The sequence below is a fragment of the Tiliqua scincoides genome, chromosome 3 (assembly GCF_035046505.1).
Source record: "Tiliqua scincoides isolate rTilSci1 chromosome 3, rTilSci1.hap2, whole genome shotgun sequence".
Lineage (NCBI taxonomy): Eukaryota > Metazoa > Chordata > Lepidosauria > Squamata > Scincidae > Tiliqua > Tiliqua scincoides.
In genome coordinates, this window is record NC_089823.1 from 2237683 (window position 1) to 2810707 (window position 573025).

At 49.8% G+C, this 573025-nt stretch overlaps 5 protein-coding genes and 1 long non-coding RNA gene across 11 annotated transcripts in view; 4 read left to right on the forward strand and 2 right to left on the reverse strand.

Annotated features, from left to right (window-relative positions):
- The first annotated feature begins 58457 nt into the window (after positions 1–58457).
- PDE2A (phosphodiesterase 2A) lies at positions 58458–352828 on the forward strand. The gene is made up of 31 exons (XM_066619415.1): positions 58458–58525; positions 145239–145311; positions 239440–239529; positions 272813–272901; positions 302926–303026; positions 303836–303891; positions 312254–312313; positions 313619–313778; positions 315232–315284; positions 316980–317054; positions 317913–317954; positions 321474–321542; positions 323605–323735; positions 324558–324669; positions 329888–329927; positions 330608–330671; positions 331849–331927; positions 333566–333743; positions 334095–334207; positions 334439–334516; positions 335120–335242; positions 339353–339423; positions 340967–341089; positions 341787–341874; positions 347647–347694; positions 348487–348561; positions 348831–348930; positions 349768–349880; positions 351262–351300; positions 351704–351810; positions 352594–352828. The coding sequence occupies exons 1-31, from the start codon at positions 58458–58460 to the stop codon at positions 352826–352828; spliced, it is 2853 nt and encodes a 950-aa protein (XP_066475512.1).
- A 35221-nt stretch (positions 352829–388049) lies between these two features.
- Positions 388050–405152, forward strand: LOC136643972 (disintegrin and metalloproteinase domain-containing protein 30-like). Its single transcript, XM_066619416.1, has 11 exons — positions 388050–388070; positions 389247–389404; positions 390502–390667; positions 392463–392552; positions 393127–393319; positions 395284–395389; positions 397988–398171; positions 399148–399225; positions 399947–400058; positions 401572–401665; positions 404723–405152. Exons 1-11 carry the CDS (start codon positions 388050–388052, stop codon positions 405150–405152), a joined length of 1632 nt encoding a protein of 543 aa, XP_066475513.1.
- Positions 405153–405258: 106 nt separating this feature from the next.
- Positions 405259–416224, forward strand: WDR73 (WD repeat domain 73). The gene is made up of 8 exons (XM_066619875.1): positions 405259–405343; positions 406264–406331; positions 408105–408193; positions 409223–409311; positions 410838–410905; positions 413000–413164; positions 414063–414449; positions 415355–416224. The coding sequence occupies exons 1-8, from the start codon at positions 405291–405293 to the stop codon at positions 415588–415590; spliced, it is 1155 nt and encodes a 384-aa protein (XP_066475972.1). The 5' UTR covers positions 405259–405290; the 3' UTR covers positions 415591–416224.
- A 10-nt stretch (positions 416225–416234) lies between these two features.
- Positions 416235–528487, reverse strand: ARRB1 (arrestin beta 1). Of its 6 annotated transcripts, none has more exons than XM_066619868.1 (17): positions 528256–528484; positions 497258–497278; positions 458799–458829; positions 447483–447543; positions 444017–444061; positions 443674–443870; positions 432681–432740; positions 432150–432226; positions 430800–430935; positions 430149–430233; positions 427902–427974; positions 426859–426996; positions 425989–426072; positions 425367–425390; positions 423291–423361; positions 422314–422365; positions 416235–418214 (listed from the first exon to the last, which is right to left on the reverse strand). In XM_066619868.1, the coding sequence occupies exons 1-17, from the start codon at positions 528273–528275 to the stop codon at positions 418103–418105; spliced, it is 1287 nt and encodes a 428-aa protein (XP_066475965.1). In that variant the 5' UTR covers positions 528276–528484; the 3' UTR covers positions 416235–418102. The 6 variants fall into 6 exon arrangements, with proteins under 6 accessions (XP_066475965.1, XP_066475967.1, XP_066475969.1 ...); XM_066619870.1 differs by having other exon boundaries at positions 432159–432226; positions 528256–528483; XM_066619872.1 differs by lacking the exon at positions 425367–425390.
- Positions 438900–442405, forward strand: LOC136644827 (uncharacterized). The gene is made up of 2 exons (XR_010794112.1): positions 438900–440466; positions 441379–442405. It is a non-coding gene; the product is annotated as an uncharacterized lncRNA (long non-coding RNA).
- Positions 528488–540758: 12271 nt separating the features above from the next.
- ATG16L2 (autophagy related 16 like 2) overlaps positions 540759–573025 on the reverse strand; it is a 42126-nt gene continuing 9859 nt past the window's right edge. Inside the window, exons 2-18 of the mRNA XM_066620921.1 lie at positions 568408–568501; positions 564098–564206; positions 563035–563108; positions 561862–562104; positions 559069–559134; positions 558203–558298; positions 556963–557025; positions 555601–555709; positions 555354–555459; positions 553496–553566; positions 551098–551169; positions 550555–550675; positions 550236–550341; positions 546718–546867; positions 543725–543772; positions 542472–542573; positions 540759–541698 (exon numbers count right to left, since the gene is read on the reverse strand). Of these exons, the coding sequence (XP_066477018.1) occupies positions 541611–541698; positions 542472–542573; positions 543725–543772; positions 546718–546867; positions 550236–550341; positions 550555–550675; positions 551098–551169; positions 553496–553566; positions 555354–555459; positions 555601–555709; positions 556963–557025; positions 558203–558298; positions 559069–559134; positions 561862–562104; positions 563035–563108; positions 564098–564206; positions 568408–568501 (1718 nt within the window). The 3' untranslated portion in view covers positions 540759–541610. The remainder of the gene's footprint in view (positions 541699–542471; positions 542574–543724; positions 543773–546717; positions 546868–550235; positions 550342–550554; positions 550676–551097; positions 551170–553495; positions 553567–555353; positions 555460–555600; positions 555710–556962; positions 557026–558202; positions 558299–559068; positions 559135–561861; positions 562105–563034; positions 563109–564097; positions 564207–568407; positions 568502–573025) is intronic.

The window sequence follows — 573025 nt, forward strand, 5'->3', positions numbered from 1 at the left end:
GCACTGGCTGTTTGTCATGATGGTTCTGTGGAGCCTCCATGCTCTGAGACAGTCTACCTCTGAATGCCAGTGGCTGGGGAGAGGCAACAGCAGGAGAGGGTAACTGTTTTCAAGCCTTGCCTGTGGTCTTCCCAGAGGCATCTGGCTGGTCCCTTGAGACTAGTGAATTTCACCTCTTGGTCTCGAGTGAGTGAATAGTCCACAAGTGACCAGGTAAAAGGTGTTTGTCTATATTTGGGGATCTGTTGGATAAGGAAATGGAAATGGAAATGCAGGTTTGTGTGTGCCCTTCCTGTGGACTTCTGTGGCCCCCAGCTTGCTCATGGCAGAGGCTGGCTCACAGCCATCCTGGAGTGGAGATTCCTCCCCTGCATGGTCCTCTCCCTCTCCTACCCCCTCTATGTGTATAAATTGTTAAGGTTATAAGAGATGGAACCTTGGCTTTCCTCAGGTGTGAGCAGGGTGCACAAACACGGCATACACAGCAGAGTCCTTTGAATGCAGCAGTTGTATTCTAGAGCAAGGGTTTTCACAAGTAGAGTAGTCAGTAAACAGTCCAAGTCATATACGATGAGCAGTCAGTTCAGTATTAACAAATCCAAATCAGCTTTCCACAATACACAGTCAAAGTTTAGTCCACAGTCAGTAACAACATATACATACATCTAGCCTCCAAAGTCTCAGGCAGCAGTTCAACAGTTGTCCCCTACTACTGCACTGGAGGTTCAGCAGACTAACCCTTAAGTACTCTGAATAGCCAATCAGTGTAGGCTCAGTTACACCCAGGGTGTGGTAGTCACAGGTGCTGGTTGATTCAGCTGACTCAGCAGCCTGCACCTGTCCCTGAACCAATTTGTTAGCTGTGTTTCTGGCTTCCCCTGAACACAGACTTAACATAAATGCCTGTTAATGCAGCCGTAATACCTGAAGGCTGCAGCAGTGGAAGGGAGACCCTTCTCTTTTTCCTGTCTTGGGTCTGGACCTAATTTGTGTCATACAACTATTAGGCCTCCATTAGCAGTTGGGTGGAGGAGCAGTGGGGAACTGGGCCCCTTGTCGGCAATGAAAGACAGAGCAGTGACGAGAGAGGAGGTGGCACTTGGAGCATTAATTGCATCAACACAAGTAAGAGGAGGTGCCGTTTGGGGAGTCTTGAGGGCAGATATCAACCCATTCCTAGTCCCAAGGCCTAGGAGTCAGTAAAGCTAAGGGTGCCTCTGAGCATGGACAAAGTGCATTCTCTTTCCACTGGCAGTGGTGGTCAGGTAAAGTTCACCTGGGAGCCTCAAACACTCCCTTGTGAACAAAGGACACCTGAGCAGTAAAGGTGTTTTAGGTGATCGCCAGGATCTTGGCCTGGATCTTGACTGCTGCTCCAGAAGAGGGAAAGAGAGAGTCTGATCAGGACTCCTATTTACAAACAGCATTGATCCCTGCCAGAGCAGCTGACAACTCAAAAAGAGGATATTTCTCTTCATTGCAGCACCTTCAAAGTACATGGCACTTTACACACAGAGAAAAGTCAGGTCCCTGCCCCATGGGACTTACAATTTAGATACTGGCACAAGGTCGACAATGAGAGGGGTGGGAGCATGGAAAGCATATATAGTTTTTTTTTTCCTGTTGTTGCACAAGTCTCATTGTGTTCCATGGGGTTTACTCGCAGGCAAGTGTGTGTGAGATTGCAGTCTTATGGCCTAATCCTATCCCCTGTGCCATGGACAGAACATTTGTGGCAGCCCAATCCTATCCACACTTTCATGGGAGTAAGCCCCATTAACTAATGAAACTTACTTCTGAGTAGACATGCATAGGATTTGGCTGAAAGTCTCCTCGGATCTGTACTGACTGACTCTATAGCTTGTGTAAGTCTGAGGAGAAAAAAGGGAAAGGGAAGGGGATAGGATCCTGGGGCCACTAATTTGCCCTGAAATGTTCCCCCCTCCCCAACCACTACAGGCTTTCCCCACCATCTTATCTAACTGGCCAGCAGAGCTCCAGCAGCTGCTGCCACGTGGGGCAGTGACCTGGCAGCACATGACAGTGAGTTGCATTTCTCAACATAAAGCACAGTGTGCTGCTGGAATGTGAGGTCTGGCTGTGCACACAGCCCCCTGGATTGGACTGTTTGTGACAGAAGGGAATGGGGGAGAAAGCACGGAGCCCGAAGCTTTCACAAAAGGAGTTTCAGGAAGCACCTACAAGTGTCCCAGGAGAAAAGGGAGAAACATGAAGACGTGAATAAAGCCAGGGGAGGAGAGAGAGGGAAAAGAAGGAGCCACGGCAGGTGCATTTGATGGCAAGTAACACCCTGGGTGGGTGACATGGTACCTGAGACAGGCAGTTCTGGGAAAGCAGGAGGCGAATGGGCTCTGGCTAGTCCTAACCAGCTCCATCTTTCCTGGGAAATATAGATTTTTTTTGGAGGGGGGGGGTATAGATTTTTATTTAACAAGTTTCATACTACAATAAATAATTCAAAGGAAAGAAATCACATTTTACATTTCAATTACAGTCCCGTTACATCAGCTGTTTAACTAGAACACAGATGCATCACGTTATAGGTGGATTCACCCCATCTAACCACTCCCACCATTTTTTCCAAATGTCTCTACCGGTTCTCACCCTTTCATAAGCCACGACGCCGTATACTCAAGACCACAAAGTGGACCCATCCCTGCGTGTTGGTGGACTTTTTCTCCTTTATTTCTTTGCCCCTTTGGATGCCCAGCGCAAAAAGGACATACAGATTTATCAATCTTACCGTGGATTCTCACCACATGCTGAGTAAAGAAATATTCTCTTTTGTCTGTCCTAACCCGCCCAACACTCAATTTTAGTGGATGTCCCCTGGTTCTGGTATTATGTGAGAGTGTAAAGAGCATCTCCCTATCCACTCTGTCCATCCCCTGCATAATTTTGTATGTCTCAATCATGTCCCCCCTCAGGCGCCTCTTTTCTAGGCTGAAGAGGCCCAAACGCCGTAGCCTTTCCTCGTAAGGAAGGTGCCCCAGCCCCGTAATCATCTTAGTCGCTCTCTTTTGCACCTTTTCCATTTCCACTATGTCTTTTTTGAGATGCGGCGACCAGAACTGGACACAATACTCCAGGTGTGGCCTTACCATAGATTTGTACAACTGCATTATAATACTAGCCGTTTTGTTCCCAATACCCTTCCTAATGATCCCAAGCATAGAATTGGCCTTCTTCACTGCCGCCGCACATTGGGTCGACACTTTCATCGACCGGTCCACCACCACCCCAAGATCTCTCTCCTGATATGTCACAGACAGCTCAGAACCCATCAGCCTATATCTAAAGTTTTGATTTTTTGCCCCAATGTGCATGACTTTACACGTACTGACATTGAAGCGCATCTGCCATTTTGCTGCCCATTCTGCCAGTCTGGAGAGATCCTTCTAGAGCTCCTCACAATCACTTCTGGTCTTCACCACTCGGAAAAGTTTGGTGTCGCCTGCAAACTTAGCCACTTCACTGCTCAACCCTGTCTCCAGGTCATTTATGAAGAGGTTGAAAAGCACCGGTCCCAGGACAGATCCTTGGGGCACACCACTTTTCACCTCTCTCCATTGTGAAAATTGCCCATTGACACCCACTCTCTGCTTCCTGGCCTCCAACCAGTTCTCAATCCATGAGAGGACCTGTCCTCTAATTCCCTGACTGTGGAGTTTTTTCAGTAGCCTTTGGTGAGGGACCGTGTCAAACGCCTTCTGAAAGGCCAGATATATAATGTCCACGGGTTCTCCCGCATCCACATGCCTGTTGACCTTTTCAAAGAATTCTATAAGGTTCGTGAGGCAAGACTTACCCTTACAGAAGCCATGCTGACTCTCCCTCAGCAAGGCCTGTTGGTCTATGTGTTTTGAGATCCTATCTTTGATGAGGCATTCCACCATCTTACCCGGTATGGATGTTAGGCTGACCGGCCTATAGTTTCCCGGGTCCTCCCTCTTTCCCTTTTTAAAGATAGGCGTGACATTTGCTATCCTCCAATCTTCTGGCACCATGGCCGTTTTGAGGGACAAGTTGCATACCTTAGTCAAGAGATCTGCAACTTCATTCTTCAATTCCTTAATAACCCTTGGGTGTATGCCATCAGGGCCCGGTGACTTATTGATCTTTAATTTATCAATGAGGTCTGAAACATCTTTTCTTTTAACCTCTATCTGACTTAACTCCTCGGTTAGGAGGGGCCGTTCGGGCAGCGGTATCTGCCCGAGGTCTTCTGCCATGAAGACAGATGCAAAGAACTCATTTAATTTCTCTGCCATCTCTAAGTCTCCTTTTATCGCCCCTTTCCCTCCCTTACCATCCAGAGGGCCAACCGCTTCTCTGGCGGGTTTCCTGCTTCTAACATATTTGAAGAAGCTTTTATTATTCCCCTTAATGTTGCTGGCCATGCGTTCCTCATAGTCTCGCTTGGCCTCCAGTATCACCTTCTTACATTTCTTTTGCCACAGTTTATGTTCCTTTTTATTCTCCTCATTAGGGCAAGACTTCCATTTACGGAAGGAAGCTTCCTTGCCCTTCACAGCCTCTCTAACTTGGCTGGTTAGCCATGTGGGCACCCTCCTGGATTTAGTGGAACCCTTCTTTCTTTGCGGTATACACCTCTGCTGGGCCTCTATTACTGTTGTTTTAAACAGCCTCCATGCACTCTGGAGAGATTGGACTCTTTTTACCTTCCCTTTCAACCTCCCTCTAACCAGCCTCCTCATTTGAGGGAAGTCCGCCCGTCGGAAGTCAAGGGTTTTTGTTAGAGATTTGCCTGGTATTCTTCCCCCAACGTGCACGTCAAAATGGATCGCAGCATGATCACTGTTCCCCAATGGCTCAGTAACATTTACATCTCTAACCAGGTCCTGCGTACCGCACAATATTAAATCCAGAGTCACCTGTCCTCTGGTGGGCTCCGTGACTAGCTGATCTAAGCCACAGTCATTTAGCATGTCAAGAAATCCGGTTTCCTTATCGTGACCAGAACACAAATTGACCCAGTCAATATGAGGATAATTGAAGTCCCCCATGATTACAACCCTGTCCCTCCTTGTCACCTCCCTGATCTGTTTCCTCATTTCAAGGTCCCCATCAGATTTCTGGTCTGGAGGACGATAGCACGCCCCCAGTCTGTGGAACTCCTTGCCACAGGATGTGGTGCTGGCGTCTAGCCTGGATGCCTTTAAAAGGGGATTGGACAAGTTTCTGGAGGAAAAATCCATTATGGGTTACAAGCCATGATGTGTATGCGCAACCTCCTGATTTTAGAAATGGGTTATGTCAGAATGCCAGATGCAGGGGAGGGCACCAGGATGAGGTCTCTTGTTATCTGGTGTGCTCCCTGGGGCATTTGGTGGGCCGCTGTGAGATACAGGAATCTGGACTAGATGGGCCTACGGCCTGATCCAGTGGGGCTGTTCTTATGTTCTTATGTTCTTATGTGGACCATGGCACCTCCCACCTATCGTCTCCTCCCCTCCCTTGTCCTGCATTACTCATCCTCTTGGGTCCCCTCATACCTCCCGCCGGCTCCTTCCCAGAGACGATAGTCTCCTGGGCCTGTTGGGCCAGTTTGGGTCACTTAAAGGCCCTCGCTACGCCCCTCCACAACTCCTTCACTGGCATACACTCTTGGACGAAATGGGCTACCGTTTCTATCAGCCGGGGCGCCTACTGATTTAGAGGGTCCTGACCTTGAACAGGTCAGCCTCTTGCACCTCTTCTGATCTTCTTGCAACCGTGGGTTTGCCGCTCCCACCCTGAGGACCTGATGGAAAGCCCTCCACCTTAATTCCCATAAACTAAAGGGGATTCTCTTCTCGCTAAAGGCACTCTGCGCCACCTTCTCCTGCAAGAGGTATGCAGAAAGGTGCGTCTTACTTTGCTGTTTCTCTTGGTGAGGCCTCATGCTAAACTCCTGTACTGTCGTTTCATACACGTAACGCTTGAGTTGTTTCCCCAGGAAAGAGGCTGGAGCTGGGACATCTGCGGCTGGAGAGAGCTTTGTAAACAGCATTGCCCCTCCTCCCCCTCCCCAGCACTTCTGGCATCTGACCCCTGGAGCCAGGAGCCATGTGCAGGGACATCATAGCCATCCTTGGAGACAACTAAGGAGCCAGAGTATTTGTTTTAGTGCATTTAAAATAATCTGCCTGACAGCTTTAGGTAGAATGAAGGACATAAATATTTCAGATGAAATAAGCGCTGTTGACATTAGGAAGGTCTGTGCTCTCTAGAAAGGGCTGTGACGGCACTGCTGCCCCCTGAATTCCAAAGACCAGGGCTAGATCCAGTAATGGCCCTAGATGAATGGCTGATCTGGGGGTCAGGGATGGCTCTCCTCCGTCACAGGTGGGTTTATTGCTACAGGTCTGTCGCTGTTAACTTGCTCACCCTAATAAGCTGCTGCTGAGCTCACACACAGGCCTGTTGGGACTCACTGGGGCTCCGCAGCATCACCTCCACCTGCACCCTGAACTGGGAGGGTGCCCAGCAGTCCCTGCAGGTGGGCTTTTCCAGAAAAGCAAAGTCTGAAGGAAGCTTGTCCATCTTTACCAATCATCTTGTCGCTGCCCTGCAAGGACTTGCAATGCTTCCTTGAACACAGTTGGAACGCTGTTCAGCCACTGTTGAGCGAGGGGCGGGATGAATGCAAAACACTGTCATGGAAACCTTGGGGTGCTGTTGCCAGGGTAACTCAGCATCCCTGTCGGGCACACGTCAAGGAAGCCTTGGTTCTCCCACCCTACTTTAGCCCCAGCCCACAGAGCCCACTGGGGTCAGGGCCTACATTTGTTGCTCACCAACCATTGGGCCTGATGCAGTTCAGTCTATGGCAGATGTCTCTGCCAGGACCCTTCCCAGCCTTGCTGGGCCTTCTGTGTGTGAAGGAGCCCTTCACCCCTGAGGCACAGACTCTCCGTAGCCAACCTTCTGCTGCCACTGGTACCCAGGCTGGTCTGTACATAATAAGAACAGCCCCACTGGATCAGGCCATAGGCCCATCTAGTCCACCTTCCTGTATCTCACAGCGGCCCACCAAATGCCCCAGGGAGCACACCAGATAACAGAGGAAAGGCCTCTGCTGTGTGGAACACATGTGTTCTGTGTTTGGACACTGTGAAGTCATCTGGTGGGGTGGGGTAGGGAACGAAGGTGCTTTCTGGCAGATATTGGCAAGAACTAGGCGGGTAGTGGGGCCAGTTTTAGCCTTTCCAGAATGCACAAGCCAGACCAATATGTCTAAACCCTAAATGAAATATACGTGCACACTCTTGCTGGTTGTCTTCCTTGCAATATTGTTCCACATCTTGATAAAACATGGCAGCCAGCTGTGAGAGCTGCTATAGGGGTGCGGCCCAGTCCTCTTTGTGGAGCCTGAGGGCAGGCAACAGGGAATGTGCTGCTGGCATCTAGGGTGGCTCCTGTCAGGTCCCTGGCATCCTCCCAATGGCTGCAACCATGGATGCTGGGCTGAGTTTCAAGGTTAGTAGGTCTCCTACAGGAGCCTGGGCTTGATCCCCTGGGCTGCCCCCAACAGGGGTTGCCTACTCCCTCCATTGTGGAACCACCTTGAGAAGAATTTTTCTTCAGAGTGTCCTGCAAGGTACCACATTTGTCTCCCCTCAACTCCCCCCTTCTCCCTGCTTTGAAGTTGCTGGGGTGGTGTGTGGCAGGACAGGTCCTCCTTATTTTTGCAAGCCTCAGCCTTGCCTTGACATTTGAGAAGCCTCCGCTCCTCTGCTTTCGTGCAAATCCTGCTGCTATTTACACAGGACAGAGATTCTCAGGTTTGAGCAGGAGGCTGTTCTGCTACTGTCCCTCATCTCTGCAAGGCAGGTTTGTCTATTGCTGGAGGGAGCTCGGCTATGTGAAGGTGGGGGGGGGGGGTGGAGACCAAGCGAGGTGGCCAAGAAGGATACAGGCTTCTTGGATAACTGCCCCAAGTCAAGGATGCTCCTAACCATGGCTAGAGGACAAGGGAAGTGGCCAATAGCAGAGGGCAGAGGTTAAGGAGAGGAAGAGAACAGGAGGCAGCCTTGCCAGAGCTGGTGACTATTTCAGCTAATCTACATGAAAAGCCTTAGAAGTCTTCTGATAAAAAACAAAGGGGAAAAAAACCAGGGTGAGCTTGAAGGCACCAGATAATTATTCTCCACATAAATAGACACATTTTCGATGACAAGTGCTTAGGCAGATCAAGAGGCTCTCAATGGAGTGGAAAATGAAATGAGAGCCAATTAGTTTCTCTGTGACTTTGTATGTGTTGCCCTCAAAGCAGCCTACAAGGATCTTCTTGAAGAAGGAACAGAACACACATGGAACATGTTGCACTCAGGAGAGATGACACAGTTGCCTGGCTAAGGAACGCTTGGGGGTGGGCAGTGGCAGCTTTGGAGGCTTGGGCTCTGGAGGGTTGAAGCCGGTTGGGCTCTGAGAACATACGAACAGACCTGCTGGATCAGGCCAAAGGCCCATCTAGTCCAGCTTCCTGTATCTCACAGCGGCCCACCAGATGCCCCAGGGAGCACACCAGATAACAAGAGACCTGCAAGGCTTCCTGGGAATTGTAGTTAAGAACATAAGAACAGCCCCACTGGATCAGGACATAGGCCCATCTAGTCCAGCTTCCTGTATCTCACAATGGCCCACCAAATGCCCCAAGGAGCACACCAGATAACAAGAGACCTGCAAGGCTTCCTGGGAATTGTAGTTAAGAACATAAGAACAGCCCCACTGGATCAGGCCACAGGCCCATCTGGTCCAGCTTCCTGTATCTCACAATGGCCCACCAAATGCCCCAAGGAGCACACCAGATAACAAGAGACCTGCAAGGCTTCCTGGGAATTGTAGTTAAGAACATAAGAACAGCCCCACTGGATCAGGCCACAGGCCCATCTGGTCCAGCTTCCTGTATCTCACAATGGCCCACCAAATGCCCCAGGGAGCACACCAGATAACAAGAGACCTGCAAGGCTTCCTGGGAATTGTAGTTAAGAACATAAGAACAGCCCCACTGGATCAGGCCATGGGCCCATCTATTCCAGCTTCCTGTATCTCACAGCGGCCCACCAAATGCCCCAGGGAGCACACCAGGTAACAAGAGACCTGCATCCTGGTGCCCTTCCCTGCATCTGACATAGCCCATTTCTAAAATCAGGAGGTTGCACATAAAAACTGAGCAGCGGGGCTGGGATCAGAGGCCACCCGGGTGCCCCCTGACAGAGGTTTTCTGGACTGGCTCCAACCTGCACTTTCATCACTTGGTGACCAAAGTCCTGATTGACACTAGTAGGAGCCGTGATTAGTCAGAATAATATTTATCCTGCTTTTCTGCTTAAAAAACACACAACACCACCAAAAGAGGCTTACAAAAGGAACAAATACAATCATATATTTAAAAAGCAGCAAAAATATAAATTAATTGAAAAAAGGTAACCAAATGTCAACAACAGTCAAGTTCCCGGAGTCAGCTGTTATAGATGGTCCAAAACAGGGAGGGGCTGGGCTTTGGAGCAGCCAGCCATGACCCAAGGGCCAGAAGCAGGTGGGGGCTCAGGGCCGGGCCGGGGTCAGGAGCCGAGAAGCAAGCACTTGGATCACCAGTCTTGAGCAGCGGTGCAAGCACAGAAGCTTTATAGGGCCTCCTGGGGTGGGACTGGTCCTTGCAGGGAGGTCAACTGACAGTGACCAAGCAGACTATGCTTGCTGCTGCTGCAAGGGGGCCATCAAAGCAAACGGAGCTGCACCTGCCTGGCTCTCTGTGGGAAGCAATCCAGGGAGAACTCCCAGTTCAAAACAATGGAGTGCACATCAGTGCAGCAACCACCTCCCTCCTAAACTTTTTGGACCACCGGTGCCAGTTTTGTTCTTTTTCAGACAGCCACTGCAATCGTGCACCTGTGGCCAGCTGCCATGTTTTTTTCCTCCAAAATGCCCTGGGGATGGTGTGAAATGATGACATTGCGTTGGTTGCAGGAGACAAGTGGAGAAAAATGACAGCATCCGGGTGAACAGCCATGCCGACAATGTCTATTTTGCACCTGTTTGGCACTGGGGGGCACAGGGGGTCAGGCGCCCTGACACTCAGGAGCGACCTGAGTGGATCTGGCCCCTGAATGGGGGCAGATCTGCTGCTCCTGCTAGTATGCACCCTGAAAAGGTAAAAAACTCCTCACGCCTTGGTATGCCTTAGAAAAGCAGCTGGCAGAGCAGGGTCCCAGCATGCTCAACAAATCCTCTGTATTTGCAGTGGGACTTTGCAGGGAGCAAGCTGAGGGAGGCAGGGCTGGAGCTGGAGGGAAGGAGGTGGAGGTGGGCACTGGACTGCTGTGCTCCGCCTTTCCTTGCTCACCCAGCTGCTTGCTTAACCTTAGAATCAGCCCAGCGTGACAGGATGGAAAAAACCAGTGGTGAGTGGTAATTTTGAGACTTACAAAATTATGCAGGGGATGGACAGAGTGGATAGGGAGATGCTCTTTACACTCTCACACAACACCAGAACCAGGGGACATCCACGAAAGTTGAGTTTTGGGAGAGTTAGGACAGACAGAAGAAAATATTTCTTTACTCTGCGTGTGGTTGGTCTGTGGAACTCCTTGCCACAGGATGTGGTGACGGCATCTGGCCTGGATGCCTTTAAAAGGGGATTGGACAAGTTTCTGGAGGAAAAATCCATTAGTGGTTACAAGCCATGATGTGTATGTGCAACCTCCTGATTGTAGAAATGGGCTATGTCAGAATGCCAGATGCAAGGGAGGGCACCAGGATGCAGGTCTCTTGTTACCTGGTGCGCTCCTTGGGGCATTTGGTGGGCCGCTGTGAGATACAGGAAGCTGGACTAGATGGGCCTATGGCCTGATCCAGGGGGGCTGTTCTTATGTTCTTATGTGTGGCCTTCCCAGGGAGGAAGCTGGCTCAGAAGTCTGAAGCTCAGTGCGTGTGTCTTACTTCAGCCCTTGATGTTGTTATTAATGGACCTGCTTTCTATCATCAGTAATAAGCTGTACAGGGAATGTTGTTGCAGGGAAAGGAAGGAGGCAATCAATTATAATTTGCTCTGCTTCCCCACAAACTCACAATGGAAACAGCAAGGATTATGTTAAAAAATGACAAGCACAACCAAGGGAAGAAAATGGAAATGCAAACAATGAACAGAATTACTCTGGGAGCCTGGGGACACAAGGCCCACTGTTTCTCTGGCACGTTGCCTTTGTCCGTGTGAAGTATTAGCATATTTAGTGGTTCTCTGGGCTGATCTTGGCAGCCTGGTGCTGATGCCCCGGGGGTTCAGGCACTGCAGTCTCTGGCTGGCGCTCAGACCAAGTCACAAAAAGCAAGGAATCCCACAAAGATTCTCAGAGCTCCTGCTCAATGCCTAGCTAGCAAAACAGCAGGAGCAGGGCCCACTCAGGCCTGGACCAGAAAGGCCTGCCAGCTTGTCCGTGATGCGTGAAGAAGAGAAAGGCAGTGGGGAGAGTAATGCACTCTACACATGCTCAGATACACTTTGCTCCTGGAAAAATGCTCACGTGCTGTAGGGTAGACCCCAGGTGCCAGAAATAGGAGGAACTGAGGCAAGTCTTAGAAAATCTTGACTCCAACTGCAAATGTAACAAGCAGGCAATCAATTATAAAACAATAAATTTTTTAAAAAACAACCCTTTCATGAATGTTACACTTCCAGGAAGCGGTTCCCGTTAAAACTTAAATTGAGCATTTCCAAATGGAGTCAGCATGTCGTTTGCGGCTCAGATTGCCAGCTCTGAATACAATAATGCCATGAAAAACAGGTTCCAAAGGGGTTTTTCCAAAGAAAAACAGGTTCCGCAATGCGCCATGAAGGAACCCCCCCCCAGCTGCCCCACACATGCCGCTGCAGGTGCCACTTGGGAAGGGACAGGGAAGAAACAGGTGCCCTCAGTGCTTCCTGCGTGAAGAAGCCGCCAGGGATGCAAAGCCAGAGAGCGGAGGCGGGCGTGCTTTTCCTCCTGCTTGTGCAGTGGGCTTCCCAGAAGCACTCCAATGTTGGTACCATTGGAGAAAACCAGAGCACCTCAACGACTGGCAGCTCTGTCCTGCCTAACCCCTCCCACGCTGACGCAACCAGGGCACTGGAGCATGAGTGCAGCCTGCTGGGGGGAGTCACGGAAGTCTCCTCTACATAAAGGAACATTTGCCCCTTGCCTTGGGGTCAGCCTCTGCTGCTCCGATGAGCCGACTTGGACCTGTGCTTAAAATTTTGCCGGTGCAAGTTTGAGGGCACCCGAGTAAGTAGATCAAGGCTGGGAAGGAGGGAGGATATTGGCAGAGCTGCCACCAGCAGGGACATGGGTTGAGTGTGCCTGTGCACTTCCTCTGGCAGTGGCACTTTGTGAAGGTCTCTGGCGCGGACACTGTGCCTCGCCTGCCCCCCCAGCCACCGCAAGTCCCCGGCCACTACCGATAAGGATCCTCTTCCCACCCTCAACACACCTGCCTCCCGCCTCCTGCTCCTGGGGGCAAATGTTCTTCCACCCTGGAGCTCGAAGTGCTGCCTGGGGGAGCTTCTCAGGCAGTCACCCCTCCAGGTGCCAACTGGCTCTTCCTTAGACCCCTCTGGGCTGCCAGTTGCCTGTTGTGAGCACAGAGTCCTAAAAAACAGCATTCGAAGGGCTGGTTGTTCCACTGACTTTGCACTCACAAATGCTGTCTCAGCTTTGCAGTCACACAATTATTGTCCTGGGCCCCTGAACGCCTTGGGTTTCCTTTGCTGCAGGGTCTATTGCCACAACCACCCTTTCTCCACCAAATCCAGGCTTCCTACAGAGAACCACTGAAAGGAAAAGCCCCAGAAACCGGCCGTTGTGCTGAGCCTGAAATGGACGTGATTGGCTGAGGAAACTCAGGCAGGAGCATGCCGAATTGCCAGGAAGCGAGGGCTGGCTTCGTGGCCAAGGAGGATGAATCACCGGCATCTGCAGCGGAAGGAATAATGTGCAGGGTCACCCGCTCTGCAATCTCCATCATTCCAAAGCTTTTGTGCTCTCTAGAGCCACAAGCTCTTTTGTTGCCTCCGAGAGATCTCAGTCGGATAAGGTGCCATTCAGAGCTCTTGCTGAGAGGATAAAAGAATCTCACTGATTGTTTGGGGCTACAAAGATGGCACCATCCGCATAGCTGCAACTTGGCGGAATGAAGCTGAGCGGTACAAAGATAAGGGCTTGTTTACAGCAGAGTCCTATTTGTTTGCCACACATCCTCTCTTTCATCCCAAGGCCGCTTTTCAGCAGCTGGACGATGTGTGGGCTTCTTGTCCTGCTGAAGCCGAGATCCAGTGATGAGAATGCTGAAGACCGGAGGTCAAATTCCGCAGGCACTAAGCTAGCGTGTGGCCTTCAGCAAATTGCACGTTGGCTTTCTCAACCTCACCGTGCTGTGACGATATCATTATTACGATCACAAATATTGCCATTCCTCTTTTTTTCAAACCAAGAGCTCCCCAGAACAGATTCCCTCTGTGCAATAACTGAACAAGCTCCTACTCCAGGTCATTGCTGCTCTAGGCCCCACCTGTGGCTTCAGTGGCTCAGCCCATGAGAGAGCTCAAGATCACCTCCCACCCATGCCTCTCTTCTGCTGCCACTTTTGCCTAATGGGCACCTCAAGAGCCTGTGGGGCTCTGGATGTTTTTGGAGGGGTTGCCCTGACTCTGCTTTCACTTTGCAATACTTGTGTGTTCTGAAATACCTAGGGAGCCCCCCTCCCCTTCAGTCGAAATTGCTATCTGATTTCACTTTGCTTCCAAATGGATCAGCACTCAAGCACTTGAGTTTGCCACTGGGACATACAAGAGGGGGCCTGCAATGAAATGCTGCAGTTTACACATCATCCTGAGGGAAGTCCCGCCAGATTCCATGATGCCTACTTCAGAGTAAATATCCTGGATTACAATTTTAGGGAGCATGGGTTAGATTGGCGTTTTCAGCATTGGCTAGCCAGTCCTACCTCTCTCTTCCTTAATATTCTCAAAATTCCCATCTCTCTCTCTCTCTCACACACACACACACACACACACACACACACGCACACACCCTTCACTCAGTCTTGCACTGCCATTCAAAGGCTTTCTTATGGCCATGTTGAAACAGAAAGTCCTTTCCCCTCCCTCTCTAAAAGTTGTGGGATAGGAAATGTGGGTTCCATCATGTGAAGCAAAGCATTTTGGAGCTTAATTTCCCCCTTTGAACTGTTTTTTTAAAAGTTCTGAATCTCTGCAAACTTGTGTAGTTCAGTGAGTGCACAGAATCCTTCATCTCCATTGTGGATGGTCCAGTTTTGGCTAAGGTCCTGTGAGCAGGGGGCTGGGGGCTTGAGCAACAGAGGGAATTAGAATGACAAAGACGATCATGAGTGTACTTGGTTCTGCCTCAATCCACTCATCCTCGCCCCCTTTAAGGGTTCAACAGCTTCTTCAGGTGGGGGCTACAATGGGAAAAGGGTACTGCACTAAACCATGAAATAACCTCCAGACTGCCATCCCCAGGGCCCAGGGCAGCTGCTCCTCTCAAGGACGTAATGACAAGCCTGTAATGACATACCAACACATTTAGTGTAATGTGTGGTTTGGTCACAAGGCAGGCTGCAAATCGTCAATGGACCAGCAAAAACAGAATGGACTGCTCTTATGCCTTTAACTGTAGTTGGTGTGTCAGGATCATCCTCTGACCATTTTCACAGCATGGACATAAGCGTAATCACTTGCCAATGTCTTCTCCCCAAGGTGCTGTTATAGGCACAAGTGATGGGGCTAGTGGGCAAGTTGGCAACCCAACCCCAGCAGCATGTTTTATACCTGCTCTCACAACCCTTTCTTGAATTGCTCCAGGGAAGGAGCTCTTACAGCCTCCTAAGTACTGAGACACTTTCATTCCCAGCACTTATAATGCCTTCCTATAGTTCTGAATGTATTTGCTTCTTGTACATGTTCAGACCTTCTGAAGAGTCTTTCCTTCCCCCTCTCTGAGGTTAAGAATTCAAAAACTGTCAGCACGTCTCTTCTTGTCTCCATGGATTTTTTTAACATCTAAACTGAACTGACTGTCTTATTGGAAAGTTTCCAGTTTTAACTCAGCTCCTGGTCAGAGATGTTGTTGCCATCTGGTGTTTCCATCTCTGGCTGTAGTCTTGGGCAGAGAGAAATAAAGTCCCCTGTCGGATGGAATAATTTATAGCCTAGGTTTAGTTCAAGTAACTGAACTTATATCCACCTTATATATCCACCTATCAAGTCCTTCCTAAGGCCCTAGGATAAGCAGCTATTTGGTTTTTATGTTGTTGCATTACAAATATATACACTGTTTGTAGTAAGATGGCCTCCTGTAATTGACTGATGGTGCTTGTGCTCATCCCGATGGTTGGCAATCTTCAGTCTCGGAAGACTATGGTATCGCGCTCTGAATGGCGTCTAGTGTGGCTGAAAAGGCCGATTCGAGAGTGACAATCCCTTCCACACCGGGAGCAAGTGCAGTCTGTCCCTGGTCTGTCTCCCTGGCTATGGGCCTTCCTTCTTTGCCTCTTAGCCTCAGACTGTTGGCCAAGTGTCTCTTCAAACTGGGAAAGGCCATGCTGCACAGCCTGCCTCCAAGCGGGCCGCTCAGAGGCCAGGGTTTCCCACCTGTTGAGGTCCATTCCTAAGGCCTTCAGATCCCTCTTGCAGATGTCCTTGTATCACAGCTGTGGTCTAACTGTAGGGCACTTTCTTTGCACAAGTTCTCCATAGAGGAGATCCTTTGGGATCCGGCCATCATCCATTCTCACGACATGACTGAGCCAACGCAGGCGTCTCTGTTTCAGCAGTGCATACATGCTAGGGATTCCAGCACGTTCCAGGACTGTGTTGTTTGGAACTTTGTCCTGCCAGGTGATGCCGAGAATGCATCAGAGGCAGTGCATGTGGAAAGCGTTCAGTTTCCTCTCCTGTTGTGAGCGAAGAGTCCATGATTCACTGCAGTACAGAAGTGTACTCAGGATTTGTTTTTACATAAGATTAATTAAATCATGTTGTGAGCTGCCCTTTGGGCTGAAATGTGGAATATAAATAAGTTAAATATATAAATATCACATCCAAGTTTTAATTCTTTTTACTTGCTAGTAATAGTCCAACACTTTTTAAACTAGACAAATTCACTTTAAAACTTGATTTTTCTTGCCTTTTTTGTTGCAAAATCCTGTCTCGCCAATTTTTCTTGCTCAATAGATAAAATAGCAGGTGGTTTGATGATTCTTGTCCCACAGTACAACTCCAGCAGTTTCTGATTAATGTTAACGTGCTGAAATTTCTTTCATCTTCTGTCTCGGTCTTTACAGTTCAATCCTACCTTGCACTGGAACAGGCAAAAGCCAGGAGGCTTGTGCTACACCCCGCGCAAGATAGGGCTGCAAAGTAGTTCAGCTGAAGGTGTGTATTGGCAACCTTCAGTCTCGAAAGACTATGGTATCGCGCTCTGAAAGGTGGTTCTGGCACAGTGTCTAGTGTGGCTGAAAAGGCCGATTCGAGAGTGACAATCCCTTCCACACTGGGAGCAAGTGCAGTCTGTCCCTGGTCTGTCTCCCTGGCTATGGGCCTTCCTTCTTTGCCTCTTAGCCTCAGACTGTTGGTAAAGTGTCTCTTCAAACTGGGAAAGGCCATGCTGCACAGCCTGCCTCCAAGCGGGCCGCTCAGAGGCCAGGGTTTCCCACTTGTTGAGGTCCATCCCTAAGGCCTTCAGATCCCTCTTGCAGATGTCCTTGTATCGCAGCTGTGGTCTACCTGTAGGGCGCTTTCCTTGCACGAGTTCTCCATAGAGGAGATCCTTTGGGATCGGCCATCATCCATTCTCACGACATGACTGAGCCAACGCAGGCGTCTCTGTTTCAGCAGTGAATACATGCTAGGGATTCCAGCACGTTCCAGGACTGTGTTGTTTGGAACTTTGTCCTGCCAGGTGATGCCGAGGATGCGTCGGAGGCTGATCATCATGCGTCGGATCCATCATCAGCTGAAGGTAAGGGGAAACTTTCCCCCTTACCCCTGGGTAAGCCACTGTAGCTCCTATGGGTCTCCTTGGACATGTGCCACCTCCTGAGGTGGCATAAGTTCAAAGAGAGTGGAGCAGCTTGAAGCTGCTCTGGGCTGATTGGGTATGGGGGCTAGGATCGGGCATAACAGCTGGATCCCAGCACCCCGTTCCCCACCTGCCTGCCCCTGGGGCCACCCTCTGCCTATCCTCCCCTGCCCCAGAGCAATTTCCTCTCACCTCTTCCCTACCTCTTCCCTGCCCTCCCCAGAGCCTTTCTTTGGCTGAGCTCAGCCAACACAAGGCTCGCTCCCTATGTTGGTGCGGAGGCTGGATTCAGCCTCCATGGGCTGGTGCGCCTCTGCTTGCAGCCTAGCCGACTCTCAAGGACCTGTACAACCCTCCTGGGCCTGCGCAAGGGACTTGCACCGGCCCAAGAGCAAGTCTGGATTGCATCCTTAGTGTCTTTGAATTTCCCTGTGTTCCTTGCTTACTGGCTGCCTAATTTGTATTTATTGCCACCGGACATATCAATATGGGGGTTGTGCCTGTTCAAACTAGACCAGGATTTTCAACCACTGTGCTGTGGCATATTGGTTTGCCACTCAGAGCAGAGTATATGCACTCTGGGATTGTGACCAAAAACCTTCCTGCTGTGAAAATGCTCTAGTCTAACTTTTATGCAGCTGACATCCAAGTGCTGTCACACCCAAGGGGATAAAAGAAGGATTGGGGTTACTCTAATTCCTTGAGCTGGCCTAATTCTCACCCTCCCCATTTCCTCAGCCTTTTGTGCACATGCAAATCTCTGGCATTGTGCAAGGAAGGAAGAGAGGGAGAAATGCCTTAGGAAGGTGCAAGCCAAGGGGAAGGGAATGGGGAAAGGGGTCTCCTACTGGCTTCCCCAGTGGCTGGTGGAGGTGGAAAGTTATGAATGGGACAGAGGAAGAGGGAGACTCTGGGAGGGTGAGTCTCACAAAGGCTGTCAGCCTCCCCTTGACAGGCCCTGGACTGATCTACCAAGATGCTTCATCCTTCCCTTTCTCTTCTCTTCTTCCCTGCCACATGCCCCTGGCTTCACTTTCTCCTTCTGGCCACTTCAGAGGTCCTATCAACAACCCTTCTCCACCTCTGGGCCCCACTGCTTTTTGGCATCTCTGCCACCAACTCTTTTTCCTGAAATCTGAACCACCACCTTCCTCTCAGGACCTCTTCCTCCAGTCACAGCTGTACATGGAGATAAGAAATGTGTCCCCCCCCCAGCAGGAGGCTGTGGAACGGGCCCCCCTCTCCCCCTCCACCCACGCAAGAGTAATAACTGCTGCCGATTAGGAATGGCGCAGATTTAATAGAACAGCCACCGCACTCTGCCAGACTTTAAAACAGTCATTATTTCATCAGACGCCGTATTAAATTGTCACTTCCCCACACCCATCTCCCGTGGCTGTTGCTGTCACCACCAGGCACTGTGAGCGCCTCCACATTTGCAGAGCAGGAAGCGCCACACTGGGCAGGAACCCCGACCTCCTCTCTGCCACCTGTGCCACAGTCACCAGTGTGGGCTGACCCTGAAGTTGGTCTGATTTGGACGTGTAAGGAACAAGGACCAGTGCATCCTGATAACACATTGGTGTCCCTTTTCATTCATTGCCAAGACTGCTTTGCTCAAATGCTTCAGCCTCACTGTCGTGGGAAGTCTGTGTTGGGGCTGTACCATTTCATATGATGTGGGGACTCATAGATGAAAACATGCCCTAGATGCAGAAAATGAGGGTGTGGAAAGGAGTCCAGTCTAGTCTTCTCCCTGACGTTCTAGGTTTCAGTATGCAAGGACCTTTTGGACCAGAAAAGCATTTCATCACGAGGACCCCTGTGTGCCATCCCAAGTGGTAAGACCCAGGCATTGGTGGATGAGAACTAGGTCTCAGCACCAGTGAGATTCTTTTCTCATGCAAACGGCTCCAAACGTTCTTTCCACATGTGACACCTTTATCAGTTAGACATCATCACCTCCTCCCAATTTGTGCTATGTGGTTCAGTTCAACTTCACTCTCGGCAACAGGAAAGGTGTCGGGTGGGCAAAGGGAGGATTCTCTTATGCAGTCTCTGATGCTCATGGAGTACACCATACTGTGTGAGATTGGCAGCAAGCGGGTAGGTGGGCTTTTCCATCCTTGGGGCCCCAACAACCGTTCCTGCCTGTGCACTGAATTCATCTTTGGAGGCCCTTCTCTGTGTGCCTCTGTCTTCCTAGGGGAAGCAGATAGAGACTGGAGGGAGAGTCTTCTTGGGTAGAAGACTAGCCTTCTTGAGTAGTAGACTAGCCTGCCCACAGAATGTCTTCCTAGAGAGGCTTGCCTGGAGCTCATAAGAGCTTAAGAACATAAGAACAGCCCCACTGGATCAGGCCAAAGGCCCTTCTAGTCTAGCTTCCTGTATCTCACAGCGGCCCACCAAATGCCTCAGGGAGCACACCAGATAACAAGAGACCTGCATCTTGGTGTCCTCCCTTGCACCATGCTGTCAGCTCATGCTGCCAGCCTTCAGGCACCTGGCAAAAGCCTCTTGATTCTCCCAGAAGTTTTGTCTGTGGCTTCAGTGCTGTTTCTGTTTGCTCTTGCTTTTCATTTAATTTCATTTTAAGATCCACTTTGTTTTATAACATAGAAAAGCAGACAGTGTCTAATTAGTGAGGGAGCTGCATGGCATCCCAGCAGGTCACTGATTGGCTAAGTCTGGTGAGGTGCCTGACCAAGCCTGGGGAGACCCATGTTCAAATCCCAGCCCCTCGCTTGCTCAGCTGTGAAGCTTACTGTATCTCAGCCCAATCTACCTCACAGATTTGTTGCATGGATAAAATACGAGTGGCAAGGAGGGACAGAGAACAAGACCAGGGACACCATCCTGAGCTCCGGGGTGGGGGGAAGTGGGAAATCAGGATGAAAGTGTAGTAAATAAATAATTGCCAATAATTAATTCAAGCTGAGGGGGAAGGACAGGAAATCAAGTGGGAAAAAAATGTTTGTGCACTAGAAAAGCTTTCAAGAATGCAGAAGGGGAAAAAATCCCCCTCCTCAGTCTAAAAACCCTTTCCGAACTCACAAGCATGTCTCCCCTGCCCCCTCCTTCCATCCCATTAGCTGCCCACACGTTGCTTTTCTTCTGGCGGAAAATGCAAAGTGCTGCAATGTGCGAGAAGTCGGAGTGACGGCTCTCCTCCTGGAAGGCTCTTTGTGGCCTCAGTCCCCTTCCCGGCTGCACCTTGGATTGGGCTTAGCCTAACCAACACCCAGCACAGCCCTCTGTGCAGGATGTGCACCCTCACCCGTCCTCCCAGGACCTCCTGCTAAGCGGAAACAGGCCCTGAAAGCTGAGGGGTGACAGATATCGGGTCTTGAACAGCCAGCCTGGTGGAAAATTCGAGGGGGGTTGATCAGCCAGCCCTGCCTCCGACAATCACAGCAGGCTGATCACTTCCCTGGGCAACCAACACTTTTCAGAAGAGATGCTGGTGTCAGGCTTGCCTCAAACACCACTTTTTCCTGTGCCCCATTTTCTGCTCAGTATCCCTCGTCCAGTCTGTGTGACCCTGTTTGTTTGCTTCTTGTTTGTGCCTGTGGGGGACGGATGCCCTTGCTTGCGCTGATGTTATCTGCATGAGATGTTGGCAGTGCTGCCGCCACCGCTGCCACTGTTCTTCAGGGTGCAGCTCCAGCCCGCTCGCCGGGCGCGGCTGTCTCCATTTTGCTGTGTTTCTGACAAACGGCATCCAGCCCAAAGCAGATGGCTTGGCAGGCTGGTCGCCTCCAGGCCTCGTCTTTGTTGCACCGCCTTCACCAGCTCTAGAAAGAGCAGCAGCAGCTGCCAACTCCGTGGTTAGGAAAGGAACGTTTTTTAAAAAGTGACAGTGTCAACTTGCCAGCAGTCTGGAAAAACAAGCCAGGGCCTCAGGCCCCACAACTGGCAGGGGGCCATGGCTCGGGGTGGGGCATACGCCTGAGCACAGGCCAGCCCAGGCCACCATGGCAGAGCAGCTGGAAGCACCTCTGGGTGGTGGAGGGTAGGAAAGGGCAGCCTTTGCCCATGACCTGGAGGGCACCTGCCAGCCTGAGTTGGCAGTCCTGAGCTTGGTGACCAAGGGCCTCCTTCACTGTAGTTCTGTCCATCCATGTGTGACGCCCCAGTTAGTGTGTGCCTGACCAGTTCCATCCACACAGATTTGTTGACTTGATTGGTTTTTTTTAAAATGTTCAATGAGTTGGCAACCTTCAGTCTCGAAAGACTATGGTATTGTGCTCTGAAAGGTGGTTCTGGCACAGCGTCTAGTGTGGCTGAAAAGGCCAATCCAGGAGTTCCTTTGCCATAGGAAGAACCCAACTGCTGTGAGCTTTTTTTAAAAAAATGAATAATAGAATATTGTTGAGATTTATTTTTGTTGGCAACCTTCAGTCTCGAAAGACTATGGTATCGCACTCTGAATGGTGGTTCTGGAACAGTGTCTAGTGTGGCTGAAAAGGCCGATTCAGGAGTGACAATCCCTTCCACACTGGGAGCAAGTGCAGTCTGTCCCTGGTCTGTCTCCCTGGCTATGGGCCTTCCTTCTTTGCCTCTTAGCCTCAGACTGTTGGCAAAGTGTCTCTTCAAACTGGGAAAGGCCATGCTGCACAGCCTGCCTCCAAGCGGGCCGCTCAGAGGCCAGGGTTTCCCACCTGTTGAGGTCCACTCCTAAGGCCTTCAGATCCCTCTTGCAGATGTCCTTGTATCGCAGCTGTGGTCTACCTGTAGGGGGCTTTCCTTGCACGAGTTCTCCATAGAGGAGATCCTTTGGGGTCCGGCCATCATCCATTCTCACGACATGACTGAGCCAACGCAGGCGCCTCTGTTTCAGCAGTGCATACATGCTAGGGATTCCAGCTTGTTCCAGGACTGTGTTGTTTGGAACTTTGTCCTGCCAGGTGATGCCGAAAATGTGTTGGAGGCAGCGCGTGTGGAAAGTGTTCAGTTTCCTCTCCTGTTGTGAGCGAAGAGTCCATGACTCGCTGCAGTACAGAAGTGTACTCAGGACGCAAGCTCTGTAGACCTGGATCTTGGCATGTTCCGTCAGCTTCTTGTTGGACCAGACTCTCTTTGTGAGTCTGGAAAACGTGGTAGCTGCTTTACCGATGAGTTTGTTTAGCTCGGTATCGAGAGAAAGAGTGTCGGAGATCGTTGAGCCAAGGTACACAAAGTCATGAACAACCTCCAGTTCATGCGCAGTGATTGTAATGCAGGGAGGTTTTAAATGTTCTATTCATTGTTTTTGAAATGCTATCAAAACATTGGCATTCTGGTTTGAAATGTTGTGGATCTTGAAACACTCACTGATATTATTTTATATCTTGCAACCATAGGGTGGCATCTGAGAACAGATGTGGAGTCCCTGAAAGTGGGTTCCCTCTGAGAGCAGGCACACCTGTGCAAAGGCCTCCAGAAACACGGCTCCCATCTTCAGAGACAGTGGATGCAGTGGCGTCACCCCATGCAGTGGGCGGGGCAACACCCCAGGTGGTGGGTGTGGTGATGTATCATGGCCCCGCCCCCACTGGTTTTTTGACTGAACCATTTCATAGAACAAAGATAGAACACATTCTGCATGAAATTACGCATTGATTGATATATAACATGCTGGTATTATTCCTCCAAACTGTGATTTTAGTGATTTTGGTCACTAGTGGTGTCACACACCCTCCCCACAGGGTGTCAACTTACTAACACCTTATTGCAGCAGTTCTCAAACTTTTAGCACCGGGACCCACTTTTCAGAATGACAATCTGTCCAGGACTTTCCATAGACTCCATGCATTTTTTTCTTTCAGGTTTTTTGGCCATAACTTTTGAAGGAAATAAGCTATTTTGCTCTGGTTTTTTGCATTGCATTCCGCTGGAAATTCTGCATCCAACGGTATATGGTATGACAGGGTTGCTCCTAAAACCGCGATTTTGGCACATCATCCCCACAGTACAAGTCACCCGCCCTTGCACATCACCCGGTGTGGCCCGCACCCCCCGCACTGGGGGATATGATTATTTCTTGCATATCACAGCTGCCCATTCTTTAGCTGGACTTGGCATTAATTCTAGTCAAGCCCCACCCAGGGGCCTCAGGCATACGGCTCTGTTTTGGTCCCCCCGCCGGGAATGGCTCCGAAGGGAGGGGCTGCTTGCCCACCTTTCTGCCAGCCTGAGTGCTCCGCCCCCCTCCAGCTATGCCACCGATTTGACCCACAGCAATTATGTCAATGTCCAGATGTTTTTAATGCAGTTCAAGTGTTTTTGGGACTGCACCCAGTGTACCAATCATCGCTGGGATGACCACTGCTGGTGTGCACCATAATGCACTTTGGATTTCAGTTTTTAAATCCTGATACTTACTAATTCTTTTCACACTCTTTTGCATCAGTCCTAGTTAGTTAGTTAGTTAGTTAACCTTTATTGGCATTATAAATATTACAGCAAACAGCTGACAACAAAGTGGAACAATACAACCATTATCCACTAGACTAGTTCAGGAAAACTAAATAGAGAAAAAAAGAAATAGGATCTAGAAAGAAAAGGAGCCAGAAGGGACAACCTTATCCTTTCAGTAAAACAGGTGTTAGATGGAGAAAGGTGACTACAAAAATTTTAAAGAAGATTTTATAGAACTAAAGTCCGGCGTTTTTTGTAATATATAGGCCAGGAAACTAGCCACTGAATACGTCAAGGGAGCAATAGAGTCTTCCAACAACTGGGGAAGGGGTGATACCTGAGGGGGAAAATTAGAAATCCAGGATTCTAAATAAATCCTACGATGAGAATCATGAGAGGGACAAAAAAGCAAAATATGTAAAAGAGTATCCGGGGTCTCCCCACAGAATAAACATAATCGTTTCTCGCGAGGAACTCGCATGAAACGACCATAATGAACAGCTGAGGGAAATATGTTGAGTCTAGCGAGCATGAAAGCTCTCTTCAGTCTAGGATTAGTGAGGTGAAAAAAATAGTTTGAAGTGGCAACAACATGTTGAGGAAAAAGACCTAGGGAAAGGGGGGAACAGGTCAAATTAAGAGAATTTTTTAAAGTATTGAATTCAGCTAGAAAAAGGTGGTCTTTGATAATTTTATAAGCTTGAGATAAGTTTAGATCAGCAAGTAATTCTACTGATAGGTTAATAGAGTGGAGTTTAGTTTCCACTATTTTAAACCAAATAAAGATATACGTGTCACTCATTAATTCTGTAATTAAAGAGTCAGAGGAAGGAGATAAATGAATCCTTAACCAAAACTTAAAGGTAAAAAGCCAGGCATAAGTGGAGGGAAGGTGTAAACCAAGTTCTAACAGAATAGTGGACAACCGTATAAGATTAGGAATACCTAATATCTTTCTAAAAAAGGAAGAAGCAATATGATCCAAATCCTTAGAAACTGCCTGTATCCATATCGGGATACCGTATAATAAATGAGAAATAATTTTTGTCCTAGTATCGCCAGGTATGGCTCTGTCGATGAGGGTCACTTAATTTGTTTCTATTACTGTAATATCTGCTGTACTATGTGCCAAGACTTTATTGGTTTGTATTCGAAAATCCCACCAGATCTTGACTTTCTCATTTTCTGTCACTTTTCCTGGTTTCCTCTCCCACCAATTATTACCTGTTTCATGTTGTAATTTCTGCATAAAGTCCAGTGGATCATCTGAGCCCCTGAATCGTGTCCAGAATTATAATCAGTCTGCGATCTTCTCACAGGAACTAAGTATCTGGTCAACTGTTTCTTTGACTTCATTGTGCAATCTGCATTTTGCATCATTTGATGGTTTTTCCATTCTGGCCTTTATTGCATTTGTCTGAATAGCCTGTTCTTGGGCCGCTAATATTAAGGACTCTGTTTCTTTATTTAAGGTTCCTGATGTTAACCATAGCCAAGTTTTTTTCATTACCTATTTTGTCTTTGATATTTTCCATATATTGGCCATGCAATGGTTTATTGTGCCAGTTTTCAGTTCTTGTTTTTATAGCATTTTTCTTCTACATTTGCTTAACTTTTAGTAAGTTCCTGTCCTTTACTTCAACAAGTGCTTGTTCCTGACTCTCTTTTACATAATCAACCAGCGCATGTTTCTCTTCCTCCACTGTTTTACTTGCAAAAGCCCTCTGCCATCAGATTTTCGAGGCAAGCACCACCTGTCTGTATCACTCCATAAAGCATAGTGTAAAGCATAGCGTATTGTCATAAGTTTTTGTGTTTTCCGATCCAAGGTATCCAAATCAACTTGAGTTCAATTAATTATTCCAGCAGTATAACAGGAATGGCCCAGCTGCTAGTGGCCTTAACTGTGTTCCCACCATTTAACTTATATACATACATTAATGGTCCATCCTCATTGGCAGTCTTTCTAATGTGGCCCACACTCGCTCCATGTTTTTTGGTCTAGTACGACTGTTGTCCAGTGCAGCAGTCCCTGTTGTTTAAATGACCTGGAAAAGGCACCTGACCAGCTAGTAGCTAGTCAGTCAAGGGTTCTTTTGAAGTGATACGGGATCCAGTGTGTGATTCTGGTGCTCCATCGGTCGTCTGTTCGGCGGATGACATGTCCTGCCCATCTGTGCTTTGCAGAAGCCGTGTGCTTGAGTGGGTCATGGATCCTGGATTCTTGCCGGAAGTCTTGACTTCTGAGACCATGTTGCCATTGCTTATGGTGGTTTGTCCTGAGGAGGTATCTTTACTCAGCATGTGGTTGGTCTGTGGAACTCCTTGCCACAGGATGTGGTGATGGCGTCTGGCCTGGACGCCTTTAAAAGGGGATTGGACAAGTTTCTGGAGGAAAAATCCATTACGGGTTACAAGCCATGATGTGTATGCACAACCTCCTGATTATAGAAATGGGCTATGTCAGAAGGCCAGATGCAAGGGAGGGCACCAGGATGAGGTCTCTTGTTGTCTGGTGTGCTCCCTGGGGCATTTGGTGGGCCGCTGTGAGATAGGAAGCTGGACCAGATGGGCCTATGGCCTGATCCAGTGGGGCTGTTCTTATGTTCTTATCTTTCCAGTGCCTGTTGGGCGGTTCGCATGGCAGTAACTATGGTCTTGTTATCGGCCCCTGTTTCTGTGGCATAGCAAAAAGCCAAGAGTACTATGTTGTCAAACAGGTGGGCTCTCAGCTGTGGAGCCTGGATCTGACTGGTGACTTCTCGGATTGATCCCATGGCAGCCCACGCAGCTTTCCTTTGCCTCCCGATCTCAATCGTTAGGTCATTGGCCATGTTCACTTAAGTCCCAAGTAGATGTAGCTGTGAACTTTATCCAGGGGGCACCATCGAGTTGCACGTTGCCGTTGTCGCACCATTGGTTGGTCATCCTCTGAGTTTGCTTCATAGTCATCTCCAAGCTGATGGCTTTGCCCACTTTATTCAGCTTGTTCAGCATCTCGTTCATCTCTGTTGTATTGCTGCTGATAAGCAGGATGTCGTCTGCGAACCACAGGTTTGAGAGCTTCTTTCCATTGATCAACAGACCCTTCTGGTCCCAATCAAATTGGCTCATGGCATACTGAAGGGCTGAGGTGAAGAGTCACCCTGTTGGACTCTTTTTTCAATGGGGATGCGCAGCTTGCAGTCAAACAATTGGATGGTTGTTGATGTCCCGGTGTTACATTCCTCTAGGATGTTGATGTACGATGGGTCCACTCCAGCGTGCAGGAGAGAGTTGATGGCATTGACTTCTACTGAGTTGAAGGCCTTTTTGTAGTCCACGAACGTCAGTATAAGCGCCATCTTGTACTCTCGGCATCGCTCGATCAGCTGGGTAAAGGTGTGGATATGATCCATGCAGCAGAAGCTCTTTCGGAAACCGGCTTGTTCCACTGGCTGGTATGTGTCCGATGTCGACTCCAGTCGGTTCAGGATGATCTTGGTAAAGCGTTTGTAGGGGATTGATAGCAAAGCGATTGGCCAAGATTTAACTTAGATTTCAAAATTTTTCTATCCCTCTGAGTATTTTCTTATATAATATAGGCTCAAGGCAAAGCCCCATTAGAAGGTCTGAGTGCAAAGGGTAGTGTCTCATATGGGTAGAGCCACTCCTTAAGGTCCTGGTAGGAGTCCTCTGCCTGAATACTTGGAGAACTGCTACTAGCTAGAGCCAGAAGCGCTGGGCCAGTGCAAGGCAGTAAATAATGCCAGCTTTGTGTTGACTGCAGCCCGTTGCATCCCAGACCAAAACGTTAACAACCAAGCCTTGATCGGCTGAGCCAACCACACATACCAACACTTCAGGAGATGACAGGATGGGGGAAGGTGGGTTGATGGAATTCACAGAACCCCCATCTCAAAACCCTGTGAAGGATCACTGCAAAGAAACTGCTGTTGTTAAGCAACCCCTCCAAGTACTTGTCGTCGTAGTAAATAATAAACCATAATAACAAAGGGATTTCATCCAGGAGACAAACCATTCTTTCCAGAGGCTCACTTTGGATTGGCTGCCATACATGCAGCATCCTGTTGGGAGGTTTCCATGGCTACCTGAGAGACCTTGGCAACCAGATCCGAGTGGGAATGTGGAGGCAGCAGGCCTCCATGTGCAAGAACACATGTTTCATAATACTGAGAACAGTTGCCCGGCACCTTAGAACCCGCTCACCTGGTGCTTGGCTCAAAGTAATGATTTTTGCCCTCCTTGGCAGGGAAGGTTCATCAAACTGGAAGGAGCCTTAGCAGACCACTGATGTCCTGCACCTGATATATCCTCCACAAGGCTCCTGCCTCCCCAGCTTTCCCCTCTTTTCCTTCTTCTCCCTTAGAGATCCCATCTCTGCAGCCAGCATCTGGTCTGGCACAGCAGTCACTTTATGGGGCAGTTCTTCAAAATCTTATTGCTTTTATCTCATGCCTTGTAAACCAATGTTATGTGGGATTCAGACTGCACATGACTTAAAATGTGTCATGTAACCCAGTGAGTTCTTTCTTTCTGTTATATACAGTATATGGGTGTGGGGGGGGGGGAATGTGATGAAGTTGTGGTAGGAGGGGGTGGGGTGGGGTTCAGAACGTCCACCACAGTTCAGTAAGTGACCTTGGGCTGGTCAATCTTTCTCAGCCCAAAACTACCTCTCAGGGCTGTTGTGAGAATTAAATGGGAAAAGCTGCCTCAGAAACAGTCATCTGTTTGGTTCATTGTAAGTGGTGCTCAGTTGTGTCTGATATCTCAAATGTTGTGGTTTAGCTTGCCTGGGTTGCTTGAGAGTGCACCCTTTGTGTCTCTTGCATTGCAGTTGATTTATATTATTTTTAAGCTGAAAGGCAATGTGGTGAAATGGCACAGTAGACACAAAAGCAATAAATAATGAAAACGCTTGGGCAGCTTGGAGAAACTGAAAATGTTTCCCATCAAATCATTACCATTTTAGCACAAAGCCTTCAGAGTGACCGAGCCTTTATGTTTGCCACCTTGGGACGCTCGCCCAGTGGTGTAGCTAGAGGGGGGAACAAAGTGCTAAGTTTTGCAGGGAGCTTCAGCGCGGCGTGCAAGCAGCCCCTTCCCCTTGGAGACATTCCGGGCAGTAGGAGCAAAATGGAGGTGAATGCAGGGAGGCAGTGTGGCGAATGTCTCCGTTTTGCTGCCACTGCCTGGAATGACTCCAAGGGAGAGGGGCCACTTGCACGCTGTGCTGAGGCTCCCTGCAAAACTTAGCACTTTGCACCCCCTCTAGCTACGCCACTGCACTCATCTGTACCTGTATGTTTTCCTTGACGGGGCAAAGAGCAGCTTCAGGGGAACAATTTTCTTCTGGAAAACGGGCAGCCTCCCATCCCCAGCACTGATCTGAACTGCCCCAACTCCTGTGGCTGCTTTTTAAAAAGCAAAGTGCAAAGGGATCAGGGAGGGGTGTCTTCTGCACTGGCCCTTAAATGGCCACTTCAGCAGTAATTTGCAGAGGCAATGCTGAGGCTGCTATGTGCTGCCGAAGATGGGCACCTGAACGGTAGCATAGCTAGGAGGGGTGTAAATCACTACGTTTTGCATGGTGTCTCACCACGGCATGCTAGCGACCCCTCCCCCTCCCCTTTGGAGCCATTCTGGGCTACTAAAGCATTCCGTTTTGCTCCAGTGGCACTGAATGGCTCCAAAGAGAAGGGCCTCTTGCATGCCGTGGTGAGGTGCTGTGGCAAACCTCTAGTGCTTTGCACCTCTAGTTATGTGACTGCACCCCAAGAAGATCCTTCCTAGTAGCATAAGGGATGCCAGGATTGCACCTCACCATCAAGGTGCAGCATGTGGAGTTTTTAAAGCCTGCTTCCAACCCAGCAGCTGCCTGGTGAGGAGGTCAGTGCTGCCTCCCCAGACAGAGGCCCCCATCAATTCCCAGTGGAAAAATTCTCTGTAGCTGGAAGGCAAAGAGTGTGATGTGGGGAGGGGAAACAGCGCCCCTCACCAGGAGTTTGTTTTAAAGACCAGGGCTTAACCTGGGGACATATGAAGTAAAGAAAACAGGGTGACTGTCTCTGAGCATGTGCAGAATGCGTTGGCCTCCTTTTTGGCTAAATGCACAAACCTACATGCAGCTGGGTATGGTGAACCAGGCTTGAGTTACTGGATCAAGGCCAGCCAGGATCCCTGTAGCTCTCTTCTTTTCTTTTTTCTTTTCTTTTCTTTTCTCTTTAAAAATTAACACCGGCTTCATGAGGAGCAGGGAGACCCTTCCTCACTGCAATGCCTATAGTAACCTGCCTGTTATCTTTTCTGTCTTTCCATCCTTTCCCACATCATGCTCATAAGTGAGAGCAAAACAACCCAGCATGAGCTCCACTCTGCAGGGACGCTGCTCCACAGCACTGTTTCCATTTGGTGGAGGAACGTTGAGGCTCCCTCTGAGAGCAGCTGGGGCGCTGGCTGGCAAAAGTCTGCGTCAGCCAGCAGACCAGTGCCGAGGTGAAGCGGGTCCTGGTCCTCTTCAGAACTGGGTGTAGGAAGAGGCAATGAAACGGGCTGCTCCCGGCAGGTGGGGCAGGCTGGAGCAATACAGGTAAGCAGGACTAAGATCAGAGAGAATAAGAGGTGCTGTGAATAATAAAAGTCAGTGCATAAGTGCGCAGGAGCCCACACACAAAATCTGGTTGCATATTTGGGATCTGTGAGACCAACAGCAGGCTCTGCTCATACTGCAGGTGCAGAACAGCCCAATCCTGACTAAATCCAGCCCCTTCCGATGCAGCCGCACCAATGGAGCAAGGATTGCGTCTCCCGGGGGTGCAGGGAGCCCAACGCGACCTTCTGCAGGGCTTTCCGTAGCTTCAAAAGTGAAAGTGGAGCGACTGCGCCCCGCCTCAGCAAAGCCGGAAGTGGAGCAGGATCACTCACCTTTGAAGCTTCAGAAAGCCCTGCAGAAGGTCGTGCAGGCTCCCCGCACCCCCCAGGAGGCTGCAGGAGGCTCTGATAAGTACAGCCAAGCCCCTGCAGGCCCCTGAGCCTGATCCTGGGGGTCGTGCTGCTGCCTCCTCACTGCCTCCGCCCCTTAAGGGGGCAGAGGCCAGGGCCCTCAGGCTGGGGCATCACGACGCCCCAGTTTGAAAAGCCCTGCTGTAATGGAAAAGTTGTGTGTGTGTGGGGGGGGGGGAGGATTTGGAGCAGAGTAAGGAAGAGTGGAGAGACATTGCAGAGAACAGGCTGCTTCCCCACAAAAATGCCCCCATCGCTGTGTTTTCGAAAAGCCACTGGACTTTCATGACACCTGCTTGCGTTCAGCTTTGAGTTAGGGTGCAGTCTTAACCCACTTTCCAGCACTGGCATAGCTGTGCCAGAGGGGCATGTGCTGCATCCTGCAGGTGGGAGAAAGTCATGGAGGCCTCCTCAAGGTAGGGCAATGTTTGTTCCCTTACCTCGGAGCTGCGTGGCCCTTATGTCAGTGCTGGAAAGTGGGTGAGGACCGCGCCCTTAGTCCCTCAAGTGCTTAAGAGCGGCACGTCTCTTCCTAAGCCCTTCCAACTCCTGGGCCTGCATCCACTGATGCTGCCTCCCTGCTCCTCTCCCAGCTTGGGCCTGCTCTCTGCTTCTTTCTGGCAGTTGAGAGGTAGTGCTGCCCTGTCTGAGGAGCTTTTCTGTCTCTTAGAAGTGCAGTATCCTCTTGGAAAGGGGCAGCTGTCGGCATGCAAAATGCGAGGGGGACATCGCCTTTAGCGAGGGGTTCTGAGTGGATGACAGACCCTCTCCAGTTAAGTGACAGCTAAGCCCAGTGCTTGTCACTCAGGAAGAGGGTCACCCGCCTGCCCAAAAGGTCGGGACCTGGGGTGGTGCAAGCCCAGTGGGTGCTCATTGCTTCTTGCCTGCTCCAGGCACAAGGAGAGGGCAACCCTTGTCAGTCATGCTTCAGCAGAGCCTTTGTGGAGGGGAGAAACTTCTTCACGAACAGCTTGATTTTCAAACAGCAACTGGAGGCCTCAGTTGTTTGCCAGAGGTGGTGACCTTGGACGCAAGACGCCTGCATGCTCTGCAGTGAGAGATGCAGCCCAGTGCTCACCAGTGTGACCTGGAGGCCCAGGTCAAGCGGTCCTTTTGAGACAGGGATGTCTGCTTCCCAAACTCCTGCCACACAGTTGGAGTCCTCTCCAGTCCAGCAGCCCCAGCAATTGCTCTGCCCCACTTCTCTTGTCATTCAGATCACATCAGACCCCTCCAAAATCCCTGCACGGCCTTTCTCTCCACACTTGGATTCACCCTGACCTGCAACGCTCTCCCTAGTTATGCCATTCACCAGAGCTGCGCTTTCTTCCTGCTGCTCTGCAGGCCTGGAACTGCCTCTCTGAACACCTGACCCAGGAATCCCTCCTGCCTTCTCATAAGAACAAAGGAACGGAAGAAGCACCCTGCTGGATCAGGCCAAAGGCCCATCCAGTCCAGCTTCTCACAGTGGCCCACCAAATGCCCCAGGGAGCACACAAGACAGCAGACACATCCTGCGTCCCGGTGCCTCCTGCTGCATCTGGCAGTCAGAGGCAGCCTACCTCTAAAACGAGAGCTTGCACATTCCTATCATGACTTGTAACCCCACACTGCTCATTCGGGTTGCCAGGCTGCACTTCTTTAAAAACCAAGAGTTCTGAGATGGGGTTTCACAAGGCTGTTGTCTCCAGCAAGAACCCTTTCCCCGAGGAATCGCCTTCCTCTAAATGTCAGTGCTCTGTGCTGCTGTCTTGTTTCCCATCCTGCCCAGTGCTCAGGGCTACACATCCCACACAGCCTTCCCTTCATGACCAGCTGGCTTCTCCAACAGCAAGAGCCTTCACCCAAACCTTCCTGAATCCCCACTAGGTTTAGCTTATACCTGGTCATTGGTCCAGTCCAATTGTGATTCTGGCCCCTGTGGCACCCAGGGCCAGGACCGCAAAATGATGCCCCCATGCGCTCCGCCCCCCCGACACATTTGGAGGCCTTCTGAGGCCTCTGGAAGGTCTGAAAATGTCACTGCCAATTTTCACTATCATTGGTCCAGTGACTGGATTCCAGTCCATTCACCTGGCTTGGAAGTGGGAAATGTGGCTGTCCCTTGATTTCAAGCCAGCCTACTAGAGCCTTGGGAGCCAGTCTCTCCAGTGGGAGGAAAGAGACTGGACCAACTATGCTAGTGGGGTGTGCATTGCAAGCTGTGAGCTGCCAGCCAAGTGGATGGAAGCTGCGATGCAGCCCTTCCAGGACACGGTCACATCCAAAGAGGATGCCTCTCAGCCTCAGGTGTGGAATTGGATTGCCTGTTTATTCCTTAACTTAAAACAAAAAGCCTTTGCCTGTGACTTGATGGAGACAGGCCTGCCTAGCAGTTGAACCCATGTAGCCAAAACACGGTTCAGAGGGTTTAATGTATGGGAGTGTGATGGGGAGAGAGAAAGAGAGAGGCGAAGCAGAAACATGGGTAGAAACTCTGCACACACACACACACACACACACCCCGGAACTTTGGCCTGTGATGGACAGACAGATCCCCTGCTGAGTGGAAGCCTTGCTTCATGGCCTCATCTCATGGAGCTGAGGGCAGCAAAAAGAATGCCAGACACACGCATGGCAGTGGCATGTTCCATGATGGAGGGTGTTGTGTTGTGTGTATGGAGAGGTGATCTAAGTGTGGAGGGAGAAGCATTGACTCATGGAAGTTAGCATGGTCCTTCTCTGCACTTGCCTGGAGATTGCCACAGCTGCCACCACTTGAGAAATGGTGGGGTGATATCTGATACTAGGGCAAAGCCTAGCATGTCACTGGTGCTTTGACAGGGTCTGGTCTCATTATCACCATCTATGGGAATATGATCAAAACATCAGCATGTGTGGCATTTGACCCACATAGAGTCACATGTCCACACACCACACTCAGGACTCTGTGGGCTCCAGTGTTTTGCCAGCAGTCACAGGCTGCGGACTACCTCCCAGCCTTTGGGAAAGGGTTGTGTGAAACCAAAGAAGTCGTTGTTCCCATTGTAGTTCAGAGCTTACCCTCTTGAAGCTTTGGCACACAGCCATTAAACCCCCCCCCCCCCACACACACACATTTCTTTTTCTTCCAAAACAAGTCCCTTTATTTGCATTGGCTCATCAGCTCCTCACAAAGGCCCTCCCCTTTTTTGCTAGTTGGCATTGATTCTAGACAATCCATTACTGCTTCTTGCATGTTTAATTGATGGCTTGACTTTGCTCCGGATTGTCCTATTCTTTTGTCAAATGAAGGCAGGGAAGGGAGAGTGCATGTGTACATGTGAGCGGGGAGGGGGAAGGAAAAAACCTGGCAATCCTGCTAATTCTGAAGTCTCCAAGTTCACCTGGACTTGGGTTTCCTGCACTTTGACACGACTCTGTATCTCTTGCTTCAGTTGATGCGCACAAAAGCTATACAGTAAGGCTCTGTAATCTTGACATTCTAACATCCTCAATGTGCCAGGATGATCTATAGTTGCCCATTACACACCCTGTAAGCATAACTGTTACATCATAACTGCTGACTGGCTTGTCTGGGAAGGGCTGAGCTCAGCACATCCAAATCATCCCAATACCAAATGATCGGAAAGCATTTTCAACACCAGCAACTGCCACTGCAATGCTAAATGGTCAAGAGTGGGTCACAGAATGAATCTGTGGCAGTCACTGGATTGATCAGACTTGAATGATCAAGAGGTTAGAGCACTTCTCTGACAATAGGGGTGTCTGTCTACAAGGGGGGAACATGATGGAGTTTATAAAAGTATTCATAATGTGGAGGAAGTGGCTAGAGAGACTTAGGTCTGCATGACTGCACTCCATCTTAACACCCTTTCAGCTCAAACCAAATGAAATCCTTCCCCCATCAATACAGCTGCGCCACTGGACCACATCCTGCATCCTGGGGGGCAGTCCTGGAAACTTCCTCTGGGTAAGGGAAAATTTTCCTTGTTCAGGGGTAAACCCTTGCTGCCCTGCTGGGTCTACTTGGACCTATGCCAGCAATTCTGCTGGCCGAAAAGGGGGGCAGGATATCAGTGGCACTGCTGCCACTGTTACAGCCCCCTTTCCAGACTCAGTCTGCCCCCCTCTCTGCACCAGTCTTCATTCTGTTCCTCCCTCCTCTTGTTCTGTCTTAGATGAGTCACATTAAGTGGACTTTATAGACAAGGAAGGTGGAATAGAAAAGTTTTCGAGTAGCCAAGCAATAGACCTGGGGAGGATTATCAGGGCTGCTCCAACCTGCTCGCCTGCCTGGAATGGCAGGTCTCCTTGCTGCTTCCTGGCCCAATAATCAAGCTGGCGAGGAGCCTGGGAGTTCACATCCTGTTTATCAGCTTCCTGGAGATGTTTGGGAGAGCCCTGTTGGAAAGCGAACTGGACTCACTGGGCAAGACCCAGTAGAGCTTTCTACAATTGGGTTCAGCCTGCATGGCTCAGTGACACCCCCCTACTACTGGTTAGATCAAATGGCATGTTCTTTGTTTTTGTGCCAGGCCATTTTGGGTACCAGAACTTCCCAGGGCACTTTCTAGCTGGTTTTAACCAGTGGACTATTGATTGCTTATGGGGATTTGTTGTTTTGTTCTGGTGCCTGATATATTTTCCATTTAATATTGTTATCAACTGTTCTAAGTGGTCCAGGAAAATTTCTGAACAGAAGGGGAAGCACAGGAATGTTTCAATAAGTCAGTTTTTTTCCTCCCAAATGTCCTAAAAATCAAACCCCTTCCCCAAGATCTGGGCAAGAATGACCACTCCCTGAGTCTCAGGGTAAAACCCTAAGTCCTAAAACCCAAAGAGCTTGTTCCGGTTTCCAAAACGGGGTAATATTCTGGATTTAAGCTCCAGAATGCCACCAGCCACGTAATTTGGAGGTACTTTCTGATCCAAAGTGGTCGCAGTTCCACAGCTCACCTAAAGAGGGCAGAGGCAGCCATTGGCTTGGCTGTGTGGCCTGTGTGTTTTAATTCACTCATTTTAAGAGAAGTTTTTAATTAAACCTTTTACTTACAAAAAGCTTTACAAAAATTCAGGAAAAGCACTTTGGGGCCAAACGACATGAAATGCAACTTTTAATAACAAGAATGGCGCTCATCTTCCGGGTTTGCTCACAAGCAGCTTTTGGCTCAGCAATGCAGCCAGACATGGTTATGCAAAAGGTCCAGGAAACAGCAGCAAGCCAGTGGCATAGCTAAGGGGATGCAGGGGGTAGCAGTTGCACCAGGCAACAAGCTTTAGGGAGGCAACAAGCTGAGCTGGACACTAGTGACCAAAATTGTGAAAATCTTGGTATGTATGAATAATACCATCATGTTATATATCATTGGAAAGGTAATTTTATGCTGAATGCAATGAAACAAGCTGCATTGAACTATCTGTATTCTATCAAAAGATATGGCGATTAAGCAGAAAATGAAAACACAACTGCCTTATGGAACAAAAAGTGGATTTTCTTCATGCAAAACTGACCTATGAAACTGATTGTTCTGAGAGGCAATGGCATGTTATTATGTTATTGACATGTTGCAATGACATGTTATCATAATACAGCATGACACCAATAAGGTGTTAATATGAGTCAGATCTCATTTCCATGTATCAAAATACAGTTATCCCTGCTAACTGGGTAAAAAGGTACTTTTTCAAGTGGTGCCCCTCTCATATTTAGCAGGGGGAGATTAACCATCTCTCTTCACCCCAGCACAGTGTGTCTGACCGATAAGGGGCACACTTTTTATTTACTTAATTAAATTTGATTTTGCCTGGGGGAGGGCTACAAATCTTCTTTGACCCGAGGTAGCGGATAGATGCCTCAGCTATGCCACTGACTGGGGGGGGGGAGAGAGTAGCAGAGCAAGTGGGTGGCGAGCTGCTGGGGGGAGGTGGGTTGCTCCCAATTTTCACTTTTTTAAAAGCCCAGGCGTGACATCACTTCTGGTTGTGACATCACTTCCGGGGCAGCATTTTGAGCTTGGCACTGGGCTACATAATCATTAGCTATGCCACTGCATCTGGCCATTTTCCTGATATGAGCCCATAGAGGGGGGGTTGAAGCTTTTCAGGGAGTGGGAGTCCTGGGGGAAGTGCCAGTAGACCTCAGCGTGCCAAAGGCTCATGGAGTTACTCACACTCAGTGAGTGTGTGGCAGAAGGGAGCAGTAGTGTAGCTACAAGGGGGGTGGCGCAGCAAGTATCTCAGGACCCACAATGTGCCATGTAAGCAGCCCCTCCCCTCCCACTCACTGTTGTAGCCATTCTGGGCAGCAATGGCAACACAGTTGCACAGCTACACTACTGGAAAGGAGAATGCTTCAAAAACGGTTACTAGACTTCACAGGACTGTGTCAGAGACTGCATGTGGGGGGGGGACCGTTTGATTGAATATTCCTCCATACTAAAAAATAAAAAATCTGTACCTAGAAAAGTAACATATCAGGGAAAGGCTAGATCTGAATCCTACTTCTGAATATCTCGTTCCAGAGAGTGGTCTGTGAGGGGAACCATGCACTCATTTCTGCAATCACCCATCTGCAGTGGTCCAGTCTGGGAACCATTGTATATGCCATAGCCCCTCATACCCAGCAGGGCATGTCTCTAGATCCTGAGGAGCTGCAGTAAGCCAATTAAAGGGAATAATCAGCACCTTGAATTCAGGGCCTCTGTGAGGAATTTTATTAGGGGGTATAAAGTTTCTTTTGGGCCCCTTTGCAAAGGGCGAGGGGTGAAACAGAGCGGGGGAGTGTGGTGATGGGCAAGCAGAATAAGGGCAGGGGGGGCAAAGCAGGGTAAAGAAAGGGTAGAAACAGCTGGAAAAGTCTTTAGAGTCCAGGGCTACCCACCTACGTGGCATCAGTAGTGTCCCCAGCATCCCATGATGGCAACAAGTCTGAATAGATAGGAAAATGTGAGATGCCAGGAAATTTTGGGCCCCCTCCTTTGGCTGCTGGGCCCCCCCTTTTGACCCTGGGCCAGGGTACAAATTACCCCCCTTAATCCCCCTCTCCTAGGCCCTGCTTGAATTGAATCGGAAGCTAAAGAGGTTGGCATAGTGACGTCGTCACCCAATGGCAACACCGGGCACCAGTTAAAACACTTGCACCTGCATTTGGCACTAGCTGGAGTTACCGGGTGGTCTTCAAGAGTAGCCCCTTGTAGAATACAGTACAATAACTGAACCTTGATGTGACCAGTGAGTGGGTTGCCACAGCCAGGTCTGACGAATGTAGGAAAGACTGCAGTTGCTAAGCTGGATGAAGTGCGAGCCTGTTCAGAACAGCCTGGCAATCCATAACCAGAGTTGCAGGTCTCCTGACCAAGAGAATACCGACCATATCCAGGTGTAAACTTGTTTGCCTCTTACAGTTTATCACTGACCTCAGACAGTGGTTCAGAAATTCTATAACCCCCTCCCACCCCAGTACCTGGTGAAAGGGAGATGTAGAGTTGGGTGTCATCCATATATTGGTGGCACCCAACCACCATCCCCTGATGACCTCTCCCAGTGGTTTCATGTCGATGTTAAATAGTGTGAGGAACAAGATAGAATGTGGGCTGTGGGCCACATTAGGCCAATGGCCAAGGTGTGGAGCAAGAGTTCCCCACCACCACCTTCTGCAGCCAAACCTCCAGGAACAATTGGATTCACTGCAAAAAGTGCAACTGACTACTAACCCCTTACAGTCCTGTCTTCCTCCATGAATGGGTTTAATTCCCTTTTCAAGTCATCTAAACCGATGGATGACATCACATTCTTTCAGAAGGAAAGGAGAGAGAAGGATTTCTAGAGGCACGATCAACAAGGTCCTCTTTGCTGACACTTTTTTTAATTTATTTTTTATTATTTTCCAAAATAAAAATAAACAACAAATATAAACAAACACATAACAAACACAAACTCAATACACAACACACACACACACACACACACACACACACACACACACACACACACACACACACCATTGGAAGGTGCAGGCAATCATATATCAAATCAATTAATACATATCTTCTAATCTTGTTCTTCTTCTAGCTTAGCCTCTTAATATCATTTATCTATCATATCATATCCTGTATAATATATCATGTATACAATATATTCATCTAAATGCCCTGTCTTATACATCTACAACTTCATTTTCAACCAAGCATAAAATGATCTCCATTGCTCTGTCTGTGTCGGTTTACGCTGTTGATCCAAAGTCTCTGTAAGCCTATCCATTTCCACCACAATCATTATTTTCTCTATTAATTCATCTTTCGTTGGAATTTTAATAACTTTCTAGTATCTAGCATATAAAATCCTTATAAAAAGGATATTAATAATATCCTTAATGATATCATAATAACTAAATACACATCATTTTCTTAATCTATCATATCTTTATTATATAATATTTCTTTATCTATAATATCTAAGATAATATTAAGCAAATAACTTTTGCAATTGAAGGAAGACTTTTGTTTTTGAGGTGAATTTAAGCCATTTATGTTGACAGAGTAAATACTCCATCCTGCCTTAACCATCCTGTTTCTTTTTACTATTCACCTTCTCTTTTTGTCTTCTTCTTGTTGCTATCGGTGAATGCCTCCTTCCCCCTCTAGTTTCTTCCTTCTCTGATTCCTCAATTGTCTCTGAATCATCTGATTTCTTTTCTTCCAGCTCCATTTCTACACTTTCTAGTTCTTTTCTTCTCAATTCCTCTTCCTCCATTTCTCGTCTGACCTTTCATCACTGTTCTCAGATATTTTCTGCTTTCATTGTTGAATTTATATTATATCTCTGCTACTGGAATTGAAAAAACACACCTTCTGGGAGAAGCCATCTATATGGTATTTGCTTTCCTCTTAAAAATTTTACTAGCTCTTCATATTCTTTTCTCTTCTTTCTCACTCTCCATGGGACATGTCTCAGAATTTTCACTTTGCTACCCTCCACGATCCATTCCTTTTCCTGTGAATATCTTCAATATTATCTCTGTAAAAAGTTCTGATGAATTTCACATGGATTTCTCTTCGTAGTTCATGTTTTCTTAGATAGAAAGTGCTCACTCTTCTCGCTGAATCCAGATCCGTGAGTATCTCCTCTGTTGGTGTGTTGATCCACTCTGATATTAAATCACCAATCAGACATCATGTATCTTCCCCTTTCTGTTCTGGTACATTTTGTATTCTCACCACTCGAGCTGCACTCTCCATTTGAATTTCCATTAAAGTTGCCTCTCCATCATATTGGTTTTGTTCTATCTCCAGTATTCTAGATCAGGGGTGCCCAAACCCCGGCCCTGGGGCCACTTGCAGCCCTCGAGGCCTCTCAATGTGGCCCTCAGGGAGCCCCTAGTCTCCAATGAGCCTCTGGCCCTCCGGAGATTTGTTGGAGCCCGCACTGGCCTGACACAACTGCTCTCAGCATGAGGGCAACTGTGTGGCCGCTCACATGAGCTGTGTGGGATGAGGGCTCCCTCCACTGCTTGCTGTTTCATGTCTGTGATGCAGTAGCAGCAGCAAAGGAAAGGCTGGTCTTGCTTTGTGCAAGGACTTTTATAGGCCTTTAGCTATTGCAAGACCTTCATTCATTCATATAAGTTCATCTTTAATATAGTCATTTATGTAAACTTATGTAAATTTATTCAAATTTTAAATTTGAGCAGGCAGGAGGTCTGGTCTAGAGGGTTGAGCCTCTATTTACCTGAAGATAACATCCGAAGGTCGCCAGTTTGAGGCCACCGGCACCGTGTGACCTTGAAGCAGCTGACAAGCTGAGCTGAGCTATTCCAGCTGCTCTGAGCATGGGAGGATGGAGGCCAGAATGTGCGACCAGATCAAGAAAGAAACATCTGAATGTTGTGGTTTCTTGAAAGATAGAAACCTTCTTTTAAATTGTAAAAATCCGTACGGGGATTTAAATTGCCTGCCTATGTAAACTGCCTTGAATAAAGTCTAAGGAGAAATCTGAGGACCAAGAAAGGTAGTATAGAAATACCTGTATTATTATTATTATTATTTAATAATATAATAATAATAATATAATATACAGTATTTATATACCGCCTTTCTTGGTCTTTATTCAAGACTTTATTCAAGGCGGTTTACATAGGCAGGCTTATTAAATCCATGCAGGGATTTTTACAAATTGAAAGAAGGTTCTTTCTTTCAAGAACCACTACATTCAAGGTGTTACACTCCGGTCTGGTTTAACATTCTGGCCTCCATCCTCCCACGCTTCGAGCAGATGGAACAGCTCAGCTGCAGCTTGTCAGCTGCTTCAAGGTCGCACGGTGCCGGTGGCCTCGAACTGGCGACCTTGTGGATGTTAATCTTCAGGCAAATGAAGGCTCTACCCTCTAGACCAGACCTATCTATTTCTTTCCCTCCGGCCCCCGGCACAATGTCAGAGAGATGATGTGGCCCTCCTGCCAAAAACTTTGGACTCCCCTTTCCTAGATTGATCTTTTGTTGTCTTTTTTTCTAATTTTCTAATCTTTTGTGTATTCTCATCTGCTTGATCTTTAACAACTTTCAGTTGCACACTAAGATCATTTAGTTGTGTAGTTAAAACATCCAGACTAGCGTGAACCTGCAAAAATTGATTTGTGTGCTGCTGTCCCATCATCACTAATTTTTCTATATTGTCTTGTAATGTCTGCTTCCAATCTTTCCCTTTTGGTTGCTCTTGTGTTAGTTTTCCCAAGCTTGACTCCAGGGCGGGAGAGCCCCTAACTTTTGCTCCTTTTCCTGTCATCCTTTTTCTTCCTTCTTATATCTTCTTTCCTGTAAAACTCAAATATCTGTTATCACATATATCACTATCAGTTACCCACACATCACATCATAAAAAAAAATCAACTGTTCACCTATAATAACCAACACAGGGACATTTTAAATCAAATAAACCTTTGCCTTGCAATGTTTTTTAACACCACTAGATGTCCTCAGGGTATCGTCCTCCTTACTTCACTTGTCAAGTCCTGTTCTGATCCTTGCAATGTCTTTTTAAAACCACTAGATGTCCCCAATGTTCTGTTCTTCTTATTCTGTTATCTTGGTTCTATTGCTTACGTTTGTTGCTATATCAACCACATTCTGTTCCAAGAGATAGTCTGAGGAATTCAAAACAATGAAACCACTTTTGCAAAACAAAGAAATGCAGCTCTCCAGCCCACTCCACAGGCACTACAAGATCTCCACAGGAAAACGAAACTGAACGTTTCAAAGCAAAGTTTATATTCCAAAACGATTAATTTGTAAACCAATGAGTTTTAGATTTGTAAAGTTAGAGTTATGCTCTCATATTTCCATAACAAGGTCGGCAGTTCTCCTCCAAAGCTTCTTCTCACACAAGCAAACAAATGAGCGGAGAAGGCCTCCCCCCTCTTCCTCTTCCCAGAGGGGGAAAACCTTCTTCATCCATCTGGCAAAAGCTTAATCAGGCAGTCAATTAATCAATCAATGCCAGACACACACAGCAGAACAACACTCACTTAGTTCTTCCAATGTCCTTCCCTGCTTGGGGCCTTCCGGCTTAGTTTCAGCATGAATCCTCACCAACACTGACATTGATGGCTGGGTTCCCTTGGAGAAAAAACAGCCCCTGGCTGGAGCCTTCCTCTCCGAAACTGTACACCATCTTTAGGATCGAATCTCTCCTGATCACAGATCCTCGGATCTCATCAGACCCACGGTTTTTTGGCAGGAAATAGCATGCTTTCCCAAGAGCTTTCAAGGGCTCAGAAAAGCACAGCCATTCAGTTGCCTCTGGCCCCGCCCCCACTTTGCTGACACTTTTGAGATAGCTGTACAAAATCTGGATTGGCTGCTCCTGGAGAGACACAGATGTTAACACTCTGTTCTGTTGGCCTCTAATTTTCTTTCAACTTGGATTGTAAAATTAAATAATCAGCCAACACCAGCAAAATATATATCTTCATTATTGATCTTTGGAAGAATCAATTCACTGCAGTGCAACTTTCTGGTGCTAATTGCTCTAGAGATTTCCAATCAGAGCAGAAGGAGCAATGCAGTTAGGATGGAATTGATGTTCTTTCAACACCTCAAATAGGGTGGAGACTGCAGATAAAAGCTGGTTCTAGAAAATGAATTAAGCAAAATGACTAAGACATGTAAGGACCTTATTTGGGACTTGTTGACAGCACAAAAGTGATTTCATCCAATATTCATTTTCTAGATGTGGGGTGCCTGGGTCAAAGGGCAAAGAAGCAAGCCACCCATGTAGGGCTTCCTTTGGGCCGTGACTGACCAGGACCTTTGCCCCAGAACCAAATGAACATAGGGCAACTAGTCTGATTGGGAGCGGTTGTGCAGCATTTCAGTATGTGCCTTTAGCAAGGGAAAATTTATCACTGAGAAAAGACCCAGGGGGGAAAATGTTTAAAATGTTGCAGAAATGTGTCTTTTTGGAGGGTATTATCGCCAATTTGGTTCCCATGACACACACATAGGAGGAGCCCTGGGCAACTCTCAGCCACCAGACTGTTGTCACATGAATGGGAAGAGCTCCAAGCCAAGGGGTGAGCATGGCACCTTCCCAGTACTGTTCCTGAGAAAGGGCCAATCCCCCACTCCCCTTCCATTGCCCCCTATTCATTCTCTTGCTCATTTGTCTCCTTCACCAAAACCTCACAACCCCTCTGGAGGATGAGTGTGATTGATCCAAAGACACCAAATACATGCTTTAGGGTTAAGCAAGGATTTGACAGGAGTTTCACTGGCTTTCAGCATTCCATATCTGATCCTTCCCCCTCCCCAAGCATTCCACAACATCACTGTGACCCATCCAGTATCTGTGAGGGGCATCGACCAGTCTTAGCTGGAGGACTTTTCCTTGATCTACTTCCAGGATCCATTTAGGGAAAGGATTCCAACTACCCTGGTGGTGGTGGTTGCTGCTGTTGCTGCTGAAATCTTCTCTTTCAGGAGGTCTGGAGGAGGTCTGGGCAGGAGGTCTGGTCTAGAGGGTTGAGCCTCCGTTTGCCTGAAGATAACATCCACAGGTCGCCAGTTCGAGGCCACCAGCACCGTGCAACCTTGAAGCAGCTGGCAAGCTGAGCCGAGTTATTCCATCTTCTCCGAGCGTGGGAGGATGGAGGCCAGAATGTGCGGCCCGATCAAGAAAAAAACATCTGATTGTTGTGGTTTCTTGAAAGATAGAACCTTTCTAATTGTAAAAATCCCTGTGGGGATTTAAATTGCCTGTCCATGTAAACCGCCTTGAATAAAGTCTGAGGAGAAATCTGAGGACCTAGAAAGGCGGTATAGAAATACCTGTATTATTATTATTATTATTATTATTATTATTATTATTATTATTATTATTATTATTATTATTATTATTATTATCATCTTCTGAAGGGAGGCTCAGAGTGTGTGTTGCACAGAATCAGTTCTCCTCCCCATGCAGTTGGTTCTCCAAAGTCCATCTGACTTGCTAAGTGGTCCCAGGTCAGGAATCTGAAGGCACACCTGATCCCATCCACCTCGCTGAGGCTGAGCCGGTGTGGATCTGGGCAAAGCCTGGAAAGGTGACAGAGGCCACTGGGTGTTTCAGGAAGTGCCTGGCTGGCCACTATGGGAAGCAGGATGCTGGACTACCTGGACCCCCTTGGGCCTCAGCCCTAGCAGGGCTAGCAAGAGAAGTGGCACTTGGAGCCTTCCTCCTAATTCCACTGGATGGCGCATTCTCGGGCTGGTCCTGCCTTCCTTCACTCAGCAAAACAGGATCTCCCCACCCCCACCCCTCCCCCTCCACATCCAGGACTGACAGCTCCTTTGTACGTTGCTGTAATCAGGACATCTTCTTTTAACTTCCCTGATTATGGTGATTGATGCTTTGACCAGCTGCTCTGACTCACCCAGTCCAAACATGACAGTAGCAGAGCCACATCTGCAGACATCCATCCATTCACTAGGATTCTGGCAGCGGAGTGGAGCGGGGTGGGTTGGGGGCTGCCTGAGTCTGGCCCTTCTCTCTCCCCATGGAGCATGGAAAATGGTGTCTAACACAAATTCAATTAGCCCGTGCAGAATTTGGGGTGCGTGTGAGTTCATATAATCAATTTTTACTCTGCAGTGTCACAACGGGACGACGTTGGGAGCAGCTGCTCCTCCAGCACTCCTGCCTTCAGCTGCCGAGCTCCTGTAACTTGGAGTCAGACCCTGAGACTTGAGAAACACTGCAAAGGGTGGTGGGTCTCCGTTTGGGGCCTGAGAGTCTGGACGTTCACAGGGGATATGGGGGCTCACAAGGGGCCAAGTAGGAGGCAGGCCGAGCAGCAGGGAGCTGCAGTAGTTGCAGATGGAGATCACGCCTGGCAGAGCTTTCTCCCCACCTGACGCAGGGCTACTGCAGCCATTGCTGGGCTCCTGCCCGTCTCCCCTCAGACCTTCTCTCCCTCTGGGTCTGGTGGTTGCCAAGAGCAAAAATGGGTCATGCCCACACTCAAGGTGATGTCACTCTGCAGAGAGAAGGGCACTGGGGGGGGGGCGGGTTGCTCTCCTTCTGGAGTTCTTGCACTGAGATCACCCCACAGCTTTGCACTGCTGCTTTTCCCAGCAAGTGCTTCATGCCTTGTACCAGCCTGTGATTTTGCTCCAGTTTCCTCTGTCACTGCCAAAGGGATCTTTTCATTAGCAGCTGCCTTAGAAAGCTGCAAAGCTGCATCCAGTTTCAAAAGTGTTGATCAGCTGTGGAGGGAAGGGACGCATCACGGGACCCAGGAATCATCTCAGGGGTTGGCAACAACAGTGGTGCATTTTTCTGGCCAAAGTTCCACTATTTAGATCCTGAACTGTCAGGAATTCCAGGGAATGGGATTCACAGCAGGACCCTTCAGGTTGGAGACAGTCATCCCCTATCCTGGCTTGGCAACAGAAGGCATTGTGGGCAACTGAAATCACTTGGGATGCTTCTAATCTCAGGAGACAACTGATGGGGAGGGGGGTTGTCTCATTCTGCTGTAGACTACAGAGCTCCAAGGCCTACTGCAAGCTCTCCTCCATCTGGGCAGTGTTGCTGAGAGAAGCCACCAGGCTGCCCCAGCCTTTTTGAAGAGTTATCTTGTGGGGCCAGTCTGACAAGACCAGGGTCAAGACCGGTGTGCTGAGGCAGTGGGGAGCTGACCAGCAAGGACTAAAGCACAAAGAGCTGGGCGGAAGGATGTGCTGCATTGGCTACAGAAGGACCAGAGCAAGAGGCATTTCCAGCTGCTCACCCCTCTTCTCTTCCCAGGTGTGTTGACGCTCTCACTTTCCACTGAAGGCTCAGGGCTGGAAGATCTTGTACTGCCAGGGAGGTGCTGTGTTTTGGTCTGTGCTTTGGTTCAGATTCATGACAGCCTGAGGAGGGGGGTACAGGGTCTGGAGGTAAGGCATGTATCCAGGTGGGAGACTTCAGATCCTCACCTCTGCAGCACGCCCAGGTGAGGCTTCTTACCAAGTGGTGGCCTCGGGAGGCTTCTCCATATCTGCCGCACTTACATTTTCCTTATGCGACTAAGAGCAGTTTGGGAAGGTGATCTCAACTGGGGAACTAGCACGGAGCAGACCCCCTTCCCAGCACTATGGACCTCATCCAAACTGTCTTGGTTGCTTTTTGAGAAAGGGGAAAAAATTCTGGAACTCCCACAGAATGGGTTGGATTCTGAGACACTGGAAGAAGGCTGCCACAGCCCTGGTGCAAGACCCATGAAAGCCCCCCACCCCCAGTTCTTGATGCAAGTGTCCATCCAGGCACATTGAGAGGCTTTTTGGAGCACTCTGTCAATGTATCCATGGGCACAATCCTAACCAGGTCTACTCAGAAGTATTTTGTTCAATGGGACATACTCTCAGGAAAGTTTGGTTAGGATTGCAACCCATGTGCCTCTTAGTGGAGGGGGAAAAGATCCAGAGAACCTGACAGCTGCACTCACTTAACATGTGCCAGACCTTGTAGAAAATTCAGCAACAGTAGAACAGTGGAGATCCTGGGTGCACGGGCTCCACTCCAGAAACAAGATCAGGTAAATCAGAACTCCAGAGTCAAGAGAGAAATTCGGAAGAGAATGTTAGAAGCATCCATAATTCAGCAGCTGGAGCCAAAGCCGCAGCCCAGCATTGTGGGGGTAGAGTGGTTATTTTCGTTTAGACCCGTGATTTTCAACCTTCTTCATCTCGCAGCACACTGGCAAGGCACTAAAGTGGTCAAGGCACACCATCAGCTTTTTGACAATTGACAAGGCACACTGTGCTGTCAATGGGGGGCTCACATCCCCAATGGTCCTATTGATAAATGACCCTCTCCCAAATTCCCGCGGCACACCTGGGGACCATTCGCAGCACACCAGTGTGCCATGGCATAGTGGTTGAAAATGGCTGGTATAGGCTATGAATGTGGTTGTGGTGATGGCACCTTAATCCTTCTGGATCATGGTAACCACAGTATCAAGGTGTCCCATCATCAGATGAAATGAAATGATCCCTGCATCTCAGCTTGAAAAATGTCATTCAGGCCCAAATCCTAACCAACTTTCCAGCACTGATATCCTGCAGTTGGGGGGGGGGGCACTCACAGAGGCCTCCTCAAAGTAAGGGAATGTTTGTTCCCTTACCTAGGAGCTGCACTGCCCTTATGGGTGAGGGTTAGGGTTAGGGTTAAAGGCATTGCCCTTATGTTGGTGCTGGAAAGTGGGTTAGGATTGCACCCTCAGTTGCGCTAATGCCCTTCAAAGTTCTCATCTGCTGTGGACTTGTTTCTTCAAGTTGGTCAAGCAGATGAGTGGCCTGTCACTAGTAAATACACCGACACAATCATATCCCTGGTCTATGTGGGCAGGAAGGTTTGAGCCCAGGCACCTGATTTCTGACATGTCAGTTCCCTTTATAAGTCCAGGTGAGGGACCAGAAAACTTGGATTTGTAGTGCAATGATATATAAAGGGGAATTTCCCCTATAAGAAATAAGGGGTTGTGAGTAGGGGTAAGCAGGGTGTCTGTGCAGCAAATCCAGATGGGGGGGGCGCTTCAATCCTATACACAGTTACCTGAGAGTACATTCTGTTGAACTCAGTGGGGCTTACTTCTGAGTAGTCATGCCTGGGATTGCACTGAAAGACACTTGCCCTGTTACTTCAGGCAGTACCAGAACTGACACTATGCAGCTGTAATACTGTAAACAAAGATGCCCTTTTCAGAGCTCAGAGGGTGGGAGGGGGAGGAGAAGGAAGCACATGCAGGCCGCCAGTGACATAGGCAGAGGAGCATGCAAAGCACCAAGTTTTGCAGGGAGCCTCACCATGGTGTGCAAACGACCCTCCCCCTTCCCTTCAGAACCATTCCAGGCATTCATGTCCATTTTCCTTCCCCCACAAATGGTTCCAAAAGAGGGGGAGGGGCTGCTTGCATGCACCTCCTCTAGCTATGCCACCGATGTGATGACAACCAGCTCAGACAGCACCACCAGACCTGATCCCTGATGCCACTGCCTGCACAGCCCTGAAAGCCCGGGGGGGGGGAAGAAGCACTCCTTCCCATGTGATCCATTTTGACCCAGCAGGAAGTGTGGATCATGCTGGGGGCCCAGCAAGTCCTGCACTTCCTGTTTTATTTAAAGGGCCACAGGTGGGTAGGGAGGGAAATGTTTTGATGTGGTCCACCCATGGCAGCTGGAGGGAAGTGGCAGCCTGCCTGTTCCTCACCCTCTACCTGTTGCCTGGCACAAGTTCCATCATCGCCTTTGTGGATGGGCTGCCCCTGCCAGTAAGAAACAATGGCGCAGTACAAGGCATTGTCAATTGAATTTGTGCAGGTGCTCACACTGTATTCAGTTTAAAGTTTTCTGGAACGCAGCCCACAAAGACACTCTGACGCTTGATGGTTGTGAAGGTTGTGGTGATTCCATTACAGAGACAACAGGAAATTCAAAAGGCAGTTTAAACATCTCTTAATAATCTGCACTTTGTTGCTCTATGTCCACATATGACCAGACATTTCCCCAAACTTTTGGCTGATAGAAAATCATTGCATTTGTTTTTAATGGGGAGGGTTTTTTTAAATGGAGAGCTGTTTTATTTCTTGGATTAGGAACAGTCATGTGGATTTTGATCTGATTAACAAATAGCCATTTGTGACACATTCCAAGCACAGCACAGCAGTCTCCAAAATGGATGGGATTTGCAAGAATAAAAATGCATAGATTTTGCAACAAACCCCACAGAAAGGGGAACTGCAGTAGGCAGACTGAAGGAAAAATCAGTGACTAGGATCTACCCATTTTAATGGCCAAAGAGACAAGGGGTGCAATTTGCCAAGCCTCAGGATCCAGACCACAGCCAAGGTGGGTATTTGTTTTTTGAGAATCCTGTTCTCTGGGATTCTTCATGGATGCTGTTTTAGGACACATCATGGCGATAGCAGCACAAATGATATGTCAAACTGATGTACAGACCATGTAGATTTGCACGGATTAGTCACTTTGTGTATGTGCTGAAAGAAAAAAGACACAGGAATTAGTAAACACAGTGACTGTTATATGCTGTTCGAAAAACACTTCTTCGCCACTGGTTGAGTTGCAGTGATGTCACAAAAGCCTAAAGGAGGAGTTGGAACTGGGAAGGAGAGGCCAGAGGAAGCTGAGGATTGAAGGAACAAAGTCAAGAGCAAGCCTTAAACTGGATGTCATGGATTCAAGGGCAAAGGAATTCAGGAAGGGCGGTTATAGGGAAGAAGTGCCAAGGGAGGGATGGAGGGAGGAGGCATGGTGTTCAGGGAAATGACAATCTGAGGAAAGAAGGTGAAGCTGTGTAGATGAAGGCTCTATGCTCGACTGTGAGCTTCCAGCTCCAGACAGCGGCTCAACCATTATAATGTCAAAGAACAATCTTCAGAGAAACGCAGCATCCTGTGCCCTAACGTGCCGCATCCACCCTGTTGCCCAACAGCCACTAGAGGGGGAGGAATGCTGTGGGCCTCTTGTGGTCCTGCAGCCACCATCACAGAGTGAAAACATGTCACAGGGGAAGTGAGTACCACAGACTTGATGCAACCTCATGCCCTCCCATTACAGCAGGGAAGCATGTGCCAGAGGGGAGGTATAGTTCTCAAAGCCAGTACAAGCAGGAATATTTTGCAGGATTCTGAGAAGGGTTTCTGCTGTGGCTCTGGTGCCACTGCAAGCACCTGCTCTAAGACTGTGCAGGTAGAACTGAGGTGGAGGGGCCCACCACATCCAGAGAAACTGCAATGCTGACAAAGCTGGCAGCAGGATAGGTAAGAAAATTAGGTGGGTACTGAACATGCACAGTTGTTGGCAACCTTCAGTCTGGAAAGACTGGTATCGCGCTCCGAATGGTGGTTCTCGAACAGTGTCTAGTGTGGCTGAAAAGGCCGATTCGGGAGTGACAATCCCTTCCACACTGGGAGCAAGTGCAGTCTGTCCCTGGTCTGTCTCCCTGGCTATGGGCCTTCCTTCTTTGCCTCTTTGCCTCAGACTGTTGGCCAAGTGTCTCTTCAAACTGGGAAAGGCCATGCTGCACAGCCTGCCTCCAAGCGGGCTGCTCAGAGGCCAGGGTTTCCCACCTGTTGAGGTCCACTCCTAAGGCCTTCAGATCCCTCTTGCAGATGTCCTTGTATCGCAGCTGTGGTCTACCTGTAGGGCGCTTTCCTTGCACGAGTTCTCCATAGAGGAGATCCTTTGGGATCCGGCCATCATCCATTCTCACGACATGACCGAGCCAACGCAGGCATCTCTGTTTCAGCAGTGCATACATGCTAGCGATTCCAGCTTGTTCCAGGACTGTGTTGTTTGGAACTTTGTCCTGCCAGGTGATGCCGAGAATGCGTGCATGTGAACATGCACAAGGTTACATTTTATTGGTATAATAATAATCCTCAAACTTGGGAGAGGGCGGTGTTAACTTCAAAATGAAGGAAGATGCAACATGAATGAAGGAATGATTCGGTCTGCCTGGGAGCATTTCTTCCTAATTCCATACGTGCGAGGCCTGGTTCTGGTACTTTAGTTCCGGGTCTCTGCACATGCACAAATGCAGTCTTTTTTTGTTATCACTTCTATGACTCTCCCTTATGGCACTGAAAACAGATTCCAAGCCTTGGAAATGACCTTCTGCCTCCAGTTGGAAACAGCTCTAGCCAAAGAAGAGGTTAGTCTGAGAACCTGGAAAGCACATGTCCCTGACTAGAAGGGGCTGTCTTATCTGCAGGGTTTCTAATTGAACAGCCTGATAAAAAGTCCAGATATAAATCAATTGAGGGAATTTAAATAAAGCCATTAAAGCTGAAAACTGCGTCTTCAGAATGGCAGCAGCAGGAGCTTAACTCCCACACCCCCAACCATCTTTTATTCAGCGCAAGATGTGAATTCAATCACATTTTGTCAGTGGATGACATACTGCTCCTTGTTGGGTACGCCACACTTAAGGACATGCAGTTTGCTGTTAGTTCTGCTCTCAGGGTATGTCCAGGGATAACTGCATGCAGTTTGGTGACATTACTGGGTGCTGAATGTGCAGTCCTTGAGGTTTTACTCTGGACTAGGGACCTCACATAACAGAATGCAAATTTGCAGGAGAGGGAGTGGGGAGGTGAACCCCTCAACGTGAAGAGGCCTAACTTGGTTTCTGTTCCATTCAGGCTTTTCACTGCTGGGTTGTAATATCTGCACTTTACAGCTAAACAGAACTTTATTCTGAGGGCTATAAAGAGAGTCACAGACAGCCCACATTGAACAAAAGGAGTGCAACTCTCCCACAGAACAGCCATCCAGATGTCCATTTGGGCCACGTATATACTGCAACCAACTGGTGTCCATTTTCAGAAAATCACCCTTGCTCAGGAATAGGGAAATGAAGTGTATGAATAGGGTTTTTATGCCAAGTGGAGAAATATGCATCTTTCCAGAATTGGGGGGGGGGGAGAGATGGAGACAACAGAAGTTGATCAATGGATTGGGCTGGCATGTGTGGTGGACGCTTTCCTCAGGGTAAGTGAACAAAGTTCATTTACTCTGATGAGACCTTTGTGACTGCCCCCCTCCTGCAGATACAGCACATTGGCGCTGCATTGCAGCTGCATTGGCGGTGGGAGGTGGGAATTTGGGTAGGATTGAGCTGTCCATCGCTGGAGGAAGGTACCCTATCCTGCTCTTCAGACATCAGTTTCCTGGTCTTTGCTGCTGGATTGGACCAAAGGCCAGAGCCCTACTTTTCACAGCCAGCTGCCTCCAAGAAGCCTGCAAGCAGGACACAAATGGAATAGCCTTCCTTTAGCCTTGCCACTCCCCAAAGGATACTGCCTCTGGACATGGACGTTCCCTACTGCCTTCACGACTCATAGGTCTCGTCGTGCTCATCACTCGTCTATAGGTCTGTCTCATCCTGCCTCCCAGCCAGCTTAACTCCTGGCCATCAGCAAGGTTGCGAGGCTGAGTTCCATGAATGGGACTGTGCTTTGTGTGCAAAGAGGGACTTCTGTGAGATGGTTCCATTGACTGACCCTGGGTTTTTCTGACACTACAAGACAGGGAGAAAAGTGGATAGAGAAGGGAGGGAGCAGGAACTTGTGGTGGGTGGGGAGGCAGGTGAGACAGAACCAGCCCACTGGAGTCCTTCGAGAAGTGCCGCGGCTGTGTGAAGTGCACAGGCAGTCACAACCCACGTACTCTGAGTGTGGGTTGTGAGAGCTTGTGCGCCTTGCGTGGTGGCGGCACTACTTTTCAAAGGGGCAGCTCTGCTTCACTTGCCTCCCCTACCCTGTACGTCCCTCTTTCTTTCCTCCCTCCCAGGAAGAAAATGAACACCAGCGGGTAGGCGGTATTCCCTGACCCCCATCAAAGCTTTGGGGACACGCAACCTCCTGGTCTGAGTAGCCAAGAGGTCTGTTCTCTCTTTGCCCTCAAGGGCACTGAGGCTAGTTCACCAAGTGCTGGATTGTGGGCATGCGCAGTTCTGCACACATTTTGTCATCTGTCTGTGTGATGGGCGTGTGTGTATAACTGCCGTGTGTGTCATTGGGATCTTTGCACGCAATCTAGAACTGCAGGAAAGTGGGGTGAGAGACCTTCATGCACATGCAACACTTTCCTTCCTATGATTGCTCACTCTGGAGCTGTCATGAGAACAGGCGTGTTCCGTCAGTGGTGGGAGGAGAACAGCCATTTCCAACATTGCCCCAAAGTCCTGGTGTGAGCTTCCTGAGGAGGTCTGGAGCGGCCCTCCCTTGTAGCATTAGGAGGAAACTGCAAGGCCTTCCTTCGGGGCTGATTAACGCTACTCTTCCTCTGATCTTATCTGAGCTCTTTTACTCCTTGTATTTTTGTCCAGTAATTGCTATTACTTGTTACCTTGTGTTCATTAGCTGTGAAGCCTCCTTGACCTTTGGAAGCAGTGGGGGTGAAATCATTAAAGTAAACGACATTAAATGTGGGAAGAGCAGGAATTAGCATGAGTGGCTTTTACTTTGATCACTGGTCATGGAGTGGGGAGGGGGAAAGAAGAAAGGACACACAACTGGGACAGGGGAGCCAAGTCACCCTCTTTGGAGGAATCTCCCGGTGTTGTCACAAGGCATCCCTGTTTCTGTGGGAATTATGCCCCACCGATTCTTCTCTTCAGTCTGAGAACCACCAGCGTGGCCAAGTGGATCAAACGCTTGGGACCAGACCATGCATCAGGGATCAGGTCCTTCCCCTTCCCCTGCCCAGCTGCTTGTGGGTTTGCATGTCTCTGCATTGTGTTCAATGACTGAGTCAGAGTGGGGATTCTGCTGGTGTGCTGTCTGCCTTGCTGCTTGTCGCCTGGGCCCAGCCCCAGAGACCTGGTCCTCCTCGGGAGTAAGGGGCTCCTAAGGAGTAGGAGAGTGGTGTGAGTACAGCCTGGACCCAGCCCTCAGGCAGGAAGCCTCCCAGGGAGTAGGGAACTCTCAGGCCAGTCACCATTGCACAACCTAAAGACTGTATGCTGGGGGAGTCCTTGAGACGTCACAAGGCCCCCCTCATGAATGTAAAATCTTGACCGCATTAAATCAAGTATCTCAGCCTCTCTTCTGGACTGGATGTCTTCTTCCTCAGTGCAGTAAGTTTGAGAGGGCCCTCAACACGCGAGAGGAAGCTCTGCCCGCTGGCAGGAGGTGTGGGCCTGGCCACGGATATGACACTGCCCAACAGTCTCCCTGCCTCAGAGTCTTTGAGAGCAATTTTCTCAGGGGGCACAAAGTTTCTTTTGGGTCCCTTTGCAAAGGGGGAGGGGTGAAACAGCTGAAGGGGGTGATGTCAGATGAGCAGAATGGGGCAGGGAGGGGCAAAACAGGATGGGGGGAGAGTGGAGACTGCTGGGATAGTCTTTGGAGCTCAGGTCTACCCACTCGTGTGCCATTGGCAGTTAGATACAGAAAGACGGAAAACCAAGCGCACTCCTAAGTCTCTCTAAAATCTTTTAAATCGAGAAAATCATGCAGAAAATCAGCATCATCATATTGAGGCTCCCCCTAGAATGGAAAGTGTCCTGCATGGACCAAAACTTGCTTCTGCAGCAGCTGCAGCCTCACAGCTGTGTCCCTGAGCTCCAATACACTCTTTCATGGTAAGCAGATCCACAAGACAAAGCGCTATTATAGCAGGCCAGTTTCCTCCAGATTCGACTCTGTGTTAAGAAGTGTCATGTGCGCATTCCTCGGCCCAGTGTATATGGCCTGCCAATAGCTGCAGCTGCACGCTTGTGATAGTGTCTCCAGCATCCCATGCAGGCAACAAATCTGAGTAGATAGAAATTTCTGGGCCCCCTCCTTTGACTCCTGGGCCCCCTTTTTGACCCTGGGCCTGGGTATAGATTACCCCCTTTACCCCCCTCTCCTAGGCCCTGCCCTTCCTGAGCTGGCCAGGGTGATCTTGGTGTTGGTGTTTTCCCACTTACTGATCCAGAGGGAGCTCAGTGTTCATGCCAAGGCCTCCGGGATGGCCTCCCTGATGGCTGCCAGGACAACCACGGCTGTCCCAATTACTAACTGCCCCAATGCATGAAGCAGGACACATTTGAGAACTGATCTTTACTGCCAGGCACTTGGGTGATCGGAGGGTGCAGGAGGTGAGTCTCTCTCCCTGGTCATGGCCAGATCATTTCCCATGGGGTTTAAACTGGGGACCGCCCCTCACCTCTGCAGAGGCAAGGAGGCAAATTATAAGGCCCCTGGAGCCTGGCGACTTCCTGTGGGCTCAGGGGGAGGATTTTCCTGCCATCAAGGCTGGTAGCTCATCCACAGCCCATCTGACCCCTGGAACTAGAAAGCAGCTATAGCTGTGGGGCAGACGGCTCCTGAGCGACCTCTGTCCTGCTGCTGAGCCAAGTTGTTCCCTGGTTTACTGGGGAACTGCAGGTGGTGAGGTGACAGGTTAGACCCTTGTAGCAACAGGGGGAGGAAGGGTTGTGGCAGATCTGATAGTGAATGGCAAGAGCTAGGACATGCTCCATGGCAGTGGTGGCAGCGAAGGTTTTTTCTTCTGCCACCATTGCTGCCCGGCTAGCTTTTGTGTGTTGCACTGAGCTTGCCTGGTCTGGCTTGGGGGGGGGGATGGGGACATGGAGTATGTATCGGCTCACTGTGATGAATTTGCTAAGCACTTTGCAGATAAAATTCCTCAGGACTTGGACTCCACGTTGGCAGGGCAATTGATGTCCCTAGTGCGTCTACTCGTCCTATTATTGGGAAGTCTTTTCTGACTTGTGCAGTGGAGAGAATCCTTTGGAGTGTACATCCATCACTGTGTCCTCAGATCCTTGCCCAGCATGGCTTATTAGATCAGCAAAGAGGGAATTGGTCAAATGGGTGGGGGAGGTGGTAAATCCCTTGTTGAGGGAGGAGGGCTTTGCCTTTACTGCTGAATATGATGCACTCTCTCCTAAAAAACCCTCCCTTGACTCCATGGTTTCAGATAATTTCTGGCCTGTATCACAAGAATATCCCTCTGGATCAGACCCAGGGCCCATCTAGTTCAGCTTCCTGTATCTCACAGTGGCCCACCAGATGCCTCAGGGAGCACACCAAATTGCAAGATACTTTGGCTTCTATTTACCCTCGCACTACCCAGCAAAGACACCAGACTGCACTTGGGCTTAATTTGGACCACTTTATTAAACACAGGTGACTAACTTTTAACGCATGAAACTACTGAACAGACCTTCTCGTCCTTGCCAGTCTGGGGTAGGTGAAAAAACTGCCATCCACGGCCAATTCAGATGGCAGAAAAAAAATTCCTACCCAGTCCTCATGAGGAGCGACCAGCTAATCTCAGACTGCACATACCCATCATGGCTTGTAACCTGTGATGAGGGTTTCCTCCAGACATCTATCCAATTCCCTTCTAAAGGCATCTGCTATTACCATGTCCTGTGGCAAGGTGTTCCACAGACTAATTACATACTGTGTAAATAAATATTTTCTTTTGTCTGTTCTAACCCTTCTGATACTCAATTTTAATGGATGCCCCCAGTTCTTGTGTTTCGTGAGAGGGAAAAGAGCATCCGCCTATCCACTCTATCCATCCCTTTGGAGTGTCTCAACCATGTGTCGTCCCCCCCCCCCGGCACATCTTTTCTAGACTGAAGAGCCTCAAATGCTGTGGTCTTTCCTCATAAGGGAGGTGCCCCAGCCCAGTAATCATTTTAGTTGCTCTCTTCTGCACCTTTTCTAGTACCACGATGTCCTTTTCAAGATGAGATGATCAGAATTGAACACAGTATTCCAGGTGTGGCCATACTACTGATGGTTGAGCAGGCAGCAAAGTCCAACTCCAGAGGCTTCCAGAGGAAGCTGATATCTGTATCTCTATCAATCTGGCTACAGGTTGGTCTTTGGGACATAGTCAGCCTTGGTCTTCGTGCTTGATGACCTGTGCTGCAGACTGGCCTGAGCAATACACCCCTGTTGGTCCTGCGGGATCTCTCAGTGAATCTGACACCATCAACCATGGTGCCCTTCTGGGATGGTTGGCTGAGCTGGGGATTGGAGGTATCGTTTTGCTGTGGTTATGCTCCTTCTTATGTGGACATAAAAATGTGTGGTTGTAGGAGCTCTGCAATTCAGTTCTGCTGGACCATTGCTCTGGCAGCAGCATGGCTGCTGGTTTGTTTCCAGGCCCAATTCAAGGTGCTGGTTTTAACCTTTAAAGCCCTTAATGGTTTGGGGCCAGAGTGTCTGAGGCCCACCTTCTCCCATATAGACATCCCTTAGGGGTCAAGACTGGTTGGCTGAGCATATCCTTGCCCAGGTCTGGGGAGGGGGCAAGAGAGCAAGCAAGCAGATCAATATGAGATCCGGAGGTGCTCTGAGGTCTCCAAGAGTGTTGAGAAGGTTCTGCAGAACCCTGAGCTCCATCAGTCAAGGCACAGCTGCTGTAGTCAGGAGGGTGCTAGGAAAAGGCTGGAGCGTCATCGGTTTGCAGATCAGAGTGAGACATAGACAAGAATTAGGAAAAAAAACTGCAGGGGTTGACTCAGGGAAGGTGTTGTGTCATCTCCAGAAGTGCCTGACACCTTGGAGGAGGCCCGGCTCTCACAGTGGCAGGAGAAGCCTGATTCTTTTCCCCGTGTGCGTCCCTGGTTGTCATTGCAAGTTGCGCTTCTCAGAGGTGGCCTGGATCTCCCCCCAGCTGATTTTTCCCCTCTGGTGCTCTTTTGTGTGGAGAGATGCCCCTGACCCGGTTCGAGGCTCCTGCCCTGCTTTCCGGCTGCCAGCAAAGAAATGGATTACCAGGCGCAGCAGCGGCTCCTTCCCTCTCTCTCCTCTCCTCCATTGTAAGGATGCAAAAACCCGCACGAATTAAATTACCAACGTGCGCCCAGCTAATAATAGCCGGAGCGATTTCAGCAGCGGAACAGCAGCCCCGGATCGACCGACTGGCTCATGAGCGTGATTAGCCATTCTTGGCGAGAGGGGCCCAGGGCAGGCAGGGTCTGTGACAAGGGTGTGCTTCCTGCTGGGATGGGGAGAGGGTTCCAACAGGATCTGAGGCGCCAGGAAGAGGAGGGCAGCAGGAAGGCCCCAGCAGCAACCTGCAGTGCCTAGGGGAAAAAGACAAGGGGGCAGTGGCAGAAGCCAAAGTGCAAGGGGGCTGAAGTGGGGGGGGAGTAGTGTGTGTGTGGGGGGTGGGCTGGCTCTGAGCTGCAACTGCTGTAAACGAATGAGGTGCAAAAGTGTCCCTGTTCAGGAGAAGAATTTGTTGCAGGCACAGATGGTTGCACCTGCCCTGAACACATCAGAGCCTGTCTTCTTGCTCTCCAGGGTTTGCTCCAGTATTTCTGTCCCAGACTGAGCGCCCCCCCTTCTGACCTTGCAAGGCAGGCGCTGCTTCCCAGCTCCTGCATCCCTGGGTGAATTGCTGGCCAAGAAGAAGGGTGCCAAGGCTGGAGACTACGGGAAGGCCTCGCCCAGCCTTTCGGAGAGGCGGCCCGGAGGCTCGGGAACGGTCCCTTGCTCCAACTGTGGCTTCATCTGCTGCAGGGCTGAGCCCTGGTTGTGGGGCTGGGCTCTGGGGACGCTGCAGCTCTGGAGGGGCCTGGCCTCGTGCATGTGCCACACTGTGGGTTTCATGCCTGCATCAGGACCCCTCGGCATGTGAGTGGCCCAGCTTGTGCCGACCCCTCCCCCCCTTTGGCAGCCCCAAGAAGCGCCGCCACACAGCCGAGCAGGAGGTGGGCCCAGGAGGGCTCCCCGCCCGCTCGTCCACGCCCCGCACATGCATGCTCTCGCTCTCGCGCTCGGCGCGCTCGCTCCCCCCCCCCCCCGCGTGCTCCGGCAACCTGCATCGGGCTCCGCGACAGCCTCAGACCTCCAACTCCCTCCCGGAGCCCGGCGGAGCAGAGAGGCGCTCCGCGGGCACCTCCCGGAGCGGGGCTCCCTCCTCGTGGCGGGGCTGGCGAGGATGCGGAGCGATGGGCCAGGCTTGCGGACACTCCATCCTCTGCCGGAGCCAGCAGTACCAGCCGGCCGCGTCTGACCTGTGAGTGCCTCGCTCGGGCGGGGCGGGGAGCGGGAGAGTTGCGGGGAAGAGGCCGGGCGCAGGAACAAAAGGATGGGGGGGGGGTCCGGAGAGATGCGCGGAGGGAAGGGAGAAAAGTTCTGCCCTGGGAGGAGTTGGGGCAGGGAGAGGCAGCCCGCCTGCGCCGCTCACCTGGGCCGGGCCTCGGCAGGTACCTGTCCAGGTGGAAGAGGCGGGTCGCCAGCAGCCCCCAGCCGTTGCCGGGCGACGCCAGGAGATGCTGCCCGGAGCGCGGCTGGCCGCCCTTTGGCGTCCCCGCCTCTGTCCGCGGTGCTGAAACGACTGCTGCGGCAGGCGGGAGGCTGCGGGCTGTTTCGAGTGGAAGGGGGCTTCGGGGCAGCAGTGGGCTGACTTCCTCGGTGTTGGCCTCTCCATTGCTGGTGTGGGGCTGCTTGGCGGTCTGCAAGTAATCGGGGTCTGGATGGAGTGGGGGGTGGCGGTGGCAAGCGAGCCTGGCTGCTCGGGTCGATTTCTGTTCTCCAGAATCTCCTTCCCCGAGATTCCAGGGAAATCCTGGGAGTGAGGATGAGGGTGCGGACGTTGCCTGGGGAATTGTCCCACGGACCCAGAAAGCCCCAACTCCCAAAGTCTCCCAAAGGTAGAAACTAGAAGCCCCCACCAGAGACAAGGGAATCAGTGAGCAGAGTTTTTTGGGAAGGGCTGTTCTGGCCTGGCAGGAGTCAGGAAGGGTCCCCCACAGTTGGGGCAGACCTTTCCAAAGACTCAAATACATACAGGGCAGATGTGGTCACTTGCAAATGAAACTAGACAAGGTCCAGTGAGCAGCCACAATATTGTTTTGAAACTCAACACTCTTTCATCAGGAATGGGAGACAGGTGGTTGCAGGTGTTGACTGGCATCCAGCAAGCTTCTCCTTGCTGCTTATTGTCCATTTGCTGGCTGAAACAGTGAGTGCAAGAAATCTAATTCCTGCTTATGTCATGTAGGGGAAAGGAAGTGGTTCTTCCTGGTATTTGGCCACGATGCTGCTTGACACCATTCAGTGCCACCAGACAAAGAGAAAGGAAGAAGTTCTCACTAAGCAGCTCCTGACACAGAAACACCCTCCTCCCCATCACAGTTTCTCTTAGTCCAGGGAGTGAATGCTCTTCTGACCCTGGAATCCTATCCCATGGTCTGCTTGGGCACGAGGTGAACTTGCACAAAAGCCTCTGCCTCCAATGATGGTGTTGGCACAGCAGAACATCCAGGATTGGGGCCATCTTAGTGAAAGTCCACTGGCCCAGCTGTGTGGGAATCAAAGCCTCATTCAAGCCAAACCTGGGCAAAGAGCAGAGGCCAACAGCCACAGGATGCTGAGGGGGGGGGGGGGGTGTCTAGGAAGACACAGGCCATGGCTCTTCACAGTTTTTCCGACTGGAGGTCCAAAATGGTTCAGGTGACACTTTTAGTGGAATCCTTCAGAAGTGCTTAGTGCTATGCTGAACCTTGCTGGCCTGACAGCACAGCCCTTTAGAAGAAGACACGCAAATCCATCGGATTGTATCAGGAATGGTCCCTGCCACATCTGAACTGCTCAACAAACTCTCTGTTCCTTTTGGGGTGTGTGTATTAATGTAAGGCTTGAAGACTCTGAGCCAATTCAGGGGCCAGGATTTCAATGCTTTTGTGGGGAGAAGAATGCCTTGTGCTTCTGAGACAATATAATTGTGGAGTGGAGTCACACCAATTATTAGCATCTGTTGCACATGGGCAAGAACAGATTGCCTGATCAAGTGACAGAACCACTGGATCCTGGACAACTGTGTCCCAGTCAAAAGCATCCCAGTATTCGACATTTGCTTCTGTTCTTTCTGCGCCCTGAACATTTGTGTCCTAATATATGTATTATATGTGTACATGTCCCAAAATATGTACATATTAGATGTACTTTTTAATTTCTAAAATGCCAAGGTAGTGTTGGTGTTAGGGTTGGGATAAGAGGCTTAGGATATATAACATGGGGTTGGTGCCCAGTTATAGTTTGTTGCCCAGCTATAGTGGAATGCAAATAACTGAGATTTAAAAACAAACAAAAAAACCAGATGTGAATGTCCAGGGGTGCCCATGATTGGGATGCATTTGACCAGGACACCATCATCCAGGATGCAAATACCCAAGCACCGTATGATCAACCATGCAATCACAGGCTCACCCTCTAGCACATCTTCCAATGTGATTTATGCCCTCATCTGCTACAATGCCCTTCTGCCACTTGTTTACCTAATTAAAAAGATTTATATCCACATTTCCCCTCCTAAAGCAGCTTAAGGCCAAAATGATAATGGCAAAAACATGAAAGTATTTGCCTGGGCCCTTATTGGCCCCTCTGGAAAGTGACAGTCCCCAAACAGGCGCTTAATCATGCACTGCTAATTAGCCACCAGTTGGGAGTGGGTCAAATCTCTCTGATGGTGCTCATGACAAATCGACTGCTGTTTCTTACTGGACTCAGCCTTTGAGCGCCACTGGGACTTTTTCATAGATCAATATGAAGTTGCTGCTTACTGAGTCAGACAGTTGGTCAATTTTGTTCAGTATTGTCTGTTCTGATGGACAGTGGCTCTCCAGGGTTTCTGGCAAACGTTTTTCCCTGCAGCCCCGCTACTTGAGATGATATGAACTGGGAACATTGGTGGATTGAACGCTGCATGCCAAGCATGGACTCCGGCGCTGAGCTACAGCCCTTTCCTAAACCATTAACCTAGTAAAGTGGGATTTTCTCCATGAAATGTATGCCACAGCCTTTGTCTGGCAGTCTTATGCATGTCACAGCCTCACTGAAGTCTGCTTTAAACAGGCTTCCTGCCCTTGATAAAGACGCATCTTTGATATGGCAGATGCGCTGACTGTCTTGACAGCCTCCCCTCTCTGGTTGGTTGAAGGAACTGGAGAGAGAGAAAACTTAAGAAAACTCTGCAGGTCAGGATGTGGAAAGATCGGCTCACAGCATGATAAGGGAATGAAATAGCAAGGTAGCTTGTCAGGTATTTATGCAGGCTGGAGGCTCACACTATCAAACCAATTATCTTAATAAATTAGTTGCAAAACAGCAGAGATGCAAAATGAAATAATTGCCTTATCAGGCCGTACCACAAGCCAGTTTTAGAACAGATTGCCCAGCTTGTGCCTGATGTTGTGTATTCATGACAAAGTCAACCTTGGAGGGTGCAGTTGGAGAGATGGAGGCACAGTTCGCCAAACTTAAACTACCTTGGGGTGAACTTCATTCAGCTATCCTGAGTGTCAGGAACTGAAACACAGCTGAAAAATGTCTTGAACCAGTCCCTATGTGACTCCTATCTGGTAGTCAGGCACAGTGAAATAACTCTGTACTATACCCTTAAGGATAACTCAGCTTCCCCCATCCCACACATTAGGAAAAACTTTGCTGCCTGCCTGGGTTAAGACCCCTGCCATGCAGCTGTATAGAACTCTGCAAACCTGATTCTGACAGCCAGGGTTCCATAGGCTGCGCAGGTGCATTCAGCAGAAATGTCTACCATGTGAAAACCAACCTGTGACTGGACAAATAAGCAATAACAGTTTGAAGCGTCACACAGATGAACTCTGGACAAATGACCTGCAGGTAGAGCTGATGTTTAGATCTGCAGCAGCATTGGGGCACAAGGTAGAGCGAAGAGAGTCCAAAGTACAGTCTCAAAGGCATGGGTTTCTAGCTATCTCAGCCAGGCTATGTTGGACTCTGCCGCTTTCTCTTACAATGGGGAAGGGGACACCAGGTGAATTCCACTGTGCCAGGGCAATAGTTGTACTTCCTGCTGTAATGATGGGAATAACTAATTTTCATGTTTGAGGTGGGAAAGAAACCTTGCTGAGAGTCCACTTGTTCAGGGTTTCTCCTCCTGCATGTGGCCTGCTCACTTGCACAAGTCGGTTGGAGCTGGTGCTCTGCTGGCACCTCTTTCTGACTCACCTGTTCTCTCGGCTTACACCTTGTCAGGGTCTGTGTAGCTTCATTTGCAAGGTCTGGTGGGAGGATGGACTTGCCTGGTCGGTAGGTGGGTGATGCCAGGTGGTTCTTTGGTCTCTTTCCCAAACTTCATGATTTTATGAGAGGAGCATATGGCGAGTCTTATTGGAGCTGCATGCTTGCGTGGAACAAGAAGGAGGCATAGTCAAGTCTGAAGACGAAATAGGTTGTTTGGCTTCTGCCGTCCTTGCTTTCTCCTGCTCTGTTGTCTATCTGAAGCCCTTGGTCACTGACTCTAAGCTATGTTGTAGTTATGTCCTGCTGTGAGGAAAGCTTCCCTCCCTGATTATCTGGTTATCCGAGTATTTATGACCTGAGAATCTGGAGCAAACGCCTGATATAAGTGCTTACAAATGGCAGAAGCCACAAGAGCTGTGAAGCCCTTCTGTGTTGCAAACTGCAGCTTTAGCCTAGGCAGGAAAGCCTATTTGCATCCTACATCAGTAAGTAGGGTGTGTGTGTGTGTGTGTGTGTTGTATATAAGCGTGCATTCTGGGAGGCCTTTGTGCACCCCCTTCTGCAGGAAGAAATATGAGGCGAATGCTACAATGGAGCTGAATTCATCGAGGGGGAGGAAAAACAAGAATGTTATTGTCAGCACTCTGCCCTCTTGCACAGGCAGTGCCATTGTCTGTCCCCTGATGCGATCCCCTTCCACCCCAGTCATAGGTTCCAGTGATGAATAGTCACAGCTGATGATGCTCCTTAAATCCGATGGCACAAGGGATAGTGCTTGCTTAGGGACATTTGAAACTGGGAGCAGCCAAGCCCCACCACATTGCAGGTTTGAACAGGGACACACTTGTAGCATCCTTATCATCATGTGAGGGTCCACTCTCTAAGGCTGCCTCCCTCCATCCCTGCACATTGCTGAAGGCTCTCGGCCACCATTAGCTGGATGCTGTGGTCACTGACTGGCATTAGCCTCTCCTCTTCTGATCTTAGCTGCTAAGAGTTAAAGTTGTACTATTATAATTTGCCAGTTATAAACCTCTGAGTGTGTAAAATGACAGGTTATGCATTATGTGGTGACATGACCCAATGATGACTAAACACAACCTCCGGGTCCTAGAAGCAGCCTCTCTCTGAATGCCAGATGCAAGGGAGTGGCTACAGGACACAGGTATCTTGTTCTCTTGTGCGCAATCTGAGCCACCTGGTGGGTCATGTGAGACACAGGAAACTGGACTAGATGGACCTTTGGCCTGATCCAGGAGAGCACTTCTGATGTTCTAAATCCTATGGCCTAATTTTGAGGAGGAGGGACATCTTTTTGTTGTTGCTGTGTTAAACAGTTGGAAGTTATCTGAATCCTTCCTGATCTTCTTCAGTTCATCCAGAGATCTACCATAGATCCCAATCCACTTTTGCCCACAGTTGCCTTACAGTTTAAAAGCTCACCTTTCACTTGAAATGTGGCAGTTTTAAAAATTCTTAGCTTGGGGAGTGGAATTGAAGTATTAAAAAACAACAACAACGCAGACATGCCTTATAGATAACTTTCAGCGCAATCCTAACCAACTTTCCTGCTCTGATGCAGCCACGGTGCAGTCTTGAGGTAAGGAAACAATTATTCCCTTACCTTGGGGAGGCTTCTTTGACTGCTCCGCCCCTCCCAAATAAGGCAGCGTTTGCACCCTGTTGGCACAGTCACATCCGCACTGAAAAGTTGATTAGGACTGGGCTGTTATAGTACTTACTTTATTGAAAGTATTACGGCCCAGTCCTGTGGGTCTTCTCTGCCAGCATATCTTCTGCTACATGATGTTGCTGCCCTGATGCCCTTTGCAGCCCTGATGCAAAGTGTGACTATACACCTGTTGCTGCAAAGCCCAAGCTGCACCCACCCCGGTAGTTCAGTGGTGGGGGTGTGTCAAGGGCAGGGAGGGGGTGCTCAGAGCATTTTGGGGTAGGGAAGGGGTGGAAGACAGCCAGGAGACCTACCAGAAGTAAGTAATACATATTTTTTTCCTATCTCTGGTTAGCCTTCTGGTTTCCCCTCATGTGCGCCACAGCATGTGGCATGAGCTCCATTGGTGCAGCTGCATGCAATAACATGGATGATGGTGGCTAGGACTGGGCTGCTAATTGCTTTCATTTTTTTGCTTTTAATATTATTATTATTATTATTATTATTATTATTATTATTATTATTATTATTATTATTATTATTACTATTATTACTATTATTATTAACAGTATTTATATACCGCTTTTCAACTAAAAGTTCACGAAGCGGTTTACAGAGAAGAATCAAATAACTAAATGGCTCCCTGTCCCAAAAGGGCTCACAATCTAAAAAGATGCAAATGAATACCAGCAGGCAGCCACTAGAACAGACAATGCTGGGGTGAGGTGGGCCAGTTACTCTCCCCCTGCTAAAAAAAGGAGCACCCACTTGAAAAAGTGCCTCTTACCCAATTAGCAGGGGTTTATGCTTTACATTTTTTCTTTTTTTTCTTTAGAGATTTGCAGAAATTTACCTGAATTTGAATTCACAAACAAAAAAAGATTTTATTTTTTTTAGAAATCTATGGAATCTTGTTTCCCAGCAGGTTGCTGAGCCTGGCTGCCTTCCTGCCTTGATTTCTTGTCCCTTGTGGAGGGCTTCCACCTGTGCATCGCTCTGAAGTTCAGCCCTTCACTCGTTTGGTTTCATGGCAAGTGCTGGGAGTGCAATTGCACTGAAGTCACTGAGGGACTGCAAAGCAAACAACCCAATGAGATCAGCCACTCTTTATGCTCCTTTCAGACGTGAGGAAACTGCTTGCATGTGGCTAGCTTAGGCTTAAAGATCCAAGAGGCGCAGGGGGCCCTTCACAGACCCAGTGAGCCACCAAGGTAGCTACGTGTGTGAGTGTGTGTGAATTCCTCAACCACACGTGTGGGGCCAGGTATGGTCTTTCTCAGAAGCCTTCCTCCCAGTAGGGTAGAAATAGAGGAGGAGAGATTCTCATAATTGGCTCTGCGCGTGTTCAGAAGTCCCGAGTCCCGTTCCTGGCAGCATCGTTGCTGAGGCTAGGGCTGGGGAAGACTCCCATCAGGAAATGCTGAAGATCTGCCGAGTCAAGAGTTGGCGGTACTGGGTGAGATGGACCAAGGGACTGACAGTCCAATCCTATACTTTCCTAGTGCCCAGGACTACAGTGGTGCCAAAATTGTGACTGCTGTACCCTATGGAGCAGAGAAGCAGCACCAGGTCTCCTCAGGGTAAGGGAACAAATGTTTGCTGTTGAGCTGGTGCAGAACCGAGGAGACCTGTGTTGGATTTCCCAGTCTGGGAGGGGGGTCTGGCTGCCACTGTCTCTGCCCCTTCCCAGGTCCACTCCTCCCCTCCCCTCCCCTGCCCAGTTCTGCCCCCTTCCTGCCCTCCCCCCAACCCTCAAAAGCCCTGCTGCTGGCCAGCAGCCGTTCCTACCACCGGGAGCTATTGGCAGTGATCTTCAGGCACTGAGGCTCAGCCCTGGTGGTGCATCAATTTCACTCGCGCAAATGTGCCTTACAGCACTTTTTGTGATAGCTCAGGCCAGTGGCACCAGTAGAGTGCCAATGCTGAGGCCCATAGGATTGGGCCCTGACTCAGTAGGCAGCTCTCTGGCATAGAATGTACAGCTCATGGAAATACGTTGGCTGAGCTCCTTTCATCATCACAATTAATATAAAAGGTAAATAAATTTTTTTAAGTTTTTTAATTATTTACCACATATAAGCTGAGAGTCCACTGGGTTAAAACGTATATTTAATGTTCATGGTGAGTAAATATATTTAAGAATTTAAATGCTTCTTAAATATTGAGGCTCTCAATCTTGAGGCTCTCAAGCATCTGAAGTTTATCGTTTGTGGCTCTAACTTTAAGCAAGTTTGGCCACCCTGTTACATTCATACATGGTGAGGATATCTGTTTCTTTGAAGGTTTGCCTTCTTCTCCAGCTCTCTTTCTGTATAGGGCAGTGGTTCCCAACCTTTAGGAGCTCAGGGACCACTAAGGCAAAATTTGGAGACGGCGGGGACCACATGCAACCCCCCCACCCTCACACACACAAAATACAATTAAATTTGTAATACATAAGAAGATTATTTAATAATTAATGTGATGGTTGTGCTTGCATTTGCTTCGCTAGCTGTGAAAGTCTTGGGTTTACATGGAATACATGGAACACAAAATAATTCCCCCCAACTCAGAGGTTTTCATACCCACCCAATTCAATCCAGTCTCTTTTCCCCCCACACCAGACTACATTATGCACAGCTCTTGCCTCTTTTAAGTGTGGAAAACACCTAAAAAAGGGAAAGGGTAAGCACAAAGGGATTATAGACAAGTCATGCAAGATAGTTAAATGAGCCAACAGAAAGCACACACATCCCTCCACAGTTCCTTTTGTTACACAGCCCTGGCCCTGCTCCCCCCACTTGTGAGTCCAGAGTCTTTAGGAAAGTGTTCAACACAATTTAGGCAGGTCGGTCCTGAAGGAGAAGCACCAGTTCAGAGCGACATCTCAGAATGGCTGCTGCATGTCTCAGGAAGAAAAGTCCTTTTGGTGTGCACTGCAAGATTTTTAGTGTGGGGGGGGAGCACTTCCTGTTCTAATTGCTGTCATGCTCTAGCTGTGGACTGCTTTGGTTGGAGCTAAGAGAGTGTGAGCAAGCCTATAGGTACGCTGCAGCCACAAAACAACAGCTGCCTACTCTGCCATTAGTCTGTGGAACTCCTTGCCCCAAGATGTGACGATGGTGTCTAGACTAGATGCCTTTAAAAGGGGATTGGAGAAATTTCTGGAAAAGTCCATCACAGCCACAGTGTGACTAACAGCCCCATTCTTGGCATGTCTACTCAGAAGTAAGTCCCATTATAGTCAATGGGGCTTACTCCAAGGTAAGCATGCCTAGGATTGCAATCTGAGGAGATAGGGAACTGGCCAAGTGTGGGGTGGGGGAGGGCTCCCCATGGACAAAGCTGCTGCTGCTCTCTGAGGAGGAAGAGTCAGGGGTTACACCTGCTGTACTTGGCTACGGTGGTGCCTGTTTTGCAACTTCTGGAATTGCTTCTCCCCAGGTGGGCAGCTTGCAGTAAGACAGCAGAGGTGCTGCCTGTTTCCCTCTCCAAAAGGGGTGCAAAAACCTGGTTGCCTGGATCCCTTGCTCCACCTTTGGAAGAGCACATCCAGGGGGCCCAATCCTGCCAACTGGGGAGGGGGTTCCAGAGCTGGGGGTTGAGCATATTGTTTCTCCCCTCTCTTGCTGCCACACTGCCTCCAACTCCCTTCCTCTGTGTTCCCTGGCCAGCTGGAGTCTGCACTCCTAGGAAATCACACTCCTAGGGAAACCCCCCAGCCAGCCAACCAGCCAGCAATGCCTTTGGGAACCTGCTCCTTCTCCTCCTCACTCCCATTCCTCCCCCTCCTCAGGCCCCCCACCTCCACCTCCACCTCCTCCTCCTCCTCCCCAGGACCCCTCCTCCCCCTCCCTAGCCCTCCCCACTGCCTACTCCCCAGTTCCCCCCCCCCCAATCTGAGAAACCAGGCTGTGAGGGCTCACCTGAAGGCACAGGGTCAAGGAATGGAGGCATTAGGCTGGAGGCAGTGGGTGGCAGGGCACCTCTCCTCTGCATGCAGCTGAGCCAGGAGGCTGCACAAACCTTACAAGGCACCTGCGCTTCACCTTTTCGCTTGTCCGGGCACTCACAGACAAGGAGGGAAGGGAGGTGGAAGGGGGACGCAGGAGACAGAGAGAGGCTATGCTCTGATTGGCTCTGAGCTGCTCTGAGCTGCTCTGATTGGCTGCAGAGGCTTTTTTCTGCCTGGAAGGGCATTTTTTTCTTTTTTCACCAGAGAGTTCGCGGACCACCTGGGGGGACGCTGCGGACCACCAGTGGTTCACGGACCATGGGTTGGGAACCCTAGGACACACTGGAGACACACTTTGATTTGAGAGATCTTATATACAGTTTCCTATTTCCATCGGTGAAATGTTGACAGGAATGGGCTCTGCCGCACTGTGGACATCTCCAGGCCAAGGTTCAGCACTTGTCCGGGTGTGTGTCCCCAGCAACAGCCATGGGGCTTAGCAGGTGTGGCTATTCTGCTTTGGAGGTGGCAGCTTCCATACTGGCTTAAGCCCTGGCTGACCTTTTTCTTTTCGGACCTTGAAGCGATGCTCAGGGTTCCACGTCCAATGCAGATGTGACATTATGGCCAGTCCCACTTCTTTGGCCTCTGAAAATACAGGCTCAACTTTCACACTTTTTAAAAGACATTTTTCTGGCAAGTTTTTATCTAGCCTGTTTTGTTAAAGCTCCTTGTAGCGGAGGCTCCACCATCTCCCTGGAGGACTCATGGAAGGAAGAATGCATCTAAAGGCTGCGGAGCCACAATTTAAACTGATCCGACTTGGTTTTCCCTCTGTTGCCATGGAGAGCGTTGGTGGCATGCACATGGAACATTGTGCAGTGATCTACAGCATCATCATGGGCTGAAAATGAACTCCAGAGGCCAGTGAGTCCTCCTCGCCCAGCCAGGCAGACAAGATCTCAGGCATTGCTCAGAGGGCGGCTGTCCAATCTTGTTTCTGGCTCCTGCTCCTGTGCTGTTATAATCAGCGCGATGTTCAGAAGTTAAGCGGGTGCAAGATGTCCCACTGCCAGGCTCAAGGATCCCCCTGCTCCCTTTCTGTGGGCCAGCAGGTGGCTATTACAGGCACAGGAGCTTTGTTTTACAGAGTTAGTTGCAAGTTCGTTAGCAACCAGGAGTTGAGGATAGATGCCCAAGGGTGGGCAGAGCACACTGCATGAGCCATGCGCTGGAGTGACAACTGAGTGATGGTAGAACGTGTGTTCCACCCAAAAGGCTCAAACCAGGCAGCAGAGCTGCACACAAATCTAGTCAATAGCATCCAATTCATTACTACTCCCCTTTTCCCAATGAGGAGCGCTTAGGTAGAGAGACGGAAGCAGCAGTGCAAGAGGGCAAAGGCAGACAATATTAAAGAACAGGCAGAACCCACTTTTGAGAGTTTACTGCAAGCAGATCTCTCCACCTCTGTTTCTCTCCACCCCTGCATGTCAACAGCCCAGCTCCCTCTTCCCAGGTTGAGAACTCCTGTTTGTCTGCAAGCCCTGCTGCTGCTCTTCGTGTTTGTGCAAGAGATGTAGCCCTAGTCTTGCTCCTGCAGTGTGTCACAGCCTGATTTTCTGGTGCAAAATCTCAGTCTGCATTCAATCACCCATCCCCTGAGATCTTCAAGGAGGGGTCATTTGAAGACGTTCTGCCGCCAATCACAGTACATCTGGTAGTGATGCTGGAAAGGGCTTTCTTTGTGGTAGCTCCCAGATTATGGAACTGCCTTCCATCAGAGAGAAGGTTGGCACCCACGTGGTTTCTGCTTTGATGCCGGCTGAAAACCTTTCGGTTTCAGCTGGTCTTTCCCTCTCAGTTTTGGTGCTGGTCAATGTTTTGATTTGCTACTCTCTAATCCAGAGGTGCCAAACTCATTTCGTACTGTGGGTTGAATAGCAGACATGGTGCCTTCTGAGGGTTAGAAAGCAATGTCCGTGAGTAGAAACCGGTGTAATTAAGCACACGATGACCAGAAATAAGCGTTTTGTTCCCACCTGGGAATTCATTAGCTGCAAACGATGGAAGAGAAAATATGCAAATCTTGATAATATTTTCAAGATATGGGAGTGACCAATTGTCATGTGAGTTGCCTTTTCAGCAGCACCCTTTCTGCTGAGGTGTCACTTTGCAGCTCAACAGTTGAGAGGTGCTCTGCAAAATGATGCCTCAGCAGAAAAGGGCGGCCCATGTGATGATTGGGCTCTCCCAGTGCTTTGGCAGGTTCTCCCTTTCTCATTCCTCTTGGCCTACCTCTTTCCCCCATACCATTCCTCATCTTCTGAGGTCTCTTTCTTTCTCTACCCCCCGTCCCCGCACCTCAGCAGAAAGGGTGCTGCTGAAAGGACTGTGCTGGGAGAGCTATATTATCAGCTTTCCCTTTCAGAGAGAGGAGATATGCCACCCTTTCAGCAGTGACATCTACGCAGAAGCAGTGCTGCTGAAAGGGTGGCCTGCATGATAATTGGGCTCTCTTAGCACCACCCTTTCAGTGGTGCCACATCTGCTGGGAGAGCCCAACTACCTTGAGGACCAGATAAAGAGCACCTGCAGGCCATATTTAACCCAAGGCCTTATGTTGGACACACTTGCTCTAATCCAGTGCTTCCCAAACTGATGGGTCACAACCCATCAGCTAGGGAAGCAGTTGTCCGCAGCCCCTAAGGGGGTGGGGTGGGGGATGGCAGTGATGTGAACTGTAGGATCATGCTGCTGCCAGGGCCAGAGGGGGTTGTTTATACTTACAGTAGCAAGAACCGCTTCTGTGGAAACCTCTGCAGGGTTCCCCAAGCCTGTAAACAGCTAAAAAGTGCAATTGGAAACTACTGGATGCATCTTGTCTCTACTTCATTGCACATGTTAGGAATAAATGTATGTATGCTGAGCACCGAGTTAGCGCACCATGTACTGACATCCCTGCAGTTTCACACACTGCAGTTGCTAAGGTATATTTTGAGCCATTGATAACAGACTGTAGGACAATTTACATTTTTTCTGAGAAATGCTTAACCAAAAGAAGCAAAGCTCCTTTGGCTGTGAAATCAGTGGAGGACAGGCTTTTGCCAAGGAAAGAAATTTGTCAATTTACTGCATCCTGCAATGGCCAGGTTGCTAGCATATAACGTATTAGCTGCATATATAGTAACTAAGTGAATGGGCTGGAAACATTAATGGCATCCTTAGGCTTCGCCCCCATGTCATAAGAACATAAGAACAGCCCCACTGGATCAGGCCATAGGCCCATCTAGTCCAGCTTCCTGTATCTCACAGCGGCCCACCAAATGCCCCAGGGAGCACACCAGATAACAAGTGACCTCATCCTGGTGCCCTCCCTTGCATCTGGCATTCTGACATAGCCCATTTCTAAAATCAGGAGTTTGCGCATACACATCATGGCTTGTAACCCGTGATGGATTTTTCCTCCAGAAATTTGTCCAATCCCCTTTTAAGGTATCTAGGTCAGATGCCATCACCACATCCTGCGGCAAGGAGTTCCATAGACTGACCACACGCTGAGTAAAGAAATATTTTCTTTTGTCCATCCTAACTCTCCCAACACTCAGTTTTAGTGGAAATTTAGTCCTGATCACGTCCCCAGCTCTCTGTGTGCCCATCCCTTTTCAGCATCCAAAACATTCTCAGAAACGGGAAGCTGCATGCAGAGAGGCCAAAGGTGCAGTGGAGTTGCCCAAGGAAGGCTCTGTTGTTCACTAGTGGCAGAAAGGAAACATGGTCCTTTGCAAAGCTTCGAACTCTGCCAGTGCTGGCAATAACAGCTTTTTCAGGAGGCTTCTTCCTGCAACCTCTGCCCTTGCACTGACCATGGGAGCATCTGCCCACCAGCCATTGTACACACACAGCACAGCAAAACTGGCAGACTTGCACAGACGGGCGCGAGGGCTGTTATTAATACACTCAGAGGGAAGCACACGTGGGAGCAGCGATGGGCTGCTCTGCTTTCTTCCAACGGCTTTCTCAGCTTGTTAGCAAGGACGGGCCTAGGATGGATCTCCTTCTGAGCAGCCAGTGTTTTCTGACTCAGGGGAAGCATTGGATGAAATGAGGGTCGTGCTCAATGGAGCACAGAGCACATGTCCTCAATTTGGCCACCAGCGAGGGCAATCTCAGTACTAATCCTTGTGCCAGCTGGACCTTCGCAGAAGAGGAAGGAAAATGTGTCCAGTTTCCAGCCAGGCTGTGGACTGTATAGTGGGAGGAGAGAGACACTTTCACAAATGCAGTGTGCCTGCAAAAAAGCTTTATGGGGGAATATTATTTTTAATGGAAACTACAGCCTTTAAAAATATTATTTAAAAAGCGCCAAAGAAAGAACTGGCAAGTTGCTGCAGGCAGGATACAAATCCAAAGGCAGACTTTGCCTTCAGGTTCACCAGCTCATATTCCTGGGACAGAGAGATTAGAATTCAAGCGAGTTGGTGAGCACAGTATGCGTCTTGTCCTTCCTCAGTCAGACATAGTCTCGAGGGTGCAGATCACCATCTTTGCCAGAAAGAAGCTTGCAGCACCCAAGTTTGGCTCCTGGATGCTTGGGGAACTCCTCGATTTGACTGCCATGCATTGTATTTGGCACCCCTGTGGCTTATCAATCATGAGAACACGAGTACAGTAGTGTGCTGCTCACATAACTTGATTTGGGGGTTATTTGATTTGCAAATTTGCAAACTTGATTTGCAATTTCCAAGGCAAAGCTGAAAGCAAGCTTTGTTTGCACTTTGTTACTACCTGATACACAATGGTTGCAAGGCATGATGTGTATGTGCAACCTCCTGATTTTGGAAGTGGAATGTGTCAGAATGCCAGCTGCAGGGGAGGGCACCAGGATGCAGGTCTCTTGTTGTCTTGTGTGCTCCCTGAGGCATCTGGTAGGCCACTGTGAGATACAGGAAGCTGGACTAGGTGGGCCTTTGGCCTGATCCAGCAGGGCTCTTCTTCAGGGACGTGCAGTGGGTGGGGAGGGCTCCCCTGCCTCCCCACCCACTGCACATCCCTGCTTTTCTTATGTTCTTATGCAGTACTTTAATTTAGGCCCCTGCCCTGAGGAGATCACCATCTGCAAGGGGAGGGAGGAAGGCATGGAGGACCTGGGGCAAATATGAGCAAGCGCAGTAACACAGACCAATTCCAGCTTTCGATGCAGAATTAGAGGTTGAGCCAAGATCATCATGGAACATGGGGGAATAAGATGAGCTGAGAGGTATGGAGCAGTGAAGGAGAATGGGGAGAGTCGTTTAAAATGGCAGGGGGCTTTGGAAGACCAGAGGGGATCTGGGTTGGAGAGTAGCCATTGCTCAGTGGCAGAGAATATGATTTCAAGGCAGAAGGTCTCTTTCTGGGCAGCCTCTAGCTAGAAGGGTCTCAGGTGGCAGGTGCAGGGCAGGATGCTGTGCAAAGCCTTGCAGAGTGACTGTGAGCCAGAGAAGAACACACTGGGCCGCGTGGTCTGATCTCCTCTCAGGCAGTTCCATGTATTCAGTTGCAGAGTCAGGAGTGAACTGGGAAACAAGGGCGGTGAGAGAGTGGGGATGGAGAGCTTCCAAGCCTCTCTACTCCACATTTCAAGCTAGCAAATGGCTTTACATTTCAGAGAAGGGGGAGCCTGTGAAGATGAATGATCTAAGGCTGTTTCCAGGAATTTGATTTATTTCCCCCCCCCTCCGGCAGCGGGGGAGAGCGGTGCTCTCAGCTGCTGAGCTTTTATGCTGTATTTTCATCTGTCTCTTTCTCGGCTCCCATGTGGCCTGCTGATGGGTGTGTTGGGCCGAGGCCAGAACTGAAGACAGAACTGGAGGCAGGGAAGCAGCTCAGGTCTGTCTGGAGCAACCCAGACAGGGAAGCGTCAATGGGACTGCTGCTGCTCCTACCAGCGGGGTCAGCAGGGCCTGGGAAGGCACCTGAGTTCCCAGAATTCTCCTCCTCCTCCTCCTTGCTTCCTTTGATCACCTTGTCTTGTTCCACTCCCTCCTATTTCCCTGGGTGGATTTGTAGTAAGTCTATATTATCACAACAAGGACATAATTTCACTATCAGATGAGGCCCTTTTCTTACCAAAGATTTTACACTGACCAAAGGGATGAGCTCCCTTGTTTTCAAAGCTTGCTGTCTCTGCTTTACCAGGACAATGTTCCTAACAACACAGTCCTGGAACATGCTGGTGTCCCTAGCATGTATGCACTGCTGAAACAGAGACGCCTGTGTTGGCTCGGTCATGTCGTGAGAATGGATGATGGCCGGATCCCAAAGGATCTCCTCTATGGAGAACTTGTGCAAGGAAAGCGCCCTACAGGTAGACCACAGCTGCGATACAAGGACATCTGCAAGAGGGATCTGAAGGCCTTAGGAGTGGACCTCAACAGGTGGGAAACCCTGGCCTCTGAGCGGCCCGCTTGGAGGCAGGCTGTGCAGCATGGCCTTTCCCAGTTTGAAGAGACACTTGGCCAACAGGCTGAGGCTAAGAGGCAAAGAAGGAAGGCCCATAGCCAGGGAGACAGACCAGGGACAGACTGCACTTGCTCCCAGTGTGGAAGGGATTGTCACTCCTGAATCGGCCTTTTCAGCCACACTAGACACTGTTCCAGAACCACCATTCAGAGTGCGATACCATAGTCTTTCGAGACTGAAGGTTGCCAACAAAAATAAATCTCAACAATATTCTATTATTCATTTTTTTAAAAAAAGCTCACAGCAGTTGGGTTCTTCCTATGGCAAAGGAACAGCTGCTGAAGGCTGTCTGATGACCAGCTATTTTTAAAAATGAAGGCTGTATTTTTGCAAGGTGGAGAAAGTTGCTCTGCAGAAAATCAGGCAGACTTAGGATGGTCCCAGGGGACATTCCCTCCTGTATGAGCCTTGCCAGCATGTAAGATAATCTGTTAGACTTCTGCTTTGAATTCCAGCTCATGCTCAGGCCAGACTGGCCTCCACTAGGACCAGAGCCTTCTCTCTTGTGGCTCCAGTACTTTGAAGTTCTCCTCCTATGGGGCCATGGAAAGCCCCATCCTTGCTATCTTTCTAGGGAAGTTTTTTGTTCCACAGCTTTTTGTTCCACAAGGCCTTTTGGAATCGCAAATGACAATATTCACAGAGTTTTTGCATTCCCCACCTAGATTTCTCTCTCTCTCTCGCTGTTTACTGAAGCCTTTTCTGCTCAACTGTGGTTATATATTATGTGTTTAATGTGTTCAATTGTTTTGTTATTGTTGTCTGTAATGCACACTGCTGTGAGATCTTCTGTGAATAGTGGAATATAATTGTTTTAAAATAATAAGTACATAAATCAACACCTAAAGACAGGGACATGCAGTGGGTGGGGAGGCAGGGGCGGCTGATGAGGCAGAGCCTCCCCACTGGAGTCCTTCAAAAAGTACCACCACTGTGTGAGGTGCCCAAGCACCCATAACTCACATAGCAGTGGCACTTTTTGAAGGACTCCAGTGGGGAGGCTCTGCCTTACCTGCCTCCCCACCCACCGCACGTCCTTGCCTAAAGATCAATCAGGGCCAGCTGGCAAAGTCAGCTAGATTCTAGGTGAAAAATAGAACACTGTGTCTTGTGGCATTGTGACAGAAACTTTGTGGACTGAACCACTTTGTAGTTCATGAAGTTTTGTCCCCAATTGACAAAGAGAGAGAAAAGAAAAAGGGACAAGAAGGAAGGTGTCTGTGGGTGTAAACTGTTGTTCACAAGTCCATGAAATGCAAGAGGTAGTTAGTTTGTGTCATTTCTTTTGCATTGCTCAAACATGTACCAGATCACGACAACAAAATGGTCCATTCACAACAGTCGCAGAAGCAAATGCTCTCTAAAGTGGCCTGTGGTCTTCAAAACTGCTTTAAGGGGTTACCAAACGCTGTTTTATCATCGCTGTGCCCCACTCCTCCCCCTGTTCTGCCCACTGTCCACCTCTTGCCTATCCCCACGCTGACTTATAGGCACCAGGGGTCATTGTGAGGTCACTGGTGTGCAGCCTGGCTGTGCAAAACGACAAAGGAACTTGGCGCTGCTGAAAAGCTAGTGGTGGTCTCTTGCTGCTGGGTTGATAGTACAGGATGTGCAGTTACCAAGTTGGTAATTACAGTATGTGCAGTTGCACAATCCTTTCCATCTGTCCAGAGAGCCTTCAGAAGCTTCTCTGGGCGTGTGAATCCCCCCCACCTCAGTTTGGCTTGCCCAGTACTCTGCTTTGGATGTCTCCATTTATGGAGCTTAGGGGGTGGTGACCATAAAGAGGGCCTTTTCTGTGGTGATTCCCTCCTTTTGGAATGCTCTTCCTCTGAGAGGCCAGTCAGGCTAGTCCTGACAGAGTTGAATGGTGCTAAGTTGATTTTACTAGGACTGAGACAAAATGCCCGACCGTTCACCTCCTTTGCAGGTTTTGAAATTGTGAGAGCGTGGGGCATCTTTTGGGGGGAAAGGCAATGAAATTTGGGCTGTATCTCCTGTATCAGGAGGAGGTTCTCCTGGTAGCTGCCATTTGTAACATAGAAGCCCCTGTTGGAGAGACACTTTGTCATCAGGCCACTGGAAGTATTCTGATTTTTTTTAATGGCTGCTGCTGTGACCCAGAACATTTGGCCTCCCTACTTGAATTCCTCTCTTGGGGTTTCTGAATCAGCTGTTGTTTAACCTACAACTTACGTCTTGGCCTGCATTCTCTCTCCACTGGTGTTTGGAAACTGCTAGATTGGAGTAAATGCATGTTTGTTGATTATCAGTGTGGTATGAGTGCAGCGATATTCATCTGGTGTGCCATGGCACATTGGTGTGCTGTGAAAGGTCCTCAGCTGATCACAAGAGGCAAAGACCATAGAAGACCATGGCCAGAGTGCCATGAGATGAAAAACGTTGAGTATTGCTGTATCAGTGGCTTAAAACGTGATAATGTGGATGAACATAAGAACATAAGAACAGCCCCACTGGATCAGGCCATAGGCCCATCTAGTCCAGCTTCCTGCATCTCACAGCGGCCCACCAAATGCCCCAGGGAGCACACCAGACAACAAGAGACCTCATCCTGGTGCCATCCCCTGCATCTGGCACTCTGACATAACCCACTTCCAAAATCAGGAGGTTGCGCATACACATCATGGCTTGTACCCTGTAATGGATTTTTCCTCCAGAAATTTGTCCAATCCCCTTTTAAAGGCGTCCAGGCTAGACGCCATCACGGCATCCTGTGGCAAGGAGTTCCACAGACCGACCACACGCTGAGTAAAGAAATATTTTCTTTTGTCTGTTCTAACTCTCCCAACACTCAATTTTAGTGGATGTCCCCTGGTTCTGGTGTTGTGTGAGAGTGTAAAGAGCATCTCCCTATCCACTCTGTCCATCCCCTGCATAATTCTTTGATGTGGTAGGCTGCATGTATGTTTTCTCTGTTTGCTACATTTCCTATAACTGCTTTGTGCAACTCTCTTCTCAGAGCCATCTGCTATCATTAGATGAGTAAAGGCTACCCAGCTCTTAAGTACTCCTAAATCTACTGTACAAGATCAGCAAAGAAATCTCTCTCAGTCTGCAGTTTCAATAATATCCAAAATCCCATCCAATTGGACAGGGATTCAAAAATAAAGCTGGTTGGCATGAACTTAACCGGCATGTTAGCACACAATCCCGAGGTCGTGTGAATCAGTCTCCAGTATTTGGAGTGCAGACAAGAAGCTTAACCTGACGTGAGAGCAGGCAGGGAGCAGCGAGATCACAGTCTCTGCCGGCAGCTGTGTGCAGATGGCATCTTCCTTCCCAGCGATGAAAGCATACAGGCAGGGCCACGTAAATATCACTGCACATCAGCACACAGAAGGGTTTGCTACCATCTCGCAAGCAGACAGCCGGGGTTAACATGATGGGCTCCCCATGGAAATCTTGTGTGTTTCACAGGCTTCTCGCAATGGCCTCCGGCAGAAGGTTCTTGTAGGTGAATGGTTGGTTAGCACCAGTTGCCAGCTACATTTTTTTTGAAATATGAATGTGAGATGATGGGGTGAGTAATCCCAGAAGGCACACAGATAGAGAGAGAGAGAGAGAGAGAGAGGCTTTTCTGTAGAAAACAACCTTTTGTGTCTTGAACTCGCTGTGCCCCTGAATTCTGTGTGTATCTACATGAGATCCAAGCTCTCACATCTGTAGAAAGTCTTATTTGCACCATCTGAGATGACTCTTTGAATTTCAGCTACATGTAGAATAATAGAATCATACATTTGAGAGGGGTCCACAAGGTCATTTAGTCTGCAGATGACACCAAACTTTTCTGAGTGGTGAAGACCAGAAGCGATTGTGAGGAGCTCCAGAAGGATCTCTCCAAACTGGCAGAATGGGCAGCAAAATGGCAGATGCGTTTCAGTGTAAGTAAGCGTAAAGTCATGCACATTGGGGCAAAAAATCAAAACTTCACATATAGGCTGATGGGTTCTGAGCTGTCTGTGACAGATCAGGAGAGAGAACTTGGGGTGGTGGTGGACAGGTCGATGAAAGTGTCGACCCAATGTACGGCAGCAGTGAAGAAGGCCAATTCTATGCTTGGGATCATTATGAAGGGTATTGAGAACAAAACGGCTAGTATTATAATGCCGTTGTACAAATCGATGGTAAGGCCACACCTGGAGTATTGTGTCCAGTTCTGGTCGCCGCATCTCAAAATAGACATAGTGGAAATGGAAAAGGTGCAAAACAGAGCGACTAAGATGATTACGGGGCTGGGGCACCTTCCTTATGAGGAAAGGCTACAGCATTTGGGCCTCTTCAGCCTAGAAAAGAGGCGCCTGAGGGGGGACATGATTGAGACATACAAAATTATGCAGGGGATGGACAGAGTGGATAGAGAGATGCTCTTTACACGCTCACATAACACTTGAACCAGGGGACATCCACTAAAATTGAGTGTTGGGAGAGTTAGAACAGACAAAAGAAAATATTTCTTTACTCAGTGTGTGGTTGGTCTGTGGAACTCCTTGCCACAGGATGTGGTAACAGCATCTGACCTGAATGCCTTTAAAAGGGGATTGGACATGTTTCTGGAGGAAAAATCCATTCTGGGTTACAAGCCACGATGTGTATGTGCAACCTCCTGATTTTAGAAATGGGCTATGCCAGATGCAAGGGAGGGCTCCAGGATGCAGGTCTCTTGTTATCTAGTGTGCTCCCTGGGGCATTTGGTGGGCTGCTGTGAGATACAGGAAGCTGGACTAGATGGGCCTATGGCCTGATCCAGGGGGGCTGTTCTTGTGTTCTTAACTACAATTCCCAGGAAGCCTTGCAGGTCTCTTGTTATCTGGTGTGCTCCCTGGGGCATTTGGTGGGCCGCTGTGAGATACAGGAAGCTGGACTAGGTGGGCCTATGGCCTGATCCAGTGGGGCTGTTCTTGTGTTCTTAACTACAATTCCCAGGAAGCCTTGCAGGTCTCTTGTTATCTGGTGTGCTCCCTGGGGCATTTGGTGGGCTGCTGAGAGATACAGGAAGTCGGACTAGATGGGCCTATGGCCTGATCCAGGGGGGCTGTTCTTATGTGGTCTAACTTAAGAACATAAGAAGAGGGCTCTGCCCCAAGGAACTTACAAGGCTGTGGTGGCTCTATCAACAAAAGAATTTTGAAAGACTGGCTTCTTGATGATTGATGGGTCCTAATGGAGCCCATATTATCTTTCATTGAATACTTCAGTATCCCAATTTTATATGTTGTCACTCAGGGAAAATTCTTCTTTCTTAAAGCTCTTCAACAGTTCTGTTTACCAAGTGACCTGCAGAAGGCAATAGGAAGGTACAGCTTCTGCAGGAATAGGTTGGCTTCACAGGGATTCAGAGAAAAGTAGAAGGTTCCAGATCTGAAGGACAGGTCCTTTGTACCCTCTTGGCATTTGTTGCCTCTCCAATGGGAACAGGATGGCCTGCGTCTGTCAGCTGGTCTTTGATGAGTATTCATCAGTTTGCTCAGCTGGCCAGCAAACAAATATGCAAGTACCCCTGAAAGGCAGTGACTGTGTAATCATGTAAAGGGCATCCCTAATCCCAAGTCCTGGGTCCAGCTAGCTTAGCATTTACTATCTGGAAGGTCTCTAGTAAGTGTTTTGCTAATCCTGCAAGGGACCAAACCTGGGACCTTCCACATGTAAAACATGTACTTGGCTGCTTAGACACAGCCCCTTGTCATCTTTACACAGCAGTCTTGTTTGCTGAAGCTACACTCGAGTAAATAACGGCACGGCAATGTAAATGGCAGGCACATGTCTGCTCCGTCAGTGTAATTGCCTTGGTTTTCCCCTTAGAATCTTGGGAATGTCGGGTCAGCTGCTCAGAATACTCTTGCAGAAATCCCAGAGAGCAGTTCCTGGGAAGGGGAAATGAGTGTTGCACCACTTTGGCTTTGAACAGAGATGCCTACAGAGACACACACTGGAAAGGATCAGCGGAATTCAGCCAACCGAGGCCGCCCTCCCGCAGTGTGTTTGGACTGCAGCACCAACACTGGCCTCTTCCACGTGCTTTGTGTTTACTGTGCTGGGGAGAGTGCTGCAGCTCCTGTGCTTCAAGGCCCACAACCACCTTCAAAGAGCTGCTCCTCAATTGCCGGGGCGGTGAGTCATCAGGCACCATTATCAATTCACAAGAGCACAAACGAGTTTTGTTAATCAAATCTTTATTAGGCATTTTCCCTGGTCCCCATTTCCCCTTTTGTTCCTTCCATCGTGTTCATCTCTTGACTCCACTGATAGCACATTGCAGTGCGTTAATTACCACGATATCTTTGGAGCGTTGCATCATTACCTCCCATTGTACGGCATGATCAGAGCAGCAGCCCCTTCTGAACGCTGCTTTGCGTCTTCCTTGTACTGGCAGCCCTGCCTGTCTCCCTCCTCCCGGTCCTTCTCCAGCAACAATTGCTGATGAGATGATCAGGTTCATTATACCTTGTAAAATTACAGGTAACAATTCTAAATGCTGATAATTATGCAGAAGCTTGCAAGTCGTCTCTAGAGAATAGATTTTGCCCTCACAAATTATGCAGAAATGTAATTCTTCAGAGCAGTGGGATCTCTGAGGTTTTCTCTGTTTCATTTTGAACAGGAAATTTTGCACATGCACCACATGCATATGTTCTCATAAGTGTCCCTGAATGCACTTGACCTGAGCCTCTATTCTTAGGCTGTTGCTTATCACTCTTGCAATGCTCTGGTTTCCAGCATTAAAAGTGCCCCCAAACTTGTGCTCCCCAAACTTCAGACACCTCAAGTAACTCTGTGATTTGCAGGGAGTGCATGGCTGGGGTCAGTCCTCTTCCATACACAAAACATCCATAGCACCTTAAGGGCGCAATCCTTTCCAGCACTGGCATAGCGGTGCCAATGGGACATGTGCTGCATCCTGCAGTTGGGTGTCACTCACGGAGTCCTCCTCAAAGTAAGGGAAGTTTTGTTCCCTTACCTCAGAGCTGCACTGCCCTTATGTCAGTGCTGGGAAGCTCCAAGGAACAGATTGCTGGGGCTGAAGGTGGGCAGTAGAGTTCGGAGGGATGAAAGTTGTCTGAAAGAGCCTATGAGAACCAACATACACTGTGTTTGTTCCACTAGACTTCTAGGCACATGCAGGTTTCTCACAAGCCTCATCAGGGATGATGGCATTGTATTGAAATGTTTGTGCACACACCATGAGAATGATTGCTTTTCTGCCCTCTGGAAAAAGTATCCACTCCGCTTTAGCCTTTTTCCTTCCACCCTTTATCAGTGAAGAGAAAAAAAGACTTAAAATCCCATTTCTACCATCAGGGGCAGCGTGTCCCAGAATGCCGCCTGACACTATTTTGGGTCTGCCATTTCCATGCAACCAACAGAAAAAACCAAAACCCTTAGCATGTGCCTTGTGTGCTGCCATGAAACCCAGAGGGCCAGGACTTCTGGTTTCATAACAGTGCACGGGGAACACAGTGAGGAGGGAATGATTTGCCTCTTTCTTGGGCGAGCAGGAGCAGATCACTGCAGTAGGTTGGAGGGAGGTAGCGGCAGCAGACTTCCGGTGAAAGATGCCCACAATCCCCCACCCCATTAGATCACTCACGATCTGGCACTGATGCCACCTGCATCAAGTGGCTGTGTGGATGGGCTGGCAGTGTCTGTTGTGTGCCAAGACCAACTGATTTCCATAAAGCCTTTTTCTTTCCAGTCAGTGTCAGTGCCAGGTTGCTGGGAGCCCTGGGACAGAGCCCTGCATTGCCACCCCCCCATGGCACCAGTACATAAGAACATAAGAACAGCCCCACTGGATCAGGCCATAGGCCCATCTAGTCCAGCTTCCTGTATCTCACAGCAGCCCACCAAATGCCCCAGGGAGCACACCAGATAACAAGGGACCTCATCCTTGTACTGAGGGCTCTGGGGTCAGCTGACCATGAGGGCTCTCTTTTGGGCACGAGTCCTTTACCAATGCTGAGCCTGGCAGACTTCTGATGCCACCCTTGCTTTTTTTTTCATTGTTGCCCATCTTCTGCCTCTGAATTAACAATTCCTTGATGGACATCCACCCTTCATTCTTAGAGCCTGAGGATGTGCGTATGTATGAAATGACAGTGGGTTGGCAGTCCAACCAATCATGCATCGAATCTGCCAGGAACTTTTACAGCTACTTCAGAGGAAGACTTCTTCAGATCACAAGAAGCCGCATCACATCTTCTGCCCAAAGGGGCTGTTTCAATCAAAGTCCTGGAATACAGCCCAAGGCACAAAGATGTGAAGCTCTTCCAGGCTTTCAGGGTTGAGCTCACCAGGCTTTTCAGACATTCGGAGCTGCTCTCAGGCGGGTGCTCTGCTCATCCTGATGAAAGGCACAGTAGCCACACATGGATCTGAAGACCAGGCTGTATGAAGCCTTCCATTGCCCTGTGCAGAGAGATGAGGCCTGGCTGTAGAATTCAGCATCCTGAAAAGTTAATCATGTTTTCAAGCAAATTACTACCATGTTGTTGGCAACCTTCAGTCTCGAAAGACTCTGGTATCGCGCTCTGAATGGTGGTTCTGGAACAGTGTCTAGTGTGGCTGAAAAGGCCAATTCGGGAGTGACAATCCCTTCCACACTGGGAGCAAGTGCAGTCTGTCCCTGGTCTGTCTCCCTGGCTGTGGGCCTTCCTTCTTTGCCTCTTTGCCTCAGCCTGTTGGCCAAGTGTCTCTTCAAACTGGGAAAGGCCATGCTGCACAGCTTGCCTCCAAGCAGGCCGCTCAGAGGCCAGGGTTTCCCAGCTGTTGAGGTCCACTCCTAAGGCCTTCAGATCCCTCTTGCAGATGTCCTTGTATCGCAGCTGTGGTCTACCTGTAGGGCGCTTTCCTTGCACGAGTTCTCCATAGAGGAGATCCTTTGAGATCCGGCCATCATCCATTCTCACAACATGACCGAGCCAACGCAGGCGTCTCTGTTTCAGCAGTGCATACATGCTAGGGATTCCTGCATGTTCCAGGACCGTGTTTGGAACTTTGTCCTGCCAGGTGATGCCGATGATGTGCCGGAGGCAGCGCATGTGGAAAGCGTTCAGTTTCCTCTCCTGTTGTGAGTGGAGAGTCCATGACTCGCTGCAGTACAGAAGTGTACTCAGGATGCAAGCTCTGTAGACCTGGATCTTGCAAATTACTACCTTTGCAGTTATTATTTGAATCTCACCCTTCAACCAAAGAGTTTGGAATGGCGAACGTGGATTAATTGGGCTTTACTCTCAGCACAGACCTGAGACACAGTGGCATAGCTATGGGGGGCAGTGCACAAAGTACTGCAGGCACCGCAACACACCAAGTAAGCAGCCCCTCCCACTCACTGTCCGAGCCATTCCAGGCAGCACTGGCAATGTGCAGGTGCTTGCCAAACCTCCTGCATGTTGCTATCGCTGCCCAGAATGGCTCTGACAGCGAGTGGGAGGGGCTGCTTACACGGTGTGTTGTGGCGCCTGCAGTGCTTACTGTGCTGCCCCAGTAGCTATGCCACTGCTGAGACACAACACTCAGGTAGCGGGGGAGGAATTTGCTCATCATCATCACTCAGTGAGCTTTGTGGCATCCATAAAATTGGGTTATAGAAAATTTTGCCCACATACTTGAGGCCTGTGCTGTTAGTTCTTGAGTAGAAACAGAAAGGCATGCTGGGATTTGATCCAGTGTGTGTGTGGGGGGGGTGGGGGGGTGGTGAGAAGTTCCTTTTCTCTGAGATGAATGTTGGCAGTTGCAGGATTTAAAAAAATAAAAAAGAGTAAGCCTGAGGTTGAATCTGGGGAGCTCGGTTGCACGCTGTTCCATTCCAAGCCGTGTCAAAAGCCCACCTGTTTACTTGCCTCCTTTCAATTGCATCTCAGAAACGGCCTGATTTATTCAGTGAAAATGCAAGGGACAGGCGTAGACGTTGGTGCTAATTGCACAACATTTCTTTCTGCCATTAATTCTTGCCATGCGGGGGCTTGTTTGTCGCTGAAGCTCCGTGAAATGCTTTTGGATGCAGATCCTAATGAAAGGCAGCCTTGACGTGCCCTCTCTCGAGGAGACCGAACCACAGGTGTCAGGGAAGGAGCTTTCTCTTCCTTTTCAGTTGGAGAGGGGCTGTTGGAGAAGAAAATGATTGCCTTGCAGACTGATTGGCAGTTCTAGTATTCAGAAGAGCCCATGAAAGGGTAGAAGAGATGCCCTGAGAAGCAGAAGAGGTGTGGCCAAGAAACCCTTGCAGAGAATGTCAAGGTGCAAGAGCTAGAAGGTCCTGCTGGAATGCTACTTGTGCAGCACCTAACTCTGTAACATTGCAGGGGATTTTGGGGTGCCCTTCTTGGAACACATGCTGCTTAATCAGGGTCCCCCAAAGGAGGAGAATGGAAGTATGGAACCCCCAGGATGTGCCAAAGGAGAACTTACTGATACAGCTGCATTACTCAGTTTCTACAAGCCTCTTCATCGGGTGTGACAATGGCAAATTCTCATGATGACAATGGCATCATGAGTTTGAGGCTGCAGCCTAAGGAAGGGTGTTCTAGGCTTCATGTAATAATTGGCAATATTTTTATTGCCTTAAATAACAGAAGGCCATTGACATTCTCTTCCTCGACTGTTGAACAGATAAAGTATCTTCTACTAAGGAGGGATTTATTTTAAAAAAATTCCGCATTTTCTCCCACTAGGGAACTCAGAGCAATTTACAATAAAAAAATTAAATAATCTGGAGAAATGAGAAAATAGAAAACAGCTTTCCCTGCTGCTGAGGAATCTCTTCCCGGAGGGACTGAACCAGGACTGAACCTTCTCTATGCAGTTAAAGAAGGGTGGCCCTTCCTTGGGTTCCATAATGTTTGGCAAAGAAAGCGGTTTTCTGAGAAATTTGAGAAGGTGGCTCAGTTCTTTACTGGTGCCAAAATTTAGACTTGATTGTGTTGCTGATGAGCTCACAGCCACAGGAAGGGCTTCTGGGAATATAGTTCCTGCTCTTTGAATGCTGCAACACCCTTGTCTCCATCTCTAGGGAACCTAGAAAATGTGGCTTCCATCAGGAATGGCTTGCTGTACTCGCTACATTTTGAATTAATTTTGGGGTCCAACATTTTTAAAGTTTGGCATCACTGTTGCCATAATTTTCAAACAAGAACTTGCTTTTGTTCCCAACTGGAAAACCTAATCCTGAACGTGCAGGAGCCCCAAACAAAATGGGATTGACTGCTTGGCTTTGCCAGGACCTGGTGCCTTCCTTGGCCGCTTGGAGCCTGAGAGTGTCAGTGGGTGCCACTGTACTGCAGCCCAGGAATGCATGTCTCCAGAAGCACCAAACAGAGGCCAGGCACAGCATGGGAAGAAGGGAGGATATGAAGTGCCAGAGAAATGCACCTTCCAACACCACCCATCTCACCACCTGTGCCTAATTCTAATGAGGACACTTGGATCAATCAATCAATCAAGAGAATTCAGGAACATGAGAGGTACCTGCTGTTGGGGGGGGGGGGGCAGGAAGAGAAGACCATCATCCCTTCAGCAAACAGCCCTGTGGAAGCCTCTTTGAGAAGACAGGGTTCACTTTCACTCTTCTCACCCTTGCTGGGTGTGTTGGGGTTGCAAGCTTCTCCATTCCACAGTGCTGCCATTATAGCAATGCTCTCCACTTTGCATCTGAGTCCTTCTTGACCACAGAGAGAGAGCAGCCCTCAAATTGCCTGTCCAGAGATCCCACATCACCAACCCTGAGTGCCTTATGAAGATCTCCTCCTTTCCTTCCTGGGCTGTCTCTTTCCCCTCCCCATCCTCAGCTCCACCTGGGACAGTTCTGGGGTTAAAGGACCAGCATCCTCCCAGTGTATGAAAGCCCTCATCCTGTGAGGAGCATCTATTCTAACCCAACCTGGGGGACAGCAGGAGGTCTGGACACACAGCCATGCGCAGGCCCCCCATTCAGTCTGAGATTATCTGCAGCAAGGGCAACATCAGTGCAGCTGGGAGTGGGGTGCAAGATGCCTCACAAGGGGGGCAGGTTGGTTGAGCAGCTCTTATTTCAAGCTGTGCTGATGGAAACAGTCCTTGTGGCCCTGATCCAGGGGATGTGAGTCATACTTAAGCTCCACTGAAATAGGTGGGAAAAGGTGGCGACAACTGACTTGTCTTGTGAATCTCTGACATTTTGACTGGAGCCTGCATGTTGTTAGGACTGTCAACCCATTCAAGAGTTTTTTCCACCTTGTCCTCTGGCTTGCAACAGATGAATTGATCTGTTAATTAAACTTAGACAACTTGAAGAGTTTCAGGTGCTGCTTTGTGGTTTCAGCAGAAGAAAGACAGATGTCTTCTGCGGAGAGTAGAATTGCATGTTGTCCCAGCAAATACTTTCTCCCAAATCTTTGTGTGTTGAGAACTGGAATGTGTGGGTGTTTGGGGCACCTGGAATGAGGATTTGCTTTGCCCCTTCCTCATGCCTGCTGATCCAACCTCCCCTGGCTTGCTTCCTGTTTTAGAGCTTGAACAAAGCAAAAATACTATTTAAATGGCCTGGAGATACCCTGTCACCTCTCCTAAAATGCACTCCACCCCCACATTAAATTTAGGAGGAAAACATGGGCCAAAGTAGATAGATGCAGGAGGTCAGGCATCAGGAACTCCCACAGAATGTTTGGCTTGTTTTGTTTGCAAAGTCAATGACAGCTGCCAGGGGTGTCCAACCGAACTGTGACCCTCACAGAGCTGAAAGGGTGTTGGTTGTGGATACAGTCCCCCACAGGGCAAATAGCAACTGTGGAGGGTGATGTTTGAACTGGGAAACTGGCAGGGGGAAAGGGCTCATTCCCCTCCCCCTCCCAGTGCAATGTGCTGGCCTTCCTTGTGTCTGCTCTGCCCCTGCCCCCCCACTCGAAATCAGAACATTGGTTCGTGGCTCCCAGCAGTGAGAGTGAAAGGCGCCCCCATCTCACCACCAGTCTAGTATTCAGAACCTGCCCCTGAACCTGGAGATAGCACATGCTCATTATGACTAGTAGCCAGTGACAGACTTTTCACGCATTTGTCCAATCTCCAAATGCCTGCTTCTCCACGCATCTGAAGTCATCTAAACAAGTAGTTATCCACACCTCTTGTGACAGTGAATTCCACAGACGACTTAAGCGGTGGGCAAAGCACTTCCCTTTGTCTAACCTACGTCTTCTGCCATAGAGGTGCTGAAGCAGAGCCAGTGCCATTTTTCATGGTGCCCAGGAAGGTGACTGGCCCTTGATGACTCCTGATGGGCATAAATACTTCTAGGGCAGCCTCAGCGTCCTTGTCTGAGCAACAGATGAGCTTCCTGTCAGCCGTTACCCAACTAGCATACAGTCGCTACAGCACATGCCCCTTTCATGCTGCTCCGGAAACATCAGAAGGCCCTGCTCCTCTTTTTTGCACATTGATACGGGCTCCAGGGACAAGTTCCTTTTGAAGAAAGCCTTTCCCTGAATACAGAGCAAGCAGGGATTTGCACATCTTTGGGAGGGGGGAGGGAGCAGTCAGTCAAGCAGGGTCAGAAATCAGGTCAGCTTTGACAGAACTCTGTCCTTGGAGTACACAGACTCCAGTGCTACGGAGGCATTCCTTGAGCATGTTTGCCACTGGCTTCTGCCCTTTCTTCTCTGTGGAGGCCACCATTGAGCACTAGAGGCTTTTGTTCCATAGTTCAGGCTGCACCGGGAGACTTGACTGGTTTCAGGCATAGGCTTTCACGTCGAAATGCTTGGCTTTGAGAGCTGTGGTTGAAGTGCCGTCGAGTCATAAGATGAGGGCATGTTCCTGCCAGGGGCCTCTGACAGAATTTGTTCTTGGAAAGGTTGCTGGTCACTTGTGCCGCCTGCCTCAAATACAGTCTTTTGACCCACTGCCCACTCCGGCTGGAGCATTTCAGGTGCAACAAGCTCTTCAGAAACTAGCAGGGCTGTGTTAGATGTTCTCTGGTTTCAGTTTCAGGGAGGAACTATCCGCTTTGGTGGGATACACATTTTGCTTGTAAAACACTGTGTGAATGTTCAGAATTTGTTCAGCCTTGTTTGCTACTGTTCCTCAGTCTTTCTGCTGCAAGTGCTGCCTCTGCCTTCCTGGATTACAGTATTTATGTGGTCATAAATCTACCCAATCAGGGACCACACAACAAATAGCATGATATTACAAGGCTGCATAGACAAGCTGCAGTACCTGCTGAAATGACCAAGGGCAATGTAAATGGAGAAGTTTGGCTTTTGGCTGCCGTTTTGCAGTTGAGAACTGCAAACCTTATGGCGCTTTGGCACACACAGCACCATATTAGGATCTGGCCCTGGTGGCATGGCTCACCTACAGTCTCTGCAGCGATGTACATGGGAGGGGGGAAGGAGAGCTCTCTGACCCTCATGACTTGGTCATATAACTAAATGGAACCTCCATGTGCAGGAGCACTGTGTCCCTCTAAATAATAGCTGATGGGAGGCGAGCCTACAGCAGGGGAGGCTTGCTTTTTCCATGCCCTGCTTGTGAATTTCCTAAAAGCCTTTAATGGGCCATGAGTTGTTTCCAGTTGCACTCAGCCTGGAATTGCTCTCCATTTTTACAGTCAATTTACAGAGAATCAGGATGATGTCCTTTACTCCTTTATTTTCTGTAGCTTGCTTTTTTTTAGATCTGATTTGTGGCAATTTTTAAAATGTTAAAGCAGGGGCAGCCAGTCGAGTATGGACAGCTAAGCAGGACTAAGGTTTTAAAGGGTGACTGCTGTGCCTTCCATTAAAAGCTTCCTGTTTGCAGGCTTGCCTGTTTTTATTGCTCCCTCTGGCGCTCAGGGCACAGTGATGAATGCAAGAAAAAAATAGCCTTTGCCAACAGCAACACTATTAGAATATTTAAATTTATTTTGGAGTGACCATAAAAAGGTACACTTGTTGGCAACCTTCAGTCTCGAAAGACTCTGGTATCGCGCTCTGAAAGGTGGTTCTGGAACAGCGTCTAGTGTGACTGAAAAGGCCAATCCGGGAGTGACAATCCCTTCCACATTGGGAGCAAGTGCAGTCTGTCCCTGGTCTGTCTCCCTGGCTATGGGCCTTCTTTCTTTGCCTCTTTGCCTCAGACTGTTGGCCAAATGTCTCTTCAAACTGGGAAAGGCCATGCTGCACAGCCTGCCTCCAAGCGGGCCGCTCAGAGGCCAGGGTTTCCCACTTGTTGAGGTCCACTCCTAAGGCCTTCAGATCCCTCTTGCAGATGTCCTTGTATGGCAGCTGTGGTCTACCTGTAGGGCGCTTTCCTTGCACGAGTTCTCCATAGAGGAGATCCTTTGGGATCCGGCCATCATCCATTCTCACGACATGACCGAGCCAACACATATGAATGAAAACCACACACACAATATACATAAAGCAACAACAACAAAATGAAATTATATAGTACTGTTGTTGTACCTATTGCTTTATAGCAGGTCTGTGCTCTCAAAGACGGCTCACAGTCAAAAATCAGACGCAAAGCAGAAACAACAAGGAATGGGAGGGGCCAGAAGCCAGAAAAGGAGATTAGCACCCAACAATATCAGTTGCCAAAGAGCTACAAATGAGAGCAGCAGCTCAGTGTGTTTGTTCCGTCCAGCCAGATGCATTTCGTGACCCTGTGCAATACCAGTGAAGCATAAGGGGTACAGGCACATCAGTATCATCCCACCATTATCTCCATTTAATCCACTGGGTTTCAACATTCTTACAGCCCAATCCTATCTAAATCCCCGCATGGCAATGCAGTGGTGCCGGCTTGGCTACTGCTGTGTCTGTTGGGGAATTTCTGGCTGCTGGAGGTCATCTCGGGGTAAGGCGACATTTGTTCACTTTCCCCAGGAGAGGCCCCAGAAGCTGCAACAGGTCAACATGAACCTTCGTCAGCAATATCACTGGTGCAAGTCTTTGATCCCTGCAAGTGGATCAGGCCTGGAAGGGGGTTTGAATATAGTGCCTGCTGGGAACACTGATCCCACCCCCCCTCCAAAACCCGATCTGGTCACCCTGCGTGTTTCATAACTGAAGATATTACGATGAATGTGACAGTTTTGGGGTGGGAGTGAGCACCAACCTGCTCTCCCCCTTTGGTTGTGCTCTGTGTGCTCTTCCCTTCCATGTCTTTTTTGTGAACACAATTTGCCTTCATTGTGAGTGTGACTGCTTTTGGCTTTCTTGTCCTTGACGCAACATACAGCAAATGTACTTGTTTTAACTGGCCAGAAGAGACCAGCATTGCATGGGGGGGGGGGGAATTGGACTCAATGAGACTGTAGGTCCCTTCCAATTCTATGATCAAAGAACTGGAGAGTGAGAAGGGGGGGGGGGAACCACCATTTCAAATGCTTAAAAATGGAACAATATGAAATTGTCTGTATAAGTGTTACAAGATATGAGCTGCTTGATCAAAGCACACTTCACTGCAAAATCTCAGCGCCTATAAAACGATGATGAGATTTGGACCGTCTTCACAGTGGTGCACATTTATTCACTGATTGTATTCAAAATATCTCTGTTGCTCTGGAGGGTGCCAGGATGAGGTCTCTAGTTATCTGGTATGCTCCCTGGGGCATTTGGTGGGTCGCTGTGAGATACAGGAAGCTGGACTAAATGGGCCTGTGGCCTGATCCAGTGGGGCTGTTCTTATGTTCTTATGTACTTTTCTAGATAATTACATGGAAAGTGATTGAATGGCCACTTGTCAGAGGGTGCTGTGCAGTTGCCTGCACTGTGCAGGGGGCTGGACTAGATGACCTCCATGTCCCTTCCATCTTTAACCTTCTATGGTTCACAGAAATTACAACAACAACAAAAAACTGGAAGCATTGTGACCCACTGCTTCCCAGTCTAGTTTGATCCTTTGAAATGTAAGGACAGATTGTGTGAATTTCCTTTCTTCCATTGACTCCAGCCTCTCATCAGCCCTTACAGAAAGGAAGTGTGGGGTACTGCTGGTTGGAGCCCCTTTACTGTGCCTGCCAGTTCTGGGGATGAGCGGATTTCCCTGTCCCATCCGGAGTTTGCTATAAGGACATGAGTCCTGTGCTCCATTCTTCCTGAATCCTTACTTAACTAGGAAAACTTCTGAAGTTGAGTCAGTAATAAGCGCATCCACCGTTTGCCCAGGTATGAGGCTATTTACACACTCACACACCCCATGGCACAAGAGCAAACTGAAGGTCCTACCTCTGACTGGGTCAAGTTTATTTTTGCGTGGTGTGTTACTGACATGCATTCATTTCTATGGATTGGCCATACTAAAAGGACACCCAAGAAATTTGCTACGATATGTACAGTCACAAGTCTGTTTTTCTTTTGGTCCTTCCTACTGTGCATCAGTAGCAGAAAAGGATGCCCATGTAACTGGGAGAAAAGATGCAGCAGAATGGAAACCAGGCTTCTGCAGCAGTCTGCTCAAGATGTGGATGGAAATACGGGGCAATGAGGGGTCCTGAATTCATCAGATCATCTCAGAAGCCAGACCAGGCAGTCTCAGGAGCACCTCTGCCTGTCACCCTCTCGCTGTGCTGTCCTGTTCCCTCTCTTAGCTCCATTCCCCAGTGCTGTTGCCTGCCCCCCCCGTCAATCCTCTGTTTTGCCGGCTCTCTCACCATACCCAAAGTTGCCTCCTGAGCCTCTGATCCAGCTCTGCTGATTTCATCCCAGGGAGCCCCAGCCACAAATGTGCTGTCCAGCATGGAAATAGGCCATTATCAGGCACGTTTTTCTCTTCTGCATACATGATCGGAAAGATGGCAAATATTAACATTCTTGACCTACTTTTTCTGAGTTTGTGTTCAGTGTGAGTCAGGGGGAGAATATGAAATCTGCTATTTTAAAATCTGGAGTTTTGAAATGTTGACAGTTCTGAGCGTCGTGTATTGAGATAATTGCATGAAAAGGAGTTGGGAGGGTGTACAGTTCTGGGCTGCATACTGAGTCTCGCCTATTGTGGGAAGAGTAGAGGCAGTTGTATCAAAGAAAGTGACCTGAGAACTGAGTCACATAAGACCTAGTCCTGCCTGGATGCCTTTAAAAAGGGATTGGACAGATTTATGGAGTAAAAGTCCATCACAGGTTACAAGCCATGATGGGTGTGTGCAACCTCCTGGTTCTAGGAATAGGCTACCTCAGAATGCCAGGTGCAAGGGAGGGCACCAGGATGCAGGTCTCTTGTGTGCTCCCAGAGGCATCTCGTGGGCCACTGTGAGTTACAGGAAGCTGGTCTAGATGGGCCTTTGGCCTGATCCAACAGGGCTCTTCTGGTGTTCTTAGGACCCAGAGGGCACTCCTTGTTTTCTGCCTGAGCTGGTGGCTATTGCTGTCCTGTCTCCAAGCCCTATATGAGATTTCCCCTTCCTGCCTCTTTCTCTTCATCTCTGAGCCCCTTTCAGATAATCTTTCCTGCCATGCTTTACCTCCTGGTTAGAGATCTGGGCTGGTCACCTGCCATCTGGAACCTCCTTTCACCTCTGCTATTGATGGCCAATTCCAATAACCCATGCTTATGACCAGGACTACCTGGAGGTGTAAAACTTTTCCTCTCAGTCAAACTGGTAAGTTCTGTTTGCTGACCACCCCTGACTAGCTGTTCTCCTCCCCAACGGTCCACAAACATTCCATGACATCATAGCAGTGGCAAGTGAGGGCAGGTGACAGCCTCTGCTAACCAGCTCTCAGTATGGTCTACACCAGGGGTGCTCAATAGGTGGATCGCGATCTACCGGTAGATCGCGAGGCAAAATGAGTAGATCGCGGAGTGCCGACCCCCCCCTTCAGGTGCCTCTGGGAGGAAACGCTGGGAGTAAGGCCCATTGTACTCAATGGGGCTTACTCCCAGGTACGTGTGGCTAGGATTGCAGCCTCACAGCCTAATCCTAGGCATGTCTACTCAGGAGTAAGTCCTGTTATACTCAGTGGGGCTCAAGGTACACCAACATACATTGTACACATAAATGTTATATGTTATGATGGCGCGAACATTGTAAAAAAAACTCTGGTAGATCTCCGGGCCTTGCTGGATTTCAAAGTAGCTCTCGAGCCAAAAAAAGTGTGAGCACCCCTGGTCTACACACTGTGTGCTTGCTTTATTTTGCATGAAACTGACAATTGCTTATGACTAGACAGATGAGGGATGTGCAGTGGGTGGGGAGGCAGGTGAGGCAGTGCCTCCCTGCTGAAGTCCTTCGAGAAGTGCTGCCACCATGGGAGGTGCTGAAGTACTCACAAGCCACATGTTTTGCTGCACTACCTCATTTGCTTCCCCACATCTCTGACATAGATGTCCATATGCCACACATACTTGAGCCTGCCAATGTTGTCAGAGGCCACATTCTGGTATGCAGCTGGCTGCCTTGGAAATGCGTCACTGACTGGGTTTGGAATCTTATTTCATTTTGGGATCCCCGCAGCTCAAATCTAAGCAGCTAAGATCAAATCTTCCCTGATTTGATCTTAGAGTCAAACCGTGTGTCACATTAGACACCAAGTGAGGGTTTCCATCTTTCAAAAAAAGAAATTAAAAGAGCCACCATGGTGGTGGGGGAGAAATCGTAATCAGGGCTGTGGCACATGGGGAGGTGCTGTCAGTCCCTATTCACTGTGCTGTAATTACAACAAGAATAATCCCCCCCCCCCAGCTGCTGGGTGCTTCCCTTCTGGGTCTAAACGCAGTTGGTGATTGTGTGATATGGGCATGGCTGTAGTCCACAGGAACAGATGGACAGTGTTGGAATTCTCTCCCCCCCCCCAGCATCATTGGTGCAATAAGGGAAAACAAGTAACCCCACCCTCTCCAAACACACCCCTGTTTGGGGATGAAATGAGGTCAGAGGCTGATGCTGGAAGGCCTGAGCAGCTCTTGAGAGGCAATACAAAGTCCTTGACCAGAGGAGAGAGACCAGCAGCTTCCCTCTTGAGAAGATGAGAGCAGAAACAGTGTGGCCAAGATGTGCTGAGCTTTCCACTTGGCGGCCTTTATGCTGGGCCCACACGTTTTCCTCCTGGGCCCTCAGAGCCTTAGAGGGTGCCGTTTCACTTGTGGACAAAAGGCGGCCTCTGTCAAAATCCGTTCCTCACCCTTTTCAAGTCTTTGACTGGGTCCCTGCTTCAGGCAACAACAGGGGGGGCTGGCAGACGACGGCTGCATTTTGTTGTGCCACTTTTGCCCCCTTTCCTTCCAAATGGGCACTTGGAATAAACAGCATTGAACCAGTCAGGATGGAGGCATGAGGCCTCAGGTGGGGGGGAAGGGGTTCTTCCAGGCATGCCACCTTTGGAGAGGACAGAGAGTGAAGCGACATGGCCGCTTCCCCTGCACCACTCAGTAGAGTGGCAGGTCTGAGCCAGTGGGTCACAAATGGTCTCTGAAGGCAAACAACTGGGGTGGGGAGCCCAAACCTGACTGGGCCTGAAAGGAAGCAAAGGGCTAAAACCCCTCCCCAGCTCGCTCGCTCTCTCTCTCTCTCTCTCTCTCTCTCCCCACACACACACACACACACACACACACACACACACACACACACACTCAGATGCTATTTCAGTTATTTTAAAAAGCAAGTCTGTCAGCCTCAGGCACATGCTTAATGTAACATGTTGCTCTGCCCTGACTTCCTACACTACAGAGAATCCATGGAAGACATCATGAATTTGTAGAGACGTATCCCGAGTGACCTTCAAAATGATAACCCCCTGGCTGGTCCACCGCGATGAACCAACTGCAGGATTACAAATAGACCTTCTTTCCCTTGTTGTCCACCTCCATGGTGACCCTCATGCAGAGGGCTGGTTTCCCTCCAATTCTGTCCTCATGGTTTGTTAAGATGGCTGTACATGTTGCTTTACTCTGCATGTGCCCGATCTCATCCGATCCCGGAAGCTAAGCAGGGTCAGACCTGGTTAGTACTTGGACGGGAGACCGCCTGGGAATACCAGGTGCTGTAGGCTTATACCATAGTCTTTCGAGACTGAAGGTTGCCAACCATTTGTCACTCTAGAATCTACTCCAATGGGTTTCGTGCATTTGCCACATATACCCTGCAGTGTGCAGTGGTAACTACCACAAAGTGCTTGAACCATGAAAGGAGCATGCAGAGCCCTAGCAGTGTAGCACAGTGGTGTAGCTAGAAGGGGTGCAAAGCACTAAGCTTTGCAGAGAGCTTCACTGCGGTGTGCAAGCAGCCCTTCCCCCTCCTCTTTGGAGCCATTACAGGCAGGGGGAGCAAAACAGAGGCATTTGCCTGGACTTACCAGCATTCCATCCTGCATTTGCCTCTGTTTTTCTCCCACAGCCTGGAACGGCTCTGAAGGGGAAGGGGCTGCTTGTATGCCACAGTGAGGCTCCCTGCAAAACTTAGCGCTTTGCACCCCTCTAACTATGCCACTGGTGTAGGAGCCTCCTCAAAATCAAGCCTACTTTGAGGACAGAGGGAGGGAACCAGGAACTTTTCTGTCCTGCTGCACCCCCTCTGGATTCCCACAGTGCAGAGGTCATGTGCTTCTAGATTCTCATTCATCATTGCATGTGCACATAAGCGCATGGGCCACTAAATGCTGTAATTGCAGCTAAGCTTTAATTAACATAATTACATTTCTGCACAAATAAAACATTCAGCCTTGTAATTCCTAGCCTACAAATGCGAACTGGCAGTTTTTTGCCTCCAACTTTGAAACTACCAGCATTAACAGCACAAAGCAAATGGTTTAACTGAGTGTGAATAAATACATATAAAAATATATAAGCCCTTCCCTTGCTTACAGTGTGCGTGTGTACATACATACATACATACATACATACATACATACATACATACATACATGCTTGCCTGGCTGCCCATCTACCTTGTGGAATCAGAGTGGCTCAGCAGCATTTCATGAAGACTTGTAAACTGCAGGATGCTCAGCCTTAATTGCAGTGGCTGGAGCCAGAGCTGGCCTAATTATGTGGCTGTCCCGGGCAGTTGTTCCACTTGGCCATTGGCACTTGGGGAGCGGGTTGTCCTCTCAGCCAATGTGCTGCTACAAGTGCTGCTGGGATCCAAGTGTCATTCATGACACACTTCTGCCCTTTGTGACTGTTGGCAATATTCCTTGCCTCATTGATGGTCAAACGCTGGTTCCTTAAGTGTTTAAGCCATGTTTTCTTTGGTGCTGCCCATTGAACCCTCCAGCAGGGAGGCAGCCCTTGTCAGATGATCTTGTGTGTCAGCTGTCTGGTGTTCATTCTACAGATGTGGCCAAACCGCTGAGGCCTGCATTTCTGGATTGGTTCTTTGACTGATGGTTGATGATTGCACTGTCTCTGAATTGTCTTGTTACGATGGCGATCACAGACACGCTTCATGATACTTCGTACCGTTTTGCACTCACAATGTTGATGCAGTCCCCCTTTCTGTTTGTCAAGACCCTTTCCTTCCTCAAGCTAATTTCTTCTGCAGTCTCTCATTGATCACCCTGAGGCATATCTTTAAGACAGACTACAGCATTCCTGTTAAAGAGTCATTCCTATCCAAAGGAGCCCTGGAAACTGTAGTTCTGAGTCTAGAAATCTTTAACAGAGCATGCTTGGACTTCTTGCCAGACTACACTTCCCGGGAATTGTTGGGGACAGCTGTGATTTAAACCAATATAAGTCTACAGTCACAAATATAACACGTAAAACTGTCTTCTGCTGAGTCAGACCCTTGGTCCATCTAGCTAATCTAGGTACTGTTTTCCAGGGATGGGAAAATCCAGCATGGCACGACTCAAGCCTAGAGTCACTGCCCCCTTGCAACTTGACTTGAAAACAAGTCATGATGTGGGCACTTTCTGAGTCGCCAAGTTGCCTTTTCATGACTCAAAAGGACTCAAGTCGAGTCTCCCCCTTTAAAAAGCCAGCCGTGGATAAAACAGGGCTGCTGCTGGAGTGTGTGTGTGTTCTGGAGTTCTCCTTTAATACTTCCCTGCTGTCCCCATCCCATCTGTAAACAGGACTGAAAGGGGTGGGAAAGACTGCGTGAGTTAGGACAGAAGCGGCAAGAGAGAGGATCATGCGCAGCAGCTGTGAGTCTTACAAGGACAACCCGACCCTTGACAGCTCTGTTCAGAAGTAGTCCTACTGCAGCCAGTCTTTCCGGTTTGGCATGTCAAAAATTCAGAAAATGCCTAACTTGACTCTGTTGACGTGTCTCCCCCCAAACAAAAGAGAAACAGTTTTTTACATATTCATTTGTTTTTCTAAAAAAGAATCCAATCATGTACTATATAAAGAAACATCAAATAATTACAAAAATGAAATATGAGTGAAATAAACACATGTAAAATAATAATTTAAGAAAACAGATTCTCAAACAGATTCTCAAAGAGAATAGTTTTTGTCGGGTATTGGTGAATGCTGCGTTTCGCCCCAAACTCTGTGGCATGTTACATCACATCAGTTCGCCATCAGTAGTCTACACTGACTGGCAGCAGCACCCCATAGTATTGGGGGGTGCATTTCCTAACCCTACCTGAAGATGCTGTCAGGGACTGAATCTGGGACCGACCTCCATGTGAGGCTGGTGCTCTGAACCTGAGCTACATCCCACCCTGACAGCCAGATCCTGAACTCTTTAGTGCCAGCAGCACAAGCATAGTGCCGGTGCTGGGTGTCATAAATGTGCCATAAAGCAGGTTTACAGTACCCTCCGTGTAGGGAACCTCTGTTATCAGCCCATCCCCAGTCAGTGCTGAGTCCAGCATTGGATGGATGCCACCCAGGACAGGGGAAGAGCTCCAGGAGGCAGTAAGGTATGTCAGGGTTGGGGGGAGGTGTTCCAGGGTGGAGAGAGGTCAGGGGGAAGGAACCGGGCAGAAGGGGGGCTCTGCCAGATCCAGTGGTCCATGTGCGGCTGAAAAGCCTGACATGGAACTCCTCCAGTCAGTGCCAACAAAATAGCCAGCACAGATTGAGGAGACCCATGGCAGGGCCTGCACCCTTACCCAGGAGAATGGGACAAATGTCCCCTTCTTCTGAGGAGACTCTGGCAGCCTCCACGGTGCCCAGTGGTAGCCATTTTGGTGCCCCTGCTCCACTGGGCAGCTTAGGATTGGGCGGTGAGAGGGGCTCAGTTGCACTCAACGTGCTATACCTGGGACCTCAGTTGCCCATCTCTGCCCTAAACTCAGCTCCTCTACAACTCGAGTGACAATCCCATATCTCTTTCTGTGACCCCCACCATCGGGCTGTGTGTGCCTGACAAAGATGGTTAACTGTGTGGGCAGAAACTGTCACTTTTGTGTTCTCTGCTACATCTGGTACCTTTGTTAATGCTATGCAGATGCTCTTAATATTTTTAAACGTAGCAATTACCTTTCCACTTCTCCAAGCACAATGCATAAAAGCACACAATAGAAAGCACCAAATAAAAACCAATTAACATAATTTAACCTCGTTAAGTATAATAGTCATGAGAGAGTGACTATGAGTACCTGTGCTAGTTAATGGCTGACGGGGTGAGTGTGACTGGCAGGTTGGCCCCATCGTACTGTGGAACTTGCTGCAGAAAGATGGAATGGAGTCTGAAAGTCTGAGTGCCTAGTTAAGTAGAACTGGACAGCAGCCACAGATCCTCTGTAGTGTCTTCCCACTAATTTCAAGCAAAAGAAACGAGATCTCATTGACCTCAGTGCTTCTGCAGCATTGCTAGTAGCAGCCAGCGGAGTGGGGAGAATGCTGGATTCTGTGGTGTAATTGCAATTCAGGATCTAGCCAAGATCCTGGGAATCACAGAGATATCATTGAGCTGTTCCAAGCAATGTTGTTCACTGGAGCTGAGCTGGTGGAATTTGCTCAAGGCCAAGAATGTCAAGGTGTTTCTTCAGATTTCCAGGCACTGCTCCAATGACAATTGGCATAATATCATATTCTTGACCTTCTTCTCCCAGATGATGATGATGATGATTCCAAACTACACGAAACATGGTTGTTAACTGGTGTTGAGCAATTGATACAAATCTCAGGCTGAGATCAAAATATCAAGTAGGTATGTACTCGAGGTATGCACAGTATGTACAATATCAAGTAGGTATGTACAGTATTTACACTGTTCCTAAAAGCGCCATTTTTTGCAGTTCTGATGGCGTTATTTCAGCAAGCTGCAGCTGTTTAAAGTAATTTACAAAACTTTTGGAGATTATTCCAAGTTGCCTCAATGACAATGGGGACCACTTTGGTGTGTTTTGTCCATAGTCGTGTCATTTCAATAGCCAGGTCTCAGTATTTTTTCTAGTTCTTTTTCAACTCTGGCATCTCCAGGCATTGCAATGTCAACTAGCCTGATGTTTCAATTTTTTATTATTGTTATACCAGGTGTATTATGTTCAAGGTGTCGGTCCATTTGAATGTTAAAGTCCCACAGGATCTGGACTTGTTCATTCTCCAACACCTTCTCAACCTGATGTTCCCAAACATTTTTCAATGCTGGCAATAATGAACAGTGGATTAATTTTGCAACCTTTTTGTGTCTGACTTTATAATCTGCGCAATTTTACTACATTTGCACACCAGATGAGACACAGTCTCATCTTTTACTTGGCAAAGTCTGCACTTAGGATTTTCACCTTTTTTCTGGATTTAACATTCATAACATTTTTTTTTCTCTTTGGCTTTCCAGAGAGGAAGAACAGTAGTCCTCTCCTGGCCACAGGAAAAGCGGGAGGACTACGTTGCAGCCAGCAGAGGTGTTATATTGTCGACCTGTTCTAGAGCAGGAAAGAACAACCTGTGAAGCTGTTCCTGATGTTGAGATGCAACAAGTGGGGAAAGTTTCACCTGTTGGTATCTGCTAGTTGAAATTTATTTAAAGTTTATTACAGAACTTGGCAGAAAAGTCAGGAGAGCAACATAGATCACTGTGCTTCACAAACTAATCTTGGAAAAATCTAAACCACCAGTTACTTCTGTTGGCCAAGACCCCTAACATTTATTAGGTGCCCAATTCCTGTCCCTCCCCAAGTCCCTAGCATGTAGCACAACTGACACACCTCATGCTGCATTTAGTATAGTATTGGCAACCTTCAGTCTCGAAAGACTATGGTATCGCGCTCTGAAAGGTGGTTCTGGCACAGCGTCTAGTGTGGCTGAAAAGGCCAATCCGGGAGTGACAATCCCTTCCACACCGGGAGCAAGTGCAGTCCGTCCCTGGTCTGTCTCCCTGGCTATGGGCCTTCCTTCTTTGCCTCTTAGCCTCAGACTGTTGGCCAAGTGTCTCTTCAAACTGGGAAAGGCCATGCTGCACAGCCTGCCTCCAAGCGGGCCGCTCAGAGGCCAGGGTTTCCCACCTGTTGAGGTCCACTCCTAAGGCCTTCAGATCTCTCTTGCAGCTGTCCTTGTATCGCAGCTGTGGTCTACCTGTAGGGCGCTTTCCTTGCACGAGTTCTCCATAGAGGAGATCCTTTGGGATCCGGCCATCATCCATTCTCACGACATGACCAAGCCAACACAGGCGTCTCTGTTTCAGCAGTGAATACATGCTAGGGATTCCAGCACGTTCCAGGACTGTGTTGTTTGGAACTTTGTCCTGCCAGGTGATGCCGAGGATGCGTCGGAGGCAGCGCATGTGGAAAGCGTTCAGTTTCCTCTCCTGTTGTGAGCGAAGAGTCCATGACTCGCTGCAGTACAGAAGTGTACTCAGGACGCAAGCTCTGTAGACCTGGATCTTGGTATGTTCCGTCAGCTTCTTGTTGGACCAGACTCTCTTTGTGAGTCTGCATAATAATAATATTATGCAGTCTCATGCTGCATAATAATAATAATAATAACAATAATAACAACAACAACAACAACAACAGGTATTTATATACCACCTTTCTTGGTCTTTATTCAAGACTTTATTCAAGGCGGTTTGCATAGGCAGGCTTTATTAAATCCCTATTAAAAAGGGATTTTTACAATTTCAGAGAAGGTTCTTTCTTTCAAGAACCACTACATTCAAGGTGTTTCATTCCGATCTGGCTTCACATTCTGGCCTCCATCCTCCCATGCTCAGAGCAGATGGAATTGCTCGGCTTCAGCTTGTCAGCTGCTCCAAGGTCGCACGGTGCCGGTGGCCTTGAACTGGTGACCTTGTCGATGTTATCTTCAGGCAGACGGAGGCTCTACCCTCTAGACCAGACCTCCTGCCCACTATGGGCGGGTGGTGGTGACCAGACAGCCCAAGAAAAGTAAAATTCTTTTTTCACTTACTTCCCCACTGCCTGGCCTCCAATACGTCTCCTTGGACCTATGCCAGTTAAATAGCTGGTGTAAGTCTGAGGACACTTGGGGCCAGTTGGCATGAGTCAAAGGGGAGAAGATCTTGGCATGCATGACAGCTGCCAAGATCCCCCCTCCCACCCCTGCCTGCTCCCTATTGTCCATGATCCTCTCCCAAACTGACCCCCCTGCTGACCTACCTGCTCCAAAGGGGCATCTGCAAGCTGCTGTTGCACATGTGGGACCTCCAGCCATTTGTGCTGGCAGCCCCAAAGCATTTACCATGATGCAGCTTTTGTACCATTGGCCTGGGACTTATGGTGGCGCGTAGCAAGATCCGCCACAGTAAGCCCAGGTTAGAAATTGGCTGTAGATGACTTTGTTATCTGCTGTCTGAACATTGTTCCTCTGCCTGAGCCTCCTGACAGAATGTGGGTTTCCAGGTGGCTCACCAGTTGAGCAAAAGCAGGTGAAGTTTGCTGCTCTACTACAGCAGCCACAAGTCACACCCCGACAATTGGTGCCTTCTTGCCCTCAGCTGCTGTGCTGCCTCAGGAGAAGATGGCTTAATCTTGTCTGGAGACAGTTGCCCTGAATTCCACCCTGTGTTTTTATTGCGCTTGTCTCCGGCTGAAATACAGCCGTGAAAAAGGTATGCGTGTGCTTAGGGGGTTGGGGAGAAGAAAGGCTTGCTGTAGCCCATCGTTTTACAGTAATAATTATACTGCTGGAAAGCTGGGCTGTCAGGCAGATGCTCTATTGCTCTCTCGCGAGTGACACGGGCCTGGAACCGCAGCTGCTTTGCCGTGGCAGTGGCTCCCAGGCCTCCTGCCTGCCTGGCTGGCTGATGGGGGCGAGCACACTGTGAAATATGACATCTCTATAGCAGGGAGGCAGCGATCAGCCTAGCTTATCTTCATTAAACTTGGGCAGGAGATGGAGCAGAAAGAAGGATGGAAAGCGTGGGAGAGTTTAGCTATTTTTATACACACAGAAACTCTCACCCTGGGTTTCAAAGGCTACAGCATTGGCCAAGGGGAATATCTTGCATATGGTGGTGGCCACTGCTCTGGGTCTGTCAACTGACCTTTAAAATAAAATTAAAGGTCTATGTTGAGACAGAGTAAACTTCTTTACAGATAGTCTGGATTTGCTCACAGGGATACACATCACAAGCAGAAAAAAGCATGGGGGGAAAAAAGAGAGTTCTTATATTGAAACACTTCTCTGCCTTCAGTAACAGGATGGGGTGGAAATCGATGCAACTTTATCTGCATCCAGGGAAGGTGAATCAGTTGAATTTTCCCCTGCTGTTTAAAGCAGCTGTTAAAAGCTCTGGAACCTTTGTCAGAAAAAGTGGGATCTATTCTCGGGTGAGGTTGAACTAGGAAGGAAGCCTGTATAACCTCACCCTAAGCCCTTGCCCCAGGGAAAAGCATATTGTCACCAGTGCCCTGTCAGTCACCAAAAGTCAAGCAGACCATGTTGTCAGGGACTCAGCTCTGGAATGATGGGTCAGATTTCTCCTTGGGAAAACCATTCAAGCAAGACCTACAGGCATCTTGTCGTCTTGGGTTCTCCCTAAGGCGTCTGATGGGCCACTGAGATACAAGAAGCTGGATCAGATGGACCTTTGGCCTGATCCAGTAGGGCTCTTCTTATGTTCTTAAGGAAGGAAAACACTCTGGAGTTCTTATTATGATCCCAAAATTTTCACGGCTCACAGGTGGAAGACAGGGAAGCCACACTGGGGCTCAGCTGAGATGGTGTGATGAGGAGAACAGGATGCCATCAACCAACTGCTTAGTCACAAACGTCCGTTTCTGGGCAAGGTGATTGAGTGGTGCAGCTCAGGATGGAACAGATTAACTGGATCCCTGGCTTTAGGCATAGCTTTGAAATGGAAACAGCTTTGGTTGCTCTAGTGAATTATCTATGCCGGGGACTAGACAGGGGGGAGTGCGTCCCTGTTCGTCCTGCAGGATGCCATCAGGGCACAGCTAGAGAGGATGAAAAGCACTAAATTCTTCAGTGCACCACAACATGCACCACAACTTGCACCACAACATGCAAGTGGCCCCTCCCCCTTCCCTTCTGAGCATTCACCTCTGTTTTGCACCCACCACCCATAATGTTCCAGAGGGGAAGGGCCACTTGCACCCTGCAGTGAAACTCCCTGCAAAACTTAGCGGTTTGCACCCCCTCTAGCTATGCCACTGGATCATGGTATCCTACAGGGACACCTGGCCAATTTAGGCCTTGAGAGCACTGCTGTGCAGAGGTTCTGATCCTTCCTGGCTGACAGGTCCCAGAAGGTGTTCCTGGGGGTTTCCTCCTCCTTGGCACACTGGCCTTGGCATATGCGGTGCCACACGGTTTGGTCTTGTCCCTCATGCTGTTTAACATCTACATAAAACTACTGGGAGAGTCATCTAAGGGTTTGGAGATGGATGTTCTCAGTAGGCAGATGAAATCCAGCTCTACTTTTCTTTACTAGTGAATCCTGGGAAGCCATGAGGTCCTAGAACACTGTCTAAAGGCTGTGAGGTCTGAATGTAGGCTAACAAGTTGAAATTAAATCTGAACCAAGTAGCGGTCCTCTTGGTTCAGAGATCCACAAAGCACGTATCTCTTTCTACTAAATTTCTACTCAGTTTTATCTCCCCAAAGGGCATCCACAGTAAATCAAGTGTGATTTACTGTGTTGGACTATCAACCTGCTCTGAATGGGGTTGCACTACATCTGCAAGAGAAGGTTCAGAGCTCCTGGATTGCCAAGTGGTGGTGGTGGTGGCTTAGGCTGACTTAGCAGCAACAAGGAGCTGGGCTTTTTCTACAGCAGCCCCTTTACTAGGGAATTCCCTCCCATCACAACCTGCCTGTTTGCCTTTGGGCTGGAAAAGTTTTTTTTGCCTGACCTTTACCCTTTAGTGTCAGTTTGTTTTTTTGGCCAGGAGGTCTGACTGTTGCTGTTTTTTAGGGTATTTTAATTATTTTTGCTACAGTAGCACAAAGTTTTAGTGTTTTTATCACACAGTATTTTATGTTTATTGTGTTTGGTGTGCTCTGATTTTAATGCCGCCACGAGTGCTCTGATCATTGGGGGGAAAGACAGGATAAAATAATGAAAAATAAGATAACCCAGACATAGTTGTTGAGACTGATGTAGAAAATTTTAAATAACTGGGGAGTCATCCTAGAGGGAGAGGTGTCGGCCTTGAGCCATCAGCATTGTGCCATGTCCATCTCAGGCCCTGGTCAGCAACAGGAGGTTCCTCATGGAGGACAAAGTGGGAGGCCAGATTTTCATCCCTGACTCCCCGTAAGAGACTAACGGCAATCACATTTCCTGCCACAGCCACTACACTTTCTACATAGCTCTCTTGCCTCTAGGTTAGGGTCTAGGACTGATACTCTCTAGGGCAGTGGTTTTCAGACTGGGGTGCTCTACTTTCACTTCTGACAAGCCCCACAGACACTCACGCAGGGCTCCCCACACCCCCAACAAGCTGCTGCAGAGACTGGGGAGTGCATCCCAGTCCCTGCAGCCCTCCCAAGCAGCAGGGCTGGAGGGACCGGAGATCATGTCGCTGCCTTCCCCCCACCCCCGCAAGGACTTACAGCTGTGCAAACTCTCCTAGAGAGTTTGAAAACCTCTGCTCTAGGGGGACGGACTGGATCCGAGAGCCTCTAGCTGCTGGTCACTAACGTTTGCTTGTTGCTGGTCTCTTGTCCTCCTTGCAGAGAACAATCCCTGTGAGGGAAGGTTGAGGGAACTTGGTCTGTTCAGTCTGGAGAAGAGAAGGCTAAGAGGGCATAAAATAGCACTCTTCAAATGCGTGAAGGGCTGTCCTATGGAAGAAGGGACAAATTTGTTCTCAACTGCCTCTGAAAGTAGAATGAGATCCAATGGGTACAAGCTGCAGGAGAAGAGATGCTGACTGGATATCAGGAAAAAATTCCTGAAGGTCGGGGTTGTTCGGCAGTGGGACCGATTTCCGAGGGAGGTAGTGGATTCTCTCTTACTGGAGACTCTCAAGCAGAGGCTTGACAAGCACCTGCTGGAGATGCTCTAGGAGGATTTCCTGCTACAGGCAGGGGGTAGGACTAAATGACCCTGGGGGACCTTACAACTCTATGCTTCTGTAATCTTGGTTCACTGGGGAAGGGGCCCCCAAAAGATGAATAGGCAGCACTTTCTCTGGCTGTTGCAGAGAATCTTGATGGCCAGCCTGAGTTCTGAAGAGCCACAGGGCAGGGAGGCAGTTATTCAGGCCTCTCTCCAGAAGGAAGCATCCTTGGTTGTCATGGCAATGGTGGAGCACCAGCCAGGGTTGCCATAGAGATGGCAGATAGCCATTAAAGGTAGGAGCAGTAGAGGGCACATCAGTGTTCCACAGTTGCCATAGAGATGGGTGGAAGCCATCTGTGGCAGAGGTAACAGGTAACCTTTCCAGGGAAGGAGTCACACAGGAGGGGATAGGAGTGGGTGAGGAAGAGAAACAAAACCCAGAATCGTAGCTTTGGAAGAGAGATGATGGGTGGTGAAGACACCCTGCTTTCTCAAGTGTGTAGTTCTGAAGGCTGAGTGGTCAGGGAGCTGTCCTCCAGCCCCCATGCTTTGGAGCAGAGGTGTCCAAAGTTTTTGGCAGGAGGGCCACATCATCTCTCTGACACTGTGTCGGGGGCTGGGGGGGTGGGGGAAGAATTAATTTACATTTAAAATTTGAATAAATTTACATAAGTTTACATTAATGAATATATTAAAGATGAACTTCTATGAATGAATGAAGGTCTTGCAATAGCTCAAGGCTTATAAAAGGCCTTGCACAAAGCAAGGCTGGCCTTTCCTTTGCTGCCGCTGCTGCATTACAGACATGAAACATCAAGCAGTGCCCTCATTCCACAGCTCACGCAAGAGGTCAAACTGTTGCCCTCATGCTGAGAGCAGTTGCGTCGGGCCATTGTGGGCTTCAACAAATCTCCGGAGGGCCAGAGGCTGATTGGAGACTAGGGGCTCTCTGAGGGCCACATTGAGAGACTTCGAGGGCCGCAAGTGGCCCCAGGGCCGGGGTTTGGGCACTCCTGCTTTGGAGAAACAAATTCCTGCTTTCCTTCCTTTCTGACTTCAGATAGCTCTGCACCCTGTGGATCGTGACCTTTACAGATTAGCCCTTAATAGGAACCGTCTTAAAATTTATCACAATAATCTCTAAGCAGCAGCATCAGTAGTGTAGCCAGAGGGGGAGGCAATGTGGTAAGTACAGCAGGACCACAACAGGCCATGTAAGTGGCCCCTCCCACTTGCCATCAGAGCCATTTGGGGGCAGCACTGAGGTGCTTGCTGAATGGGAAGCACCTGCGCGTTACTGTCCTGAATGGTTCTGACAGCAAGTAGGAGGGACCGCTTACCTGAAGCATTGTGGCGCCTGCTGTATTTACCCTGCTGCCCCCCCTTTGGTTATGCTACTGAGCACCATTAAGGATGAAGGCCTTGCATAGGCCCTCTGTCAGGGCAGGAACGATTAGCTTTCTTCCTAAGCATACTTCCCCCTTCTTTTTTTAATTAAATGTAGTATCGCAAATTTTAGAAAGCATGCAATTATTATTTTGATGGAGGGTTTGCTAAATTGCGTTTTAAATGTTTTTTCCCCTTTTAATTCAGCACCCCCTTTTCTTGCACTGCATATTAAAGCAATTATGTAAGTTGCAATAAATCACTTGAAAGGGATGACTCATTAGAGCAAGTACAGAAAAGTCATTGTATATTTTTAGATGGCACACCATACCCTTAGTATGGATTAACCCTTTAGGGCAGTGGTTCTCAAACTTTGAGTGAGCTTTACCCCCCCCCCCCAGTAAGTCTTTGCTGGGGAAGGGGAAGGGCAGCAACGTGATCCCCAGGATTGCATTGCTCAAGGGGGTTGCTTGCATTTACATTTAAGTAGTTAGGGCTGCTGGAGGCTGCAAGAGGGGCGGGGAGCCCTGCACAGCTCTCCACAGGGCTCCCCGAGGCTTGGACCGTTCAAACTGAGACATCGCAAACCACTTCTGGTTTCTAGGAGGTGTTTTGCGATGTCTGCATCTGAACATTCCAAGCCTCTGGGAGCCCTGTGGAAGGCTGCGCAGGACTCCCTGCGCCTCCTGCAGCCTCCAGTAGCTCCAACTACTTAAATGTAAGTGCAAGCACCCCCCCTTTACCCCTTTAGGGACAAGATCATGGGGATCGCTTCCCTGCCTCTCCTCTTCCTCTCACCCTTTAAAGGAACAGGAGAAACTTTACATGAACTAGTGGGTTGCGACCCACCAGTTTGAGAACCACTACTTTAGGGGAAACTGAGAAGGCAGCTCTTCCAGGACTGTGCCTTGGAAACCCTGCAAAAAAACCTCCCAATGTGTGGAGAACGTTGAACAGTCTTTTACAGCAGTCTAGTTATTGATCTATCCATCTCTGTATCTCAGCTTTTGGGTGCTGCTTTCACATCTCCTAAGAGGCCTTCAAGGTGGCTCACGTTTAGTTATAAGCCAAAATATAACCCCAAGTTGATACCATAGTCAGCTAAAATATCCATGCACTGAGGGCTATTAAAAAACCCCAAGCAACAAAATACATATCAAGCAACAAAAATGCATGATACTCAGTAGCATAGCTAGAGGCGTGCAAAGTACTACCAGAATGCTCCATGCAAGCAGCCCCTCCCCTTCAGAATCATTCTGGGCAGGGAGAGCAAAACAGAGGCAGTGGGGGAGGGACCACTTACACGCAGTGGTATCACTAGGATTAGTGTCACCCAATGGGGGAGGCCTGCTGTCACCCCATGCAGTGGGCGGGGCGATGCCCCAGGTGGTGGGCGTGGTGATGTGCCATCACCCCACCCCCACTGGTTTTTTGGCTGTACCTTTGGTTAGAACACAGATATTTCAATGTGGTTTGTTTCATTGCATTCTGCATGAAATTACGCACTGATTGATATATAGCATGATGGGATTATTCCTCCAAACTCTGATTTTAGTGATTTTGAAAACTTGTACACACACACACACACACCCCCATGTCAACTTACTAACACCTTATTGCAGCAGTTCTCAAACTTTTAGCACTGGAACCCACTTTTTAGAGTGACAATCTGTCCAGGATCCATTGGAAGTGATGTCATGGCCAGAAGTGACATCATCAAGCAAATTAAAATAAATAATTATAAATAAATTAAAATAAAAGAAATAATTAAATAAGGGGGAGCCAGTTCTGTTCCACCAAGTGAATTTTCTCTGTAACCTGCCTGCAATAACCCCCCCCCCCCAAAGAATTAGTGAGATTTCCAGCCCTCCCAGTGCCCAGTTTAAAGTTCTTCTATTTCAGGCATATCAAGATAAAGACCCTCCTGGCTTTGCAAGTGCAAAATGGAAAACTTTCACCTTACCAGTTCAAGCCTCTTTTTTGTCCTGTTTAGTGGGGGGGGGGGAGGCTGCATTCTGGAGCATTTGTTGCACTCCAGTTCAATCGGATCAGGACCATTCTGGTGTCCTCACATTCCCCTTTGCCTGGCCTGATCACAAGCCAAGGCATGTCTGCCTACTCACAAGTAAACACAACCATGTGGCTGAGATTGCTTTCCATAGGGCTCAATATGTTTGCAGCTGGGAGGGACCTCCTTCTTGGGTGTTTTTGGGGGGCTGCATTCATTGGATCAGGACCATTCTAACATTGTTGGAGTTCTCTCAGCCTGCCCTTTCCAATGGACTAAGGCATGTTCACCTACTCATGAGTAAACACAGCCACATGGCTTCTTTTGCTTTCCATAGGGCTCAATACACTTGCAGCTGGGAGGGAGGGACCTCCTTCTCCGGTGTTTTTGGGAGGCTGCATTCATTGGATAGGGATGGTTCTGGTGTCATTGAAATCTTGCCCTTTCTGACAAACTATGGCAAGTACGCCTACTTGTGAGTAAATGTGCAATATGGCTTGGTTTCACTTTCCATAGGGCTCCATGCATTTTTTCCTTCCAGTTTTTTGGCCATAACTTTTGATAGAAAGGAGATATTTCACTCTGTTTTTTGCATTGCATTCTGCTGGAAATTTCACATCCAACGGTATATGGCATAACAGGGTTGCCCCTCAAATTGTGATTTTAGCGCATCATCCCCCAGTGCATGTCAACCCCCTTGCACATTACCCGGTGCAGCACATACCCCCCTAGTGACACCACTGCTTACATGGCACATTCAGGCACTTGGAAAAGGTTAATACTTAAGGGAGCTCTAGGTGCTCCATAAACATTAGTAGCATGCATCTTCAGACACGTATAAAACAAGAAAGCTTCCACCTGCTCTTTGGAAGGAGCTGCTTGTCAGCCTGTGTGGGAGGAGGTCAGAAGGTGATAACAGACTGCAGAAGTTCCATCTGAAATGTTGTGTGGTTCTTGAAAGATAGAACCTTTCTTTAATTGTAAAAATCCCTGCAGGGATTTAAACAGCCTGCCTATGTAAACTGCCTTGAATTAAAGTCTGAGGAGAAATCTGACGACCAAGAAAGGCGGTATAGAAATACCTGTATTATTATTATTAAGAAAGGTGAGCTAGCTTAGCTAACAGGAGACTAAGAGTTAGCAACATTACAGGATAGTCAGCCACATAATACTCATTCCAACATACTCCAGCACAAGGAGGACTTACCCAGGCTTCCTTCCTTGCTGTCCTCCTGTCTTCCTTTTCTGTGAACCCACAGCCAGGTTTTATACTCTAAATTACCAGTTAGCCACACCTGCATAGCCTCGCGGTTTCTTTTACTTAGCAACCAGCTTAAAATCTCCCTTAAAGGAAGAGGCCACTTGCCCAACCCCCTGACAACCCCTCTAGCTACGTCACTGATAATAATAATAATGGGGGGAGGGGACTTCAACCAATGCCAACCAAAAAGTCTTTGCTGAATGGCAGAAGGGAGCCAACGGAGGGCCCAATCCTATCCAATTTTCCAGTGCTGGTGCAGTTGTGCCAGTGGGGTGTGCGCTGCGTCCTGTGGTGGAGGGGCAGTCACTGTCGCCTCCTCAAGGTGTGGCAACATGTGTTCCCTTACCATGGCTACACCACAGCTGGAAAGTTGGATAGGATTGGGCCCTGAGCCTCCGGGGAGGGATTTCCAAAAGCCAGAAAATAGCATGTGATCCAAAAATTCCTATGTATGTTGCCTCTGAAGGAGGAGGAACACAGAGCAGGGCCCCAGCTGGTTACTTTCATGGACAGACAGATTCATTCCTTGAGTGCCCTTCAGGGAGAAAGGCAGGGCAAAAATTGAATAAGTAAAATCAATAAATAAGTGGAGTCATCTTATGGAATGAGAAGCCTCATCTAGCTAGTCTCAGGCACCCCGGCTGGCCCTTGGTCCCGTTGGATACACCCCATCCTCAGCTTGGTCAGTGGTCCTTGTTCCGCCTGTGGGGCACCTCCTTATTGGTTTCCTCTCCATGCCTTGCATGGGTCTCTGCCCGACAAGCCCCCTGTGCACCAGCAGCACTTTCCTACCTGATGGTGGACTGGCCATCACGTGACTGTGGCTGTCACTTCCAGGTTCCTTTCCTGGTGACTTGGATGTGTCGCTACAGGCTCTTCACCATCACCGCCCATCCTCCCAGCCTCCTGCCGGCAGTCCAGCTTGCTGTTACAGGACACAAACTGGGCTGAAGACAGGCGCCTTGTACATGCTTAGAAGCGCTTTCTTCCCAAGAGTGCTAGCCCAGGGTCTTCTGGTGTTTGAAGCAATAAGGCAAATACTGCTGCCCCCCCAATCCCATTGCCTGGTGATGTGCCAGCCTCTGCTCCTCCTACTCTCTGGATTGGAAAAGGAAGAGAGGCAGAGTGTTCGGACACTCTAGCCTGCCGCTCTCCTCTCCTCTCCTCTGTACTTCCTTTTCCGCACTAGTCCCCTCTTCCTTTCTTAGTCTGGGGAGTAGAGCAGCAGCAGTGGAGGGGAGTGGCCGACAGAGGAGGGCACCCCCTGTCAATCTGCCGCCTGAGTTGGCCTCAGTGATGAGTTGGCCTCAGTGATGGGTTGGCTCCGCTTTTCAGGCCTGGACATTCCCAGCAGAAGCATTTTCTTGCGTCTGCTCTGTGACACAGAGAACTGCAGGTGTGTCCTCCCAAAGTATTTCCCGGTCACCTTTCCTGCTTTGCTTCAGCTCTACTCTGCACATTACAGTGACATTTCTGATGCAGGTGTGATGTTCCTCTCTGAAGCACTGGGTTGTGTGCACAAAATTTGTTGTTTTGTTGGCTGAGCAGCTGGTAGAACCTCTTCATCTTCTGTTTATTCTGACTTCCCAACCCTATGAAATGCCAGGTCCATCCATGTAGAGGTGGTGGAACATGCACTTCTCTTGCGCATCGTTTGCTCATTTGCAGGGCAATCCAAATCTTTGGAGTATTTCTATGCCAAGTAGAGAGCTGAATTTTGTGCCCATGTGGCCTGAGGCAAAAGAAAAGAGATTTCATGGTTCTCCTCTGAATTGTGCAAGAAAATCTCCCTTATATCAGCCAATGCTTCAGGAAGGACTAAATCAAGGAGGTGTGGTGGCAGGACTCCTCCCATGGTTTTTATTACCTTCAAAACTCCCCCTTTCCATCAAGGCCTTGGCACTGCAGCCCATCTCCTTGCCCTGCTGCACCAAAGCCCACGATACCAAGGCAGCCTCTTCCCCTTCTCTCCCCCAGCATTCCTCTCTTCTTTGTGCCAGAACTCCTCTAGGCAGGGATCTGTCTCCTCTTCTATTGCAAAGCACTGATGGCTCTTTTGCTATAAATAAAGGAATCATCAATCAAGCTGCTGAAATGTTCCTGGCAAGGAGATAAAGTGGGAGGGGGAAACACACCAGCTTGATTTTTGCCTGTCAGACTGGTGTTAAAGGTAGAGGAACAGAAACAGTTGCAAAAGTTGGCATTGGTGCTTGTGGGTTGAAGCTTGACTACCACAGGTAGTAGCAGATGATAGGAGCGAAGGCAATGAAGGGCCAAGGAAACCTAATGAGGCAGAGCCAGGGGTAGGATGGGAGCCACGTTTGGCAGCAATTTAAGTACATCTTAGAACAATGTAAAAGCAGCTGCACAACTTCAGCTGGCTGATTTTGCCCTGCATTTCGGTCCAGAGCCAACAGCCAGCCACACCACAGAGCCGCTGCAATTCTGATCCTGCCCAAAGAAGGGTTATCTGCTCCTAACAGCAAAACTCTCTGCTGCTCACATTCCTTCCTGAGGCTTTCCAGCTGGTCTAATTAAACATGATCCTTTTCTACAGTTCCTCTCAGCACGAGGCCCTGCAAATTAATTTGGAAATATAAATATTGAATGAATTAATTGAAGATAAATGATTTTGCTTCTAATCCAGGTTGAATTACTTGGCACAGCATTAGCAGAGAAAGACACAAGGAGGTGTGGGGGGGGGGAGAGAAAGGGAGAGGGAGAGAGAGACCTGGGCAGTACTGGAATGTCAATGGAGAAACAGCTTGTGACAGAAGACTGGTTCCCAGAAGGGCCAGAATGGAGAAGGGCCAGGACGTATCCTTGGAAAATTCAACCAGGGAGCAAAAACCCTCCCTGGATTAGTCTGACTGAGGCCAGTAGAAGCAGAGACTGTTCTGAAGCCAAGAGGAGGAGGTCAGCTTGAGCAGACCCTTCAGAGAGCCACGACGTTCTCTTCCCTATTGTGGATCAATAGTCTTGCGATTCTCAACAGAACCGCCAGAAGTGACGGTCAAATTAAGGCTTGGTGGCTGGCACAAGTGTGTGTGTGGCTGTGCGTGTCTTCCCCTGCTTCAGGAACACCTGCAGCGCTTCTATGCCAGAGTGGTAGGCACAAAAGAAAGGCCTCTTTGATCAGAGGTCCCACCACCGGGACTGGCTGTATTCACCACGTCCTTGAATCTGCACATAGCGCATGAGGGATCGCTGACTTGTTTTGTTTTAACAATTGGGGAATAGGATGGCTGCTGGCCCTGAAAGTGATTTGTGGTGATGCAGGGGAGACCCTCACTCACCGTTTGCTTGTTGCAGAGTAGAATGACTGGCAATGATGCAGGGGCTGGCAGGTGAGGAAGGGGGCTTGACTGCCAGGGCAGCTGTCCAACTGCAACCCAGGTCCTGTTCACAAGCTATAACGGTTCTTGAGAGTCGTCACGTAGCCTGGGCTGACTCTATCCCACCCCCACCCATTCCCAGTTTAGAATTACATGCCAGTTCTTCCTCTGGGTTCTACACTTCTGAACTGTGCACTGGTGTGCCATGCCAGGAAAGATGGACATTTTGCAAAGTGCTTCTCCTACACTTTCTCACCATCTTTAATTTCACCACCACAACAACCCTGCATGGGAATCACTGTTTTTATTTCCATTCTACAGGTGTGGGCTACACCTGCCCACACTGAGTCTGAGGTAGTGATTTTCCCAAGACAAGCAAGCAGAAGGAATTGTTTAAGGAAAGGAAAAACACCTTTGTTCTTTTCCTCAGATCTGTGACAGTCAATATCTTGTCCTTCCTTTTGTTTTTGATTCCAGAATTTGGGGGAGGGGAGGAGAATTCAATTTGACTTTTCTTTCCAGAAACCTCAAGAAAATTTATACTTGTTGCCGTGTGGAAAGAAGGCAGTCCTCCTCGCGTGGCTGTTTCATTCTCTTCCTCACCCTCCACTTCCCCTCAATAGAATAACTTTACAGCTGAGCTTAGATCAATTTCAGGGGGAACCGAAGCTGTAAACGAGATGGACAGTCTGGTCCTTTTATTCAGCTGTTAGGCTGCAGTAAATCTGTGGATCATGAAGGCCCTGCTCTTGTTTCCCAATTTCTCAGATTGCTAGGGGAGATGCATGGAGCTGAAGTTGTGAACTGGTACAACATGCAAGACTGTGGAAGATCATTCTAAAGCTTGTACCTGGTGCAGAAGTTGAGGCAGGAGCCTTAACTCACAATTGCTTTGCTTTTTGGTAGGTTTGTAAGCAGTTTCGCTCTTCCCTGAAACCGAGGCTTTTTTGATCCTAGAATTATATTTGAGCTGTCTCTCTAGCCAAGATGGTATATTCTATTAAGGCAAGCACTGAGAATAAAACCAGTTTCTCTATGCACAGACCTGCCCCTGTTTCTCACTCCCCACATGGCAGGCACTGGCATTTATATAGATTGGGACTGAACTGAGGAGGGTGGCTTTCTTGAGCCCTACTGTCTGTGCTGAAAGCCACCCTTCTCCTTTGGTGATAACTGTGTTGGCGGGGCAAACGTGTGCACCAGAGTGAAAGCAGTCAGTGTGAATCTGTGGTGCAATATGACAATTGCAATTATTCAGGCTCTCCCCTTTTATGCATACATCCAAGATTTAAACCCGACTGGCATGTGGCATTTCTGAGAGAGACCCAAACCCCACTCTCTTGGCACTGTTCCAAGCCATTGGCATACGGTGTTCATATACATTCTACTAGGGGAAGCCTCAAACACTAAATGCTGACAAATGTGAGAAGTGAACGATTAGTGATGTTTTGAGAACAGGAACATGAGTAGTCAGAGCAGATCTGTATTTCTACCTGGTTGATCTGAAATAGCCACTTGCTACGGATCTCAAGTAGCTCAGAAATTCTGCAAAGGTTTGGTGCTGTTTACTCAATTCTTGCGGGAATTCTTCTGGAAGCTTGTTAGGCACTGGCTAACTACCTTGTGTAGTTCTTCGAGATATATGCTTGGTGTGTACCTTGCGCTTACAAGGTAGTTCATGTCCATCCCCCAGGTCTGATCCTTCTCTGCCTCCTTTACTTCATGCCTGTTTTCTTCCTTCTCGGTATTAATGCCTTGATTCCAGAATGGTCTCTAGGTACCAGTACCTGGTGTAATTATAGTTTAGTATTATTTGTGCTACTGCTAATGTTATAATGATTTGCATAAGTACCTCTGGAAGAACAGGGACTACTTGGCTGTTTTGAATTCTAATTTGTGTTTCCCATGCAGCAACCCAAAGAGGAAATTTGCACTCGGGTGTGCATTTTAGGGCTGGGGGGGGGGGAGAGAGAGAGAGAGAGATCATATTAGTGAATGCATAAAACCCCTTGCTGCATTATACCAGATTTTTCTATCTCATAATTCAGACTGCCCTGAATTTGCACACAATAACCTCATGGCTGCTTGCAACTGGAGAAGAATTTTGAAGTTAGAATTCCTACATTTGCTGTAGTGCATTGGGCTGGAATGGTTATTGTAGCTGAATGTTATCATTACATGTAAGAGACTGTAGCTGATCCCCAAATGAATTCAAACAAATGAAATTTTGCAGAGATGTGGACATCTGAGAGTTGCCCATGTAGTATCTAGTGTGGTGCTTGCAACTTGTGCAGTCTTATCATGTGTCTCCATAGGTGTGACTCTGAGTACAGGCAAAGGGTTCAAATCATTTTGCTCCATAGGTTGTATGGTGCTTTACAGAATTTAAGATCTCTTTCCCCACCAAAGCTATGACATGGCAAGACAGCAGAAGAAGTACCTGTATGGTGCTTGGAGGGCTATTGCCAGCTGAAAGAGACAATGCTGGGATAGGTAGACCTATAGACATTGCCTCTTCTAATCTTGATCAGGACCCTAGAGAGATCTAAGGCTGCATTCAGAGGAATGAGTGAAGGTTTCTCAATGGATACACCAACGAATTGTGGATCCAGAGTGTTCCCCTGCTTGTGGGGGCTGCCTTTTCTTCTCCCTAAGCACCCAGCAGGTTTATCTGCTCTGCTGGTTTCTTTGATGCTTTAGTATTTGTAAACCATTTTCCACTGTTGATTTAAACTTTGCAATCTGCTCTAAGGTAGACTTCATGAATGATATAAGCATGGTGAAAATCTCAGGATTTCCGGCCTCTTTTATCCCAAAGAAGCCCCTGAGGGTTGTCCCCAGGGCTGATGAATACCTTAGGATTTCTGCCATTATTTCTGAGCCAAGCATCTGGTCTGCTGTTTAGGGATTAAAGGCCCAATCCTATCCAACTTTCCTGTGCCATTGCAGCCACAATGCAGCTCTGAGGAAAGGGAACAAAAGTTTCCTTACCTGGAGGAGGTCTCCAGGACTGTGACCCCATTCCAGGATGCAGTGCACGCCTTGTTAGCATGGCTGGAAGATTGGATAGGATTTGTCCCCAAGTTCCTTCATCTCAGGAAGCATTAGCCTGGCTCACCCCTCCTACTGGAGTTGGCATGATTGGGCCCCTGCCCACCTGATAGAGGTTGGAATTCAGGTAAGGATGCTCAGGTGACAATGTCCTGGCCAATGAGCCCAAACTGATATCATCCATCAGGGACCACATACGCTGAAGGTTCCCTGTGGTTCTTCATCCTGACTGAGTGGGTAGAGCATGGTCTGAGTCCAGCCTACCTGAAAGGTGCTCCGATAGATTGGGGACAATCATCCCAGAGAAGGAACATCATGGACCAAATATAGACAGTTGTGTCCGATTTCTGTTGGGATCAATGCTTGTCTTGTATTCAGCTGCCTTCACTTGGGGGTCCAGTCTCTCTGTCACCAAAGTCATTGGCACATGTCTGTTTGTGATCACCTTGGACACCCATCTGGCTGCCACCCTTGTCTTAACAAAGCTTCCTTCTCCTTTTTATCTTGTACCTCCTTGGCAGGTAGGACTCAACCGTGAACAGGCTGCCTTGCCTCCTTGGCTATGGTCCTTGCAGTCACAAGGCTGCAAAAGTACCTATTGTCAGGGCCCTGTGGGAAGCTGGGCAGAGGGGCCTCCAAGGCAGCTGCCTTCTGCCTGCCCGTAGCCTCCTTGGAGGTGACAGTGATCGCAACCACTTTGCCCTGGAAAGTGACCAGTGAGTCGGGGGAAAGTGGGAGGGTACCAGGCTCAAGGCTTCCTCCCCCCCATCACTACAAAAGGCTCAGCCAAGCAGGGATGGGGAGGTGCTTTTTGAGTGACACAGGGGTCAGCCAGTCAGGCCCGTACTGTGCAAGTTCAGGTTCTGCCCCAAAGGAAGAAACTGAATCCTTCATGCCCACACAGAAAGTGTTCAAGCTGCTCATCATGAGAGGAGTGAGCTGCTACATCACAGCATCAAGATGAACTGGGCCACTGTGGCGTGTGATCTTGAGTCCAGCTCCATCCTGAAAAGGGGTGAGGATAGTGCAGTAGGACTAAAGGCTCCCCTTCTTCTCCCCAGAGTCTGAAGTGGTCCATAGCAACCTGCTGGTGTTTGTCCCCCATCGTGGAACTGCCTCTGAAGAGAGCAGCCAACAGGAGCCCACTCAGCAATTCTGTTTCATCCTCTTCCCAGGAACAGCTGGGCCACCGGCACCTAACTGGGTCAATGTGGATTTCAGCAAGTGATTAGCTTCTAATTTCCATCCCAAATTAGCGTTTAGGCATAACTTGCCAAGGCCCATTATTTCTCTGCCGTCAATGCCAAGGGCAATGGGTTAAAATTAGACTTACCAACCAATTCATCAACCAGCCAGGCCAAAGCAATTGGACTTAAGCAGTTCAGTCCATTGGAAGTGCCTGGAGTTGAGACCTGGCTGGCAGATGGAGCTGAAAGGGGCAGGAGGCTCAGAGAGGGTGACCTTCCCTTTGGCTGCCTAGGAGGGACCCTGCAGCAGTGCTCTCTTCCCCTCTGGCAAGAGACAAATACCTTGGCCCAAAAGGTGCCAGGCTTACAAGGGAGGGAGGTTCTGGCCTAAGCCTGTCTCTGCTGTTTTGTATGGAACAAATGTTTCATTTCCCAGCATGGGCTTCCTGGAACACCCCCCCCCCCCCGCCCCGCGCTCAGAGTCGGGTGGCTGCCTTATTGTGAGTCCACCCCTTGGCCCTTGAGCTTGGTCTGGTCAAAACTACCAGTTAGTGGCTCTACAGGGCCTCAAGCAGGAACCGTTCTCTGCCCTGCCGGGCACTGCTGGGGACTGAACCTAGGACTCTGGCAGGCAAAGCATGGCCCCATCCCTGAACCAACTTCCCCCCAAGGTTTTCCTGGAAACCTTCTCGAGCACTCACTCACAGGGCACTTCTGAACTTAAGGAAACCCGAACTCCTCTTTGAGGACTGGTGCCTTGTGGGGCACCTGACTGACTCCTGGGTTCAGAGTTCCATTCATCCCAAATTCTCAGCATGAGTTCCAGAGATCTGTTGATTCCCAGCACCACCGATCCTGCTGCTGCCTCTGGGTAACTCAGAGCTGCAGTTTTGCCTGGGAGGGCGGAAATCAGAGACAATGAGCTGCTGTGGGAAAAGATTACGCCAATCACCCGAGAGGCTTATCCGCACCCTCCATGGTTGTGTTTTTGCCTGGAAGTGTTCATTTGCATAGAAGTGCCTTAGCAGCAGTTCAAGAGCAATGGAGCATGTAGGGGAAGGCGGCCGTTCCGATGAACACAGCCTGTCCAGGACCACATGGAGGAGGGAGAAGCAGTGGAGGAGGCCAAACCAAAGGCATTTTTTCTTGCTGACACCAAAGAGCTACACAGCCAAGTACCTGCTGGGGCTCAGCTTGGTTCTGGAGCTGTTGCTGTCCCACAGGCGAGGAAGGGACCAGCTTGGACAGAAGCAGAAGGCTCCATTTCTGGCCGGCAGTTTCCCACAGAAGCCACGGCCTTGCAGACCTTGGAGGTGTGCAAAGGCCTTTGGGAAATTCTCCTATTTTCTGTGACTCACACCCTTCCCCTCACTCCTGCAACCAGGCCCCCCCTCACCATTGTGCCAGGTAGGGTCACAGTTGCCAAAGGGGCCCCCAAAGCTGGAGCTGACTCTGCCAGGGTGGTGAGCTGTGCTTGTGCGACAAGTTGTGCTTGTGCAATTCTTTAACACAATTACAAAGGGCCAGAGTGGTGAGGGAGATTGTTAGACTAAGGGGGGACCATGGTTGCGTGCCCGCCCAAACTGTGCACCAGCAGGGTGGGGAGCAGCCCCAGTATGGCCGGAAGCTCAGGTCTACCTGGCAGGTAGATCTGGGCTCCAAGTCCAGGCAAGAGCCCAGGTCTACCCACTCAGCAAACCTTGGTCACGGAGGCCAAAGTTCAACGGGGAGCCCAGGTTTACCTGCCTGGTTGACCTAGACTCTAGGGATAAGGTAGCGCTTATGCCCCCCCTCCAACACAAACACTGGATCCTCCCCTGGTTAGACATGCAGTGATGTAGCTAGCAGGGGGTGGGAGCAGTCCACCCCAGGTGCCACCTTTGGGAGGGTGATACTACTAGAGACCAAAATCACAAAAATCATGGTTATAAGGAATAATACCACCATATTATATACCATTCGATGTGTGATTTACAACAGAAGGCAATGAAACAAACCGGAGTGAAATATCTCCATTCTATCAAAAGTTATGGCCAAACAATCTTGCTTTTCCATGGCCATCTGAAAAAAAGAGTTCCAAGAGAAAATGAATTTGCAGCAATCACAGAGATATGTGCAGCATGACCAGGCCTGATGGGAGCTCGTGGCATCTGAGGAGCTTGTGGGGGAGCACTGACTGGGCTGTGCGCTGAAAAAAGGGGGGAAATTGAGAGGTACTAAAAAGAAGTGATGGCCTGCCTGAGCCTGCCAGCATTACAGCCCAGTCTCACTCCCAGTCTGTGACACCTCACTGAGGTGGTCTAGAAGGGGGGATTGTGTGACAACAATTCAACAGGTGGAGCCCCTTGGGGGGGGTCTGTGGCTCAGGAGCATAGCACCTGCTTTCCATGCAAGAAGTTCCAAGTTCAGTCCTTGCCCCTCCAGGTCAAGAGCCCTTCATTGACCAGAACTATAGAGGCAGGCAGTGCAGCTGGCACTGTGTGAGAAGGACCAAAAATTCGATGCCACAGGAGGCAGCTTCAGCATGTACCACAAGCTGCCAAGTTTCTGACCAGACTATTGGCTATTTGCATCACCTGACCCAATGAAGCTGGAAGATGCAGGACTGCCCTCCAGCCATCAGCAGAGGTGGCCCTGTGTCACAGTCGAGACAGCAACCCCACAGTTCTGGTGATGGCCTCTGCGCCTGGCCGCCACAGCCCTCGACTTGAGAGTTCCAGCACTTTTGGGTGTAAATCCTGAGGGCATGTTCTGAATTGAGTGCAAAATCTGGGGCAGTTCCAGCTTCAGCTGTCCCACATCCAGTCCAAGAGCAAGGCAGGTTATGTGCACAGTTCCTGAGTATACCTCCAGTGGTGCTGTGCTATGCTTGTCTCACTCACTTGCTCTGCCTCACACCGGGACTGCTTCACTTCCTGAAAGCAATCATGTTCAAGGGCTTCTTGGGAAGTGCTAATTGCTGGCCACCCCCAAGGGGACAGTAGGCGGCTGATGAAATTCTCCAAAGGGTTCGGAATCTGTGCAGCAGGAGGGGGTCAGCTGTTGTGCGGCACCCTGCAGCTTCTAACGAGGCAATCAAAGAGCCATTAGAAGCCTTAACGAAGGGGTGAGTGCTGCATTGCACATTTGCTGCAGCATGCTGCATTCCTGTGCATATCGCAGCCAGGATGCATTTGGTGTATGCATGTCAAACAGCCAGCATCTGTGGAAGGAACACAATGTATTGCTCTGAAGTCAGGCATTGATTGGGAACAATGCCTATTTATGAATACAGTACTTAGGTTTCTCCTCTAGAACATGTGAAGTCATGAGAGACTGAGAATGTGCAGAGTGTCTTTTTCACCCATGGCATAACCACAACCTGACCTTGCACATTCCAGCTGTAGCCAGGTCTAACAGCACAATCCTGTACACAATGTGTATTGAAACAGTGTTCTGTCCAGTATTAGCGGTATCCTGCCAAATGTGTCGCCTTGTGTCTCGGTTCAGTTCCAGCACTGGCCAAATGGACCCACTGTCATGGAAATGCACAAGATCCCTTGAGGAGATAGGATGCGGTGCCAGCAGTGGTCCTTTAAGGGTTAAAGCCTGGTATTTCAGCAGAGGGTGTGCTGCGCAGCTGCAGCCCCCAGGGGCAATGAGGCCTCTAGGGATATAAGGAGCACCTGATGCAGGAAGGGTTTGTGGGTAGTAGAAGGAGGAAAGCTGGAGCCTGGGTCAATGGCAAAACACCCACTTGTCTTGTCTCCCAAGCAAGCTAATAGGAGGGTCAGAATGGAATTGTGCAAATGTCAATGTGAACCTGATTAGTCAAGCAGGCAGCTTCTTTCTGGCAGTGGCACAGTGCAGAAGCTGCTCAGAAATGCTCCCCTAGTATGTTCAGTGGATATTCTGCAGGTCCTGAGTTCAAGTCTGGCTCACAGGAGAGGTTGTTTCCTGCATGTCCTTCAAAACCAGTCAGATGTGTGCTTTTCTCCTCCCAGTCCCATTTTTTATGCTCTCAAATCTAGTTGGCAGTGCTCGTTCCAGTGATGGGTGGAACAAAGGCTAAAGAGAGCCTGCCTGGCTCCACACGGAAGAGAGACCTTATCGAAAAGTGATATATTAGTGTGAACCTGTAAGAAGCATCGTGTACTGAGCGAGCCAGGAGTAATGTCTTCCCTGGGAAGCAGAGAAAATAGATTTTGATTGCAAGGGCCAGCTAACCTGCAGTTGCCTGAGATTGCGATCGCTGCAATTGTTGCTGCACTGAGCAGTGTTTCCGCTGGTTCAAAAAGGATGTTGTGCTTATTGCAGGGTGGTGGGTCTTCAGTATTATTATTTTCAGTGTTTGCAGTCTTGCCCTCCACCCAGTGAGGCTCCTAGAGTGGCTTCCATAAAATCCAGCAAGGGGAAATCTTCACAACAGAAAAGGTGTGGGGGATGGATGCGCCTTGCTTGCTTCCTCACCCCTCCCCCCGACAGGTTCTTTGGGGACTAGAAAATTATCTCTTGCCTTCCCTCCTGGTTCTGTTGGTATAAGGCTTTATAAGTTCTGTTGTACTTAAGTACCATGTGCTGAGCAGAACTCATGCAATCTACAAAATGCCATTTTGAGGAGGTAAATAAACATGTGCCTGTTATGTAAGATGGGACCTACCTGGACTTGATATGGGAGAGGGACTGATGTTTTGTGGTTTGATTTACTTATCTTAAATAGTTGTTACATGTCTATATCATGTCCTTCCAGTATGCCAAGTTCCCAGCTGGTCTCCTGTGCTGGTACTGCCCAAATTCAGACCACAGAGCAACAATATGATTAAAATTACAGCAAAGCGAAAGCACTCTGCAAACAACCTAGTGAGGGCAGGGGGCCTGCTGAGACTTTCCCACTTCCAGTATCCTCTGAAATAGCAGGATCTTCTTAATCTGCCACCTGGAACCCCACTAGTGAAGGAGCCAAGAGAACCTCTATAGGAGTGGAATTTTGCAACTGAAAAGGTGCCACCTCCGTAAAGGCTTTGCATTGTGTTAATACCCAACCCAGGGTCAGGACAGGGCTTCAGAATATATGCACAAGCAGGTCACTTCATACAGGAGGAAAAGGTGATCCTTGAGGGTTCCTGGCCCTAGACCATTGAAGGGCATAATAGTCAAAGCTAACCCTTTGAATGGGGCCCAGTAACTACTGCAAGCCAGTGCAGTTGACTTGAAATGGGAGAGATTTGGTTCAAGTAGAAGGAAAGTTAACTCTTTGGTGTCCACATTCTGAACCAGACTAGTGAAGGTACCCTGAGCAATTGCCACATCCAGGAGCAGATCCAAGTGAGCCCTGAACCCCAAGGATACGTGCAAGCCCATCTGGAGCAGACTGGGTGGAATGGCAAAGTTGGGCAGCTACTGAGATCCTGAACTGAACAAGAGATCTTATCTGGAGGCCCAAAGAAGCTGGTGGAAATCTTCTAGGGCGCCACTTCTAGCAACAGTTGCTTCTCCAGTTTTGCAGCCCAATTTTTTTTTTCCTTCTGGGACAATTATCTGTCTTGAGGAGGGTGATTTTTGCTGGGAAAGGGGGAGGGTTAACGTCCCCATTCCTCTGGTCTCAATTCGCATGACTTCTATGAAGAAAAAAAAAAGACGGACACATTTCTCCTCATGCTCCATCCTGTGGACAAGCAGGAACTCCTAAAGTGCACCAGAGTTTTTGGCAGGCAGCAAAGAGCTTCAGGACCCTGGACAGCTCCAAGCGAGTGACTTGCTCAGCCAAGACCTTGGCGCCCTCTGGGCTCTCGCTTCCTTACCAGAGAGTCCCAATGGAGCAGCCCTCTGGCCAAGCCTTGCTGCCCTCTTCCTTCCATCAAGTTCCTCCTGGTCTTCTGCCAGTGCAAGTACTGGGCACAGTGAGATCCTTGGCATGGGTCCAGATGGCATTACCTCTGGGTTCGCCTGGCTAACAGCTCAGGCTCTGACTTTGTGGTGGAGGCAAGCCCAGGTCCAGGGTTTGTCTTCCTGGCCTGACTTCTCCCAGGTGGGAGAGTTCAGGTGGGACTCTGAGCTGCTGTTCAGGGCAGGTGCCATGGCACCTACATCCAGATTGACGCCTAGTGAGAGGGGCTCATTTACTCCTTGAACTTCAGATTGGATAATGTTTGTTCAGCCTCCAGCAGGAAGAAGCTGTGGCTGTGCTACAATGTCTTGGGGACTCCAAGGAAGTCTTGGGAGGGGGGAGTGATTGCCCAAAAGCATCTAGAGGAGAGTTGCATTATCTCTGCTTCACATCACAAGTCACACTTTGCCCCATCCCCTTCCCAGTGTCTTGAGGTTAATGCCATCAGCTCTGCTAGTGCATGGAGAGCTGGCTGCAAAGATAATGGGCACTGAGGAGCTGATTAACGAAACACTGAGCGTGAAGTGGCTGGCAGGGGGGACAGCTTGTTAAAGACATCCTTCTCTGCCTGCTGTGGAAAATGGGATCATCAACTGTAATCTCTGGCAGAGTCCATTATGGGATGTCAGCGGCAATAGGCCTGGTCAAGGCACCGCAAGGCCAGACTGCTGGGGAGAGGGGCCTATGTTCCACTAAAGTGACGGATACTTATTTGGGATCTCAGGTGGATGCCCAGGTGGAATCCAAGAGCCGAGGAGACTGCAGAAGTCCAGGCATTTCCATCCCTGGAGCCAACTCCACATGAACTGCCTGTGCCTGGCTATGAAGATCTCTCTGGACTCTTAAGTTGGCTGGTCTCCTCCCCCCCCCCCACTCACTGTGAGGCACCCAAGCCCTAGTGTCGGGTATCCATGTGGTTGAACCATTAGGGAACAGTCACCAAAAATGCGGGTGGGTTGTGCATAAATCAAATTCAAAACTGGCATTTGAAATGAAGGATTTCTCAAGAATGAAGAGAGGAGTGAGAGGGAAGCCAAAAGGGGGAGCCAAAAGCATGTGACGTGTTGCAGGTGACGTGTTTTGAGAATGAGGTTCCTTTTTTAGAAGTGTGTGTGGAGAAAGGCCTGCGAGTGCAACACACTGCAGTTTTGGTGCACGCTCCAGGCTGCCATCCCGCAAGCAATTTGCTGAGAGTGTTGGCAACCTTCTTTAGCAGAGGGGCCAGGCCAGAGGCGTAGCTAGAGGGGGGAGAAGCATGGAGTTTTTCAGGGAGCCTCACTGGGCTCTCCCCTTCAGAGCCATTCCAGGTGGAGGGAGCAAAACAGAGGCGTAGGTCTGGCTCTGAAGGGGAGGGTCACTTGTGTGGTGCATTCAGGCACCTGCAAAACATAGTGCTTTGTGCCCCCTCTAGCTACACCACTGGGCCAGATATTGGGTCCATGGATAGTAAGAATGCAGGTGCATTCAGTATGCATGCACAAACCTCTCAATTAGGCCGTAGAGCTAAAAAGAAAGAGCTGGGCATGGCTGGGAGAGACACAGGCCCAGCCAGAGATTGATGCTCCAAGGAAGCTTCTGCCCTTGGTCTGCTTACATTGTCAGCCTTACAGAGACAGAATTACAAACCTGAATTCTTTTTAAGGACCACCGCAAGCCGTGTGGCTATATTTTTTTTTAGACTCTGGGCTGGATGATTTCAGTTGGTGGGCTGGATCTGACCTGTTGGCTGTAGTTTGCCTTCCCCTGCTATATGGGATGTGGACTTGCAACGGCAAACGTGCCTTTATTTAGAGAGGATTTGTCTCCCAAAATTCAGGCCTTTGCCTCCCAAAGCAGCAAAAGATATTTCTAGAAAGAATAAAGGAAGCAACTGTAAGCAAAATAAGCAGTGAGTGCCATGGGACCAAGGACCCAGTCCTATTCAACTTTCCAGCCACAATGCCGTACCTTGAGGAAGCATCTGTGACTGCCTCCCTACCACAGGATGCAGTGCATGCCCCATTGGCACAGCTGCACCAGCACTGGAAAATTGGATAGGATTGGGCCCCTACTTCTGAGTAGACATGCATGGGATTGTGCTGTCAATCAACTGAGATGATGCACAAGAATAATTCAGACAGAAATTCCACAGATGGGTGAGAGAGTTGGCTCCTTTCTGTCTGTTGGTTGATCAATGTGGAGACTGAGGGTGTGTGTCAGGTGAGTCATCTCCTGGCTGAATTCTGTAGTGCCCCAAGCTCAGTAGGTACAGTTGTTTTTGGAAAGCCTCGGTCTTCTGCCCACCATCTGAGGCTTGAGGATGTGGGCACCTGTGGACTTCTTTTAGAGGGCTGGATTGCTCAGCTGGCTAAAGCACAGTATACATGCTAAGGAGAGTCCTTAGGGCTTGCAGACCCCCCTGCCTACTGAGCTGCTGTCCACATCAGTGGAAATGCAGGTTAAAAATGTTTTTGTAAAGATATTAGTCAAATTGGAATTGTTCTAAAACAATGTTATTGTAAGTGGAAAATTGCAGGCTACAATATTATATATTGCAGGTAATATGTAACATAGTACAATGTGGTTGCTACAACTCAGAAAGGACATAGTGGAAATGGAAAAGGTGCAAAGGAGAGCCACCAAAATGATGACTGGGCTGGCACACCCAGAAAAGGCTGGGAAAGGAAAGCCTACAAGGAAAGGCTAAAGCATTTGCTGCTCTTCAGTCTGGGGAAAAAGTCGCCTGAGGGGGACATGATTGAGACATACAAAATTATGCACGGGAAGGACAAAGTGGATAGAGAGATGCTCTTTTCCCTCTTACACAACACCAGAACCAGGGAACATCCACTAAAATTGAGTGTTGGGCGACTGAGGACAGACAAAGGAAAATATTTCTTTACTTGGCATGTGGTTGGTCTGTGGAACTCCTTGCCACAGGATGTGATCACGGCATCTGACCTGGATGCCTTTAAAAGGGGATTGGACAACTTTCTGGAGGAAATATCCATTACAGGTTACAAGCCATGATGTGTATGTGCAACCTCCTGATTTTAGAAATGGACTGTGTCAGAATGCCAGGGAGGACATCAGGATGCAGGTCTCTTGATGTCTTGGGTGCTCCCTGAAGCATCTGGTGGGCCACTGTGAGATACAGGAAGCTGGACTAGATGAGTCTATGGCCTGATCCAGCAGAGCCGTTCTTATGCTCTAATGTGGTGGAGTTCTGTGACCAAGATGGCCTCTCTGCCTTGGTAGGTAAATGCCTCAAATGTTGTGCACAACAAGCACCGAGGAACATCTGCAGACATTCAGGGAAAGGACTTACTTAGAACTGGTGTTCAGCTCCAGGGCTCATGGTGACGAGAGTGCCTCTGAGCATGTGAGAGTGCTTCTCTCTCACCACCAGTTGTCAAAACCATGAAATGGGGGGGGGGATTCCTACTCAGAAGACATCAGTCTGAGACAGACTTGAGCCTCTTGTATGTTTAGAAGTGGAGTCCCTTAAGCTGAGGCCTGTCTAAGGATGCAGGTGGTTTGCACACTGCTGTTTGCTTCTAGTTTTCACAAGGGCCACCAGAAGCGATGGTGCCCAGTTAAGGATTTGAACCCAGCTCCAGCTCTGGCATTCGACCCACTGGTGCGTCCTACTGCTTCCTCAGCAGGCTCCATTGGTGCCTGTTGGAGCAGTAGGCCACCCCTCATGGTCAGGGCAGAATCCATGGCTGATGCTGTTTTTTCCTGGCTGGGAGTCCGAGGGGGAGGAGGCAAAAATCTGGTGTGGGTGAGAGCTGGGAAAGAGCCGAGCGCTTGCACAGGCCAGCTGGTTTCTGCGAGCCCTGGCAAAGGCTGCCGCCACTGCACGCTCCTGACCTAATGGGGCTTCACTGATCCAACATGATTTATGCACAACTGTTGCCAGAGTTTGTAATTGCTGTGCTGTAACTGTTGGGCTGCTCCATGCCAGCCTTGGTTGTGCACGACACAGGGAGAAAGATGGGTGCCAACTCTAGGATAGTTGTACACAAGGGAGAAGGGGGACTCTGAGCCTTTCATCAGGCAGGAGAGAGCATTTCAGCTGGTGCAGCTTGTGAGGGTTGAGGCATTGCATCTCCTTATGTCCTCCCCTCAGCACAACTGTTAAAGGCATCAGAGTCCTGTCCCCTTCTCGTCCTGATTACCCTTGACAACTCCCTGCCCTGAGGAGCTTACAGTCTAAATGTCAGCAAAGGAGTGGGGAAGAGATGGGGAATTAATTGTATCTTGAGGTCAAGGAAGCTCTTGTTCAGGCAGGGCTGGCTTCAGCTTTGCAGCTCTCTTGGGACACTTGTCTCTAAGGGTCCCTTAAAGTGACCAAAATGATTACTGGGCTGAGGCACCTCCCTTGCGAGGAAAGGCTGCAGCATTTGGGGCTCTTCAGTCTAGAAAAGAGGCGCCTGGGGGAGGACATAGTAAAGATAAATAAAACTATGCATGGTGTGAATAAAGAGGATAGGGGGAAATTGATTTCCTTCTCACACAATCCCAGAACAGGAGGACATCCAGTAACATTAACTGACAGGAGACTCAGAACAGACATAAGGAAATATTTCTTTACTCAGCATGTGGTTGGTCTGTGGAACTCCTTGCCACAGGATGTGGTGATGGCATCTGGCCTGGGTGCCTTTAAAAAGGAATTGGACAAAGGAAAAGTTCATCACAGGTTACAAGCCATGATGGGTATGTGCAACCTCCTGGTTTTAAAGATGGACTACCTCAGAATGCCGGATGCAAGGGAGTGGCAACAGACCAGTAGCTGGTTGCCTTGTGTGCTCCCAGACGCGTCTGGTGGGCCACTCCGAGATGCAGGAAGCTGGATCGATTGCTCTGATCCAGCAGGGCTGATATTCTTAATTGTCAGGGGAAGGGAAGCACCTGAAGGGTGGAGGACGGCGCAATCTGCAGGCGCAGGATGGCAGAGATTTCCCTTGGTGTTGGGCCTAGCCAGGGAAAATGGCAATGTGCCAGGTTCGGTTCAAGGCGATGGCCCTGGCACCCGGCCCTGGCAACTGCCTGACCTTGCTGGGCATCTTGTGCAGCCAGGCAAGTCATACAAATTAGGCAGCCTAGATGGAGCCTCTGAGTTCAGCAGCAGTTCAAACTGCCAGCACCAGCTGCTGGGGGACAAATAGCGGAGAGGCCTGTTGGCTTCATCTTGGGCTTCCTGAGAGACTTGGCTGGCCTCTGGGAAGTCCTGCGTTGTGTGAAGTGGATCGTTCTGATCCAGTGGGGCTTGTCTCGGGGTCTGATGCCCTCCTCGTTCTTCCCCCATGCCCTGTGTTTCCCTCTATTGGCTCTGCCTCCGCAGCCCCTTTCGCAAGTCAGTGTTTCGGTTCTGCTAGGAAAGGCCACCCGCTGAAACGCCTGCCTTGCTGCACTGCAATCTCCCCTTCGGGCTGCTGCTGAAAAGCACTTATTTAGGCAGCTGGAAGGCTGCACTTTACCTGCCAGGGGCCTGTCATTACCAGCGAGGGTACTGGGGGGAGGAATTGCGGCAGCCCAGCTATTACCGCAACGCTATAATCACAGCGGCTTGCACGGCCGCGGCACATTCACAGCCAGATGGATGCCAGGCGTTCTGCAGGGATCTTGAGAAAAGAGCCCCTTTGGGTGCTGCTGAAAAAACAACAACAAGCACACATCCCCTTTCTCAGCTTTCTGGCCCTCTCCCTCCCCACTTCAATATTTCAGAAACCCCGACTGGGCTCTTCTGTGCCCTGCAGGAACTGAAAAGGTCAGCCGGGGCAACCAACAGAGTCTTCCCACTTGTCTTGCCCTTTGCACAGCCCAGGCAATTGCTGCCATCAGCCTCATCCCTTCCTACAGACCCCTCAGCCCATTAGAGTATGCAACAGAAGGCGCTTCTCTTTGCAGAACTGTAGCCTGGGGCTCTCAGACGCTCTGGGTTTCATTTCTTCTTATCTGGATTTCTAAAAGTTGCTTTATTATTGCAGAAACAACAATAGCAGCATCTCCAGCGACTCTGACTGTAACTGAGAAAGGGAAGTTCTGAACCAAGCATGGCTGGATGGTGCTGATGGTGGCGTCCGTCAGTCAATGCCAGACAGAACATAAGAACATAAGAACATAAGAACAGCCCCACTGGATCAGGCCATAGGTCTATCTAGTCCAGCTTCCTGTATCTCACAGCGGCCCACCAAACGCCCCAGGGAGCACACCAGATAACAAGAGACCTCATCCTGGTGCTCTCCCCTACATCTGGCATTCTGACATAACCCATTCCTAAAATCAGGAGGTTGCGCATACACATCATGGCTTGTACCCCATAATGGATTTTTCCTCCAGAAACTCGTCCAATCCCCTTTTAAAGGCATCTAGGCTAGACGCCAGCACCACATCCTGTGGCAAGGAGTTCCACAGACCGACCACGCGCTGAGTAAAGAAATATTTTCTTTTGTCTGTCCTAACCCGCCCAACACTCAATTTGAGTGGATGTCCCCTGGTTCTGGTATTATGTGAGAGTGTAAAGAGCATCTCCCTATCCACTCTGTCCATCCCCTGCATAATTTTGTATGTCTCAATCATGTCCCCCCTCAGGCGTCTCTTTTCTAGGCTGAAGAGGCCCAAACGCCATAGCCTTTCCTCATAAGGAAGGTGCCCCAGCCCCGTAATCATCTTAGTCGCTCTCTTTTGCACCTTTTCCATTTCCACCATGTCTTTTTTGAGATGCGGCGACCAGAACTGGACACAATACTCCAGGTGTGGCCTTACCATAGATTTGTACAACGGCATTATAATACTACCCGTTTTGTTCTCAATACCCTTCCTAATGATCCCAAGCATAGAATTGGCCTTCTTCACTGCCGCCGCACATTGGGTCGACACTTTCATCGACCTGTCCACCACCACCCCAAGATCTCTCTCCTGATCTGTCACAGACAGCTCAGAACCCATCAGCCTATATCTAAAGTTTTGTTTTTTTGTCCCAATGTGCATAACTTTACACTTACTGACATTGAAGCGCATCTGACAGAATCTAAGAAGAGCCCTGCTGGGTCAGGCCAAAGGCCTACCTAATCCAGCTGCCTGCATCTCACAGTGGCCCACTGCTGGGAGTACACAAGATAACAGGATCCCTGCCTCCCTTGCACCTGGAATTCTAAGGTAGCCAACTTCCAAAACCAAGAGGTTGCATTTACCCTTCATGGCTTGTAAGGGCTGTGGTTGTTGCTCAGCGCAACTGGTTGCATCACAGCTACATGGAAAGAGGGCATGTACCTCCTGGGCTTGCAAAAGAGTTGGCATGAAGAGCATAGTCTCTGTGGGACAGTGGAAGGCAGGGTTGTGTGCTGTGGGGGCAGAGGTGCTCCATCTGAGTCCTTTGAAAAGCGCTGCACTGCCCGTGGGTCTGGAGTGCTTGCACACCTCGCACAGTGACGGTGGCACTCTTTGAAGGACTTTGGTGACCGGCTCTGTCCCACCTACTGCCCCCAAACTATACTTCCCTGATGGAACGGCCCTGGTACCTTCTTGAAGCCCAGTTAGCATGGAAGACTCTTGGAGAGCAGAGTAATGCTGGCCAAAAACGGCAGACCTCTGTGCCAAGAAGGGGGTTTTCTACACATGTTCCCTCATTACCAAAAAGATAATTTACTCCAACATGTTGCTATGGCTTCAGGACCCAGGGTGGCATCTGCAAAGAAAGGCTGGAGCTCCAGCGTGCCTGGAAACAGCAGAGCCTCCAGGTTTCTCCCCGCTGGGAAAATGCCTCCTGTCTTGTTGCCAGCCCAGGAAGCTTGCAGACTGGGAAGGGCAGACCATTCACAGCAGGGGAGCCGGCTAGCAGGGCATTGGGGGTTTCCTCAGTGGAGAGACATTGCCTGGGAAGAGGGAGGGTTGGTTTGCGCATGTGTTTGAAATTGGGTGTGCTGCATTTTGCCCAATAAAAGTCATGCGTGTAAAACGGTTGGGAAACAAAGTGTTCATTAAAAAAACAATTAACAGGTTTTTTGCTGGTCTCCAGGAAATGCTCACTGGTGGCAAAGAGAAGGCTGACCTGCTCCCCAAAGGCGAACTTCATAAAAGGCAAATGATGAGGGGTCGAGTTTGCAGTTCCAGCATGATAGGGAGTTGGTAGGGAGAACACTGTCTCCTGTTGGTGAGGGCCAGCTGGATCACACCCTGAGGGGCTGAAAGAACCCACTGGCGTCCTCCCAGAAGCTCTGTCTGCCATTGCTGGTGGAGCTTCAGTCATGGGCACTGCTGAGCAGCTGCCCACGTCCCTCTCCCAAGCATCTTCCTGACTGGCCCAGTGGCTTGTGCTCGGTGCCAGAGCTGTGCGGGGTTGTAGAAGGCATGTTTCAGCCCCCAATCCCTGGACCTCCTTTGTCACTGATGCAGCTCCTATAATATGCAGTGCAGCATCACCCAGGCAAAAGCAGCTCCTGGGCTCTGAAGGAGCATCCGGTCCTTCTTGGCAAGCTCTAATTTTAGACCCACGTGGATTGACTCACCGCTGACAGTGACGCTTCTGCGCTGGGAAAGGATCGTTTCCCTGCAGTGTGAGTAATGCTGGTTGTCAACTGTTACCCTGCACATGCCTGATCTTGTCTGATCTTGGAAGCTAAGCAGGGTCAGGCCTGGTTAGTACTTGGATGGGAGACCGCCTGGGAATACTGGGTGCTGTAGGCTTATACCATAGTCTTTTGAGACTGAAGGTTGCCAACAAACCACTCTGGGAAAATCCAAATGGGAGGCCAAGGCAGAGGGACCTCTCATGTCCCTGCTGGCCCTTTCCATGAGAAGGTAAGACATGTCAGGTTGATTGTCTCTGAACATGGAAGTCCCATCCTTTCTATTACCTTTTAAGTCGGCCCCTTCAAATGGGCCCTGTTCTTGGTCACTTGTTCTATATGCCCCTGAAGCTCTCTGGCCCCACCTGCTTAGGGTCTCAGCGGATAAACCCAGCACCTTGTCCTGTGCCTGCTACTTTCCACATCTGCAGACAGCTTGCAAGTCTTAACAAGAGAGCAGCCACTTGATTCCGAGCCACGTGGAAGCTTCATTCCTCCCCAGCCAGCACTGTCCCTTCTTGACAACAGAACTCCTAACAAGCGGCCTTGAAAACTAATTAGAGGCCGGCATAACATCTGACCTCTTCCCCCTTATTTTTCTTTCCTGGCAACCATCTGGGCCCAAGAATGACAAAAAGGTGGGGAGGGGGAAGGAGCTCTCTGATGAAATTACCACTTGTGGAGATGAAAGGGAACACAAGAGCGGATAATGAGATGTGACATTGTGCAACAGGAACACCGTGCGCTGCAGAGCTGGAGGTGGGAGCCAGAGTTGTGAGTTTGCAGAAAAAGAAAGCACACAGGAGCATAAATTAACAGGAACATGAAAGCCACCTGAACTATTAAGCAGTCTCTTCTTGGCAGGGCAAGGAGCCCTGGTGTTCTGCAAGAAGCACGGCCATTTGCAGTTTGCCTCTGGATCACAGAGATCCACAGGCCCCCGTCTCTCCTGGCAGCTCTTGCTTAGTTGTTCTAAGGTTCAGAATTAAGATATAGCCAATTTGCAAGCATCACTTGGCAAAGCAGTGGCAGCAAGAGAGGTTTAAGACAGAAAGAGCCTGTTATCAAACTCGGCAGGAGGCTGAGAGCATTCATAGGACTAGCTAACCTGTTCAGTCTTTGCGGAGCAGCCACTAGAGGGCAGCAGTGCTCCCTGGTGATATAGTAGTTCAGGGGTGCTCACACTTTTTTGGCTCCAGAGCTGCTTTGAAACCCAGCAAGGCCCGGGGATCTACCAGAGTTTTTTTTACAGTGTTCGCGCCATCAATAACATATAACATTTATGTGTGCAATGTATGTTGGTGTACCTTGAGCCCCACTGAGTATAACAGGATTTACTCCTGAGTAGACATGCCTAGGATTAGGCTGTGAGGCTGCAATCCTAGCCACACTTACCTGGGAGTAAGCCCCATTGAGTACAATGGGCCTTACTCCCGGCGTTTCCTCCCAGAGGCACCTGAAGGGGGGGGGTCGGCACTCCGCGATCTACTCATTTTGCCTCGCGATCTACCGGTAGATCGCGATCCACCGATTGAGCACCCCTGTAAGTAGTTAAAACTGCATAGTGATGTTGGCGGCAGGGGTCCCTGGACCAAACCTGGGCCACAAGGGCTGCACCTGTCCCCCTTGCCCAGTTGTCACAACTTTCCCCTAGTTCAGTGGTGTTACACACACTGTGTGCAGAAGGGCAGGTGACATCTCAAGGGGGAAAGTCTCTGCCTGAGGCTCTGGAGAGCTGCTGCCAGCAATGCTGGCTTATGCAGAGCAAAGGTCTGACTCAGGAGATAGCAGCCCCCAGCCACGTGGTAGAGACAGACACTGACTGACGCAGCAGCACCCTGGATGCCCCCTGCCCCCCCCCTCAGCCATGCTCCCTGGAAGTGATAAGACAAATCAGCCAGAAGTCTCAGCAAATACCATGGTGTGTGCAGGTCACCCCTTGGAAAGCTCACTGTCTGCATTGTCATACCAAATGGTGCAGAAAGCCCTGCCACTCATCTACTGCCAGTGCCTTGGATTGCTGACAAGGTGCCAAAGGGGTGGGAAGGGTTTTCTTGCTGCCTAGCAGGAAGGGCTCTGGATACCAGCTGGAGGAAGGGGGGCAATGCTGAGAGAGGCATATTGCTCCCTTCCTGCTTGAGGGCTGTCCAGAGCATGCTGGGCTAGATGGTCCTTTGGCCTGATCCAGCATGTTCTTCTGATGTTCCAGCACAGTGGAGAAAGTGACTATTTGCAATATGAACTCACTCGTTGCAGAGGTCACTGCAGGTGGGAGTCTGATCCAAGCCATTTGGGAAGAGCATCCGGTTACAGCAGGGAACAACTGCTGCTTCCATGCCCTGCTTATGGGTTTGTTAGAGGCCTGTGGGTGATCACAGTGGAGAACAGGTTGCTGGACCAGACAGGGCCCCTTTGGCCTGCTCCAGGAGGACTCTCTGAAGATTTTCCAGGCCATCCTCCAGGCAGTAGTGTACCTGGGGGGGCAAGGGGTGCAAATACCCCAGGTGCCAGGCTCCAGGGGCAGCACTGTGCTGACCCCACTGCCCCTGGTAGTGCCCCCCCGGTAGCACTCTGTTGGCATGCCGATCTGAGGACCACCCCCCAGGGGTGTTCTGAGGGACAGGGAAGCCATGTGTGACCTCCCAGGCCCTCGGAAGGCCTTGAAAGACAACTTTTGGCCACCAGAAGTCCATAAAAAGCCTACTGAGGGCCGTGGAAGGCACATGTGGCCTCTGCAGCACTCAGAATGCCTGGGGAGAGGCAGCAGGCATGGGGGTGGCACCCCTGGAGGTGTGCCCCAGATGGAGTAGTGGCCAGGACTGCCACTGCCTCCAGGTCGGCAATCTGACACTCTGACCTCTATGGTCTTCTCTATTATCTTTACCTCGTGTGATGTCACTTCCGACTTCCAGGACACTCTTCCTGGTTCTGCTGCTCTGTTTCTAGGGCAACTGTCTGCAGTAATGACATGTCTGCCCCTCTCTCTCCACTGGCTCCACCTGTGTAGGGACAATTGGTTACTATAGACAGTTGCCCTCGAAACAGAGCTGCAGAACCTAGGAGAGTTTCTCAGTGATTTTCAGCCACTGTACTCTAAACTCCCATGGCACACCTACAGACCTTTTGTGGCACACCGTTTGAAAATTGCTCTTCCAGGTGCTCCAACTGTCTGATGTGAGGCAGGTGGCCACTGGGTAAGCCGGTGCTGCTTTTGGTTACTCTTCCCAGGGCAGCTTGCCAGGGCTTCCCTCTTTCTTTTTGTCACCATGCAAAGACCTTTGAGGTTTCTGGGTGTTTAATCTGTGATGAAAACAGTTTGTCTTTAACTGTTTGTGTGCTTGTCCCGTTGCTTTGCTATTGTTGTTTAAAATGTTATATGAGAAGGTGTCCTGAAGATGTCCTTGCATCAAAGGGCTGGATATTATTGGACAAAATCAATAAAACACACAGCTTTAGTCCTGTTTGAGTCGCAGGCTTGTTGAAAAACCAGCAAAGAATCTTGTGGCGTCTGAAAGGCCAGCCAGTTTATTTCAGCAGCAGTGCTTGTGGAGCACACAGACCTCTTTGTCAAAGAGAAGGGACCATAAGCCTCCTCCTGGCTTCTGCCACTACCCGGAGAAGCCGCACTGAGTGCTTGTTAGTTTTCTAGCCAGAGGAGAGATCCACAAGGGGGCGCTCCGGGACAGTAGAGAGCACCGGCAGACAAAAAACAGACACTTACCTTTAGCTGATTCTCTCCGATCTTTTTGTGCAGCAACTGCTAGTAGTCCTGGGTGCCTTTCTCTTTTCAAGCATACAGGCTGCTGCCCAGTTAATTTCTTAAAAGAAAAGGGGAGGGTTGCCAGGTCTCTAACCTTCTTGCCGTTTTGCAATAATACTAAAATCAGGGTTTTAAACCATTTTTATTCTTGCATTTCTGGCATTTATAGAATGGCGTACCAGGGTCATTTGGCACCCGAGGGCCATAAATTCCTCCCATGACAAAATTATAAATTCATACCAATAAACATGCTTCTCTTATGGGCAGTTGTAGCCAGTGCTAACCAAATCTCGGCTGCAGCCTAGGTCACCCCCACCGCTATCAGACAACCCGCTGCAGCCTGGCACCCAGAGACACCCTGGACACCCCTTTGTATGCCACTGCATCTATACACAACCAGAATGGCTTAGAATGAACATTTCAATTCTAAGATCATGTTCTTCCATTTTCTATACCACACTGATAGCACCCACGGGTGTTGCACTTTGGACCTGTGACCAGCAACGGCCTTATGGAAAGTCCACCTCTGCAGGGAAGGGGTGGAGAAGAAGGCCCTTCCAAAATGGAGGGGTGGCAAGCCCCATTTTCTTTCACACACTTCTTTTCAGTAGTGGAGCCAGGGGAAGGGGTGGAGCTGTCTCACACGGCTCCAAAACTTGCCTTGTAAGTTACCCCTCTCCTTCACATCTGGGGGCAAAAGCAATGCAGTGGAGATGAATGGTATACGATTGCCTCCGTGTTGCTTTTGCTCCTGAGAATGGCTCTGAGATCAAGGGGAAGGGGCAGTTTACATGGCAAGTTTTCCAGGGCCTCTGAGAGAAATTTAATCTGGGGGTATGAAGTTTCTTTTGGGCCCCTTTGCAAAGGGGGAGGGGTGAAACAGAGCAGGGGAGGGTGGTGACTGGTGAGCAGAATGGGGGCAGGCAGGGGCAAAATGGTGGGAGGAGGGTAGAGACAGCTGGAAAAGTCTTTGGAGCCCAGGTCTACCCACCCAGGTGGCATCAGCAGCTGGACACAGTAATATGGAAAGCCAAACACACTCCTAAGTCTCTCTAAATCTTTGAAACATAGAAAATCATTCTGAAAATCAGCATCATCGTATTGAGGCTCCCCCTAGAATGGAAAGTGTCCTGTGCGGACCAAAACGTGCTTTTGCAGCAGCTGCAGCCCCACAGCTGTGTCCCTGAACTCCTCCACACTCCTTCATGGTCAGCAGATCCACAAGCCAAAGAGCTACTGGAGCAGGCCAGCTTCCTCCCAGATTTGACACTGTGTTGTCATGTATGCTGTCTGGTGTGCTCCCTGGGGCATTTGGTGGGCCGCTGTGAGATCCAGGAAGCTGGACTAGATGGGCCTTTGGCCTGATCCAGCAGGGCTCTTCTTATGTTCTTATGGAAGTATGTGGCTCCACACACTTTTGTCATTTTGGCATTTCAACAAAATGCAGGCAGACGATGCACATGGGAACATTGCGCTGGGAAGCAGCAATATTGAAATCCACCAGCTGGAGGCCACCAGCAAGCCAGAGGTTTGGGCCAGTCCATACTTCTAGTGGCCCAGAACACCAGAATCACCACTATGATGAAGGTAGTCTGTATCTGAAAAAAGGACCACTGTGTGCTTTGGGGCATAAGCAGAAAACAGCACCCCTGCCTATAGAGGCCTGTTATCCACAGGCCCCCCGCCCATGGGTCACCCATTGACCTATGCCACAGGAAAGAGCCTCAAGCTAGGGAAAATACCACTTTCTGTCATTGGGGAGGCCTTTACTAAAGCAGCAAGATAATAACTTTCCTTCCCTCTCCAGTAAGCAAGACTACCCTGGGGGAGGGCCTTGTGATAGGTATACATTTTGCAGACCTGGTCCACAGAAAATGCTAGCAGCACACACCCCAATTATATTTTGTGGAGCCAACAACTGGCCCAGTGGCACTGAATTGGCTGCTACTCGGAGCAACCATCTTTTGACATCAAACAGCAACAAATGAAGCCAGAAGTGCCTGGAGAGGTGTCCCCATCCCCTCAGCTGATTTGTGCTCTAGCATCTTCTGAGCAATTGCAAAGGATCCTGGGAAGGAACTGCCCACTGGGGATGGCAAAGGTCTGGCCTGACTGCTGGATCAGATGCCGCACAATGGAGTGCCACAGGAGAGCTCCCTGGCCAAGCTCTTGTGCCAGTTTGCTCCCAGAGGCTGGTCTTGTGCCATGCAAATGATGAAAACTCCAGCATCACTGGGAAACAGAGCTGTTTGCACCACAACCTTCCTGCAGTCCTGCACAGGTCCAGATAGGCATGTAAATGAAGGCGATGGCAGAGAGTGGGAGCAGGAGCTCCTTTGTATGCCCCTGCTAATTGGGTAATAACCCTTGCTAATTGGGTAAATGGCACTTTTTCAAGTGGGTGCTCCTTTTTTAGCAGGGGGAGAGTAACTGGCCCGCCTCACCCCAGCAGTGTCTTTACTAGTGGCTGTCTGCTGGTATTCATTTGCATCTTTTTAGATTGTGAGCCCTTTTGGGACAGGGAGCCATTTAGTTATTTGATTTTTCTCTGTAAACTGCTTTGTGAACTTTAGTTGAAAAGCGGTATATAAATACTGTTAATAATAATAATATGCAGAACAGGGGAGTCACAGGTGAGCTAATCAGTACCATGAGAGGCTATTTGGCTGCACAGTGGACAGGATGGGGGAGGGGAGGACAAGAATATGACCCCAAACACAGTAGGGCTCATCTCTGGAAAAGGTCCTTTCTTGGTGCCACAGGTTAACCCTGGAATATATGACCAGAAATGCCTCTTAGCATATGCAGAGTGCCTTCATCTCTGAATCAGGAATTATAGGCTTACAGGGTGATAAGGTAGGGAGCAGTTTCTGGGAGGTGGGGGGGAGTCCTCCATCTCCCCTCCCCCCACTGCTTTCCCCTTCAAGTCCCTCCCCTGTCACTCCCCCTCCCCCTCTGCAAAGGTGAGCCTGGAGGGGAGGAGGCAGAGGCTGGGAATCCTGGTCGGGAGAACGTGGGCTAGAAGGGGCAGGCCAGGGACAAAGCAGACTCTGCCTGTGGCCTCTTCCCTCAAGCTGGGGCTCACCTCATTACACAGCTGTTGGGTGGTGATCCAGGATCCCAGACCTCCTGCTGAAGGCCCAGCCTGGTCTGAAGCCTTATCAAGGCCTTCTGGGACGGAGAAGGTGCCTTGAATAGCTGGCCTCTTTGGACTTTTGTGCAGTTCTCATTCTACAGAACCTTGTGAGATGCTAGGTTGTGGCTCAGTCAAGGTCGTGGTTCCAGCATAAGGGATGACTAGAAGGTGAAATCCTATCTGGTGCAGAGGTCCCAACTAGAACAGGGACTCCTCTCAGCAGTGGCATAGCTAGAGAGGGTGCACCGCATTCAGTTTTGCAGGGAGCTTCACCTGCAACAGCCCTGCTGGATCAGGCCATAAGCCCATCTAGTCCAGCTTCCTGTGTCTCACAGTGGCGCACCAAATGCCTCAGGAAACACACAAGTCAAGAGACCTGCATTCTGGCGCACTCCCTTGCATGAAGGGATGCAAGTCGCCCCTCCCCTTCAGAGCCACTCTGGGTCAGAGGGAGTAAAACAGAGGCATACATCTGGCTCTGAAGGGGAAGGAGAGGGGGAGGGGCCATTTGCACAGCACAGTGAGGCTTCCTGCAAAACTTAGTGCTTTGTACCCCCTCTAGCTATGCCACTGCCTCTCCGTGTGTTCAGAGGAGACGCCTTCGAAGGCCGCTCCAGAGATGGGTGAATATCCGAACTTCTCCTGGAAGTCATTTGGCAAAATCGCAATAGAGTACAGTGATGCCTCGCAAGACTAAATTAATTTGTTCCGCGAGTCGTTTCGTATTGCGAAAATTTCATCTCGCGAAGCGCGATTTAAAACAAACCAAAACAAAAAAAATGCAAAAAAATTTGTCTTGCAAAGCACGGCCATAGAAAAATTCGTCTTGCGAGTCACCAAAAAAATCGCAAAACGCTTTTGTCTTGCGAGTTTTTTGTTGCGCGAGGCATTCGTCTTGCGAGGCATCACTGTATAAGGAATGAGGTTTGAAAGAATCTGTAGGAATGTTGTTGGGACCAGTCCTCAGGCCACCTGCACAGGCAGAAATTAGGGAAACACAGGAGAAGGGGATGTGCCCATCCTGTTGGAGACTCCACTGGAATTTGCTTACTCGGAGTGCTGCAGCTCAGCATTTCATACCTGTTAATGTGGACAGTGCTGGGGGGGTATTTAACACTTGGAATGCTCAGTACAATGCTCAGTGCCTCATTCACATGAATGCCGTCAGTGGGGCAGTCTTCCTGCCTCCCTTTTCTGTGGGTAGTGGGCACACCGTAGAATTTGCACAGTGCAGAACTGGACAGAAGAGCCTCTGCATTGAAACCCAGGGATATTATTGCCTGATCATTCATCTACTAGAGCTTTGGAACAGAGATTTTCAAATGGTGTACTGCAGAAGGGGTTGCCATATACCTTGGAAAAGTAAGCTACTCCATCCGTCACCCTCCTCTCCAAACAGAGACCCCATGCAGTACGGATTCCTCCTTTCTTGTGGTCAGTCTAGAGCAGCCATTTTTAACCACTGTGCCATGGCACACTGGTGTGCCGTGAATGGTCCCCAAGTGTGCCACAGGAGTTTGGTGGAGGGTCATTTATTAATAGGATCATTGGGAGATATAAGCCCCCACCAACAGCATGGTGTGCCTTGTCAATTGTCCAAAAATGGATGGTGTTCCTTGACAATTTTAGTACCTTTTCAGTGTGCCATGAGACAAAAAAGATTGAAAATCATTGGTCTAGAGAGAGACCCTGTGCAGCACATCATCCTGAAGGAGGGGCTCAGGACACACTGGGATTCCCTGACATGAATGCAGTAAGACTGGCAAGTGCAGGGGAGTCTTGGAAACCTCACAACTGCTCAGAAAAGACAGTGTCACGACTAGCAGGGCAAAGGGAGGGATGGAACTCCTGGAGGCTGTTTTAACTGATGTATTGTGCAGTTGCAAGGAAGAAGCCTGCTCTTTGTTTGGGAGCTGATCAAGAAAGAACACCTTTTGGAGTGAGGAAATGCATAGTGTGCCCTGCCTAGCCAGATGTGGGCGATATGTGATTTAGATGGGGCTTTCTGAGCATGTTACTTTGGTTAGGGAGGAAGCTGTCTTGAGATGGAGATGGGCCAATGTTCCAACTCAGTCTGACTTACTAGAAGGACTCGGGGAATGTGGTGGAGGTGGGAGCCCTGACAAATTGACTGGAATTTGCAAGATGTGGCTGGGACTCTCTCCAATAACTCTGAAATGAAATGGAAGTTCTTCCTCATGATGAGACTCCGCATAGATGCTGAGAGGCGTGTTTGCTGTGTAGGGAAGCCACATGAGCGGGAACGTGGCTCTCTTTGTGTGGTTTTTAATCTTGATGAAGGTGGATTACTTGTGTGCTCAGGATGGTTCATTTTCGGTTCATTAAATTTAAAAAGTGAAAGTGAAATGGAAATGCCCAAACCTGAAGATGAGACGCCTGTTCCGGAGGGCACCTGAGTTTCAGAAGGTTCAGCTGCTGCAGCTTGTTTATTAATGGACTTTCTCCCTCCTTCCACCAAAGGGGAAGGACTGTTTCTCCCAGACATGCTTCACATTATTAAACCTTTCAACAGTCTACCATTGTAACTCCGGGGGGGGGGGGCAGAGCTGTCTCCTTGTTGCAAGGAGGTGAGGCCTACCCCCAATGGCAGAGTGTCGCTTATTTACATTTTCCCTATCCATGAGGCTTAGAAGGAGAGCAATATAATTTAAACTTCAAGTGACTGGTTTAAATCAGACGTTGTTGTTGGCAGCTGTAATCTCTTTCAACAGGGATGTGGAGGGATTGCAGTCTGCCTGACCTCAAATCCTGCATCCTTGTTTCTGAATCCCTGAGGAGGAGCAGGAGGGCCTGGTAGACTCCTTCTCGACATTGAGGAAGAGGAACTTTGCACATACCCAGAGCTGCCGTTTTTTTATTAGTTCCTTAGTAAGATGCTAATAAGGGTGAGAAGTGGAGGAGGCTTGTGGTCACCTGCATGAGCAGAGAGTGCACCAGACCCTCCTCCCCCCATGATCTGCAGCAGAATGGGAAGCATGGCCAGGGCTTCCTGGGGGTAGGAATCTTGAGCTTCATTGACCAGGAGGCCCCTCTGGGTGCCGGACTCCTGCCTGAGTCTCTCTTTCGGATGCAGCTGCTTGATGCTCTTTGGGCAAGTGTGAGATGAGGCTGCCAGTGGGCTGACTCACAAGGGGTGGGAAGGGGCTTCACTGTCCAGGGCTGGATCCGCAGTTGCCCATGTTCAGTCCCAAATTCACCCAAGTTAAGCATGATGCACCTGTGCCCAGGACGGGATCTGTCTTCCCTTTTACTGAACAGTTACTTGCACTCTCATGCCACAGGATAAATAAACCCATCCACTGGCTGGCAGAGCCATTTCTGCTTTGCCTACAGAAGCTCCCTGGGGGTTCCTCTAAGTGGGGCTGGGGAAGACCCTTTTCTGAAAACCTGAAGAGCTGCTGAGCCAGACTGGACTAAGGAGCTCCTTCATTCATCCTTATGGGGGTTCCTGTGAAGAGGCTGACTTCCCAGCCAGGCTCAAAAAGCACCCAATGACATATTCACTTGTCAGTGGTTTGCAGATGGACAGAATCCAACCAGACAATCAGTCACCCCTTAAGCCTGGATGGCAAACATGCAGGCTGGTTTGCTCACTCACAAGGGGGGCTACAAAGCTGGATAGCCAGCCAGTGGCTGGAGCAGGGGAGTGAGACTGCAAAGATCCAGGGTCAGATTCCTGCTCATTGGTGAAGCCAGATGGTTGACCAGGTGGGATCTCTCACTGAACCTGTTTTGCAGGGCTGTGGTGAGGATAAGATGGGCACCGACATGGACTCATAATCAGGCTATAAATGCAAGGCTTGAGTGAATTGTCCTCCTTGGATGGCTGAGTTAGGGAAGGTAGTCAGTTGGCAAGCCTGGTAGCAAACTTGTCCTTTGGGTTCTAGCTGGGGGGGGGGGGGGTATCTAGTGACACAAAAAGACACAAGCAGCTCAGCTCATACAGGTGACAAGAGGTTGTGCAGGCATGCAGTCCAGAAAAGGGATTCCTTTCCAGAAAAGTGTCCTCTGACTTCCTTCTGTAGCCTTCCTCAGGACTGTTAATTTGACAGTTTGAACCACAGATCACCATTTCAATATCCTGCCCTCAGTCTGGAGTTTCCCATTTAGCTGCTAATTCCAGCCATGCTGCCCTCAGCACAACAGACAGTAATTCTATTCAGCTTGGCTGACGTAAACTTAAATAGATTCAGGGCCCAATCCTATCCAACTTTCCAAGGCCAATGCAGCCCCAAGGGGAGATAACAAGGCTGTAATCCTATCCACACTTACCTAGGAGTAGGCCCTATTGACTATCATGAGACTGACTTCTGCTAGACAGGCATAGGATTGGGCTCCAAATTCCCTTACCTTGAGGAGACTGCCCCTCCATGGCAGGAGGCCTGGCGTGGCTCATCAGTGCTGGACAGGACTGGGCCCTCAGTGTGGTTTGTATGGCTGTAAGACCACAGTCCTACTTGGGAGTGAGACCCATTGAAACAGTGGAACATTTTCAAGGTAATCAGGCCTAGGACTGGGCGGCAATGTCCTCAGGACTTGAAAAGAGCCCCAGTGTCCTGTTTCCAGCTGTGGTCAGCCACCAGGAAGCCCAGGAGCATGATATGAAGGCAGTGAGCCCTCTTTTTGCGGTTTGTCCTCTGCTGCTGCTGTTCAGAGGTCTGCAGTGTGTGTGTGACTGTGACAGTGCTTCCCTCTTCCTGGGGTGTGTGTATGTGTGTGTAAAGCGGCGTAGCTAGAGAGGCTGCAAAGCACTAAGTTTTGCAGGTGCCTGAACGCACAGTGCAAGCGCCCCCCCCCTTCAGAGCCATTCCGGAAGGGGGGAGCAGAGCGGAGGTGTTAAAGGAGAAGTTCAAGGACTTTGGAGAAGTTCCGGTTAAGAGACGTGATGACTGCCTATGAATAGGGGAGGGGAAGATGGAGCAGATTTGCCCTGGGTTGCTCCGGAGGACAGGGCAGCAGGAGAGATGGGTTCAAAGACAAGGCGGCCCCCGCTGTTCCTCCTGCGCCTTCTCTCTGCCCCCTGCGCCTCCTCCTCCTGGCTGAGGACTGCAGCTGGTCCGCGCCACGCAAGTTCCTGACGCAGGCACAAAGCTTGGGGGGCTGCTGGTGGTTGCAGCCCCAGGAAAGCGCACCTGGATCGCGGAAAGGGAGCTGCAGTGTTTGGGGGGAGAGACTGTGTGCATGTCCGTGGGTGGGCGCCATCGGGAGGGGGCAGCAGTTGGCACGGGCCCAGTGGCGTAGCCAGAGGGGGGCAAAGCATGGAGTTTTGCAGGAAGCCCCACGGGGCCCCTCCCCTTTGGAGCCATTCCGGGAGGGGGGCAAAAGGGGGCCTTGCACGCCACAGTGAGGCGCCCTGAAAAACTTCGTGCCTTGCCCCCCTCCAGCTACGCCACCAGCCCGGGCTGCAAGGTGCGCTTGGCCGTCGCGGGCCATCCTCGGTCAGAGCTTTCGGGGAACTCGCTTGGGCGCCCCCCCAGTTGTGGCAGGGTGGGGGGCGCTTCCCTGGCCCGGGGGCTGCAGCTGCAGGACGCCACCCCCGCAGGGGCCCCGGCCCGTCGACCTGGCCGCTGTGGCTCTCCCCGCCGGGCCGGGCGCTCCGGGCAGCAGCGGCAGGAGGTGCGCCTGGCGAGCCTCTCGCCGGAGTGGCTGGCTGGCAAGGAGGGCGCGGGGGGGGCATCCCGGGCTGGGCGCGGCGGCGAGGATGGTCCTGCTCCTGCTCCACTTACTCATGGCCGCCCTTCGCTTTTTCAGGCGGGGGCAGCAGGTCTTCGCGAAGGCGGACGAGGCCGGCCCGGGAGGCGGAGGCGCCGCGGACTCGCTGCAGGTAGGCTCTCTGCCCCCCCGCCCCCCGCGCGGCTCTGCTGGGAGTGCGCCCCCTTCCTCCCCGGCAAGCGCGTCCGGCAGGCGAGCCTCCCCGGAGTCCTGCCGACAGCGCCGAGCACGCTCTGCCTCGCCCGCCCGGGGCCCCCGCCTCCGCCGCCGGGCCTGGCTCTCGCGGGGTCTCCCGGCGCTGCTCGGCCCGCTCCTGGAAGCGGCCGCGCGGGCTCCCCGCTGCAATGCGGAGCCAGAGCCCCGGAGCGGCTCCGCAGGGCGGCCGGAAAGTTGCGAGCGCCGCGGCAGTCCCGGCTGCAGGTGCTGGCGTGGCGCGCGCTCGGGGCCCCTCGCTGCTCCCCCCACCCCCAAAGTGCCGGCAGTGCGGCCCGGGGTCTCGCCTGCCACTGAAGGGGGGCGCTCCCGCCCCTCTGAACCCGCAGGGCGCTGGCCCAGCGCTCGCCTCCCTGCCGGGGCCCTGGAGCTGCCTGCTCGGACCAGGCGCACAGCGCAGGAGCCTGAACCCTCCCCTTCGGAGCAAGGCGTTCCCCACCCCCAGAACGGCTCCCAAAGGGGTGGGGAGGGGCCGCGGACACCTACCACACTTGGGCTTTGCACCCCCTCGAACGACGCCACTGCTCCAGCCAGACTTTCTTCTCCCCTGAAGTGGGTTGGCCAAAACTTTTCCTGTGACCTCAAGTTTGGAGACCTTTCACCCCCCCCCCCGCATAAATAATAAATAATAATAAACTTTATTTGTATCCCGCCCTTCTCCCTGAAAGGGACCAATGCATGATGAGCTGCTGCCCTTCAGGGTGTCACAACTCCAGAGAGCAGTCGCTCCCCCCACTCCATCCCTCAAGGCTGGTCCCTCAAGGGGACATCCACTAAAACTGAGTGTTAGGAGAGTTAAAACAGACAAAAGAAGATACTTCTTTACTCGGCGTGCAGTTGGTCTGTGGAACTCCTTGCCACAGGATGTGGTGATGGCGTCTGGCCTGGATGCCTTTAAAAGGGGATTGGACACGTTTCTGGAGGAAAAATCCATTATGGGGTACAAGCCATGATGTGTATGCGAAACCTCCTGATTTTAGAAATGGGCTATGTCAGAAGGCCAGATGCAAGGGAGGGCACCAGGATGCAGGTCTCTTGTTGTCTGACGTGCTCCCTGGGGCATTTGGTGGGACACTGTGAGATACAGGAAGCTGGACTAGGTGGGCCTATGGCCTGATCCAGTGGGGCTGTTCTTATGTTCTTAACTACAATTCCCAGGAGGCCTTGCAGGTCTCTCGTTATCTGGTGTGCTCCCTGGGGCATTTGGTGGGCCACTGTGAGATACAGGAAGCTGGACTAGATGGGCCTGTGGTCTGATCCAGCAAGCTCTTCTTATGTTCTTATGTTCTAAGCAGGCAGGAGAAAGAGGAGACAGCCCGGCCAGCCTGTGGGGAGCCAGGCTGTGCATTCTGAGCCCAGGTGTGCCCTTCTTCCTCAGCCTTCAAGAGGAAGCTCCATGAAAAGGGGGCAGCTGCCCATCAGGATGGCTTCCTGGGCACCTGTGGCTGCCCTGGTGGTCCTTTTGAGCAGCACCCCAGTTTCAGCCATTCAAAAATTGTTGGTGGTGTCTGGCTTCATTTCGGCACCTCGTTTAGGGATGCAGTTCAATTAAAGGATTCTGGCAGCCCAATCCTATGCATGACTTGCTCAGAAATAAGTCCTATTCTAGACAAGGGGGCTTAGTCCCCAGTAGGTGTGGATAATCCTTTACACACTTACCCAGAAGTAGGTCCCATTGAACTCAGTGGGTCTAACTTCGGACTAGAGATGCACAGGACTGTGCTTTAAGTTAATTCATATGTGTTTTGGCTGCTCAGTCACTTAACAGATCCATTTAAATGTGCACACATCTACCTGGGACTTGAAAGAATGACTCTGAAATGAGAAGCACATTTTTGGTGTTTTGAGACCCTGCCTGAGTGTGTTGCAAGAGGAAGCATCTCAACTGCCTGTTTCATCCCCCCCTCCGCCCCCGTCAAGGTCAGGGCAGGTGATCAGAGTGCTGGAGCACAGCTGGAGGCTGTGGAATTCTTCATCTCAGAAATGGAGCCAGGGTGATGTGCTTTCTGTGTCACTTGCTGGGAGGCCAGGATGCTGTGGCTCCTGGCTTAGCAGTTAGGAGGGGCAAGGAAGGCAGTTGCCCTCCACTGAGTTCTGTGGCTTGAGTCCTGGGGCCCTCCCCACAGAGTCAAAAATGCTGGGAGGAGACTCACTCAAGTGATCCATGCGCACGTTTGGGCATACTTTGAAAGAAGAGAGGCGGGGACTCTGGTGAGAGAGCTAAAGCCAGGAGGACCAGAGAGTGTCCTTCACCCTCCTCTGGTTCTAACTTTCTCCTAGACACCTCGCACTGATCTAGTTTACCTGTGCAATGATTCACACTGACTGTCTCAGGCCCTGCCTGGCTCAGGCTGCACAATGGAAAGGCCAGATAGAAATATTCAAAGAAGGTACCTGGAGATGCCATCAGGGACTTTGCCCATGCAAAGCATGTGCTGTGCCATGGAGCTCCTCCCTTCCGCACTCCCAGTGACTTCCTCCACCCCATTAGTTTCCCTGCAGCCGAGATCATGAGCTCTGCAGGCGGCAGCAGAGCCCGGGTGCTTTTTCTGGAATGGTGCTTGGTCCCTGATCAGGCCCAGCTGCTGAGTCTTCTGTTGGGACCAGCAGCAGAGCTAGAGGGGATACAAAGCGCGATGTTTTGCACAGTGTCTCAGCTCAGCTTGCAAAGCACTACCTGTTGCACGGAGCCTCAGCGCAGGGCAATTCCAGGCTGCTGGGGGGCTCCTGGAATGGCTCCAAAAGGGAGGGGGCCGCTTGCATACCAGTGCTGAGGCTCTGTGCAACCGGCAGTGCTTTGCAAACCCAGGTGAGGAACCTGCACAACGTAGTGCTTTTTACCCCTTCTAGCTTTGCTACTGGTTGGAACAGGGCAGTGTGTCTCTGCCAAGTGATCCCTGGGTCCCTGGTTTCTCTTTTTCTGTGCTTATTGAAGCAGTTTTTATCCCACCTTTTGTTGATGTCCCTTGCAAAAGAGCGGCCTCAGTCTGCTCCATGTCCAGACCACCACCCGCTTGCCCAGCAGCAAACATCAGGTCCTGCTAGTACTAGACCTGCACTAGTACCCCATCAGGGTTCTAGTACAAAGCAAGGTTGAACCTGGAGGCTGGCAGGTTGACTTGTGCTGAGCCAGAGCACGTTCCACCATGCAGGGCTCCAGACAAGGCACTTTCCTCTGTCCTACCTGAAAACGCTTCCAGGAAGAAACTGGAGGCATTCAGCATGCAGAATAGCCTCTCTCCAGCTATTGGTAGTCTATGGCAAGAAGACCGTTTACAGCCCACCTTCCGCATGGCTCTTACTAGAACGTATTTATTTATTTTGTCACATTTCTGTCCCACCCTTCCTACAAGCAGTTCAGGGTGGTGTAGCTCCTTCCCTCCTTTTGTCCTCACAACAACCCTGTGAGGTAGGTGTGACTGAGAAATACTAAGTGATCTAAGGTCTCCCAGGAAGCATCTTGGCTGAGTGGTGATAGACATTTCCTTTCTATCCCATTGTGCTAGATGATTCAGAGGCCACTATATAGTCTTGAGTCTAAGTTTTTTCTCAGACAATTCATTTCAGACATTTCGTTTCGATTCAGGCAATTCATTTATGTGAATTGCCCTGTGAGTGTGTGTGTGGACGCGATGCAATCCTCACCAACTTTCCAGCACTGACTTAGCAGTGCAGGCCTGAGGTAAGGTAACGAACATGCCCTTACCTTGAGGAGGCCCCCTTGACTGCCTCCCCACTGCAGGCTGCAGTGCACGCCACATTGGCACAACTATTGGTTAGGATTGTGCCCTGTGTCTCTCTGTGTGTGTCTGTATGTGCGTGTAAACTGCTGTGTCCTGCACATCGCCTTGCTCCTCCCAGTGGCTCTCCGAAAGTGTGCAAAAAAGGGAGAGTCTGCAAGTGATGTCCTTCGATCACACAATGTAACATTACATGCCACAAGGTATGCACTTAAATATTCAGCTCTGTGTGCATATTTTTCAAAGCAGTGAGGGTTCTAGCCACAGAACTGAAGAGATTTCCATGTACTCTGTGGGGAAGGGGTATGCAGAATTGTGCCCCATTTCTGCTGCCCAAGATTTGGCCTGACAACCTCATGGGGGGAGGGCAGGTGTTACAGCTTACTTTGTCGTGTTCTAGGGAACAAATCCACAAAACCTTCTCTAGGAAAACAATGAGATGTGCTAGCAGAGCATGAAATGATAAACTGCACTCAACAGCTTCAGAAATGGATGCCGCCTTCCCTGGAGGAAAGTTTACAGAAGGGTTCTGGAACAAGGGATTTTTTGAGAATATAAACTTGACTAGGCCAGCTCAAATGAAAGGTCCACCTAATCCAGCACTTTGTCTCTGCTGGTGGACCACCAGATACTCCTGGAAGCTGTCAAGGAGGACCCAAGAGCAGCAGCTGCCCCCACTGTTTGCGCCTCCCCCCAATACCTGGTATTCAAGGTGAGGGCGACCTACCCCTAAACGTGGAAGTTCCACTGATGTTCTCATTGCAAACGGCTGTTAGTTTGTTTAAAAGATTTAAACGTTTCCTGGAGCCAGGAGTGATGTACAATATCCAGTTGTACTGGAGCTAGAGGGGGTACAGAGCGCAGAGTTTTGCAGGGAGCCTCACTGCAAAGGACCCCTCCCCTTTGGAGCCATTCCAGGCAGTGGGAGCAAAATGGAGGCCTATGCCTGGCTCCAAGGGGGAAGGGTCCCTTGTACGTACTCTGTGGTGAGGCTTCAGGCAAAACTTAGTGCTTTGCACCCCCTCTAGTTATGCCACTGCTGCCTTGAGAGCATTTTTGTCAGAAGGCAGGGAAGAGATTGTGTGAATGGATAAATAAATAAATAAATAAATAACCACTTTCTCCACACCAGGCCAACTGCCGCATATGGTGCTTGCTTCTGAGTTCTTAGGGGTGGCAGCCACTGAGAAGGCCTCTCCTCCACGAACCTGCTTATCTTTTTGTTGTGAAACTATCTGGGCCAGTGGCCATCACCGATCCCCGTGGCAATGAGTTCCACAGGCTTTCCATGTGTACTTCAGATACCTGCTTGGAACAAGGGAGCAAGGAGCAGTGGTGCAACTTGCCCGCAGGTTACCAGGCAGGAAATTAAGCTTGCCTTTCTGTAACAGAGCGGCACACACACGGGTTAGGAAAACTCTGGGCTAGTCACTCTTATAGGGTGGTTTGCAAAGCTGGGGCTACCAGGCACAATTCTGGTGGTGCACGACAGTCAGGGGGACTCGCTACACATCATGTGCTCATGTGTGCCAGAGAGCGTGTCTTTCTTTCTTTCTGTCAGTCGGTCAGTCAGTCAGTCAGTGGGGGGGGGTTAGCGCAGGGAGGCAGCCCAGGAGTATTTCAGGCTCCCCCCCCCCGGAAATGCCCCCCAAGCGGCTGTCCGAGGAGTCAGGAGCAGTTCCTGCCCCCTTGCGCAGGAGCCCTTCTTGTCCCCGGAGGAGGAGATGCTCCCCGGCAGGAGCAGCTGACGGGGGGGGCAGGAAGGAGAGCGCCGGAGGGCCGCGCTTCGGGCTGTGGCTCCCCCCCCGCTCGGGCACCAGGCGGGGCGGGCAAGGCGGCGGCGCTGCGAGCGGGACCGCCTGGCGCGCAGACGGAGCGCCGAGGAAATGGGCAGGCGCGGCTGAGCCTCTTCGCCCCGCTCTGGACGGCGCGCCCGGCGCGATGGGCACCTTCGGCGAGAGTGTAAGCGGCGGGCGGGCGGGCGGGCGCACGTGGGCGGCGGGACCCTCGGCCTCGCGGCGCGTGTCCACCCCCCCCCCCAGCAGCGTCTCCGGGGCTGGGCGCTCGGCAGGCCACCCGAGCACAGCGCGGCGCCCACCCGCGCCCACCACCAGGCGCCCAGGGCGGGGGCTCCGGGCCGCCTTCCCCGGCGCGCCGCTCCTTCGCGGGGTCCCCCGACGGAAAGAGGGGCGGGGGTCCGGCGGGCTTCGCGGTGGCGGCGGGGAGGGCCCGCTGCTGGCGAGTTGGCTCCTGGACGGAGCCCCGGGCCGGAGCTGGCGGTGGGCGGTCGGGGTTCCCGCGGAGGCGCTCCTTGGGCCCGCGGGGCCGGCCCTGGGCGAGGGTCCCTTCCGAGGGAGCAGGGCGGGACCCGGAGAGGAAGCCTGCCCGGGCGCTGCGGCAGCGGCGGAACTCCGACGGCTTGAGCCCCACCCGACCTCCCACTGCCCGCCTCGGCGCAGAAGGGCCCCGTCCAGAGCGACGCTCCGCTGCAGGACCGCCCCCCCGCGCGGCTTCGTGACACGTGTTCGGCGTAACGCGCGTTTCAGACCGAGGGCGATGCTTTTGTCCTCGGAGGCTTTTGAGAACCAGACTCGGATGGCGCTGTGCGGGCCCTCCCCGCTGGCAGACACGCAGGGGCGCACGCAGTCCGTAACACCGTTGCACGTGTACGCCTCGGCCCTGTGCTCCGGCGCCGCGCCTCCCCCTCGCAGCGGCATCCTTCGCACTCCGAAGCGGGCAGCGCCGTCGGGGGGGGGGGGCTTGCAGGGTGGCAGCGCGGCCCTGGTCGGGGTTCCCCAGTTCAGACCAGTGCTGAGCACGTGAGTGACTGGAGGGCGTGGTGGCGTCAGAAGACACCCCGCCTCATCTGGACCTTGAACTGCTGGCGTGAGTGGCCGGAGGGGGCTTCCGGAGTCGCTTTTGCCTCTGTTGGCAGGGATGTGCAATGGGGGGGGGGGCAGGTGAGGCAGAGCCTCCCGTCGGACTCCTTTGAAAAACACCGCTGCCAGGTGAGGTGCCCGAGCACGGAGCACCTGGAACCCACGCACAGGAGCGTGGAAGGGGAAGGGGCTCACACAGCAGTGGCGCCCTTCTAAGGACTCCAGCGGGGAGGCTCTGCCTCACCTGCCTCCCCGCCCACCACACATCCTGCTCTTTTATCCTGGGAAACAGCTGCCTCCCTGGGCCGCTTCCCCATGCCCCCTCCCAAGTTTATGTGTGACCCCACCCCTTGAGATTTAATCCTCATGGGACAGGCTGCAGGGGAAAAAAATTGTTGTTTGCAGTGCACATGGAAAACTAGCATGTCAGGAGAGCGGCAGCAACAGACTCTTCTCCCAGACTCGCTCATTCAGGGCACTGATTTCCCCCCATCCCATTCTGAGAAGTGCTCGGTCCCCGAAGCCCCTCCCCCATCTGGCATGGCATAACTGTCACCTGCCCACCACCTTTTGGGGCGCAAGATCAGGGCATCACCCCAAGGTTCCAGCCAGCCAATTTAGAGCCATTGCAGCTGGTCAACTCCAAACTGACCAATCTGTGCTGGCCTCCTGTGCTGTGCTGGCGAGCTTCAGACTGGTAGCAGGTAGTCCTGCCAGCTCCCCTTCCCATGAGACAGCCAAGGGGGCAGCCCTGAAGTGGGCTTGACACCCAGAGAAAAAGCTGAGAGAAGCAGGAGGACGGTGTGCTTCCTCCCCTTTCCTGTACTTCTCCAGAGCATTCTTTTTTTCCAGCTTCATTTTTATTTCATATTTAAAATGAATTGCAGATTTTTCATTTTTCCTTCTGGCAAGATGAGGAAGCTGCCCCCACAGTGGAGACTTCTGCAGAAGCAGAAGTGGAGAAGCAGAAGCAAACCAGACTAAATGTTACAGAGAAGCCTGGTCAGCAGAATGCACTTCTGCCCCCCCATACCTATCGCCACGATGAGTGGGTTGAGCATGGAAATAGCCAGTGGTCAAGGCTGTCCTCGCAGCAGCCATGGAGCTCCAGTCCCCTGGTGTATTATTGTATTGGCAACCTTCAGTCTCGAAAGACTCTGGTATCGCGCTCTGAAAGGTGGTTCTGGCACAGCGTCTAGTGTGGCTGAAAAGGCCAATCCGGGAGTGACAATCCCTTCCACACCGGGAGCAAGTGCAGTCTGTCCCTGGTCTGTCTCCCTGGCTATGGGCCTTCCTTCTTTGCCTCTTAGCCTCAGACTGTTGGCAAAGTGTCTCTCCATTCCCACAGTGTCTTGGGAGTCTTGGATTCAAGCCCTTGCTTGAGGTCATTGTGTCTGGGGTGGGGGCAAAGGCAGTAGCATGACCCCCAGGATTGTGCCACTGCAGGGGCTAATTTTCACTTATCTGAGCCAACGTCTTCCTCCTGGGGGATGTGGGGAGCTGCAGGGCCCCCCAAAACGCAAAAATATAAAAAAGTAAAAAAAACAACAAAAAACAACACCAGTCATAACCTACTTCCTGTTTTCCTATCAGGAAAGGGGTTCCAGGAAAACAGGAAGTGGGTTCTGACCTTTTTAAAAAAACTTTTTTAGAGGTTTTGGGGGGGGGGGGCTGCAAAGGCTTAAGAACGTAAAAACAGCCCCACTGGATCAGGCCATAGGCCCATCTAGTCCAGCTTCCTGTATCTCACAGCGGCCCACCAAATGCCCCAGGGAGCACACCAGAGAACAAGAGACCTGCATCCTGGTGCCCTCCCTTGCATCTGGCATAGCCCATTTCTAAAATCTGGAGGTTGCACGTACACATCATGGCTTGTAACCCATAATGGATTTTTCCTCCAGAAACCTATCCAATCCCCTTTGAAAGGCATCCAGGCCAGATGCCGTCACCACATCCTGTGGCAAGGAGTTCCACAGACCACACGCTGAGTAAAGAAATATTTTCTTTTGTCTGTCCTAACCCGCCCAACACTCAGTTTTAGTGGATGTCCCCTGGTTCTGGTGTTATGTGAGAGTGTAAAGAGCATCTCTCTATCCACTTCCCCCACACCCACAGGAGGCAGAACCTGGCTCAGGTGAGTGAAAATCATGCTGCTGGGGATCGTGCTGCTGCCTTTCCCTGCCACCATCCCTTAGCGGGACAGAGGCAGAGCTTCCCAGGCTGGGGCATTGTGATGGCCCACTTTGAGAACCTCTGACTTAAGCAACCTCCTTGCTCTTGCTGCTGTGGAGGGGAAGCCTGATCTGGCTTTTACTACCCACAGGAGCGTCAGGGTTCTCAGAACTCTTGAGTGCTTTCGTTGTGTTTGAATCAAGTAAATTTAAGCTTTACAACATCCTGGTGGGGTAGGACCATAATTATTATCCTCACTTTGAAGTTGAGAGGATGCGTATTGTTGCAGGCCCTGTAGTGACTTGACGGTACAGGTGAGATTTGAACTAGGGAAGTCCTGATTCATATCATAGTCTCTAACAGGCTATCCTTGGCCAGCCCATAGTGTGCAGTGGCACCACTGTGGCCCCCAGCATTCTCTGGGCTGGCAAGGGACCGTGTTGCACCAGAGAGGTAAGTCACATGACGTTTTACTTACCTACTGCATTGTACTGTATTCCCCAATAGAATCTGCTCCAGCCCTTTGGTTGTTAGTCCAGGTGGGCCCCAGGGGACATATCAAGGCACTGCCCTCCCTCAACTTGGGGTCAACCTGGACCCCTGCCCTGATCCACCCCCTCCCCAACCACGGCCTACCCCTGCTGCCAACTTACCAGCATCAGTAATGGCTGGGTGCTTCAGTGGCACACATGCATGGTCGCCAGCCATTTGTGCTGGCAACCCCATTCCATGCACCATTGCTGTGGTTGCAGCACCAGCAGCCTGGGCCTTCCATCAACAGAACAGGGGTTCCATCTGGGGAAGGCCCAGGTGGAGTGGGTCATTCATCACTCTCCTTGGCATCCTGTCCTCCTGTGCCACTTCCCTCCAGCAGCACAAAAGCTGCCCTGAACCTTCCACTGGTCAGGGAAGGGAGAGCAAGCCACTCCTTTCCATTAACAGCTGGGACGTCTCCTGGGCGAGCTGCATCAGGGTTGACCTGAGACTGCCGCCTGAAAGGAGCCGTCACTCCCCGGTCCCGGGGAGATGCTTTCTGGGTCCTCAGCTCCTGTTGAACACTCAGCAGAACGTCCCATGAGGGAACCAGATGCCTTTGTTTCCTTTTCTGTTTCTGAGAAGCAGGTCAGTTTGGCCCACTCAGCTGTTGGTGAAATCTCTCTGCTTGCAGCGGAGTGCAATTAAATGCCGACATGCCTATAAATCACTGTCTAATTGATACGTGTTAGCAGCCCTGCTAAATGGGCACTAATCTGATTGGAGGGCTGTGCTGCTGCAGTGCTTGCCAAGGTGTCTGGGGCTGAAGGAAGGGCGTGAGCCTGTCAGGAGGACGGGAGAAGAGTCAACTGGCCTTCCTCTTCCCTCTTCTTGTTCCGGAGGTCAGCCAGAAGCACTGATCTCTCCTTGCAGAAATATAAATCACTTGGACAGACCGACATTCTCTTCTGCCCAGTTTCCTGTGCATGACGGTGACTGGTGCCTGAGGGTTCAGTGGAAAGGTCACCCCCTCAATGGGCTGCGGCATCCTACGTGTCAGCCTCAAGTACATTTATAGTCTGGGGCTTAATATTGATAAGTCTTGACGTTTCCAACCCCAGGCCCTCCGTTAGGAGGTGTGCAGGCTGGAGACCTGAAGTCAGGCTCAAGGCCAAGAACGCCAACCAGCAGGGCCGGTGCTTTGAGGAGGCCAACTGAGCATCCTACGTTGGTTCCTTACACCCACTTGTTTGCTCTCCAGGTTTCTGATCTGGTGCAAGAGTGTGGTCAGATTCTCACTGTAATCTGAGTGAGCTGAAATGGCCATCCTGTTTCTCTCCCCCTTCTGTTTGCTGGCACAGATGTTGAGGAGGGATTTTCACGTTAGGGGGTTTAAAAGGGGGCCGAGTTAGGACCTGACTTACAAAAACCAGCAGCAACAGCACTTCTTGAGGTTTTGACGGCTGGCACCTGCCGTCTTGTCCTTCGCAAGATTCGGAAGCCAGAAGCGTTGCTCCCACTCTGCTTTGCTTCATGGCCTCACTAAAAATGGCAGCTGCCAACTGCCCAGACGTGGGGAGAGCGCTGTTATTCTTAGGACTGTACGTGCTTAGTGGTGGCTGCAGCAGCTGAGCAATACTGCGCATGGTTTCGTGGACCCTTTTGCCCCCCTCCCAGTTCACCAGAAAAGTTCCTTTAGAACTTGAGGCTCAGTCCTCCAGCGTTCTGCCTGAGCATCTGAAATGCCTCTGTGGCAGTGGTTCAGTCTCTGGTACTTGGATGATGTGGCAGTTGTCGATTGACTGGTGTGCTTCTCTGAATACCCCCTGTGGGCACTTCTAGGAGAGTTTCCCACACTGCCACATTGGCAGTTCAGTGTGAAGCGTGCAGTGTGAAAGGAATGGTTCCTCAACAAGACTAGCCTTCCTTGTAGGGGTGTTGGTGCAACTTTCTGTGTCCAAATATGGCAACTGCATTTGGTGTGTGGTTTCTGTTGGTGTTCTGTGCTGGCTAGGGGCAATCAGTACAATTGCTGTGGCTTGTGTGAAATGTTTAATGTTTATATCTTTCACATTTTTATACTACCCTTTCTCCAAGGAGCTCCGGGTGGTGAATGTAGTTGCTCTCATCCTTTTGCCCTCACAAGAACCCTGTGAAGTACATGAGGCTGTGACAGTGACTGGTTGAAGCCACCAAGGAAACTTCACGGCTAAGTGGGGATTTGAACCTGGATCTTCCAGGTTCAAGTCCCAAACCACTACTACACCATCCTGCCTCTCCAATGCACTCAGTTGGTGCATCCAGACTCCAAACTAGCCCTGTACAGACATGTGCTGCCCTTGGAAGGGGCCACAGGACCCCAGCATGGGGGCAGGAATCAGGCAGGCAGTTCTCTTTGGCAAAAGGCCTTCCAGAGGCTAGTGGCAGGTTATAGCGGAATGACTCATGACATGAAATGTAAACTGCCTCGTCCGTCCCCCCAGCTCCCCATGGTTGTACAAATGTGCTTCCTTAGCAGATCTAATTATTGTAGTGAATTGCTGCCTGTCTTGATAATGAGCCCTTCTGCCAATATGGCACATGTTGAGGAACAGCCGCCTTCTCTTAAGGGAAGGAGCAAGAGCGTGATGCAGATTGCGGGAAGTGAGGGGGGGAGAGTGGGAGATAGAGTCCTTGGCTCTATGAAGAGAGCTGGTGTGGGACTGAGGCTTGTAGAACTTCTGGGGGTGTTTCACTCTCCCCCCCCCCCCTTTAAGAATCCATGGAGAAAAACCAATTTATTTGATTTCACTGTGGACATTCGAGGCTGACATTTCAGCCATGTTATTGAGCCTCGTATTTTGGGGCTCTGGAGAACAAGCGGGCCATTATTCCCAGGTAATGATCCCTCACTCCTTTCTCTTCGAGGAAGAGAATGCTAGGATTATCCAATGCCCCAATGCTTTTTAAAATGGGCAGAATTTCAGGATTCAGTGAAACTTTTAGAATTCTAAAGTATCCCACATTTTAAACAATTAACTTTGAGAGATACTTGCTATAGCATTCATCAGCCAAACTTTATATTTTAAGTATCAAAATGCCAAAATCAGGGCTTCATATACTTTTTGTAGTATCTCCCTAATCCAACAGTATCTATCATTGGTAAGTTTGGACATTTCAATTGGGGGGGGGTGTGTGTGTTACAGGTACCGTGAGCATCCTGTGTTAAGTGGAAGTGTACTTATAGTCTATGATAATGTTATAGTTTGTTGTTTACTTAGGTATTTATTACAGCTCTTACACCAGGACATTGATTATGCTTTTGTGTTTTCCGTTTGCGCTCTTGAGTTCCCCGTGACAAAAAGGATGGTGTAGAAATAGTTTCAAATAAATGGTATGGTGGAGCCAGTATTGAGTCAACTGAGGAAGCCTTTGTGCTATAATAGACCAGTGCAGGTCAGGTGGTGCTCCATGATCCCTATAAAGGCTTCTGGTTTAGGCTTCCTCCCTGGTTAGAACTATTGGGAGGCTTGGCTGCCCCTTTTGGACACCACAGTACCCTGTCCCAGCCATTGCTCTGCAGCTGAGCAGGACACACACCCTTCAGCGGGCCATTGTTTTGAGAACCAAGTCCTGGAAAGGAGGAAAGCTGGCAATCTCACTGCAAGAAATCTCAGTCTATTCTCGAAATCTTGTACAGAACACAGAGTTTTTCTTTTTTAAAAATACATATAAGAAAGCAGGCTTCACATTCATCTTTGTGGCTACCCTCTGTTGCCAACCTTCCATGGAGCCAGAGATTTCTCACTGTTGTTCTGTCTGACTCGGAGATGAGCAGGCTTTGGGCCTGTGCAACTGGCTGTGGTTTTTGACTAGAATTCTAGAGGTCCGCTAACTGGAGCCACGTGCAGGAGAGATGCTCGGGGGGGGGGGCAGGCAGAATGTAGGACCAGGGTGCCTCTGAGCGCAAGCTCAGCCCAGGAATTTGCCATCAGCACCAGAACCTGAGCTCACAGTTCTTTCACATAAAAATCTACTCATGGTTTTCTCCCAAGCTTTCTTTGTTTCAGTAGCCCCATTTAGAAGAAAAGAATATGTCTTTTTTTTTTTTTTTTAACAGTTGGGACTCCTAAGGGCTTGTCAGTATCTGGCAAACCACTCAGGGACCCACCTGTAGAGCCCAGCTGCCTCTGCTCACCCTGGTATACCTCACACCTTGCTTGGGCAAATTGCTGTCCCTCTCTCACCCTCTTCAAGGGCTACACACAACCCCATGTGGTCCTCAGCCTGTGACTTAGAATGGGGGAATAAAGAACTGGAGAAAGCACTTTGGAGAAACGAGGTGTGTCTTTTGACATTATGTGGTACAACCGACATGTAAGCAGGGCTGTTTTTGGCAGAGGCGGACTGAGGTCAGAGCTCCATGTCACTGCTTTGTTCAGGGGATGTTCTCTCCCCACCCCCACTTCTGTTTGGAGTGGAGCTGAAGAACCTGGGAGCACCCCTCCTCCTCCCCCCTGGTGGCTCCACATTGTTCAGGCCTGACTATCCCCTGATCCCGGACAAACAGAAAGGCATCCACACACCCACTTCCTGGGGAGGGTGGGAGGAACCTCCCCGTGTTTTCCATGCCATGGAAAGGAGCTGGCGTGGCATTGTGTGAAGTGACATTCTCCCCGGCCCTTTCCTCCCATTTATTACGAGCCTAAAGTGTTTGTAGAGTCACTGGGAGGAAATGATGCTCGTGAGGAGACAAATGGCCTCTGGAGGAACCCGCAGCTGTCCACGTGGCCCCGGTCACTGTGATCCTGGCCAGCTTGTCCAGAGATGCTGTGATAACATTGCATGCGGCTCCCTTGGCAAGAGCGTCGTTTCACAGAGATCTCTGCGCTTGCCAACAAGTAGGGGACACAGGCTTCTTCGGGCAGTACAAAAGGAAGATTAGTACACACAAGGACAGAAAAATGTGTGTGTTTCTCTGTGTCTTGGGAACCTAGGGACAACCTGAACCTTGAGCCCACACAAAGGCATATGCCAAAGCCATTTGACTGGAAAATGAAATAAAAATGAACAACACCATCATTTTTCAGTTGAAATATTTCTTTTTTAAACAGGGAGCCACAATGCCCCCCAGATGTCTCCCCTCATGCTACAGAGTAGAGGGGGAGGCCATTTGTGGGGGGGGGGGAAGAGGAGTTTGTAGCAGGATTACTGGGCTGGCTGCTGGTGATAAACCAATTAAAATGTCTTTAATTAGTTTGCAGTCCTAATAAAGTAAGCATGGTACTTAAAGTAGCTAACAGAACAACAAATGGATAACTAGATCACCACCAAGCTGCCCCCTTCCACTGGCTTGAGCCTGTCATGAAACCCGCTCCCAAAGGGCTCATTGCTGGTGAACCTCCGGGGAAAGGAATTTCTGCATTTCTGGGAATTGGGGGAGTAGCCACCTGCAGCATGTGAAGTGTCCTTGCATTACAGAGAGTTTGACAGATTCTGCCAAGCTCCACACATCACCCACCAGGCTTTGCCCTGGTTTTTCTCCTGTCAAAACTCTCAATTCCATCCTGACCCCACCCTGAGCCACCCATTTTCTTCTGGGGACCAGCACCTGACCGTCTCATCAGTCAGCTTTCCAGGTGGAATCCAGCAGCATCCCTTGTGAAAGTTCCTGGCTCAGAGAACTGTGTACGTTGTCCAGAAGAAGCTTGCCTGCAGGTGCCTGCCAGCTTTCTCTGCAGACGCATTTCCAGGCATTGTAGCCCATCTTGTTCACTGGCCTTTGACTAGCTCCATTGCTACCTGATTGCAGAGCTCCTCCTGACTCCTTCTTCAGTGTTTTTCAGCTGAGCAGATCAAAAGTTGCTCCTCTGATAAACCTCCAGGTCTCTAACCCATTCACAAAACCTCTTAAAAGAGTCTTTAAAATAATTCAGGGGGGCTCATCCCTTCCTTTTCTGGTCATTTTGTCCCAGTCATTTTGTTTCCTCCAGGATGGGCAACTATCAGCTGTCTGATTCAGTGGGGGGAGGCGGCAGCCTTAACAAGGCAACTGCTTTGTTGGTCTCCATTCTCCAAGCAAAAGGGAGGGAAGGTGCTGGAATGGGCCCCACCTCAGACTTTGGGACATGGGCCCCCAGCTCACAGCCTGTCTGGCTCGTTCTGCAGAGTTGCTCTGATACCCTGACAGCTGTAGAACCCTGTAGGATGCAGTTGCACATCCAAAAGTGGAAGCTGCCTGTTGGTCTCAGATTTGGCAACATTGCCTGCTGCTTGTGTCAGAAGCTTTGTGCAGTTTAAGATGGTGCTTTTAATGTTGCTTTGTGGCTTCGTCTTGGTGTGATTCTTGTAACAGCTTTGTTTTACGCATTTGTAGATGACCACTTTGGGGCCCGTGATGCTGAGAAGTGGGGTGGAAAAGGTCCGTCAACATATATTGAGATGCACACTCCCGTTCGGAAAGACGTGGGGGCCACTCCGCATTTTCCCCCAAAGGAAAGTGCTTTGAGTGGCAATCAGAAGAAGGGGGCTGGGGACAATTGTTAGCACAGCTACAACCTGGGTGCCCGAAGCCCAAACAGATGGAGTACCCGGGCATCTGCCAGGGGGTGCTGTGTGCTTCCCTGGCACGCTGCCAGAGTTGCAATCCTCAGGGCTCCACCTTCTGACTTTCAGGCTTCCCACCAGTAACTCATCAAGGTGAAGGGTGATGGTGGAATAAATGGGGTGTGTTGGGCATTAGATCGGGTGGCCGGTATGGCTTCCCACTGAGATCTGCAGAAGCGGCACTGGGGGAGGAAACAAGCAAACCCCATCCTGCCCTCCTCTTCCACCTCACTCGAGCAAGGAAGAAGAGGACAGGGCAGCAGACTGGGGGAGGCAGTGAGCCTGCGTTGGGTGCCTTGCACCCTGTGACAATTTACCACTTCCCCCAAGCCACCACTTGGCCACTCTCTCAGTGGGACTCATCAGCCCACTGGTAGGCAGCTTCACGTGCTCTTCAAGCAAGCGCTGCAGTTCTGTCTGAAAGTGGACTGGAGACATGTCAAAGCTAGGATGCAGGATTCTCATTCAGAACTTAGGAAGCTTTGGGGGCTTCTCACGCACCCATTGCCAACTCAAACGGCAGTGAAGACAAGAAACAAGCCCTGGCATTGTCTTGAAGGCATTTGGTAGTTGCTGGGGAAATGGCAAATCATGGAGTTGTTTTGAGTGAATGAAGCAGGATGAAGGACATTGCCGACAGGAAGAGAACACCCACCTTCCAAGTAGTTACCATGGGAACCACTCACGCGACAGGCGCCTGTTCCATCATGGAGGTCAACTCTGCGCTGTTCACAGACATCCCCTGCCCCTGGCCAAAATGGCTGTGGCTGTCAGAGAGCCTCCAAGGGGTGCTCCAGGGTGAGGGCAGAGGCCCAACAGCAGCCAGGGCTGATGATGACCTCAGCTCAGCTGCAACATCCTTTTGAACCATTTTGTCACGTTCACAAGCAGGAAAGGTGGGGTGGTTTCCCCTACTTACTCCGTGCTTGCTTGTAAGTAAACAGACATTCTCGTCCGTGGGACTGTTAGTGAGTGCAGAACCAGAGGCTGGACTTATTCTTTCTTGTCAATGGTTTCTACAGCCCCATCAGTGCACAAGCTGTTTGCCAGAATGACATAACCTCAACAGCAGGGCTCTGCTCCCAAGGAACTTACAATTGAAATTTTGTTAGGGAGGGAGAGGCAACATGGAGTGATGAGGAGAGGGTTGGGGAGGAATAGCATATTCTTGAGTAATACTCACGAGGAGTACAAGGGGGCGCTCAGCAGGCCTGCAGCTCAGTGGCAAAGCCCCGCTTTCTGTTCAGCAGGCCCCTGGCAGCTCTGATTGCAGGGTCAGGAAACATCTTTCTTTGCCTGAGACCTTGGAAAGCAGCTGCCAGTCAAGAGTCAACCATCCTGACCTGGGGGGGCCAAAAGTCTGGATCAGCACAAGGCAGCATTGGGTGTGCCCAGCCTTTTGAGTCTGCCTGTGAAGGGCACAACCATGTCTCTAGCTAGGGTCTGTGTGTGTGTGTGTGTGTGTGTGTGTGTGTGTGTGTGTGTGTGTGTGTGTGTGTTGGTTGGTCTGTGGAACTCTTTGCCACAGGATGTGGTGATGGTGTCTGGCCTGGACACCTTTAAAAGGGATTGGACAAGTTTCTGGAGGAAAAATCCATTACGGGGTACAAGCCATGATGTGTATGCGCAACCTCCTGATTTTAGAAATGGGTTATGTCAGAATGCCAGATGCAAGGGAGGGCACCAGGAGGCAGGTCTCTTGCTGTCTGGTGTGCTCCCTGGGGCATTTGGTGGGCCGCTGTGAGATACAGGAAGCTGGACTAGATGGGCCTATGGCCTGATCCAGTGGGGCTGTTCTTATGTTCTTGTGTGTGTGTGTTGTGTGAAGTGAATCAATCCTCAGAAACTGCCAAACTGTGGCTGGGACGGAGTGTTGCGTCACTGTTTGTGCTTTTGCTTATTTTGCATTTTTCTCATTCATCTCATGGGAAGGGGCCAGGGGGTCTGATGCCGACTGTAAAGAAGCTGCCTCTGCATTCTGGGAGTGTTCAGCAGGAATTGCTTCCACTCTTTCAAGGATTAAAGGACTCCTGGTCTTTTGGTTTCCTGGTCTAGACCAGTGTTTCTCAAACTGTGCGTTATGACCCACTAGGTGGGTTGCAAGTCAATTTCAGGTGGGTCCCCATTCATTTCAATATTTTATTTTTAATATATTAGACTTGATGCTACTATGGTATGTGACTGCATGTGGGGAAATGTGACACATCTGTACTTTTCACAGGCTACTCTGTATATGCTTTAAAAAAATGATAGTAAATGGAACTTACTCCTGGGTAAGAGTGGGTAGAATTGCAGCCTAAGATTGTTAAAAATGTTCCTGCTTGATGATGTCACTTCCGGTCATGACATCACTTCTGGTGGATCATGACAGATTCTTGTTCTAAAAAGTGGGTCCCAGTTTGCTAAATGTTTGAGAACTACTGGTCTAGATGCTTGCCTTTCATTCAGAGAAAGAAAATGGAGGTTCGTGGGAACCCTACTTCTGTGTGCAATGCCAGGCATTATGTGCTAATCATAGCACATCATACGCAGCCCCACCTCCACCTTCAAGCTGCACTGCTGGCTTTCCCGTCTTGACTTTGGGGACCTGTTAGATTCCTCTTGGTGCTTCCAGTCTTGTCCCCCCCACCCCCTGAAGGGGGTGCTAGGGGGGACTCTGCTAGAAATAGGCTCTGCTATTTCTTGCACAGCTGTGACATTTCCCACATAGGTGACCAATCTACCCACCCACCCCTGGGCTGGAAGCAGCAGGCGAATTCACTGGCATCTGTGCCTCACATCAGAGCAAGAGGAATGGGGGGGGGGAGGCCTTGTTGAAACTACTGGGTTTCACTGAGGGGTGGTGGCTGTGAATATCCATCACAGGGTGTGGACTGTGGGTTGGGAGAGAAGCAGTCTGGTATCCATGCACTGCATGTGGTAATTAAGGGCACAATCCTGAGGTACTCTTGGGCCCATGCAAGTCGCTTGCACTGTCCCAGGAGGGTGCAAATGTGCCCTAAAGCACATTTGCACCTCCTTGTGAGTTGGCTGGGCCAGTGCAGGGACATGTGCTGGCCCGCAGAAGCTGAATCCAGCCTCTGCGCTGACTCTGCTGGGGAGTCTTGCGTCGGCTGAGCTTGGCCGACACAAGGCTCTGGGGTGGGCAGGGAGGAGGAAAGAGGGAGGTGTTCTGGGGCAGGGCGGGGAGTGGGAGGTGGGGCTGGAACCTGGCTCTTATTCTGGATCCCAACCTTCATTCCCAGGCAGCGTGGAGCGGCTTTAAGCACAAGTCCAAAGAGACCCATTGGGGCTGCAGTGGCTTACCCGGTGGGAAGGGGAAGAGTTTCCCCTTACCTCTGGCTGAGCTACTTCGGGGCCCTTTCTTGCACTGGATACAGCACAGGCCTCCTGGCCTGCCTGTTCCAGCATAAGATAGGATTGCACTGTAAGATGATTTAGAAACACCCCCCCCATGGCAGAAATCTCCCAGTCTGATGCTGCCCTGCACAGCCTAGAGAAAAGAAGTCCCTTAAGCCCCGTTCCTGGAGAAAGGGATCCGAGCAGTGCAGTCTCTCCCATCCAGCAGATGAACCAGATGCTGCCTTGGAGAGCTCAGGAGCAAGGCAGGATGGGAGCAGCAACCCCTCCTATTGGTCTTCAGAACCTGCTGACTCAAGAAGTGTCCTGCCACTTTCAAGGCTGATGGCCACTGGTAGACCTCCCTTCCTCCATTGTTGCTTCTGATGCCATGATGTCCACATTTTGAAACTTAGAGTGCTTAGGTAAAGAATTGGACAAATTTGTGGAGGAGCAGAGAATTATCAGGGGCCATGAGGCATGATGGCCCTGTGTGTGTTTTGTGTGTGTTAATGGCCACCCATACAGGCAGGGTGACTGTATGCGCCCGCCGTGCCCAGCAACCTGGTGCCTCTGAGTGCCACTTGCTAGGGAGCCAGCCACAGTGGGAGAAGGCTGTGGGCGTGTGGGTCCCATTCCTGGATCCCCCAGAAGCATCTGAGGAGCCCCTGTGGGAGATGGGACCGAGCACAAAGACCTCAGTTGGGTTTGATCCAGCAGACAGGTGCTCCTTGTGTTCTTATAACTACGCTTCCTTCCTTCCTTCCTTCCTTCCTTCCTTCCTTCCTTCCTTCCTTCCTTCCTTCCTTCCTTCCTTCCTTCCTTCCTTCTCCCTGAACTTCCTAAGAGTCAGGGTGAGACATCAGTTGCATTCAAGAGGCAATTAGCAATTAACAGCTGCCTGGACTGACAAATCCAAGGCGCTTTGTTTAGATGGTTCACGTGGTGGGCATAGTGTCAGAAGAAGAGGGGCGGTCATGAGGTGTACAGCTACAGATTCGCAAAAGGGAGAACTGATCTTGACTCACCCTCCAGCCACATCTCTGCTTCTGACTCCTGGACGCCCTAACCTTGCCTGCTGGGTTTGCAGCCCACCTTGGCGGCTGAGACTCAGGTCTCCTTCTGAGTGTCTGTTTCAATGCTGCCCAAGAAAGCTTTGTGGGAGCAGCTGGTCTGGGGCTTGTTTCTTACACACCTGACTGGCTTCTCTCCCACTAACCTTCTGCGCTCACATCTTGCTGAATAATACAGGGAAGGAATCATCCCTAGAATATGCACCTGAATTCCCTGCGGCTGCACTTGGCTCTTTCTGCGCTGGGTGCCTCGGGGATGAATAAGCGCTGGTGATCTGGAGTGTTGCTATTTCTGTAGAACTGTTCCAGTCAGGGAGTTTTCTGGGACAACACAGAACCAGGCCTGCCCCTCACTTACACCACTTACTGTAGGTGACGGCTCACTGCGCTGTTTTCAAAGCTCCCTTTGCACCCAGTTTCTTGAGGCCCAGCCTTTCCCATGTAATCCAGGATGACTTTGGCCAGGTCAGAGAAGTCAAAGAAGTCCTGCGTTATTAATGTTCTTCCACCAGCCCTGGAGGGCACCGGCTTCTTCTCCAAGCTTATCAGTTCAGTCGGATTTTGACAGGCCAAATGAAAAAGCAGTGGTTGCTCAGACTCAGGGCCCAATCCTATCCAGTTATCCTATGCCGTACTTTGGGGCTGCATTGAGGCTTCATTGGTGCTAGAAAGTTGGATAGGATTGGGCCTTCAGGCGACACCATCAGGAGAGAATCAGGGGAACACGTGCAGCTACCTTCTCTCAAGGTTTTCTTTTGAGCTCTGCCTTTTGTCAGTGGGAATAACTCCCTTGCTCCAACTACCTGGCCGGCCCCACCTGACACACAGGGTGCTGTGTTCCCTTTGGGCTATTTCATGATGCAGATATTTTGGCTTCTGAAATGTAGCAAGTCCCCTAGAAAGAAGCCGTCCCTGTTCCTTGACAGTGAAAATATGTAACAGCAAATTTTCAAATCAGAAAAGCTTTTCTCTCTCCTTCTCCCATCCCCTCCCCAAATCACATCCACCACATTCTCATGCTGTGTCTGTTGAGAGGAAGTCTCAAGCTGAGACCTGGCCCCTCTCGGCAGACTCTGCACCTCAGTGGCGTAGCTAGAAGGGGCTCAGAGGCATAAGCCCAGAAGACCTCCCTGGAATGCTCCCAGAAGGCCTATTCCTTTGTTTTGCTCCCACTGCCTGGAATGGCTCCGAAGGGGAGGGAGAGGGGACCCTTTCACACTGTGGTGGGTCTCCCTGCAAAACTTAGTGCTTTGCACTCCTTCTAGCTACACCACTGCACCAGATCTCTCTGTTCCACCAGTTTACTCTGGTGCCCACTCTGTGTTCTCCTTGGCAAGAAAGCATTCATCTCCCCCACTTTGGCTCGGAGGCTTCTGGCCTGTGTGAACAAACACCTGTACATGGAGTCCTCTTCCAAATGTTGTTGGCGTGTGCCTTTCCCCCTGCAGCCTTTTCTCCCTCTTTGACCAGCTGTCCTGCCCTCCACAAGCTTGTGGTATCCTTTCTCCTTCTGGATGACTGAGAACACTGACACACTCATCCCTTGGGGGGGGGGGATGCCATGGCCTAATCTGGATGCTGCCCAGCTCATCCACTTCCCCCTGCAGTCAGTTTAACCCATTTCTGCCCAGCCCACAGGTGTACACATTTGATCCCTGTTGTGTATATGCAGCGTTGGGCAGAAATGACTTAAAAGCTGCTCTGCAACCTTTTTCATGTCAAGCAACCAATAGTTTCGTTCACTTTTGGTTCAGGTGGAGTCTATCACTTTTGTACAGGCTCTACTGTCCGAAAACATTCTTCACCGCTTAACAAATCCAAGCCCTGCCTCCTCCTCCTGACACCACTGTCTCCTCCACACATGGAGAACCTCAGCTTTGTCTGTCTAGCTGGTCCTATGCATAGAACAGGAGTCATTTCTGTTGAAATGTTGAAGGCCCTGGCCTTCAACGGCCTGCCCAGCCACCTAAATTTGCCTTCAAGGACCGCTCTGCTATTTGTCCCAATGTCACTGGTGGTGAGGTACTTCATGACCTCGGCCTCCTCTCTGCTGCTGACTTCCACCCTACCTACACATGGCACACAATTCACGGCATTTGCACCAATACACTGCCACAAACTCATCTCTTGACATTCCTAATGATCAAATAACCCACGACTAGGTTCCCCCATTACTTAGCCCCAGAGGGCTCTCCTGGGCCCATGAGTTCCTCACCTAGGGAAGGCTGCTGGAACATTTCTCTCTTCCTCAAAATGACCCCCTCCCAAGGCACTCATGTTTTGCAACAGCACCGGAGCTGTCAACCTAGGAGCAGGACACCCTGAAGGTCTTGTCTGCATCCTTCTCTGACTCTCTCAGCCTCTCCAAGCCAGCTCCCTTGGTTCAAGGGCACAGCATTATTCCCCAAGAGTCAGGAGTTCATTGCACCCCTGAAAGACACTGGAGTGCACTAGAAAGCATCCACCCCACCCCTGGCTGTCTTTCTGCCTCCTTAACTAGTTGTTTGCTTTAGGGTTTTTTTGCATATATTAAATGACTTGTTCACATAGAAAGCCAAGTCCTACTTTGCATTTTATTTCTGTATTGAAGAATCTCTCAGATGAGATTGATCAAGATACATTGGTCTCTCGAAGACTTCAGCTGAGCCGACTCCTGAATTATGAATTTGTACTCCTGCTCTCAAGTCTTTGTTTTACATCTCAGCTTTTATGGATGTGTTCATTCTTATCAGATGTTAGAAGGATATGTTAAATATAACTTACTATAGGAAGTTGCCATGAGAATCTAACCACCCAATCTTGTTCCCTGCCACCAGCTCCGATGAAGCCACACCAGAAAGGTGCAGGCTGCATCCTACGGTGAGGGGTGTGTTTGGACAGCCTGCAGGAAGGCTGTGTGTTATGGGTTATGGGTTATGTCAGAATGCCAGATGCAGGGGAGGGCACCAGGATGAGGTCTCTTGTTATCTGGTGTGCTCCCTGGGGCATTTGGTGGGCCGCTGTGAGATACAGGAAACTGGACTAGATGGGCCTATGGTCTGATTCAGTGGGGCTGTTCTTATGTTCTTAGGAAGTCAATGAAAACATTTTGTACTTGCCTCCTGGTAGGCTGCCTGATTGTCAATGGGTCTCCTCGGTCATACATCACCTATTTTGGTGGTGTATGTCCAAGAAGAGGAACTGTGGAACTCTCTGCCACAGGAAGTAGTGATAGCATCTTGCCTAGATGCCTTTAAGAGGGGATTGGACAAATTTCTGAAGGAAAAGTTCATTATGGGTTACAAGGCATAACAGGTATGCGCAAGCTCTTGGTTTTGGAGGTAGGCTACCTCTGATTGCCAGATGCAGGGGAGGGCACCGGGATGCAAATTGTGTCTGTTGTCTTGTGTGCTCCCTGGGGCATTTGGTGGGCCACTGTGAGATATAGGAAGCTGGACTGGATGGGCCTTTGGCCTGATCCAGCAGGGCTCTTCTTACGTTCTTAAGAGAAGAGCGATGGGGAGGTTTTAAAAAAGAGGGAATAAGATCCAGCATGTGCTGTAGTTACCAGATCCATCCCTTTCTCCTCCTCCCTGCCCAGAAACATCCCTGGTGCTCCTACTCCCTCCTCATCCCTGCCCCACAACCCATTCCTACTGCTGATTTACTTGCACCAGGGGATCTAAGGAAGTGCTGTGTGCCATTCAGTGGCCAAATGGCTTTTGTGGGGTCTGTTTATTGTGAGCTGCAGCCACCTCTGAAGAGGAACAAAGCAATCCATTTCTACCAGGACGTGTACTCCAGCGAAAGGAAAGGAATCAGAACTTGTAATGCCCGGGAATCCCTCTCAGATTTCCTCTGGGTCTAATTTGGGAATAATGACATCCCATCCCATTCAGCCACGGATGCAGTCCTGGGTGACCAGATTAGCGTTGGACTAGCTCCCCTTGGCTGGAGTCAGAATTAGATCAATATTTGCGATCTCTTGCAATGAGCGTTCCAAAAAATGAGTTCAAAAAAATGTCATCTGTAGCAAACAACTCTCTCCCAGCCAGCTATGTTGGCAAAGATGCTCTAACAGTGCCCTTGTAAAGCACACACACGACCATATTTTCTCCTTGCAATGGTAGCTTCTTTTCATCTGCCCAGTACTGAACCCGGAGCTCCAGTCATAGCCGAGAACTGCTTGGAACTCCTCCCCTCAAAGCAGTGGACGCACATATTGGGGGGAAGAGAGGGTTTTAGATCTAGATGTGAGATGTAAACTGCATAAAGCACTGGCAAGATGCAATCAAGAGAATTTACGCAAACAGAGAAGATGATCTCAAAGTGAAAGCCTGCCTGGTTGGGATGATCTGAGATGATCTGATCTCTGAGAGGTCAAGATGAAGGACGGCGGGGCACAGGCGTCTGGCAGCCAACTGGCTCCGTCAGTTCATGCAGTTTCAAGAGCAATGAATTTGGCATGCTCAGAATCCCATTTAACAGCCTGAGCCAGAAGGCAACTGGGTGGGGGGCGGGGCGGGGAGAAAGAGATCCCTTCACTTGTAATCCATCTGTGCTTTTACAAGCTGGACAGAGCTGTGAGCCAAACCAGGGAAGTATGAATTTTGGCTCTATCACTACTTAAGCGGAAGAGTGATGAGAGTCCAGAATCCTTGGTTTTTTGTGAATGATCTCCCCGCATGGTCTTTTGGCTCATGTAAACAAAGCAGTTCAGTTCAGGGGATTTTATCTTGAGGTGATGTATCTTCTGCAATTCTAGAAAAAAAAATGTTTTATGGAGCTGATTTTCTCGGCACTTTGTCTGTTTTCTACAGTTGTAAGGAACTGCAGTACATTTGAGCAAGAATTCAGCTTTCTGAGATTACCGTCTTGTTCTGTGTCCCATCTAGTTTGTAGCTACTTTGAAAGGCATCTGTGTGCAGCATCAGGCAGAAGAGGGCTCTGGAGGATTTTCAGCGACTGGGAGGTAGGGCTTGTCCTGCATAGTTCTCTGCCTGTCTCAATGACTAGCCAAAGCACAGTAACCTGTGTAAGATAAGCAAATGTTCTGAATTTTATTTCATAAGAGTCAGAGGTTATTGATGTAAAGAGAGTACATGTGACCCTGTGCGTAAAGAAGCCTTTACTTGGAAAATGGCTCTCATAGCTTCTCTCTTATGGCCTGAATTTGGAAGCCCCAAATGTTTTACTCTTGGGGAACACAGCAATTAAAACGCGTTGTGACAATTCAAACAATGTGCAAAGCAACTGCATCTTAAAGGAGCATTTGGAGTTGTGGGGAAGTATCTCTTTTGAAGCTGACGTCCCTAGCATTGTTTGGGAAGGTGGGGCACCAGGCCGTGTGGAAGCTGCAGCCTGCTTACTGTTCAACGACGAACCCCTTCTGCCGCGTAAGACAAGTGTATCCATTGTCTTTGGTCAAGCCTGGGTCTGTGAGAGTTCCGGAAGCATCTGGTTGAAGCAGGAAGCTGTACTGGATGGACCCTCTCTGACCAGGCCAGCAGGGCTCTCTCAACCAGCTTCCTTTGGGCCAGATTTGGCCACCTGAGATGTGTCATGTGGCCTGCATGTTGGCAGCCAACTCTCTCCTCTGGCTTCCTTCCCCTTTGCCTGAAAAATGCCACTGCAAGCAGTAGACTGAATGGCACAGAATGCCTGACAATAAGAGTCCATTTCTCCCCATCGCAGATCAGAAACGTTTAGGCCAATTTTCTCTCTCTTGCTTTGTGTAGTTTGAACGTCTGCTTCAGGTACATAAAATCCAGAAGACGATGGTGGTTTCCTGGTGGCATAGCTGGAGGGGGGTGGCTCCATTTTGCCCCTGCCCCGCCGGGAATGGCTCCGAAGGGAGGGGCCGCTTGCCCACGTGCTGAGTCTCCCTGCCATGGGTGCTCCACCCCCCCTCCAGCTATGCCAACAGGTTTTCCAGTTCCAGGATGAATAGAAGGATGTTTCCTCTACTCCATACTACTAGAACATGGGGACTTCTGATATCATTGATTGGCAGCAGATTCAGGTCAGGCAAGAGAAAATACTTCTTCACAAAGCCAGTGGCATTGTTGGGGGCTGCAAGGTGTGTGGACTGCAGCCGGTGGCAGCCTCAGGAGTGGTGACACCGCTAGTGGCCAAAATTGTGAAAAAATTGTATTTATGAATAATACCATCATGTTTTATATCATTGGAAAGGTATTTTCATGCAGAACGTAGTGAAGCAAACCATGTTGAATTCTCTGTATTCTTTCAAATACTATGACCGACTAACCAGAAAAATAAAACACAACTGCCTTATGTAACAAAAAGTAGATTTCTTTAATTCAAAACTAACCAATGAGACTGGTTTTTCTTGGAGCCAGCAGGGAATCAATCAGTATTTTTATGTATCTCATTTCTATGTATCAAAGCTCATACTAGAACTCTCAGTGGCAGCGGAAATGTCCTGGGAGGGGGGGCATTTTGTCCCCCAGAATCTCTCTCATAATAACAGCACATGATTATGTAACTTCCTGCTAAGGGTTATTCTGGGACATACAAATGGCAGCTGGTAGGAGCAGTGAAAAGGGCCACTTGGCCCACCAGTTCCCAGTTATAGGTAAAATCCATAGAGAACTTCTGACTGATCCCAGGCACTTTTTGCAGAACCATTTTCCCTGAGCGTCTTGAAGGAGAAAGTCACCCCAGCCGGTCAAGTGAGTGGGGATGAAGCCCTCTCTCTCCCTTTCCCTCCCTCTCTCCTTCCCTCACCTGTGCATCGAACCAGCCTTTTCTTCTGTTACTCCCTGTCTGGAGGACTCCAAGCTTGGGAGAAGTGATGGGAACAAGGCCGCTGGGCGTGGAGCTAAAGCAAGGTGCCTTCAAGGTCCAGCAAGTCAGCAACCAAGATCGGAAACTGATCATGTTGTTCACCTTGAAAAGCTTTGGCTCCTGGAGCAAAAGGGTGGCCAGATTCCTGATCTTCTGGAGCATGATCCCCTCTTTGTCTGGGGCCTTTCTTGTCTCAAAAGAGCAAAATTAGCTGCTCGGACTTTATCACACTGCAGCTCTCTCAGGAGGCCTGAGAAGGACTGCTAGGGGTGTCGGCTGCCTTCCCAGACCCAGAGTGGGCCAGTCTGTCTGGTAGAGTCCTAATAGGAGAGCCCTGTAGATCTCTTTCTGAAACTGTCATGAAGAGCCGCTACGCATCACTTTTAATCATGGCAAAGGCATTCTTGGTTTCAACAAGTGTCTCTTTTGCCCTCCGCTCTTGATCGCTGTTATCCTGGACTTGTGAGTTATAGCCACACCATGAGGACCAGACCCTCGCGTCGGCTTGTGCCACCTCCTCTTGCTAACGGAGTTGCAACCTTTGGCCCTGGCATTGTCTTCTCAGCCATTGCTCAGCCCTGTTGCCATTTTCCTTCCAACTTTTCCCAAGGTAGCAGAGCCAAGGGGAGCAGCGTTGTCCGGAGCAGAGTTTTATTCCAGTGGATAAAAAGGAGGAGCTGATTTCTGGAGAGCCTGAAGACCTCCTTTGGTCACCTGCCTCCCACTGTTATTCAGGGCTTGAGTACTACCAGCCAACCAGTCGTCTTCCAGGGAGGCAGCCTTCTCTGGCTTGCTTCTGAGCAGCCCCAGCTGCCTCTCTGTTTCCTTGCCAAAGTGGCTTGCCAGCAGAGATGAACCAGGATTGGTGAAGCTACAGTGAGAGAGAAGACCTCCTATGCACAGCCAGGTGAGCTTGGGCAGGCGGGGGCTGAGTTCTAGTCCCACTGTCTGCAGAGTTCTCTCAGCTGTGGAGCGAGAATAAGAGTGAAGTGCCTGCATTCAAAGGGTGTGGGTCTTTCTCTGCCTTTGCATGTGTACACTTGGGGGTGCAGGCCACTGGAGGTGACTTCTTCAGGGTCTGCTGGAGAGGATTTTGGGCCACCACCTCTCGTGCTCATCCTGAATCACAATCCAGGTGATGTGCAGGATTCCCGGCATACAAGCAGCGGACCTGGTAGTGGAGTCAGTGAAGGCTCCTCCCTGACTGAATTCAAAAGATGATGATGATGATGTTAGTTGGTGGTTCTGGAACAGTGTCTAGTGTGGCTGAAAAGGCCGATTCGGGAGTGACAGTCCCTTCCACACCGGGAGCAAGTGCAGTCTGTCCCTGGTCTGTCTCCCTGGCTATGGGCCTTCCTTCTTTGCCTCTTAGCCTCAGACTGTTGGCCAAGTGTCTCTTCAAACTGGGAAAGGCCATGCTGCACAGCCTGCCTCCAAGTGGGCCGCTCAGAGGCCAGGGTTTCCCACCTGTTGAGGTCCACTCCTAAGGCCTTCAGATCCCTCTTGTATCGCAGCTGTGGTCTACCTGTAGGGCACTTTCCTTGCACGAGTTCTCCATAGAGGAGATCCTTTGGGATCCGGCCATCATCCATTCTCACGACATGACCGAGTCAACGCAGGCGTCTCTGTTTCAGTAGTGCATACATGCTAGGGATTCCAGCACGTTCCAGGACTGTGTTGTTTGGAACTTTGATGATGATGATGATGATGATGATGATGATAATTAATACAGGTATTTATATACCGCCTTTCTTGGTCTTTATTCAAGACTTTATTCAAGGTGGTTTACATAGGCAGGCTAATTAAATCCCCGTAGGGATTTTTACAATTGAAAGAAGGTTCTATCTTTTAAGAACCACAACATTCAGATGTTTCTTTCTGATCTGGTTTCACATTCTGGCCTCCATCCTCCCATGCTCAGAGTAGATGGAATAACTCGGCTTAGCTTGTCAGCTGCTTCAAGGTCGCACGGTGCCGGTGGCCTTGAACTGGCGACCTTGTGGATGTTATCTTCAGGCAAATGGAGGCTCTACCCTCTAGACCAGACCTCCTGCCCAAAAGATGGCATTCTGGACCCTCCCATCATATATTGGTGGGGGCTGGGAAGCAGAAAGCAACGGAGCTTGGATTCCTACTGATTTCAAGATAGGTTTCCAGTGGGAGGCATTTTCCCCAGTTAAAATAGTGTGGGTGTGTGTGGGGGTGGGGAGAGAATGGACAGGATTGGAACCACACTGGGGGCAAAGTCCTATAGTCTCCCCTTCTGTTACCAAAAAGGGCTGTTATGTTTTAAAGGGGAATTATTATATTACCCTTTTGGAAACTTTATAGGATCGCAGGCTGGATAACAAAACAGCGTAATACAGAGAAAATCCCTTGTATAGCTTAAAGAGGAGACTGGGAGAAAGATAACGTTCAATCAAAGATTATATTTTTATTACAAAACACAAAGGTAAACATAATACATTTCTTGGTTCTAGTACTTGAAAAATGTATCTAGCTTTTATGGTGGTTGCATGTGCTATGTATTTGGTGCATCCGAGAAGGAATCAGAAATGGATTGGTTGTAGGGAAGGATTTTAGGGGTCCCTTAATCTGTTTAACCCAGTTTGCTAACTAAAGATGGGGGAAGAAGGGAAAGAGTTTCAGAAACGCAAGATAGTTACCTGTCCTGGGGAGCAGTTGGGGAGGGGAGAGTCCCGTGGAGGACCTTTTGCCTTGAAGGGGGCAGCCAGAGAGAGAGCCATGTGTCGGAGTTCTCTCTTAAAAGGGGCTTGGCTGACCTGGAAGCTGACCTAGAATGACCGGATGTATCCCAGAGCTGTGCGCATGCTTAGTATACACAATAGGGCACGTGGAGCATGCAAGAACATGATGACTGGGTATCAGCCATGACTGGGGGAGGGAGGCAGTTTGCATAAGGAGTTTAAGAGTGATAAAGCTACAACAATAGAACAATAGACTTCTTCCTCCGGAGGTGCATGCTTGTTTTGCATAACAGTGATTGGATCAGGAGACATTCCTTGACTGGAGGAGGGGATGTAATCGCTTTGCTAAACTTGTGACTTTTACCAGGGCCTTGGAAAAGTGTGCTGGGGGAAGGGTGTCCTGTATTCTGAGGTTTGACCTGCATGAGTTTTAGTCCATAATACATACAAAATCACAACTTGGAAGGGAAAAGGAGATTTTCACGTAACACTTCCTGCTGCAGTTTCAACCTATTTCACACCCACACCCCACAATTTAACAACAAGAAACCCCCAAGCAAGCAAAAGGGCTCTTTGATGTTCATTTTGCCAGTGAGCCTGTTCATACTCCTGAAGTTAAACTGAGTGTGAACGAAGACTGCTGGAGAGCAAGTGTGACAGTCGTCTGCCTTGAGTTTAATGAATATTGCTAAGGTGACTTGTCAAAACACGTGATTCACAGGAAGGATTATTATAACAGTATTTATATACCATTTTTCAACGAAAAGTTCCCAAAGCGGTTTACAGAGAAAAACCAAATAACTAATGGCTCCTTGTCCCAAAAGGGCTCACAATCTAAAAGGATGCAAAAGAACACCAGCAGGCAGCCACTCGAAAAGACATGCTGGGGTGAGGAGGGCCAGTTACTCTCCCGCTGCTAAATAAAAGAGGAGCACCCACTTGGAAAGTGCCTCTTACTCTGTTAACAGGAGTTAAGATCTGCCAAACAGCATCCAGTGACACCCAGGCTAGAATGTGGCTGGCACTCATAAGAACAGTCCCACTGGCGGCCCACCAAATGCCCCAGGGAGCACACTGGATAACAAGAGACCTCATCCTGGTGCCCTCCCTTGCATCTGACATAGCCTGTTTCTAAAAGCTGGACTAGATGGGCCTTGGGCCTGATCCATAAGAACATAAGAACAGCCCCACTGGATCAGGCCATAGGCCCATCTAGTCCAGCTTCCTGTATCTCACGGTGGCCCACCAAATGCCCCAGGGAGCACACCTGATAACAAGAGACCTGCATCTTGGTTCCCTCCCTTGCATCTGGCATTCTGACATAGCCCATTTCTAAAATCAGGAGGTTGCGCATACACATCATGGCTTGTACCCCGTAATGGATTTTTCCTCCAGAAACTTGTCCAATCCCCTTTTAAAGGCATCTAGGCTAGACGCCAGCACCACATCCTGTGGCAAGGAGTTCCACAGACTGACCACACGCTGAGTAAAGAAATATTTTCTTTTGTCTGTCCTAACCCTCCCAATAATTTTAGTGGATGTCCCCTGGTTCTGGTGTTATGTGAGAGTGTAAAGAGCATCTCTCTATCCACTTTATCCTTCCCCTGCATAATTTTGTATGTCTCACTCATGTCCCCCCTCAGGCGTCTCTTTTCTAGGCTGAAGAGGCCCAAACGTCGTAGCCTTTCCTTATAGGGAAGGTGCCCCAGCCCAGTAATCATCTTAGTCGCTCGTATGGATTTGGCTCTCCTGTGAAGGACAGATACATCTCTCTGTCTCCAGAGAATAATAATGTCCCTGCCTGAGAATGGAGGACAATCTCATCCCACAAATAGAATGCAACGCGTGAGACCCTAGCCCTCCCTACACCCCCAATTTTCCAGGAACTGGGACAAACAGCTGAGTTTCATTCTCTGCGTTCCACAGCCACGATCTCAGGGTCTCTGCTTCTGTGCAGTAATCTCTCTTGCCAAAAATAAATGCCTGGAGGGCAGATACTGTTACACATGAACTTATTGATGGGGGACTTCAGCAATCTGTTTGCTTAGGTTTGGTCAGAGATGTTGTGCAGCCCCCTCTCTCCCCCCAGAGTTCTGCATTTCTCTCTCCCCTCTCTGCGGATTTCTGCATTGTTGCAGTACATACAGCTGCAGAGTCAATGACAGGCTGCATGAAAATAACTCCAGTGGGACCTTTGATTCTGTTTGGTTTTAACTTCACTCCCTAAAGGACTCCAGGGGGGTCCAGAGCAAGCACAAAGGCTTGAGCTGCAAGGCTTAATTGGATAGACTAGCCAGCCAAGCTTTTGCTAGTTGGTCAATATGTGGGAGAACCATTTTAGGGCCCAATCCTAAAGTGGCCCAGCGCTGGTACTGGGTGCTGTAAATGTGCCATAAAGCACATTTACATCACTTTCAGAGTAGTGAGTGCCAGCTCTGGGCCCATGCCAATCAGGCACCGGGCCAAGCGCTGGCAGAAGGCGGATGTGCTGCCGCCAGGGGTAAGTGCGACTGCTGGGTGTCGGTGCGGCCTCTGGGGGGGGAGCGGAAGAAGGGCAGAATGAGTGTGGTGAAAGGGCAGGGTGGGGAAGAACCAGGGCGGGAGGGGGTGAGGTTGGTGGATCTCTGCTCTGCCATATCCTGAACTCCACATTGGGCTTTCTGGCCCGACACAAAGTCTCTCAAGTCTGTGCTGGCAAAATAACCAACACAGACTTGAGAAGCCCCATTGCAGAGCTTGGGACTTTCCCTGGGAGAAGGGGACAAAAAGGGAACTGAGAAGCTCAGGATCGGGCTGCCCATCAGCGGCCACAGGAGATGTTAATTGATGGTGCTGAGAATTAAGGATATTCATTTATTGAGGCTATTTTGGCGCTGGAATGCTACTTCAACAGGGAATGAAAAAGAAAGTGCTAAAAAGACTTGAAGCTGGGCCTTCCTGGCCCCCCCTGATTCTAACTCCGTGTTGCTTGTTCTTGCTGAAGGTGCTTTCTGAGGAATGGCCTGGGGATACCAGACAAGGAGATACCTGCAGTGGCGTCGCTGGGGGGGGGGCAGTGCGCAACTAGGCAGCATGTTGCCCTTCTAACAAGGGCTGCCGGGGCGATAAATGAGTGGCAACACCTCTTCCTTCCCAGGCCACTGGCCTCCACCCTGCAGAGCTGCGAGGTTCACACATCTTCCTTCAGCACTTATTGGAATGTGCAAAACACATAACCTTGTGAACTGAAACACAGGGTAGCAAGCCTCTCTTTCCACCTAGCCTACCTCACAGGGCCATTGTGAATTTGAAAAGCAACCAGTGGATTAAATGGAGGGTGTGTAAGGAGATTTATAAGACCATGCTGTGCTACAGAAATGTAACCCTCTGTTGCCACTCTTTCATTTTTACCTCCACCTCCCACAATAAGCCCACTGTAGGAACTATTTGACCTGCTGGGGAAGACATCTAAGCACCCACACACCCTCTGCAGCTGTGCTGAACTTTAGAATTACCCTCAGGAGACTCCAGTTGCAGAATGAACTGCTTTGGAGAACTTCCAGCTTGAATGAATCTTTAAACTCAAGAAAATATATGGGAAGCACTAGGAGCACCTTGGAGAGCTTGATATTTCATGATGAAATAAGTCAATCCATCACCTGTGGGGCCCAGCCAGTTCTGCCTCCCTCCCACAATAAGAGCGCGTGACTCTGGATGGGTGGAGGAAGAGTCTCTGGGCTTGGCATCCCAGTGCTCCTGGTGGACTGCTGGGCTGTCCCTCCCTTTGGATTCACCCAGTAGGGGCTCCCTGCAGGCAGCTGCTGCCAAAAACTGGGCTAGCCTTGTCAGCCAAAGACAAGCTGTCCCAAGGCTTCCCGCCGAGACGTCCTGGCTTCAGAGGATGACCTGCTCTGCTGCCAAAAACCTGAGCTCTCCTGGGAAAATGCCCACCTGATAAGCCACCCCCTTGCCCTATTTGCACAGGCAAAAAGGGAGAGGTGGGGGAGGGAGATCAGGAGAGAGATCTTGGGGTGGTGGTGGACAGGTCGATGAAAGTGTCGACCCAATGTACGGCAGCAGTGAAGAAGGCCAATTCTATGCTTGGGATCGTTAGGAAGGGTATTGAGAACAAAACGGTTAGTATTATAATGCCGTTGTACAAATCGATGGTAAGGCCACACCTGGAGTATTGTGTCCAGTTCTGGTCGCCGCATCTCAAAAAAGACATAGTGGAAATGGAAAAGGTGCAAAAGAGAGCGACTAAGATGATTACGGGGCTGGGGCACCTTCCTTATGAGGAAAGGCTACGGCGTTTGGGCCTCTTCAGCCTAGAAAAGAGACGCTTGAGGGGGGACATGATTGAGACATACAAAATTATGCAGGGGATGGACAGAGTGGATAGGGAGATGCTCTTTACACTCTCACATAATACCAGAACCAGGGGACATCCACTCAAATTGTGTGTTGGGCGGGTTAGGACAGACAAAAGAAAATATTTCTTTACTCAGCGCGTGGTCGGTCTGTGGAACTCCTTGCCACAGGATGTGGTGCTGGCGTCTAGCCTAGATGCCTTTAAAAGGGGATTGGACGAGTTTCTGGAGGAAAAATCCATTATGGGGTACAAGCCATGATGTGTATGCGCAACCTCCTGATTTTAGGAATGGGTTATGTCAGAATGCCAGATGTAGGGGAGAGCACCAGGATGAGGTCTCTTGTTATCTGGTGTGCTCCCTGGGGCGTTTGGTGGGCCGCTGTGAGATACAGGAAGCTGGACTAGATGGGCCTGTGGCCTGATCCAGTGGAGCTGTTCTTATGTTCTTAACTACAATTCCCAGGAGGCCTTGCAGGTCTCTTGTTATCTGGTGTGCTCCCTGGGGCATTTGGTGGGCCGCTGTGAGATACAGGAAGCTGGACTAGATGGGCCTATGGCCTGATTCAGTGGGGCTGTTCTTATGTTCTTATGGAGGAGATATCTGTCTTTCTCTGGTGAAAGCATGTGCACGAGCTTTCTGCCACAAGTGCAGAATCATTTGAAGTTTTTAAGTGCTGGCGTTTGGCGTAATAACAAGATGTGCTGTAGTCAGCCACAAGCCAAGTCCCCGCCCCCCCATTCCCTGTGGCTTCGTTGATCAGCCGGAGTAAGGTGTATGTCGAAGCAGGGAGACTTCTGGGAAGCTGGAATGGCAGGCAGTAATCTTTTTCACAGGTGTGTGCACAGTGGCATCACTAGGATCGGTGCACCTGGTGTGGGAGGCCAGCATATCATCCCCATGATGGACCTCTCCCCATGCAATAGGCGGGGCAATGCCCCCAGTGATGCTCCATTGCCCCACCCCACCCCGCTGGTTTCTTGGCTATAACTTTGGATAGAAAGCACTTGGTGGGCCACTGGGAGATACAGGATACTGGACTAGATGGGCCTTTGGCCTGATCCAGCGGGGCTCTTCTCATGTTCTCGTGATGTTTCTACCTGTCGCTATACTTTGTACGTGTTTATAAGCTTTGTTAGTCACCTTAGGCATTTGCTTTGCTTGGGAAAGGTGGGATATAAATTTCTTTTAAAAAATAAATATTTCAATGCTGTTTGTTGCATTGAATTCTGCATGGAATTACATGTCGAATGATATAGAACATGACAGTATTATTCTAAAATACCAAGATTTTTAAAATTCGGGCCAGTGGTGGTGTCACCCCCTGTGCACATCCCCTGGTGCAGCCTGCACCCCCCTAGGAACACCATTCTGCGTGCAGGTCCTCTTCAGACATTTCAGGGCTCTCATAGAAACTCATTTAACGGCTTCCTTCGAACATACTCGGATGTTTCTCTCCCCAAAACGTACTTGCAATTTTGTGTGTTTTTATTTTATTTATTTGCTGTATTTGTATCCCGCCTTCCTCCCGAAGGGACCCAAGGTGGCTTACAACACAAGTAAAAAAACAAAAACATATGTTGTAGCCAGTCCTAGCTTTTAAGATAGCTGAAAGTGGGATATGTAAAGAATTGTTGCCTGCCGTCAATCTTACCTTCTTGCCTCTACTTCAAGATCTACTGAGTCATTCTCTTCCACATGTTCATGCCCCTGCTGGTCATGCCCCTATCAGTTCTACATGTGAGAAGGGTTTCTATATATGTAAAGCTCTAGAGCAGCCATTTTCAACCACTGTCCCGTGGCACACTACCGTGCCACGAGTGGTCCACAGTTGTGCCACAGGAATTTGGGGGAAGATCATTTATTAGTAAGGTCAATGGGGATGTGAGCCCCCACTGGCAGCATGGTGTGCCTTGTCAATTGTCAAAAACCTGATGGTGTGCCTTGACAATTTTATTGCCTTGTCAGTGTGCCATGAGATGAAAAAGGTTGAAAATCAATGCTCTAGAGCTTGCTGGCAGTTGGGGACCTACACCGTTGGATGGGAGCCCCTGTGTTCGTGCAAAGGGCCTTTTCACGTGTTCTGCTGGACACATGGGGGGCAGGGGTGGTGTGGCCAGTTGGTGCAATCCTGCTCCCCCTCCATGTGTTTAGTGATCAAGGCTCAACAGGATTGCGTATTTAGGCCTCCAAAATACCCAAGTGTGACAGGAGAAAAAAGTAGCTGTCACGCTGACAAAAGCTGGGCTAAACAACTCACTGGGAGTCCTTTCTAAGTGTTTCCTTTTGTCCATCGCTCGGGAAAGCAGGGACCGCTCCAGAAGGGAACAATGGAGGCCTCTTCCTCCCAGTCAATTACTTTCCAGATGGAGTATAATCTGCCACTGACAGGTGCTCAGACACGAAGCTCTCCCTGAGATGCGGTCCACCACTGCTCTCCCGGCTGGCTGGCTGGCTGGCTGGCTTGTTTGGGCCTGCGGGTGCCAACGCCTGCTTCTCCGGAGACAACTGTAAACAAGTCATTTGCACTCTTCAGGGACAAAGACCGTCACGCCCGCCCGGGCTCAGAGCGCTTCGCAGAAAGGGTCAGGGAGGGGCCTAGGAGAGGCAGGGAAACTGGAGGGGACCGCAGGAGTGATACAGTCAGCTCTCAAGAACACGGCACAGTGCAGGCCTCTGTCCATGTGTGTGAACTGACAGAGCACGGCTGTTGGGGTCCAGTGTCAAGGGGGAGCTCCTGCTTGGCAGTTTGGCCAGGACTGCTGAGCGCTGGCTGGTGAGGCCTGAGCACTGCTGGGCTGATTCACCTTTAGTCCGACCTGCCTTGGCAGAGTGACGTTCTTGCATACTTGGCCCTTGGTCCCTGATGACTTGGGCTGTGAGGCACTTTCGAAAACAAAGTGCTTGGAGTGTGTGTGTGTGGGGGGGAGGGCTGTTCCAGGCTCTTTGACTGCTCAAGGCCAACCAAAGCTTTGTTTTGATGGCTGGGGGTGGCACACACTTTGCACCCAGAATCCCTGGTCGCTCTTGTTTGTTTACCTCTTAAATCAAGGACTTCCTGGCCCCTCCTTGCAGAACCATCCGGAGCCTCTTCCTTATCAGCATCTCATTAGCAGCCTTGCTGGGTCTGTGTTCCAAGGAGAGTGCAACACTCTGTTCTGGGCCACGGGAAATCCGTGCAACGGGAAGACGGCTGGCGTCCACCGCGCACTTTGTCAACAGGACGTGGCCTTGACACAGGCTCCATTTTTAAACTGCTGCTGCCCTTGTTCTTTCGCTTGGCCCAGGGCCCCTTGCAGGTGGCTCAGGAGACCAGGACAGGAGAAGGGAGCAAGTGGGGGAGGCACACACCAGAGGCGAGGGCAAAGAATGGGGACGAATTTGCTTGGTTTGTCCCCAGAGTGAGGGTAAGACCATAAGAAGAGCCCCATTGGATCAGGCCATAGACCCATTTAGTCCAGCTTCCTGTATCTCACAGCGGCCCACCAGATGCTTCAGGGAGCACACAAGAAAACAAGAGACCTGCATCCTGGTGTCCTCCCCTGCATCTGGTATTCTGAGACAGCCGGGTAAGATGGTGGAATGCCTCATCAAAGATAGGATCTCAAAACACATAGACGAACAGGCCTTGCTGAGGGAGAGTCAGCATGGCTTCTGTAAGGGTAAGTCTTGCCTCACGAACCTTATAGAATTCTTTGAAAAGGTCAACAGGCATGTGGATGCGGGAGAACCCGTGGACATTATATATCTGGACTTTCAGAAGGCGTTTGACACGGTCCCTCACCAAAGGCTACTGAAAAAACTCCACAGTCAGGGAATTAGAGGACAGGTCCTCTCGTGGATTGAGAACTGGTTGGAGGCCAGGAAGCAGAGAGTGGGTGTCAATGGGCAATTTTCACAATGGAGAGAGGTGAAAAGCGGTGTGCCCCAAGGATCTGTCCTGGGACCGGTGCTTTTCAACCTCTTCATAAATGACCTGGAGACAGGGTTGAGCAGTGAAGTGGCTAAGTTTGCAGACGACACCAAACTTTTCCGAGTGGTAAAGACCAGAAGTGATTGTGAGGAGCTCCAGAAGGATCTCTCCAGACTGGCAGAATGGGCAGCAAAATGGCAGATGCGCTTCAATGTCAGTAAGTGTAAAGTCATGCACATTGGGGCAAAAAATCAAAACTTTAGATATAGGCTGATGGGTTCTGAGCTGTCTGTGACAGATCAGGAAAGAGATCTTGGGGTGGTGGTGGACAGGTCGATGAAAGTGTCGACCCAATGTGCGGCGGCAGTGAAGAAGGCCAATTCTATGCTTGGGATCATTAGGAAGGGTATTGAGAACAAAACGGCTAGTATTATAATGCCATTGTACAAATCGATGGTAAGGCCACACCTGGAGTATTGTGTCCAGTTCTGGTCGCCGCATCTCAAAAAAGACATAGTGGAAATGGAAAAGGTGCAAAAGAGAGCGACTAAGATGATTACGGGGCTGGGGCACCTTCCTTATGAGGAAAGGCTGCAGCGTTTGGGCCTCTTCAGCCTAGCAAAGAGACGCTTGAGGGGGGACATGATTGAGACATACAAAATTATGCAGGGGATGGACAGAGTGGATAGGGAGATGCTCTTTACACTCTCACATAATACCAGAACCAGGGGACATCCACTAAAATTATTGGGAGGGTTAGGACAGACAAAATAAAATATTTCTTTACTCAGCGTGTGGTCGGTCTGTGGAACTCCTTGCCACAGGATGTGGTGCTGGCATCTAGCCTAGACGCCTTTAAAAGGGGATTGGACAAGTTTCTGGAGGAAAAAATCCATTATGGGGTACAAGCCATGATGTGTATGCGCAACCTCCTGATTTTAGGAATGGGTTAAGTCAGAATGCCAGATGTAGGGGAGGGCACCAGGATGAGGTCTCTTGTTATCTGGTGTGCTCCCTGGGGCATTTGGTGGGCCGCTGTGAGATACAGGAAGCTGGACTAGATGGGCCTATGGCCTGATCCAGTGGGGCTGTTCTTATGTTCTTATGTTCAGCCTACTTCTAAAACCACAAAATTGCACATACTTATGGCTTGTAACCTGTGATGGACTTTTCCTCCAGAAATTTGTCCAGTTTCCTTTTAAAGGCATCTGAGCCAGATGCCATCACCACCACCACCAACAACAACAGTATTTATATACCGCTTTTCAACTAAAGTTCACAAAGCGGATTACAGAGAAAATCAAATATCTAATGGCTCCCTGTCCCAAAAGGGCTCACAATCTAAAAAGATGCAACACCAGCAGACAGCCACTAGAAAAGACACTGCTGGGGTGCGGTGGGCCAGTTACTCTCCCCCTGCTAAATAAAAGAGGAGCTACATCCTGTGGCAAGGAGTTCCACAGGCTGATTACACATTGGGTAAAGAAATATTTTCTTCTGTCTGTACTAACTTTCACAACATTCAATTTTAGTGAACGTCTTCTGGTTCCGGTGTTGTGGGAGAGGGAAAAGAATGTCCCACCATCCACACTCTCCACCCCCTGCATAATTTTGTATGTCCCAATAATGTCCCCTCTCGGGCGCCTTTTTTCTAGACTGAAGAACCTCAAATGTCGCCTTTCCTCATAAGGAAGGTGCCCCACCCCAGTAATCATTTTGGTCGCTCTCTTCTGCCCCTTTTTCATTTCAACTATATCCTTTTAGAGATGTAGCAACCAGAACTCTATGCAAAACTCCAGGTGTGACCTTACCATTGATTTGTACAACGGCATTATAATATTAGCTGTTTTGTTCTCAATACCTTTCCTAATGATCCCAAGCATAGAATTGGCCTTCTTCACTGCCGCCGCACATTGGGTCGACACTTTCATCGACCTGTCCACCACTACCCCAAGATCTCTCTGCTGATCTGTCACAGACAGCTCAGAACCCATCAGCCTATAGGTGAAGTTTGGATTTTTTGCCCCAATGTGCAGGACTTTACACTTACATTGAAATGGATCTGCCATTTTGCTGCCCATTCTTCCAGTTTGGAGAGATCCTTCTGGAGCTCTTCATAATTCCTTCAGGTCTTCATCACTCAGAAAAGTTTAGTGTTGTCCACAAAGTTGGCCACCTTGCTGCTTAACTGTCTGCAGGTAATTTATGAACAAGTTGAAAAGCACTGATCCCAGGACAGATTCTTGCTGATGATGTGCAATTCAAGGTTGCAATTACTAGGCTGAGCCCAGATGGGAGAGCTGGACTTCCATACCTCTCTGCAGCCCACCAGCAGCACCCAATGGCTCCTGTCTGTGGCCCTGCACAAGGCTCCCTCCATCCCTCTCACCTCTGTTATTTTCCTGCCCTTCAGTCACCTTTGCCTCCCATGGGTGGGAAGTTTTCTATCGTGGTGGGTCCTGACTTGGGCTGAGGTTGTGGGGCGCTTAACCCTCTGACCCCAAACAATTCTTCATTTCAATCACTCCCCACCAAATTGCTAGTACCACAGGGGTTCCCTTCGTAACGTAGCCCTGATCTAGACTATGCCTGCCCCCTCCCCCAACTTCAGTTTGAAAATGACATCAGGAATTCCAATCACAGAACTCACCTATCGCATCTAGTTTGACCCACAGATGACCAGTTCCAAACTCAGGTAAACAACCGCAGAAAGGTCCTTGCACAGAAGAATTGTGTAGACTCTGGTATTCTACTCACTCCCCAAATCTACTCTGTGGTCCACTTCTCTCCAACAGCTACATTTATTGTTTGTATACCCTGGCTGATCATGCACCACTCCCCCCCCCCCACCATGAAGCTGTGGCATCACAGCAGCTGAACTGATGGTTAGGAGAAGCTTGCAAAGGGGGTCAGCCCCTGTTTCCATAATCCATGTTTGGGATTATTAGAAAAGGAATTGAGAATATGACTGCTAATATTATGATGCCATTGTACAAATCGATGGTAATTATTATTAATTATTATTAACAGTATTTATATACTGCTTTTCAACTAAAAGTTCACAAAGCAGTTTACAGAGAAAAATCAAATAACTAAATGGCTCCCTGTCCCAAAAGGGCTCACAATCTAAAAAGATGCAAATGAATACCAGCAGAGAGCCACTAGAACAGACACTGCTGGGGTGAGGCAGGCCAGTTACTCTCCCCCTGCTAAAAAAAGGAGCACCCACTTGAAAAAGTGCTTCTTACCCAATTAGCAGGGGTTAGTTTAGGGGTTAATTACCCAATTAGTGTGGTAAGGCCACACCTGGAGTATTGTGTCCAGTTCTGGTCGCCACATCTCAAAAAGGATATTGTGGAAATGGACAAAGTACCGAAGACAGCAACCAAAATTATTACTGGGCTGGGGCACCTGCTTTATGAGGAAAAGCTACAGTGTTTGGGCCTCTTCAATCTAGAAAAGAGGTGCCTGAAGGGGGACATGATTGGACATACAAAATTATGCAGGAGATAGAGTGAGACACTCTTTTCTCTCTCACATAACACCAGAACCAGGAGACATCAACTCAAATTGAGTGTTGGGAGAGTCAGGACAGACAAAAGAAAATGTTTCTTTACCCAACTGTTAATTAGTTTGTGGAACTCCTTGCCACTAGAAGTGGTGATGGCATCCTACCTAGATGCCTTTAAAAGGGGATTGGACAAATCTCTGGAGGAAAAGTCCATCATGGGTTACAAGTCATGATAGGTATGTGCAAGCTCTTGATTTTAGTAGTAGACTACTTTGGAATGTCAGATGCAGGGGAGGGCACCAGGACGCAGGTTGTGTCTTGCGGTCTTTTGTGCTCCCTGAAGCCTTTGGTGGGCCACTGTGAGATACAGCAAACTGGACTAGATGGGCCTTGGGCCTGACCCAATGGGGCTCTTCTTATGTTCTTATGCTATATGTGACATAGTACAATATTCATATACATATTGCTGTACTCGCTGCCGTATGCATTCTTGAATGGATTTGCACTTTCTACCCTGGTGATAGTCTGATGCCTAAGATTTAAAGAATTGTGTTACTACCTGGCTAGTGCTTCTTGATACAGTTTTATCCTTTGGCGCGAGTTTCACCAGTGTACGTGGTATACCAACCCTTGAAAACGCTACACAGAATTGCCCATGTGAGAATCAACTTGCCTTACTTTGATGCCAGATTGTCCCTGGGACGAGTGGGAATGCAGTCTTTTTGCATTCAAAAGGGTTGACAGATGGTTGGGGTGTGTGGAGTAAATGCACATCCTGTGCAAACTGTAGCCTCAGTGACATTGTGCCCGAGGACTTTGGGGCATTTGGTGGGCCGCTGTGAGATACAGGAAGCTGCACTAGATGGGCCTATGGCCTGATCCAGAGGGGCTGTTCTTATGTTCTTATGACCTTGATTTGAAACATAGTGCCATTACTAAGCGTCTGTAGATTCAAATGACATAACAGGATAACAAATGCACTGGCCTTTAAAGTAAGATGGTGGTCTGGCATTCTGGGGGATTCAGAGCCTAGTCCAATCCAACTTTCCAGTGTTGTTGCTGGCTACAATGCAGCCCCAAGTTAAGGAAACAAATGATCTTTTACCTTGAGGAGCCTCCATGACTGCTCCCCCCAGTGCAGGGTGCAGCGCATGCCCCATTGGCACAGCTGCATCAGCTCTGGAAAGTTGGACAGGATTGGGCCCTCAGCTTGTTGAGGAATTCAACACAGCACGCCTGATCTGTGTTTAACACTGTCTCAGCTGAACACCACACAGGCAGTTTTACCACGTCTACATACAGCACAATCCGTCTCATAGTTTTCATTAGTGATCCACAAGCAACAACCTTGCTAAATTTCAGCCTTCTTGCTTACCAGGAAATGGGAGGTCCATTGATGAGTCAATGGCTGCAATCCTATACCCACTTTCCTGGGAGTAAGACCCATTGAACATAATGGGATTTACATCTGAGTAGACATGCATATTGTTGTTGGCAACCTTCAGTCTTGAAAGACTCTGGTATCGCGCTCTGAATGGTGGTCTGGAACAGCGTCTGATGTGGCTGAAAAGGCCGATTCAGGAGTGACAATCCCTTTCTGTTGCATGGTGCAGAGTTGTCGATCCGCTTTTCACCCTAAACCCCATGCACCCCATGAGGTTAACGGACCGTGGCAAGGCAACACCTTACTGGCTGGGGACTGCCCAGCTTAAGGCAGGCGGTAGCTGCCCAATGAGATGCAATGATCTCTCCCACCGTCGGAAGCAGCCCCTGGCGTCATGCTCTACGCCAATCGAGCAAAGACTTATAACCTGTAAACTGCTGCTTCCCTTGTTGTGCCGACGCCATATGGCGAAGTTGGAGTGTCCTCTCCAGTGCGCAAAGCCTGGGTAAAGAAGGTATGGAGGATAGGCTGTTACCCATGCAGCAAATCCCCCCTCTCCACGTCGCTGGAATGGTCCAATGGAAAGGCAGAAGCCAATACGGTTGGTTCCAGCGGCGTCGCAGGAGTTGCCAGAGCATGACTGTGTACAGCCGCGAACTGCCTCAGGGACACCGGCTCCTGATTTTGCCTCGAGGTTGACTCCTGAAGCCTTTTTCCACAACTGGATGTAGCCACAAGGCAGTGGAGGTTTGAGGTCAGGTTCCTTCTCTTAGATGAGCTGCCTTCCTAGGCTGATGAGTCCCACCTACCCGGTGGCTGTTTGGTCGCCTCTTATGACAAGTACAGCCAAACTGAGGGCCTGTTCTTATCCCCAGCCCCCAGGGGATGAAAACATGCATAAGATTGTGCTGAATGAGTCAAAGCTTTCACTTTAGAAGGGCAGGGCTGGGCAGGGAGGTTTGTGACATGTTTACCCCCTTGCCTGGGGTATGCAAGGATCTAGGGCCATGTTGCTGGCCCTGCAGACACCATGTTAGGGGCAGGAGGACTTCTGGTGCTCATTATCCTATTATAAAAGATAACGTATTTTAAAGTGGTACTTCCAGCTGCAGGCTATTGCTGGCTAATTTGGTTATAGAAATTGAATTTGTAAGCAAAGCTACTTGGGCAGATAATACATTATTGCAGGAACTGAGATGAGTGTGCTTCCTCGGTGCCTAGACTCTCCCCCTTTTGTCTGGAGGTCCCACCAGGAAATGTGTCAGGTTAGGGTCTCTGGAAAGTGGCTTCACCTGTGTATCAAGAAGGGACAGTCTGACTGGGCAGGTGTCCTTTCTCCTGGTCTTGTCAAGCCAACCTCCAGGTTCTCCTTCCACCTTTCCTCTCTTGTCTTCTGCATCTTTGTCTTTCCACTTGTGAGCCTGAGGCCTTCTGGCACCAGCATTGGGAGAAAGCTTGAGCCCTGGGTCTGGCTGCCAGGGCTGGAGGGGGCATGCCCAGCACAGCAGAGACAACATTCTCCAACAAGAATTTGCAGTTCAAATGTGGCGTGTTGTGTGTGGGGGGGGGGGTGTCAGGCCTATTGTGACTTGAATAATAACAACAACAACAACAACAACAACAACAACTTTATACCCTGCCCTTCTCCCCAAAGGGACCCAGGGCGGCTTACAACGGTTAAAAACAGATTAAAACATGATTTAGCAAACAGATAAAAACATAATAACACATTAACAGATATCATAAAAACAGTAGTCAGATAAAAAGTCAGGTAAAAAAGAGCATATAGCAGCAGATCGTAAGAAATCAGGCCAGTAAAAAATACTAAAAGATGTAGAAAAGATGTTAAAAAGGCCATGAACTCAGAAGGCTTGTTTAAACAGAAGGGTCTTCAGGCCTCGCCGAAAGGTCTCAAGAGAGGGAGCCATTCTCAAGTCAAGGGGAAGGGAGTTCCATAGTGTTGGTGCCACTACTGAGAAGGCCCTATTTCTTGCCACCGCCCCACGTACCTCCCTAGGCGGCGGCACTTGTAAAAAGGCCTTCTCTGATGACCTAAGAGGACGAACCGGATTGTACGGGAGTAGGCGATCTCTAAGATACCCTGGCCCAGAGCAGTATAGGGCTTTAAAGGTCAAAACCAGCACCTTGAATTGGGCCCGGAAACGAATGGGCAGCCAATGTAGCCCCCGGAGAAGCAGGCTGACAGAGTCAAACCGCCTAGCTCCAGTGACCACACGGGATTTCTGCTATTCTGTAAATCACCACGAGGAGCTGTGGTGATGGAGAGTTTTGCCTCTACCCCAAATGTCTCCACTTCCATGACCCACAGATGCAGTAGTAAAATTGTGCCAGTGCACAATTTCAGACCAGGCTTAGGTTCCTCTGATCCATGTGTGGCTGCCCCATGTGGTGAGCTTCTGGGCCTGAGGGCTAGAGAGTTCCCTGGCTTGCGAGGAGCCCACGGGTTACCAAGTGGCTTTGCTTGCCTGGGCAGCCCACCAGTCTTCCCTGACCTGAAAGGACCATCCAGGTTGCCCCAGGTACAGCCAGGCCTCTGCCCATCACCTCCATCCTTGTGCCTACACTTCCTGGCTCTCTGCTGCAACACCCATCATGGATGCTCTCCCTTCCCCAGCTGGCTCTTTGGGAAGGCGATAGTGCTAGTTAGTGTGTCCACAGAGTCTTGTGCTTTCCAAGGGGTTTGTAAGGAACATGCATTCCCAGCCTCTGAGAGCTCCTGCTTGCCAGGGACAGCCCCTCTTTTCTGGGTCCTGCTCCAGGTCAATCACTGCCATTATTTATTATTATTAACAATATTGACCCCTTTTTGCCCCTAGTTTTCTTCTTTTTGGTGTGAGTTGCTGGAGTTGGCTCCCTCCTAGGGTCTCAAGAAGTGAGATCTCCAAATGGATGGGTGGGTGCTTCTTGTCTAATGCTGGCATCAAGTTGTCGGGGGCCTTGGGGCAAAGCCCTGCACTAGGATCCCATGGGACTGCTGCCCCAGAGTTTGGCCTTGCCAGGTGAGTGCAGGCTCTTGGTCAGTGCCCCGCCCACTAACCCCGGAAACCACCCCTGTTCTCATCCCTCATGCGCACCCACAAGACTGGCCCCAGACCTCTTGATGCCAAATGCCCTTACCTGATTTTGTGCCAGCCTCTGCCCCTCCCTCTCGCCAGTACTCAAGTTCAGCCCTCCCCTCCCCTCCCCTCCATTTTTCCTCCTCCTCCTTGTATGCCCCTTCCTTTTCCAATCCAGGGAGTTGTAAAAGGAGGAGCAGTGGAGGCAAGTGGGTGGCTAGAGATGGGTGCCCCCCTACCAATCTGCTGCTTGAGGCAACAGCTTTAGTTGGCCTCACAGATGGGCCAGCCCTGCACATGCATGTAAATGCACACACACGCAGAGAAATATATAGTTGCTGTGCAGCACACAGCCTGCCACGTCATTCCCTGGCAAGGCTCATTTTTAATTGTTGATCACAGATGGTAGGACCATTTGTTTTGCTTGCATATTAGTCTATAGAACAAGCACCTTCTGGACATTTAAAGACAAATGCACACTGATTATAGTGCTGCTTAGATTCAAATGTGTGGTGTGCTGTATTTTTATGTACTCTTATCAGTAGGAAGATTCCGATGTAAAAAGACTCGGTAGGTTTTGTAAAAGTTGTTTGCAACTACAGTATTTGGTAGTTCCAGGAATGTGTAAAATATGATTTTCTCATCAAGGATTTACAGGAACTGCAGAGGGCAGGCAGACTCTTGCAGGGCCATTGGAATGAAAACAGCACACATGGATCTAGCAGAGCCTTTGGCAGCATCTAAGGCGTGGGGGCTCATCAGACCAATCTTTGGTATGAGAAGTGGGGTGTCAAAATATGCGTGCCCCATTTCCTCTGCACAGGGCTGGTGGCCGAACACCTGCCTCTCAACCTGTGCAGTGCTTCACTCACAGAAGTGTAGCCCTGCTCTGACTCCCTTCCTCCCTTCCAAGTGAAAGAGTGTGATCCACCCCACCCTCCTAGTTGCCCTGTGAGCTCCACTGGTTCAGGCTTGGCCTGAGACAGCCACAGGGACTTGGTTAATGGATCATTTCCTTTTCCCAGGCCCATCAAGTGCAGGATGACAGAAGGACGGCTCCTTCTTGTAGGGACAAAGGCCAGGAGTTGCACTGGGAGTGACACTGCGGCACAGGGCCTGTCCCCTCTCAGGGCAAGGACTGCAGAGACTCTGCAACATGCTCAGAGGCACCCTTGATTTTCCAATTTTATGTTATTCAGATTTTAGGAAGTTTCCACTCAAACCAACCTTCTGAGAGCACAGGTAGCAATGAGTGGTCCAGGTCAGGGAGAAGATGTACGAAGCATGGAGTGAGATTCCCAAGTGTGCCCTTTCCAGCTGATTGAAAAGAAAATGCCACCAAATTGTGCCTGGCAAATGAGAGCGGGCAAGTTTCATTAAAAGGGATGCAAAGCACCAGATGAAGAACTAAGAACACTTCCTCAGCTTTAGAGGGGTTTGGCCATTTAAATTGAGGTGGGGTCCTTTTCCACCTGTTGCTTGCTGGGCTGTATGGGTTAATGGTGGGGGGTTGCATGTCCAGGGTTGCCACCAATGCCCCTCTGGGTCCACCCCTACTACAATAACTAAATAAAACCAGGTGTGATGACACCCTCGGTGAGGCCTCCCCTCCCCCCCAGACAGTCTTAGGCCATGCGTGTGTCAGGTATGGGGGGGGGGGTGACGTCTGCAGGAAGAGACTCACCTTCTGACACACCAGCTCCAGCCTGCGTAGGTTTCTCCAAGGACCCTTCTTATAATTGCACCGTTGGCACAGCCTGGGTTGGCAGCAGGAGGCCTTTTCAGTGTTCGTCAGTGACCTACAGTTAGTTGCCAGCAGAGCAGGCTGATCCAGTTGCCAGCAGCAGCAGGTGCTGGTTTTGACCTTTAAAGCCTCGTGAGGCCTCCCTGTGGGGGAGGGGAGGGCCCGCCCGGCCTTTCCGAGGGGGACCCCTTGTGGAGGCCTCAGACTCGTTCCCCACAGGAAGGGGGGGTTGCATCACCCAGTTCCCCTTCTTTGGGTTGGCAGCATTCATTAGTCAGGAGCAGGGGCTGCTAGCAGCAGGTCCTTCTGCCTGCTCTTCTGACTCCCCACTGCCTCGTCATCCCTGGCCTCCAGGTTTATGTAGGGCAGACCCCTCCCCTTTGGCCCCTCCCCTTCCCTCACAGGGATGGTATGAAAAGGGCCTGTCTCAGGGCCTGCCCTTCCCTGGGCTTACCACCTCCCCTTCCTCTCTCTGTTTCCCTCCCACCTCCTCTCACCTGGAGTTGCCAGGCTTGTTCCTGAGAGGGCTGGGAAGGCTGCTGCCTCTGCTCTGGTCCAGAAGCCTCCTCCCTGGGTAAGCTGGGGACTTGGGGGACCCTGACAAGCCCTATACTGCTCTGGGCCAGGGTATCTTAGAGATCGCCTACTCCCGTACAATCTGGCTCGTCCTCTTGGGTCATCAGAGAAGGCCTTTTTACAAGTGCCGCCGCCTAAGGAGGTACGTGGGGCGGCGGCAAGAAACAGGGCCTTCTCAGTAGTGGCACCAACGTTATGGAATTCCCTCCCCCTTGACTTAAGAACGGCTCCCTCTCTAGGCCTGAAGAGCCTTCTGTTTAGACAAGCCTTCTGAGTTCCTGGCCTTTTTAACATCTTTTAAACATTTCTTAACATTCTTTAACATCTGCTCACAGGCCTGATCCTTTTCTCGTTTGCTCTTACCTGATTAGTTTTTATCTGACTACTGTTTTTATATGTTATGTTTTTATCTGCTTTTAAATTATGTTTTTAACTTGTTTTAACCTTGTTTTGTAAGCCGCCTTGAGTCCCTTCGGGGAGAAAGGCGGGGTAAAAATAAATAATAATAATAATAATCCAAACCTTGTGGAAGTTGGGTCAGGCCTCTGGGAGGGGGGTTGGGGACTCCTGAGTTGCTGGGTGCCTGCTGGAAAGCAAAGAGAGTTTTTCTTTTGCTGCAGATGTTCCGATTGTCAATTTTGTTTGTTGATTGTTTCATGATGAGCAGGTATGCTATTTTATTGCAAACTTCTTTGAAGAATGTGGAGAAGCAAGGTATAAATGCTTTCAATAAAATAAGAAGTAAGGAACTTATTTTATTAAAGATATTAACCGGGGCAGCACCTCCTCTGAAATGCCTGTTTATGCAGCACACTCCAGCCACTGCTTGTGCAGTTGTATGGGGAGGTTAGGCTCTGTGCAGATGTGCCTTATCTTTCCCAGAAAAGCGACAAGTGTCTTAATACGAGACAGCTCAAAGCCACACACATGCCCGGATTACCTGCTGGTCACAAAGAGCCCCTTCCGAGTTCTGACGCGAGCACGGCTGACTGCGGGCTTGGGCTAGCAGCGTTTGATCTCCAAGAGATTTTGTCTCTGAGCTGGTAATCCATCCGGCCCAACACATTATCCCCAGCTTAAAAAGACTGCAGCCCTCCCCGACCACAGGTTGGGTCTGGGAACTGAGAGGATCTTACTGAAGCAATCCTGCAAGGGGATATTTGCAAGCTTTAGACAAAGATGACACTGGTGAAAATGACCAGCCCAGGGCTTGGACTTATGTGTGTTTCTTGTCAGCTTGCAAGTCGGCAGCCAAGCTGTCGTTGACTGTCCTGGTGGATCTTTGACCCCTCAGCAGATGTTTCTCTGGGCAGTGACCAGAACTGAGAGCAGAGAGTGCCACCCAGGCTTGTCAGTAAGGAGGACAACCATGAAAATCCTCCAGGCTCCATTCCCCTAACTGAATGAAGGGACAGGCCATAGTTCAGGGATAAAGTGCTTCCTTTGCCTGCAGAAGGGCCCAGGATCAATCCTGAGGATTTCTGGTAACAGGCTGAGTCCCTGGGGAAAGAGCCCCAGCCAGCTGGCAGACAGCACTGGGCTTGCTAGACTGATGACATGACTTGCGATACGGCTGATTCCTATGTTCAGTTAGTGGTCTTGCAGTATGGGGGTCAGGATGGCACACAAGGGGCCTCCTTCCATGTTTCTTTCTGCCAGCTCAATGGAAAAGAAGGCATTCTGCCAGGGACAGAACAGAAAGGCAGGGGGCATGCAGCCATCTCTGCTCTTGACTGCCTTCACCAACCAGCCACATTGGGGCTCTCCTGGGGGGGCAGCCTTTCCCCTCCTCCACAACAGAGCCCTGCTTTGCAGGCAGAACCAAAGAATCCAGGTTCCAATCCCTGGGAGCATCTTCTGGTAGGGCTGGGAAAGCCTGAAACCTGGAGCGGCGCTGCTGGTCAGCGCAGGCAAGATTAAGCCAGAGGGACCAGTACCTGACTCCGCAGGGACAGCTGCACTCTGGACAACTGTAGGCCTGGGGATCTAGAAATACCGGTTTGAACCTGTGAAACGTGAGTTGTTGATGCCATCCTTGGGCTGATTAGGGAAACAGGAAAAAATTCCAAATCCAAAAGACCACTGGATATTCCGCACAGGTGACACTTTTGTAGACTCTTGCTGAATGGCCTTGGATGTTACATAAGATCATAAGAACAGCCCCACTGGATCAGGCCATAGGCCCATCTAGTCCAGTTTCCTGTATCTCACAGCGGCCCACCAAATGCCCCAGGGAGCACACCAGATAACAAGAGACCTGCATCCTGGTGCCCTCCCTTGCATCTGTCATAGCCCATTTCTAAAATCAGAAGGTTGTACATGCACATCATGGCTTGTAACCCAGAATGGATTTTTCCTCCAGAAACTTGTCCAATCCCCTTTTAAAGGCATCCAGGTCAGGTGGCGTGACCACATCCTGTGACAAGGAGTTCCACAGACCAACCGCACGCTGAGTAAAGAAATACTTTCTTTTGTCTGTTCTAACTCTCCCAACACTCCATTTTAGTGGATGTCCCCTGGTTCTGGTGTTATGTGAGAGTGTAAAGAGCACCTCTCAATTTTTAGCAGGAGGTTCTTGGATGAGCCTTGACAGTTCACAGCTTCTGAGCTGCACGCACCCCACTAACTCCAGTGGGGGGCCAAGAGACAAGCTACAAGTTGCAACATGGTCAGCGACAGAAAGTCCATGCTTTGCAGCTGTCTGAAGTTCTGGGAAACTAAGGACAAAATTCTAACCAACTTTTCAGCACTGACATAAGGGCAACGCAACTCCAAGGTAAGGGAACAAACATTGCCCTACTTTGAGGAGGCCTCCATTTCTTTCCCCCAACTGCGGGATGCATCACATGCCCCACTGGCACAGCTATGCCAGTGCTGGAAAGTTGGTTAGGATTGTTCTCTAAATATTGTTTGATTACACCAGTGAGTGCTGGTCTGTTCTGCATCCTTAATGCATATGTGCAAGTAAACAGATGTCACCAGTCTCCTGTATTCCGGCCTCACAAGGAAACAGGCTTTGCAACGCCTGCTTCTGCCAGTCTCACCCCTCTGGCCTGTGGGGAGGCCACAGTAGCCAAGCCACAGTAGCCAAGCCAACTCTCTTCCGGCACATGACTCCGTCTTTTCAGAGCAGGAAAATGTGCATTTTGAAGTGCAGGCTTCCAGATTTCATTTGCCTATGTGAAGTCTGCCAGTCTCCGAATGCTACAAAAGTGTAACCTGTGCAACCTCACCGTGCTAGGATAATGAAAAACAAAGGCACCTATTTCCATCTGTCAGATGTTGGAAGGCAGATGTCGGGAGATGTGAAAATGAATGCTATTTCTCTCTCTGGGGCCCCAGCAGGTCTGCCATCAGCAGGAGGAGGTGTGTGTGTTGCTGGAGACAGTCATTTCTCTCACGCTGAGATGTAGCAGGACAACCAGTGGCAGGAGAGAAGGCAGTGAGTGGGGTGGAGCAGGGAGCTTCCCTTGCTCAGAGGACCAGGCTGCCTCTCTTGGCTTGGTCATGCAGACTGTGGAGCAGTCCCAGTGCTGTGGATTTCATGTGCAAGTGCAAGCCAGGCAGGGAGAAGACCAGGAAGGTCGCTTGGCCCGAGATTAGAGCTGGGCACAGATCTGTCCATCACAGTGCAGCTGGGCTCTTCCAGTAGTTCAACAGCTGCCTTTCGTCTTGCTGTCTAGCTGTCAGCACAGGGTGGTGTGGGTGAAGAGCTGGTGCATACAGGGAACTGCAGCCTTGTGCAGGTTAGACTCGATATGTCACAGCCAGTGTCAAGTGGGAAGAAACTGCTCAGTGGCATTTGGGTTACAGAAGAGAGGCATACTCAGATGACCTATCATGCAGAACGAACGTGTGGAGGGGGCTGCCTGAATCCTACTCACTGGCCTCAACTTGACCTCCCACCATTTACCTTAGCTTCTGAGTAAAGCCCACACAGGGCAAAGCTGGGAGATGCCCATACATCCGAAATGAGCGTGGCCATGTGCAGGTCTTTCAGGCATGACCCTGCCTGCCCTCCCCCCACCACATTCATTTTACAGAGACATCTGATTTGGTCAGGCTCTTCTGCACGGACTCCTCAGTATCAGCCCCCACTTGCAATCATGGCAGGGTCCGGGCAGGGAAACTGCCCGGCCCCAGGAATCCCTGCACTGGCCATCAAAGAAGGACAAAGGGGGGCTGGGGAAACCCCCTTGGCCTTGGGAAGAGGGATTTGCGTGGCCCAGAGCCACCTCCCAGGAGTGCCCAGCCTCACAGACACACGTTTGCCAGTGAGGAAGCCTGCTTTGTCCGCAGTGGGCGTTTTGAAGCAGAAGTGAAACATCTAGAAAGTCCAGCTCAGCTTCTCACCTCGTGAGGCCAGCAGCTGCTTTCCCCTCTCTTGTTCTTGTCCCAGTCAGGCTGGAAAGTTTTCGCAACTGTGTTTCTGGGTCGTTCTGTCACAGAGTCTTAGAGGACAAAGACACACATGCTCTGTAATCTACTCCTCATCTTGTATTGGCAACCTTCAGTCTCGAAAGACTCTGGTATTGCGCTCTGAAAGGTGGTTCTGGAACAGCGTCTAGTGTGGCTGAAAAGGCCAATCCGGGAGTGACAATCCCTTCCACACCGGGAGAAAGTACAGTCTGTCCCTGGTCTGTCTCCCTGGCTATGGGCCTTCCTTCTTTGCCTCAGACTGTTGGCCAAGTGTCTCTTCAAACTGGGAAAGGCCATGCTGCACAGCTTGCCTCCAAGCGGGCCGCTCAGAGGCCAGGGTTTCCCACTTGTCGAGGTCCACTCCTAAGGCCTTCAGATCCCTCTTGCAGATGTCCTTGTATCGCAGCTGTGGTCTACCTGTAGGGCGCTTTCCTTGCACGAGTTCTCCATAGAGGAGATCCTTTGGGATCCGGCCATCATCCATTCTCACGACATGACCGAGCCAACGCAGGCGTCTCTGTTTCAGCAGTGAATACATGCTAGGGACTCCTCATCACTCTGGTCTTATCCTTCCTGCTCCTTTGTTTCAAGCATCTCTCAGCTTTATTAACAAGGGCCTGAATGGTGCAGGTCTGAAACAGGCCTCCTCAGTGCCCCGGGCTTTGGAGCAGAGTATTCGCTGCAACCCCCGAAAGGGGTTTGCTCACACCCTGCACCACCCCACCATCCTCCAGCACTAGTGAGCAAGACTTCAGGTAGTCAGTGACTCAACCGACTCTTTTGGGACGCCTCCTGAGGCCAACCCTTCCCTCTGTCCCAAAGTTATTATTGTGTACAATGACCTCTTTGAAGAGGCAAGCCCAGAAAACTTCAGGGTCGGACAGGTTGCATGAGGAACTAGAGAAACAGTTTCGCGTTTGCAGCAGAGGTCTGGTGAGTGGTGAGGCTGCTCAATCTCCTTAGCAACCTGAACAGTCCCCAGACTCAGATGCTTGAGTTACCTGAAGCAAACCTCCTGAAAGCTGCACTTGCTGTTTCACCAGCTGTCCCTTTTCCTGGGCTGGATTTTTCCAGTGAGTTATAAGCAAAAAAACGTTGTGTTACACTAGTGTGCATGTGTACATGGCTGTTTTCACATATTCAGTAATTCTCTTCTTGTTTCCCCAAACTTTTCAGCACAGCATCTGTGCTTTAGTTGCATGATGACTGATAATATTGACAGTTCCTCTGGGCTGAGTGTTGGAGTAGGAGACTGAGGTTTCACTCCCTGCAGTGCTCCAGTGGGTAACCTTTGCAAGACCTTTGTTAGGGAAGCTGGGGGCTGACTGGGATGAATAGCACCTAGTGGTTAACACAAAGCACACTCTTCCTGGTTCCCTGTGATTTACTGAATCAGTAGCTGAATGAAGGTGAAAACTGTAGATCTATCTGCTGTCACAATCCCAGGCTAAGGAATTCAGGCAGAGGAGGGCCATCTGGAAAAAATCTCACCTCCCAAGTCAGCACAGAACTCAGTCATTCTTTTTCAAAACAAAATCACAATTGCATCCACAAGCCATCAGACCTGACAACCCACTGGATTAGCAGTGAACATGGAGTCGGAAGGCAACAAGTCAAAATATAACCAGCTATTAAAAACCCAGAGGAAAAAAGAATTAGGCACAATGGGTTGAGAAAAGTACAGCAAGCAGGCTGATGAAAAAATACTTGCACTTGGCTGGACAGACACAGAGATAGCCTGACCAAATTGGGTACAGTAACTCCCAACTTGGGGTGGTGGTGGTCCAATAGCAACTTAAGAGCAAAGTACACAAAAGCCTCCCTACACTGATGAAGTTTGCAGGCTGACTTGGAGTGGAAAGAGCAAACAAAACAAAAGGAATCCCCGAACATGTCTAGCTAGTAACACAGCCCTACTGCATACATACTACATGCATTGTCCCAGGTAACCTGACCTTCTGCACTTACAAGAGAGTAAGCGGGTGTGCTTTCTGCAAACCAGCAGCTTGTTCCAACGTCAGAACTTGCCAAACACCCCAAGCATCCTTGTGCTTGACTTTAAGTCTGCAATCATATACATACTTACTTGAGAGTGGCTCCCATTCAACTCAATGGCACTTCTGAGTAGGCATGCATAGGCTTGGACTATAAGAAACCTAGGGTTGATGATGTCATCAGGTTATCTGGAAGAGACAAAGCTTATAAGAACATAAGAACAGCCCCACTGGATCAGGCCATAGGCCCACTCTATCCCACCCTTTTTCAGGTGGGCTTCAGGTGTCCAATCAGTGGGCACATGGCAATCTCAGTAGGAGGCCTGGGACGGTTATTGGGAATAGCTTTTCAAACAAAGGACTAAAAGCTACTCTAGGAGGCTTTCCCAGTGGTTTCCAGGAAGCTGAACCATTACAGAAACCTCTAAAGCAGTGGTTCTCACACATTTAGCATTGGGACCCACTTTTTAGAATGAGAATCTGTCAGGACCCACCGGAAGTGATATCATGACCAGAAGTGACATCATCCAGCAGGAACATTTTTAACCATCCTAGGCTGCAATCCTACCCAGACGTACCCAAGAGTAAGTCCCATTACTATCATTGTTAAAAGAATATACATAGTAGCTTGTTTAAAGTAGAGGTTTGTAACATTTCCCCAAATGCAGCCGCATACCATGGTAGCATCAAGTCTAATATATTAAAAATAAAATATTGAAATGAAATGGGAACCATCTGAAATTGGCTCCTGGCCCTCCTAATGGGTCCCAACCCACAGTTTGAGAAACATTGCTCTAAAGGATTAGATGCATCAAAAAATAGGTAAAATTGGGGGGGGGGGGAATAAAGCATTTGTCACAGCCTTCAACCTGAGCTGCCTACGTGCTCAGATTTAACCTGTATTGTAGTAATTAATGTGTAATGTAATGTGTAAAATGGATAAAGTTTTGGAGAGAGTGCTGTGTGGCTTAGCACTTCAGATACTGCAAAGCTCAACATAGCCTAAGAGCTGATTTTTCTTTCTTTCTTTCTTTCTTTCTTTCTTTCTTTCTTTCTTTCTTTCTTTCTTTCTTTCTTTCTTTCTTTCTTTCTTTCTTTCTTTCTTTCTTTCTTTCTTAAATAGCTGACTTGAAAAGTGCAGTCTAATCAACTTGTGAAAGGTCTGAGGTGTGTGGCCAAGTATTTTACTAATCTCAGGCACAACCTAATTGCTTGTAGCATTCATGGGTGGGTAGATCTGGAGTAACCTGAGATGCCCAGAGATTGCAAAGGTGTTTGCCCACCCAGGAAATGGAGTTAGCAGTATTGTCCGGCAGTTACGGCAAGCTGGACATCTTTGTTACTAAGTGGTGGCACCTGAGAAGAGAAAGGGAGGAAGCGGGATTCTGTGGCCTCATCTTGACAGCTCTGGTGGTTTTGCTGCTCTGCCGAGCAGTTTCCCTGGCAGGCGGCTTACTAGGCTGGCACGGAGGGGAAGTTTCAAAGAACATTCAGGAGAGGTGGAAGCCAGATCTGTCCATGCCTCCCTTGTCCCTTTCACTCTCACTTTTTTGTTTTTTGCGGGCAGCTCAGGAGAGAGCCTGAGCTGGGAGGACTGAGATTACTCAGCTTTCCTCCTGGAGCAAAGTGCTCTCCCTCCTTCTGCATCCTGAAGGAATTTGAATAGATGCTTAATAGAGGTCAAACAGCTTCCCCACCAGGGCTTTGCAGATAACAGCCGCAATGGATTTCTTCTTTGAAAGTTCTCCAGTTTTCATTTAGAAAACCGCAGCCGTTGCACCTTCTTTCGCATCTCTTTGCAAAGCAGCCGCTTCTGCCCGGCACTCTCTGGAAGCCCGGTGCTGCTGCCCTTCAGAGGTTTTGAGGTTGCATTTGGACGGTTGAATCAAACATTGTTGGCAGAAAAAGCATCATCTGTGTCCAAAGCACTTTACCGGATGGCTTCCAGCCCAGTACCTGAAATTGCTTTGGCAGCAATTAATTAACCCTCCTGCTTCCCTAATCACCAGGGATTTATTTTTCCCCAGTGGGGAAATTGAGGCGGCTGTCGGCTCAAATGGGATTCAGGTAGTGACGCTTTCTAGCATTCTGGTCCAAGGGAGGAAGATGCAGGGAAGGCATGAAGGCACCTTTAAGTGGCACAACTTCTCTGAGAAGGAGTCAACCAGTGTTTCAGGTATGGTGGGCAGGACTGCACGCAACCTCTCCTCAAGTCTTTTCTTTGAATGAAGTTGTCAGCAGCTGACCAGTTACCAGAACAACTGGGTGAAAAGTCAGGGAACAAAAATGGAGTTGTGGGGATTTTGTATCCCGTCCCTTCTTTCTGTAATGAGTGGTTGGTTGGTTTTTTGAAAGGAAAAGATGGTGCTTCTCAGAGCCTTTCCTCTAAGACAGGGGTGCCCAAACCCCAGCCCTGGGGCCACATGCAGCCCTCAAGGCTTCTCAATGCGGCCCTCAAGGAGCCCCCAGTCTCCAATGAGCCTCTGGCCCTCCAGAGATTTGTTGGAGCCCGCACTGGCCCGACACAACTACTCTTAGCATGAGGGCGACTGTTTGACCTCTAGCATGAGCTGTGGGATGAGGGCTCCCTCCACTGCTTGCTGTTTCATGTCTGTGATGCAGCAGAGGCAGCAAAGGAAAGGCCAGCCTTGCTTTGTGCAAGGCCTTTTATAGGCCCTGAGCTATTGCAAGACCTTCATTCATTCATATAAGTTCCTTTAATATATACATTTATGTAAACTTATGCAAATTTATTCAAATTTTAAATGTAAATTAATTCTTCCCCCCCCCGGCCCCCAACACAGTGTCAGAGAAATGATGTGGCCCTCCAGCCAACAACTTTGGACACCCCTGCTCTAAGATGACCTGCTTTTTCATGGAGTTTAAAAAAATGCTGCTTCTTGTTAGCGGGTGAAAGTACTCTGCACATGCCCAGGGGTTTTAAGCTGTCGTACAGAGATTGCCAGAGGTGTGGTATTGATCTAGTGTAACACTGAGGTGCCAGGCTTACCTTTTTGAAAGCATAAAGGTGATGGCACCAGATGAAGTGGGTGTCCCTTTCCAAAGCCTTTCCCGCCACAGGTTTCTCCCACACCAGCATAGTCAGGGACTGATTTTTCCCTGCTCGCTCTTGATTTGGTGTGGCTTGCCCTGAGCATTCACGATGGTGTGTGAAATGCAGCCCAGACTGGAATCTGCACAGACTCTTCTTCCTTCATGTCCCGTTTCAGCTTCAACATCCACTTGGCTCTGCAAGTGTTAGAAACCTGCAGGCAAAGGCCTGCTGCAGTTTTTTGCAAGTGCCTGAGCAGTTGGTCGGCAGTCTCTCCTGCCACCTGACCGGTAAAAGCATTTCAAGGGTCAGTAGTGGAGCCGGCTGAAAAACTAACTGTGTGGGCCTCTTGCCTGCCCCTGTTCACAGAGACAGGAGAGTTCATCTTCAGCAACCCAGAGGCCAGCCACACACACAATACCTTTGAGATCAGTTCCGGTTCCTTCTTTTCTGTCTGATACAGGATTGGCCGTGGAGACAGTCCAGTCTGACCACATCCTGGTGTTGACCTGGGCCAAGAGGGGGAGGGGCTTAGGGCTGAAGCACTTGCACCTGCCTTGGCCCTTAGAGATGCTTCAGACCAGCAGCATGTCATTCCCTGAGTGACAGATATCAGGAGGGAGTGTCACCTTCCCTAGCCGGAGGCTGATCTGCTCAGTCTCAGCCCTTCAGAGGCATCGGAGGGAACTGACATTGACATGGTGCGATGACACTCTGTGCTGCTGGGAAGATGGTGGCAGGGAGTTGGAGGGGAACTGGTGGTCTGGTCACAGCTTGTTGGAGTAGCAATAATCCCGTCTTGACAGGCAGTATCTGGTGCGTTGCAAATCTCTTTTCTGTCATGATCCAGGTTAAGGGGCGTGAGGATTTGCCGCTCAGCGCTCATTGTGATGACTCGTCTCTGTCACGTTAATAGTCTCTCTCGACAAGAGCCAGTTCCTGCTGTCGAGTGGCCGGGAAATGACACCCGTGGGGGGGGGGCTGCAAGAGAGGCAGCAGGGCTCGCGCGGAGCAGGCCTGGCTCCCAGTCTGGCGGCTTCTGTGCTTCCAGCCCAGCACTCACCTTGTAAAGGCAGAGGAACTTTGTGGAAGCACAAGGAGAGCCCTGCTGGTTCAATCCTGAAGCTCATCTGGTCCAGTGTAATGCTTCCCACAGTGGCCAAGCCAGTGCCCCAGTGGGATGTCCACGGGCTGGGCATCCTTGCGAAAAGGTCCAAGGCCAGGAGTCGCGTGGTAGGAAACGGAAGTCTTTCCCCAGAGTGTGTTCGCAAGCAGCACCGTGGCACTGCTTGGCCAGGCGCCTGCTGGGGTGACACCCTAAGCAGAGCCCTGGTTGCTCTTCCCTGCAGAGCTTCTGCCTTCTGCTTCATTCCTCCACTGAACACACATCTCTAGGGCTCACGTTGCCCAGCAATCCCCGACCCCAAAGAGGGACTGAATCACAGTCTCTCTGACTGAGGTATGTGTGTTTGTGTAGGAGGCTCTTTGCCTTGAATGGTGCCTTGCTCAGGAATGCTGCCCTGTGCTGGTCTGGGTAGTGCTTTGTCCGTTCTTGCAACTGACATGTCAAGAACATGACACTGAATCAGGAAAGATGGAGTTGGCTCTGCCTGCAGTGGGTGGCTGATGTGGCTGTCATTTCTGAGTTATTTTTCTCCCCAAATGACTTGAGCAGTGGTGAAAGTTTTGGTGGACCACAGAAGGCTCCCTGTTGCCACGGAAGCCAAGAGGCAACAACCAGAAACTCCTGAGGCATACACCACCCTGTGGAGCCTGTAGTTCCAGGACGGCCTTGCTGAGAAAAACCGGGACATCCTTGTAACAGGTCTGCCTGAAGGGGCTCCCACCCTGGCTGGCATCCCTGGTGTGCCTGGCTTGGGTGCACATCCACTGGTGATGCCCTTGGCACTGCTGTCTTTAGGTTTGCCTTTCCCTTGGCACCGTCCATCAGCCCCAGGGCTGCGTACTGGTCCGACCTCTTCTCCCTGTCCATAGACTGTGGGTGAGGAGGGTGGGACCCCTTCCACTTTGGCTCCTGGAGCCTCAGCTGTGAGCCTCTTCCAGCCCACTTCCCCCAAGGTCCTGTCCCCAGCTCTCACCCCTCTTAAGCCCCCCGTCCCAGGGAGAGCAGCAAAAGGGTTCTTAGAGGGCAAGCGCTGTTGGCACGAGAGCCCCCAGTATCCACTGCCTTCAAGCTACCTCCCCACTGCCTGAGCTGGCCTGCCTGGGGCTCTAGAGAAGCTTGTTGCTGCTCCTTACCTTCCCAACACTTTGTGTGTCTTGTTCTCAAAGCTGGGCTGGTGACAGGCAAGTCGTGGGGCTTGGTTTTCTCAGGTTTCCCCAGGGGGAGCAGCAACGTTCTTGTTTCCCTTCAGTTTGTGGCAGCTCAGGACACTTTCTTCCAAAGAGCTGACAGCCTGGATCAGTAACAATGTCCGTCAGGTGCTGCCTGAAAAAAGCAGCAGCTGGCTGGCAAGACAAGAGAGAACGGACCAGTTCTCTGGCAAATTGGCCAGTTCATTTGCTGCGGCAAATCTCGACAAGGAGGCGTGTTAAGAAGCAGGACCGTGCTTGAGGGGAGAAGGAGCTGAAGTCCGCCACTGCCAATGCCGAGAGTGCATCATTCCTGTTCCCAGGGTTTCAGGGCCCATGGGGGGGATACAGGGGGTACACTGTACCTGGGCCCAAGGTCAAAAAGGAGGCCCAGGAGCCAAAGGAAGGCGCCAGAAATGTCCTGGGATCTCAGAAGATGTTTGCATATGTTTGTGTGAAGACTAGCAATTGCATTTTGTGTAAGCCGACATAGTTTTTTATACATCGTAATTCGTAGACATTCCTATTCAGTGGAGAAGGGAAAGGGTCCAAGAGTCATGTTATAGCCCCAAAATGGGGTCCAATGGAAACTTTGTACCCCCTGATAAAATTTCTCTCTGAGGTCCAAGTTTGAAGGCCTTGAAGAAGTTGCCTTGAAGGCCTTGAAGAAGGCCTTGAAGAAGTAGAAAATTAGCCTGGAGTTTCCTGGGCTGGAGAGAGAAGAGACATATTTTGGAATGTTGAAGGGGGCTGAAAAGGCCCCAGTCCATCTATCTGTTTAGAAGTGCGTTCAGACCCAAATCCGAACCAACTTTCCAACACTGGCATAGCTGTGCCAGTCAGGCATGTGCTGCTTCCTGCAGTTGAGGGGCAGTCACAGAGCCTCCTCAAGGTAAGGCAATGTTTGTTCCCTTTCCTCAGAGTTGCATTGCCCTTACCCGAGTGCTGGAAAGTTGGTCAGCCACCTTTCTTTTTTAAACAAGCAAATGCCCGTGGCAGCCTGCAGAATGCACGCCTTTGTGTTCAAGGCAAAGCAAATCTTTTTGTGTGTGTTTTAATATTTAGAGGAAGCTGTGAGGTAGCACGTGGTCCACAATGAGATTCAGGTTTAAGGGAAAACGTGCGACCATTGCTGTGCATGGAGTGTGTAGACTCATCCTGCAGTTGTCTTGGGTAGAAGAGTTTTGCCAGTTTTTGAGTTGTCATGGATAATATGAGGGAGGGCTTCACCTCTCCCCCAGTCCACATGTGGAGCCCTGTCTAGTGAGGAGTGGAACCATGATTCAGTCACACATGTGTTTGTGTAAAATTTTGCAGTGACCAGGAGAAGCACCTGGCATGTCCTGAGCTTGTTAGAGTCCCTGCTGGGTCCATCATGCATCGGATCATGTGGTGGTGAAGAGAGTGTGCTGCAAATCAGGAAGCCCCTCATTCCAACAGCCAGGACCCCACCAGATGCCCTCAGACCGTCATCTTGCAAAATGAAGGTTAGAATCCCAAACTCCTGGACCAGGTGGTTGTCAGGTTCCCGAGGTCATATGTGAGGAGCAGCACTGTAGAATCTGCCGATGGCTCTCGGAATGCTCTGGTTCTGTTTCTACCCTTATTTGGGAGGGTTCAGCCCTTTTCCTAGCACAGTCCAAGGAGGAGTTGGGGCCAACAGACCAAACCATCAGTCCAGGGGGTGTAAGCGACTGAGAGAGCTCTCTGGAGCCCAGGGGCTCCTTGCAGCCAGAGCCTTGCCAACCCAGAAGGGGTCATTTCAGGGACTCATTATTGGACCATGTGCCCTCCCGGCCAGCCCTCCCTCTGCACGCTGCCACCTTCGGAGGGAGTCAGGAATATCACTCATCCCACAAATAGTTCCCAGAATGGATTCTGTCAGGATGTTGCTAAGCAACCGTCATCAGCCCATCAAGACAACAGAAACTCCATTGGACCTCCACTTTATCTCACGCTGAGCCCGTGAAAGAAAACAAGGTTCCATCTGCTTGGGGGAGCAGCAACTCTCAGGGAGGGGACATTAGTAGGAAGGTCAGCTTTGCAAAGGATGAACAGACCCTGCCAATGGCGTTCTCCAGTCACGTGGCCCTGCAGGAAGCTCAGTGACCGGACCCATGACTGCCAGTCTCCTGGGGTTAGACCACGCAGGTTCATCTTACCCAGTGGGAAGCCCACAAGCAGGGCATGACAGTAACAGCCCCCTCCCCCAGCAACTGTAATTCTTAGCTAGCCTGCTCCTGAGCATGGAGGTTCCACACAGCCACTAGGACTGGCAGCCACTCACCATATCTCCTAGCAACACCTCCCATAAGTTGTTATAGTTATTTCTTTTAAAAATGTATATGTCGCCTGGTGGTCTCAAAGATCCCCAGATTTGCTTATAGTAAATTATAAATGCAATGAAGGCAGGACTGCTGGGTGATGGGGGGGGCAGGGAGGAGGGACATGGGCAGGAAAGTATCCTTGTCACTCCCTGGTGTTTCTGCTGCTGTTTAAGGGCCTGTGATGAGCCCCTGGGAAGAAGCCTCCCAGGCCTGCAGATTCAGAAAGTGCCAGTGCCACTCCTGTGACGCAAGGGATGACTCATTTCCCGCAGTCACCTCCCTGGCTGTTTGCTCCTGCTGGGAGTTCTTGGTGGTCTGGGCTGTGCAGGTTGGCATCTGCAGGGAGATGACCCATTTCTCCTCTTCAGTCAATGGTTGGACTGCAGCGAGTCATGGACTCTTCGCTCACAACAGGAGAGGAAACTGAACGCTTTCCACATGCGCTGCCTCCGACGCATCCTCGCATCACCTGGCAGGACAAAGTTCCAAACAACACAGTCCTGGAATGTGCTGGAATCCCTAGCATGTATTCACTGCTGAAACAGAGACGCCTGCGTTGGCTCAGTCATGTCGTGAGAATGGATGATGGCCGGATCCCAAAGGATCTCCTCTATGGAGAACTCGTGCAAGGAAAGCGCCCTACAGGTAGACCACAGCTGCGATACAAGGACATCTGCAAGAGGGATCTGAAGGCCTTAGGGATGGATCTCAACAAGTGGGAAACCCTGGCCTCTGAGCGGCCCGCTTGGAGGCAGGCTGTGCAGCATGGCCTTTCCCAGTTTGAAGAGACACTTGGCCAACAGACTGAGGCTAAGAGGCAAAGAAGGAAGGCCCATAGCCAGGGAGACAGACCAGGGACAGACTGCACTTGCTCCCAGCGTGGAAGGGATTGTCACTCCTGAATCGGCCTTTTCAGCCACACTAGACGCTGTTCCAGAACCACCATTCAGAGCGCGATACCAGAGTCTTTCGGGACTGAAGGTTGCCAACACACAGTCAATGGTTGGACTCTATGGCCTGGAGTCCCTTCAAACTCTCTGTTTTGACAGTTCTCAGTTTCCCACTTCCTCATCTGTAAAACACAGAAATTTAATCCATCAAAGGACTCAGGTACTTGCACCGTGGACTATTGTTTCCTGGACACCTGCATCCCAGTCATTGGCATCCCTGGACATTTGCATCTGGTTTTTTGTGTGTCCCAGTCATTTGTATCCCACTATAACTGGGCAACAAACAAACTATAACTGGGCAGTGAACTCCATTTGATATATCCTAAGCCTCTTATCCCAGCCCTGATCCTAACTCTAACCTTAATCCTACCTTTACATTAAAAAAAATTAAAAGTATATCTAATATAAATATACGTATAATGGGACACAAATATACAGGACACACAAAAAATGGATGCAAATGTACAATACTGGGACTCATTTGACTGGGACGCAGTTGTCCAGGACCCACTGGTTAAGGGGAGGGGCCACTTTAATGCTGCAGTGAGGCGCCATGCAAAACGTAGTGCTCTGCACCCCTCTAGCTACGCTGCTGGACTGAAGTGAGGTTTGTCCTGCACTCTGAAAATGCTCCAGAAGGAGAATCCCAGACAGGGGAGGGGTGTTAGTCTGTTGCGGGAAAACATCAAAGAGTCTTACAGCACCTTCAAGACTAACCAATTTATTTCACCGTAATAGAAAACAAAATGATTACTGTTGATAATAAAAGCAGTTATGGAAGTTTGCAAGCGAAGCACGGAGGGGTGCTCCAACTCAGCTCCCAGTGAGCACGGGGAATCAAGATGCTGCCGAATCATCTTTCCAGACCTGTGGCATCGTTTATCTCTCAGAACAAGGTTCAAGAGGTCTTGAGGAAGGTCAGACTCCCTCTGAAACAGCAGGTGCGCCTGAAGAACATGGGCTGTTACCAGCAACATGTGAGACTGACCTACATACACACCCACCTCCTACACTGAATGAGCGAAACTTCTTATATCACTACAGTGTGGCAGACCTGACCCAAGAACACGCTCGTGTTTACTGGAGCAGAGGGAAAAGCAAATACTGTATTTGTCCTGCAGTAACAAGCCTGTAAATTGACAATGTCTGCACCAGAGAAATGAGTGCACATAGAATCAATTATGAACACCCCCCCCCCCAGTATCATCTACTGCACTGGTGAGGCCTGGTGCTCGGAAGACATCAGCAAACCATGATTCACTCAGAGTTCAAACTCAGTTCCTTCTGCAGGCTGATGCAGCTGTTCAGAATTGGTAGAGTGATGAGACGCATTGCTGGGCTGCTACGTTTGCACATACTTTGTGTCACTAAGGCATTTGTCAGGGAAGACACCATGATTCTGAGGGTGCTCACTCTTGCATCACAGCTGCCCTGTGGGAGGTGCTCGAAAGACATCACTGTGATGGATGGTCCAAGTGTTGGCCATCGCGCAGTGAAAGCCGGTCCCCACTTTGCTGGCCTGCATTGCTGTGGCTGCTGGTTGGTGAACAGCTATGCAGTTTGAAAGACAACCTAACCAGGGCTTGCAGAAGGTAATTGCACTCTCACAGCTCAACCCATGTAACTCCCCATGTGGTGATGCAGTGATGCCAGCATCGTCTCTGCTGAATCCTGCAGGGGAGTTTCAGCCTCAGGAGGCCTCCTTGGGCTAGAGCAGGGGTGCCCAAACCCTGGCCCTGGGGCCACTTGTGGCCCTCAAGGCCGCTCTATGCTGCCTTCAGGGAGCCACTAGTCTCCATTGAGCCTCTGGCCCTCCGGAGGTTTGTTGGAGCCCACACTGGCCCGACGCAACTGCTCTCAGCGTGAGTGCAACTGTTTGGCTTCCTGAGTGAGCTGTGGGATGAGGGTTTCCTCCACTGCTTGTTGTTTCAGGTCTGTGATGCAGTAGCAGCAGCAAAGGAAAGGCCAGCCTTGCTTTGTGCAAGGCCTTTTATAGGCCTTGAGGTATTGCAAGACCTTCATTCATTCATATAAGTTCATCTTTAATATATTCATTTATGTAGATTTATTCAAATTTGAAATGTAAATTAATTCAGCCCCCGACATGGTGTCAGAGAGATGATGTGGCCCTCCTGCCAAAAACTTTGGACACTCCTGGGCTAGAGCAACATTTGTTCTCTTGCCCTGGGGTTAAGCCCCTGTGGCCCCAATGGATCAACTCTGACCTGTATCAGTTCTATAGCAAGTGCAAGTCTCTGTAGCAGATAAAGCCTGGGGAGGGATTTGGGATTTGGTGTTCACAGCTGCCACCAACCTTCCTCCTGGTTTAGATATGTCCTCCTCTTCCTCCCTGTCACTGCCATGGAGGCATTCACCTCAGTTTTGCTCCCCCCCCCATGGCTCCAAGGGGGAGGGGACGCTTGCACATTGTGGTGAGGTTCCCTGCAAAACTTAGTGATTTGCGCCCCCTCCAGCTACACCACTGCAGTGAGAGTAGCTTGCTTCTGCCCTGCCAATAACACAGATTTGTAATCTTACTCCTTCACAAAGTAATTATACATCAACTCGTTCCCTGCCCAATTAGAAAAGAAAAATGGAAAGAAAAGGAGAACTTTGTTTAAAAAAACAAAAACAAATTTTCAATTTGACTGGACAGTAGCAATACTCTCATTGGAGAGCATGTAAATAGCCGAAACCTTTAATTTTCAGTTTAGTAACACCAGGTGTTTTGCAGTGATAGTTGCCCAAAGGAAATATTAAGAGCATAAGAACAGCCCCACTGGATCAGGCCATAGGCCCATCTAGTCGAGCTTCCTGTATCTCACAGCAGCCCACCAAATGCCCCAGGGAGCACACCAGATAACAAGAGACCTCATCCTAGTGCCCTCCCTTGCATCTGGCATTCTGACATAACCCATTCCTAAAATCAGGAGGTTGCGCATACACATCATGGCTTGTACCCCATAATGGCTTTTTCCTCCAGAAACTTGTCCAATCCCCTTTTAAAGGCGTCCAGGCCAGTCGCCATCACCACATCCTGTGGCAAAGAGTTCCATAGACCAACCACACGCTGAGTAAAGAAATATTGTCTTTTGTCTGTTCTCTCCCAACACTCAATTTTAGTGGATGTCCCCTGGTTCTGGTGGTTTGTGAGAGTGTAAAGAGCATCTCCCTATCCACTCTGTCCATCCCCTGCATAATTTTGTATGTCTCAATCAGGTCCCCCCTCAGGCGTCTCTTTTCTAGGCTGAAGAGGCCCAAACGCCGTAGCCTTTCCTCATAAGAAAGGTGCCCCAGCCCCGTAATCATCTTAGTCGCTCTCTTTTGCACCTTTTCCATTTCCACTATGTCTTTTTTGAGATGCAGCGACCAGAACTGGACACAATACTCCAGGTGTGTCCTTACCATAGATTTGTACAACGGCATTATAATACTAGCCGTTTTGTTCTCAATACCCTTCCTAATGATCCGAAGCATAGAATTGGCCTTCTTCACTGCCGCCGCACATTGGGTCGACACTTTCATTGACCTGTCCACCACCACCCCAAGTTCTCTCTCCTGATCTGTCACAGACAGCTCAGAACCCATCAGCCTATATGGGAAGTTTGGATTTTTTGCCTAGGAATGATTTGATACCACATGTATTCTCACTACCTCAAGGCAAGGAATAGGAGGGTATTGCACCTCTCAGTCCAGCTCCCAGCTCTGTACACCTCCTGCAGCCATCCTTGTCTGTGATTCTTAATTGTTTAATTTGGGCAGGGGTTCAGGGTGCTCATCTTTGCTTCACTGCAGGCTGCTGTGGCCTTTGCATGACCCCCTGAACATGTGCTCTCATTCTGGTGCGTGTGGCAGGAGATCTGAATCTGCTCATTAGAGAGACCACGCCAGCAGCCTGAGAGATTTGCATGCGGCAAGAGTCTGAGGAAGGCGCCTGAAGAGAGGAGGCTCAGCTCAAATTTTCATGCAGCTCACTCGCCTCCCATGTTTGCCGCGTAAGGTGCTGGGGTGCTCCAGCCTCCTTCAACTTGGCACCCAGAGCTGAATTTCTGACAAGAACAGGTTGAAGCTTTGGAGCCAGTAGCATAGTTATGGGGGGTGGAGCGGTAAGTATTGTAGGCACCACAACAGGCATGTAAGCGGCCCCTCCCACTCACCGTCAGAGTCATTCAATGGCAAGTGGCTCTGAAGGCGGGTAGGAGGGCTGCTTAATGCTCTGTGTCGCTGCATCTGCAATACTCCATGTGCTGCTTCCCCCTGTAGCTATGCTACTTCTTGGAGCCACCTTAGTTTGGGAAAGACCACCTGAGTGGATGGGGAAGGACAGGACCAGTGCTTTTTTTGTAAATAAAAAGGTGCAGGAACTCACAACTCGTTAATCTTTTATTTGTTTGTTTGTTTGTTTATAAACCATTTTTATTGGAAAAATAAAATATTTTTTATGTGCTTCCCCCCTAAAGATGAACTTACTTCTGAGTAAACATGCATAGAATTGGGCTATCAATCTCCACATCCCCTTCCCCCTAGCTATTTTTTCTACACATGGGGAAAAATACTGTACAGGTGCACTTGTAGTGTGTAGTATGTAGTGTGGCACTACTTCGAGGAGAGGAAGCAATGAATGGATTCTGAAAAATGGCTTACATGAGTTCCATGTAGTAAAATTACTCTAAGCAACTGTGGGAGTAAGAACAAAAAAAGAATTCTTACACAAGAGGGGTCCTTAAGTGCACATAGAAACAGCTACATTTGCAAACAAGCGATTAAATATGGTTTAATTCAGGTATCAGAATACTCTGTGTCTTTGGGAAGGCGCTTGGCATGCAATTGTATGTTGTCTGCTGCCCTGAGCAGCTGCTGTGCATTGCTGGAGAGGAGCTGCAAACGCTGGCTGGTGGAGGGCATGCTTGTGGGGGAAGGATGAGGAGGATCTCTGGCAAGGCTGGACAGCACATTGTACACACGTAGAATCCCTTTTCACCTGCCCTTAGCATATGAAAACGGGTGCAGATATATATCTCTGCCAGGATTAAGAGCCCAATCCTAGGTATGTCTACTCTGAAATAAGTCTTGTTCTAGTCAATGGAGCTTACTCCCAGGAAAGTGCCTAGGATTGCAGCCTAAGAGCCCAATCCTATGCATGTCTACTCAGAAGTCCACTTTAGTGAATGGGGCTTACTGTGGATAGGATGGCAGCCTCAGGGCCCAATCCTGTGCCTGTCTACTCAGAAGTCAGTCCCATTAGAGGCAGTGGGGTTTCCTCCCAGGAAAGTGTGGAGAGGACTGCAGCCAGAGAGCCCTTCCTCTGCCTGTCTACTCAGGCTGCAAGGCTATGACACTTTCCTGGTAGTAAGCCCCATTGAACACAGTGGAACTTACTTCTGAGTAGACATGCTTGGGCTCTCAGGCTGCAAGGCTATGACACTTTCCCAGGAGCAAGCCCCACTGAGCACAGTAAGACTTACTTCTGAGTAGACATGCCTAGGCTCGTGCTGCAGATTGGCACGGGGCTGCACCAGCCAGCTTCCTCCCCCTCCTCCTCTGCCAAGCCAGTACCTGGGCGTTCCGTGCATGCCGCAGCCCGTCTCCCTGGCTGGCTGTCCGTCCTCCTCGGCGTTGGCACATGTCCCCCACGCCCTTCACCGGCTTGGAAGCTGCTCTGGGAAGCAGAGCGCGGGGGGAGGGGAGGCGGGCTGGGCTCAAACGAGAGCTTGGAGATGGGGGCAGGAGGGGGTCATTGTGCGGTCAGGCAGGGGCCACCCACCCTGCACCCCACAGCACCCACCCAGCGAATGCCTCTATTTTGCTCCCCCCCTCCTGGAATGCCTCCAAAGGGGAGGGGCCCCTGCAAAAAGGTGCTGGAACTCCGTCCCCCCGCGTTCCATTAGAAAAAAAGCCCTGACTGTTAGAAGGTCACACGGTGTGGACATAAGGTTTGGAGCAGATTGTCATAGGAGAACTGGGAGCTGTCCCACGACACGTTCAGGCTGTGGATTCAGAAGTCCTTCTTCACACAATTCATAATTAAGCTACAGATTCTCTACCTTCACAGGATGTGACAATGGCCACTAATTGTGGTGGCTTTAGAGCAGGAGGAGGCAAATTCTTCAAGGAGGAGACGTCTGTTAACAGCTGATCATCACGATGGCTTTGTGGAACCTTCATGTTCAGGGGCAGTCAGTATCTTTTGCAGGGACGAGCAGTAGGGGTCTTACGGCCTTCAGGCCTTTCTTGTGGTCTTCCCAGAGATATCTGGTTGGCTGCTCCTGGAACAAGGATGCTGTCTTGGATGCTGTAGAGAGATGCTCTTTACACTCTCACATAACACCTGAAGCATGGGACATCCACTAAAATTGAGTGTTGGGAGGGTTAGGACAGAAAAAAGAAAATATTTCTTTACTCAGCGTGTGGTAGGTCTGTGGAACCCCTTGCCACAGGATGTGGTGATGGCATCTGGCCTGGATGCCTTTAAAAGGGGATTGGACACGTTTCTGGAGGAAAAAGCCATTCTGGGTTACAAGCCATGATGTTTATGCGCAACCCCCTGATTTTAGAAATGGGCTATGTCAGATGCAAGGGAGGGCACCAGGACGCAGGTCTCTTGTTATCTGGTGTGCTCCCTGGGGCATTTGGTGGGGCTGCTGTGAGATACAGGAAGCTGGACTAGATGGGCCTATGGCCTGATCCAGTGGGGCTGTTCTTATGTTCTTATGTCTTTGGTCTGATCTAGATCTTTTTATGTTCTTATGGGACTGTTGTTATTTTATTTTCAGCAACACCACATTTTAAAATGCCAATTCATGCCGCTTGCTTTTGAAAATGCATGTGCTGGACCGAAACAAAAGACTGAAACAAAAGATATTACTTTAAACAATTCAAATAAATAAATGAATCCCAGGTTTCAGCAGTGCATCCCTCAGCAGATGTGACTAGCTTGTGCCCTCCCATGCTACAAATCCTTGGTTCGCATAATGTGAAATCTTATGTCAATGCTGACAGGTGTGTGATGACAGAGCGGGCAGGGAAGGAGGCCTGACCTCAGTAAGGAGCCAGAGAGAGTGCAGTCCTGGTACGCCAGAGGGGTTTCAAACAAGTCACAAGTTAGGGTGCAGCTCCCCTACTGGTGGAAGCCAGCACTTATCGATATCCGCAGATATCACTGATCCCCCCCAAATGTGCCAGTTTGATCAGGGTCAGCCCAAGGCCATGTGGTGCCTGTCTGAGGCGGTGTGCCAACTGCCCCTTTTGCCTAGTGAGGAACAGGCTCTTCCCCACACTTCCTCTTATGCTGTGCTCCTCTCCTTCCTATTTTCAGTCCAGGGAGTGGACTGCAGTGGATGGGTGGAGGTGGGCATCGCTGGCCAAGCTGCTGCCCGAGGCAACCACTGCAGTTGGTCTTCTGCTTAGACCCGCTCTGAGACTGACTGGGAGTTTGGCCAGGCCACTTGCCCTGCTCATGGCAGATTAACACAGAGCGTCATTTCCCAAGTGGTCACCTGCCGTAATTTGCATGCAGCCCCACAGCAAACATTTTGTCTGTGTTGTGCCGCTCTGAGCAGACTTCTGCGCCTGATCAGAACTAGGAAGAAGCAGGGCAGTCCAGCGCCATGGGCAGGACAATGTGAATGACGGACTTTCCAAGCAGTTGTGCATACAGCAGGCCAAATTGCTGTGGGAGAAATGGCCGTCTGGATCCCCCCCCCCGCGTTGGCAGGGGCAGGGCCACAAATTACCCCTGCCTGCATGTGTGCCTCTTAGGGCTCTCATGCAGCACATGAGCTCCAGATGCTGCCTGGAGGGGAGGGAGGGAAAGAAGAGCTCCCTAGTTCCCTTTCCCTGTGGCTGCAGTGCTGCTGCTGTGTGTGCGTGGGGGGGACAGGACGGGGGGCTGGCTGGCTCCGTAAATCCAGACTTCTTCTCCAGCTCAAACATGAGCCAGAGAAGACTTGGGGGCCTGGTCTTGTGTGTGTGTGTGTGTGTTCTTGGAGATGTGCTTCCTGAATCCCTGAAGCTTGTTTCTGGGCAGTGGCTGCAGGCTTTGTCACTCCCTTCCATGCCTACAGGGTGCCAGCGTGCTCCTGGCTGCCGGCAGCTGCCTGGGAACGGTTGTGCGTCTTAATTGAGGTCCCTGGTGCGAGATTGAGTCATCCCGGTGTCCTTTGGACTCTGGTGCAGCCTGCTATTAGTCTGGATTGAGGAACTGTCAGCTGGAGCCAGGCAGGGAGAAGGAGGACGGGCTGATGAGCACTGATGAGATTGTGGCATTGTTTGATGCCACAGACCAGCCAAGTTAACCACCACCAATCTTCATTATCTCAGTGGGTGGTGGGGGGCAGGAGGGCTGGCAGGTGAGACGTGCCTGAGGGGAGGTGACTGCAGACCTCTGCCCCTGTGTTCTGTTTCATGACCACAAACCCTGCTTTTCTTTTCCAAGGCTAACTTGTTACCAGGCAGGCAATAAGCACAACAAAGAACCCCATGCAAGAATGTCAACATCGTGAGCAGTGTGACAGCCATCAACATGTAGCAAACAGCAAAGCATAAGAACATAAGAACAGCCCCACTGGATCAGGCCATAGGCCCATCTATTCCAGCTTCCTGTATCTCACAGCGGCCCACCAAATGCCCCAGGGAGCACACCAGACAGCAAGAGACCTGCCTCCTGGTGCCCTCCCTTGCATCTGGCATTCTGACATAGCCCATTTCTAAAATCAGGAGGTTGTACATGCACATCATGGCTTGTACCCCTTAATGGTTTTTTCCTCCAGAAACTTGTCCAATCCCCTTTTAAAGGCATCCAGCTCTGCTAAGGAGGAGGACAAGGGTACTGGAACCCCTTCCCCTCCAGCCAATCTGAGGCCTCCCTGAAGGTGGAACAAGCCTGCTCCAGGCCCCTCCAGGGGTGGGCCCCTACAACATAAGAACAGCCCCACTGGATCAGGCCACAGGCCCATCTAGTCCATCTTCCTGTATCTCACAGCGGCCCACCAAATGCCCCAGGGAGCACACCAGATAAAGCAGACCCCAGTCAGGGCATGTCAGTGTTTCAGTTCATTTCCATACCAAGGTCTGTCCATAAATATCATAACTGTGCTTCAGTGTCACAAGATCAGCTTTTAAACATTCAACAGAATATCAAAAGAATTTTGATTGGCCCTCAAAGACATCAAGTGCTCAGTCGTTTGTACCTGGAGTGTCTTCAGTAACTCTCTGGAGCTTCACCTCATTTTCAGGGCTTCCTCCTTACTTGAAGAGGACAGTCAGCTACTGTTGAGCAGCCCTGCCTGGACTCCAAATTGCAGATTACCATGATGTCGTGTGCTTCTCTACACCAGCCCCTGGAAAGTTCTAGGAAGTTCTGGGTTGCAGGGCCCTTCCCGAGCTGCTGAGCTGTCATGGTTGGCTCTACAGTCCTTGCCTGAGGGGTTCCCAGTCAGCGTCCCCTGCAGATCTGCTCTGGGCCTCCCTTGTGCAATCCGTATTCCTCCAGCCCCTCAATCCCTCAACTGTCCTACAAGACACCCATCAGTTGTGACAGGCCAGGCTAATGCACCAGACCCCACCAAGCAGTCTGGACTTGGTGGGAAAAGCCTGTGGACCAATTGCATGAAGGGCAGCAAAGTCCTTCTGAAGCAACCAGTGCATCTCAGACTGTTGTCCTGGGCCCAGGAAACACATGGAGTGGAAGACCAGGCTGCAGCTCACACAGCTGCATACGACCTCCCCATTTCTGCCTGTGTCCAATGGTTTGGCTGAATTCCCCTGCCTTGCCTCATGCATGTGGGAAGGGCAAAAACGCCTCCCATCAATTCCTTGGGGGAGCAGCAGCATCCATTCCACACAGCAGATTCGTACGCCACATTTCCACACAAATTATGGTAACGCAATAACAGAAGCAGTGAGAACGACAAAATGCAGGGAAATCCAAATAATGGATCAGCACACACTTCAGTGACAAGCTGCCTGATCATATTCCGTGAACAAGGAGAAACTCCTTCATTAGAACACACCATGAATGCATGGAAATCACATCAGTGCTTGTGTTGGGCTGAGGACTGCTGATTTAGAGGGCCTGAACAGGGAATAAGACCAATTCCTGGAGAGGAGGAGAGACCTCACGCCGAGAGCCAAACGGACCAGGTTCAGACGCAGCAGTGGGCCATCGCAGATCCCTTTGTGTGGGCAACGTAACACGGAGTAGCTCCCACTCTCGGGCTTCAGTTCTGGGCTTCCTGGGGGCATCTGGTCAGCCATTGTGTGATACTGGACTATCTGATGGGCCCACTTTGACCTGATCCAGCAGACCTTTGGCTGGGGGAAGAGCCAATTGGATGTGGGGGCTCTGCAGCCGTCTTCCCTCCAACAGGTTACCCTCTGGATGGCTGTCAATAAAGGGCTTGGAGTCTAGATAATGACATGTGCAGCATGTCCGGAAAAGAGGGGCAGTCTCTGCATTTCCTCTGGCTGGCCATCTGCCTCCAGACTCCAAGGGATGGTCAGAATGGAGCATCCATCAATGTTCCACTGTAAGATGAGGATTGAGGATCAGGGTTTCCATCTTCCCAGACCCCAAAGGGCACATGTCAGCATTTCTTTGATTTGGGGTGAAGGCCTCTCTTTTCCCTCCCCATCTGAACTCCACTGGCAAACCCCCTCCACAGTTTCTGAGGAAAGGACCAAGGAAGGTTTTGTAACAGCGTCTTTCTTTAATTTTTTTTTGTCATTGTCTCCCTTCTAATGAAAGCAGGACTCCATCTTGTCTCTGATAAGGCTGCTATTGTGTCCTCTTATTGGCGCCAAGGATCACCTCCCGCCATCAATGCCCTCCTTGGGAGACAACATCAGATAGGAGGTTATGAAAGGAAGTGCTGCTCCTTTCATCGCCCTCCAATCCACTCTAAACGGGAGACCTGTCATCATTCTCATCAGTATTGCTGTCACCGTGCTGGCACGGGAACGGGGGGTGGGTGGGCTCCCCATGGTTTTGCCCCCTACTCCGAACTGCCGCCTCGCTCTGCTTTTCTAATCTCCTAAATGGCTCAGTCAATAATGATCTAGTAGCACATGCAGAAGGCAGCCAGGTACATCCTGATTAATGGATATGAAGCACTCGGCAGCCAGATTTTGGGGGGGGGGGGCAGTGGGAGGGTCGAGGTGTTTGCAGAGCTGTTGACCCAGCAGAATCCCAAGAGAGTCGAAGTCACCCTCTCAATCTCTTTCTCCTTCTAATGGCTTCCGATAGTCCATGTGCAACAGCTGCTGGGAATTTTGGTTCAATGCCAGTGTGTTCACCGGCTTGAATCTTCGTTTTGTACACAGCCAATTACCAGCAAGGCAAATGTGTTCACTTGCATGTCATTGAGCTTTTTCTTTCTTTCTCCCTCCAGTGGGGAGAGCAGGAAAAGAGAAGTGCTGGTACTTGTTTCCTAGTGGCTAAGAGAGGGCCCCAGCTAACATACCCAGAAGGCCTGGCTGTGCCCAGCCTTCCCTGGTTTTTGCTGAGGACATATTTGTGTCAGTGTATCTGTCAGGGAGGCAGCCGCTTTCCATGCAAAATGAACATGTGCCAGGGAGCTGCAATCACTCTCACCCTGCACATCTGCACTGTGACACAAATTCAGGCAAGTTCACACGTGATGGCTCCATGTGGACATCGTGCCAAAAAAGGCCCTGGCAGCCAGCTTCAAGTTGTGGTTTCCGGGCCCTCCCTTGGTGACCCCCTGCAAGCCATAGTTTGTTAGTTCAGAGATCATGAGAAACCCAGCCGTGGTCAGGTGTCACATCTGAATGACCTCAGTGGTGGGTGATGTGATGGGGTCATGGCTCAGGTCAGTGGCAGAAGTACCCAGTGACCTTTCCTGCCTTCTGCAGTAGGCTGACCAATTGCCCAGAAGGACAGCCAAGTTCTGGACTTCTGAGAATGTGTAGAAGAAGAAATTGTTTTCCATGTTCCCTTGCGTGAGACCTTGTGCCTCCCAGAATACCCTCTTCCATGGAGCTCCAAGAGTTACAGGAGCCCCATCTTGTTCCATGTCAGGCCCCTCTTTGTGGACCTGGGTACAACTTGAGCCAGTGCTCTTGAGGGCCCCAGAGCCAAAGCCACTGCAGTGTCACTAGCCACTAGCCCATGCTGCCCTCTGCCTTCTCACACTGGACATTTCAGCTGACTGTATAAGGAAAGGATCCAGGCTAGGGGGCTGCTTTTTGTGTCTGTTTTGCTCTCCTAAGCTGTCACCAACGATTCTGCTCTGTGGTTGTGAAACCGCTGTGAGCGCCAGAGCACAGGGGGTGTTGTGTTATTATTTTGGTTAATAAACCACAGGGCTGCAGCTTGATGATTTCTTCAAAGCAACTGTCAGCTCTGAAGACATCTGTGGTGTTCGGGTTGTTCCGCGCTGCCAGCCATGACCTTTCCTCAGCTGATGGGCGCGATGAAGAGGAAAGCTTTCCAGTGGAAGCCCCCCCCCCATCCTTTTCATCCTTTGTATTTATGGTTGTCCCTGGAAAGGGGGGGGTGGATTTAAGGAGTTTCTGGCGGAGGCAGGAGGGCTGGTGCTGGCAGTTCTGAGTAGAAATTCTGGCCTTCCTAAGTGCTTACAGGAAACAGGTCCTCCCCTTTCTGGCAAGGAGCCCACTTCTTTCTTGAAGACTCCAATGGCAGTGGCAAGCGCCCTGCTTGTGATTTGCACCTTGCAATTGCGGCCTTCCCCTCCGCTGCTCAGAAAGAGCCTTGCATCTCCTTCCCAGTACTCCAGGTATGTTGGAACTGGTGGAGCTTAACCAGATGCAGCCTTGGGGTACTCTGCGAGTCACCTTCATCTGGACCCTCCCTTTCTGTTCAGAGGAGGACTCTCTTATGGCAGTGGCTGTGTGCTGTGCCCTGGAGCAAATCCAGCCCTTTTCCTCCAGCGGGGAGTTTGCACAGAGAAATGGGAGTGCAGGCCCAAAGGGAGGTGCTCCTGCATTCCCTTTCGGCATCAGACCAGGGTCTGTCTCTAGCCCAACATCTTAGGAGCAGCCGAAGCCCCTTTTTCTTGAGTCCGAGTGTTGGGCCATCAAGCTCCACATTGTCTATAAATGGTTTCATAGCCCAGTCCTAACTGGGCTGTCCACTGGTGGAATGCATGTTCTGCCAGCAGTTGTTACATTGCACATGCTGGAGCATGGCAGGCAGTGGTGTGCACAGGTTGGTGGAGAGGCCTCCCACCACCAGCACTGGTACGTTGGTAGCAGGGCTGGACAATAGGGAGAATGAGGCAGAGAGGGGGAGGCATGGGAGAGTAATTGGGTGGGGAGAGGGTGGGCAAGAGGTGGGATGGGGAAGGGAGGGGTGATTTTCACAGCAATCATACATGCCAATATCCCAACTCCATTCCTTCCCCCATTCCCGCTCCCTTGCTGTCCTTGGTTCTGCACTAGCAAAATAGTGGCACAGATCTGAGGAGACCCATTGAGGTAGCAGAGGCTTACCCCTGAGTAAGGGCACAAAAGTTCCCTTCTAGACTGCCCCCCCCCCACACACACACCTGCTGGATGCAGTGCATACTCAGTTGGAGTGGCTGCATGGGGGAGGGGATTCATTAGAGTTAGGCAGTTAGAAGTCTTTCCCAGCCCTACTGGAAGATGCCAAGAACAGAACCTGGGACCTTCTGAATGCAAGCAGGGGCTCTGGCCCTGAGTTGCAGCCTCATCACTGGTTGCCAGCCAGAAGCCTTTGGGGAGCCCACAAGCAGGATATGAAGACTACAGCTCTCGCTTGCTGACTTGATGCTCCCCCAGTACCTGGTATTCAGAAGTACGTTGCTATTGAACATGGAGGTTCCATGTAGTTGGACTGCAATTATACACCCACTTACCTTGGAGTAATTAGGTAGGGCTTACTTCTGAGTAGTCAGGCCTAGGATTGTGCTGCTAATAGTGTTTGAGAGACCTGTTCTCCGTGACTTTGTCTACTCCTTTTCTGAAGCCATCTAAGCATTTGAAGCATCTATTTGAGGGAAGATCATATGTACTTTAAGTGTGGCGTAAAATCATCCTTTCTGTGCCTGCACAGAGGGGATGAACATGCCCTGGTTACTACGTGTTCCTTCTTCCTATGCAGAGAAGAGCCATTTGTACGGGAAAGATGCAGGCTTAAGTTTGGTGTTTGCTCTGAAGAACCAGGAGATGCAAAGTGTGCTTCATGGGATGAGAATTCCCTTCTAGCAGCAGCAGAACTTCCAAGGTGCATCTTGAGCACAGACCTGTTAAGGCTGCAGCCTTCAACCACCTTGTGCTCACATTCTGGGTGGTTAAATAGTAGCAAGAAGCCGGTGTCCTAAACTTCTTTGGGCAAGAAGAGAGTGGTTGTCAATGGGCAATTTTCCCAATGGAGAGAGGTGAAAAGCTGTGTGCCCCAAGGATCTGTCCTTGGACCCGTGCTTTTCAACCTCTTTATAAATGACCTGGAGACAGGGTTGAGCAGTGAGGTGGCAAAGTTTGCAGACTACACCAAACTTTTCCAAATGGTGAAGACCAGACATGATTGTGAGGAGCTCCAGAAGTATCTCTCCAAACTGGCAGAATGGGCAGCAAAATGGTAGATGAGTTTCAGTGTCAGTAAGTGTAAAGTCATGCACATTGGGGCAAAAAATCCAAACTTTAGATATAGGCTGATGGGTTCTGAGCTGTCTGTGACAGATCAGGAGAGAGATCTTGGGGTGGTGGTGGACAGGTCGATGAAAGTGTCGACTCAATGTGCGGTGGCAGTGAAGAAGGCCAACTCCATGCTTGCGATCGTTAGAAAAGGTATTGAGAACAAAACGGCTAATATTATAATGCCGTTATACAAATTGATGGTAAGGCCACACCTGGAGTATTGTGTCCAGTTCTGGTTGCCGCATCTCAAAAAGGATATAGTGGAAATGGAAAAGGTGCAAAAGAGAGCTAAGATGATTACGGGGCTGGGGCACCTTCCTTATGAGGAAAGGCTACGGCGTTTGGGCCTCTTCAGCCTAGAAAAGAGGCGCCTGAGAGGGGACATGATTGAGACATACAAAATTATGTATGGGATGGACAGAGTGGATAGAGAGATTCTCTTTACACTCTCACAAACCACCAGAACCAGGGGACATCCACTAAAATTGAGTGTTGGGAGGGTTAGGACAGACAAAAGAAAATATTTCTTTAATCAGCAAGTGGTCGGTCTGTGGAACTCCTTGCCACAGGATGTGGTGACGGCATCTGGCCTGGACGCCTTTAAAAGGGGATTGGACAAGTTTCTGGAGGAAAAATCAATTATGGGTTACAAGCCATGATGTGTGTGTGCAACCTCCTGATTTTAGAATTGGGTTATGTCAGAATGCCAGATGCAGGGGAGGGCACCAGGATGCAGGTCTCTTGTTATCTGGTGTGCTCCCTGGGGCATTTGGTGGGCCGCTGTGAGATACAGGAAGCTGGACTAGATGGGCCTATGGCCTGATCCAGTGGGGCTGTTCTTATGTTCTTATGGTTATTTGCCTTCCAGTGAATGCACATGGGTGCCGCAGGGATTCTGATTCGCATCAATGACTGGGTTGAGCAACTCGAGTTGTGATGTTTCCAGATTAGCTGCTGTGGGATCTGAAGGTGTCATCATGGTTGAAACAGCCACTTGTCCGCTGCAGGCCCAGTCAGAGCGCAGCTTGTGGAAGGCTGTGTATCTCTATCCAGCAGCAGACCAGGACGCAGACGGAAGAAGTGCAGGCAAGGGCAGCTCCCTTCCCAGTCCGTTGGTCTCGTTCTGCTGCAGTCTACACAGTCTGCCACAAGCAACAAGCAGGATCCCTTCTGTGCCAACTTTGGGCCAGGCATGTGATCATATCTCCTTCCTTTCTTGCTGTCTAATGAGCCAGCACTGCAGGTCACTCACAAAGCCCTCCAGCCGTGTCTGCAATCCAGTCGGAGTGCCTGACCCTGCCGGAGGCTGCTTGTGCTGCTTGATTATGGAAGACCCTCTGCAGCAGTTGAAACATAGAAGGACCGGCACAAACTCCCTCCAAAGAACAAAGGGGAGCTTGAGCAGAATGGTGCCCCCTCCCAATTTTGCAGTCAGTCCCAGAGAATCCCAGAGAATCCCATGAATCTGGAATTCATGCAACAGAAAGGGAATTATGACCACTAAATAAAACCTCCACGTTGGGGGGGGGGCTGTTGCCCTCTTGCCTTGCTTGCACTGCTGAGAGATCTGACTGTCAGGGGGGTCAGCTGATGCCCCTGGGTCCCCTTCCACAGTTCCTCTCTGGCCTTTCCTATGGTTACCCCAGGGACACACCTTTGGGTCTGGCTCCCTGTGTCTCTCTTCCCTCCTGGAGTGCCCCTTTTGAATCATGTGGTACAGTAATGCCCACGAAGGGGGGATGATACCCTTCAGCTGGGGAAGGCAAAGGAATGGTTTGGAGCATTTTGCCATTCAGACTTAGAGAGAGCAGGGCAGAGAACAACAAAGAGAGTGAGACTGAAATGGAGTCGGGTGGGGTGAATTTGGGGTGAAGCTGGTTCAGAGTGAGGGTTTTCTCCTGATGTTTCCAATCCACTGTTTGATGTTTTTCAATAAAGAGGATTTCACAGGGACACAGTGGTGTCACTAGCATTCGCGTCACCCAGTGCAGGAGGCCTGCGCGTCACCCATGCAGTGGGCGGGGCAACACCCCAGGTGGTGGGCGTGGTGATGTACCATCACCCCACCCCCACTGGTTTTTTGGCTGTACCTTTTGATAGAACAAAGTTAGAACACATTCTGCATGAAATTACGCATTGATTGATATATAACATGCTGGTATTATTCCTCCAAACTGTGATTTTAGTGATTTTGGTCACTAGTGGTGTCACACACCTTCCCCCCAGGGTGTCAACTCACTAACACCTTATTGCAGCAGTTCTCAAACTTTTAGCACTGGAACCCACTTTTTAGAATGACAATCTGTCCAGGACCCATTGCAAATGATGTCATGGCCAGGAGTGACATCATCAAGCAAATTAAAATAAATAATTATAAATAATTAAATTAAAAGAAAAGAAATAATTAAATAAGGGGGAACCAGTCCTGTTCCACCAAGTGAATCTACTCTGAAGTAAGTCCTATTGTGGTCAATGGGGCTTAGTCTCAGGAAAGTGTGGGTAGGATTGCAGCCTGGGAGCCCAATCCTATGCATGTCTACTCTGAAGTAAGTTGCATATTGGTCAATGGAGCTTACTCTGTAGTCTGCCTGCAATAACCCCCCCCCCCCAAAAAAAAAGAATCAGTGAGATTTCCAGCCCTCCCAGTGCCCAGTTTAAAGTTCTTCTATTTCAGGTATATCAAGATGAAGACCCTCCTGGCTTTGCAACTGCGAAATAGAAAACTTCCCCTTACCAGTTCAAGCCTCTTTTTTTGTCCTTTTTAGTGGGGGGGGGGGAGGGAGGCTGCCTTCTGGAGCATTTTTTGCACTCCAGCTCCATTGGATCGGGGCCATTCTGGTGTCCTCACATTCCCCTTTGCCTGGCCTGACCACCAGCCAAGGATCATTTGCCTACTCATGAGTAAACGCGACCATGAGGCTGCGTTACTTTCCATAGGGCTGGGAGGGAGCGACCTCTTTCTCCCTTTTGTGTTTTTGGGGGCTGCATTCATTGGATCAGGACCATTTTGACATCCTTGGAGTCCTCTTAGCCTGCCCTGAGTCCTCTCAGTCCTTGCCTGGACTAAGGCAAGTTTGCCTAATCGCGAGTAAACGTGGCCATGTGACTTCATTTCCAGATCAATAGACACAGCTGGGAGGGAGGCAGGGACCTCCTTCTTGGGTTTTTGGTGGCTGCATTCATTGGATCGGGACCATTGTGGTGTCCTTGGATTCCTCTCAGCCTGCCGTTTCAGACAGACTATGGCAAGTATACGAGTAAACGTGCGATACAACTCACTTTCACTTTCCTTAGGGCGCCATGCATTTTTTCCTTCCGGTTTTTTGGCCATAACTTTTGAACGAAAGGAGTTATTTCAATTTTGTTTTTTGCATTATGTTCCGCTGGGTATTCTGCATCCAACATTGTATAGCATGGTGGGGTAGCTCTGAAAGCCACAAAGATAATGCGTCCTCCCCCCAGGGCGTGTTACCCCCCCGGCGCGTCACCCGGTGCGGCCCGCACCCCCCTAGCGATGCCAGTGCAGGGACACATGAGGCCACTGGTACTCCAGAACTTGTCACCACTTGGGGATGTTCAGATCAGTCACCACTTGTCACCACTTGGGGAGTCAGAACAATGTAGAGTGTGGCACTCAGAGGACTGGGGCTCAGGCAGCCAGCCTCTCTCTCTCCAGCCTCAGGCAGGCAGGAATCCCAGGCCAGGGTGGGGTCGGTCATCGTGGAGCACTCGGCAAGAGAGGCCTGGTTGTATTCTACAGTGCATGTGTCTCCAGTGTTTCTGAGCAACTGGAGATACAGCCCTGTTGGAATAACAGCCAGAGCCAACAGCGTCAAAGGATGCCTGCTGCCCAGAGGAAGCACCCTTGCAGGTATTGGAACAATCAAAGCACAAGACGAAAGGGTAGCCCAGGAAGAGAGGCTGGTACAGGGAGGCCAAGGGAAGGAGGGGGAGATTCTGGGCATCCAGGCTGCTGGATGTGCAGAGAGGTGCCCAGCACTGCCCAAGGATCCCGCATCTAGTGTGTGTTTGGGACATGGGAGGGGGGCTATAGCTAATGAGCCAACCAGGTGGGCTGGAAGCAGTGGTGCCTCTGGTTTTAGGAGTGGCAACAGGATGCAAGTATCTTGTGGTTTTGAGTGCTCCCTAAGGCATCTGGTTAGCCACTGTGAGATACAGGAAGCTGAGCTAGATGGGCCTTCTTTGGCCTGATCCAGCAGGAGTCTTCTAATGCAGTGGCGTAGCTAGAGAGAGTGCAAACTCTTGAGTTTTGCAGGCACCTGAACACACTGTGCAAGCAGCTCTTCCCCCTCCCCTTCAGAGCCATTCAAGGTGATGGGAGCAAAACAGAGGTGTTCCGACTCTGTTGTACTCCCATCTCCTGGAATGGCTGTGAAGGGGAGGGAGAGGGGCTGCTTGCACAGAGTGTTCAGGCGCCTGCAAAACTTAGTGCTTTGCACCCCCTCTAGCTATGCCACTATTCTGATGTTCTCATGTTCTTAACCATATTTTTTTTGGGGGGGGGGGGGATTTGGCAGGCTGTTGCCTGCTTCCTTCTTTGAGCAGCTCTGTCTGGTCCAAGCCCTTAGTACTTTTAGGAAAAACAACTGTGTTCTTTGGCTGGTGTATTAGTTCTTTGCAGTTGAGCGAGGCATAAAAATAGCTCTGATATGAAATGTTGTAAAATATAGATCTATATTTCAGAAACATGAGGAGCCAGACGTGGCCATCAACCAGACTCACAGCTCTGTTGGGCTTGCAAGCACGTTTTTTCATTTGTTCCCGCCACAAAGCGCCAGCCATTAAGGCCAGAGAAAGAAATGTTGCATCTGCCTTCACCTGGTTAATTTGAGCATGCTGGGAGTCAGAATTTGCTCTGAGACACCAGGATTTGGGCATGGTATGTGCACAGTAATGACAACAGAGAGAGAGTCCCTTTTGAGCACCTGCATAGCTCCTTCCCATCACCCTGATTCAGTAAAACTGGCCTCTAAAGAGCTGGCCTTGAGGCAGTAGATTTGCTTTTCATAGAGCTGTGGCCATGGGGCTTCTCTTCACCAGAGCACTCATTTCAGCCAGGCTTCCACCCAAAGTTTGGGATGCCAACATTAGTTGTAGTTGGCTCTTGATTGCAAGTCATCTTCTAGGTACCAAACACAGAGTGTATGTCTTTAAAACAAATAAAAAATGTTTGCATCTACAACCTGACTAGAAAAGGACATGTTTCTAAGCATGTGCAAAGAGCACTTTTCTCAGCAATGAATAATTGGAAGCAGAATTCATGTATGTTGCATTAGGAAGCAAGAAAATAGCTGTGACTTTCAGGTAGAGCTAAGCCCCATCACCACTTTATGTTAGGCTGCAATCCTAACCACAGTTTCCTGAAAGTAAGCCCTATTGAACAAAATAGGACTTACTTCTGAGTAGACCTGGTTAAGATTGTGCCCTTAGCTGCTTAACAAATAATTTCCAACTCCAGCACAGTCCATTACAGAAATTTAAAATAAAGTAATCCATGTAGGGGAAATTGGAACTTTGATGAGTGGACTCCCCATCCTTGGAGAGCCTATTTTCAACCTCTGATAAATGTAAGATGCAAGATTTGTAAGATGCTGTTTTCTGCTTGGAGCAAAATTAGAGAGGAAGGCGCAGAGCTTCTGCAATTCGCAGACTGTGCCAGGCCTCCTCTTTGAAAGTCTCCCCTACCTGCCATCTGACAGGCTTGGTATTCGCAAACCCACAAATGCTTGGGGTTGTTTTCACTTTCAGTTGTTCAGTGTGGAGAACAACTATCTGGTGTGCTCCCTGGGGCATTTGGTGGGCTGCTGTGAGATACAGGAAGCTGGACTAGATGGGCCTATGGCCTGATCCAGTGGGGCTGTTCTTATGAGAAGAACCTCTCTCAGCTTGCAGCCCCAAGAGCTTCATTTACAACCAGATCAGAGGAGAACAACAGCAAGAGCATGTCGCAAGGGATAAAAGGATTGATCTCCCGCAAGGGAAAGTCACTGCAGTTCAGACCACTGGTTGAGAATGCTTGAGAACATGTCAGTTGTGCTTGCAAATGACTACAGCTTGAAAGCTGAGGAGGTCTCCATGGTACTGAAATGCGAGTCAACCTGATCCTGCTGAGGGAGGCCTCATGAATAAGGCAGAAAGCTACTGGCAGACTCTGTTTCTGCCTTGCTTGCCAGACTTCTATCCCTACAATTCTGTCCAAGTGAATTGCTGGCCATTGAGGTGCAGCCTACAGTTGGTTGGGTTTTGAAGTATGTGTAGTGCCAGGTTCAAATTCTGACTGAGCCAGAATGAGTCTAGTTGGAGCATCTTTTCAGAATCGGCTGCCATGCTGCTCCATTAACATGGGATGAGTTATGAGAATAGATCACTCTGTTCGGTGTAACATATTTGCAGTGCAATCCTATCTTGTGCTCGAACAGGCAGGCCACCCCTGGGAACACTCACTGTTCGCCCTCCCTGGAATGCCTCCTCACTCCCTCCCAGACCCCTGTGCCAGCTGGGATGGGCCGTTGCAAGCTCACTTGCTGCTGCCACCGTGGAGGCTGGATCTGGCCTCCGTGGGCTAGCACACCTCCATTTCCTGGCTCTGCTTGCTCCCTCGGAGGCACAAACATACTTTACAGCATGTTTGCAACCCTCCCGGGCTGGTGCACTGGCACAGGGCGCAGTTAGGATTGTGCCCCATAGTCAACCTGTTCTACGTGTATAGAGGCACTCCTGAGATTGCTTCACAGCACACCCAGTGAGCACAAAATGTCACAGCATAATTGGCCCACTGATAGGCAGGGATATTGCATTTAAGGGACATCTGAGGATTGTGGAGAGTGTTGGTTGCTGGCCAGAAAAAAAGAAATGGCAGGATTTCTTGGCTGTGGTGATCTAAAGCTGTGTTCCTTCCAACTCAGATGGATTAACTTCATCCCAGAAACATGAGTGACATTTGAATGCGCGAAGCTTAATACCCCTGATGGATATTTTGGCTGCAGGAGACATTACAGGCTTGGCATCCACTAGGATGTCTGCTTCATATCGGAAACCCAGGCTGAGTTCCTCTCCGATCCCACCTGGCTCCTCAGTGCTGCTTCAACTACTCTGAAGTAGGATGTTTTCAGTGCAATTGGCTCACTGTGTCTGGTGTTAGAGGACTTGGTTTGGAGCAGGCAGCAAGCAAAGTGTGTGTGTGTTACGCCTGCCAAAAGAATTCTGGGAAAAAAGACTTAACCAAATATCTTCCCGTGCATATTGTGAGGGACAATGAGTTCTTTGTGCAAAGTGCTCCCTTTGTGCACCAAGCAAGTGCCCTTTCACTGCAGTTCCCATTACCAGAGCTCCTTTTTGAGAGGTAGAGCCCCCTGCCACGAGTCCTCATTTCTCCAGCAGGTGCTTATATACTGGGGTTCATGTGCCAGTGCTTTTGTGTTCCATCATAGGAAAGTGGGGAGCAGTAGCAGGAGGTGCAATTTTCTGCTGTTTTCCCCCTCCCCATTGTTCTGCCTGGGGTTCCTCCTACTTATGCCAGCTCCCTCTTTGGCATAGTGTATCTCTGGCATCAAGGGCATGCCTGCTGTCTGAACGGGGGTTAAGGTATGGTGCACATTGTCTCCTCCTCATCCCTCTAACATCCATCCAATGTCCTTCCCACATTTTACTCCCATCTCCCCCCCCCCCCGGCAGAGTTGTGCTGGCATCTGTCTCTTACGTTGGTGTGGCATTTTCCCAACATTGTACTGGTGCCCACAGTGTGTCTAGTGACAGATGTCCATGCCAGCAGGCCTGTCATTGTGTAGTCATATGTAGAGGTACACTGGTTTATCTCAAAGAGAGGATTGGGCCTCCAGACTGGCACCAGATGCCAACATATTTGAGTCTGCCAGACTCTTCCATGTTATCTTTAACATAGAAAGGGCCATGTTCCCACCAGTGCTTAGACAAATAAAAAAGGAACCCCCTTTTAGGTTATTTCTACCTCAATCTTTCTGGCAGGGTTTAGTATTTACTGCTGGACAAGTGGTTGGGGATCTGGAGGAGATCAGGACCACTTCTTTGTCATGGGCAGATCACTTACTTGTAGGGTTGGGCAGCCCAATTCTGAGCTGCCCGATGCGCGGGACTGCAGTGGTGCCAAAAATGGCTGCTGCTGCATCCTGTGTGCTCCAGGCAGCTGCCAGCAGCTCCAGGTAAAGCAAGTAGCCCTGCAGTGGGGCTGCTTGATTCTACAGCAACCCAAAGGTTGCTGTAGAATCAAGAGCCTCCACGTTGGGCAGCCAGCCCGACATGGAGCCTCTGGATCCGATGGAGCAAAGCTCCACCGGACCCACCTGCCTCCCTCCCCACTCCCTCCCACTGGAATGCCTCCTCTCTGCCCTCTCCCTGCCCTCCCTCCACCTCCCCCCCACCCTGGAACACTTCCTCCCTGCCTTCCCCCCATGTCCCACCTACCTCTCCACTGCTCAGTGGTTCACGCAACCACTAAGTAGTGGAGCTCTGGCACCTGCCCAGCGCTAGGGCCTGTAATCATGCCTTATGGCACATTTGCAACAGTGTGAGCTGGCAGTGAGCCAGTGCGCAAAGCTTAGGATTGGGCCCTAAGATGGTTGCAGCCCCTTCCCTTCACAGAGATGGGGACCAAATTGTATGGTCTGCCCCCAGAGGCCCAAGGGTCCTGAAGGATTCCTGAGGACTTGAAAGAATGTTCCTACAGCCTGGGCTGGCAACTCATCCAAAGTGCTTGTCAGCTTGTTGAATAAGGAAACAGCCAGCTCTTTGGATCAGGTTGCTTATGACTGGCCTCTACCATGTCATAGAGCTAAGGTGGCTTCTTGGTTTACTGAGGAACTGTGGGTGATGAAATGAGAGGGTAGACCCCTTGAGTGACAGTGGAGGAAGACTTGTGATGACTGACTGAAAGTGGATATAAGAGCCTGTTCAGAGTTTGTGATGGTTTTTCTCTGCCGCCATCATGCCTTCAGAGAGACATTCTAGCGGAGCCGTTCTGCATGGTTTGGGGCTGACTCAATCTGGCCCCTCAGGGTAATATGGAAGAATATGCAGTTGTTCACTATGACAAATTTGCTAGGCAGTTTGTGGATAGAATCACTTGCATCCACCCATTGAGAGCTTTTGGTGATGTTCCCATGGCAGTTAGTGTTGCGTTCCACCTCCGGGTTATTGAGTGGAACCTGGATGAATGAAGATCATGGGAGGAACATGTCAGGATATAGCAAATCCTGCAGTTTAGTTCAATGCAGTGTGTGAGATTCAGGCCCCCCCCCCTCAAATATTTTTGCCAAGAGCACACAGTCCTTCTGCCCCTGGATCATGAATCAGACCCTGGGTCCAGGTCCTTCTTGGTGACCAGATCAATCCCTCTTCCCCTTTTCCCTCTCATGACATCATAGCAACCCAACTAGTGGCTGGAGGAACCAGTAGGTAGGTCAGAGTCAGGCAAGGCAGAAATTGGATTAACAGATCATTGTGACCAACATCTATATTGTATCTAGGAAATGCTGAAAGATAGAATACATCCGTGGTGAAAGCAGTGTTTGCAGTCTAAAGCAGGGTGTCAAACATAAGACACCCCCAGGGGCCAAAGACCAGGCATGGCCCCCAGGAACCCTGTATCTGCCCCCTGTGATAATTGAACTGTCCCAGTGTCACCCTTTCAGTAGCACCACTTCTGCAGAGGCACCACTTTGCAGACCACTTCTCAGCCGATGAACTGTGAAGTGACACTGTGGCAGAAGTGGCACTGCTGAAAGGGTGTCCTGTGAGATGAGTGGGCGCTCCCATATCTTGAAAATATAATCAAGATTTGCACACATTTTCTCTTGTTAATTGCAGCTAATGAGTGCCTGAGAACAAAGTGCTTATTTAGGCCTTCATATGGTTAATGACGTCACTTCCTGCTTAATGATATCACTTCTGGCCCTCAGTAAGTGCCATGAATGCTATTTGGCCCACTATATGAAATTAGTTTGACGCTCCTGGTCTAAAGTTTGGCAGCAGAGAGAGTGAACGGAGAGAGGGAAGGAGAAGTGATGACAAAAACAGCAGCGAGGGAATAGCAGATTGTGTGAAATTGCAAATGAGACCATCATTACTGATTCCTGTCAAGAAATCTGCAAATCATATGGAAATGTTGTGCATGTACAAGGAGGGATCTTGCAGTCCCCACTAGCTCAGCATTCTGTCCGCCCACTGAGGCCAGGCAGAAGCCCCAGCAAAGTCCATAAACAGGGAGAAGAGCTGCTTCTCAGCAGCCGGTGCAGCCAGTCATTTTGCCTGAGTCTAAATATCCGGTCTCTGAACATGACAATTGCCCTTCTGGATAATCTGGCTAGTACCCAGGGAGGAATCTCTCCATGTTCTCCTTGTGTCAAACATTGTTGGGCTGCCTGTGTGCCTCTTGCATCAGAGCCTTCTGTGTGGATGCTGTGAGGCCCTCGCCCCCAGTCTTCTCAAGGCCAGCTGACATCCAGCAAGAGGCAGCTTCTCCCTGACCGGCAACCAGCCTGATAACCCACCTTTCATCTCAGCTGTGATGAGTTAACTTGGTGTTTGTTGTGACTCCAACATTCCAAAGTTGCTGGAATCCACAAGGTCTTGCCATTCAGAGAGGCAGCTGTGAGCCAAGGCCACTGCTATGAATGCAAAGTATGAACAGCCAGGCCCCAGAATAAGGACATCCCACAACAAGGGTCATCATGTCAGGCTTAGCAAAGGAAGCACCTCCTACTGCAAGAGAGGCAGGCACATGAGATGTTCCATGCTTCACTGGTGGTGTCTGGTCCAGCCTTTGGGAGAAGCAAAATGGCTTGAGTTAGCCTTGGGTGGGCATCCAGTGTCAACAACAAAGTGCAAGCCAGTATATTACAGCTGGAATGGGAACTGCACTCCAGAATTCTCCTGTGCGAGTGTTGAAGTCAAATCGTCTCTGAATATTTAAACATTAACCAAATGTTCAATGACACCCCATGACATTTGAGTTCATCATTTGATATTTAAGGGCTGCTATTTGAAACTGTTTGATAGTTGATGACATGGAATGTTGTGAGAATGTGTGCATATATGTGTATGAGAGCTCTTCCAACTGTTTTAATGCTGCTTTTAACTGATGTTTTTAACCCTTTGATGTGGTCATTTGATTTTACTTGTTGCTGCAAACAGTGGCGAAACTAGAGGGGTTGCAAAGCACTAAGTTTTGCAGGGAGCATCAACATAGTGTGCAAGCAGCCCCCCTCCCCTTCGGAGCCATTTCAGGTAGTGGGAGAAAAATAGAGGCTTATGCCCAGAATGGTTCCAAGGGGAAGGGGCTGCTTGCGTACTGCAGTGAGGCTCCCTGCAAAACTTAATGCTTTGCACCCTCTCTAGCTACACCACTGGCTGCAACCAGCATGCCTGTCTTCTGCAAACCAGCTGCTAGAAGGTGGTGCAGACCTCCCTTCGGAGGAGCTTATGCAGCATCAGTGCTCCTTGCTTTTTCATGTTTTTGTCAGAATGGTTGCAATTTTTTTATTGTTAACACGTTCTGTGTTGTAAATTGCACTGAATTTTAATTAAGAAAGGTGGAGAATGAATGTTTTAAGAATGGAAATAAATCAATACAGTGCTCCTTAAAAGGCCCTGTTAGACCTGCCTTCCGATGTGGTTGACCTGCAGTTTCACCAGAAGATCTGAAGTCCCAGGGTGCTCGACACTGATGCCGAGTTGCACATTCCCTGGCTCGGAAATATGAATTGTGGCAGCCTGTAATGACTGCCTCAAGTATACAGTAAGGCAAGTGTTAATTTTTGTAAGACTCTTGGATACACAGCAACGAAAATGAAGTTAGAAATGTTGACTATTTTCCTGGCAGATTTTAACAGCGCAGACTCTCTGCATGTGTAGTGGCACTGCAGGAGTGGCACACCAAAGAACCCTCCAATTCTATGTGAAGAATAAATTATGCAGATCATGTACATTTGCATATACGTAGATTATATGGGTTATTCTGCTGCTGAGAACTGTGTTTTCAGTGTATTTCAGTCTTTGGGGTAGCTGACTCTAGTAGGACTCCTCTAGTCACTTACGCAACTTCTTCACAAAATACATCATAAACTTATGGAATTATCTGTCACATCAAGTGGTAGACTGGACAGATTAATGATGTAACTGGGTTGCTTCCACACTAGAGAACTTTAGTGTCTCTGAGGCTTTGCTTTTTTGAGATCTTCTGGGAGTGGGGTTGGAACAGAAGCCTTCCTCGTGCCCATGACCCGTTGGTGTTATTTATGTACATGTACATCCAGTTCAACAAAGTCTTCCGCATTGTGAATTCAGTTTCGTCTTTGCATGTTCTGCTCATTTTATAGTTTCCAGTAATGCTATTTCACTATCAAAGAAAGTAAAAAGGGAGAATAATGCAAGGAAAACAGTAATTAAAGCCCCTCCCTTGCAGGCACAAGCAGTTTATGAACTAAGAGGCTATTCATCGCTAATCCCTCAGTGATACTGAAGCAATAACATGGGTGGCATTAGGAAGCAGGAAACAATTAATCAAAGCTCAGTAATAGTTGGCCAGTCCACACTGGGCAGGCCAGCACTGCAATTCTGCTTAGAATGCAACAAATCAGGTAAAAAAAAATGCAAGCAGTCAGCACAGAAAACAGTGGGGGGCAATACTTTGTCTATGTCATTGTCAGGACTCCTTCAAAACAGTGACTGAGGACAGGGTGGCACTTTCCGAGAAGAGTACTTATGGGGGAGCTGTCTCAGTCAGCCTAAGGCACCTCCTTATATCTTTTGTGTTGCACGTAGACAGACTTGGGGGCTGTTCTTTCCCCCAAGACAATAGAGGCAGCTACATCTACACTCTGAGCTGCCTCATTCAGACAGGATGGGGCGCTCTGAGGCCGCCCTGGCAACACTGTGCGGGAGTGAGGATTGCGCATCACCCTTTCTTAGACATCTGTGCCGATCCTCGACAGTAATGGGCCCATCAGCTTGCGACCGTGGTTTTAATCTGCCAGCATCAGTGATCTCGCCCTGCTCCTGCAGTGACATTTTGGAAGGGCACAATAGCACAGCATCAATCACAGCTGGGGAACAAACAACAACTGCTCGATGGCAAGGGAAAAGGTCGGGGCAAGCATAGACGTCACAGAATGCACTCGCCTGCTGCTGGGGGTGCCCCCCATGGCCTCCGCTTTGTTTATGGAATATGTTCCTGTTTGAAGACTTTCGCAGTCTTTCCATTTGACTCCCCTTTTCACTTTCCGTCTTAAAGAGACAGCAGCTGTCACATTTTGGAGGACAAAATTGGCTGGCACCCATTATGTACCTCTTACAAACAACTTCGCCTTGCACTCTGAGAGCAGCACAGCATTACTACATGAATGCCATGGGTCAGCCTGGTCACTGTCCCTTGGAAGGGGGAGTGCTCAAGACTGCCTGGCCCTTTGTGGGGAAGCGACTGAGTTACAACAGTACAGAAGGAGAACACAGTGGCAGCACAGGCGCTCACCCCTTTCAGACATGTGGTTCAGGTCTCTTTCCATGTGCATGTGCAGGGCAGTACATCTGTGTGTATTGTTGCAGCTGCATGCTCTTCCCTTCCATGTGCACATGTTCATCAACACATCAACAAAGTGGCATGAATGGCAGCCTTTTGAAGAGCAGGAGAGCCACAAGGGGCAGTGCACTTCCATGCTCTGAATCCCAGGCTCTGTACTCCTGGACTGATTAGCTCTCATCTGACTTCTTGTTAGTCCAAGTCAGGACTTTCCAGGGGTCTTGGGGACTCTCCCTTGAACACTTGGGCTGAGTCATGTTGGATGCCTGATCCACACCACGGAGCTCTGGGACGTTGCAATCCCTTGGCAGCTTTTGCGGCAGACAACTCTTTGCCGCTGGCACTTCCGTAGTTAACACATGCTCTGTGAGGGAGTGCACACGCCTGACCCTGATTGACTTGTGATCGAGGAACAGACAAACGGCTCTGCAGCCTCCCAGACTTGTTTCTCCTGAAGCTCTTCTCTGCAGCCAGGGAAGCCCTGGAGGAGGTGATGAAAGCGTGTGCATTTGTGCTGTTGGAATTTCAGCTGCTGGAAAACTTAGGGGGCCAGAATGGGGCTGAGCAAGAGGTGGGCAGAACAGAGCAGGGACGGGAAGGAATGGGCTGAGACTGGGGTGAGGAGGGTCGAGTCAAGGCTGGGAAGCAGGGGTATTGGGGTCAATGGTACAGCTGATATCCTGTTCCCCTTCCCAGCCTCAGTGCACCTTCCTGGGCCTACTTGGACTTGTGCCAGCAAAATTGCGGGTGAAGGTTCAGGTAGACACATTCAGGCAGTGAGAACTTACCCTCAGGCAAGGGAACAAATGTTCCCTTTCCCAGAGCCCCCACTCTCAGGGCTCCCTTCCCCACAGGATATGGTTATTGGGCTGAGGCACCTCCCTTACGAGGAAGGCTACAGTGTTTGGGGCTCTTCAGTTTAGGAAGAAGGCACTGGGGGGGCATGACTGAGACATACACAATTCTGCAGGGTATGGATAGAGTGGAGAGAGGGATGTTCTTTACCTTCTCACACAACCACTAAAATTGACTGTTGGAGAGAGTTAAAACAGACACAAGAAAAGATTTCTTTTTCCAGCCTGTAATTAGTCTGTGGACCTCCTTATACCACCCTAATTCCTTGATCAGGACAGGAAGCAAAAGGCCTGTTTCTTGCAGTTGTCGTGTGCCAGCAGCACTCAGAGCTGGCAGTCTTGCCACATTGCCTGGGCCTCTATGAACCCACCTGCTGCCCTTATTCATCACAGCAGATGCTAATCATGATAACAAGCCTTATGGATTTGCAGACCTTTAACCTGTCATTGGTCAAGGATCCAAAGAGCTGCCTGCTCTGCAGGAACATCCCTCACACTCCTGGTGGCTGAAATGCCACAGCAGACCAAAACGCCTGAGCAAAGGCTGGGTGTGCGGGTGGAATAAAGCCACATCCAGCAGGCTCTTTTGTTTTAAATCTGCTGCTGCAGACTCTGCTTATAAGCCGAAAGGAGCAGGAAAGGCAGGAAGACATTGTGGTTATAAAATGAGACCCAGGCAGGCTGACAGGGATGGGTGTGATTTGCACATAATGCACAACCGTTGACATTCTGAGGCCCTGAACAATTATTTTGGTGAACAAAAAATGTTTCCAGATTACAGGGACGTGTGGTGAGTGGGGAGGCAGGTGAGGCAGAGCCTCCCCACCAGCGTCTACTGCAATGTGAGGCACCCAAGCACAGAGCGCATGGGTTATGAGTGCTTGGGCTCCTCACATGACGGTTGTGCTTTTCAAAGAACTCCAGTGGGGAGGCTCTGCCTCACCTGCCTACTTGCCTCCCCACCCACCACACATCCCTGCCAGAGCAGTAGTTTGGGGACAAGGACATTTCCAGACAGTCTTGTCAGAAGCTCACATTGGGCAGTTGCTTCTGCCCAGAAATCACAGAGGGCACAAAGCCCTCTGGGCAGTGGAACTCAGCTTGAGGGCTGCCATTGGCAGGCAGGTCTGCAGCTGAGCAAAGGGCTGGAAACATGACTCATCCCTTTGCTTCTGGTGGCAGCAAATCCACCTCACTTGCACAGCACTGGCATGACTGTGTGTGTGGTTCTGAGGTGATTTCAGGGTGGGAAGGACCACCAGATTTCCCAGAGGGGAATGGGACCCTGCTCAGCATTCCTCTGGAGATGGCCGCACACCTGGACTAGATGGCCCAATGGTCTGGTCCAGCAGGTTGCCTCCTGTGCCCTTGAACCACAATGCAGTGTTTTGAGATGGTGAATTCTGTGTGCTCAAGGTAACTTTGTGTGTGTTAATAGTAATCGCAGGGGATGAGGGGATTTCCTCCCCTCCACCGCTTCCTTGTTCCTGCTGTATTCTTGCCCCATGTCTCTGCCTCTGCCCTCCTTGGACTGGAGGGCAGTTTGGTCTGACCCAGCAGGGCTGCTTCACCCCCTGACCCTCTTGCTCTTTCTCTCACAGGATGCCTTGCTGAGCCTGGGCGCCGTCATCGACATCAGCAGCCTCCGGGAGGTCATCAAAGATGCCATTGCCTCTGTGCTTCCCAAAGTGGTAAGTGGCAGCTGCTTCCAGCATGGGGGTCTCAGCGTGGGGCAGTTCACCTCCCTCCTCGTTCAGTCGGGGCAGGTGAATGTGGCGAGGACCGCTCTTCTCCCCATCAAGGCTTCAGAACTGGAGTGTTTTCGGGCAGGTCTCTGTGAGAAGGATATACAGCCCCATGGCTTTGGGAAGCCTTTCCAGAAGGTTCAGCGTAGGAAGCTGCCAGGGACTGAGCCAAGCCCTTGATCTGTCTAGCTTGGTGTTTTCTGCTCTGAATGGCAGCAGCCCTCCAAGGTCTCGGGCAGAGCAAAGTCTCTTTTCCAGACAGGTTTGCTGAGGGTCTTTTTGCATGGAAGAGTCCAAGGACTGATCCCAGGGCCTTTTGTATGCCAAGCATGTGCTCCACCACTGAGCCCTGCCCCACCCCGCCCCACCCCGCCCCACCCCCCAGAGCTCACTGGCCCTCACCATAAGGTTCTTACTTGCCCTGCTCACCAGTCAGGGCAAGGTTTAATTGGTGCCAAAGTTTAACTGGTGGGTTAATTTGCTCGCTTATCAATTGACTGGTTGGTTGGGAAGTACTTTCATGGAGCTGCTAGTGAATGGATGCTTGTTTTGTGGTTTGGGGGTGTTTCTGTTGTAGGTAATGAAAAGGGCCACTTGAAAGATGGCCTTGCCTTTGAACCATCGACTTTGGTTCATTAAATTGCAAGTTGTTATCTGATGCTTCCTTCAGTATATTGGAAAGATCCCCTTCTTGATGTTGAAATCGTCTGCGTACTCCAAGTTAGATGATTAATGTCCTAACATTCTTTAATTGACATCCCGTTAATTGACACCCCTTCTCTTCACCCTCTTTGGGGCCAGGGTGGCTTACCTGGATATAGGGGGAAATGTTTCTCCTTACCTCTGGCTGAGCCACTTCGGGCACCTGTCCTGTGCTGGATACAGCGCAGGCCTCTTGGCTTGCCCGTTCCAGTGCAAGATAGGATTGCACCCCTGCATCATTATGAAAACAGCTAGGGGCCCTGTTGAAATCTCTGGGCTTGCTTTCTGGAGTCACCTAGAGATTGAGGCTGTTTTCTGGAGACTCCAGACCAGTTCTGGAGGGGAATTGTCAGGGCATCAGTAGGCATGATGCTTTCTTATGCAGAGATCAGAAACATGAAGTGTGTCTGTTATCACTTCTGAACCGTGATTTAGAGGTTCTGCCAACCAGTGGCGTAGCTGGAGGGGGAGTGGAGCACCCATGGCAGGGAGCCACAGTGTGGCGGGCAAGCGGCCCCTCCCTTTGGAGCCATTCCCAGCGGGGCGGGGGGGGGGGAAACAGAGCCTCCCTCCAGCTACACCACTTCTGCCAACAAGTAATAAGCATGAATTGGGAGACCAATGTGATCCTGTTAACAGAATTTGAGGGCCACAGTTAAGCCAGTAGACTTGGGTGACAGTAGTCATTATGTCTGTACCTTGATGAACTGGAAATGCAGTGGGAGACTTTTACATGTTTGACTTATTTGTACCCCTCTCTGAAAAGAAGAGGGCCATTCTGTCCAGCATTCTGCTTTTACAGTGGCCCACCGCCTGCCTCTGGGAATGCCCAGACTCCTCTCCTGTTGTTCCCCTGCACCCTGCCACTGAGCCTGGAGGTGATGGATGGCCATCATGACTAGTAGGCACTGCCCTCCATGCAAAGTCAGAGCCCTTTTCTAAAATCAGGAGGTTGCACATACACATCATGTCCTGTTTTCAAGAGGATCTCCTGCATGTGGGAAAGGTCTTTGGAGACTGGATAGACAGGTGATCTTGTGCAGTGTCAGGGGAAACAGAAAGGAAAGGTCACCTTGGAAGCTTCCAGAAGAGGCGGCTTGTGCCACTTTCAGCCCCCCCTTCCCACCTCGCATTCCCTTGCTGCCCGGCAGGCATGTTGCTTTGATGTGCTGTTAGTCATTTCCAAACATGAAATCATTCTTTCTGACATTTGCTAATCGCCTTTGCGCTCCCTCCCCCTTTCCCGATAGCGCAGCAACGAACAATGCCAAATCCCCACCGCTTTTCAGAACCATTGTGCTCCTAATCTCCCTGCATTACGGCATTAATGCCGAGGGATAATAATGACACTTTGCGCGTGCCCCCTCCCCCTCTGAGTGCTTCATCTGGGTTGTGCGCTGCTCTGGGAGCCCGCATGGGCAGCCGGGGCTTGGGCCACGGAGCTGCTGCTGTGCTGGTCTGGCGGGCGGGGGCAGCTCGCTGGCCAGCTGTGATACCTTTTCAGAGAGGAGGCTGCGTGAGCAGCCACAGGTGTTGCTACCTGCTGTGGTGAGGGTGATGCCGAAGCCCAAGCCTTGAGCATTGCTACCAGGCAGGAAGCGAAGAGCACCCTGATGGGCTAAGCAGACCAAAGAGCCAGGTAGTCCAGCAGGCACCCTTCAGTAGTGACCCAAGTGCTTCCATGATGTCCCCAAGCAGGGCAGAAAGGCCACTGACTCCCCCTGCTTATCTGCTGTCCCTCTGCCAGAGGTTGCCTGTCTGTTTGGCTCTCTTAGCTGTTGAAAGATCTTCCCGCCTCCATGACTTGTCTTCATTTGCTTGAAGCGTCTAAGCTCGTGGCCATCACTACATCCAGTGAATTGTCACGGGACAGGCAACTAACTGGAGCCAGTTGGGGGCTGCTCCCCGTGCTCTTGAACTTGACTCAAAGGCCTCTAGTCACTAGTCATTGGCCTCCCCAGACCAGGGTGTGTTGCAGGCAGATGGTGGCTACACAACACGACAAGGATGCTTCCTGCAACAACTAGAGAGGCAGCAGCTGTGTTCATCTGATGCAGCAATAACATCCATGCAACATCTCCAAGGATAAGGGTGACCTAATTTCTGTGGTCAGGACCCCACTTAGGCTCCAGTCCGTGAACATGTTTGTGAAGGCACATGGGTTGGTCTTTAGAGTGCCGCGAGACACTCGGCTGTTTTTCCTACTAGCACAAACACTTGCAAAATTTTTCTTTTGTTTAGCTTGACAGCCTCCCTCTGACATTGGCTGCCATTGTTCCTTCTTTTAAAAGGGAGAGAGAGTGGCAGACGTACAGAAGAAGTGGCTTTATGCCAAACCAGACCTGCACTTTGTCTCACACAGAAGTGCTGCCACTGTCCCAGGATCCCCAGCAGAGGTTCTTTCTTTCCCTGCTCTGCTCCTTAAGATTTTGGGGAGTGACACTTTGCTGTGCAAATCATGTTCTCTGCTACAGAGGTATTTCCTTCCCTGCAGTGAGTGTCTGGGGCCTCAACCTGTCCCATGATTGTCCACATCAAAACCCAACTGGCAATCCCCTTTAGCCCCCCTTCAGTTTCTCTTGTAGAACTGGTAGTATTAGCTAACTCAAGCCAGTAAGCCAAGCTATGTAATATAGGCAGTTAAGAACATAACATAAGAACAGCCCCGCTGGATCTATCTCACAGCGGCTCACCAAACGCCCCAGGGAGTACACCAGATAACAAGGGACCTGCATCCTGGTGCCCTCCCTTGCATCTGACATAGCCCATTTCTAAAATCAGGAGGTTGCACATACACATCATGGCTTGTAACCCATGAAGGACTTTTCCTCCAGGAATTTCTCCAATCCCCTTTTAAAGGCCTCTACGCCAGATGCCGTCACCACATCCTGCGGCAAGGAGTTCCACAGACCAACCACATGCTGAGTAAAGAAATATTTTCTTTTGTCTGCTCTAACTCTCCCAAAACTCAATTTTTGTGGATGTCCCCTGGTTCTGGTGTTATATGAGAGTGTAAAGAGCATCTCTCCATCCACTTTATCCTTCCCGTGCATAATTTTGTATGTCTCAATCTTATCCCCGCTCAGGCGCCTCTTTTCTAGGCTGAAGAGGCACAAACGCTGTAGCCTTTCCTTATAAGGAAGGTGCCCCAGCCCAGCAATCATCTTAGTCGCTCTCTTTTGCACCTTTTCCATTTCCACTATGTCCTTTTTGAGATGCGGCAACCAGAACTGGACGCAATACTCCAGGTGTTGCTTTACCATCGATTTGTACAACAGCATTATAATATTAGCCGTTTTGTTCTCAATACCTTTTCTAATGATCCCAAGCATAGAATTGGCCTTCTTCACTGCCGCCGCACATTGGGTCGACACTTTCATCGACCTGTCCACCACCACCCCAAGATCTCTCTTCTGATCTGTCACAGACAGCTCAGAACCCATCAGCCTATATGTGAAGTTTTGATTTGTTGCCCCAATGTGCAGGACTTCACACTTACTTACATTGAAATGCATCTGCCAGTTTGCTGCCCATTCTGCCAGTCTGGAGAGATCCTTCTGGAGTTCCTCACAATCACTTCTGGTCTTCACCACTTGGAAAAGTTTGGTGTCGTCTGCAAACTTAACTACCTCACTACTCACCCCTGTCTCCAGGTCATTTATGAAGAGGTTGAAAAGCACCGGTCCCAGGACAGATCCTTGGGGCACATCGCTTTTCACCTCTCTCCATTTTGAAAATTCTCCATTGATACCCACTCCCTCTTTCCTGGTCTTCAACCAGTTCCCAATTCATGAGAGGACCTGCCCTCTAATTCCCTGACTGGAGTTTTTTTCAGTAGCCTTTGGTGAGGGACCATGTCGAACGCCTTCTGAAAGTCCAGTTATATAATGTCCATGGGTTCTCCTGCATTCAAATGACCTTTTCAAAGAATTTTAAAAGGTTCGTGAGGCAGAAGCCTCACAAACCTTACAGAAGCCAGGTTGATTCTCCTTCAGCAAGGCTTGTTCGTGTATGCGTTTGGAGATTCTATCTTTGATGAGGCATTCCACCATCTTACCCAGAATAGATGTTAGGCTGACCGGCCTATAGTTTTCCAGGTCCCCCTTCCTTCCCTTTTTAAAGATCGGTGTGGCTTTTGCTATCCTCCAATCCTCTGGCACCGTGGCTGTTTTGAGGGACAAGTTGCATATTTTAGTCAAGAGATCTCTTCAATTCCTTAATAACTCTTGGGTGGATGCCATCAGGGCCCGGTGACTTATTGATCTTTAATTTATCAATGAGGTCTGAAACATCTTCTCTTTTAACCTCTATCTGACTTAACTCCTCGGTCAGGAGGGGCCGTTCGGGCAGCGGTATCTGCCCGAGGTCTTCTGCCGTGAAGACAGATGCAAAGAACTCATTTAATTTCTCTGCCATCTCTAAGTCTCCTTTTATCTCCCCTTTCCCTCCCTCACCATCCAGAGGGCCAACCGCTTCTCTGGCGGGTTTCCTGCTTCTAACATATTTGAAGAAGCTTTTATTATTCCCCTTAATGTTGCTGGCCATGCGTTCCTCATAGTCTCGCTTGGCCTCCCGTATCACCTTCTTACATTTCTTTTGCCACAATTTATGTTCCTTTTTATTCACCTCATTAGGGCAAGACTTCCATTTACAGAAGGAAGCTTCCTTGCCCTTTACAGACTCTCTAACAGCTTGTTAGTCAGGCGGGCACCTCCTGGACTTAGTGGAGCCCTTCTTCCTTTGCAGTATACACTTTCACTGGGCCTCTATTACTGTTGATTTGAGCAACCTCCATGCTCTCTGTAGAGACTGGACTCTTTTTACCTTCCCTTTCAACCTCCTTCTAACCAGCCTCCTCATTTGAGGGAAGTCCGTTCGTCGGAAGTCAAGGGTTTTTGTGAGAGATTTACTCAGTATTCTTCCCACGACATGCATGTCGAAACAGATCACAGCATGATCACTGTTCCCCAATGGCTCCGTAACATTGACGTCTCTAACCAGGTCCTGAGTACTGCATAACATTAATTCCAGAGTCACCTGTCCTCTGGTGGGCTCCATGACTAGCTGCTCTAAGGCACAGTCATTTAACATGTCAAGGAATATGGTCTCCTTTTCGTGACCAGAACACAAATTGACCCAGTTGATGTGAGGATAATTGAAGTCCCCCATGATTAGAACCCTGTCCCTCCTTGTCACCTCCCTGATCTGTTTCTTCATTTCAAGGTCCCCTTCCGGTTTCCGATCTGGAGGACGATAGTACACCCCCAGTATTACATTGCTCCTCAGGCCTGGTAATTTAACACATAGAGATTCTATGGTGGAGTCGGACCCACCTTCAATCTCTACTTTGCTGGATTCTATCCCTTCCTTAACATAAAGGGCCACCCCACCTCCAACATGCCCCTCCCTGTCCCTCCTGTAGAGTTTATAGCCTGGGATTGCGGTATCCCACTGATTCTCCGCATTCCACCAGGTTTCCGTTATGCCCACTATGTTAATGTTTTCCCCAGTCACCAGACATTCCAGTTCTTCTGGACATCTTTCCATCTTCTGGACAGTCATTCCGAACATCTTTGTTCAGAGACTTCGGGCATTTGCATAAAAGCATTTGTACATGTAATGCCCCAGGATGGGCTGCTTATTCGCTCCTTTGTCTCCGCATCCTCTCACTGTTCCAAGCTGTCTATCACATCCCATCACGCTACCTTTCCCAATTTCTTCTCCTACTCTGCCTTTGTCTTGTTGTTCTCTAACCTCCCCATCCTTGTCCCATAGGGATAAGGAGTCCCGAACCAGATGCCCCTCGGCTCCTGTCGGCCTTCCCCCTGGGATCAGTTTAAAAGCTGCTTTGCCACCTTTTTAATGTTATGTGCCAGCAGTCTGGTTCCATTCTGGTTCAAGTGAAGCCCGTCCCTCTTGTACAGGCCCTGCTTGTCCCAAAACATTCCCCAGTGCCTAATGAATCTAAACCCCTCCTCCCTACACCACCGTCTCATCCACGCATTGAGACCCCTGATCTCCGCCTGCCTAGCTGGTTCTGCGTGTAGCAGTTCTGAGAACGCTATCTTTGAGGGCCTGGCTTTCAGTTTCCTACCTAAAAGCCTAAATTTGGCCTCCAGGACCTCCTGGCTACACTTGCTCACATCGTTGGTGTCGACATGCACCACAACCGCTACCTCCTCCCCAGCACTGTCTACCAGCCTGTCTAGATGAGAAGTGATGTCCGCAACCTTCGCACCAGGCAGGCAAGTCGCCATGCGGTCCTCACATCCGTCGCAAACCCCCCTTTCTATGTTTCTAATAATTGAATTCCCCACTACAAGAAGCCCCCGACCCCCCTCCCGCTGAAGAGTATCCTGAATGTATTTGGATACGGGCCCATCCCCTGGAGAAGGGGTACCCCCTAGGGAATTGTTTCCCTCCCCTCCAGGATGACGTCCTCCAGCCCCAAGACTTCCCACCCAGGCAGCTGAGGAGCTGCATGCCTGAGGTTGGGACGAAGCCTGATCGTCCCTGGAAGTCTCCCCACGGTCCTTCTCTGCCTGCCTCTGCTTCTCCAGGTCGGCCACCAAGGCTTCAAGGAAGTAGACGCGTTCCCTGAGACCGTGGAGCTCCTTGCACCGAAGACACACCCATGACTTATGCCCCAGAGGCATACAGTCATACATGTGGCACTTGACGCAAAACACTGGATAGCCCCCACCCTGCTGCTGGCTGCCTGACTGCATATTGTTTTGGTTTTTGTTTAGGGGTACTTAAAAACCTTACACTGGTTTGCTGCCCCTCTTCTCAAGGGAAGTGAAGGGCAGTATGTGGGGCCCTGGCTTCCTCGCCCTGCTGCTGAACACACACAGTGTCATCTCCCTTCTTCCTGCCACCCAGTATAGTCACTTCCCACATCATATTTAGGCGTACAGCCAAGCACTAAACTAACTGTAACATGGGCAAGTAGTTTTGCACAGAAAGCGGCACCCGTGTCTCTTCTACCCAGGAAGGAGAGCAGTTGGGGGTCATTTTTAATGGATGAGCAGTGGGAGATGGAAAGATTAATCCACCCCTCTCTCTGCTGCTTCCCACTCCTGATGAGAGTCTTCCAACGCTGCTCAGCACCGTGTCGCATCTCATTTGTCCTGCAGATATTTGAAGTATGGATCTAAAAATAAAGTGTGTGAATGCAAGAAGCGCAGACATCACGCAAGCATGTGCCTCAGGGACTTGTGATCAGGCACCACTCCCAAAGGGAGATCCGCTCAGTGGCAAACCCAAGTTGGCGTTGGTATAATGGGTGAAAAGGCTCGAGCATGCCTTCATTAGGCTGCAGTCCTATGTACACTGACCTGGGAGTACACTCAATTGAACTCACTAGCCCTTACTTCTGAGTAGACATGTATAGGCTTGGACTTTGAGAACCTGTGCATGAAGATGAAAGTGTATTTCAGCCCATCTGTGGATGATCAGCTTAAGAAGAAGGCGGAGAGATTCGCACAAAAGACGCTGCAGGAAGGCTTGTTCTTTCCATAGCTTTGCAGCAAAGGGACCTGTTTTTATGAAGCACAGTGATTACTGAGCAGTGTGTGTGTCTGTGTGTGTTTTAATTAATTCTTTTCAACAAGCCAAGTTCAGAACAAACATTTGTCCTTTGCAAATCAGCGGTACCTGAATTGTAGCTTTGAGAGAGATTCTTGTGCCGCACATAAACCCAGCTTGTTTCCAAGAAGAGAATAGTGGGGGCCTGTCTTATGCCAGAGGCAACCTTACTGGGTTTGCAGCTCACTCATATAAACTGAAAGGGGCCCCCAAAGGCCACTGAGACCAACCCCTTGCCTACATACAGGGATGGTGCAACCTGGAACCTTGTCTGTTGCCAACCCGGTTCACTGCCACTACATGATTTTTTTTTTTTCATTTATCACACTCCTCACACTGTTTCTGTTGTTTGAGAGCTAGGATGGTGCCATGGTTCTGGTGTTGCACTTGAATCTGGAAGCTCCAGGTTCAAATCTCTGCTCAGATATGAAGCTTCCTGGGTGATCTTGGAGTAGGCATGATCTCTCAGTCTACCCTATATCACAGGGCTGTCATGGGGACAAAAGAAGGGAAGGAAGCATGTACATCACCCTGAGTTCCTTATCCTTCATATAAAAATGTGAAAAATGAATTTAAAGGAACCGTGCTAGTGAAGGTGCTCCTTCCTTTGCGTGGTCCCCACCAATCAAACTGGAAACCCTGAACTTCTGCATTTGAAGAAACTGTGCTGGGGCAAGATATGGAGGTGGATGAGTCACTTTCCACTTGATTTTAGCAGGCAGAAAGTGAATCCGTGCACGTTGTATCCACAGCAGGCAGGAGGAAAATGGTGCACCAAAACTATTGGCCTCTTGCCCCCCTCAGTCTGTTGCTGATGCCACCCACATCACCTCACCTCAGGGACGGGCTACCCCTACATATATTTATATACTGTAGCACGCTTGTATTGCTAGCATAAGTCCAATAAGAGGAAAGGGTTGGGTGGGTTGAAAAACCAGCTTAGGATTCAGCATGCACCTTTGCCACTGAGAGTCACCCCCTTCAGCCCAGCCCCTATCCCCCCTCCCTGTCCCAAGCCTCAGCATTTCTCCTCTTCCACAGGCACCTCATTTGGTCTAATAGGTTTTGCAGGTTTTTAAAAGAATTCCAGAGCCAGCTGAGTCTGCTTGGATCTGTTCCGAAGTGGGGGGGAGGGGTGTACACTGTGGCAGTGATCCCTCTTCCAAACCACCCTGCGCTTTTGGGAGAAAACTTCTTATCTGCAGCTCTGCTAACTAATAAAAGGCCTCAGGTCACATTGACGGGGTGATCTTTGGACAGCTGCCAGCCTTGTGAAGAGAAGGGGTCATAGCTCTGTAGAGCAAAACTCTGCTTCAAGATAAGGCAGTGTCATCTGATGCAAGTTCCATCTCGTCTTTGGATTCAGGATTGGGCCACTTGTGGCAATGGCTTGACAGGATTGTTCCTTCTGCTGTTCCCCAATTATACAGGTTGGGCTCTTTGGCCACTCCAAAGCATGTCTCTGCCAGAAAGCAAGAGGAGAGGCACTCACTGATCTGGAACATGTGTGCCAAGGCCAGCAGACTGGCCTGCCTCTAAAACAGCTCCTGCTGCACATATTGTATTGTATTGGCAACCTTCAGTCTCGAAAGACTATGGTATCGCGCTCTGAAAGGTGGTTCTGGCACAGCGTCTAGTGTGGCTGAAAAGGCCAATCCGGGAGTGACAATCCCTTCCACACCGGGAGCAAGTGCAGTCTGTCCCTGGTCTGTCTCCCTGGCTATGGGCCTTCCTTCTTTGCCTCTTTGCCTCAGACTGTTGGCAAAGTGTCTCTTCAAACTGGGAAAGGCCATGCTGCACAGCCTGCCTCCAAGCGGGCCGCTCAGAGGCCAGGGTTTCCCACTTGTTGAGGTCCATCCCTAAGGCCTTCAGATCCCTCTTGCAGATGTCCTTGTATCGCAGCTGTGGTCTACCTGTAGGGCGCTTTCCTTGCACGAGTTCTCCATAGAGGAGATCCTTTGGGATCCGGCCATCATCCATTCTCACGACATGACCAAGCCAACGCAGGCGTCTCTGTTTCAGCAGTGAATACATGCTAGGGATTCCAGCACGTTCCAGGACTGTGTTGTTTGGAACTTTGTCCTGCCAGGTAATGCCGAGGATGCGTCGGAGGCAGCGCATGTGGAAAGCGCTCAGTTTCCTCTCCTGTTGTGAGCGAAGAGTCCATGACTCGCTGCAGTACAGAAGTGTACTCAGGACGCAAGCTCTGTAGACCTGGATCTTGGTATGTTCCGTCAGCTTCTTGTTGGACCAGACTCTCTTTGTGAGTCTGGAAAACGTGGTAGCTGCTTTACCGATGCGCTTGTTTAGCTCGGTATCGAGAGAATGAGTGTCGGAGATCGTTGAGCCAAGGTACACAAAGTCATGGACAACCTCCAGTTCATGCTCAGAGATTGTAATGCAGGGAGGTGAGTCCACATCCTGAACCATGACCTGTGTTTTCTTCAGGCTGATTGTCAGTCCAAAATCTTGGCAGGCCTTGCTAAAACGATCCATGAGCTGCTGGAGATCTTTGGCAGAGTGGGTAGTGACAGCTGCATCGTCGGCAAAGAGGAAGTCACGCAGACATTTCAGCTGGACTTTGGATTTTGCTCTCAGTCTGGAGAGGTTGAAGAGCTTTCCGTCTGATCTGGTCCGGAGATAGATGCCTTCTGTTGAAGTTCCAAAGGCCTGCTTCAGCAGGACAGCGAAGAAAATCCCAAGCAAGGTTGGTGCAAGAACACAGCCCTGCTTCACGCCGCTTCGGATGTCAAAAGGGTCTGATGTGGAGCCATCGAAGACAACAGTGCCCTTCATGTCCTTGTGGAAAGGACAAGGACATGAAGGGCTGCACATAATGAACATAAGAACAGCCCCACTGGATCAGGCCATAGGCCCATCTAGTCCAGCTTCCTGTATCTCACAGCGGCCCACCAAATGCCCCAGGGAGCACACCAGATAACAAGAGACCTCATCCTGGTGCCCTTCCTTGCATCTGGCATTCTGACATAGCCCATTTCTAAAATCAGGAGGTTGCGCATACACATCATGGCTTGTAACCTGTAATGGATTTTTCCTCCAGAAACTTGTCCAATCCCCTTTTAAAGGCATCCAGGCAAGATGCCGTCACCACCTCCTGTGGCAAGGAGTTGCACACACTGAGGAAAGAAATATCTTCTTCTGTCTGTCCTAACTCTCCCAACACTCAACTTTCATGGATGTCCCGATTCTGGAGTTATGTGAGAGTGTAAAGAGCATCTCTCTATTCACTTTATCCTTCCCGTGCATCATAATTTATGTCTCAATCATGTCCTCCCTCAGGCGCCTCTTTTCTAGGCTGAAGAGGCCCAAACGCTGCAGGCTTTCCTCATACGGAAGGTGCCCCAGCCCAGTAATCGTCTTAGTCGCTCTCTTTTGCGCCTTTTCCATTTCCACCATGTCCTTTTTGAGACATGAACTGGACACAATACTCCAGGTGTGGCCTGACCATCGCTCCACGCAAACATCTGCCATCTCTTTTACCATCACTGGTGCTGAAATGAAATTGCCTACAGCACTGGCACAGGGCTGCAGCATCAAATGGCCGTTTTTATGCCTCAGTGAGCCCTGGGAGACTGAACGCCACACTTCCAGTTTTCATAGCACTTGCGTGCCTCCTCCTTAAGGAAAGATTTTGTGCTTGAAGTCAGCTCACACAAGGGGTGATGCAAAATCAAGCAGCGCCCAGTTCCAGATTGGACCAGTGACCCCAGGTGACCAGCAGGCCTCGGCTCCTGCACTGTGAACTGCACTCCTGAACTGCACTGTGTATCCAGGCTGCTGTGGTGGCAACAGAGGCTGCCATGAGTTGCGATGGGGCAGCAGCAGGACGTCAGGCCAGGGGCAACAAGGAAGCAGGTCTGGGGAATTAGGATAGGAGACAAGTGACCCATACCACATGTTTGTGGAAGAGTTTAAGGGTGCCTGGTTTGTTTCGAGGTGCTGAAGTCAAACTGCATGGGGTTGTGAAAAGGCAGTTCAGGAGTGGCAAACCTTAATACTCCACTTTAGTCCAATGTGGAACGTAAGGAGGAGGATCTAGAGGCCAACTAAACTGACAAGTTGTATTTAGTTGACCCTATGGGCAGGACAGAATGGTTGCCATGTGCTGCCAGGGGCATGCCAGGGCAGTGCCTACAGGAGGAATGTAGGATGTGCCCCTCCAGAGCCCAATTCCAGAGACTGGCAAGAGTGGTGAGACCACATGCCTTCCATTGGTCAGGCCGTTGGTGCAGCCAGCTGGCAGTGGCTTCCCAGGGCTTCAGGGTGAGAGAGGTCTTCCCCAGCATCTCCTACCTCTGCACTTTCACTGCTGTTGTCAAAGTCGGCCGAAAGCTAAAACCTTCTGCAAGCAAAGCATGTGCTCTGCCTCTGAGCTGCAGCTGTCTCTTGTGCACTGACTGTATTGTGCCAGCATGGGGTCCACTCATGTACACCATGGCAGATATGTGGAGACCAGAGTTCTGGCAGCTCTAGAGACCAGAGTTTTGGAGATCAGAGTCCCCTCAACTGGGGGAGCTACAGGTCCAGATCCAGAATGCAACCTTCCTCCCCCTCCAAGTCCTTCTCAACCACACCGGTCCCAATAAAGAGCTCTGATTCCAGGCCAGTGCACAACCCTAGGGAGCTGTGAGGGGAGGGCAGATGATACCCACTACTGCTGGTCAAGTCCAGCCAAGAGTAGGAAGCAGAGATGAAAGCATTTTTTCTCCTTGGAAAATGTTCTGAGAGTCCCCATGAACCAGGCCCTGGGGGGGAGGGGTGCTGCTAGAACCCACACATGTGATCAGGGTGAAAATGGGTTTGGTGCCAATGCCAGCGGATGTGCATTACAGTATTCTCTGGCATTTTCACTGCCAAATTCGGAGGAAATGGAATGGGTCTGTTTTTTCAGTGTGTTGTGCTGGAGAAAAGGTAACATAAATGGAGCTTCTGTTCCTACACTGGACGGTGATGGCTTTGCTTTAATTAACCCTGCCTCCATGCGGGAGGAGAGATTAATTGCTTCTTCAAGACTCTCCTAACCTCACATGTCATTGATTCAGTGAGAGAACAACCTGTTTGGAAGCTGGACAACAGAAGTGTCCACCCACCCCACTTCTTCCAATGTGCACGATTGGAGGACTCCTTGTTGGCACTGGAATGAGGGGGAAGGAGAGAAGAGAGGACATATTGTTGATATGGAGGAGAACATCACTGGGAGGGGTTGAAATGCAGGAAATAAATCTTTACTGGATATTGCTGGATTAGTTAATGAGATAGAGAAACCCGTTTCTCTTTGGTGAGCCCTGGGGAGCCACCAGGTAGATGGGACTCGTCAGCCTGGGAAGGCAGCTCATCTGAGAGAAGGAAAACTCTGATCCCAAACCTTCACTGCCTTGTGGCTACATCCAGTTATGGAAAAGGCTTCAGGAATCAACCTCAAGGCAAAATCCAGAGCCAGAGCCCCTGAGGCAGTTCATGGCTGAACACAGTCACGTTCTGGCAACTCCTGCACTGGAACCAACCATATTGGCCTCTGCCTTTCCATTGGACCATTCCAGCGATGTGGAGAGGGGGGATTTGCTGCATGGGTAACAGTCCATCCTCCATGTTTACTTTACCTAGGCTTCGCACACTGGAGAGGACACTCTGTTCCAGAACCTTTCAGAGCGCGATACCATAGTCTTCCGAGACTGAAGGATGCCAACAACACTTGGTTGTTTTTTAATGTCTCATTGTTGACAACCTACATTGTAAAGTGATCTATAGAGATCAGAAATAAATGAATAAGTGAGCAAAGTGCACTTGTAGTTGATGCCATTTGGAAAGGAGACAGTAGATTCACTTCTCAGGTTGTAGTCATGCTCATCTTTTATAGCACCAAGTAAAAAAATGCTGTCCACATTCACAGTGATGGCCGATTAGCCTATGAAATGAGAATAGATCTTGAGGCGGTGCTGTCCCCATTGTTGTTGGCTGCTGTGTGGCGCAGAGTCCGGTCTTGCCAGAGAGACCAAGGAGCTGTCTCTTAAATCTCTCCCCCCACCCCCCCAACTGCTGTTAGCCATGGAGGGGAAAATTGATGGGGAACTGATCTTGGTCTGCAGCTACAAGCAACTTTGAGGGGAGTGTGATTTGGACTGCAGTTTAAAGGTAAAGGGTTAAACCCCTTACCCCTCGGGCATGGCCTCAGTCCAAATCATGCCCCTCCCCCCATGCAATGCTTTTTGGAAAAAGAAAAATACTTTGGAATTTTCAATCACGTGTCTAGTTTGGCCCGAAGGCTGCCTCAAAAATTCACGGCAGAGGCCAGAATTAAATCATGGAGGGTCTGATTTATACCTTGGGCTCTTGGCTGGTGCCTGCATCTAATTTTCCTGCCATGTGCACAGCAGTAGATCTGGTGGATGAGGCTCGCTGACACTTTCCGTTGTGAAGTGAGCTGCTTTTATCGCAAGCTGGAGGAATAAAACTGACTTGGGAAGGACACACAAGGTTTGCAATGTCCTTTCTCCCAAGGGCATGATCTCCCCTTGCAAACTCATTCATTAGATGGCTTGTTTTAATGAAGGGGCTGGACAAAGCCTGCGGCAGAAAGAGTGCACCTTTTGAAGATAACGCTTTGCTGCAGGGGGCTGGGTGGGCTAGATCGTGTCCTACACACATTTTCCTGTACTGAGGCTGTAATGAACATGCACAGTGTTGAATAGCACAAGCAAAAATGGGGAAAGGTCCCTGTCCACAGAGCTCACAGTCTTCAGTGTGATAGTGAGATACAAAAAGAGCAAAGGGAGATGAAGGTGAGACTGGTTGGCACTAGAATCAGGGCGGATGGAAGAAAGGACTTGTTCACCCAACACACAGTTAATGCCACAATGTTGGGTGATGCCTCTGGGAAGTAGCAACCCTCTTCCCATGTTGTTCCTCAGAACCAGGAATTTGAGAGCCAGGGTGGTGTAGTGGTTTGGGAGGTGGACTTAGACCTGGAAGATCCAGGTTCAAATCCTCTCTCAGCCATGAAGCTTCCTGGGTGACCTTGGGCCAGTCACTATCTCTCAGCCTCACCTACCTCACAGGGTTGTTGTGAGGACAAAAGGAGGAGAGCAGCTGTGTACACCACTCTGAGCTCTTTGGAGGAAAGGCAGTATTAAAAGGTGGAAAAAAAATAAATAAATTTGGAGACAGGCTACTAACCAACACAAAGCTTCTATTTAACTGCCATGATTAGTAGCCATTGAGACCTCAAGTTTCTGGAGGAAAAATCCATTACGGGCTACAAGCCATAATGTGTGTGCGCAACCTCCTGATTTGAGAAATGGGTTATGTCAGATGCAAGGGAGGGCACCAGGATGAGGTCTCTTGTTATCTGGTGTGCTCCCTGGGGCATTTGGTGGGCCGCTGTGAGATATAGGAAGCTGGACCAGATGGGCCTGTGGCCTGATCCAGTGGGGCTGTTCTTATGTTCTTAACTACAATTCCCAGGAGGCCTTGCAGGTCTCTTGTTATCTGGTGTGCTCCCTGGGGCATTTGGTGGGCCGCTGTGAGATACAGGAAGCTGGACTAGATGGGCCTATGGCCTGATCCAGTGGGGCTCTTCTTATGTTCTTAACTACAATTCCCAGGAAGCCTTGCAGGTCTCTTGTTGTCTGGTGTGCTCCCTGGGGCATTTGGTGGGCCGCTGTGAGATATAGGAAGCTGGACCAGATGGGCCTGTGGCCTGATCCAGTGGGGCTGTTCTTATGTTCTTAACTACAATTCCCAGGAGGCCTTGCAGGTCTCTTGTTATCTGGTGTGCTCCCTGGGGCATTTGGTGGGCCGCTGTGAGATACAGGAAGCTGGACTAGATGGGCCTATGGCCTGATCCAGTGGGGCTGTCCTTATGTTCTTAACTACAATTCCCAGGAAGCCTTGCAGGTCTCTTGTTATCTGGTGTGCTCCCTGGGGCATTTGGTGGGCCGCTGTGAGATACAGGAAGCTGGACTAGATGGGCCTATGGCCTGATCCAGTGGGGCTGTCCTTATGTTCTTAACTACAATTCCCAGGAAGCCTTGCAGGTCTCTTGTTATCTGGTGTGCTCCCTGGGGCATTTGGTGGGCCGCTGTGAGATACAGGAAGCTGGACTAGGTGGGCCTATGGCCTGATCCAGCGGGGCTGTTCTTAACTACAATTCCCAGGAAGCCTTGCAGGTCTCTTGTTATCTGGTGTGCTCCCTGGGGCATTTGGTGGGCCGCTGTGAGATACAGAAAGCTGGACTAGATGGGCCTGTGGCCTGATCCAGTGGGGCTGTTCTTATGTTCTTATGTAGTTCCTTTTTCAGGCAAGCTAAACTAGTGGCAGTCATCCAGTATTGTGGCATTAACTGTGTGTTGGGTGCTTTCTTTTATCCATCCTGATTCTACCGCCAACCAGTTTCAATTCCCACGTTTGAGGAGGGTTTCCAGGCACAAGGAGAAGCAGTGTAGCAGGTGCTGCAACATGCTGTGTAAGAGGCCCCTCCCACTCACCTGCACCTGCGGCCCCCCTCTGGCTACTCTACTGATAAGAAGCAACATATATTTTGTTATCGGTGTGTGTGGGGGTTACCAGCCATTTGCCCTGACAGACCCAACCAGCACACGATCATCGCGATCACCATGTCAGTGGCCCAAGCCTTGTGCTGTCAGAGCACAAGTTCCATCAATACAAGACCCAAGTAGGTGTGGTCTGTTAATTTGTCGGAACAAGTAATAATTTTTTTTTACCTATCTATATCCTTCACCTTCTTTGTTCTTCTAAGGTAGGTAATTATTATCACCTTCCATTGAATAGATACGGATAGATTCTCTGATGGAAAGCAAGTTGCCCAGAGAGCCCATGGGTGTGCAGGACTAGAACCCAGGTCCTCTGCTGTCAAAATGTCTATCTAGCTCACACTATGGAACTTTCACTGTTTCTGTGCACTCTTCAGGGTGCAAAGCAGCAGCTCCCAGTTCTATTTGTGTTCTGCAGAATTGTGGGGGTGAAAAGAATGGCAGGAACATTCTTGCTCAGGAAGGCTATTCAGTCACTGGACAGGTGGTGGTTGCTGCTTTTATGGTGACTGAGGACCAGTTGCCTATTTCTGCGCTGGAAAGGATGATCTGTTTTTATGATTGTTCTTGTTTAAAAGTGATTTTTAAAAATGTATTGATTACTAACTGCCATGAGAACCATTTCTGACTTGTTGGAAGCAAACAAATTGTAGAATAAATGAAAATATAAATACTCAGACTGAAATGTTCTCCAGAAAGGCAGCCTCTCAGTAGCCTGACCCAGACCAGTTAACACAATCCAGATCATGTGTCCACTTAGCTTGAGCAAGTGAGCCATGCCACATACTGCAGGGAAAGTCCCATTGGGAGGGGAATAAGATCTAAGAGATCAGAGACTAAAGCAACAAACAAAAAACCCCTCCCTCTGGTTTTTCTAGTCATTTGGCTCTAAACATAATGATCAATTGGAACCTGGGTGTGAGATAAAGCCATGAATTGATTTTTCCAAAAGGAAATATGTTAGGACCTGCAGGGAAATCTCTGGATGAAGGTGTTAGCATCTCTGGCCCAAGACAGAAGACTTGGGCTATGCCTGAGCCTGATCTCGGAAGCTAAGCAGGGTCAGGCCTGGTTAGTACTTGGATGGGAGACCACCTGGGAATACCGGCTGCTGTAGGCTTACACCATAGTCTTTTGAGACTGAAGGTTGCCAGCCAACTCAGCAAACCAGCCAAGATTGTGGACATGCAGACTTCAGAGCCAAGAAGGAAAGAGCGGAGTGAGGTGGGGCTGGCAGGGGGAGTCCTGGCCTGGAAAAGAAGAGCAGAGCAAGATCTTTCACCAGTTGCACTCCCAGCTCCTGCAACAGACAGGAGGTTAGGGAAGAAGCACACTCTGCCTCAGGAGTGGACTTGGACATGGCCACCCTCAGGCCAGGGCTGCCTGCCTCCTGCCCTGGCCTAACTTTCCCGCTCAGTGTGGACTCTTCCCGTGTGCGGACCCATGAGGAGGAACGGCTCACTGCTGCCATGCTGCTTGAGCAGAATCTCACCCTCCTGCCCTGGACAGGCCTTGCCTCTGTCCCCTCCTCCCCAGCCCCTCCTGGAACAGTTCATTTCTTAGCAGCAGCGTCTCTCCAGTGAAGAGGCGGCTTCCCCAGCCAAATTAAATGCACCTTGATTATCGATGTTGCTTATGGGTGGTGAGTGAGCAATTTGCAGGGACAGCTCTGGCTGGAGAGAGAAGACTGAACCCATCATTTGTTTGGCAGGGAAGATTTAGACCAATCAGGGCCTGAAGGAGTTCAGCAGCTGCTGGTGTGGAACAAATTGGGGACATGATTCTGTGGCACCAGAACATCAGCTTGCTCAGTGGCGACACTGCGCTTAATTTCCAGCTTTATCCAGAGGTGATGGGCCTGTCTGTGTCGCTCTTGGCTGCCCAAAACGGCCCTTCTGAGCAGCATCGTCACATTGTTTCACTTCTTCCAGGAGTCCTCCATGCCTGGCAACTGGAGACTTTATCTACCTGAGAAGACAGCGCAGTTGGGGGACTGACATGCATCACCCACGACTCTGTCATTGGGGCACTCGGAACAATCTCAAAAAGTTTTGAGAACTACTTTAAACAACTGCAGCTTACTGAAATAACACCATCAGATCTGCAAAAAACTGGAGTTTTAGGAACATCACACATATTGTGCCTATACCTCGTTGATACTGACATCTCAGGCTTGTATCAATTACCCAACACCAGTTTACAAATGTGTTTCATGAAATTTGGATAATAATAATAATACAGTATGCTTTACATTCACATAGTGATGTAGACAGATTGCATTTGCCTCGTAAATTGGGTGGCAGAGGGCTTTTGCAAGTAAAACAAACAGTGGAGGAAGAAAAATATGCATTGGCTGGTTATGGAAGAGAGTCAGGAACAAGCACATTGAAGTAAAGAATAGGAATTTGCTAAAAGTTAAGCAAACTAAACAGGAGTATTATTATTATTGTTGGCAATCTTCAGTCTCGAAAAACTATGGTATCACGCTCTGAATGGTGGTTCTGGAACAGCATCTAGTGTGGCTGAAAAGGCCGATTCGGGAGTGACAATCCCTTCTACACCGGGAGCAAGTGCAGTCTGTCCCTGGTCTGTCTCTCTGGCTGTGGGCCTTCCTTTTTTGCCTCTTAGCCTCAGTCTGTTGGCAAAGTGTCTCTTCAAACTGGGAAAGGCCATGCTGCACAGCCTGCCTCCAAGCAGGCCGCTCAGAGGCCAGGGTTTCCCACCTGTTGAGGTCCACTCCTAAGGCCTTCAGATCCCTCTTGCAGATGTCCTTGTATCGCAGCTGTGGTCTACCTGTAGGGCGCTTTCCTTGCACGAGTTCTCCATAGAGGAGATCCATTGGAATCCAGCCATCATCCATTCTCACAACATGACCGAGCCAATGCAGGCATCTCTGTTTCAGCAGTGCATACATGCTAGGGATTCCATCTCTTTCCAGGACTGTGTTGATTGGAACTTTGTCCTGCCAGGTGATGCCGAGAATGCATCGGAGGCAGCGCATGTGGAAAGCGTTCAGTTTCCTCTCCTGTTGTGAGCGAAGAGTCCATGACTCGCTGCAGTACAGAAGTGTACTCAGGACGCAAGCTCTGTAGACCTGGATCTTGGTATGTTCCGTCAGCTTCTTGTTGGACCAGACTCTCTTTGTGAGTCTGGAAAACGTAGTAGCTGCTTTACCGATGCGCTTGTTTAGCTCGGTATCGAGAGAAACAGTGTCGGAGATCGTTGAGCCAAGGTACACAAAGTCATGAACAACCTCCAGTTCATGTGCAGAGATTGTAATGCAGGGAGGTGAGTCCACATCCTGAACCATGACCTGTGTTTTCTTCAGGCTGATTGTCAGTCCAAAATCTTGGCAGGCCTTGCTAAAACGATCCATGAGCTGCTGGAGATCTTTGGCAGAGTGGGTAGTGACAGCTGCATCGTCGGCAAAGAGGAAGTCACGCAGACATTTCAGCTGGACTTTGGACTTTGCTCTCAGTCTGTCCTGCCGTGACAGGAGTATAAAAAAATGCTATAAAAATAAGAACTGAAAGCTGGCACACTAAAGCACTGCATGGCCAATATATGGAAAAGATCAAAGACAAAACAGATAATGAAAAACCAGGCTATGGTTAACGTCTGGAACTTTAAAGAACGAAACAGAATCCTTAAGATTAGTCGCTGAGGAGAAAGCTATTCGAAGAAATGCAATAAAGGCCAAAATTGAAAAATCATCAAATGATGCAAAGTGCAAAGAAGCTTAAAAAACAGTTGACCAGATACTTAGTTCCCGCAAGAAGATCACAGACTGATTATAATTCTGGACACGATCCAGCGACTCAGATGATCCACAGGAATTTATGCAGAAATTACAACAAGAAACAGGTAATAATTGGTGGGAGAGGAAACTAGAAAAAGTGACAGAAAACGAGAAAGTCAAGATCTGGTGGGATTTTTGAATACAAACCAATAAAGTCTTGGAACTTAGTACAGCAGATATGATAGTAATAGAAACAAATTAAGTGACCCTCATCAACAGAGCCATACCTGGCGATACTAGGACTGATGCAAAAGAGTATGAAAAGAATTAGTAAGTATCAGGATTTAAAAACTGAAATCCAAAGTGCATTATGGTGCACACCAGCAGTGGTCATCCCAGCGATGATTGGTACACTGGGTGCAGTCCCAAAAACACTTGAACTGCATTAAAAACATCTGAACATTGACAAAATTGCTGTGGGTCAAATCGGTGGTGTAGCTGGAGGGGGGCAGAGCACTCAGGCTGGCAGCAAGGTGGGCAAGCAGCCCCTCCCTTCGGAGCCATTCCCAGTGGGGGTCCAAAACGGAGCCGTATGTCTGAGGCCCCTGGGTGGGGCTTGACTAGAATTAATGCCAAGTCCAGCTAAAGAGCTGTGACATGCAAGAAATAATCATATCCTGCCTGTTCCCTCCGAATAAACAGAGCATTGAAGGAGGCATAATTCACTTGCAGTCATGTTCTTTCTGGACCAGGGCCAAGACTTCTGAGCCAGTGCTGGTTTAGGCATAAGGGCCGAGTACGGTGGTTTTAACTGTGATTGCACCTGCCCTTTTGTAAGCCGCTTTGAGTCCCCTTGGTGAGGAAGGCGGGGTATGTATGTATAAATAAATAAATAAATAAGCAGGGCTTCGAATGTGGTGGGGGAACCTTGTGGGCTCTTCCTTTTGTGAGTCTGGCAAAACACCTCCTGTCACATGAGACGGCTTCAGAATTGGATGCACATCACATCCCCTTTTGCAGAGGAAGGTCTGTCTGTGCCTGGCCTTGTGGCACTTTTCTGGTGTTCATACGTCCTCGATGTCACTGCAACCCCTGAAAAAAAGATGTAAATTTCCATGACCCCCATCCCATATTACAACTGGTTGTGACCCACACACTGAGAGCCCCTGGGGTCAGGCAGTTGGTCCATCCACATCAGGGAGGCCTACACTTCCTGGCAGTGGTTTTCTGGGGTTTCAGACAGGATCTTCCCAACCCTACCTGCAGATTCCAGGATTTGAACCGCCTTCTTCAGAGTCTGGCAATCCCCTTCCAGGCTAGCTGCCCATGCTTTGCACACCCTGGTGCCCACAGCCACAGCAGTCCTGGGTGAGGGAGGGGTCAGGCAGAAGATGTGTGTGCAATGCCCCGTTGACCAGCTGCCTTTTGAACTGGGGGAGCAGTAGTGCAAAGCCACATTGCCAATTCTTTTCCCACAGAACCTGGCAAACATCAAGAGCAGGTAGGCCACTTTCTCGTCCTCCTTCTCTTCCTTCCTTCCGCCTTTGCATGCAGCAGGGCTGAGTTGAACTGACTTCTTTACAAGTATCTGTGGCCTCATCAAGTCAGGCATGGTGTGGCAACATCATACCAAACCACAGGAGGCCAAACACCATTAGAACAATGCAGACATTCAGGGAACTGCTCAGTAATTTGTTCCAGTGCACTGAATGTGCTCCTTTTGAGGCAAGTTGTGAAAGCACCATCCGCTGGGTTATTTCCAAGTACGGGTGCTTAGAAGTGGGCCCCCAGACAGATGATCACATCTCCCCTCCCTTGGCTCCTGTGCCTAATACGGTCACATCGACTCCGTGCCAGTTGGCCTCCCGCTGTTTGATTTCTTAAGCTCCGTGGCTAATGTTGCTTAGAGCAGTGATGAAGAAGCACAAAAGACGGCAGCCATGACCTCTGGTGTGCTGTGGTGACACATTTCCTTCTCCACGTGTGGCCAAATGACACTGGAGCAGGAGTCGAGAGGCCTGTTCGGCATCAGACCGCCAAGGGCTATTGGGCACCCCGCTGTCTTCAGCCTCCCCAGGTGTGCCATGCAATCAGCCACCACTTCAACACCTCCTCCTTGGATGAGGAGGACAGAAACGTCTTCCAAGGAGATTAGAGATGCTCCTCATTAGCGTTGCCTCTTCTTGCGAGGGCTGGAGCCCTGACATTGTCGCCACATTCCTTTCGTGTGGGATTTCTCAAATACCTGCTCTGGCAATTTATTTTTAGATTAAAAGTCGTCTTCTTTCTTAAGCTTGAGAAATAAACCTTTTTCAAGGAACTTTGGAGTGGAAATTGCCTGGCTGTCAGCGTGGGGATAAATGTCAGGCAGCTTCAAGCAAGAGAAATTTCTCAAGTGTGTGCAAAATTCCGACTGGTGACGGACAACCAGTTCCCACCTGGGCATGGTGGACCCACGTCGGAAGACGTGTGCATGAGAAAAGACTTGCTGAATCAGATCAAGGTCCTGCACCCCATCGGCACAGAGATGGCTGCCAATTGGATGCCTTCAGGAAGCTCACCCGTGGAGCCCTTCTGCTCTGGCGCCTCCCTCCAGCAACCAACACGCAGAGGCAGCCTCTTTCTGAGCACGGAGCATCCACAAAGCTGTTCAGACAAACAGCCATTGCCAGACCTCTCAACCTCCATGAGTTTTTTGTGAGTTCCATTTTTCGGCCGCCTTGTCTCTGAGGTCTGCTTTGTGCTGCCAGCAGTGAGGAGGAACTTATTCATGGCCTCTTCACTTCTTGGCAGGAAGACATGGAAAGCTGGCTTCTGGAGAGGCATGAACACTGGGGAACTCACAGTGGGTCAACAGTCCTCACTAAGCCTTTCACACCTTCAGCGTACATTTAGACGTGACCCATGGAAGGTGAACGGGATCACGCCTACTGTTCATAACCCCAACCTCCCAACACCAAAGGTGAGAGCAAAGCTCTTATTTCCAGAGATGTTCAGCCCACTGGGGAATGCTCCTTGGCCAGTGTGGAGTATGCTTTGGAAGCAGTACTTGTCTTTCGCCCACCCCATTTCATTTTGCACTTCACAGGTGTTTCAGTTTCTTTTGGTGGATACGGAACCTCCAGATTGTCCTCAAACTCTGGCTAGTGGTGAAAGGTTGTGGCAATTCAAATCCTAGCCTTTCCCATCATTGCTGATGGGTGCCCCCCAGTATTCTGCCCCATTGTGTTGCTGCTGATGAACCACAACCCTATGTCACTAGTCCCATCAAGGTAATAACAGAATGTGTGCTTCTTGCCAAGTGCTTTCACCCAAGCAAGGACTTGTAACAGCCCAATCCTATCCCCAGCCATGCCACAACATGCAGGAGCACCAAAGGAGTCTGTACTGCATGCTGGGGGGGGAGACCAGAAGGCAAAGCAGAGATAAGTAAAAAACGTTTTTTACGTACCTCCACATAGGCCTTCTGGTCACCTATGTAGCAGGCGTAAGTCTAAGGAGAGGAAAGGGGTTGGGCAAATTGGGAAAGAGGGAAGAGGATCCTGGTGCAAATCACTGTTGCTGGGATCCAACTTCTCCTGTCCTCAAACCACCTATGCCCTCCTGGTCCCTGCCTGTGACATGTCCTAGCTGCCGCCTTAGCAGAATCTGCACAGCCCAGGACCTGGGACAGCAGTGGCTGCAGGTGATCCAGTAAGGTAGGGTACTCAAACTTTTCCAGCCAGTGGCTCCCCCATGGCTGTTGGCCATGACTCCCCATCATGTTCCTGAGGGTTGGAAGTGACCTCATTAAACAGGAAGTGGCCTGAAATATTAACTATATTAATATTAATTATATTAATCATATCATTAATTAAATGCAGATCTTAAAACTATATTATTAAACCACAGCAATATACATGCTTAAATGATCAGCTGCTGATCACTGTTGGAGACAGGATGCTGGAGTAGGTAGATTTTGTCTGGTCCAGGAAGACTCATTTTTTTAAACTTTGCAAGCATACCAATAGAATTGTTTTATCAAATGAACTTTGTGAACAACCAGTCTGACCAGCATTACACACAGCCACCCCTGTGGACCCCAATCCAACTAGTCGTTTCTCCCATTCTCCTTGGATAGGATTGAACGCTTTATTTATTTAATGAAATTAAATTTTTCCAGCAGCTGGTGGGGAAAACAAAAATAGACCATGAAAATATATCAGAGCTGACAAGGGTTTGGTTAGGAAGCTGATTTGTCTCCTGTACTAGGAGATGCACAGCCCAATCCTACGCATGCCTACTCAGAAGTAAGTCCCATTAGAGTCAATGGGGCTTACTCCCAGGAAAGTGTGGATAGGATTGGGCTGGCAATCACTTCATCAATGGCTGATAAGTATTCCCTTCACATAGCAAGATTCATCACTTTAAAAATACAGCCTCTCCCCTTCAGTCAAACAAGATTAATAAATCACTTTCAAAACAGTCCCCTTTTCCTGCTCCTGGCCGAGTAAAGTGTGTGCTTCTCTCTCTCCCCCCTCCCTTTGCCAACCGCATGGAAACAACTTTAAGACCCCTGGTGACTGGTAAAATATGAAGCGTTTTATTTGGGGAGGTGGAGGAAAGCAGGAAGGTTTGGAGATCGAAAGGGGGGAGTGGAAGAGGGAGGGGGTTGAAAAGAGAGATTTCACTTTGATGAGAAGCAGTCCCAGGCTGGGAACTAGGAACCAACCAGACAAGGATCAAGGAGATCTTCTTTCTGAAGGTCAGCAAGGACAAGGACTGCAAGCTGAGCATGCTTGGTACTTGCCAGATCTTTTTATGATGGGGTTTTAGGAGATAGGCTGTCCTAAAAGGCCTATGGGATTGGGCCATGAGCCTGAGAATTTTCTTCACCAATAGCAGCCAATGTTATGGGATGGGGTCAGGGAATGCACAGCACTGGAATTCCAAGATATTTACACATTGTTCTAAATGTTGCCGGCGGGGGATAAATGAGTGGTGGCACATTTAATGTCATGATGAATCAGTGGAGCCCCCAGACTCAAGGGGCAACCTGCCACTTCAAGAGGCTGTTTCTGGGGAAGTATTGCCTCCATGCACTGCTTGAGGGTTCCTGGAACCCACCACCCAGCTGGCCCTGTGGAAACAAAGGGGGAGGAGCCCTCAAGACCATTTCTTGCAGCCCTTCCTCAGGGCCAGCTCACATCTTGCTCTTTTGGTTATTCAAGGAAGGCTTGCTTTGCCTGCAGGGGCCCCCAGCAGCCCCTCCAGGGAGAGCTAGGAGGGACCCTCAAGAACTGCAGCCAAGTCTCTCCAGGCCAGACAGAGCCTGATGGACCAGTCCAGTCAACTCTGGAGGCAGCAGTTTCATAAGTACAGATCAGAACTTTCTCTTAGTGATGGGGCCCTGGGTTTTGACCTCTTCTTGAAAGAAATAAGTTGTAAGTCACTCTGAGGAACCTCAAAATGTGTTGGGCTCACCTGTGCCTTAAGGCCTCCATCACTCCATCCCTGGCTATCCTTGGTAGCAGGATGCTTGAGCTTCCATCCAGTCCAGCAAGGCATTGCAAGTGTCCCCTGAAGACTCAGTCACTGTTTGTGCTGCAGCAGCCGGGGTCACTGGCGTTGCTAGAGGGGTGCGGGGAGTGCGGGCCACACCAGGTGACGCGCTGGGGGGTGACATGCCCTGGGGGGACTCGCTAACATCGCTGGGTTAGGAGCTACCATGTCATGTCATACACCATTGGATGCGGAATGGACAGCGGAGTGCAGTGCAAAAAAACAGAATAGAAATCACTCCTTTCCTTCAAACGTTATGGACAAAAAACCAGAAGGAAAAAATGCATGGAGTCCTATGGAAAGTGAAAGTGAGCTGTAGCGCACATTTACTCGCGATTAGGCATACTTGCCATAGTCCGTCAGAAAGGGCAGGCTGAGAGGAATCCAAGGACACCTGAATGGTCCCAATCCAATGATTACAGCCCCAAAAAAACACCTGAGAAGCTCCCCCCAGCTGCCAGTCTGAGCCCGAAATGAAGTCACGTGGCCACGTTTACACGCAAGTAGGCAGACTTGCCTTAGTCGAGGCAGGTTGAGAGGCTCCAAGGACATCAGAATGGTCCTCATCCAATGAGTGCTGCCCCCAAAAACACTGGAGGAGGTTCCTCCCTCCCAGCTGCCTCCCTCCCAGTCAATGGAGCCCTATAGAAAGCAAAGCAGCCTCACAGTCGCGTTTACTCACAAGTCGGCAGACGTGCCTTGGCTGGTGGTCAGGCCAGGCAAAGGGGAATGTGAGGATACCAAAAGGGATCCGATGGAGCTGGAGTGCAACAGAAGGCAGCCTCCCCCCCCCCCAAAAAAAAAAAGAACAAAAAAGAGGCTTGAATGGTAAGGGGAAAGTTTTCTGTTTTGCACTTGCAAAGCCAGGAGGGTCTTTATTCTGATGTGCCTGAAACAGAAGAACTTTAAACCGGGTACTGGGAGGGCTGAAAATCTCACTGATTCTTTTTGGGGGGGTTGTTATTGCAGGCAGACTACAGAATAAGCCCCATTGACCACTATGGGACTTACTTCAGAGTAGACATGCATAGGCTTGAGCTCACAGGCTGCAATCCTTCCCACACTTTCCTGAGAGTAAGCCCCATTGACCACTATGGGACTTACTTCAGAGTAGATATGCATAGGCTTGGGCTCACAGGCTGCAATCCTACCCACACTTTCCTGAGAGTAAGCCCCCATTGATCACTGTGGGACTTACTTCAGAGTAGATTCACTTGGTGGAACAGGACTGGCTCCCACTTATTTATTTTATTTTAATTTAATTATTTATTTTAATTTGCTTGATGATGTCACTTCTGACCATGTGTAATGCCCATGGCGGGAGGAGGCCCCTGCCCTGGGGTCCATATCAAGCACGGGGGCTTACCCTGTCGAGGCATAAGGGGGGCTTACCATGGCAGGCAGCGGTGAATTAATGAACAGGAAGCAGGTATAGCAGCTTTACACAAGCAGTTTAATTGAGTCAACCTCTTTACATTCATGGGGGCTCGTTACTTCATGGCCCCCCTCAGTCTAGGCTGACTGGTGTCGGCAGCGGCACAGCTCAGGCCCTGGTCCTTCTGGTTCTTTGGAGCTGGTAGTCCTGGCCTCCCGGCCTGAGTCCCTCAGCCCTGCACCCAGGCTCTGGAGGGCACTGCCCCGGCAGTGTGGGGTCAGGCTAGCTGGCCTTGGGAGGGCCCACAGTACCTTGCTGTTTGCTCTCTTCTCAGTTAGTCCCCCTGGGTTGTGGTTGGCATCAAGCATCCATCTTGACAACCACCTTTTTCCAGGGTATGCTCTCTGGGTCTGGGCAGGCCCGGGGTCAGGGAGGTCTCTGCCCAGGCCTCCTCTCTCCAGAGATGCCCCCTTCCTATGGAGACCTTTCTCCTTTCCCTTTGGCCTGGGTTGCCTTCTCTCACTGGCTTCCCTCTGGCCTTCCACCCCTCCAGAGAGGAGCCACCTCCTTCTTCCCCCTCCAGCTCCCTTATGAGGCTTACCTCAGGTCTGCCTAACCCCACCCTTCCAGCCCACTGTCTTCCTGCTCCCAGCTATTCCCTGTCCCTACTCCCATGTAGGTGTCCGGCACGGCCCCCAGTCCTGCTGACACTCAGGGCTTACTCCCGAGTAGGCCTTGACTCCTGAGGAGACCCTTGTGCCCAGGGAACTCCTGGCCACCTGGGCTGGGTCCAGGTGACACCATTACATCGTTTTCAATGGGTCCTGGACAGATTGTCATTCTAAAAAGTGGGTTCCGGTGCTAAAGGTTTGAGAACTGCTGCAATAAGGTGTTAGTAAGTTGACACCCTGGGGGTTGTGTGTGTGTGTGAGATCTAAAATCACTAAAATCAGAATTTGGAGGAATAATACCATCATGTTATATATCAATCAATGCGTAATTTAATACAGAATGCAATGAAGCAAACCACATTGACATATCTGTGTTCTAACAAAAGGTACAGCCAAAAAACCAGTGGGGGCAGGGTGATGGTACATCACCATGCCCACCTGGGACATTGCCCTGCCCACTACATGGGGTGAGGCGCAGGCCTCCCGCACCGGGTGACGCAAATCCTAGTGACACCACTGGCCGGGCTGCGAGGGCTTCTCACTTCTTTGGAGCTTTGCGTCCCACCATGCCCAGGGCCTTTTCTGGGAATAAACTCATCAGGCCAAATAGGATTTGAAATTGGCCTGCAACCAAGGGAGGCAGCAGCAGCAGCAGCCCATCCAGCTAAGCCACCCTGGAGGAGATTTAATTGTGAAGCTCGTTAGTGGCTGAGACGCTGGGAGATAATTAGCGGCCAAATGATATTAAACCATTCTGGGGGTTAAGAGGCTGGCTGCTGGGGAGGCACACAGGAAGCTTCGCGTGGGGAGGGTGCCGCAGTGTGTCCTCGGCCCACCTGCCCGCCTTGGCCTGCCACCTCTCCCCAGAGTTATCATCTGGCGTCTTCTGGGCTGCCTTGCCAGCACCACTGACATGCTTAATAGACTCAAGTGAATGTCTGAATTGGAGTTAATTGGGGCTGGAAGCCTGTGTGCCGCTCGCTGGTCCTGGGAGGCAGAGCCAGCTCCTTTGGCTGGGTTTTGCAGTTCACTGTCTGGCATGACAGTCCTCTGCCAAGGAACGGGGGTGAAATAGCTGTGTCGCTTTCAACAGCGCTGAATTTCCAAAACAATGCGCAATGCATAAGGAAGTTCTGTCCTCATGTGTTAGTGAAGGCGACATCTCCCAAGAAAGCCCCCCTTTTCCCATCTGACAACCTTTCTGTTCCGTAAGGCACTTAATAATTGACTTTAATGTTGCTGGCTCTTAAAATTGTTGTTAGACTAACAGCGCAATCCTATCTTGCACTGGAACAGGCAGGCCAGGAGGCCTGCGCTGTATCCGGTGCAAGACAAGGCCCCGAAGTGACTCAGCTAGAGATAAGGGGAAACTCTTCCCCTTACCCTCATATAAGCCATTTCAGCCCCAATGGGTCTCCTGAGGTGGCATAAATACAAAGAGAGCGGAGCGGCTTGAAGCTGCTCAGCACTGCTCAGGAAAGGGGATTGGAATCTGGCATAAACTGGGTCCCACCCCTGCCTCCTGCTCCCCACCCACCCCCTGTTCCCTCCCGCCCTCCTCCCCACCCACGCCAGAGCCTTGCGTCGGCCGAGGTCAGCCAACGCAAGGCTCCCCAGCAGAGTTGACGCTGGATTCAGCCTCTGCGGGCCAACGCACGTCCCTGCACTGGCCCAACCAACTCACAAGGAGACACAAACGTGGTTTATGGCACATTTGCGACCCTCCTGGGCTGGCACAAGGGACTTGTGGCAGCCCACGGGCACATAAACTGTGCTAGATTAGATCAGTTCTTGTGCACAGTTCTTGTGCTGATCTATTTTAATTTGTACTTGCTTTTTATTTACAAGTGTATTTGTTTTATATTTATCTCTATAACTACCATTAGTCATACCTTTAAGGATAGGATTTTAACACATAAAATAAAATAGTTCTGGAGGTGTGTGGGCTGGCTGGAGTTTTTCCTTGGTGGGAGAAAGACACATTGCCCTGTCCAGAGTCACTATTCTTAATAATATTTATTTACTGTATGACCTCGTGGCTCTTTGGGCTGTTCAAAGATCTTCCCATGTACTGTGATCCTTACAGCAATCCTGCAAAGTAGCTCAAGATTGTTGTCCCCAAATTACAGCTAGAAAATGGAGGCTTAGGGAATTGTGGCTTGCTTTGCGCCACTTGCAGTGCAAACCTAGGTATGTCTACTCAGAAGTAAGCCTTATTTAGTTGAATGAAACTTATTCCCAGATAAGTATCTATAGCAAGTTTCCCAAACTGTGGGTTGGGACCCAGCAGTGGGTCACGGCCAATTTTTGGTGGGTCACGAAAACTTTTTAAAACTTTTTTTTAAAAAAAAAACTTTTGCAAACACCCTTGCTCCATTCGCAGAAGAAAATTGTTAGCTGGTATGAGATATTCTTCATAAAATGTCACGTTTTCTGATTTCCTCTAGTAATTGGCATGTCGTAGATCACAAGTGAACCCAGTTTCAGCCTTTTGTCTAGCCTGGAAGTCCCTAACTGCAAATCCTGCTCTCCAGTTCAGCCTTCTGGGTACCCTGGAATGTAAAGGTTTGGAGGAACAGTCCTTGACGAACTCCCATTTCTAGAGAGAGTCTAGCAAACATCTACACACACATACTGTATGTAAGGCCTCTAGCAATGTCAGGAGCACAGGATCCTGATTATTAAAAATTTATTGATTGTTATTAATAAATAAAATATTATTTCTTTCTTGATCTCTTTTTTTCGTCTAATGGGTTGCGGTAGATTGTCATTTTAAAAACTGGGTCCTGGTGTTAAAAGTTTGGGAACCACTCCTCTATTGGATTGTAACCTAACAGCATGAACCTTGACAGTGGAGAGCAGGGTGGTCCAACACATGGCCTGCCAGCTGCGAGGCCTGCTCTGGCTGTCTTTGGGATGCCCCCCAATTCCCCCACCCTCAGTCCGGCACTCTCTTCCTGGTGCTGCAGAGCACCTTTGCACTTGTCAGCTGGAGCAGGCTGGGGGAGCTATGCTGAGGCCCCAATCCTCTTGGCTGCAGCTGCTGCAGCAGCAGTTAGAGCAAGGAAGGGGATGCCAGGAGTCACATGGGTGGGCAGGAGACAGGGGAGGAAGGGGATGGGCCACCCCGAGGAGTGGTCGCTCAGCTTTTGGCTGCTGGACAAGAAGGAGGTGAACCCTGAGCTGGTAGTTTTTGCAGGTCCTTGCAAGGGATCCCAGACCTCTGAGGCCCACAAAGCTTTTCTTTTTGCCTGTGAATCCAAACCAACGCGTGTATCTTTTCAGACTGAACCTGTTTGCCGCAAAGAGGCAGTGTTGTGTCTCCAAACTTGGAGAGAGGGGCCAACTCTGAGACCTCATATTGATGTTCTCCCTTTTTTTAATGGTTAATACATATATTAATTGTGTATATTAAATAAGTATATTGCAAAACACTGTAATTATTGATATGTAATTCCTCGGGTGGCCTCTGGGCTCTGTGTCAAAGTACTCATGGGGACCCCTTGGTCTGAAAAGTTGGACCGCCCTATACTAGAGCATGGACCATTTTGGCCAGGTCATCTCTCTCCAAGAAAGGGCACAGCTGGCTAGCAAGATGTGTCCCCGGCACCCAGCAGCACTGTCCGCTCTCAAAACAGCCCCAGCAGCAGGCCTGAGAGCGCTTGTCCTGCAGAACAGGTTACATATGACTTCCCTGGATCGCTAAGTGCTTAGCGGTTCCCTCTCCATGGAGAAGGAAAGTGAGGGGTTCCTTAGGAGCCAGCAGGCTTGCCAGCTTCCACTGATGATACAGTGGCTAGTCCCAACCCCCACATGCTTGTCTTTGGAGGCTAATGAGAGTTTCTCCCACAAGACTGGAACCTTGCCTAGGGAATTAGAGCTGAGGGGTGGACCACTGAAGCCCCCTGCCAATGTCTGAGACTTTGCTTAGCCCTACAGAGAAAAGGTATTGAGAACAAAACTGCTAATATTATAATGCTGTTGTACAAATCGATGGTAAGGCCACACCTGGAGTATTGTGTCCAGTTCTGGTCGCCGCATCTCAAAAAGGATATAGTGGAAATGGAAAAGGTGCAAAAGAGGGCAACTAAGATGATTGCTGGGCTGGGGCACCTTCCTTATGAGGAAAGGCTGCGGCGTTTGGGCCTCTTCAGTCTAGAAAAGAGACGCCTGAGGGGAGACATGATTGAGACATACAAAATCATGCAGGGGATGGACAGAGTGGATAGGGAGATGCTCTTTACACTCTCACATAACACCAGAACCAGGGGACATCCACTAAAATTGAGTGTTGGGAGGGTTAGGACAGACAAAAGAAAATATTTCTTTACTCAGCGTGTGGTTGGTCTGTGGAACTCCTTGCCACAGGATGTGGTGTTAGCATCCGGTCTGGATGCTTTTAAAAAGGAATTGGACAAGTTTCTGGAGGAAAAATCCATTACAGGTTACAAGCCATGATGTGTATGCGCAACCTCCTGATTTTAGGAATGGGTTAAGTCAGAATGCCAGATGCAAGGGAGGGCACCAGGATGAGGTCTCTTGTGATCTGGTGTGCTCCCTGGGGCATTTGGTGGGCCACTGTGAGATACAGGAAGCTGGACTAGATGGGCCTATGGCCTGATCCTGAGGGGCTGTTCTTATGTAGAGGGTTTTTTTTTTTTGTAAGGCTGGGCTGAAAGTTCTACACAACAAACTTTTGGACTCAAAATTGGGAGGGGGCAAGTGTGGTGATCCCCTCTGGTTCATCTTTTCTTGCTGCTGTTCATTTCACAATAGTGGCTCTGCCAGTCCTGGCCCTTGTCCCCCACCCCCAGTCGATGCTACCTCAACACACAGGGTCAGGGTGGAAGGACTTGTGGGTGAAAACATGGTAGCTGCAGGGCAGTGCTGGGATGCTGACTGTCCCCCAGTGACCCCTCCAGCATTGCTCTTGTGAATAGGGTTGTGATCCTGAGGCGACATTTTGGCTCAGCGACTAGGCTTTTCTGCAACAGCGAAGATGAATGCTGATCTGCCTCTTTCTGGTGTGCTCTGTATCTTGCAGGAAAGGGTATACATTTACCTCCTGGATGGGGAAGCCCGGCTGACATGCAATGACCCCCCTCATGAGCTACCGCACGAGGGAAAGCTCAGGTAAGGCTGATGGGGTCTCTGAGTTATGGGGGGCCACCGCAGCACTTCTGTGCAGGAGCTGCCCTCTGTGGTGGCGCTTTTGCACATGTGCAATATTGCTGGGCTGGCTGTTACCACCAATGCACGTTCCAACTTTCAGGCAAATCTCCAGAACGGAACCAGTGCATTGATCCTGAGGAGTTGGTGCATACACATATTTCAAGTGTCCTGCTATTATTTCAGAGAGAGAGAGAGAGAGAGAGAGAGAGAGAGATCAACAATAGCATGACAGTAACAGTACAAGCTTCATATCACAGTTGCAATCATTGTACACCTATAATGAAGGCTGCAATATTGATTCATTGGTTCTGAAAGAGCATTCCAATTGCGCCTTGTCTTTGTAAAGAGTGCAGCAAGATTCCATTCTCCTCTCCAAAGGCCTGTTTGCTGCCTCCCTCTGGCTCTGATTGTTGCCACCTGTGTTTCAGCCATTGATTGGGAGGCTGCCTTTGTTCTACCCATCAGCAGGCAAGTTGCTGTAGCTGCACTATCTGCACAACCAGTTCCTGGTGATTGTATTTTTCATAAATTGCAATACACAACTGTGAGCCCAACCCTGTTCTTTCCCCCCACCAATGCAGTACGACCAAAATGGTAGCTGCTGCCTTCTGCCAGAGTGGGGGGGACAGGACGGGACGGGACTGCAGTTGCAGAGGTCTCCTCTGGATAAGGGAACAATCATTAAACCTCTGTGGCACAAGGGGGTCTTCTGGAATCTGTGCTTTCTAAACAACTGGCCAGTGGTATAACTAAAGGAGGTGCAAAGCACTAAGTTTTGCAGGCGCCTGAACGCACCATGCAAGCGGCCCCTCCCCTTCAGAGCCAATTCAGGTGGGGGAAGCAAAATGGAGGCATTTGCTTCTTCTCTGGCTTTTGCCTCCATTAGGCTCCCCCCTCCTGCAATGACTCGGAAGGGAAGGGGCCGCTTGCATGGTGCGGTGAGGCCTCCTGCAAAACTTAGTGCTTTGCACCCCCTCTAGCTATACCACTGCAGCTGGCACAGGTCCCATGGCATGGGATAAGATCTGGGAAGGGGTTTAGGATTCAGTGGCCACCATTGCCACCAAATCCACCCTCTTCCCAAACCCTCTGTTGCTGCCCCATTTTGCCCTCCCACCTCCCCTTCAGTAGCAGGCAGCCCTGGATCCCCTGGCAAGGTGGGAAGGCTCCAGCTACTGAGCACACTGCTGCAGCACCTTTAATGACAGGTACTGACTGCTTTATGGCAGTCAGGGCCAGTGGAAGAGGCACACCTCAGTAGTGGTGTAGCTAGAGAGGTGCAAACCATGAAGTTTCGCAGGAAGCCTCACCCTAGCAGGCAAGCAGTCCCTCCCCTTCAGAGCTTTTCCAGGCAGGGGGAGCAATGCAGAGGCAAATGCAGGATGGAGCGCGTGGGCAGTCAAGGTGGATGCCTCTGTTTCGCTCTCACCAATTGGAATTGTTCCAAGGGGAGGGGGAGGGGCTGCTTGCATGCCAAGGTGAGACCCCCTGCATGCTTTGCACCCCCTCTAGCTACACCTCTGAGCCTAGGGCAACTGAACGTCTCCTACTCACCCCTCTCCAGTCTCCTGCTCTCTCAAAGACACTGGCTTGCTCCTGGGCCTTTCCTTGGGCATGGGCTGGGAGGCATGCCTCCCGGACCACCTGCATAAGACCTCCTTCTTTGGCACACCCTCCTGGTTCCTATTTGCTCCTGTGATGATCCCTAAGCACCATAACTGCCTTCTGCTGTTCACCCTCTCTCATTTCCCTCTCCTTTCCTGTTGTCCCTCTTGCACTGACACCTAGAGTAAGAGCCTCTCAAGTCTGGGACCTGCCTACTTCTGCTTAGCAAAATGCTGCGTTTTTAGATCACCATCATCATCTTCAACATCTGGCTCAACTGAGCGTCCCCCCCCCACATCAATAAATCAGTTAACAGTGTGTGCTGTCAGTTGTCACACTACAAACCAACAACAAAATGCCCCAGGCAGTATAATGGAGGGATATTTGTTTTCTGTCAGAGCAATTATCAGTGTTTTGACTCAGTAGTTATAACTAAGGCTGTCTGCAGTCAGGGAAAATGGAGCAAGACAAGGAGGGTGATCTTGCCTTCTGACCCCCCCACCCCCATCTATGATTTAAACAGAAAAATTAAAGCCCAGCATCCATTTATATGTTCATCTGTTGCTATATTTAAAAAATTGAAAACATGGAAGCAGCTGAAAAGGTAGTCCTAGGGTCATATGGGAGATATGTTGATGACATCATGGGTATCAGCCAGTTGATACTGTCCTTGACATGCACGACTTTTCCCCCCAGAATCTGACCCTGGAGAAGAAAAGGTACCTCTGTACTGAGTGTGGTGCAAATGTCAAATCTACCTCCATTCCCCTTTCTATTGTCAAAAAAGGGCAGGGCTGTTCTTGAGAAGTAGAAGCAATTGTTCATCTTGAGTCAAGTAATCCAGCCAAGCCCTTCCTGAAGGTCTATCACCTGCCAATTAACTGGCAGATGTTAACAAGCCCATTGCAGGAGAAGGCAAGGCTCTCCCACAGTCCTTGTTGAAAATCCCGCTCCTGCAGTGGTTCTGTTTGCAGGATTTTTCACACCCTTTTGGCTTCCTGCATCAGGGGGAGAGCAAATGACCCGCAGATCACATGGTCTGGATGCCATTGATCCATGGCTAATGGTATAATCTCTGTTTGCTCAGTACTGTGCTTCCTAAGCATTGCCACTTGGCCCCCAGTGACTCCAAATTGGAACACCCTCAAGGGGAAACTGAAGCAATTTATTATAATATACCCTTGAGAGCTGGGAAATTGAGGGTTTGTTGAAATCTGAAGTGGTCCTATTGTGGCTCCAGTGTGAATGTCTTGAATGCATCCTTGCTTGAAGCAGACATGGTCTCAGCATGAGAGGAGGGGATGTGGACAGCTCAGGTGGCGCCAAACCAAAACCCCTTTTGCAGCTTCATTGCCCTTTGGCCTGCAAGCGCATGGAGGGCATCTTGGAGATTTGGGACATGGTACTGACAAAAGGACTGGTGGGCGCCGTGATCTTTCTGGCAGCAGCAGTCACAGTTCTGGGAGTCTAGAGAGTAATGGCAAGGAGCCCCGCCCTCCTTCTGCATGGATGCCTGCTGCCATCCTGTGAGGAAGTCACCCTGCCAGATGGTGCTTCCTGCTGAGAAGACCATGGTCCCCTCCAGCAACTGAGATTCCCAAGAACATGATAGCCTCTGCCTCCACCAGGACCATGCAACAGAGAAAAGGCTGAGATGGAGAGATTCGCAAAATCTTCCTCCATCCCAAAGCCCTCCAATTTCACCCCAAGAAAGTGCTGAGAAGAGGGTTTGGCTGAACCCTAAAAGTATCAGGGGGTTTGGAGGACCACATGGTGCAGCAGCATGGGAGGCAAACCCAGCAGGCTGGGAAAGGTTGCAGTCCTGTAACTGGATGGGTCACTGGACTGCTCAAGTGCCCATGACACAAAGGGAGCTGAATAGCAGTGCTTCCACTTCATTCATTCATTCATCTCCTGCCTTTCTCACAGTGTGGGCAACCAAGGCGACTTACAACATTAAAACAATAATGAAACATTAAAAACAAATTGAAAAAGAATAAAATACAAAACAAATCCCAAGAATCATTGCGTTGGCTAAAAACACCAGCTCATCATGTCAGCCATCAAATGCTGTCCTCAATAAAAACAGCTTAAGGCCTTGCAAGAAAGACTCTGGGGAGGAAGTTCCACAATCAGGACCCACAGAGAAGGCCTGTTCCTTGCCTCACCTCCTTCACAGACGGCACATTTAAAAGGACCCCCCTGATGACCTCAAAGGTCAAACAAACTTGACTGCCATTTTATTTCAGCAGGACAGGTCCCAACATCCCACTGGGTTCTGCCTTAGGCTCATACCTGGAGGGTTAAAGAGGGGCCCTAAAGTTTTTCTCCATCAAGCACCAAAAGGTCTTGAGTTGGCACAACTTGAAGTGACAGCAGCACTTGTAGGGAGCATACCAAGTGCTCTTTTCCGCCTTCTGGTGAAGGCTGTTTGGTTGATCCATTCCCTGGTTCAGACCTGAATGGGAGTATCCTGGGTTGATCACAAACTAGATCCCAGGTCTTAAGCTGGGCTAAAGAGGTCGGGGCTAATCCAGAAAGGACCAGGGAGCAGACCATGTCTGGCAACCTGCAGAACCAGAATCTCAGCAATCAGCTCTGCTCACTTCCAGGAGTTCCTGGCACTCTACTACAAAGGCTCTCAAATCTTGTTCAGCAAAATAAATCTGGCTTGTGAGATGTTCCTCTCTCTGTTTGTGTTCCCATGTGGGAGCCTGCCCTGCACTCCTCTTTTGTACCCTGCCTGCCTGCTTAAAATGCAGTACCAAAAACACCACACAAGCCCTCTGCTCCTTCTTTCTTCCAGGATGTTATTTTTAGCACACTTTTCAGCCAAAGCAAATAATCAAAGAAAAATAAAACAGTTTAACACAAATTAAAATCCAATGCAACAATAAAATTGCAGATTAAAGCAGCACAAGAACTGGTAGTAAAACAAGAGACCACAAATATGAACTTACCTGTCCAAGACCAGGGAAATCAGGGTGCCTTCACCTAGTGCTGAAAAGAAAACAGAATCAGCGCCAGCTGAGCATCCCAGGGGAAAGAATTTTGTCACTAGGGTGCCACCGTGGATGAGGTCCTAACTCCAGCCACCACACACCTGCAGGTGACAGCACCATGAGCAGGGCTGGTGATGCATGTTTTAATTGACCCACAGCTTTATGAGGAAGCAGAGGGGTTTATTGCACTTGCAATTCACATACCTGATCTTGTCTGATCTCGGAAGCTAAGCAGGGTTAGGCCTGGTTAGTACTTGGATGGGAGACCGCTTGGGAATACCGGGTGCTGTAGGCTTATACCGTAGTCTTTCGAGACTGAAGGTTGCCAACCAATTCTTCTTGGCAGTTGGAACGAAGGAGCTGTGGGGCTTGCAAGCTGACAGGGCTCTTTCCTCACTTCCTCAGGTTCATAACACCCCTTCCCCCAAGTGTTCAGGGAGGCTTTTTGAGCTCCTGGGCTGTACTGACATTTGCATCATTCTAGCACTAAAAGTATCACCATCCATCCGACTTGTGGAGGAAGCTGCTGACTGATGCACTTGGCCACAGATGCACATGCCCGAAACACACCCATGGTGCATGTACGCCTTTCTCCCTTTCTCCGTTCTCCTGCATAGTTTGAGGTTGATGTCCCGTCTGCCCTCGTTATCTGTTTATTTGGGTATTTTAATTGGTATCCAATCACTCTTATACAAGACAATTATCAAAGCTGCTAACAACAGGCAATAATAACATTCATATAAAACAAAGGTTAAAGGTTAAGGAGGATCGTTTTAGCAAGGCCTGCCAAGATTTTGGACTGACAATCAGCCTGAAGAAAACACAGGTCATGGTTCAGGATGTGGACTCACCTCCCTGCATTACAATCTCTGAGCATGAACTGGAGGTTGTCCATGACTTTGTGTACCTTGGCTCAACGATCTCCGACACTCATTCTCTCGATGCCGAGCTAAACAGGCGCATCGGTAAAGCAGCTACCACGTTTTCCAGACTCACAAAGAGAGTCTGGTCCAACAAGAAGCTGACGGAACATACCAAGATCCAGGTCTACAGAGCTTGCGTCCTGAGTACACTTCTGTACTGCAGCGAGTCATGGACTCTTCGCCCACAACAGGAGAGGAAACTGAGTGCTTTCCACATGCGCTGCCTCCGACGCATCCTCGGCATCACCTGGCAGGACAAAATTCCAAACAACACAGTCCTGGAACGTGCTGGAATCCCTAGCATGTATTCACTGCTGAAACAGAGACGCCTGCGTTGGCTTGGTCATGTCGTGAGAATGGATGATGGCCGGATCCCAAAGGATCTCCTCTATGGAGAACTCGTGCAAGGAAAGCGCCCTACAGGTAGACCACAGCTGCGATACAAGGACATCTGCAAGAGGGATCTGAAGGCCTTAGGGATGGACCTCAACAAGTGGGAATCCCTGGCCTCTGAGCGGCCCGCTTGGAGGCAGGCTGTGCAGCATGGCCTTTCCCAGTTTGAAGAGACACTTTGCCAACAGTCTGAGGCTAAGAGGCAAAGAAGGAAGGCCCATAGCCAGGGAGACAGACCAGGGACAGACTGCACTTGCTCCCGGTGTGGAAGGGATTGTCACTCCCGGATTGGCCTTTTCAGCCACACTAGACGCTGTGCCAGAACCACCTTTCAGAGCGCGATACCATAGTCTTTCGAGACTGAAGGTTGCCAATACAATAAAACAAAACATTAAAAATAAAATATGTTGGTAAAAAGTCAAGTACACAGAAGTGACAGTTGCAGATCAAAGCAGCAGCAACACCAATTCCCAAAAGTCACCCCTCCTCACAAGCCTTGTTCAGCATCCAGAAGGGCATGGTTTGTTCCGAAAGATATTTGCGTTGTCTTTTTTATTCCTGAATTGTTTTCTCTGCTGTCCAATATCTCTTAATTTGTTATTACTAGTTGTTTTAATTGCTTGATTTAATTTTTCTGCTTTGCTTTTATTTGGTATGTTAATTACTTTTATTTAATTAATATTTGTCAGGATACACTATCACAAAAAAAAAAAAAACTTCTGCAGTAGCAATGCCTCTGTCAGGTGACAACCAGTTAGCAGTAATGGGGCCAGGTTGGCCTCCCTGGGTAGGGTCTTCTGCAACAAAGGTGGAACCTTGACTGAGAAGCTTCTGTCTCTCACACCTGTCCAGTGCGATTAAAAAGCCAGGGAGATAAGGAGCAGGACCTCTGATGCTGCCAGGGCCATAAAGATACGCACAGAACCTGGGCTAAATGGAGATATTCCTTCTTCTTTTCATCTGATTGATGATGTGCTGGTGCAAAAAGGCAGCCGCTGACACATGCAGGTCTAAATCATAAGTTACACTCACCTGTGAAGAGAACAAAGCTTTAAACCTGAAGCATTGGGTAAACGTGGAAAGAGACCAAGAATGATTTGTCAAAAGTGCCCCATTATAGAAAATGGCCGTTTTCACGCAACACCAGTGTTGCTTCTGTTCTGAACTGATGCATCCCAAATGGGAGCAGCATAAACTTGTTTGCACCAGAGGCTGATTGACTCAAACATCTTGATCTATGTGGCAGGAAGGTGTGCTTCTTGGCAGTATATGGGTGTGTTTGCACCAAAATATCCAGGGTCTTTTACCAGGGCAACTCTGGCAAAGCCAGGCTGGGAACTGGCTGTTTTCTTCACAAAGTGCTTTCCAGAGTGTTCCTTGGAAATTTAGGTGGGGCTCTTCAGTGAGAAAATCAGTAATGATGGAACAGCTCTCCCCCCCCCCCCAAAAAAAACAACAACCACAGACACGTAATCTCAAGCTTCTCCTATGTGCAACTACAGAGGAATGTTGAATGCATTCTTGGTCACTCTGCAAGTACATCTAGCCAGGGCTACAGAGAGCTATACAGTAAGGTCAGTGCCACAGGTGTGCTTTAGAACATCTTCCAGCCATTGGTGTACATCAGCTAAACACTGCATGTGTGATCAGGTATACAAAAGATGATCATTTCGCAGCAGTAAGAAGGTGCAGTTGAAATCTAGTCTCAGTCACTAGGAATGGTTTTTCATCCTGGACCACATCCTTCATCCACTAAGCAAATGTGTGTCTAGCAACATATGATCTACGTTAAGATTTACTTAACTGTAGCCTGTTCCCTATCTTCACACTGGGTCCCATTTAGCCCTGTAAAGGGCATTTGCCTCAACAATTTCCCCCATTAAAATGTACTCCATCTGTTTAGATAGGAGATATGAGGTTTTATTGCCCTTTCCAGTTGCTTGCCAAAAACAGGTCAGCAAGTTTAATAACCCAAGATGGTGACTAAGTGTCCTTTTCAGCCACATCAGACACTCTCAGAAGGCAGGGTTGAATTCTGTCAGCTGTCCAAGATGGTTCCACTAGAAAAGATTGAAAAGGGGCATGTGCCACGAGAGTGTATAATCATCCTCATCGATATGCCAATGGTGAGCTTTAGTGGTTGTGAGCCCATCAGTTTGCACGTGAGATGAGGTTGCCCACGGTCAAGGCAGGGGTTTCTGTGTGCTTGAGGAGGAAGTTCTGACATGCAGAGGAGTAGCCAGGTTTGTAAACTGAAAGTAAAAGAAGGAAAGAAATACAAAACCTTGCACAGATTCCAGAACAGCAGGCCACCAGTGGGGTGGGCAGGGAGAGCGGGCGGGTCTGCTTGAACCACTTGCAATGCACTAAGTTTTGCAAGTGCTGGAACATGCCATGCAAGCAGCCCCTCCCCTTTGAGCCATTCTGGTCCCACCACCCGGAATGGCTCCAAAGGGGAGGGGGCTGCTTGCATAGCACAGTCAGGCACCTGCAAAACTTAATGCTTTGCACCCCCTCTAGCTATGCCACTGCTTACGTGTGAAGGCTGGGGAGAGGCAACCTTTCATTGCAGGTTCCTCTTGTCATCATCACATTTGCCAACGACAAAGGCTGAGTGCCTGTCAGACAGCAAAATAGGGTCACCCAAAAGTATGGTAATATTCCCTGGCTTTGCAGAAGTACATATGTTTGCAATTTTTAAAAAAAATTTTTTAATGCCACCATTTAATCCTGGTGGTGGAAGCAACTCATATGATCTTGTTTATGAGCGTCTGTGATGTCATGCCAGGAGCTAAGTCACAACTTCGCAGGTCTGGACCAGGTGGGCTGCCACCACCTCTGCCCCAGGACGTGTCAGCAGTGTGGAGAAAGGTGTCCTCACAGTGAGGGCAGAGAAGAAGTGGTACAGAGGAGAAGAGCATCACGTGCATATTGAGACCTACCAGGAGAGTGCTAGGAGGTCTAGAAGCAAGCGGGCCCTACAACCAGATGGAGGCTATCAGTGCCTCCAACACTGAATTGGGGCAAGCTGTAAATAAGGTGGTGGGAAGTGCTGAGGCTGTCTGGCTTTCCCCTGTTTTATCCAAAGATGCTGAGAAGGGGATTGAATTATACTGGAAATATCTGTGGGCAGTGGTGTGGCTACAGGGAATGCAAAGCAGTAGGTTTTGCAGGGAGCCTCTCCGTGCCATACAAGCGGTGGCACCCCCTCCCCTTTGGAGCCAGGCATGCACCTCTGTTTTGCTCCCACCACCTGAAATGGCTCCAAAGGGGAGGGGGAGTGGCTGCTTACATGCTGCAGTGAGGCTCCCTGCAAAACTTACTGCTTTGCACCCCCTCTAGCTACGCCACTATCTGTGGGAGAAGGAAAAGGGCTCGTGGCCTGCCATTAACATGAACTCCAGTTTCAATGGAAGCTGCTTAGTGAACAATTTGGCACACCTATTCCACCTGCTCCCCCCCCACCCCACCCCCACTCTGTGCAGCTGTGGCTGTTAACACCAGAGAAGACCCAGAAGACCTGTGAGCAAACACAGCCTCAGATGAAATGGGGCCCATAAACCGCATCCGCCTCTGCTGTGTGCCAAGTCATAAAAGACACTTCAGCGCACGAAGGGTCCTGATGAACAAACATTTGTCACTGGGAGTGATGAGGGTTTGCCCAAAGGCCGCTGGGCTGTTAAAATCCCTCACAGATGCTCCAGCCAAGGAACGTATCGGTGGCAGTTGCAATTGGGCACGCTGTGGATTCTGTGCACTCTTCCCTAAATAAAATATGTTTATATACGTTTTGTAAATTTAGTAACATGAGAAATAACTCCCTGTAAGCTGCCTGGCTGCCAGTGGGACCTATGCCAGCTATTTAGGTGGCATAAGAGCCTCGGGGGCCATGCCAGGCCAGGAATAGGGGGATAGGATCCCAGTGTGTGCGGTACTGATGTGCAATCGTATTGAATATTATTTACACCTGGGCAACGGTGCCCACCCTCTGACTTGGTCAGTTGAGCTTGGATGCCCAGCAGGCTGGTGTCTGCCAATTCCAGTTGGTGGAACAGCTATTACTCTAGGGGAAACAGACAATGATGACACAAAAGCCACCCAAAGATTTGCCTGCTTGGGGGTGTTGCGCTGCTGATTTCAAAGTGTCTCTGGTGAATCTCTTTCCTCTTGTGAGGCTCGTGCCGAGACTTTCCTGAAGAGACAGAAAGGGGCAAAAGGAGGAAGCTGGAGAGCTCCGTCATCACTCCTGGGCAGACCTGCAGTTGGTGGCACCATCTTTTTTTCGTTGAAAAATAGTCTGTAAATATTGTGAATAAAAAAATGGATCCAGCAAGAGGTACACCTGACCTCATTAGCGCTGCGTGGAAATGCCTCCCCCATTTTTGCCGCCAAGTCAGCTGTGGTGAAAATGAGGGAGACATTTGGATGGCGGTTGCAAAGCAACAATGCAAGATGAGGCGAGGATGCTTCTCCCAGCAGCCACGGGCCGGGCTCTGCCAGTTTATTGTTCCTTCCCGGAAACCCCCATCAGTGATAGGATGTCGCGGTGCAGCAACTTTCTGAGGGGCTTCTAGAAGACAAAAGGGAGAGACACTATCCACAAGCATAAAACAGTGGCCACCAAAAGTTTGAGCTGGACCACAGTCATCCCCCCTTGTGTCCTCCCTTTCAATCCAAGCACTGCTGACTAAGAACTCCTGTCTTCCTCTAGTTCTTATGCCCCCCATGTGCCCATCACTGAGGGAAGGGGCCTGGAGAGAGTGTGACCAAAGGCCTGGGGCAGCAGGCTCTCCAGCTGCACAGCCCTCATGCACGATGTCAGTCAGGGGAACTGAAAGGCAACCCCAAGTCCCAGCCAGCAGTGCTGGAGGTCTCCCTGCCTGCAGCAAGCTGGCACAGAGACTGCAGGGGCTGCAGAACGGCAATTGCTGCTGACTTGTTTGCAGCGGATAACAGCCGGGGGCCATAAACAGCCCGGTGAGGGCATTAATCCGCCACAGGCAACTGGCACCTCTCCCAGACTTGCTGGCAGGTTGTACCTGAATAGCTGCAGCCCAAAAAAATGGCCTTTGCTTAGGAATGCTCCTTCTTGGGGCTGTTCCATGATGCAAGGGTCTGGCATCTTTCAGAGGCACAAATGGGCAGGTCCTGGCCCCACAGAACTTACAATGTAGGGCAGGCAGTAATGAGAATGGCAGAGGGGGAGAGACAAGGGTAGGGAGGGAGCCTCGTGCAGAAGCGGGGGCAGAAAGGGGACTGCAGCCACAGATGGGAATGATGCTGAACAGGCTGAGGACCCTGTGGGTCCTGTAAGGAGAGCTGGTCTGGTGTCATGCAGTGAACGCATCAGCCTGAGCCTGAGAAGAGCTTGGTAGCCCCTGCAGCCACAGAGACCCCTGGGGGCCTATGGCCAGCCACAGCCCTCAAGCCGCTTCCTGTGAGGGAGCAGCCAAGGCCAGGTTGGAATCAGAATTCGCTTCAGGACCGGAGAAGCCACAACTGCCCCAGCCTGTTGGGGACCCTCTGGGACAGCCCTGGCCAGAGCCAGGTGCTCCCAGCGCTTCTCTCCACCTGAAAGGACCAGTAGAGGAAGCAGCAGTGCCAACCCCTGCCAGCCAGCCAAGCACTGGAGAGGAGGGGAGGGGAGTGGCTGTGCTGCTCCTGCCCTTGCCTGAGGGACAGAGCTGGAAAATGCAGGTTGCCCCATTGAGAAGTCAGCAGACCTGCTTCTGCACCACAGAAAAGTCAGCTCAAGGCACAAATCATCTCAACGTATGAGAGAGAGAGAGAGAGAGATTTTCAATTTGTTTCTGTCACTTTTGCAGAAAAAGGGAGGAGGAGGAGGAGGAAGAAAAGCTGTCTCAGAATTGCTGGGCTGCAGATATTATGCGCAGGGTCTGCAGGGCATGTGGGCAGGAGCGCACAATAGGCTGGCATTCCAGCAGGGCCTGTTCTGGGCTGTGTGGGACGAGGATGTGCTGGCAGGCAAGAAACTGCAAATGGAATAAATATCGTTTTGGTCAATAGCGAAAGGTGGTGCTGGAAATTTTTTTTTTACCAGAAAAAATTGACTGGGATGATTCATTCCAGCACGAAGGCGTATTTCATCTCATTTAGCTCCTCGGCAAGCCGCTGTTAATTGCATCCACAAAACACCTCAGATGGAACCAAAGACAAATTGGAAACGGAAAGTGACATGGAAAAGGTGGGAGCCCCCCTGAGGACTGTAGCAGTCTGCGTCACATCCCCTCGGGCTTGGCACTTTCTCCATTCAGCTCACCTGTTCCCCACCATTGGTACGAATGCAGCCATGCTGGTGGAACACACACTGCACCTAGTGGTGGGGGGCAGGGATCAGGAGGCCCTGCTAACTGGATCAGAGGCACTTTTTCAAGTGGGTGCTCCTCTTTTCCGGGTGCACCAAACTTTTCTGGGTGGTGAAGACCAGAAGTGAGTGTGAGGAGCTCCAGAAGGATCTCTCCAAGCTGACAGAATGGGCAGCAAAATGGCAGATGCGTTTCAATGTAAGTAAGTGTGAAATCAGGCACATTGGGACAAAAAATCAAGACTTCACATATAGGCTGATGGGTTCTGAGCTGTGTGTGACAGATCAGGACAGAGATCTTGGGGTGGTGGTGGACAGGTCGATGAAAGTGTCGACCCAATGTGCGGCAGCAGTGAAGAAGGCCAATTCTATGCTTGGGATCATTAGGAAGGGTATAACAAAATGGCTAATATTATAATGCCGTTGTACAAATCGATGGTAAGGCCACACCTGGAGTATTGTGTCCAGTTCTGGTCACCACATCTCAAAAAAGACATAGTGGAAATGGAAAAGGTGCAAAAGAGAGCGACTAAGATGATTACTGGGCTGGGGCACCTTCCTTATGAGGAAAGGCTACGGCGTTTGGGTCTCTTCAGCCTAGAAAAGAGGCGTCTGAGGGGGGACAAGATTGAGACATACAAAATCAAGCAGGGGATGGACAGAGTGGATAGAGAGATGCTCTTTACACTCTCACATAATACCAGAACAAGAGGATATCCACTAAAATTGAGTGTTGGGAGAGTTAGAACAGACAAAAGAAAATATTTCTTTACTCAGCATGTGGTTGGTCTGTGGAACTCCTTGCCACAGGATGTGGTGATAGCATCTAGCCTGGATACCTTTAAAAGGGGATTGGACAAGTTTCTGGAGGAAAAATCCATTATGGGGTACAAGCCATGATGTGTATGTGCAACCTCCTGATTTTAGAAATGGGCTATGTCAGAATGCCAGATGCAAGGGAGGGCACCAGGGTGAGGTCTCTTGTTATCTGGTGTGCTCCCTGGGGCATCTGGTGGGCCGCTGTGAGATACAGGAAGCTGGACTAGGTGGGCCTGTGGCTGATCCTGGTCTGTTCTTATGTTCTTATGTTTTTATAGTGGGGGAGAGAGTAACTGGCCCTCCTCACTCCAGCAGTGTCTTTTCTAGTTGCTCTCTGCTGGTGCTCTTTTGCATACTTTTAAATTGTGAGCCCTTACCCTGCATGTGCTCAGTCTTGTCTGATCTCGGAAGCTAAGCAAGGTCAGGCCTGGTTAGTACTTGGATGGGAGACTGCCTGGGAATACTGGGTGCTGTAGGCTTATACCATAGTCTTTCGAGACTGAAGGTTGCCAACCATTTTTGGAACAGGGAGCCATGAGTTGTTTGATTTTTCTCTGTAACCTGCTTTGTGAATTTTTCATTGAAAAGTGGTATATAACAACAACAACAACAACAACCCAGGCGCTAAATCCGCGTGCCTCTAGGACCGTGCTGGAAGCCTCATTGGGGATCCTGACGTGGTCGGAAACTGCACTTCCAGTTTTCCAGAATGCGGTTTAAGTGTCAGAATGCTTCCCCAGCTGGTCTGAAAGTTGTGCAAGGCTCCATCATGCATGAGCTGGGGAGGGGCATCTCCCTGCAGGCGGCATCTCGGACCTTTGACCCTGGCGCAGGGCAGGGTCAGTTTGCCACTAACTCTTTCTGCATTTCTAACTTTGAAAAACACTGAACCATTCAATAAAACCATTTTCACCCACCTCTACTCATAGGAAAGGGGAAGATGGAGCTTGGGGAGGTTAGTTGATGCTGAGTAAATTCACTGTGTGGTGGAAAGCCTGTTGGTAGTGTAGCTATGGAGGGTGCAGTAAATATTGCAGGTGCTGTAATGTGCGGTGCAAGCAGCCCCTCCCACTTGCCATCAGAGCCATTCTGAGTAGTGATGGCTGCTGCAACAGCAACTTGTGCTGAGAAAAATTCTGCCAAAAAAATGTTGCCTTGAAATTGTTGGGGACTCAGAGATGCCTAAACACCTGTCGGTTTTTGAAGCAGGGACAGAATTAAGGATGGGAGGGCAAAATTCACCAGCATGCCTCCTGAAAGCAACTGGCCTTTTTTTTTTTTTTTTTTTACCCCAAAATGCCCTGGGATGATGCTGGGATGATACAGCCTCCCTCTAAGAGGGGCTTCTGGGTTTGAAAGAGACATCAGCCGGAAGGATGTTGCTGCTTCCCCAACTTCTTATTTCCAGATTTTGCATCCCATCCCCACAAGCCTCCAAATTCCCTCCACAATTTTGCTACCTGAGAATTAGAGCTGCAGACTGGGGGGGGGGGGGGCGTGGCATAGTTAGAGGGGGCGCAAAGCACTAAGTTTTGCAAGGAGCCTCACTGCAGCGTGCAAGCAACCCCCCCTTTGGAGCCATTCCGGGCAAGGGGAACAAAATAGTGACATTCACCTTGACTGTCCACGCTCTCCATTCTGCATCTGCCTCTGTTTTGCTCAACCCACCCGTAATGGCTCCGAAGGGAAGGAGGAGGTACAGCTTGCATGCCAGGGTGAAGCTCCCTGCAAAACTTAGTGCTTTGCACCCCCTCTAGCTATGCCACTGGGGGAAAATTTAATCTCAGCTTTGAAGTGAAGTCTGAGTCTGGTTCCACCTGGAAATGGGTACTTAAGTCATTTTGCTTGTGGCCCATTTGCTGCTAGTCTGACAGCCAGGCTATGAAATACTCACAAAAGAACTGAGTGGAACACTTCCCCTAATCTCTTAATAGCCCCTCTTTTAAGTGTGGTACTTTGTCCCTGCTCTCTGGGAAAGTGTGATTTTCCAGTCAACAGCATCCTGTTCAGGTTTCATTAGCATGTGGGGTTTTTTTCTGAATGTTTAATGTTGATCTCTGGGACTCCAGGCATTTGCAATTATAGCTTGAAAAGTTACAGCCCTCTGAACAAAAGATACTTTCGGCACAACTGATCCCCCCCAGTAGCAGTGGGAGATCTCAGCTTGCTTTTTGCCTGCTGCTGTCTTATTGCAAGTTCATTAAGAACCAAAGACACCAAATGCAAACTGGAAATTTTCTGAACTTGGCACCTTGTGATAATTGGGCCACTTACAGACAAGAAACCAGCCAGTACGACCCCCCCCCACGCCCCACAGCCACCTCACCACAGAAAGACATCACTTTGCTCCAAGGCCACCTACTATGTTTTGTGTGATTTGAACCTGGGGCTTCTCAGCTTAGAGCTTCCAAGTGTAACTGCTAGACTATCGGCCCCATCCTATGGGGGCTTTGTGCTGCTGGAAGTAGCATTCCAGCAGCACAAAGGTCCTATGGCTGTCACAAATGGACCTTCACTGAAGCCATCTGCCAGTGGCTTGGATGGAGCCCTGGTGCCAGTAAGTCAGTGCAGGGGGAGGGTGGGAGATGGGGTGGGCAGAACTGGGCAGAGAGGGGGTAGATCAAGTCTGGGAAAGGGGCAGGATCAGCAGCAACAACCCCGCTGATACCCTGTCCCTCTTCCCAACCTTGATCTAACTTCTCAATCCATTTGAACTTGAGCCTGCTAAATCAATGGCACAGGTTTGACTAGACCCACTCAGGCAGCAAGAACTTACTTAACAAATGCTCCCTTACTAAGAGGAGACCTCCAAGGCTGCCTCCCCCATAGGATGCTGTGCACATGCTTTGATGATGTGGCTGCATCAGCTGGAGGGGGAGGTTTGATAGGATTGAGCTGTATGTTGTTGGCAACCTTCAGTCTCGGAAGACTCTGGTATTCGTGCTCTGAATGGTGGTTCTGGAACAGCGTCTAGTGTGGCTGAAAAGGCCAATCCGGGAGTGACAATCCCTTCCACACCGGGAGCAAGTGCAGTCTGTCCCTGGTCTGTCTCCCTGGCTATGGGCCTTCCTTCTTTGCCTCTTAGCCTCAAACTGTTGGCCAAGTGTCTCTTCAAACTGGGAAAGGCCATGCTGCACAGCCTGCCTCCAAGCAGGCCGCTCAGAGGCCAGGGTTTCCCACCTGTTGAGGTCCACTCCTAAGGCCTTCAGATCCCTCTTGCAGATGTCCTTGTATCGCAGCTGTGGTCTACCTGTAGGGCGCTTTCCTTGCACGAGTTCTCCATAGAGGAGATCCTTTGGGATCCAGCCATCATCCATTCTCACGACATGACCAAGCTTGGTTTAGGACATAGGACATAGTCTCATTATTTATTTATTTGCTTCCTTTTGCTGCCTTTCTGCTGAAACACAAAACAGTCTAAAGTTCGTAATAAGGGCTAACATGGCTACTCAGAAATAAGCTCTATTAAGTTGAAGGGGGATTTACTCCCAGCAGGCAAGTGTATAGAAAGTGCAGCCCACAAGGCAGACTACAAAAGGCAAAGGCACAGAGTCAGATCCCAACTCTTTCCTGCTACTGCAGGTCCCTAAGTAGGTCCAGGGAGGATGGTCACTCCAGGCAGCAGAAATGGGAGGGATGACCAGGAAGGTCAGGTCTAATCAGAGCGCACAGTGACTCACCCTGTGCAAAATAAATGCTTAGAATTCCTGGCCACCAAGTGTGGTGATGGCAACAGTGCAGAGATGGCATTGAAAGGGGCTTCGACCAATTCATGAAGGAGGAAGAAAAGCCTGTCAAGGACTATATTAGCCATGCTGGTGAAATGTCCAGTCATTACCAGGTAGTAACCCCTGGGGGGTGGGGGATAAGAATAGGCCCTCAGTTTGGCTGTACTTGTCATAAGAGGCAACTAAAGAGCCACCAGGTAGATGGGACTCGTCAGCCTGGGAAGGCAGCTCATCTGAGAGAAGGAAAACTCTGATCCCAAACCTCCACTGCCTTGTGGCTACATCCAGTTATGGAAAAGGCTTCAGGAGTCAACCTCAAGGCAAAATTCGGAGCCAGAGTCCCTGAGGCAGTTCATGGCTGAACACAGTCACGTTCTGGCAACTCCTGTGATGCCGCTGGAACCAACCGTATTGGCCTCTGCCTTTCCATTGGACCATTTCAGCGATGTGGAGAGGGGGGATTTGTTGCATGGGTAACAGTCCATCCTCCATATCTACCCAGGCTTCGCGCACTGGAGAGGACACTCCGTTCCAGAACCACCATTCAGTGCGCGATACCATAATCTTCCGAGACGGAAGGATGCCAACTAACTACCAAACCAGGTAGCAGAGCAGAGGGAAACTGACCTCCTGGGGCTTCCTGGAGGCATTTAACATAAGAACATGAGAAGAGCCCCTCTGGTTCAAGCCACAGGCTCATCTAGTCCAGCTTCCTGTATCTCACAGTGACCCACTATTTGGTTGACCACTGTCTGAAAGAGGAGACTGGGTGTGGTGGACCTTTGGCCTGATCCAGCAGCCAGGCTTCCTCCACTGCTGCAGCCTTGGCCTGCACCTAAACCTGCATCCTCTGGTTGACGAGCAACTGCAGAGTGTTTTCGCCTCACCTAAACTTGCTGAAACACCAGCCTTGCAAGGGTTGAGTCCCAGATTTCAGGGCAACTTGGAATTGATTTCTCAATCTCTGCCCTTCGCACAAAGAGATCAGGGGCGATTATGGTCCTCTCCACTGCGTAGAAACCAGGAGTCGTTCTTGTTGGCTGCACCTCTCAGATCTGCATCAATCATGAAGCAGGAGGGAATTTTTACACTTCTTTGAACTGAGGCAGAAAAGCAAAGAACACTGTTAAAGAAAACCCAACCAAACGCAAACTCTTGTTTCTGAATTGACAGCCATCTGCGGCAACAGATCGAGCCCATTTATTACCACAGGCAGCTCTCCACGGTACAAGGGCACAGCAGCAGTCGGTCTGGATCTCCGTGGGCCCAGGAGGGTTCACTTGGGATGCCTGTGAGCCTGGGAAGCACAGTGGACACTCTGGCAGGCAATGCTCATGTGAGAACCGAGGCCCAGGGCTTGGGGACAGATTCTAGGAGGGAGCAGAATAAATGGCCCTTGCTACAAAGCAGTGCAGTGAGGCAGGGAAAGCTTTCTGGATTTGGCACAGACTCTCCACTCTTTCCTTCCCCTCTTCATCTGCTCAGTGCCTCAGCCCTCACTATGTCTGCCATGTCTCTTGGAAAGTTATCAGAATGCAGGTGCATTCAGGAAATGGTCCGGTGGAACTCACTGTCACAGGATGTGCCTGAGACTGCAAATGTGTTGAGGAGGAAACTTGTTAAACAGAGACAATGGCAAGCCAAACTCAAGTGCACAGGACAGGCTGCTTCTGGGTTCAATACAGTGAGAAGCCCCACTGACCAGACCCATCAGACCTGCTTCCCAGGAGAGACATGGAAGTTTGCATGAGCTGCTCACACACTCATGTGGGGAAGTGGTCAGGTGGCAGCTCCTGGGGATGACTGGGTGGCATTTGTGGATGGAATGTTCCTGCTGCTCGTACACAACATGAACTTGCCTTCTGCACAGTCCTCTCACCCACTCTGCCTCCAGGCCTGCCTTGCCAAATGGTGGTGTTGAGGCTGAGCCTGGGAACTGGGCCACTCCCCTTCCTTGGCTCCATTCTCATTCTTTGCTCTGGCAGCTGCTTCCCTCCAAGCAGTAGGTCGAGGGCTGCTTTCCCTTTCCTGCCCCCTGTGAGAAGAAACAGTCTCACCCAGCAGTTTCTTGGGCTGCTGCTTGGGCACTTTGACTGGCAGGGCTGGGAGCTGTCCAGCCAAGCAGAAGTAGGTCCTTGGGTAGGCCAGGGTGCTGCCACTGCAGAGAAGCAGAGCTTCTGGACAGGGCAGGGCTCTTGGACCAGGGACAGCCTGGTAACAAGTGAGGAAATGGATGGTTTGCGGCCCCACCATCCTTGGGGCATCCTTGGGGCCCTGAACCAGAGTCCATGCGTCTTCCTCCTAGAAGGACTCAGACACAAAGGCTGCTTTGTGCTGTCAGGCTTTTGGACGCTTCAGGGCCTCTTCTGAACTGGACTTCCTCTTGGGATGATCACAGCTCTACTTCTACGTTCCTGGGTCATGGTCTGACCCTGCCATTTATGACCAGTTGGGGGCACTGGGTTCCCTGCTTCTGTAGACTCCCTGGGGGTGGTCCCCTCCACAGTGGTGGTATCAGGGTGTGGGCTGGGGTCTTTGCACCCCCTTGGCCTCCCTATGTGCTGAGGCCAGTGGCAGGGTCTTCCTCCCAGGCTGGGCCTGACAGAAGTGGGAGGCTGAGGCGCTTGCACAATATCCCCAACACGCCCCCCACATGTGGGACAGACATCCCTCCTATCCGACACAGTCAGCCCAGAACCCCGCCCAGATTCGGTCCATCTGCCATATTGCCTACTTTGGAGAGTGTCTTATTGCAGACGTGGTTTCATTAGGAGTTGCTTGAAAATCCTGCCTGCCTGCTGAAATAATGAAAATCTCCCCTCCCAGTTTTGAATAATAGAAACCATTTCTTTCCGCAGTGAAGATCATGGTGTGCTCTGGAGAATATAACATTTGAGATGTAAATAAAGGAGACCTGAGACGCCTTGTGGTTTGTGGAAAGGAAACCCCAGGACTTGGGAGTTCATTGTTTGAGTGTGTGTTGAATAAGATCTGAGTGTTTGTGGTTGGCAGCCAAGGCTCCTGTTTCCATTTCATAGAAAAGCTACTAGAAGGTGCAGACAGAAGGAGGATAGAAGGTCCAGGAGGAGCAATGAATGTGGGGCAGGCAGGCAGGCTTCCTTCTGCATCCCGAATGCCAGTGATAACATACTGATTAGCAAAAGGAGCCCTAATTGACATGCTTGTCATCCCAAGCTTCAGGAAAGATGTCCGCCCTCTTTTTCTTTTTCAGAGATGTAGCAGGGACCCTTTTGTTCAAGTCAATTTTTGTTCTCCCCTGATTTTTCAGAACACATCCTTGCAACCCTTTTTTACAGCTGACGCAGATGGCCTGCTAAGGTGTGGTGTGCATAGCCAGCTTTGGTTGCAAACAGGAAAAATGGGCTTTCTTCAGAATCGGTCCTTAAGAGAAGAGCAGGCATCCGAACAAGTCTGGTGCAGCCAGGAAGACGAGGCTTGTAAACCAGCCCTGGCACTTCCTGGGTGATCTTGGGTCACAGTATTAACTTGGTGAGGGTGTCGATATGGAGTATTAGTGAAGTTTGGTTTTCAAAAATCAGTATTGGGCTCCCGGGATTCTGAGTCAGTTCATAAATTCTGCAAACTTCCGTACACACAGCCGTACAAAGAGCTTGCAGCCCTGGGACAAGGGACGCTACTCCATTTTCAAGCTACAGGCCTTCTCTGCACTGTAGACTGATTGCATTTAAATGACTTCATTCTTCTCAAAGGTGGAGGATGTTCTTTTTCAACTGCATTCTGCTCATGCTTCCTGCCACAAACTTGTAACAGGTGAATGATAGGTGTGTATCTGTAACCACCTGTGTGCCTGCGATGGGGAGCTGCAGCCTTATCAGGGTTTGGAAGCATGTGAACTCTTGTTGCATTCCTTCCCAGAGGGAGCTGCATTTCAGTCATGGCCTGTGGCAGCACCAGCAAAAATACTGGAGGGGCACAGAGAGGAAAAAGTGCATGGTGGAAGGGGGGGGGGTCTTTGTTCCATGGGTTAAATTTGTGAAAGAGAAATGCAGCAGAAATTTTGCTTGATTGATGGCAACAAAGAAAGCACACTGAGTGTGTGAAAAGAGCAATTCGTTCAAGAAATTATCCAGTAATGGGGAGGGCAAGCCGGAGGGCAAGGTGAAGGGGGGTTGCCCCCTTGCTGCCCTGCTCATGGCACCTATGGTCTTACCTGCTTGGAGTAATTATTTGTGGTGTTTTTCAAGGTTCTTGATGACAATCAGTGCTGTCTGGAATGAGTAGGATCTTGGTTTCACGGTCAGGATATGGATTATGCGGAGAAAAGGCATACAGGATGAAAACCCAGCAAGGGCACACAGGTAGCGGCTGGGCATAGAGACAGACTCCTCCTCCGTTGAAGCGTATCTGCGGAAGGCGTCTGATATTTTCTCAAAACTCGGGACGCACACCACATTTGATCTCCAGCTGCGTTTTGATTTACGGCCAGTGATACTTCCCTTCATAAAACATCCATCAGTTGCCACTGCCTTATCTTCACTGTGTCAACAAAGGCAGATAGAGGCTTCTCCTTCCCTCCTCAGTAGGCCTGTGACAAGACTGCAAGCGGGATAGCCTCTTGGTACAGCAAGGACAAAGCACACCACCTCTGTGCTGAGACTCCTGAGGGGGGACATGATTGAGACATACAAAATTATGCAGGGGATGGACAGAGTGGATAGGGATGCTCTTTACACTCTCACATAACACCAGAACCAGGGGACATTCACTAAAATTGAGTGTTGGGAGAGTTAGAACAGACAAAAGAAAATATTTCTTTACTCAGCGTGTGGTTGGTCTGTGGAACTCCTTGCCACAGGATGTGGTGATGGTGTCTAGCCTGGATGCCTTTAAAAGGGGATTGGACAAGTTTCTGGAGGAAAAATCCATTACGGGTTACAAGCCATGATGTGTATGCGCAACCTCCTGATTTTAGAAATGGGTTATGTCAGAATGCCAGATGCAAGGGAGGGCACCAGGATGAGGTCTCTTGTTGTCTGGTGTGCTCCCTGGGGCATTTGGTGGGCCGCTGTGAGATGCAGGAAGCTGGACTAGATGGGCCTCTGGCCTGATCCAGTGGGGCTGTTCTTATGTTCTTAACTACAATTCCCAGGAAGCCTTGCAGGTCTCTTGTTATCTGGTGTGCTCCCTGGGGCATTTGGTGGGCCGCTGTGAGATACAGGAAGCTGGACTAGATGGGCCTATGGCCTGATCCAGTGGGGCTGTTCTTATGTTCTTAACTACAATTCCCAGGAAGCCTTGCAGGTCTCTTGTTATCTGGTGTGCTCCCTGGGGCATTTGGTGGGCCGCTGTGAGATACAGGAAGCTGGACTAGATGGGCCTATGGCCTGATCCAGTGGGGCTGTTCTTATGTTCTTAACTACAATTCCCAGGAAGCCTTGCAGGTCTCTTGTTATCTGGTGTGCTCCCTGGGGCATTTGGTGGGCCGCTGTGAGATACAGGAAGCTGGACTAGATGGGCCTATGGCCTGATCCAGTGGGGCTGTTCTTATGTTCTTAACTACAATTCCCAGGAAGCCTTGCAGGTCTCTTGTTATCTGGTGTGCTCCCTGGGGCATTTGGTGGGCCGCTGTGAGATACAGGAAGCTGGACTAGATGGGCCTATGGCCTGATCCAGTGAGGCTGTTCTTATGTTCTTAACTACAATTCCCAGGAAGCCTTGCAGGTCTCTTGTTATCTGGTGTGCTCCCTGGGGCATTTGGTGGGCCGCTGTGAGATACAGGAAGCTGGACTAGATGGGCCTACGGCCTGATCCAGTGGGGCTGTTCTTATGTTCTTAACTACAATTCCCAGGAAGCCTTGCAGGTCTCTTGTTATCTGGTGTGCTCCCTGGGGCATTTGGTGGGCTGCTGTGAGATACAGGAAGCTGGACTAGATGGGCCTATGGCCTGATCCAGTGGGGCTGTTCTTATGTTCTTATGTTCTTATATCCTCTGTCTCTTGGCTCATGCAAACTGCAAAAGCTGGGGGGGAAGTTCTGACGTTTTGCACTCCTTCAGGCTAAATATCAATGCATGTGTGTAATGAATGCTTTGCAGAGCCCTGGCAGTCCTTGCTGCTATTTTAAACGTTTGATCTGTCGGTTCCTGCCTTTGCTTGGGCTGTGCTATTGCTCAGTTCTAATCTCTGGCATGAAGTTCACCTCTCCTGTAGCTTATTGTACCTCCAAATGGTGTACCATCCATAATAATGCCATTGATTAATACTTCTCTCTGATAACTCAAAGAAGAGGCTGCCACCCTCCCAGACAGTCTGGGCTGAAAAACTTGTTGGTGAACAAGTGCAAGGAGACAGGAAGCCAACCAGGCAGCCCTTTCACAACGTGCTCCCAGCTTGTGAAGCAGCACCGTGACTAATGGTGTCCTGGGTGTGCCAGGTCTCGAGATGTGCTATTTAATGGGCTTCCTCTCACAGCCCGCCATGTGACTAACGATGTTTGAGTGGATGTGTCAGATGGTGAGATCCATCACTGTCAGAGGTTTGGGGTTCCTGCTTAATGACCTGGAGAGCTGTGGACTCGTCTTTTTTTCTGCTCTCATTCTCAGTCATTGACTGATGACAAGGTGCTGGCCTGATGGATCCTGAGATGTGAGCATTCTCAGCTTATCCTGAGAAGATGATACTATTTCGTCACTTCTTTCAATCCCTCCCTGGCACCTGTGGCCTCGATACAAGTAAGATTAAGGTTGAGGCAGAAGCGTAGCTAGAGGGGTGCAAAGCACTAAGTTTTGCATGGCTGCTCTCCTCACCAGGGTGTGCAAGTGGCCTCTCCTCTTCAGAGCCATTCTGAGAGGCGTTCCAGCATCACCTCAGTTTTGCTCTGGCAGCCCAGAATGCCTCCAAAGGGGAGGGAGGGGGTCACTTGCATGCCCTAGTGAGACACCATGCAAAACTTAGTGCTTTGCACCCCCTAGCTACACTACTGGGTTGGAATGGCTTTGGCCAAGATACGCCTCCTGGAGGCATTGCCCATGAAGCCTGTGGGCTGAGATTAGGCCCATCCTGGACATTGTGGCATCCAGGGCTGGGCTTTGGTGACACAAACTCCCTCCCCCTGCTGCTATCTGAGGCCTTGCCCCATGGACACTCTGGGATCCACCCTGCTGAACCCAAACACCCCCACAGGGATCCGGCCAGTACAACAGCCTTAGACAGTCCCTCTGCAGGGACTGTCAAGGACCAGCCAACTCGACCAGCCAAGCTGATCAAAGGGCAGGCAGGTCATGAATCTGCCAGTCACATGAGCCAATGCCTTCAACCCTAAGAGACTGCATCAGTGAGTGGCCAGGATCTCACCCATCTCGGAGTCAGAAAACTGTGATGTACTCTTCAAGCTGACCTTGGAGTAAGTACAATTAGGGAACCAGTGATTCACATGCCAGTCCTGTTTAAACCTCTGAGCAGCCTGCACCAGCAATATTGCTTACGCCAGTCCGCGTTGACCCATGCAGACAGGTCGGGCCCAGGAAAGTGGATTGGATTTGACAGGTGCTGCCACCAAACACCCCCCTCCAAAGCCTGATCCGCCCATCCCCTCCCCTTTCTACACTTCCCCTGCCTCTTTCCACCCTTCCCCCACTCCACTGTTCCACCAACAACACCCTTCCCACCTCCACTGTTCCACCACCTCCTGCAGAAGGCTTACCTGCTCCAGTAGGCCCTCCAAGGTCCACTGGTGAGCGCAGGAAGGCTCCTTCCTTCCTGCCAGCATACCGGCTGCTTGTGCTACTGTAAAGCGCTTTATGGCTGTTTTGCGGCAGCTTGCGCTGACAGAACGTGCGTTCTGCCACGCTACAGTTAGACAGGATCGGGCTGTTAGACACCTTAAGGAATTATTTTTGCTTTTAATGCAATCATCTGATTGGTTTTTTGGTTACCATCTGTACCTAGGCACTGCCAACACCCAAGCCTGCTTGTTTTATTCTTTCTTCTTTGTAGCACACACACACACACACACCCTTCTATTTTTAGAAGATTTTTCTTTATGTTTTAACTCTTTACCTGGCTGCGCTTGGCTGAACTTGTCAGAGCCTTGCCCCAGTCCTCCACAACCCCAGGTAGCATGCCGTTGATTAGGCCTTGGGGAAACTGTCCGCATAACTGGGAGGGAGGCTTTAGAGCAGCCATTTTCAACCATTGTGCCGTGAATGGTCTGCAAGTGTGCCTCAGAGTTTGAGGGAGGGTCGTTATTCGTAGGGCCGTTGGGGGATGTGAGTCCCCCACCAACAGCATGGTGTTCCTTGTCAATTGTCAAAAAAACAGATGGTGCGCCTTGGCAATTTTAGTACCTTGTCATGTGCCATGAGATGAAAAAGGTTGAAAATCACTGCTTTAGAGGATGACCTCTCTGCCAGGTTTTGTCCTTATGGTGGTAACAGAATCAACCCCGGCTGTTGCTTCAGCTAACCAGTGAAGAAGCAAGAGAAATGCCTAATATTTGGTATTCTGACTGCAATTCTATTAAGGAATAATTCAAGTCTTGTTGAAGAGACAGGCACCCAGAAGGGAAGCTGCATATGAAAGGCATGCTAGCAGGACCCCCATGCAGGAGATAGCCTGGGCTGATTTAAACAGTATTGGCAACCTTCAGTCCCAAAAGACTATGGTATCACGCTCTGAATGGTGGTTCTGGAACAGCGTCTAGTGTGGCTGAAGAGGCCAGTTCGGGAGTGACAATCCCTTCCACACTGGGAGCAAGTGCAGTCTGTCCCTGGTCTGTCTCCCTGGCTATGGACCTTCCTTCTTTGCCTCTTAGCCTCAGACTGTTGGCCAAGTGTCTCTTCAAACTGGGAAAGGCCATACTGCACAGCCTGCCTCCAAGCGGGCCACTCAGAGGCCGGGGTTTCCCACTTGTTGAGGTCCATTCCTAAGGCCTTCAGATCCCTCTTGCAGATGTCCTTGTATTGCAGCTGTGGTCTACCTGTAGGGCGCTTTCCTTGCACGAGTATAGAGGATTTAAAACTATAACATAAACGTGCAAGTTTGGGGAGCTGTGTGTTTACTTTCTTAAAGATCACAGAGTATGTGGCCTAAAGTGAGGGAACCAGAGCAGGGACAGACTGACTTCACCCTGATGCATGCAGAGGAGGCAACTATAATGCAGAAGGAGACAGGGGCCGCAAAGAAAGAACTGGATGCCCTGCAGGCGAAAATATGTCTGCATTGGCAGAAGGGTGCAAATCCACATGGCTTCCTTCCTGCTACCTGCATGGCTTCCTGGTACCTCTTCTGAATGAGGAGCACTCTGGGGATTTTCACATAAAGGATCACCACACAGTGAATTTTTAAAATTGAATCGGGGGACGGAGCTGATGCAAAGTCTCTGAAAACGGTAAGTCAACATCTTCCAAAGCGTTGTAAAAGTTTTATGATTTTCAATATTGAAATACCAGATTAATAACCTGCTCTGGATAAAGCCTGCAAGTGTAAACTGCACGGCAAGCCGGGCTCAGTTTACACCAGAGTTCACTGGCAGGGGCCATTCATCTTATCCTTCCCCTCACACGTGACACCCCCCATGCAATGATGAAAAGCGCAGTGTAGGCGGGAAGAGGAAGGGGGTGTCATGCGTGCTCATATCCAGTGTTGCATGTATGTGGGGGGGGTGGGGGGGCTTGTTCTGACTTAGTAAATACATCAGCCCCCTTATACAGACTCCATGTTTCATGACAGGTTCACAAGTGGAGGGGGAGCTGTGGTTGTCCAAGTGCTCCGATTTGCCCACTTGCTGCCCTAAAAGGGGCCAGAAATGAATTTGACAGGTTTCTTATTTATACAGTATTGTAAGAACATAAGAACAGCCCCACTGGATCAGGCCATAGGCCCATCTAGTCCAGCTTCCTGTATCTCACAGCGGCCCACCAAATGCCCCAGGGAGCACACCTGATAACAAGAGGCCTGCAAGGCTTCCTGGGAATTGTAGTTAAGAACATAAGAACAGCCCCACTGGATCAGGCCATAGGCCCATCTAGTCCAGCTTCCTGTATCTCACAGCGGCCCACCAAATGCTCCAGGGAGCACACCTGATAACAAGAGACCTGCAAGGCTTCCTGGGAATTGTAGTTAAGAACATAAGAACAGCCCCACTGGATCAGGCCATAGGCCCATCTAGTCCAGCTTCCTGTATCTCACAGCGGCCCACCAAATGCTGCAGGGAGCACACCAGATTGTATTTTGCCTTCTCATAGTACATGGCTAAAACAATCTCGCTGCCCAGAATCATCTGGATCTGTTTGCTCTGCAGGTCTTGCTTTCTGCATTGCACCCACTCTCTGCTTGTAGCATAGACTCTAGTCTAGAGTGTCTCAGTGTTCTGTTTTGCATGGAGGTGTTGAGGAGCTATTAGGCTCCTAAATTTAGGCTATTAGGTAGGAAGCTGAAAGCCAGGACCTCAAAGGTAGCATTCTCAGAAGTGCTACCTGTTCCATGCGCAGGGCCAGCTAGGCAGGCAGAGATCAGGGGTCTCAATGCGTGGATGAGACGGTGGTGTAGGGAGGAGGGGTTTAGATTCGTTAGGCACTGGGGAACGTTTTGGGACAAGTGGGGCCTGTACAAGAGGAACGGGCTTCACTTGAACCAGAATGGAACCAGACTGCTAGCGCATGACATTAAAAAGGTGGCAGAGCAGCTTTTAAACTGATCTCTGGGGGAAGGCCGACAGGAGCTAAGGGGCATCCGGTTCGGGACTCCTCATCCCTATGGGACGAGGATGGGGAGGTTAGAGAACAACCAGACAATGGCATAGTAGGAGAAGAAATTGGGAATGGTAGCATGATGGGATGTGATAGGTGGTTTGGCACAGTGAGAGGATGTGGGGACAAAGGAGCGAATAAGCAGCAAATGCTTTTATGCGAATGCCTGAAGTCTCCGAGCAAAGATGGGAGAACTGGAATGTCTGGTGACAAGGGAAAACATTGACATAGTAGGCATAACGGAAACCTGGTGGAATGCGGAGAATCAGTGGGATACTGCAATCCCGGGCTATAAACTCTACAGGAGGGACAGGGAGGGGCGTGTTGGAGGTGGGGTGGCCCTTTATGTTAAGGAAGGGATAGAATCCAACAGAGATTGAAGGTGGGTCCGACTCCACCGTAGAATCTCTGTGGGTTAAATTACCAGGCCTGAGGAGCAATGTAATACTGGGGGCGTACTATCATCCTCCAGATCAGGCTGGGTCAATTTGTGTTCTGGTCACGAAAAGGAGACCATATTCCTTGACATATGTTAAATGACTGTGCCTTAGAGCAGCTAGTCATGGAGCCCACCAGAGGACAGGTGACTCTGGAATTAATGTTATGCAGTACTCAGGACCTGGTTAGAGACGTCAGTGTTACGGAGCCATTGGGGAACAGTGATCATGCTGTGATCTGTTTCGACATGCACGTCGTGGGAAGAATACTGAGTAAATCTCTCACAAAAACCCTTGACTTCCGACGAACGGACTTCCCTCAAATGAGGAGGCTGGTTAGAAGGAGGTTGAAAGGGAAGGTAAAAAGAGTCCAATCTCTCCAGAGTGCATGGAGGCTGCTTAAAACAACAGTAATAGAGTCCCAGCAGAGTGTATACTGCAAAGGAAGAAGGGCTCAACTAAGTCCAGGAGGGTGCCTACATGACTAACCAGCTAAGTTAGAGAGGCCGTAAAGGGCAAGGAAGCTTCCTTCCGTAAATGGAAGTCTTGCCCTAATGAGGAGAATAAAAAGGAACATAAACTGGCAAAAGAAATGTAAGAAGGTGATATGGGAGGCTTCTTGATAAAATCTTTCTTCCTGTAGTTTTCATAGGGTAGGAACAGGATTATTATGTGTGTGGGGGGGGGGGAGAGAACTGAAATATTTTGCTGTACTCCCAACATGCAGTCCACCCTCCCAACTGGTGCAGTCCACCCTTCCAACTCAGAATTCTACCACACAGGTTTGTTGCATGTGTAGTAGACCAGACCTAAGCTTTGGATGGGTGGAAGAAGGGCTGGTTACTTGGTGAAAAGTTAAGTTTTTTGTGCATGATCAGAGGCATTGTTTTCTGTATGTCATTGCAAGGCTCCATTGTGCAAAATTATACATACATTGTGCTTTAGCTCCTTTAAAATTAGAGATCCATTTTATTCCAAGGGAAGGAACAAAAGGATGAACCTTTTGCTACTCCCCTGGTCAGAATACCATGCCCTGTCTTGAGTGCAGATAATAAATGGATGCTCAGCAGACATTGCTCTGTGGCTCTCTGACTCATCTTCATCCTCCTGATTTCAGAGAACCATTTTCTTATACCTGGTAGGTGTGCTCAGACCTTTGGACACCAAGCATACTCAGTGGTTACCAGTAGATATGCATGCATGTACAATTGTGAACGCATGCCTAAATTCATACAGGTATCACCTTTTTTGTTTGTTTGTTTTGCTTTATATTCAGCTATGTTTCCAAAGTCCATCTCTAAAGCTTAAGAAAAAATGAAAAGAGTTCTTTGTTAGATTTATCTTTGGCCAGTTCTGCGAGTTTAATCACCATTATCCTCAGTTTACAGGAAATTAGACTCTTTATTATCAGATTAACCAGACACTATAATTTCCTGACCACCACAATCCCACCCTCATCTCTTCCTCCAAAAAATGTCGTATTGGGGGAGGGGGGCATTTGCAACAGAAAGACATGGAGACTCCTGTTGTCTGTACAAATCTGTGTCAGCGCCAATGGATGACCTCGTTTCTCCAGTGAGTGCTCAAAGTGGGTTACAAAACTGCAAAAGCAACATGAAGCAAATAAAATACTAAACATGATAGTAGCGGTTGCATTAGAAAAGAATTGGATGGCTCATGTAATGTAAACTCATTGCTATTGTCTTCACTCCTTAAGAGGGGGCTTTTCTGACAAGGGCCTCCATAAACCATGACCTGGCAGAACTCAAGGACTGCCACAGCTTTCTCCTGAATGGAGGTCCTGTTGAGATTGGCTCTTTTGGGGGGCTTTCCTGAGACATTTCACCTGCTTAGTGAAATACCCTTTCCCTTTCTTCCTAATTCCTTGGATGTTTCTCCCAAGCAGAAGCCCCGAAGTGTCTCTTGTCTGAGTTGTTGCTACCGGAGCCAACGTGAGAGGCTCAGGTTCTGTTCCAAGCTGGCTTCTCCTCACTCCTCTGCCTCTGCTGTTTTTGTCCTCTCAGAGATGCTGTCCTCAAGCAGAAGCGGGTGGAGTGCAGTGGACTGCCGCCGGCTGAGCTGCCCATGGTTAGCTTGGCTGCACCGCTGGCCCCAGACAGACAAGGTAAGTGCAGCTTTGACCAAGCCCATTTGGCAGGTGGTGAGCGGGAGGAAGTGCCTGCCCATTGTATTGACCTCTACAGATCGAGTGCAGCAGCAGAGAGCAGTGGGGGTGGGGGGAGGGTTCCTGAATGCCTGGTTGTGCATCACTGAGTCAGAACTAGTTTTTTCTTTTCACTAGTCACCTTGTATGGGGATTGAGGAACAGCAGTGGGTCAACCCCTTTGCTCCACTGTGTGGCCTGTGGGCATTTCTAGCTGCTACCCCCTTGGACCCCCAGCTCCCCAGGCCCACACTATGCTATTCTGCAATTTAAAAAAAGAAAAAAAGGAACTCCCCCCCCCCCCCCCGTGCACACAGATGGGGAACAGGAACTGAATAAAGTGTCATGAAGATGCTTTTTATCAGTCATGCTGCTGTTGCTCTGCTAAACAGAAAACAATAAAGAGGTCAGGGCCTCAAGGGGAGGGCTACTAATCATACTACAGGAGGCCTTTGCTGAATGCAGGCTTACTTCTGAGTAAATGTATTATAGCTTACGGGGAGGAACAATGCTGATCAAATAGTACTATGTTCAATGATGCCTGGAACGCCCATTTAAACTCTGCTTCTGGCTCTTCCTCAGCTGTGCTGAGGGGCCAAGTGAGCAGGTGACCTGCAGAAGGAAGCTCCTCTTCACTCCTCAGCTCTGTCTCAGAAACAGTTTGGAGGGGGGAGCATCGGAGGGAGGTCCTCCGAGTTAGGTCCTCCCATGGCTGTGGTGGTGGTGAGCCTGTCCTCTGTCTTACCTGGAGCTCTCTTTCTCTTTTGCAGTGCTAATAATCCCCTTGGTGGACAAGGACTCTGGGACAGTGGTTTGCGTCATCTTGGTAAGTGAGCTGTTGGGAGCCAAAGGGCATTGGAAAGGGATGGTGCAGGATGGCAAGGTTCTGTCCAGACTTTGTGCCTGTTTGGAGATGAAAGCGGTGATGGAGAGAAGGGGCCATCATTGTGGGCAGGTGGAGAGAAGTGCCAGGGTCCACCCTTGCCAGCCCAGGCACCTTCAAAGTTTAGCCTAGATCATGAGGGGCTCAAGGCATGTCTTGAGCAAGTGCAACACTGTTCCAAACTCCACCCACCTGATCTGCATGGCTCTGCAGAGCACAACTTGAGATTTTCCCAGCTCAGGGTGGATTTTGTTGGATCACAATTGCCCTTAGGCTTGCTGAAATGATTCTAAAGGGACAATTGTCCTTATTTTTATAGTGCTATCTGAATCTGTGGTGTTTTATAACAGCAAAGCAAACAGGTCCCTGCCCCTAGAGGCTCACAATCTAAAGACAGACACAAGGGGAATGACACAGGAAGGGGATGGAGAGGTGTCGGGATAAATGGGAAAGTACTTTATAGTAGGCTACTTTATGTTTATGATTATTTCACATAAGCACACATACTTGGGGCTAGTTGCAGCAGGGTAAGGTGACCCATTCTGGGCAACTCACTTTAGGAAAGATGCAGCTAAACTGGAGCGGGTTCCGAGAAGAGCAACAAGTATAAAAGAGGGCTGAAGACTGAGCCGTATGAGGAAAGGTTGGTATGTTTAGCCTAGAGAAGAGAAGGCCAAGAGGGGGATATGATAGTGTTCTCCAAATCCCTGAAGGGTTGCCCTATGGAAGAAGGGGCACGCTTGACCAAACAGCTACCAACGGCAAGAGAGGTGATTCTGGTTGGACATTGGGAAGAAATTCTGGATGGTCAGGGCAGCTCAGCAGTGGAGCCAAGGGAGGTGGTGGCTTCTCCCTCCCTGGAGATTTCCAAGCAGAGGCTGCACAGGCACTTGCTGGGTTCACAGTGTTTTTCTACTTGCGTACCCCTCGGCAGCCCATTTCCTTAAATTTGTGAACTGTACCTCTCAACTGATGAATGGGCATTGCAATGACTCAGCAGCATGTGGCAAAAAGGCCAAGGGAAGGTCACGCAGTGCCCCCTGCCCCTCTGACACAGCCATGATCAAAGCCCCAACAAAGTGGCCTCATTAAAAGTTTGGCGAGTCAGAAGCCAAGCTGGAGTGCGATTTCTTCCAAACTTCTGTGAGCACGACCCCGTCACGGGCGCAAGGAGGTGACAGGCAAGGTTAACGAAGAAGCACTGCGGCAGCTCAGCTGATTTTGCCACGGCTGGGAGAGGTTGTCAAAGCGCAGAGCCTGCTCCGCAGCTCAGGAGATAAGTATTTAAGTGGATTAACGAGGGACGCTGTGGTGCCAGAGCAGTGAGATTCTCACCAGTGCTTATTAAAAGAGAATTAAGATGATTAATAAGTGCCGACCTTTCCCTGCAAGTCCGGGGAGATGGGAGGAGAAGTAGGCACCTGTGGGCCGAGCCTCCTTCCGGGCACACTGCAGCTTTATTTGTCTTCATGTGGCAGGTGAAGTTTGCATATGTGCAGTGGTGTAGCTGCAGGGGGGCCAGCACAGTAAGTATTGCAGGTACTGCAATGCACTGTATAAGAAGCCCCTCTATGTGTTTTCAGAGCCTGCCCAGAATGGTTCTGATGGTGAGCGGGAGGGGCAGCTCACATTGTGGCACCTGCAGTACTTACTGTGCTACCCCCCTGTAGCTATGCTACTGATTATTAGGAATATTTAAATCCTGCTTTTCAATTAAAAAAATGTCCTCAAAGCAGTTGACGCAGCAAAAGAAACAAGAAGGTAATTCTCTGTTCCTCTCAATTTGAAAAGAAACACGGGAGAGACGTTGGTGAAAGGCCACTAAGAGAGACAATATGCTGGTACAAATTCAGACAATTGGTTTCCCCTCCCCCCCCACCGCTAAATATATCATATCTGCCAATTGAAGAGACCCCTCTTTGCCCAGCTAGCAGGGTAGATGGCAGTCCCCATTTGGGCAAAATGAAGGGGTGTGGTTCTCATTTTCCGGGAGCTGGCAATCTTCCCTTCATCCACTGGGCACCCAGTCAGCTTGTTTGTAAAAATTACAGACCAGCAGGCCTGGCTCCTGTTCAGGCTTGGCTGGAGAGGGTTGGCTCAGCTTGTGCACTGAGTCGGACTCCGTGTGGCTGGTAAGAAGAGAGTGCTAATTAATTGGAGATGGATGACAGGGGGGCCCTACCCACTTAGCAGCAAGATCAGAAAGAAGTGGAAAAACAGAACATGGCACTTGTTAGAGCTGGGATTGTCAACAGGGGAGTTTTTTCATTCTAATCTGTGAGGTTTTATGTCTTAATTTCTATATTTGAAAATGCTTTTATTCTCGAGACTTGGAAATGCCGCAGGACAAAAATGAGCATTGGAACAGTCACTATATGACTCACATACAGCATCACTGGTTTCTTTTTTTTTTTTTGGAACAGCTCTGGCTCCTATGGATTTGAAAAGGTCTAGATTAAGAGGGTGACCCAGTCCCTGCCGTGTATGTGGGGGGGGGGGGCAGCAGGAGAGGAGGGGGCTACCAGCCATTCCTCTCTTTGCGCATGGACAGCTGTGAATGCAGACACAAAGGAATGGGTGGGGAGAAAGGCTTTGTCATAGATCTTCAGATTTTTAAGCTCCATATCCAAAACAAAGAATTCTGAGACTGACAGTTGACACAGTGTCATCAGTGTGCATGACTTTCTAGAACTGACAGGTCCCTGCCTGCAGTTGCTTACACAACCTACATTTAGACAGTGGAGCAGACTGCAAAGTAATTGCAGGGTTATTTATAATATCAGTGATACCAGAACTACTTCATCCCAACCAGCAAAACCCAGAAAATGTTCATGCTGTAGCAAGTTTGAGAAGTTTTCTCTCTTCCATCCCTTTATTCAGAAGAACTCCAGTTCTGCATTTCACTCCAGCTTCATTCCAATTGAACTAGGATAATTTCTAAGGGCCCAATCCTCTTGGGCCGCTGCATCAGCGGAACCTGCGCTCCGGCAGCATAGTTTGATTTATGGCTGTCACAAACAGCAACACACCACAGAGTATGGCTGGGCTGAAGCTGCGGGCAGTGAGCAGCTAGCAACCCTACCACACGATGGTGGTCACCACAGGAGCCCTGGTGCCAGTAGGTCATCACAGGGGGTGGAGAATGTGTGGATGGTGTGTGGGCAGAAAGGGACAGAGGAGGGAGGCAGAGCAAGGCCAGGAAGGGGGAGGTATTGGTGGAAGCGGAGTCACTAGTATCCCATCCCCCTTCCTGGACTCTGTCCACCTTTCCTGGTTCACTTGGACTTGTGCCAGCAAAATGGCTGGCACAGTTTATAAATACACAGTTTGCCACAGCTTTCAGTTCCTTTAGTTCATTTGCATTGTTATCTGATCACTGATGCTCATGTACACATTACTAAAACTGTAAAGAGAAACTAAAGCCATCTAGATATACTCTTGGATCTATGATGTGATCAAAATTCTTTCAGTGTTTTAGTGATGTGCTCATTTGCTCCTGAATGTTGCTAATACACTCACCAAATCTTGATATAATCAGATCTATTTTCACTTCAAGTTGCTTTTATGCAGTGTTTTGTTAGTACACACAAGTCTACTGATGAACCACTACATAGAAAGAATCCAGACACAAGTATAAAAACATCAGAAGAACCTTGCTGAATCAGGCCAAAAGGTCCATCTAGTCCAGCTTCCAGTATCTCACAGTGGCCTGCCAGATGCCTCTGAAAGCACTGACAGCCAGTGGCTTAGCGAAAGGGGGTGCAAAGCACTCACTAAGTTTTGCAGGTGCCTGAATGCACCGTGCAAGTGGCCCCTCCCTCTTCCCTTCAGATCCTTTCTGAGCAGTGCGAACAAAATGGGGGCCTTTCACCTGGAATGGCTCTGAAGGGAAGGGGGAGGGGCCACTTGCACGGCGCATTCAGGCACCTGCAAAACTTAGTGCTTTGCACCTCTTCCAGCTGTACCACTGCTGAAGGCAACAAGATACTTGAATCCTGTTGCCTCTTCTTGCAGCCTTCTAGACTGAACTCATCGAATCCAGGCAGTCTAATGAGTATATTGTGCATATTATCTGCTGATTATGCTAATTCAATGGCAAATTGCAGGGGGTTAAGCATCATCTCACTGCACTTCCGTTCTAGATTATCACCTCGCAATGCTGCTTTGCAACAAGGCAAAGGTCTATATTAGACTTTACTTGCACAAACGTGTATTTATTTCTTTATTGTAACATTTCTGCTTCACCTTTTGCCATAAAATGGCCTTAGGGCAATATTACAATAATTGCACATTCCTTGGAGGAACATATGAAAGATACCTAAATCCTCAAAGGCAACGTAAAAACTAAAAGAAGTTGTCTGAGTCTAGCAAGTTAACCTTTAGCTCACAGCACAGACTTCAGTGTCCTTTGTAATCTGCTCTTCCTTGTCTTCTGGGTGGCAATTACTGCTATATACAGTTCAATGCAAACACTTTTATCTCAGCCTCTGATACGTGCTTTGCCATTGCGCAGATGAAAATCGTGACATGCTTCTAACATCCCTGTTTTTTTACCGAAGACGCTTTTGCAAGTCTCCCTCCCTCCGCTGCAATACAATATTCTGTTGAAGGACTGCCTGGCTGCACATTTACTCTCAAAGAGCCTGTTCTCCACTGGTTCAAAACCCAAAGGCAATTCTTTTTTTGTTAGAGAAATATCAAAAAGAACACACCATTGTTCTCTGAACAATACATTATTAGCAGTTCAAAATATACCAGGGAAGCTGTAGTGCGTGAAATGGCAGGATGCGCGCTGTGTGGTGCCTTGCTGTTCATTTACCTGCTTGTGCACTGAACAGGACGCATCATTCCTCACTCAGGCTGCCATCCTGCGTGCGCTTACAGGGACATAAAGCTCATTGTCACCAACTTTTGAGCAGACATTCCTTGTCAGAGGCAGCGGTGGCCCAATCTGAAATGCTTCCTCGGGTCACCTTCATTGGCAGGTGCTCCTGGGACCCTGGTGAGCCGCCCTCCCTCCTTGGGCTCTGGATCCTATTATCCATATCTCATAAGAACATAAGAGAAGAGCCCTGCTGGATCAGGCCAAAGGCCCATCTAGTCCAGCTTCCTGTATCTCACAGCGGCCCACCAAATGCCCCAGGGAGCACACCAGATAACAAGAGACCTGCAAGGCTTCCTGGGAATTGTAGTTAAGAACATAAGAACAGCCCCACTGGATCAGGCCATAGGCCCATCTAGTCCAGCTTCCTGTATCTCACAGCGGCCCACCAAATGCCCCAGGGAGCACACCAGATAACAAGAGACCTGCGTCCTGGTGCCCTCCCTGGCATCTCCTGCTAGTGCACTGCTCCTGCAGACATTCTGCACCTCCATCTCTGCGGAGGGAAGCTTGTCTTATGCAGGGGGGCAGAGGGCACTCACTACCTCGTGGCTTAGTACCAAGACAGAGATGTGCTGACTTCAGGGAGATGCAACAACCAATTGGATTCAGCCCCAGAGATGTTGCAAAATGAGGTCCTCTTTGGACTAGCAAAGTAGGCACCTAATTATTGGTTAATTGGCCACTGTGGGCCTACTAAGGAGTATGAGAGTCCAGGAGGACTGAGCCGAGGATGAAATTGCATTTACTTGTGCCACAGAGGGAAGACAATCCTGGCCATGGCATTATTAAAATGCACAGAAGATGTGTATTTACACTGTTTGGCATTTGGTTCCCCTGAATGGGTCTGTGGCTTTGCTTGAATTGCCACCTGGTAGAAATCAAAGGTTTAACCAGAGGCTTCACATCCCTTTGGGGACTGTGGCTGGTTCCTGAATGAGTGGGGGGGGGGGGGCAAGGGTCAGCCACCTCCATCAGAGGAACCCTCTGACCCAGAAGCAGTGGTCACACCCAATGTGGAGGAAGTCAGGGAGCCCAGAGGTGGGGGTGGGGCTCAGTGCACGGTTCTGTTGAAGGGCCCCCTGCAAGTTGACACTGGCTTTGATGGGCAGTTCAGAGGTGGGGGTCTCAGAACCAGGGCTAGCCCCAGGAGTGGTGGGGCCTAATGCAGAACACTTGCACAGCCCCCTCCCACTCAATAGGTTGCCATGGCTACTGCAGCCATGGCAAACCAGACACTTGTGGCGCTGCACCCATAAATGGTGGTGGTGTGATGGGAGGCTGCTTCTGGGAGGCCATTTCAGGCCAAATGGACTCAGGGATAGGCAGGTGAGCGCACAAGAGTTGACCCTCCGCTCTCCACGCCGCCCTCCCAGACACCAAGATACCTGGCTGCAGCAGCAGGTGATCTGCATGCCGCTGCAGTGTGGAGCCCCCCCCCCCCAAAGTGCAGAGCCCCATTTGAAAAAGTTAGGCCAATTGCCCTCAGGCCCGCCCTGCTCAGAATGCTGGAGACATCATGGCAGGCAGGCAGGCAGGCAGGCAGGCTGAGCTGAGCGCATTTAGCTACAGTTAGCTGCAAGTGGGAATACAGACTTCGGCAGGGGTGTGCTGGACTCTGGAGTCAGCTGGAGTCACTGCCCTGATGTTCCCATCCCATCTGCAGGCAGTGATGGGTTGAAGTCCTTCACTTCAACCACCATTTTCATTTCATTCATGTAAACAAAGCTGTGCTGCTATTCGAGTGAGGGCAGCAGTGCAGACAAATGATCGGTTCCATACAAACCCCAGTGAAGACCCCCCACCACCACTGTGAAGGTGGTCCTCTTCTATTGCAAGGAACCATCTCCCTCTGGTTTGCCTGCCTCCTTTGCCCGCTCCCTAGGCTTGTATTCAGCCACTAGTTTCTATTGCAAGAACTCCTCCCCCATGCATTGGGCTCCTCCTTCTCCACTCTCTCATCCAGAAAAAGAGTTAGGCCATCCATCCTTCATCCAATGGATTATTATTAATTATTATTATTAACAGTATTTATATACCGCTTTTCAACTAAAAGTTCACAAAGCGGTTTACAGAGAAAAATCCAATGGATCGTTCAATCCTTCCTAGATGGACAAGAGAGGCCACTCCCTCCCCCTTGTCCTGGCTGAACTTGAGTTTCCACAAGTCGGGTCGATGGGACTCAAGTGCCCATTCTTAGGAGAAGGTAGACAAGATGCCTCCTGGAAATCAGCTACCTGTAGGGAGTGCCTCTTTGCCACCCCTTCTTGCAGACTTGTGGCTAAAGCAGACACTTCCCAGCTCTTTCATCCAAAGGAAGCTAAACCCTGGAGCTCTGGCCCTGGATATCTCCGTGCCTGCAAGGAACCTGTCACAGCATGAACAAATCCACAAAGTACAAACAGTTCTGATCTCATCTTGACAGATCTGTAAACAATGGCCATCTTCAGAGGCCGGAGAGGAAGGTTCTTGCATAAAAATACCTGTTGGCACCATGTGGTGATGATGTGGTTGTTTCTCTGATCTACACTCCATGTAGGTCTTTGAAATGCACATGGGGGAAAGAACATGCCTCCTTGTTGCTTCCAGGAACAAAACGTTTTCCTTAAAGAGTCTCTCATGTCTCTGTCTATTGCTTCAGATCTCAATCTCACCCCCAGCCTTTGATTGCTGGTTTGTACAAAATAAGCACAGTCTTGTGGAACAGAAATGGAAAAAATTGCTGTCCTCCCTGCCACCGAGAATAAACAAGAGGCCAGCTATTTTGTTTGTTTGTTTGTTTGTTTGTTTGTTTGTTTGTTTGTTTGTTTGTTTGTTTGTTTGTTTGTTTAAAAGGTTTGTACCCACCTCCTTCCCTCCCCATAATGGGGGGCATCCTTTTCAAGGGATCTGTTTTCTAGCAAATTAACACTTCTTTTGGTCAGTGCACAGAACTATAGTGACACCTTGTGACAGTTAGCAAATATTACAGAACAACTTGTTTCAAATATCATTTCAATGGGTGGTGGTTAGAGAGAGCAGACAGAATGAACAGTTAACTACTATAGAAAACCACAGAATGGAATCCCAGCCAGATTTCTTGCAGGATTTGCAGGTTCCCCTGGCCGATCCCGGGCTGGATTCACAGCTCCCTGCTTTCTGAAAATGGATCCAGCACTGCTGGGCACATAGAAAGACTTTTGTGACATGCCAGGGTCAGGGACAGCCTTGCAAACTTGCCACCTGGGTGTGAGCATCGGCAGAGAAAACGTGAGTGGGAATGTCAGTTATGCTGCTCAGAGAGGAGAAGCCACACCAAGTGAGTTATGCTTTGGGTCGGTCACATCTCCTTTGTCTTGGAAAGGTTGCACACATTGCCTCTGAGCTGGAATGTTCTCTGCCCCACTGCAGGACCGCTTCATGCTGTTTCTTTCTTCTCCCAAGGTGCACTGCGGCCACCTCTCTGAACCTGATGAGCTGAACCTGCGAGCCTTGGAGAAGCATGTGAGTGCCAAGCAAGAGCCTGTGGGGGCTTCCATGTGGATACCTAGATCTTCCTTACGCAGAGACTGCTTTACGCACACAGATCTCTGGCCCTGTCCCTTCAGAGCCACCTCTGTGTCGCAGCCCTTCTCTTCCCCCTTCCCGACACTGCAGGGGCATTCTGGGAGGGTACAAGTGTCCGCAGTTTGCTTGTTAACTTGGATCCTGACATTGCTTCACCTGTTCCCCTACTGAAGATCACAGGGATTGCAGTTTTTTTGCAGGAGCCCCAGTGAAAGGGAGCCACCTGGTCCAATTTACACTCAGGCCAGGTCCCCTCTTGGTTGCTAACTGACCTGTATCTTGGGGCTGAGGGCTCTGGAGCCTGCCAGTCTCCTGGCTAAGCGAAGCAGCTCTAAGCATGATCAGTGTCTTGGTGGATGACTGTCCCTGATGGAAGAAAAGTGGGCCACGAGGAAGGGAGTTGATTCTGCTTCCCACCACCCCATTCTGTGCCACTGGCCTAACAATACTACTGTTATAATGCCCTGATACAACTCTATGGTGCAGCCATGCTTGGAACACTGTAGGAAGTTCTGATTGCCAAGTCTAAAAAAGGATACTGTTGAACTGGAAAAGAAGCAGAAAATAGCCACCCAAATAATCAGAGAGGGGGCTGGAGCACCTCCTATTCACACTCTCTATGTAGTGCATAAAGAGCCCCTTCTGTGGGTCTTCCATGGTGCTTCGTATCTGGACCAAATTTCTAGAGAATTAAAAAAAAAAAAAGCTGGTCATACACATGATCAATTATTAACAATTACTTATTATGTATATTATAATTTTTCATATGCAAAGGGCCTTCCAATCTTTCCTTTATTCCTTTTTGTATCAATTCCTTGAGGAAAGTCCCTGATGACCATTTTACTGGGGAGGAACAACTAAGATTCCAACTAAGGAACAACTAAGAGACAGCACAGAACGTCTGTGACAGAATAAGGGGCTTCACTTGGCCAGAGGCTCCCTGGAACTTAGCCCCTGAGTTTGTGTGCAGTCCCAGGACCCATAACAGAAATGACAGCTGTGGAGAGGACGTTTCTGTGTGTATGCAGAGGAGATTGAGGGAGCTGCCTGGGTGCTGGCCACAACCTGGCCCTGGCCCCAGAGTCTCTTTAAGTGAAGGTGCCAAGCTGAAACCTGGATCCTTCTTTGTGCAAAGCATCTGCTGCACCCCAGGTTACAGCCCCTTCTTCGCCACTCAGGAAATATGTGCCATGGGGCTGACAAACCCATTTATCCTGCTGCTGCCAATGTGATTTCTTGCAGATCCTGGTGTCCTACAAGCGCATCCTATGCCTGCAAAAACTGCAGCCTTGGCCTCAGGTCAGCCTGTCCACCAGCTCATCCCAGAACTCCCTGGCAAAAACCGAGAGGGCACCCAAGGGCAGCTACAGTGACCTAGACCGCAAGATTCTGCAGTTGTGTGGTAAGGTTGGGAGTTGGGCATCAAAGGATTCTGCAGGATGGGAAAGCAAGCGTCAGCTAGGTGGCCACAATTTTGAACCACAAAATGCTACAGCTGGGGGAGGGGGGCGATAAAGAGCAGCTAGAGACAGGCAATACTTTTTAGAAGAGTCGGAAGTTGTTTGAGTGTGTTACCGCTCCCCACGGTATACAGACATTTCTTTTATTCCACTGTCGCCTCTGGCCCAATAGATTTGCAGGGTTGTTTTTTTTTAAAACAATACAAAAATCCATCATGTGTTCAAATGGAAACAAAAGTGGAATGAATGGACAATCATGAGCAGTGATCCCTCTTTGAGATGGGTTGCAGTTCTAAAATAATACCTCTATAGTCTGTCTTCTGCCAGACGCTGTTTTGCAGACAATGACTTCCTGTAACATTGGGGGGGAGTGTGTGTGTGCAGGGATGGAAAGAAGCCTGAAAGTTATGAAATGCAGACAAATTAACAGCTGAAACAAACAAAAATAACCCAGATGTAAAATTTAGCAAAAATAAAAATCACTAAAAGCTAAGCACTGGAACCTTAAAATTTAAAATCGCCAAAGGGTTAAATGGGATTTGGGGGGAGATTTTGAAAATTTGAATCCTAAGTCTCATTCATATATGTATTTGGATGATAGTGAAGTTCAACATTAGCCGTGGAACTGCCAAGACGCTAAACGCTTCACAGCTATACCTGGGGACTATTGTAAAATGGCACTTTTAAGTGTGTTGTATTGACCTGCTGCACTGGGAGTGCTAATACTGTCTTGGAGAGGGGCCTTAGGAGCACCTGCTCTGTGTGCAGAAGTCCCAGGTTCGCTCTCTGTGATCTCAGGGAACAGGTGATGGGAAAGCCCCCTTTCTGCCTGGGATCATCCTGGAGTGCCAGAGTAGAGAGCACCATGCAAGACAAGACAAGGATCTGACTCAGTCATGCAAAATCGTCTGTCACCCATGACCAGTTCAAACAAGGGGAGCATCATTTTGCATTTCTGAATGCAGATTCCAGTGAGGAGATGGGAAAATGTGCTTGATAAGTTCCTTTTCCTCCACCTATTTTCTCCCAATGGTCCCAGTCCAGAGATGCGAGCAAAGAATTGTGCCAGTCACATCGTTTTCCTTTCTTCCTGTAATTGCTGGCTGGCAGGTCAGAGCTGTAGAAGCTGCTGTTTGCAGCAGAGAAGGAAACTCAGCTATTCTGAGTACACAAGGGGGCATCCAGTGCAAGTGACAAGGCTTACCCCAGGGAAACTGTAGCTTTGGGTGGGTGCTCCAGTGGCCTAGTTCTCTCCCTGCAGTTGGCCCAGGCTCCTGGTCACAGGATGCAGGTCTGCCATCCCCAGACTCACGCGTTGTGGCAGCCATCCCGCCATCTGCTGTCCCCTAACCAGAAGGTGTGATCACAAGATGTTTTCCTTTGGTGGTTTTGCAGGAGAGCTCTACGACTTGGATGCAGCCTCCCTCCAGCTCAAAGTGATCAATTATGTGAGTATTTGGGGCCCTTAACCTGGCCTTGTTTGTCTTCTGCTGCTCGCAATCTCCAGTCTAAAGAAAGGAGCCTTTCTGCTTCCAGTAACCTCAGCAAGGCAGGTCTTAAGTATGTGTGAAGGCAGTGAAGCCTAGTGGCACATTTCTAGTGGCCTAGTTTCTAAGCCTAGTCTTAGAAATGAAAATTCCTGGAGAAGATCGCAATACAGCCCCAGCATCATCTGAATAGTCTGAAAGCTGTGCTGCTTTTTATTTTCTGATGTGACAGAGACAACATGTTCTAAGCCCCTACAACGAAAGTGTTAACAAGAAAGATGTTCGCCAACAGCTGTTCTTGCTCCTCTTCCAAGTTTGGGAGAGACAGTAAAAGCAGCAAGCAGCAGCGCCCAGCATTCCGGCCCACATCCTTGCCATCTGTCAGGGCTGTGTAAAGAGTTTATGGCGCTGTTTTGAAGCCTCATAAAATTTCTCTGCACTTTAGTCCTTCCTGAACAGCATTTTTTTTAAACTGTTCGTATCTGCCCTGGGGGGAGGGGGTTGGATTGGTGCCACAATGATGGGAAGGAAGGGAGTTAACCCTTTTCTCCCCATATCATTTTCCCAATTAAAAATGCCCTCCCTGCTACTATTTGCCTTGCAGGCAAAACATGCAGTTGTTCATGTGATATCTGAAAGCTTTCCCTTGCCTAGAAATAGCTTCCGGCTGTGGGTGGCTCTAAGCTGGAAGGCTACTGCCCTTCCTGCTTCCAGGCCCTGAGCCCTGACAAACATCCTCTCCCTGCAAGCTGAAACCCAGGCAAAGAGCTGTATCATCTCACCCCAACATAATGTGCAGCTTTGGAGAAGTTCTTTGAGGAACCTGGGCTGTTTCTTCACCCATGCGTTAGATCTCGCAGCCAAGGGCCCAACTAGGTGCAACATGGGATTGCAATTCTCCATGTCTTTTTCTAAAAGCAGTTGTTGTGGAGATCATGGTTCAAATGGGGTCAGCAGCACAGAGGGAGCAGAGCCTGATACTTTGCCACTTGGATGGAGTACCACAGTTGGCAACCTTCAGTCTCGAAAGACTCTGGTATTCGTGCTCTGAATGGTGGTTCTGGAACAGCGTCTAGTGTGGCTGAAAAGGCCAATCCGGGAGTGACAATCCCTTCTGCACTGGGAGCAAGTGCAGTCTGTCCCTGGTCTGTCACCCTGGCTATGGGCCTTCCTTCTTTGCCTCTTTGCCTCAGACTGTTGGTCAAGTGTCTCTTCAAACTGGGAAAGGCCATGCTGCACAGCCTGCCTCTAAGCGGGCCGCTCAGAGGCCAGGGTTTCCCACTTGTTGAGGTCCATCCCTAAGGCCTTCAGATCCCTCTTGCAGATGTCCTTGTATCGCAGCTGTGGTCTACCTGTAGGGCGCTTTCCCTGCACAAGTTCTCCATAGAGGAGATCCTTTGGGATCCGGCCATCATCCATTCTCACGACATGGTACCACAGCCTCCACCTATATCACCCTCACCCCTAAAGGTGCTGTTAGTCACAGAAGGGAAAACTCCATGTAGAAAATATGTTCTGGGTTGATTCCTGGCTAAATTAAACCAACTAAGGATGCTGTAATACCCCCAAATCTACAGGGTCCTTCCCATCATTGTTCACTGTGAAAACTGCCCAGCGCACACTCACTCTCACTCTCTCTCTCTCACTCTCTCATAGCTGAAACAGGAGACCCAGTCTCCATGTTGCTGCCTTCTGTTGGTGTCAGAGGATAACCACCAACTTTTCTGTCAGGTAAGTTTTAAGGAATCTTTGAGCATTCAGCTTAAAAGGGGTCCACCTTTATAGAAGTGTCCAGGTGTGCTGAACTTCTGAGCAGTCATGTTCCCTACAAGAGCCACCCCTCTCCCTTCCTCCAGCCATATTCCTGCAGTCCTGCCTTATGGTGCACGCATGATCTCTTAGTCGTAAACTGCCCTGAGATACTCACAGTCAGGTTGATTATAGGATGGATTATGTTTATGGGTGGTTTAGGTATCCTCATCCATCTGCGACTGCACGTAGGCCATCAAGGGTGCTTGTAATTTGCCATAATCAACATGGACAGACAAAAGAGTGCAATCCTCTGTGAATGGGACATGGGGGGACAACTTGTGTTCTCCCACATGATCTGTCAGCATCTCTGAACAGCATCTCTGAACACAGCCAGGAGTGAACTCTCTTTCTTATTGGGGCAGGAAAGGCAGGCAACTGCCACACCTCTAGAGCATTTTGAAAAGTTTAAATAGAAGACTTCTTTATTTCACGTAGTCTTTCAAACATACCCAAACACCTTCTGTTTTATCTTTATGAAGACCAACAAATGAAAACCGAGCAAATAGCAGAGAGATTACAAGTCAGCCTGGGAGATCATCTTGTACAGGTCCCTTGCTGCATGCACGCCCCTCTCCCACTCTTCATCCCCTGATGGAAATGAACCTAAGTACACGTAACTGAAATGAACACAGATTCTTTCCATGCATACTGTACATGAGTGATTCATGGATCCTTTTGTTTTAAAAATTAAATTCTGTCTCGCCTCCATCACTCTCAAGATGCGCACTTGTTGCTTTCTTTGATTCCTTCTTTGTCTCGCGGTTCTATTCCTTGCAGGTTGTTGGAGATAAAGTGTTGGAAGAAGAGATCAGCTTCCCAGTGAGTTGTTAAATGTTGTCTGTTCACATATGCAGACCCTGGTTTCCAGCCTGTCAACCAATTTTGGGGAGGAGGGATGCATGGACAGGACAGACCTGATAGAGTTATGCGATACAAAGGATAGTCAAGACCTGGTGCCCTCCCCTGCCTGCCTCCCGTCTCAGTGGTGGTGCAGGCAGAAGCCCCCAGGTTCAGTACACAGCACCTCTCATTGGAGGATCTGTGGTTGCCTGGTTGGTAGACCCCTTTGCCTAGGAGAGGAGAGAACATTAGTCTGGGTGCAAGGCATGTGGTTATCTAAGGGGACTCCCTGATGGTGCTTTCAATCTGGGAGCCTACACTGGGCAGATGGAACCTCTTCGCTGGCTGGTCTGAAAAAAAATGCACCTGTCACCAACCCTGTCCTTTTTCAGAGGTAGGCTCTGACTGGCAGCCAGACCAAGGCTCTGCGGAGGAAAAGTGCCTGATTGGCAGGTGAGAGGGTTGTCAGTGAAGATGGAACAAAAGCCAGAACAGCCCCCCCCCCACAATGAAAGCACCAGGGAGGGCAGCTACTTTTTCATAAGGTGGGAACCAGCAAGAGCACACTGGCATTTACGCATGCAGGCACACATTTTATCTTAAAATGATACTCCAAAGGGGCGTATCTTTTTTATTTATTTGTTGGGCTGGTGTCCTGTCCTTCAGCAAATGGGTGTTTGTGGTGAAACAGCAGAAGAAGCTCCTCAAATGACTGCCTGAGGAAATAAAAAGCTCTTCACCCAGTTTTCAAAGCCTCCTGGCCCAATTTCCATGAAAAGAGTATGTCTTGCTACTTCAACATCTTTACTATTTCCTGTTCAGCACAGCTGGGGGATTAATGGTGAATTGCGCCTTAATTAGTCAACCTCTGTTCTCCAAGGGGAGAGGGACTCTACTGCTTTCTTTCCATTATTTACATACCTTTCTTTTCAAACAATGGATCTCTATCAGCAGGTGGTGATTCCAGAGGACAGCAAGGGCATTAAAAAGCAGGTCACAAACACATTCCCTCCCCCCCCCAGGTGACTCAAGTAGTAGATCACAGGCCTTGCACATGAGGTGTCCCAGTTTCCACCCCTGGCATCACCACTAAAAGGTTAGATAGGAAGTGATGACAAACCCCCCAGGCCATGGAGAGCTGCTCTAGATGCTGTAGGTGAAAGAACCCTTATTCTTCCCTCTGTACCCTGCTTCCATTCTTCTGTTATCTCTCTTATGTCATCTTGATTGCAAGCCCCTCAAGGAACCTGTCCGCTCATTCCTTGTAAAGCACCGTGGACACAGGTGACACAACAAACTTGATAAGATGATGCTGAGCTCTGTAGACCAATGGTCTCACTCAGGAGAAGGAGGCTTCCTCTGGCTTTGGGCAATCTCTGGACAGACAAGACATCTCATGTCTCTTTAGGCACCCTTGAAACTTGCAAGTTAGGGGGACAGCAAACTTCTGTGGCCTCTCTCAGTTGACCTTGGAGATTGCCTAATAGCCCAATTCCATCCCCTGCCACTCCATAGCGTGCAGTCATGCCAGCAGATCGCATATGCATGAAAGGGATGAGTTGAAAGGAATAAGAAGTCCAGCTTTTTTTACTTACCACTGCATAGGTCTTCTGGATGCTTATGGATCTCCTTGGACTCATGCCAGTTATTTTGCAGGCACTTGTCCAAGGAGAGGATGGGGGCAGGGGGTTAGAAAATTGGGGATGATCTGGCCTGCACTTTTGCTGCCAAGACCCGCCTCCTCCAGGCCACTCACTATCCCAGAATGCTCCCAGACCTTCCCCTCCCACTCCCACCACCAACATACTGACACTGGGGCAGCCCCTGGGAGCTGATGGGATACTCCCCACGCCATTTGCATGGGTTGTGCCTTGGCTCAATAGACAGCCAGCTTGATTGGTCCTCCAGATGGCTGAGCAGAGAGCAGATAATGACACACAGGACTTGGTGACAGCAGGAGGTTAAGTGATGTTTGTGCTCCAAAACCTTGTGGTGAGAACTTGGGAGCATCTGTCTCCTCGCTTTATGTGCAGTACATTATCTCCTCCAGCTGAAATATTCATAGCCCTCAGAAGTCCTCAGTGTGGTCCTGCATGGCTCGGTGATAAGGGTGTTGTCAGATGCTGAGTGCATACCAGTGGCAGTGTGCTGTACATAGCTATGCTCAAGTGGAACACAGTTGTTTCTGTTAAAGAACTCCAGGGCTGTGTCATTAATCAAAAGAAAAGGTGACGTTTGCATCCCTTGTGATAGGCCAGGCTTTGTTCAGCTCCCATTACAATGAGGTCCTTGGGAGAAAAACACACCAACAGCTGCTGAGTGGCCCAACTTTTCTTCCTCAAGGTTGTTGGCAACCTTCAGTCTCGAAAGACTCTGGTATTGCGCTCTGAAAGGTGGTTCTGGAACAGCGTCCAGTGTGGCTGAAGAGGCCGATTTGGGAGTGACAATCCCTTCCACACTGGGAGCAAGTGCAGTCTGTCCCTGGTCTGTCTCCCTGGCGATGGGCCTTCCTTCTTTGCCTCTTGGCCTCAGACTGTTGGCCAAGTGTCTCTTCAAACTGGGAAAGGCCATGCTGCACAGCCTGCCTCCAAGCGGGCCGCTCAGAGGCCAGGGTTTCCCACCTGTTGAGGTCCACTCCTAAGGCCTTCAGATCCCTCTTGCAGATGTCCTTGTATCGCAGCTGTGGTCTACCTGTAGGGCGCTTTCCTTGCACGAGTTTTCCATAGAGGAGATCCTTTGGGATCCGGCCATCATCCATTCTCACAACATGACCGAGCCAACGCAGGCGTCTCTGTTTCAGCAGTGCATACATGCTAGGGATTCCAGCATGTTCCAGGACTGTGTTGTTTGGAACTTTGTCCTGCCAGGTGATGCCTGGCAAAATAAAGGCATTTAAATCAATGATGTGCAACCCAGCCCAGCCCTGTGATCAACTTGGGGCCAACATCATCCCTGGACCAGTGAAGCTTCTGCCATTCTGGTGACTCAGAATTAAGGCTGTTCATGAAGATTGCGGCTTGGTTGCCCCTTTAAGCCTCTTGTTGGACACATTCAGTGTGGTGAGAGTGGGGGCTTTCTGCACCGCTGTTGTATAGTTACCCAGTGATGCTGGGATTCTGATCAAGTTTATTGGTGGCAAATATGCAACCAGGGCAGTGTGTTTATTCTTCTGGGGACGCAATCCTAACCCCTTATGTCAATGCTTTCCAGCACTGATATAAGGGCAGTGCAGCTCTGAGGTATGGGAACAAACCTTCCCTTACTTTGAGGAGGCCTCCGTGAGTGACACCCAACTGCAGGATGCAGCACATGTCCCATTGGCACCGCTATGCCAGTGCCGGAAAGTATTGACATAAGGGGTTAGGATTGCGCCCTGGGTTGATTTCCGCAGCTGCAAGTCTGTGGTCTTATGGATGTGGTATAACTGACCTAATTTCCAAGCCCATGTCTCAGGTCCTGTTGCCTGTCCCTCCCCATAACTCTCTTTCTTCCGCACAGTTGACAGTTGGGCACCTGGGCAAGGTTGTGGAAGAGAAGACATCAATCACTCTGCAAGACATCAGCCTGGTAGGTCAGCCCAAGTGCTTAGCGTGACTTGGCTGCTCTTTCTACAGGCCCTGGATCCCACCAGCATGCTGTGCTCTGTGTCTGGGGAGGGGGAGCACAGTGTCTCTGCTGCTGTCTCCTGAGTTAAACTCGAATGAGAGAGGCGTTTGGTGTGTTTCTGACCTTAGCAGGGTACTTTTTATCCAGCCCTTTTGTCCATTAAGGAAAGTAGACCATCCTGGAATGCTGTTTTCCAAGAGAAGCCGACGTAGATGGAAGGGGAGCACCAGTGGGGATACTCTGGGAGGATTTCCTGCTACAGGCAGGGGGTTGGAGTAGAAATTACATGAGTTAACTCAGTGAGCCAGGAAAACAGGACGCCACCAATGAGTCTTCATTCCGGTTGTGGTGCATATTGCAATGCTGCAAAGAACTCAGGCCTGCTACAACTGTAGCTGGCTCAGGAAATAGCTCTGTCAGTTAAAGGCAGTTGCAAGAAATTCACCCAGTACAATCCATTGACTCAGTGTGCAAAAACGGAAAGCGGAATTGAGTTTCCCTTTGATTGTATTGGGTTCAGAATGCTTCCACTTCCAGTAGTTCAGTAATTCTCCAAGCTCAGCCTTGTTTGTGATGACAGTTGCACCCAGCACAAAGGTTTGGGAGGCAGGTTTAAATGCGTGTCTCCTGCACTCCTTGAAGCAAAGAGCAATAAACAAAAGTAAAATGTTGTCTGTGTAACAAGTGCTTGGTGTGCTGACCTTACAGTCCTGTCATTGTGAGCTGTGACAGGTGCTCACAATGCTGCAGGAATTGCATTTTACAGTTTCACGCTACAAATGCACCAGTAGCCGAGCCACTTCCAACCACTCTGTTCAGTTAACTGTCACATCTGCCTTCTCCCTGACCTGCTTTCAGCCAAGATGCAGTGTTAATTGCAACACAATGTTACTCCAACCATCCATCTAACTGATGGCAAAGATGTCCTGAGCACTTCATTGAGGGCTCCTTAATTGGGCCTCGAGGCAGAACATTAAATAATGTTTAAACAGAGTAGATCCCAATTAGGGAGGAAGAGTGCTTTTGTTCTGCAGTCAACCACTGGGAGAGGATTTCAAGGCAAGGGAGTTTTCTTCAGCACTTGCTACTTGCAGATCAAGGCTAGATTTTATCTCACAAGATCCAGCTCACCCAAGGTGGCCTTGGAGAGCTGCGGCCTCTCTGGGAGCCCTTCTGGAGCATAGCTGGGCAAGGCAGAGAAGGAGCCACAAGTAAATATAGGTATGACTCGGCTGCTTCAGCCCAGACAGAAGAAGGCTCAGTGGGAAGATGCTGATGGTCTTCAAATACTTTTGAAAGAAAAAAGAGGGAAAAGCAGTTATTTGGCTTGTCCACCAAGGATAGGACAAGAAGCAACAGGTTTCCGCTGTGGGGAAGGACATTTAAAACATTGGGAATACAGCTGCTCACTGACAGTTGATTGATCATCATTAAACTGATCAATAAATTGATTCATTCAATTCAGATAAATTTGGATACGATCAAACCTTGCTGTAGGAAGTGTGAGAACAGCAAACACTCTCAAGCAGCCGGTCACTGTGAGGAGGCAAGGCTGGCTTGAATCTTTCCTTGACGTGCCTCAACCACTATAATGTCAAAAGGATGGCCTTAATGCACAGCCTCACAGGTGGATGGGGGGGGGGGGCTAGTTTTAAGCAATGGCATAAGCAGCGGGACATGTGTGCAAGCCTGTCATCCAGATGCAAAATGGGAAGATCGCACACCCTTATGGGACATAACCCTGGCTCTCCATGAACCTGTGTTTTGGCAGGTGGGTGGGAGGGAGGCTCGCCTGATGACGTGCTCTATCACACACCATTTCAGCACGTCAAGGAGAAGGCTGGGCTGAAACCCCCTTTCCTTGCCATGTTTGCTTTCTGTGTGCAGGAATTTGTGTGTGTGGAGGAGCATTCACTTGTGTGAGAAGCCTCAAGTGGTGCGCCGCTGTCACAGGCTTGCGTAGAGAGAGAAGTGCTGCAGGGCTGGTCTCACCTGGGTGCTCTGTTCTTTCTCTCCCTGCCAGGAAGAGCACAAGCAGCTGAACAGCATGCTGGGCTTTGAGGTGACAGCCATGCTGTGCGTCCCAGTCATCAGCAGGGCCACCTCCCAGGTGGTGGCCTTGGCCTGTGCCTTCAACAAGCTCGGAGGAGAGAGGTGAGTCATGGAGTCAAGCGGGATCACCCCCAGGACTGTCCTGGGATTCTCCCTCCTTCATAAAATTCAGGGTTGAAGATGCACACACTTGCTGTGATGAGGACCACCAAATCCCTGATATCTACATTTGGATGCATTTATTCCAGTGAATGGTTTTTTGGAAGAATGTGATAGTTGACATCAGGGCCTAGGAGAGGGGGTAAAGGGGGTAATTTGTACCTGGGCCCAGGGTCCAAAGGGGGGCCCAGGAACCAAAGGAGGGGGCCCAGAAATTTCCTGGGATCTTATGTTTTCCTATCGACTCAGACTTTTGTTGTCTGCATGGGATGCTGGGGACACTACTGATGCTGCTTGGGTTGGTAGTCCTGGGCTCCAAAGACTTTTCCAGCTGTCTTTACCCTCCCCTGTTTTGCCCCTCCCTTCCCCTATTCTGCTTGCATATCACCAACCTCCCCAGCTCTGTTTCGCCCCTCCCTCTTTGCAAAGGGGCCCAAAAGGAACCTGATAAAATTCCTCTGAGGCCCTGGTTGACATTCATCTGTGCTGGAAAGCATTTAACTGCTGGCAGTAGCACAGCTAGAGGGGGTGCAAAGCACTAAGTTTTGCACAGCATCTGCCTGTGGTCTGAGGGCCCTTCCCTCTCCCCTTCTGAGTCATGTCCCCTGGGAGTGATGCTGCCTCCTCCTCACACAGCATCCCTGGTCAGTAACTCAGTGCCCGCCCTGTCTAGTGAAATGGGGGTGCCTCTTGGCTCAGCCATGAGTTGCCCCACCAGATATGCTGGGGCTCACCCGCCTTTGTGACTTTGCCTCCTTCCTGCAGCTATACTGAAGTTGATGAACACAAGATCCAGCACTGCTTCTGCTACACCTCCACAGTGCTGACCAGCACGCTGGCCTTTCAAAAGGAGCAGAAGCTCAAGTGCGAGTGTCAGGTAAGGGACACCCAGGTGGGGCTGTGCCCCTGGGTGGGGGTCTACAGACTGCAGCAGAGGTCAGCCAAGCTTTTCAACATTTCCTAGTGGCTTTGCCACTGCCCACTGTGAAGGTCTTCAGGGCAGGCTAGGTGGCTTTTAGCAGCACATGGAGCCTTTGTCAACACAACATGTCTCTCCATTGCTGGGGACGGGGACTGTTGAAAAGTGGTGTATAAATATTCTTTATACTATAATAACATAGTCCAACACACATTTTGCTGTCTTAAAAGTTAGGCCTATTCCTGAATATATTTGGGGAGCTGATTCCAAAAATGGCATCAGTTTTGCCTTATCATGTCTAGTTTTGGAGCTACGGCTTAGCCTTGTTAGTGAATGGTTCAAGCAGCGAAGCTTGACTCATATAAACATCATAACTTAAATCATTCGTATAAAAACCGTTTATTTGTGTAAAACCACCAGAAGTTTTTGGGGAAAAAAGTTTTTCTGACCCTCAGTTTCACAGGCCTGTGTAAAAATAATGTGAAACTTGTGCTGGCTTCTCCAGCACCTCCCAGGTGAGGCGGTCCTCCAGGATGCAGATCATCTGAGAAGAACAACCAGAATTACTGGAGCGGTGGGGGAGGGAAGACAAACATGTGGGAGACTCACAATCCATTACGGGTTACAAGCCATGATGTGTATGTGCAACCTCCTGATTTTAGAAATGGGCGATGTCAGATGCCAGGGAGGGCACCAGGATGAGGTCTCTTGTTATCAGGTGTTAAGAACATAAGAACAGCCCCGCTGGATCAGGCCATAGGCCCATCTAGTCCAGCTTCCTGCATCTCACAGCGGCCCACCAAATGCCCCAGGGAGCACACCAGATAGCAAGAGACCTCATTCTGGCGCCCTCCCTTGCATCTGGCATAACCCATTTCTAAAATCAGGAGGTTGCACATACACATCATGGCTTGTACCCCATAATGGATTTTTCCTCCAGAAACTTGTCCAATCCCCTTTTAAAGGCGTCCAGGCCAGACACCATCTCCCTGGGGCATTTGTTGGGGCTGCTGTGAGATACAGGAAGCTGGACTAGATGGGCCTATGGCCTGATCTAGTGGGGCTGTTCTTATGTTCTCCCCCAACAGTAGCCAGCTGCTTCCCCACCAGTAGGTCATGGATTTTTTCCCCAAATACTAGAACTGGAAGACAAGGATGGGAGCCTGCCGGTCCCCTACTGAAGATGAATGGGATTGCTTCTGCAAATGTGCACCGTGCAGCCATCCCCTGTTCATATTCCTGCTGCCCGGGGAGGAATTATGTTGTCACATTTCAGCAAAAGGATTAGCTGGAAGTTCTGAGCAGGGATTTGATGATCTCTTGTTGTTTTGCTAAAACAAACGTAATAATAATAAAAAGCAAGTTTCTTTTGCTCAAAGGCTTCCAAAATGTTCCCGTGGGGAAGTGGCAGCTGGAACAGGGGAAAGGGGCCAGATCATTAACCCCCCCTATGGGGAAAAGTGACTGCCTTTCCCTGTTTCTGACAGCCCTGGCTATAGGCCTAAACAACCCCCTCCCCAGGCAGTTGAGATCTGGATTGTTAATCCCTGAAGTTCAAGGTGCAGGAGAAGGCAGCTGATGTGTGCCTATAAACGTGGGTTTGGAAAGAGTGTGTGTGTGTGTGTGTGTGTGTGTGTGTGTGTGAGAGAGAGAGAGAGAGAGAGAGAGAGAGAGAGAGAGAGAGAAAGAGGTGGAAGGTGCCATTTGAAGTGCAAAAGGGGCACACAAGTGGGTGGTGTCAAATCTTTCCCCACTGCCCCCTTGCCCAGCCCCCCCAGTCACTTCCCCCCCCCCGTGATGTTCTGTTAGAGTCCAAATGGGGGATGGCAGAGGCCTTGGAGAAGAGGGAAAGGCAATGGGCAGCAGCAAGATCCACACCCATCACATGCGTGGTCGGTCTGTGGAACTCCTTGCCACAGGATGTGGTGCTGGCGTCTAGCCTAGACGCCTTTAAAAGGGGATTGGACGAGTTTCTGGAGGAAAAATCCATTATGGGGTACAAGCCATGATGTGTATGCGCAACCTCCTGACTTTAGGAATGGGTTAAGTCAGAATGCCAGATGTAGGGGAGGGCACCAGGATGAGGTCTCTTGTTGTCTTGTGTGCTCCCTGGGGCATTTGGTGGGCCGCTGTGAGATACAGGAAGCTGGACTAGGTGGGCCTATGGCCTGATCCAGTGGGGCTGTTCTTATGTTCTTAACTACAATTCCCAGGAAGCCTTGCAGGTCTCTTGTTATCTGGTGTGCTCCCTGGGGCATTTGGTGGGCCGCTGTGAGATACAGGAAGCTGGACTAGGTGGGCCTATGGCCTGATCCAGTGGGGCTGTTCTTATGTTCTTATGTTCTTATGTTCTTATGCCAGAAAAAGCATGTGGAGGAGGAGGAGAAAAAAAGAATGGCTGAAATTTTGCTACTATAACGATGGCCACCAACTGAGAAGAGAATTAGACCCATTTGTGCGGAGGTCCACAGATCCCCATCAATAGCAGAACCTCTCTGGAGGCAGTCTAGCTGGGGATGCCTTCATGCCCTGTTGGTAGACTTGGCCATGATTGGAGTCAGGATGCCTGACTCCAGGTGGAGTGGCCTTGCCTGATCCAGCAGGGCTCTCCATAGACCAGGCCAGTGGTTCTCACACCTTTAGCACCGGGACCCACTTTTTAGAATGAGAATCTGTCAGGACCCGCTGGAAGTAATGTCATGACCAGAAGTGACATCATCAAGCAAGAAAATTTTTAATAATCCTAGGCTGCAGTCTTACCCACACTTACCCAGGAGTAAGTCCCATTTGCTATCATTGTTAAAAGAATATAACAGAGTAGCTTGTTAAAAGTACAGGTCTTTAACGTTTCCCCAAATGCAGTCACATACCATGGGAGCATCAAGTCTAATCTATTAAAAATAAAATATTGGCATGAATCGGGACCCACCTGAAATTGGCTCGTGATCCACCTAGTGGGTCCCGACCCCCAGTTTGAGGAGCACTGGACTAGGCAGACTTGCAGTGGACATGCCTGCTGTTCAGTCAATGGGTTACCCGTATTCAGATGACGTGTGTCTTGGGAGGGGGATTCAGCAGGAGAAGGATGTTTCCTAGAGGCATCTGACCAGCTCCTCTTGCCAGCAGGGCTCTCCTTTTATTCTTCAGCAGACTGATGTACAGAGAGTGGAGGTGGGATGCCTTTGCAGGTGTGGAGAGGAGCATCATAAAAATCTTGGGGAGGGAACTGGTGGGGACAGACGGCACTGGGGCTGAGGCTAATCCCTGGGGAAACTTCCTGCTGGTTAGAGCCAGCATTCAGCAAGGAAGTGATCTTGCCTGGGGAGGCTTCGGGATCTTTCTTGGACACTTTCATGGAAAGACTCTAGAGTGATCTTGTGCTGAATCTAGAGTCTGTGGGGCAGATTCAGGCTTCACGGCAATTGTGCCTGGACATCTCTTGGAAGAATTTTGAGTCTGTCGCTGATTCCTAGTTCTTTGGGGGAAAGCTATTGACTTGGAAACTGGGAGTAAAGGGGGACAGAAGTTTTCCCTGAAATTGCCCCAGAGGTCACTTTTTTACCTGCTTTACAGTGGTACTTCTTTCCCTGGGGGGTGGCAGGCAACAGGTTTTAGTTCCCTCAATATGGTTCTACATCAGGGGTGTCCATGCATTTTGGCAGGAGGGCCACATCATCTCTCTAACACTGTGTCGGGGAGCTGGGGGAAAAAAAGAATTAATTTATATTTAAAATTTGAATAAATGTACATAAATGAATTTATTAGAGATGGAACTTATACTGGTTGGCAACCTTCAGTCTCGAAAGACTATGATATAAGCCTACAGCACCCGGTATTCCCAGGCAGTCTCCCATCCAAGTACTAACCAGGCCTGACCCTGCTTAGCTGCAGGATGGAACTTATATGAATGAATGAAGGTCTTGCAGTAGCTCAAGGCCTATGAAAGGCCTTGCACAAAGCAAGGCCGGCCTTTCTTTCATTGCCACTGCTGCATCACAGATGTGAAACAGCAAGTAGTGGAGGGAGCCCTCGTCCCACAGCTCAGGTGAGAGGTCAAACAGTCACCCTCATGCTGAAAGTAGTTGCATTGGGCCAGCACTGGCTCCAGCAAGTTTCCAAAGGGCCAGAGTCTGGGAGCCCCCAAGTGCTACAAGTAGCCCCCGGGCTGGGCTTTGAGCACCCCTGTTCTACATTGATATGTCATGTTGTGGAGGGGAGACTTTGAGTAAAAACAATGGCAGCACCAGGAGGGAGGCTGTCAGTGTGTTCACCAGGACTTCTCCCTGAAAATCAGTGAGCAGACTGGGATGACAAGATTTGCAGGGAACATTTCAGTCCGGTGTTGTCATTGACGGCCAGCTGGATTTCTCCACCACCGCTCATAAACTCTGCTAGAACTAGGAGTGCTTCTGTGCCAACCATGCACACAAGGTGCCCTCTAGTGGCCGTGGGAAATATTGCTGGTAACAAAAAAACACTGATTTGCTCAACAGTCCCCACTTCCTCATCAAACTAGCCAACCAATGATCTGATTCTAATTTATTGCTGATACCTTCCTCTTGGAAACGGATTTGGTGTGAAGTGTTACTGGATCAACTGGAGGTCGGAGCTCCTCTGCCTTTAGAGGTCAGAAGTCTAACAGCAGCAACTTCTCCCATCACTGCAGCCTTTTGTTAAGGCAAAGCACAAAATGCTGAAATCAGATATATGACTCCAAGTGAACTGTTCATGTTCCAAGTCAATGCTGACTGTTTTTTTCAGTTATTCTCAACAGCTCTGGAGGGTTTTTTGGAGTGGGGGTAGATTTTAAAAATCCACTGTGCTTTCAAAAGAGTTTGAAAGTTTTCATTGTTAGCTACTTGCTTCCATTGCAAGGCTCTTTGGGATTCTTGCTGGGGTGGGGATAAGTGATATCACATAAGAACATAAGAACATCACCTTCTGGACTTGACTGACGGCCCAGTCCTATCCAACTTTCCCGCACTGCTACAGCTGCAATGCAGCCCTGAGGTAAGGGAACAAATGTTCCCATACCTGGAGGAGGCCTCTTTGACCGCTTCCCCAACACAGGAAGCAGTGCATACCCCAATGGCACAGCAGCACTAAGAAAAATTGGATAGGGTTGGGTCCTGAATGAATGGCAAGCTCAATACATTTCCCCTCCTTTTCCTTTTAGGCTCTCTTGCAAGTGGCCAAGAACCTCTTCACACATCTTGGTAGGTCCTTTCCTCCCCCTCTCCTCGTGGGAAGGGGGCAGTGGGCAGCTCAAGGGCGGGGGTGACGCATAGGGCTCTGGGTGAATCCTGGGTGACAGAATTAATCCTTCCCCTGTGAGCCCCTGTGGGCTGCTGGATAGGGAGTTGGGTGTGACATCCCACGTCAGACATGCTGTGTGATCTGGATCAAATCCCTTCCTCGCTGCCTCAGCTTCCTCCTGTGAAGTGAGTGAACTGAGACCTGAACTGAACCCAAATTGAGATGTGCTGGGGATTGCTTCTGAAGCGCTCCATCTCTGCATCCTGGCAGAACCCCTGAGGGGATGTGGAGGGCTGTGCTCTTGGTGGGCTCCTCCAGTTAGCTCTTAAACTTTCTCCCCCGGGAATTTGCCCAAGTCTCATTCTGTACATCTTCTGGAAGCTGCTTCCAGCGTTTCCATCCACACTAGCTGGTGGGTGGCCCATCACCCTCTTGGTACCTGCTCTGTTCCCTTGGGGTCCAATTTGCTGCCCATGCTGAGCTGAAGGAAGAGGGAGGGATAAACATGTTCAATAAAAGTCACCAACAAACTTCAGACAGGGGTGATGGGTGGCTGCCATCTCCCCCCCCACACACACACACACGTTGACAAGCCACTCCTAGGACCTGCTGCTCACCAGCTGTTTTTCCCGTCTCACAGATGACGTGTCGGTGCTGCTACAAGAGATCATCACAGAGGCCCGGAATCTCAGCAACGCAGAAATGTGAGCCGCCCAAAGTTCTCAGGTTCCCCTCCCAGCTGAAGCCCATCGAAGGCAAAGACCTTGCATGCAAATCCCTCTTGGGGACCCCAGAGACCCAGTGGCCAGATCCCAGGGCAGACTTGGCCCACTCTGACTCCACTGCTCACTCTGAGGGCAGGCACCTCCAGTGGGAGGGGGGGCCAATCCTTGGCGTAGACCTGTGGACTTCTGCTTCCCTTGCTGCCCCCCATCATGGGCTTTGGGAGGATTTGGAGAAACCCGGGCAGAGGCTTCTCTGCTGTCACTAAACAAGCATGGTCCCTCTTTGCTTGGAGCACTGTGACCAGAGTGGGGGCAAAATGCAACATGGCTGCTGCATTTGTAGGCAGCAAAATTGGAGGCCTCATTTCAGGGATGTTTGGGGGTGTGGGGCAACGTTCCTCAGTTGGGAGGTATTCCTGCCAGCAGTTGGCAGTTGCCTTTCTCTTAGCCCAGAACCCCCATAGCATATGCTGACGTCACATGCACCCATCTGCCTCGAGTCAAGTGCCAAGTAAATGGAGCTCTCCCTCCCAACAGCCCCGTGTCTAGTTGGCAGTGCTGGGCAATTACTGCAGAAGCTGCCATGTATGGCTCTTCTTCCACTTCCTCTGCATCCTGATGGCAGGCAGGCAGAGGTTCCAATCCAGGCAAGCCGACTGGGGTCAGCATCAGTGCCTGGAAGGAGCGAGTGGGCGTGGGATGGGGCAGTGAGTGCTGCCACTTCAGTGTAAGTGAAGGCTTGACCTGTGTCTCAAAGGCCCAGAACTGCACCTGGCTCACATTGGGGCCCTAGGGCCAGAGCAGAGGGGCTTAAGACTGGGAAGGTGAGGGGCAGCTCTCTTCCTGTGTGGCAGTCCTTCAACTCAGACACTGAGCTGGAGAATAAAAAGCAGAAGGTGTCAGGTCACCATCACTTTCATGGTTGTTGCACCGCCTCCCCCCCAGCAATTCTTGATAATACTAGGTGAAATAGTAATAAATTTGTGAATGCCTTTGAGCATGTGCAGAGTCCACTTGGCCCATGTCATCCCTCATTTTAAAATTAGTATTTGGCAGGGGAGTCTAGGCCAAAGGGCATTCCATTTTTGAGAGATGCATGTATCTTCTTCTTTAAACCTCCAGCTCACCTTGGGATGGGGCTGTTGCTCTCTTGCAGATGTTCTGTTTTCCTGCTGGACAGACCCAGCCATGAACTGGTGGCCAAGGTTTTTGATGGGGGTGTCGTGGATGATGAGGTAAGAACCCCTGGAAAGAGGAAACACCAAAGCAGGTGGGGGGGTAGAGGCACATGCCCAGTATAGGTAAACACCATGGACAGAACACCATGGACAGTTCCCATTGGCCCGTTGCCAAAAGGTCCTTGAAAGGCTGGGAAGGGTACAAAACAGAGCAACCGGAACAGATCTGCGCAGAAGGAATGCATAGAATCTGCTGCTATAAGCAGTGGCCGCCTTTGAAGGGGACACCCAAAAAACCCCAAGAGCCCTTGGAACAAATCTGCTCACCCACTTTTACTGAGAATAAATATCTGAGCAGGAAAGGGCCCTTGTTCCGGGAAGTCCTGGGAAGCAGGACTCGATGGGTGCTCAGTCTTACCCAGCAAAGTTCTCTACCAGTAGTGTAGACTGGGGGGGGTGCAGTAAGTACTGCATACCAAGTAAGGGGCCCTTCCCATTTGCCATCAGAGCCATTCCAGGCACAAATGGCAACATGCAGTGTGTGTTGCTGCCACTCGCAGGAATGACTGATGGTAAGTGGGAGGGGCCACTTAAATGGCACATCGTAACTCCTGCAGTACTTACCGCACCACCACCACCACCACCCCCGGCTAAGCTACTGCTATCCACATCTTCTTTTGGTCTGTACAGTGCATGGCTGGTATATCCTGTTGAATGAGACATGGAAGGGTGCAAAACTCCAGTGTTTTCTATGGGGCACCAACCTTCAGAATCCCAGCTTGACAGATCCAATTTCAGAGCGCTTGATGTTATATATTTCAACAGTGAATTCAAATTGGAAATATGTGACCTTGACCTGGGGATTCTCAGATTCCTTTCAGCTCAATTATCTTCAGCACACGCCTGGTAATGATGTTGGCCAAGGGTGCCTGCCAGATTCAGTATTTGTTCCTCTCCACCCCCACCTCCCAAGGCTGTTGAATCCAAGCAAGACCCATTACGAATGATGTGAATGGAATCAGGAGCGTTTTGCACCCATCCTTTTCGAGAACGTGCATGTTGGGGGACTTTGACACTCACATCATTTTTTCTCCCACTGTTTTCAGTCAATTTGAGTTTCCACCACCAAGCTGTTGTTGGGGTGTCTGCCAGGGACATACAGTGGGTGGGGAGGCAAGCAAGGCAGAGCCTCCTCACCAGAGTCCTTCGAAAAGCCTTGTGAGCCTCCCCACTGGAGTCCTTCCACCACCATGCGGTGCCCTTCCACCGCTCTGCACATGGGTTGTGAGTTCTTGGGTGCCTCACACAGCAGCGGCACTTTTTGAGGGACTCTGGTGGGGAGGCTGTGACTCACCTGCCTCCTTACCCACCACATGTCCCTGGTGTCTTCTGGCTTCTGTCTCTTTTTATTCTGGAGAGCTTTCTCCACTGTCAGTCTTAGGTGTCTCCAAGTTCTGGGCAGGGAAGGAGCCCTGGAGATACAGCAAATGCTTTGCCTGCAGCATTTCTAGGTGTGATCCTGGACCGCACCAGTTAACAGCATTTCAGGTAGCAGAGCTGGGAAAGAGAGGAGACAGTTCTGGACTAGTGGACCAAGGGGGAGATGGGACAGTATGAGACACCTTTTTGTGACGCCCAGCCAGTGTCTCGCACGCACTTGATGTCTTGTGTGTTGTACACCTTTCTCTACTACAGAGCTATGAAATCCGGATACCAGCAGATCAGGGCATAGCAGGTCATGTGGCCACCACGGGGAAGATCCTGAACATCAAGGATGCATACTCGCATCCCCTCTTCTATCGAGGTGTGGACGACAGCACCGGCTTCCATACCAGGAACATCCTTTGCTTCCCCATCAAGGATGAGAATCAGGGTAAGGAGACCCAGCAACTCAGCAGGGGAATAGGCAGGAGTGGAGCGAGGGGCTGAGGAGAAAGCTGGGTGTGAAGGGGTCCTGTCGGAACTTCCTCTCAGCAGCTCCCCACATGCAGGTCTGGCCTGGGACCTTCTGGTGCATGAGACAGCATGGCAAATGCTGGCTCCCTCTGACTTGGCGATGCACCAGCCTCTCCTCCTGGTTTGGAAAAGGAAGAGAGGGCAGGAATCAAACAGGAAGTGCGGAGGAGAGGGAGGGGTGGGCTCTAGAGCACATTTCCAGGATGTTCCTTCTTCTCCCAAACCACAACAGCACCCCAATCGTCCTCTTTCTCTCTGCTCCTTCCAGAGGTCATTGGAGTGGCTGAGCTTGTGAACAAGATCAATGGGCCTTGGTTCAGCAAGTTTGACGAGGACTTGGCCACGGCTTTCTCCATCTACTGTGGCATCAGCATTGCCCACGTAAGCAGCTCTCTTTCTTCCCAAGTGCCTTCTCTTGACGACTTGAGTGGAGCCCAACAGCTCCCTGACACAAGGGACCGTATCACCGCTGATCCTTTCTTGGGGGTGGGGAGGTGATCATGAAGCCCCCAGTCATGCAGAGAATCTTTGGATGTCAGTGCGGGAAAGTGATGTGCTTGAAGTCACCCACTTGCTGGAGTGATTGAGTGCTGCATGTCTTTGCCTCTCCAGTCTCTGCTCTACAAGAAGGTCCATGAGGCGCAGTACCGGAGCCATGTGGCCAATGAGATGATGATGTACCATATGAAGGTAGGGAGGGCTGGGGGCGTTCTGGAAAGACCCAGCCAGCTGTGTTTCTCACCCTAATTCCTGGGGCATGTCCAATCCACTCAGCTGGGCCATGCTCCATCTTGGAGGTATGGATGAATAGAATTGTACTGCCTCCCTGTGCTCTCAGCAGATTGAAGAAAGTCTTGCCAATTTTCATTAGTGATAAATACATTTGCATATTGATAAGAACTATCATTCTGTAGAGTCTCAGTCGGCCTGAGAGAGGAGGCCGAATGATGCTTTTGGGATAGAACAAAGGCCAGCTATATAAGTGCTTATGTTCACAGTAATCAATTGTTTTAACAACAAAATAACAGTGGCAACGTTATAAATGATTAGAAGTTTTCAAATCTATTAGTGGATAAATGTTGCAGACTTTCTATAGGCTAAGAGGAAAGTCCCTCTGGGAATCACACAGAGTGTTGACAGCTCTGTTTGAAGCTGGAAAAATGTGCGTTGGCAGGAAAATCTTGACCATTGTCACCCTTAACCCTGCCTGCCCACCCAAATGATTGCTAAATGAATTGAAAACAGCCACAAAGTATTTCTCCCTTTAGAAATTGTGCCCTGCTTTTCTTCCAGGTCTCAGATGATGAATACACCAAACTTCTTGATGAGGGAATCAAGCCCGTTTCAGCCATTGACTCCCACTTCGACAAATTCACCTACACACCCCGCTCTCTTCCTGAGGATGACACATCTATGGTGAGCAATGAGCAGTGTCTTCCTTGCACGTGGCACGTGGCTGGGGCAGTTGCCAATTCTTCTCCCTTCCTAAGCATGGGAAGAGAGAAGGAGCGATGTCTCCCTCCCCTCCTTGGAATTCTGCTTGTATATCACAGGATGAAAGGCTCCAGTAACCTTTGATAAATGTAGTTTCCCTGAGGGCTATGGACCTTAAAGGGGCTTTCACTCTTCCCCCAGCCACAGCACTGCCACCGTTGCTATCCCAGCCAGGCTGGATAACGGTTCTTAAAAGAAAGAGGGGAGCCTCCATTTTGCTCCCATCGCCTGGAATGGATCTGAAGGAGGGGCACAGTTTGTACAGCGTGTTCAGGCACCTGCAAAACTTAATGCTTTGCACTCCCTCTAGCTACACCACCGCAGGGGAGGGAGTTAGGAGGCTCATGAGATTACTCAGAAATAAAACAAGTCTATCTTTTTCTCTTTTTTTTGAGATGCCAGGAATAGCTTGGTCTATTTCTGAGTCAGTCTAATGTGAGCAATGAGGAAGTTTGCTCATTTCTAATTTTAACCTTGCTAGTTATCAGCAGTCTTCAGCATGGCTGGCCCATTCATGAGGCAGGTGATGTGGCCTGTCCCAGATGTCGGGTTGCAAGGAGCAGCAGAGAGAATCAGGGTATCCTTTGCCCTGAGTCCCTGGCTGCCTCCCTCCAGCCGGCCATGGACACAGCTGCCCTGATCCGCTTCCCTACCCCTTTCCTTTCTCGCAAGGTGCCTTTAAATAAAGCAGGAAATGCTGCATCCACTTGTTCTGGTTTGTTGGAAGGGATCAAGCAGGAAGGAGTGAGACAAGGGAGCATGTGACACGCCTCCTCCTGCCTAGCTTTTTCAGGGGCGTGATCACAGCAGAAGAAATTTCAAAGCCGCACCGGGGCTCAGGCCGGGCCTGATCTTGAAATTTATAAGAAGAGCCCTGCTGGATCAGGCCAAAGGCCCATCTAGTCCAGCTTCCTGTATCTCACAGCGACCCACCAAATGCTCTTGGGAGCACACAAGACAACAAGAGACCTGCATCCTGGTGCCCTCCCTTGCATCTGACACATAGCCCATTTCTAAAATCAGGAGGTTGCACATACACATCATGGCTTGTAACCCGTGATGGACTTTTCCTCCAGAAATTTGTCCAATCCCCTTTTAAAGGCATCTAGGGAAAATACCATCACCACATCCTGTGGCAAGGAATTCCACAGACCAACTACACGTTGAGTAAATAAATGTTTTCTTTTGTCTGTCCTAATAAATGAATTTGAATAAATGAATGTCAGAAATGAATGCTCTTGAACTAAACATTGCTGCCACTCCCACAGATGCAGCTGCACCAATCGAGTGCACTGTATCCTGCAGGAAAGGCTTTTGTTCCCTTACCCCAGAGCGAGCTTCTGCTGCCCCAATGGGTCTCTTTGGATCTTTGTCAGCTGTTTTGCTGACCTAGTCTGATGAGAGTAAGGGAGAGGCAAGGGGACAGCGAATGGGCTTAGGACCAGGCACATGCTGGTGCCACAGATATCTGCTCCTCCCTCTCCCACCTCCCACCTGCCTCCTCCCTGGCCAGGAACTCTGTTCCTCCCACCTCCTGTCCCCACCCCCTGGCTCACGTTCACTGCTGGAGATAGCCAGCTTCAGCAGCAGGCCTCCGGGGCCACCACCATTTGCAGCAGCAGACCTAAAATGGCCACCAGCGGTGTCCTGTGTGTGCCTCTGCATAACCGTTTATGACAATGAAACTGTGTTCTGCTGTTGCAAAGTGCAGCACAGTCCTAGTTTGGATTGGCTCTGTGTTAGTAGATCATCTCAGCCAGCCACTTATTCTTCCATGTGATAATGCTAGAAGAAGGCTGGGTCATGCAGTGAAACTGACCAGCAAGCGATCTAAGAAAGACAGAGGTATTTCTTAACACAGTGCATGATTAGTCTGTGGAATTAATTGCCACAAGATGTGGTGATGGTTTGTAGCTTGGATGTCTTTAAAAGCGGATTGCACAAATTCAAGGGGACCAGGTCTCTGCATGGCTACTAGTCATGTTGTGACACCACCAGTGGCAGGATGCTTCCGGGCAGTGGTGTTGCTAGCGGGGTGCGGGCCGCACCGGGTGATGCACCAGGGAGGGGTGACGCGCCCTGGGGGGTGATGCGCTAACATCATGGTTTCAGGAGCTACCCTGTCGCACCATACACCGTTGGATGTGGAATGTCCAGCGGAGTGCAATGCAAGCAGCAGAATTGAAATAGCTCCTTTCCTTCCAAAGTTATGGCCAAAAAACCAGAAGCAAAAAATGCATGGATCCCTATGGAAAGTGAAAGTGATCCGTATCGCGCATTTACTCGTGAGTAGATGTACTTGCCATAGTCCTTCGGAAAGGGCAGGCTGAGAGGAATCCAACGACACCTGAATGGTCCCTATCCAATGAATGCAACCCAAAAAACCCATAAAAGAAGGAGGTCCCTGCCTCCCTCCCAGCCTTATTGAAACGAAGCCACGTGACCATGTTTACTCGCGAGCAGGCGAACTTGCCTTAGTCTGTCGGAAAGGGCATGCGGTGACAACTCCAAGGACGTCAAAATGGTCCTGATCCAATGAATACAGCCCCCCAAAACACCTGAAAAGGAGGTCCCTGCCTCCCCGCTGCCCTATTGAGCCCTATGGAAAGCAAAGCAGCCTCATGGTCACGTTTACTCACGAGTAGGCAGATGTGTCTTGGCTGGTGGTCAGGCCAGGCAAAGGGGAATGTGAGGACACCAGAATGGTCCCAATCCAATGGATCTGCTCCAGAAGGCAGCTCCAGATGGCAGCCTCCCCCCCCCCCACTAAAAAGGACCAAAAAGAGGCTTGAACTGGTAAGGGGAAGTTTTCTATTTTGCACTTGCAAAGCCAGGAGGGTCTTTGTATTGATATGCCTGAAATAGAAGAACTTTAAACTGGACACTGGGGAGGGCTGGAAATCTCACTGATTCTTCTTTTGGGGGGGGGGTTATTGCAGGCAGACTACAGAGTAAGCCCCATTGACCACTATGGGACTTACTTCAGAGTAGACCTGCATAGGATTGGGCTCCCAGGCTGCAATCCCACCCACACTTTCCTGAGAGTAAGCCCCATTGACCACAATAGGACTTACTTCAGAGTAGATTCACTTGGCGGAACAGAACTGGCTCCCCCTTATTTAATTATTTCTTTTATTTTAATTTAATTATTTATAATTATTTATTTTAATTTGCTTGATGATGTCACTTCTTGTCATTCTAAAAAGTGTGTCCCAGTGCTAAAAGTTTGAGGACTGCTGCAATAAGGTGTTAGTAAGTTAACACGAGGTGCGTGTGTGTGAGACTCTACAAGTTTTCAAAATCATTAAAATCAGAATTTGGAGGAATAAAACCTGTTGTTGGCAAACTTCAGTCTCGAAAGACTCTGGTATTGCGCTCTGAAAGGTGGTTCTGGAACAGCGTCTAGTGTGGCTGAAAAGGCCAATTCGGGAGTGACAATCCCTTCCACACTGGGAGCAAGTGCAGTCTGTCCCTGGTCTGTCTCCCTGGCTATGGGTCTTCCTTCTTTGCCTCTTAGCCTCAGACTGTTGGCCAAGTGTCTCTTCAAACTGGGAAAGGCCATGCTGCACAGCCTGCCTCCAAGCGGACCATGTTATATATCAATCAATGCATAATTTCATGCAGTGAAACAAACCACATTGAAATATCTGTGTTCTATCAAAAGGTACAGCCAAAAACCCAGTGGGGGTGGGGCAATGGTACATCTCCACGCCCACCTGGGGCGTTGCCCCACCCACTGCATGGGGTGACATGCAGGCCTCCTGTACCGGATGACACGAATCCTAGTGACGCCCCTGCTTCTGGGTCCCAGTTCCCAGGGAGCAGTGGTGGGAGAGGCGGGTGCCTCCTGTACCACTATTGAATTTGGCCTCCTAGAGGCAGCTGGTAGGACACTGTGAGGAAAAGTCTGCTGGACTAGATGGGCCGCATTGGGCCTGGTCCAGCAGGACATTTCCTGTGTCCTTCAGTTCTTATAAGGCGTCCTGGCATTTCAACCCTTCTCCTGAGCTCATTCCCCTTCTCTCTCCACAGGCCATCCTCAGCATGTTGCAAGACATGAACTTCATCAGCAGCTACAAAATCGACCGCCCGACTCTGGTCAGGTAGGACATGAGACTGACTCTCTGGCTCCTGCAATCCTTCTCCCTCCTTCCCGCTCCCACAGAACTGGAGGTTGGCAGGCTCCACCATGCTTCAGGCTTAATCTGAGCAGGGCTTCAACAGAGCTCAGCTACAGACCTGCTGTTTTAAATGCTGGAACAGGGTAGAGGAGATCCTTCTGAGCAAACACAGAGCATTCCTCTCTTGCCACTGGATCCTGCATTCCAGGACTACGAGAGGTGGTGGCTGTCCAGCTGGCTGTGGTCTCTGCTTCCACCGTTTCAGAAATCTCGACTGGCGAGCTAACCGTTCACACCCTAGACAGGTGCAGTCACAGGTGTGGCTCAATGATGCTGCCGATTTGTCCACCATTGAGAAGTAGGAGGCCCTTTTCAGAGACAGCACTGAGCCAGTAAGCAGAGCAAAGGGGAGGGGCTTGAGCGAGATCATGGTTGGCTGAGGGCCAAACAACACAACTGCAGGTTGGGTGTTGGGGCTCGCGTGTTTGCTTCTTGAAGCATAAATAGCAGCCCTGTCTGCACCAATGGGGGTTTTCCTTCTGAGGCAAACAGTAGCCAGAATATCCAGTACGGTTATTAATACACCAAGTATAACTCAGAGGTGGCCTCACTTTCAAAACCTCTCAGAGAGCCCCCAGGTTCTACCTTTGGGTCTGTAGAAGCCCCTCCCAAAGATAAGCAGAAGCTCCACCCCCAAGCATGAGGCCCCTAACCCACCAACAGTAGTGGAGCTAGTGTAAGTGGCCCCTTCCCCTCACCATCGGAGCCTTTCCCAGCGGCAGGAGGAGGGGGAGAGGCCGTTTTCAGAGCTCGTTGAGGCACCCTGCAAAACTTAGTGCTCTGCCCCCCCGTAACTATGCTGCTGCCTGGCAAAGCTTCCATAAACATATATGTTATTTCAACACTAGCAAGTAGGGCTTGTTCTATTAATGGAGCTAGTTATAAGTAAAGGAACAACCACAGAAGGAAGACATTCCATGGAATAAATGATGTGATCGTATCTCTGTTTACCATGCTGGAGGTGCATCACTAAGAGCAAATAACACTTTGGACCCAGTCCTGTCCAACTTTCTAGCACCAGTGCAGCTGCAATGCAACCCTGAGGTAAGGGAACAAATGTTGCCATGCCTGGGGGGGGGGGTCTGTGACTGTGACTCTGTGACCACCACAGGATGCAGTGCCTGTCCCATTGGCATAGCTGCACTGGCACTGGAAAACTGGATAGGACTGGGCCTTTTGTGACCCACTTTTTTTTTTAAATGCAGTAGATCAACATTCATCACCCTCATAGTTAATAGTGAGAGTTTTCTATGTTAAACAAGTATAAATTCCTCCTTGTAAGTTGTGTGCAGTGACTCCCCCTTCGTTTTGGACGGCTTGTTTTGCTTGCCAGGCTCAGGGGAGTTCTTCAGAGAGAGCGAGTTTCAGGTTTTAAGGTGCAAGTGAAGACTTGCACCCCCACTCCCACCCCCATGTCTAGAGGTTACCCAGACAATCTCACTAAGGAGTTTTTCCCCCCTGCCAGGTTCTGCCTGATGGTGAAAAAGGGATACAGGGACCCTCCATACCACAACTGGACGCATGCTTTCTCAGTCTCCCACTTCTGCTACCTTCTCTACAAGAATCTGGAGCTGATCAATTACCTGGAGTAGGTGGACAACGCTTTGTTCTTCTCTGAGAATCAACACCTGAAGGTGGTCATGGTGGTGGACATGCGCAAGGCGTGGCATCCAGCTTGCAAAAGACAGGATCTCTGCAGCTTTGCTAACTGGACACTTCTCCTCATCTTCTGTAGAAGATGTTGGGACTCGGAATCGAATTTCTGTTTGAGAGTGCATGCTGCCATACTAAAAAAGAGGGACCCACTTTTTTCCTGTTAAATGAGCTCACTTTTTCCCGCTCCACTCCACAAATGACGCACTATTTTTTTTTTAAGTAGAGAGCCCTGTTGGTCCACTAGAAAACAAGCCAAAAGCAACACCTTTGCTAGCACCAACTACAATGTCTATGAAGGAAGTCCTTCTTCAGGCATTGCATGGGCTTTGCTGCCAAAAAATGTGGTGAAGACCACAAGTCCATGAGGTTTTCCAAGGGGGTCAGGCAAATGCTTGAAGTTGAAAAGACCTGGCAACAGCATGTCCCATGATGGCTGCCTGGAGCCTCTGTCTTTTGGGGCAAGCAGGGTGCCCTGAATGTTTGTTGCCACAGTGAGAGAGGACTGCTGCCTTCTTGTCCTGTTCCTGGGCTCCCCAGGGGCAGCTGGCCGACCAATGTGGGAAGCAGGGTGGCACCTTGGCCTGATCCTGCAGCAGGCCTCAACTAACATCCTTCCATTCTCTTGACAGAGACATTGAGATCTTTGCCTTGTTTGTCTCCTGCATGTGCCATGACTTGGACCATCGGGGCACCAACAACTCCTTCCAAGTGGCTTCGGTATGTATGGAAAAGACCCACTCTGCGAAACCCAAAGAGGAAGGGAAGGGTGGAACAGGGAGAGGGTAATATTGCCCTCGATTAAATGGGAGGCTGTTAGTTTTATTTCTTTGTCACCCTTAGCTTAGGTTAGTCTGTGTGCTTCAATAAAGCCACAGAAGAAGGAGGCAAGAGCTTTTAAAGAGATCTCTGTCTGGGGCTTCCCTAAAGACATATGAAGAATTTAAAAATATTATTGAGAAGCTTTTTTTTTTTTTTTTTTTTAAGGTGTCGTTTATGAGAACCAGGGATGTGGGTGGGTGGGGAGGCAGGTGAGGCAGTGCCTCCCCACCAGAGTCCTTCAAAAAGTGCCTCCACCATGGGAGGTGCTCCAACACTCACAACCCATGTGCTTTGCCTGAGCACCTCCCATGGTAGTGGTGCTTTTTAAAGAACTCTGGTGGGGAGGCATTGCCTCATCTGCCTCTCCATCCACTCCATGTCCCTGATGAGAACCAAGTTGAATGTCCAGGAACTAAGGCGCATGAGTTCAACTTCTAATTATAATCAGTACTTCTGAACCTGAACGAAGTGTCCTTTTCCCCTTCTGGGGAGGCTGGTTCTTAAGAACATAAGAACATAAAAACATAAGAACAGCCCCACTGGATCAGGCCATAGGCCCATCTAGTCCAGCTTCCTGTATCTCACAGCGGCCCACCAAATGCCCCAGGGAGCACACCAGATAACAAGAGACCTCATCCTGGTGCCCTCCCCTGCATCTGGCATTCTGACTTAACCCATTCCTAAAATCAGGAGGTTGCGCATACACATCATGGCTTGTACCTCATAATGGATTTTTCCTCCAGAAACTCATCCAATCCCCTTTTAAAGGCGTCTAGGCTAGACGCCAGCACCACATCCTGTGGCAAGGAATTCCACAGACCGACCACGCGCTGAGTAAAGAAATATTTTCTTTTGTCTGTCCTAACCCGCCCAACACTCAATTTTAGTGGATGTCCCCTGGTTCTGGTATTATGTGAGAGTGTAAAGAGCATCTCCCTATCCACTCTGTCCATCCCCTGCATAATTTTGTATGTCTCGATCATGTCCCCCCTCAAGCATCTCTTTTCTAGGCTGAAGAGGCCCAAACGCCGTAGCCTTTCCTCATAAGGAAGGTGCCCCAGCCCCGTAATCATCTTAGTCGCTCTCTTTTGCACCTTTTCCATTTCCACTATGTCTTTTTTGAGATGCGGCGACCAGAACTGGACACAATACTCCAGGTGTGGCCTTACCATAGATTTGTACAACGGCATTATAATACTAACCGTTTTGTTCTCAATACCCTTCCTAATGATCCCAAGCATAGAATTGGCCTTCTTCACTGCCGCCGCACATTGGGTCGACACTTTCATCGACCTGTCCACCACCACCCCAAGATCTCTCTCCTGATCTGTCACAGACAGTTCAGAACCCATCAGCCTATATCTAAAGTTTTGATTTTTTGCCCCAATGTGCATGACTTTACACTTACTGACATTGAAGCGCATCTGCCATTTTGCTGCCCATTCTGCCAGTCTGGAGAGATCCTTCTGGAGCTCCTCACAATCACTTCTGGTCTTTACCACTCGGAAAAGTTTGGTGTCATCTGCAAACTTAGCCACTTCACTGCTCAACCCTGTCTCCAGGTCATTTATGAAGAGGTTGAAAAGCACCGGTCCCAGGACAGATCCTTGGGGCACACCGCTTTTCACCTCTCTCCATTGTGAAAATTGCCCATTGACACCCACTCTCTGCTTCCTGGCCTCCAACCAGTTCTCAATCCACGAGAGGACCTGTCCTCTAATTCCCTGACTGTGGAGTTTTTTCAGTAGCCTTTGGTGAGGGACCGTGTCAAACGCCTTCTGAAAGTCCAGATATATAATGTCCACGGGTTCTCCCGCATCCACATGCCTGTTGACCTTTTCAAAGAATTCTATAAGGTTGGTGAGGCAAGACTTACCCTTACAGAAGCCATGCTGACTCTCCCTCAGCAAGGCCTGTTCGTCTATGTGTTTTGAGATCCTATCTTTGATGAGGCATTCCACCATCTTACCCGGTATAGATGTTAGGCTGACCGGCCTATAGTTTCCCGGGTCCCCCCTCTTTCCCTTTTTAAAAATAGGCGTGACATTTGCTATCCTCCAATCTTCTGGCACCGTGGCCGTTTTGAGGGACAAGTTGCATACCTTAGTCAAGAGATCTGCAACTTCATTCTTCAATTCCTTAATAACCCTTGGGTGTATGCCATCAGGGCCCGGTGACTTATTGATCTTTAATTTATCAATGAGGTCTGAAACATCTTCTCTTTTAACCTCTATCTGACTTAACTCCTCGGTCAGGAGGGGCCGTTCGGGCAGTTGTATCTGCCCGAGGTCTTCTGCCGTGAAGACAGATGCAAAGAACTCATTTAATTTCTCTGCCATCTCTAAGTCTCCTTTTATCTCCCCTTTCCCTCCCTCACCATCCAGAGGGCCAACCGCTTCTCTGGCGGGTTTCCTGCTTCTAACATATTTGAAGAAGCTTTTATTATTCCCCTTAATGTTGCTGGCCATGCGTTCCTCATAGTCTCGCTTGGCCTCCCCTATCACCTTCTTACATTTCTTTTGCCACAGTTTATGTTCCTTTTTATTCTCTTCATTAGGGCAAGACTTCCATTTACGGAAGGAAGCTTCCTTGCCCTTCACAGCCTCTCTAACTTGGCTGGTTAGCCATGCGGGCACTCTCCTGGATTTAGTGGAACCCTTCTTTCTTTGCGGTATACACCTCTGCTGGGCCTCTATTACTGTTGTTTTAAGCAGCCTCCATGCACTCTGGAGAGACTGGACTCTTTTTACCCTCCCTTTCAACCTCCTTCTAACCAGCCTCCTCATTTGAGGGAAGTCCGCCCGTCGGAAGTCAAGGGTTTTTGTTAGAGATTTGCCTTGTATTCTTCCCCCAACGTGCACATCAAAACGGATCGCAGCATGATCACTGTTCCCCAATGGCTCAGTAACATTTACATCTCTAACCAGGTCCTGCGTACCGCACAAAATTAAATCCAGAGTCACCTGTCCTCTAGTGGGCTCCGTGACTAGCTGATCTAAGCCACAGTCATTTAGCACGTCAAGAAATCCGGTTTCCTTATCGTGACCAGAACACAAATTGACCCAGTCAATATGAGGATAATTGAAGTCCCCCATGATTACAACCCTGTCCTTCCTTGTCACCTCCCTGATCTGTTTCCTCATTTCAAGGTCCCCATCAGATTTCTGGTCTGGAGGACGATAGCACACCCCCAGTATTACATCGCTGCACAAGCCTGGTAATTTAACCCACAGAGATTCTACGGTGGAGTCGGACCCACCTTCAATCTCTACTTTGCTGGATTCTATCCCTTCCTTAACATAAAGGGCCACCCCACCTCCAACACACCCCTGCCTGTCCCTCCTGTAGAGTTTATAGCCCGGGATTGCGGTATCCCACTGATTCTCTGCATTCCACCAGGTTTCCGTTATGCCCACTATGTCAATATTTTCCCTTGTCACCAGACATTCCAGTTCTCCAACCTTTGCTCGTAGACTTCGGGCATTTGCATAAAAGCATTTATACACGGAATGCCCCAGGATGGGCTGCTTATTCGCTCCTTTGTCCCCGCATCCTCTCATTGTGCCAAACCGTCTATCACATCCCATCACCCTACCTTTCCCAATTTCTTCTCCTACCCTGCCTTTGTCTTGTTGTTCTCTAACCTCCCCATCCTCATCCCATAGGGATGAGGAGTCCCGAACCGGATGCCCCTCGGCTCCTGTCGGCCTTCCCCCAGGGATCAGTTTAAAAGCTGCTCTGCCACCTTTTTAATGTTATGCGCCAGCAGTCTGGTTCCATTCTGGTTCAAATGGAGCCCGTCCCTCTTGTACAGGCCCCGCTTGTCCCAAAACGTTCCCCAGTGCCTAACGAATCTAAACCCCTCCTCCCTACACCACCGTCTCATCCACGCATTGAGACCCCTGATCTCCGCCTGCCTAGCTGGCCCTGCGCGTGGAACAGGTAGCACTTCAGAGAACGCTACCTTTGAGGTCCTGGCTTTCAGCTTCCTGCCTAAAAGCCTAAATTTGGCCTCCAGGACCTCCCAGCTACACTTGCCCACGTCGTTGGTGCCGACATGCACCACAGCCGCTACCTCGCCCCCAGCACTGTCTACTAGCCTGTCTAGACGAGAAGTGATGTCCGCAACCTTCGCACCAGGCAGGCAAGTCACCATGCGGTCCTCACATCTGTCGCAAACCCCCCTCTCTATGTTTCTAATAATCGAATCCCCCACTACAAGAAGCCCCCGACCCCCCTCCCGCCGAGGAGTATCCCGAGTGCGCTCGGATACGGGCCCATCCCCTGGAGAAGGGATCCCCCCTAGGGGATTGTTTCCCTCCTCTCCAGGATGACGTCCTCCAGTCCCGAGACTTCCCACCCGGGCAGCCGAGGAGCTGCAGGCCTGAGGTTGGGACGAAGCCTGATCGTCCCCAGAAGTCTCCCCACGGTCCTCCTCTGGCTGCCTGCGCTTCTCCAGGTCGGCCACCAAGGCTTCAAGGGAGCGGACGTGTTCCCTGAGAGCCTGGAGCTCCTTGCACCGAGGACACACCCATGACTTATACCCCAGAGGCATATAATCATACATGTGGCACTCGATGCAGAACACTGGATAGCCCCCACTCTGCTGCTGGCTGTCTGACTGCATAGCTTTTTTGTTGTTGTTGTTGTTGTTTTATTTAGGGGTCCTTTTAAAAACCGTACACTGGATAGCAGCCCTCTTCTCAAGGGAAGAGGAAGGGCAGTGTAAGGGGCCCTGGCCTCCTCGCCCTGCTGCTGAACTCGCCCAGATGCTAAACTCTTGTGCCTTACCTGGCACTTAGTTCCCAGAGGCACTTGGTTCCCAGAGGCCACACGCGTCTGCAGAGAGCCTCACGCGATGGCCTGCCTAGCTTTATACTCCTGGCTGGCTCCTCCCCCCTCCTTCCTCCTTCCCCCCTCCTTCCTTCTTCTCTTCCCCATGCAGTGAGGTTGCTGCCGCAGTCAGGTACCATACTGTTGGTAAGACTGGAAAGTGGGAAATCAATTGCAGGACTCAGGGAGGTGCTAGGAGCACGTGTAGGTGAAAACAAGCAAAGGACTGCTAAAATATTGCCCCTGAGGAGGCAGCCTGTCACCACGTATTGTTTTCAATAGGATCCATTCCTGTGTCTGCCAGAATGTTTCTTTTATGCTGGGCTGACTTCCCCCAACCGTGTCCCTGGCCTTGCGGAGGCACACAGCACTGGCATGGGAGTGCCCACATAGTCTCTCCATCTCTAGGGTTGCCTATTGGCATGAGGCCTGACTGAGCAATACGAACGGCTCGAGAATCAGCCGTCGACAAGCAGGTGCAACAAGGGGGATTAGACCTTCTGTGCTAGAGGGGCAGGAAGGGCCGTGAGGTCTAGAATATCTTATTTTGCAAACTCGGTACTGAATATTTTCACCTCCAGTGCTAAGAGCAGCTTGGGGTGTGTGCATTATTTGGATCAGGTTCAAAGCAAGAGGACAAACGTGGGGTGTCAGGGTGTTGGCGCAGAGGAGAGACCTCAAGGCATCTGCTATTGAGTCCAACTTCGTTCCAGCATGAAAAAATGCTTCTCATCCCTGTCCCCCTACAGCCCCTGGACTCTCTCTTTTGACCTTTTGCCGTTCCATCACATGGCATGTGACCCTGCCAACCTGACATCTCTTAATTCTGTCTTTCAGAAATCAGTTTTGGCTGCCCTGTACAGCTCAGAAGGCTCTGTTATGGAGGTACAGAAACCATCTGCACGTTTGTTATTCAAGGAACAGTTTCAACAGCCTTCTCTCGGGTGGAAGGGGATGTAAAGGGAACACGGCATAGCTGAGGAGGCAATCAGAGCAAGAGGGGAAAAATCTCCTATAACACCCAAGAACCCAACCCCAGTCTTGACCAAAGCAATTTTCACATTTGGACACATGTATAGGGAATGCACAAGGGGGAGGGGTGATTGCAGCAGCAGTCCCACCTCCCCCCATTCATTAGGTCATCTGTGTGAATCCTACATGTGCAGGTTCATATGTGTGATTAGAGAACTTCTGCAGCCAGGTGTGTGAGCCTGTGCATATCCAGGAACTACATGCACTGAGGCCGAACAGATGGCATAGGAGGGGTGGAGCTTGCTGCAGAAACCCCTCATTCCCGACCTGCTATGCATTCATTGTAGCACATGAAGATGACCTGAATGGGGCTCCATAAGAAAGTGCTGGGTTTGGGTGAGGCATTTTTCCACAGTCTGGCCCTGGGGTGCAGAAGAGAGCAACCAAAATGAAAAACAAAATGGCTTTCAAGGTGAGCTAGAAGGGGTTCACCCATCTCTGTTTCAAGATCTTCTCAGCCATAAATGTGTGTTTTATTTTCACAAAATGTCTGTTTCCTCCACGAAATGTGGCAGTAGCCCCATCCTTTGCCCATGAGACTGTCCTAAAAGGGAGAGGGGCACTCTAGGAACTGATGGTGGGGTCTTGCTCCCATCCCTCTTATCAGGAACACCCCTCCTAGCTATTCTTGTTTTCTGTTTGCAGAGACACCATTTTGCTCAGGCCATCGCCATCTTGAACACCCAAGGCTGTAACATCTTCGATCATTTCTCCCGGAAGGTGAGTCAGAGCAGGGTGTGCTGTTCCCAGAGTTACACAGTGAGAAGCCTTGACAGGTAAACCCAGTTGTTGCTTGCGACTCTTTTTGATGTTCTGCATTATTGACTAGTCTGTTGGAGGTGTTGAGGAATGTTGAGGAATGGTGGGTCCTCTCCCTGACTCTGTGGAAGACCCATTAGGGGTAGTGTGAGCTTTCCAACCTTTCCCTAGTCAGCTGCTTGCTTGCTTGAGGTGACAATGAATGAAGTTGTCTCTTTGGGGCCCCGCAGGATTATCAAAGAATGCTGGATTTGATGCGGGACATTATTCTGGCCACTGATCTTGCTCACCACTTGAGAATCTTCAAGGACCTCCAGAAGATGGCGGAAGGTAACATGACCTTTGTCCTTTTCCTGGACACCACTTGAGGGGCATCTGGATAGAAGGTGTGGGGTCACAGGGGGAGAAGGATTGTAACATTTCTAAAGCTAAGGATGGGAATCTCCCTGTGCAAGACCTGTGCAAGACCTGCACACACACATGCACCCAGTACTACTTCAAGGAGAGAGTCATCAGCTGGACTAAGTGATTTGCAAAGGGTCAGATATTGTCCTTGAATACAAACTGCAACTAGCATACATGACAGGTATCGCAGAATCACACACCCTTGCCCACGACACCATCTGCCTGCCTATTTTCAAGCATATTCTTGCAGACATCAGAGCTGGAAGCATTTATTTATTTATTTATTTCAACAACCACTGAGTTTTCAAAAAGCTAAATACATTTCTGTATGAAATCTGCACACACACCAGCACTAACTCACAAAAGAGAGGGACACGTGAAATAACAGATCGCACTTGTTTGACTTGATGAGAGCCTTTCTTTCTTTCTTTCTTTCTTTCTTTCTTTCTTTCTTTCTTTCTTTCTTTCTTTCTTTCTTTCTTTCTTTCTTTCTGTGGTCCCCAAAATTCATATTTGTCCAGTTCTTTTACAAGGTGGAGCAGAGGTGGGGTGCAGTCTTCATTTTTCAGGAAGAAAGTCATGGCGCCAGTGAAGTTGCTGGGGGTGGTGGGAGGGCAGAAGGTTCCAGACCCCCACTGGGCAGAAACAAAGGGTCCTTTGTGGGAGGGTTTTGCCTTCTTCATGGCATCTCAGGTGAGCCGCTCTTCTGAAAGCAGCTTTTGTGCTCATTGAGAACCCTTCCCTTCCTCGCCCACTCTCCAGTCGGCTACGATCCCAAGGACCAGAACCACCACCGCCTCCTGCTGTGTCTTCTCATGACCTCCTGCGACCTCTCGGACCAAACCAAAGGCTGGAAGACAACCCGCAAGATTGCTGTGAGTCGGGCAGGGCTCAGACAGGGCAAAGAGACATGCTCAGCATTGGGTGCCCGTCTTGTGCACTCCCATCAGGATGTATTCCAGTTTGAAATGTCCCCGGAAGAGTCAGGCCCTCTGCCCACTCTGCTCGAGAGGCGTTCATTCCCTTGGGAATGCTCCATCTGTCCCCTCAGCAGGCAGCAGAGAAATCCATACATGGGTGTGGAAAGGACCCCACCCCAAGTTCCCGCTTTTGCTCTTCTTTTCCATGTCCTGGTGACAGCATGCTCTCCACAAAGAGATCCGTTGCATTTTGGCTACTGGTGGGCTTCTAGAGCCACGTTCAGAAAAAGCCTCAATAGTTTCATGTATAGACAAGAGAACCCTAAACGCTACTCAGTCCCCTACACACACACACACTCACACACACACATTGGTAGACTCAGAAATAAGCTTCCTCCCACCCCCCAGACTGCACAAATAAGCCCACCTAACCCCTAGCCTTTCCAGCTGGAAGGACAGGTGGAGAGTGAAGCAGAAATTCTTCTCTGACTGAATCTGAGCAGAGAAGAATCCATGGTCTCTTGAAGCTGGCCTCTTCTCCAAGGTGAGCACTGCAAACCCTCGATCTCATCTCCAGGCACAAACCTGGCAAGTGTCACCATCACCTCTGCCTTAGCATGTTGTGCCTGCCCCCCCCCCAAGTAGGAATGGCAGCTCACCTGTGGTGGATCTGTGGGCCCTGAGCCCAGAAAGTGCTGTGGCTTCAGCATGTGTGTGTGTGGAAGAGGGAGAGAGGAGGAAAGTGCAGTCCTAAACACCTTCTGTTTCGTGTAGCCACGCACTTCCCAGAAAGGCTTCTGTGCCCTTAAAAGCTGCATGACTGCCAGACCTGCGTCACTGTTTCCAACCTGCATTTTCATGCAAGCAGAAGCTTCCCTTGTTAAATGGGGAAGGCAGCAACCTTCTAGCACCCTTGGTGATTGTTGACCCATGTCATGCTACCTGCATATATCTGAAATGGTATTAGTCTTATGGTGCGAGTCCAGGTTTTACAAACCGCAGCTGCTGCCACTTAAAAATGGGGTCTGGTGGCAAGTCTAAGAGAGACTTTCCTTGGTCTTTCTTGATTGGGGAAAGAGCCACTGCCAATGGGAGGGGGCAGTTCTGACAATGGTGGACTAGTGGTCTGACTCAGTATAAGTCAATTTCTTAAAACTGGAGGGGGCGTCACTGACAGTACAGGGCTAGATGGACCACCCATCTGATAAGACAGGGGCATGGCCATAACCCAGTGGTGTGTGAATGGGCTTCCTGAAAATGACCAGTTGTGCTCTGAGTGACAGGTTGGAGAGGTGCTTTGAGGTTTTTATTAATCAATGGTCTTTTTAATTTATAGGAGTTGATCTACAAGGAGTTCTTCTCCCAGGGAGATCTGGTATGTAACGGCTGCACAATGAGGGCCTGTTGCCTCCCTCATGAGGCACCTATGAGCCCACTGCCCCCTTCCCAATTCCCAGCAGTAGCGTAGCGGCAGGGAGGTCTCCTTCTCTGGCAGAGGGAATTTTCAGGGCACGACAGATCTTGGAGAGCGGCTCCAGCTGTGATGGACAATAGACTGACCAACAACCAGTGAGCAATTGGTGGCCCTTATTTGTCCTAGAATCCCCTGGAAACTTTGCACTGTTACTATTGTCAAGTTAAACATGAGGTCTGAAACTCTTCTATGGTTCTGGGTTGGATTTGGGATTCTTCCCCAGTTTGCTGCAAGGAACAGGAAGCAAGGAGGTGGGCTATGTCTTCTGGAATTGAGTGATGATCCAACTGTCCCATCTCTGCAGGAGAAAGCCATGGGCAACCGGCCAATGGAGATGATGGACCGAGAAAAAGCCTACATCCCTGAGCTGCAGATCAGCTTCATGGAGCACATTGCCATGCCCATCTACAAGTAAGTGCTGAGCTTCATGCGAGGAGCAGGCTCCCTGGGTGGGGGTGGGGGACAGTAGGGGCTAATGCAAAGCAGTGGGAAGGGCATCAGGCCCTCAGGCCCCCAGTGGCAGCATTCCAGTCTCCAACAAGGGAGCATTCAGCAAGTGCCAGGAGCAGAGAGGCCACAGGCTGACCTGCAACAGGCATGGGGGTGACTTTCTCAGTGGCAATGAGAATAAGCATCAATGCTACATTTCAAGCGTTAAGGCACATCACATGCATTATTTTGCAGTCTGTACAACAAGGCAGTGAGGCATGCTGGAGTTATCGTTCTCCTATCACACGTGTGATGGTGGGGATGCTTTGAGGGATTTTGCTGGGCCAGAAACTGCCCCAACATGGAACCCAGGAAGATCTTCACTGCTGGATCAGACTGCGGTCGACCCAGCTAGTCCCACATTCACTTTCCCACAGTGGCCAACCAGATGACTCTGGGGAGCTCCCAAGCAGGAGGCCAAAGACCGCTCTTGCTGATGCTCCCTGACCACCAGTGTTCACTGGCAAACAGTCACATGAAGGTCCCAGACAGCCAGCAGCAGGCTACGAGCATGTCGATCCCCTTCCACAACCCCCAAAGCCACTGGCCGCCAGCACGGTTTGTGGTAGTAGATCTGAGGTTCTGCACGTGCAGTTTCTTGACTGGCTAGAAGGACTCTCTGCCGGTCCCTCTTCCCATGGGTCCTCCCCTGCTGTGGGCATTGCTTGGTGACGAGCCTTCCTCCCCAACCCCTTTGTCCCACAGGCTGCTCAACGACCTCTTCCCCAAGTCGGCCGAGCTGTACGAGAGGGTGGCCAGCAACCGGGAGCACTGGACGAAAGTGTCGCACAAGTTCACCATCAGGGGCCTCCCGAGCAACAACTCGCTGGACTTCCTGGATGAGGAATACGACCTCCAGACGATGGGCGAGGACAATGGCGTCAAGATGAACGGGTGCCTGGACTTGGAGGAGGGGCACAGGGATGCAGTGGCAGAATGACTTGTGCCCCCTCCCTGCTCGGCACGGGCTGGATACACACAAGTGCAACCTTGTCGCCCTCTCCCTACCAAGGAGAGGACGGGGCTGATTTTGGAAACAAAGGAAGAGGGTTCTTATTTATATGATGCACTCTCCCCCCTGCAGGCACTTTCCCCTGACACCTGCCGCCCATTCTCCATGCCACTCCCTGGCCTCCCACTCCACCCCATGCACCGGCCTTTTCTGTTCCCACCAGAGCTCTGCAAGCTTTCCGTCTTTGTAGCTTCTGTTTGCTGTTGAATTGAATGGCTGCACAACCTGCTGCCCACACCTGGCTCACCTGCGTCCGTCCAGGCCAAGCTGTCTTTGCGAGCCCTGGGCTGCGCATTAGCCTGTGTGGGGGGGGAGCACTTCCTGTGTAGGTGGGGCTGGACTTCTGGTAGGCAGGTTTGTTCCTGCTTTGTTGCCCCAGACTGGGCCCAGCCAGGCAGGTAGCTGGGGGCTGGAGGAATAGGAGAAGCAGCCCACTTCCGGCAGCCCCACTGTCATAACTGCTGCTGTCCTCCCTTTGAAACCTCCAGTTCTGTTCCCCGCCAGACAGGTCTTTGGGTCAGTGGAGCCAGTGGCTGCATCAGTCCGAACTCACTCTATGGTCAAGTGAGAAGCTGCACAGGAGGTGTGTGGACAGTCCCCCTCAGAGGCTCCGCTCATGAGTGGAAGGGCAGAGGGGAGGCCTTTTCCTTCCTGTCATTTGTCAGTTGAACATCCATGTGTGTTTTCCCGCACAGGGGCAGGTTCGCTTTATCTTTTCTCCCATAGGAAGAAATCCAGCTGGTGAAGGAGAATTTGGAGTGGACAAGTGACAGGAAGGAAAAGAGTCCGTCAGCCCCACCCACCTGGCGTTCCACCACTCCAAACTGGCAGCATCCAGGGGCTGCTTTTTTGATGGTGGACTGTTAAAGAAGCAGGAGGTGTTCAGGGGCCTCTTAAGCAGGGGCGTAGCTCAACGGGGTGCAAAGCACTACGTTTTGCAGGGAGCCCAACTGCGGTGTGCAAGCAACCCCCCCCTCCCCTTCAGAGCCATTCCAGGCAGTGAGGACAAAGTGGAGGTGTATGCCTCCATTTTGCTCCCAAGGTCAGGAATAGCTCTGAAGGGGAGGGGCTGCTTGCACACTGTGGTAAGGCTCCCTGCAAAACTTAGTGCTTTGCACCCCTTCTAGCTATGCCACTGGCCTTAGGCAACATTTAGATTGGTCCATGGTGGAGTCTGCATAGAAAAGGTGTTCAGTGAAGCCCGTCCCTTGTCTTTCGAATGTGGTCCCAGTGGAATTTGAATTGGAGTCAGTAGGCAGATCCACCAATGGGCTAAGCCCAATGAAACTCCCAATAGTCATTCATGTATAATAATAGTTTAGGAGCTCCACATTTCTTCATGACCTCAGCTGTGGATCTGTTTCTGTCCTGAAACCAGGTGGTTGCAGGACGCTGATGATCTGTAGCTCCAGCTATTGGGATCAGCCCTTGTTGGGGCAGGTGCCGGGCTCCACTCATGTGTGTGTTTGCCTGGTTCCAGAGAGCTGAAGGTTTGCAGGTGAACACTAGTGAAAGTGAGGATGCAGGTGATGGGTGAGCTAAGGAGACACTCTCCCCATATATGCCCCTCTCTGGAGCTCAGTTTTTATCATATCCTTTAAAAAGCAGCTTCTGCTTTGAAGAAAGAACTGTGGCATTAACTCTGTGTGATCCAAGCGAGCGCTGCAGTTCTCTGAAGACAGCCTGCTGCTCTGGAGCTGCCTGACCACGAGAGAGATTTTTCGGTGGCGCTTGGCATGAAGAAAACATACAATGATGGGGCTGTCACCTTGTCAATATTATAGTGGACAGGTCACCCGAATATAGCGAGTGGGACCAATACTCAATGAGCAAGCCCACTCGTATCACCGGATCACTCTGGAATAGTGCCTGTTGGGAATCAACAATTTAAAAGTTGCAGCATGGTAGGGGGGTGACATGCTCATGCATTGCGGAGAGCCCCCACCCCTTCTTGCAGTTACCCAGAATTAGCATTTCCATATACTTTTTTCCCATTTAAATCCTGGCTGGAATGTTGTAAGAAGGAGGGGCTCAGTGCTTGTACAGTGTTGTTTGGGTGTTGTCTGAAGGCCAAGGGTGCCACAGCTACTGCACATGACTAGCTGATTTCAAGGTGATACAAATGAATCCCAGCACCCCTCTCTCTTGCTCCAAGGCCTGGATAAGCCATAGCAGTTTGGGGTGCTGAGCCCTTTGTAGGCTGCAGCCCTGATGGCATAACAGAGGTTTTCACCAAGTCATTTGTGTTCCCCTGTTCTTAACAGTCCAGGTAACCTCAGTCTTGGTCCTATCTTGAAGACCTATCTCAATTCCATTATTCCTTCTGGTGGTTCTTTAGATCATTCCATGGTATTTATTCTACCCCATTACCCCTGCATCTTCTCACAAGGTGTCAGAGTGCTCAAGTCAATCTTGCATTTCTCAAACAGTACTGGCATTGTTTGAGTACCCAGCAGTACCCAGTACCCAGCATTGTTAACTGATGCCTCTTACATGGGTCTTTATCGGTTATGAGCCAGTCCTACTCAGCTGTTGGAGAAGGGCTGGAGAGAGTGTTCAGGAGAAAGTGGCTATCAAGCTGAAGGAGGAGACTCTAGTTTCTGGGATGAGGACTGTTTCTCATGGTCCCGTTGTGTATGGCACAAGGCAGTGGCATACTAGAGGGGGGCAACGTCTTGCAGGGAGCCTCCCCACAGCGTGCAAGGGGCCCCTCCCCTTCAGAGCCCTTCCAGGCGGGGGGAGCAAAACAAAGACATAAGACTCCATTTTGCTCCCGCTGCCTGGAAGGGCTCTGCCCCCCTCCAGGTATGCCACTGGCACAAGTGCAGTACTGGTCATATGGCTGAACTCTTTGTTGGGTGACACATTATGGCTCTTTATGGGTTTTCCTGTGTCTTCTTGACTCTTTCCATTGCATCAAGGATCGTGCTAGTTCAGCTCCATCACTGATGCCCAGAGTCACATAAGAGGGTCCTTTGAAATCACGGCCTTGCCTTATTTGGATGCCAGTCAGTTACACAAGGGAGCTTGTTTCTTAGTTTGTTGCTGGACTATTGCTGGTAATCAGGTTTTCATTACTCAGCAGTGCATGTGAGCTTAGAACCCTGCTCTACTACGGAGAGCCATAAGAAATGACTACTTATTTGCCATGTCTGAGGCTGTGGATTCAGGGATGGTGCAGACAGTTTTACAGAGCTTTTCTCCTTTTGGCCAGCTATCAACAGAGTATTCCAAGATGATCTGTTCTAAAAGGGACTCGCTATCCAATGCCTTTTGGAGGAACAAAACTTGACAATCTGACTATTCTACGAGGGATTGTTCCTTGACACCCTTGATCCTCAGGAAAGCTCATGACCTAGAGTGCCAGCATGCAGCGCCTACACCTCAAGCACTGGGAGAGCAATGCCCAGGTCAGACTGTTATCATCTGACCTGAGTCACATTTATGGAGGCCATATTTGAGTTCTGCATAGGAAGATGCTAGACAGGCTGAAGAAACAGATTGAAAAGGAGGAAGACAAATGCTGAAGCTAGAGGCAGAAATGTCAGCAACATTATTTTGCCAGTTGGGAATAGCTGTTCTGAAAAATAATTTGGTGGCTACTATTTTAGTAGAGTAGACTGAAACAGAAATGGTGAATTGGAGCAATGAACGAGAACAGGTTAGAACTGGAGGTCCACCCACAGTTCCTGTGTGTCTCCTTGCCACTTCCAATGACATCATTCAAATTGGCTATCAGGGAAGCTTCCAGAAAGTTGACATTCATCAGTAGGCCAAATACCTTGTGAATGCAATCAGTTCTGAGTGCCTGTTGCAACCACATGACTTTGGTTCATGGGTGAGGAAGTGGTTCACCCAGTCGGGTCAAATAAGATCAAAGCCTACAGCAAAGCACACTTAGTTTGAATTTCAGGGAGGGAAAGTCTCAACAGTTGGAGCAATTAAGCAACAGAACCTCTTTCCTTCAAACATCAGACAAAGAGGGCTCAGTACACAGTACAGCACAATAAAGCTGCTGGTCTTTGAGGTGTCAAAGACTGAGAATTCTGGTGTCTCCCCTCCAAACTTTTTATTTTTTATTTTTTTAAACAACAGGTGGATGAGCTTGCGATTCAGGCATAGGATGCATATTGCATTTCTAGTCTGCCCTTCCTGTGTGGAGGTTGTCTTCACAAAAAGATAGGAAAGGTGTTGACTTGCCCCTGCCACCTGGTGAGCTTTTTGGCTGAGGAGGGATTCGAGCCCAGGTTGCCTTGTTCTAAGTCTGCCAATGCCATGATAGGCTTTCCCTTCTTAGGTTCAGAAACTGGACAAGGCCACCATTTCCAGCTGTGGGGTGCTACAGTGTTAAGACATCCCATGCTGTTTAAAACACCTGTTGGAGAACCATCCAACCATCTCTGGCTTTCATCCTTGGAGCTGTGTGGGTTGTCAACTTCCTCCAAGCAAAGGAAAGACCATCCATTGAGGAATGTTTTCTCAGTCAATGAAGAGACCCTTATAAAATGCCTGGCCATGACTGGAAACAAGAGGCTTATTAGCCAAGCCAGAATCTCTCTGTGGATGTCTGGCCATGTCTATACCAATTGCCGTGTGAGCAATATCATGAAAGGAGCCATTATGGGACCGAACACACCTATTTAAAAGGCGCTTTAGAGGCCCTCTAACACACCTGGAAATTCTACGGGTTGAGTGCACAGCTGGTGTGGAATCTTTTTTTGTGGTTCATGGTTGTGCAGACCACCAAACCCCCCCCCAGAAGTGTGATACCCCCTCCTTTCCTCGTTTTTTTAATTCGTGGTGAGAAGCAGCCATTTTCATTTTGAAACACTGATCTCTTGAACGGTGGCTATTGCACTTGATGCGTGGATGTTATCCCCTTCTTGTGCTATCAGGCCACACATTGGTAGTCATGGAACACCGTCTTCGCCATCAAGAAAGATTCAGATTTTCTTCCTGTGCCATCATGTGCTACCTGCATGGGTACAACAAACATGCACTTTCTAAAATGCATACTTTGCCACCCATTTCATAGATCTGGGTGACACAAAAACAGACTCCAGCCACTATAGCCATCTGAATGGGTGTTTTTAAGGTCATTGACCCAAAAGGGTAAGGAGAGGAAAGCCAGGCCTTTGTGCACAAAGGTAAAGTGCAGCAGGACTGAGCGAAGATAGACTCCATTCCATCTTCCATGTAATCCAGCTATGCGTAACGCTGACCAAGTCAAAAGGAACTTTGAGGCTTATACCAGCCTCTGAGTGCTGAGGATTTGGAGGCTGCCCCCTGGAGACATGCAGAGAAAGCTGGGGGAGAATGTAAAGCTCTGGGCATCCTTCTTGTTTATATCTGCTTGTTTTATGTCTCCTTTAGTACTGGTTTTCCATAGGTGTTTGGAGGAGGAACAGGGACAACTAGCTGCTCAAGATCAGAGAAGCACAGAGAAAGAATGGAGGTGGAGAAAGGCAGCTAGAGGCTCCACAATGCTCTTCAGCTGTCTCTGCCTCTCTCCAGGGAAGCCTTCTGAGTGTCACAGTCAGCTGGCTGAAACTGAGCTATGTTTGATGTGATGAATATCACGTGCAGCCAGGGTCTGATTCTGCCCGCTAAACCTCACACACAGTGTGTACATCTGTTGAGTATTCGTTCCTCTGCTTTCAGCATTGCAGCCTTATAGATCTGGGCACTGGAGCAGTCACTCTGTCTTGTATCTGAAGGACGGAGCTGTTCCTGATTTTGCTTGAATGCCTTCTCTGTGTCATTGCAATGCATTTATGGGGTATAGGAGGAGCCTTGGAAGAGCAAGCCCTTAATTACTGGAAACAATGTCTGCATTTGCCTTACCTTTCCTGAGTTGCCTTTTGAGAGACGCTTTGTCTGTGACCCTTGTATACCTTTGCATAGCTGTTTGCCGACATGGATGTGCGCTGAGAGCAGCTCTGGATCAGCACAGCTGATTCGAAGCCTTTTCCTTCTGCTGCCATCACTCACTCTAAGGGGCAGTGGTGATGTTGAAATGGAGGGAAAGGTACTGATGGGGCCAAAAAGGAAAGAAGCCAACAAAGGAGGTTCAGGGGAACTTTTCCTCCTGTGGTCATTACAGTCTCTCAGCTTTATCTGGAAGAGCTTCTGCAGCTTTCTGAACCCAAGTTGTACTACGTCTCCTGGAGAAACTTTTTTTGTGATTTTTAGCAACTGAATTGTGGCTCAGGAATGCAGTTTACTGTCTCTGTCAGGTTGTGATGTTGACCCATACTCAACTGGTCACTCTTTAAGAGGGATGCTCTGCCCCGCCTCTTAGCAGGGCTGGTGGAAGAGGTGGTGATCCAAGGCTGCTGCCTGGTGGGAGGAGGTTCTCCCGTGTCCCAGAGCTGAGCACTTGCAGGGCTGCCCCCCTTTGCCCATTCCAAGGAAGGCTTTTGATCAACATGGAAGTGAGAGGGGGAAATCTCTGTGCACACATCGCACCTGCCCACCCCTGTATGTGGCTGCAGTGATGGGATCGGGATGTTACACTTCAAAAATAAGCATCAGCATAACATTTTCCCCCCCTCAAATCTCCATTTCTGGACCAAATGCGCAAACAAAACAGTTAACGGTTGGGAACAGCCATTGTATCAGTTCCATAGCATTATTTTGGCTACTGTGGGGTGCTGAAAGTGATTTTTCAACATGTACGTGACTCTTTTTTTCCAAGTTGTGTTCACGGGACCAGCTGAAACTCGCTTCACATTAGTTTCTGTAGGCACTGAAAAGCTCCTCCCCAGGCCTGGACATTTTTTGGCTATGAACAGTTCATACTTTTGCAGTGCTGGACTTCTCTGGGCCTTTCCCCTCCCCACCCCACTTGCCCATACTGACCCTCCCTCCTATTGACCTGCATTCCTCATGACTTCAGGCCAGCAAATCACATAGGTCTCCTCTGCAGATAGCATTAAGTGCCGGTGTAGGCAAAGGAGGCCAACAGCTGGAAAAGGAAAGGAAAATACCACATCTGGTGGCGGCAGCTGGGTATAAAGCGGGCAAAACAACAGGACTGCTTGGTGAGGCAGGCCTGAGGAGTGAGAGGGGCAGTGGGAGCCAAATCCCCAGGGGGATCCCCAGCTTCCAGGGGGCCTGGGCCATGACCAACCAAACGATACAGTACAATACAAATGTATTTATTTATTAGGAGCGGAGGTCAATCAGGCATCTTGCCCTGGGCCTTAGATCAGCTCTCAGCAGCCCTGTGCTTAGATATTTTCTCATGAGTGTTTAACTGCATCCAATGAGTTTCTTCTGAAACGAAGACTGAAATTAGAACCTATTTAAGAACATCAGAAGTGCCCTGGTGGGTCAGACCAAAGGCCCACCTGGTCCAGCTTCCTGCATCTCACAGTGGCCCACCAGGGGGCACCCAAGACAACATGACACCCACATCCTGTTGCACCTGGCATGCAGAAAGAAAGGGCCCCAGTGCTGTTTGGAAGAGCCCTCGTGCTAACAACATGAGTGGGATCTCCTTCAGCTTGGCCAGATGTTGCCATTCAAGTTGTTCCTATCTGAAACTATGGACTTTTGGATTTCATAGTTCACATTTTTTATTTTTGTGAAATTTTTGAGGATGGTCATCCACGTCTCCTGATGAAGATTTGATGTTTGCTGGACTTTCCTGCTTGAAATTGGGAAACCCATCAAAAGTGGGTTGCCACCTTCATTTTGCACCCTGGAGTTTTATAGTTGCAATTTTTAGGCACACGTTTTGATCCGGATTGGTGACGGCTAACATTTTCCCCAGCTGTGGCTGCGGCCACCACCGCTTCCTAAGAATCCTTGCTGAAATTTCATTTCTAGGCCTTGCCTGCCTGTTGCGTCGGCTAGTTCCTTTCATCACTGCCAGTTTCTATATTTAGGAAAACGGGTCTTTTCGGTATTTATTCTGTCTTACTCTGATGACTCAGCAAGGGCTGCCAGGAACCACACAGGCATTACGCACCTCGTACAGAAAAAAGAATCCCAGTCCTGTTCCTGCTCTGCCTCCCACTCCAGAAGGCAAAAGGAGCACCTGTGCAAAGAGCCAGAGGGAGCCTGCTGCATAGTTGTTCCGTAAAACCCGAGGCGAGGCCCCGACCGGCAAGGGGGGAGAATGCTCGCCCCTCTGGCCAGGTCCCTACTGGTTTCGCTGTCGTGGGTGCATCTGGGCACCACACTTTTTCTTTCTCCTCCATGTGTGTACATACATATCGCTATATATCCCCACATGTAGATACTATTTGAGCGAGTCTGGTCAATAGCGATATACTCTGTGTGTGAGTGAGAAATCTTTTCCAACCCTCCCGTTGTTTCTTATTATGATCGTTGATTCATCTGGTTTGGGGATTTTAGGTCCTCCTCCTTTTCTCCCATGAATGGCTGTGAAGGGGCAAATGAGGATTTTTCTTTTCCTAATAAATTTCATATGCAGACCTTGAAAGTCTTTTGGTTTTTAATGGAGGTGAGGCGGGACATGGGAAGTGCGCTGGGACCGTACATACCAGCTGGTTTCAGAAGCAAATGGGAACAAATATTCTGAGCCTGGTTGCGAGACTTACCACTAAACCCGGCGTAGGGAGTGGTACCTGCAAGGTTGAGCCTGCCTTTGCACAGCTGCCCATCCCTGGGCACCTCTTGTTTAGCCTGTGACTTCCCTCCTCATTTATTTGGCATCTGCAGGAGCACACGGCTGTCTCTGCAAACACTTGGGCTGGTTCCCACGTTATCCCCCTAATGAGGAGCACGGATCTCTCTTTGAATTCCTTTCTGGCCATCTTGGAATGCTAGAGAACAGAGCGTGGCTTCCAAAGAGGAGGGATCCTGGCCTCGTCCTCCAGGGTAGCATTAGCGAGGCCCCAGAATTCCCTCTGCCTGACTGCCCCTCAGTGGAGGGGGGTGGAGCAGGAAAAAAAAAAGTGTGAAAGAGGCTTTCCATTCCCCCAGCCTCTTCCTTTTCCATGCCAGGGTCATAAGAAGCACCCTGCTGGATCAGGCCAAAGGCCCATCTAGTCCAGCTTCCTGTATCTCACAGTGGCCCACCAAATGCTTCACGGAGCACACAAGACAACAGACACAATCTGCGTCTCGTTGCCCTCTCCTGTATCGGGCAATCAGAGGCAGCCTGCCTCTAAAACCAAGAGCTTGCACATACCTACTATGACTTGTAACCCGTAATGAACTTTTCCTCCAGAAATTTGTCCAATCCCCTCTTAAAGGCGTCTAGGCAAGATGCCATCACTACTTCCTGTGGCAAAGAGTTCCACAAACTAATTACTAATTAGGGAGTGTGAGGAGGTGAAGGAGCAGTGGAAGGGAGCGGGCAGGACAGAGGTGGGAGCCTCCACACCAATTTCTGAGCTGAGCATGTTGCTCCAAGGCACTGTCCAGCAGTCTGTCTGTTGCCCTGAACCACTATTTTGTACCTTAAAAAAACGAAGTGAATCCCACCAGCCTGAAGGCAGCCCGCAATGAGTGCTTTGAGCCATGTGGCAGTGTTCAGAGCAGCCAGGGGGACAATGCATGCAAGAGAATCACCACAAACTGGGCCTGGCTTCTTGCTGCCCTTTCAGAGACTTTATATATTATTATCTCTTCACATGTTATTTCTTTGCAATCAGTGAACCTGGCCAGAGGGTGAGCAGGCATATAACAGCCAGCCAAATTAGCATATTGGTTTAAAAAAAATGTATTAACCCAGCCCTCTCTCTTGATGTGCTAATTTACAATCTGCAGGGGGTAGGGTTATACATAGAGGAATAAAGCTCTTCGTTTTAGAGGCAGGTTGCCTTTGATTGCCAGATGCAGGGGAGCGCCCAGGATGCTGGTTGTGTCTGTTGTCTTGTGTGCTCCCTGGGGCATTTGGTGGGCCACTGTGGGATACAGGAAGCTGGACTAGATGGGCCTCTGGCCTGATACAGCGGGGCTCTTCTGATGTTCTTATGTGATTCCAAAAAATGACCCCATTTCAACACATACACATGACAACCGCATACACACAGAGAGAGAGAGAGAGAGAGAGAGACTAAAGTGGCGCAGTCCAGAATTCTGCAGCCTCATTCGATAAAGCATGGCACGGCAGCCCCTTAGTGATGAACAGGAGCTAGTAAGTGGAGCTCAGAAAGGTGAAATGGTTGGAACACTGAGCCAGCAGCAGCACTTAGGGCAAGTGAAGTGGTCAGTGGACGGGCCTCAACACTTGAACTGTCAGGGAGTGAACTGTGTCCAGAAGGGGGTGGTGTGTGTTGCAAGCATGGAAGACAGACCTCCTGGCAGCCTCTGGAGTGAGGATAGGGCAGGAGGTGGTGGTTGGTGCTCTGTGTGTGGGGGGGCCTCTATGGGGAGGGAGCCCAGCTTGGACCTGAGTGGCAGTTGGAGCTCTGCGGAGTTGGGACTGGAACTGAGGGAGCTCAGGAATAAGGAGGTGGGGTTTTTGACCAAGTGGCAATCCCCTCCCCCATGCCTACAAAATATGATCCTTTGTGATGCGCGTAAAGGGAAGTCTCTCAAGCAGAGACCTCAGGGGTAAAGGAGGTTCAACGTCTCCTTAGTTGTAATGGGAAATTGACCCTAAGTGGATCTTTTGGAGCCAGAAATAAGAGCAAAAGGGAGCAGGCGGCCGCAGTTCAACCCACATCTTAAGGGGTTGATTTAAGAACATAAGAACATAAGAACAGCCCCACTGTATCAGGCCAAAGGCCCATCTAGTCCAGCTTCCTGTATCTCACAGCGGCCCACCAAATGCTCCAGGGAGCACACCAGATAACAAGAGACCTCATCCTGGTGCCCTCCCTTGCATCTGGCATTCTGACATAACCCATTTCTAAAATCAGGAGGTTGCGCATACACATCATGGCTTGTACCCCGTAATGGATTTTTCCTCCAGAAACTTGTCCAATCGCTTTTTAAAGGCGTCTAGGCTAGACGCCAGCACCACATCCTGTGGCAAGGAGTTCCACAGACCAACCACACGCTGAGTAAAGAAATATTTTCTTTTGTCTGTCCTAACCCGCCCAACACTCAATTTTAGTGGATGTCCCCTGGTTCTGGTATTATGTGAGAGTGTAAAGAGCATCTCCCTATCCACTCTGTCCATTCCCTGCATAATTTTGTATGTCTCAATCATGTACCCCCTCAGGCGTCTCTTTTCTAGGCTGAAGAGGCCCAAACGCCGTAGCCTTTCCTCATAAGGAAGGTGCCCCAGCCCCGTAATCATCTTAGTCGCTCTCTTTTGCACCTTTTCCATTTCCACTATGTCTTTTTTGAGATGCGGCGACCAGAACTGGACACAATACTCCAGGTGTGGCCTTACCATAGATTTGTACAACGGCATTATAATACTAGCCGTTTTGTTCTCAATACCCTTCCTAATGATCCCAAGCATAGAATTGGCCTTCTTCACCGCCGCCGCACATTGGGTCGACACTTTCATCGACCTGTCCACCACCACCCCTAGATTTGTTTCAACTGGGACATGAGTTCGACTTTTGGAAAGTTTTAGTTACAGAACTGCTGCTCCAGTAAGATGCCAGAACAGGAACAAAATATTAGCTCAACTATCATAAAAATAATAAAGAACTATACAATTTTTTAAAAAATGCAAGTGTTCATCAAATAAGAACACCATGGGCAGATCCACACCAAATTGCTTGTGGACATGAGATAACCACACTGAGTACAGACAGACACCAAGTGAAGTTATAAACCCTGTGGATTTATTATTATAAAACAGTAGGTCAAAATGTAAGCTGTACTCTTCATAGAAGGGATGAGTTCAGGTATACAGTAAGTAGACAACCAGGAAAGGCACTGAATGACCATCCAAGGCTCAGGCAAAATGCACGTTAACGGAAAATGATCACCAGCATGGGCGATAAATATCACCTTGCTCAGGCACTAGGCAGACTTCCTGTCCCCTTGGGTTGAGATGAGATGGCCAGCACTGTTTCTAGGAGACTTCCCCCCCCCCCCCAAGATGTTTCTCCATCTGCCAGGTTGCTGCAAAATGCTGGAACCCACAGTGACTATTCCAACAACTCCAAAGTGAGACCCCCCCAAGCAAGCAACTGTGTCTCTCTGAGGGTTTCATGGTCTTATACACCCTGCCTGCTGAACCTACAAGCTCTGCTATATACAGGATGGCTGCCTTTAGACATGAACTAAATTGTTTGCACTTAGCCCCACCAACAGTTCCTGCTGCCTTAACCTTTTCCATTCATTACTACTCCCCCTTTTCCTTCCCTTTCCATTAGGAAAGTGAAGGCCAGTATAACCAGCTACAGTTCTAAAGACAAACTTTTGCATGTTTGCCATTTGTAGAGAGGCACTGTGTGCTTAACTTTGTTTTGCTGAAAGAGAACAAAGAGCTCCCGGAGAATCTCTCCAAACTGGGAGACTGGGCAGCAAAATGGCAGATGCATTTCCATGTAAGTAAGTGTAAAGGCGTGCACATTGGGGCAAAGAACCAAAACTTCACATATAGGCTAAGGGGTTCTGAGCTGTCTGTGACAGATCAGGAGAGAGAACTTGGGGTGCTGGTGGACAGGTCGATGAAAGTGTCGACCCAATGTGCGGCGGCAGTGAAGAAGGCCAATTCTATGCTTGGGATCATTAGAAAAGGTATTGAGAACAAAACAGCTATTATTATTATGACATTGTACAAAATGATGGTAAGGCCACACCTGGAGTATTGTGTCCAGTTCTAGTTGCCACATCTCAAAAAGGACATAGTGGAAATGGAGACGGTGTAGAAGAGAGCGACTAAGATGATTACTGGGCTTGGGCACCTTCCTTATGAGGAAAGGCTACGGCGTTTGGGGCAGCCTAGAAAAGAGACACCTGAGGGGGGACATAATTGAGACATACAAAATTATGCAGGGGATGGACAGAGTAGATAGGGAGATGCTCTTTACACTCTCACATAACACCAGAACCAGGGGACATCCACTAAAATTGAGTGTTGGGCGGGTTAGGACAGACAAAAGAAAATATTTCCTTACTCAGCGTGTGGTTGGTCTGTGGAACTCCTTGCCACAGGATGTGGTGATGGCGCCTGGCCTGGACACCTTTAAAAAGCAATTGGACAAGTTTCTGGAGGAAAAATTCATTACGGGGTACAAGCCATGATGTGTATGTGCAACCTCCTGATTTTAGAAATGGGCTATGTCAGAAGGCCAGATGCAAGGGAGGGCACCAGGATGAGGTCTCTTGTTATCTGGTGTGCTCCCTGGGTCATTTGGTGGGCCGCTGTGAGATACAGGAAGCTGAACTTGATGGGCCTATGGCCTGATCCTGTGGGACTGTTCTGTTTTTATAACATTAGATTGACCTCCCAGCAGACAGACCCTCTTCTGCCCGAGTGAGTGGCCCCTGAGGGCTGTTCCAAGCATGTGCCTACAGAAGACTGTGACAGGGGCAAGGATGGGGGGAGACAGAAGCCAGTTTATTTTCTTAATTGCTCCAAAAAACCCAGTGTGGGACAACTGTCCTATAGAAGCTCATGGGCAACAGCACCTCTTTGCCCTGAAGGTTCCCAGTGCCAACCATTCCAGTCTGTGCGTAAGAACATAAGAAGAGCCCACTGGATCAGGCCAAAGCCAATCCAGTCCAGCTTCCATGTCTCAAACTGGCCCACCAGATGCCTCAGGGAGCACAAAAGACAACAAGATCTCTATATCCTGGTGCCTCACTGTAACGCCCATAGTAGGAGGAGGCTTACCCGGTTGAGGCGTGGTGGTTGGCGGTGAATTAATGAACGGGAAGCATGTATGGCAGCTTAGGGTTGCCCGGTCCTTCAGGTTCTTTGGTGATTGTAGTCCAGGCCTCCCGGCCTGAGTCCCTCAGCCCTGTGCCCGGGTTCTGGAGGGCACTGCCCCGCCTGGCCAGGGTCAGGCTGGCTGGCCTTGGGAGGACTCACGCTACCTTGGTGCTGGCTCCCTTCTCAGTTAGTCCCCCTGGGTTGTAGTTGGTGTTGAGTGCCCGTCTCAACAACCACATCTCTCCAGGGTACGCCCTCTGGTCTGGGCAGGCCCTGGGTCAGGGAGGTCTCTGCCCCAGCCTTCTCTCTCTATAGCTGACCACAGCCTCTCAGTCTGAAAGGAGGCCTCTATCCTTTCCCTCTGGCTTCCGTCTGGCCTTCCACCCCTCCAGAGAGGAGTGACCTCCCTCACCAGCTCCCTTATGAGGCTTACCTCAGGTTGGCCTAGCCCCACCTTTCCTGCCCATGTGTCTTCCTGCTCCCAGCTGTTCCCTGTTCCTACTCCCATGTAGGTGTCCTGCTGACACTCGGGGCTTACTCCCGAGTAGGCCTTGCCTCCAGAGGAGACCCCTGCTCCCAGGGAACTCCTGGCCGCCTGGGCTCGGCCCAGGCGACACTCACCCTTGCACCTGGCATTCAGAGGAAGGCTACTTGTAAAACCAGGAGGGCGCAGATACCCATCATGGCTTGTAACCTATGATGGACTTCTCCTCCATCAACTTGTCCAATCCCCAGACTAATCATACATTGGATAAAGAAATATTTTCTTTTGTCTGTTCTAACTCTCCCATCACTCAATTTTAGTGGTTCTGGTGTTGTGTGAGAGGGAAGAGAACATCCCCCTATCCTCTCTATCCATCCCCTGCATCTGTATTGGCAACCTTCAGTCTCGAAAGACTATGGTATTGCGCTCTGAAAGATGGTTCTGGCACAGCGTCTAGTGTGGCTGAAAAGGCCAATCCGGGAGTGACAATCCCTTCCACACCGGGAGCAAGTGCAGTCTGTCCCTGGTCTGTCTCCCTGGCTATGGGCCTTCCTTCTTTGCCTCTTTGTCTCAGTCTGTTGGCCAAGTGTCTCTTCAAACTGGGAAAGGCCATGCTGCACAGCCTGCCTCCAAACCCTGCAAAGCCTGCAAACCCTGCCTCCAGTCCACTCAGAGGCCAGGGTTTCCCAATTGTTGAGGTCCACTCCTAAGGCCTTCAGATCCCTCTTGCAGATGTCCTTGTATCGCAGCTGTGGTCTACCTGTAGGGTGCTTTCCTTGCACGAGTTCTCCATAGAGGAGATCCTTTGGGATCCGCCCATCATCCATTCTCAACCCAGCCAACGCAGGTGTCTCTGTTTCAGCAGTGCATACATGCTAGGGATTCCAGCACGTTCCAGGACTGTGTTGTTAGGAACTTTGTCCTGCCAGGTGATGCCGAGAATGCGTCGGAGGCAGCGCATGTGGTAAAGCATTCAGTTTCCTCTCCTGTTGTGAGCGAAGAGTCCATGACTCGCTGCAGTACAGAAATGTACTCAGGGCGCATGCTTTGTAGACCTGGATCTTGGTATGTTCCGTCAGCTTCTTGTTGGATCAGACTCTCTTTATGAGTCTGGAAAACGTGGTAGCTGCTTTACCGATGTGTTTGTTTAGCTCGGTATCGAGAGAAAGAGTGTTGGAGATCATTGAGCCAAGGTACACAAATTCATGGACAACCTCCAGTTCATGCGCAGAGATTGTAATGCAGGGAGGTGAGTCCACATCCTGAACCATGACCTGTGTTTTCTTCAGGCTGATCGTCAGTCCAAAATCTTGGCAGGCCTTGCTAAAACGATCCATGAGCTGCTGGATCCCCTGCATAATTGTGTATGTTTCAAACATGTTCCCCCTCAGGCATCTCTTTTCTAGACTGAAGTGCCCCAAATGTAGACCTTTCCTCCTAAGGGAGGTGCCCCAGCCCAGTCATCATTTTGGTCACTCTCTTTTCTAGCTCTGCTTTGTCCTTTTCAGGATGTGGGCAGGAGGTCTGGTCTAGAGGGTAGAGCCTCCGTCTGCCTGAAGATAACATCCACAAGGTCGCCAGTTCGAGGCCACCGGCACTGTGCGACCTTGAAGCAGCTGACAAGCTGAAGCCGAGCTATTCCATCTGCTCTGAGCGTGGGAGGATGGAGGCCAGAATGTGAAGCCAGATCGGAATGAAACACCTGAATGTAGTGGTTCTTGAAAGAAAGAACCTTCTTTCAATTGTAAAAACCCCTATTTAACAAGGGATTTAAATAAGCCTGCCTAGGTAAACCGCCTTGAATAAAGTCTTGAATAAAGACCAAGAAAGGTGGTATATAAATACCTGTTGTTGTTGTTGTTGTTGTTGTTGTTGTTATTATTATTATTATTATTATTATTATTATTATTATGTGCCGACCAGAACTGGATGCAATATTCCAGCTGTTCTGGAACCTCTTGAAACTGGGCTTCCTGATTCTTGTGCTTTTATTTATTTATTTGAAAGGTTTGTATCCTGCCTTTCCTCTGCCAGAGCAGATGCCCAAGGCAGCTTACAATTTATAGAAGAAAAATTAAATACAATTTACAAAAGCAATAAATAAACTCAAAAATAAATAAATAAATAGAATAAATAGAATAAAAACCAATTGGGGGAGGTCAAAAGGATTAATATTCAAGGAATTGCTTTAGGACACAATCCTAACCAACTTTCCAGCACTGGCATAGCTGTGCCACTGGGACATGAGCTTCATCCTGCATTTGGAGGGCAGTCGTGGAGGCCTCCTCAAGGTAAGGCAATGTTTGTTTCCTTACCTTGGAGTTGCACTGCCCTTAAGTCAGTTCTGGAAAGCTGGTTAGGATTGCGGCCTTAGAGGCATAGGGCAGACACCCTAAATGCCAAATGAAACAAAAAGGTTTTGAGCCCTTGCCGAAACACCATGAGGGAGGGGGTAGATCTTAATTCCCCCAGTAGGGAGTTCCACAATTGTAGTGCCACTACCAAGAAGGCATGCCCCCATGCCGCCATCCCCCTAACTTGGGAGAAAGGTGGCACTTGCAGGAAAGGAAGGAAAGCAGGAAGGTGGCCTAAGAGGGTGGGCCAGAAAATATGGGGAAGGCAGTCCCTCAGATAACCTGGCCCCAAACAGTGAAGGACTTTAAAGGTCAAAACCAGCACCTTGAATTGGGCCTGCAAGTGAATGGACAGCCAGTGGAGTCGCTGAAGCAGACAGAATCAAACTGTCTAGTAACCATACTGGCCACTGCATTCTGCACTCATTGCAGCTTCTGAACCGTCTTCCGGGGCGGCTCCATGTCGAATGCATTACAGTAATCCAGTCTAGAAGTCACTAGGGTATGGATCACCATGCTCAGGTCCGATTAACTCAAGCACCGGCCAAAGCTGGGCACACGCAGCCTGGCCACCACAGCAAACGGGCTCTTCAGGACAAGCTTCGAGTCCAGGAACACTCCTAAAGTGTGCACCTGCTCCAGCAGGCAGAGTGCAAACCCATTTAGAGCAGGTGGATGACTCAGTACCTGCATCGAGGATTTCCTGATCAGAAGGACCTCTGTCTTTTCTGGATTCAATCTCAACCTATTGGCCCTCATCCAGACATTGCTCCCACAGCCCCCCTGCAAAGAGGTGATAAGGAGAGATAGAGCTGGGTATCATCAACTTATTGGTAACACCCCACTCCAAATCCCCAGATGATCTCCCACAGTGGTTTCATGTAGAAACCCATGTCTGCAAGTGGGACATAAGAACATAAGAAAAGTCCCACTGGATCAGGCCCAAAGCACATCTAGTCCAGCTTACTGGATCTTACAGAGGCCCACCAGAGGCCTCAGAGAGCACACAGGACAAGAGACGTGCATCCTGGTGCCCTCCCTTGCACCTGGCATTCTGAGGGCAGGTGGAGGAGCACCTGGAATGTTAAGGACAGGGGTGGGAACTGGGGCTGAGTGGCAGCTGGGTTCTGACCAACCGGAGGAAGCCACTGCTGGTGCCCTGAGGGGGCAGGGCTTGCGGCGGAGGCAGCCACTGAGGTCAGGGCTTGAGGCTGAGTGGCAGAGAAGCCGATGGCAAGAGCGCAATGCGGCAGTTGGAGAGGGCCAGGCAGTGGCGCCGGTGGGAAGGCCGCCTACTGAGGCCCACTCCTCTGTGGGGGATGTGGGCCTCTGAGGCGCTGCTGGGAGCAATGCTGTTCCTGTTCTTCCCCTCAGGTGTACAGGGGGGGGTGCCAGGGGATTGGGTGGGCGTCCATTGGGAATGGGCTTGGGGAGGGTGAGGACCTTCTGGGCAGGCTTACAGCCTAATCCTATGGGGCTCATTACAACAGCAAAACAGAGCTCCACTGTCGTGACAGGTCATACAGCAATGCACAGATAGGATTGGGGCCTCAAAAAGTGTTGGAGCTCAACCCCGGTGTCGTACCCCTGCCCCGAAGGGCAGCACCAGTTGGTAGACAGGGGTGGGTTTTCTCCAGTGCCACTGAGGCCGAATAAGCAAGACACTGAAAGGTGGAAGGCTAGGAAGCTGTTTATGGTTTAGCAAGGCATGCCTGCGGCCCCTGAGAGCTCCGCTCAAATTCAGAAGGCCGGCTCCAGTGGGGTGTGACACCTTTTTATACATTTCAGTTGTCATTCAAACAAAGCGTCAAAGTCATTCAAACAAAGGGGAAGTTCCCTTGGTAACTTTTCCAATGTCCTTCTCATGCACCCGCCCTCTTCACTCTCTCTTTTGCACTTGCCCCCACCTTCTCAAAGGGAAGTAGACCTGTGACCGTTTTGCGTATGTTTGCTGTTCTAGTTTTATAAGTGTCTGAAGGATACGTCTTGCTTGCGGTTAGTAAGGCTTGTGGTTAGTGAGGCACTTTGTTAGCCTGTCAGCAAAAAGGTTTGCTATTAGTGATAAGTTTAGCAAAACTGTAAGTTTTAGCTTCCCCTGAGTTCATGCCTTTCCTGTCTTTGTTTCTGCTCCCCCCCTCCCTCTTTGTTACTCGGTGTTGATGGCTGCCACAAGTTTTTGCTTTGGAGGGAGAGAAGGGGTTAGAGACAGATTCGCAGGCGACACCAGAATGCACAGTGCCTCTGAGCATTGGCAGAGTGCCTTTCCCTCACAAACCGCTGGCCTATGTGCATATGGGGCTCAGAAAGAGGATGTTGGAGTCCTGGCTCCTCTGGGGGCCTTGACAGTTGGGGTCTATGCCTGGCCCAGGAACGTGCGGTAGGTGAGGCAGAGTATCCCAGTTGGAGCCCTTCGAAAAGTGCTGCCACTGTGGAAGGTGTGCAAGCGCACACACAACCCACGCGCACGGCACGTGGATTGTGTGCTTGCACACCTCCCAGGGTGATTGCACTTTTCAAAGGACTCCGGCAGGGAGGCTCTGCCTCACCTGCCTCCCCACCCACTGCATGTCCCTGGCCTGGCCCACAGCCATGTCTGGCCATCCTGTAAGTCAGCGTGTGAAAAAAAAAAACAGCAGTAGGAGACTCCAAAGTAGGCTTTTCTGTGCTTCCCACCCACCCTGACCCTCTTACTGGTGTTTGCTGTGTCACATGTGGCCTCCCAACCCAGAAATAGCTGGCAATTATGTCATCGCCAGCTACTTCTGCTGGTACTTCGAATCAGTGGACCGTGTGAAGTGGTACCCCAGAGGACAAGTGTTGAGATACAATGAGGTAGAGGGTGGGCTTTAAGCCGAAGGAGAGCTGGCTGCTCGCCCAGACCCTGTGGCTGGTGAGAGGTGGAACTGCGAGCCTCTCAGAGCACTCTGTGCAATGCCAGGTGGGCTCAGGAGGGAGCAGGCTCACTGCAAGCGCCAGGAGTGCTTTATACTTGCTAAGAATGGTTGTGCTTTCCAGGTTTTATGGAAACTTCCAAGTACCTTTATTCTGAAGTAATCGTTCCCAGAGTACTCCGACGGCAAACCGGCTTCCACACAAAGGTAATTTTGTATTTTGTGACAAGAGATGCCACCATTCTGAATTTGTCTATAGTAGGGGTTGTCCTGCAGTTTTAGCCTAACTAGTATTCGGACAGGTTCCTCTGGAGCAGTGTAAAAAGCAGTGGCACCAAAGCTGTTGTGCAGAAACATCTTCCTGGGTCTGTGTCTGTGTCTCTGCCCTTCTTAATCCTGAGCAGCTACAATTCTTGGCTTCTTCTGTCCTTAGTCACAAGTGTCAGCATTAACCCTCATTTTAATTTCAATGTTGTTTTATTTTTGCTAGTGCAAAAAATAAAATTTTTATAGTGCAAAAAAATTTCCCATGTGCTTGGCACCTTCATGGGAGAAAAGCAACTAAAGGTGGGCTGGGGCACCTCCCTTACAAGGAAAGGCTAGAGCATTTGGGGCTCTTCAGTCCAGAAAAGAGGTGCCTGAGGGGGGACATGACTGAGATGTACAAAATTATGCACGGACTGGATAGAGTGGATAGAGAGACGCTCTTCTCTCTCTCATATAACACCAGAACCAGGGGACATCTGCTAAAATTGAGTGTCAGGAGAGTTAGGACAGACAAAAGAAAATGTTTCTTTATCCAGCATGTAATTCATCTGTGGAACTTCTTGCCACAGGAAGTGGTGATGGCATCTTGCCTAGATGCCTTTAAGAGGGGATTGGACAAGTTTCTGGAGGAAAAATCCATTCCAGGTTACAAGCCATGATGTGTATGTGCAACCTCCTGATTTTAGAAATGGGCTATATCAGATGCAAGGGAGGGCACCAGGATGCAAGTCTCTTGTTGTCTTGTGTGCTCCCTGGGGCATTTGGTGGGCTGCTGTGAGATACAGGAAGCTGGACTAGATGGGCCTATGGCCTAATCCAGTGGGGGCATGTTCTGGAGGAAAAGTCCATCAGGGGTTATAAATCATGATAGGTATATTCAGTCTCCTGATTTTATAGGTGGACTACCTCAGAATGCTAGTTGCAGGGGAGGGCACCAGGATGCATGTTGTATCTCGCTGTCTTGTGTGCTCCCTGGGACATTTGGTGGGCCACTGTGAGATACAAGAAGCTGGACTAGAAGGGCCTTTGGCCTGATCCAGCGGGGCTGTTCTTATGCTCTTACTTGTGTGTGTGTGTGGGGGGGAAGCGATTGGTCCTACCTTGATAAGAAACAAACAGCAACTGTTACCCTGCACATGCCCAATCTTGTCTGATCTTAGAAGCTAAGCAGGGTCAGGCCTGGTTAGTACTTGGATGGGAGACCGCCTGGGAATACCGGATGCTGTAGGCTTATACCATAGTCTTTCGAGACTGAAGGTTGCCAACCATCTAAGCGGAGATGGTATTTAAGAAACAAAAACAAAGCACAAAGTTAACAGTGGAAAAATACTGTGTATTTGGAGTAGGTATGTACCCATTTTCAGCTGAGATAATAGGAATTAATTGGTCAAAAGTTTTAAGTAACCATATATATGTTATGTTTTCTTATCCAAACAATTTAGAAAGAAATGTCTTATCTAATTAGAACTGAAGGCGCTAACAGGATTGTCCATCTTCAACAGCAGTAAGTGGTCGTTCTTGCATTGTTCGCTTGAAGGGCCAGTATTGTCATTATTTTCATTTAATGGGGATTAAATGTCATATATATGACTTTATTATTTTAGCAATAGTTATACAGGTTGTGCCTCATTATCCACTGGGATTCTGTTCCAGAACCCCCAGTGGATTAAAAAAATAAAAATCAGTGGATACCAAATCAAAGGAAAAATAGCATTAAAGACCCACTTCCAGGTCTCTTGCTTCTCCATTGTCACCTCAGAATACATTGGTACAGACGCTGTAACACATTCAGACACTAGGTGGGGTGAATAATGGAATCTAATGGAATGAAATTATAATTACTTAACAGAGTGAAGGTAGGAAATGGAATTTTGGTGCTTTTTTTCTTGTTACAAGGCATTTAAAGGTGGACCTCGGAATCAGTGGTTAGTCAAAACAGTGGATACCAAATCAGTGAATACTGAAGTTCCACCTGTATACCGCTTTTCAACACGAAGTCGTTTGCCTAGTAAAACAAATCAATAAACTTCACAATAATAGACTAAGAATGCTCAAGTACTATTTGCAATTTTATAAAATAAAAACAAGAGAAGAAAAAGTGCACTGATAGTGATTTTGGAGCTGTGTTTCAGGAGTCACAACTTAGTAGTGTGTCTCCATTGTAGGTGGGATTGCAGCTTTTTTGAATAGCATTCTGAGCAGGCTTATCTTGCAAATGACTGCTATTGGCATCAGTGGGATTTGCCTCTAACAGCCCAATCCTGTTCTCCCCCACCCCCCATGCAGCTGGGCCAAAAACTGCTTCTTGGGAGGTGGGGGTAAAGGTGGGGAGGCAGACTGGGAGGCGTGGGAGAGGTAAGGGAAATTATAAGAGAAAACTAGCTGGTGCAAGTCTGAGGAGAGAAAGGGCATGTGACAGGATGCAAGGAAGGAGATAGCATCTGGCACAAGTCACCTGCACCAGATGCCTCCCAAGACTTGTCCAGCATCTCCTGTTCTGCCCTGATTTGCCCTCCCCTACCCCATTCTGTCCCGGATGAGGCACGGTGACCCTTGACCCTAGACTGTAAAGTCACTGTATAAGTATAAGCAAAGAAAGAATCATTTTAAAAGCAAAAGCCACACTGCAAAAGTATAGAAAAACACAGAATAGAAGAGGCTGTTTAACTTCATTTAAAGGCAAAATTGTATTCTCACAGAGCTGCTTAGGCATAAACACCTTGGAATACAAATAGAGAAAATTGCTAGGTAACGAGCAGATAGGCCCCAACTTGGCAGTCTATATGGGGATATAGTAGTCATTCGAAGTAAGTCTTAAGCAACCTTTGCTACTTGATTTTAGAAAAGTCTTAAGAACAGACAAAAGCTTTAACATTGCAGGAAGGCTTCACTGGTGTTTCTATGTTGACATTAGCATAGGAGAAAGGCATGCAGAGGAAAGATAAGGGTACCAGTCAGAATACATTGTGTCATCTCTTAATGAGGATGGTATGGAGACCTAATTGATTGGAAGCCCCTAACTGGATTGATGGATGCAAGTAAGGGTCAGTACTGGGTCAGTACTGGATAAAATGATATTATAGCAACCCCTGCTGGTTCTTGAAAACTTTGTAATTCAACATGTTTAATTGTTTAATTTTACCTTTTATGGGAACTGTAACCTGAAACAAGCCTATCAGGTGTCTCTAAAGTTATCTATAGCCTATTAAGAGTTAGCCCCATCTATGATGTCAAACTTCAGCCAATGGGGAGTTCAGATTTTCAAACAAAGGACCCAGAATGGTATAAAGGGTCCAGTTAACATTGGGAAATTGCTCTCATGCTTTGAGACATTAGTCCTGTGAGATGTCCATTGCTTGCAATGAAATAAAGCCTGCAAACGATCACACTTGAGTACTGAGTCTTGCTTTCTCGAACCTGCAACACCACCATCGACTCACCGCCATCAGCAGGTGCATGTGTGGGGACTCTGCAACCTCTCCACTGGCACTCCAACAGCACGCAACTTTGCGCACTGCCAGAGCAGAGTTTATGACTGCTGTACGGCAGTCTCCACTGCCAGAACGCTGGCTCCAGCATCAGAGAAGCCCAATAGGATTGGGTTGTCAATTAATTAACTCTGCCTCTGTTTCTATTTGAGTCCTTTGGGGACAGGGAACAATTTTATTTATTTAGCAGCACAAACTGCTTTGTGAACTTTTTTTTAAAGAAAAGAGGGCTTTAAACCTTGATGGTGATGAAAGTAATGATGATATGAGCTGTATAACCTCTTTTATTTCACTATTCTAATTTTTTAAAATTATTTTCATTTGTGAGAAAGAAAAAACATAAAATGTATAAAATAGACTAATGATAAAAGGGGAAAAAAAACCTCAGAAAGAAAAAAGCTAGAAAATAACGGTAAAGGAGCCTTGACAAGTTAAAAAGAAACTTCACCCATCAGTAGCAGAATGAATTCCTCAGTAGATGAAAGTCAAATGTCAAAGTTTTAGTTGAAATTACACACAGAAGTCGAACATAAAACTGATACTTGGCTGTTGATTCAAGGGGGGTGCATTTAGTAACACGTACTAAAGACAGCCAGCAGGTGGCTCATGTCCTCTGTTTGTAATGCTTCCTTTTTATTTACAGATCCTTTATCATCCGAAGCATCCCTGTTTACTATTTTAATAGGAAAGGAGACCGGCGAGTCGAACACCCATATATTCAGGTACAGTGTGTGGGCTGTGTCTGCTATGCACACCTCACAGGGTGATGACACTTTTCAAAAGGTCTCCAGTGGGGAGGCTCTGCTTCACCTTCCTCCCCACCCACTGCATGTCCCTGCATTTTACTCATATGTCTTCAGCAAGATAAGGATGTTATAAAAGGGGGGGGGGTGATAAAAACTGAATGCTTTGTTCTCAGCTTTGGTTTTATTTTGAATTTGTGTGGCTAAGGGCACAATCCTAACCAATTTTCCAGCACCAAGGTAAGGGCAATGCAGCTCTGTGGTAAGGGAACAAACATTCCCTTACCTTGAGGAGGACGCCATGACTGCCCCCCAACTGCAGGATGCAGCACATGCCCCATTGGCACAACTATGCCAGTGCAGGAAAATTGGTTACGATTTGGGCCTAAATATTCTTGCTCAACTTAATGAAGAATGCTGGTTTGGAATCCATCTGTGTAATGGACAGTGTTAATAGCTGTTCTGATACCATGTAGCATTCAGAAGAGCTAAACAGATACTCTAAAAAGTGGGTCCTGGTGCTAAAAGTTTGAGAACCGCTGCAATAAGGCGTTAGTAAGTTGACACCTTGTGACAGGGCCTTTGAGAGGAATTTTATGGGGGGGTACAAATTTTCTTCTGGACCCATTTGCAAAGGGGGAGGAGTGAAAAAGAGTGGGGGAGGGTGGTGACAGGCGAGCAGAATGGGGCAGGAAGAGCCAAACAGGATTGGGAAGGGTGGAGACAGCTGGAAAAGTCTTTGGAGCCCAGGTCCCACATGGAACCCATGTGGCATCAGCACCAAGATACAGTAAAATGGAAAACCAAACACACTCCTAAGTCTCTCTAAAATCCTTTAAATATGGAAAATCATGTAGAAAATCAGCATATCATATTTAGGCTCACACTAGAATGGAAAGAGTCCTGTGCGGACCAAAACTTGCTTCTGCAGCAGCTGCAGCCCCACAGCTGTGTCCCTGACCTCCTATACAGTCCTTCATGGCAAGCAGATCCACAAGCCTAAGAGCTACTGTAGCAAGCCAGTTTACATAAGAACATAAGAACAGCCCTACTGGATCGGGCCATAGGCCCATCTAGTCCAGCTTCCTGTATCTCACAGCAACCCACCAAATGCCCCAGGGAGCACACCAGACAACAAGAGACCTCATTCTGGCACCCTCCCTTGCATCTGGCATTCTGACATAGTCCACTTCTAAAATCAGGAGGTTGCACATGCACATCATGGCTTGTAACCTGTAATGGATTTTTCCTCCAGAAACTTTGTCCAATCCCCTTTTAAAGGCGTCCAGGCCAGATACCGTCACCACATCCTGTGGCAAGGAGTTCCACAGACCAACCACACGATAAGTAAATAAATATTTTCTTTTGTCTGTACTAACTCTCCCAACACTCAATTTTAGTGGATGTCCCCTGGTTCTGTTGTTATGTGAGAGTGTAAAGAGCATCTCTCTATCCACTTTATCCTTCCCATGCATAATTTTGTATGTCTCAATCATGTCCCCCCTCAGGCGTCTCTTTTCTAGGCTGAAGAGGCTCAAACACCGTAGCCTTTCCTCATAAGGAAGGTGTCCCAGCCCAGTAATCATATTAGTCGCTCTCTTTTGCACCTTCTCCATTTCCACTTTTTGAGATGTGGTGACCGGGACACAATACTCCAGGTGTGGCCTCACCATCAATTTGTATAACGGCATAATAATAATAAAAGGTTTGTTCTCAATACCTTTTCTAATGATCCCAAGCATAGAATTGGGAACACACATTGGGTCGACACTTTCATCAACCTGTCCACCACCACCCCAAGATCTCTCTCCTGATCTGTCACAGACAGCTCAGAACCCCTTAGCCTATATGTGAAGTTTTGATTTTTTTGCCCCAACGTGCGTGACTTTACACTTACATACACTGAAATGCATCTGCCATTTTGCTGCCCATTCTGCCAGTTTGGAGAGAACCTTCTGGAGCTCCTCACAATCACTTCTCGTCCTCACCACTCGGAAAAGTTTGGTGTCTTCTGCAAACTTAGCCACCTCCCTGCTCAGCCCTGTTTCCAGGTCGTTTATGAAGAGGTTGAAGAGCACCAGACCCAGGACAGATCCTTGGGGCACACCGCTTTTCACTTCTCTCCATTGTGAAAACTGCCCATTGACACCCACTCTCTGCTTCCTGGCCTCCAACCAGTTCTCAATCCACGAGAGGACCTGTCCTCTAATTCCCTGACTGTGGAGTTTTTTCAGTAGCCTTTGGTGAGGGACCGTGTTGAACGCCTTCTGAAAGTCTAGATATATAATTTCCACGGGTTCTCCCGCATCCACATGCCAGTTTCATTCCAGATTTTACACTGTGTTTACAGTGTCATGTATGCATTTCTCGGCCCAGCATATATGACTTGCCATTAGCTACAGTAGCTGCAGCTGCATGCTAGTGGTAGTGTTCCCCGCATCCCATGTGGGCAACAAATCTGATAGGGAAATGTAAGATCCCAGGAAATTTCTGGGCCCCCTTCCTTGGCTCCTGGGCCCCCTTTTTGACCCTGGGCCTGGGTACAAATTACCCCCTTTACCCCCCCTCTCCTAGGCCCTGCCTTCGGGGGGGGGTGATACCACTAGTGACCTTAGTTGTTGGCAACCTTCAGTCTCTAAAGACTCTGGTATCGCGCTCTGAAAGGTGGTTCTGGAACAGCGTCCAGTGTGGCTGAAAAGGCCATACTAGTGACCAAAATAATTAAAATTAGAGTTTGTAGGAATAATACCATCATGTTTATATTGTTGCCCCACCACTGCATGGGAGGTGGTCCATCAAGGGGGTGATGCACTGGCCTCCCACACTGGGTGACACGAACCCTAGTGACGCCACTGATTGTGGCTACACCGGTGCTGGAAAGTTGGATAGAATTGGGCCCTTTGTCCTCTAACCGCAGCTGTGCAGTGCTGATTGTTTCCTGATTTGAACATATGGAACTGCCCTTTACAGAGCATGTCACTCAATATGGCCTACACTGATTGTAAGAGGCCACGACTCTGCACAGATTCCCAGATAGAAGTCTTTCCCAGCCCTTCCTGAAGATGTGAGGGACTGAATATGGGACCCTTTGTGTGCCATTGCTGAGCCACAGGCTCATCCCCTCCATACAGGGCCTAGAAGAGGGGGGTAAAGGGGGTAATTTGTACCCGGGCCCAGGGTCAAAAAGGGGGACCAGGAGCCCAAGGAGGGGGCCCAGAAATTTCCTGGGATCTTACATTTTCCTATCTATTCAGACTTGTTGCCTGCAGGGGACACTGGGGACACTTCCACAAGTATGAAGCTGCAGCTACTGGCAAGCCATATATGCTTAGGAGTGTGTTTGGTTTTCCATATTACTGTATCTATCTGCCAGTACCACATGGGTGGGTGGACCAGGGCTCAGAAGATTTTTTCCAGCTATCTCCACCCTCTCGCCACCTTGTTTCACCCTTCCCTACCCCCATTCCGCTTGCACATCACCACCCTCCCCCACTCATTCACCCCTCCCCCTTTGCAAAGGGGTCCCAAAGAAACTTTGTACCCTCTGATAAAATTGCTCTCAGAGGTCCTGCCTCCATAAGTTCCATACTACCTGTGTCACTTTTTTTACATGTTTCTATTATGAACCATGATTTGTGTAGATTGTCCAGCATTCCTGGCCTTAAGGGATGTGCAGCAGCTTTGGCCTTAGTGCATTTGTTCTTGTCAACTTCAGCTGTGTGTGTTCTGAGGCTGAAAATCACACTTTCGACCCTTGCAGGATGACTGCTACTACAGCGGCTATGTGGAAAGTGTTGAAGAGTCTGATGTCATCCTCTCAACCTGCGCTGGGCTTTGGTAATAGTCATGTGATGATTGAAAAGATTGCTGCTGCTCTGGATGCTAAGATAATTGAATGGCTTTGCCCCTTCAGCTTCTCCTAATGCGAGGCCAGCACAACTTGTGACGCACCAGGCTGAACACAGCCCAGCACCAGGTGCTTGCGACAACCCTCTATTCTTCAGTCTTGGGCAGGCAGTAGGAATGTGAGAAGTCTATGGAAATCTGACAGGTTGGAAAACAGCTGGTGGAAGCCACGGCATCAAGAGTCAGCTGGGCCCTAGAGAACGTCCTGTGCTCGTCGCTCGGTGGCTGGGCCATGGATGATACGGGCAATTCATGCAGTATTCTTGGGCACAAATGCTTGTTCTTTCTCTTGGACAATCTCATACTTGGGTATCTATCTTTGCAACCATCTGTGCAATCCGTCTATCTGCTGGACCCTCAGGACAGATGGTGGTGGTAGTACTCAATGGGCCATCAAGGAGTGGGCAGAGGGTACCATGAAGGGCCTTGTGCAGGGCTTTGACCAGGGCCCCCAACAAGCGGATGCCAACAATAGCTGGAGGACTCCATACCAGTCAGCCTGGTGGATCACAAGGTGTTACAGACCTCTTTTGCTTCAGGGATTTTCAGTCCATTTTAAATTGAACCCTGAGTTAAATTCATTGTAAGGCATACAAAGCTAATGTCTAAAAATGGTGTAAAACGGACTGGGCTGCTTTTCCCTGTGGTGACCTAGATGTTTGGGAGAGCCTGCACCTCACTTTCCAGCCAGCAGGAGCTGGGTTCTGCTCTGTACTGGATCCATTATCCAATCCATGGCCAACGGGTGGTACCATCTGGACCAATGAAGGCTCACTAGGATTCTTATGATGAAGGGTCACAGAAGAGCTGACTGGTAGCTTTATGGAAGCAGGATCTCATTTCAATTCCAACTCCTGAGGTGGGGAAGTGACCTCTATAAGACAGAGGCCATCAGCAATAATTTTGGATAGAAAGAGAGAGAGACAGTAAGATTAGGACACAAAGGACGCAATCCTAACCCACTTTCTAGCACTGGCATAAGGGCAATGCAGCTCCAGAGGAAGGGAACAAACATTCCCTTACCTTGAGAAGGCCTCTGAGAGTGCCCCAACTGCAGGATGCAGCACATGTCCCATTGGTACAGCTATGCCAGTGCTGGAAAATTGGTTAGGCTTTGGGCCAAAGTTTCATTGGAGTAACACTTCAGGACACAGTCACAGAATACACAGAAGTGAATGTCATGATAGGACTGAATTCAAGACACTGCTCATTCCCTCACGCCCCTTACAAATCCCATGCATGGAACCCAAGGCTCTTGGTAAGTGTGAGACACCACTTTAAAAGGTGCTTCTTTGCCAAGGTAGCAGGGGGTCTTCCTTAGCTAGTGATCTCCTAAGTATCCTTTTGCCATTTTCCAGGGGACACATACAGGTTGGAAGTTTAAAGTATGAAATACGACCTATTGAGAATTCCTCCACATTTCAACATCTCATTTATCGAATGGCTCCAGAACAGCATGAAGCATGCAGAGAAGGTCTGGAAGATCAGAATGAACTGGGAAGCAATGAGTCCGAGTGGAGGCCTTGGACTGCAGTCAGCACAGCCACGGGGTCTTCCAGAACAGTAAGTCTGGTTCACTGATCGTGAAGAATCAGTGGGAAGGAGAAGTTGAACGTGTAGGAAACCTGGAGCATTATCGTGGGAATACCAGTGCAGTTGCAGGGGGTGGGAATCAAAATAAGAAGTGATGCAATGTTACTTAACCATTAATACGACTGGACCCGACCCTAGACATGAACAGTTCCCAGGGAGAGGAAAGAAGAAAAAACCTTAGCCAGGAAAAGGGGCATGAGGCAGCACAAGGGCAGAAAGGATGTAAGGTTACCCTGGCTGAATTGCAGTTCTCTGTAGCCTGAACCAAGGGCTATAGGAAAGGCGTGAGCCCATGAGGTCACTTCACTCATTTGAGGCAGAGGGCTATTGCCTCTCACTGTGTGATTCTTCTGAGGGGGGATCAACAGGAAGCATCCATTTCCATTCCTCTCTGATCAGGGACCTCTTGGTAAGCAGTGGCGTCGCTAGGAGGGCGCAGGGGGTGCAGGCCACACCGGGTGACATGCCCTGGGGGGTGACATGCTAAAATCACGCCTTTATGAGCTACCGCATCATGCCATACACCGTGGGATGCAGAATAACCAGTGGAACACAATGCAAAAAACCCCGTTGAGAGAGCTCCTTTCCTTCAAAAGTTATGGCCAAAAAAACCGGAAGGAAAAATGCATGGAGTCCTATGGAAAGTGAAAGTGAGCCGTATCGTGCATTTACCCACAAGTGCGTTGGAAAGGGCAGGCTGAGAAGACTCCAAGGACACAAGAATGGTCCTGATCCAGTAAATGCAGCCCCCAAAAAACACCTGAGAAGGAGGTCCCTATTCAGCCCTATGGAAAGCAAATAAAACCACATGGCTGTGTTTACTCGTGAGTAGGCGCACTTGCTTTGCTCCATCCAAAAGGGCAGACTGAGAGGACTCCAAGTCAGAATGGTTCTGATCCAATGAGTGCAGCCCCCAAAAACACCTGAGGAGGAGGTCCCTTCCCCCAGCTGCGAGTGTATGGAGCCCTATGGGAAGCAAAGCAGCCTCACGTAGCATTTACTCGTGAGTAGGCAGACGTGCCTTGGTTGGTGATCAGGCCAGGCAAAGAATGTGAGGACACCAGAATGGTCCCGATCTGATAGGACTGGAGTGCAACAAAAGCCCCAGAAGGCAGCCTCCCCCCCCCCCCAGAAAGGACCAACAAAGATGCTTGAACTGGTAAGGGGGAAGTTTTCTATTTTGCACTTGCAAAGTTTCCCTCACAGCCCAATCCTACCCTCTCTTTCCTGGGAGTAAGCCCAACTGACTCTAATGGGACTTACTTCTGAGTAGACATGTATAGAATTGGGCTCCAAGGCTGAACTCCTATCCCCACTTTCCTGGGAGTAAGCCCCATTGACTCTAATGGGACTTACTTCTGAGTAGACAGGCATAGGATTGGGCTCTCAGACTTGTAAAGCCAGGTGGGTCTTTGTATTGATGTGCTTGAAATAGAAGGACATTAAACTGGGCACTGGGGAGGGCTGAAGATCTCACTGATTCTTTTGGGGGGGGGTGTTATTGTAGGCAGACTACAGAGAAAATTCACTTGCTGGAACAAGACTGTCTCCCCCTTATTTAATTATTTCTTTTATTTTAATTTAATTATTTATAATTATTTATTTTAATTTGCTTGATGATGTCACTTCTGGCCATGACATCACTTGCAATGGGTCCTGGACTGACTGGCATCCAAAAAATGGGTCCCAGTGCTAAAAGTATGAGAACTGCTGCAATAAGGTGTTAGTAAGTTGACACGTGTGTGTGTGTGTGTGTGTGTGTGTGTGTGTGTGTGTGTGTGTGTGTGTGAGTGACTCCACAAGTTTTCAAAATCACTAAAATCAGAGTTTGGAGGAATAATCCCATCATGTTATATATCAATCAATGCGTAATTTCATGCAGAATGCAAATATCTGTGTTCTATCAAAAGGTACTGCCAAAAAACCAGTGGGGGTGGGGCGATGGTACATCACCACCTGGGGTGTTGCCCCGCCCACTGCATGGGGTGACGCGAATCCTAGTGACGCCACTGCCTCTGAAGAGGAATTATTTGTTGGTAGCCTGAGGCTGATTTCAGGCTCCCCTAAAACAGTTTTAAAAAGACTAGCAACTGGATTCAAGGGGTAAATTCCTTTTGGTTCTGCTGGACCTCACCTCCCAATTTATGTATGTTCCATTTTAGGAAGAGTATCCTGGAGCTGATACGCTGATGTTCAGATACCTTGAGTATTATGCTGTATGTGACCAATCCATGGTAAAATTTGACACCCTGTACTATCTGTTTTAACAGTTACGTATGGTTGTATTTCATATTACATAAGCCAGGATTGGGAAGTCGAGTCAGTGACTCAGACGAGTTGTGAAAATGTATGATTTTGGGTAACTTGGCAACTCGTGAGTCACACATATGGAAGACTGAAAAAGACTAGTCAGAGCCCCCTTGACTCTGACTACACTCGTCCCCACACATTCTGACTCGAGTCTGCCAATGTCTGGGTGTGCTTATTGTTTTCATGGCATGGAAAACCTTGTGGGGCAAGCAGCAGGGAGGATCCAGCTGGGATGCAGGAAAGGGTTAACGTTGCAATGAATGGGGGGAGGCAGGACTGCGCTGTTTTTTCCTGTCTCTGATAGGAAGAAAGGAACGGATGGACAAAGGATGGGCATTCTGATATTTTCATTGGCTGAGGTTGAGCAGGAGGAGGAGCCAAGGGGGGGTTCTTGCCTTATGATTGGTTTGAGAAGCCCAGGGAGGGGAAGGAGGCAGGGATGGGGGGGGGAGAGTTCATAGTGATTACACTTTGCACCGCATGGAAAGGGTGAAGGAATTCATTGAATGACCAGCTGCAGTGGGACTACTTCTGAGTAGAGCTGCAAAGGATTGGGTCATCCTGGTAAGCCTCACAGCTGCTGCACATGACCTCCTCCCTCTTTCACTTCTGTCCCCGCTCTTATGCAGTCCCTCCCACCTCTCCTGCCCTTACAGTTGGGCGGGGGCAGCAGGGGAGTGAGTAAAGAGAACTCTGACACACACGCACATCTCCGACAGCAGCCGTTTTTTCCACAGCGGGCTTTTTAAAGGGGAGGGGAACGAGTCGTTTAGAGTCACTAAAGGGTGACTTGGAGGCTCGGAAAGAGCCCCCTTTTTCGGGGGCAATGACTCAGCAACTCAAGTCAAACAATGCTGGATTTTCCCATCCCTGTAATAAACTGGATTTCCTAGCAAGAAAAAGTATCCAAAATGGTGTACAAAAATATATAGTACTAAACAGTACTATGACAGTGTCCGATATGCCTTAGAATGATTGCATTGAACTGGAATTCTAAGATGGGTTTTTCATCCTTTTCATTAGTATCAGTGGGAGAAGAGTAATGAAACTCGAGTCATGATGAGGATTCTGCAAATTACATCCATCCTTCATAATGTGAGCAGCCATTTTATTTATCCCAGCTGTATAATCCGCAGTTAAGAAGAGCCTTCATGTTGGCAAGATGTAATGCCCTTCCTTCAGCCCTTCTATGGGGCCGGTTTAAAGGGATACCTCTTTCAACAAGGCTTTGTCCTTGTGATCTGAATCATGTGGAGTCAGTTGAACATATCCTTTTGTTCTGTCCCTTGCATAAGACCCAGCGCCAGAAACATCTTATGCCCATCCTAGCGCGCTTCCGGGGATGGGCAGAGGCAGATGTGCTACAAGCACTTTTGTCAGTAGAGAAGGGAGAAACTCTTATTAACATCTCTTGTTTTGTCGCCACAGTCATACGTAAGTACGCGGGAAATGAGACTGGAAGCCTAGCCCTGTATGAGATCAGCTAATGGGGGTACTATTGACTATTGGATTTTTCCCGTGTATAACATGCATTTATGGATTGTGAAGCCATCTTCTGATCTTATATAAATTTTGAATTTATTCATATGTTGTTTTGATGTATATGTATATGCCAACAAAGGTTACAACAACAGCAACAACAACAACATAATGTGAGCATAGGAATTTCACCGACGAGTGCTTTGGGTCATTCTCAGGTGTATAATAGGGAAGAAACTGTGTTGGCGAGGGGTGGGAGAAGATTCTTTTTTTGAGAGAGATTATCCTGGACTAGTAAGAGTTAAGCACTAATGAGTATGATCCAAAATCTCCGTCTGGGTCAAGCTGTCGTTGCCGAGAAGAACCTACTGTAATTGCACTGCAGCTGGGAAGCTGCTGATGTAATGTGATTAGTGCTTGTGCTTGACCCACATTGTACTCCTGTGAGCAACATGGGTTTGTGCCCCTATTGAGAAATGCCTATGATGTCACCAATGACCCTCCACACACACACACAAGCCATACTTACCCAATGGTGACCAAGGCTTGTGTTTGGTGGTTTTTGAAAGGTACTTTTCAGCCTTTCCGGACCTTAGAAGCTGTATCGCATGGGCATTGGCACAGCTGTATAAGAGGCAAAGGAAAAGCATGAGCAATGTCCTAGCATCATTCCAGAAACAAGAATACCATGCGGTAGCGTAGCTGGAGGGGGTGCAAAACACTAGGTTTTGAAGGGCAGCTCAACTCGGTGTGCAAGTGGCCCCTCCTCTTGGGAGCCATTCTGGGCCAATAGAGCAAAATGGAGGTGTCTCCTCCATTTGCTCTAGTGGCTTGGAATTGGCTCCAAAGGGGAGAGGGAGGGAGAGGGGCCACTTGCAAACCGAGCTGAGGTGACCTGCAAAACTTAGTGTTTTGCACTCCCTCCAGCTATGCCACTGATACAACAACAACAACAACAGTATTTATATACCACTTTTCAACAAAAAGTTCACAAAGTGGTTTACAGAGAAAATCAAATATCTAATGGCTCCCTGTCCCAAAAGGGCTCACAATCTAAAAAGATGCAACACCAGCAGACAGTCACTAGAAAAGACACTGCTGGGGTGAGGCGGGCCAGTTACTCTCCCCCTGCTAAATAAAAGAGGAGCACCCACTTGAAAAAGCGCCTCTTATACCCTGATACCCTGGTTTCTAAGAAGATGGTTTGTCATTTTCAGATCTACGACGACATAGGTCTTCATATTGTTTTGGTAGGAATGGAATTGTGGACAGAGCGAGATTACTCAACAATTAGCAACACACTTGATAAAACTTTGGAGGAGTTTCACAACTATGCTGCCATTAAGCTTCAGCATCATGTCCGTTTTGACCACGCCTGCATATTTACGTAAGATTCTTTGATTTCTCAGTTGAAAATGTGTGGCTTATCCCGCTGCTCCTATTAATACTGCATATTTTGTTTTAGAAATGAGGACTTCTCAGATTCCTTTCTATCCGCCTGAGTAGATAGATGTTATCACACTGTGGTGATCAGAGGTCTCTTGTGATCCAGCTTCTGGATCTGATAGAATAAGAAAGCTGGAAAGGACTTCAGCAGCTCCAATTAAGCTATCTTTGTAAAGAAACAATCATGACAGGACTAGACTGACTGGTGTCAGTCCTCACGGACCCTGCCCACTGGGGAGCAGCTGCTTCTGCACTTAGTAGTGCCACTGCAACTGCTGCTGCCTTCCTTTGCTGCCTTCCTTATGCCAGGTGGGGAGCCCTGTCTGCATGAGAATGACCTGTGTACCTGTGGTGAGATACAAGAGCTGCATAGATGGTCCTGCCCAATGCTTTGCAGCTAGAAAATATGGTGCGTGTGATGGGATGATCAAGAGCAATGGGCAAGTGAGTGAATGTGTGCATACTCGTGCCCTCACCTGAGTGCCCATTTCTCCATTTTCCCACCTCAGGACCTCCCATCCCCCCGCCACTATATGTGTCTGTCTAGTGTCCCATTGAGATTTTTGGAGTGGTAGTTTTCCTCTTGGAGCTCCTCTGTCAGTTTTAGCTGTCTTAGAGCCAGTCTCACGCACTTTAATGTGAATCTCTCCAAAGGTCAAGGAAATCCTAGCTTCAGCAGATGTTTCAAGGTGGCTAAGCAAGTTGTGCAGTGGGAGACATCCATATTCATGCCGAGGACCCTCAGCTGCTGTGACGCAGGACTTCATGACCTCCATGAAAACCACAGGGTGGTCTCAGTGTGTCCTAACTTGGGTCCTAACTCATGTTGCGGGATATGTTCTGCGCATGGTTTTGGCAGGATGATGTTGATCTGTGGGCAGCGGAATTTAATTTGGCTCCCTGTCATGGATAGATCATTATCTGGTAGGGTTTAGGCTTTTTGTGACTGGTAACAGCCACCTTGACAAATTTGGGAGCCACCTTGATTTGTCCCTTGATTCAGGGACATATTCATATTGTTGGCATCTTCTGCATTCCAGACGGAAAGGTGAGGATGGTGCCTCCGGCAAGTCATGGCGGGAACGTTTTTGCCTTTACAATCATGTCTCTGTTTCTGCTGTCAAAGTAAGTGGAGCGGCACACATAGTATGACTGCTGGCCTTCTGCTTCCATCTTTTTATAGACTGACATTGTGTCCATAAATACACGTGCTGCTTTGGGGATGTTCATAGTATTCTTGCTATTTTATTCACTCGTTCCTTTGTTCAGCCAGGTGTAATGCCTAGTTTGGCCCTTGTCTGAGCAAAGTAGTTCTCCCCAGTGACTGCAACCACTCTGAAATGATGTCACAGTGTGAGTTCGGATTTTACACCACTTTTTACAGGGAGACCACTGAGCTTTAGGAGAGGACAAAGAGGAATAAACATATTGATGTGTGTTGTTAGAAAAGGCTGGATATTCTGAGGTCTTTTGTGAGCTTCTCATGTGTTTTAAAACTGACTCTTTTTTTTTTTTTTTTACAGAAATCATTACAATTGCATTGCTAAAGTGTGTCTTCAAAAAATGGTTTCTCATGTTCCTGGAGCTTAACTTCCTATCTGTTTCTTTCCACGATACAAGGTTTCATCTTTGCTTACAAATGATGGTGTGTCTGCTGCACATCAGCTGGGCCATGCCATTGGCTTTGTCCATGATGATCTTCTAGGACAGCAAAGTGGCCTGTGTGATTGTAATTGTACCTCCATGCCTGGCCATTGCATCATGCATTCAACAACTGCGTGAGTAGCATTTGTCATTTTTTGACCATTGGCCCTGGAAGCAAAAGACAAGCGCCTGCAGCTTCCATCAGCTCAATTCTTGCGGATTCTTGTCTGCAGCTTCCATCAGTTCAACCTATGTTTTACTTGGAAGCAAGCCCCTTTGATTTCAGTTGAATTTATTTCTGTGCCGGTGTGCTTAGATCATAGCCAACCTTACCTTTTGCTTTCGTGCTTTTCTTTTTCTTGCACTTGAAAAATGTTTTTTGTTCACAAGTTCCTCTTACATTCTCACTTTAGTCATTACTAGTTCTGCGGTGGCCAGAAAGGTCAAAGAGGTGATGGAAAAGGTTTTAAATTTATGAATGCATCACACAACGTTTTGGCTGCAAGTCTCTGGTCTCTGCTGAATGGCAAATATGGGGCCTCTCAGCCTGTGCTTGAGAGGCTTGTCAGATAATTTTTTTAAGAGGTGGTTTCTTGACAGTTCAAGGCTTACCCACTCTGACCTGAATGTTCCAACAATTCTGAGTTGATCCATTGCACAGGCTTTCTGCCTGCTTCCCTCACACACACACACACACACACACACACACACACACACACACACACCCGCCCCCAGAGGGATGCAGCATAGCCTGTAGTTTAGGAAGTTTAGGTGGAATTGGTCTGTCCATTTGACTGCTTTACTTGTAATCTTTTTGTTTGTTTTTCAATTATACAATCTTTTATTCTGGTGTGAGGAAGAAGGAACAGAAGGGGAAAGAACATGCTATGTACAAGATACAATGTATATAATTATTACTAAAAATTATATTGCTTTTCAACAAAAAATATACTCACAAAGCAGTTTAAATAGCAGGAATGTGACTGGAGGATTTTTCTCAAAATTCCACTCTGTCACAAAAACCCTAAACTTCCCATTATGTCTGGCAAGCAATTATTATTTCTGATGATCACTCTCAATGCGCTGCCCAAATGCAGTTTTGATCTGCTGCTACAAGCAGGACAGGACTAGCTGCACAGCTCTACTGAAGTCAGATGAATAGAAATGACACACACAATAAAAGAATCATTCACGTTCTGCTTGATGGCTTCCTGTGCTTATTTCATTTCAGAGAGTGTCACAGATTGAGTAATTGCAGCAAAAGTGTATATTATGAATTCTTGCAAAGGCCAGACACAACCTGCCTACTGAACATACCAACCAAAATATATGAGATGAAGTTGTGCGGAAATGCCATAGTGGAAGGCAGTGAGGAGTGTGACTGTGGTAAAAATGAGGTCAGAGCTACTGTGTTCTGTAAGGGGGTGTTAATAACATACATGTGTTGCCTTGAGGACAACCAGGATTCCTGGCATGCTGTTTATCTAAATCGGCTGAGCTGTTCTCCAGGGTCCTGTTCTGATAGCAGTGCAACTCCTTTCCATGTCACGTTTTGAATTCCTGGTGTGTTTTACCACTTTAATCCTTATTTTAAATTCCCAGCATTGGGAACAGATTCTAAGGATGGAGCCATGGGATTCCTACAAAAGGATGTTAAGAAGTTCCTTCATAACATGATCTTTCCCTGTTTTCTCAAGGGAAAGATCCCACTGTGTTCACTAATTAAGAACATAAGAACAGCCCCACTGGATCAGGCCATAGGCCCATCTAGTCCAGCTTCCTGTATCTCACAGCGGCCCACCAAATGCCCCAGGGAGCACAACAGATAACAAGAGACCTGCATCCAGGTTCCCTCCTTTGCATCTGACCTAGCCCATTTCTCAAATCAGGAGGTTGCACATACACATCGTGGCTTGTAACCTGTAACAGATTTTTCCTCCAGAAACTTGTCCAATCCCTTTTTAAAGGCATCCGGACCGGATGCCAACACCACATCCTGTGGCAAGGAGTTCCACAGACCGACCACATGCTCAGTAAAGAAATATTTTCTTTTGTCTGTCCTAACTCTCCCAACACTCAATTTTAGTGGATGTCCCCTGGTTCTGGTGTTATGTGAGAGTGTAAAGAGCATCTCTCTATCCACCTTATCCTTCCCATACATGATTTTGTATGTCTCAATCATGTCCCCCCTCAGGCGTCTCTTTTCTAGGCTGAAGAGGCCCAAAAGCCATAGCCTTTCCTCATAAGGAAGGTACCCTAGCCCAGCAATCATCTTAGTTGCCCGCTTTTGCACCTTTTCCAATTGCACTATATCCTTTTTGAGATGCAGTGACCAGAACCGGACACAATACTCCAGGTGTGGCCTTAGATTTGTACAATGGCATTATAATATTAGCCATTTTGTTCTCAATACCTTTTCTAATGATCCCAAGCATAGAATTGGCCTTCTTTACTGCCACTGCACATTGGTCAACACTTTCATCGACCTGTCCACCACCACCCCAAGATCTCTCTCCTGATCTGTCACAGACAGCTCAGAACCCATTAGCCTATATGTTAAGCTTTGATTTTTTGCCCCAATGTGCACTTACTTACACTGAAACACTTCTGCCATTTTGCTGCCCATTCGGCCAGTTTGGAGAGTAACTCAATTACTAAGTAATTCTGCATGTGCCTGATCTCATCTGATCTTGGAAGCTAAGCAGGGTCAGGCCTGGTTAGTACTTGGATGGGAGACCACCTTGGAATACCGAATGCTGTAAGCTTATACCATAGTCTTTCGAGACTGAAGGTTGCCAACCAACTTGAGTAATTCAGAGTAAACACAGGACTTCAGCCATCACCTGCATAAGTAGCCAGTCCAGAGAAGGAGAGGAAACAGGATGATAGACAGTGCAATCCTGGACCAGTTTACTTAGCCTGATGCCCTACAGAGTCCGGTGGAACTTCCCAGCAACCCAGCAAGCCTGGACAGGAGGGCATCTTCAAATTGGACAGCCTTGCTCTTTCTTCAACAGAACTAATTTAAGATGCCTCACAACATTTTGTTGTGAGGCTGTCTTATAATGAGAGAAAAGCCACCCTGGCTGCTGGGGGGGGGGCCAGGAAGTGCTTTGGAGGTGGGTGGGAGGACGCCAGACTCTCCAGGACTCTTGGCCAAGAGCTCTCAGTCTGTTCTGGCTTTTCCGACAGGAGTGCCAAAGGAATGGCTGCTGTCGAGTGAATTGTACTTTGAAACCAGGCATTGACTGTCTGCATGGTGCCTGCTGTGAGACATGTCAGGTAGGAGACACACACCAGGTGCCCCTGAACCATTTGCACGCATTTACCTGAATTGCTTTCTGGTCTTGCAAAAAGGCCTTTCTGTTTCTCCTTTGGGTGATCAGCACAAACCCTTGCGCTGATTCGGTTCTGCTCATTTCATGCTTCCGTGGGTTTGGCTTCATCACAGTCCTAGTTGTTGGTATTGGAGCATTTGTGTCACAGTCTGGATTGGTTCCCTCTCCCCTCCTTGGGTGACCAAACAGACATGCCTTTTGTTCCCAGTTTTGAGATGAGAAACTGAGATTGGCAGGTGGCAACTTTTACCTCCCCCACCTCCCCAAAAATTGGTGGGCTGTCAAAGCATGGGCCTCGTCAGCCGGAGCTGTTGCTGCAGGTAGACAGTAACACAGGCAATGTAGTGACTAAATATGCCTCTCCTGCTTCTGGGAGTTACTACAAGAGATCTTGCAGTGCAGTCCTATGTATGTTTACTTGGAAGTAAGTCTCACTATCTTTAGTGTGGCTGGCTTACTCCCAGGAAAGCACATGTAGTCTTTATTATATTTACTTATTAGTATGTCCTTTCCAACAGTTTGCACCAGAAGGAAGAATCTGCAGGGAAGCAGCCACCGAATGTGAGCTCCCTGAGTACTGCACTGGGTCTTCGGCCGACTGCCCCCCAGATGTGTATAAGCAAGACGGGATGCCGTGTGGCACCAATGACAATTGCTACAGGGGGAAATGCCGCAACCTGCATCGGCACTGCAGAAATATCTTTGGCCCAGGCAAGAGTGACATGTATTTATTACCAAAATTACTTGGGAGTTTTGCCTGGTCATTTGATTAGTTGGCTGCTGAGTCTTGCTCTGTTTATTTTTGTTTGCTTTTTGTTTTTACTGATTTTATTTTGAGGAGTCGTCAGTGCCCCAGCGGAGTCAGGAGGCAGCATAGAAGTATTCTTGTAAATGAATTTTAAAAAATTAGCTGACCAATTTCTCCATGTATCTCCAGATACATTGGAAATATTCTCTCAGAAAAAGTCGATGCCAGGCCAGTTTTCTTTAGCAAGATTCTACTGCATGTCAATGCCATGCCTTCAATGAACCAAGCTTTTGACTAATTAAATCCTCTTTTGTATACAAACCAAATGAAAACTGTCTGGGATTCATTGCTCTTCCCAGGTAGTCCCTACAATGATTGGACGAGTTCTCATGACATCACAGAATGTTTGCAAATTATTCTGTCTGCTTGGAAGAAACTGACACCAAAAGATCTTTGACAAACTGTACAGTTTCTGTGAGGAAATATTAATATTCTGTGAAAAATTATTTTAGTTAGGAGACGTACTCACTCAAGGCATAAGGGTTGGACCAAGAGCCAAACTAGGCATTATTAGAAATGCATGTGACCCAATGGGTGCGGTTTTTATAGCATAATATGGGGAGGGGGGCACAAAATGGAGTGGTAACACAGCAGGAGGTGTGGGGGGGGTGCTTTAAGACTTTTTTCCTATTTAAAATAGTGCCAGGGGTAACATTGGAAGTGGAACTTGGGGACGAGCGAAGTTCTAAAGCCATCCAACCCCCTCTTGCCTTCATTTGGCACACCAGACCATGTTTCACATTTCAAGTAATCTCTAGTTTGGCCGAAATGTGCTAGAGGCAGGAGAGGGACAATGATAAGCATCTTAGAAAGGAAGAGAGGATGAGGTCTGGAAAACTGAATGAGACCCTTGCTCTACAGTATGTGAAAATGAGCAAATATGCAGTCAAAGTAAAAGAAAAAAACACTGACTTTGTGATTGGTAATAGCCTGAAAAATGACCTAGAAAAGATGGAAGAAAGGGATGGAGGACCAGTGGGCCTTATGAAAGCAGGTGCTGACATTTCTGTTCGTATGACTGTTGCATGTGAAAAGACCTGGTCCCATAATGTCAGCACTGAAACAAATCCAGTGGCAGACCTACAGCAGCGGATCCAGCAATCCATTGCTGTGAGCCACCTGGCAATGGCGCAAATGTTGTTCTGCTGTTTTGTGGACTGTAGAGCCGCCAGTGCCAGTGGAAATGGCTGCAGGCTCCACGCATGCCAGTGGAGCTAAGGTGGGAGGATGTTTGTGGATGGTTCAAGGTGGTTAGTGGGCTGTACTGGGGATGATTCAAAGGTGGACGGGTGGGTGTCAACAGCAGTTGCGCACAGCAGATCTTATCCCCCTTTCCCAGCTCAGACCCACCCCCTGAGGCTCCTCAGGCTTATCCCAGCAAAACAGACACACAGGTGGCATCTCCAAAGTAGATTGGAGAAGACCCATTAGTGACCAGATGGCCTACTGGGAGGTGAGTAAAATTATTTTTACTTACCTCTTGCGGGCCTTCTGATCATTCCCCCACTCGCTGCATGTAGCATGTGTTCCATTGGTGTGGCTGCATGGCCGAGGGTGGTGGAGGGTAGGATTGGGCTGCTAGTTCTGGAACCCTGAATTTACAATAAAAGTGTGGCATGAAGTGTGATCCTGAGAATCCTTTTAGCCACTCTGGCTGTGCAGATGAGAGTGTTCATCATTTCACATACTAGCCAAACTCTGAAAACTCAACATGGAGGAATGCAGCCAATGGTTGAGTTAGCTGTTTGAAGACATTCAGCTGTGCCTCTCAAGATGGGCTTGCCTCCCTTGTCTGTCTCCTAGACGGTTCCTTTCCTTTCTTCCTGACAGCTGCCATTTGTCCCCTCCCCTTCCCTCTAACTTACAGGTGCAAATCGTGCTCCACTAAGTTGCTACAAGGAACTGAACATGCGAGGTGACCGGACTGGCAACTGTGGCCAAGAAAAACAGGGGTACAAGAAATGCAGAGAAGAGTAGGTTGTGACCAGGATTTGCTGGATTCCCATGACAAGGAAAAATCAGTCAGTGCCAGACAAGGAGCTACTCATCTGCCCTCACAAACACACAAAGGTGGCCAGAAACTGAAGGAGCCATTTTGTAATGTCAGTATTGTAATGCCCTTATACAAATCAATCGTGTGACCACAGTTGGAATACTGTGCATAGTTCTGGTCACCCCATCCCGAAACGGCTGACAATGTAGAGCTGGGGAAAGTTCAGGAAGGGAAAACCATGTGCAGGGGCTGGAGCAGCTCCTTCTGAGGAAGGGTCTCTTTTGTTCCCAAAAGCAAACAAAAGACAGAGGAGAGCTTGAGAGCATCATGCGTAGGGTGCGGAAAGTGGAGAGGGAGCATTTTTCTCCCTTGTAATCCTAGTGCTCAGGATCTTCCCACGAAATGAATTTGGAGGAGATTCTGAGCAGACAACAGGAAGGACCAATTTGTTTGATGTAAAAGTAATGTGTGACATTTGCTATTACCAGATGTGGTGATGGCTTAAAGAGGAGACAAAGAACCACAGAAGTTTGCAGTTCTATCGGTGATGGCTGAATAGTCTCCTGGTTTGAGAGCAGCATGTTCATTCACACACTTGGTCACATTTCCATTGTAATGTCTGATTTTTCGTCTCTGGGAGCCAACTTAAAGGCAAAAAGACAAGGAAAAAAGTCTCTGGGGGCTGCCTTTGCTATGCAGGGAGGGGCGGCCCAATCCTAAAGCCAGCAGCGCTGCCAGATGCGGCAGCTCCAAAACAGCTACTGCTGCATCCAGCAGCACCACCAAGGCTGCTGGAGGTCTCTTTGAGGGAAAGGGACTTTCATCCCCTTCTTCTGGGAAAAGCTCCAAGCCCTGCAATGGGCTTCTCAAGTCTGCTACAGCTATTTTGCCAGTGCAGACTTGAGAGACTCAGGCCGGAATGCCCCACACGGAGTTCAGGATCTGGTGGCGCAGAACTCCCCTGGTTACTCCCCCGCCACATCCTCCCCTCACCCGCTCTCCGCCCCCCCCCCCCGAAACTATTCATTGCAGGCTGGCACTGCTGGAGTGCTGGCTGGCCTTCCACGCCAACTAGCACTCACCCAGTGCTGGCAGCCCCTCCCCTTAGGGGGCCACAGATGTGATTTATGGCACTTTTGTGACTCCCAGCACTGGTGCTATGTTCAGCACTAGTGCTGGGAGAGTTCAGGATTGGGACCTGGGTTTTCAGGGCCCTGCTGCCAAAGTTCCTGTGCTAAGTCTCCAAGTACCTTGCAGCAAGTCTTCCTGCTACAGGTTCAATAGTATTTTGCCACCACAGCACACAGCCTCTCTTTTCAAAGTGAAGATTAAGTGTTCTGTGGCTGATATTTTCAAAGGATCTGTTCCACCCCTCATCTGGACTTGGGTGCAAGTTTACTGCTTCTTGCATGTAGGGCAAACCTCACTTCTCCATTTGCTCCTCTGTTGCCTTTGTTTAACTTTGTTTAAGTATACGTCCTCCTCAGGGTTGAAATTGAAGTCAAAAGAACTGTCCCACTGAGCCTTGGCAAAACTGGCTAAGTGATGGTTTCCTTTCCTCAAATTAATGAAATTTGAATTCATTTGAATGAACGCCTGCTACAGAACGAATACCGGAATGCTGCTTAGAAAAGTAGTCAGCTATGAGCCACAGTGCTCTGCCCCATCAGCAATTTTCAGTCGGTGTGCTGTGGCACATTGGTGTGCTGCAAAAGGTTAACAGGTGTACTGTGGGAATTTGGAGCACAGTGGTTGAAATAGCTGGAAAACTCCTCTGGGTTCTGTGGCTCTGTTTCTAGGTCATAAAAACATCAGAAGTGCCCAGCTGGATCAGGCCAAAGGCCCATCTAGTCCAGCTTCCTGTATCTCTCAGCAGCCCACCAAATGCCCCAGGGAGCACACAAGACAACAGACACAACCTGCATCCTGGTGCCCTCCCCGGCATCTGGCAATCAGAGGCAGCCTGCATCTAAAACCAAGAGCTTGCATGTACCTACTATGACTTGTAACTTGTAATGAACTTTTCCTCCAGAAATTTGTCCAATCCCCACTTAAAGGCATCAAAGCAAGATGCCATCACTACTTCCTGTGGCAAAGAGTTCCACAGACTAATTACACGCTGGGACTCCTTGCCACAGGAAGTAGTTATGGCATCTTGCTTAGATGCCTTTGAGAGGGGATTGGACAAATTTCTGGAGGAAAAGTTCATCACGGGTTACAAGTCATGGTAGGTATGTGCAAGCTCTTGGTTTTAGAGGTCAACTCTCTGTGGTAACAAATTGTCCCGCAGAGCCGGCGGAGGAAGATGGACAGGGAATTCATTACTATAGATAGTTGCCCTAAAAACAGAGCTGCGGAAGCCAGAAGCCAAAAGTGGCCTTGCAAATACAAAGACCATAAAAGTCAGTGTGCCCTGAGAAGAAAAACAATGAAAATCACTGCCGTAGTGGGATTGAGAAGACTGATAGAAAGTGGTTCTGAAAGAGGCCTTGAGGCCAGGGATTATTCCTCGGCTCTTACCAGCTCAGCCAGGGTGACAAATGAGTTGTATGTTGTTCCCTTCTCACTTTTCTTTCAGAGATGTCCTTTGTGGAAGGCTCCAGTGCACTAACATTAAAACAATCCCAGTTGTTTCAACTGGTCAAGCCATAGTTCAGACTCCCATGGGCAATGCCTTGTGTTGGGGCACAGAATTTCATGGTGGAGAACATGCGTACGATGTTGGTGCAATAAGAGATGGATCGACATGTGGTGCTGGCAAGGTACCTTGATAAGGGAGGGGCCGTAGCGCTGTGGTGGCACCCCTGCTTTGCGTGAAGAAGGCCCCAGGCTGAACCCCCAGCAGCATCTTCAGGGAGGGCTGGGAAGGGCCTGGAACTCTGCAGGTCCGCTGCCAGGCTGTGGGAGCATCACTGACCAAAGTGGGCCCATGATCTGGATCCATGTGACGCACCTCTGTGTTTTCATGCACACAAGGGTAGTTAGATCTATGTGCAGAGCAATGGAGACAATTCCTGTGTGGTTTGGAATCTGTCAAGGTAGTGATCACAATGATTGGAAGTCAGATCAGATGGACCTGCTAATATGGAGTGCAAAATTATTATATGGAATAATATAGAATGGCCAATATATGAAGGGCTAATATTGAATGACCAGAGTTACGACTAAACCAATCAGAATAACAATGGATTGTATCTAAAGAAAGTTGCTCATCATTGAGCACCGTTGAAACTAATGAGACACATTAGTCACATCACTAACAAGTTTCACTAACTGCAGTGGGACTTTATCCTGATGAATTACTTGGCTACAGCCTGTGGTCTGCCCAAGAGTTTGCCTTGACCTCACTAACAAGTTCCTGAAAGCAAGACCAGATGCATTGGTGGCCACTAGCTTAGATGACTGTAAAAGAGCATCCTAGGAGCCATTCCTAGCAGAGAGGTCCTTTGGAGGCTAGTAGCCATGAGTGCTAACTGCAGCCTGCATATTCAGAGTTATGAGAGCTATTGCTTCAAGCTCTGCTTGTGGGTTTCCTGGGGGTATCTGGCTGACTACTGTGGAAAGTAGGATGCCAGTCTGAAGGAACCAACTAACTGCTCTTTTGTATGGATGTTCATACAGATAAACAACCTACTTGAGCAACCTGCTCCCCCCACCCCAGTTGTCCCTCTTGCTAAACAGAGATAATTCAGGCTTTTTTGCTCCTTAATTAATACATCTTATTCATTGTTTTTCCAGATATGCATCAATAGAGCATGTGTTGACCTGAAAGTTCTGAATTTTGATTGCAATTTCTCAAAATGCAACAACCAGGGGGTAAGTCAATGTTCCTAAAAGCAGCAAGGTTTTTGAAGAAGATCTAGAATGCAAGAGAACCTCGAGTAAGCAAATGTGTTTTTAGCTGGTGCTGAAAAACAAAGAGGGAGAGGAGGTGGCCCAATGGGTAGAGTCCCAAGAGACTCTGGTGCCAAAGGCCCTGCCTGCAACATCCCCTCTTAGGCCTCACCTTGATACTGGCATTCAACTTCAGAGGAAAAGTGGACGGGAGGAGAGTGCTGTGCTAGAGTGCTGCGGATTGGAGACTGGAGTAGAGGCTGGCATATTATCGGGTGGGGGGGGAGCATTTGGCAGCTGCCTCAGGAGTCAGGAGGTCTTGGGCAGGCCCCATTTAGAGTACTATTACTCAAGCCATTTCTGCCCCAAATTGCATATAAGCAACAAGGATCAAATGTGTACACTTGTGGGCTGGGCAGAAATGGGTTAACTATCCTGGCTTAACTATCCTGGGCTTTATCAGCAACTCTTGGAATTGTAGCATTGTAAAGAACTAACAGATCCCTAATTTCCGTACAGAGCAGCAGTTCCTAGAGCTCCTTGGCTGACATGATAACCATTAAGCTGCCTTGAGCTGGTGGGTAGTTCTGGTCCCAGAGGAATTTGATTAGTTTCTACCAGCAGCTGCTCCAAACCTTCATAAGATGTGTAGAAGAAAATGGAAGAGATCTTATTTGCTGCTCATACATCTGATGCTTTGCAGGTGTGCAATAATAACAAGAACTGCCACTGCATGTATGGATGGGCCCCTCCCAACTGTAGTGGCAGAGGGTACGGAGGAAGTATTGACAGTGGGCCTCCTCCTGGACATAGAGGTGAGTGTAGGATCACAGCAGCATCTTTTGTTGTTCTTCTGGAGGCCTTTGTTCTGTATCTTGTTTCCAATACCCAGACCTGGCTTGCACCCATCCCATTTCTGTAAACATGCTCTTGCAATCATGCAGCTGAACACCTCTGGAGGAGAATTAAAGAACTGGCTGTTCAGTGCCACTTACCAAGCACTCTCTCCTCTTCACTTCTCAGTCCTTTCTGGTTTCTCCCCATCTTGCTTTAGGAGTTGAATGTCTTGCTGTTTTCCATGAAGTGCTCCACATATCCAATCCCTTGGTTTCCATTGGTCCACTTTTGTCCTTCCTTTCAACCACCTCATCAACCTGCCTCTCTCCTGTAGTGCCTCTTCCTTCTCTACTGCAGTCAATCACGGGAGTGTATTTGTGGGAAAGTCTCCTCACCTCCATTGTTGAATCTCTCTCCTGGTTGCTTCCCCATTTTCCTTTTGTCAAGGGAAGGATTTTTTTTTTGGTCCTGGGAGGAAGGGGGTGAAGTAGCAACAGGTGGAGAACTGAGAATGTATGCTGTGTCAAGGTGGGCTGTGTCCACCTTGATTCTGCTCTCAGTGACTCCAGCAGGGGTGCTTGTAAGGATTTTATAGCCAGAAGCCACTCTAGATATGCAGCTGCTTCTGTCTGTGTGGGAGCCTTATGTGAGGGGCCCAACCTGGTAACTTTTTTGTGAAATCATGCCTGGGTGCCCTCAGAGTGTCACCCTGAGCACGTCAAGCAATCTATCCTTTAAGGCAGGGGTGGGAAAACCCCAACCTGGGGGCCATTTGTGGCCCTTGGGGACCTCCAACCCGGCCCACAGGGAGCTCCCAGTCTCCAGGGAGCCTCTGGCCCGTCAGAGACCGTTGGAGACCACACTGGCCCATGACTACCGGTCGCAACCACCAGACGTGAGCGGCAGGCTGAGTTAGAGCAAGGCCTTTTATAGTCTCCATGTGTTTTCTGCTTTTCCCTGGGCATTATTTTAACCCCCTCCCATTGCCTCTGAACGTTTCCATGTGTTTCTGGCTTGGTCTGGCTTGTTTTCACTATGCAAGAGGTGTGTGGCAAACAGTTCATAGTTCTCATCTGGTTCTGCATGCCTGTATTATAGTTTATAAATAAGCTCAATAAAATTCGTTCATTCGTATAAGTTCAATCGAATGTATTCAATTATGTATATTTATTTATGTATATTTATGTATAACAGCAACTGTTACCCTGCACATGCCTGATCTCAGAAGCTAAGCAGGGTCAGGTCTGGTTAGTACTTGGATGGGAGACCGCTTGGGAATACCGGGTGCTGTAGGCTTATACCATAGTCTTTCGAGACTGAAGGTTGCCAACCATTCATTTATGTAAATTTATTCAAATTTGAAATGTAAATTAATTCCCCCCCCCCCACGGCGCAGTATCAGAGAGATGATGTGGCCCTCCTGCCAGAATGTTTGCCCATCCCTGCTTTAAGGCCTGAGGGCAGAATATGACACTCTTGTTTTTCCTCCAGGATCTAAAGGTTATGTATTGCTAGGATCTGGGATTGGAGTGGCTATTATTTTGATGACTCTTACTGCTAAGTTTAAGCAATATCTCCCACCTCGGTAAGTACACTCTCCTTCATTTTTACCACACATGATAAAGCGGCTGCAGCATTGCCTGGAAGCCAGCCTCCCCTGCCTCCATGTTCTCTCCCTGGTGGCAGATGGTCAGATGTCACTAAGCAGAAAAATCTGCTTTGCAGCCTGTGGCTTGTTAGTTGATGGGAAAAGGATCCTGGATCAGTACAGACCCAGTTCCACTGCATGGCATACCGGACTGGGCCATTTCTGCACATGTTTTTAGAGGACATGGTTGGTGTGTGAGGGAAAGCCTGTTAATAAAACCCTGAGACATCATGTTGCCTGAATGCCTGATCTTGGCTGAAAGCCCACTAATGTCTCTTTATTTTGCATCCATAGAGTTGCTAGACCAATCAGGGAAAAGATCAGCCCTTTGGATGCTGCTCCAGAAGATGGTGTAAGTATCTGTGGTCTTTTTCTGGAAGGCTCTAGTGTTGGGGATCTTCTGAGGTATTTTTTTAACAATGATAGTAAATGGGACTTTCTCCTGGGTAAGTGTGGGTAGGATTGCCGCTTAGGATTGTAAAAAATTTTCCTGCTTGATGATGTCACTTCCAGTCATGACATCATTTCTGGTGGGTCTCAACAGATCCTCATTCTAAAAAGTGGGTCGTGGTGCTAAATGTGTGAGAACACTGCCCCAGAGACTGGGGAGTTACACCACCCTCTGTCCTCCGCTGCTCTGTGGGAGCCTTTGTAGCATCCTGAGGTGGGTGGGACTGCACAGCTCCAGCCAAGAGGCCTGCATCACCACCCTCCCCTGCTCCCTACCAGCCCTCATCACAGTCCTGACACCATTAGGGATGTGCTTGACAGAGATGAGGGTCAGGGCTTTCCCCACTGTGATGTAGGGCCTGTAGAACTCCCTGCCTTGGTCACATCGTTCAACCTAATTTTGCAAATAAAGTCACACTTTCCAGTGGCCTCAGAGTTTTGAAGTCGAAGGCTATGAGTGGAGGAGGCTGACTCTCAATCCTCTTTTCCGAATTCTAGGAGCAGCTTGGCAGGGAGGCAGCCCAAGGGAAAGGAAGTACCATCGATTGCCTTTGACACTGCAAAGGTAAATTCCCTGGAAGGGCACAATGGGGGTGGCCACTTGATGATGGATGGTCCAAAGATCTCCACCCCAGTAGACCTGTGTGCAATGTGAACAATGGTTTGCATCTTCATGCAACATTGCAAAATGAATGTTGATCAGCCACATAAGTTTCAGTCACATGTATGAGAACAAAAGAGACTGCAGGCCAGAGTGTGTGTGTGCACATGTGTTCCGCTGTTCATGTACAAGTGTCCATATAGCCCCCCCTTCCCTTGTGGAAACCTGTCAAAATGTTATTGGTCCTGCCTTGTCCTCAGCACACTTCTCCACAAGAGCAGACACTCTGTGTCTGTAGCAAGAGCAGGTGTTCACAGCTCTCCAGATGCAGAATGCCAGATGCAAGGGAGGGCACCAGGATGCAGGTCTCTAGTTATCTGGTATGCTCCCTGGGGCATTTGGTGGGCCGCTGTGAGATACAGGAAGCTGGACTGGATGGGCCTATGGCCTGATCCAGTGGGGCTGTTCTTATGTTCTCCACACCCTGAACACCTGGATCAGAGAAGGCCTGTACTTCAGTGGCGCAGCCAGAGTACTTCTTGGAGTTAGAGTGGTGTCTAGAAGCACTTCCAGGGGCAATTTCACACTCCCCACCCCGTTCTAGTCTGGAACACTCAGCAATCCCAAAGAGGTAACCCTCACTTCTTATCTTCTAGGGATCAACTAAAAGCTCCAAACTCAAAGCATTTATTCTGTTCTGAAGCAGGATAATTTGTTCAGTGAAGACATGCTTTTAATATGGAGGTCACTGAAGAGCCAGGCCCCCAAGGAGGAGGAATCATGCTGTACTTGCTTGTGCCAGCCATCCCATGCTCTCTCTTCTGCAATTGACATTCATTGGTGTAGTTCCCTCACCAGTCTCTGCACAATGCATTATTTCTTGAAATTTGTACTGGTGCACTGGTGTCTCCTTTGGTGTCTCCATTTGCTTACTGATGTCAGGTAGGAGTTGTCTTTGCAGCTCCAAGAAGCAGGTGTCTGTTTCATTTGAGAGTACCCCAGATGCCGGCTTTAAAGCTTTGCCTGCTTGTGTATGACACTCTTGCCCTACTCTTCCTCAAAGGTGCTTGGAGTGCAGCACAGGGCTCTTCTCATGTGCACCCCATGAGCTGGTTTGGAGGAGAAAAAGTTACCAATACTGGCCTAACACTACCGCTGTGGCTTTCCAAGTGTCCTGTAGAGATTCAGGTTGAAAAGTGCTCTCTGCCTGGGTCACATGTGCTCTTGCCTTCCCAGGTGAAGGTTAGAAACACCTGATCGCCTAGCCACCCCTGAGAACTGAAGACTAACTCCCATGTGCCAATCTGCACTTTGTTGCCTGTGCCCTGAGAATGGGCATCACATAGTTGCATGACTATGGAGTGTGTGCTCACCCCATAGTGGAAACACAGCTTTTTGCTTCTGATGGATGACCTGGGAAGTGACCTGGCCCCAGGATTCCAGAGGCGTCCTGATTTAAGCCATTTCTGCCCAACTTTGCATATACGTAACAGGGATGAAACATATACAGCTGTGGGTTAAATAAATATGCTTCCCAACCCCATCTCCCAAAACATGTTCAACAACCACTTCCCCTCCAGCCTGTACAAATTAACACCTGGTTTCTATAATGCTTTAAATCCAAAGCACCGAACAGAAGTTAAAAGGAGAAACCTGTTCAGGAGGTCAAATCCTAACTGGCACAGAAGAAGGAGAAGGAAGAAAGGCACAGGCGTTTGGAAAACACTGCGCTATTGGCAGGGGAATGAAGTCTGGGGGGCTGTGCCTGCCCACCTTGCACAAGCCTCCACAGGTTTCTCACGTGCCAGTGTGCCTGCTTCTCTTATGAGCACTCGTACCCCGTTTCTGTTGGCAGTGGCACTGATTCTGTGGGGACGATGACGGCACAACTGGGGCAGCGCCAGTGAGTGGCACAGCTAGTTGCCAAGCACTGCGTTTTGCAGGCACCTGCACGCGCCGTGCAAGCGGCCCCCGCCCCTTGGAACCATTCTGGGCGGCGCCTGCAGAACTCCGGCTGCGCCACTGGGCCCACTTCCGTGGGATGCGAAGTTGCTGGGGGTGCGGAAGGCGACTGCAGGAGCAGGCCGGGCAGCGGCTCCGCAGCCCCAGCCCAGCTCTAAGGGGGAACGGGCAGGAGCCCCTTGGACGCCGCTTGCGCCCCATGCCGCGCGTGCACGACGGAGGTCCGACGGGGCTGGGCTGGATTTCCACAGGCAGGCGCTGAGCGAACCCGGTGCAGAAGCTGCTCTGTGGCTGCAGGGGCGAGGCTGGAAGCAGCGTCACTGTGTCTCACTCACTGCAAAAGACCCCTCGGTGGACGCGGCATCCGCTCTGCTCCGAGGAGCCTTCACTCGGGTGCAGGAAGCTGGATGAGTCGCTGCTGCGTGAGTCTGGCCTTTCGTAGCTCTAGGGGGTAGGGGGCGGGTCCGAGTCACTGCCGCGTGAGTCTGGCCTTTCGTAGCTCTTGGGAGCGGGAGACAGGTCACGTGACAGCTGCACCGCCAGAGGAGGATGCGGGCGGCGGAGGCGGAAGCGGACGCCTGGCTGTTGGACTCCCTCCGGCTGTGAGTGGCGGGAGGGCTCGGCTTCCCTCGGGCAGCGCCGGCTGGCCGGCCGGTTCCTCCGTCCAGGCGGCCTCCCGGGCGGTCAGGCCGGGGAACGCAGGGCCCGCCTTGTCGCCCCACAGCGGCGGAGTGACTTTCTCCGGCTTCGGCAGCTGCAGCGCCTCCCGGCGACAAGTGACGCCTCTGCCCGCAGGCTCTGCCGAGGCCCGTCGGTCCAGCTTCCTGCGGGGTCTGCCTGCCCGGTGGGCAGAGGGCGGGCACCCTTGTGTCCTGGGAGGGGCTGCGGCTGCTTCAGCCGGTGGGTGTTGCTCCTGCGCCTTCACAACGCCCTGACGAGGTAGGCAGGGAGGGCACCAGGACGCAGGGCTCCTGCTGCCTCGTGTGTTGCCTGCAGCACTTGCTGGGCCGCTGTGAGATGCAGGAAGCTGGACTGGGTGGGCCTCCGGCCTGATCCGGCAGGGCCCTTCCGATGTTCTTGTGGTTTTCTGTGCAGCGCCCTGGTCCTTCCCACTGTGCCCCGAGGAGGTCCTGCCCCCTCCCCAACCCTTGGGGTCACCTGCGGTGCCCAGACCCTTCCAGGCAGCGACCTCCATCAAGGGCTGCATTTGGCTTCCTCAAGAACAACCAGACCCTCGGGGGTCTGGGGCTGGTCTGTGGGGCAGGTGCAGAATTGCACTGATGTAGCTGGGCGTGAGGGCCAGTCGCCTGAAGGTAGCACCCTGATACTCATAGTGCAGGCTCTTGAGCTCAGTGTCTGTGCTGTGTTGTCAGACTCCACAGCTGAGTGGCAGTTGCACAGGAGTGTGCTTGGGATTACAGCCACCGGGTGAGGGAGGGTGTGCGGCTTTTTGCATTGGAAAGACAACACTCTTGTGTTTGCCGTTCCACAACTGCTGATGTTGCTGCTTGTCTTGGCTCAGGTACAACGATCTCCATGTGTTCGAGCTCCAGGATCCCACCAGAGTCCTCGAGTGGACGGGAGAGAAAAGTGAGTGGTGTTTCTTGTTCTCTGGGTTTGGGCCTTGCCAGTTTGGCTTACTTGAGAGGGAGACTGTGAAGGCACAGCAAATCTGGCCATAGCTTTGGAAAACATGGTGGATGATGCAGCTGTAACAAGGTTGGCCAACACAGCTCTCCAGGACTTTCTGGATGCTTGGAAGAGGGAGTGTGAAGCAGCTCCGTGGTGGAGGGGGGGGAGGGAGAGAGAGAGACTCCTGCTAGGCTGGAGGCAGGAGAGGTGGGTATCACATCTTCTCAGAGATGGACCATCTGTACAGTACTTGGGAGCCAAGTACTACGCTAGCATTTCCATCAGGGATATGCGGTGGCTGGGAAGGCAGATGAGGTAGAGCCTCCCCACCAGAGTCCTACGAAAAGCGCCGCTGCCACTGTGTGAGGTGATCAAGCACCCTGCCTGCTGCTGGATCTGCAGTGGGTGGCAAGGTGGAGAAACCCACTCCCCACATCCAAGTTGTGTTCAAAAAAGGGATTATGCAAATCGTATTTTTTGAAAGTATCGACTTCTGTATCTAGGTTTGTATATAATACAATGTTTTATGCACACAGGCTTATAATTTTCCTCTCATTTTAACCAAAGATGTCCATCTTTGACATTGGTTTATCTGTTTTTGCCATTTCTAATACCGGTCCACTACCTGTTAACAACTGGTAAATTTCCAATACTGAACAAATACATTCTTAATCTTTAATAAGAGATTTTTATAATGGCAGTCAGCAAGCCCATTGATCACTTTCATTTAGGGCTACAGAACTAACCTTTTCAATTTTTTTAAAGCAATAGTCTTATTCTGATATTATATTTTTCTTGGGGTGTTTGTACTTGAACCTTTGCAAAATGTGGATGGAGTTCTAATTTGTCTTGGAAGTGTGGTTGAATAAGAAGACACCAGGCGGTGTATTTAGGAAGGAGACAGTATGTGATTGATCAGATCTGCTGTCTCCAATAATAGCACTGAAATCTATAGAATTTTAGAATTGGGACTTTGTAGTCCAACCTCCTGTTCAGTGCAGGAAAATCGGAGTTAGAGCACCCCAACAGATGGCTTTCTAGCCTCTGCTCATCGATCTCGAGGCAGAGAGAGATTCTGCTTCAGTGAGCTGAGGTCAGACTGCAAGTCTTTGCCAACTTCTTTGTAATAGCCATTCAAGTAGTAGAAGAATTATGTTCAGCGCATCCATGAGTATTTTCTTATGGAATAAGCCAAGTACCTTGTTCACTTTTTCTTCCACAACTTTTAAATCTTCCATGCGGATTTTGAATGAATGGCTGCAAAACCCATGTGGTCACTTATATCTGTGCGTTTGGAATCCTTGGAGGAGATGAGGTGGTACCCTAGATTGTCTCCTAACTGAGCCCTTTGGTGCCCAGTACTGAAGCCTCATGAGCTAGCTCTACCCTATTGGTTAGCATCCAGTAACGGCTTGTTGATCCCATCATTCCTGCCTCCCCCTTCTGAAAGAAGCAGTAGTCAGCGCAATACGTCTGTAAGTTGTTGGAGAATCAACACTCAGCAGAGAGGTTGCCTCCCATCAGATATTGGGGTGGCCCCGATCACTAGTAATGCTTGCTTTCTGGTAACATACGTAATTTGTTTCAGGAAATAGAATTGATGAGTGGATCTAATGAAAGAAGAGTGCCAGTTGTGAGGTGGCAACACTGCCCCAGCAGCACTCTGGTTGGATGAGCCTTTGCAGAACCCAGACCCTGAATTTCTCCTTTGGCCTGTGATTCTGCTTCTAGGTATTTGTGTGGCAGGATATGAAAACTTAAGAAGAAATGAAATTCTCCAGCTGCTCTTGCCTCAGAAACTGTGTGCAAAGGAGAACCAGGTAATAGGGACCAGAACACACGGGGAAATGTGGCCAGGAAGGCTCGGGGGCAGCCATTGTGTTTTGGGCATGGGGAGCAGGTTGGCTGTTCCTCTCTCCCCCCCCCCCCCCCCCCGTGTTATGGGACTGTTGTGCTGCTAAAAGGGCTGCTTCCCAAGCATGTTAGAAGAACACTTCCAAAGACCCGTAACCAGCAGGGCAGCCTGATGAGATCCCTCCTGGATCTCCCTCCCCCTTTAGGCTCTTCAGTCTAGATAAAAGGCACCTGAGGGGGGATATGATTGAGATGTATGAAATTGTGCCAGGGAAGGATACAGGGGATAGAGGGATGTACTTTTCACTCTCTCACAACACCAGAACCAGGGAACAGCCACTAAAATTAAGTGTTGGGAGAATTACGACAGACAAAAGAAAATACTTCTTCACCCAGTGTGTATTTAGTCTGTGGAACCCCTTGCCACAGGTTATGGTGATGGCGTCTGGTCTAGATGTCTTTAAAAGGGGGTTCCTTTAAGGATTGAACAGATCCCTGGAGGAAAGGTCCATCACAGGCCACAAGCCATGATGGGTACATTCTGTCTCAGAGTGCCAGGTGCAAGGGAGTGGCACCAGGATGCAGGTATGTTGTCCTGATCACTCCCTGAGGGATCTGGTGGGCCATGGTGAGATACAGAAAGCTGGACCAGGTGGGCCTTTGGCCTGATCCAGCAGGACTCTTCTTATGTTCCTGGACCCCTTTCTTACTTGGTTCTAGTTCCTTTTGTCTGCTCACGCAGGATGTAACCCCCCCCCCATCTTCTACCTCTTTCACAGCAGATGCCTTCAGTGTTCTGTGCTGATATTCCTGCCTCAGCTAATAGGATGGTGTTGTTAAGTTAATATTGTGCCATCAGTCTGTGTGGCCCTGTACACACAGAGAAAGGACAGGTCTTCCCCTGATGGACTTAAAGCTCTCATAAGCAGCCCTTAGTCACAGGACAAGTTGTAACACAAGATGCTTCCCCTCCCCTGACTTTTTTGTTCTTCCAGGGCTTATGTCCAGAAAGGGATTTCAAGGTTAAACGCGGTGGCTTTTCAGATCGCCCTGTATACAGTCTGAAGCATGTGCCAGAGACCAGGTAGGAGGTCAAAATGACCTTTGCTGCTCTTGCTGGGAGGACCAAACAGGTTATGGAGGTTGCCAAAAATTATCCTTTCCACCTAGGAACTGGGCAGCATCAAACTTTGGGAATGGAGAGCATGGGAGTGGTTGATGCTTGTTTTGAAGGTTGCTTTATTGAAGAAGTGAGAGAAGATTTGAGCTGGGGACAGGGGACATGCAAACGCACCAGGCGGCCTTACTTCTGACCTTTTGTCCACACAGCAGGACTGTTCTCTGTATTGGGTTCCCTTATTTTGGACATAGGAAACAGCCTGGTGTAGAGCCAGGCGATTGGTCTTTCTCGCCCAGACATGTCTACTGCCCCTGAAGACAGTTCAGAAACTGCAATTAGTGCAGAATGCGGTGGCCCGTGTGGTTACTGGAGGTAGGCGGTTTGACTCTGTCAGCCTGCTTCTCCAGGGGCTACATTGGCTGCCCATTCGTTTCCGGGCCCAATTCAGGGTGCTGGTTTTGACCTTTAAAGCCCTATACTGCTCTGGGCCAGGGTATCTTAGAGATCGCCTACTCCCGTACAATCCGGCTCGTCCTCTTAGGTCATCAGAGAAGGCCTTTTTACAAGTGCCGCCGCCTAGGGAGGTACGTGGGGCGGCGGCAAGAAATAGGGCCTTCTCAGTAGTGGCACCAACACTATGGAACTCCCTTCCCCTTGACTTGAGAATGGCTCCCTCTCTTGAGACTTTTCGGCGAGGCCTGAAGACCCTTTTGTTTAAACAAGCCTTCTGAGTTCATGGCCTTTTTAACATCTTTTCTACATCTTTTAGTATTTTTTACTGGCCTGATTCCTTATGATCTGCTATATGCTCTTTTTTACCTGACTTTTTATCTGACTACTGTTTTTATGATATCTGTTAATGTGTTATTATGTTTTTATCTGCTTGCTAAATCATGTTTTAATCTGTTTTTAACCATTGTAAGCCACCCTGGGTTCCTTTGGGGAGAAGGGTGGTGTATAAATAAAGTTGTTGTTGTTGTTGTTGTTACTACTACTACTACTACTACTACTACTACTACTACTACTACTACTACTACTACTCAGAGCAGCTCTCCAGGATTTATGTTTGAAGGGGGGATGCTGGCATTTGAACCCAGAGCATTTGCATGCAGAGCACCTGTCCAGCCAGACCCATCACCTGCTGCTGTGGTTTATGCAGATATTGGTTAAGAAGTTGTATGCAGCCTGCTTGCCATCTCTGGGCCTCAGAGCTTTACCTAAAGACCTCAGTGGTTTTGTCAAGGAAGCAGGTTCCTGCGGAAGGGTGCAGCCTTCCCCTTGGAGACAAAAGGAGCAGCTCCTGCTTACTGGTCTTGGAAGGAGAAGTGCTGCCTGTAAATACTGAAAAGTGCCAGAGGCCACTGTGTGGGCGGCCTGGTGACTGAGGACTGGGACTTTCTCATGGAAGCCTGAAGGCCTGCTGGCCCACTGCCCAGAGATGGAAGATTGGTGCTTTCTCCCTAATGACTTCACTTTACTTCTCCCTATAGCTTGCTGGTGACAAGTGCTCCCCTGGACGACTCCTTGCAGGTTTGGGGCTTGGAGCAGGATGGGACAGGTGAGGGAATGACTGCCGAAGGATGTGTTCCTTTGCTCCCCCCACATGTCACAATTTAAAACAAATATGCTATAATTGATAAGAAAGTGGGACTAAAACACCACCTCTTTCAGCCCCCCACCCCATGCTACTAGATGCCCTCTGGGCACTGCCCTTAGCCCCAGTAACTGGGATTTGGAACATGTTGTTAGCTGTTCTGTCACAGACCAACACACATTTTGCTTCCTTAAACGTTACACCAATTCCTGGGTATATTTGGGGTGCCGATTCAAAAAATGGCATCCGTTTTGCCCTACCACGCCTAGTTTTGGAGACACGGCATAGCCTCTTTAGTGAATGGTTCAAGCAGCTTCCTTATGAGGAAGCCTACACCATTACTTCCTCATGAGGAAGCTGCTTGAACCATTCACTAATGAGTCTACACTATATCTCCAAAACTAGATGCGATAGGGCAAAACGCATGCTATTTTTGGAATTGGCACCCCAAATTCATATCAAACCACCATAAAGTTTGGGAAAAACTTTTCTGACCCTCAGTTTTGTAGGTCTGTGTAATCAGTGAGGAATCCTTTCTCCTCTCTGACTGCATCTAAGTCCCTTTGAAACGTATCTAAGTCAGTGGCCATCACTGCATCTTATAACAGTGAGTTCTGTAACGTAATTGCTTGCTGTTGTGAAAAAGTGCTCTCTCCTGCCTGTCCTGAATCACTTGCCAGTTATTTTCATTGGGTAAGCCTGAGTTCTCATGTTATCAGCAAGGGAGAAAATATCTTCTCTGTGCTTTCTCTCCGTCCATACTAGAACCATTTCAGACTGATGGTGGGACCTTGCATGATGGAGTGCTGTGCTCTAGATCAGGGGTGTCCAAAGTTTTTGGCAGGAGGACCACATCGTCTCTTTGACAGTGTGTCAGGGACCGGGGAAAAAAAGAATTAATTTACATTTCATATTTGAATAAATTTACATAAATGAATATATTAAAGATGAACTTATATGAATGAATGGAGGTCTTGCAATAGCTCAAGGCCTATAAAAGGCCTGGCACAAGGCAAGGCCAGCCTTTCCTTTGCTGCTGCAGCAGCATCACACATGGAAAACAGCAAGCAGTGGAGGGAGCCCTCATCCCACAGCTCTCACGAGAGGTCAAACAGTTGCATCAGGTCAGTGAGGGCTCCAGCAAGTCTCATAAGAACAGCCCCACTGGATCAGGCCATAGGCCCATCTAGTCCAGCTTCCTCTATCTCACAGCAGCCCACCAAATGCCCCAGAGAGCACACCAGATAACAAGAGACCTCATTCTGGTGCCTTCCCTTGCATCTGGCATTCTGAAATAGCCCATTTCTAAAATCAGGAGGTTGTGCATACACATCATGGCTTGTACCCCATAATGGATTTTTCCTCCAGAAACTTGTCCAATCCCTTTTTAAAGGCGTCCAGGCCAGATGCCATCACTATATCCTGTGGCAAGGAGTTCCACAGACCAACCACAAGCCAAGTAAAGAAATATTTTCTCTTGTCTGTCCTAACTCTCCCAACACTCAATTTTAGTGGATGTCCCCTGGTTCTGGTATTACGTGAGAGTGTAAAGAGCATCTCCCTATCCACTCTGTCCATCCCCTGCATAATTTTCAATCATGTCCCCCCTCAGGCGTCTCTTTTCTAGGCTGAAGAGGCCCAAACGCTGTAGCCTTTCCTCGTAAGGAAGGTGCCGTCTCCGGAGGGCCAGAGGCTCATTGGAGACTGGAGGCTCCCTGTGGGCTGCATTTGGAGCCCTCGAGGGCCACAAGTGGCCCCAGGGCCAGGTTTTGGGCACCCCTTCTCTAGATAAAGCACCTAGAAAATACGACTGTTGGCAATACCGATTTTTCTTGCCCTGCCTTTTCCCTGACACATTCATTTTCTGAATAAAAGGGGTGGTGGTGGTGCAGAGCCCTGCACTGTCATGTGTCACCTGTAGTGGTGCAACCCAGACACAGCTCTGTTGCCTCCACTGTGGTGTTGTGAGAAAGAGGCCTAAAAATAGCCCAAACCCTGTGCCTGCTCTGTCCCTCTGAATGCTGGCAGTGATGGCCTGTGGCATTTCTCCCTTCCCAGACCTCATCAAGCCACTCAGCACCATCCCCACTGTCAAGGGAGGCGAAGGATCTTGGGCGAGACTGGCAGCTGCTTTCTCCAAGTCTGCCTGGGTCCTCCACGGGCCCAGAATTACTGACCTCCAGGTGACCGAGGTTGAGTCCAAGAAGGCCATCTTCCTGGCAGGTATCCTCTGCTTTGGGGACCCAGGTGCTGGTTGGGAAGTTCCCAAGGGCCCAGTTCCAATAGGTGCCAAGACTCCTCGTGCCTCTTCCTTTTGCAGCAACCTGGCCGCCCCCCATCTTTGGTCTTGGAGTGATTTGGAACTAAATCAGTCACTGATCAAGAATCTGCTTGTTTTGCCTTAAGGCAGTTGGTGTGAGTGGGGCTCAGAAGCTGGCCCTTGAGATATGAGAGGATGTGGGGTGCCTTTCCTTCAAGCAGGGAACTATAGCCTGATGGGATGGATACCCAGAAGGGAAGTGCAACTCTGCTGCCTGCCTTTGGTCTTGCAGAGGCTCCTCTTGTACATGTCATCCCTATGGAAACCGGGCAGCCCCCAAACTGAACTGGGACTGATTTCTTGCTAGCCGACATGGCAGAGCTCATGCAGTATGGACATACTGACAAACCCCCACTCAGATTGGTCTCTTCCATAAGCTCAGCTTCTGGTGGCATGTTCCTGAGCCAGAAACACAGAACACTTTCATGAGACGTGCCTTATTGGGCAGGGGGGTGCTCTTAGACACAAGCATGGGAGGAGTGTCTGAGGGGGGCACACAAGCACCACCTCGTGGATGGTGGAACTTCTTGAGGAAAAGGCCACTTGACTGCTCTTTCAGAGCCCACTGAGCCTTTGCCACCTTTCCTTCCTCTAATGCTGAGAGCTAGAAGGCAGCCAGGGCCTTGACTGAGCAGGCAGCTTGTGTGTATCAAAGCCACCTTGGGATTAATTTTGCAAGAGTTGGGATGGGAAGGAAGAAATAGATGAATGCAATGCCCGGACTTCCAAAGACCTTTGAGTTCCTGGGGGCAGTGGTGGGCACTGAGCCAGGCCTCCCTGGTGCTCCTCTTCCCTCCCCAGGCTCTGCAAACACAGACGAGGCAACCACGTTGGAGTTCCTGGACCAGACCACAGTGCTGGCCTGCAGCCACAAGGGGCAGCTCTTCCTCGCGGACGTCAGACAGTCTTCAAGTCTTCAGGGAGCTGCGGAGGATGCCCACATCCCATTAGCGCTAGGAGGGGAGAGGTGGTGTGCAGGAGTTAGGCACAGTCCACAGGCATCTGTTGGGGACAAGACACTGGTGGCAAGGCTCTCTTGTGGGGGCTGCGTGGTGTTAACAGACCTCAGAAACATGGCGAGCCCTGTGAAAGCGGCCAAGTGCCGGGCACCCCCCTCTGAGCTCCCCAGAGCTGAGTTTCTGTCCATCTCCGTGGCTCCTCTGCTGGAAAATTGTGTGGCTGTCTCAGGTGAGTCTGGGAGGAGGCTTGATGCCAGCTTGAGTGTTCGTGCCAGAGTTCAGGGGGAAGGGTAGGGCGAAAGCAAAGGTGGGCACAGCTGCTGCTGCCTTTGCAGGGGCTGCTCTTTGGAGCACAGACTATAGGTAGATTGAGAAGAGATCAAGGCCGGTGTAGTGGTTTGGAAGTGGACTTATACGTAGAACAGAGGGGGGCAAAGTCACAGTCACTGAGCAGTGGAAAAATGGTTCCCGTTCGGACTGCTTCTTTCTGTTCCACCTGGGTGTCACACAATCACATCAGCTGCCTGGCATCCCAGAAGGGCATGCAACAGGACGTCCGGGCAGACGAAACTGCCCAGAGCCTCCCTGTCCCTTGATCATGGAGGATATTGCACAGTGCCCAGGAAGAACAGTAAGGTTCACTCATTGGACAGACATATCTGCTCAAACCCTGCATCCAACCCCCAGGTCATGGTTTGAGCAACCCTGACCTAGAAGGTCCAGATTCAGATTTCCACTCAGCCATGAAGCTTCCTGGGTGACCTTGGGGACAGTCTACCTCTCAACCTTGTCCACCTCACAGGCTTGTTGTGAGGACAAAAGGGAGGAAATAGGTACAGTACACTGAACTTGGAGGAAGTGCGGTATAAAAATGTGAAAAGGTACCACTAGAGCTGCTTCTTGGGCTTCCATCTTCCCTTTCTGTGTAATGAGAATTAAACCAGGAGGGAACCTGGGGGAGGACTGTAGTGTTACTCTGTAATGCTTGGTAGTTCTGTGACAAAGCATATCTTGACCACCATAAAACTCCATTTGGGGCAGTGCTGGAGCACATCTCGGGAGCAGCCTCCAGCCCCGGCACCTGTGACCCTCACAGCATCCCACCTCTTTGCATTCTTGTCTCTTCTCTCAAAGGCTTTGATGGGACCGTCCAAGTCTACGACACACACAGTTGGAGTCCAGAAGCCCAGCAAGCCGAGCCCTCATTTGTTCACAAGGGACACGTGTTCAGCAGTGTGGCTGAAGTTGGCAGTCCGCTCTGGGTGACTGCCCATACCTGGCATCGCGAGAAGCCACGGACGCTGCTTTCTGCTGCAAACGACGGATCACTGCATGTGTGGGACTGGGCTGATCCTCATGGGGCCAGATAGCACTCCTTTCCGGGGGGGGGGGTAAGCTTTGGAGCTGGGAGGATTTCCAGCAGAGGTTCTTTGTTCTCATGCATCTGCAGAAGGACTTACAGCAACAAGTCCCCTCTGTGCAAAAGTCTCCCATTCAAGCCACATTTTAAAATTTGGGAGGTTTCCCCAGGACCAGGGTCACGGCTCACCAGTGAAGATTCCTTTGGATTGTGGTTAAGGAGCTTTGTGGCATGTAAGATTGCCCAAAGCCAGAGGGCCCCTTCAAGGGAGGGAGGCAGAAGGTCTCTGCACTGGCAGGTAAGCAGTGTGGGTCTGCCTTGTGTTAGGTTGCACCAGGCACTCCTTCCTTCCAGTTTAAAGTCCCAGGTAGATGGCAAATGTTGACTAGTCCTTTTTACCTGTCTGAATTTCAGAGGTGGAAAATAATGAATGGTGGATTATGTCACAGTTGATTAAATTCAGGACCTTCAGCTACTAATGAAGTTCATATGGTTTTCTGTTGGGAATGCACAACAAGGGCAAAAGAGTGACACAAGGTTACTTCTTTTTCACAGGCAGAGGCCGTCCTGCCTGTTTTTGGTCCAGCAATTTGTATTGAATTATGAACCAAGCAGAGATGGGTAATAAAACTCTTGTAATAAAGTGCAGCCAGCTTCTAGTGTTGTGTTTTCTAAGATTAATAAACTAGAATAATTTATTTGACAAAACACAGAACCATCACAGATACAGTGGAGGAACCAAAGAAGCCGAGGCCCGAGGAACAGTACAAAGGAGCTACGTTACAAAATGCACCAGGGGGCCTGGCCTGGTTAGGGGGGAGAGCGCAAAGGCTGTGCTGTGCTGGGGGCAAGCTGACCTGCCTTCCCTAGAAGGGCCTGACACAGCTGTGCTCTGTGGACCTCGAGGTCTCAAAGCACTGAGCACAGGAGCCGAGGCCCAAACAGTTTCACCAACACAAAAGTGCCAAAGTTTCCAACCACATTAATGTCTCAAACACAACTAGAGCCTAAACCAAAAATGCAAAGTATGACACCTTGAGAACAGGCGTGGCTCTGGCCAAGAGGGTGAAGGGGGCAGTGCTTTGCTGCTCCCGGCTAAAGGGCTTTTCCTCTTGCAAAGGGTGAGGGCCTCTCAGCTTGCCAAGGCCTCACTGAGCACTGGGGCTGCTTGACTGAGCTGCAATAAGTGGAGCAGCGGTGGGCCGTGCCTGAAAATGTTTGCCTGCTGAGCCTGTCTTCTGGCTGGCTGCGAACCCTCCTGGGCCTCCCTACCAGACCTGAAAATAACACCATTTCTCATGCAAACCAGAATCCCTCCAAGTGCAAGTTGCAAGTGAACTCTCGGTAGAGCAGTAAGTGCCAGATTGATATCTGTGGGCCATTTGCCACATGTTTTTGCACCACACAGGATTCTTATGCTTTGGAATCAAGGGTGCAGCCACCTATTCCTTTCCTTAAGTAGTTGAGAACCTGGGAATTTTGACATTGCAGTACCCAGAAAGGAATGCAGCCAAAAAAAAAAGTTCTTTTAGAAGAGGAAAGGCCTGCGTTCAGTGTTCTCACCCGCCACAGATGCAGTTCCCAGCCAGAGTCTTTTTCCATCCTGAAACACAGGCTGGCGCAGTGCTCAGGCATGCCAATGGTCTGCCCTTGTCCAGGCAGCCTAACAGTGAACCCAGAGAGGTTAGTCACTAGTGATGCTGCATTAGGATTTTCTCCAGCCCTCACAGCCAGTGGCAAATGGCCTGGCCCAGAAACAGCTGATGGCCAACATTGGTCAAGGTCCACATACTTTGCAGTCTTTAAACAAAACAAAACAGGCCAGAAACTGCACTGTACAAAACTGAGCAAGCAAAGAACATAAAGAGCAGAGCCCTGCTGGCTGGGACAGAGCGCCAGCACATCCAGCCATCGGTCTCCAGCAGTGGCCACCCACAGCACAAGTGGCTTACGGCCATCTAAGTCCCTTTGAAACCCACCTGAGCTGCTGGACATCCTGGAACACAGTGCCCGAGGGGCAGAGCACAGGGTCCCTGGCAGTCAAAAGGGTATCGGACGGCTGAACTGGGCAAGGCCCAGGCCCCAGAGAACTGCTGCAGGCCATCACAAACACTACTGGGATGGCTGGACCAGGTGCCCAAGTGCAGCACTATCTGTTCTCACATTGCCCATCACTGAGAAATGCCACAGTCTAGTGCTATGAGAGGAACAGCAGTTCTCTCTAGCCACAGGTGCCACAGGAAAGCAGAGCACAGCCATTGCGCACTCTCCAGAACACAAAACACACGTGCACGCCCTAGACGTGGCGTGCGCATGGATGGTTTCTTCTTGGTGCCCAGTGGCAACACTGCGGCTGGCAGAGTGGTCACAAGGGCCACAGTGCGCAAAGCGGGCCACTCCACCACAGGATCCTGGTCAATGTGTAAAAAACAAACCCCAAAAACTCATACAAAAGAGAAGCAGCCTAGTGCTCAGGTGTTAAACTTTGAAACGGAGAGAGAGGCGTGGGGAGGAGTGCCCGTCTATCTGTCGTTCAGCTGCGGGGAGTTTGTCCCGTCCTCCTCCTCCTCTTTCTCGTCTTTCATGCCTTTCAGTCTCTGCCGGGCAAAGTCTTCGAACACGATGTCATCGTCACTAGCGAGAGAGAGAAAGAGAGGGGAAGAGAGGCGCGCACACAAAGGCACTGTGAGTAGAAAGAGTTCCCCGGCTGGGGACTGACAGGGCCCTTGACAGCCGGGAAGGCCCAACTCCCAAAAGCAGTTTGGGGGGGGGGGGGAGGCAGAAATGTATTTTGCTGCCACAACTGTCACCTCCTCTCATAAGCCCTTTTCTGAAGCTTGCACTATCTATGTATCCCCACATGCACAGTGGCGCAGCTGCAATGCACATAGCATGTCAGCACAATGCCCTTGTGCCCGTGTAGGTGTTTATAGTGGCACTGACAGGATGCGTGTTCACAACGTCACCCCTGAGCAACTTCACAGAGCTATGAAGTCACCCCACAAAGGCCTTCAAGTTGACAGCGCATGTCCTTGGGCACAGTGTGGCGCACAAGGGCATACAGGCACATAGAGGGCATGCAAATACAAGAAACTTTTTTGAATGGAAAGCATGGCCTCTGGTCAGTGGCATAGCTAGAGAGGGTGCAAAGCACTCAGTTGTGCAGGGAGCCTCATCTCACCACAGAGTGCAAGGGGCCCTCCCCCTCCCTTCAGAGCCATTCCAGGTGGTGGGAGCACACACCGGTTTTACTTCCACCACCTGGAATGGCTCCAAAGGGGAGAGGGAGGGGCCCCCTGCATGCTCCCTGCAAAACTTAGTGCTTTGCACACCCTCTAGCTATGACACGGCCTTTCATTGCTGATATCAAGCATGGAAACAGATGTCTGTTTGCTTCTTCTTTGCAAGGGAAACTGTGGACAAACTTGACCTTGATAAAAAGTTGTGCAAGGGTTGCCCAGGGTCAGAGACTGCTGGTCCAGGGGGACCCCAGTGAGCCTGACACTTGCCAGTGCGCCATCAATGCTCTGAAGCAATTTTCCCACAAAATGGTGCTCCAGGAACAATGGGGAGTGGGCTGGCAAGGTGCCAGGGCAAAGGATGTGGGGCAGAGGAGGCTGGGAAAGGCTCGCAGTTTCTGCACACCGAAAAAAACTCAGTCCAAGAAAAAACATCTAAAAAATTAAGAACATAAGAACAGCCCCACTGGATCAGGCCATAGGCCCACCTAGTCCAGCTTCCTGTATCTCACAGCGGCCCACCAGATGCCCCAGGGAGCACACCAGATAACAAGAGACCTCATCCTGGTGCCCTCCCTTGCATCTGGCATTCTGACATAACCCATTTCTAAAATCAGGAGGTTGTGCATACACATATCGACACAGACCGTATCGAACGCCTTCTGAAAGTCCAGATATATAATGTCCACGGGTTCTCCCGCATCCACATGCCTGTTGACCTTTTCAAAGAATTCTAAAAGGTTTGTGAGGCAAGCCATGCTGAAGCCATGCTGATGCTCCCTTACAGAAGCCATGCTATCCTCCAATCCTCTGGCACCATGGCCGTTCTGAGGGACAAGTTGAATATTTTAGTCAAGAGATCTCTTGGGTGGATGCCATCAGGGCCCGGTGACTTATTGATCTTTAATTTATCAATGAGGTCTGAAACATCTTCTCTTTTAACCTCTATCTGACTTAATTCCTTGGCCAGGAGGGGCCGTTCGGGCAGTGGAATCTGCCCAAGGTCTTCTGCCGTGAAGACAGATGCAAAGAACTCATTTAATTTCTCTGCCATCTCTAAGTCTCCTTTTATCTCCCCTTTCCCTCCCTCACCATCCAGAGGGCCAACCACTTCTCTGGCGGGTTTCCTGCTTCTAACATATTTGAAGAAGCTTTTATTATTCCTCTTAATGCTGCTGGCCATGTGTTCCTTATAGTCTCTCTTGGCCTCCCATATCACCTTCTTACATTTCTTTTGCCACAGTTTATGTTCCTTTTTATTCTCCTCATTAGGGCAAGACTTCCATTTAAGGAAGGAAGCTTCCTTGCCCTTTACAGCCTCATGGTTAGCCATGCGGGCACCCTCCTGGACTTAATCGAGCCCTTCTTCCTTTGCGGTATACACTTCCGCTGGGCCTCTATTACTGTTGATTTGCGCAACCTCCATGCTCTCTATAGAGACTGCCTGCCTCTGCTTCTCCAGGTCAGCCACCAAGGCTTCAAGGGAGCGGACGCGTTCCCTGAGTCCCTGGAGCTCCTTGCACCAAGGACACACCCATGATTTATGCCCCAGAGGCATATAGTCATACACTGGATAGCCCCCATCCTGCTGCTGGCGGTCTGACTGCATAGCTTTTTTTATTTTGTTTGTTTTTGTCTAGGGGTACTTAAAACCCTACACTGGTTAGCAGCCCTCTTCTCAAGGGAAGAGAAAGGGTGGTCTCTCGGGCTCTGGCTTCCTCGCCCTGCTGCTGAACTCGCACAGATGCTAAATTCAGGAACTGTAACAGATGAAAGTAAGCAACAAGGTTTAATGAGTTGAGGAAGCCACTGCAGTTGCTTAACTGGTGGAGGCTGATTTTAGTTAGTGAGGGTGGGGCTGAATATTAAGGATACCTGAATGTGTTTTGGGGTTCCAGCATGCCCCTGAATCATGGAACAAAAGGGAAAATAGCAAAGCCACTTAATATAAGAAAAGCCTTCTGTCAAAAAGCTCCTTCAAAGAAAGAGTGGTGGGACTTGTTGATTCAAGACTCATAAATGTAATGAATGACACCACACTGTCAATCAGCCCACACTTCCTTCACTGTCTCCAAGGTGGCAACTCAACCGGGGGTTTAGGCATTATCCATAATGATGCAAATTGAAACACTGATGATTAATCAAGTCACAAATCTTTACTGCTTGACAGTCACAAGAGTGTGCAAACTGGCACATATTTCCTGACTTTCCATAAGGTATCCTCTTTCTGACAGACCTTGTAGAGGAACAAGGAATGATGAAGTTCCCCCTCTCCTGGAAATCTCATTCCGACCTCTCCCTTCCACCTGGTGCCTGAGATTTCAAGAGGCACAGTGCTCCAAAGGTTGCAGCCAGAAGGTCTAGAAGGGGAATGCTAGATCCAGTTCTGTGACTTTTCATCATCTATACACACCTCTGACCATCTTTGGGGGGCTTGATTTCACAAGAAACAGATAAGATTCTGAGTAACCTGCCTCATGGCCCTGGACCAAAAAGAGCACTAAAGTACCTGCAGGCCTCTACCCTACATAACTTGCATGTTCATAGAATCATAGAGTTGGAAGGGACCTAATAGGTCATCCCCCTGCCTGTAGCAGGAAATCCTCCTAGAGCATCTCCAGCAGGTGTTTGTTGAGCTTCTGCTTAAAGGTCTCCAGTGAAGAAGAGTTCACCGCCTCCCTCGGCAAGCTGTTCCACTGCTGAACCACCTGACCGTCGAGAATTTTTCCTGATATCCAATCAGAATCTCTTCTCTGGCAGTCTGTACCCATTGGATCTAGTTCTACTTTAAGAGTAAAGGTTACACCCACCCTCTCAAACACCCCAGTTGTCTTCTTTCAGCAGGAAATAAGGTTGGGGACAGACAAAGGTATCTTCAGAGTTGAAGGTGGTTTGAATGAGGCATCTTTGCTCAGGGCCAGTGCACTAACCCTTCCCTTCCCTTTCCTCCCCTTCCCTGGTCAAACGCAGTTTCAGCTGGCCTGGACCGCTCCAAAGACTGGCGAAATCTGATTGACCAGAGGCCACCCTTGCCAAAAGAAAGGCGTGGGCTGCGCTGAGGCCTCTCGCAAGCCACTGACAACTCTGGTGAAGACACCACGTGTGGCTGTTGCAGAACCCGGAAGCAGCACCAGAGCAAAAGACGTAGAGAAGAGAGTTTCTTACTGTGTTTTTCCTGCTTTGCAGCGCATGCAGACAAGGTGATGGTTGTGGTCATGCAAAGGAGGAGAGGGGAGAAAGAACAAACATGCAGATCACGTGTTAGCGGTTAGGCGCAAGAGTGTTACAACCACAGCCCTTCCAATAGCGCATGGACAGCATGGGAGTCCGCAACAACAGATGAGTTAGTGGATTAGAGAGTGTCATGCAAATGAATGATGTGATAGCCGGTGCAGCTCATGAGTCAGAAGAATTCCATGCAGACCCCCCCCCCCAACACACACACCTCCGCTTTCTCCCTCCCCCCACCTTGGTCCACAGTGAGTTTTGCTTACTTTGTGTCAAGCTCTATGAGATTTGTGTCAATGGGTGCCTCGTTTTCTGGAACTGAACACATGGAATTAGGGCAAGAGGTTAGTTCCTTAGAAAGCCCTCTCCTTCCTGGAGGACATCAACCTTACAGGCATTGCTTAAAGACCCCCTAGCCCCTGCAGAGCCACGGCTCTCATCATGGCACTTCATGTGTATGCAGCTGGAAAGGGACAGCAAGAGCCCCAAAGGACAGCCACCCAGAGGTGCCCAACTGCACAAAATGTGTCGAGCTGCACAATGCAATAAACTCTCCCTCCCGGAAGGGGCCTGGGCTGCAGTTGCTTCCCGGGCACACCTCACCGAGCCCACAGCAAATGGATTCTATACCTATGCACCTTACATGGGAAGAAGTGCGGAGGGCTTCCAACCTGCTATGGGGACTTTTCAAACTGGTCTCCAAAAAGGACTCTACAACACAGGCCACAGCCAGGTATTATTCTCAGAAACACCCATTGGAGAGACTTGGGAGTCCTGAGCCATGTCTGCAGCAAAAGAGGCAACCCCGGCTGACACTCGCAATGGAAATGTTGACGAGCACAACCATTTCCGATGCGGCAGATGAACGGAACCACCAAAAGGTTTGGCTCCGAGCCTGTGTGTGTTTGGGAGGGAGGGTATTTATTGAGTTGGTTTTTGGACTGAGTGCAACTGGTTGTCTGTTGACTTGGCCTACAATTCAGGGGTTTCCAGGGATGCTCTGACGGCTCTTGATCTCAGCAAGAGCTGCAGGAAGAGGTACAACATGCTTCGCAACAGCCATGGCTCTTTGGTCAACCACCACTATACCAAAAATAGTGTCATGCCTGCCCAGTGGGCTCCATTAACCAACAAGTGAGGGCTTCCAATTTCTCTCTAAGACAGACCTACGCCCTGCTCTAGATGCTTGTGCCCACTAAGCATAGCCCCCCCCCCCCCAAGCAAAAGATGACTCATGACTCACCGTCCCTGTGCAGCGGCTCCTCCTTGGGCTTCGGGTGCATGAGTGTGAATGGCAGCTCCACAGCCACGTCACTGAAAAGACAGGCAGAGAGTGAGCCCCAGGCAGGCAGTGCTATCAGTGGTCAGTGCTGCTTGTCCCTGCTAAAGACAGCTGCGTGCTGCTCTTCAGTCCCTTCCTGTAGCGCCCCCCCCTCCAGCCAGTGTACTCAGCGCAGTCTACCTACTGTGCTCACCTAGCTGAGACAGCACTTCATGGAGGAGGAGAGGCCTGGCAAGGGCCACAGGAGCGACATGGGATTCCTGCCATGGCAGGTGGGTGGGCTGGGTGAAGCCGTGGGGAGGGCAAATGCCTCACATCCTGCCTACGGCCTTCCTGGAAGCATGTGGCTGACTACTGTTGGAGACAGGAGATTGGGCTTGAGGGGTGCTCAGCAGGGCCATCACCTTTTACTTCTGCTGCTAAAATTGGGCTGACCTTTGCCCCCAGCCTGGCCAGTGCTCGAACACATCCAAGCCAGCCCCCAAAGACTGCCTCCCTCACTGATACACTGTGCTCACTTCCTCCCCTTGCACCGCAGGCCAGAGAGAGCCCAGACAAGGAGGCCCTGTCCTCTCCCTTGCGTCCAGCTTTGGTCAACCTGGGCACAGCCTCTTTGCTCTGCCTGGGTCCCCCCTCTGCACAAATCTCTCACAGTGAGCGGCCATTGCCACACCTGGGTATGGACAATCGGTTCTTTGCGTCCACTGTGCCAGGCACAAGGACTCCCCCTTGCTAACTTCAAGCTACTGCGAATAAGTGTGGCTGGACTGCAACATGAAGCTCATACCGGGGCAGCAGGGTGTTGCGCTGGCTCTTCTCTGCCAGCAGGGGGAGCCATAAAGCCAAGTCTCTGCAGGCAGGCAGCAGTCCCACTGATCAGATTTTGCAGAAACTGCAGCTGGAGCCTAAGGCGGGTGACAGCCCCAGGGCTGGGAGAGAAGCCTCCTGGGTGCCCTTGGAAGAAGGCGGAGTGCAGGCAGGCATCGTCTGGGATGCGAGGGGCAATAGGGCTTGATGACTGACTGGCACGCCTCTGAACAGGGGGACGGGACCAGCAACTCAGTTGGGGCAAACGGTCAAAAAGGATTTCATGGGGTCAGGGGGAGCAGAACTAGCGCAGAACCGTTTGGGAAGAAGCGAAGGTCGTGAAAAGGGGTGTTCGGAGTATAAAAGGGCCCCCCAGATGGAAACTGACCTCAGGACTGCAGAAAGCCTCTCCCCAAGAGGGGATTCACAGTCACCTGCACTGTCCAGCACAGCAGTGCTCCTGTGTAGGTTTGGTCCAAGTCAGGAGGCTTGTGCAGGAGAACTTCCCTGTGAACCACGCTAAGGAGGGGCTGGGAAGTGGATTTTGCTGCCTTGGCACAAGGAAAGTTCTCTGCTATGACAGGCACAACGCTGCGCCAGACCGTAAGAAGAGCCTGAAGGCCCATGGCGTCCAGCACCTGGTTTCCCACACTGACCTCTGGGAAGTCCACAAACATGGGGGGCAACAATCCTCTCCTTGTTTGCCCCCAACCACCACCACCCAGAGGTACACTGCCTCTGAACACGGAGGAATGATTCAGCACCCACAGCCACTAGCCACCAACAAACCTGGAGTGCCATGAATTTTGTCTGACCCCCCTTGACATGAGAATGCAAGAAGAGCCCCACAGAATCAGACTCAGGCATCTCCCTCTAGCTCAGCGTCCTGCTTCCAGCAGTGACCAGATGCCTCCAGAGAATCAACAAAGAGCACCCTTGGTGGAAAGAATGACCGCCTGAGCATCCGATGGGCTGAACATTGTATGAGGATGGCGTCATCTGCAGAGTTTGCAAAGGTACGTCTAGCGAGACAGCTTGGAGAGGAGAGTGCAAAATTAAAACTTTTGACAAAGGAATGGAAATGACCAAAGTAGTAAAAAGAAAAAAAAGTGATGGCTGTTGGAGGACAAGGAAGTCAGGGTGGGGTGCCTGTGGCATCAAGAGTGAGCATGCTGGGTGGTGGGTCTGTGCCATGTGTGGGTCACAACAGGCAGAGTTGGAGGGCGTTACCTGGATGCAAGATCTCCCAGCAGGCTGGTATTGTCAAAGGAGATGAGAGAATTAGTTCCCGTTTGCAGCAGGGAGGCTGTGAAGTCAATGCGTCAGACAGCTGGGCCCGGAAACCACATCCAGGTGCCACAGCCTCCAGCACGGGCCTGCTGTGCAAATGCTGTGGCCCACCAAGCCCAGCACCATCCATGAGGCACACATGGAAGCACACCCAGACCCACTCCATCTCCCGGTCGCACTGCCAGCCCAGCACAGGAAAGGTGGAGGGGACATTAAGGTCATGGAACAGAAGGCAGAGAGCAGCTCACTGGCTCACCAGTTGCACAGGCTGGCCATGGAGCTGATGGACCGCGTGAACAGCCAGGAGACTGTCCCCTCCATCATGCTGCTCAGTTCTATGCACGTCTACTCTGAAGTACCTCCCACTAAGCCAGATGGATGTACACCAAGGCAAGTGTACACTGAACAAAGTCCAGCGGTGTCTACTCTAGGCTAGATGGCGCAGTGGCCTGATACAGGATGCAGTCCTGTCACCTGCAGGCTCCCTTGGCATGCACGAAGGGATTTCCATTGGCAGGGGCTGTGATTCATGGACTGGTTAACTAGTCAGAAGAGTCCTCACCCTCCCCGAGACACGACCAGCTTCACTTTCACTTTGTAGGAGACGATAATCCCCAGGACCTCCTTGTTAGCTCCGTCTCGCAACCTGCAAAGCAAAGATAAGAGAGATGGACTTGGGGGGGGAAATGGAAACCGTAATGGAAGTGAATCTGTGCTTATTCATCTGTGGCTGTTTTTGGGAGGGCGAATGGCAGAAATTGCTGGTTTATATAAATCAGGGGTGCCCAAACCCCAGCCCGGGGGCCACTTGCGGCCCTCGGAAGCTCCCAATCAGGCCCTCGGGGAGCCCCCAGTCTCCAATGAGCCTGTGGCCCTCCAGAAACTTGCTGGAGCCTGCACTGGCCCAATGCAGCTGCTCTCAGCATGAGGACAACTGTTTGACCTCTCATCTGAGCTGTGGGATGAGGCCTCCCTCCACTACTTGCTGTTTCATGTCTGTGATGCAGCAGTGGCAGTGAAGGAAAGGCTGGCCTTGCTTTGTGCAAGGCCTTTATAAGCCTTGAGCTATTGCAAGACCTTCATTCATTCATATAAGTTCCATCTCTAATACACTCATTTATGTAAATTTATTCAAATTTTAAATTGTAAATTAATTCTTTCTTTCCCGGCCCCTGACACAGTGTCAGAGAGATCATGTGGCCCTCCTGCCAAAATGTTTGGACACCCCTGATATAAATGATGATGTAAATAAATAAGACCAGCACTCATCCCTGCTGCTGCGCAAAGGGAACAGAAACAGACTGCCTGCAATCCAGTCGACAAGCTAGTGTGTTTGCCGTGCCCTTATTTGGGAACGGTGTGGGTGCGAGGCCGCATCGCTGTCTCTCTGAATGACCCTGCTGCAGCTACTGACAGAGAAAAAAGCCCTCACAGTGTACTGGAAGCCAGGTTGGTGTCTTCATGCTTGAGCTTCCCATCCAAGGCCAGACCTCGCTTCTCCCGATTGTTGGCAAGGAAGGGGGTCAGTGTGTAGACTCTGCAGAACGTCGAACTCGGAGAAACCACATCGCTGTGGAGAACAGCACACCCCCCCAGGTGAATGACGGCAGGATGGGCCCTGCCCACATCTCAACTCTCTTCCTAGCTGGGAAACTGGCCCCTGCCCAAACAACTCAGAGCCAGAGTCTGTCAACAAGGTTCCATGCTGACTTCATGACCAAAGAAGTCCAGGGTTTTCCTGTGATGCAGTAGCGTTCTCAGGGGGGAAGGGTCGCAACAGTGCTAAGTTTTGCATGTGGCCCCTCCCCCTTGCCTTCAGAGTCATTCTGGACGGAGCCATTCTGAGCAAAGATTCTGTGCCCCCCCCCCAGAATGCTACTTCTCTTACACAACCCCTTAGTGGCTGCCCTGATCCTATTTCTGCTGCTGTCATTATTCTGATGGTCTGATAATGCTTTTGAGCATGAGACGCCCCAAGCATCCCACAGGGGAATGGAAAGTGTGGGGGGGGGGATGTAAATCATCTTACGAATCAATGCCAGGGGCTGAATCTGGGACCTCCAGCAACCAAAGCTTGTCTTCTTCCCCTGAGCCACAACCCTCCTCATCGTTTGGCAAGTCCCTCTACAAATTACGAACTTGGCTCTTTCAAGGAAACCCCTCTTAGTTGTTAAGCAACAGGCTCGTGTTATGCAAACAAGGCATCATTTCTGGGTGTCGACAATCACAGGTAACAACAAGAGCTGCAAACAGAGGAGGAGATGCGAGTGGGTTGCAAGGAGAGGGGGGTCACCCAAATGCTTGCCTCCTGCCTCCCCAGCAAAATCAAGGCCCCCCCATGACTCTCCCTCTCCCCCTTCTTGGCTTTTGCTGCACTGTCAAAAGTTGGGGTGTGGGTTCCTTGGGGCACTGAACTGCCTGCTTCTGCTGCGAGAGGCCAAGTGCGCCTGCTGTCGCTGGAAGAGTCCTACTTACTCGGTTTCCACCACCGCGACGGGGCATTTATATTGGGCCGTGTTGAACAGGCAAATGTCTGCATACTGGCGCACTGGAAACAAAAAGGGAGACGGCACGGTCAGGGAAGGCAGGTGTCGGTTCATGTCATGCTCGCTGTGGCTGCCCTTCTGAATTCGCTCCCAGGCTGCAGTGCAAGGAAGCCTCCAAACAATTTGTTCGCAAGAGGGCAATTGCAAAAATCAAAAACACTGCAGATGTCTAGAGACCCAAAGGGACACCTCTATGGCCCCGGATGCCAGCAGCACACGACGCTGCCTCAAAACCATTCACAGTCACACACTGGCTGGCCCAGGGCTGTTTGCCCTGACTGTCAGTGGCCCACCAGGCAGTGGAGGTGCCTGGGACTGAGGCCGGAACCGCCTCCAAGCGAGGCAGAATGGCGGGCTCACCTTGGCATGGGACCTCCTGCTTGGAAGCTGATGCCTGAACCTTGGCACACACAGTCTGTGTGCAGCAGTGGGTCGCTGCATGCCTGTGTGGTTTCCTTTCCCAATGGCACTCGACCCACCTCCGATGGAGTCAGGCTAGCAGGGTAGCCGGTTTAGAACCAGGGCTGGCCCACTCTGGCAGCCGACGAAGGCAGTTGCCTCAGATGGCAGGTTGGCAGGGGAGCTCAGCTCCACTCATCCACTCACCTCCACTGCACCTACTTCTCCTGCCCCTGACCTGGAAAGCACTGCAGCAAAAGAGGAAGTGTGGAAGAGAGCAGTCTCTGACACTCTAGCCCACCACCCTCATGCTTCCTCTTTCCTGCTCCATCCCTCCTTATGCTCCTCCATTCCTTTTCCTGCCTGACAGGCCACCACAAGTCAGGCAGGGCCAGAGCTGCCTGTGCCCCCAGGGGACAGGAGCAAATTTTTGCCTTAGGCAGTGGGATGGGGTGGAAGGCTCTGCTCTTCCTCCTGAAACCTCTTCTATCTGGAGGCCATGAATATTTTTCAGTAAAGGTGAAGCACTAACGCATAGTGCCACCCAACAAAAGATGTCTGAGTCATAAGCCTTTCAGCCAAGGGATTAACTCTGCACAGGAACAACTACACTACCTTTGTTTTAGGCAATGCTCACACAGGCTGTGGCAAGCCCCCCCCCCCCCCCGCAAGAGAGCAGAGGAGATGTCTCCACAAAACAGCACCTGACATTTCAGTTTATCCGCTAAGCCAGGGGTGCTCACACGTTTTTGGCTCGAGAGCTACTTTGAAACCCAGAGTTTTTTTTTTTACAATGTCCGCGCCATCATAACATATAACATTTATGTGTACAATGTATGTTGGTGTACCTTGAGCCCCACTGAGTATAACAGGACTTACTCCTGAGTAGACATGCCTAGGATTAGGCTGTGAGGCTGCAATCCTAGCCACACTTACCTGGGAGTAAGCCCCATTGAGTACAATGGGCCTTACTCCCGGCGTTTCCTCCCAGAGGCACCTGAAGGGGGGGTCGGCACTCCGCGATCTACTCATTTTGCTTCGCGATCTACCGGTAGATCGCGATCCACCTATTGAGCACCCCTGCGCTAAGCAGTGCAGTTCAAATGCAAAAACATTTTGACCCCAATCCTGTCCAACTTTCCAGCACTAATGTAGCTGCAATGAAGCCCAAAGGTAATACATTTTCTAACCTTGAGGAGGTCTCCATGACTGCCCCCCCAACTGCTGGATGCAGTGCACAGCCCACTGGCACTGGAAAGTTGGAAAGGATGGGGCCCTTTGTATAATTTATTCTGTTCCTGCTTCTCCTGGAGGGCAGAGGAAGATCTGCAAAATACACTGACTGCAGCAACTTTTGGCTGGCATCCAAGATTTCACCTGCCACTATCAATTACGACAGTCTTCTGGACCAAAAACTTGTTTTTATTGGACAAAATCTTGTCTAAGCCATTCCTCCTCTTCTCACCCTGGAAAGGAGAGGTTGGGTGGTGCAGGACCTGACCTGATGCCAGACTCATTAGAGTTCAGACCCTGCTTATCCTGCCAGGTCTTTCAATGTCTGAATCTACGACAACAAAGCCAGGGTCCTTGCACGTGTGAAACGGCAGAGAACGGGTTCTGGACTGGAGGGTGTGGCTGGCTTCCACACCAGCTTGCACCCTTGAGACCTGAAGTTCTAACAAACTGGCAATGTAAAACTGGCCAAAAGAAGCTATTTCCTGATAAAGGTACAGCCACCCATTGGAACAGTAGCGAGGGGGTGAGTATCCATTTTCACCTGAGATTTTAATCTTCTTCACTGTCTTGTTAGTGTTGTTGGTCACGTGGACATTCACGTTGATTGGTTCCCCATGGTAATAAATCTGCAGAAAGAACAACCAGCAAATCTGGTGATGCTCAAGGAGGAATCTTAGCCTCTGAGTTCTTGCCTCCAGCACCCTCCCTCCCTTGCAAAGCCCTTTAAGAGTCTGGACTCTTCCAAACCCAAAGGAGAACCATGTAGATCAGTGGGTCCAACCAGCCTGGCGGGCTCCACTACCCTCCCTGGCCATCATCAGGGTGCTGCAGCAGTGCGAAGACCAGGCCAATAGCTCCCTGCCCCGGTGGCCCAGAGAGTGTGGTCCCTGGGCCTGCAGCCAGGCCCACTGGTTCCTCACAGCTCCCACACCTGGAGATCAAGACCCAGCCCAGCATCCCGGTAGGAAGTCTCTGCTGTGCAGAGCTCACTCTGCACCTGGAAGGGCCTGTCCTTGCAAGCCACGCTGAGCACCATCCATTGACATGCTTCACCCAAGTCCCACGAAGCGGCACCAGGCGGTCCACCGTGGACCAGGAGGCCAGCCCCAACCCCAGCCTTAGCAAGAGATACTGAAGGCTCATCCCTGCCCCAGGATCTCCAGGGTGTGGACAGAAGGCGTGCACGGAATACCTCCTTGTCCAAGGATGCCTCCAAGTGCAGGGGCTTGTCAGACATGAGGAACTGCCTGGTGGTTTCTGCCATGGGCTGTGGTCCTGGTCGCTCTGGAGCATACTGGACTTTGCGGATCACCAAGCGGACTGAGTTCCTGCAGCAGCACAGAGAACCAGATGGCAGCAGGTTAGGCTACCTCCACACTGTAAGTCTGAACCAGCTCCATCACAGCTCATGAGTCAAAACTTTCCCCAGAGAACCCTGGAAACTGTCATGTGAAGACGGTGCACTGAGGATTCTCAGAATATATGGAGGGGGGTGTCTAGATCTGTCCAAAAGCGAGTCCACCCAGCCAAGCACCCTCTCTGCCTGCCTCAAAACACTCCCTTCCCCTTTCTGACCTTCCCCCACCCTTGCACTGCCTAGCAGTAGCTTACCTGTTCTGTCCAGCGTGGCATCTGGATCCAGCGCCAGCAGGACAGCGCAAGCGCACTCCCTACTCTAAAGTCATCACAAGTGTGTTTTATGGCACATTCGCGATGGCTAGCGCCAGTGGAGTGCCACAATAGGACTGAGCTGCAAGAGTGGTTGACAAATAAATGTAAATGCAGTTCAAGTCTTCTGGCTACAAGTAAACCTCCTTCTCAAGGTTGCAACAGATTCAAAGTAAAATTAAGCCTTGCAGTGGCGAAGCCAGAGGCGGAGCAAAGCACTAGTTTTGTAGGGAGCCTCAGCGCATCATGCAAGGGGCCCCTCTCCCTCCCCCTTGGAGTCAGGCAAATTCCTCTGTTTTGTTCCCACTGTTCAGAATGGCACTGAAGGGGAGAGGCGGGGGCCACTTGCATGCTGCGCTGAGGCTCCCTGCCAAACCTAGTGCTTTGCACCCCCTCTAGCTATGCCACTGAAGCCTTGTTCTAACTGGTGGAATTCTTCTGCTTTACTTAGCTTTGGTCTGGGATAAGACAGAAAACTAACAAGTCCTCAGCTTTCAGGAAACCCTTTGACCTATTGTTCAAAACTGTATAAATGGTGTGCTGGAACTCTCTGGGTCCTGCTCCAAATCGCATGGAAACTCTTTGTCATTCATTCTAAGCGCCCATCCGGAGTACAAAATGGATGCTTTGATTGCTCTCCTACCCTTTAATCTTTGCTAGAATCATGCAGTCTTTGTAGCTGGAAGACAGGAACTGCATGTTCATTTGTCAACAACTCTGAACTAGTTAAAACCATGTTGCAAATAGGATTGGGGCCACAGAAAGGTAATGCAGTTCTTATCAATTAAAGAAAGTCTGCGGGTTCCCCTCTCAGATGACTGTTAAAAGTAAAAAAGGGTAATCAAGGGTCCCTTTGCAAAAGGAGAATACTGGCCTTGCGCACCTCTTGTGAATCTTCTCTTCTAGATTCTCCGCACAGAAAGCTTTGACCTCGTAGTCAACCCCACAGGCCTGGGAAAGAGAAGGAAACAGAAGAGTATGGATAACAGCTACATCTCAGTCATGCAATTAAGCATTAGCTGCACAACGCTTCAGTGCGATGGAGCGCATTGCACAATGGCATGCTTTCGTGGTGAGTAGGTGACATCATCTCAGCAGCTGTCAGAAGCCTGGTCAGAGGAACTGATGGCCCCCGGGATAAGATGGCCAAAGGTCCATCTAGTCCAGCTTCCTGTATCTCACAGTGGCCCACCAGGAGCCTCAGGGAGCATGGGCATGACTGTGTCTCTTCCTTCTGCTAATGCACAGGTGCAGGTGACAGCCACAGGAAAACAAGTCAAGGTGTGGGGCTGGAGTGTCCACTACTTTATGGAAAACGCCACATGCCTTGCCTCGGAGATTTCTCTGGGGACAGAGAACACACCAACTCATGCCATGCACAGAGTGAAAGCAAACCACTTTATACCTTTCCTGTGTCCTCCGGCCCGGGCTGCAGCGTCACAGAGCAGGGGAGGTTGGGAGGGATCTGAAAGGAAAAGGGGCCCATGTGAGCAACGACACCACACAGAACCCAGGGCTTTTTTGCATGGAAATCTCATTGTGTTCCCTGAACACAGGAAGAAGGAGGAGCAGAAAGAACCCTGATGTGCTCCCTCACCAAGTCACTTCTCAGGGAAAGTCTGCAGGAGATAAGCCCTGAAATCTGCTCAGCCAGTGTCTTAAACTGCATGGGACCAGGGACATGCGGTGGGTGGGGAGGCAGGTGAGGCAGTGCCTCCCCACCAGAATCCTTCAAAAAGCACACACTCTGCATAGGTTGTGAGTGCTTGAGCACCTTCCACAGTGGCGGCACTTTTCGAAGGACCCCGGTGGGGAGGCACTGCCTCACCTGTCTCCCCACCCACCGCACATCCCTACATGGGACACACTCCCAAGTTTAGGTTCCATCTCTACAGAGAAGCGCAGACCACACAAAGGCAAAGGACCTGTGGGTAGGGGGCAGCTTGACATGGGGGGGGGCATGGCTAACCAATATGCACCCCACCGGGGTGGGCTGGCTGAGTGGACAGGGAGGGTGGTCAACTCTTCCTTGATGGAGGGGACGTTACCACTCGCTTTGAAACGGGCAGTGGTTCGCCCCCTCCTGAAGAGGCCCTCCCTGGATTCCACTGTGTTGGATAACTACCGGCCAGTCTCCAACATCCCGTTTCTGGGCAAGGTAATTGAGCGGTTGGTGGCGGCCCAACTCCAGAGGGTCTTGGATGAAGCAGATTATCTGGATCCTTTTCAATCTGGCTTCAGGCAGGGCTTTGGGACGGAAACCGCCTTGGTCGCCTTGGTGGATGACCTACGCCGGGGACTGGACAGGGGGAGTGCGTCCCTGTTGGTCCTGCTGGACCTCTCAGCGGCTTTCAGTACCATCGACCATGGTATCCTTCTGGGCCGATTGGCCGAGTTGGGAGCTGGAGGCACTGTTTTGCGGTGGTTCCGCTCCTACTTGGAGGGTCGGTCCCAGATGGTGGTGCTGGGGGATGCCTGTTCGACACCCTGGCCCTTGAGGTGCGGGGTGCCGCAGGGCTCAATTCTGTCCCCCATGCTATTTAACATCTACATGAAACCGCTGGGAGAGGTCATCCGGGGGTTTGGAGTGGGGTGCCATCAATATGCCGATGACACCCAGCTCTATCTCTCCTTTTCTCCAGACTCCAGGGTGGCGGTTGAGGGCCTGGAGCGCTGTCTGGAGGCAGTGAGGATCTGGATGGGGGCTAACAAGCTGAAATTAAATCCGGATAAGACAGAGGCTCTCCTGGTCGGAAATCCTCGATGCAGGTGATGGACTACCGGCTTGCGCTGAATGGGGTTGCACTCCCTCTGAAGGAGCAGGTCCGCAGCTTGGGGGGCCACCTGGACTCGCAGCTGCTCCTGGATTCCCGGGTGGCAGCTGTGGCTAGGGGGGCCTTCACTCAGCTTCGGCTGGTGCGCCAGCTGCGGCCGTACTTGGATCGTGCAGACCTGGCCACGGTAATCCATGCCTCGGTGACATCGAGATTAGATTACTGTAACGCACTCTATGTGGGGCTGCCCTTGAAGACGGTTCGGAAACTGCAACTAGTGCAGAATGCGGCGGCCCATGTGGTCACTGGAGGTAGGCGGTTTGACTCTGTCAGTCTGCTTCTCCAGCGGCTGCATTGGCTGCCCATTCGTTTCCGGGCCCAATTCAAGGTGCTGGTATTGACCTTTAAAGCCCTATACTGCTCTGGACCAGGGTATCTTAGAGATCGCCTACTCCCGTACAATCCGGCTCGTCCTCTTAGGTCATCAGAGAAGGCCTTTTTACAAGTGCCGCCGCCTAGGGAGGTATGTGGGGCGGCAGCAAGAAGTAGGGCCTTCTCAGTAGTGGCACCAACGCTATGGAACTCCCTTCCCCTTGACTTGAGAATGGCTCCCTCTCTTGAGACCTTTCGGCGAGGCCTGAAGACCCTTCTGTTTAAACAAGCCTTCTGAGTTCTCGGCCTTTTAACATCTTTTTAACATCTTTTAATATTTTTACAGGCCTGATTCTTTTATGACTTGCTGCTGTTCTATGCTCTTTTTACCTAGTTTTTTATTCTGACTGCTGTTTTTTATGATGTGTTAATATGTTTTTATTTGTTTTTAAATTATGTTTTTAATATGTTGTAAGCCGCCTTGAGTCCCTTCGGGGAGAAAGGCGGGGTAAAAATAAAGTTGTTATTATTATTTATTATTATTCCCCTCCCCCATATGTTCAAGTTGAACACCTGAAGCAAACTCTTGCAAGACTCTAATGAGTGCAGAATGTGGCCAGGGCCTGTGCAACACACAAACCACCTCCACAGTCATGTGCGGGTGGGGACAAAGAGCTTTGTCGCCTGCAGGAGGAGACATGCGAGATGTCCTTCCTAGTCTGCAGCACTTCGAAGGGCCACAGGGCTGCCTCTTTCAGATTACTGCTAGGAGGCAAATATCTGTATGCAACAGATACAAAGAGATTCCAAAGCAGTTTACATAGTGAAAGAAGATGTTTTCCTGTCCGAAAGGGGCTCCAAGTCAGAAAAAACAGGAAAACAGACTCAAGGCAGGGGACCAGCAAGGAGTCACTGGAGAAGCTGTTCTGCGGGCTCTCTCCAAGAGCAGCAGGTGTGCTCTGCATTCTGGTGTGCTCTGTGCTTCAATGTGCTCTGCATTCTGGTGTGCTCTGCATTCTGCTTGCACACAGGGGCCTGGGCCCTTCATGCTAGTAGGACACCTCCTCCATTCTCTTGATCATGAAGGTCTCCAGGCCCCCTGAAGAGCATCCATCCCCAGGCTGGAGGATCTTCAGGCTCAAGAAGAGCTTCAATGAATCCTTTCTGCTGAAGCACGATCGCCCCCTTTAAGGAGGTGATCGAAGTTTGTTATGCCTGACCAGGACACGAGAGCCCCTCCCCAAGGGGGAGGTGTAGGGGGCTGGGTTGGGCAGTTACGGTGGTCCTTTAAAAGGGGACAAGACCCAGCCCTCTTCCTCTTTGTGCACGTGGGCACTGTGGGAATAGAGTGGACCTGACCCCATTCAGCCACCTTAGGACCAGTGCAACTCCCGAGGAGGCCTCCTGCGATGGATCTCATGTGCAGCGTGTTTGATCTGTAAGGTGGGAATGGGGGTTTGGACAGGCTCTGCCCAAGGAAGGATCAGGTGCAGTCCAGGCACACTTTCCTGGGAGTAAGCCCCGGGAGTGCAGGGGGACTTGCTTTCTTGCGAGTAAGCCCCAGGGAGTTTCCCACTTTCCTGGGAGTAAGCCCCGGGAGTGCAGGGGGACTGGCTTTCTTGCGAGTAAGCCCCAGGGAGTTTCCCACTTTCCTGGGAGTAAGCCCCGGGAGTGCAGGGGGACTGGCTTTCTTGCGAGTAAGCCCCAGGGAGTTTCCCACTTTCCTGGGAGTAAGCCCCAGGGATGGCAGGGGGACTTACTCCAAGCAGATATGCTTGGAGTGTGCTCTCAGTCCCTGGCCTGGTGGGCGGAGCCGCCTTCTAGCTCAGAGCCAGGACTCCCTGCTGGCCTTGCCCGGGTCTCCAGCAGCACATGGCGCTCCTGCTGCTGCTTCCTGGGAGGGTGCCCACAAAGGTTGCAGGAGAGGGACGCTGTGAGCGCAGGGCTCCTGCCTGCCCAAGTAGCAGGTCGCAGTGCGCTCCACATGGGAGCAGGCTCTGCATTGCAGGAGCCCTCCTGAAGGCGCAGGTGCCTGACCGTGCAGCTGCAGGACTGTTGCAGCTCCCTGCATGCGGCTGGCAGGCAAGCCCAGGGCTCCCAGTGCGCTCCACGTGGAAGCAGGATCTGCATGGCATGGAAGCAGGCGCCTGGCTGCACGTGGCTCGAGCTGCAGGACTGCTGCAGCTTCCTGCATGCGGCTGCAGGCCAGCACAGGAGCCCTGAGCCCTGTTGCATGCAGGATCACGCACATGGGGAGTCGCCATGGGAGGCGGCGCCAGCTCAGCGCCTCCACATCACCCACTTTCATGCGAGTAAGCCCCAGAGACCATAATGGGGCTTGCCTCTGAGGAGCCAGGCAGAGGCTTAAATGCTGGGGCTGCAACCCCAACCACGATTGCCAGGGAGGAAGCCCCTTAGACTATAATGGGGCTTGCTTCTGAGTAGGCATGCAGAGGCTTGGACCATAGAACTGCAGTCCTCGCCCCACTTTCCAGGGAGTAAGCCCTTTGGACTATAATGGGCCTTGCTTCTGAGGAGGCAGGCAGAGCCTTAGACTCTGGCCGTAATCTTATGCCCCATGGTCTATGGGCCTTGATTCTGGGGAGGCAGGCAGAGCCTTGGACTCTGGCAGTAATCCTACACACACTTTCTTGAGTGTAGGCCCCATGGTCTATAATGGGCCTTGATTCTGGGGAGGCAGGCAGAGCCTTGGACTCTGGCTGTAATCCTACACACATTTTCTTGAGAGTAAGCCCCATGGTCTATAATGGGCCTTGATTCCGGGGAGGCAGGCAGAGCCTTGGACTCTGGCCACAGTCCTGGACACACTTTCCTGAGAGTAGGCCCCATGGTCTATGGGCCTTGATTCCGGGGAGGCAGGCAGAGCCTTGGACTCTGGCCACAGTCCTGGACACACTTTCCTGAGAGTAGGCCCCATGGTCTATGGGCCTTGATTCCGGGGAGGCAGGCAGAGCCTTGGACTCTGGCCACAGTCCTGGACACACTTTCCTGAGAGTAGGCCCCATGGTCTATGGGCCTTGATTCCGGGGAGGCAGGCAGAGCCTTGGACTCTGGCCACAGTCCTGGACACACTTTCCTGAGAGTAGGCCCCATGGTCTATGGGCCTTGATTCCGGGGAGGCAGGCAGAGCCTTGGACTCTGGCCACAGTCCTGGACACACTTTCCTGAGAGTAGGCTCCATGGTCTATGGGCCTTGCTTCTGGGGAGGCAGGCAGAGCCTTGGACTCTGGCTGCAATCCTAGACACACTTTCCTGAGAGTGGGCACCATGGTCTATGGTGGGCCTTGCTTCTGAGGAGGCAGGCGGACTCTGGCTGCAGTCCTACACACACTTTCTTGGGAGTGGGTCCCATAGTTGAGCACTTCCTTTGCTTAAAGTCTCAGTCATCAAGTTTCTAGTCCACAATGAGGATTTTTGGTGGCTTGCTGAATGGCTGGGCAGGATTCTGGGCCTTTGTCCCCAATAGACAATGAACCAACGTGGTAAAGAGATTTTCTACTTTGTTAAATACATAGGGTTGCAAAAAGGTTACAAAGGCAGCAAATGCTAGAGGCATAAAAGCTTCTAGGAAACATCAGCATAGAACAGCAGAGCTGACTGGCTAACTCTATTGCTCTCTGACTCTCACCTGGGTCATCTTCTTTTGTGGATCCTCAGTTACCTAAGAGGCCACATGGTCCTGGTGGGGCAGGATGTGCACCCACCACCTCTCTCACTAGAGACAAGGAACAAAAAACCCTGTCCTTCAGAAGTGGGGCTGGAAGCTCGCCCTCTCAGCTCTTCCCTCCCCCCTGGAGATCTACAGCTGCATTCCATCCTTGATGGATGGGCGTCTTTCTGGCTGCCCAGGTGCTACATTATCACCTTCTATTGAATTGTAAATCCTGGCAGCTAGGACTGCAAGCCCCTTCTGTGTTACTGGGTTATGGTGGTTCAGGCTTTGCAATGTTACTAGGCCTAAACTGTACATATTCATGACAATTCTGAACAGGCACACAGAGTCATAGGGTTGCAGTCCTCGCCCACTTTACGGGGAGTAAGCCCCTGGGGGATAATGGGGGCTTGCTTCTATTGGGGCATGCAGAGGCTTGGAGCATAGGGCTCAGATCCTGGCTCCAACTTCCAAGGAATAAGTCCCAGGAGTATAAGGGGTCTTGTATCCGGGTAGACATAGCTGGACTTAAGGCTACAATCCTGTCCACACTTTCTTGGGAGTGTATCCCATTGATTTTAATGGGACTTAATGATGAGTATACGGGCATAAAATGAGCTCCAATGAGTGCAAGCCAGTACAGATACACCAGCCCAACCACCCGCAACAATCTCCTCCCAGGCACCTGACCTCCTCCTTGTTAATACTTCATCAGTTTTGGAGGATATTTAGAGGCATATGGGGAGCCCCTGGCCATCTCGGATTGCTTACAGCATGCACTCCATCTATGTGGGAGCCACTTTGAAAGCTGCCTGGCCAGGCTTCAGCACCCAAGGAATGGGGCAGAGTGGATGGGGCATTTAATATGTGAGTATAGCATTTAATATTATGTTTTCCCGGGCATCAGCAGGGCATTTAGTAACTCGCTTGGTGGGCATGCCGCCCTTGCTCCTTGAGAGAGGAGATATGTGTGCCGCCCCCTACACCTTTAAGGGAAGAGTGGCGTTCTATTACCAACCTGCTTAACAGGCATGCTACCCCTTCTCCTTAGGGGAGGATGATGATCTGTTACCAGGCTGCTTAATGGGTGTGCTTACCCGACTTTGGTGGGGTTGGTGGTGTTCGGTCAACAATGTGCTTACCAGGAGTACTGCCCCTACTCCTTTCAGAGAAGGGGGGTGTTCTGGTGCAGACCCACTTAGTGGGCATAATGCCACTAGGCCTTTGGAAGAGGGGAGGAGGTTTCTGTTAACAACCCGTGTAGCCGTTTCTCCTTAGAGAGGGGTGATGTTTCGTTACCAGCCCACTTAATGGGTGCACTGTCCCGGCTCCTGGGTGAGGGGCAATGTGTGGTTACAACCCCCCTTACGGATTTGTGGCCCCTTCTTCTTTGAGAGGGGGCGTTCTATTAGCAACCGTTTAATGGGTGCTCTGCCCCCACCTGGGAAAGGGGTAATGTTCTGTCGACCAGTATTGCACGGTTCACTTCAGTGACTCTGGTGTTCTGGGCATTCCCCAATCTGTGGGGGAGCAGCGTGGAAGGGATGCCTTGCTATAACCTCTCTGCTTTCATCTTGCAGGACGCTGTGGTGGCCCAGGGTGCATGTTAAGCTGCGGCAGCAGCAGCAGGGATACCTTGCATTAACATCTCTGCTTTCAATTTGCAGGACACTGTGGTAGCCCTGTACGCGTATTAATCAGCGGCCACTCCATGGTCTTTTTGGGCCCGCAAGAGGGCGGCTGCAACCCCCCCCTCAGATCGCACTTGGGCCTCAGCCCGGCAGTGCAAGTCGCTTGGTTAGCCAAGAAGGGGATGAGATGGGGCCAGCTGCTGCCCGCGTTGATGAAGTTACTGAACCGCCAACCGGACATTTTGGGTGCTCCACCTGGGTGAGAATGACCTTTGCAGGAGGTCTGGTCTGGCTCTGATGAGCAGAGCCCGTGAGGACATCAGCACCCTTATGCGTTGGCTGCCTGGTACCGCCTTGGTCTGGCCGGACCTCTTGCAGCGTTGTGGATGGCGAGTTCCAGAACGCCTCTGTGCGTTTTTGGTGCGACAACCAGGCAGTGGTGGCCGTAGTGAACTCGATGTCTTCCAAATCCCCCAGGGTCATGAGGCTTGTGTGGCAGTTCGTATTGCAATGCCTGTGCATTAATGCTCTTTTTGTAGCTCAGCACGTCCCAGGGGTTGAGAATTGCATCGCGGATGCTTTGTCTTGATTTCAGGAGGAACGATTTCAGGAACTTGCCCCTGGGGCGGCGCCATCCCTGGACCGCATGCCTCCTTGGCTCTGGGACCTTGGCTTACAGAAGTAAACGAGGTCATATGCGCCTCTCTGGCGCCCAGCACGCAGAGGGGCTACTCATGGAAGGTAACTGAGTTCGCTGATTTAAGACTGACAGCCGGCTTGCCCAGCCTGTGGCCAGCAAAGGTTGAGCGCCTGCTGCTTTTCTTTCTACACCTGCAGCGGTCAGGAAGGGCGGTTAGCTCCCTCCCAGGCTTCATGTCTGCCATAGCTTTTGTTTCAAAATCAAGGGGCTACCCCGATTTCACTCAGGACTTCACAGAGTGCGGAGGATGCTGGAGGATTTCGCTAAGAGAACACCCCCTGTCCGGGACCACAGGCGCCCCATCACGCCAGAGTTGCTCAGGGGTATTGCAGGGACCTTCACGACCCTTTGTTCATCGCCATATGAGGTTCAACTTTTCAGGGCAGCATTGCTTACAGCCTTCTTTGGTGCTTTCGCCCCAGCAAGTTCCTGGCAAAAAACAAGTCTGATAAATCAGCACGGGCCCTCCTGAGGGCGGACCTAACCTGGGTGCCCGGAGGAGTCTCAGTTAACCTCAGGCAGTCCAAGACGGACCAAAGGGGCATTGGTTGCTCGGTGACCCTTAGGGAGGTGGTTGGAATGCCACTGTGCCCAGTTGCGGTGTTAAGGGAGTATTTTGCACTCTCGGGGGAGCGCTCAGGAGCCCTGTTCCACCATAGGGATGGTTCTCCTCTCACGCTGTTCGTTTTGGGCAATTTTCTCACGAGCCCTGGGGGTTTTAGGGTTGCAGCCTAGGGAGTTTGGCTTACACTCCCTCCGCATTGGCGCAGCCTCCGCAGCAGCTGCCTTGGGGCTGTCAGGGGAGGACATACAAAGGCTAGGCTGTTGGCGTTCGTCAACCTACAGGCGCTACGTGCGCAAATGACGCGTATAGAATCAGGGCATACCCCACCTGTGGGGCGAACAGCGAAAAGTGGATGCCTTGCAATAACATCTCTGTTTTCATCTTGCAGGGCGCTATGGTAGCCTGATACGCGTGTTAATCTGTGGCCACTCCATTATCTTTTGGGCCCGCAAGAGGGCGGCTGCTACTCCCCTCGGAGTGAATCTGGGCCTCAGCCCGGCAGTGCAGGTGGCTTGGTTAGCCAAGAGGGGCATGAGATGGGGCCAGCTGCTGCCCGCGTCGATGGAGTTCCTGAATGTGAACCCCCCACCGGACATTTTTGGTGCTCCACCTGGGCAAAAATGACCTTTGCAGGATGTCCGGCCTGGCTCTGCTGAACAGAGCTCGTGAGGACATCACTACCCTTATGGGTTGGCTACCGGAGACCACTTTGGTTTGGTCAGATTTCTTGCAGCGTCGTGTGTGGAGGGGGGCTTTCTGCTGCGCTAAGGTTGAGAGGATGCGCAGGAAAGTTACCAGGAGTATTGGCAATTTGGTGTCTCGCGCTGGTGGCAGTGTGGTCCTGCATTCTGCGATTGTGTTCTCGCTGCCTGACATGTATAGGGGCGACGGAGTTCATTTGTCAGAGAGAGGCGCAGACATCTTTCTTAAGGACCTGCAGGGCAGCCTTAAGTCGCTTCTGCCCCTGTTTGGGAGCGGGGGGGTCAAGCGCTAGGCTGACCCCTCCTTGTGGCAGGTGGTGCGGGTTTGGAGGCGTGAATGGGACTCTGGCATGCACCTTCAGGCGGCTCAGGCAGGGCAGAACCCTATTTCAGTCCTCAGTGGCTTGGCGGCACGAGGACTTGGACGGGGCCCTGGCCGGGATAGCAGATCCCACCTCAGAGGCTTAGCGGCTCGAGGTGGTGCAGGCTGCGGTCCAGCTGCCTTCCCCTTAAGGGATAGACATGGACGAGACGCGCCGTCCCAGCAGCGGGGCGCGACTCGGAGTCGGGTGCATGCCCACCTGGGGGCAGAGGTTTCTGGTACCGCCCAGAGGTCCCCTCCCCGCACCACAAGGGGCTTTCGCTGCCTCGGATACTGCAGGTCTCAGCCTCTGCTCCTCTTGTTTATGTTAAATAAAGTGGCCCTTTCTTCCATATCTGTTGTCTCGAGTGTTCATTGGACAGTGCGGGAACAAACAGCTGTTACCCAAAGTCCTTTATAGTCAGCAATGCTTCTTTCAGTTGTTCCTCTCTCTGCTGTCAAGCATTGCCAGAATGAATGCAGCTAATTATCAAAGCAATTAAGCCACATTGTGCAGGAATGGACTGAATTCACAATGGCCTGTGCAAACAATGACCAAACCCTCTTTGTGCTATGCTTCTCCCTCCCTCAGATGGGAAGGAATCTGGCTGGGATACAAAAGAAAGGGGATTCAGTTGACACATGACCAGGAAAGCATAAGAGGGCATGAGGCACTTTTCCAAGTGCTGCTCCTCTTCCATTTGGCAGGGGGAGAGCAACTGTCCCTCTTCTTCAACCCAGCTTACTGCTTTTCCAGTGGCTGTTGGTTGGTGTTTCTTCTGTTTTATGCGGACCTCTGGGACAGGGAGCATTTAAGTATCTTATTTTGCTCTGTAAACCACTTTGTGAACTTTTTTTTTTTTTTTTTGCTGAAAAGCAGGACACAAATCTTCTTTACAGTAATAACAATAATTACACTTTGCATTCACTAAAACCAAGAGCATCAGTGCTGATGCAGAACAAACATTTGCTCTTCCACTGGGGATTTATTTTGCGCCCTCCAGGAAATTTTGGAGCAGTTTTAGCCCAAGACAAGTGGAACATTCTCCTTGGAGAACTTACACTGTAGGACTGCAAAAGTCCTAAATGATTTGGGTCCAGGGTACCCAGAGAACCACCCAACTACATATAAAATTCCCCTCCCCCCCAAGTCACTTGGGGAAAGTCTTCCATCAACAGCAGGAGTGAAGCTAGTAAGACTCAATGGCCTACTCTTTGCTTGGGCCAAGGTTATGGAACTCACTCCATGGCTCGAAGGCTTGTTTGGCTTCTTCAGCCACCACTTTCATGAGGTCATTGACCAGCAATCATGTCCTCTGTCCTCTCTTTCCCAGTGACTAGTGGGGTGCAGTCATCCAGGGGTAGGACCCTCTGGGGCCACAGAACCCTGGCATGTGCCCCAGGAGACCTGACCACTGGCACCAGCACTGTAGAAAAGCTTCAGTCTGGGTGTACTTCCTGATATGTACCTGAAGCGGACTTTCTGGTGTTTTCTTCTAAAGGGGGTGTAGTCAATTTCAGCCATGACTGAATGAGGCTGCTCAGGGTGGTTTGACAGATAGACAAAGAGTGGGTGGGTGAAGAGCAGGAGACTGAAACGGGGAGAGAGAAGAATTCGTACCTCAAAGGTAAACGGGTAGGCCTGCTCACCGAGCTTCTTAATCAGCCTTTCCTGGAGCCGTGTCAGAGGTTTCTTGTCCTCAGGGACAGGGGGGAAGGCTTGGATATTGGCGACAAAGAGATCCTTACGGAAGGTCAGGCCCAGGACATCCAGGTCCTCACGGCCATAGCGGAAGGCGCAGGTCAACGTCACAAAAACTGGGGAGAAGAGAGAGGCAGGGAGGAGGTTTCACGTGTCCAGGAGGAAAAAATGCTTTCGTGTGGCTGCAGCTGTTACGTCTGCTCCAGTCATGGCTGGGGAACTGTATGTGGGGAACTGTGGACTGGGGAAGGTGTGGAGTTACCTTTTCTTTCTTTTAGGTAGTCTGGGTCCACCAACACGACACCATCTGCAGAAGGAACAAGAGCAGAAGTCAGGGCAACACCCACAATAATAATAATAATAATAATAATAATAATAATAATAACAACTTTATTTTTACCCCGCCTTTCTCCCCGAAGGGACTCAAGGCGGCTTACAACAGATTAAAAACATAATTTAAAAACAAATAAAAACATATTAACACATCATAAAAAACAGGAATCATAATAAAAAATAGGTAAAAAGAGCATAGAGCACCAGCAAGTCATAAAAGAATCAGGCCTGTAAAAAATATTAAAAGATGTTAAAAAGATGTTAAAAAGGCTGAGAACTCAGAAGGCTTGTTTAAACAGAAGGGTCTTTAGGCCTCGCCAAAAGGTCTCAAGAGAGGGAGCCATTCTTAAGTCAACACAGCACTGGTGCTTTAGTAATGCTCAGGTAGTGCCAGTTCTGCATTCCTTGGCACTGTGCACAGAAACGGCAGTTTCAGCAGACGAGGGTCAGTCCACATGGCTGGTTGTCACAGAAGCTGCTACTGCTCAGAAGCGCTATTGATCAGCAGCAGCAGTAGAAATATGTATATAACACTTTTCAACCAAAAAAAAAATCAACAGAGGCTACAGAAAACATAAAGATGGAATCCTCGCTCAGGAAGCTCTCAATCCAGAAGTGACGGTGGTGGGTGTTGGTTAATCAGGGAGACTGGAAAGGCAGCAATCCTTGTCCTAATAAATGGGGGGGGGGGTAAAGTGACTCTGCCTTGGGGGTGCACTTCTATTTGAGTCTCTTCACATTTCAGTGATGGCTCTATTACAGAATGCCCACCTCGTGGAGACTCCCCTAGCACCTTCTTTATGAAGTGCAGGGTGCCCTGCCAGGTGTATTACCAGTAGTTTCACTGACTTGTGATCCAATGGGACTTTCGTGTTTGGTACCATTTGCTGTTGCAACTGTGCTGGACTCATGTCAAGATGTCAGAAGGACACCACATAGTCTGAAGTATGACAGAACTGGTGAGGAGGAACTAAGCAGGAGGGCCCTGTGTAGCAGAAGACTTTTGAGGCTGTGGGAGTTGCAGGGAGGCACGCGACAGAAGGAGCGCAGAAGGACAGGCTGGGGCTGAAGCGAGAACATGTAGGGACTTGCCACAAGGAATGCTGGGTATGGAAGGGAGGGAAGTTTGCAAGTGACACGAGGACACCAGGGCTAGGGGAGGACACAAGGATGCAGGTTGTGTCTTGTCTTGTGTGCTCCCTGAAGCACTAGGCGGGCCACTGTGAGATACAGGAAGCTGGACTAGGTGGGCCTTTGGCCTGATCCAGCGGGGCTCTTCTTATGTTCTTATAACACCCTGAGCAAACACAGGCTCTCTCCAACAGATACCTGGTCAAGGCATTCAGCGCAGGTGCCATTTCTTCCTCTCCCCTCCCCCACTCCGTTTATCGGGCCTGAGGAGCAGAGAACGCAGTTGGTGAAGTTCCCCTTAAAGACGCACCATATTGGCCTCCTGAAAAGTGGGGGCAGATTCAGGAGCTCCTGAACTCTGTCAGCACCAGACAGTAGTAGGTCTGCCTATGAGCTGCAACTGTGAGTGATAAAGCTTCCCAAGCCAGCTTCCCAGGAATCACTGATGGGGCCAGTTTGCAATCCATCACAGCAGGCTGCAAATGGAAGTTGTTTTGAGGCCATTTGGGTTCCTGTGCGTTGCTGCAACACAGGATGGGGCAAAAATATGAAAGATGTCTATCTTTTATTCCATTGTAAGTTCCCTGACACGTCTGTCAGCATCACAAAAACAACATCTCTGCTGAGGTATTGAAAACAGGCTGAAGACAGATTATTAAATCAACTAAAAGAAACTGAAATGGGTTGCTAGTCCTTGCACTGGAAGATTACAAAACACAAGGTTGCAACAGGGACACCAGGTGTGTGTGTGTGTGTGTGTGTGTATCTCTCCCCTGCAGTGACCTGACTGCAAAAGAAGGCTGCTGCTCTGCAATGATTAAAACAGAAAAGACACAAAGGTGACGAGATCACACGTTGTTCAAAGGATGGCTGAGGAGAGGAAGCTGTTCTTCTTTTGCTTGCAAAACTTAAAAAAAAAATTATGTTTAAGGGAGAAAGTAAGCAGAGAAGGAGGAACCTGCAGAGGGACAACAAATCTGTGTGTTCAGCTAGAGCGAGAGCAAAGGAAGCTGCGCTAGGGATGAGTCAGACTCTGCAAATTCCCATGGAGGAGAAATTAGTACACAGGAAAGGTTTTGTTACCCGCCTAATGTGCAATCAAAGGAAGGGTTGTAATTAAATATTGGAGGGGAAAAACCACCCAACAGCAACAACTCGCACGCACAGGACTGGAGATAATGGGGAGCAAGATATCCCACTGGCCTGAGTAATTAAGCCGAGGAAGCCGAAAGCACCACAAGCCCAGCTTCACAACAAGGAATTACTGGCACTGTGGTCACCCATGCAGCAAAGCAAGGGGCTCCAGGGAGAGCTGTGGAGCCTTCAGAAGTAGCCACTGACCAAACGTTACAGAGGCTGGATCTACCGGTGCTGCCTGAACAACACAGCAATGAAAAGGAGTTCCAGGACAACAAACGTAAGCTCCGCCACGGACCTGCCACGAGATCAGAGGCAAGTCCTCTAAACTCCTCCCCAGCTCAGATTCAGAATTTCAACATGGCAAACTAGGATCTGGTACAAGACCACTGCCCAGCCTATCTCCCAAGAAATGCCACGATCAGAATACTGTATGCAAGCCAAGTACATCTCTCTGTGTGTATCTTTTGCCTAATTGAGTCTGTTACAAAAGTGCCATTAAAAAAAACAAAAACCAGTGTTTGTGTGCGTGCAAATGAGCGGAGGTGATGGGATGTAGACTGGACATGTGTCAACTATATAGCATTGAGAGTGGTCCTTTCCTGTTGACAGCGCCATTCCCGCCAAGCGCACATGAATGTCCAAGCCCCTGTAGGTCTGAAAACAGAAGATAAGTGACTGAACATGCATGGCCTTTGGACACACAAAGAACACCCGGAGCCAGCTAGATGGGGTGTAAATCACACAGGGTGCAAATCACGGGGTGCAAAAGTTTTGTAGGGAGCTTCACTGCAGTGTGCAAGCGGCCCCTCCCGCCTTTCGGAGCCATTCCAGGCAGTGGTAGCAAAATGGAGGCGAATGCCTGGCTCCCCCTCTAGCTACACCACTACCTGGAACTGCTTTCAGGTCATCTAGCCCAAGTTGTGGGCTCAAGACAGCTTCCCACCCAGGTAGACACTGCTTTGCTCAGCCCTCAGACCACCAGGGCCCCCAGGATGACTAGACCAGCGTTTCAGCGGAGCTGGTCAAAAGCAAAACGTTCTGGCCCATCCATTGGCAGGACCCTTTCAAGCCATTCTTCTTGGTTCCAAAAGCCCCTGGCAAGCCCAGCCCCATCTCTCACTTACCAACAGGATCAACAACGTCTATGTGGTCAACGAAATCCCTCTTTCCCAGGTAGACTGTGAGCTGTGGAGGTGAGCGGAAAACACAGGGAGAGAGTCAGCAGCGGACACAGCACTGCAGTGGATTTAATCAAAAGACACAGAATTCCAAGGGGCGCCAGTTTCACAGGCTGTGATCCCAGCACGTCTGCAGTGACTATGGCACCCCAGAAATACACTCCTGCTATCAGACTGGGCTGGTGTGACCCAGGGACCGAGCTGTGCATCAGAAGATCCCTGGTCTGGCTTGTGTCTCTCCATTAATGTGCAGGAGGTGGACTTAGTCACGTTCCCCAGCCTCAGCCACAGTCTCCACAGCTGCAGGGTGGCAATAGTAAAATGTGCCTTCCAGGGCTGGTGCAAGGACTCCATCAAGAATAATTTGTGTGAAGCACTTTGAACACTCAGAAAGCACCATACAAATGTTCAGCATGATCCGTGAAATACCTGGCTGTGAAGATATGCGGTGTCTGGATTCACACTGGACCAGATGCAGCTGCAAATACAATTCTGGGATCTGACAGATGTCATTTAAGAGAATGCTTAAGCTCCTGGACACCAAGAAGCACGGAAATCGTAAGCGGCTTCTGCATGCACTTCCCTGCTGAGCAATCCATCCAAACGCTCCACAGTTTCACACAGTGCACTCGCTCACAACTTTGCCTCCGCACATCCCTGCCTCTCTTGGTTGGTCAGCCCCATTCTTTTCCCACTGCAGGCTGAGGGCAACCTGGAAGGGGGAGGCGGCTGCTGCTACCTCAACATTTAACACCAGGCATGACTGTAAATGCAGAACGCTTTTTTCTGACAAGCCTGTCTTTGCAAGCTCAGTGAATGCTTAACAAGCAGAGAAACCGACAAAGCTGCCATACGGGCATTACTGGAACCCCAGACCTACTCGGTTCTGTTAAAATGAGAGTTTAAGCGCAGTAGCATAGCTGGAGGGGATGCAAACAAGTAAGTTTTGCACAGCACCTCACCACAGTGTCCAAAGCACTAAGTGTTGCACAACGCCTCCCCGCAGCGTGCTTTGCACCCCCTCTAGCTACACGCCTCTTTAAGCACCGCTTGCACAGTCCTGCCCTGTGCACATTTGCTCAGCAAGGCAAGAAGGCTGCCTGGAGTGCCTTTTACTGCCCCACAGGGCCCCCTGCTTGGCAGGAAATGACAGACCCAACCCCCAACCCTAATTCTTCACCGGACAACTTTAGGATGAGCTGTCCAGGGGCTGCTCCCCTGGGGCTGCCTGCTCACAGGGCTGCAAGTCCTGCCTCTAAAGACCTCAAGCCCCATCTTGAGTCTAACAAGAACATCCCATGAAAAGGTCAACAAGGACAGCCTTTCCCACAGCTGCACCTCCATGCTGGGAAGAAGGACCGGCCACATTCCTCGGAGCTCAGTTCCAATCACAGCCATTACATCCAACAATGACCAACCCTTTATTAACCCCCAGAGGCCACCTGGGACATCTATTCTGTAGGTTTTCTGCAAATTGGGGCCAGAGCCAAGGAGCAAACGTCAGAACTGCTGGATTCCCAAATGGAGTTGCAGGGAAAGTGCTTTTTTTTGGGGGGGGGGGATCGACCTCAAAATTCCTGACCTTCCAGTCAGCAGGAGGCTGTTCACAAGAGCAGAGGCAAGAGCTGACTTCACCAAAGCAGGGTGCAGACAAGCAAAAGCTGGGGGGGGAGGGCAGCTAAGCCCTTCTTGGGATAAACTTGTCACTCACAGATGGCCGCAAGCTGCTTACAAGCGCGTAGAGATGATCCTCCCTGCAGCTGAGCTGTCCCATCCCCGGTTTTTATGGGCTCATCCATCTCACGCGGCATTTAGGGAAGATTTGCAAGGCTTGCGGAGAAAACCGGAGGTTTCGTTCGCTGCCTCTTTCTCACGCTTCCACCCCCGTTGCCCATTCAAAGGAGACGATCCTGACTAGCTCTCTGATCTGATGACCAGGAAGGAGGGAAGGAAGGGAGGACTCTGGAAAGCTCAGCGGCAGCACCATCACCTGCAAAGGAGCTCTGGCGTATGCGGGGGGGGGGGGAGCGCCACAAACAGGGTCAGAGGCTGCATCTCCCCCAACTGGGACCCCATCAAAGTGCACCACCCCCCTGTGTGCTGAGCCAGCAGGGCGACAAGTTGGAGCAATCTCCTCCCTGGCCAGCCTGGGGGGCTCTGTGCTCCTCGGCAGGAAGGGCCAAAAAACCTGGTTGCCCAAGGCACAGATGTGCTTGGGCCAAAGGTGCTTCTCCTGGCTCTGCCTCTTGGTGCGCTCCCAGGCTTGCCCTCCCAGCCCTGACCTCTACGCCGCGGCCCCCTCAGCTTCCATGCTCAGAATGGCTCCTGACTCCAACCTGGCGGCTGCCAACTGATCAGGCTAGCTAGGCAGACCCGTCCCAGAAAGGCTCTCAGTGACACTCGGCAACCTGCAGGGTCAGTGCAATCCCAGCTCTCGCCTCATAGAGACGTTTGCGCTGGCAACACTTGAGTAATCCAGTCATGCCTGCGCCGCTGCTGTCAGGGTGTGTGCCCTCAGGGCTCTGTCCTACTCAACAATTCTGGGATGGCAGGGTGGGGGAAAGCCTCTGCCTGGAAACCAGTCGTGTCAGGCACATGAAAGGGCTAAAATGGAGACATTGCCCCACCCCAAAGATGACCTCATGTCTCCAGACCGCACGTACCCCATACAGAGACAATGCAAACTGTATTACGAGCCAGACCATCCAGGAAGGCCAGCAGTTCTGCCAAAAGTTTTGTCCAAATGGGTGTGTCCCACTAGTGTTTTCACATGCTGGGATAAATGCCCTGACCCCCCACCCCCTTATTTTTGCCCTGTTATGTATTTTGGGATGTACTTAACTCCCCAGAAGCTCCAGTTCAGGTACAGCAGCCCAAAAAGCTGTTGGGGCATCCTTTTGCAAGCAGCCCTTGTCCTTTTTTGGGAAACTCCATTATACCCCAAACACATGCTGGGTGTGGATTTGGGGTCTGTCTTCCTGTTTGGGGCAGCTATTGCAAGGAAAGCGCCCTACAGGTAGACCACAGCTGCGATACAAGGACATCTGCAAGAGGGATCTGAAGGCCTTAGGAGTGGACCTCAACAGGTGGGAAACCCTGGCCTCTGAGCGGCCCGCTTGGAGGCAGGCTGTGCAGCATGGCCTTTCCCAGTTTGAAGAGACACTTGGCCAACAGTCTGAGGCAAAGAGGCAAAGAAGGAAGGCCCATAGCCAGGGAGACAGACCAGGGACAGACTGCACTTGCTCCCGGTGTGGAAGGGATTGTCACTCCCGGATTGGCCTTTTCAGCCACACTAGACGCTGTGCCAGAACCACCATTCAGAGCGCGATACCATAGTCTTTCAAGACTGAAGGTTGCCAACATGATCTTCAGAGTAACCTTGCCCACTGGGTAGCAGACCTGTCTGTCTAGGTCCAGGGGCTTGAATGGAGGTGCAGAGTGGGTCCCACTTCCTTTTGCAGAAGCCATTCTGCTTATTCTCTTTAGCTGTGCTTGTTCTTCTCTACGCTTCATAATTTTATCCTTAGCTATGCTTTTCACCAACTTAGGCTGCAATCCTAACCACACTTTCCTGAGAATAAGCCCCATTGAACAAATAGGATTTCCTTCTGAGTAGACCTGGTTAGGATTGTGCCCTTTTTACAATTACAATTACACAATTATACAATGTAGACAATTTCCTGGCTCCAGCCTGGATCTCTTCTTTTCAGTTAGCTTTACATTGGTTATTTTCTTTTTCTCTGGTAAGGAGGCAAATATCTGTGATAAGTTGCATATTCTTGGTAGAAAATCAGCAATTGTGTCTTTGAAATTTTATATCTTGGAGAACTCTCGGGTAGATGCAATTTGGAGACAATGATTTGAACATTTCAAGGTTGCAGAGCATCTTGGGGGAGAATCTCTCCCCCAAGTCCAGCATTTGTTGAGTCAAGCAAGTGCTGATCACAGGGAGAACAGGGGGCAGGACTAATGCACACACCTCATCACTGGAGACAGAGCTTAACAGGGGCATTCTGGAAAGGCATCTGGGTCAGGCACAAATAAAGTAATTTGCACCACCAACTCAGGGCCCAATCCTACCCAATTTTCCAGTGCTGGTGCAGCTGTGCCAATGGGGCATGCACTGCATCCTGTGGTGGAGAGGCAGTCACAGAGGCCTCCTCAAGGTAAGGGAACATTTATTCCCTTATCTTGGGGTCGCATTATGGAAGCACTGGAACTGGAAAATTGGATAGGATCGGGCCCTCAGATGCCAAATTCTGACCTGACTGGACTCAAGGGATCAGGAGCCAGGCCTCCTGCAAACGCAACATTCCTTCTCCGTGCTTAGGACAACAACAGTGTGCTGGAAGCTCCTCCACCCTCTCTACTCCTGTCTCCCAACAAACACCTCTTCCCCTTCATTGTTTGACTTCAAACATGGTGTAAAGTTATGTCTGCGTTGGTGCTACTCACTGTTAATGGCAACCAAAATTCCACTCTTTACCAGGGTTTAAAGTGTGTTTACAAACTCTGGTTCTCAGCTATTCTGCTCTGCGTTAGCAACAGCTGCCCTCGTGCAGATGCAACAGTTGGAGGGGGGATTGCGTGGGAGAAGGCAAGTACAAGGGGCCTGTGGTGAATCATCCGATCCATTGAAATTCAAACAAGTCCCTTGGTGATGCCAACCCAGAGGTGCATTGCTGACAGGGAGAACCAACCTCATGGCAAGGGCTGCTGGACACAGGGCTCCAGGGAAGGGCAGTTTCAGAGGGCAGACTGTCTGGCTGACAGACCCACATTTTTAAACCCAGTTATGACCCAGGCACATACAACACCCCTGTGCTGAAAAGCAAATGGGGCATGCTTTTGCCCCTTTGCTGCCCCCTCCCAGCTTACCTCCTTGAAATTTGACTGTCTCAACAACGTTGCATAGGAACATGAGAAAAGCCTTGCTGCTGGATCAGACAAAAGATCCATGTGACCCAGCACAAAATTGTCTTTAAAGTAAAACAACCAGCAGCACAAGCTGTAGGAAAACAGCAAAGAGTCTGTAACACATTTATTCCACATACACTTTTGTGGACTGTGGGGTGTTGGATGGAGTGGACTGTGGTTCACAAAAGGTGCTGCGGAAATAAATAAATGTGGACGTCTTCAAGATCCTACAAGACTGGTTTTTGCTGCAAAAAGCCAACATGGCTGCTCCCATTCTGGGAACCGTGGAAAGGGAAGGGACAAATATCTGTTAATTTTTTCAAAAAATCAATTTTTCTCTTGAAACCAAACCCAGATGTCTGGATGGAGTCAATGTGTGTCCAACTGAAACACCCTTCATGTTCTCTTTGCGACAGAAACTTTCTTGGGGATTGTCACCTGGTTTCATCGGGGTGCCTCCTGTTTGCTTAAGGTCCTACCATGATCATCATGTTCCCCCCCCATCCCTCAGGCCTCCCTATTATAGTATTTTCACTGGTTTTCTTCTGTGTCCAATCCTGCACTTTGCAGGAGGTTCTTGTTTTTATTCTATTCCATTTCTCTTCTTCTTCTCTTCCAATTTGGCTTCCATTTCCAGAGGGAATTCCATTTAAACTTCTTGTATTAGTGTTGAATGGCATTTGTGCTCAAACCCCTTTCCTTCCTGCTCCTCTGTTCAGGCCCCAAACCACCCTGCTGCCTCCCAGTGGCATAGCTAAAGGGGGTGCAAAGCACTAAGTTTGCAGGCACCTGAACACACTGTGCAAGCTGCCCCCCCCCTCTTCAGAGCCAGCCGTACACCTCCGTTTTGCTCCCACCACCCAGAATGGCTCTGAAGGGGAGGGGGAAGAGCCACGTGCACAGCACATTCAGGCACCTGCAAAACTTAGTGCTTTGCACCCCCTCTACCTACGCCACTGATGCCTCCTCTCTACCTTCGAAGGTCCTGCTGTCTCCGGCACACCCAGCCTCCTGAGCCAAGAACAAGTCCATGGGTTTCAGTTTTCAAACACCACTAGAGAAGATGTTTGTTTTCCCCAGGCTGGGCTCCTCAATTAATCTCCCACCTCCTTCCTCTCTCAATTAGATCATAAGAACATAAGAACAGCCCCACTGGATCAGGCCACAGGCTCATCTAGTCCAGCTTCCTGTATCTCACAGCGGCCCACCAAATGCCCCAGGGAGCACACCAGATAACAAGAGACCAGCATCCTGGTGCCCTCCCTTGCATCTGGCATTCTGACATAGCCCATTTCTAAAATCAGGAGGTGCACATACACATCATGGCTTGTAACCGGTAATGGATTTTTCCTCCAGAAACTTGTCCAATCCCCTTTTAAAGGCAACCAGGCCAGATGCCGTCACCACATCCTGTGGCAAGGAATTCCACAGACACACCACATTCTGTGGCGTTATGTAAAGTTGCATGCACAGCAAGGAAAAGGTTCCACCTCACACGCATATGCCGACCTGGAGGAATGTCTCCCTGGCCATGCTATGCAGTGCCCATTTCCCTTGTGGGGCAGGCTTGTGCCATTTTCCCTCAGGCTGCAGCTGAGGGGCAGAAGCAGAAAAGTCTTTTGTCTTCGGCTGCCTTGACCAGCTTCAATCTGGAGGGAACTGGGAGGGCAAACCGAACATTGGCAGGTAAACACCATAGCAGAGGTTAGCTTGATCCATGTGGTTCTCTGTCAGTTCCTCCCTGCAGGATGGTCTTTTCCAGAAGGGAAGCAGATTGCCAGGACTCATGGAGGTTAGATCCAGGAATCTTCAGCTGGTCTGAGCAGAGCAACCCCAAGTGATAGGCAATGAAGGGCCTCTCTGGACAATGTGGGTTTCCAGGGCCTGGCCTGGTCCAGCCTCCTACATAGGCAAGTCGGTAAAGAAGTCCTGCTTTGGAAAGGAGCAGGTGTTGCCTGGACAGTAGTTGTACCCTGGCCTTGGCTCCACCCTGACAGAAGAGCAAGGCTGCACAGAAGAAGGAATCTCAGTAGATGCAGCTCCCCCCCCCCCCCCGGCATGAAAAAACGGTGCCACCAAAATTCTGCCCTGCTGTTGAAGGCACAGAACCTGCAGATGCCAGCCCAGGCGAAAGGATCCATTCCCCACCCCGACTACTCAGCTTCTATCCTGCCGAAGCAGCCAGACCCCCCCCCCGCCCCCCATGCAACAGTATGATTCTGCCAAGCCCCTGGAATGCCAGGCACAGCTCATTAGCTCCCTGACCCCACCAGTCATCCAATTAGGTGATTGAATCAGCTTCCCTCACAATTGAATTTCCACGACTGGCGCTAAGGCATGACTCAGCCCCTGGAAAAACAACTCTGGAGAAACAGGCTTGTCAGGTGATGGACCTGCGTGGCTGAGATCCCTGCCGCAGACACCCGGGGGAATAAAATGGTGGCAGGATGGTCAAGCAGCCACTGGACTCTTTCGGGAACTGAACGTCCCCAAGAAGACGTTGCCCTAATGGCTAAAGGCGAGCGGAAGGGCATTACACAGCACACTGTGGTGCCTGCCTCACTTCCCACCTGACTCTGGCTACGCTACAGGCTAGGACACAGCTCACATCCCTGGTTGCCACACGCATTCCACAGCACCTCTCCAGCTTTGAAAATGTGACCCAGCAGTTCCAGATGTAGCAAACCAAACGCATAGTCAGGGAGAGGCCAACCCACAGAGTTTTGATCCCTGCTGCAAAAGTGAATAATTAAAATGTTAAAAGCAACCTCTCCTTGCAGAGGCCATAATGCATCTTCCGGCCTTGACGGTCGGTCGTCTCTCTTGGACAACCCACCCTTCACCTGATGCTCTCCTCCGTGATGTCTGCTGGTCGGGCTGCAGCACAGCCAGGCCTCACTTAGCAACAGCCCCTGGCCGGCACTTTCTCCGTCAGCATCCGGGCGGCTTCTGCCTCCAATAAAAGGAAGCGCCAGCCTGAAGGCACTTAGCCGACTCGCAGGGTGAAGGATGGAGCCAGAAGCATTCCAGTTGCCGGGGAAAAGAGGAGAGACAAACAAGACAAGCACTTGGATGCAAAAAGCTTCTCTGCCAGAGTTCCACAGGTGGATGAAGTGCCTCCTCCCCATAGCCTGGTCCAGAATTGCTCTGGTAACAGCCAGAAGGAATACTGGCCTGCAGTGGGAGCCACAAGCTGGGAACCCGCTCACTCACCTCTGTCCTCAGCTACAAGCTCAGTGACCACAATCTGACAACAAGCGTAGTGCGTACAGGTCCATAGATCCAAAGGTCTTCAAGCACACCTGATTCCGCCATCAGGAAGCCACAAATTTCTCAGCCCCAACTCCTTGCAAGATGGAGATAACCAAACTGGGCCTACCTGACATGTCTGTTGCAAGGATTAACTGGGACAATGCATGTGAGCTGCAGCCAGGGTCCACCTTAAGGCAATTTGGTCAATTTGGGCCCCGTGCCTGGACGGGCCACGAACCGGGGTGGCAAATGGAGTGCTGGCAGTCGCAGCTGGCACCTCACTCTGCAGTTGATGCTCTGGCATGGCATCTTCTCTGGCATGGTGTTGCAAGAGAGATGGTTGCGTTGTGAGCATTGCATACAGTGCAGGCCATGCAGCTGGTTGCGCCAGAGTAGCTTAGATTTGGACTGCCCATTTACTAATTGTGTTTCTACAGGAGCTGTAAGATACTGTACAACCTGAGTGCAGTGGCATAGCTAAAGGGGGTGCAAAGCACTAGGTTTTGCAGGGAGCTTCAGCACACAGTGCAAGTGGCCTCTCCCCCTCCCCTTCGGAGCCATTCTGGACTGCGAGAGTAAAACAGAAGCGTTTTGATCTCACAGCCCAAAAAGGCTCCGAAGGGGATGGGGGGGGCTGCTTGCACAGTGTGGCTCTCTGCAAAACTTAGTGCTTTGCACTCCTTTTAGCTATGCCACTGCACTGCCTGAATGTCATAAATCAATCTTTGAAAAACTGAAAAACATCATAGACAGCAAGTAGCACCGCTGCGATCCTCCAGCTGGGGTGTTAATGATGCAATGATGTTTCCGACCTGTCACCTCCTCTCTGGCCCTGGGTGCCAGAAGGCTCCAGGATGTCACTGTGTATATGCAGTCTGTTATTGACCAAAGTTCATTATGCAGTGCACACCTATTTCTAAAGCCCTCCTACCTTGACCCTTCTTATCTCAATGGGAAGCCCAAGGAAACTTACAACATCCAAGCACACATAATAAATGGCACCATCAAGCAACAAAGTAATCCAATAATTTAAAACTTCCAAGGAAAAAAGAAACAAAAATACAATAACTATAAAGGAGCTAAAACAACATATTGAACAATAAACAACAAAGTGCCAGTCAACAAAACTCAACAGAAATAATTAAAGAATTTAATGCCAACAAAAAAGAACAAGACAACTGAAAGCATTGTCAAAGCAATTCCATTTTAACATCCCTGCAGAACACTAGCAGGGTTGCGACAGTTGCAGTATTGTATGGTAGGGAATGTTGTAGGCCAGGAGCCACCACAGAAAAGGCCCTGTGGCCTTTGCCAACTGTGGTTGCCAACTGCAAATGGCGGTTTGCTGCCAACTGCACCTCCAGCAGAGCCAACACCCGCTACAGGACCTTTCTAGGGGATGGGCAGATTCATGTGGGCCAAGACAGCCCTTCCAGTATTCAGGTGCAGGCCATGCAGGGCTTCAAAGGGCACACTCAGCACTTGGAGCTGTGCATGGCATCAGTCTGCAATGCCCTGGTGACTGCCCCAGCAACTGGAATTTTTTTTTTAAAAAGTGGAAAGCCTCACTCTAAACACCAAAGCTTCATTCCCAACTCTCATGACTAACATGAGGCACCTTCCTTATGAGGCACCTAACATGAGGCTGGGGCACTTTCCCTATGAGGAAAGGCTACAACATTTGGGCCTCTTCAGCCTAGAAAAGAGACGCCTGAGGGGGGACATGATTGAGACATACAAATTTATGCCGGGACTGGATAGAGCAGATAGAGAGATGCTCTTTTCCCTCTCACATAACACCAGAACCAGGGGACATCCACTAAAGTTGGGTGTTGAGAGAGTTGGGACAGACAAAAGAAAATATTTCTTTACCCAGTGTGTAAATAGTGTGTGGAACTCCTTGCCACAGGAAGCAATGATGGCATCTTGCCTAGATGCCTTTAAGAGGGGATTGGACAAATTTATGGAGGAAAAGTTCATCATGGGTTACAAGTCATGGTAGACAGACACAAGGTAGAGGCAGGCTGCCTCTGATTACCAGATGCAGGGGAGGGCACCAGGATGAAGGTTGTATCTGTTGTCTAGTGTGTTCCCTGAAGCATTTGGTGGGCCGCTGTGAGATACAGGAAGCTGGACTGGATGGGCCTATGGCCTGATCCAGTGAGGCTGTTCTTATGTTCTTAACTACAATTCCCAGGAGGCCTTGCAGGTCTCTAGTTGTCTGGTGTGCTCCCTGGGGCATTTGGTGGGCCGCTGTGAGATACAGGAAGCTGGACTAGATGGGCCTATGGCCTGATCCAGTGAGGCTGTTCTTATGTTCTTAACTACAATTCCCAGGAGGCCTTGCAGGTCTCTAGTTGTCTGGTGTGCTCCCTGGGGCATTTGGTGGGCCGCTGTGAGATACAGGAAGCTGGACTAGATGGGCCTATGGCCTGATTCAGTGGGGCTGTTCTTATGTTCTTAACTACAATTCCCAGGAAGCCTTGCAGGTCCCTTGTTATCTGGTGTGCTCCCTGGGGCATTTGGTGGGCCGCTGTGAGATACAGGAAGCTAGACTGGATGGGCCTATGGCCTGATCCAGTGGGGCTGTTCTTATGTTCTTAACTACAATTCCCAGGAGGCCTTGCAGGTCTCTTGTTATCTGGTGTGCTCCCTGGGGCATTTGGTGGGCCGCTGTGAGATACAGGAAGCTAGACTGGATGGGCCTTTGGCCTGATCCAACAGGGCTCTTCTCATGTTCTAACAGCCATCAATAAATGTAAATTCAAAGACACCAAAATGGAGAAAATCCTAGAAGCTTTCAGAAACAAATACTCTTGTCGTTGTTTTGAGTGACTTCCCCCAACATAAACAGTGTGGTCAGGAAGAAACAGAAAGGAACTCTTGCAGTAGCACACTGAAGGCGAATTTTCAGCTGTGCACCCTGCATGCCAGAGCCAGAGCAGTGGCTCTATTGTATGTGGTTTCCAAGTTCAGTGAATTCAGCCATATCGAAAGCCACATCAAAAACTGTCAGCATCTCAGTCCCCTCCCCCCCATTTCCCTTCTATACACCAAAGACATCTGAAGACACAATGAAGACGTTCCACTCACCTTCCCGTTGGGACTGGCCTTCTTGAACACTCTGGAAAACAAGGACCGGAGACAGGTGAGTGGGCAGTGCAAGCAAGCAACAAGAAAGTTTCAATCTACTGTCCATTCAGAGCTCCCCATTCATGTCAGTGGCGAGGGCCAGTTGGTGCACGCAACCATTCCTTTCAGCATGCAAACTGCTGGTGCACCGGGGCTTTCTGATGTCCAAGTGAGCTACAAAACACCCCACATGCCACCCTTTTGGGCAATTTTCTGCACATTTTTCCATGCCATTATTCCCCATGATCTGATCATGTGGGTGTGGGGGTGCACAGTCCCTCCTCCTCCTCCCCCAGACACCCCCCCTTGCACATGTATAGATATTCTGTGCAGATAAAGTCATTCTACAGATCCCAGCAGGCTGGGGCAACAGGTGGAAAGAGCAGGTCCTCGGAGCAGCTGCATCAGACAAGTAATGACGAAATCAAAGGGGGATTTTCACTCTTCCTCCTTTCCAGGTACTGCATTAAGCGAGGAGCTGTCTTGAGCAGGCAAACAAGGTGGCAATTCCATTAATCCTGATTACTGCAGCTGGAAATGCATTCAGGAATCTCTCTCTCTACCTCTCTCTCAATCCCCCCCCCAGTTCTTATTCCACAGCCGTCCCCATAGGAGCCAAGCCTCTTATGTCTATAGAGAACTCACTTTTCCCAGTCTTGGGGCCAACCCTTTAGTCCCTGTACCCCACCGTTAACATCGCAATCATGGACATGTCTACTCAGGAGTAAGTCCCATTGTGTTCAAGGAGACTTATCGCCAGGAAAATGCAGACTGTAGCCTAAGTCCATGTAGTTGAAATCACTTCTTGTCCCTTCCCTCTTTTCTCCTGCCTCCATTTCCCTCCCCTTCCTCTGCTGTCTCTGTTCTGTCGAGACCTAGACTGTGAGCCTTTCAAGCGCGGGGGGGGGGGGCACCCATTAGATAAGGTGGTGCAGGTTGTGTCAGCTGAGGTGGGGGGAGGATGGCAGATTTGGGGTGCCCTTCACCCTGAGCTGCCCACTGCCACCCTCCACCTGCCTCCTTGTCGTGCGCCAGTTGTGGTTTCTTCCAACATGGGAGCACAGGATGTCCAGTTTGATTTACAGGCATCACACGAACAAAGGAGCTCCTTCATTTGCATGGTCCCTTTAAACCAGTGGTCCCCACCCTTTAATAGCTAGCAGACCACTGAGGCAAAAATTGGAATCATCATGGACCACATGTAACTGTGGGTGGCCTTTGCCCTCTCTGGTGGTCTGTCTCCCAAGTGCTCCCCTCCAGACTATCAGAGAGGATAGAGAATGGACCACCCACAGCCACAGCTGACACTTAAGTCTCTACCCTCCAGTTCTCAGCAAGACACTGGAAATGGTCAAAGGCGATCTGAGACGGACTGCTTCTCAGGGTCCCACACACCACCTGTAGTCCAGGTGTGGTCCACAGACCACAGGTTGGGAACCAGTGTTTTATCAAACCAAAAGTTCTGCATTTTGGAATTGAAGAAACTGCATGCTGGGATTTTGTTTGTTCTGTGGCTGTGCAGAGGCGGTGGACCCGGGTCACACTGGGCAGCGTTCCAAGTCGTGACCACATTGCCCACAAGGCAGGCACCTGTCCTCCTCTACTTTATAAAGTGCCAGGAACACAGATGTCATGATGTGAAAAATACATAATGCGGTGGCAGCCACTATTTATAATACATGCAAACATTAATTTTAAAAAAACCCAAATAAATTGGTAGTGAAAGGAGATCAACAATAAAACAAACTCATCAGCAAGAATAGCCAATGAGAAAACAACCGGAACAGCATCCTGAGACTCAGAAGCACAAAACCGTCTTCCCGAGACTCAGAAGCACAAAACCAAGTCAGGCAAGTGCCCCAGGAAGACTTCCCCACCTGGGATGCCTCAATCACCACTGACAGGAGAGGCAGACAAGATCAGCACCTCCTAAGGAGAGCTGAAACCACAGGCAGGATTCTTATGAATGACTTCACAGAGCTGCATTTTTCTACGTCTGTGAACAGGTGCCATCTCAAGGATGCACACAGGGCCAAAAGGGCCTCCATTTCTCAATTTTTCTCTAGTGTAGCTAGAGGGGTGCAAAGCACTAAGTTTTGCAGGCACCTGAATGCTCTGTGCAAGCGGCTCCTCCTCTTTGCAGCCATTCTGGATGGTGGGAGGAAAACAGAGGTGCATAGCGCCACTAGCACACGGCAGTAAACTTAGTGCTGAACAACTTAGTGCTTTGCACCCCCTCTGGCTATGACACTGCCGTCTACTCATGTCTCTGTGTGTTTTTTCTGGCCCAGAAAGCTCACAGTTATTTCAATATTTAACATTAGAAGTGTGTTCTGGGTCTTTACTTAGAAGTTTGGTGATGTCTTTGTAACCAGAAATATGCTGTAAGAACATAACTCTTGTTAAAGAGTATCAATTAGTATCTTTATAAATTTCTTATAATAAAGTTCTTTATAATTTCTTTATAATAAATTATAATTTATTTATATTAAATTTGGTTATAAGTTGTCTCACTTAAAGTTGCAATTTCCAAGGACCTATCAACAACTGTTAATGAGGTCTTGCTGTATTTATTTTAGTCTATTCATAATATTTAAACCCCATCTTCCCCCTTCCAAATGGAGGCATTAAGGTGGTTGGCAATGACAGTTAAGAAAAATACAGGAAAGCAAAGCAAGACTCTCTCTCTCTCTCTCTTTCCCTGTCTCTGTCTCTCTCTAGCCAGCCAGGGGACTCAGGATAATTCACCTCCAAAACCAAATCATGAAAAGCAGAAAGAAAAGGAACAGAAAGAAAAGGAATATACAAAGAAAGAAAAGGAATATACAAACACATGAGAAAGGGGCACCAGCCTGATTTCAGAAGGGAGGGACTTCCATACCACCATGGAGCCAGCACTCCCCTACATTGTGACCCACCCAACCTCTGATTTGGGGTCTCTCCAGTTGGCCTCAGGGCCATTTCATACAGGCAGAGGTTGTCCTTTGATCCTAAGCCACATCGGGCCTTAAAGAGCACCACCAGCATATTGAATAGGAACTGGAAATGAACCGGCTGCCACGGAAGTTGTTACGACAGAGCTGAATCCCCCATGAGCATTCCGGCAACCACATCCCGCATCAGCTTAAGTATCCAACTGGTCTTCAAAGGCAGACTCACACAGCGCATTGCAGTAATCCAATGTCAATGTAACCAACACTTAGGCAAAGGCCCCCACCTCTGCCATCCGAGCATCCAGAAGCAGGGCTGGGTCTAAGAGCACAGATCTGTGGCTTCAAGGGGAGGGTGACCTCACCCCAAAAGTTCAAGAATCCATCACAAGGCCCAACACATGACTTGCCACATGTGCAGGGGCAGAGTGGAAGAATATCATGAATGACACATGGATTCCAGCAGCACCTACAACAGCGTATTGATTGAGAGGACCTACTTCCAAGCACCAGCCAAGGACTAAAGAAGAAGAAGAAGCAGGGGCAGAAACTAATCAGGATGCCCCATGCTTGTCACAGAGATCATGAAGTTCTGGGTCGCTTCTCAACCATGGTCCTCAGTGTGCACACTGATATCCCCTAACTCTAAAGTCTGGGGGGGAGAGGCTCTGGTGCAACACCCAAGATCACCCTGGCCAGTTCAGGCAGGATGACTGCTGAGTTGCACTCTGGTAGTAAAGCCAGGGAACCCCAATCCCGCCTCATCCATTCAGCATCAAATGCAGACACTCCAACCCCAAAAGCCACCAAACAGGGAAGGACAAAGTCATGACACATCACAATTCCCCCTCCCCACCCTGTTGCCTTGGCTGCTGCGCTGCTCAGAAATCTGAAGGACAAAGTTGGGAGAGACCCACCTTTCTCTCTCCTCTGGTTCCACCTGGCCTGTGACATACGTGCCAGATCAGCACCTTCAGCTGAGGTCAAATTCTCCTTTAGGCTGACCTTCTTATTCACTGATCTGACATGGACAATGGCAGTTTCAGGTGGGGGGGGGAACTGCTATGAGAGTTGCCAGAGGCCCCCAGGCCTGATGAAGGATCAGAGAGAGGAGTAGCACTCCCATACCCAAACCCTTTTCTCCCGAGATGGCTCATCCAACCCCACTATCTGCCTCCCTGTTTAAGGTGGCCCTCACCCCCTCTTCAAGCACCACTCCCCCCCCCACAAACAAAACAAACCAAGAAAAGAAAGGAATGAAGGAGAGGGACCACCCATCATTAGAAAGAAGAAAACAACAACAGTATTTATATACCGCTTTTCAACAAAAAGTTCACAAAGTGGTTTACAGAGAAAATCAAATATCTAATGGCTTCCCAACTGCTGGGCAACCAGGAGAGCTGGCAAGCAAGATTCTCATTTAGGGCAGAGGAGGAAATATTTTTCAAAGTAAAACCCATTTGTTAAAGGACACCATCTTGACATGGAAGGGCGTTCCTCTCCAAGTAGGAAGCTTTGCACTGGAAGGAGCAACAGGAGCACTTGTCTCCAGGGAGAAGTGACTGTACTCAAAGTAAATTTTGACCCCTTTTTCAAGGAGTCCAAAACTGCACTATACACTGCAGGATGGGAAATGTGCACCACTGGGGCCAGCCAACAGGCAGCCAGGAGAGCAGCAACACAGCAGTCTAATTCAGTGGCAGGGACCAGAAGGCTCAGCTTTGTTCTGGGTGTCCGCGGGGCCTCCAGAGATGCAATCGGCAAACCCTCAGAAAAACTGCCCTGGGACAGCCTTGCAACAGGAAGAAACAAGGGGAGGATTTCACAGGCCCCATCTCTACAAGGCTGATCATCTGCACACGCCCCTGGCTCTCTCTGTCCCTTGACTCTGTGCAGGCTGCTGCACGCAGGGGGGAGTGCCTGGTCCTGCCCTGCTGAGTCCCTTACCGCTTGGTGACGTCCTCCATAACTGGGGTCCTGAAGAAGCCATTTCTGCCCCTGAAGCAGCCGGGGACTGGATCTCCCTGAACCCCCCTCATCGGGACTCTGCTGACTGCCCGAGCAGCCTGCCAGGACCTGGGTGAGGCAAGTGGGGGAGCACCTCGTTCCCGCGGTCTCAGGAATGCCTGGAGCAGCACAGGCTCCCGTGCCAGGCTGCCCCCTTCCTCTCAGCACTGGAGGAAAGTGCTGTGCCACAGAACGAAGCAGCTGAGAAAAGTCTTTCCCGAGGCTTGCAGGCTGTTTCCTGAACTCCAAGGAGGCTGCAGAGGAAATCCAGCTGTTCACTGGCTCAGCTGCTTCCAGAAAGTCAACAATAAAAACAGGACCAAGCCACAGCCCAAGGAATGGCCGAGCGTTTCACAGCAAAAGGCAGCTCTGCATCTCTGCAGCTGCAGCTTTTCTCTCTAACTCCTCCGCCTCTTGCTTCTCCTCTCAGACTTCTCCCCCAGCCTCCCCCATCACTAATTTCCTGAGCCCCTCTGCCTCCCTGGGTCTGCTACCTTCTTCACACCTCTTTGCCTAGGCTCTTCTCCCTGCCCTGCCTTAGGGACCCTCACCAGAAGCTCCATTGCTGCCACGACCGTGGAACACACTTCCTGAGAAAAGACTTGGGGTGTTTTTCAAATTCTCATCACCTCATTTGTCTCCAGATCTGGAGCTTCAAACAACCTGCTCTTCCTTTCCAAGGTGGAACTATTTGGGAGGAATTATCCATTTTTCCATTTCCAGATTTTCTACAGGGGATTGTGCATGTGTAAATTGCTGCAGTTGTGAGTTCCTTCAATGAGTGTGTGTCTCCCCCTGCCCATCACCACTAGCTATTGGCAACCTTCAGTCTTGAAAGACTATGGTATCACGCTCTGAAAGGTGATTCTGGCACAGCGTCTAGTGTGGCTGAAAAGGCCAATCCGGGAGTGACAATCCCTTCCACACTGGGAGCAAGTGCAGTCCGTCCCTGGTCTGTCTCCCTGGCTATGGGCCTTCTTTCTTTGCCTCTTTGCCTCAGACTGTTGGCCAAGTGTCTCTTCAAATTGGGAAAGGCCATGCTGTACATGCGCAAAAACACACTGCAAAAAGAGCCATCTTGATTTGTGGAGATTTAGAAGTGTGCATAGCTTTCTTACTGACTAAGGGCCCCTCTGTCTGTCTGTCTGTCTGTCTGTCTGTCTGTCTGGATTAAGTCTGACTAAAAGGTCTTTTTTATACATTCACTGTGTAAAATATCAGTACTGGAAGGACCAAGAGGTAAATTTAATTCTTCTTTTATACTGCAAGAGTGGCCCATCCCTCCACAAAGCCCCTGCACATGAATCTCTACAGCTGGTCAGCAACTAGGAGGTCTGAGGAGCAAGTGAGGCATAACAGCCCAAACACCCATCTCTTAAGATACCCTCACAAAAGTTCTTTTGCGACAGATGTGGCTTCCTACATGTCTTCTCTCTCTGTAGACCAGTGATTTCCAACCTTTTTCATCTCACGGCACACCGAACGGGCACTAAAATGGTCAAAGCACACCATCAGTGTTTTGGCAGGTACACCATGCTGATGGTGGGGGACTCACATCCCCCAATGGCCCTACTAATAGATGACCCTCTCCCAAATTCCCGTGGCAAACCTGGGGGCCACGGCACAGGGGTTGAAAATGGCTGCCGTAGACAGTAACTATGGGCCAAGTAGGTAGCATTTCTCAGGAGACCAGATGCAGCCTCTAGTTGCTGACCGCTAGTCCACACCACCCAGACACCAAAGAGTACCACAAAAAGGTAGCAGGTGCTCTTCCACAAAACCACCAGCAGATCGAAACACTCAAACATGTGCAAGAGGCCCCTCCCCCTCAGAGCCATTCCAGGCGGTGGGAGCAAAATGGAGGCAAACACCTGGTTCACTGCGGTGAAGCTTCCTGCAACTTAGTGCTTTGACCCCCTTATAGCTATGCCACTGCTCTCATGCATCATAGTATCATAGATACTAACCACTGACAGAAGCTTCGCCAACAGCAACCACAATCCTGTAGAAAACAAGTGCCTAAAGCTGTGGGAACCACCCATTCGTCCTGCTGAGCCCAGACTCCGCTTCCCCCCCTTCTTCAGCCATGTCCCATTTTGAATGTGAGACTGTCAGCTCCAAAGGGAATGGACCTGCCTTGTCCACTGTGCAAAGCAGGCTGCACACACACAGAAGGCATCATCATTGTTCATTAAAGCCATTTCTGCCCAACGTTGCATATACCCAATAAGGATCAAATGTGTACACCTATGGGCTGGGCACACGATTTCTTTCTGCAGAGGCAAAGAGACAGTTCCTTGCCCCAAGAAGCTTACAGTTTCAAATCTGCCAAGGAGAACAGAGCAAGGGATGGACAGGCCAGTTAGATTGTATGGAGACAAACAAATGGACCTGCTCACATCGATTTCCTTGCAGCTGGGAAAAGGAGGTACTTAAGTTGCTCCCACAGCGCAGGAGGATTCACTTCCCCACCTGCCAGTATCTCCACCCGTCTCTTCTGCAGGCATGAAAGGAAAAAAGATTCCCTGTTCCTGGAAAAGGCTCATGTTTTAGTGATGGTCCCATGAATTTTTCATGCCTGTGTTCCCTCCAGCTCCCCCACCCCGAAACAAACACTGGAGCCACTTCAGTGGATCGTTAGCATGACCTTCCCCGAGAATCAAAGACATTAATGAGGCCGAGTTGCTCATCAAAGACAGCAGAGCCCCTTCCCTGCTCAAGTCCTCCACACGCAGACAGCCTGCCTGGAACTGGGTCCAAGGGGGAAGTGGGGGGGGGGCTCCAAAGAACCTGCTGTGCCACAGCCTTCCCAGGAGCGGCAGCCAAACACTGGTTGTCATGACAGCTGCTTTCATACCCGAGCTACCCAAGGGAAGCTCCTCAATATGCTATTCAGCTGCCAGACAAAGGCAATCTCAGCTGTGGATATGGAATATGGGTGAAGATGCCAGAGGAGACCACCAAGGTGAGGGGGAAGCAGACCCCCAGCCCAGGGAGTCAGCCTGGGCATTCCAGGTCATGTGCTAAGATCATGGGGGGGGGGAGTACCTTGGGCAACTGGTGGCACACATTCCACGGTTCAGCAAGCAGCAAGTTGATCATCACTCCCCTAAGAGATATCACAGGACAAGCCCTGGAGCCAGTGGAAATTATGGGAAAGCTTCCAAAGGGTGCCATGTTCCACTGGCAAAAGGGGGGTGCCGCAACTCTTTGTATCCCTTGAGCAGCTCCACCTCCCTGATGCTGGCATTCTCTCCTTCCTGCCTGCTGCCTTACATTGTCAGTAACAGTTCATTCCCCTCCCCCCCCCAGCGCCACATCCTACTGTGACATTTTCTCATTTAGAGATTCAAGGAAGAAGGCAGCCCAAAGGGGAGGAAGCAGCTGCCTGGTCCCATTGCTCAGAAAGTCAAGCCTCCGAAAATGATGACCTGGCTAAAAAGCTGCAGGCTCTCCTGTTCCTTTTGCAAACCGGGTTGCTACACTTGCCTCTGTGGCACCAAGACGGAACGACGTGCAAGAAAGGGGGCTCCAACTGCCACGGCAATGTCCTGAGAGTGACGTTGTATGGGACAGGGCTTGCCCATGCCAGGGTGGCAGAGTGCAAGATTCAGCTGGAGACTTTGAACTGGGGGCTTCCTGTTGCAGGAAACAGTACAAAGCATCAACAGAGGAAATCCCACCCAGCCCTCCCGGACATGCAGTGGGTGTCATTTAGATTTCTGGAGTGGATACAAGGCAGACAAGACACCTTTCAGGCCACACTGTAAATGCCTGGCAAAGTGTAGCTGGTCAAAGGAGATTCTACTAGCAGCTTGCACTGGGTTCATACCTGCCACCGTTGCAGGCCACTTGACTGGGAAAGTGTGCAAATAGACAGACTAGAAATGCTTTATTGACTCCGGTGGTAGCTGGAGTGGAGCTGTTCCCAGGTTGCGACAGAGAATTCCCATTGTTTGTCTGGCACTCCAGAGAGTCCCAGAGTTTTGGGGGTGCAACATCTTGCACGCAGTGAGCTCCATTGTCCACCATGGGCATCTGGCCTCACAGGTGGCCTGGAGCTAAAAGATCTACAGGAGTAACTGACCCACATGAGAGACAGGAATTAATAGAGATAGCCAGCTAGCTTTATTATTTTATTGCTGATATGTTTCCTAGATGTTTATGCCTCTAGCATTTGCTGCTTTATGTAACCTTATGTACTTAATAAACTAAAATCTCTTTTACCAAGTTGTTTCATTGTCTGTTGGGGACAAAAGTTCAGAATCCTGCCTAGCCGTTCAGCAAGCTACCAAGTGCTCATTGAGGTCTAGTAACTTGAGGACTGAAGCTTTAATTGGAGAAAGCGCTCAGTGCCTGCAAGGGACAGAATTAAGCCTAGAGGGTCTCAGTGTCCCTGGACTGAAACATTGGCACATACAGGGTGGTGGCAGTACTACTGAACAGAGGGGCCTTGAGGGCTTTAGGGTACGAGAACCAAGAACTCTGAGCACCCCAAAACCCCCTAAGTTTGCGACATCTCCAGTCCCCTGGGGGCTGGGGATAAGAATAGGCCCTCAGTTTTTTTCTGTACTTGTCGTAAGAGGCGACTAAACAGCAACCGGGTAGATGGGACTCGATAGCCTGGGAAGGCAGCTCATCTGAGAGAAGGAAAACTCTGATCCCAAACCTCCACTGCCTTGTGGCTACATCAAGTTATGGAAAATGCTTCAGGAATCAACCTCGAGGTAAAATCCAGAGCCGGAGTCCCTGAGGCAGTTCATGGCTGAACACAGTCACATTCTGGCAACTCCTGCGATGCTGCTGGAACCAACCGTATTGGCCTCTGCCTTTCCATTGGACCATTTCAGCGACGTGGAGAGGGGGGATTTGCTGCATGGGTAACAGCCTAACCTCCACACCTGCTTTACCCAGGCTTCGCGCACTGGAGAGGACACTGTTCCAGAACCACTTTTCAGAGCGCGATACCATAGTCTTCCAAGACTGAAGGATGCCAATGTACTCCAGAGAAAACTAAACTGCTGCTCTGCAGACCTTTACAGCCCAAGGGAGTCTTAATTAGAAAGACAAACAGTTGTGTCAGGGGAGGTGAGTCGAGAAGGAAAGAGTCAACACACCTGGAGTGCAAAGCGCTTTCTGTGGCAACATCTACCTGGGTAATTTGCTCACTTAGCCCGGCTGAACATCTTGGGCACTGCAGCCCTTACACCAGGGGTGCACCTCTTGACTAATCACTAATTTCTAGGACTGTCTGGCACCCAGTCAAGGAAACCCGACAGCGCAATCCTTGGCACGGTGACCTGCGATCCTACACAAGCTGTACCAAACAAAATAGGACATACTTCTGAGTAAACACGCACAGGACAGCACTGGTAGTCCATTAAACAAATTAGTTTAAATCAATTAAATGATTGAGGTTGCAAGCCCTACACACTTACTAAGAAGTGAGCAAGGTGGAACTCATCTCCAAGTAAACATGCACAGGGTTGCAAAATCCCCAAAGAACGAAAGCCGAAGTGCAGTGGCATAGCTAGAGGGGATGCAAAGCACTAAGTTTTGTAGGAAGACTCACCACAGCACGCAAATGGCCCCTTCTCCTCTTCAGAGCTGCAAGAGCAAAAGGGAGGCAAATGCCAGAGAAGAGGTGAATGCAAATACCTCAGTTTTGCTCTCCCAGCCTAGAATGGATCCAAAGGGGAAGGCGAGGGGCTGCTTGCACACAGCGGTGAGGCTCCCTGCAAAACTTAGTGCTTTGCACCCCCTCTAGCTATGCCACTGCCAAAGTATTTTTAGGAGAAAAGCATGTTCTAGATGTCACAGAGACACTGGTTTCAGAGAGGCCCTCTTTGCTGCGGGAGAGCGAAGGGAGGTGCCTTTTCTGCAATGCCACTTGTCACCCACAGTTCTCATGAGCAATTATATTGGAAATCTTTTTGTAAAAGTGTTGCCTGCTTAATTAGGGATGGCTTTTTCATTTCTTTTTTTAGTTGACTAATAAGGTCTCTAACCCAATTATCCAATTAACATTTGCATATTATTATCACAATTTCAACAAAGATGCTCAATTTTTGCCACCTGAGGGCTGATTCCAACATGCATTTTTTGCTGCATGGATATTTCTGCATGTTGGTCATCATCTTTTGCAGCAATCCTAAATGCACTTTCCTGGGAGTAAGTTCCATTGACTACAATGGGACATACTTCTGAGTACATATGCACAGAATTGCACTGTTAACAATTAAGTATGTGTAGAGTGGGAGGGGGAAAGCTAAGAGGGCAGCACAGCTCACTTGCTCAGCACCAGTCTCTTCAGTGGCTTGATGATGTTTTAAAAAACTGAAAGGTAGCATTACATTTAATATCATTTTTATGAATGAAAATATTATAACAAAATAAAAACAATACAAACACTAAGGGCTGCATAGTCAGTCACACATGACAACCAGCAAAAGGTTTGCAAGCCTGATTCCTACATGGCGTTTGTGCGCAAGACTGGAAATACTATCCACATTAGCTTCTCTGCTAAGGAACCTCTGCGTGTTGCCAAGAATTTTGGGGCTTACACTGAAACACACACTCAACTGCAACAGCACCGCACTCCCACACTATGGCAGTGGGTGGCACAAACGTTGGAAGTGCCCAATGCTCTCCTGTGGCTGCATGTTGCAAGGGACCAGTGGCAGAGATGCCAAGAGGCTGTTCAGGGGAGCATATCCACCGGCATCATTCTTCTCATGGAAGGCTCCCTCCAAAGTTACTGAGAGAGGAGAAGAGAACCAGCCAGGAGCACAACTTCAAAGCAAAGCCACTAACCACAAGCTCTACATTCTCAGTGGCCTCTCCCAGCAGAAACCCAGCTCTCAAAGGGAAGCCATCAACCTCCTCAGGTTGGCTTTCCATATACAACCAGAAAATTATATTTCTGCTATCAGAATTTAGATGCATTTCTGTGTTTGCCAAGATGACTTCAAATGTTAAATTGGCATATCAAGAAAAAATAGCAAGAGCCTCAGTGACTACAGCAGTGAGGTCATGTGGTTGCTATCCTGCATACATTCAAGCTCTGCATAAAACTTAGCAGACAGTGTGTCACATATACGCACATCTACTGAGTGACGATAACACTTCATGCTCCTGACATGGTGGACTCAGGCCCATGACAGCTTATGCCACATTTTCTCTCTCTCTCTCTCTCTCTCTCTCTCTCATTAAAATGCCTCCCCTTCTCCCTTCACTCTCTCACTCTCTCTTTCCATAAGCATAAAGCAATAATCTAATGTTTGAAACCCCTTTATCAGATTTACTGAGCTTATAGAAATTCAGCTGCCAGAAATTCAATTCTCTATTTGATGTGGCTCATCTGAAAAATGCTGGGAGGGGGAAGGGGGGGGAGAAGGCCAAGCAGGTCCATAATCAAAACTGCTGATTACCAGCCACCCTGTTGGTGGCAACCTTCAGTCTCGAAAGACTCTGGTATCGCGCTCTGAAAGGTGGTTCTGGCACAGCGTCTAGTGTGGCTGAAAAGGCCAATCCGGGAGTGACAATCCCTTCCACACCGGGAGCAAGTGCAGTCTGTCCCTGGTCTGTCTCCCTGGCGATGGGCCTTCCTTCTTTGCCTCTTTGCCTCAGACTGTTGGCCAAGTGTCTCTTCAAACTGGGAAAGGCCATGCTGCACAGCCTGCCTCCAAGCGGGCCGCTCAGAGGCCAGGGTTTCCCACTTGTTGAGGTCCATTCCTAAGGCCTTCAGATCCCTCTTGCAGATGTCCTTGTATCGCAGCTGTGGTCTACCTGTAGGGCGCTTTCCCTGCACGAGTTCTCCATAGAGGAGGTCCTTTGGGATCCAACCATCGCCCATTCTCACAACATGACCAAGCCAACGCAGGAGTCTCTTTTTCAGCAGTGTATACATGCTGGGGATTCCAGCTCGTTCCAGGACTGTGTTGTTTGGAACTCTGTCCTGCCAGGTGATGCCGAGGATGCGTCGGAGGCAGCGCATGTGGAAAGCGTTCAGTTTCCTCTCCTGTTGTGAGCGAAGAGTCCATGACTCGCTGCAGTACAGAAGTGTACTCAGGACGCAAGCTCTGTAGACCTGGATCTTGGTCTACTGCTGATTACCAGCCACCCAGGGATTATATAATCACAGCCCCCAGCATAGAAACTGGAGGTAAAAGAGTTATCTCTCTTGATAACTAAGGGCCCAATCCTATCCAGCTTTCCAGCACCGGTGCAGGCACAATGCAGCCCCAAGGTAAGGGAACAAATATTCCAATACCTGAAGGAGGCCTCTATGACTGTTGCCCCACCACAAGATATAGTGCATGCCCCATTGGCACAGCTGCACCTGCACTGGAAAATTGGATAGGATTGGGCCCTTAGGCAGGCTGTTAGCACTGCAGCAATGAAGGGGTCATTCAGAAAGAAAACAGTTTGGAAGCATTTAAGAAAACCCACTTGTCAGTCAGTGCATCTGCAAAATGGAACATACTGCAAAGCATCACTAGTCTCAAAGAACTTCTACAGAGATCTGAGAGTTCTCTGACAGAGCAAGCTTATGCCTATTGACTCAGAGCCCAGTCCTAGGCAGGTCTACTCAGAAGTATGTCGCATCAGAGTCAATGGGGCTTACTCCCAGGAAAGTGTAGGTAGGATTGGGCTGTCAGTAGGTAAGCCCCACAGGACTTACTCCCAGGTAAGTGTGTATCAGTCCCTGCTCCGGTTCCTATGGGCATGCCCAGAAAGGAGAAGGAATGCCAGGTCCACAGAGGACACGCAGAGCTCAGTAGCTCCATGCGAGTATCCCTTGTAGCTTATGCAAGGAGGATCTCAGATATGAGAGCTGCCAACGCCCCCTGCCTCAGAGACCCACTGCCATTCAGTGAAGACAATACTGAGCTTGCTGGATAGCAGAAGGCAACTTTACAGGGACAGGTGGAAAGGTGCTGCTTCCCAGTGGCATCCACAGGAAGATGGCGGGGAAAGAGGAGGCCACCTCACGCATGCCGATCAATGCACTCCTGCCAAGCAAGATATGGCTCCTTCTGTGTAGCTGCACTGTCCATGGAGAATGCTCCACAGCACGTGCAAGCTGAGGGCTTTAGTGCATCTGAACTGGCCCTCTGGCACCAGTGATAGAACCCAAGATCTTCTCAAGCACATACATCCCGAGGGGAACCTCCCACCATGCTAGTTTATTTGCATCTCGGGCAGCCTGACTTTCTGATCAGAGGGAATCTGCCTCTGTGGCCGGATCCACCCTGGCTCCAATAACCACAAACAATGGAATGGACAGTCTGGGGTGGGACTTTCCCATGTGAACTGCCCATCCCACACGACTGTTTGGTAAGAAGTTTCCAAGAGAATCAGGTACTGAGTTCTAGGGAACTCTCTCTCTCTCCCCATTTCTGGTCCCTAAGATCAGGGACGTGTGGTGGTTCCCTCTGATCAGAAGGTCAGGCTGCCCGAGATGTAATAAACTAGCATGGTGGGAGGTTTTCTTTACACAGCGTGTGGTTGGTCTGTGGAACTCCTTGCCACAGGATGTGGTGACGGCATCTGGCCTGGACGCCTTTAAAAAGGGATTGGACAAGTTTCTGGAGGAAAAATCCATTACGGGTTACAAGCCACAATGTGTATGCGCAACCTCCTGATTTTAGAAATGGGCTATGTCAGAATGCCGGATGCAAGGGAGGGCACCAGGATGAGGTCTCTTGTTATCAGGTGTCCTCCCTGGGGCATTTGGTGGGCCGCTGTGAGATACAGGAAGCTGGACTAGATGGGCCTATGGCCTGATCCAGTGGGGCTGTTCTTATGTTCTTATGGATCAGGCCCAAGGCCCATCTAGTCCAGCTTTTAGAAACAGGCTATGTCAGATGCAAGGGAGGGCACCAGGATGAGGTCTCTTGTTATCCAGTGTGCTCCCTGGGGCATATGGTGGGCCGCCTTGAGATACAGGAAGCTGGACTAGATGGGCCTATGGCCTGATTCAGTGGGGCTGTTCTTATGTTCTTATGGATGGGTGTGCTTGAGAAGATCCTGGGTTCTCTCACTGGTGCCAGAGGGTCAGTTCAGGTGCACTAAAGCCCTCAGCTTGCACGTGCTGTGGAGCATTCTCCATGGACAATGCAGCTAGATGGAAGGAGCCATATCTTGCTTGGCTCCTTTTTGTGCCTCACTCTGATTAAGAAGGAAGAATATTATTATGCCAGAGAAGCAAATGCTGTTTGTGCAGATTGCAGAATCCAGATTCTCTGGGAACAGAATTTCCATATTTCCTTGAAGGCTGAATAAGCTCAGCCCTTGAGTGTGCCGAGGAAGGTTTTTAGGCAGCCTGGCTGTGACCCAGCACTGCCTTTTCCCTGCACATCCATCCTGCATGGCCGTACCTCAGATGCAAAGCGGAGCAACTGGCATCTCCCTCTGATAGGAAAAGGTGCGTGTCCAGCCCATTATTGATTCGCCATTTTTCTTCCTCAGCCTTTTATTTTATTGATTCCCTACTGAGAAGGCTGGCACCTCAGCCGCTGGGCTCTCTGCATAACCACAAACGTCACCACTGGAAGTCAGCAATGGACAGAAGCCAAATCCTCTTTTTCACATCCTGAAGGCAGCAGCATTAATTAGCACAAGACAGCAGCCCAAGCAGAGGATTAGAGGTGTGAATCCTGGGAACGGGACTCAGGGTCCTTCTCTTCCCCAGCCACATCACTTCCAGTTCAGTCATTATTGTACACAAGGTTCATGGGCTGCATTTCAAAGTGAACAGGGACAATTTGAGGAGCATCAGCTGATGGGAAACTCACAGCTATCATGATGGAAGGGACACAGTCCCACTGGCCAAGAGAAGGGGAAGAACTGCTAGTTCCACACCCGGCTGTGATTGGCCCCTCATGAATTGGCAATCACAGCAATATCCGGAGCCTGGTCTGGCCTCTCTCTTGCTGAGAGAAGGGGTGGATCCCGCTCCCCATATTGCTGTGTACATAGATTACTTTCCTTAATGTGGCAGTGGCTCACAGAGAGCACAAGCAGAGGTGCCCAGTCTTTGGGGTCCTTTTGGATGTTGTTTTTCCTATGAGGAGGTTGATGATAAAATTCTACACAAATTCAGCCAAAAAATTCACCATTCCTCACCCCTGTCAATTTACAATACTGGGTTTGGATTACCAAGTGCCTTGGGACAGATTTTAAACTATTTCCACTTTTCTTCAAACATATTCACTAGATTAGCAGTTCCCAAACTATGGGTCGTGCCCCACCAGGAGACCATGAGTCTATTTTTGGTCTGTCGCAAGGCCTCCCAGGCAAGCACTCTGTGGCAATGGCATAGCTAAGGGGGTGCAGGGGGTAGCAACTGCACCAGGCAACAAGCTTTAGGGGAGCAACAAGCTGAGTTTGACACTAGTGACCAAAATCTTGGTAAGTACAAATAATACCATCATGTTCTACATCATTGGAAAGGTAATTTAATGCAGAATGCAATGAAGCAAGTTACATTGGAATATCTGTATTCTATCAAATGTTGTGGCCGATTAGTAAGAAAATGAAAAAAACTGCCTTATGCCACAAAAAGTGGATTTCCTTAACTAAAAACTGACCTATGAGACTGATTATCCTGAGAGTCAATGAGATGTTATTATGATACAGCATGGAACTAATAAGGTGTTGATATGAGTCAGCTCTCATATCCGTGTACCATAATACAGAAACCCCTACTAACTGGGTACAGAGGCACTTTTTCTAGTGTTCTCCTTTTATATTTAGCAGGGGGAGAATAACCATCCCTCTTCACACCAGCACAGTGTCTTTAATCAATAAGAGGCAAACTTTTTATTTATTTACTTAATTAAATTTGATTTTGTCATGGGGGGCTAACAAAATCTTTTTTGACTGAAGGTTTTACATAGATGCCTTAGCTATGCTACTGGCTGGGGGGAGGGGGCGGAGCAAGTGGATGGTAGGCTGCTGGGGGGAGGAGACAGGTTTTCCCCCAATTTTCACTTTTTAAAAAGCCCAGGCATGACGTCACTTCCAGTTGTGACATCACTTCCGGGGTATCATTTTGAGCTTGACACCAGGCAACAAAATCATTAGCTATGCCACTGTTCTGCAGCCTGCAGACCTGGTGGGAGATCCACACCGGCCGTGCCTGATCCTGAATATGATCGAGCGGGCCAGGCAACAGTAGCATAGCTACAGGGGACTGTGCAGTAAGTACTGCAGGTGCTGCAACATGCTGTGTAAGCCACCTATCCCAACTGCCATCTGAGCCATTCTGGGCAGTGATGGCACAGTGTGGTTATCTCTTCTGGCTGCATACTGTCAAGCTGCAGCAGGCAATTATAAATCCAGCCTGGACAGGTCCTCAAGGCTGTTTTCCCTTCTTGTTGGTCAACCTTCACAGTCCCCCATTCTCCCACTGTGGTCATCAACTCATCAGTGACTTTGTTCTGCCACAACTGGAACAACAGCTTGTCATAGCCTGGCATTCTGACTCCCATCCAGAAATGAGAACACAGATTTTCCTGCTTCGTTCTTCAGGCAGTACTGCAGCTCAACTATCAGACCATACCTCCTGCCTGCCAGATGACCCTCACAGTGTATCACACAGTGGCCTGTCAGATGCTTCCAGGTGCACAGAAGACGAAAAGATCTCTGATTACACCTGGCATTCTGAGGTAGCCAACTTCTGAAACCAGGAGGTTGTGCAAACCCATCATGACTGATAGAGGCTTGTAATCTGTGACGAACTTTCCTTCTAGAAATCTGTCCAATCCCCTTTTAAAGGCACAAGGCCAGACACCATCACCACATCCTGTGGCAATGAGTTCCATGGGATAATTACACACTTTGGCTGAGATGGTTTTCAAAGAGGTTCAGACAAATTCACCAAGGAAGTAAAGCCCATCAGTGGCGGCTGAACAGGATTTAATGGGGGCAGACAGAATAGGGCAGCAGAGATATTTTTGCGAAGAAATGATGTGCCTGCTTTGGGACACATGTAAATAATAGATAAATATCTTGCAGTGGGAAATGTTTTCTTAGCTGAGGTTAATGAGCTTTGTGGGTGAGCAACATGGGCTGCTTTGATCAAGGAGCAGCTCCATTCTGGACATGATTGTCTTGTGAGCTCCAACTGCTGTGAAGAAAGGGACCCTTTTGCAAGGCTGAAATCAAGGATGAAAGGATGAAATCAATAAGAAGCAGGTTGCCAGAGTGCCAGACAGGATCAAGAAGCAGTGAGGAGGGAGGCACAGGCATCTTCTCTCTCAGTGGCCTGTTTTCTGTCGTCTTCTGAAGCGGCACAGAGCAGGCTGCAGCCAGGAATTTCCTCGCCTTGTCTTGGAGTGGTGAACAGACTCCACCAATGCTGCTGTTTGCATTCCTGCTTTTATCATCATTGTGAGGCTTCCTGAACTCATTCAGTTTGGACTCTGCCAGGAGTTTATTGGACAGACATGGAAATAATTTCCGGAACAGAAGCAGTTGACTGATACTAAAAGCATCAGTTTAAATCAGTCTTTAGCAGGTGTCTAAACAACTGCGATGAAGAAAACCGCTGGTCCAAGCACTGCCTTTGCCTCCCCATCATCACCTCCCTCTGCAGATGAGGAACGGCCAGGCAGCCAGCAAAGCCCACAAACCGTGTGCACATTCCTCACCCTGGAGAGGAAGCGGAGTGCAGCGCCTGCCTTGTTAATGCTCCGTGTTGCTAAGGAAACGGCAAGAAGCCAGCACTGGCCAGGATGGAGAGCCAGAGCCGTTTTACGAGACCCTGAAGTGCCTGCCTGGGAAGAGGGCTGCTATCTGCCCCTGAAATGAGGACGGTGAAGGTGTCGCTCCCTGGGCCAAGCAATGGGGCAGGGGGGAAGGTAGACTGGGTTTGGGAAGGGGGCAGGTTCGGCAGCAACAGTGAGCACCAAATCCAAACCCCCTTCCTGGACCTGATCCCATGGCCGGGGTCCACGCAGGTGAAGGTCTGAACAGACCCCTTTATGCCTCGGAGCCTTACCTTACAAGGGAACAAATGCTTCCTTATCCGGAGGAGATCTACCGGATGCCCATCCCCCAGGCACACTGGATGCAACGCAAGCCATTTTGGTACAGATGCATTGGTTGGGGGGAGCACAGGATTGGACTGTTGGTCTGATCCTGCAGGGCTCTCCTTACATTTTGCAGCAGGTCACAACAAGAATACAAAAGACACAGGCTGCAACTTCTTCTCTTTGAACTGGCTTCCGAAAAGCCTCCTGGCCAGAAAGCAAGGACAGAAGAGCCCCACACCTTCTCTCCCAATAATTCTCCTGCCAATATTTGCAGTTCATGGTTCAGGACGTGGACTCACCTCCATGCATTATAATCTCTGTGCATGAACTGGAGGTTGTCCATGACTTTGTGTACCTTGGCTCAACGATCTCCGACACTCTTTCTCTCGATACCGAGCTAAACAAACGCATCGGTAAAGCAGCTACCACGTTTTCCAGACTCACAAAGAGAGTCTGGTCCAACAAGAAGCTGACGGAACATACCAAGATCCAGGTCTACAGAGCTTGCGTCCTGAGTACACTTCTGTACTGCAGCGAGACATGGACTCTTCGCTCACAACAGGAGAGGAAACATGCACATGCGCTGCCTCCGACGCATCCTCGGCATCACCTGGCAGGACAAAGTTCCAAACAACACAGTCCTGGAACGAGCTGGAATCCCTACCATGTATGCACTGCTGAAACAGAGATGCCTGCGTTGGCTCGGTCATGTCGTGAGAATGGATGATGGCCGGATCCCAAAGGATCTCCTCTATGGAGAACTCGTGCAAGGAAAGCGCCCTACGGATAGACCACAGCTGCGATACAAGGACATCTGCAAGAGAGATCTGAAGGCCTTAGGAGTGGACCTCAACAAGTGGGAAACCCTGGCCTCTGAGCGGCCCGCTTGGAGGCAGGCTGTGCAACATGGCCTTTCCCAGTTTGAAGAGACACTTGGCCAACAGTCTGAGGCTAAGAGGCAAAGAAGGAAGGCCCATAGCCAGGGAGACAGGCCAGGGACAGACTGCACTTGCTTCCAGTGTGGAAGGGATTGTCACTCCCGAATCGGCCTTTTCAGCCACACTAGACGCTGTTCCAGAACCACCTTTCAGAGCGCGATACCAGAGTCTTTCGAGACTGAAGGTTGCCAACTAACTATTTGCAGTTCGCATTTCTTGGCTGGTTCTCTGAGGCCGTTGTTAAGAGCCCTTCTTCATATCACAATTTGACCCCCACAGCAGTGGGGGTGGGGGCAGGAAAAGCGAAAGGACTGCTACACATCACATGAAATTGTGGAATCCATGTTACGAGAGGTGTGGACAGCCACTGGCTCAGAACACTCTTTAAAAGGATTTTGCAGAAGATAAGATTATCAACAGCTAGGAGCGTGGAGAGCCAAACGGAATTTCCACATCACGGCCCAGCAGAACTTGGGAGGTTCAAACAAGGCAGAGCAGAGGGAGACCCAATGGGACAAGCAAAGCAGGGGATGGCAGGCCTGGTGCTTAGAGCAGAAGGGGGCTGTCCTGTTCCTAGTGGAGCTCACTTCTAGTATCAAGGCCAGCAGCTGGGAGAGGCTGCAGAGAAGTGGAAGAAGCAGTCGGAATCCTGCACCCACGTGCCCCTCTGGCTCTAAAATCTCCCCACCACCACTTCATAGATGCCTGGGACAGATCCCAGGTTTAAACATGGGGAAAACTATGAAGGGGAAGGGATGCTGCTTTCCGCCCCTCTTGTGGCCACTGGCATTCTGACGAGGGGGGCTGTAGAGTTGGATGAGCCGCTGTTGACACTGTCCAGCAGGACCTGTGTCTGCCCGAGTCTCGCACAGCCCCACAGCTCTCTCTACAAGGGCAGCACTGATTCCTCTCCAGGCCAAATGAGATGGGCAGCCAGGGAGGGAGTGGCATGACTGGCAGCTGCAAGAGGGGGAATCTGGATCATGGCTGTGGTGCGAGGGGGGATCTAAGCTTCCCCCCCATTCAAAGTATCCTTCAAAGCCGCTGTTGGCCATGGTGAGGAAAGATACGACACTGAACCAGAGGATCCCTCTCTCTCTCACTGTCTCATGCTCTTTAGGGGTGTGTGTGTGTGTGTGTGTGTGTGTGAGAGAGAGAGAGAGAGAGAGAGAGAGAGAGTTTTGAAGAGGGGGTGGAGAGAGAAAGGATTCACCCTTTGCCCCTGCACTGATTTCTCAACTTGTCACACACCTTATGTTGTTCTTACAGGTGATGCCATGGGGTGGGGGGGAGGTGGCTCCTTCCCCAGTGGGGGACTCTCACAGCAGCCCCTCCTCACCAACCAAGGGGAGCATTCCTTAGAGGCCCCACAGTGTCTGAGGAGTCTCTGGGAGACGCTCTCACTTGCTGGTGGAGATGCAGCCGCAGCCCCTCTGCTGACTTGCCCTGCTGCTGCCATTGGCCCTGGGGAATTCAGGGGCCCAGGCTGCCCAGGCAGGCCGTTGGCCAGTACACAGCCTGGCCACCCCCTGGGCACTCCAATGACACCACTCTCCAGTCGCCTCAAGTGTGGCCCCCAGTTGTCATTCCATCTGCTTGCTCTTTGGTTACACAAAAGGAGGATGGTGGAGGATGATTTTCACCTTTTTTTCCTTCATCCCGGCTAATGTAAAATTCATCTCTCCTCCAGAGAAGCAGGTGGAGAGAGATCAGCAATTATTTCCCCACAGACAGAGAACCTATTCAGAGAAATGCTGCTCGCACCACTTTCATGGGGGTGCAGTAATTGCTGGTACGAGGCCTTCTCCCAAGAGGCTGGGAACAGTGGAAAGGCCAACATTACCGTCAAGGCTGTCTCGGGGCACACTTCAGCCATCCTGCCAGGGCGCCAAATTGTCTCCCAACAGCTCTGCTCTGCAGGCTGCTTTGAGCAGCAGAAATGGAGGAAGAGGCGGCCTGAAGGGGAAAGAGAAGGAGGGGGGGCAGGAAAGGCAGCTGGAGAAAAGATTCACCCAAGATCCAGAAGAGCTGTGGGTCATCAGCAGGACAGGAGGGGACAGACAAGGGAGAAAGGGGGCACTATTTGTGTGTGTGTGTGTGCCTCACTTTTGGTGATCTTTCGAGGGTGGGGGCAATATTCAGGGACAAGGGCAAAATTCCCCTGTGGCAGAATAGCATCTTTGGGGGGGGGGGGATGAAGTTCATCAGCTGCACAGCTGCTCCAGACAAGCAGCAGCTGTGGGGGGCGGAGGGTTAGCTGGGGGCTGGCTGCAGTCTCCCTTTCCCCTCCAATACTTCAAGCCAAAACCTCTCTGTCGAGAACATTCCGCTCTAACAGTGACATCGGTGCCTTCACTGCCCATGGCAAGAAAAAAAAAAAAGACCTCTCCCCTGCGGAAGGCCAAACCCCTGCTCGACATGCAGAAGAGCCAAATTTAGACCCTAGCAACATCTTCAGCTCTGCTGGGGTTGGGAAAGACCCTCGTCTGAAGCTCTGGACAGCTGCCTTTCAGTTCTGCAACATGGTTCTGACTCCATATCAGACAGCTTCATATGTTCAGTTTCGTATGCACATACGTAGATACGTACAATCTAAATTCTGGCAGCAGCGGAAGGGAGAGCAGCAAGTGAGGCTCCACTCTCTGGCCCACTATTGACTGAGATCCAGTTGCAGATGCCAAGAACAAGGCCTTTCCAGCAGCAGCCCCACAACTCTGCTGAGACTCCCCCCTTGATCATTTTTAAGCAGCTGTTAAAAGCATTTTTTTTAAACTCCACCCAGCTTTCCAATGGACTGTGGATTGTTTTAAGGCTGCTGCTGGAATTTATGCTTTGATGAAGATTCTACTTTGCATTTTATTCGATTCTCAAACTATACTGGGAGAGAAAGGGGTGTGCTATACTGGGACCCAGACAGGGATCACTCGGTGGCTTTCAATTCCATAGACTGGTGGCATGCTGGGGTTGGGAGCAGGCTTGCCAACTCTGGCAGAAGCTGTTCCCGGAGATGATTTTCACCCAGCATGACCGCACATCATGAAGCCAAAGAGACCCTGTTCAGCACTGCTTTCCGTAGCCCAGCAGCACAGCCAGAGTTGGACGGAGCTGTAGGTACAGCAGGTGCCGCTATGTGCCATATAATTGGTCCTCCCACTCACTTGTTCATTGTCCTCACTGCCCCAAATGGCTCAGATAGTGCTTATACAGTGTGTTGCAGCACCTGCTGTACTTACTGTGCCACCCCCCCCTTTGACTATGCTGCTGGGACAGTGTGGTTTATAGGGTTTACTCAGCTTTACTCAGTGTGTGGTTGGTCTGTGGAACTCCTTGCCACAGCAAGTGGTGATGGCATCTGGCCTGGATGCCTTTAAAAGGGGATTGGACAAGTTTCTGGAGGAAAAATCCATTACGGGTTACAAGCCATGATGTGTATGTGCAACCTCCTGATTATAGAAATGGGCTACGTCAGATGCAAGGGAGGGCAACAGGATGCAGGTCTCTTGTTGTCTTGTGCGCTCCCAGGGGCGTTTGGTGGGGCTGCTGTGAGATACAGGAAGCTGGACCAGATGGGCCTATGGCCTGATCCAGTGGGGCTGTTCTTATGTTCTTAACTACAATTCCCAGGAAGCCTTGCAGGTCTCTTGTTATCTGGTGTGCTCCCTGGGGCATTTGGTGGGTCGCTGTGAGATACAGGAAGCTGGATGAGATGGGCCTATGGCCTGATCCAGTGGGGCTGTTCTTATGTTCTTAACTACAATTCCCAGGAGGCCTTGCAGGTCTCTTGTTATCTAGTGTGCTCCCTGGGGCATTTGGTGGGCCGCTGTCAGATACAGGAAGCTGGACCAGATGGGCCTATGGCCTGATCCAGTGGGGCTGTTCTTATGTAGGGTCAAGCTGCTTCCATCTAGGGAGCAGGCAGGCCACCTGGCTTCCCACTTGGGCTGCTGGAGGCCTCCTCCTGGCCCAGCCCATCATCAAGACTGCCAACCTGGCACCTCCCAGCTGCACTCTCTCGCTGGGTATCGATCCTTTAAGTGCCTAGATCTCCTTCAACGCTCTGTGAGGAATCAAGGTTGGAGAATGAACAGCTCAAGGCGAGAGAATAGGACCGTGCAGAAGCCATGCTGGAGGGAGGAGCCCCTTAGTCATTTTCCAATGGGGTTTGCTGGTGATCTGACTTGCCTCAAACATTTCTCCCCACCCACCACCCCAAAACACAGCAGCGTGAAAGTGGCAAGGCTTTCACTTGCCGGGGCTCCTGTTGCTATGGAAACAGCAAGAGTGAACAATGCAGGGCCTACAACTCTGTTGTGCAGTTTGCCTGCAATGCACAGACCTTCCCCTCCCTCTGACAACCGCTGCCTGGCAAGAATCACCATTATTTTCTGACTTATGTCTGACATTTCTGTGCAGCCCATTTTCCAAGGAATTCAAGGCGGTACACAGGGTTCCTCCTCACCCCTCCGTTTTATTTTCCCAACCACCCTATGAGGCCATTGAAACTGGGACAAAGCAATCTGCCCAGGGGCACCCAGTTGGTATCGCAGCCAAGTGCAGATCTGAAGTTGGATCTGGCCAGGCCTCACACTCTAAGCATCACACTCTCACCCTCACACTCTAAGCATCGCACCACAAGCTTGGGCAGACAACCACGCCAGCTGAGCTGCAGCCCAGCACACTGCTATGGGAGGCAAGGGAGGCTTGCAAGGACAAAAATGATGATGGCAACTTGGCATCAAGGTTGGTGACAGGCTCAAAAGTACATCGAGGGAATGGCTTAGAGCACCGTTCCCTGGAAACAGTGGACTGGATTGATTCATGTCTTGAATTCTCCCTAACCAAGCAACAGGCGCCACTGTTCACGGCAGTGAGTGCTGGCCTGGCAGGCCGATCACTGCTGCAGCTCTGTGTTGGCAATACTGAGCTAGATGGATGGAGATCTGACTCAACAGAAGATTTCCCATCACCCTGTCATGACTTCTCCCGTGCAAGAAAGGATGGGTCATGGTGGGCAACAGAGAAGCATGTCCACCATGACTTGTCTTGTCCCTGAGGGACCTCCTACAAGCTTCTAAGGCAGTGATTTTCAACTTTTTTCTTCACAAGGCACACTGAACTCCATGGTCTTTCGCCTCTTGTGATGTCACTTCCAGCTTCCAGGAGACTCTTCCAGGTTCCGCAGCTCTGTTTCTAGGGCAACTGTAGTAACAAATTGTCTGTTCCTCTTCCTCCACCAGCTCTGCTGGACAATTCTAACAATTTGTTACTCCATAGAGTTGCACTAGAAACAGAGCCGCAGAACCTGGAAGTTTTTCAGTGATCCAAACTCCTGTGGTACACCTGCTGACCTTTTGTAGCACGCCGGTGTGCTGTGGCACACCAGCTGAAAATCACTGCTCTTGAAAATAATTCCAGAGCTCCCTGAAATGTACTTTGCAACCCACTGCCTTACAATATCAGGCAACAGGGGGTGTATTGAGTCTGGAGGCTGGCCCCATCCACCATGCAGTTCAAAAGCAGGGCCTGCCGCCTTGCTGGACACAACCTTCCAGTCCACATCCTTAAATACTGCTTTAAAGTGCTGTAGAGAGTCTCATCCAAAACAGCTTCGAGAGAGGAGAAATTGTCTACAGGGCAGCTGGTTTAGCTCAAGCCACAAAAGCCAGTAAAAATGACAGTATTTTTTTCCACTGACACTTCCTAAGATTAAAGACAATGGGGAGTGGGTGGGGAAGGAATATCCACAACAGTGACAAACCATTCTGGCAGCTACACCAAAGCCTTAGAAGATCATGCTGTAGTGTTGCCAACCGACCAGAAAAAGCATGGCCTGACCTGCTTCGATGCCATGTAGAGCAGCTGGATCTGCTGAAATCAGCAGCTGAAGCCTTTCACAGCATGGAGATAAGTGCTAGCACAAGGAAAGGCAGTAGGAAGAAAGTTGGTCCTCATCAAAGGACAATTCCTGCTGCTTTCAACCCTGTGTCTCTGTCCCTAGAGAATCCTAGTGGCGTAGCTAGAGAGGGTGCCAAGCACTAAGTTTTGCAGGGAGCCCCACCGCAGCATGCAAGTGGCCCCTCCCCCTCGGAGCCATTCTGGGCAGGGGGAGCAAATGGTGACCCAGGAGGGAGCCAGGGGGAGGTGAATGGCTCCATTTTGCTCCCTCCACCTAGAATGGCTCCAAAGGGGAGGAGGAGGAGCTGCTTGAACGCTGCAGGGAGGCTCCCTGCCAAACCTAGTGCTTTACACCCCCATAGCTATGCCACTGGAACAAGATTTGGTGTGGAGTCTTCGCTCCTTTTCTGTAGCCTGTGACGTCAAACTAGATGAAGCCTCTTGGAAGAGCTGGAAAATTCAGGCCAGTGCTTGCTTTCTGAATTCTTTGTACAGGCTGTTGTTTCTTTTGCTAGTTAATTAAGGAACACCATTTGCACGTAAATCACTGGGACTGTCAGTACATATCCCAAATCCCAAATTCCCCAGGCAGAAACTGCTGCCCAGTGACAAAGAGGCACTTCCTGATTATCTCTGTGTGTAAACAACACGCAGCACCCTTTAAAGTGCAGGAGGAATCGGTCAAGTTTTTCCATACTTAATAATTTGCTGACAGAACTGCTGCCAGTACAAATGCAAGACAGACCCATCTTGATGCAAGATTTGCCATCTGCTTAAAAAGGATTTCTGGCACGGCTCCTGTGCCTTTCACAAGCAGAAATCCAACAGGTGCAGCTTTACCCAGCACTGATACCTAGGGATTAAATACGTTTGTCCTGTTGGATTTCTGCTTACCTTGCAGCTGGGAAAGGCAAAAAGGGCCCTGCCAGAAAAATACTGTACTAGCATCTGGACTTGGTGCAATCTAGAAGAGAAAAAGTATTTGTTCCCACCTGTCTAATGCAAGAAGGCACTCCAAAGTGCGTGCGTCTGTTCTTGACTCACTAATGAGAAATCAAAACTGCTAGGACATTTTGCATACCACCGGAAAAACTACACATCTAGTTCAAACATGCAGCAGAATGAGTTGCTGAGTTTCACAGCAGCTGAAGCGATGCAAGAGATGCACAAATTCAGGCTGCAGTGATGCCATTGCAGAATGCTCCCCAACTCCTTGCAAGCAGAAAAACAGCACAACAGGGCATGTACCAAGCAACATGTACTCACTCTGATTGTGTGTGTGTGCATGCCTGCAAATTTTTTAACTTGCAAGGATAGTTTTCAAAACAGGGGAGCATTAAAAAATGACCTGCAACACAGAATACTACCACCCACCATTTCAGGACTGATTGATCACTTGAACAATCAATTGATCTAGACACTTATATCCCACCTTTCCATCTCCAAAGAGTTCTTCAAAGCAGTTTGCAGCATTTTAAAATACAATCCAGCAGTAAAACCAGTAAAAACAGCAGTAACTGTTTAGTTACTGTATTAGTAAGTATTAATTAATTATTAACTGTTACCCTGTACATGCCTGATCTCGGAAGCTAATCAGAGTCAGGTCTGGTTAGTACTTGGATGGGAGACCGCCCGAGAATACTGGGTGCTGTAGGCTTATACCATAGTCTTTCGAGACTGAAGGTTGCCAAACAATAAAATCAGTGGCATAACTAGATGGGGTGCAAAGCACTAAGTTTTGCAGGGAGTCTCGCCACGGCATGCAAGCGGCCCCTCCCTCTCCCCTTCAGAGCAGGGCGATCAGATGTCCTCTTTTTCCAGGACATGTCCTCTTTTTTAGCCTCATGTCCTGGAAAAGAACCTAATCTCCTCCTTTCCCCTGTGAGCAGGCCCCTGCTGGCAGCGCACAGTCTTCTTGCAATTAATAAATTATATGCAATAAATTAAGGCTGCAATCCTAACCACACTTTCCTGAGAGTAAGCCCCATTGAACAAAATAGGACTTCTGAGTAGACCCGGTTAGGCTTGTGCCCTAAATGTAATATTGTTTTAAATTTAATAGTAGGTAATATAGCGTTTAACCACATGAAATCAATGAGTGTTTTTAGCTTTTACTTTGTCGTGTCCTACATTTTTCTTGAATGTCCTACATTTTGGGGTGCCTTGTCCTCTTTTGCTGTTATGACATCTGGGTCACCTTGCTTCAGAGTCATTCTGGGTGCTGGGAGCAAAACGGAGGTGTAGGCCCAGAAGGCCTCTCTGGAATGCTCTCAGAAGGCGTACACCTCCATTTTGCTCCCACCGCTCAGAATACCTCTGAAAGGGCAGGGGAGCCACTTGCACGCCAAGGTGAAGCTCCCTGCAAAACTCAGTGCTCTGCAACCCTCCAGCTGCACTACTGAATAAAAAAATATACATGCCCCACAAGCCCCAAGCACAAATCAACCCAATAAAACTAAAAGACCGATAGCAAGAACAGGGAACCACCCAACTAGAAGCAGGGCAATAAACTCACAAACGCCTGCCTGATCAAAAGTCTTTAGCAGGAAGCAAAAAGCCAGCATTGAGGGAGCCAAAGAGGCCTCTAGGGGACGGGTGTTTCAGAAACTGAGGGCTGCAGCCAAAAAGGCTCTGTCATGAGTCTGCCCACTGCCCTGCAGCCAAGCTTCTGGGAAAGAGGGTCCCCAATGTCAAGCAAAGAGGGCAAGAAGTTGCGGGGGTGGGTGGGTAGAGAAAGTCCTTTACACATGCTGATGCCAGGCTGAAGGAGCCCAGAAGCACACTGCTGACCTAGGAAAGTGACACAAGAGGAGAGTGAGGTGCTCTTGCACAAGCAGCCCAACTAGAACCTGTGCCAAGACATTTTGTACCAGCTGAAGCTTCCCAATACTCTTTAAGGGCAGCCCCAAGGGAGACACCCTCATTCCGCCACCTGGGCAGATCGGGCCGCAGCCTCTCTGATTCCAGGAGAAGCTGGAGAACAGAAGTTTTGTTCCACCCTCTCTTGACAAAAAGGACTGAAAGCATTTCCTACAAGCCGGAAAGCTGACATTTGCTAAGCATTTAGACCAGGGACATAACCAGATGTCACAATGAACAAACAACTGTTTTTGAAAATGGGGGAGTTTGTCTTTCATTCCCCTCTGGAACATCTAGAAAAACGAACTGTGTGTTCAAAAGTCAGAATGTTCTGAATTTCCACACTGCAGGGCCACACTGTTGGCTGACACACTGATGGGGAGGGGGAAGACATGCAAAATGATGTGTTGCCACAACAGGAAGCAAATCCTTCTAGGTATTATGGTGCCAATGAAGAGAGCCAAAGGCTCGTTGCTGTTTACAGCAACAGCTGTGAGGTCAGCATCACACCTAGGTTAGACTTATGAAAAAGCTGAAAGTGGGACATCTAAGATCTTGGCATCTCCGGTTCGAAACTAAAGGACATGAATTTTACCTCAGGAGGGAGGGCAGCACTCCAGCTCAGAGTGAGCCAAGCCACAGCTGAGCTGGAATGTGCAACTGTGGGAAAGTCACTTCCCACTTCAAACACTCACTCAACACTTGCCCAGAGAATGCAGGCCTCGCTCGTTCCAGGATGAAGAATATCCAAACCACCAATATACACACAAAATTGTGTATACATACACAGTATCCCCCAAGCGCCCCGGATTAGCAGAAAGGCTTGAAAAGGGGACATTTTTGCAGCTCTTGTTGAAAACTCACAAGAAAGGTTCTCTCATAACAGAAATCAGCATGCAAACGAGCACACATGCACCAAAATGGAGAGGGGCATGGGAATCGCTCCGCACATGCTTCGGTAGGAACATTTGCTGCAGCTGCCCAGAACACGGCTATGCTTGCTAAATGCAAGTGCTGAATGTTTAAGTACCTTTCAGTGAGTGGGAATGGGGGAGGAATCCAGCCATTAACATTTCTCTTGCTCATGACTCCTTACAACAATGTTTGCCCCAATGCAAAGGTCAGGCTGCACCTGCCAGATGCCAGGGTGCAAGGTCCAAGGGTGCAGGACAAGCAGACTCGACATTCATCATGTCAACAGAAGCCACATGCGATTCTGACTGCTGAACATGCTGAAGGCTTCATTGGACAGAGAATGTCAGAGCGGATCGTGGAGCCACTAGCCAGCTGTCTCCATGCACCATTTGTTTCTCTCTGCTTAGCGGAGGTCCCCTTTAATAGCCCCTGCCCGGTGGCATAGCTGGAAGGGGATGGAGAACTCAGTCTGGCAGCGAGTCTCAGTGCGGCCTGCAAGTGGCGCCTCCCTTCAGAGCCATTCCCAGCAGGGGAGCAAAACGGAGCCATACGGCTGCCCGTGTGGCCACTTCTTGTTGATCAATGTGGGGCTGCGCATGCCCACAAACAGTTTATGACTTTATGGGTTAGATCAAGGGTGTCAAACTCGTTTCATACCAAGGGCCGAACAGCATTCATGGTGCCTGCTGAGGGCTGGAAGTGATGTCATTAGGCAGGAAATGATGTCATTGATCAGTCATAACCAAAAATAAGCACTTTTTCACTTAGGAACTCATTAGCTGCAAATAACAGAAGAGAAAATACACAAATCTTGATCATATTTCAAGTTATGGGAGAGCCCCATTTTCATGTGGGCTGTCTTATAGCAGTACCACCTGCACTGCTCAGCAGCTGAGAGCCTGATAAAAAGCTTCCACGGGCTGCATCTGGCCCCCGGGCCTTATGTTTGACACCCCTGGGCTAGATCCTGAACTGTGACCTGTTAAAACTCTTTCTGAAGGCAAGCCAGTCTTTGGAGGATCAGGATAGGGATATGCAAATCTTAGCAGGAGAAGCTGACAAGATAGATATAGGTCTCACTCTGTACTTGGCTGTGGACAGTGTAATGTATAACCCAGTGTTGCTCAAACTGTGGGTCAGGACCCACTAGGTGAGTTGCAAGCCAATTTCAGGTGGGTCCCCATTCAGTTCAATATTTTATTTTTAATATATTAGACTTGATGCTCCCATGGTATGTGACTGCATTTGGGGAAATGTTACAGACCTGTACTTTTAACAAGCTACTGTGCATATTCTTTTAACAAAAATAGTCATAGGGACTTACTCCTGGGTAAGTGTGGATAGGATTGCAGCCTAGGATTGTGAAAAATTTTCCTGCTTTGATGATGTCACTTCCGGTCATGACATCACTTTCAGTGGGCCCTGACAGATTCTCATTTTAAAAAGTGGGTTTCGGAGCTAAATGTGGGACAACCACTGATATATCCTAATCATTACTAATACATGTGTCCCTGAGCACATGCAGAGTGCCTTTTCTTTATCGCTGAATAATCACAGTCAGAACTGGGAGTATAATTCTGAGGCAGGTGCAAGTTCCACTGGAATTTCCAACACCTCTCCCAGAGATTAATTTTGGAAGTTCAAGTTCCTTTTTTTTCTTGCCATACATTTTTGTCACTCCATAAACAACTCCCCTAATGTAGAAAAAAAATATTGCCAATATCCTGGACGTTCTCCAAAGAGGAAACCAAAGTGATGGAGAAAGATCAGTGGGGAATTGGCACTTGCGAACTCACTGAGCACATCCACGGTCAGCCCTGACTCTTGATCGCTGAGTCACTTCCCACTCTGATCCAGCCATCAAATATTTACAAACTTAAATATTTACAAAACTTATTTAAAAGGGGATTGGACAAGTTTCTGGAGGAAAAATCCATTATGGGTTACAAGCCATGATGTGTATGTGCAACCTCCTGATTTTAGAAATGGGTTTTGTCAGAATGTCAGATGCAAGGGAGGGCACCAGGATGAGGTCTCTTGTGATCTGGTGTGCTCCCTGGGGCATTTGGTGGGCCGCTGTGAGATACAGGAAGCTGGACTAGATGGGCCTATGGCCTGATCCAGTGGGGCTGTTCTTATGTTCTTATGCATCCCGGTGCTGCATCTGGCAATCAGAGGCAGCCTGCCCCTAAAACCAAGAGCTTGCACATAACTACTATGACTTGTAACCTGTAATGGACTTTTCCTTCAGAAATTTGTCCAATCTCCTCTTAAAGGCATCCAGGCAAGATGCCATCACTACTTCCTGTGGCAAAGTGTTCCACAAACTAATTACACGCTGGGTAAAGAAATATTTTCTTCTGTCTGTCCTAACTCTCCCAACACTCAACTTTCATGGATGTCCCCTAGTTCTGGTGTTATGTGAGAAGAAAAAGAGCGTCTCTCCTCTCTCCATCCCCCGCATGATTTTGTCAACTATTTAAATTAAAAACACACACAAACGCACACACCCTTCACACCAGTGCCCCCAAGTTTTCTCTTCATTCTCCAGCCAAGGCCTGTTCTCTCCCGTCCATTTAGAACAAGGGATGCTGTTTTCTCCTGCCAAACCCTGCCTGGTGCAATATTGTTAGACAAGCACCACCCACAGTGAGAGTTCACTTCCCATTCATCCCTTTTAATGCTTCAAAGCAAAAGCCTGTTGGAACACTCCTCCCTCCCCTATCTCCTACCTGCAGAGGCTTTGCTTTATTCTTGCTCCAATATTCATTGGAAAAACCAGAATCTAAGCTCTCCACAACAACTACACAGACATCTTCATTATGGAGGGTAATTTCTTGGAAACAATCCACGTTCAGCTCTCTAGAACTTTCCTTCACATGAACAAGCAGAGGACTGGGCTGTGAGAGGTATACAGTTGCTGAACATGGAAGGTCAATTTAATGACCCCAGCAAAGATAGACATTTTCAAGGTATTTGCCTGACCCTCTGGAAGGCCATCTCAGCTAGTTGTCGTGATCCGAGTCAGAAGGCCTGAGCAATGGGTGGGGAGTAGCTCTACCTTTGGATTACCAGGCTGAACTAGATGGTCTTTGGGTTCATTTCCAGCCTAAGGAGGTGGTTTCATGGCTATAGTTGGGAGAGTGCATGTGAGGGGTGTGGCAGAGGACCTGCTTTGAGCCAACAAGGCCACTTCGCTGCCCAGTTCACAAAGCAACATCCAGCAACCCTGATGTGGGTGGATTCCAGTGGCTGCAGTCCTGATCCTAGCGGCCAAACGCAAGCACTTCCTCACCAACGGTGGCATACAAGAGACCGCACAGCAGCAGGCTGTTCATCATCCTTCACAGCCGTGGTCTGTTCTGAGCATCCAGGGCACCTGGCCAAGGAAAACTTGCTCAAACCAACTTCCTAGAAACACCAGGAACAGAGCCAAGGACCCTGGCACGCAGTGGTGATGGCTGGGATGTAGACAGAGGGAAATGAGCACCACAGTGTGACCCAGATGCTTGAAGAAGATAGAGCTGTTTTTAAACAGGAGAGGCACCTGCTCTGCATGCAGAAGGTCTCAGTTCTTAGCATCTTCAAGCAGGGCAGAGGGGAAAAAACACTGCTGGATACGCTGCCAGTCAGTGTCAACAATGCTGCACTTGACAAACCAAGGTCTGACTTGGTAGAACATGCAGAGGTGCTTGAAAATGAGCACACCTGAGCCCCACCCTGGCTGGTAGTCCTCTCCTCTGTGCCATCCCTTCTCCACTATGTGCTGTCTACTCCAGCATCCTCTTCTCAAAAGTGGCTGGCTGGTGCTTTTAGGAAGTCCACAATTAGGGGATGGCGGTCTATGAACAAATGCAATGGAAACTGATGCAGAAACTACTGGTCCCACCAGCTCAGTGGGATCTACTCCTCTGACTGGTAGCAGCTCAGCTCTTAAGGATCTGAGAAGGGGGGGGGGTTCTTCTCCGCCCAGATCTATCTGGAGAGGCGAGTGTGCTCAGGTGGAGCTCATGTTCAAGCAACTCTGCTCATTCTACTCAGTCAACACATGCTCTTCCTACAGCTGAGCAGAAAAGCCAAGCCCAATAGCTAGAATCATCATCAGAACCCCTGTCTCCTGAACGTTTTGCCCACTGTTAAAGCAGAGCTCCAGAACATAAACCAGCGTGCGAAAAACTTTCCATGTGGCAACCAAAGGGTCAAGTGGGCCACAGTTCCCTCATATAGAAGACTGAAAGAGTCTTTGGAGGTAACTAGTTGGGGGATCAGAAGCCCTTTTCCCTCCAGTTTCTTTGTCTTTTTCTCAATTATATCATCAAACTTTTGTCTGATAAGGGTTCATCCGAAGAGGGGAAGAGGTCAGGTTGGACATCACTGCAGGACAATTTCCCTCCATCACAGAAACAAAAATATCACCTAAGAAGAAACAAGGGCAAGGGAAACTGTGTGCAGCCCTTACAAAACAGAGCAATTTTGGTGCAAATACCCCCCTCCTCCCAGCACAGAGAGAATACATCTCACTTGTGTGGCTGCTTCTCAAGAAACCCACAATGATGCAAGAGGAAGACCTTAGTAAACCAAAGGCTGAGGTGCCTTGATTTAGGGCCATTCAAAGCAGCCAAGTTCTCACAGCACAACAGTGAAAGCTTATGGCATCACATATGTCAGTGTGGTTATTCAGAGAGGCCAGTAAGCCATTTATTGTCCAGTTAAGATGTGGATTTGCTCCTATTTGGAACACAGGCAGTTCAAGGGAATGGGAAAACAAGCACATACACATACCATAGAAGGCAAACAAGATTGTGTGCTTCCTGCACAATAAGAGACTTGCGGGAAGCCCCTTCTCTTCCATTGGCCAGCTTTGTTCCAGGAAAGGTCAGATCACCCTAGCAGGTCTTATGTGTGAACCACAACTCAGCACCATCTTTTCACAAATCAAGAGAAAACTCCCCCGAGCTACAAGGCTCATCAGCTTTTCTGAAGACTTCAGTATGCCTCAAAGACCTGCAGAGAAGGCATTTTCTTCCTAGATTATGGCTAATGTCTTCTTAGGTTCATTTTTAAATATTTTATGGCTGTACATCATCTTGAGTATATATTTTTAATAAACCAAAGACAATAAATACATTTTAAAATAAACGGGGTTGCAAGCATCAATTGGCTTAATCAGAAGATCAATGAACAAAAGCTTTAGTTTATTCAACAGAGTAGGGCCAACTTTAACCTCTCTATGAGTGGTCGCTTTTCTTCAAAAAAACGTTTTCCCAGAAAGGCACCTGACGCCAGAGTCCTGCTGGGTCCGTCTCGTCCAGCCTCATGCTTCCAGATGTCCACAAGAGGGGGGACAAGAGACCATCAAATGCAAGACGAGGGAGGTCTCTAGCACTCATGGGGCTCAAGAATGGGCATTGTTCATGGGCATTGCCCAAGAACATAAGAACAGCCCCACTGGATCAGGCCATAGGCCCATCTAGTCCAGCTTCCTGTATCTCACAGTGGCCCACCAGATGCCCCAGGGAGCACACCAGATAACAAGAGGCCTCATTCTGGTGCCCTCCCTTGCATCTGACATAGCCCATTTCTAAAATCAGGAGGTGGCACATGCACATCATGGCTTGTAACCCGTAATGGATTTTTCCTCCAGAAACTTGTCCAATCCCCTTTTAAAGGCGTCCAGGCCAGATGCCGTCACCACATCCTGTGGCAAGGAGTTCCACAGACCAACCACACGCTGAGTAAAGAAGGAAGAGACAGAAATAATCGCTGCTTGGCATCATGCCTCAGCTCTCTTGTTAATCTGCTTTTCCATCTAGTTCACCACAACCCTCAGAGTTGAGTTCTTTGATGGGGGTAAAACTGTCCACTGCTAGATGAGGAGTAAAACTAGATGGGGGTAAAACTGTCCACTGTGAAAAACACTGTCCTATAGTTTTGCTGCCACGGCTGTAAGACGTCAAGTGGGCTCTTTGGGCTGGATGCACGTAATGCAGCTGCAGGTGGTTGTGGGTCAGGATGGTACTCAAACCATAAGGCAGAGAGACCCAGTGGCCCTTGGCCCACAATCTGCATCTATACAGAGACAGAGCGGAGGCATCAAAGACAAGCTGCTGGGAAGCACCTGCTTCCAGGTTTTGAGCTTCAACAGCAGGAGTCCAGGACGACAGTCTGAAGGCACATACTGTGACTACCAGGTGGACTGGCCCCAGATGCAGCCTGAGGGTAGATGGCCAGGAACCCTGTATTTACCACCTGGAGAGATGTCACAGAAGAAAGCTGGTTAGAAATGGAGGCAGAGTGTGGTCTTCAATGGGCTTTCATCTTTTTTACCATTCTGGGCCAGCCGTAAATTAGCCCCTCAGGACAGTCCACAGTGTGGGACCCTTCCCAGAATGTCCATGCTCTCGGACTCCCAGCAAGTTTGAGACCCGCTGCCCTACACAGACAGTTGCCCTAGAAACAGAGACACAGGGCCCAGAAAAGTTCCCAGAAGTGGCATCACAAGAGGTGAAGACAACAGAGAAGACCATAGGGGTCAGTGTGCCATGAAAAGAAAAACACTGCAAATTGCTGCCTGAGAGCTCAGTCCTAGGCATGTCTACTCAGAAGTAAGTTTCATTAGATTCAACGAGGCATACTCCTAAGGAAGTGTGGTTAGGACTATAGCTTTAGCACCATCACTGGGATGGCTTATGCAGGCAGTCCCACCCAGTTCCCAAAATCTTTTCCAAGTCAAAAGCCTAAAATAAGACTTTTTATTCAGCCATCTGTACCAAGTTCAAACTCTTTGAAGACAGGTAACCAGCGTTATGTGTCATGCAATTATGACATGGCGAAAAGTGGGCATGGAAAGCAGGTTGTCAGTGCAAGAAATACCAGCTGGATGTCAGAGTGCACACAGGCCTATTAAATGCTGTCAAAATGGCGCTGCTGAGTATACCAAGTGGATACACAGATGGATCATGAAAGGCACAGGATCAGGGTTCAAGCCCAAGTGCATCTGAACACAACGGAGCAAGCCGCACAGCTTAACAGGCACATCAGGACAGGCTTTCCCTTCTGCCATACATCTCCGTTCCACTATCACCAAAGATCCCCGCCACACGGAGACCAATAACGAACGAGGAAGTCACCTCTGCACCAGGCTACATGCTTGCAATGCACAGGAAGATTTACTGGAAAGGCAAACCTTAAGAGGGCGCAATGACCACTCTAGAGTGCCCTAAATGAGGCCCCCAGTGCTACTGATCCAGCTGCACACCAGATTTTTTAAAAGGGTATAGAAAATGTACCCACAGCAACATTCACAAGGGAAAGAAAAGTGTTGCGAACCATGAGACCAGAGGACTCCACACAACTCAACACAACACTTCTGTCTTTGGTGCTTTGCATGTTACTTGTCTTCCCCCCTCCAACCAAGCTCACCAGCACCACAACTGTGAGGCACGTGCTGCTGCTTGGCGCCAACATCTGAACGGAAACTTGTGGACCTCTTGCAAAGGGAGCCTGTTGGTCTGACCCCAGAAGGACCAACCAGTGAGACTGGAAGGCAGCTTCGGACCAGCCACACTCTCAAGACGGGGCCAAGCAGGCTGGCAACAGTCACAGAGCGGCCCACCAGGGTCTGTTGCACAATCTTCACCGTCGTATGAAGGGCCAAACGAGGTACAGCAGTGCAGGCACCCTTGTTTCTTATTGGTGTTTGCTCCGTTCTGATGCAAAGCAGGCGGGGGTGGGTGTTCTTTCAACACAGAAATGGGGGCATGCTAGAGGGATGCAGGGCCTTCTCTTAAGAGCACTGGGCCAAGACTGGGAGAACTCAGGTTCAAATTCTTACTGGGTGACCTTGGACCAGTCACAAAAGCCCAGGAAGAATGGAACAAGCCGGCCGGCCCCCTCCCCTGCCCCGATGTGTTTTTAAGGCTGCCCCCATCTCCCTGGGACTGCAGCATTTGTCTGCAGATGCAAACGCCACACCCAGGGTGAGCTTCTCCGTGTCACCTGGAATGCTGGTCGCCCACCACAAAGTGTGTTGCCTTCAGCTACATAAGAACATAAGAACAGCCCCACTGGATCAGGCCATAGGCCCACCTAGTCCAGCTTCCTGTATCTCACAGCGGCCCACCAAATGCCCCAGGGAGCACACCAGATAACAAGAGACCTCATCCTGGTGCCCTCCCTTGCATCTGGCATTCTGACATAACCCATTTCTAAAATCAGGAGGTTGCGCATACACATCATGGCTTGTACCCCGTAATGGATTTTTCCTCCAGAAACTTGTCCAATCCCCTTTTAAAGGCGTCTAGCTGACAGCAGTGAGGCTCTCATGCCCCTGTCCTGGGGGCCCAACATGAAGGGATTTCCTAGCTGGATTTCTCTCAGACTAACCTACCTCACACGAAGGACAAAATGGGAGCGGAGAGACAAACATGGTTTCCACTGTTGTGTAGACTTTGGCCATGACATTCAAGGAGGTCTGGTGAGTCAGACTCTTAATTCCAAGCTCAGTTCTGCCCTGTACTGCAAATCCGCCAGCAGCCCTGCAGCTTCCTGGTATTCAGCGTTATCGGTCTCAGTGCAGCAGAGATCTCTGATGACAGGCTTCCAGTTTGAGCAGAATACCAGGCCCATTTCCTTCCTGATTTTAGGTGAGGTGTGGGCCCAGTAGGTGCAGCCAATCCATTTCTTGCCAGAGGCACAGTGGGGGACAGGGGATGGGGACAGACATCAAAGCCGAGGGTCCCGACTTTTGCGGAGCAACAAGAGTGAGGTCAGGCAAAATGCAGCATTCCACAGAGGCATGCAGGAACCCAGAGGGTGGGGAAAGAAACAGGTACCTGTATTTGTAGGCTTCCATCCTGGGGAACAAGGCAAAAGACAAGAGTGAGCAGAACTTCAGCAGTCGGCAGGAATCGCTGGCGGCTCTGGGGAGCCCCCCACGGCAATGGAGCCCTCTCCCCAGAACAGACAGGGACAGCTCCAGGGGCACGTGGCTGGAATTCTTATTTATTTCACTTTCCTCTGCCTCCTCTTGTAAGGTGTTGATCAGCAAGAGGCCATTCCCACACACAGGGAGAGACTCCTGGCTGTAGAGACAAAGTAGCCCATCTGGGCAGAGCCACCCTGAGCTCTGCCCAGCTGCTGATTTGCTTATGCATTCAAAGGGTGAATCAGAGGCTGAAATAAACTGGGAGCAGAGGCGAAACTAGGGTGGAGGCTGAGGGGCACCTTCCCCAGGCACTATGCCAAGGGGGGCATATGACTGCTCCTGAGGCTCCATCCCAGTAATGGATTGCTTCACTAAGCTTCACACCCCAGTTCCTTCAAAGGGGAGCCTCCACATGTGAAGCTGCCAGCACCCCCTCCTCCAGAGAGAACCCGGAAGTGATGTAATGATGTCACTGCCTCAGGTGCTGGATTCATTTAAAATCATCTCATTTCCTGGTCCTGTCCTCCAAGTTATACCAGTCAAGAGCCCCCAATGGGCTTACGGAACAGGAAGGGGGAGCTGGGCCAGGAGAGAAGCAGGTTTGACTTTTAACAAGCTTTGGAAAAGGCAGCTGGTCTGGAACAGACTCGAAGGAGCAGTGAGGCTGCCCTTGTATTTGAAAAAACAACACACACTGGATCTTGCAAGAGCAGATCAGGAAAATGTGAGAGGAAGGCGGCCATGGAGCCAGTGCCTCTGCTTTCCAGGGCAACAGATGGAGTAGGCCCTTTGCCTGCGTTCCATGAGTCAGGTTCAGTCCATCTGCCACTCAGTCTGCAGCCTGTAGCGCCATTGCCTCTGGCCTCAGTTTCTAGCTGGTGGGGCACCAGGTAGGGGTGCAGCTCTGTGTTGCAGACTGACCTCAGGCAGGACATTTCAGAACTGCAAGTCCTACTTGCGCCTGTTCAGGCTTCAAAATCAGCAGGCAGCATGCTGCCATCAGACAAGAGATCTTCCAACAGGAGGTGGACAGCCAAGGCCACTGCCCCAGAGCATGCCAAGCTCAATCATTTCCTTAATGAAACTGGTGACAGATGCATATTGATCTCCTTCAGATCCATCCCAAGGAGCCCTCCAGAGAGGAACAGCCTCCCTCACCTGGTGAGAACACAGTGGGGGCTCACTCCAGCCTCCCATCTGCTGCCAGCCCACACAAATGCAGCAGTGAGGGTGATGGGGAACCTGCCTTGAGCAGAACTCAGTGTGTGCCAGGGTGCCAGGGTGGGGGAGACGATGCCCAAGCAGAAGAGACTGCCACGAGGCCCTGCTCTCCAGAGAAATCTAATCTGCTTTACTTTTAATCCACTTGGAAGAAAACCTGCATTAATACATTCACTCAAAGCAAATGTTCCCATTTGGCCAAATTCATTTTTATTTTCTGTGAAAATACAGCATTGCTTTGAAATTTCTTTCAGCTCAGTGTCCTTAGATTGGCATCTTTCAACCTTTCTCTGTTCAAGGAACCCTTTTCAATACTTATCAGCCAAATGTCTGCACAAGCCCAGCATGTTGCAGGGGGTTCTCAAATTCACAGAAACCACAGCCAGCCTCCTACGGCTCTCGTGGTTTTCCCCCTTGAACTGAGAGTGTGTGCTGCAATACACCCAACTCTCCCCTCTAGTTGAGCCTCCCAGAGGAAAAATTGGAGAGTAGGGTAGGATGGATAAGTTATCTTCCAGGGAAGCCTGCTCACCAGTGCTGACCTCCTAACTGAGGAACTCCAGAACTGAAAGTCAGCAGCTTAATCACACAAGAACTGCCTGGAGAATAGTCCTGTATAACTGAAAAGCCTGCATACCTTCTCCTTTGCTCCAAAAGGGACTCTCATCCCCAAGACACCACAAATCTCAGTGCCAGGCTCCAACCATCGCCACCCTTCCTTCAAGTTCTGGGGGGTGGGGGGGAGAACTCTGGGAAGAGACTGTCACTTTTTGCATAGACATTGCTGAAAGTCTAAACACAGTGAAGGGGGGTGAATTGGGTTTTGCTTCACTTTGTGCAGGGCTTCATCAAAGTCTGAGTGCAAGAGGTTTTTGCTCAAAGTGGCATTTAATGCCCAGAATAACAGATGGCTCCCTGGGTGGGCTGCTGGGTTATATGGCTCAAACCAAGGGACATTTTGCCTCCCTAAGTGGCGACTGTCAATTTCTAATGCAGGCTCCACTCATGGGGTTTTACAGACATCTTAACCAGGCGCACTCTCACACTGGCACTGTGGTCGGTTCGCATGGATTTTATCTCAAGTACACTGCAGGTGACCTTTGGATACATTGTTTTATTGATCAATAAGCAACATTAGAAAGGGGGGAGGGGTCCTATTCATCAGCTGGCTTAGATATCTGACCTGGTAGTCAAGTACCAAGTTAGACACAGGAATAGATCCAGCACTTGTGAGATGTGACTGCAAACTGGAAGTCTGAACTGGGGGATCTGGGTTCAAGTCCAGTTATTTCCCAGACGCACAGTGCATAGCCTTGTTCAGGCCTCTGCCTCCAGCCTCAGTTTCCACATCCATTGATTTGGAAGAATATTGGCTTCCACCAATGCACCTTTGGCTACTGCAGGATGACAAACACTCAGGGTGGGGGAGGATTGCGTTAACATTATATTAGCCTGATGTGCCTAACGTCATGCTAGCCTAACATCATACACATGACTGGCAGCAATAAAAAACTGCAAAGACCAGTCATTTAAACAATTGGGATCACACCTGAGAAAAAGTGGAAAAGCAACAGTTTCGAAGGAACATTCAGGGAAGGAGCACATGCTGTTAATCCACAGTAGCAAGACAACAAGCGTAGCAGCACTCCAGACCTGCTATGAGATCAAACACACTCAACAAGCCACGTGACCAGAACAATTTCATGCACCTGTACCTGAAGGCAATTTCCGACTACAAAGTGGACTGCAGAGGAACTTTGCTACATGTTTGGATTGTCTACATATATTTGGACAGGGAAGTGCAGTGGTTGGGGAGGCAAGTGAGGCACAGCCTCCCCACGGGAGTCCTTCAAAAAGATGACAGGATCTAACGCAGCCATTTTCAACCTTTTTCAACTCATGGCACACTGACAAGGCACTAAAATGGTCAAGGCACACTACCAGTTTTTTACTTACATTGAATTACTACATTACAATTAATTTTTAATTAATACAATTAAATCATTACATGACAAAGGGCACAATTCTAACCAGGTCTACTCAGAAGTAAATCCTATGTTGTTCAATGGGGTTATTCTCAGAAAAGTGTGGTTAGGATTGCAGCCAAAGACTCACAAGAGGTTTGGAGAGGAAAGTATATGTGATTCTGGAAAGGATCTGGAAAATGTTGTTATTAAAGCGTAATGCCAGAAAGTGCTGGCAAAGAGAGGTCAGACTGAGCACAAGGTGGGGTGAGGGGCAGTGAAGACACATGATTGAAAGAAGTGCAGGACTCAGCTGGAGTGGGGCGGAGAATGTGAGGAAAGTGATTCTGGACCTTTGAAAGGTGCGGAGGAGTGAAGGGCAGGACAGTAAGAGAGGTGCTAACTGCAATTATGAGATTGGGGTGGGGGGGGGAATGTGCCTGTGGGAGGGAGTGGGGTGGGGAGAAGTGCCAACTGCCTGCTTCTGCATTTAAGAAAAAAGAGTGTGACCAAAAACCCAACCCTAGGCATGTCTACCCAGAAGTAAGCCCCACTATAGTCAATGGGGCTTACTCGCAGGTAAGTGTGGATAGGACTGTGGCCCAAAGCCCTTCCTCTGAAAGGCAAAAGGCAAGGCAGGGAGGGTCGCTTTGGGCAGCTGCAGGCAACTGTGACAGGAAAAGGGGCTTTCATGGACCCCTCACCAGGCCAGCCAGTTCTTGGGCTGGAGGCCTCAGCAGAAGGGCTCCCTTCCGACCTGCTTGCCTGCTCCTGCCTCCCTCATTCTCACTCACTCAGTGGACCTCCTCCAGGCATCTCTGGTTGCCCAATCAGCTCGTGGGGCGGACTTGATACGCAATCCTAGGCGTGTCTACTCAGAAGTAAGCCCCGTAATAGTCAACGCGGCTTACTCCCAGGTAAATGAGTTCCAGCCTTCCTCTCGCTCAGCAGCAGGAGACGCAAAGCAGCCTCAGTTGCTGCTTTTCCCCCTGCACGTCCCCTGTGGCCCCTGAGACAGCCTGACCCTGAGACCAGAGGTGTCTCCTCTGGCACACCTGAGACAGCCTCGCGGTTGAAAAGCACTGATCTAACACTACATTATTAAGCTCTGGCATGACTTGATTCCCAACTTGTCTCAGATTTCTTGTCTACATCAACTACAGTTTCATTTTAACAGAATTTGTTATGGACTCGACACAGAGCTACTATGGCACCATGGTTAGAGCGCTAGACAAGGACCAAGGAGTCCTGAGTTCAAATTCTCACTCAGCCACAAAGCTCACCGGCAGATACAGGGGCCAGCCAACATTTTTCACTCTAAGCAAACCCACAGAATTGTAGGGGAGAGGGAGACCCTCATAGACCACTCAGAGCTTCCTGCAGGGTGATATCAAAAGGCAACAAATCAATGCACTGATCTACTTCCTCAACTGGTGCAATTTGCTTTTCAACATTTTTAGGCTCAAATAATCTCTTGCCACAGGATCTTGGTGCTGAATTATGTCATGCAAAGTCCATTTTGCATTCAAAACTGCTTACTGGCCATAGCCTAGCAGGGGCTCTGCCAAGGATCACAGCCTGTCAGGTGCTTGACACTATCCATCCAGCCCCTTTTCAAGCAGTGCAAACAGGAGGTCGGTTGAGTTCCTGTCACTTCATTCAGCTTGCAGTGTCCCAAGTTGTGCAGCCCTGTCATTGCAAAAGGCAAGTTGGAAATGCACTATTTGTTTTAGTTATGGTGCTTCCCCAGAGGAGAGTCCAGGGTCCTCTTCCAGGCCAGACTCTCTCCCCTTTCCTATGGGCAGCCCTGGGCTCATCCATCAAGGAGATCCAACCCAGAATCAGGGAATCTGCAGTCTCTCTGGGGAAGATGCTCATGCAACAGCTGCTTTACTGGTAAGCAGCCTGCAGCCATTACCTTCAAACCCTTACGCCACCCCACTGAGCCACCATCTGTTCCTCTCTAGACTGACTTTCACCTCCTTAATCCCCTTATTGTTGGAGACTTAATTAGAAGGATCTTTGCAGACCAGTGACAATGGAAATGCTGCCTCTGCCAATGGAAGGAAAGGCAGGCAGATGCCATGCAGAAGATACAAGAGATTTATGCCCATATACTAAGTGCCATGCTGTTGAAAAGGGCGGGGGGGGGGGTAGCTGGCAAATAGCTGACCAAGAGCTTGAGCCAACCCTGTTGGAACTGGTAGAAAGGGTTAAGGGAAGCTGAACTCTGGCTTCTTGTGTCTGCTTCTGCATGACTGAGGTACTGCATGTAGAAGGTGAAGATAAAAGGGCTATTCACACACTACATTCTCTGCATACATCAGCTGTGTACAGGGCACACTGACTGTTGTTTAGTACATGCATATGTGATACACATTATTTTCAGTGCAGGAAAGGGAAATTCATCAACCATGTTCTCCATTAGAAGGATGCCGTTTCCAGGCTTGATTTTGAAGCAGTACACATAGAGCCATTCACCCAACGTCACGTATGGTGTACAGACACCTGTGTGCATGCAGAACATGATGTGTAAACAGCACTGGACAGACATGCAGCAAGGCAGTGGAAGACATTTGCATTTTGAAGTGCTTCTTTTTCAGGGCACAAAGGGAGGATTCACTTCGGCCTCCAGAATATCCACCCTTAGAATATCCTTCCAGACTGAGCCCCTACCTGAAAAAGACCCACATCCTGCTCTTTTTCTGTACCTGACGGGGGGGGGGGGGAGTGGAGCAAAGAAGCCCACCAAGTGCCTGTCCCTCTTGCTGCTTTGCTCACTCCTGCAACTGCTCAGAATCAACTTCCTTTGCTACCACAGCAGAATCCACAATTGTGGTCTGACAACCTCCACCTATCCACCTACCCCCAAGGCTCTCCACAGACAGCCAAAGGTGGCACACTCTGCAATAAGCCGCAACTGCCTCTCCTGATGCCAAGCAGTGTTTGCGCCCACAAATCAAATGGAATCTGCATCGCTTATTGTGGCTGCGGCGTGTGCTTGCAGAAGTCAGGACTTCTCCAACCCCACAGTGCGGGCTCTTCGCTGGCTGCAAAGAAGTGCCCTGCAGAGAAAGCCCACATTCAGCAAGGGTCTCGGTGACAGGCTCTTGATCCTCCCGCTCTCCTTTATTTATCAGGCTATTAAGTCTCTCCCCTGGCTGTAAGCCACCAATAATGGTATCTCCATGGATAAGCTGGACATGCATTTAAATTCTATTAATGCTGTCTTGGAAGATTATCTACAAGGGCTCAGGACTTGGAAAGACTATCAGAGGAGAAATACAGAGAGTTATGCAGAAAGGAACCATTAAAAAATGAGTAGCACTGGGGCCAGTAGGGACTGCTGGGGAAGAGAATTCCAATCAGTGGCGTATCTAGAGGGGGTGCAAAGCACTAAGGCTTGCCGGGCCCCTCCCCTTCAGAGTCAGGCATACTCCTCCATTTTGCTCCCACTGCCTGGAATGGCTCTGAAGGGGAGAGAGGGGGCACTTGCATACCATGGCGAGGCTCTCTGTAAAACTTAGTGCTTTGTGCCCCTCTAGTTACGCCACTGATTCCAATACCTTGGGGTTGCCAGCATAAAGACCCTGCTCTGTGCCCCCCTCAAACTTCAGTTAAAAAGGGAATGAAATGTGACTTGGGCCCAAATCCTAACCAACTTTCCCACACTGACACGGCTGTACCAGTGGGGAATGAGCTACATCCTGCAGTTGTTGGCAGCCATGCAGGCCTCCTCAAGAGAAGGGAATGTTTGTTCCTTTACCTCAGAGCTGCATTGCCCTTGCCTCAGTGCTAGAAAGTTAGTTAGGATTGTGCCCTAAGGCATGAATCACAGTGGTGAGAACTATCTTGTTCAGGAAGGGCCACAGCTGGTCCCTCAGCTGAAGATGGGCAAAAGTACTTCTCATCACAGCAGCCACCTGATTCTCCAGGTCCAAGGCTAGATCCAGAACTTTCAGGCTGCAAGCTTGATCCTTCAAGGGTGTGCAATCCCATCCAGAATAGGCTGCAATCCCATCCCGAAATCACCTCCAGACTTGCACCCCAGCACTCAAAGGGATCTTCCTAGACTTCACTGGCACTCCAAAAATTATTAGCACCCTGAGGGCAGTGCTGTGACGGGATGAAGCAAGGAGGAATGGCAAAGTTGTTTTGTTTCTTAATTAGGAAAGGATGGTGGAAAACCAGCAAGAACTTGCCTGCGATACGACCTTGATGTTTCATAGGCAACTTGGGCTCTGCCAGGAGCACAAACGCTCCTTCTGTGTTGCCATAGCATTCAAAAGATACTTGAGCATTGCATAGCCCCTCAAAGACCAATCGCCCACCAGGTCTCTGAATGGTTGTGCAACCAGTACCAGAAGCAGGCATTATCTCTCTGGAAGGACAGAGAGCAGCTGATGGTCCCCATGGGAGCAACAGTGCCTGATGCATTTGATGCCTCTCCCTCCTGACACCTGCTTAGGGCTGATCCAAGCAGTAGCATGGCCAACGGCATAGCTACTGCAGCGCAATAAGTACTGCAGGTGCCAGAGTGCCCTTTGTAAGGGGCCCCTCCTAATGGCCTTTGGAGCCAGTCCATGAATTGATGGCAATGCATAAGAGCACTCCTGCGCATTGCCATCACTTCCCAGAATGACTCCAATGGTGAGTGGGAGGGGCCCCTTACATGGCACATTGCAGAACTTACTGCCCCCCCCCCCAGCTAGACCATCGAGTGTGGCAGGATGGTAGGACAAACTGTACCACTCTGGGCCATGGGTGAAGGGGACTCATTTTTGAATGCTCTCCTATGCAAACAGTTCCTTGCAAGTAGAAAACCAGCAAAGCAGAAAATAGGCTGGATTAGAATCTTCCTGATCTTTGCAGGGAGTTCTTGAAGGCGAGAGCATCCTAAAAATGGCTCCCCTCCTCCCTCCACAGTCTGAGGCGGCCTTGTTTGTTTTTTGCGATTCTGCTGACTGTGCAAACCAAACCTGAGAAGCAGTGCACATTTTATCAGGTTTTGCACCCCACCTCCCTTTCATCATGTAACGGGAACGATCCACTTTGGGCAGACACACGAAACTCCTGTGAGGTGCCTTTAAAGAAGGTTCTCCAAGCACCAGAAGTGCCCCCCCCCCGATTTTCATCTACAAAGCAACCTAGAATCCCAGGAAGCCTTCCCTATCTCTTACTGAAGCAGAGGAGATGAGAGGAAGCCCAGCTCAGCAAGAACCCCTTGACAAGCGCCAGACGGATGATGGGCAACCCGTTTCAAGCGTTATTAATTGCTCATCTCTGTTGCCATCTTTTCAGATATTAGATGCAAAGGATTCCCCTCCAGGGGCACAAGGGCAAAGTTTCCATTATTTCTCAAGATCATGAAACTTACATGAATCAGAGAGCAAGAAGCAAGCCCCCTTCTCCCCCCCCCTTTTCCTGACCTATTTTTCAATCTTTTCTTCTTTAAGAGGAAAATGTTAGGGTTTGCAGTGCCCTGGAAGGGAGGCCCATTACTGGCAGATTTGCCAGTAATGCAGGGCTAAAAATCTTCCTTACTCTCAGTCCTCAAAGCTACAGTTATGAGAGCATGTGCAGAATGTGGGCGGAGGCCAAGCCATGTGGCAAAAAAAGCCTTGCCTCACCTCCTGCCATTGCAATCAACTCATCATGTAGCTCCAAAATAGGGCTGGTCCGCTCTTAAGTCAAACTGAGTTAAAAGAGAAAGGAATAAAATTGGATTGGTGGAACGAAATGCAAATAACAACAAGAAAACAAGAAGAACAAAAAGTAGGTTTTTATGAAGAAGATATAGCTTTCGATAAAATATTTCTGATTGATAAGGGAAAATATATTTTAAAATGTACAACTTTCTCCTTGAGATAAGAATGGACGATGAAACAGTTAAAGACGCAATGGTGCACTGGGCAAAAATTTTTGGATATAATATACCAATTGACGACTGGAAACGAATTTGGAATATAAATATTAAGATAACTAAACGGTCTCTTTTAAAGAGAATTTATATAAAATGTTTATAGGTGGTATTTAACTCCAGAGAAAATAGCAAAAATGTACCCTGAGTCATCAAACAAGTGTTGGAAATGTAAAGAGACTGAGGGAACTTTTTATCATATGTGGTGGACATGCAAAAAAGCAAAGAAATATTGGGAAATGATACATAAATCGTTACAAGAGATATTGAATTGTGTATTACCATTCAAACCGAAAATATTCCTCCTAAATGTGGGATCAGAAATTAAAGACCAATATAAGAAACATCTTACTGTACATATCAGTACAGCGGCAAGAATATTGTATGCGCAAAAGTGGAAATCTACAGATGTTCCAACTACAGAATATTTAATAGATAAAATTTATGAAATAGAAATGGAGGTTTTAACAGAAAGAATGAAAGAGAGAGATTTAGATAAAGATATTGGAAGCCTTTTTATGACTGAATAGGTAACTTTAGTTAAACAATATTGACTGTTTAGATAAATCATTAATTAGTATAATGACAAATACGTTAACTTTTGCATTGATGAGTATTTTTCTTTTCAGTCATTGTTGATTTCTTTTTTTGGAAACAATGCATGTTGTAATCTATGGCCAATACCCTCATGTGTAACCTATGTAGTCCTAGCCCTAAGTCTAACCCATTTTCCTCACCTGTATCTGTAATAAATAAACTTTGCACAGAACAACACCTCTCACACAACACCAGAACCAGGGAACATTCACTAAAATTGTTTCTCCCAATTGGGAGAAGTTAGGACAAACAAAAGAAATTATTTCTTTACCCAGCATGTAATTAGTCTGTGGAACTGCTTGCCATAGGATATTGTGATGGTATTTGGGCTGCGTGCCTTTAAAAGGGAACTGGACAGATTTCTGGAGGAAAAGTCCATCATTGATTACAAGCCATGATGGGTACGTGCAACCTCCTAATTTTATAAGTAGGTTACCACAGAAGGCCAGATGCAAGGGAGGGCACCAGGATGCAGGTCTCTTGTCGTCTTGGGTGCTCCCTGAGGTATCTGGTGAGCCACTGTGAGATAACTGTGAGATGACGGAACATACCAAGATCCAGGTCTACAGAGCTTGCGTCCTGAGTACACTTCTGTACTGCAGCGAGTCATGGACTCTCCGCTCACAACAGGAGAGGAAACTGAATGCTTTCCACATGCGCTGCCTCCGACGTATTCTCGGCATCACCTGGCAGGACAAAGTTCCAAACAACACAGTCCTGGAACGTGCTGGAATCCCCAGCATGTATGCACTGCTGAAACAGAGACGCCTGCGTTGGCTGTCATGTTGTGAGAATGGATGATGGCCGGATCCCAAAGGATCTCCTCTATGGAGAACTCGTGCAAGGAAAGCGCCCTACAGGTAGACCACAGCTACGATACAAGGACATCTGCAAGAGGGATCTGAAGGCCTTAGGAGTGGACCTCAACAAGTGGGAAACCCTGGCCTCTGAGCGGCCCGCTTGGAGGCAGGCTGTGCAGCATGGCCTTTCCCAGTTTGAAGAGACACTTGGCCAACAGTCTGAGGCAAAGAGGCAAAGAAGGAAGGCCCATAGCCAGGGAGACAGACCAGGGACAGACTGCACTTGCTCCCAGTGTGGAAGGGATTGTCACTCCCGAATCGGCCTTTTCAGCCACACTAGATGCTGTTCCAGAACCACCATCCAGAGCGCGATACCAGAGTCTTTTGAGACTGAAGGTTGCCAACAGACTGTGAGATACAGGAGGCTGGACTAGATGGGCACTTGGCTCATCTAATGGGATTTCTCTACAGCAGACAACTGTGTTTAGATGCTGTCGGACTGCTGCATCGTTGTGCTGACCTGGAGGTACTGTTGTTGCTGTTTCAAAAATTGTTCGCCGTTAGTTGTCAAGGGTGGGTGTCATTAATTATAGGCTATTTGTATCTCTAAATAAGAAAACAAAGTGAAGTAATTGGAGGGGGTGGACCACGGGCAGCTCAGAGCTGGGACTCTTTGACAGTAGAGTCCTTGAGAGTAGGAGTGGGGTTGGGGTGGGGGAGCCAGGCTGGAACTGGAGAGACTTGGGTTCAAATCCAATGTTCCCAGAACACTTTCAGTTTCTCCCACAACATGCAGGATAAGACAGGCTCCTCCCAGACTGCCTTTTACCAAGTTCAGTAGAGCCCGCCAGCCACAGAGAGGGGCCTGAAAGCCCCCGGACCTCCTGCGTTGAGTCCCAGGTAGCAAAAAAGCAGGCTACTGAGCTTCCTGAGGGCTCCCATATCTGGCTGAATTCAGAATAGTAGACCATAAGTGGAGTGCTGGGCTAACCCCACAGATGCCACACTGAAGGATGAAAACTCCAGAGACCAAACCCCACACTACATTAAGCCTGCAGACGCGTGTGGCCTCTGGGAACCCTAAGTGCCTCTGGGAACTAAGTGCCAGGTAAGGCACAAGAGTTTAGCATCTGGGCGAGGAGAAGGCAAGGAGACCTCTGAGTTTTGGAGAAGGAGAGGAGGAGGAACAGGAGGAGGAGGTAAGTGTACTCGTTCTAACGCTTTGTCTTTCTAACTCCCTGTCTTCTAACCTTAACCTTACCTTTAAAGCAACCTTAAATCAAAATTGAAAGTTAGCACCTAAGGGAGGTACATAGGGCTACTCTGAGCAGGAGCAGAGTCCTACTCGTGAGTAAGAGCAGAGTCCTACTCGTGAGTAAGTGCCCAAGGGTCAGGCATTTAAATCAAAATTGAAAGTTAGCTGCACCTAAGGTAGCACTTAATCGAAGGAAGGGAGGAGGATAAAGTGAAAAGCAGGTTTTCTACTTGTTTAAATTAAACCTGTACTTAACCCAGGTTGAACCTAGTCTAAGTTAGAACATAACCTAAACAGGTCAGTAAATTGGGACACAGGATCTAGAGAGCAATAAATAATTAAACAAACCCAAATAAAAACTAGCTTGAGGTTACAAAAACAGTCCAGCCTAAGAGAACAGAACTAGGAGGGTAAGGACCTAGGAAGGGCCAATTCCCAACCCATTAAGAGCCCCATTAGGCTAATCCAAGCAGTCCATTCAGGAGCCTGCAGAGTAGGTCACGCCCATCAGCAGCCATTTGCCTTCCTGAGCTTTTGTAAACTCACCTGGGAAGGCCAGCCCCCTTTCAATCAGGAAGGAAGGAGGGGGGAGGAGCCAGCCAGGAGTATAAAGCTAGGCAGGCCATCGCGTGAGGCTCTCTGCAGACCCGTGTGGCCTCTGGGAACCCAGTGCCTCTGGGAACTAAGTGCCAGGTAAGGCACAAGAGTTTAGCATCTGGGCGAGTTCAGCAGCAGGGCGAGGAGGCCAGGGCCCCAGACACTGCCCTTCCTCTTCCCTTGAGAAGAGGGCTGCTATCCAGTGTACGGTTTTTAAAAGGACCCCTAAATAAAACAACAACAACAACAACAAAAAAGCTATGCAGTCAGACAGCCAGCAGCAGGGTGGGGGCCATCCAGTGTTCTGCATCTAGTGCCACATGTATGATTATATGCCTCTGGGGCATAAGTCATGGGTGTGTCCTCGGTGCAAGGAGCTCCAGGCTCTCAGGGAACGCGTCCGCTCCCTTGAAGCCTTGGTGGCCGACCTGGAGAAGCACAGGCAGCCAGAGGAGGACCGTGGGGCGACTTCTGGGGACGATCAGGCTTCGTCCCAACCTCAGGCGTGCAGCTCCTCGGCTGCCCGGGTGGGAAGTCTCGGGACTGGAGGACGTCATCCTGGAGAGGAGGGAAACAATCCCCTAGGGGGGACCCCTTCTCCAGGGGATGGGCCCGTATCCGAGCGCACTCGGGATACTCCTCGGCGGGAGGGGGGTCGGGGGCTTCTTGTAGTGGGGGATTCGATTATTAGAAACATAGAGAGGGGGGTTTGCGACGGATGTGAGGACCGCATGGTGACTTGCCTGCCTGGTGCGAAGGTTGCGGACATCACTTCTCGTCTAGACAGGCTAGTAGACAGTGCTGGGGGAGAGGTAGCGGCTGTGGTGCATGTCGGCACCAACGACGTGGGCAAGTGTAGCTTCAATGTCGGTAAGTGTAAGGTCATGCACATTGGGGCAAAAAATCAAAACTTTAGATATAGGCTGATGGGTTCTGAGCTGTCTGTGACAGATCAGGAGAGAGATCTTGGGGTGGTGGTGGACAGGTCGATGAAAGTGTCGACCCAATGTGCGGCAGCAGTGAAGAAGGCCAATTCTATGCTTGGGATCATTAGGAAGGGTATTGAGAACAAAACGGTTAGTATTATAATGCCGTTGTACAAATCTATGGTAAGGCCACACCTGGAGTATTGTGTCCAGTTCTGGTCGCCGCATCTCAAAAAAGACATAGTGGAAATGGAAAAGGTGCAAAAGAGAGCGACTAAGATGATTACGGGGCTGGGGCACCTTCCTTATGAGGAAAGGCTACGGCGTTTGGGCCTCTTCAGCCTAGAAAAGAGACGCTTGAGGGGGGACATGATTGAGACATACAAAATTATGCAGGGGATGGACAGAGTGGATAGGGAGATGCTCTTTACACTCTCACATAATACCAGAACCAGGGGACATCCACTAAAATTGAGTGTTGGGCGGGTTAGGACAGACAAAAGAAAATATTTCTTTACTCAGCGCGTGGTCGGTCTGTGGAACTCCTTGCCACAGGATGTGGTGCTGGCGTCTAGCCTAGACGCCTTTAAAAGGGGATTGGACGAGTTTCTGGAGGAAAAATCCGTTATGGGGTACAAGCCATGATGTGTATGCGCAACCTCCTGATTTTAGGAATGGGTTAAGTCAGAATGCCAGATGTAGGGGAGAGCACCAGGATGAGGTCTCTTGTTATCTGGTGTGCTCCCTGGGGCATTTGGTGGGCCGCTGTGAGATACAGGAAGCTGGACTAGATGGGCCTATGGCCTGATCCAGTGGGGCTGTTCTTATGTTCTTATGTTCTTAAGCCATATTTGTCTTTTTCGAGTCAAAAAATAACCCATCCTGGGGTGGAGGTGGGGGGATTCCAAGCCAAGGGCCCCCACAGCTGCTTTCTGACAGAAAAAGGAGGCATTTCCTGTTTACAGCATCTCTCCAGATCACAGCTGAATGGAGGAGGCCACTTTGTCCTTGAGCCAAAGAGCAAGGCACAGCCTGGGGGAGGAGCTGTCAGGTGGGCAGTAAGCCCAGTCACGCTACCGGACAACCAAACTCACTGGTGGAGCTCCCCGTTTATTCTTAACAAGCCGGTTTCAAAATTTTCCATTGGCTTTAACCTCAGCGGGTCTTCCTTGAGAGGCAGATCCAACCTATACATTATTGCAGAGTAATTTGGTGTATGTCTGTGCAGAAGTCAGTTCCGCTATGTTCAGTGGAACTCACTCCCCGTAAGCGTACACAGGGTTTCACAGCCTGAGGCAGTACAGAACCTGATCCAAGGTCCTAGATTTGCGTGTTCTTGGTCTGGACACGCTTACACCATCCCTCTGTTCTGTTCCTGCTTCTGCTACCAGAGACTTTCAGTGGACCTGCATCAACACACTCCGAGACCCTCACTACCTGGGGCAGAACAAGCACATCACGTGACACGGGACTGCCAAGACAACCCTGCTTCCTCAGTCATGTTAAGCAGAGGCAGCCAATGATTTAGTGCAGCCGTTTTCAACCACTGTGCCGTGGCACGCTGGTGTGCTGCGAGTGGTCCACAGGTGTGCCGCCAGAATTTGGGGGAAGGTCATTTATTAGTAGGGCCAATGGGGGATGCGAGCTCCCACTGGCAGCATGGGGTGCCTTGCCAACTGTCAAAAGCCTGAGGTGTGCCTTGACCATTTTAATGCCCTGTCAGTATGCCATGAGATGAAAGAGGTTGAAAATCACTGATTTAGTGGCAAAGCACAAACAAAAATGTGGGGGGGGGGGGAGAAAGACACAACATAATTTTGCTATATCACACGTCAAGAAGTGTGTAAACATGTAAACCGAACTCACACACAGTCCACTTCGAGGATGCCATAAGGAGCAGCCCCGTGTCACGTGCAACCCTCATTCCTACCCTAGGCATAGAGTCTCTTTCAGCTTGCTTGTTGACTATGAGCCCAGAACCCACAATCCCCTCCCTTTCCATGTGCTTACTCAGAAAGACAGCTCTGCAATTCCAGGAGGAGGCAGTGATCCGAGTTACACTGACACTGGATTTTGTTTTTAAAAAAAAACTGTAGCCAGGGAACAAATGAGTTTTGGCAACGCTTGCTAGTCAAGCCACCGGTCCACTGAGCTCACCACCGCCCCCTTGGGAAGGACATCAGCTTTCCGAAGGGACTCGGGTGGGGGAGGTCTTTGCTGCCCAAGATCCTTTTAACTGGTGGTGTCAAAAGTGCAGCAGCTGCATCCAGCAAGTCCCACAAGTGCTTCTCCTGCCCATGCATCCTACAAGCCATTAGGAGGGAAACTGGTCACACAACTGCCACCCTTCCTTCCAGACCCTGTTTCTTGGAGATGGGACTTCCAGGGAGGCAAGGAAGAGGTGGCAGCATGGCAGCAGACCCATTGCAACAGGGAAGAAGGGGGCCACAGTGGAGAAGCAGGATGTGAGCTTTTCGTCCGCCCTTCCTCCAGGCAGCTTTTAATAAACTGGAATGGGCTTCTTCGTACTCGACTTCGCATTACTGGCAAGGGAATGAAAGTACTTGTTAATGAGACCCAGTCAGCTGTGTAAACAGCTTGCCTAGAACCTAAGTCTGCCTTGGGGGGGGGGGGGGGCGGGGTTCCGGAATGTGCTCATAATAAAGCAACCCTTCTCTGGTGTTTAAGAGGATAACCAGGAGAAGGGCACTCAAGGACACAGACAACAAAGAACAGAAAACTGTTGGGCTCTGGAGAAATTCATTTAGGGGACAACACCTCCCCCCCATTAAGCATGTCCTTCCTACCACTATTTCTTTGCATTTATATTCCCACTCTGCATTTGCTTATTTCATTCGCACCTTATGCATTCCTGCACTGCACTGGCTTCCTGTATGTTTCCGTACAATTCATAGTGCCAGCTGCAATCTATACATCCCAGGCATTCTCCTATATGAACACTTCCCCACTGCTGCACAATTGCCATCTGCCAGAGAGGCGCTGATCCCAATTTCATCTTTCAAGACACCAAGCTAGGATCTGAGCTTCCTTCATGGTCACCCCAACAACATGTGCCATGCCCCTGCTTGACCTTGCTATTGAGCCTTCTTGAAAAGCTGCTCCTGATTGGCCTCATTTTACTTGGAAATGTTAGATCTTATGGTTTTTGCCACTGCACTATTTGTTCTATTATAATTGCTTTGTAAAGCATTTCAAAACTGGTATATAAATATTGTAACCAGTATTTAGGGCTGCGATACAAGGACATCTGCAAGAGGGATCTGAAGGCCTTAGGAGTGGACCTCAACAAGTCCACTGCCGCTTGGAGGCAGGCTGTGCAGCATGGCCTTTCCCAGTTTGAAGAGACACTTGGCCAACAGTCTGAGGCTAAGAGGCAAAGAAGGAAGGCCCATAGCCAGGGAGACAGGCCAGGGACAGACTGCACTTGCTCCCGGTGTGGAAGGGTTTGTCACTCCCGAATCGGCCTTTTCAGCCACACTAGACGCTGTGCCAGAACCACCATTCAGAGCGCGATACCAGAGTCTTTCAAGACTGAAGGTTGCCAACATGATTTAGGGTGGGGTAAGGTAGTAATTGAAGATTTGGGTTGGCGCCTATAGTATGGCAAGATCTGAGTTAAGAGGGCTGCAAAACAGAGAGCTGAAATGGCTTATGCTTGTTTTTGCCAAGGATAGAAGACTGATCTATTAGTCATGTAAGAATCCTGCTCTTCCTCCAAGAAAATTAGGGTATTGTCCCATTTTACCCCAACAATAAACTAGTGGGGCAAATTAGAATAGAAGACGGTCACTTCCAACATCATGACAATACATGAGACTCATGCACCCACAGAAAAGGATAAAAAAACACCCAGTAGTGTTCACACATGACCTGTTAAACTGCGCATCTAAGCATAGTGTATATCCAGTCTTGGGGTGAGACAATAATCTCACACTCTGATGTGCTAGTTTTCAAGGGATTTTCCCCCCTCTATGAAGTGCATTCAAAACTGCAGGGCAAAGCAGCTGTCAACAGACTGCCTTAGACTTTATCACCTCATCCTGTTGTAGGCACACCACAGTCCTAAGATCATACTGACATTTTAGAATCCAGCTTGCACGCACATGCCCCAGAATCCCTTGCAATGCACAAGGATTCCTTGGCACACCCAGCAGGGCTCCTCAGCAGACAACCAGTATGGAGAGGATTCCCTGAAGACAAAAGCCTGAAAGTCAGCAGATTACACACCCCCAGATCAAAATGCACATTGAGAATGCCACAAAACCGTTCAATGAAACTTGCATGCTAGAAAGGGTTTTAATCTCAGAGAGAGAGAGAGAGAGAGAGAGAGAGAGAGAGAGAGAGAGAGAGAGGGTTTTTTTCTCTTTTAGTCAATGGGCATTATGACTTATTTTTAAATTTCATTTCATTTTTACCCCACCATCCAAAAGTAGGTTGAAGGATGCTAACAAAACCCTTTACTAACTATGGACTAAGCTACCAGACATGTCCCCTGCACATGCCACAGATAAATGAATGACAGCTCCATAAGAGGACAAAAACCACAAACTCTTGCAAGACTGCTTTGCTGAAGTGAAACTAAGGGAGGGGTTTACTCCTGATTTGCTAGAGGTGAAAAGACAGTTCAGAGGCACCATTTGCATTTCAATGTAAGAAAAAAAAATTACACAAGGAAACATAATGACAAATTGCAAAGAAAATGTTCAGTGCTTGAGAGGCATGGAGGAAGAGGGGAAAGGAAGGAAGGAGGGAGGAAGAGGCAGGGAAGTAGGTCAGCTAAGATGGATAACAAAGGCGGCAGGTCTAAGAAAGAAAGAGCTGCAAATTGGACATTAACAAATTTTTAGGTCAGAAATTGGGAGGTAGTTTTTAACTAACTGTCCCTGGCATAGTCTGCCTAGATCAGTTGTGAGAGCACAACACCTCACCAGTTTAAGAGCCCAATCCTATGCAAGCGTACTCAGACATGTCCCATTATAGTCAATGGGGCTTACTCCCAGGAAAGTGTGCATAGGACTGGAGCCTAAGTCGGACACATTTAAGCAGATAATCAAGGGATTTCCCTTCAGGGAACTCAACTGTGCTCCATCAAAGATCCTGAATGATTTTGGGGGGCACTGCATTGTGCCCAATTAGATTCCCACAGGAAAGCACAGTAACTGGATTTGTCTTGCGAGCCTGAAGGACCACTGCATGTTGGGTGGGGAAGGTATTCTTCCCCAGATCAGTATGGCATATTGGGATTCTCTCTCTCTTTCCCAATTAATCACATGAAACTGCTCACCGCTATTCCTCAGCTTGTCCCCTTGAGGCCCCAATTGTGGAAGGTTCACAGTAAGTGGGGGACGGGGGACAGATAGGGGAATGGTGAAGGGCCTTCATCCTGGAACAAGAAGCTGCAGAAGATGGTCTTTTGACCTATTTCAAGAAGTGCTTATAGTATAAATTGTTTTATTTAAATAGTATATGTTGATATGATTCGATGCAGTTCCCTGGTTGAACTCCAGTAAGGGTCTCTAGAAGTGATTCATTTAGACTAAGGAGGAGGGATGCACTTGAAGGGTCAGTGCACTGTCAAGTTCATTGTGCCTATGCACAAGCCAAGGCACTTCAGTCCCTCCTCGTGAACAGGAGTTGCAAAATGAGTTTGGTTTTCTTGGCACAGAATCCAAACTACAGGATTCTGGGAGGTGGAAAGGAAAGCAACAAGCTGCAAGAACAATCCTGGGGTACCTGCACCCATTTTGTCAACACAAGACTTAGTGAGCCAAAGCCAACAATCCACCATTGGGTGCCTTGAAGAAAAAGCCCATTTTGATTGATCCTTCACAGAGGAATATCAGTAAAGCAACTGACACACCTTAAGAGAAATGAGCAGGGATGAGGTCTTGGTAGTCCAGTCTCATCAACATGAAAAAATCCCCGAATTCTTGATTTATGCACAGGATGCATAATTGGGAAGAATGGCCAATGTGCTCAGAGAGCGGGACACTTTAACTGCACAAATCCACAGAGCTGTCAGCGTCCTGGTCCGCACACTGAGACGCAGAAGCATCTCCAACAATTGCCATCCTCAAGGTTTATAAGAAGATTTTGGACATGGCAGGATTTTCTCTCAGGGATCCAGGAAGACAGGCGGGCTGGGAGGAGGTGGGGATGAGAGATCTCAGCCAGGAAGCCCAAACATTGGCCAGATATGCTCATTTTCATGAGAAAGAGCAGATGGCGTTCCAGAGAAAACAGGAGACGGAGCAACCAAGGTGAGCATCTTTCATCAGATTAACCAGCCCTCAAATGAAGGAAGAGAGTTTTGAGGTTACACAGAACTCTTGGCCAAGCACTGAAATGAGGAAGGAGACATTTTTCTCTAGTAAATCCAGAGGCAGGAGAGACTGATCTCTGGGCTTCTTTTGAAACCACCAGTTCTAAAATCGAACTACTGGTAAAGAACCAGTGGCAAGAACTCCTGGGCAAGGCCCAGAGAAATGAATAGAAGATGTGCAAGAGCATGATTGCCTATGCTCTGCTCATCTCCTGTTCATGTCAGTGGAGATTGTGCAGGAGAACTTCTCAATTCTCCCAAATTCTACCTTTCTTTCAGGGTGGAATTCAGGCATTCTGCACTCAGAGAAGCTAGATTCTGTGATCTGCATATGCAACTAGTATGCATGTGTGCTTTTTGTTCTCATCTTTTATTCAGTTTGGCCCTCCTATTTACAGGGAGTTCCAAGGAGCTCTGGAGGGCACTGGGAATCTGCGGAACTCCTTGCCTAGTATTGTGTCCAGTTCTGGTCACCACATCTCAAAAAGGACCTAGTGGAGATGGAAAAGGTGGAAAAGAGAGTAACTAAGATGATTTCAGGGCTGGGGCACCTTCCTTATGAGGAAAGGCTACGGCGTTTGGGTTAGAACAGACAAGAGAAAATATTTCTTTACTCAGCGTGTGGTCGGTCTGTGGAACTCCTTGCCACAGGATGTGGTGCTGGCGTCTAGCCTAGACACCTTTAACAGAGGATTGGACAAGTTTCTGGAGGAAAAATCCATTATGGGGTACAAGCCATGATGTGTATGCGCAACCTCCTGATTTTAGAAATGGGCTATGTCAGAATGCCAGTTGCAAGGGAGGGCACCAGGATGCAGGTCATGTCTTGTGTGCTCCCTGAGGCATTTTGTGGGCCACTGTGAGATACAGGAAGCTGGACTAGATGGGCCTGTGGCCTGATCCAGTGGACTATTCTTATGTTCTTATGTTAATCATAACACCCTTTCTAGCTTCTGAAGGTTTGGCCCAAACACTGTGTAGTCCATCTTATTCTTATAATCCACCTTATTACATACTAGAAACTTGTGATGCCACTCAAAACTTCAATTGCCAAGTGTCTTGGTTTTCACTTAAAAGGAGAGCATGTTTCTAGGCCTCATGGCAGTCCTGTCTGAAATGGGCTTGCAATGCCTGCAAAAATTATGGGGCTTTAGGGGTGAAGCTTCTGCACCTTGCATAGCTAGCTAGTTCCCTCTCTCTTCAACCTCTGAAGTAATGCTCCCCAATACATTCTTCCTGCCGGTTACTGATAGAGGTCCTTTCTTGGCAAACAATTCACAGGAACTTAGACGGCTGCCTTCCATTGAGACAAACCCTGGGTTCAGTTAGCTCAGAGTCATTGACCCTGACTGGAAGCATCAATCCAGGGCTTCAGATAATTTTTTTTCCCCCCTGTCTTACTTACAGGAGATATACTGCCAGAGACTGAAGCCAGACCTTCTGCATACAAAGCAGGCCTCTCCCACTGAACTATCACAGGTCCCAATTCTCCTGCTTGGAAGCAGAGCATCTGTAGAACATCCCAAGTTCAAATCCTGCCTTCTCTAGATAAAATGAACTCAGGGTGCAGGCCTGGGAAAGATCCAGACAGGCAGCAGCTCTAGGCAGTACTGGGCAAGATGGACCACTGTCTGATCTCAGCAAAAAGCAGTGCGGTATCTTTCTTCCAGAGTGACGAGGTCTGCAGCATTTCACGTCGCAGTTCCACAGCAAAGCATATACAATCTGAGCAGCACCATGCAAAATGTATTGAAGCATGAACAGATTTGCATAATTTACTTTTTGGGCATGAACTCAGCCATTTCAGAGGCAGGAGTTTTTTTCCGCCTTGGAAGAACAATGATTGCAGGGATTCTTACCAGAAGGGACACAATAACTTATGTGTTCATTTTGACAGACATGTATAGTTTCACACAGACTGGCTTTCCTTGAAGGGTGTATAGCATTTTTGAAACATTTGGCATACTCCAAACTGAGTCAGCCTGCAGACATTCTTGGTTCATTTTATAAACAAAACACAAAGAGTAATTAATTTTCCAAAGAGTTCAGCTCAGCTTTCGGAACCAGAGCAACAGAACCAGGTCCTGTCACAGATGCTGACAACAGAAATTACAGGGACATTGGTTTGCAGACAGAAGAAAGGTCTTGCTCACACCCTGCATGCCCACATCAATCTTGGCTTCCAAGCGCAGGCTGACAGCCTTTTCCTCTTTCAGGATTGTGAGGTGCAATCATGATAGTCACACAAGTAGAGCCGAGATTAGGCAGGGGTGGGTTTGAACAGGGACAGCTGGCACCGAGACCGCTGATCTCGGAAATAAGAACATAAGAATAGCCCCACTGGATCAGGCCATAGGCCGATCTACTCCAGATTCCTGTATCTCACAGCGGCCCACCAAATGCCCCAGGGAGCACACCAGATAACAAGAGACCTGCATCCTGGTGCCCTCCCTTGCATTGGCATTCTGAGGTAGCCCATTTCTAAAATCAGGAGGTTGCACATACACATCATGGCTTGTAACCCATAATGGATTTTTCCTCCAGAAACTTGTCCAATGCCCTTTTAAAGGCGTCCAGGCCAGATGCCGTCACCACATGCTGTGGCAAGGAGTTCCACAGACCAACCACACGCTGAGTAAAAAAATATTTTATTTTGTCTGTCCTAACCCTCCCAACACTCAATTTTAGTGCATGTCTCCTAACTGGCAGAATGGGCAGCAAAATGGCAGATGCGCTTCAATGTCAGTAAGTGCCCCAATGTCATGCACATTGGGGCAAAAAATCAAAACTTCACATATAGACTGATGGGTTCTGAGCTGTCTGTGACAGATCAGGAGAGAGATCTTGGGGTGGTGGTGGACAGGTCGATGAAAGTGTCGACCCAATGTGCGGCGGCAGTTAAGAAGGCCAATTCTATGCTTGGGATCATTAGGAAGGGTATTGAGAACAAAACGGCTAGTATTATGCCGTTGTACAAATCAATGGTGAGGCCACACCTGGAGTATTGTGTCCAGTTCTGGTCGCCGCATCTCAAAAAGGACATAGTGGAAATGGAAAAGGTGCAAAACATAGTGACTAAGACGATTACTGGGCTGGGGCACCGTCCTTATGAGGAAAGGCTATGGCGTTTGGGCCCAAATACGTTTGGGCGTTTGGGCGTTTGGGCCTAGAAAAGAGATGCCTGAGGGGGGACATGATTGAGACATACAAAATTATGCAGGGGATGGACAGAGTGGATAGGGAGATGCTCTTTACACTCTCGCATAACACCAGAACCAGGGGACATCCACTAAAATTGAGTGTTGGGAGAGTTAGAACAGACAAAAGAAAATATTTCTTTACTCAGCGTGTGGTTGGTCTGTGGAACTCCTTGCTACAGGATGTGGTGGTGGCGTCTAGCCTGGACACCTTTAAAAGGAGATTGGACAAGTTTCTGGAGGAAAAATCCATTACGGGTTACAAGCCATGATGTGCATGTGTCACCTCCTGATTTTAGAAATGGGCTATGTCAGAAGGCCAGATGCAAGGGAGGGCACCAGGATGAGGTCTCTTGTTATCTGGTGTGCTCCCTGGGGCATTTGGTGGGCCGCTGTGAGATACAGGAAGCTGGACTAGATGGTCCTATGGCCTGATCCAGTGGGGCTGTTCTTATGTTCTTAACTACAATTCCCAGGAAGCCTTGCAGGTCTCTTGTGATCTGGTGTGCTCCCTGGGGCATTTGGTGGGCCGCTGTGAGATACAGGAAACTGGACTAGATGGGCCTATGGCCTGATCCAGCAGGGCTGTTCTTATGTCTTAAAGCCAAAAGAGGCTGAAAAAGCAGGAATTGGGCCATTCCAACCCTCTTGCCCCCTGCCTGAGCAAAGCAAGGGAAACACCCAGAGCTTTGTTGACAGGAGCTATGGGAAGCAGAGTTCAGAGCTCAGCCTGCACGCCTCACCACTTCTCAGTTTTTGTAGCCAAAGCCAGCCAACACAATGTGTTCCCAGTGCGCAGCAAGTGACGGGAAGCAGGCGGCTGTTTTGCCTTCTATGGGGAGAATTTTGGCTGAAAAACTTAGCTCTAAAGTTCTATCCACATTTTGACTCAAATGCTGGGAATCTGAGTCCCCCTCCCCCCCGAATTGAGAACAGCTCCCTCTTTAGAGTCCTTTGGCGGGTTCTTAAGACCTTTTTATTCAGGGAAGCCTTTTTACGTTGACACCGGAAGGCATGGCGCTTTTTTAATGAAGGTATTTTAATTGGGATCCAAGTTTTATTCTGTTCTATTGTTTTTAAATATCTTATTATATATAAGATCAACATTTTTAGTATTGTTTTATTTGTATGCCACCTTGAGTACCCTTTGTTGGGGTAGAAAGGTGGGATATAAATTCTATAAACAAAACAATAAATAAAAAATTGGGCTGGTAACTGGCAGCCTGTAAACACACGTCTTGCTGCTCAGGGGCCGGAGGAGAAGAGAAAAAACCTCCCCACCATTGTCCAATCACAGGACAGGTGCTTGACACACATGCAGCTATTTCAAGGGGCACCTTTAAAGGGCAATTTATTTATGTCATGTGACCTTATTCCAACACATCTAGGAAAGTGCCCTCAAGATGATGACAGGATGTGTTAGACCAGAAGTGTCAATCATAAGGCACCGAGGCTGGATGCAGCCCACAGAAGCTCTCCCATATCTTGAAAGCATCAAGATTTGCGTATTTTCTCTTCTGTTGCAGGTAATGCGTCCCTAAGCAAGGACAAAAATGCTTATTTCTGGTCATGACCTGCCTAATGACATCACTTCCTGCTTAAAAACATCACTTCTGGTCCTCAGCAGGCATCATGAATGCTATTCAGCCTGCTATATGAAACAAGTTCGACACCCCTGGAAATGTCCTTCCATACGCTCAGAGCACAAATGAGCAATCCAGAGACCTACAAGATCATTTTCCCTGCACTCTGCTCTTCACACTGAAGAATCACACTTCAGTACTTCCCACCTATAAGCAATTCACATATTGGTGAAGGACTTGCGCCAGCCCAACTGAGAGTTAGGACTGTGCAGTCAGGGTCACCGTACAGTGTTTAAAAAAGATGTCTAAAAATGTGTGCGATCCACTGAACAGATCTGTTTCCTGGCTTTCATCTTGGGACACCAACTGCTAATTTAAAAAAAAAATGAGATACAAACAGAAATAAAGCAAACTAGCGGCCCATGTAAAAACATTGTGCTCCACTGGCAGCTGGCCATGTCTTCATTCGTTGGCCACATTGCGCGTGCCTGGAATTTCACAACTATTTCACCATGACCAAATAACAGGCAGCCAACCGACACCCTCTGCCTGGTCAATTAGACACAAAGCCAATCCGTGCTTGGTGCTACCCTTGCGCCCAGATCTCTCTCCCGCACCTTGGACTCTGCATCAGTGCTTGGCGGCTTCATCAGCACTTCGAACTCAATGCACCAAGACAGAACTTCACTTCTTCCCCACCCAGCCCCGACCACCACTTCCCAGCCCTGCTCTCCTTACACTCACTCCCTGTCCACTGACAGCATCACTATCTACCTGTGGAGAAGTAGTGCCAGGCCTGAAGCCTTGGCTGTGTCCCCAACTCTCCTCTTTCCTTTGTCCCCATATCTGATCTGTTGTCAAGTCATCATCATCATCATCATCATCATCATGACTTTATTTTTACCCCGCCTTTCTCCCCGAAGGGACTCTAGGCGGCTTACAACAGGTTAAAACAGATTAAAAACATAATTTAAAACAAATAAAAACATATTATCACATATCATAAAAAGTCATAGCAAGTCATGTTGCTTCTCCTTCAACAGCAGTGCCAAAACACATCCCTCCCTCTCCGTTCCCTCAGTGAAAACCCTCGTTCACGCCCCGAGCACCTTTTGCCTTCACTGCAGCCATCACCTCCTCCCTGTCCAGCTCCCTCTAGAAAACTACTAGACAGACCTCACCACACCCCTGCTTTGCTCCCTGTCCAGCACAATTCCCAGGCCTTATAGTCAGACCACTCTTTGGTCTCCTTGCTCCTGGCCTCTGTGCTCTCCTATCCTGCTACCCTCTTCGCTCCTCTTGCTTCCCCACCCTCAGCCAACCAGCAGCCTCCTGTCCTCTCCAACAGCAATGCCTCTCCTCCTTTCGCTGCCCCTTCTGCCTGGAGCTCCCCACCCCATCACCTGAAGGATGCCCCCCTTCCTTGCAACCCCTGTTCAAATCCCACCTTGCCCAGGAAGCCTGTGGCACTACTCCCAGACCCTTGATGCCACTGCAGACAAGCCTAGGTCCCTGGATGTGACACAATGGCATCTTCTCCCCCTTCCCCCTGGCACCACTTCTCCCACCCCCCTCCGCAGCCTCACACCTATTTTTAAAACCCTCAGGGCAGGAACCTGGCTTTGTTCTGATTGTAAAGCAGCAAGCACAGTGAGGGCTCTGGCATTTGCTGTCTCTCTCTCTCCCACAGAGAGAGAGAGAGAGAGAGAGAGAGAGAGAGAGAGAGGCTACTGCTTTAATTTGGTCTTCTCTGGTTTTTCCTTTTAATTGGTTTGCTGCTGTTAGCTTTGTATTATCTGCTGTTCTGGTATGCTTTAATCCTTCCTATTTGTAAGCCGTCTTGAGTGACAGGCAGGGCAGGCATGGAAAAATGTATAAATACGTAAGCCAGCCAGCCAGCCAAACGCCTTCAGCTTCGCAGCTGAAAAGACAGATCTGCTGCCCCTTCCCAATTGCAAACCTGGGTACCACATCCTTGCTGCAGAGCTCTGCCCACCTTCAACTCCACCACAAGGCAAGACCAACACCCACCCCAGAAGCAGCCACACCAGCTGCCTCCAGCACATCACGGGGCAGAAGCCAGGCTGATGCACCTCAGGCTGGAAAGGCCACTCCTTATTTCCAAAGGCCTATTGAAGCCACCAACCCTTGGGGCGGGTGCAAGTTAGCACAACACCAGCGCACCACGGCACCCCCTGTAGTCTTCATTCTTTCCAGTTTTATGCAGTCTGGCCTGGCCTGGCCTGGCTCCAAATTGTATAGACCAGTGTTATGCCAAGGAGCCTAAGAGCCCAATCCTACCCAACTTTCCAGCACTGATGCAGCTGCAATGCAGCCCTGAGCTCAGGGAACAAGCATTCCGTGACTACCCCCTCCACTGCAGGATGCAGCACCTGCCCTGTTGGCATGGCTGCACCAGTGCTGGAAAGTTAGATAGGATTGGACCCCAAAGTCCCTCTGATTCTAGAGCAGGGGTTGGCAACCTATAGCCTGCAGGCTGAATCCAGCACACCACAGGCTGAGCATAGCATGTTGGGGGTGCAGCAGCAGTGACAGAGCAAGCACTCAAGGAGGGGCAAACCTACCCCAGGTGAGACAGCAGATCCAGTCAAGCCTCTCCTGGCCAGGATGGCTGGAAAAGGGGACTGGATGACTTCACGAGGGTCAGGTCTCTCACCCTTTCCAGGTGAGGTTTATGGGGAAGGGTTTCTGACACATGCCTGGCTCCTCACCCCACCTGCCATGGTCTTGCTTGGGAGCCTCGGTACACATCAGGCATGTGTCAGGGACGCTCCGGAGCAAGGATCACTTTATTTAGCTGCTGGTAATTGAGTGGCATTTGTTTGATCGTTGTTTCCAAGATTTATGGGGATTCTATTTCTCTCCATGTGGCAACAGCAGAATATTAAAGCAATTCCATTGATTTCCTTTGAACTCTGAATAGAGAAGGAAATTCGGTTCACTCATATTTTAAGTGCATTCCTTGGGCAAGTAACTAATATCTTTGGGCACAAAGGCCAAGTGGGTCAGAAGGAGAAAGGAGACAGGGAACCCTGAGCCCAGGACCATTTTCCTTAGCAGCGGGAGGACTGTGAAGAAGTGAAGGGGGTGCTTGCAGGACTGGGAACTCTTAGAAAGCACATTCCGCACTTGCCCAGCGCTCACTGCTTACTGCTTTTCTTTGCAGTGCTGCAAAGGAACATCACAGACAACTCCCGGAACACATGCTTGGAAATTTCAGCTAGATGGAAAACAACCACCCCATCCAAACCCCAGGCTCGTTCCAGAGCTTCCCCTGCCCCAGTTCATGCAAAAGCCAACTGCAGAAAGCCCACAGACTGAACAAGCTGCAGTTCCAGGAAGGATGGCGAGAAGCATCTCCACCTGCGCAGCAAATCCGACCCCTGCAGGTGAGGAAGCAAGTCCTCAACATCAAATCACAAGAAATTCATGAGATCAGTTTCTAGAGGGGGCTGGCGATTGCGTCTCTGGCTAAATTCTTCCCGGGATCTTGCCTCTTTCTCACCACCTGCACCAGAGGCAGTTTACTCTGCCACATCTTCCCATCAAATGTGAATGGATAATTCCTTCTGCAGAAGGAGGACTTGCTCTCCAGGGGGGACATCACCCCCCTGAAGGAGGCACAATTCCCTGGACAAAATCATTAGTGACCACATTCATCCAGTATAAGAAAAGTACCTGTCCTCTCAGATCAGAGCGATGGGGAAATAAGATCAGCATATGATCTTTTTGCATTTCTTTTGCGTTCCTTTTTCCATTGTGGAAGGTGGCATATAAATCTTTTAAACAAAACAAATAAAGCCAAGCAGGTGCCCCTGATTAACAACAGAAGACTTCCTGATGGAGTTGCCTCACCTAAGAACCCCACTGGATTATATGGGGTAAAAGTCTATGAAGCCCCTCATGTCAGAATCTCGTGGTTTTCATTTTCCATGCCTTCCTCTTGGTCCACTGCGCATCATCTACCCACTGGTGCTGCTGCATCAAGTCACCCCCCCTTCAGCCTCCACCTGAGAACTGCACCCCAGGATCAGTAACAGATCGCAAACTCCTTTCCTGCTTGGCTGCTGTTCTTCCCTCTGCCCAAGCACCACCAAACTTTGGAAGCCAGCACGGGCTGGTCATTCCCCTCTCTCTGAGGAAAGGCAGCTCAACTCCCTCGCCCGGCTTCCTCCAAGGCTCCTGGCCCGCCTGCTCAGTGCATGCTCAGGGCTCGCTTCACAGCCCTCTTCTGACCTCAAGACCCCTCTGCGCCCAGGGAGACTGGCTGCCCCAACACACCTGAGCAAAACAGGAACAGCACAAAGGCAAAGACTGCAGGTTTTGGGACTGCCTCCATCTTTCCTCTCTGCAAGTGCTGTCTGTCCATCTGTCTTGTTCTACCTGTTGGAGGCCTGAGATCAGCCCCAGGTCTTTGTTTCCAGCCAAACTCCCTTGCCTGATCCAGCAGGACCTCAGTGGCCTTGGTCAAGGGAGTGCGCTCAGCAGAGAGGCCAACTCCCCCACCACAAGCGGCTGCTGGGCTTTCACGGCCAGGCTCACCCCTTGCCTGTAGCCCTCAGTTCAGGCCAGAGAGCCACTCCCAGTCTCAACCTGGCCTGGATCCTCCCCTTTCCTTCCTACACATCTTCTTCCCTGTCTCCCTTCTGCCTTCCTTCCTTGTATCCCAAAACCTTCCCACCTGCTGGGTTCTTCTAGGAATCCCAACCAATCTACCTACACTCCTTCTTCCCCCCCCCTTCACTCTGCCCCTTTTCCTTCTAAGTAGCTCTGCCCTCCACCGTCCTTCGGACTCAAACAGGCACTGGACTGCTTGTGGAAGGTCCCCCTTCCTAGAGTTAGGTGCGAGTGAGCTATTTGAGTCAGATCCTAGTTCAACCCCATTTTCTGCACCCATTTTCCTTTCCTCCCTGAATGACAGGCTGCCTTTTGTTCTGACCAGGCACCTCTTTTCCCCTCCTCGGCGCACATGTTATGGCCAGTGCTTGTCATGCATGAGCAGCAAGATTTATCTCCCAAGGACAAGGCCCCAGAATGCCAGGTTTCCTCCCCCTCTACCTGTTCCTCTGTATTGCTCCTACTCCTCAAGGAAACAGGAGTTATGGATCACGTTCGCTGGCATCTTGTACCCCTTGGTGCTGCCTGCAACTACAGGAGGCACTGCTGCGGGGCTTGTGCTTCCAGCCAGAGTGCAGGTCCGCTTCAGCACCAGGAGTTTCCTCCTGCCTGGAATCAGGAGCCAGCCCATCAGGGAGGCAGTGAGAGTTTGGAACGCGGCAAAACACAGGATGGCATTTTTGCCAACTGGTGCTTGGAGATTCCCGTGTGTCTCGCCACCCACGTGGGGTCTGTCAGCACAGACAAAAAGAAAAATGTCACCAGCAGTCTCTCCCCCTCCCCACCTCAGTCAGACAATCTGTCAGCAGCTAAGGCCTTCCTTATGCAAGAAAGAGGAAGAGAGCTGGAGGTGGGGTTTGTGTGCCCCACATCAGCTGCACGCACACGGTTTGACACACATGTACACATAAGCCACTGCTCAGCTGGACCATAATCTCTAGCCAGGCCAGCACCCTGCCCCCAGCAGCCAGCCAGACGGTCTCCAGCACAGCATCCACCTGGCCCTGTTCTTTGTCTCCTATGATCCCCAAACCCCACCTGGCATTCAGGAGCAGGCTGACTCCAAAACAAGGGTGGGAGGGCACTTAGTGGCTGGAAACGCACATAGATTAGCAGGGAACTTAACCCCCCCCCCCATGAATTCTCAATTAGAAAACATAAGGGGAGGGGAAAACGTTGTGTCCTCCCCCCATTTCTTCCTAGGATTTTCCAGGCCTCCACATCTCTCCACAGCCACCGACCTGCTGTGTGCTCCATATATTTGTTTAAGCTGTTTGCAAAGCTAGTGGTCATCGCATCACGTCGCAGAGAGTTCCACAGCACCTGTACCTTGTGTCAGAGGCTTCATTTTCCCTCTCACAGACCTTTTAGCAACCAGGTCTTGGCAATCCTGAACTGGATGGTTCGCTCCCTCTGCACAGCAACTCAGAAGCCCCCATCCTTTCCTCTTGAGGTTCTCCAGCCCCCTTTTGCGGACCCCACGCCCCGCCCGCCTTGGGGGTGGGGGTGTCCACACCCTGCCAGGGATGGTGAACCCAGATCTGCAGCTCCCCCCCCCCCCGTGGGAACCCTCCAAGCACAGGCGCCCGAGTCTGCACTGGAACAGGGAAGGAGAAGCGCTGCAGGCGGCCACGTCTGAGCATCTTCCAGGGAAGGGACGTGTGTGGGGGGGGGGGGCGCACATACTGGCCACGCAGCCTCTGCCCACCCTCCGCGCCCCGCGCCCCCAGGCCGCCCCACCGGCGGCAGCATCCCCGAGGGGGCAGCCCGGGTAGCTGGTCCCCGGGGGTGCCCCGCCCTCCCTCGGCTGCGGGCAGGGAGGCAGCAGCAGCAGCAGCAGCCCGGCCGCCCCCGCGCGCACTGACCTGGTGCCTTTGTCGCCCATGGCCGCGGCGCCGGGAGGCTTCTGCGCCGGGCACGGCCGAGGCGAGGCGAGGCGAGGCGAGCAGCCTTCGCGGGGCTGGGGAGGCGCCGTCCCCGCCTGCCTCCCACGTCACGCGGCCCGGAGAGCGGCAGGGAGGGTGCCGGCCCTCCCCGCCGCCGCCGCCTGCGCTCTCGCTGGCCGGCGGCGGGGAGGCAGAGCCGCCCCGCCGGGGGAGGCAGGCGCGGGCAGAGCCTCCTGGCCAGAAGCGGCGCGCGAGCACTGCCAGCCCGACGCCAGCGGGGAGGCTCTGCCCGCGCCTGCCTCCCCGCCCGCTGCACAGCCCTGCTGCCAGTGGCCCCGCCGCCCACGAGCCCCTCCCAACTCTTGCAAGACCGCAGCCCGAGGGGCACCTGTGTGGGGAGGAACCAGTCCTTTATTGGCACCTCAAGGGCTCCATGTCGCCCCCCCCCCGAACATCAGCAGAGCCCCACTGGACCAGGCCCGGGCCCACTTGCTCCAGCTTCCTGCATCTCGCAGCAGCCCACCAGATGCCTCCAAGGGCACACAAGACCTGCATCCCGGTGCCCTCCCTCACATCTGGCATTCGAAGCTAGGAGGCGGCATCTGTATGGCTTGTAGTTGTGATGGACGCCCCCCGCCCCTCAATCTATCCAATTGTCTCTTGAAGGCTTCTAGGTCATCCTGTGGTCTTCCTGATTCTTGCCACGTCCTGCGGCAAGGAGTTTCACACATTAATGGCATGCTAGGTAAAGAACAAAATCTCTTTTGTCTGTTCTAACTCTCTGCACAGGCACAGAATGGGTGCATTCCCCCCCCCCCCTGGAGTGATCCAAGCAGATCCCAGCCCTGCTGCAGCAAAGGAAGAGACCCAAGTGCTGCACTCAAGGTCAGACTCAGAGAAGAGAGCCCTGCCCTGGTCTAAAGAATGCACCCTGCACCCCCCTGGAGAGAGTCAAGGTGGATAAGAACATAAGAACAGCCCCACTGGATCAGGCCATAGGCCCATCTAGTCCAGCTTCCTGTATCTCACAGCGGCCCACCAAATGCCCCAGGGAGCACACCAGATAACAAGAGACCTCATCCTGGTGCCCTCCCCTGCATCTGGCATTCTGACATAACCCATTCGTAAAATCAGGAGGTTGCGCATACACATCATGGCTTGTACCCCATAATGGATTTTTCCTCCAGAAACTTGTCCAATCCCCTTTTAAAGGCATCCAGGCTAGACGCCATCACCACATCCTGTGGTAAGGAGTTCCACAGACCGACCACACGCTGAGTAAAGAAATATTTTCTTTTGTCTGTCCTAACCCGCCCAACACTCAATTTTAGTGGATGTCCCCTGGTTCTGGTATTATGTGAGAGTGTAAAGAGCATCTCCCTATCCACTCTGTCCATCCCCTGCATAATTTTGTATGTCTCAATCATGTCCCCCCTCAGGCGTCTCTTTTCTAGGCTGAAGAGGCCCAAACGCCGTAGCCTTTCCTCATAAGAAAGGTGCCCTAGCCCCATAATCATCTTAGTCGCTCTCTTTTGCACCTTTTCCATTTCCACTATGTCTTTTTTGAGATGCGGCGACCAGAACTGGACACAATACTCCAGGTGTGGCCTTACCATCGATTTGTACAACGGCATTATAATACTAACCGTTTTGTTCTCAATACCCTTCCTAATGATCCCAAGCATAGAATTGGCCTTCTTCACTGCCGCCGCACATTGGGTCGACACTTTCATCGACCTGTCCACCACCACCCCAAGATCTCTCTCCTGATCTGTCACAGACAGCTCAGAACCCATCAGCCTATATCTAAAGTTTTGATTTTTTGCCCCAATGTGCATGACTTTACACTTACTGACATTGAAGCGCATCTGCCATTTTGCTGCCCATTCTGCCAGTCTGGAGAGATCCTTCTGGAGCTCCTCACAATCACTTCTTTTCTTCACCACTCGGAAAAGTTTGGTGTCATCTGCAAACTTAGCCACTTCACTGCTCAACCCTGTCTCCAGGTCATTTATGAAGAGGTTGAAAAGCACCGGTCCCAGGACAGATCCTTGGGGCACACCGCTTTTCACCTCTCTCCATTGTGAAAATTGCCCATTGACACCCACTCTCTGCTTCCTGGCCTCCAACCAGTTCTCAATCCACGAGAGGACCTGTCCCCTAATTCCCTGACTGTGGAGTTTTTTCAGTAGTCTTTGGTGAGGGACCATGTCAAACGCCTTCTGAAAGTCCAGATATATAATGTCCACGGGTTCTCCCGCATCCACAGGCCTGTTGACCTTTTCAAAGAATTCTATAAGGTTCGTGAGGCAAGACTTACCCTTACAGAAGCCATGCTGACTCTCCCTCAGCAAGGCCTGTTCGTCTATGTGTTTTGAGATCCTATCTTTGATGAGGCATTCCACCATCTTACCCGGTATGGATGTTAGGCTGACCGGCCTATAGTTTCCCGGGTCCCCCCTCTTTCCCTTTTTAAAAATAGGCGTGACATTTGCTATCCTCCAATCTTCTGGTACCGTGGCCGTTTTGAGGGACAAGTTGCATACCTTAGTCAAGAGATCTGCAACTTCATTCTTCAATTCCTTAATAACCCTTGGGTGGATGCCATCAGGGCCCGGTGACTTATTGATCTTTAATTTATCAATGAGGTCTGAAACATCTTCTCTTTTAACCTCTGTCTGACTTAACTCCTCTGTCAGGAGGGGCCGTTCGGGCAGCGGTATCTGTCCGAGGTCTTCTGCCGTGAAGACAGATGCAAAGAACTCATTTAATTTCTCTGCCATCTCTAAGTCTCCTTTTATCTCCCCTTCCCCTCCCTCACCATCCAGAGGGCCAACCGCTTCTCTGGCGGGTTTCCTGCCTCTAACATATTTGAAGAAGCTTTTATTATTCCCCTTAATGTTGCTGGCCATGCGTTCCTCATAGTCTCGCTCAGGGATCACAGCCCTGCTGAGGAGGAGGAAAAGAAAAAAAATCAGCTGAACAACCAATGGCACAATCCTATACATGTTTACTCAGAGAAGCAAGTCCCATTGGATTCAGGTGGGGATGCCTAAGATTGCAGCCCGAGTTGGCCAGAGAGGCGTAGCAAGTGGTCAGCCAGCAGCTTCTCTGTTGCAGTATACAGGACCAGGCAGCATACTGGAGGCAGCTCCCTCCTTCTCCTCCTCCCTGCTGCAAATGGAGCAAGAGGCTTGCTTCCAGGAACTGCAGCAGTCGGCATATCCATACACACACATCCCCACTGCCTCTTCCCACCCTCGGTATGCCACAAAGAAGGAATGGAAACCAGGCTGGGAAACAGGGCAGCAGCATCCCTCACCCAGCAGTGGCAGGAAGTGCCAAGCTGGCTGGGGTTGGCAGCCCTGCAGGCCAGTCACCTCCTCCTGATCAGCCTCTGTGGGGGTCAAGCCACGGCACTTCCTGTGTACCTGCTGCAATTGTATCATTTCATCCTTCAGACAAGACTAGATCAGCACAGAATTCCTTGTCCTGGGGTTGCTGCCTGTCACACCTCTGAATGAGCCACAGCCCAGGGATTGTCCCATAACCTATTCCATTGTGAGGCACACTCAGCTCAGGAACTTCCACAGACCCTCAGGGAGTGCCTCGGAAGGCAGCGCATTCTTTCTTTAGACACTCAAAGTCAACTTCTCAGGACAAGTGAGTGAAGCGTCCCTTTATTTTTCAGATTAAAATTCAGGAGTGCTGCAGCTGTCCTAAGTTTAGGAGGGCCTGCTCTAGGAATTTCTGGACACTGCTTTCAGGAGAGGTGGTGGCAGCTGCAAGATGTCACTTGGGGGATCTGTCTTGAACTGAAGGCCAGTTCCTTTATCCCAGGCAAGCACAACAGGCTGCAGTTGCTCAGGGAAAGCACTCTGCACGCGGTCAGCGATACCTTGATATTGCCACTTCCTGCAGGCACCTCTTCAAAACCTCACTGTTCCTTGAAGCTCCTGGCCCTGCCTCCTAGTCCCTGCACCTAAGCCAATGTATGAGTACATGAAATTGCACATTTTCCCCAATTTACATCAGCAACATTCCCCTCCCCTACCATCTGTGTATGTGTATGTGCAACCTCCTGATTTGAGAAATGGGCTATAGCAGATGCAGGGGAGGGCACCAGGATGAGGTCTCTTGCTGTCTTGTGTGCTCCCTGGGGCATTTGGTGGGCCGTTGTGAGATACAGCAAGCTGGACTAGATGGGCCTATGGCCTGATCCAGTGGGGCTGTTCTTATGTTCATCTCTTTCGAGTCCAATTGTGAGCTCCTTGGAGCAGGGACCCAGCCCTTTATACAGAGTGAAGAGATATGTCGTCAGGGAAGGGGCTGGAAGAAGTAGCTACTAGTGGTTAGCACTACTTCAGTTTTTGAAAAGCAACTTCCAGTTTAACAGGAAGTAGCTTTCAGAGGCTTCTGCAGGCCATTCTGAGGCCCACTGAGTAAGTAGCCAGCCCAGCACGACCAGGTCTCCGGAACCGTCCCCAGCACCACCAGGAGCATCACATTGGAAAGGTGGCTCCCAGCATGTTAAAGATTGGGAACTGCTGCTATAGGAGAATTTCCTGCTACAGGTAGAGGTTGACTAGATGGCCTTGTGGGACCCTTCCAAATCCTATCATTCTATGAGATTTGGGACAGACAAAAGCCAGTCCTTTCTTCACACACTGCACAATTTACAGCCTGTGGCGATGGTTACTAACTCAGATGACCAAGAAAGAATCAGCCCTCCAAGGCTCCCTAGAATCCCAGTGTTTAGAGGGAGCATACCAGTGGGTATCCATGGCCAGGAAGTGGAAAAGTGGAGGAATGTTTTCCTAGTGCCCTGTGGGCATTGGGGGTCCCGGAGGCATCTGGATGGTTACCGTGGGAGACAAAATGGGGCAGAGGCTCTAATCCAGCAGGGCTCTCCCAGGGTTAACCAACAGCTTCAAGTCCCAGACCTTAAACAGGTAAAGTCCACGTTTAAGGAAAAAGCAAAGCTCAGGCCAGCGAGGACAACTTCCCAGGTCTCTGACCCTTTGTCAGAATCAAGAGGCAAAGTGCCACCGAGCTAATCTCATGCTGGGGATTCCTTCTGCAGCGACAAGACAAGAGAACTATAGCACCCACCTTCTGTGGTTATGTTAATTAATATTTATTGAGAATTAAGAATAGTCCCACTAGGAGGAGTCAGGCTCCAAGGAAGAAGTCAAGCTCATCTTTCACTCTGTTCATGGAGGTCAGAAGAGAACTGAGTGCTGTTGCAGGGCCATTGCAGGAGCACCCAGTGGCCTGCTGGAGCCCACATTCCAAGAGCGGCGTCAGTTCTCAGGGTCACCTGGACTCAGGTCAATGGCTTGGATCCCATCCAGCTCCTCGAGAGTATCCTGCAGTTGCAGCAGGTAGTTCCCAGGTCCAGCCAGGACGGACTCCAAGGCCTCCCTGACCCATTGCAGTTTGTGAAACAAGTCTGGTGGGCCCAGATTTTCCCCGGTGAAGGGGTGGCTGGCCAGAAACGCAAGGCGCTGGTGCTGGACTGCAAGCAGGTCCGCGAGCATCATCAGGTCGCTCCAAATGCGCTCAGGCTGCACCTTCTCCAGGTCCTGCTGGACCCTGGTCAGAAGCTTCAAGGAGTCATTTCCCTCCCAGTCGTCCAGAAGAATCCAGAGGTTCCAAAGGGTAGCGTGGACTTTGCTAGGGGTCAGGCAGGACAGCAGCTTGAAGATGGGGGCCAAAGATCGGTTGAGGTCATCAGCCACTCTGCCCCCTGGCCAGTACCAATCCTGAGTGCACACAGCCCTCAGCACTCTGGCAAAGGTAGGCAGCTCGGCAAGGAGAATGAAGAAGCCTGTGTCATCCAAGAGGTTCAGTTGGAAGGAGAGAAAGTCCACCAGATTCTCTGCATAGGAGAAGTCCTGCTCCCTGACATCATCATTGGCCAAGAACACCCTTCCAAGGCAGGCGTTGGCCCTCATCTTGCTCAGAACCCCCTGAAGAGGGGCCAGGCTCTCCAAGTAACCAGGCTGCCACATCACAGCTGCTCCAGCCCACAGAAGGCAGCCCTGAACTGATGGATGGTGTCGGCCAGCGACCTTCCAAGCCAGCAGCTTCAGGAGGTCTATTCAGGAGGGATAAAAATGTGAATAAAAAAATAAAATAAATATTCCATTGCACTCCCAGCTTCCCTGCAAGAGAACTGCTGTTACTCTCTAGTAAACCCCTTGCACATGGAGGGTTGTCTTTTGGCCAACAGTTACATTGACAGGGCCAGTGAAGCCATTCATTCTTGAGTTCCACACCGGGGAGTTTCTCCTACTTATCCAGGGCAGTGAGCAGGCTTAACCCCCTCCCTTCCAGGGTCTGACTGCACCCCTTTATCTTCTCCCACATAAGAGAGTCGGGGTGGAAGTGCTGGAGAGCTGCTGCCAGCCAGCATCACAATGGGAGCTAGATGGACCAGTGGACTGAGCTGGCGGGAAGAGGCAGTTCCCATTCTCTCTCATGCAGGCAATATCTTACTGTGGTAATGCCAGGGTGGCACTCTTCTCAGTGGCACAGAGCACCTTGTTACATACAGACCATCTCCAGAAGGTGCCTGGGAGAAACCTCCAAGCAGGGCCTGATGTTGGTACCCATCACCCGTTTGTCCTCAGCATCAGACATTCAAGAGCTATGGTCTCTAGACACACACCCATTTCACATGGTTCTCATGACAAGCAGAGACCAAGAAATCAAGCCTTTCCATTGGTCCAAGCTGTTTAGAGCCAGGTTAGGTCAATGGCCCTGCCCTCACGACATCTCAGGCGGTTAATACTCTGAAGTGGCTGACATGTCATACTAAGAGGGGCATTGCTTGTATTGGGCCAGAATTACAGGCTGACAACACCCAGACTTCTAGTATTATAGACACACCCTACTTAGGATTACCAACTTTTAGCCAGCTATTGTAGCTGTGCCTCTCAGGGAAGCTTGGCAGTAGAAGCACTAGCAAGCAATAATGCCTTCAAGCACTCACAACTACATCAGGCTGTTATTGGGGGGGGGGCAGTTGTCAGCTGTCATGAATACGTGCAGTTCAGGCCTAGTAGCATGCCAAAGCCTGAACCAAAGTAACCCAGTAACATAGAAGTGGTTTGAATCCTAGCTGAAAGGAATTTACAACTCGATGGATGGTGACAAGGTGGCACCTCTGTAGACTGCAAGGCACCCATCAGAGTGGATGCAGCTGTAGACCTCCAATGGGAGGGGGGAACTAAGAGGATAGCTTTCAACCCCACTTCTGGAAGATTCTGTCCTCAAGGGTTTCTAATTGGACAGTTTGAAATGAATAGAGAGTCACACCATCCTTTTGGCTTGAGAAGTATAAGAACAAAGCCCAAAGGGGTGTCTTGTGCCTTTTGTCTTGGTCTGTGGTCTTTGTCTTTTGGCGGTGGGTGCGCATCATGCCCCAGGCCAGGACCATGTGGCCTCATAGGTAACTGAGGAACTACAAAAGAAGCTGACCCAGGTGAGCATTAGGAAATAATCGAGTTAGCCAGTTAGCTTTGTTGTTTTATGCTGATATGTTTCCTAGAAGTTTTATGCCTCTAGCATTTGCTGCCTTTTGTAACCCTAGGTACTTAATAAAGTAAAAATCCTTTTATCATGTTGGTTCATTGTCTGTTGGGGACAAAGGTTCAGAATCCTGCCTAGCCGTTCAGCAAGCTACCAAAAAATCCTCATTATGGACTAGAAACTTGAGGACTGAGACTAAGTAAAGAAAGTGCTCAGTGCCTACAAGGGATATAGTTAAGCCTAGAGGGTCTCAGTTTCCCTGGACTGAGGCACTGGCTCTTACAGTGTGGTGGCAGTACTACCAAACAGGGATCTTTGAGGGCTCTAGGGTTCAGAACCAACAACTCTGAGCACCCCAAAACCCTGGGAGTGAGCTCAAGTGTACAACATCAGCCCACTGTTCTTAGATGTTATACATGCATCTCTAACAAATTAAACAGCTAATTGGAGTGGCCAATTCAGATGTTTTTAGTTGCAGGGTAGTATTTAGAGAGAAGCAAAACACTGTTATTAAGGGTAACCTCTTTCTATTATTCTGTTTGCTTTAAGTTCTAATTTTATTTAAAAAGGGTAACATTTTTGATTCTCTTACAACACAAAAAAAATATTTAACAAAACATCAGTAAATGTTTAGGGCTTTTATGCTGGCACAAGTAAATAATACAAACATGGGGGGGGGGTTAAAATATTTTTTTTCTTAGTTGACTCACCTGCTTAAAGCCACCCCTTGGTCTTCTCCAGCCCAGCAGGAAACAGCAGGCTGGGGGTGGGTTCTGTTTATAAGGGTCTTCCTCCACCCAGAGCATTTCTTAATTGTGCTGATCATGGTGGAAAGGCCAGACCTTTGGGCCCTGATCCTGAAAGAAGTCTGTTCCATTCCCCTGTCCTTCCATGATTATGTCCAGTGGTGTAGCTAGAGGGGGTGCAAAGTACTAAGTTTTGCAGGCACCTGAATGCCTCCATTTTGCTTCCACTGCCCAGAATGGCTCTGAAGCGGAGGGGTTGCTTGTACTATGTGTTCAGGTGCCTGCAAAACTTAGTACTTTGCACCCCATCTAGCTACACCACTGCAGTGGTGGGAGGATAGAGCATGTGGGCTGCAACTAGAAGGCGGTAGCCTCTGGTGGTAGATCTCAGGCAACAGCAAGGCTGGGAAACATCTCTCTGCCTGAGACCCCAGCAAGGCAATAGCAGGCCAGCTGAACCATTGGTTCAACTCTGGAGCACCAATGTCTACTTAGTGCCAACACAGTTGCAATGCTGATTATGGCTGCAATCCTATTTCCTGGGATTTCTTTCCTGGGAGTAAGCCCTATTGACTTTCCTGGGAGTAAGCCCTATTGACTATAATGGGATTTACTTCTGAGTAGGCATGTATAAGACTGGGCTCTGTGCCTCCACTCACAGGCCCCACTTTAGTGAACAGCTGCCCAGTTCACTTGTCCCATGTGCCTCTCCTTTCCTCTTGTGTGATCTGTTTCTTTCTGTGGCCGCTGCCATTTGACGGAACCAGTCAGGCCTCCATTGCATTTCAGTAACCACTGTGGTTCATTGCTAGTTTAACCAGTAGCTGATTAGTGATTGGTGAGTCAGCAGAAAACCCAGTACTGAATGCAGTGTGACTGATACACCTGGCATCTGAAAGGCTTGTGGGGAGGAGTAAAAGGGGGAATACAACATCACACTTGTTTTGAGAAGCCTTGCAGGTCAACCATGGCAAACTCAGAACTGCAGGTCTGCGGACAGTGTCAGGGGTTTCTTTAAGTGGAGTCTAGCTTCTAGAAAGGAAGCAGGTGAAGCTTCTTTGGCTCAGCAAAGCTTTGCCAGGCTTTAGCTGTTCCTGAAGAGGCTGCTGCTGGAGATGACTCCATGTTTGCCTAGTGGAGGGGTGTCAAACAGAAGGCCTGTGGGTTGGATGCAGCTCCCAGAATGTTTTTATCTGCCCCACATGTTAATTGGGCTCTCCAAGCTCTGCCCATTCAGCGGCACTGCTTCTGCTGAGGCCTCACTTTGCAGACCACCCTCCTCTGCTGTGCAGCGAAGTGGTGCTGAGGCAGAAACTGCGCAGCTGAAAGGTCGGCCTCATTATCTTCTTGCTTCCAAACCTGATTTGCACATTTGCTCTTGTCATTTGCTGCTGTGGGTTTCTATGTGAGAACAAAGTGCTTATTTCTGGCTGTCATCTGCTTAATGGTCACTTCCTGCTTAACCACATCTCTTCTGGCCCTCAGCAGGCACCAGGAAAGTTATTTGGCCCTCTCTATGAAATGTTTAAACCCCTCCCCCAGTCTCAGGCTTTCAGAGGGTGCAAAGGGCTTCACGTCAATTGCTTGACCTAATCCTTACAACCACCCTGAAAAGTCACTATCATCTTTATATGGCAGCCAAGGCAAAAAGGCTTCTAGCCTCTTCTTTCTCTCAGATCATTTCCAGATCTTCTGGGGCCAAGGGGGGGCCAGCAGGGAGCTCCATCAGTGGCTTCTTGCCTGAAGCGCTGCTTACTGGTCCACACAGCCAAAACCCTTGTTCTGGACCCAGAGGGAGTTCTTGGGCAGTGATGCTTTCACCTCCTCTGTGGGCTCAAGGAGCATCTCCTGTGCCTTCTGTCAGGCCATATGCTCTCCCCCCCATCCCTCCACTCTTGATCACTGGTGCTTTGTCACCTGCAAGAATCAGGTCCCTCTGAAATCAGAAGTGTTGCTGTGGAGCTCCATTGGTCCGGAGTCCAGATCTCCCTGCTGTAATGGAAGATCAGAAGATCATCAGGTGGATGATGTGGTGTTGACAGCGATTCCCTGTTTTGACAGCTGGTTGACAGCTCTGGGAAGGGAAGGGCTGGCTCCACAGCTGTAATCAATCAAGGACAATGGAGACCTGAGCCTCATTTGACCTTGATGGGACCGGAGCTAACTAGGTAGCTCACAGCTGCACGTCCTATTTGGTCATCCCTACCTTGCAAAGACCTTGTAAGGCATGGGGTGAAGAGCCTGGCCCACAGGCCCCAGAATAGCCTCTGCTGTCCCGTGGGGCTGGCTGGGGAAGCTGCCAGAGGACTCCTGGAGTGTGCTGGTGAGCACTGCCGGTCCCGGTGAGGGGACAGGGAGCAGCAGGCAGCAGCACTGCCTTAGTGGCTGCTTCGGAGCATAGCAGAGGCCATTCCAGAATGGGGGGCATTAGTTTTCACTTGGGCTGAGCACACAGGCAGAGCTGCAGGGAGGGCCTCTCTCTGCAAGTGGAGATAGAAAGCAAGGACCTTTAGGCAGCGAAGACCTCTATACAGCTAAGAACCTCTACACTTGGCAGGTGGGGGAGGAGGAGTGCTCAGCTTCGATGAACCTGGCACTTGAAGAAGCAGCGAGAAATTCACCAGTCGCAGCTGCATCCAGAGAAGGCTCCTGACATGACAGGCTCTGCCACGAGTGCAGCCTGGGCCCTCCAGTCGAGGCCTTCATCTTTCCCACTGCTGGGGGCTCTGGTGGGTCCTCTCGTGGATTGAGAACTGGTTGGAGGCCAGGAAGCAGAGAGTGGGTGTCAATGGGCAATTTTCACAATGGAGAGAAGTGAAAAGCGGTGTGCCCCAAGGATCTGTCCTGGGACCGGTGCTTTTCAACCTCTTCATAAATGACCTGGAGACAGGGTTGAGCAGTGAGGTGGCTAAGTTTGCAGATGACACCAAACTTTTCCGAGTGGTAAAGACCAGAAGTGATTGTGAGGAGCTCCAGAAGGATCTCTCCACACTGGCAGAATGGGCAGCAAAATGCCAGATGCGCTTCAATGTCAGTAAGTGTAAAGTCATGCACATTGGGGCAAAAAATCAAAACTTTAGATATAGGCTGATGGGTTCTGAGCTGTCTGTGACAGATCAGGAGAGAGATCTTGGGGTGGTGGTGGACAGGTCGATGAAAGTGTCGACCCAATGTGCGGCGGCAGTGAAGAAGGCCAATTCTATGCTTGGGATCATTAGGAAGGGTATTGAGAACAAAACGGCTAGTATTATAATGCCGTTGTACAAATCGATGGTAAGGCCACACCTGGAGTATTGTGTCCAGTTCTGGTCGCCGCATCTCAAAAAAGACATAGTGGAAATGGAAAAGGTGCAAAAGAGAGCGACTAAGATGATTACGGGGCTGGGGCACCTTCCTTATGAGGAAAGGCTGCAGTGTTTGGGCCTCTTCAGCCTAGAAAAGAGACGCCTGAGGGGGGACATGATTGAGACATACAAAATTATGCAGGGAATGGACAGAGTGGATAGGGAGATGCTCTTTACACTCTCACATAATACCAGAACCAGGGGGCATCCAATAAAATTGAGTGTTGGGCGGGTTAGGACAGACAAAAGAAAATATTTCTTTACTCAGCGTGTGGTCGGTCTGTGGAACTCCTTGCCACAGGATGTGGTGATGGCGTCTAGCCTGGACGCCTTTAAAAGGGGATTGAACAAGTTTCTGGAGGAAAAATCCATTACGCGTTACAAGCCATGATGTGTATGCGCAACCTCCTGATTTTAGAAATGGGTTATGTCAGAATGCCAGATGCAAGGGAGGGCACCAGGATGAGGTCTCTTGTTATCTGGTGTGCTCCCTGGGGCATTTGGTGAGCCGCTGTGAGATACAGGAAGCTGGACTAGATGGGCCTATGGCCTGATCCAGTGGGGCTGTTCTTATGTTCTTATGTGGGGTAATGCAGGGAATGTGCAGCCGGAGGACCCAGACAGGGTCCAGGCAAACAGCTGCAGCTGCTCTGAGTCAGACCACTTGGCCATTTAGCCCCATCCCATTGACAGCTGCTCTCCAAGGCAGGTCCCAGCCCTGCCATTTGAAATCCTCTTTCAACCTGAGATGGCATGGATTGAACGTAGGACATTGGGCTTCCGCAGAGTGATGGCTCTCACACTCTAAGGTACTTTGTATTCAGACAAGAAAAGACAATATTTATTACACATTCCTCCCTCCAAGGAGCTCAGATTGGCAAACATGGTCTCCCCAACCCCCACATATCCTCACACCTGCCCTATGAGGTAGGTCAGACCCTGGCCAAACAAGGATCTGAACCTGGGCCTCCCAAGTCCAGTGCTCTGTGCTCCTGTGTACAAGGTCCAACACCCCAAAGACACCTGCTTGCTTTCATTACTCTCACAGGCTTCTTGCCTTCAACTTGTGGTAGAGTCTCATTGCATGTGGTTCCATAAGGAGTATTTCCATTCATGCAGATCTAGAGCTGACTGACCCAGTTGGTTTTAAAATGGTGCTCAGTCGTATCAAGAGAGGTTGAGTGAAGAACCGCTGGCTGGATCTGGTCTGAGGCCGTTTTAGGGCCTTTGCTGCCCATAGCAAAACTATGAAATGGGCAAGCCTCCTGCTTCTCTGAGCGGCCAGCCAGAGGCCCATGGAAGACCTCCTGCACTGCCTCCCCTAGTGCCTGGTCGCCTCTCATGTCCTAGTGCCTGGACTGCCTGCCTCGGCGCGGAGCGTCCCTTTAGCAAATGTCCTTCTGAAGCCTGACCCCTGTGAAAGGATTGCCCAGTCACTTGCACCACAGAAGCAGTGCTGGAGAAGTTCCTGCAAGGAAAAGCCAAGAGGCCCCTTGTGCTCTCCGAGCTGAGGACCGGCCTCAGACAGTCCTTGTCGGTGGTGGCAGCAGTTTGAGGAAAGAGATCTGCGCCAGTTGTGCGCAAGGAGCAGCCCTTGGCCTCCTGCTTCCACCAGAGCCCCTCTGGCAGCACAGGCCCCCACTGGCGGGCCAGGAGGAATCCAGGGCTAGAGTTGCAGTTGCGGCTGCTGCCGTCCACACGCCGTCTGCTACCTCCAGAGGACCACCTTCCTGCACCGATCCACACTGCCAATGAACATCCCCGAGGGACCCCAGGCCACCGCATTCACTGAGGACCTGGAGGCAGGGAGAGAGAAAGCAGAGAGGGGGCGTGGGCCACTGGAATCCCTGCAGCACACTCAGCACTCACCTTGCCTGTGGCCCTCTGCAGGACGGCTGGGCAAGACCAGGCTGCAGCCGTTGACTGTGCCAGGAGAGGAAGGAGGCCTCCACGGTTGGCCCACTGCTGCCCTTTGCCACGTCAAGACAATGCAAAATGCCATGTTCATGCTGGCCAAAGGAGCCTTTGTGGTTCCTGTTTCACAAGCAGCAGCAAGGATAACGGGCACATCTGCAGACAGTCTCCAAGTCTCGTATAGTTAACTGAACAACAGTCAAGTGTACTGCAGTGTTTTCTGTAGTGATTTCTTTTGACACCTGCAACTGTCAGTGCTATGGCTTTACTCAACCCCAATGAACTGGACCAGGAGCCACTGTGTCAGCAGTGGCCCTCTTCGATCTAGCAAGGGAAGAGCCACAGTCTGTGTTCCTCACAGGCTAGTCCCCCCCCCCCAGTACTTGCTGCCAGTGTCTCCCATTCCTTTGGGATGAGGAACCTACACAAACCACTGTGAGAACTTCTTGGTTCAAAATGCCAGACAGAAATCCTCTCAGTGGCCATGCCTCCCACCCTGGTTCAGGACAAGGAACAGAGCGGCGGGCTGGATGGCTGCAGCCCCAACAACCATGCCTGGTGGTGCAAGTGCCTGCCTGCCTGCCTCCCTGCTCTCTGGGCAGCAAGGAACCTCAGCAACAGATTTGCCACTTGATCTGCAGAAGCCGGTGCTCACCGATGCACGCCGGGCAGGCGGGTTTCCAGCCGGCCCGTCTCCATGTTCCAGAGGTAGAGGGTGCCATCCGCGGAGCCCACCAGAGCATAGCTTTTGTCAGGGCTGGAGCGAGAGAGAAGGAAAGGAGGCCAGTCAGAGGAAGGAGCAGCAATGGGAAGTGAGGTGCAGAGCCCAGCAGCCAACCTCAGGAGGCTCTTGGTGCAGCTCCGGGGGACAAGGGGGGCACCTTTGCGGAGGGGTCTGTGTGCAGCCCTGCCAGGCCGGGCCTCTCCACCCTCCTACCCTCCTGCATTGAGTCTGAGGTTCAGAGCCTGCCTGGAAAGCGGCCATCACTCAGCAGCAGAGTTCCTAAGGTCCTGGCTCACTCCCTGCTACTCCCGTGGAAAGAACTGGGCAGGACCTGGTAGGAAGGAGGCCCCAGAGGGCAGTTGCGGGTCAAAGCAGACAGTGCTGGGCCGGATGGGCCAGTGAGATGCAGGCTTCAGGGCTCACACTCTTCCGCTGGCCTCCAGTCTCTCTGCCTCCTCCACCAGCCCTGTCTGTGCTGCCTCTCCTTTCCACGCAGGACTTGCCCATTCTGCCCTCCTCCTCGTTGCTCTCCTTTCTCCATGCGACTTTGTCTCCCAAGTACAGGAGCTGGTTTTGCTGCATCTGGACACAGAACCCAGTGGCTGATGCTGAGCACCCAAAGAGGGCTGGAAAGAGAGCAAGTGGCAGGAACGGGGCAGAGCAGGCCATGGACAGGGCAGCAGGAGCTGCAGAGGGAGGGAGGGAGGGAGGCTGAGGGACGAGTGGAAAGGGTGGCAATTCCATGTCCTCAACCCACCCAACCTAGCTTTTAGGGGTGCTCCCTCCTTCTCCCCAAACTTGGTGAATGTGTGTGTCCACCAGCTACACCCCTGGCAGGCCCACTGGCCTCTTGATGGCTTAAGTGGAAGAAGACCCTGCAGGGTCCTGGCTGGCGGAGGCAGTCCTGCTTCCCCCTCATGCAGTCCCTGAACAGGTGAGGGGGCAACAGGCACAGCAGTGTGGCCAGGGCAGTGCAGTAAGTACAGCAGGTGCCGAAACTCCCCATAAGCAGCTCCACCCAGTGACAGATGAATATTTATTTATGTGAATAAAACTTGAGCCATAAATGTCTTTCCAAAACCCAGAAGATAAACAGATGCTCAGCGACAGGGAGGCTGAACAGCAGGCAGGTTCCACTCGAGCAAGTGTGCCCGCCCTCTGAATCGGCACACCCAGAGCCTCACCTGAACACGGCCTTGGTCCAGTCAGAGCCACACTTGAATCCATCGGCCCTGCAGGAGCAAGAAGGCGGCTGTGGTGAACCAAGAAAGCTCCTTGGTTGGCGTCACACAGCCAGAAAGAGTCCGGAGTGCGGCAACCAAAGTCCAGTTCTTACAATTCATATCCACACCTGCCAAATTTGCATGCAACACCCCTGTGAAGTGGGAAGGGGCCTTTTTGGTGGTGGCAACAAAATTATGAAGTTTGCTGCCCGATCCTTAGATCTATGACAACAGGATACTGTCCCAGTGTTGTAAATGGGCTGCTGATGACACACCAAGTGCACTGCCAGTGGCCACCTCCAAGAGCAGCAGCAGCAATGTCGGAGGCCCACTGCTGTAGCCGGCACAGAGGGCGGGGAGGGGAGGAAACTGATAGGAACATAAGAACATGAGAACAGCCCCGCTGGATCAGGCCATAGGCCCATCTAGTCCAGCTTCTCGTATCTCACAGTGGCCCACCCAATGCCCCAGGGAGCACACCAGATAACAAGAAGACCTGCAAGGCCTCCTGGGAATTGTAGTTTAAGAACATAAGAACAGCCCCACTGGCTCAGGCCATAGGCCCATCTAGTCCAGCTTCCTGTATCTCACAGCAGCCCACCAAATGCCCCAGGGAGCACACCAGATAACAAGACCTGCAAGGCCTCCTGGGAATTGTAGTTTAAGAACATAAGAACAGCCCCACTGGATCAGGCCATAGGCCCATCTAGTCCAGCTTCCTGTATCTCACAGCGGCCCACCAAATGCCCCAGGGAGCACACCAGATAACAAGAGACCTCATCCTGGTGCCCTCCCTTGCATCTGGCATTCTGACATGATGGATCTTCAGGTCTTACCCTTCTTTTAAAAACCTCCCTTCCCCTTTTCTCCCTGGACCTACACCACCTGCATGGCTGGTGTGTGTCCAAGGAGACCCACAGGCAGTTGGGCAGCCTACCAGCAAGTGAATAATACTATTTTTACATCCTCCTGCAGGCTGTCTGATCACACACACACACACACCCCACTATAGCATGCCACACAGCCTCCAATGGTGCAGCCGCATGCTATCATGTGGCAGGGAAGATTGGGAGTCTCCAGAGAGCTTGAATTCTGAGGGTGTGATAAATGCCCTGTTTCCCTCACTAATTTTTGATACTTCTGATCCCCCAGAGGTTTCTGTGCTGGCTCAGCATCCTAAACACTATTAGGACTTCCTCCTGCAGTAACGTTTGTCCTTTGTTTGAAATGCCCTTTCCAAATAGCCCCCCACCCATGGCTCAATTGAACTTGCTGCTTCAGCTTCCCCCAGAGACATAAGATCAGCCCCGCTGGATCAGGCCAGAGGCCCATCTAGTCCAGTTTCCTGTATCTCACAGTGGCCCACCAGATGCCTCAGGAAGCCTGCATCCTGGTGCCCTCCCTGGCATCTGGCATTCTGAGGTGGGCTACTTCTAAATTCAGGAGGCTGCACATCACACATCATGGCTTGTAACCTGTGATGGACTATTTCTCCAGAAATTTGTCCGGTCCCCTTTGAAAGGCACCCAGGCCAGATGCCATCACCACATCCAAAAGATGAGACATCATCTTCCAATCTAGGCTTTGGGTAAAGATTGCTAAATTTCAGAGGGTTCTTGGAGCTGATGGCCTCTTCTTGCTTGTTGTTTAAATGCTGATGCGCCACTCAAGCAGTTGTGCCCTTTGTCCCCTGTGGTCTCTCTCCCCAGTCACCTGGGGGGGGTGTCCTCCTTACATCCCTCAAACCTCTCCTCAAAACCTGCCTGTGCCACTAGCCCAGCCTAGTCCCTTTACTAAGGGGGACTAACCCTAAGTACATGTCCATGAAATGATCTCATTTTCTTCCCCCAGAGACATAGGCTGCAATTCTAACCACATTTTCCTGAGAGTAAGCCCCATTGAGCAAAGCAGGACTCACTGAGTAGACCTGGTTTGGATTGTGCCCATTAGAACATAAGAAAAACCCCAATGGATCAGGCCCAAGGCCTACCTAGTCCAGCTTCCTGTATCTCACAGTGCCACACCAGACACCTGACACCCTCCCCACTACTTTAGACTGTGAGCCACTTGGGGCAAGGAACTATTTGCTCTGCTGCTGTAAAATGGCAGGCCCACTGATAGCACAATGGGAGTAGCCGTTATTTTAGTCTATTTTTATTCTTTTGATGCTGTTGCTGTTGTGACCTGAGCTGCTTTGGGGGCCTGTAGAGGTTTTAAAAAACAGGAACAGAAGGACTTTAAACAACTAAGGCTGCAATCCTACCCACACTTTCCTAAGAGTTAGCTCCACTGAACACAATAGGACTTACTTCTGAGTAGACCTGCATAGGACTGTGCCCTAAATGATCAGTTCATATTTTGAACCTGATATTTGCTTCTCTCCCAGTCTGAAGTTAGGGTGGAACCACCTGTTATTTGGGCAAAGGAAGAGTCTGGCTAGAGACTGCACTTAGAAGAGCTTGCTGGGCACTTGCAAGGATGAAGCAGCAGACGGGAACAGTATGAGAATGCCGGCTGGGCACCTGTGGCTCTCTCATCACATGTGCCTGCACCCTTAACGTCCACATTTTGGAGTGAACTCCAGTGTTAAGTGTTCCAGATCTGTGACGAAGCTCAAATCTGGTGACAGATGCTGGTCTGAGGACGCCAGGGGTCTGTCTGCAGGGTTCCCCTGCAAGCAACCCTCTCCTTCACCCTAGAGGGAGAAGCCATACAGCTTCCTGTTGTGAGTGCACTGACACAGCAAGCCCTGGTGTGCAGAGGCTCTCAAGGCCACAGCTGACTCCTCTTTACCTAGGACTAGGAACCTGCCACAACCTTTCCCATCTTGAGGGGGGCAAGCAAATGAGTGATTCAAGGACATGTGGTGAACTCCAGGCAAACTGGGACCTCCTGGGACCAAAACCCGCCCTTTGATTCCAAGGAACACTTGCCTGACAGTTCTGGGCCCTCACCTGAATACCTGCCGGATGTTGAGCATTCGCAGGTCGATGACCTTGAGCGTGTCATCCCGGGAGCAGCTCAGCAGATGCATCTGGTCCTGGCTGATGCTCAGGGAGGTCACCTTGCCCTCCACGGGGATCACCTGAGTGCAGCGGGGCTCTCTAGAGAGAGAAGAGGGTTCACCCTGTGGGTTTCCCATGGGGCCATTGGGGAGAAATAGGCAGCAGAGGGCTCAATCCTATCTAATTTTCCAGCACTGGTGAAGCTGCACTGCAACCCCAAGGTAAGGGGACAAATGTTCCCATACCTTAAGGAGGCCTCTGTGACTGCTTCCCCACCACAGGATGCAGTACATGCCCCATTGGCATGGATACCCCAGCACTGGAAAATTGGACTGGACCGGGCTCTGAGTGTACACAAAGGACCACAATGAGCATGTCACTCTGACTGGTGCATTCCAGCTGCACCTCATTGTTTGTGTCATATTTCTGCATGTTCCAAGCCACAGTTGGTGGACTTGAGGTCTGGCCTAATAAGTACATCCCCACTCCTCATGCTATTTTTGAAGTAACTTTTAATTTGAAGGATTTTCTGAATAAAAAGCAAACGATGCAAAAACAGACAAAAACAAAATAAACTTCTGTCTCTTTCCCCCTTCTTTTCTTTATTTATTAGAAAGTGGCACCAGGAAGGCACACCATAGCACGTGCCTGCTGTAATCTTCCATCTCAAGACGCACTTTCCTAAACTCCTACTCCTCACTTTCAGAATTTGGGGTGGCTCTTCCTGTTTATAAGATCAAGCTGCAGTTTTGTCTATGCAGTTCCTTGCAGCCATGTTTCGAAAAACAAACAAAAACACATTAGAATGTTTAGGATTAGCTGAGCATTTCTGTGAGTCAGGGATGTGTCTGTGTTGCATTTACCCTAAAATAACTTCTCTAAAATGTTGGTTAATGAGTCTTGAAAAGCATTGCAAAAATAGAGGCTGCAATCCAGCAAGAGCCAACATTCTCTTGTTTCTTTGGATTGTGTGCGCCCCATCAAGTCTTACAGAAATTGTCCAGTTGTGTCGGAGCCTTGGGCATTAAGAACATAAGAACTTAAGAAAAGCCCCACTGGATCAGGCCATAGGCCCATCTAGTCCAGCTTCCTGTATCTCACAGCGGCACGCCAAATGCCCCAGGGAGCACACCAGATAACAAGAGACCTGCATCCTGGTGCCCTCCCTTGCATCTGGCAATCTGACATAGCCCATTTCCAAAATCAGGAGGTTGCACGTACACATCATGGCTTGTAACCCATAATGGATTTTTCCTCCAGAAACTTGTCCAATCCCCTTTTAAAGGCGTCCAGGCCAGATGCCATCACCACATGCTGTGGCAAGGAGTTCCACAGACCAACCACGCGCTGAGTAAAGAAATATTTTCTTTTGTCTGTCCTAACTCTCCCAACACTCAATTTTAGTGGATGTCCCCTGGTTCTGGTGTTATGTGAGAGTGTAAAGAGCATCTCTCTATCAACTCTGTCCATCCCCTGCATAATTTTGTATGTCTCAAACATGTCCCCCCTCAGGCATCTCTTTTCTAGGCTGAAGAGGCCCAAATGCCATAGCCTTTCCTCATAAGGAAAGGGCCCCAGCCCAGTAATCATTTTAGTTGCTCTCTTTTATCAATTATTATTTTTAACAGTATTTATATACCATTTTTCAACAGAAAGTTCACACAGCAGTTTATAGAGAAAATTTTGCACCTTTTCAGTTTCCACTATATCGTTTTTGAGATGTAGCGACTAGAACTAAACACAATACTCCAGGTGTGGCCTTACCATCAATTATTTGTACAACGGCATTATAATACTAACCGTTTTGTTCTCAATACCCTTCCTAATGATCCCAAGCATAGAATTGGCCTTCACTGCCGCCGCACATTGGGTCGACACTTTCATCGACCTGTCCACCACCACCCCAAGAACTCTCTCCTGATCTGTCACAGACAGCTCAGAACCCATCAGCCTATATGTGAAGTTTTGATTTTTTGCCCCAATGTGCATGACTTTACACTTACTGACATTGCATAACTGAAGGCAGCGCAGGAAGCAGAAGGACAAAACACAGGCCACCCAGCCCAGCTCAAGGCAGAACTACACATTACGTGTACACATAAACATGCACAACAAAATCCCAGTAGCCCTCTCTGTTAGGGGAAAGCAGGGTTTTTTTTTGGGGGGGGGGTAGATTGGAGTAGAGTATTGCCAAGAGAACAGTGGCAAAGAAGAGTGGCAGCGTGAAGTAGTGGTTGGTGTGTCCAACCAGGCCCTGGGAGGTGTGGGTGGAACTCCCCACTTGACCAGCCAACTCCCCAACTTCCCTTTGCAGCAGGGAAAGGGCCAAGCACATCTGTTTGCATGCACAGTGTCTGTCTGATGAAGATCATGGTCTCGAGTTGCAGACCACGGAAGCTGGGATCTGAGCCTTCTCTGCCTGAAGCCTAGGAGCAGGATCAAGGCAAAACATGCCCAGCAAACAAGCTCAAGAGATTCAAGACCACGTGTTGCCTGGACCCTTTGGGTCTCCTTTGCTACCACCACCTCTGCAGTGGGCTGCCCTTCTTCCCACATCACCTTTTCAGTGCTGGAGGGCCAGGGCTGGAGCTCAGATCTCAGCTGTTCAGGATAGAGGGTGCTGCACACTAGTAGATATGCAGCCAGTGCACTCTTTGTCAGTCTGAAAGGTTGGAGTCAGGGTTCTGATTCACCTCTTGCAATGCTCTCACTCCTCCCAGCAGGAGGATTCAAGTCCATGATGCTGGTCTCCCAGCCTAAACAACCAGCAATTCCCTTCTCTGATCAGTGGTCCTGAGAGAGGGAGTGGGTGACAGACCTATAGGTTCTAGTCCCATGGCGCCGGACACCCAGGCAGCCTCCTAGGTTGTCACTCAGGAACTTGGCACAGGAAAATACCTGTAGTCACGCCCTTTGTATCTGCTTTCTTTCACATGCTGATTATTAAAAAAAAAAAAAAATTACAGCTGGTTGTTTGATGCATGCAGGAATGGGGCTCTTTGTGGTTCTCTGGTGCAGATGCCCAAATAACCCAGACCAGCACTAGAAGATCATGTCCTGAAACAGCCACTCACTTGAGCACTGTCTCTGGTAACCATACCAAAGTTCACCCTGGGTTTTTTTTGTTTTTCCTTTCAGGTCCTGAAAGATTAAATTGAAATATATTTGAACATTACTAAATCCACAACACGGGTTCCTTTTTGCGATAATGCAGCGTCTTTCCATTCTCAGTAAACAAAGGCTCATTATTAGAAGAAAAAGATAACCAATAAAATGTTTTATTTGTCATTCCATATTTTGCTACAAGATACGACCAAAACCAACAACTCTGCAAAGTGCCCTGGGTCTGCAGCCAGACAGGGAAATGGCCACCAAACCTAAGTGCTGTTTATTGATGACTAGTCACTTTGGGGGTCTATTTGCATGGCCATGGGAGAGGAACATGAAAGAGATGAGGTGGGGCTCACCTGCTGTCCCAGAAACGGATTGTCTTGTCATGGTGTCCGCTGACAATGACGGTGTCGCAACATACAACATCATTGCAGTAGGAGACAGCATTGATAGTTCTGGAACCTGCCGATGGGGGGGGGGGAATGATGACAGAAACGTGAGTCAGGAAGAAGGACTGAGGCAGTGCCTCATCAGACCGCAGCCACACTGGAAGTTAACTTGCCATCCCCTCATAAGAACATAAGAACAGCCCCACTGGATCAGGCCATAGGCCCATCTAGTCCAGCTTCCTGTATCTCACAGCGGCCCACCAAATGCCCCAGGGAGCACACTTACATGCCCCTTTGCCCAAGTCCCACTCCTTCACCGTCCTGTCTCTGCTACCAGTGATCGCCTGGTACCGAGTGGACCGGAACCTGGCTGCTGTCACTTTGTCCGTGTGTCCAGTGAGTATCTCCTAGGTGAGAGAAAGTGTTCTGTGACAGGCTGCCTTCCGACTGTCCTTATTCGTTAGGCATGAAAATGGTGACCATGAGAAATCAGACTGTGACTGTTTCAGTCTTCCCAGGGAGGGAGGGAGGGAGGGAGGGGAGGGGTGCCTCCACAGGAGAATGGACGGGGACCGCCAGGACCTCCTCCTCCAGGGAGAACCTGGAAGTTATCTGGATGATCTTTACAAATTATTGAAGACAGAGGCGTAACTAGCAGCCCTGGTAACGGGGCAGTGATATCACAATGTCACATGATGCATTGCTGTTGCTGCCCAGAATGGCGAGTGGGAGCGGTTGCTTACATGGTACTCTGCGGCACCTTCAGTACTTACTGCGTTGTGCCCCCCCGGTTACGCTACTGCTTCTGCCACTCCTTCAAGGAACTCACCTTGAACTTGCAGTCTCCGATCCTCCACAGCTGAGCAGCATTGTTGTGTGAAGCTGCCAAGACATGGCACCCCTGGGGAAGGAGAGAGTTTGGGTGAGATGGGGAGGTCAGCAGCCTCTGCTCCTCCTTGGCAGGATTCCTGGGCTTGGGGCATTTTCGGATTTTCCTGTACCGATGTCTTGTAGCCTGTAAGACGCTTTCAGACTCTTACAGTGCCGTTCTATACGTCTACTCAGAAATAAGCCCCATTGTGCTCATTGGGGCTTACTCCTAAATGCGCGTGTTCAGGACTGCAGCCTTAGCTGTGGCCTTTAGCTACAGCAACCTAAGGCCAAGGTGGCAGACCTGGGAGGGGTGGAAGCTGCAGAGGAAAGGCTGTGCACATGACACAATGCTCCTCCACACCAAACCAACCCCAGCACAGAGAAAGCTTGTCAGGGATGAAGGTTCTCACTTCGCCTTCTCTCTGATGCGCTAGTTTTCCGAGTGAACTATTCTGTATGGCGGAGCACCCGCTCAGGACAGCCCCTGCAACTGGCATATGGAGAGGGTGGCCAGAGGTGGCCCTGAGTGCCAGGCTGCAGGGGGATGTCCAAGAGGCTGCTTCAGGATGGCGGTAGCAGCGGGCGTCATCCTGGCTGTAGCCTCAATTTGGCTAGTGCTGGCTGCAGGCCACCCACAAGAGAAGCAGCTAAACACACAGGCACACAGTTCAATAACAGAACATGTTTGTTCACTGCCCGCACTTCTTCTCATTTCATTTCATGACTATAATAATAATAATAATAATAATAATAATAATAATAATAATAATAAAACTTTATTTTTATCCCGCCCTTCTCCCCAAAGGGACTATTACTGAAAATACTTTTGTCATGGGGATGGGTGCCAAGTGACTTTGGTACAGCACTGCCCCCTGCAGCCTCCAGGCGCACTCAGCCCAAGAGCTCTGAAATGTCTCTTTCCACAGTTTCCAGACCACTCGTGGATGCCCCTGTCTTCTCCTTCCCTGGGGCAGAACTGCAGAGCTCAGGGCAGGCTCGGGCAGCCACACGCCTCTGGCAAGTCTGGTCAACAGCAGCAGGCAAATCAATGATGCGATGGCTCTAGGGCCACAGGGAGGGCCCACACAAGGCAGGAGAGAGGGATTTCTTACTCCGTCCCACAACTGCCATCACCCAGCCGTCTCCAGCAAGCACTGGGAACGTCTGATCTGGCAACAAGCATCTGCTGCAGGATGGGAACTATGGAATGGGAAAGGGGGAGCAAGGGACCCACTGATGGCCTCTTTGCCAGGAGCCCCCAAACACCTGGAGTTAAAGCCAGAGCAGCCAGCACGCACACCTCTCTGCTGCCTGCACTGCAGTCCACTGCAGTGGACTTGGCACCTGCCTTCTCTCTTGGCCCCACTTCTGAGACCCAGAGGAAACTGGGGTGAGGAGGAGGATGGGCAGGTTGGAATCTCCAAACTTTTTCAGCAGATTACAAAACGTCTCCTGTGTTTTTGATCAGAACCCATCATACGCAGGCCCCCCCCCCCAATTCACAGAGGATCAGCTTTTTCTCTATTGCTGTCTGCCTTTTAACTTTTGCTTTGACTTTCAAAGCTGCAGCCAACAGACAAATGAACTCAGAAGGATCTAGAATCTTCTTCATAAGGAGACAGTAGTTGGTTAAATGACCATCATCAGAGCCTGCGGGTTGATCTTGGCAGGAAAAATTGCCTGTGTTGGAGTGTTTACTCCCAAGAATCAGGCTGCTGGCCTCTGGCACTCAAGCCCCACAAATACCCCTCCCAAAGGGTGCACTGCAGCTGCTCAGCTAGGATCAGGCCCTGAACCATCTTGGCCATGGTTCTTTCAGCCTTTTTAGAAGACCGCCTGCCTTTTTAGAAGACTCGTGAGTACCACGAGTGGCCCTAAGTCCACAGCTCTGCTTTAATCCAGCTACAGCAGCAGCAGCTGGCCAGATTCCTCAGAAAAGGTGATGAATTCTGAACACAGAGATTCCACTGGGTTGCCACAGCTGTTGCATATGAATGTCTTATTATGGCTGAGCTGTGCAGCGTGACATCCCCATTTCTAGTTTTGCCTCTGTCACAAGCTGTCCTTTGATAAGTCACTCTCTCTCAGTTAGGGAATGACTTCCGTGTGCCTCAGACCTTGGAGAGCTGCCCCCAATCAGAAGAGGCACTCTTGGACTATGCAGACCAAGGGTCTGACTCAGCACAAAGTAGCTTCATATGTTTGTATGATGAGCCCCATCAGGGTATGTGCCTTTGGGAGGTCCAGGGTGCAGTTTCCAAGCAAGCCAATAACTTGCATATCCCATCACAGCATCAGGCACCATTCACAAAACTGGTAAGTCTCCAGCACCTGGAACTACTGATCACACTCACCGATGGGTCAAAGTCCACACTGGTGATACTGCCATTGGCACCTTCCAGCATCTGCAGGTTTTCCAGGCGCCCTGGAAACAGCAGACAGAGCAAGAGTCACCCTCCAAGGCAAAAGAGCAACAATTTCAGCAGAAGCGTCCAGCTTATGAGAATGTAGGATAAGCATAAATAGGGCTAAAGTGAGAGGCCTAAAATGTTCCCTAGTGCATTATGGAACTTCAAGAATGTTCAAGGCAAGAGGGTCCTGCTTCTCATTCACAAGAGTTTCTGGGACTGAGGAGAAAAAGGAGCCTGGAAGAGTCCTGGAGTCCAGACCTCCTCTTTGTCCCACTGCCAGCATCCTTGTCTGGGTACCCTTCGGAATATTGTTCTTGCATGACAACTTCCTGAACTGCCAACCCACCCATCACCAGGACATATTGGCAGCCTGCATGCTTACGGGTAGGGTCTGCACACGTTGGGTAGGTGTGACAAATAGAAGGAAGTCCAGGAGTGGGGAAGAGTTCCAGTTAAAAGTCCAATAGGTGGGTGATGTGCAAACAAATACTATACATCCACATTCTGCATAGCACCCATTTGCCTTTTGTGTTCTTGTTCCTGTGTCCAAAACTTAGGTTTTCAGGCATGCAGGAACAGTCAAACAGAATGTGATGTGCTTCTCTGATGCGGGGGAGGGGGTGCCAGGATGCAGGTCTCTTGTCTTGTGTGCTCCCTGAGGCATTTAGTGGACCACCTTGAGACACAGGAAGCTGGACTAGGTGGCCTATGGCCTGATCCAGCAGGCTCTTCTTATTTTCTTATGTTCTGCCAATTCCACAAATTGATAATTCTCCTGAATCCACACCTTTTCTGCATGGCTGCATTCAGGGGGGAAAGACAAGATTGGGCTCTTTTTTTAAAAAAATTGTAAACATTTCCACCTTTCTTAAAAGAGATTCAAGGCAGCTTACAGTTACTAACAAAGATAATCAAAGATAGCACAACTAATTCAAACAAATCCACAAAGGAGACCATTTTTAAAAATACACCAAACATGGAGATGGGAGAAGATCAACAAGGGCCTGTTGAGACAAAGCCCAGGCAAGGGACCATCAGACTCAACTCCTGGGTTGGGGATTCTGCAGAGCAGAGAAAGCCGTCAAGGACATCCTCCGGATCCCACATGGGTCTTCATCGACCCTGCTGCCTGAGACCATCTATACCAGGGGTGTCAATAGTGGGCTGAAAGCATTTATGGTGCATGCTGAAAGCCAGAAGTGACATCATTAAGCAGGACATGATGTCATTAAGCAGCTGATGGCCAGAAACGGGTACTTTGTTCTTACATAGAAACTCATTAGTTGTAAATAGCAGAAGTGATAATGTGCAAATCTTGATGATATTTTCAAGATATGGGAGAGCCCAGTTATCACATGGGTCACCCTTTCAGCAACACTGCCTCTGCCTCTGCATCACTTTGCAGCTCAGTAGCTGAGAGATGGTCTGCAAAGTGTCACCCTGGCAGAAGCGGCACTGCAAAAAGGGCAGCCAGCATGATAATTGGGCTCTCCCAGCACCTCCCTCTCACCCTCTTGGTCTGTCCCTTCCCCCATAGTGTTCCCTGCCTCCTGAGACCTCCTTCCATTTCTTCAATCCAGGGCCTCAGCAGAAGTGGCACTGCTGAAAGAGCAACACTGGGAGAGCCTAATTATCATGAAGTACCAGATAAAGAGCCTGCGGGCCTTATGTTTAACACCTCTACTCTAGACCAGAAGTGCAGGTCATACTTTTGCTCATCCAAAACCAGTCAGTTGGTCAGCTAGTCAGCTGGTCAGCTGTTGGGGGGGGGGGAATACAATGCCTCTGGCCATCCTCTTACCTCCAACCACATTCCAGAGTCTGATCAGTCTGTCTGTCCCCCCTGTGGCTAGCAAGCCTGAATTTGGGCTGAACTTGATGGCGTTGATCTCAGAGAGGTGGGCTTCCTGCAGAAGGGGAAAGGACAAAGGAAACCTATTTCCTGGGAGCAGATTTCAACATGTGGTTTCTCCGATCCAGAACAAAACTGGGGTAGCAAAAGCATCAGCAACAGGAAGGCACTGGCTTCTGTGCAAGATCCGACTTACCTGCTCATCGCTCACCCTAGACGGAAGGCAGGCAGCCACACAGGTGGGGATGCAGCAGTACCGGTCCTCTGTCACAGCGCCAATGGAGTTCCCCCGTTTCAGCCTGAAACTAACCAGAGCAGGTGAAAAGTCTGGGGCGCAGCCTCTTCCGCATCTTGGGTGCCAGAGGTATTCGCCTGGTTCAATTCCACACCAGGTAAGGGTTGGGGAATTTCAAGCAGGCTTTGTGTGCAGCTACTTCCTCCTCCCTTTGCTCACTCTACTTCCCTTCCTCACTGCCTCTTTTTCAGGGGCAGCTGTTTGCCAGGACAGTCAAATCAGAGAAGGACGGTCACCACAAATCCTCTTTCAGGCAGAGGAATGGCAGAAAAGCCCAGGGCTGGACAGCAGGAAAATCTGTCAAGAAAGGTTCCAAGTCTCCGAATTTCTGAATTATATACGTGGATAACAAATTCAGATTTTTGAGTCTGTGGTCCTGATCCAGCTCTACTCATGAGCTTGTTTAAGGGTATTTATTTCTGCTTGTGTGTTCTATGGTTTAAATATATACATTTGGAAACAGAACTTGTTTCAAAACAATAAAAGGGGAATATGCCAAGTTAAAATGTCTAAAAGCCCAGCTTCGAAATGTTGCTATTTTCCAGTTGGGCAAAGGTCGCCATAGTCCTGACACCGGAAGGGGGGAGAAGACAGGAGACAAGGGTATTGAGGAGCCTTTCAGAGTTGCTACTGAGGTGCTGCTTTACTGGTCCCAAAGAAAGACAAGACAGGATTTTTTTCTATGTTTGGAAGGTCTGTGCAGCTCTGGAATTTGCTGCCTGCCCTGCTGAGCCCAGCTCATCCAGTGAAGGGCATCATCACAAGAATCCCAGATCTCTGACCGCCTTTCTCATGGCAAGGTAGTTGCATTCCAGACCCAGGTGTCCTTGCTAGTTCCTCCTCCCACAGGGGGGCAGGTCAACCTCCCGGAGGTTCGGGAAGACACATTAGTCTGGACACAGCCAGTGATTATTTGGAGCCAAGCAGACAACAAAACAGAAAAAGGAGAAGGATTGCCTCTCCTCTCTGGGTTAAGTTCACCCCTCCGGGCTTGGTCCCGACACTCTCTTGAGGTTCCGCACAGAAGCTCTCCTTGTGTAACACAAGTCTGAATAGGGTCTCTGGTGGTATCCTAGATCCCAGGCCCCTTGCTGGGATTTCAGCTCCACCTCGCTCCTCCAAGGACTGGGTTCAAGGGCTCTGTGCAAGCTGCACACCACTGCCCAGACCTCTGGCGGGGCACCTCCCTCTCTCCACCAGCCAGCCATGCCCTGACAGGGCTCACGCCACGTGACACAAAGCCAACAAGAGCAGCCAACTTACTCAAACCAATCCTTAACAACACCCATGTATCTGGTGAGGTTCATGGAGGTAGCAGATGCGGATCTAAATGAGAGAGATGAAGAAAGCATGAATGGAACAGGGAAAGCATGAATGGAGAAGTCATGAAGGGTGGGGGTATGGCCTAGGTGACAGTGAAGGAGCCGGTGTTAGTGGGACAGCTCCCCTGAGAAGCACAAACAATGAAAAGCGGGGGGGGGGGGGAACCTTTGCAGGGATTGCTCTGAAAGCATCTTGCACTTGACCTGCCCCTGCGCTGGAGCCAGGCATGTTCTGCATCACCAGAACTTCAAGCCAGACTTTTAGCCAGTATTAATGTTAGAACCTTCTAGGTTCAACTAGTGCTTCAACTAATTGTATTTAAATTAAAAACAAAACAAAAACAGAAGACCTTCTAGGTTTTTGTTTTGTTTTTAATTTAAATACAATTAGTTGAAGCACGCCTGCAGGACAACAACATTAAGTAACAAGTAAAAGATTCTTCCAGGACAGTATTAAAAACCACTTTCATGCCACGGCACTGATCCCCTTTTCACAGGACTGTCTCCAACTCCTGTTTTTGTTTTCCTTTCAAAGAAATGAGTTGGGATTTCTCTTGCTAGAAGGCAACGAGAAAGGAGCCCAAGGCACAGTCCCAAGATGGAGAAACAATGGAGCAGAATTGAGGCCTTCCTAGTTCTAGGGCAGTTTCATACTCTGTACAAGATCACAAATACAGGCATGCCCCATATCCAAGGGGGTTCTGTTCCAAAATCCCCTGTGGATACCTGAATCTTCAGATACAAGGGGACGACTACCCCACCCTCCAGAAGCAAGGGGAACTCTGCTCCCTTCGCCTCCGTCCGCAGCCCCTGCCAGGCTCAGTCTGAGCCTTAGAGGTGAAAAAAGTCACTTCTGGTTTTACAGAAAATCCAGAAGTGACTTTTTTCGCTGCTAAGGCTCCATTTGAGCCCGACAGAGGCCACAGACAGACATCCGCACTGTCTGCTGGGCTCAGAGGACTCTCTGGAGGGAAGGCCCCATGGACTAAATCCATGGACAAGGGAATCCACAGATACAGGGTCCATGGATATGGGGACCCATCTGTATTCTGTGACATAAGCCTACAAGAAAACCTCTACTCTCAAAATATAGGAAAGGGAATGTTATTTAAGGTTCAGTTTTCTCTGTTTGACACAAAGGCCTTCTCTTGTATTTTCTTCTTCCTGAACGAATGTCTCACCGAAAGGGTCTTTTGCACAGATTCTCGCAGCTCCTCAGTTCAGAGGTGCCTTTGTTGGGTGTCTTCCGCTCCTCAGCCTCTACTTCTTCCGGCTCTCTGATGGGGGAAACATGCAGTGGATTAAAGTGCAGCAGCCAGGCATCTGTGGCCACGGAACCCTTTCCAGCCTCAAGATCTTCTTGCATGCAGTATCAGGCACTTTCTCTGTATTCTCTTTTCGTGGTTCTACAGGGCAACGGACTGGTTGTAACAAAAGAAGCTACCCAGCTATGCAAGAAGCAACCTAGCCTCATAACTTCCTGTTCTTCCAAACTACTGCTCCCCTGCAACTGGGACAAAGGCATGCTGCCGTTGACCCCAAAGTCATGCAAAGTCATCTTGACTAGCACCTAGTGACCACGTTTTCCTCCTCCCTGAATTCATCCAATCCCCTTTTCAAGTTGTCCAAGCACGTGGTCATTGTCATGTTATCGTGTGACTGTGGCCAATCTGGGATTCTGGGCTGGTCCAGGTCTTCCCAAGATGCACTCAAAGCCTCTGCAACTACAAGTGGAGTGTGACACACTTCAGTACGGCCACCTACAGACAGGTGTGCACCAGGCCAGCCCCTGCTACCTCCCCACAAGGCTTCCCCCAAGGCTTCCTGCCTTGATAAGCCTGCAGGCATGAGGCTGAAAATTCAATTAACCTGGCCTCTTAGCTGCTCCCCTGCCCCCCAACCCAAGAATTTAGCTTGTATACAAACATCCCTGTTGCAAACCAGTGAGTTTTTCTCCCACTTCAGACTTGCCTCTGCTCCAACTGCACAAGGGCAGAACAGGCCTGCTCAAGGTGGGGGAGCAGGCCTGCATGTGTGCATGACTCACTCTCCGATGCTGACAGTCCTCTTGGTTGCCTTCTTCAGTTCCTTTGATAGCCTGGCCCGTGACGCCCTGCAAGAAGAGAAAGGGCCATATGACATCTGGCGGAAGGGCACTGCGCAGCTTGCTGGACTTAGTCACGCAGGGGGACAGAGGACTGGACAACCCTGCTCTCACCACATGTGCAGCTTCCCACCCAACTGTCAGAGCTGGGGCCTGTCCAGTCGCGGGTAACCCTGGGGCAAGGGCAGGGCACAAAATGCTGTCCCCAGCCCTGGCCCCCACCCCTTCACCCAGAGGAATGCAGCTGCCTTCCCTGCCCCTGGACAGCACAGTGTTCCACCTCTCTCTCTCCGACCATCACAGACTCCAAACCAGATGGTGGGAGCTGGTGCAACTTCCAGCGATCCACTCTGCCCAGGCTACCACCTCACCACACCCACCGAGAGGCCAGTCGTGGTCAGCAGTCAGCAAGAACAGGACTCCCACCTTTTCAGAGCAAAGCCTGGACTAAAAGGCACAAAGGGGTCAGGGAGCCATCACTCTGGTTGACTGGTTCAGGGGGCTTTCTTTGCGGGGGGGGGGGGGAGACTGACCTCCTTGCAGTTCTCTCCTTTCACCAAAAGTGAGTGGTGGCACTTGGACTAAATCAGCCCCCCCCCCAGTGTGGTACATGCTGGAATCTTGACCTGCACTAGCCGTAACAGGATTGCTGGCTCAGCTACAGATCCTGCAGTGGAAGGTGGGGGCACCTCCCCTTCTCACTGAAGGTTCCTCTCACTCTTGTGAGCTGCCTGAAAACCCCTGGAATTCTAAACTGGGTACGTATTTTCACAAATAAACACATGAAACAGAAACATGCGCAAACTGCTCTTCTGTGTTTTAAGTTCCCACATTAAAAAAAGATCAGTTATAATTAGGCAAGCCATCAGAGATCAAGCAATAATAATTAGCAGTAGGAAAGCTGCCCAAGATCACCTTGGAAAGATCTGGAAAGGAACCACGTTATTTTGCAAAAGGTGGGAAATGACATCATCCAAGTCGATGTGCAGTTTAGATAGCAGTGTCTTGGCAGAGGAAAGGAGGAGCACCTCTAGGAGGGGCACCACCAGCCCACTTGAGGGGGCACCCCTTTGCACAGAGCCTCAGAGGTAAGTAGAACAGACATCTGCAGCCCTCTGCCTATGAAGCTTTATTTTCTGTAACATGGGGATGGGGGGAAGGTAACCACCGCAGGGACTCTCTGAAAGTAATCAGAAAAGTGACTGGGGGGATGGTTCCTTGGGCAACGCACCCCTTTACCTCAAAGAGTGCCATGCCAGCCTCCATGGGACTTCCAATTGAAGGACGGGACCCTGCTTTGGGTACCTCTTATCGGGACTCGAGGCAGGAATCTGTGAGGAGCCCAGGGTGATCCCAGGAGCGACCCCCTTGCCTGTGGAACGCTCTCCCCAGCGAGGCCCACAGGGTCAGCACAGGTGACCTTCTTTCAAAAGCAGATCATGGCTGTTTTGTTTTGAAAGGCCTTTGGGGAAGAGTTTCATTGTAACCCCCCCCCCCCCACTGGAGCAGGAATGAGGAACCTTCACACGCTCAGGCACCGCTCCAGTCTATACTAGTGCACTGGCCAACAGAGGAGGCAGAGTGGCTCTGTGGACAGGATGGCCACACCCAATGAGAAGGCTCAACAGTCATGGAGTACAAATGCCTTGGGCTTGTGGCATTAAAGTATGGACTCTCTCATCAAAGCAACTCTGTTTGGCGCATCAAGGGCAGCGCCCTCTTTCCAACAGTGACCCAAAGAGATGCCATCAGGAAGTTCACAAGCAGAAATAAAGTACAGTGGCTTCCCCCACCCATTGATTGTCCTCAGCAACTGTACTCATAGATACACTGCCTCTGAAGCTGGAGGCTCTATGGAGTTATCTTGGCTAAGAGCTATGGACCAATTTCTCTTGCTCCATGAATCTGCCTCCTCCTCCCCCCATAAAGCCATCTAAGCCAGTGGCCATCTCGTGGCAGCAAGTTCCACGGGTTCATGACATGCTGGTGAAGTCCTCTCATCCCTCTAACCCAGTCATTTTCAACCACTGCACTGTGGCACACTGGAGTGCCGCAAGTGGTCCACAGGTGTGCCAGTGGAATTTAGGGGAAGGTCTTTATTAGTAGGGCCAATGGGGATGTGAGCTCTCCACTGGCAGCACAGTGTGCCTTGTCAATTGTAAGAAACCTGATGGTGTGCCTTGACAATTTTAGTGGCCTTGTCAGTGTGCCATGAGATGAAAAACGTTGAAAATTGCTGCTCTAACATGAACCATTTGCCAGACACTTCTAATATTAGGAGAAAAGGAGAAGAAAACCACCTCTCTCCACTTTCCATGCCATTGAGAAAGGGGGAAGGACAGGATTTTCCCCGTTTATATCACCTTCAAGTTGCAAGAGCATTCAATGTGAGGGGCCTGAGAAGCTCCCAAACATTCATTTATGCGGAGAGATTTTCTCCCCCCATAACTTCACATGAAGTCACTTTTGTTTACAAAATGAAGGTGGTTGCAGTAGCCCCCAAGGGGAAAGGGGCACATAAATACATAGTTTAGATTAAAAGTTCTCACACATGACCAGCAGGGGTCACTGCAACACACACTTCCCCCATTCCAGTTTCCCTTTCTGCCTACTGTTGGCTGGCAGGGAATGAGTTTTGAGCTTCTCCTGGGCGATAACATAGTCTTTTGAGAACTAAATAACTTGCAGACACCATTTCCGCTCCTCCTCCCGCACTTGCAGCAGGCCACCACCCACCTCTCGTTCTCCTGGTTCTTGCGCTCGGCAGCCTGGGCTTTCCCCCGCAGGAGGCTCTTCTCCAGCTCCCAGACCCTCTCGGTCTCCCGGCGGAACTCCTCATCCTGCTGCCGCCAGCGGTTGCCCAGGGTGTTGTACTGCTCCTTTGTGGTGGCATGCCAGTGGGTCAGCTCCTCCACCTGGTCCTGCAGCTGGCAACACTCAGCCTCCAGCATGGACAGCTGCTCACTCAGGGAGGCCAACCTGGAGGAGACCAAAGTAGTGGTGCTTTCTCCCTCCCATCACGCTCTGAAAACAGGCTCATGTCTGTAAAAATTGCCTGCAAACAGGTCCTGGAGTAAAGGTCCCAAGAGATCTGAGTGCGACTCTTGCACTGGGATCTCAGATTGCCTAGGCTCCAGAGGCTCATCACCCGAGTGACAGTTGCTGGGGGGGGGGTCTAAAATCAGAGATCCTGGAAGCAGGGTTCAGGCATCCCCAAGGCACGTCTCAGGAAGGAGATCTGAGTCTTTTTGCCACACAACAGCAAGGACTGCAGCCAGTTGGCCCAGGAAGAATCCCTCCTGTGCCTGGGAAGGGCAAAGAGGATTCCTGCTGGCCCTACACAGGAGCTCAGAACATCTACCAGCTCCCTGGGATCAGAAGACACAGTGAGACACAGCTGGGTGTCACTGTCATATTGGTGACGCCTCCACCCAGACCTCCTGGCGAGAGATTTCATATAGCCATTAAACAACATCAGGAACAGGACAGAACACCCTGCAGGCTTCCCGGAGGCACCGGGCCAAGCAGTGGCCCTCAAGCCACATGTTCTGTACTTTCCCCTCCAGGCAGAGTGGAGACAAGCAGGACTCTGCACCTCTCAGTCCCAACCCTGAGACACCCAGAGTGCCAGGGGTCTAGAGTGGATAGGATCAGGCACCAGTGCAAGAAAATTCAGCAAATCAATAGGGCCACTCTCTGATTGACATATGCTGAGCAAGCACACATGCCAGGTCTTGAATGTGTGACTTCAAAAGTGCCAGTGTGACCCCCACTTCAGAAGCACTAGGTCTCTCCTGCCCCCCCCCCCCGTCCCCATCAGGATAACAGTACAGCCATAAAGGGGACCCTGGAAGGATGTGGCATAGTCAATGCAGCTGACCACAGCGGGCTCTAGAGCAACTGCTCCACCTGCTTCTCTGTTGCTCCAACGTGGCGTCTCTGGCCTTGAGCAGCTCGTTCTGTTCAACCATCTTGCACAGCAGCTGCAAAAAACAGAGAGATGTTTCTCCTGGCATTTCACTGGTGAACAAAGAAGACATCTGTGGAATGTCTTGGAGCAAAGACGTTCCAGGAAAGATGACAGCATCAGGGTAAAAACAACAGCAGAAAAGCTGGAGATAGTTTTCTTGGGACAAACCCAATCCTTGAAATATTGTTGCACATTCACTTCACATCTGAGAATGCCTCTGGGGCAGAATGATAAATAAAACTACAAACTCATTAGGCAAGCAGGTGTGAGAGAGACCAAAATTACCAAGGCAGGTGAAGAGAGTGACCCAAATGATTACTGGGCTGGAGCACCTCCCTTACAAGGAAAGGCTACAGCATTTGGAGATCTAGAAAACAAGACGCCTGAAGGGGACATGATCAAGGAATACAAAATTATGCAGGGGATGGACAGAGGGATTTCTTTTCCCTTTCACACAACATCAGAACTAGGGGACAGCCACTACAATTGAGTGTTGAGAGAGTTAGGACAGACAAAAGGAGATATTTCTTTACTCAGCATGTAGTTAGTCTGTGGAACTCCTTGCCACAGGATGGGGTGATGGCACCTGGCCTAGATGCCTTTAAAAGGAATTTCTGGAGGAAAAGTCCATCACAGGTTGCAAGCCATGATGGGTATGTGCAACCTCGTGGTTTTAGAAACAGGCTACCTCAGAAGGCTAGATACAAGGGAGTGGCACCAAGATGCAGGTACCTTATTGTCTTATTTGCTCCCTGAGACAGCAGGTGGGTCACTGTGAGATACAGGAAGCTGGACTGGATGGGCCTTTGGCTTGATCCATCAGGGCTCTTATGTGTGGCATGGATCTATCCAGGTTTTGTTTTTTGTTTGGCCTCACAGTCTCCTTAGCTCCTCTCCCAGCCTATGAACTGGGCAGCTCCTAAACCTCCTAGCTTGTCTCCTCCTCAGCCCTGTGTGGTTTCCTCAGATTCTCAGGCCTGACCCCAAAGGGTGTGCACTTACCTCCCCATTGTTGCTCATCAGTTTCACAATCTGACTCTCGTAACTCCTCCTCAGGCTCACCAGGGTTTGGGCTGCATCATTCTCCATGTCTGCAGGTTCCTGGGTGGAGCTGCAAGGAAATCAGCAAAGGCGTTCAACACCAGATAAGCTCTGTCCCTCTGGTTTAGACACACAGAGCCAGTCTTGAGCAACTGCTCATCCACTTGTATCCCCCCGAGAAAAATCCTGCTGCATTTCCAGGCATTCCAGAGCATGCTGGCATCTAGCTTGGCAGCAACAATCACCGAATGAAGCTGGACTTATTTCCAAAGAACACACAAGCCTACGTTGTAAAAGACTCAGGCAAGCTCCTCTGGGATCTGGATTCCGAATCACTACCATTCACCTGGGCAGAAATAAGTGGCTAAATCTAAGGTCATCCTTGTGACCCAGTGAGGAATTCACCATAACCTTCTTCGGGATGAGAGGACGCAAGAAGCAGACCTAATAAGGGGAATGGGTCAGCAGAAGTGAGGAGCAAAGACAACAACAACAGTATTTATATACCGCTTTTCAACAAAAAGTTCACAAAGTGGTTTACAGAGAAAATCAAATATCTAATGGCTCCCTGTCCCAAAAGGGCTCACAATCTAAAAAGATGCAACACCAGCAGACAGCCACTAGAAAAGACACTGCTGGGGTGAGGTGGGCCAGTTACTCTCCCCCTGCTAAATAAAAGAGGAGCACCCACTTGAAAAAGTGCCTCTTAACCAGTTTGCAGGGGTTAGACACCACATGAAAAAAACAGAAGCAAACGTGTTCCCACAGGAGAAAAATCACTTGGGTCTCTGGAACAGGAGAAAAGAGCAGTGCAAAAAAAAAAATGCCATTGTTCTGACAAACAGGGGGTGGAGGGAGAGAGAAGGTTTGCCCTTCCTGGGGCATAGAATGATGGGCTTTCTCCTCTTGCATGACTGTTCTTTAGGCTAGCTCTGTGCCACTGCTGCTCAGCATCTCCCAGTTAACTTGAAGAATTTCTAAGATGTTTATTTGAAATGTTTTATTGGAAAGAAACTTTTTATTCCACCTTTCGCAACAATGTAAACCAAAGTAGCCAAAAGGCAATTACACAACAAATTAAAATGTAACAACAAAACAAAAGGCAAAACAGCCCCCATCAGCCACAAGTATCTTTCCATCCAATCAATCAGGGCAGTAATTGAGGATACATCAGAAGACACGCCCTGTTTCACACGCCCACCCACCCATTTTTTCAGCACAATCCTATTAACATTCATTCAGAAATAAGTCCCACTGCATTCAGTGTGGCTCACTCTCAGATAAAGATGTAGAGCAGTGATTCTCACACATTTAGCACCAGGACCCACTTTTTAGAACGAGAAACTGTCAGGACCCACCAAAAGTGATGTCATGACTGGAAGTGACACCATCAAGCAGGAAAATTTTTAACAATCCAATCCCAGACTGCAGTCCTACTCACACTTACCCAGGAGTAAGTTCCATTGACTATCATTGTTAAAATAATATAGTACATAGGTAGCTTCCTTAAAAGGCTGTAACATTTCTCCAAATGCAGTCGCAAACCATGGTAGCATCAAGTCTAATATATTAAAAATAAAATATTCCCCCACTCTATTTATTTATTAATAGCTCCCTCTCTGACTGAGGTAGACAGGCACTGTCCCAGAACAGGATCCACTCAGGTTCCGATCCTCTTATATGCGGCTGATGCCATAATAATGTCTCTGACCCCTTTGGGGTTAAAGACGCCTCTTGAATAAGTGTTTGGAGTACTTGTCAGAAAACCACCTACAGCTGAATTTTGACAAGTCTAAAATACTTGTGTTCTCTATAATGTGGAAGCTATATAATTGGCAAATTGACACAAATTAGAACAGGTTAAGCAGTTTAAATAACTTGGTTTAAATTTACATTATAATCTCTCCTGGGCCACTCACTGGAATACGGCAATTAATGTAGCTAATGTTACCTCTCAGTCCAACTACTTGCTTTTTCTGTGCGAGAGGTAACCATTATGTGCCAGCAGCCTTGAAGACTTTTAATGCCAAGGTGACTCCCCAATTATTTTATGGAATTCCCCTTTGGATTAGGGTTTTAAATAAAGCCCTGGAGTCTGTCCAAGGTAAATATCTGCGAAAAATCTTGGGTCTTCCAAATTGTGTAGTTTACGCAGCCTAGAAACGGGCCAATCATTGTTAGAAACCAAGGCCTGGCTGATGGCTATTAATTATTGGCTGCGCATATATTACAAATATGACCCTCGAAGCTTGCTCTATATGATGTTGCTCCAATCTAATAGGCCCCTTGCTATATCGGTTTTGGAAAAGAAAATTAATTCAATCGGGCTGTCTTTTGAGTGTTTAGGTTTGTTTCCCCACCAAGAGGCATTATCACTGCATCAAATGCAGATTTCTCGATATTGAAAGGCAGGATCCTTACAGCATGGCAAATAGAGCATGTTCCCCACTAAGTATGGAGATTCCTATATTGCATGGACAAATAGCCTCATATCTATACTCGTCACTCAGTTATCAAAAAAGGAGAGCTTTCTCTCGTCAGATTTAATGTGCTCCCATTTGTCATTCTTTTTGGGAAATTTCATAAGGTAGCTCATGCTGAAAGGCGATGCCCTTGTGGGTTGGGAAGTCTGGAGACCATTGTCTACTCCATTCTTTATTGTCCCTTTTACAAGGAGATCCGTCAAAGATATCTGGATCCTATATTAAGAACAAGAGGAGGATTTACTGATGTGGCAAAAATATGCCACCTCCTAAGTAACTCTTCAGTGGAAATAACAGATACTGTGGCAACTTTCCTATATCAGCTCATTGAGCTACATAATCAAGAAGTCGATTTGCTACCTGGCTGACCAATTGACCAATTGTATATAGTTGAAGATTTGTTTGTGTGTTTTATATACCAGTGAAGGATTCTATTCATTCAAAAATAAAATATTGAAATGAATGGGGACCCACTTGAAATTGGCTCGCAACCCACCTAGTGGGTCCCAACCAAAAACACTGGTGTAGAGGGTTGCAGCCTTTGCCTATTTTCCTTATTTCTTTACACAGTATCCAGATACCTGCATCTTCTTCAGACATCTGCTAGAAAAGCTCACTGAACAGTGGAGAGCTACATGCTCCCCCCTGCCCTCCTGTCCTGGCAAGGGGGAGGCGGACTCCTCCACACTGATGGGCAACAGGGCGCTTCCCTGCCCCCACATGCTACACCACTGGTTCACAGCACAACATGTAGCAGTGAATTTTAAAAAGAAGGATGTCCTGATGTTTGTCTGGAATTTATTGGCACGAGCTGGTGAAAATTCATGGCCACAAGAAGGGTGATGATGGCCACTTGCTTGGACGGCTTTGAAAGGAATGGGACAAATTCTTGGAGAGCAGGTCTGTCAAGGGCTGCTAGTGATGCAGACTATGCGCTACCTCCAGGGTCAGCAGCACAAGACTCGTGGCTGCAGGGGAGCCATGGTGGGGAAGGGTGCTGCTCCTTGTGGGGGGGCTGTTATGGGAAACAGGATGCTGGACTGGATGGGCCCCCATGGACCTGATCCAGCAGGGCTCTTCTTGTGTTCATGCCTTTCATTGGGAGACAAACATTATATCACACACACACACGCGCGTGCGCGCGCACACACGCACACACACATACTCTTATCTGTCTGCTGTTCTTTGGATTGTCCTTGGTTGCGGCAATTCCTGAGCACAACAGACCACAACTGAGGCATGAGAGGAGATCATGGAATATTCTTTGTTTGTTTAACCAACTTCTTTTCTTTGGAGCTTTGCTTTAATTTCTTTTCTGTTCCATAGCCTGGGAGAATGGAAAGCGTCTCTCCATGTTTCACCCTGACTGAGAGGATGGAAGCCCAAACCTTTCCTGCTCATCTGCATGAATGATTTTGAGCACACAGTACATTCTTAAGAAGGACGTGCCAACACTGCTGAGCTCCCTGACTCAGCACTGACTCAGAGCCACCAGCAGCATTTCCTTTTGAGCACTCCACGGCCCTTGCTAGCGACTGCTGGGGACAGAGGGTGGCCCTGGCTGGCTTGCAGGAGTCTTGCTGATGGAAGAAAGCTCCAATTGTCAAAGGCAAGGCACAGCTGCTGCTATTCAGGAAGCTCTGGTACTGCGAAGTGCCAGGGCAAATCGCTTGCCTGTCCTTTTATTTCAACTTCCAAACACAATGACTGTGTAGTCCTCATGGAAGAGGAGAAGATCCCTCCACTTCTTCTCAAGCCTAAGTAGGGGGAGAGCTAAGGTTTTGGTACCTGGGAGGAAGCTTCATCTGTTTATCCAAAGAGTCCCCTTGAAGTGTCTCAGTGAAATAGTCCACCAAGCTGGATTTCTCCAGTAGTTTGTTATCTGCAAGAAAGGAAAAAGAAATATGAAATGGAAGGCAAAATAAGAATTCTGGGGAATCTACTCCAAAGGCAGCTGTCACATTTACACCCATGCATTCCACAAGTCTGTAAGCACATCTCACAATAACTATAATGTAAGTAAGTGGGTGTCAATGGGCAATTTTCACAATGGAGAGAAGTGAAAAGTGGTGTGCCCCAAGAATCTGTCCTGGGACCGGTGCTTTTCAACCTCTTTATAAATGACCTGGAGACAGTGTTGAGCAGTGAAGTGGCTAAGTTTGCAGACGACACCAAACTTTTCTGAGTGGTAAAGATCAGAAGTGATTGTGAGGAGCTCCAGAAGGATCTCTCCAGACTGGCAGAATGGGCAGCAAAATGGCAGATGCGCTTCAATGTCAGTAAGTGTAAAATCATGCAATCAAAACTTCACATATAGGTTAATGGGTTCTGAGCTGTCTGTGACAGATCAGGAGAGAGATCTTGGGGTGGTGGTGGACAGGATGATGAAAGTGTCGACCCAATGTGCGGCGGCAGTGAAGAAGGCCAGTTCTGCTTGGGATCATTAGAAAAGGTATTGAGAACCAAATGGCTAATATTATAATGCCGTTGTACAAATCTATGGTAAGGCCACACCTGGAGTATTGTGTCCAGTTCTGGTTGCCACATCTCAAAAAGGACATAGTGGAAATGGAAAAGGTGGAAAAGAGAGTGACTAAGATGATTACTGGGCTGGGGCACCTTCCTTATGAGGAAAGGCTACGGCGTTTGGGCCTCTTCAGCCTAGAAAAGAGACGCCTGAGGGGGGACATGATTGAGACATACAAAATTATGCTGGGGATTGACAGAGTGGATAGGGAGATGCTCTTTACACTCTCACATAATACCATAACCAGGGGACATCCACTAAAATTGAGTGTTGGGTGGGTTAGGACAGACAAAAGAAAATATCTATGTGGAACTCCTTGCCGCAGGATGTGGTGATGGCATCTGGCCTGGACGCCTTTAAAAGGGGATTGGACAAGTTCCTGGAGGAAAAATCCATTATGGGTTGCAAGCCATGATGTGTAAGTGCAAACTCCTGATTTTAGAAATGGGTTATGTATCAGAGTGCCAGATGCAAGGGAGGGCACCAGGATGAGGTCTCTTGTTATCTGGTGTGCTCCCTGGGGCATTTGGTGGGCCTCTATGAGATACAGGAAGGCTGGACTAGATGGGCCTATGGCCTGATCCAGTGGGCCTGTTCTTATGTTCTTAAGTAGGTACTGGCCCCAGAATTCAAAATCTTGTAATTTTTTATTTTTTTTGCAAGGGGGGGGAGGAGAATAACACCCTAATCTTTAGGGTGGTGACAATGAACTTGAAAGTGTATAGAAGAGATCTTGGCCGCAATCCTAACCAACTTTCCGATGCTGACTTAAGGGCAATGCAACTCGCAAACAGCCTTATGTTGAGGAGGCCTCCATGACTGCCCCCCAACTGCAGGATGTAGCACATGACCCACTGGCACAACTATGCTAGTGCTGGAAAGCTGGTTAGGACTGCATCCCTTGAAAGCTGGGAGTGGGCCAAACAGAACCCCCTAGAAATCAGATGGTACTGTCTGTCCTTGCCCCATGATCAGCTGAAACAAATGCGAACACATATAAATCAAGTGTATTTGCATCACTGTATGCAACTGGTGAAGTACTCTGGGACTTTTTTTATTTTTCCAGCTGCAGAGCCCTCTGGAACACTGATCCCCTCACTGAGAGCCCACAGATCCTCCAGTTTGGCTTATGTATGATTGCCATTACTGCATTCTTGCAAAATTCCATTCACAGAAAGTCTTGCAGCCTCAGAGACTCTAGCAATCACCCAACAAAGTCAAATTACCAAGCTCCCAAAATTACATTCTGGTGTAATTGCAGTTTCCAGATAGTCTTCAAGGGAAGCCCCACATGGAGCATACTACAGTAGGCAAGTTTTGATGCCACCAAGACATGGACAACTGTGGTGAGGTCTGACTGATTCAAGCACAGACAAAGCTGGCAGACCAGCTTCAGGGCAAATGTCCCCCTGGGCATTGTCACCACCTGGTGATCCAAGGATAGCGGAGAATCCAGAAGGACCCCCAAGCTGCAAACCTGCTTTAGCAGAGGAAGTGTGACCCCATTTAGGTCAGGATGACAATTCAGGGTGGTTGAATCATACTGAACCAGGAGGATTTGTTTTGTCTGAATTTAATTTCAGCTCGTTGACCTCACCCACTTCCCAACCGCCTCCAGACAGCGCTCCAGGATTTTGACACCCTCCCTGGGATTAGATGGCACAGAGAGATAGAACTGGGTGGCCTTACAGCCCAATCCTATGCATGTCTACTCAGAAGTAAGTCCCATTAGAGGTAGTGGGGCTTAGTCCCAGGAAAGTGTGGATAGGATTGGGCTGTCAATCTCTTCCATATCCAGATCACCTTCCCTTTGCCCAGCAGTAAACACCAGGTCCCACAAGTGTCCTGCCACGTGCTTTGGGGCTGAAATTACTCAAGAGAGGCTGTGGCCTGCCACTGCAGCCATGGAATCCTGAGCTGCTTCTAGGTCGGGGCCCAGCACTGAAGTCCCCTGGAAGCAACAAGCAGGGTCATTGCAAGGCCACCCCTATTTCCAAGGAGTGAGTTGGCAATTCTGTGTCAACCAAGCTAGCGCGCATGTGGGTGGATGCATGTGCACAAAAATGCAGCAACCTCAAGGCAGCTGGGCATTTTTGGACCCTGCAGGGCTGCTGCAGTCATCATGACACACACGTCCCTCCTCATCTGGCAGGGGAAGCTGAGCAGGCCCAGCTGAGTCAAGGTTTTCCAACTGGTCGTCATGGCAACTGAACCACACACTATCAGTGGTCAGAGGGAGTGGAAGGGGGCTGTAGCCAGCAATGACTTGGGGGGTGTCTGCTCTGCCAGTTCTGGTGCACTCAGGCTGCTGGAGGAGGAAAAATGCTCTCGGGACGAGCCTCCCCTGTCCTTGGGGCAAAATCTGTGACATAAGCAAGACCAACAGCATCTTCTAGCTGCCCGAAATTATCTCAGAGATGCTCATGAAAATGACTACTGTGCCCTCTCCACGTCTCTTTTGCCCAAACCCAGACTCTTCCCTGATCTTCCTCTTTACTATCTTGTAATTATCAGTTCTGCATTCCAAAACCAAATGTCAGGACAAATCAAATGATTCCAGAGAAACAAATAATAATAATAATAATAATAATAATAATAATAATAAAAAAACTTTATTTTTATCCCGCCCTTCTCCCTAACGGGACCCAGGGCAGCTAACAACATATTAAAAAACAATAGAATTTAAAAAACATTAATACAAACAGATAAAAACATTTAAAAACACACTACAGGGCCATAAAAACAGTAGTCAGATTAAAAGAGTAAAAGAGCAGATCACCGAGGAATCAAGCCTGTAAAACTAAAAGATGTATAAAAAGTTAAGAAGGCCAGAAATCAGAAGGCTTGTTTAAACAACAGTGTTTTCAGGCCTCGCCGAAAGCGCTCAAGAGAGGGAGCCATTCTCAAGTCAAGGGGAAGGGAGTTCCATAATGTTGGTGCCACTACCGAGAAGGCCCTATTTCTTGCAGCCACCCCCCGGACCTCCTTGGCTGGCGGCACTTGCAAAAAGGCCTTCTCTGATGACCTGAGATGGCGAGCCGGATTGTACGGGAGTAGGTGGTCTCTAAGATATCCTGGCCCAGAGCAGTATAGGGCTTTAAAGGTCAAAACCAGCACCTTGAATTGGGCCCGGAAACGAATGGGCAGCCAATGCAGCCCCCGGAGAAGCGGGCTGACAGAGTCAAACCGCCTGGCTCTGGTGACCACACGGGCCGCCGCATTCTGTACTAATTGTAGTTTCCGAACCGTCTTCAGGGGCAGCCCCACATAGAGCGCGTTACAGTAATCTAACCTCGATGTCACCGTGGCATGGATCACCGTGGCCAGGTCTGCACGATCCAAGTACGGTCGCAGCTGGTGCACCAGCCGAAGCTGAGCAAAGGCCCCCCTAGCCACAGCCGCCACCTGGGAATCCAGGAGCAGCTGCGAATCCAGGAGGACCCCCAAGCTGCGAACCTGCTCCTTCAGAGCAGCCCATACACAGAGCTACATCGGTCATTCCAATTACCCAGTTAGCTTTATCAAGAAGTGACTGAATCCCACGCTCAGCTCTCACATGGTGAGCCATGTGAACGCTCCAGAGGCCCAAGAGTTCATGACAGTTTTTCTCTGAATTAATCAACAGGTCACCCTGGACCAGGAGACTCACAAACCGTCATTTCTTTCTCCTGCTTGTATCAGTCGATCCTCACACTGCAATCCTGGGCTGATAAGGCTAAGAAATTAACAAGCCCCCAAAGCATTAGAATTCTGCCCTATAATTATTAGGTACATTTGTTAAGTGTTTCTGAAAATAAATCATGTGAGAACAGCATTGGCAAGTTATTAATTCCTAATTGCTTACTGATTATTAATTTCAAACAACTCCTTTTATAAGGA

Bases quoted from the DNA above. Each gene is read 5' to 3' on its own strand.
- LOC136643972 (XM_066619416.1), top strand. From the start codon at position 388,050: ATGATCAAGAGCAATGGGCAA. The intron at 389,405-390,501 runs GTGAGTAGCATT...ATTTCATTTCAG, and splicing joins ATCATGCATTCAACAACTGC to AGAGTGTCACAGATTGAGTA. The intron at 395,390-397,987 runs GTAGGTTGTGAC...CTTTTCTTTCAG, and splicing joins TACAAGAAATGCAGAGAAGA to AGATGTCCTTTGTGGAAGGC.
- PDE2A (XM_066619415.1), top strand. From the start codon at position 58,458: ATGGGCCAGGCTTGCGGACACTCCATCCTCTGCCGGAGCCAGCAGTAC. The intron at 317,955-321,473 runs GTGAGTTGTTAA...TCTTCCGCACAG, and splicing joins AAGAAGAGATCAGCTTCCCA to TTGACAGTTGGGCACCTGGG. The intron at 341,090-341,786 runs GTAGGTGGACAA...TTCTCTTGACAG, and splicing joins GAGCTGATCAATTACCTGGA to AGACATTGAGATCTTTGCCT.
- WDR73 (XM_066619875.1), top strand. From the start codon at position 405,291: ATGCGGGCGGCGGAGGCGGAAGCGGACGCCTGGCTGTTGGACTCCCTC. The intron at 406,332-408,104 runs GTGAGTGGTGTT...TTCTGCTTCTAG, and splicing joins CGAGTGGACGGGAGAGAAAA to GTATTTGTGTGGCAGGATAT. The intron at 414,450-415,354 runs GTGAGTCTGGGA...CTTCTCTCAAAG, and splicing joins AAATTGTGTGGCTGTCTCAG to GCTTTGATGGGACCGTCCAA.
- ARRB1 (XM_066619868.1), bottom strand. From the start codon at position 528,275: ATGGGCGACAAAGGCACCAG. The intron at 430,234-430,799 runs GTATTCCGTGCA...TTCTTTCTGCAG, and splicing joins AGGCATCCTTGGACAAGGAG to ATTTATTACCATGGGGAACC. The intron at 426,073-426,858 runs GTGAGGGCTTTT...TTTGCTTTGCAG, and splicing joins AACCTGGCTTCCAGTACACT to GTTGCGAGACGGAGCTAACA.